The 576,716-nt window shown below is 37.9% G+C and overlaps 1 protein-coding gene and 1 long non-coding RNA gene across 13 annotated transcripts; one reads left to right on the forward strand and one right to left on the reverse strand.

The window, feature by feature from the left end:
* Window positions 1–46,137: 46,137 nt before the first annotated feature.
* Window positions 46,138–442,345, forward strand: PCLO (piccolo presynaptic cytomatrix protein). 11 transcript variants are annotated; one of them, XM_030013408.2, is made up of 27 exons: window positions 62,058–62,511; window positions 67,795–69,043; window positions 80,823–82,229; window positions 231,491–231,925; window positions 232,001–232,714; window positions 239,744–244,811; window positions 245,184–247,198; window positions 280,033–282,241; window positions 287,479–287,627; window positions 295,201–295,282; window positions 314,172–314,297; window positions 350,214–350,322; window positions 350,929–350,996; window positions 353,646–353,857; window positions 358,938–358,988; window positions 359,915–360,045; window positions 361,679–361,705; window positions 365,376–365,469; window positions 371,241–371,312; window positions 373,944–374,124; window positions 375,339–375,533; window positions 376,777–376,959; window positions 388,128–388,269; window positions 391,788–391,855; window positions 431,978–432,112; window positions 432,728–432,873; window positions 437,297–442,345. In XM_030013408.2, exons 1-27 carry the CDS (start codon window positions 62,267–62,269, stop codon window positions 437,435–437,437), a joined length of 15,654 nt encoding a protein of 5,217 aa, XP_029869268.1. In that variant the 5' UTR covers window positions 62,058–62,266; the 3' UTR covers window positions 437,438–442,345. The 11 variants fall into 11 exon arrangements, with proteins under 11 accessions (XP_029869272.1, XP_029869268.1, XP_029869265.1 ...); XM_030013412.2 differs by lacking the exon at window positions 62,058–62,511 and adding an exon at window positions 46,138–46,244 and having other exon boundaries at window positions 231,491–232,714; XM_030013405.2 differs by having other exon boundaries at window positions 231,491–232,714.
* Window positions 379,360–420,467, reverse strand: LOC115341102. Of its 2 annotated transcripts, none has more exons than XR_003923282.1 (7): window positions 420,340–420,467; window positions 408,861–408,960; window positions 400,906–400,981; window positions 395,734–395,835; window positions 391,674–391,816; window positions 391,329–391,536; window positions 379,360–384,529 (listed from the first exon to the last, which is right to left on the reverse strand). It is a non-coding gene; the product is annotated as an uncharacterized LOC115341102 (long non-coding RNA). The 2 variants fall into 2 exon arrangements; XR_003923283.1 differs by having other exon boundaries at window positions 395,730–395,835.
* Window positions 442,346–576,716: the final 134,371 nt, after the last annotated feature.

Below are 576,716 nucleotides of genomic sequence, written 5' to 3' on the forward strand. Positions count from 1 at the left end.
CTCTGTCAATAATTCCATACACAGAGAACCATGTGGTTCCAGCGGAGGTTACCCATGACGAGTGTTAATCCAGAGGGTGTGAGACTGGAACTCAGCACTACAGCAGCAGCAGCAGCCTTAGCCCTTCTTTTTATAGGAGCGTTTGGTGTTGCGCCCAGTTGCTCATTTACAGATTGTAAAATGAGATGTTGCTTGGCCTCCCATAGAGAACGTCATGTAGGTGGTCCTAGGGCTGTAGGTCTTTTCTGTCCTTTTCTTCCCTCCGCAGAGTTTCAACATACTTTAAAAAAAAATCTGTAAAAATGCAAAAGAGAAATAGAGGCAGGGCAGTTTCTAAGGGCTGGTGTGGTGTGTCAGGTGGCTTGTGTAAACTAGATGGTTTCACTATGGCATGGATGTTAGGAAGCTCCTATTAAAAAAACATGTCCCTGACTTGGTAAGCCTTTAGATGGCTACTATAAGCTGTTATATCTTTGCCACCTGAGATGTGGCATAGATATGCCTCCCCTGCTCCATTTAAAAAAAAATCTGTATTTTTTTCTCCCTTTCTCCTATGTTTCAATAAATGTAAATAGAATGTAAAGCCCCATTAATGAACAGGGCCCTGATCTGCATAGCGCTCTCCTTTAGTGGCAGACTTACAAGGCCTCAGGAGATATTATCCAGATGCATGACTTCCTTTAACTGATGATAAAGTCTTTGATGTCACTTATTACTTGGAACTAATCCTGAGATCATGAGTATATGTTAAAGTATGCAAGGTGCATTCTACCCCACGCAGCTAAAAAAAAAAAATGTCACCATACTGTTAGGCTTTTTTTTAGATCTTGTATCCAAGTCTTCCTTCTAACTTGCATATTTATTCCTTAGTAGTTGCACTGGTATAATGTGCGAGTCTCTCAACCGAGAGTAAGACTTACTTCATGCCAAAGGGACTGTAAAGTTATAAAATGTATGTTCCCATAATCTCACTGTCTGCCATTTCCCCTACTTTATGAAAACATACCATGGGGGAAAAAAAGGAAAAAAAAAAAGAAAAGGCATGTAACCAGTTCATTCTTTATCCATCCAAAAGAGGATAGATTTAGGGAGGTAGAATATGTGCAGTACATAGAAAAATGCAGCATTTGAGTAATCTCCCCAAATTCAACTCTTTAGTCTTAACTTCTTGACAACTTCCAGTAAAAAAAAAAAAGTCTTGGCACAAAAAAAAGGAACACCTACTTTTTAGAAATGTCTTTACTCAGCTAAATGAACATGACAGTCAAGGAAAATGCCCCATTTTTAGGGCTAGTAGAGTGTCTGTGTCTTTCAGCATTAAACAAATTGTCTTTGGGTCAAATTACTTTGAGAAGGGATGACTATAAGAAACTGTACTGAGTTTGTGCTCAGAAATTTACAGTAGACCTCCCAGGGTCAGACTGAGATCTGGATGGTGATATGATTTCTCTAATGGTATTAGAGAAACAAATCATACCAGAAATTCTGTCATAATGGGATTGTAAAATCTGAGATACAGATTGAAATGAAAGGCTGCTAATGCTGTAGGGCACAGATATTACTGGATGTAATTGCTGTCATTTCTTACTAAATAGTCATTAACCAACCTGAGGTAGGATTGGTTTAGACTTGATTCTGCTAAAATATAAAGATACCTTTAGAGATCTGGTTGTCAGACATAGTCAGAAATAGACTTTTAACAGGTTTTTCCAATGATTCAATTTGAGTTTAAATAAAAAAAATGTGTAAATTGGGACTTAGGTATAAATAAATCTCTAAGTTAACTGACTAAAATCCTTGAATCAGAGAAAGGAAATTTTTGGTATGTGACACTGTTGCTGGTATTTGTTAATAGAATTAAATGCTCAGCAGTACAGATTAGGATATTGGTTTAGATCAATTTTCAGTTTTCCAAAATAATGGTTAGTTACATGAAGTGGATAATGTGACCATGCTATTGATTATGATGATTCTTTGTATTGTGTATTTGACCTGTGTATCAATGAAGCTACTTTGGATTTCTAGCCGCTCTATGGTTATGCCACACTGGTATTTTGGCTAGTGATATACCAGAGCAATGCAATTTCCTGCATTGCTTGAATAAAGAAGCAAAAAATCTGATATCAAAATGAGTTTTTATCCTTTAGCTTGTAGCAGAAGAGTATGAATTATTGGCTAACACAACCTAGAAAGGCAGATCTTTAACATTTCACAGTTTAAAAAGAGTAAATTCTGATGATGTATGTGAATTTCTTCTGAAGTTAATCCAATTTAGTAGTTGTGGGTTTCAGGGTGGAGAAGGCTTTTAATTGATATCAAAGCAGCTAAATCTACATAAAATCTGTATTTTAAATAAAAGAGGGAAAAAAAACATTGAAAAGATCCTCCCAAGCAAGTGGGGTAAATAGCTACACCCAGCGAGATATTAGGAAATCAGATTATCTGTGGAATGTAGGAATGCTCAATAACAAAGTTCTGTCAGCTCTGTAGGGGTAACGTAAAACTTGTCAAAAAACATGTTATTTTTTTACTTTCTAATGGAAAGTGGAAAAAATAAAAGATCTAGGTACATAAAATAAGAAGAGAACTGTAACTTTTCTATAGGAAGAAAGGGAAAGAGAAAATAAAATATTTGGGTTAGCTCTCCCCGAAAGAAGTTAATTCAGTGTTCAAAGACATATAAGCTAGGATAACAGGAATAACAGTACAGTAGCAGGAGTTACTATGTAGATGGTAATTCCAAGGTAGATGAAGAACTCAGACAAAAATCAGAGAGGTAATCGGGAGCTAAGAAACTGACAAGTGACATTACAGACTAAGTTAAGCAACTTTTTGATATCATTTGAATGAATTCTAGCAAATGAAATATTTCTAAAAATAACAATCTGTGAAAGTTAAGGCCTGAATATTTGACCTCTAAAGCATGCAAAATTTTAAGGCAGATATAAGGAATGGAAAATGAAGGATATTGATATACTCAGCAAATTGAGTAAAATGCATTCCAAGTTTGATCATAAGTAGATTGTTTAGACTAACTTGTTACTGGGCTGCTTTACTAAGGGTAGAGCCACCGGTTTGAGGGAATTGATCATTGCTTTCTAATTTGGTACTTGTGAGATCATAACTGTAGTATTATGTTTTGTTTTCTGCTTCTTACTACAAGGAAGACTTCAATAAGCTTAAGCAAGTCTGGCAGAAGGCCACCAACATTGCCACTGGCTTGGAGCACAGGGTGCCTGGCCAGAGGCAGAGAGAGCTAGATTTATTCAGCCTCAAGAAGGAATTCGGGTGGAGAGGTGGCAGTGGGTGTAGGGATCTAACTGCTGTCTTCAATGACTTAAAAGTTGGTGGTTATAGGGAGAACCATGTTCTTCTTCAAGGCACATGTGAAAAGGGCAAGAGGCAATATTCTCAGGTTACAGCAGATATGTGTACCAGAAAAATGTAAGGATGAATTCTTGATAATAAGGGTCATCAGAAATTGGAACAGTTTCTCTGAAAAGATTCTGGAATTTCCATCCATGGAGGTACTCAAAACTCAACTGGACAAAGCCCTGAGCATCCTCTGACTCTGAAGTTAGCTGTGCTTTGATTTGGAACTGGTACAGATGACCTCCAAAGGTCCATTCCAACTTAAATTATTCTGTAATTCTGTGATCTTTCTTTAATAAGGTAATTACTTTTTTATAATTATTAAATGTGATAGATTTCATTTCCCTGGACATATTAGAGTTGATGGGAGTAACATCAGAAGTTCTTTCAATGTGGAGTTTGAACAATGGTTTGGGGACAGTTTATACATGTGACATTCCAGGGCAGAGTGGAAAAGAAGTGTTTGTACATCTTTCCTAGGCTAGTAGTAACAAGTGGCCCCATAACAACTGACTATGTGGATGGTTTAGGGAGTGTTATTTCAATCCAAACTTCTTAGAGGATGTTATCTTTGCATTATCAATGCTTTTTTGTGTTCAAAGACATATATCCTATTCTATATTCCTATCTCAATTAAAGATATAACATGTGTCAAGGTCTCTCTCACAGTCCCTGGCTTGATCTTTGTTTTGCAGATCTTAGAGGCATCCCATGCATTTTAGTCTTTCTCTTGAATTGTTTCGTCCACTGTGCTGTCAGATCTATTGGGTCCTCCACAACTTGTGTTATTTTAGGTTTTAATGATGGTGCAGATTCCAGGTTTTGCTGTTTGTTTGTTTGTTTGTTTGTTTCTTCCCTTGTTTGTGTATAAAGCTGGAACCTCCTTATGTATCATCAATATGGATGTCCTGATTTGGTATCATCTCCACAGTGTCAGGAATAAATTTACAAGTTCAGTCATTTTAGCCACTGATATCTTATATGTTTGATCACTGTGAATGGTTTAGCTGTGATGAATCCTTGTCATGGTACACTTGACTAGATGTTTTCATGTGTTTCTAATATGATTTTACAACACGCCACTTTTCCCATTTACATCTATGTAATCAGGTAAGCTGCTTCTAAGATTTTAATCAAGCAATATTTCAGCAATTTCTATGCCAGTTTTCAGAGTGCTGATCTATAATGTAGTAATGCGAAGTAGAGATGTTTTGAAATCTCCTTTCAATGCTTTTAACAACATTTCACACAAAACCATTAGGGACTGAATACCAGAAACCAAAAGCAATACACTTACAATCATACTCTTTTGAAGATTTAAACTCATAATAGTCAACCTGTAAGTCATACTGCTGCTGCAGTGAGTGTGTCACATCTCAGAACTGTAGGTGCATGTCATGGTTTAACCCCAGCCAGCAACTAAGCACCACACAGCCGCTCACTCACTTCCCCACCACCCAGTGGGATGGGGGAGAGAATTGGGGAAACTCGTGGGTTGAGATAAGAATGGTTTAATAGAACAGAAAAGAAGAAACTAATAATGATAATGATAACACTAATAAAATGACAGCAGTAATAATAAAAGGATTGGAATATACAAGTGATGCACAATGCAATTGCTCACCACCCGCTGACCAACGCCAGTTAGTCCCTGAGTGGCGATCTGCCGGCCCCACTCCCCCCAGTTTCTATACTAGATGGGACGTCCCATGGTATGGAATACCCCACTGGCCACTGTGGGTCAGCTGCCCTGGCTGTGTCCCCTCCCAAATTCTTGTGCCCCTCCAGCCTTCTTGCTGGCTGGGCATGAGAAGCTGAAAAATCCTTGACTTTAGACTAAACACTGCTTAGCAACAACTGAAAACATCAGTGTGCTATCAACATTCTTCTCATGCCGAACTCAAAAACACAGCACTGTACCAGCTGCTAGGAAGACAATTAACTCTATCCCAGCTGACACCAGGACAGTGCATATTGGGGTTACACATTTAGCAATTGCATTCTTTAAAGATGTTATTTATGGAGGGCATTATTATGGGGTTGAAAAAATAAATTCATATTACTCTATTATTTCCAGTACTATTTCCAAACATATGTCAAGAGCTGAGTGGTGAGCTAATTTTTTTTGCTCTTCAACTTTTTTATAGGCAGTGTCTTTCTTTTTTAAAATATTAGATGCTGATGTTTTGCTTTAACCTTCATGGACCAGAAAGTTTTTTCCTTTTTACAGGGCATACTTGCTAAAAGAGACACAGCCCACAGTTTTATGTCATCTGGCTACTTCTGAGCTGGTTGCCTAGATGCTCTTTAGAATTGGTTAAGAAAAACAAACATCGAGGGCATGATTCATCTAACCTATTTTAGATGGCTACTTCAAGAGATGAGATGAATCTTATTCTAGAGATGATTTATGCTCTCCACTGACTGTAAAGAGAGCTTAAACAACTAACTCATAGGAAGATCTTTATGGTGTGGGTTGCTGAATTTGGTCTGATGAATCCTGGCCTTAGTCTCATGATTTTAGACCTGAAATAACAGTTCTATTTTTAAAAAAAATAAATTATTTTATTTATGCCAAGTGATTACTTCAAAATAGTTTTATTCTTACTGCCAGCTCACATTTACTCAGAATCATCATCTCAATGATATAGTCATGGCTTTACCTGCTTAGAAAATCTAATATGAGATATCATTCTCAAACCGTTTTCTTGTTTAGCAAAATCAGATACGCCATTGTAAGCTGAAGTCATGATGTTCTAGCACCCATCCTCAATGCACATTTTTCTATGTTTGATTTGGGGGGGGGGTTATGTGACTCTGAGGGAGAATTTAGAATTGACTCAGCTTTGGCGAATTTTCAGTATATCCTTTATCTTGACTGTGTAAATTTCAGTATGGTTCTTCTTACTATTGTATATGCTTGAAGTACTATCTAGGTAAAATTAACAGCAGGAGACTTTCGAAGACAATCTGTAACACTTTGTGAATTTCCTATTAAATATAGTATAATAAATGATTATTTTAGCTTTATCTTTTAAAAATATTTTATTGCTGAGCCCTCTTTGACTGAACAATATACAAATAAATGTTATTCCAGCATTGTAAGTTGTAAATCAAATAATTGTTTTATTTAACTTCTGCATTCAACATAACCTTGAGTATTCTTTTTCTTCTCAGAAATGACTTTTTTCAGGGAATGAAGGCATTCTCATAAGAACATTTCTATTCCTGATTATAGTCCAAGGCATTTTTTATGTGGATGTAAAGTCTTATACAAAGGACCAAAGCTCTATGAAAGATAAAGATTATAGTTAATAAAACTTTGGAGTTTTCTTTCAGGATTTATAAAAAATTGTTTTCCAGTTTAAATGAAGCACTAAAAGCATAATGAAGTTATATTATTCATTTCAAAATGAAGCTATGTGGAGAGAACAAATTTTGCCTGGTGATGATAGTGCAACTCTGTATGTATCAGTTTGTAGCTAAGCATTGTTTCAAGTTGGAAGAAACAGTGTGGAACTACAGGAGTTTATTCGCTGAGACTGTCCTACTTAGTCTTCTTTTTCTTCTGTTTGATTCACAAAAATGTGCCAGTCACAGTAGCATCAAAACAATACAAACCAAAATTAAGATCTCTTTCTGTGAAGAAATAGGTAAAAGCATTTATTAATTTCACAGAAGCCTTCATTAGCCACCAGAGTATGAGGCATTTCAGATTCGGCTTAGGTTGATAGTGACTTGAACTGGCAGCTTAACATAAATGTCATTCATAGCTAATTCCTAAGCCATCTGAGAATTTCTATCTTTCATTTAAATATCATTTAAACATTTAGCTTTTAAATATCAGAACAATTAAAGCATTTGAGATCACTATCATAAGTTATCATTATCTTTAGGTAAAAATGTTTGTCCTCTAAAATATTTGTTGCAGATTAAGTAGGTGCTGCTGAGTTCAATTTAGAAATCAAGAAGTTCTGTTGGTTTGTGCAGCACAGAAAAACAAACTAGATAACCATACTGATCCTTCCCATTTCTTAAATGTAGCAGTGCTACATATCAAGGTGCCGCGATTAGATCACTGGTCGGCCTGGACCAGGGAAGAGACAGATAACACACATGGTGTGAGTGCCAACTCCGTCCTTTATTGCGCAGTTAATTCCTTTTATACTAACAACAGTAGGTGGGATTACTGATATGTCATAGGGAGGCGACGACTAGCCTTCTACCTTTCCGTGACATCGCGAGATCTTCCGAACGGTGTTCCCTACATCTCCCCCTCCTCATGTCCAACTAGCTCCCATTGGTTACACACACTATTCATGCACTGTCCACGCGTCCAGTTGCACTCAATGATTGGATGCATCAACACTGCACACGCGCATAAACATAAAATATAATTGGTCATACTAACTAAACATACGAGACTTATCTCAGTCTAATTGGTCAAGATAAACTGCTGAATTGAGGTTGTTTGTGCCAAGTTCTCTTTATCGTGGAATGCGCACCTGCGTTTTTCTAATTGGTATCTTTCTTATTTTTGTCTTCTTGTTTATTCTGTTCAAGGCCTTCTAAAGGCGTCTGGAATGCTCTTGTGACCATTAGCTAAATATGTTCCCACAACAATTCCCCCTCCCTTTTTCTATTAGAAGAGCATTAGCAGATCTAGTCACCACCATCCGCGAACTCAGGCCAGCAATCGGTAGGTGCCAGCTTTACGTGGGCGTCCCCACAGAGGCAACGATGGCCTTGCCGTACACCAGCCCGATGCTCTTCGGAAAATCCCGGTATTTGTACATTTGCAGAGGAACAGATTTTAGCACGCGTGGCCAGCGGGTGCCAAAATTCGCCTCAGTTGAAACATAGGGAGCCTATGGCACATGCGGTCCCTGGCCAGGCGTGCCGCACGAGTCATAGCCATCCTGTCTATTGGTTCACGGGCTTTGTGATGTGGTTGCAGTGCACAGAGAATCTTGACCTGTTATGTTGGCTAAGGTGACCTACAAAATATATGAACACAATTAATTAAACACAGTAAAAGCAACATTATACCTAATAAAATACACAAGAATAAAAGAAACCCCGATTTTTAACAAAGATACAAACCAACTCCTAAGTCCCCATCCCGCAGCTAAATGTTCTAAGCCGAAATGACAGTTTTCTTAATTGCTATAAAGGTCTTGCAGCGTCTTCTTGCTTCTGCAGTTCTGTTATCTTGTTTATTAATTGCTCCAGCGTCAGAAATTTGTAGCAGATACCCAAGACGTCACAAGCCAGGAAAGGATAACAGCAATCTGTAAAGAAAAACACTCAAACACTATAAGGTTAAGACAGGACGAACCATGCGACTAGGGACCCATTTCAGTAGCCCTTCAGGTGTCTGTACACAGGCGTACCCCTGCCTGAGGCAACGCAGCTCAAACGGTCCGTCCCATTGGCGTGTCTGGGGATCACGCACACGTACCAGTGGGTAGGGGCCTTTCTCTTCCGTAGTCGTAAAATGTCGTTGCGCCGTCATCTGGTCCAGGTCCCCCCGAATTGTCTGATTTAATGAAGTTAACGCAGTTAACAGGAGACGCTGTGTACGGAGAACAGGTGAATTATCCCGTAAGCAGGAGGGCTCCGCCTGGTCCCCCTCCCTAAGACGATCTAGCAGGGCGTTCTACAATGGCCTGCCCGGTGCTGTTATAAGGAATGCCATGTACAAGGGCTATATCCCAGATTGCACAAAATCGTTTCACCTTTTCCGCAGTATAAGCTGTACCATTATTCGTCTTGATCTGTCGTGGAATCCCCAGTTGGGCTATGCAAGCACGCCAGTGTTGTACAACCACCAAGCTATTCTGCTTCCTGTGCGCTGTAGTGAGAATATATTTACTATAGGTGTCTACGGTAACATGCAAATACTGTAGTGGCTTAAAGGGAGCGTACTCCGGTCCACTCATGTTGACTGCGGGCTACTTATGCTAACTCTAAATAATCAGGCTCAAAGAAATGTTCCCCCCATTTTCTATGAAATCTCCCACAATTTGCCCTTTTTTTTTTTTTTCTTTTTTCTTTTTTTCTTTTTTTTTTTTTTTTTCCCCGTGCAAGATTCCCTTTATTTCACAAAAGAATCCAACTTATATATGTTTCAACAAAGATCCAGAAAGTACTACCGACTCACAGCCAATACTACTAGCACAGGAGGGCATATCTGACCCAGCTGGGATGTTTGCCAGTCCTCAGAACAGTTAAAGATAAAAACATTCCATAGACATACTCGTGACTGTCTTCAGCCACATCTTCCCAGGCCTACACAAGGCCATCCTCCAACCTGACCTTGTCAAACTAGTTCTTCAAGGCTTGGCAAACATGCAGCACGACAAATTCTAATGGTCACTCTTGAAAACAAATGCCAGGTGTTCCGAGCTGCTCCCACATCGCCCCCTTTTTTGTTTAGGAACATCAGATTCACGAGGAAGGCAGCGAGGACTCTAGCTTCGAACTGACGCAATCCTCGTACTGCTCCTCAGGTGATTCTGATTGCTGCAAACACACAAATGATTAATAATTCTCCAATAGCAATATAAATTCAGATACACAAATTTAAACCTTCAAATCATGTTTTTGGATTTAAGCATTCAACAGTATTAGACAATTCTTTGAAAAACACCTTATTCTGCTAATTTCGTATATTTCCCATTTGATCTTGTAATATCTGTGCAAGGTCTTAGGTCTCTCCTGCAATACTAGTAGCAAATGCACCTTGCAAATGTGCCTTCACCTAATTCCAATCACATACACTTTCATTCCCTTGTAAAAGTGTTACACAGAGCCCTTGTTTTTGAAATTCCCAATTGCAATGTAATTTCATTCTATTTTACAATGCATTTTGTCTATGTGATGGGTTGACCCTGGCTGGACACCAGTTACCTACCATAGCTATCCTATCACTCTCTCCTCCACAGCTGGACAGGGGAACGGGAAATGAGGTTTTGCGATTAGTTCATCACACATTGTCTCTGTCACTTCATCCTCCTCAGTGGCAGCACTCATCACACTCTTCCCCTGTTCCAGCGTGGGATCTCTCCCACGGGAGACAGTCCTCCACAAAGATCTTCAGCATGGGTCCCCTCCACAGCATGCAGTCCTTCAGGAGCACACTGCTCCAGTGTGGACCTCCATAGACCGCAGGGGAACGACCCGTCTCACCACGGTCTTCACCACGGGCTGCAGGGGAATCTCTGCTCCGGTGCCTGGAGCATCTCCTCCCCCTCCTTCTGCACTGACCTTGGTGTCTGCAGGGTTATTTGTCTTACATGTTCTCACTCTTCAGCTGCCATGTCTGTGTGTTCCGCAACCGCATCTCTCTTCCCCCTCTCCAGCCATTTGTTTTCATTAATTTAATTTTTTTTCCCTGTCTCTTCCTCTCTCTCTCTCTTTTTTTTTTTCCAATTATTTTTATGCAAGCCAAGTTACATGAAATGCTTTTGCAATCATACGTTCAACTATTTTATGATACGTGGTACAATCATTACAACTGCTAATATTACAATTAAAATAACTAAGCCATGCATAAGCAAATCTTTCAACCATCCCGTAATTCCCAAACCTGTTAGCCATCCAGTTAAACCTGTGTCAGTTATCGTGAGCCTTTTACTGTGAATCATATTGATATCGGGTGTTAGTAACGTAAGTTGTCCGAGGCTACATGGCCTCCTGTTAAGTTTCGATGGAATTCCTCTCCCACGCTCTATTCCCACAAATTAAAAACATCCGCGTAGGTAAAGCAGCTGGAATAGAAAAAAGAGCGTGATATTCTGGAATAGATATAGTTACACCAAGCTGTAGCATTTCTATATACAGGCAAAATAGCATTTACATTCTGACCCTTTCGAGTGGTGTTATAGATGTAATTAAACATCACACAGGGATTCATGATGACTGATCCTAAGAACTCTAACTCTTGAGGTTCTTGCATTTCTTGAGGCAGGTGTGCATACAACAGGAAAAGTAAACATGGTATCTCCTTGCTGTAGAGCTCTTCCTCGACAGCGTTGCATCAAACTATGTGTATTTTTTCCCAAATTATTAAGTGAATCGTCATGGATTAGTAGGAGAATGAGATACAGGCAGTGCAGCAAAGCCAGGTTCCATTGTAAATTCTGCAGACCCTGGAGAGGGAGTACCAGGCGATTGGGGTGGGGGGGTGGGGGGACGGCGGCGGCACCGCAGCGGTCCCGGCCGCGCAGAGGCCGTGGGAGGCAGCGGTGGAGATAATGAGGGATATAAATCCGGCTCTTTTTCAGAGTCCACCCTGCCTGATACAAAAGAATTATTATCGGAATCAGAATGCTGCTCGTTAGCGGCCTGCTTACAGACTGCCTCCTCAAAAGCAGTATCAGGCTGTACCCGCCTGCAAAACTTGTTGCAAGGCCGCCACTATCGGACGCGCTTCCCGGTGTTGCTCTCTGTCCAGTACATGGCGTATCATGTTGCCTAGGGACGAACCCGCTGGCAAATGAGAGACAAGCGCTGCGCTCTGTGGGTTAGCTTGAGCCCTAGCACATTCAAGCACAATCGCCTCTTTAGCCGCCTCCGGGAGGTTTGCCGCCTACACAGCAAGCTGAAGCCGATCTAAAAAGGCAGTAGACCTCTCGGCAATCCCCTGCGGAACTTTCAGGCAAGGGGGGTCCGCTCTATCCATGGCCGCGACACGCCCAAGTGCGGCCAAGGCAGTTGTTGCAAGTGCCGTAAAGTCACGCCCGCGTATGCCCTGTGCCTGTGCCTGAGGCGTTGCAAACCGTCCCTCCCCCATGAGCTGCCGAACCACCCGCCGCAACTCCTCTCACGGATACTGGGGGGGGGGCGCATCAGGTCCCGCTGGTGCCGCCTCTGCAGGAAAAACCTCCGTCTCTGCCGCACCCTCCGTGCCCATGTCCGCAATTAAGGACGGACCACTTTGCGAGCCCCGCTCCACGGCCGCCCGCTCCGTCTGAGTCCGACCCGCTGTTCCCGAGGGCGCTGTCCCCGCTGTTCCCGAGGGCACTGTCCCCGCTGTCCCCGAGGGCACTGTCCCCGCTGTTCCCGAGGGCACTGTCCCCGCTGTCCCCGAGGGCGCTGTCCCCGCTGCTCCCGAGGCGGCGCTGCACCCGCAGACGCAGCAGCTCGCGCCGCCAGCCAGCACGCCTCAGCCTCCCGTCCCGCCGCGACCACCTGCTCCACCTTCCCCCAACTCTGCGATCGTTCAGCAGCTCCGCGCTCGGATCGGAGCAAGGACTCCCGAATCTCTCCCCAATTTGGGGGGCTCAAAACTTATCTAGGAAACTCAATGTCCCCCCGGCGCAGCATCCATTGGATGCATTCGCCCGTGGGGCCCCCTCCTAATCGAACCGCGGGCACCCACCTCATAAGCTAACACCTTTAATACCTTAATCGCTTGCGCAAGCCTCATCGTCGCCTGTGCGGCCGATCACGTCGGGGTCACCACTATGTAGCAGTGCTACATATCAAGGTGCCGCGATTAGATCACTGGTCGGCCTGGACCAGGGAAGAGACAGATAACACACATGGTGTGAGTGCCAACTCCGTCCTTTATTGCGCAGTTAATTCCTTTTATACTAACAACAGTAGGTGGGATTACTGATATGTCATAGGGAGGCGACGACTAGCCTTCTACCTTTCCGTGACATCGCGAGATCTTCCGAACGGTGTTCCCTACACTTAAATATATTTATCTGCTTTTAATCAGTAGAATATTATATTAATAGTATGACAAAATAAATCTGCATACCACATCATTGATAGTGTTTTTTTTTTAAAAAAAAAAAAAAAAAAAAAAGGAAGATTTTATTTAAGGCAATAAAGACCATGAGTAATCAAAAAAGATCTTCATCTTTCCTCTTGCCTCATATCTGGTTAAAGAAAAAGATGTTACAATCCATCACAACACAATTTTCATAAGCGGAACACTACAAGATCATGAAAATTTAAGTTTACTACAATTTTTAAATATCAGGGAAAAGGGGGGAAATTAGTATCAGAAGTGTTTTTTAAATATATATATTTTTTAAATGTCTTCTAAGGTACTCATGTTACTTTATCTAGAAGTTATTGTCAGGAATTACTGGCATAAATTGTTAGCACTAGGAAGGTACTGGCTGATGGTAAGATTTTAAATCTGAAAAATTTGAAATTTGAAGTGTCTCTTTGTACAAGCCCTGACACACTTCTGTTAGCTCCTTCTTCCTAACCATATAAAGCTTTATAAAATAGACCATTTACCTTCCCAGATGTACCTTCTCAGGAACATCTGCCAGTCATACACTTCAGAAAAATCTGTTAGGATCTGCAAATCTATCAAATCATCTATGCTGAAAACCCTTCTTAAAACTTCTGTTTTCAATGAACTGTACAGTAAACTGTCATCTTTTAATTGTTAAGCTTCTGACAGCCAATCAACCTTACAGGTAATCCTGCCCAAATCATAGAGAAACTTAATGTTTGCTCCTCTTTCCTTCAGCATTCCAGAAATATTACAGTTAATGTCCTTAGAGTAGAGGCCATCATTTTACTATGATGTTTGTGATGGGCACAATATAATGGGAACCTAGTTTAAAGGTCAGACTTGCAAAGTCAGAGACATAAAAATGCTGATAGGTGCCTTCTGTAAGTGAGAAATCAGACTTGGGGTCTAGTATAGTTAGGCACTTCTGGAAATCCCCTCTGTTATTAAAATGTCTTTGGACCATTAATGCTCTTAGAATAAAAATATTAAATAAAACATTAAAAGAACACCTAGCATTTCCTCTTACCTATAAACCTATATGTCTTTTCTTTTACTTTTTAACTCCTTTTTTATGGATTTAGGTGTTGATGGGATTAATACTTGAACTGTGGGTACCTAAAACTTATTTGTAAGCATGTTTCAAATCTAACAGGCTGCAATTTTTTATTTATAAGGCAGAATATTTGTTCAATTGAAGAAAAAATACCTGAAAAACATTTGAGCAAAGTTGGGCCATATATAATCTGCAGTGGAATATACAGGATAGCCTGGGCCCGTGTACAATGCTGTGTCTCTTAGACTTACCTGTTTATTTTGAGGTAAATGTAGGCTTTCTCACATAGTGCTCCAGTGAACTATGTGGCTTCACCCTCAAAGGAGCCTAAAATTCTACAGGAGCCAGAGCTACAGAAACTGTGGTGCTGGTGTATGAAAATAATATGTAATGGATTCTGTTTCTCTGGGTACAGGCGAAAGTAGTAACGACACTAAGTTTGGTATTAGACATTTCACTTAGTACTCTGTTTTATTCTTCAAGAAACAGATAAGTGACTGTGGAGGAAAGGAGTACTGCATAAAACCATGTGTTGAGAAAACAATTATCTTCTCATTTAGTATTTTGATTCTAACACAGACATGGTGGTTTGGTTTTGTCTTTAGTGGGAATTACACTGTTTTCCTGTTTAGGGGCCTGTTTTCCATGGTACTAAAAAAAGCATAAGCATTTGGGCTGTATGTTATTGTTTGTCGCAAACCTTCAGTGTTATGAGAGAATCTGGCAGCAAGTGAGAGCAGTGTAAACTAATCTGAGGTGTATTCTGCACTTCTTTTCAGCCAGCACTCTGAACCTTAGGCAAACAGATGGCTTAGGATTTCTCTGAAAGATTCAGTGCTGCAAAGTGAACATTTCTCAGGCTGTAATTTACTTAAAGCCTGATTTTTTTTTTGCTTTTTTTTTTTTTTTTTAAATATTAAAACATAAAGGAACAAAAGCCAGTATGTACTCTTCTATTAAGACATAACATTAATATTTAGATCACAAACTACTTGCTATAACAGTGACATTAAGTTTACTTAGTTATTATGCAAGCCACTCCTAATAGTTCCTCTTAGTATAGTTAATTTTTTTTCATCCATCAAAAGAAATAACTGAATATTACGATTCCTTAATTTTTAATGCAACAAAATGTGTTTATATGGGCTATAAAAACCTCAGGGGTAGCAGTAGGCTTTTGATAGATTATGTTCTCCATGGCTACTTGCCAGGTGATCAAAGTTGCCAATTCCAGCAATAACATAAGCTCTTGAGTACGATGATCCTGTATTTTTCTCACTATGACTACAGATACAGCAATAGACACAACCTGCATAGTCTCTCCTGCAGCATTAACAGAGAACAATCTTCCCTCCTAAAACATGAAGGAAAGAGGGAGAGACTGGAGGCTATTTTTTAGTGTGAAAAAGGAATGCACAGAGTTGCATATTCCCATTCCTTTTATAGAGGGTAGATTTGATTAATGAGGTGCTATTTTTCCTTGATACTGTAAAAGCCTCTCCTAAGATTGACTTATTCATCCTAACTTAATTCTTTGAGTCTGCTTAGGCTAAAAAGTTATTGACTTGCTATGTTGATTTTGTTAGCGTAATTCAGTATTTAAGTGACTAAAACATGTATGATTTCACACCTTTGAAGTTGTTCCAGAGGTGGGATGTCCTGTAAGAACTCAGAGTCACAGAACTGGCCTGTAGTTCACTCAGTAATGCTAGTGCCAAGTTTAGCCAGCATATTGTGTCATCTTTTGTCTGTCTTCACTAAATTATTTATTCCCTTCTGATGAATTTACTGCTAACCACAACTGTTTACTTAGGATTCTCCTGGGAGTCTGGACTTAGCACAGAAACACTCACGAGCTAATTTTTCCCAGCTAGTGCGTTCAATTCCAACAACAAACTTCCAGCGGCATTAATTTTTCTTTCATTTTTAAACAGCACATGTTTCTTCCACACTGGAATATAAAAACAGCAGACAAAATACTTCTGTATTTCTACTGTAAAAGATTTGATAGATGACTTTTTTTTGTTCAACAGCTTCACATTCTGAGCAGTGCTCATTCCCATGGAGAAAGAGACAAAAATACTCTGTAGAAAGCAGACTAGGAGTCACTGCTACCTCTCTGCTTTTTCTCTTCTAGAGATGTGCTGTGGTGCCAAAAGGAAAGAAATAAAAGAAGGAAAATGCAGCCGTTTGAATTTGAGAATCTGTGTTCAATCTAGTGAAACCTTGTTTCAGTAATACCTACTTTTAACAGAATAATGTATGTTCCCAGTAATGGGCAGTTTACTTGTTGGGTCAATTTTTCTTCTGGTCTATTGACTGGTTGCTTCAATCATTTCAAAACCTCATACCTGAGAAGCTTTTGCAATGTTGATATTTTAACATTGCTTTGAATATTTTTGTATTTTCTTTATATAACATGTTTAAGTGGATAGTTTTGATGAAATGTATGAAGTTTGATAATTAAGACCTAGCCACAACAGATGGAAAGGACATTATTCCTTTCTTCTTTACAACCCTTTTATCTAAGTAAGTGAAATTTGTTCTGTTCCTCCTCAGTCTCTCTCTGTTTTCAAGATTTGCTCCCACTGTCTAACGTGTTATTTCCTGGACTTCTGATCTTTTGTTGCTCTTCAATGAACTCTACTGTGCAGAAGGTACAGTGTCCACTTGGAAGGTGTCCTGTTCAAGGAGAAGCGGGTAAGTTGCAAAGTGGAAGGAATACTCTACAGGTTGTTCTGATTTATGTGGTAGTATAATGTTTGACTTAACAAGACCGTGTTGTTGACATGTGCAACCTGTGATCCATTATAACCTCAAATCTTGGTCCGCTGCCTTCCTGGTCACTCTTCACCCTGTGTTTAATTAACTGGATGTGCCTGCTCAAATAAAGTAATCTCCATTTTTTATGTACAGAATTCCATAAGTATTAAGCCATTTCCCCAACTTTTCAATACGATAAAGTTAGACATCAATATTATCCTCCAGTATATTTGTAGTCTCCTCCAGATTAATGTCACTGAAACTGTAATAAGAAAATAATAAAAGCTAACAAGATTTTTCCATTATCCCAAGACAGGTCCCTATGCAGTATAACTTGATATGTTTTTCATTATTTGCCAATGAATTACAGATAACTGTTCTGCAAGCATGGCTACCTATCTAGTTTTGCATCCAACCTGTAGCATTTTCATTCATGTTGTTTTCCTTCCTCATTTACGAGCTTTAATGGACTCAAGATAAAACACCTACTGCTTCTCCCCATCTGCAAGGCCTACTACTGTTTTAGAAGACAATTACATTGGTCTGATATGTGCCAGATTCTACCCTCTATTCATCTTTAATTATTTCCCAGACGATTAAAATACTTTGATTATCACTCCAGTATTTTTCTGGTTGGCAAAAAGATTCAACACCTAAAATCATAGGAAAGCAGATAGTCATTGATGTGATTTGCAGAAGACTTACTGAATAAATTTGACTGTGGAGATATTCAAAGGTGCTCAGGAACCCTGATTGTTCAGCCATCTAAATATTCTAAGTAGACAGACCAAACTTGAGGCATTTGAGTGTGAAAAAGATTTTCCTCAGTGAGTCATTAGTGCCAAAATAGTGGGTTTGAACCTGGATTTATTTACATCAGTACTTCAGCAGTACTTTACTGAAGTAAACAGAGAAAAGCATATAAAAAATTTGGTCTGTGCTGTCATCATCAAGCACCATAAAATTCCCTTTATCCCTGTGGAGCTGCAAGCATGCTCTTATTGCAAATAACTGTAAAATAACAAAGATCTGGGTTTTTTAAAAATTATTTATTGGTGACTTCTGATTTTACTTTTTTATGGTTTTTTTCTTGTTCCTAAATAATTTTAATTTTTAGTAAGTACATATTCTTCTTCATATGTACAGATGATGGTAGTTCGGTCGTTTTGGAGAAGGGGCGAGAGATCTTGTGAGAGTGGGGGGAGTTGTAGGCAAAATGTTGCTTTGTCAGTAATTCTGATAATCATGTCTTCCCGAATGCTCATCTTGTAGCTTGTAAAAATTCAACTGAAAAGTTCCTTCTTAAATCAGGGTAGCTTTTTGTAATGATGAGATTGCTCTCCCTGTGCTTTAAATATGCTAAGCACAAACAATGCATTCAACTTTGACTCTAAGCCATTATTGACAAAACAGTGTAGTTTGGAAACTAACAATTAGGTGAAAATGTCTTACTATAGCAATTCCTTCAGGCATCTGTTGTCTGCCTCAACTTCATCCTTTTTGAAAAATGATGGATCATCACCTTGGCAAAGCTGTCAGATGCTGTGTTCCCAAAAATGAATATAGCATTTGCATTCATTTTGCCTGTTGCTTTTGGGGTTTGTTTGGGTTTTTTTTTTAATTTTTATTATTTTTATTTACTTCTGATAGTTCCATGCCTTCTTCCTCATCATAGGCAGTAATGAATGTATTCACATCTTCTTTTCCCTAAACAGAGTGTATTAATATTATCAGTGCATAAATGGTTCAAAGGTGCTTAAATTCATGCCAGATGCTTTAGTGACTCATTACCAAATGGCGAAATGTCTGAGAGCTTAACAAGATATTCATTTTTCCTGCTGGAAATGTCTTTTCACAAAGGCCTTTTTCTGCTAAAAGCCGTCATTGATCACAGTTCCTCAGTATGCAGAATCAACAATAGCTGAGCAGGCAGCTTACGAATCAGAGCAATTTGCTTCTACTATCTGCATCAAAACAGTGATTTTATAACAGTCGATTACTTAGGGAAATTTAAATAAGATGCCTTTAAGAAAAACTTTCTTAAGAAAATGGTGTTAATATGTTGTTTGCTAGGGTTTTTTTCAGCTATAAAGGCAAGTGTTTGTTGGGACTATGAAAAATCTGTGATTTTTTTTGTTTCCCACAGCTGGATCAAAACCAAAATTAGTTGTCATTTGGAAAGAGGAATGGATGTGAAAGTTGTGAAATAACTAATAAGCCAAAAGACATTTAGACATCACTCAGTCTGATCTGAGGTTTGGTCAGTGCCTCAACCTGATACCTGCTGCCTCTTCTGACTCATTTTTAGCCCCTTTCCCACAAGACTGTGATTTATTTCAACGAAATTAATTCAGCAAATATAGAAGAAATATGTATTCTAAAATTAACGACCATTCATTTCCCAGTCTCACCTGCTTTACCTTCCAATATATGAAACATACTCATACTCTAAATGGAGTCACATCCTGAGGTGTAACACTGAATATCACATTGAAAATTATTATCATTATCCAATAGACAGATCGTTTAAACTTTTTTAGTGTCCCTTAGGACACTTGGATAGTTGAGGCTGACTTCTACTTGAACACGGGTGATGAGCTGCACGCTGTTTTTATTTCAATGCATTTTCATTTCTAGTTGTCTACATGTGCAGACATGAAGCAAAAATTGTAACTAGTTGAGAACTTAGAGATTTTCTTTTCAATAGCTGATGAAATTAAAAGCCATAATGACACTGACGTTTTCTTTTTAGCATGTATATACCCACTGAAGTTACTATACATTTTACATTAAAACAGGATACTCAGATTTTATAATTATTTATCTATTTATTCAGTAGATAATATTTTCAGTTCGCAAGAAATAAAGAATAAAGTGAAGTGGGAAGACTGCTGTTTCTAAGCAGTATCACCTAGCTGTCAGGCATTATCACAACAATGCATTGTTTAGAATACAAATGCTATGAGGAACTGTGCATCAAACAAAAGTTTTCAATGTATTGATTTTTTTTTTTTCCTTTTAAATTTAATGAAAATGTAATCCTCTGAATTAACAGCTTGATCTAAAAGTCATTAAAATAGATGGAAACATATCCATTCATTTAAAAAGTCTTTAGAGCAGGCACTTAAGTAGCTTTTAATGCTTCTCACTCTAGCTTGATGAGTATTATCTTCATTATACAGATGATGCTGTGAAGTCACAGAAAGGTTAAATGTTGATTCCAAGGCCACAAAATGAGGCAGTTGCAAAACCAAAACTGAAATACTCTGAGTTCTCTGTCTGTGCTTTTTATTCAAGACAATACATTACTGGTTTTTATCTAAATAAATGAATAGTTAAGACTAAAAAAAAAAGGCAATATATTTTAATATATCTCGTGACCTTCATATCATCAGAAAATAACATTTAAACACTATTTTTATGTAGAACAAAGAACCTATATGATTCGAGAAAGACTTTAGTCAAAGTTTGTTACGTTACGTTACACAACACAGCCAATAAGTCTGCGTAGGAAACATTAGTATATTGATACAAAATAATATGGTTACAGGGGTCCCTGCTAAAAAAAAAAATTGAAGTTTTCCTTAGTTTTACTACTGAGTCCTCTCTGAGGTGTCAGTGGAATAAATAGGAACATTTTCAGTGGTATTTTGACTGGATTTCTTAGGCTCGTCTTTAAATCAGAGGCATGCAAGTAAAACTGTATGCATAGAAAAATAAGTATCTAAAGTTAACCATATAAAGTGCTGTGAGAAGATAGAACAAAGGCAATGTGGAAGTCAAGCACCAAAATGCAGTTACAAAAAAGAATTGTGCAAAACTGATGAAACACAACACAGGAAGAAAGATCAGAAATCGTATACCAGTGATTTTATTTACTGAGGGGTCTTATCTTGGTGACCAGTTACAATGGGCCTAGATGGAAATTACATGTAGACTTACACAGGAATGAAATGCCCAAATTCTTTTTGTGCTTCTTAAAATGTTCCGTATATGCCCATGTAAGTTAACAGATTGGTGGTGGGCAATAGAAATTCAATCTTCCGTCATGCTGGTAACCCCAAAACATTGCAGTATTACCTATTATTACAATGCTTTTAAATTTTGGATAAGGTGATACTGGTGTGTTGAAAGAAAAAACCTTCTCCTGTATGCTGCAGCACAGCTACCAGTGTGGGGCCTTCACTGATTTTAATGTGGACATGAACAATTCTGAGGCACTACCTTAAAGCAAGGGAGGATGATCCCTTGCTAGGGACATGGGAGGAGGATGAGGCCTTTCCCCATTCCTCTTCATTGCTTGAGCAAAGCCGCCATGCTCCTGAATGGATAAAGGCACTGTGGAGGCCAAAGGAGGGAAGAGCATCAGGCCTTACCACGTGGAGTTGACCTCAGGGGGCCAGAAGACTAATCCTGGCAATGACATTGTTGATTAGATTTTGCACCAAGTACAGCTTCAATCTCAGTCTAACCATGGAATTAATGTCGAGGTCCATCTCCACAGCTACAGTCAAGGAACCTTTATGCAAAGGTAATATCTGTGGTATTTAGAAGTCAGCTTATAAGTAGACTCAAACTCAAAAGAATTTGATTTTATAATGAATAGTACTCACATTCCACAGCTATGTAGCTATATGTTTAGGTATTTTCTGTGTGCACTCCTGACTTCAGGCATCGGTAGGGAAAATCCAGCTTCTCTGTAAATTATGTTGGTTTTAAAAGACCAAAATACCATTTCTTTAATTTTGCACAACACTTAGGTGCCCAAGAAAGTACATTGGACTTTTCTTTGGCAACAATGCATTCTGTACAGCTGAGCTTTCAAAAGCAGGTTCCGAAGGTTCCAAGGATTTCAGACCAAACCATAAATCAATATGTTCAGTATAATTTAACTAAACTACTGCCACCAATTTATGTTCAGAGTCCCTTTGTCAGTGCCTTGACGAGAAACAGTAAAGCAAACTCATTGCCAAAGAATTGTCTGAACCAGAATGAGATGGCAAAAAATTCTCCATTCAGTTTCCTCATGTCCTTCACCATCTCCATATAGGACAATGTATTCATGTTACAATAATATAAAAAAAAAAGTTCTATTCTTGGTTTAAATGATACAGAAACAAATATTCTCACAATTGCTTTATATTATACTTCAAGTTTAAATATTAGGTTAGATTTTGAAGGCTTTCTGTCCTAAGACAAAACTCCTTCAAAGTCCAGAGGATTTTGCAGGGTAGCAAAACTGTTTAAAATATGAAGTTTGGTCCCAAAGCTTAACAGAAGTTCTAAAACATACCTAAGATTAAATCCTGTTTTATTTTTGCTGCTAGTAAGTGTTCACCTTTTCTCTTCAGTTTGTATCATCACAGAAAGAAGGGATCCCGGGTCCAGAGAGAACAAAGGGACTTTGTTTTTTAAATAGTATTGTTTGGAAGGAAGGCAAAGGAATTGGGGTTGTTGTGGTTTTATTTCTTTAACACTCATCTTAAGTCAGTATTTGCAAGCAAACTGAATGTGTCTGTATTATCATTATGCATTTGTGTTGTGATCACTCCAAAAGCCTGAAACCTTTCCTTGTGCTCTCTGAACAGGCCAACAGTACCAAACTCAGTTTCTAATAGATTCATAGGCCCAAGTACATGTTTTAGCAGTCTATATTTAGCTCAGTGCAGAACAGGTGTCTTTGTTATAGCAGGGAGATTGGAGCATTTATTTTTTCCAATTACTCTGTAAAAAAATTGTAATTATCACATTGATAAGTTCCTGATAAGTTCCTTATTATCCTGGAGCACCCACTTGGGAAATCTGTTTTTTTTGGCTGCCTTTTTTTTTTTTTGGGGGGGGGGGGGGGGGGCAGGGGGAGTGGTGGTGTTTCTGTGGTTTTGTTTTAAATTATTATTTTTTTTTTATTATTTTGGTCTTCTTTTCTCAGGATCTCTTCTATTTCTGTTCTTTTCTACCTAGTGTCCTCTGTATTTTTTTTACACTATTTCCATTCTCTGTCACCACTTATTTTTATTGCCACAGTCAGTCCCAAGGTAGCTTACACTTTTGCACTAGAAATTGTTAGCAGAAATTATTAATAGCTAATGCTCCTTGAAAATGGATGGGATATGTGTCTGCAGGCTAAGACAGCTTTTGATTTGTTCACCTGTAACTTACCTCTGGAAGCAGTTGTTTTGTTTAACATTGCTCAATAGAGTGCTGTACAAAAGCTCACAATGAATACACGTAAAGCTTAGACTGTGGCCCTGAAGTTTACCTTGTTACACTCACTTATTACAGCAGTTTGAGAGGCCTGTTTTGTAGGGCTAAGAAATAGGTTGCAGGATGACTGGGGAAAGGACTGGACCATGACATTGTTTCTTCAGCTTCATTGATACATAAATGGCAAAATAAGGAGAGAGTCATTAAAATGATTGGCTACTTTTTCTTCTTATTTTCTATTTAGACAGCTATCCCAAAAGACTGGCTGTCATTGAAAATTGACATTTGATTTTCTGCTGAAGTGAATGTAAGTCACTCACTCTCTGATAAATCCTCAGATAATGAATATAATACAAAGTTTTCATATCAGCTTTGCAGGGATGTTCCTGGGCAACTAAAGGTCCTCATCATTTTTGGCATGCTGCATATTTCTCCTAGCAGTATTCTTCTTTCTCTTACCTTGCATACACAGTTCTTCACTATATCTCGTAACTCAACCATTATATTTGTTAGAAATTGAGGAATTCTGCTTCCATAAATGTCATATTAATCTTGGAGCTGTATTGAAAATGTTCTCAATCACCATCATTATAATCCTTGTGCACAATAATTTATTGCGGTGGCTGTAGTCAGCAAATCATCTGTAGCATTTACACAGAAGGCGGCAATCATCTTACTTGCCTCACTATTGCATCAGTTGTTCTTTTTAGCAATTTAATTCTGCGTGTCATGAGTGAGAGGCCTGTTGTGCAATGACAATATTACACTGCATTAGCTGGGGTATCCGTGAGTAAAAAATGTGCTTCAGGTAATGTTTTCCCAAGCACCAAGAGAAGTAAAGTACTATGGTTTGACTTAATTAGAGTAATACAAAAGAAAGCAACATAAACCATTTAATATAACAAGCAGACAGTGCCAGCAAACCAGTACAGTTGTGGAGAGGAGAAGAATTTGCCCCCTTTTCTTTAAAAAAAAAAAAAAAAAGCCACACAGAAAAACCTACCTGATAGTCTGTGTTGTGAATATACATAGACATTCTTTGATTATAATGCATTGGCAGGACTGGGTATGGTAGTCTTACTGGCTGAAACCTGAAATTCCATAGATGTAAAAAACATAGTGAACTTTTTTGAACTTAATAGACCATAAGGCTTGGGCTGTACTTTTTCTCATTTTGTATAAGAAAACTCACAGAAGTTGAGAATGGAGATCAAAGGATATGCTCCTTTTATTTTCAGTGTGGCCAGGATTTCTCTCTGAGTTTGTGAATAAAATAAATAGTTAAAGTGTTTTTAAATTTGTTTTCCTACTTATTTTGCTGATGCCTTACGGTAAAAATTCCCAACAGGTGTAGTGTGATGGCCAGTGCATCTGCCCTGCAACCAGTCTAAATAGCCTGGAAAGAGTGAGGGACCCCAGAGAGTGGAATATCACGCATGACAGGTCCAGCAGCTGGTCATAGCTGTATTGGACAGAGGACTGCTCAGGGGGATCTGTCACATGCCATCAAATTTAACACAGAAAATCATGTGCCTCAGGTATCAAAAGTTTGGGAAACATTGTCTATAGTATCTAGGTTAATTAATTAGTCCTACTAACATGGATTAAAACATACAGCTGAGATTCTTTTCTTTGTGCAGTCAAGGATTTGTTCTCCTTTAAAAGAAAGTTCAATGTATTATCTATGTATTAAACTCTTGTGTGTATGCCTGGGCATGTAAATCTTTCAATTCTCATACAGAAAACTTGACGTGTTTTTAGAAAGCCTTCCTGACCTCTTTTTGTCCAGAAATGGAAGATTTGGGTCAACAAATCTTGACATCTGCATTCAGGTTCTAGTCCTTAGGGAGCTGAAGACCTTTGAATAATTGAGTTCCCACTGTTCATCTCCTCCAGTGGAAAGCTATCAGCAAGCAAACATTTCTGATTAAACATGAGTTGGGGGAAAAAAAAAAATGTACCGTACACATATGCTGCTGTCAGTAAAAAAACACCCAGTCAGGCCTTTGCCACCCCACAACAAGCTGAAGATTCTGTAGTTCCAGTATTACCTTGGCTTATTTACAAAATCTAGTGAATTAAGGATTCACTGGTATGAATAAATACATCTTCCTGTGAATATTTACATAATTGCAGTAAAGCAGGAGTATCTGGTGCAAGTAAAAGGCTATTTCTTCAATATAAAATCGTTTAAAGCATTTTAAAATATCAAAGTGTATCATTCTCAAAAAGTGCTGAGTAAGTGTATGAAGGTTGATTATGTTACAAAGTATGAATGCAAAACTGCCACTAAAATACATTAGCATTCTCGAAAGCTGTGATACCTAAATCTAAAACACAGCGAGTTTGCAAAAGAGATCTTAATCCTAATTAGAACTGGTCATAACTTATATAAAATAATATTTGCTTTGCATCTAGCCTTTTATTCATTTATTATTTTTCTTGATTCCTAAATCACTTGCCAAACAATCCTTAATTGCCCATGTAACTAGACTGGTTCCAATAGTTCTAAAGTTGAGTAAACTTTTAAGAACATGGTTTTGCACATTAAGCCATCAGTTAAGGCATTAAATATAACATATCAGACATAATCATTCACCATCATTAAAACTATTTTTAATGGGAACAGCTATGGCAATTGCCCATAGTTGTGAGGACAAGTGAGGTTCAGATTGGTAGTAATACCAGCATTTTTTCTTTGTGCTCCTATGCATCTAATGTCTGTTTTGACACATAAATTGAAATTACTGAAAACAAAATAAAATCTGAAATCAAGACAAAGATACTTATGAGGTAGTAGCAAGAAGAGCTGAAGACTGTAGAGCTCATTTGGCTTTTAAGTTATGCAAGTCTCATTTTCTGGGAAGCTCTTATATTCTACTGATGGGCAATTTAGAAAATTCTTAGATCATTTTTTTGTCACTAATTGGGAGCCATTTAATTTATTCAGGCAGATAAGGGATGTGAGTGTGGGAATTGCATACTCTTAAGACAGTCAAGAATCAAGACGAAGAAGTTGGAGAAAAAGAGACCTAAGTTTCATTATGCCAGCCTGAGATTTCTTCAGGACTTTGGTATGTCAATTAATCTCTTTGTTTTAATTTGTTTTAAAACTTGGAATAATTATATTTCTGTAGTCTAGAAGAGATTCTAGATTTAGGAGTGTTTGTAAAGCCTCTGAGAGGCTTCATTGGTAGATGTTCTAAATTATCACTATGCACTTACAAATATGCTCTCATTTTCTTAAAGGTTGATACTTCCTGGCAGCATTAACTCAATATTTTCAAGGGACAGATTGCTAATTAATTTTCTAATATTGTGGAAGCACACTAAAATTAATAAGTACACAGTCATATTTAGCACAAATTACTTAACTCTTAAGTTTTGCAATACTGTATATTGGTACATTTTTCATATTGTAACTATCTAATTTAAAGTTTAAAAAAGATTACATATGAAGTCACATAAGGCATAATATGGAAAATAGGCAGGGAAAGCCTGCTTCTACAGTTCATGGAATTACAGGAACCAGGTGACGGATGGTACTTTCTCCTCTGCTTCATGTCGCCTCTGTATGTTGTTTCCAGGAAAAAAACAAACAAACAAACCCCCACCCCCCAACACTATAGTTATAGTCCAAACCTCAACGCTAAAGCCATTTCACCATTCTGAAAACTTCCTGCAGCTCTGATTGAACAGTTCCTGTCACATGTGGTTTAGTTCTATCTTGCTCTTCCTCCTTATTTAGACTCTTCATAGAATCATAGAATCATAGAATCATTTAGGTTGGAAAAGACCTTCAAGATCATTGAGTCCAGCCATCAACCATGCCCACTAAACCATGTCCTGAAGTACCCTGTCCAATCACTTTTTGAATACCTCCAGGGATGGTGACTCAACCACTTCCCTGGGCAGCCTATTCCAATGCTTGACAACCCTCTCAGTAAAAAAACTTTTCCTAATATCTAAACTAAATCTCCCTTGCCCCAACTTGAGGCCATTTCCTCTTGTCCTATCTCCAGCCACCTGACTGAAGAGACCAGCACCCACCTCACTACAACCCCCTTTCAGGTAGCTGGAGAGAGCGATAAGGTCTCCCCTAAGCCTCCTCTTCTCCAGACTAAACAGCCCCAGCTCCCTCAGCTGCTCCTCATAAGACTTATGCTCCACGCCCCTCACCAACTTGGTTGCCCTCCTCTGAACACGCTCCAGCAACTCAATGTCTGTCTTGTAGTGAGGAGCCCAAAACTGAACACAGTACTCGAGGTGCGGCCTCACCAGTGCCGAGTACAGGGGAACAATCACCTCCCTGCTCCTGCTGGCCACACTATTTCTGATACAGGCCAGGATGCTGTTGGCCTTCTTGGCCACCTGGGCACACTGCTGGCTCATATTCAGCCGGCTGTCGACCAGCACACCCAGGTCTTTCTCTGCTGGGCAGCTTTCCAGCCACTCTTCCCCAAGCCTGTAGCACTGCATGGGGTTGCTGTGACCAAAGTGCAGGACCCGGCACTTGGCCTTGTTGAACTTCATAGGATTGGCCTCAGCCCATTGATCCAGCCTGTCCAGATCCCTCTGTAGAGCCTCCCTACCCTCAAGCAGATCGACCCTGCCTCCCAGCTTGATGTCATCTGCAAACTTGCTGAGGGTGCACTCGATCCCCTCGTCCAAATCATTCATAAAGATATTAAACAGAACTGGGCCCAATACTGAGCCCTGGGGAATACCCCTTGTGACCAGCCGCCAACTGGATTTCACCCCATTCACCACAACCCTCTCTGCTAGTCCATCCAGCCAGTTTTTCACCCAGCGAAGAGTACACTTGTCTAAGCCATGAGCCGCCAGCTTCTCAAGGAGTATGCCATGAGAGACAGTGTCAAAGGCCTCGCTGAAGTCAAGCAAGATAACATCCACAGCCTTTCCCTCATCCACTAGGTGGGTAACCTGGTCATAGAAGGAGATCAGGTTGGTCAAGCAGGACCTGCCTTTTGTAAACCCATGCTGACTGGGCCTGATCCCCTTCTTATCCTGGACTTGCCATGTGAGTGCTCTCAAGACAAACTGTTCCATAATCTTCCCCGGTACCGAGGTCAGGCTGACAGGCCTGTAGTTCCCCAGATCCTCCCTCCAACCCTTCTTATAAATGGGAGTCACATTGGCAAGCCTCCAGTCCTCTGGGACCTCCCCCATTGACCAGGATTGCTGATAGATGATAGAGAGTGGGTTGGCAAGGACATCTGCCAGTTCCCTCAGTACTCTTGGATGGATCCCATCAGGTCCCATAGATTTGTGAGTGTCCAGATGGCGTAGTAGGTCACTAACTATTTCCTCCTGGATTAAGGGGGGTATGTTCTGCTCTTCATCCTTACCTTCCAGCTCAAGGGGTGGAGTACCCTGAGGATGACTGGACTCACTATTAAAGACTGAGGCAAAGAAGGCATTAAGTACTTCGGCCTTTTCCTGATCTCTGGTTGCTATGTTCCCTTCTGTATCCATTAAAGGATAGATATTCTCCTTGGGATTCTTCTTTTTCCTTGGGATTCACTCTCCTAAATAAAATCCCTCAGAGCTATCCAGTAATGGATAATTGGTACCTAAAGGAACTACAGCTGGTGTTTTATGCTATTCTTACCTTTCCATGTCTTCTGACTTTTCCCTCCCCTCTTGTCTTGAAGTTAGAATGTGCGTTTAAGTAGTAGGAGAAGCATCTGATACTTTACTGAGGTTCATCCATTTGACTTAAATCTAGCAGATGTTTGTGTCTGAAGTAGTTCAGAAGACTAACAAACTGTTATCATTCACATATTCGGTGTGTTCTCTATGGTGAGCTCACCAGAGATTGCAAAGATGATAAAATGGAAGGTAGAGTGACTGCTTTTCAATAAGATGTATTTAAAATGTAGCAGCTACCTTGAAAAGTTCAGGACTAGCAGGAAAACCATTTAATCTAGGAGGATATCCTAAGTAAAGAATAAATCAGGTTTGTAAACTGAGAGATCTTGTGAAGGGGAATAGAAGTGTCTGCATTTGTGTTTCATGGCAATACCACTTCAAGTTAAGTGTAAAAGTGTGGGGGAGAAAGGAAAGATGATTGATTTGGAACAGAGAGGCAGCATAGCCTTCACAGAGGCAGTCTCATCAAAGGAGGTGGGAAGGTCCTCTAACCTTTAAATCTGAAGTTTGTTTCTGAAAGCCACTGCCTAGAGGTAGACTGAACCTAGATAATTATCTTGACTTCTACAGCTGATATTAAACTTCAAGAAATCATAAATGGCATCTAAAACAAGATGTTGGATACTAGGAGTAAATGACAGGATGTATTTTCTTCTTTTATACTTTAGTTCCTTAACACCCTGCCCAGTTTTGTAATCAAGAAGTTGATGCAACTTTGCTAAAATAAAATGTCTCGTTTTCATTTTAAGCTTGACTGGTACTTAAAGTAGATTCAGGTAAATAACACACTTATATGGTGTTCTTACTTCTCCAGAAGGAAAAAATCTAAACAATGGGATGTAAGCAAATACATCATCTCAATGTCTAAATTTAAGCAGTTCTAAAATCTCAGGTGTTGTGTATATCCCATTCATGTGTAGAAGTCAGACTGGTGCCTGATATCCATAGTGTGTGAAGCCTACTCCTGTATTTATGAGTGGCTCTGGGAATGAACAGATAGTGAAAGGACAACCTATGACTTGAGGAGAGCACATTTGCTTTTCAGAGTTATAAATTACTGGCTACAATTTCAGTATAGAGCAGCAGGGTCTATAGAGTCCTCTGTACAATAGCTGAAAAGCACCTCCTGAGTTTATAGTAATTTCCTTCACTTGTCAAATCCAGACCAATGATCTTCATGTAAAACAGGAACTTGTGTACATAGGAGTTCTGAACAAACATGTAGCAAAAAATTTCAATTACCATCACAATTAGCAAGAAAAGGCCATTTGACTTCCACAGACTAGAATTTTGCTTATTTTTTTGAATGTTAGCTGTAACTTGTTTCCAAAGAATTACGCTATTCAATAAATAATCTCCATTGCAGTCTTATCGAATTAATAAATTGAAATCCTCACAGAGAAGGAACAGAAAAATGTTCTTCTGACAATAGGACTTTCCTCTTCCTAGAGAAGAAAAAAAATCATATTTGAGTCTAGGCTTGTTGCACACTGAGTTTTATTTCCAGAAAAGTGTAGGACATGGTGGAAAAGCAGTTCAGAACCTTTAAGGAGCGAGGTGGTTCAGGAAAAATTTGGAAGATACAATGTCAAGACCATAGTAAAAAAGCCTGCTTTTTTTTTCAGCACAAGTTTCTCACATCCTTTTTGAATATTGCAGTTTTCCAAGAAGAAGCCTTGCACTTTTTCTCCCAATCCTACTTGATGACAATAAAAACTGCATATAATCTATCTGCCAGATCACCCTCATAACACATGGTTTTCCTAAAAATGGTTTCATTTTGCTCAAAAAATTTGTTTTCACATGATGTTAATAACAAAAAAATATATTCTGTAAATTCTTTACAAGATTTCAGTAGAACTTTTAGGTATTATAATACTGCTGTGGTGCACAAAAAAAGGTCAAGGGGTTTTTTAATTAGTGTTGTCATGCCCTCTGTTATGATTTTATCCTGAGTCTCATGCTTTTCAGTGTTTCATTTAAAGCTCCATCTCTTGGAAGAAATTTGTTGCACCAAATTCTTAGTTTGTTCATGGGAACTAAGGTTTTAAATAAAACATTGCATGTAAAGAGATTCATAATGCTATCAATTCTCAAGATTTTATCTAGTCCTTTGCCCTCCAGGTTGTGGAGAAAAACCCAAGATCATCATTCTTACACGTTCAAATCAGATGGGAAATAAAAATAATCCAATCTATAAGATGTCTTAAAATTCATGAGTTCTTTTTTTTTTTTTAAACAGTCTCATGATTTATTGTGCCTAGCTTGTGATTTTTTGAGTGTCTGGCTTTGACAGTACAGTTAAATATAGAATGTTCATTCATTTTATTCAATTCAGTTTCTAAAACTTATCTGTCAAAATCTTTCTGCCAGTACATTCAGGTTTCCATTTAGCTAGCTGACCCCTTTTCAGAAAGACAATCAACCTTTTACTTAGCACAGTGCTATAATTTAATTAAATTGTTATGAATATACTTTTTTCAAAAAAAGTTATATTTTATTTTGTTATAATAATGTTCAATATTCTTTGTAAAAAAATTTTTTTCTTTTTTTTTTCTGTATTGCTTTCTTCAAGCCTTATGCTCTGCTTAAAATCTTCACTTAACACCTACTAAGATGTTTTGTATTTCAGTATCCCCTTATCGCTGAAACTATCTAGAGAAGAAAATGGAAATATCTAGGGTGTGTTTAAAAGTGAAAAGTATATAGATCTGCCAGGCTGGTGAGCAGCAGGAGGGGCTACTCATGGCCACTGCTAAATCTTTGCAGAGAGGAAAAGGCATAGTATTTAATATCATTTAGGAGGTAACACAGTTTAGGTAGACATGGCAGAATTTTTTTTTAATTCATACCATGATATCTGATCCAGTAAGTATTCATCTTAATTGTGAAGTGTTAAGAATACCCACAGAAGAGGAAAAAAAAAATTCTTACTGCTGAATTGAAGTTACAAATTCAGACTAGCATAGTGGGGAGTAAGATTCATCTACCTCTTCCTCTGCATGTTAAAGGGCTTTCTAATCTCTACAATCTTTCTCTGCTTATTAGTACAATAGTTGATTCTGGTAGTCTCTTCATTTCTAAGCTGGTAATATAAGTAACCTTTATTATATCACTGAAATTGGAGTTTCTCTCTTGTTCTGATCAGGCAGTCATACCCATACTTTTACCCATAATTGATCTCATATATAAACTATCTAAAACACTTCCGAGGCACATTAGTGTAATCAATCACACAGTTCAAAAAGGGGAAGTGTGAAGTCCTGCAGCTGGGGAGGAACAACCACCTTAGGCACTAGTGTGTGCTGGGGCCTGATCAACTGGAAAGCAGCTTTGCAAAAAATGGACCTGTGGGTCCTGGTGGACACCTAGTTGAACATCAGCCAGCATGTGTCCTTGCAGCAAAGAAGGCTAATGGTATCCTGGGCTGCATTAGGAGTGTTGCCAGCAAGTCAAGGAGGGCAATCCTTTCCTGTTATTCACTGCTAGTGAGGCCACAGCTGGAGTACGGTGTCCAGTGTTGGGCTCCCCAGTACAAGAGACACATGGACATACTGGAGAGAGTCCAGTGAAGGCCGACAAAGATGGTTAAGAGCATTTCTTCTATGAGGAATGGCTGAGTGAGCTGGAATTGTTCAGCCTAGAGAAGAGAAGGCTCGAGGGGATCTTACCAATGTATACAAATACCTGAAGGGAGGGTATAAAGAAAATGGAGCCAAGCTCTTTTCAATGGTGCCCAGTGACGGGACAAGAGGCAATGGGCACAAACTGAAACACTGGAGGCTCTGTCTGAACATCAGGAAACACTTTTTTAGTGCGAGGGTGACCAAGCACTGGAATGGGTTGCCTTGGGAGGTTGTGGAGTCTCCCAACGTGGAGGTATTCAAAACCTGACATGGTCCTGGGCAAACAGCTCTAGGTGACCCTGTGTGAGCAGGGGAGTTGGACTAGATGATATCAGAGGTCCCTTCCAACCGTACCAGACCGTGATTCTCTGAAGTACTATTTTCAGCTGGTTTTATTGATACAATATTTCCAAAATTTCATTTTTAACCAAGTCTTGGTTTGGGAATTATATCCCACTGAATTTGAAGAAGACTTATAAAAAGCATGATGAAAATCACTCTCCTATGCCTCAATGTCTAAGCTAAGTAAGACTGAACAGTGAAAAGATTTACATTTGGTTTTTATTAGAGTTAGCTTCAATTCTATTTAAGCAAAGTCAATGTCTGGGAGATGATACTTTTTTTTTTTCTTCAAAGTGCGTGTTTTCCTTAGTAGTCATCTGTAGCACCTGCATGTCGGTAACTTTTGAAAACAGATCACTTATTAGAGGGCTTAGACATATCATCAGAGGTAACTTTTAGTTACTTTATCTTAAAATAAATATCAGTGCCCAGTATCTTTAATGCTCTGTTGATTTATAGTCCTCAGAACAATTTTGCTGTCTTGCCAATAATTCATTCCTAGTATGTGTTTTAGGGGAATGTGTTTTAAAACATAACCTTTTAGATTAAAAGCATCAATTAAATGAGGCAAATGTGCTATAATTACAACAGAGATACATGGATATGTCTCAGAGAAGATTAACTTAAAAGCTAATTTTGAACACTTAAATGTCAGTTTAATTATTAATGGAAAATTTACTGTTTGTCACAGATGATAAAATACACCTTCTAGACTGTAGTTATTCCTGTGAAAATTGGAAGGTGTCGCATATCTTGCTATTTGATGTCCTCTTGATTATGTATCTGGTCTAGTCCAATGGGGACTTTCTCTGAAGCTGACTGATCAGTCTTTATGCCATTTAATGTATGGCATATCTACTTGGAATGCCATGACATAAACAGTTGTTTCTGTTCAAGCAGAAATTCATGCTATGCATATTTCCATTGCAGTGTATCTATCTTTAATTGCTGTATATCCGTGTCAAAAAAATGTGCATGTTTATGTTTCATAAGAATTAGATCCCAACACTTGAACATACAAATATTAATATGCCTGTACTGGGTTTACATGGCAAGGTTTTGGTAGCTGGGGGGCTACAGCTGTGGCTTCTGTGAGAAGATGACAGAAGCTTCCCCTATGTCCAATAAAGCCAATGCCAGCCGGCTCCAAGACGGACCCGCCGCTGGCCAAGGCCGAGCCCATCAGTGATGGTGGTAGTGCCTCTGGGAGAACAGATTTCAGAAGGGGAAAAAGTTATTGTGCAACAGCAGCCGGAAGAAAGGGGTGACAAAATGTGAGACACCAAGGTTGATGAAGAAGGAAGAGGAGGAGGTACTCCAGGCACCAGAGCAGAGATTCCCCTGCAGCCCACGGGGAAGACCACAGTGAGGCAGGCTGTCCCCCTGCAGCCCAGGGAGGTCCACGGGGGAGCAGATCTCCACCTGCAGCCCGGGGAGAGAGGACCCCACGCCGGAGCAGGGGGATGCCCAAAGGAAGCTGTGACCCCGTGGGAAGCCCGCGCTGGAGCAGGCTCCTGGCAGGATCTGTGGCGCCATGGAGAGAGGAGCCCACGCTGGGGCAGGTTTGCTGGCAGGACTTGTGGCCCCACGGGGGACCCACGCTGAAGCAGTCTGTGCCTGAAGGACTGCAGCCTGTGGAAGAGACCCATGCTGGAGCAGTTTGTGAAGAACTGCAGCCCGTGGGAAGGACCCACATTGGAGAAGTTCGTGGAGGACTGTCTCCTGTGGGAGGGACCCCACGGTGGAGCAGGGGAGGAGTGATGAGTCCTCCCCTGAGGAGGAAGGAGCAGCAGAGACAAGGTGTGATGAACTCACCCCAACCCCCATTCCCCATCCCCCTGCGCTGCTTGGGGGGAGGTGGCAGAGAAAACCGGGAGTGGAGTTGAACCTGGGAAGAAGGGAAGGTTGGGGGGAAGCTGTTTTACAATTTGTTCTTATTTCTCATTATCCTACTTTGGTGTTAATTGGCAATAAATTAAACTTATTTCCCCAAGTCAAGTCTGTTTTGCCCATGATGGTAATTGGTGAATGATTTCTCCCTGTCCTTATCTCAACCCATGAGCCTTTCATTGTATCTTTTGTCTCCCACTGTCCAGTTGAGGAGGGGGAGTGATAGAGCAGCTTGGTGGGCACCTGGCGTCCACCCAAGGTTAACCCATCACAATGTCTCCCAATTTTGTAATCTCATACTCTTCCTGCGGAGGGTAGCATTCTGTTTGTATTACAAGATTTCTGTTTTTAAGAGTCTTTTGAGTATATGTTTTGATTGGTGTCAGCTTTTCTTTTAAGGGTCCAAAAGACTGTGCTAGCAAATCAATATTTTGAAAAGAAGAGAAGAAGCATTATCAGCTCATGGTCAAAGTAGCCTAGTAGACTGAAGTTTATTGAAAAGGATATTCTGAGTGTTTAAATCCAGCCCTTTCCTTTCATGGACAACCATATCATACAATCCTTTTCATTAAACTGATCAAGTGAATTTTTAATGACTAGATTGTTTTTTCCCCACTAATTCCATTGAAATGTTGTTCCATAAATTCACTGCTCTCTGGCTAGAAACAGTCTTCTAATTTCCAAGCTAAATTTATTAATGACCAATATATCCATTTGTTCCTGTGTTGACATTGTCCTGTAGCTTCTCGCCTCCTCTGTTTATTTTTCTGACGTATTTAGAGAGCACAATCATATCCCTTTCTCAGCCTTCATTTTACTAGGGTAAAAAGGCCTAGGCTCGTTTAATACCCACTCCTAAAACAGGCTTTGTAGTACTCTTGGTTGAATTTCTTTTCTGTTTTATTTCAAGTTAATTTCTCTTGAACCAGAATGACCATACTTGATATAAACAGTATTGCAGATGAGCATAAGACCTTAAGGTCTTTTATAGTGACATTAAGAATTCTCTTTCTTTCCTGAAAATATAAAGCCTGAAACATTTTTAGATTGTCATTGCTGTTTTTCAGAACTTTCTCGCATCCATGGTTTCTAGTCATCTTGTAACAGATATATTTACCCATGTTCTTTTCCTCTGCTATTTCAGACTCACCTTCTGGATTATGGCATCAATTCCTGTTGTTTCACCTTAAGTTCACAAGCTATTGAATTTCACTTCATTTCTATTATTACCATCCTCAAGGTCATCCAATTTTTCCTATATGGAAGAGAATTTCCAATTCTTTTCTGTACAGACAATGACTCCAATTCTTTTTAATCAGAGAATCTCATTAACCCACTCCTCCACTTTGTGCCAAGGACATCAGAAAGCATATTAAGATTAACCTCATGACTAGTTCTAGAAAAGACCTACTTGCAAACACTCCCCAAACTTGTTTTTCTGCTCTTCAACTTGTTTTTTAATATTTCTTTCTTTCCAATTCTCCACAAAACAGAATATCTCAACTTTATCCAATTTTCACCAGTGTGGCACTCTCTCAGATGCTTAGCTGATAACTAGATAGGTAAGATGCACCCAACTTTTATGCAAAATGAAAATGCAGTCTCTTATCAGTAGAAATTTTATGTTAATCTAGACTAGTAAATCCATTCTTTCTCATGTAGTTTTACATAAGTGCATCATGATAAACCCATTTTTTTCAGTATGAACATTTAAATGTGCAAAAAGGTACTGGAATGGTAAAATAATTTGATAGATGAAAGGCAAACTTAGAGTGTAACCTTGCTTTCTTTCCTCCTGACAGTGAAAAGTGTGGGAGAAATGTAAAATGGAATGCCTGTAGGGTTTTATTTGTGTATTGAGAGGTAGAAACTAATGACCTGCAGGAAAGGTCTTACATTGGGAACCTAAAATGAGACAACCAGAATATCTTTCTGTGTGCTTTACACTGCTGGTCATCTTCTCTTATTAATCCTAGGTTTAAAGAAGAGTCTTTGATACATTCCTCTGTCTCTTTTTTTTTTTTTTTTTTTTTTTTTTTTTTTGCTACTCTCTAGGGGCTAATCTAATTAGTGGGCTGAAATCAGTAGTGGTTAGGTACCTAACTTGCTACATCTTAGAAAATGTAATTCCTGCCTATTGACATATTCAGGTGCCCATATGCTCTAGAAGATATTGCCCCTGGTCCCTTATGGATAAAAGGAATACCTACTAATTTTCCTTTAAAAGTAGCCAGCTGAACACATGTGAAGGGAAATTTCCTTTGATTCTCTTGTTCAATACACTTTAACTATTCTCTCCAATGTGCCTGACTGGAAAAGAAAAAGAAAGGAAAAAAAGAAGCAAGAGGCAAAACCCCAAAACATTTCTCAAAAACTAAGTCTTCTGGTGCTTAGGCTGTAGCATTAACTTTAGCTTAGCTCTGGCCTTTTATGAACTTCTGACTGCTTCATACTAGCAGCATTAAATCATTACCATTGCAGCCTTTTATTCTGTAATATCACATATATGCAAACTAGCCTTGAAAGGCACATTGCAGCCCAAAAAGAAAAGGCAGTGCTTTCAATCTGGAAGCAAGCCATTTCAACCAGAATCACATAATTTGCTATTTTTTATTTCTGCTCTTTGCATACCACATCACTTTCTCTGCACAAAATCTCAAAATAAACTTTGCATCTCTTTCTGAAGACTTGGCCTTTTTTTTTTTCCTTGTATTATCTAAAGCATTTCAAATCCTCTTTTAACCAACATTTCAAGGATAAGAACAGTACTGGATGTTGTTGAATAAGGAAATTTTTTGTGAAAAATAAAAACATTACAATGGAAGTTTTCTGTATACCATCATCATAAAACAATATGATAAAGGTTTAGAGATGCATAAATGTGAGCTTGCATATGAGCTAAGTCTGTTCAGATGATGCATAGCTGAACCGGATTACTGAAATAAACTACAGAGGTTGACAAAATAGTGGACAACCATGCGGATGGTAAAACAGAAGCAGAAAAGTATTTAAGGTGGACTTCAACAGAAAAATCCTTTCTTTTTCTCTGAATATGCTGTTGAATTTAATTCCAGGTGTTTCTCAGTGCCACCTGCCTGGGGACACTGCCTGACCTGGTACTGACCAGCAACTGGCTAATCAACAAATGAAAGGCCAGCTGAACTCACTCCTTTATTAAGTAATTTACCAAATAACAAGAACCTTATTCAGATGAATTTTATCAGTGGAGCACAGCTAATTCAGCACTTCAAATAGAAAGGAAGGTTCCTGAAGAAATATATAAATTATAGTATGTATGACTTAGTGAGCCTTCTCTCGTCTTTTTTTTTTTTTTTTCCCCAAGGGCTCCAGTGCACAGTACAATAGATTAACCTATTCCCTTGAGAGTTTTCAGAGAGAAGAGGCTGTTTCTAGGTAAAGCAGTCTAATGTTCCATCATTCTTGTTCTGTGAATTACCATAAAGAACAGGAACAGGTCTAGGAAGAAATCAACTCCTACATTAGATTTTTTTTGATGGTATTAATTGTTGTTTGGGCTGTTTGCATGGTGTTAAAATTACTTTATCTGCAGTACTAAAACTTTTTTTTCACTGAAGTTGGCACTTGTATGCTTATGGAGTTTTCTCTGAACGTTAGGTTAAGACATTTGGCTATGAATAAGCAATAGGAGAATTTAGAAAGTTTTCTCAAGAAACTTACCATAACTGTTCATTTACTGTATGCAGTACCTTACCTCTGTAAACTTACATAAAGAAATAGTTTCAGTGGAAACTTCTGCATGAACTTTCTACCTAATGCAGCTGTCATGACCTCTGTCTGCAGTTAGCATTTCTGTGCCTTGCTATAGAACACAGCTCAAGGGAAAAAGTACGGCAATATTGGCTTCCTTAGGGAAAGAGAAGCCCTGGCACAAGGGAACTGTGTCATCTCAGTAATTTCTTTAGATAATGAAAATTGCAAGGGGTTATTTTTCCTGCACTGTAAAGGACAAGGTAAATAATTACAGCTGGAAAGTAGCTACAAGAAAAACTCTTTATTAAGGTAAAAAAAAAAAGTCCTGTTCTTGATGAAATTTTCTGTCTGCATTTTACACTCGCATCATTAGATTGGAGAAGCTGAATACTTATGACCTTTAAATGGAGTTTGGAATAGACAGGTTAAATCTGCTTTTAAAATATTTTTATCTCCTCCTGATGCTCCTTGCAGACTTCATTTTCTCTCTTTTACATTGTAACAGTGTTAATTTTGTAGTAGATTGCTGTTCTTATAAAAACAGGAGTACATTAGATGTCTTTTTAGAAAGCTGTATAACTATAAGCAATATTTCTAGTAATTACAGTTCAGTTGGATGAAAGGTTGAAAAACATGGCAAAGTGTATGTAAAAGGGAACTATAAAATAAACAAGCAAACACAAAAATCTTCTGAACACAGGGAACATTTCAGACCTGACCAAACCTATGCACTTTTCTTAAGGGTAGAGCTCTAAGGCACTCTTTTTTTCCTTTCTTTCTTTTTTTTTTTTTTTTTTTTTTAAGTTTGTCATTAAGTTCTTTCATCACTCTTAAGGAACTGAACATGCTGTTCTCACAGTTGACCATGCAGCCCTAGAAATGGAATTACTTTTCTTGTCATTTATAACTACAAGACAATTAACAGTACTGAGTTTGGGAACATTCTATCTCCACTGCTGGAGAAAGTAATATATTTTCTCCAGAACTTGCCAGATGAATCTCTGAATCATGTCTAGGAATATTCAGTGTATTTTACCCCAGTTTGGGGCAAACAAAACCTTAGATTTCTTTCTTCTGATAGTATAGCAGAAGTGGGAGAGCCATGCAAGAAATGGAGCTGATCCTGACTGAGATTAATCCACTGTACACTTTTACAGAAGGGATAAGTGAATTTGACAGCCAGTGGCAAAAGAACTTGCCTAAAGTATTAGGAGCAAGTAAATAAACTGCATTTACAGAAAAGTTTTTCCATGACGGGAAAACTTCAATCAAAGCTATATTACAATAAATCATAAATATGTTCTTACTTTTGGGAAGAGAGAAGAGGACATTTTTTTAAGAGTTTGTTAACAAGGAGTTAAAATGTTTGGAGAGAGAAAAAGCATTTGTACTAACAGCACAAGCAGTTGTCTTGGTTTGATTCTGTTTATGCCTCTGGAAATGTCTAGCAAGCTTGCAGGCAATGGAAAGAAACATGATTTATAACAGATATAAAAAGCAAAGTTCCACCTTCAAGCTTGAGGGAAGGAAATAGGATTGTGACTGAGCATAAATGTACTTCACAATTTGTGCTTCATTTCTTCTGGTGTAGTCCCATTGGCATCAATGTGTAATCTATAGTGGAAGTTACCTCGTAACTGGTTCCTGCAAATTGTGTGATTTCCTTTAGAGCTGAAGCTATAAGGCTGCTGAACAGATCCCGGTGTGTCTCTGAGGAAAAAATAATAGTTTCTTCTGTACAGACTTATCTGATGCTTTATCACTGTATAAATTATAACTCCTTCCATAAACTGAGTACATGGGGAAAGTCCATGGACGCTGGGCCATATACCAGGGCTCACAAATCTTGATCGTGTTTATATGGTGTAACTCTTGATCCAGGACTAAAGAGAGTCAGTGGGATCTTGCCACTGATCAATGATTTGCAGTTGTAGACTTCTATCAAATTCAAAAGCCACCTCCTGGTGCATCTCTTTTGGGAATATGTCAATCCAATTAACTGTTAAGAGGTTCAGCACTTGGGATATGAATATGTTTAATCAACGTTATTTTGCTAGTACATATAGCATCTCTGTTTTCTATTTTTACAGTTAATTAGGAACCGTTTGGTGATGCAGGGTATGCAAGTAAGTGCACCGTTCAAATATGCAGCAATGTTGGTTGGCATTTTTCTGATTTTTAAGTTCAAGTACTGAGACATACTATAAGAATAAAACTACAGATGGATGTTTAAAAATAAATATTAATCTCTTTATAACTGTGAATTATTTACCAAAGTAATGTCTATACGCTGAATGGCTGCTTGACATATAGAAATAACAAATTAGAACAGTATAAATTTTGTCTTTTTTTTTTTTTTCCGAAGTTCTTCAAAATCTAGACTAATCACTTGTATACTATGCTTATGTAGATTATGTACTTCCTACCCTAAATAAGTAGAAGGAAGAATAAATTAATTTGAGGAGGCAATGGAAAAAATCCTGGATGCACAAAAGTTAATGATGAAAAAAAGAGACTAACTTCAAAGGATAACAATTTCATTCACTATGCTTTCTAGCTTCAATGGATGTTTGTGATTAAGTCTTGCTGAACAAAGAATAAAAATGGAAAATTGGTATTTAGATTAAAAATATAGAACACTTAAAAATATTAAAGTGGTTGAAGTGTGAAATTTTATTTCACATATTCTGATCATCAAAATTCTGAAACATTTCAACCAGCTTTATCACTTCATATGTTGGCAAGGAGATACCACACTTTAAATGTTACAGCTACATTCTTAGCTGAGATATCTTTGGAAGAGATTATAAATGAATATTGATTTTTTTATTATTATTTATTTTTAATTTTTTTAAAATAAGATGTTTGGAACATCATGGAAAAGATACATCGTTCAGGAGAGTTACTCATTAGTGTTTTGTTTTTATGCATATAACTAAAAGACATAATAGCATCTGTTACTCAGAAGTCTGCAAAACAGACTTTATATCTGTTTTATGCAGTTTTCTGCAGAGGTAATCCAACAGTTTTATCAGAGCCAATGCTAAAACATTAAAGCTGATTCTAGAAGGCTGTTTCTGCCAAATGACCCCCTGCTTGTCCTGAAAAAACACTCCCTCGCAAGACTCAACAAGATCGTTTTAGTACACAAGAATGGGAAAACATCATATGAGGGAACATACAGGAGATGAAAATGAAGTTGGCTACTGAGAGTTTCTTCAGTTGAAGTGCAAGGAGAGAGAGCAAAGTAATCACTGTTCCTTGTGAAGGTGAAGCAATAGTTATCTTGGATTGGAAAGGATGTTTTTAAAATTTGGAAGCAGAAATGTAGCAGTTGCCTCTAACCTTGTATTCTCTCTCCATCTGTATCCAGACAGATAACTTTGCAGGAAGGTTAGGACAAACACTGAAGATAACATGGAACAACATTTGCATACACAAAATTTCTGCTCTTATTTCTGCCAGTAACAGAAATCTTGTATTGAGATGCCAGATACTTGAAAGATCTTCCTGTTTGATTTCATCATAGATATTACAACTGAAAGCTATTATATGTATAATTATAAAATAAACAGTCTGGTAACCCCCTAGCCTCACAGCTATAGACTGCTCACAGTAAGCAGTATGGGATGGATACTTTGTTTTGGAGTAGAAAAGAGTTTACATGTGTGGAGGTGGACCCTGCTGTGCCAACAGACATCAGGGCCCGGAAGCATTTTATTCAGTAATATCTATTGTGCACCCCATAAGTTGATTATAAGCAGTGCAAAATATCTGTCCATTAGTCCAGCTGGCTAAAATAATTATGTGAGCATAGACACCTATTTTTAATACAAGTATTTCAGATGCAAGTCTTACCTTGGCTGCTTACAGTTTGGTTTCCACAGTAAATTTCTAGACAAATGTTAATTGTCACATAATGAAGACTGAAACATATCCTTATGTGCTGCAAAAGGTAGTAAAATACTGAAGTTTAGAAGTATGAATGTTAGTGCTACCATTCATCTGAACAAAACATGCTATAAATTAATTCAAAATAATGCTATTTTTTTAGGTTGGAAGTGGTATACCACACCAAACTTGTGAAAACTGACTGGTTCTATTAAGTTTTTTATCCTGTAACTAACAAATAGATATCAGTAGAGTGTTATGGTAGGTTGATCTGAGCCGGCTGCCAGACACCCACCCAGCCACTCTCTTCTCCCTCCTCAACAAGACAGGAGAAAATAAAAAAATCTTGTGTGTCAAGATAAAGATGGAGAGATCACTTACCAGTTACCATCACAGACAAAACAGACTTGATTAATTTAATTTATTGCCAATTAAAATCAAGTTGGATAGTGAGAAACGAAGACAAAAATGAAAATGCCAACCCCCAACCCTTTTTTCCCAAATTTCTTTCCTTCATTCTGACTCTTCTACCTTCCCCCAGCCCGGGTGCTGCGGGGAGTGGGGGGCTGTGGCCAGTCCATAACAGCTCCTCTCTGCTGCTCCTTCCTCCTCACACTTTTCCTCTGCTCCAGCGTGGGTCCTCTCCACAGGCTGCTGTCCTTCAGGAAAGACTTGCCTTAGTGTGGGAGCAGATACGACAGCACCAGTTGCGGTTCCTGTCAGGAGCCTGCTCCAGTGTAGGTCCTTCTCACAGGCTGCAGTTCCTTCAGGGAGAATATTCACCGGCTCCAGGGCTGGGTCCTATGTGGGCTGCAGCGTGGATATCTGCTCTGGTGTGGTCCTTTCCACGGGCTGCCGGGAATACCGGCTCTGGTGCCTGGAGTGCCTCCTTCCCTTCCTCCTTCTCTGACCTCGGTGTCCCCTCTGCCGTTTCCCACCTTTTCTGTTCGCTCCTCCGCCTGTGTGGCGTTGTCTGCCCTCTGTTAAGCACGTTCTCCCCGAGGCGCCGCCATCTTGTCTGCGGGGCTCGGCCGTGCCCTGCGGCGGGCGGGCGGGAACCGGCCGGAACCGGCCGTGTCCAGCACGGGGCAGCCCCGGCCGCTCCTCACAGAGGCCGCCCGGCAGCCCCCGCTGCCAGCGCCTGGGCGCGGACACCTGATATGGGAATGTATGACATTAAAAGGAAATTAAGCAATTTCTTTAAAAAAAAAAAAGTAAGGAAAATAAGGGTCAGTAAGGTGCTGGGGGAGAAGCTGGCCTTTTAGAATTGATAGAAATAGTCTGAAAAGTGTACAGTGATAATACAGCTATGAATGTGATTTACTCAAGTGTCACAATAAACTTGATAGTAAGACAATTCAGTATTTTCTGTTTCGACTTGCTCTATATTATGTTTTAATGCACAGATGTGTAAATGTTGAAGTTAAATTTCTTGGACCCAAGTTACACAGAATGTATGGAGATTCTGATCCACTTTTGTTAACACAAAGTCTTCAGGATTTTGAAGGTACTGGATATGTTGTATTTGCAAATTTAACATGATTTCTGAATGACATGTTTCTACTGTGCATATACAATAGAAGCAGAAGTGAAATTTTTAAACAAAAGTTCTGAGCTGAAGACAGAAGCCTATTTTTGCTGTTCTTGATTTCATAGTTTGGGGTTTTTTTCCCCATTTGTCTTAGTGGTCTCTTATAGCCATTGCAGTGAAGATACAGACCTGAAGAAAATTGCTTTGACTCTGCAAAGTGTGGCAGACTTGATTGCTAAACACAACAAATTTGAACATGTCAAGGTGGCAGCCATTTCCCTTGTACTGAACTGTAGTATTGATCCAGACCTGAGTCCAAGAAAATGCATAAAACCACTTCAACAAACTCCAGAGACAGGAAATCAGCAGATCCTGAAAACCAATTTGAAGTTACTAGTTTCAACAGAAACGTAAGAAACTGGCCAGGAGACTATTGAGGTGAAAACATGTCACCTAATGTTTCAGCTTGCCAATCCAAAGTTGATAGCTTCAGTCAATGGAGACAACTAATCAATTGTCCGGCTTGTATAATGATGGGCTATCAGAAACTCTCTTCAAACTATTAGTCAGCTGCTGAACTGTGTTAAAATGTGACTAATGAATGCAGTGTGAACGATTTGGAAGAGCTGTTGCTTGCAGAGAGCAAGGACATCTCCCTTGCCCAATGTACATAAGTTTTAGCATTATTTATTTTGCATGTAGCTGCGGAATACATTGAAAGGTCACTATCAGAGTTAAAGCAAAAAAAAAGTAAGTATTTTCACACTGTAGTTGTCTAAGATAAGCTTCAACCACGTGATTATGTGATCAGGGAAAATACTATAACTTTTTATAGGAATTTTCACAATATTTAAATGCTTTTTATATATTAACAGATATTTTGCTTGCACATGTGCGTAGTATGAGTTTTTGTCTTCTATGTGTGTACATATATATGGGTATATCTGGGCATAATCTAAAGCAGGGTCAGACTTTAAAGGTATTTCAGCAATAGGATATCTGTCTCTAAAGGATTAGGTACTGCTCACGCAGACAGTTTTGTGTCACAATAGAAACAGAAGCCACCTCATTTGAATCTCAGCTTCGGGACTGTCATTCCAGCACTATCTGCTTTTCTGTCTATAGGAGCTTCTTAAGACCCATCTAGAATGTGTAACACCTATTATGGATTTGTATGAGGGAGGTTGGTAGAAATAAAAAAACAACTGTCACACTAAATTTCATTCCACTGGAAACGTGATATAACAAATGCACAGACCAAACAATACATGCAAAACCACACTGAATAAGCCCACACAAATGCTAAAGCTACAGTAAAGAAAAAAAAAATAATCTGAACTCCTCATAGGCATTCGCACAATCAGCACAGTAATCTTAATCTATAATCCTCATGTGATGTAATCTGCTTTGGTCTATTGGAAGCAATCATGCTAGGTCAGCTCATTCCAGCTATGGTTTGGGTTTGTTGGTTTCAATTCTACTAACTGAGAATTGAGGGGAAAAAACCAAAGTGGATAAAAAATATTAGACTGTGAATATTAAAAAGCTTTGCCCCTTCAATGAATTTAAGAGTTTGCAGAAGTTGGCAAATAATTTGGGGAAGTTATTGTGAAGAAAACAAACATATTTTGCTAGTTGTAGAGCCATTAAAACTTGTTTGTTTTTTTTTTTAATGTATGACACTGATAAAAACAGTCCACACAGATATGTTGCTAACTGAATGAGAAATCCCATCTCCTCCCACAGCTCATTCCCTTAGCTTGCTTGAGGAATGGTGGTTATCAGTTATAAGAGAGCATTAGACAACAGCTCAGACAGGAAAGGTAAGTGTGCACTGGCAGCAGTCCAGAGCTGGGTTTGTGTGTGTGAGAGTAGGGCATGTGGCAAAAGGTTTTTGGATCAGGGCCAGCTATGTTCTAAATCTTTTTTGTTCACATGTTGCCTGTAACTGCATTAATTATATTACTGATAGTTTTCTAAGTTAAAAGGATTGTTTGAAACATTACATAATAAAATAGTCAAGGACACAATCAAAGGTATAATACTGGTGTATTCCTGCCCTGAAAATAATGGTTTCCTTTGTCAAATATATCTTGAATAGGCTGAACATTATATAAGACGGTTACGTTATAAAACAGTATGTGGAATCAAATTACTCTCCTGCTACACTGAGTTGGAATCACTGATTTTGCAATCTGTGTTCAGTATTAAGAGCTACACAAAATACTCAGTTGCGCCAGGGAGGATATGAAGAGATTAGAGAGACCAATATATCACAGACTAACCTCTTTGCTCTGGACATTCACAGGGACACAGGCAATTCTCATTCTACTGCTACCTGGAGCCACTAGATATGAAGACAAAAAAAAATCAAGATCGCAAGGAAAGCTGAAGTTTAAGGTAAGCAATTCTTTTATTAGTTACAATTTTTCATGTTGGGCACTTTTTCCGTATTGAATTGTGAATGTAAGTACCATTTATAATTAAAAAAAAAGAATCATCTCAGGAGCTGAACAGTTACTAGTAACAGCTAACTAACCATCTGTTTTAAATTTCCTTAGTGGAATTCCTAAGTGATAGTACTGTTGGTCCCAACTTTATTTAAATTATGGTAAGAAAGATACTTCTGGCAGAGAGGTAAAAATTAGTGTATTATTAGGAGTTGCTTATTCCTTGAAAAATATCAAAAGTCTGTACAGGTACATAAAAATCACATGCTAGAAGACTGATAAGCAACACAAATACTTTTTATCTTCATAGGAGTTTATAATACATTAAAAGGCATTGTAGTCTTATATAACATAATCTCTCATTATAATTCATTGTTTTATAAAATAGGTTAATTGTAGATAATAAGTTATAATTAAACACTGCTTGTATGGCTTCTTTTTGCTTGTCCCAATGGGAAATATTATCAGCTAGATTGCTTCTTAGTATTTTCAAAATGTATACTAAATTTTTAGGGTTATGCCAAAATTTCTATTTCTTGTGTGGATTACCTTTTTCTGGCTGTGTCCTCTAACAGTGGGATCAGCAGTTCTGTGAGGGGTTTTAGAGCATCATGAATACTAGCTATACACAAAGAGTTAAACCATAACTTCACACTATGGAGAGAGTGATGTTTCTCGGAGGTGTTCATGAACAACAAAATAATTGTCTTTCAAATTTTTACTTGAGAAAGGGGAAAGAAAAAGAAGCAGCAATTATCAGGACAAACAAGGATGGGAATAAAAATTGAAGAAAAATAACTATTTCAACTCTACTACTACAGTCTTAACTGTTGTGTAATATTCTCTGTAAGTGTACATAGAAGGGTGCTATCCAATTTGTCATATTGCTAAACGCTACTGTTTTGCATCCCTGAAGTTTCATGGACTTAGGAAAAGTGGTCTTAAAAATACTGTCAAGTAAGGTATTTTGATCTTTTGGGAAGTATTGTGAGCCTCATTGCCGAAGATAATTACTAATTCTAGAAATTTCTAGGATCTTGAAAACATCTGGTGAAGAAGTATTTCATTTGCCATTTATTGTACTTATTAAGTAGTAAATTTGTACCACAAATTCAGTTTTGATCAAAATTTATTAAAGGCACCAAGCCTTAGACTACTTACAATTAATTTACAGAAAAATTCTTAAATGTAAATACAAAACAAGAGTTTTAAATGGAAATCAATAGAAGCTGAGTGACAAGAGTAGGAGTTTGGAATTGAACTAGCCTTTGAAACTCTTATTTTAATGTTACGTACAAGCCTGTTGACCCTGTAAAGGAAATTTTATGCTTATGCCTACAGTGTTTTGGCCAAGAATACTAATTTTTGGTTATCACATTTTGTGTACAAATCTCTTTTTTCTTTTTTTTTTTTCCATCTGTTTTTTTTCTGCTCAAGCTTCCTATGGCTTTCCTTGTTGCCTATAGGAAATTTGAGAATGAGAATAGATAACTGCTCAGTTGATGTCCTAGGCAGTGTAGGGCAAAAATGCAACAAATAAGGCAAGGTGGTAGTCCTCTTGTATTTGTGTGATCCCCATGGAAGCAAAGAAAAAATTTCTATCAGTCAGCTGAATAATTCAGCACATCCATAGCTTTACCAAAGGCAAGTGAGTGGGTCAGGAAGTTCTGCTGAGGAGTTAGGGAGGGACTTATCTAGGAAGGGATTTGAAAAAATAAAATACAATAGAAAAATGTAGCTAGTCCTTAGGGAAGTACTGAGTCAGGATCATGGAAAGCTAAGAAGATACGGAAAGAGCTGTAAGTTCAAACCTAAGACTACTGGCAGTTGTTAAAGCTTGGTCTCTTAAGAGTTTTGATTTCCTGCTCTGGAGTTGCTTCTAGAAGGCAATATCTTTAACGAATGTGGAATCTTGGCAATGTTGTAGATTTCCTTAATCTTATTTTATTTTGTGAATTCTTAGTTCTGGGGTGCATAGTTAATAGCAAACTTGGCTGTACTAGAATTTGTCTATGAAATCTTGGTGTGTAAATGAAACTGGGAGAGTGTTACCTCTTTAACTTGGAGGAAAACATTCAAATTTGTAGGGCTTTTCTTCCATTATGTTTTTGCTGCAGGCAAACTCAGAAAGTATCCTATTGGAAGGCCTAAAAAGCATCTAGACGATATTTTACAAAGATGAATCTTGAATTTAAAAGTCACTTTTGTAGGTCAACAGGAAGAATGTGAAGGAGAGAACATCCATTTATTTAGCATAGACCCTATAGGTGCATATTTACTCTAAATCTTTGCATAAATCCATTATTTGTGTGATAAAATATTTTAGTCTTCTCTACAATCATAGGACTATCAAAGATGCTGTGGTAATGGGCAAAGTTGAGAACTCAGTAAGGTCATACTCCACCTTTCCTACCAGAACCTCGGGGGAGTGCTCTGCTACTCTTTGATTCTCTTCTTTCTGTGGCTTCTGAGTTATAGCTGATTATTTTTACTTGTATTTTTGTAAATGTAGTACAGGTGTTAAGGGAATTATAGATAGATGGAATGATGACTTGTAGATACTTCAGGGCAGCGGAGGAGGGGGAGAAGGAAGCATGAGATGAAAGAGGGGAGAGGATCTGTGTAGGAGAGAATATTTGCTTGTTTTAGCTGAAAATGTAGATTCATCTGTCTTATAGCCTCAGAACTTCTTTGTGTGAATTAGTCCAAAAGACTTTACGGACTGTTAAGAAACTTCACTAAATCTGCTACAACTCCTAGCATCTCTGTGCTATATGAGTGAGTTCTGTTAAAGTGGAAATTCTGTTTCAGCTGGTGAGAGCTGATCTGAGAGGCTAAAATCAATGAATGCAATAGAAAAAATAGTTAAGCCCATATGGGTGAGGTTTATTTTCAACTGGATTAGATTATAGTAGTAATTTACAACTCTTTGAGTTAGTTATGTTTTTAGCTAGATACTCATCTTTATGTAACAGTCAAGCTGGTAAGAGAAATGAGCTGGATATTTTTATTCATAGTGTGTTTGCTGCTGTTCCATAATCTGTTCTCTGAAGTGACTGTATTTTTGTTGTTGTTGTTACTGCTTTGGGAAACCCTGTAGCTGAATTAGATCATAGGCACGCTTGTGACTTTGGTGCTATATTATTGTGAAACATCAAGTTTTTTTAATGGTATTCCACTGAACTACTGGAATGCAGTGGAGTCTCCATCCTTGGAGGCATTCAAAAGCCGTCTGGGCATGGTCCTGGGCAACCAGCTCTAGGTGGCCCTGCTTGAGCAGGGGAGTTGGACCAGATGGTCCAGAGGTCCCTTCCAACCTCAGACAGTCTGTCATTCTGTGATACTGTAAACGTTCCAACAAATCTGTAAAAATATGCTCCTGCCACCTGGCCCATGAGTGGCTTGATCATTTTTCAGAAGTAGTATTTGAAACAGTTCACATAGTCCTTTTCTTCCATGCCTCAAGCTGTTACAAAGACTTTTCTGTGAAGCTTAGAATGTGTTCTTGATCTTAACTGCAGGTGTTATTTGCACTGGATGTATCTGCCAGGGGCTTGTACTATAAGAGTGCACTTATAAGAAAGGCTTATAAACTTTACCTTTCAAGAAGACACTTAAACTGAGATTCAGCCGAAGGCACGGGGACATGTAATTTTTAAGCAAGTTGGCTGTCTGGCTTCCCATTTAGTTAATGGAAGCTTACACCAAGCCGGTTAACTTTCTGAGGTATACACTGCTCCCTTGAGTCATGTGTCCCCAGGTAGATACGTAATGCCATTTAATACGCCTTACGGTAGGGCTGGCAGATATGACTGAGATTTTATAAAATAAATTATATATCTTACAAAAGATCTCCATCTCTCTGCATTGGCAGCTGAAGTCTAAGTGGCATATAACATGTTTACGCAACTGAATCCAATCTGTTATTCACCTGACTCCCCCTTTATGTTTTATGGACTGGCTCTCCTCCAACTACAAGGGGAGTCTGAACACTTAGCTCACATGTAGTGTCTGTAGGTACTTAAATGTAAGCATTCCAATTTAGTTAAATCCTACCCTAGAATCTAATTGCTTAGTGGAAAAATGCTGGTAAGGACTCTGATAATCTGAACGCTTATTTATAGAGAGCAAAAACTGTTAAGAGAAGTGGACTGCAGGACCCGAGGGAGTTTTCCTCCCAGTCCACTAGAGCTAAAGCTGCTGTGGTTCCCTGTTTGAAGTCCACCCAGTAGCAAGGCCAAGTGTGTGTCATCAGTACAAACACACACACACACATACACTCAATTACTCCCTTAGTACAGACATAGTCAACAGATGAACACAGACAGAAACACTGTGCCTTTGTATGTGCTGCATACATACAACCAGTTCTCATATAAACGTGAAGAAAGGGTTTGATCCTGTTCTTACTTGCCAGATAATGAGGTTTAAAGATTTCTAGCATGTCACACAAACACCCTCACATGTGCTCTCACACAGGTCTCTCCTAGCTGGTCCAGACCTATAGACAGCCCAGTATCCAACCTTGGGACTTTCTGTTTTACTTGACAGTGAGCCCATCTTGATGTTAGCTGTTGTCTTGCACACAAAAGAGTGCATTCACAAAGAAAAATAGTCAGGAATACAGTGTAGTAACGTATCTCAGATTGTGGTGATGAGGCCCAGGGTTTGGCCAGACAAAAGCACTGACTGGCAGCCTGCTTACATGCAACTAACCACATTTTTATTCCCCGTCCTTTTCATTTTACTGTTTTTTTCCCCTTCAACTTTGATCCTTCCTTTTCCCTGCTGTTGATCCTTTCATTAAACATCCCATAATGTTTTGCATGTTGCCACAGTCCATGGATGGGTGATTGAAGGAACCACTCAAATATAATCTTGAAGATGTTCAACCAGAACTTTGTAATTTCTTTTCTTTTGTGAAGTCACTAGATGTTTAATATGAGAAGTTCTCTTTCTGAAATGGAGATTAAACCATGTGCAAATGTATTGCTGCACAAGTTGTAAGAGTCTAATAAAAGCTGCACACAGCAGTGATAAGTATTGTATAACCAATGTTATTTTAAATTTTAAAGTACTGGATACTATGCAGTAGCATGATGTTCTGTGTGATATTAGAACTATGACAAATGAGAAAAAAGTATTGTGCTTTTTATGCACTCCCACTGCATGTTCATCCACGTGGGCACCAAAGACACTGTGAAGGAAGACCCTGAAGGCTAGCAAGAGTGAATATAGGGCTCTGGAGGCAAGGGTGAACAGCATGGGAGTCCGGGTTTTATTCTCAGTTTTGCTGGTGAAGAGGAAAGGCTTGGGTAGTAGATGATGCATATTTCATGACATCACAGGAATGTCTGAGATTTAGTGGGGTCACTCATGCCTGGTGTGCTGAGATGGATGGAAAGAAAGTCTTTAAAGACAGGTAGAGGTGAAGAGAATGAGGATTGCTGCCAATATAAAGGAGCAGCTTGAATGTGTGAAGCTGTTCTGTGGTATGGGCAACAGTGTAGTTGAGAACTTGCAGGTCAGGATCAGGGGAGAGGCCAGTAAGCATGACATTGTGTTGGAAGTGTGTTACAGACTCTCTGAATCTGGGTGAAGAAGTAGACAGCCTTCCTTAAACAATTGATCAAAGTCTGTATATAACAGACTCTACTTCTTGTAGGGGAATTAAACCTCCCTGACACCTGACAAAAGGATGGTACAGCAGAACACAGGCAATCTTAGAAATTTCGGAAGGATGCCATGTATAACTTCATAATACAGATGCTGCATGGGACAAGCAGAGGTGATATGCTCCTGGACATTGCTACTCCTGACCTCTGAAAATCTTGCTGGGGATGTGATCATCAATGACGGGCTTGGCTGCAGTGACCATGAAAGTGCAGAGCTCAAGATCCTGAGGGGAGGGAGGAAGGCAAGCAACAGAACGCAGGTCCAGAATTTCAAGAAAGTAGACTTCAGCTTATTCAGAGAACTGGGAAGTATAATCTGGTGGGAAGCAGTGCTGAAGGGCAAAGAAGTCCATGAAAGTTAGCAGATCTTTAAGGACAGTCTCCTCCAAACAAAAGAATGATCCATCCCAGTACTCACAAAAATAAATAGATATATCAGGAGTCCGTCTTGGTTAAACAAGGACCTGACTGGAGTCCAGTGCAAAACCAACATCTATAGAAGTGGAAGTGAGGGCAGGCTATGAAGGAGGAATTTAGAAACATTGCTTTGGTATGTAGCGGTGGTGTTAGGTAAGCCAAATTATGGAATAGGATCAAGTCAGTGATCTCCTGAGTAATCTCCATATAGACATGTCCATGGGACTAGAAGGGATGCATCTCTGAGTACCGAGACATTTGGCCAATGTCATAGTGAGGTCATTCTCAGATGTCCTTGAAAGGTTGTGGAGATTGGGGAAGTTTCCTGATGACTGGGGAAAAGAAAATGCTGCAACCATCTTCAGAAAGGGAAAAAGTGATACCAGTGAACCAAGGGCAGGTCAGCCTCACCTTGGTTCCTGGAAAAATCATGGAGCAAGTCCTCTTGTAAACCATTTCTGGGCAAATGAAGGAGAAAAGGTGGTGAATGGAAATATCCAATATAGATGTACAATAGGTAAATTATGCTTTGGCCAAGTTGATTGCCTTTTATAATTAAAAAAAAAAAACCAAATCTGGATGAGGGGAGAACAGTGGTAGGGGTCTTCAATCTTTATTTTAGCCAGTCTTTCAGCATGGTCTCCTATGAATCCTGATATCAATGTTGGGACTCTACAGTTTAGATGGGTGGAAAACTAAATTAAAACCTGTCTGGAACACTGGATTCAAAGGATACTGGGAAATTATTTGTACTCTGTCTGGAGGTTTGATCAAGGAATTTCTTCTAGGGTCTGTCCTGGGACTTACTCTGTTTAATATGTTTATCAGTGATCCGGAGGAGGAGAAGGAATGGACCCTCATCAGGTTTGTGCACGATACTAAATTGGCAGACGAAGTCAATGTGCTCCATGGCAAGGCTGGCATTCAAGGAGACCTAGTCAGGCTGGAGGAATGGGCTGACATGAGTCTCATGAAATTCAGGAAGGACTTGTGCAAAGTCCTGCATTTCAGATGGCCAACAGTATATTGGGCTGTATCGTAGCCAAGAGATTGAGGGAATTGATTATTCCTTTCTACTCAATATTTGTTATATTGCATCTGGAGTTCTGTGGCCAAGTTTGGGTTCCTCAGCTTAAGAAAGAGATTGACAAACTGGAACAAATCCAGTGGACGGTTGCCCAGACTGTTAGGAGACTGGAGCACCTGACCTATGAGGAGAGGCTGAGAGAAAGATGTTTGTTCAGCCTTATGAAGAGAAGGCTCAGGGTGAATCCTATTGCCATCTTCAGGTTCCTAATGGGAGGAGACAGAGAAAATAGACCCTTACTCATCCCTGAGGTGCATAGCGAAAGGATGAGAGGTAATTGAAGCAAGTTGCAACAAAAGGAATTCTGATTAGATATGAGGTTGCCCAGAGAGACTGAAATCTCTATCCTTGGAAATACTCAATTCGACTAAAAGCTGCTCTGAGCAACCTAATCTATATTGGCCTTGTTTTGAGAAAGGGGTTGGACCAGGTGACCTCCAAAGGTTCCTTTCCACCCATTCTAAGATTGTTTTTGGACTAAATGAGAAAATCAAGGTATTTGGGATGTAGCTCTGTTTCCGTATGTTCCTTTATGAGCTAGGAGCTATTTCTAGTGTCAAGAGTATAAAGCCTCTAAGTACATACCTGAAAAGAAGGGTAAACTTTCTTAGTCCTGAATAGATATACTTTCTGGGATAAAGACTGCTGTTTATTTTACATGGAATGAGCAGTATCCAAAACCCATTCTAAGAAGGACTTTATAAATCAAAGATAAACATTTTCTTTTTCTTACTCTTTAATTCTACCGCAAAGCCAGTTGGTAGCTCATGCCAGAAAACCTAGTTAATGTGTATTTAACATTGTCTACAATGTGCCACTTAATACATGGAAAGCAACCAGCAGTACCTACTGGAATTGTGTGCTCTGCATCCCTGTTTATCATTCTACATGTGAGCAACTAAAGAAGGACTCAGATGCTTAACTTTAATCACTTATCCTTGGAAATGGTGGCTTTGGCCAATATTTAGTTATATATGACACTTACAGTTAGGCAGGTTTCATCTTGACAATCCTATTTTAAGTAAGATCCAAATAAACTATTTTTGATAGCCCTAATGAATCTTAACATCCACTCCCCTCTCTCCCCCATGGATTATCTAATTTAGAAGGAAAAAAAATAAGATTGTGTTTAAAGTGAAAGCCTGTGCTCTGTGGCACAGGCAGGACCTGAACATATAATCTAAATATGTACTTCACTAACAAGACTTTCCTCTGTTTAGGCTATGAAGTTTTCAGTTTAAATACCTACTATGTTCTGGGCATGAAAGAGATAACTGCTAGGGGAATTAAAACACTCTTATTTTACTAACAACAATCCTAAGAGAAAGAACCTGAGAATCTCACTGTTACATGTACTGATGCAAACCCAGTTGAATAAAGGGAACAGTCACTTTATTCTAATACGATCTACCATAATTTGATGCTAGTGATGGTTCAAATCTTTCCTTAGGTTCTTTCTAATTGACTACTTTTGCTCTTGAATTGTAATAACCCCAGCTATGACAGTTTCACCGTACAACCAAATAAAAATTGAGTTCTTTGTGTACCACTATTAGTTGTACTCAACTGCTGCAGGTAGATAAACTCAAATTCGAGAAAGTAAGTGGAGAACGACAGGACAAAATTACATATTGCTGTTGTTGCAAGTGGTTTAGGATACAGACTTTGAGATTAAGGGCTTTTTTTGTCCCATTCTTCAGTTTAAGATGCAAATCACTATTTGTGTATTAGAAGCACTGATTGCAAATAAACATAAGATTTTTAACATTGTGACTAATCTATACTGTGGGAGTCCATATTGTGAGCATATCAGCATTGCTGTGCTGTAGGCAGTTGGCAGACCTTCTTGTTTTGTTTAAGCAAGCAAATCTGTTTGTGAGATTGCTAGGATAACTTAGACAGGTGTCTGTGCACTGCCTATTCACTGGGATAAAGTGCATGTACTAATTCTGCTTCGATTGGACTGATGATAATGAGGCTAAAATATCTTCAATGGCTGTTCAAAAGTGATTTGTTTAATAATAAATAGGACACTGTAACATTAATGGTATTGTATCAGAGTGCATGGTATCCCAAAAAAAATAGCCATTCAGGAACTCCGGAATACTGCAAATAATTCTGCCCAGGGTGTTTTCTCTTACCTGGGAGTTCGAATGCTATATTCAGTCTTTATTTTTTTTCTTCCTTAAGTAGGTGTTTTTTGCAGGATCTTTGGAACAGGGTAATTCACTGTTCCAATGGTTTCTCAACCTGCATGTACAAAGTGATGGAATAGAAAATTCTGTGTAGAGAGAGAAAAGTAATATGTATTTGAATAGAAGAGGAATACACAACGCTTTGCAAGGTACTTTGTTATCACCATTTACTGGTTGTTTTGGTGACTAGTAAATCAGATGAGACTGGAGGTTCATTATGATCTTGAAGAACATTTGCTGTGCAGTCCTTATGTAGGTATGTAGGTAAGAGAAGTTTTCATACAGAATTAGTACTTGTGAGAGAAGAAGCCTTACCTCTCCTGTGTTCTTGTTTTAGAGCATACAGCCATTTAGTGCAGACTGTGTATGCATTTGTTTCCACTCCTTAACAGGTATTTCATATAACCTGCACCAGTGAGCTGCCTAGTACACTAGTGCAACAGTGGCACATACAGGTGCACATACAAACGTGCAGTTTAAAGCATCATGTGCTTTTGGCTTATGCATTTATATAGACATAACTTATGTCATATTTGAAATTATTACTTCCTAGGTGTTGCACAACATTTTTCCAGAAAACAGGTTCATACTCTTTTATTTCATCCTTTAAAAACTTAATCAAGTTTTTTTTATTGGATAAATTCCATTCAGTACATTGATTCAACATGATTTTGGTGTGTTCCCCCCTTTTAATCTCTGGTGCAGTGTGCTCACTTGCATTCTGAGATGACGAATAGGAGAGGACAGCAAGCATAGTTGTGCAACCGACTGCACTGTGGTATTCCGTATTTTCCTTTATTTTTATATATTTAAATATATTTATCAAATGTATTGTTTTAACTGTCTGGAAAGAGCTATCATTAAAAGGCATTGCTCATTCTGCATAGCAGATGGACTGAACTGTTGGATGTATCTTAGCTGTGTCTTTTAAACTCAAAGTACCCTCCACAGTCTCTGTATCTCAGAAATGGGGTAGGTAAATGTGATAGAGGCACTCTAACTTTTACCTAGGTATTTGTACGAATTAGAATATGAAATCATTAATGTGTAAAGTGTTATAAATATGTTTATGCAAATTCTAGCTCCTCTCTAAGTTTACCTTCCTTTGTAGTACTGATCAGTACAGCCTCTGTTAATCATTAATGATTAACACATATTCTTCCTCCTTCACTTTTATCTGGGCATAATGCCAGGCATATTATTAAGATATAAGAGTTTTCCTTCCCCTCCCATTTTGCCAGCTCATGCCAAAGTGTTATTGACCTCTTATTCCTTTCTTCTGATGATCTTAGCATTACTTCTCCAAATTCTATGCACTAAATGGCTTTCTCTCCCCTTTAAAATGTAAAGAGTACATCTATACTAAGTAGCCTGCTGATGAGAAGGTTGGATGTCTTCAGTGTTGTTAATCAGTAAATTAACTTCAAGCACTCATTTTAGTGCTGAAGATACACACTTAACTGAGATTCACTTGCCCCAGATCAGATTCAGCACTGGCAAAAGATGAACTAGCGTCCTTGTGCTGCTTCTGCCTACTCAGCTCTAGCGTGGACTGGCTCCTTTGGAGATCTGATGCATCTAGTTTGCATACCAAACTGGTCAGGCCCAGATGAAAGTACTGCCTTAATGATATAGCGCAGTCCTTAGCCTGAATGAAGTTACATCACTTCAAATATACTGTGCCTTTTTTTTTCAGGGATAATAATACCATGCATGGACTTAATGTTGTAAAATATATAAATGTTTGTGTATTGTGCTGATCTATTTTTGGATTCAGATACAATGAAAATTCTACAAAAACTGTAAGCGAGCCGTCAAAGGGTAGTTGGATTTGCCTCTGTTCATGATTATCCTTTTTATATTACCTAGTATCTAAGGGAAGGCAACTTGCTTCTATATCTCTGTCTCTAAATTTACACACAGAGTTCTCATTTGGATGTACTTTTAAAAAGACAGTTTTATCTCTGAAGGGTTTTAATCATATTTTTCAGCGCTAGTGATTAAGAAAATAATATTTTTTTTTTTAATAAGTGTATTTAGCCTGACACCACCAAGCTGTTTCTTGCAAGTTAGACTTTATGACTTTCAAGAAAAAGGATGATTAATTCGATAACTCTTCTTTCCTTGCTACAACAGAATGTTATGCCTCAATAGTTTGTGAGTTTCATCGGTAACACCAAAATGAGAGAGTTGTTGTCACTTTTGGACAGACTGTGAAGTATATATGGAGAAAGATGTGGAAATTATGGGATGTAGGGAAAACAGGCCTGCAGTGGGACTTCTGGGCCAGATAACTATTGATTTCACGCTGTTTCATAAGAAAAGGTAAATGTCACAGAACTGTGAAAAGAGCCAGTTTCCACAAAAATCCCCAAGATATTTGCAATCATAACCATTTTAAGGTGACATCCTTGGCTCCAGTGAAGCCAATAGTGAACTTCCCACCACAGGTCATTTCTCATCCTGTGCCTCCATTTGGGCTCAGCTTACTTCGTTAGGCATTGTATGTCTCTTTCCCCCTGTCTTCTATCTCAGGACGTGTTAACAGTGAAATAAGAACAGTGTCTATAGTTTTGATCAGTAAGCTCTAGCAGAACTGATATTTCCCCAGTTTTAACTGTTTTATTGAGTGAATTTAATGTGCTTTGATCTCAATTGTTTTGTCTGCATCTATATCTGACATATGCCATCTGTTCTTAAACGTAAGATGACTTCTAGGTCCGAGTCAAAAGCTCTAGTTACTTCTTTGGCTTTTGGGGTTGGTTTGTTTAGAAAAATTGCATTTGGGAACTTAATAAACTTCCAGACTACCCAGCTAAAGGACAGGAATACCACCCTCCACAGAATATTTAAGTATATGTGTATTTTTAAGTGCCTATGAATGCTTACATTAGTACGTATCAGCAAAACAAATGCTTTCAATGATTAAATCCCTCTTTCCCTGTCTTTGCTGTGCATTTGCCTTCTTCCATGCAGCAGCACTTTGCACATCTATTCATACCTAAGTACATGATGTTCACTTGTGCTAAATGAATAGGGATGTGTATTTGCCTCAATCTAAAACCTTTAACTGAAATTTTATCTTTCCTTCACATGCCCAGTGAATCCACCTTCATTCAGGTGTGATTGTGTTGTGTGTCACCTCTTCCACAGGCCTCTCTGATGTCTTTACCTAGAACATCGTGTGAATAGGCATCCACCTCTGCCATGCTACTCCATTTAGAGGATTTTCCCTCCGTGCTTTCTCACGTTCTCTGCTGAGCTGTTCTTTTGATATGTAACTTAAAGTCACTTGAGAGAAAAGTATGTGTGGTGGTTTGACCCTGGCTGGATGCCACGTGCCCACCAAAGCTGCTCTATCACTCCCCTCCTCAGCTGGACAGGGGAGAGAAAAAATAGTGAAAAACTTGTGAGTCAAGATAAGGACAGGGAGAGATCATTCACCAATTACCATCACAAGCAAAACAGACTCAATTTTGGGGAAAATTAATTATTACCCATCAAATCAGAGTAGGATAATGAGAAATAAAACCAAATCTTAAAACACCTTCCCCCTACCCCTCCCTTCTTCCCACGCACAACTCCACTCCCAATTTTCTCTTCCTCCTCCCCACCAGTGGTGCAGGGGAACAGGGAATGGGGGTCGCAGTCAGTTCATCACACCTTGTCTCTGCTGCTCCTTCCTCCTCAGGGGAAGGACTTCTCACTCTTCTCCTGCTCCACTGTGGGGTCCCTCCCACAGGAGACAGTCCTCCACGAACTTCTCCAGCATGAGTTCTTCCCACGGGCTGCAGTTCTTCACAAACTGCTCCAGTGTGGATCTCTTCCCCGGGCTGCAGTCCTTCAGGCACAGACTGCTCCAGCATGGGTCCCCTGCGGGGTCACAAGTCCTGCCAGCAAACCTGCCCCAGCGTGGGCTCCTCTCTCCACAGCGCCACAGGTCCTGCCAGGAGCCTGCTCCGGTGTGGGCTTCCCACGGGGTCACAGCCTCCTTTGGGCATCCCCCTGCTCCGGCGTGGGGTCCTCCCTGGGCTGCAGGTGGAGATCTGCTCCCCCATGGACCTCCCTGGGCTGCAGGGGGACAGCCTGCCTCACCATGGTCTTCCCCACGGGCTGCAGGGGAATCTCTGCTCTGGTGCCTGGAATACCTCATCCCACTCCGTCTTCACTGACCTGGGGGTCTGCAGGGCTGTTTCTCTCACATATTCTCACTCCTCTCTCCAGCTGCGGTTTTTGTCCCACAGCAACTTTTTTCCCTTTCTTAAATGTGTTCTCCCAGAGGCATTACCAATGTCACTGATGGGCTCGGCCTTGGCCAGTGGTGGGTCCGTCTTGGTCATCTTCTCACAGAAGCCACCCCTGTAGCCCCCCCTCACTACCAAAACCTTGCCATGCAAGCCCCATACAGCAGGAAGCCCCCAGCTGCTACTAGTTTAATTATTAATTGTGAATCAGTACTGGAAAAAAATGATCTCTGATGGTTACAATTCAAGAGTACTATAAATATTTGGATGGCATCCTTATGTAGGTCATTTTGGGGGCTGATCTGCATACAGCTGTGTCTGGAGAAAAATAGTCTTGATGCTAAAGAAGGAGACAAGCAAGAGCACCAAATGCTGTCACATCCCTGTAGCTAAAACAGCTGATATTTGTGAAGATCTAGCTGTTTAACAGACACATTGGAATATTCAAAATACAGCCACAGTTTAGTAAGATCTCTAGGAAGGATTTGGGAAAAATTTGGCCCCCGATCAATGAGGCAGGAAAACAAGTGACAAAGAACATAGAAAAGCGGAGGTACTTAGTGGCTCTTTGCCATGGCTTTTATGGGTAAGGTTTGTCCTCTAAGTCTCTCGGGTCCCTGAGCTGAGCGTCAGAGTATGTGGGAGTGAAGCATGACCTGTAGTAGAGTAAGACAGAGAGGACTTAAACCAGTTGGATATGCAGAAGCTCATGGGACTAGATGGGGTGGATCAAAGGGTGCTGAGGGACGTGGCTGATGCTATTGGAAAGTCACTCTATCATCTTCAAAGGGTTATTGGGAAAGTTCCCTAGTGACCAGAAAGGGCAAGCACTGCACCTGCCTTCGAGAAAGGGGATCCACAAGAGAACTACAAGGCAGTTAGACTAATGTGGCTAGTTCCCTGCCTGGGAAGGTTACAGAGCAAATCCTCCTGGAAGCCATGTCCAAGTAGACGAAGGACAGGAAGGTTATTGGAAACAGACAGCATGTGTTTACCCCAGGCAAATCACATTCCACCAGGCTTTCAGCACGATCAACTATGATATCCTTATAGCCAAATTAGTGAGACCTGTACAGTGGGTGAAAACTGGACTGAACTGTCAGGCTCAGATGGGTTACGGTTAGCTGTTTCAAGTCCAACTGGCGGCCTGATACTAGTTGTAGCGTTCTGACTAGTAATATTCTATGTCTCTGTGAATGATGTGGGCAAAGGCATGGAATGCACGCTCAGCAAGCCTGCGAATGATGCCAGCTTAGAGAACGATAGATACGCTGAAAGGCAGGGCTGCTGTTTGCAGGGCCCCTGACAGGCAGGAGGATGGGCTGGCAGGAACCTCGTGAAGTTGAACAAAGGCGAGTGCGGAGTCCTGCGTCTGGGAAGGAATAACTCCACGCGCCAGGACCGGCTGGCCCAAAAGCAGCGGTGCAGAAAAAGTCCTGGTGGATGAGAAGGTGAGCATGTTTCAGCAGCATGCCGTCGTGATGAAGAATTCCAGCGGCAGCCTGGGCTGTGCTACCTCAAGTGCAGCCGGCAGGTTAAAGAAGGTGATTCTTCTCAATATCTTCACCAGTTGTGAGACTGTGTCCAGTTTGGGGCTCACCGATCCTGGAACAACGTTGACATCCTGGAGCCGCTCGTCACGAGGGCGGCCAAATGCTGGGCCAGGGGCCCAGAAGGGCTGGGAAATCTCCATCCCTAGAGACGTTCGGAACTCAGCTGCTCGTGGCCCTGAGCAGCCTGACCTCGTCGGCTCTGCTCTGAGGGGCCCGCTCGCACGGGCGTCCTCCGGGCGCTTGCCCCCTGCGCTGGGCCAGCTGGGCTCCGTCAAGCTTCGGCTGCTTTGCGAGCACATCCTGAGTGGCAGAGGGCAGGAGACCGGGAGGCAGCACCGCCGGGGGTGGGCGCCGGGACCCGCCCGCTCTCTCGAGAAGCGCCGGCGGGCGAGCGGGGTGGGGCGGTGCGGGCGGCCGCCGAGCGGGCGGGCTGGGGGGGGGTGGGGGGGGTGGGGGGTGTGCGCGGTGCCTTTAAAGGGCGGGGCGCGGGGCGGGGCGCGGGGCGGCGGTGTGCGCGGGGGAGCCGCCCGGAGCATGCGCCGCGCGGGGCGGCGGAGCGCGGCGCGGCGGGCTGGTTGGCGGCGCCGCACTTCCCCGGCAGCCGCGGCGGCGGCGGCGGCCAGCGAGGCCCGGCCCCGACGCTGCCGCCGCGCGGGGCCGTGGTGGCGGCCGCGGAGCCCTGAGCGCCCGCCGCTCCGCCCGCTGGGGAGCGGAGCCGCCCCGCCTTCCCCCCCCCCCCCCCGCCCCGCCCGGTCTGCGCCCGAGGGGAGAGGCGGCGAGCGGCGAGCCGCGGCGGCGGCCATGGGCAACGAGGCGAGCCTGGAAGGAGGCGAAGGGCTGGGCGCCTTCCCCGAAGGGGCGGCGGCGGCAGGCGGGGATGGCGGCGGCCCCGCGGCCCCCTTGGAGCGCCTGGTCCCGGCCGGGGTGGAGGCGGACCTGAGCCAGCTGAGCGAGGAGGAGAGGAGGCAGATCGCCGCTGTCATGTCAAGGGCGCAGGGGCTGCCCAGGGGGAACCTCGCCGGCGCGGAGCCGCCTCCCATGCAAAGGCATGCACGGAAAATCTCCCTTCTCCCGCTCCTCCCTTCCCCCCCCCCTTCTCCGTCTTTCTCGCGGTGGGGCGGGGGGCGAGTCGCAATACGAGCCGGGCCCGCCGCATCGGGAGCAGGCGTTGCGTTTTGCTGGCTGAGGGAGGGAAGGGGGCGGCTGCACGAGTGCGGGCACTGGGACGGGAGCCTGCACTCTCCGGCTTTTCCCACTCCGGTGGTTTCTAATAATAACGGCGGTCCTCGGTTCCAGTGGGCTGCGCCCGCTCCCCTTCCCTCCCCTCGCACCGCTCCGGAGCACGGGTAGTTTGTGTGTCTAGGGAGGGGAGAGATTTGCAGGCGACGTTTCGGTTTTCTCTGTGTGTGTGTGTGTGTGTGTGTGCGCTTTACGGGGCTGGAGTGCCCCACGGCTCGGATAGTAGTAGCCAGGGAAGCTCTCCCCAGGGCTGGTGGGCTCTGTAAGCTTCTCCTTCTGCAGGAAGAGATTCTTGTTGGAGCTTTCAAAGCTTGTGGGCATGATGTATTTGCTAGGCATCACTCTGCCAATTCTTAAGCTCTGCAACTGTCGTTTGGCTTCATTAGATAGTCGTGGATTGAGGAGGTCTGCTTCAGTCTGTTTTTCCCCCTTATTTTTGTTCTTTTTTTTTTTTCCTTTTTTTTCCTTTTTTTTGTCGAAAGGGGACAGAGAGGCGAAATAATAGATTAAACCGATTGCCACGGGAGTCAGCGTTCTGGATAGTGATGGCTTTACCTCGTTGTGCCTCTGCGAAGGCCAGGGTAATCTCCTTCCCCTTTCTTCCCCTGCCCCGTAGTTAATTCGCTGCCCGACAGCGCAACAAGCCCGTTCCCCCGCCCCGGCCCGGGGCCCGGCGCTCTCCGCGGCGGTGCCGGTGCCGGTGGCGGTGGCGGTGCCGGTGGCGGCCGTCCCCGCTCGCTGCCCGCCGTTCGCCGCCCGTGCCCCTGTCCGCGGTGCTGAACCCGCTGCCGGCTCCCCCGGCCCCTCATCCGGGGCCGGCGTCTCTCTGTTGCTCTCCGTCTCCGTGGCCGGGTGTGCTGTTTGTCTTAAGGGAGGATGCTGAAAGGAAGGAGCCTCCTCGGCTGACTGTTGAACAGGGTTCTTGTGTGTTGACCTCACCCTAGATAAACGCATATTGAGTTTATATAATGTCAGGTTTATATAAGTGAATTCTAGGAGAAGAGAAGCAAGGAGGGTGGGACCAAATTCATGCTTGGGCAAACTACTGGAGTCATTGGGATTATACCTGAGATGACGGTCTCCATTTTTTAAAACTGGAAATCAAATCTCCCTATTTTATGTTTGGCATAATTATTAAACAGGTATTAACACTGTATGTAAAATATAATTTTCCATTCAGTTCAGGGCTCAACCCAGCTTCTGTAGACGCTAATGAAAAAAAAAAATCATATTAGTTAGTTCTGTGAAACTAAACTCAAAATTCGCTCTTTTATAACAGTCTATGAGCAAAGACTTTAAAAGTTTATTGTTTCATGCTAATGTTCCAGTAAAAAGTAAGGTAAATGTCCTTGGAAGATTTTAGAATAGGCTAAGCTCATTGCAATGTGAATATTTCTGCATTTATAAATGGCTGCTTTCCTACAAACATATTTATGACATCAGAAACTACTTTGATCTTGTTAGCGTACCATACTTTCACTCTCCATTTAAAGTAAAGTCTCTATATTTGTGAATTACAGCCTTTTAACTTTTAGTCAAAGTTGACATTTTAACATTCAGTTCAATAACTTATCAACTAGCTTCTCTTGTGGGAATGTAGCAGTTCCCATCATAGCATCTTTGTGCCTGTCACACTGTAATGAGGTTACTACTTGTCTCTGCTCCTGTTTCGGGGTTTTACTTGCTCATCTTGCACACCTCTCTTTGCTGTTGGAATCTGCCAACAATGGGAATAAATATTAAGAACCTGATCCAAACCCTTGGAGTAAGACTCTACTGAGGACTAAGGATCAGCCTTTTCCACACTTCAACTTAAGTAAAGAACTAGCCTGCTGAGGCTCAGATTCCTTATCCTCAAGTTTTTTTTTTTTTAGTCGGTGTGGCCAAAGAAATCAGATGTGGAAAATACCTCTTAACTGATGCTCCACAACTGTAGTTCCCAACAGCTTTTTTTCTAGCGCGGTAATGCCAATCCAAATGTTAAGTGACTGAAATAGTGATCAAAACAGAAATTCTGGCTTCCAGTTTATATAGCCTAGCATTATGACAGTGTCCCTATTGCATTGTCTCTTAGATTTTTCCATGTTGTTAACTGGATTTTTCCCCTGTGATTTCCATCATAACATTAGCTGTTTTCTAGTCTTACCGGAGAGACTAATAATTATTTCCTATTCTGAATGCTTTCATTCCCCTTCTAAAGCAACCCAAGTCTTGAAGTGTACAAATTCGTCATGATTGATGATATCCTGAAGTAACAATTTTTGCAACTACAGACTTCTTAATAGTAAGTGATGTATGTAGCAGGAAACATAGCTGCACGTTTACCACCATAAAATACATGCTGTAGCTTTTAGGACTTCTATAGGCTTTGAGCTTTTAAGTCTTCAAAAATGCAATAGCTAAATAAATGCAATAAATATTTATTATGCGTTTTAATATAAGCATTTAGATCTAGAGCACCTGAAGCGAACTGCCTAAATCAAATGTACCTTTTTGGTTTTTTTTCTTTGAACATTTTATTCTCTAGGTTTCAGAGTTTGGGATGCTTAGCACCTATGGAAATCATTCTATCCTATTTCAATTACCTGTCTTCAGAAAAATCATGGTTAAGGGATTTAGCTGAAACATACACAGTCACTTTGTAAGCAAGTACCAGTTGTTCTAGCCTCATTGAATGACTTCTTAACTGTGTCAGTGTCCACTTGCTGAAGAATTGTTCCACATCATCTGAAAGGATTAGATGACCAAACTGAATATATGAGCCATCTAATGCAGCTGGTTAGCGGTTTGGTTTTCTTTGTTTTGTTTTGGATTTTTTTTTTGGGGTAGGGGGGGTTCAGTTCATTAAGTTGTTCTCAATAGACATTAACAGAAAAAAAATTGCTTCGTTTTGAGAGGAAATGCTAAGAAGTCTTACTGAGTGTCACACTTACAAAGTATGTTTATGGCGTATTTTCCAGAATAAATATGTATTTTTGTTAATGCCATCACTCTATTGACTTAAAAAAAAGTTAGCCCCTAGGGCTGTGCATAAGTTTATACGTATCTTGTCTGTAGATATGAAAAGATCTAACTATTTTGGTGTTGTGTAGTTATTGCACTTCTCTTTAAAACTATTTATACTGATGAATGGGAAAAAGACATGCCTTTTTAAATAGGTTTTTATAGTTATGACATTCAAGAAAGACACCAATAGTCTTTTTGTTAAATCTCCTCTTGACTCCAAAGAAAGCTTTGATTTGGCTATAATATTCAGGTAAATGAATAAAGATGAGCTCTGTGAATCAAGACCAAAGTGAGGAGAAACAGCAGCAAAATAAAAGAATTAAGTGAGGGTGGACTAAATGATTTTGCTTGTTGAGTCTGGATTGAAGACTTTAAAACAATAGTGGGTTTTTCATGATTTAGAAGGCTTAAAAATAAGAAAATTCTTGTCAAATAAAGCCAAAATTTTTTTTTTTTTGAGGCTTTCTGATTCTCCAGATTAATTAGAATTGTTCAATGTCAGTCTGTAGTTGTAAACTTCCCAGTATTATGGCCAATACTTTTACAAGAATGGGGAAGGGTAAATGGAGTTATGGAAGGCTGGAAATAGTTTGTCCTTAACAAGCATTTCATGTGGAAATTTTTAAATCACAAAAAAAAAAAACAGATACAAGATTGTGAGAAAATCCCACATTGTGAGAATTAAGAGCACAGAAATGGCTATCAGTTAGCTTTGTCCTTTTATATTGCCATTGCTAGGCATGTAATGAAAACTCTAAATATTAATCAGAAATAATAATAAACCTGTGGTAACATTAACAGTGTAAAATATATTTTTCAATGTGTCTACTATATATAATTCTGCAGAATTCTGATAAAACTCTTAAACAGAATTGTGCAGGTTTTTATTTATTTATTTTTTAGTTAAAGAATAAAGTTAAATGTAATAAGTGATTGTTTATTTTGCTTATGAATACCCAGGAAGAAATGTCATGTCAGGAAAAACAAGATCACAGTTAACTGGATCTGCCAAAGTGAAAACTGAAAATTTTGTATTTTCAACACTGTTGTGGCACTGAAGAGAACACTGTATCTTCCAGCAAAGCACAGTGATAGCACTGAATAGAATATTTTACTACATCCTTTAGCAATAGCATTGAATACAATATTATTTCCTCCAGCTGCAGCCAAGTATAGCAACAAGTAGAATACTATGCCACATCGAAGACGTGATCTTGATTTTTGTTCCTACATGCTTAGTTTTTATTTTCTCCTATATGAAAACACAGAAAAATACTATTGTTAGAGAACTGGGAAAAATCTTTATGTAATGAGAGGTTTTATTTTTATTTCTGGGCAATGTGAATTGTTGGGGTGATGCTGAGAGGAAGCTCTACAGTAGTTCTATTTAAAAAAAAAAAAGAAAGCTTCAGGACTAATTCTGTGAACTGGCGTCTGTTTTATCTAATTGAAAATTCTTCTAATTTGTGAGTGGATGCGTGGCAAAATAAATACTTCAAAAAGAAGCATATACTCCTTAATGTGCTTGGATTTTAGGAGTTTAAATCCTTGCTGCATATTGAATTGTAGAAATATCCAAACTTTGTACAGGTTGCCAAAGACAAGTACCTAAACATTTTGTGTTGTGTAATGTTTTTCTTGTATGGCTATGCTTTGATCTGCTAATTTTCTGACATCTCTTGTTTCTTTTAGTCTTCTCTGTCTCCCTATGTTTGTATCCCAAGGGATAGAGTGGCGAGTTAGTAATTTGGATTTAGGTAAAATGGGAAGTGGTACCTTTCAGCTCTTCAGATTTCTGAAGAGAAAATTATCTGGTTAAATATTGTTGTCTTATTAGATTATTTTCTGAATAATAAATCCATCTATGACTGAATACTTGTATAAGCCTTTACAGACCAATAATTTTTATTTAAATACTTTTTACGTGCACCTTATGTTATAAGCCTTGGTCTTGCAAACACTTAAGCACCTGAGAAACTTCACAGTGTTACCAGAGCACTTCCAGGGCCACAGATACGTCTTGTTTTATCTCATTTTTCTAGTACTCTGCATTATTTTAATTTTATTACATTTTCTGTCTGCAGACATCCTGAGCTTGATACAAGCCACCATCTCAGGCAACCAGGTAAGCCTCCAGATCCAGGACCACCAAGTTTAAGTAAAAGCAGAACAGTAGACGTGCTGAAGACAGAACAACGGGCACCTGGACGGAGCCCTTCTTCTATTAGTCTAAGGGAATCAAAGTCCAGGACTGATTTTAAAGAAGATCAGAAGCCAAGTATGATGCCCAGTTTTCTCTCAGAAGCCAATCCATTGAGTGCAGTCACTTCAGTTGTGAACAAATTCAATCCGTTTGATTTGATATCAGATTCAGATGCAGCCCATGAAGAAGCCGGTAGGAAACAAAAAGTTACCCCAAAAGAGCAAGGGAAACCTGAGGAGCAGAGGGGCCTTGCAAAACATCCAGCTCAACCGTCTCCAAAGCCAGCTGTTCAACAACAAGGACCCGTCAGACCTACCCCCCAGCAAACTGAGTCTTCCAAACCAGTGCCTCAGCAGCAGCCTGGGGAACCAAAGCAAGTTCAGAAACCAGGCCCTGGTCACCCAGCAGACTCTAAGCTAGAACAAGCGAAACAACCGTCCCAGCCACGAGGACCGCAAAAATCTCAACCCCAACAGTCGGAACCAACAAAGCCTGTTCAACAGCAAACTTCTGCAAAACCTTCATCGGGCCCAACAAAACCATCACCACAGCAAACAGACAATGCTAGAGCGTCATCCCAAGCACCACCTCCCACAAAACCGTCATCGCAGCAGCCAGGACCTGTAAAACAACCATCTCAACAGCCGGCACGGCAAGGAGGTCCTGTAAAGCCACCTTCCCAGCAAGCAGGGCCTCCAAAACAGCCTTCTCAGCAACCTGGACCTGAAAAGCCATCTGCTCAGCAAACAGGATCTGCAAAACTACCATCGCAGCCTGGATCTGGGAAGCCACCTCCGCAGCAAACAGGGCTTGTAAAACAAGTGCCACCACAGGCAGGGCCTACAAAACCATCTTCTCAGACCGCAGGGGCCACAAAGCCCCCGGCACAACAACCAGGACTTACAAAACCACCAGGCCAGCAACCGGGGCCTGAAAAACCCTCGCAGCAAAAGCAAGCCAGTGCAACCCAACCCGCTGAGTCCGCCCCAAAGAAAACCTTCTGTCCTCTTTGCACAACCACTGAACTGCTGCTGCATGCTCCAGAAAAGGCCAATTACAACACGTGCACACAGTGTCATACTGTAGTCTGCAGCCTGTGTGGATTCAATCCTAATCCTCATATAACAGAGGTGAGTAGTTTTTAAACTGATGTTCGCTACTAGAGCAGAAAATTAAGTTTACCTTCCTTATGCTGAAACATCGGATGTGTTACAATGTGTCATCGTGATCACTTGAGGCCTTAAGAAGTTCAGTGAAAAAAATCATGCTATTTCGGAAAACTGCTTACAAGTAAAAGGGGGTGAAATTGAGGAAAAAAGAAGGTAATGATTCTCTGTTTGTACAGTGTTTAGAAGTGTGTTCTCATCTCCTCATAGAAAAAGAGGAGGAACCCCACCGGGACTTTTTTGCCATTTTGCTTGACTTCAAGCCCTCGCTGGCTACCTTTATAATCTGACCCACAATAGTCATATGCTATTATGTTTATAAATAAATAAAATTTGTTGCTATAAGAACTAACTAAGCAAAAAAACCATAAAAATGACTCTTCATATCTCCAGTGGGTGTTTTGGAAAAGTACATGGGGGGGATTTGCTTTGTAACTGTTTGAGTGTTCATTAGCTGAAAGCCTGAGTCATGAGTTTTAACTTGGTGATACTCAGGTTATTTCATTCTTGTGGGATGCTAAGAATGAGATCTCTATGGACTATTTCTAACCTTGATCACCATTCTTGCTGTAATTATATAACATAGAAATGGCATAGAAAGTAATATTAGGACTTCAAATGAACTTATTTTAACCTGATGTTTGCGGTAGCTTGATTTACGTGCTTATACATATCCTTTACTTGCTCTGCATGGGAATAAGGCTTCATATGAATGTCTGATCTCTTCCTATTGCTTGAGCAGCTTCTCATACATCCTGATATGCTAATTTTAAATTTGCAATGTAGTTTGGGTTTGTTTTCAGTACCAACACTTTTATCAATTTATAGAAATTCAAGCATAGCAGACCTGGCGCCAAAGACTAACTAGTGATAAATAGCCAGAAGGAGTATTTGGGAAGCTTATTTTTGTCTTGTTTTGGTATTAGTTTAGCTGATCAGAGATACTGATAGGAAGAAGTACAGACTGCTACTGTATTTTGAACCTGACAAACAATATCACTATGTTTAACATTGCATCAAAGAATCGCTGAGGCTGAAAGGGTCCTCTGGAGGTCATGTAGTCCAACCCTCTGCTCAAAGCAGGGTCACCTAAAGCAGGTTGCTTATAGCCGGTTTTGAATATCTCCAGGGATGGAGACTTCGGAGCCTCTCTGGGCAACCTGTTTGCTCAGTACCACAGTGATTTAACAACATTGCTAGCAGTTACGTCGCTTTCTAGTGTGCATGTTTGTTAGTGGGTACCTGGTAACAAATAGCAGGCTTTTTGCATCCAGCAAGTATATTATTTATTGATTTGTTTTTAAAATTGCAAATTTAAACCTGAAAGACTAATCACAGTAACCATTGCTAGCGCATTGCTTTGTTTAGGAGTGTACTCTCTTGTTTGAGTTTAGGGAAACTCAGGATTGAGACAGTTGGCATTAATGCTTGGACTGGAAAAGAAGTGACTTGAACAGCCATGTGCACAAATTTCAGAGCATCTGCAACTAACCAGGTGCTCAAAGGTTATATAGGATCAAAGCCTATATGAGGAAAGGTCATCAAGCATGTTGTTCTGGACAGTTTGGGGTAAAAAAAGATATTTATGTATAACAGACAAGAAATGTGATGCATTGATGTTAAAGGCAAAGAGGAACTTTTGTAAGAAAACATTACCTTCAAGTTCTGACAGAATGTTTTTAGACCAAAATTTCTTACATTTATTTGTGGGTGCTACATTGTTTATTTCTGTAGTGTATTCCTGGAGTTCCAAGTTTTTCTTCCTTTAAAAACTTCAGATTTTACCTGGAAATGGTCAACAACTTTGGTATGTTCAAATTAAATGGATTTTGAGAGAGAGAGAGTTTATATAAGAAGATCTCAAAGTATTTGGAAATTCTGTGAATAACTACTAGTTTTTGAAGCGGGTACTCTGTAAGTGTGAAATTCAGGACTTTAAGACAATAAATACAGCTGTATTTAAGACTAACTGATTGCATACATATGTAAAAGCAGATTTGAATTTCATATTACACATTGAAATAAACACAGGATATGCATTTATTTCATGATGAAATCATTTCAGTAATGAAGGTATTGGACGTCTAATTTATTCAGCTATTAGTTCCAATCTCCTGACACCCACTCAGACTCTTCTCATTTGCTCAGCTTTGCACCACCAGCTGTCTTGGTGAAACTTCATTGTGGGTGTCCTGCTCCAATCTGCAGTGAAGTGCAACGAAAATCACATCTGACTTTATTACTGAACAGTTGGAGCAAAGTAATAGAACCTGCTCTGGTGCATATAAAAATTTTACTTACTTCAGCTGCAGAGGTTCCCACTTGAGTTATTCTCAAACTTTACTTCTAGTTTCCCTTTAGATTATTAACAAAATTTTCTGATTCCTCCTTTACAATAGTTTACACATTTCTTCCTGTCTAGCATGAAAACCATGGTTTGCGTCTTAGCTGTCAGTTTTCTTGATTATAGTGCAAGTTTTTTCTTTGGGCTTCTCTTATTTTAAGTTCTCCTGAAGTGTTATTGTCCAGAAGTCTTTGTCTCTTACCCATGCACTTACAGGCTATATCTTCACCTCTTCCTGTTATACTTTGACTTCTCCTGCTGTTCTTTTTGCCAAGTTTCATGATTCTGTAATCCTGTGTTGTGCCTTTCCCATGCCCTTTATAGTCATTGTTCTTATTGCTTATGTTAAAACACATTACTGATCGGAAAGCAGTAATTTCAAATTGCATGTGGGGAGAGTGAAAGGCATTTATTTAGAAAAGAATTTATGTTAGTTTTGTTCTCTAACATTTTCCCCTGTACAGCTGCTTGAACTATCTTCTTAAGATATTCTTACAAGTTTCTTACAGGATAGTTCAGTCTTCATAACTAACAGTGAATTACTTTTCCAATATAGATATTTCTAAATTTCTATATTTCTAGCTGATTCTGGAACGGATATAGCAGGCTTTACAAACTGGCTCAGGAAGTAGATTGCGTGCGTTGTAAAACCACTATAAAAAGTGCTGATTTTTTGAATTTTTATTCATTCTTTTCATTTAAACCTCTATTTAAAATGCAGTAGTACATGTACCCTGTCTGTTTTAACTCACTAGAGAGAACTGTGTAACTAAGAGCAGAAAGTGATACCTGTATTGCCATAAGGTCAGACCCCTTGAACTATTTCTCTGAACCATCTGACATTGCGGTCCCCTTGGGGAAAAGGGATACTTGGTATCTTGGTTTTGTACAGCAGTCTAGAGAGATAACACACCATACATAACGTGTTCAGTAACATATGTCTCTCTAATCTGTCTAGGTATTCACACTCCACTCATCACCATGGCACATGACTGCCTAGCAACAGTTGCATAAAGTAATGGGAAAAATTATATAAACAGGTTTGATGACTGTTACTCTATTCCATTTTCCTTTCACATACATCAGAACCTTGTAACAGGTGTGTATTTATTTATTATGTGGTGATTTAGTTTTCTCTTTAAAAAAAAAAAAAAAAAAATTTTGTCAAAACCACTCCTGTGAGCCATTAGCAACAGAAACCAGCACTTCCCCAAAAAAAGATTCAGCCTTCTAGAACATGTGAATAGGAGTAGGCTTTCTGAAAATGAACAAAGACATCTGAGGGACTATGCATTTTGTTAAACACTTACGTATAGTTTTTGATAAAGCTAGGCAAAAAGCATGAACTACCGTAGTTCAATTGAAATCATCAGTGCATATGCTTGATAGCTGGAGTAAATTTTCATCCCCTGTGAACTAGTTATTGGAAGATACATACAACACAGACTGAGCAAGGGTTTAAAGTATAATATATCATAACATTTGTTATGATGGGCATCTGTAAAGTTGATGATCAAGTGGAGTGTTAAAGCTGTTAATATTGGAAACTTGGCTGTGTGTGACCTCTGCTCCATGAGCCCATCCTTGATGAGTATGTGTGCAGATGTGAATGCCTTTTAGGTAGTTTTTGGGAGGGATTATTTTTCATGGATTTTATGTATGTCAGTCTGTATTTCATCCACTGTTTCAGTATGCTTTTAAGAGACCACTTAACATTACTTTTGGAGCCAGGTATAATTTTTTACTTGGATACTTGCTGAAAATTGCACATTCAGATAATATGAAGCTGTGTATATTGATGCAGGATTTGTTTACTTGCCAAAAGCTCTTCTGGATGGAGGTAAAATGAGTTCTAAAAATTATTTTATTGGTTCTGACTGTTTTTGAAACAACACGTCTGTATCAAAATTGACTTAATCCTAGTGGAAGAAAAGAGGCGGAAGAAAAAAAAAAGGTCGTGTCTCCCAAAGTGGAGTGTATGATTTCAGATCAAGTAGAACATTTTACTGTATTTACACCTTTATTTTTCAATTCAACAGGAGAAAGAATTTTTTTTTTTAATCCAAATTGAAAATATTTTCTTGGTTTTTGTTGTTTTTTTTTAATTTGGGGTGGGGGTGGTGGTGTCTTTTTTCTTTTTTTCTTCTTTTGTAAGAGCTGGGAATTTTCCATATCAGTTGCTGTAGATACTACAGCCTTGGTTTTTTTCCTCTTTCTTTCTGCTTCCATTTTTATGTACAATCATATCACAACCTTTGGTGATTTGAGAGTGTCATGATTTGGTTCAAATCTTCATAATGATTTTTAGTATTTGTATTTGTTTTTATTGATGTCCTGCATCTTCAAGTATCCTAAACAGTAACAAATACTTGGGCATGAAGTATTTTCAGTAACTAAAGAGAATTTAAACGGTCAGAAGTGCATTAATTTTCTTCAGTTATTATCGTTATTATTAGCTTGTATAGGGAGAAGAATATATAATAATTTAAAATACTATTCATATAACGAAGATGACTATAATTCTTGTGGTGAATCCAGATAAGTTTTGCTTATACTTACAATAAAATTAATAGAAATGACTCTATTAAGTCTTTGTTGATTACATGACAGTAAAGGAAGCTATTGACTGAATTGAAATATTCCCTACGGTTTACAGTCCAGACCCTGCTGTGGTGTTGTAGCAGCACGTAAGAACCAGAATGCAACGTGGACTGGAAATTACATAGAAACAAAAATAAAACTGCCATCACTGTGGATAGTGACATGCCACAAAGTCTAAGCTTTTTAATACTAGGAAAAATAGCTTTGAAGCTGTACGCCCTATGTAAGCTTAGACTTGGCAGGATAGTCAGAGTTAGTTAAGTAGTGCAAAACAAAGTAGAAAAAAATTAAGGACTTGAATCTGACCATCAGCTTTTATAATCATAAGTTGTAAAGAAATGGGTTAAAAAAACCCTAACAAAACTCAAAGCTTTTTTTAACTTTCTGAAAATTTTAATTTAGATATCAACTCTTAACTATGCCGAAGTAAAGCTAGAGGTGTTCTGTAAAAGAGGATGGAGTTTAGTCTGGGTTCAAACTGATCAGAGAGCAGATTCAAACAAGCCTTGTTTAGTTGTATTTTAAAAATGATCAAAGTTTGAAATATTTCTGTGTGAAATATTTGTTTTGGTCCAAAGAGAACTTGGGGTGTTCCAGTATTAGTAATACTGCAATTTATGTGGAAATTGAGAATATTCACCATTTTTGTGATGAAATGAAGTTAGTATAGTTCCTTTAGTTTGCCCCTAGCTAGAAGTGCCACATAGACATTTGGGAAAATTGTAAAGATCCTCAGATAGAAGAGCTGTAGAACTACAGAATATTGTTTCTCTCTGTGGAATATTCTTAAACACACTCCCACACCGTTTCTCTCTCAGAGGATGGCTATGTGCCTACATTTCTGCTTACATTTAGGATTAGATGTATTAATAGTATTGATGCCCTATGGATTCTTCTTTTCTTTTTTTTTTTTTTCTCCCTTTTATGAAAGGGGCAGAACATAGAAAGAAGCAAACACCTATGCATGGCAAATAGTTTCTCAATATTTTAATTGGGCAATATTCTACAATATGTTGGAGTGTTTTCTCATTAGCCCAGAAAACTGTCCTGTCCAGTTTTTAACACAAGTAAATAATAAATTAATCTGCATAGCTAAAGATGTCAACTGCAGTGAGCCATCTGCGCCAGTATTGCTGTTGCTCAGCAACTGTAATTTACTACTATGTTAGGCCATGTGATGTGGAGATGCTGTTTGCTGGGTAATCACTGGGCAGGAAGCATGGCCCAGCCCTGCTCTGACCAGACAGCATAATCTGTTTTCAAATCCCAGCGATATTCACTCGGATGTGCTCTGTGCGGCACAGATGAACTCTGTTAACCTTTTCTTTGCTGCTGCCTTGATTTGAGGTTACATTTTTTGTTAATCATTCACGTGTTTCTAATATATTAAATCTCAATGCAGTTAATGAAAGCAGTCAGCATTTGTTGAAGTGATGCATGATGCAGTGCCCTGAGCTGTGTTTAAAAGTCTTTTTCCTTGTCCTGTGCATGAGACAGCTTAAACACATGCTTGGCTGTAAAAACTAACTTTTAGATATTCTGTAATACTGCTGTTCAAAAAAAAAAAAAAAAAAAAAAAAAATCAAAAGATTATGGTCACTGTTTTGCTTTGTGATTCTAATTATATAAGCTGTAAAATAATAGTTCCCCAAACACACATAATTCATATGCAAACTATAGCTTTTTGTATTAGTAATTTAAGCAGAGTAGTGGAGTATGTTTTAAGATTGTGATAACTGCATAACAGAGTTCATCTGGTCATGTTTTTTAGTAGTTTTAAAATAGCTAAGTAACATTTAAAAATAGTCTTTTAAAGCGACTATTTAAAAAGTTTGCTCAAATACTGGTTTAGGACAAAGCTACAGTGCTTGTAACCATTGCTGTGGTTTGTGGAAAAAATACCTGGGGACCATGCTGCTGACTAGAACCTAGCAGCATTTTTGTGAGCATCTTGAGTCAGTGTTCCCTGATAAACTCCCTAGTTGCCTTTTACATCTGATATCTGAAAGGAAGGTAAATATTTATTTTATAGTGATTATCTATTTGCCTCAAATGAGGATCAGTTGCATACTGTGTACAATAGTTAAACATTTGTTTCGGTGTAATTACTTCGAATAGCTGAGATTTTATTCATGGAAGGGTGGTGTATAAGGAAAACTTGGTCTCTAGTATTGCCCAGGCTTGTTTAGAAGACCTTTTCAGCTGTATGTTGACATACTAATTCAGTTTGTTCAGTGATAGTTGTTGTTCTTTTTTGTTCATAACAGGATTTTCTGATCTAGTTTCTTGTCCCTTACAGTATTCTACCACCCTACATGAAGCTGCATAAAATCATGGGCTCAAGTGCTTTATTTTTCATGTTTTTCTCATTGTCTTGGCAGAAATGTCTGCTAAGAGTGAAATCTGGATTCCTCACTCCTCTCTGAAATTGTCAGGAACCAAATAAGCTGATGTATTTTCAGACTAGAAACTGATTTTGTCAATAAAGCTTTGGGGCAGTGCTGAGCAATGTCAGGGAAGTCCATTTACTTATCTGTGGCAATGTAAAGTCTCTATAAATCTTTACATTTGTGTGGTGATGTAAAGGGATATTAATATTTTATGCATACCTTAAAGTTCCTTTTTATAGCACCAAATGACTAGTCTAAATGAGAATGAGACCCATTGCCTGAGAATGCGGCTCTGTTCTGCAAAAGGTCTGTTAAAATGGCTTGAGAACTACATTCATATTGTGTGCCAGTAATTTTTATATGAAATATGTTCAATCTGCAAGTCAAAATTTTTCTCATGTACATCTGGAATCTTAGAATCAAGCTGGATTCTCTTCTTCCCCTACATCATCTGCAGGAATAGAAATTGAGCATGCCAGTCGATGCGCTCCCTCTCTGACAGTTTTCCTATTGCTTTTGATGGGTTTGCGTAGTTGGAACAAATCTGAACACTTTTGCAGAAAGGAATAGGCTCTGGACTGCCTTCAGTTGTGTTGGCTTTGTTTGGGATAAGGAGAACTGAAGTGTAGCTCATATTTGTTATTGGAGCCAACTGTTAGATTATGAATGCATAAAGAAAGGCGAGCTATGGAACATGGTGCTATAATTTTCTTCAATGTAATTCTCCATGGATGTTGTTACTTATACACTGTGAATGAATTCATTTGGTGCTTCCAACTAGTAGAGTCTTTATGAAGCTTTTTTAAGATGTTATGATTGATGAATACATAAAATATATTTTAATTAACTTGTTTGTTGGTATGAGGGCATATAGTTTCTACATCAGTGAGTTAGAAAGCAAGGTAGCACTTTCTGTGTTCAGTAGTTGAAATCTGAACAAAAATACTGCATGAAGTCTGTCAAATTTACAGTCCTCGTCATAGCACTTAATGGCATGGGTCTCAGGATGAAGAAAAAACACTTATGGATTTCTTCTAGAAAGACAACCCAGGCTCCACCCCTATCTACCAGTATAAAAATAGACAGCTTGGGATCCTCAGCATCAAAGAAGAATCTCCTTTACAAGTAGACAGGAACTGCAAAAGCTCACATGTTGCCCTGGAAACTTTTGCCTTTAATTCTAGGTAGAGATATGAGTAATATGGAGAAAGAAACTAGAAAGTCACAGAACTGCTGTCCAGGAAGATCTTTAAGGATAGACAAACATTAGTATTTTAGGTATTTACATCAGCAGTAAGTTTTACTTCATCTGTAATAATGTGTAAGAGCATCTGTATTTAACAGAAGCCTGTTCCCATTAAAGTTTATGGAAAATCTCTGTAACTGCAGTAGAAAAACAGTGTTTGATACAAAACTGCATCATGTTATGCACTTAATTTTGAACTCCTGCAGTTCCAATCACAGAACTACAATTTGTGCAGTTTTGTATTTGTTTGAAGATGATGTGTGTAAGACTTGAGGGTTTTGGCACTTAATTCCTCCCACTAAAATGCATGGGAGGAATTTTATGTCTAAACCAGAAAGATTTAAAAAAAATAATACAGTGAAGTAAAACTTCATACATTTTCCATTTTGAAGTTCAGCTGTAGGAGTAGCAAACTCATTTTTAGTTTTAAAGGCTTCAGTTTAATACTGAGAGTGCATGTATGTGTATATATGTATATAGTTTTTTTTTTTTAAGATAAGGAAAAAATAACAGTTGAGAGTTAAGGTTTTGTCTTCTGCGCAGGATTGTGTTGAAAAACGTATAGAATTAGCTTTTGTTTGGACTCCAGTTAGGTAGTAGAGTCAGACTGGACCTGCTGCATGTTGAAGACAAGCCTAAATACTTATAAATGCAGTTGGAATCTGGGCACCTTAAACATAAGAATTATTCAGACTATTTATTCTGTAGCCCCTGCCCAACCCTACATCTACTTCGTTTGGGGCCTTAAAGGTGTCATAGTGACTTAAAATTAGATTTCCTGGAAGCTAAGTGAGAGCAGGTAGGCACTTTAGAGTACAGCACTTTTTTTTTTTTTTTTTTTTTTTTTTTAAATGAAAAAGAGGCAAGTGGAGGTGTCAAAAAGAAGCACCAGCAGTGAATTGCTATGAAAAGTGCATGGTCCAAATCTCTGTGAAAGTTCTGTGGTTAGTGGGAAAAGACAATCCTCACTTAGGGCCATTAAAGAGCTCCTCACAGGATCCTATCTTTCTCCACCATAGAAGAGAGCCCACTTCCCTAATATAAGAAATCCTTAGTCACTTTGCCAATGCCAGACAGCTGTGACAGCTGAGGTGGATGTTCAGAGTATGTGGCTTAAGCCTGGCCTTTGATTAAACTTAAACTTTCTAGAAAAACCTTAAGAATTCATCCAGAAATGGTATTAATTATCTAATTAAATTAGATTACTACTATCTAAAATCAGGTGTCATAATTAAGATTTACTTATTGCAAGTAATTGTCCCTTGGACAGGGGACTTGTAGGGGAACAGATCACCAATCAAACAAAATGGGAGTTAAGCTAAATGTAATCTTTACTCAGGTCCTCTGTGCAGTTGTGAACCTAATTCCTTTAATAATTCAAAGCAGAGCATAAACACGCATTCCAGTTTTGTTTCAGTTGGTTTCACTTTTTAACAGTCATTTGCAATATGGGTTGCAAGTAGATCGGAGAATTGTTTAAACAATCTAAAAAAAATTGCACTGCAAAGGGAAGATAAAACCAGCATTATTATGAATGTTAACTCGATTACTGTGAACTTACAGCTGGAGCCAAAATTGGGCGTTTTTTTGTGAAGCTGTAGCAATAGTGAGCTCATATTCCAGAGTATATACTGTGTTTATCACAATAATTGGAATAGCTGTGTTTTAGGGAACTGCGTCCAACTGTTCTTTTAATTTTTGCTGCTGGAAAAATATAAGGCTGGCAAAGCACACCAAAATAATGAATTCATTGCCTCAGTCCGTGACATCAGAGTTCTTTCCTTCCCGTGAGCTCTGATAATTACACAGACAAAATCTTTCTTTGCATGTAGTACCTCCAGATTCATCCTATGGTGTACGGTAGAGATTTCAGACCTAAGTGAGAAACAGGATCCAGAAACCTTTACCCTTAGGGGAAAAGATCTGAGTCCTATATTCTGTGTCCTCCTAATTGCAGTTTCCCTCTGTTGCAGTGGTGCGTGCAAATGCCATAGCTGGTACACTGCGTTTGACGTGCAGACTAAAGAACAGAAGTAGAGCTACAGATGACCTGTTTAAGTATCTACACGCAGGTGTAGGCCCATGGGACTCTGTGCCATACTGAATGGCATTTTTGCTGCTTATAATGTTTCTGCTAGAGGTGTAAAATGTGGAAAATAGCATGCGATGCTTCCTGACCACATGTTGTTTTAGCTTTTTTGATCCTTCCTCAGATTGTGAGGGATGACCACATAGGATTATTGGTTTTTTTCTGTCTTATAAGAAAATACAGTTTCCCTCTAAAGTAATACTTCTTGAGAAGGAGAAAAAAATGTTTTAAAGTTGTGAGATACTAAAATTGATGAGAAACATGGGTAAATACATTATTTGACCTATTCCTTCTTCTCTGTGTTGAAAAGAGGGCCCCATTGTATGCAGGTGAACAATAATTACCCTGGGAACTTCTTTTATTAACAAAAGAATTTTGGGAAACCTAATTATGGCTCTTAAAATACCATCAGCACTTAGGCAAAGCTCCTCACTGATTCCAAATGAAGACTTGCCCTCAAATTGGTGGTAAAGTGTGAGTCTGTGTAATACATGGTGTCCATTCATACCTCTGTGCCTAATTCATTGGATACACGTATGCTGCCAATACTTGTGCTCTGTAATTTAAACCATTACCAAAACCATAAGCTGTATGAAGAGCTTGATAGATGTATGCTTAAAGGTAATTATGCATTTACTGTGTTTTAATTCTGATGATTGTTTTCTGTCAGCAGACTTGATGTGTCAAACTATTTTAGCAGTATTTGTTTTTTTTCTCTATTCTGGCAAATCATTGTTATAAATGAATCACTGCTGGATCCCGTGACATTCCAATGCATTTTTTCATTCTGCTGGGTTTTTATCTTCTAATATTCAGCTATGTGTAAACTGAATGTGAAGTCATTAGAAGCATACGCTCAGCAATAGCTTGATTTGCAGGAATGTGGAGAAGAATGAAAAAATCAGTTGGGCATGTTAACCACAAATCAATATTAGTGGTAATATTTCTCCCTTTTTACACAGAAGTCCAAAACACTGCAACAAGCCATATGCTAAAATAGCCTTTTGTGTTGATTTTATTAACTTTGTCTTAGCTTAATTATAATACCTTTAAAATTCTTTTTTTCCCTGCAGATTAAGGAATGGCTCTGTTTAAACTGCCAGATGCAAAGAGCGTTAGGTGGTGACCTAGCACCAGGTCATGGTCCTGGGCCACAGCTGCCTCCACCCAAACAGAAGACATCCATTCCACCTTCAACAGCTAAACCATCTCCTCAGCCACCGCCAGTTCAAAAGAAAGATGCTTCTCCAAAACTTGATCCTTTGCAGCTACCAGAATCAAAAAAACCCCTGCCACAGAAAAAGCAACCATCCTTGCCTGGGTCTCCCCCTGTAAAATTGAAAGAACCACGCGCTGAGCCTACTGAGATCTCCCAGCAAATAGATCTTACTCCAAAGTCTGATCAGGCCAAGCCAACACAGGCTGAAGATAAGCAAAACCAACCCAGTATACAGAAGCCTACGACGGACACTGTGCCTACGTCTGCAGCACCAGGGCTGAAACAGGATTCAGCAGGTCCCAGACCTCCATCAACTCAACAGAAAGTGGCAGACTCCCCAAAGCCAGAGCTCGCCAAGCCGTCACAGGACACACATCCAGCTGGGGATAAACCAGATTCCAAACCCCCTCCGCAAGTGTCTCGACAGAAGTCAGATCCCAAGCTTGTGTCTCAACCTGGGGCTAGACCAGATGCTAAAACTCAAAAGCCTGTTGAGCCAACACAAACGAAAGATGATCCTAAGAAGTTACAAACAAAACCGTCCCCAAAGCCTGATAGCAAACCAGCTCCCAAGGGCCCACAGGCAGGGGCAGGTCCCAAGCCAGCACCAGCACAGCTGGCACCGCAACCCCAGCCACCTCAGAAAACTCCTGAGCAATCGAGGCGTTTCAGCCTCAATCTGGGAGGCATCACTGATGCCCCTAAACCTCAGCCTACAACACCACAAGAAACAGTTACTGGGAAACTCTTCGGATTTGGAGCTTCAATCTTCAGCCAGGCCTCAAATTTAATTTCCACAGCGGGTCAGCCAGGGTCTCAGACATCAGCCCCCCCTCCACCCGGTCCTGCAGCGAAGCAGGCCCAGCCTCCATCACAGCCGCCGGCCTCTCAGGCAGTCCACAAAGAGGCTGGTCAGGCTCAGCCTCTTCCAAAAGCTGTTCCTGTAAAGAAAGAAGCCAAGCCTCTTACGACCGAAAAACCAGAGCCATCGAAAGCGGATAGTGTTTTAACGACTAAGGGATCTGATTTAGAAAAGAAACCTGGTTTGGCTAAAGATGGCAAGCCTCATGCTGCTGAAGCTAAGAAACCTGCTGGGCTGTCGGAACCGGAGCAAGCCAGCCAGCCTAACGTGTCTTGTCCCCTTTGTAAAACTGGACTAAATATTGGTTCTAAGGATCCCCCCAACTTTAATACGTGTACAGAGTGCAAGAAAGTTGTGTGCAATCTCTGTGGATTTAACCCAATGCCGCACATAGCTGAGGTAAGGCAATGGAGTCTGTATTTACCCTGTGTTCTTGCCTGCAGGCTCCCTGTGCTGTGGAGACCAGACTGTAGCTGATTTTTAGCTATTGAATTGTCGAGAAAAATTTGAATGTTTCATCATCTGAGGGCTTTTAAAATTAAATATCTGTGTAGTATGAAACTTGGTCAGTAGTCAGAAAGTACTTCTGATGAATATTCTGTAGATTAAGGGAGTCTGGTACAGCTGGTTGCTAGGTTTTTGAGGCATAAGCAGATAGTTAATTATGGTTATGAACTCTTTTGAAATTGGTATTACTATGATACAGCAAACTACTGTACTTTCAGTCCATTATGGGATAAAGTTCTTTTTCATATGCTTCAGTATTGCACGTTAACATGTGTGCTTCTTTAATCCATGCCCCTGATTCAGACAATACTGAATGAAGGAAAGTGTTAATGCTTAGTTATTCCCCTTCCCTCCTGTTTAATATATCCCTAAATTTATTCCATTAATCTCATTCTGGCTCTGGAGTCTTTGCATATGCTGATGTATACATTAGGAAGGTTGAAGTTTGAGTGATACCTGTGTGGTGAAATACGTAATTTTTTGGTCTGAATAATATAAGGTTCACAACATCACTTCATTCATTAAGGAGTGTGAATTTGAAAGTGCCTTTTTCATGACTGCCCAAGACAGATCCAGTAGGGCCAACTTACGTTTAAAAGAATTAAGCAACTTATTTTAAACAGTTTCCTCACATACCATGTTTTTACCCTCCTTTCTTTCTTTCTTCTAATTTTTTGGCAAGGGGTTTGGAAACTTTGTACTAGCTTAACAGAGAGGTGGAGGCACACCTTACTTGCCGTATCAATTTGGCAAGTTCAACTCAAGAGAAGCAGACCATCTAAAAATACTCGTGAGTAATTTAAATGTGTAAGTTGGTCTGTGTAGCACATGAGGAAAGTGGCTGTCAATGTTGTGTCTTTGAAATCTGAATGAATAAATTAGAAATGGCTCCCAAGGTTAAAGGTTCTCACATCTCTGCCTTAAGGTGAGAACTAAGGTTGGGAGAGATAGCAAGTTGCAGGGAAAATATTGCTTATGTTGTCTGCATATGCTTTTTTTGTGGATTGTTTTCTGGAATATACTATCATTTGAAAGGTATTTGTCCTACTATAATAAGCACATTTTATCTAATTTAGGAATATGTTGTTTACTGTCTTTGTGGTCATTTAGGTCAGAAAGAAAGGTCTGAAAACACAGGATGATAGAGCCAGGATTCAAATGACTTAATGTTGCTTATGCACTGAATTCCAGCACACACACACATTCCTTCATCACTGTCCAACTCCCTGTCCTACACACACACACACACACGCACTTATTTAGGTTTTAAATATGAAGGAATGCATATGACTTTCTCCAGAGGCACTCTATTATGCACAGAATACCACAGAAACAAGATGTGTCAGTTCTGGTGAAACACTACACTAAAAAGACAACTACACAAGTCCTGGTGCATGAATTGACTTCTTCAGAGTTCACTTAGGTGTGATGGTGTGGGACTGCCTTGTGGTGTGCAGATTTATACTCTGTGTTTCTTCTGTTTAAGATGAGAAGGCTGGTATTCTGTGTCTTTTTTCCCTTCGCTGTTACTGCCAGAGGACTCTCTCTGTTCCCACTCTTTGGAATATGCAGAGCTTGAAATACTATTGATTTTCTGTAGCCTGACTTCCTCATGCCTTTCTTTGCCTCTTTTTTTGGCTCCTTCTTGCTTTTTCTTCTTCGTTACACTACACATTTCCATTTCTGTCCACAGTTTTCCATCGTATCTTCTTTTTTCCAATCATTTTTGCTAAAAATTGGCAAACTGCTTTTCCTTGACAACAGGAGATAGTTTGCTTGGCTGAGGACAGCCTGACTTTCTTTTTCATGAAGATGGGAGACGGAAGACGGAGCTCATCCTCTCCTCTCCCAAAAGAGCTGTGTAAATAATGTATTTAACCTCAGATACCAATTCTGTCCCTGTATGCACTGTACATAGTATAACCCGTGCATGACAGAAACATGATGATGAGCAAATAGTTTATGCTTGCTAGCATACTCTTTTCCTCCACCAAACTTTTCTAACGTGTTGACTACAGTCTTGGAGGCTTTATTTACTTGTCTCTCTATTTTTTGGGAGGTTATGAAGGAGAAACAGAAATGCTTTTTAAAATTGGTCTTTCTGGTGGTTTTCTACCTAATTCTTTTATTCCTCTATTCTGCATTCAAAATAAAAATTATAATTCCAGAAGGCTATATTCCCTCTTGGCCCCAGAAAGTGTTTTTGATGAACAATTGTAATGGGTATTTTGGAGTTTTGCTTTGGGGCTGAAGCTGTATCACATCGATTCTAACAGTCGCTTATATATTATCTATATATTGTTGCCTCAGTAATGGCTGAAAATTGGTTGAGTTCTATTGACTGAGTGATGGCTGAAACCTAGTTGCCAACAAAGCTTGTATTGGACTATATGGTAAGAATCAGTCCCACGGAGGAGGGAAACCAGTGTTTTGTTCACAAATACAGAGGAGCACCTAAACTCTGTGGGCACTTCTACGTTAAGATCTTTCAGCAGGGAAGGTCTTTCAGGCAATGTGTTGCTGTACTGCAGACATAGCTGAGAGTACTTTTAAGGGAAGAAGGTGCTTTCTAACAGTGGCAGTTGTTTGTTCTTGCCTGTATGTGACAGAAATAACTTTCAAAAAAGTCTTTAAGCTGCTGCAGTCAGTCCTCTAATAACCCCTCTTCTGCAGGAAATAAGAGAACTAGACTTTTGCCTAGTCTAAATCAACAATATGCTATTTACTTCAGTGAAATTATTCTGATTTGTGCAAGCTGAGAATTAGGCTAGGATACTTTTTCCTTAAAAGGGCTGATTGTTCTTTTTCTCCTGATTTGTTGATCCAACAGTCAAACAGTTATTTACTTAAACAGTAATTTATCCATGAAGCAAACAGTCACAAATGATTAAATAAATGACACTTGATAGATTTCAAAGACCCACAGGATCATGTGTGCCCTAGTGCATTAGCAGACTCCTTATTCTGCCATTTGCTCAATAGGGAGGAGCACTGTTTACCAGCTCTGTAATTAGCTTTCCAGCTCAGGTAGTTGGAAGCAGCTCTATTTTTAGTAACAAAGCACAAGATCGCAACTGCAGAAGCCAGAAATGAAGTGTGTGGCAACGACCATTTTGTGCATTTAAAACTCAGTGAAGCTGTTCGGAATATTGAATAGGAGCGGAGATGGTTGCCTATAATGTAGTTAAGTGTGTTGAGGCAGCAGGGTCAGGAATATAGAACCTGTGATGAATTAATGTAGTAGTAAAATGAAAAAGAAGATTTAAAAACTAAGCTAAGGAAAACTAAGATATCCAAACTTGTAGAATCTGTATGGGCAACAAGAAAGAATAACATCATAATAGTCACATGTTATGAACAGAAAGAGCTCAAAATGTAATGTGTGTATAAACAAGTGTGCTAATGGATTTAATCTAATAGAACTGCCAAGGGAACAACAGAAGCACTTTTTAGTCTACTGATAGTTATAGAATTATTTGGAAAGGTGCTTGGAAGTAAAAAATGTTCTATGTGTGAAATAGATTATTGGAGCTATGGAGAGAATTGTTTTGAATGAAGGAGGACAGGTAGGACTGGGGAAGGGCAGAAAAGACATATCTTGGACTTGCTTAAGGATTTCTTGTTTGAAAAAGACGTGATCTGTTAGAGATCTGATCAGAATAGATAATATAAACAATTTCACATGGAGTGATATTTCTTAATATGTTTATTACAGAGAATATTGTCTGTATGAAATTGTTTTACATGGGTGGATATGATAGCAGGAATCTATAAGCAGGAATCTATAAACAATGACCTTGATGGTTCCTGTCCAATCCGTATTCTTATATCATAGATCTCTTTAAAAAATAGATGTGTAACTCACCAAATAATTTAGATGCTTTTCTGATTGCTTATTTTCCCACTGTTACTTATCAGACCAAACTAAATAAATATTTTTTTACTTCTCCCCACATACTATGGACAGAGGGAAGAGCAAAAAGATAAATTCATTTTCTAAGTAAGCACAGTGCTATCATTAAACTCAATAGTATAACCAGGTTAAAAATGGTACCTTGCTCTTCCAATACGAACTTCTAGCAGTAACAGTAAATAGCATTTTGGAACCGATACAAGCCTCTCTGGAGGTGAAGGAAGCTCTCTTGTCGTGGCATGTTGTCATATACCTGAATACATCGTGGGTTCTTGTACCCCCTCCTAAAATCCTGCAGAAAGGGTACTGGCACAGGTGGGTCCCTGATATAAATAATTCTAGCAGTTTCTATTTTTCCAAACTTTCACTGATACCTAATTGCAAATGGAGTGAGGCCCTCAGCAGGTGTGACCCCTTATTCAGGCTTTAATAGTAGGCTTCAAAAAAATACTTTAACACCGCCACCCCCACCCCCCATCCTAAGTGAAACGAACCCTGCTATTAAATGCCCAAATGTAGTTTGGACTTCTTAAAGCAAGTTGCAGGAACATTGTAAAGTAATGAGCCATATATGATTCTAATGAAAATCCCTAAAATGGTGTACTGCATCATCTGAGGTGACACCCATTGCCTCTCCTTAATTTATTAACAACTCTGTACTATTGTGTTTTTCCTATTTGAGAAAGCTCAGACCATTCTGCAAGTTGGCAGGTTTAACTCCTATTAGAAGTTCCTATCTCCTCTGTGTTTGGTGATGAGTTGTTTTGGAAACAGATGGTGTCTGGGAAACAGAATGAAAAAGAGTTTGTGCTTAAGAGACAAAGAGAAAAACAACCACTCCTTTCAGTTGCATAATTTATCTTCTCTGCCTCTTCCCTCTCCCTTTTTATTTAAAGCTCCTTTTAAAAATTTGATTGTAAAAAAGTGAATGCAATTATTGTTTAATAACAGTAGCCAAATAATACAAACTTAATAGGCTAACACAATGTATTCACTAAAGTTTATGGAAATTTTATCCATTAAATGATAAGTCTTTATAATTGAGAAAATGTTAAAATGACTACTAATTATTATTTTGAAAGATAAAATCTGGCATTGAAAAACAGAGTGCATGCTAGATGATAAAACTGCACTGTATTTCTTGACTGTCAGAATGAAATTAATTTAACTCCAACTGAGGTATCCTACTTCTCCTGTTTAACTAATTCAATATGTATAATAGAAACAACATTAAAATGGAAATATTTTTTATAGTGGAATGACTCACCTCTTCCATTTTTCCTGTAAAACACATCTATTGTGTATATACAGAATGGAAAGGCTAACATGAAATGACCCTTTGATGGATGATTTAGTCAAAATTGAACACAGATAAATATTTTAAAAAAATTAAGTGGTTGAATTCACATTTGAAATAAGGCTGAACAGCTTAAGCTTCATCAACAGAGTTAGGCTTCTGGTATTCATATTTGCAGAGGTATTTAAATAGTTAAAGACAGAGACTTAAGCTGTCCACGATACTTTCAAGTATGTGTTAGGAGCTTCTGTCCTTCTCTGATGCCTCAGCTATAAAGCTGTGTTCCAGAAAAGTCTACTTTGACCTGATGATTCTCCAGAGGCCTGAACGTCTGTCTTTTGCACGTGGCTTGAGCCATTCCTTTTGAACAGTGTCTAGCTTCTGTTTAAATCCCTTTGGAGTCCAGACATTAAATGAAACCCCTTTTGGGATCTGATTTTGGCATGTCTTTGAGAATAGTTCACCCAGAGGCAGTACTGTTTGGCATTAAGCATCTCAGCTACAGCTACTTTATTTAATAATAATAACAATAATAATAATAAAGCCTGCTCATGGTCAAGTACAACGTGGTGGTGGTTTGTTGAGTTTATTAGTTCTCCAATAATATTATATGCAAAATACAGATCTGCAAATAGACATGTGACTTCAGGACTCCCATCCTCAGCTCAGGGTGGTTACTGGGATGCTACAGCCAAGCTTCTTGTTTCCTGGTCTCCTCCAAGACCCCACGAGTTTGCACTCTTTGAGTTGGAACAGAGGAAATGAAGCCAAGCTAATTGATAGATGTCTTGTGATGGTTTTGTTTGAACTCCCTGTCACTGTAGAGGGAAATGAAAACATCCTTACTTTCTCACAGGTTTCTCTGAACAGGTGTCTTGCATTTCAGCAGGGCTACTTGGTCCAAAGCAAGTCATACACTAATGCAGCTTCATTTTTTGGCAGTCAGGTTTTTATGGTTACTTCTGAACGTGATGATCTTGGGACATTATTTGAAAGCAAGGCTTCTTAGGTCTCCAGGGTTACTAGTCAAGGCATTACCTACAAGACTGCATTCTTGTTAATTTTTATTTCCATTAGTTATGACCATAAAATTAGGGATCGCCCCCCATTAAATTAGAGGAGTGAAAAAGATTGGTATCGTTGCTGAAAGTAATAGTGTGACCGTTGGAAGCACTATTACCATGATTAATTGCCTGCTGTTTGTTTTCTTTATCCAGGTCTCTAAAAGTTTCCAAATTACCTCTCAGAATGAAGAACTCCAGGGATGGATAAATACCATTGAAACAATGAGATATAGACATAAAGCTATGGAAGGCCAGATGGCTGTTATTAATGTTGGTAATGGCCATTGATGGTGTGAAATCCAAAGGGAAGTCTACTGCAGCACTGCTGCTGACACACACAGTTCCTGTCTAGCTGGCTATTTTCCTCATCCAGTTGGAATTCATATGCAATGGCTTCTTTACCTATATACGTTTATTCCATCTCTAGATGTCTTTGCACCTTTGAAACATAAAATGCTTAGGTGAACGATTAATGCAGAGCTTTCAGTGTTGATTCTTGTGTGTGGTTTACTTTTTTCCTGTGCTGTTAGGAAATCAGACAGCTTATAGCCTAGTGTATTAGAGAGGGTCAAGCTGGAGTCACAAATCAAAAACAGATAATCAGGAAAATTACTGACCTGGCCTTGAGCCAGGTGATTTTCTTGTCTGTTATTTCATTAGAAATTTGGTTGGTGTCCCATTATTAAATGAGGAAGAAGTCTTCTGAAAGCTAAGCTGGTATTAATTGCATATAAGTTTGAAATTTTTCTAGTGAACTTTATAATAATATTTTAAAGAGACTTTATTTTATTGAGATAAAGATATTTTTTCTTTTAGATTACAGAATAATACGTTTTTGTTCATGTTTTATTGAGGAACAAAAATGCTTAATTTAGAGACTTTAAATATCGGTGTAAGATTTAGTTAATTTCAAGATAAGACCCAATGAGTCTAAAACATTTTGGCCCACTTCCAGGTTTTGTTAAGCAAACAGACAAAATCTAATGGATGTTAAGTGCCTCAATTTTTTTTTCAGTGCCCAGCTGAGATACCTTAGTGAGACATTACTTAATATCTGATCATGTTAATGATATGTGCAGACACTGTCAAAATGTCTGTGATCATAAAAATAAAAAGAATTTACCTTTTTGTCAGAACCCTTACATGGTTTTGGTCTTCTGATAGATTCGCTGTAGGGGGAGCTTTAAATGAAAATTTTTTTTTTTTTCCCACCTGTTCTGGCAATATGAAGAGCTGGTGCTCCTTCTAGGAACAAATGCTGCAGTAGCATTTTTTAAAATATCTCTGAGGTTTTTATGTATCTGAAAACAGAATATTTTTCACTGGATATTTGTTAATGTAATAGTTGCATTACTAGGACAGATAGATATTTGAGTAGTTAATAAAATTCTGAAAAGACAGTATACTGTAAATTGAAACATTTGCATGCATTTTGTGATCTTATTTCTTGCAGAATGAAACTATCTATGTTGTTAAGCAGTTAATAAGTACCAATTACTGCATATGTTTAAAATTTCATGTCATGCTTCTACTGACCAAAAGGCTAATTTTTGCCCCACCATGACAGTATGTTAGTAAAGGTCAACATTTTTCACAAAGCAGGTCTAAAAATCACTTGTTTGCCACTGATAACTGTGGTGATTTTAAACTTAATGGGATTGCACAAGTGTAATCAAAGGCATTTTGCAATTAATTTTAACTGCTTGCATGAAGTGTGACCTGCAGTAAAAATAATTAAATAAACCTTAAGATGTAAAGAAAGAGAAGAAATGAGCAAGATGGGGCACTTTTTTGATTTCTGTTTTGCATGCTACACAATAGTATTTCTCCCTGAATAATGGAAAGAATGTGTCATTTAAAGTGACAGTGGCCAGTAGTTATTTTTAATATTTCTGAAATGCATATGGTTCAGTGGACCAGAATGAGAACAAACCTGGCTTTAGATTTAATAATATTTATGTATTAAATTGATTTATCCAGTATTACTAAGAGTAAGGATGGGGGTTGAGGGGAACCTAAGCCACTATATAGTTGTGGAAAGGAGATTAGATTCATGCCAGTAAGCTGTTTGAGATGCTGTCTAGCAGCATTTGAAGCAGGAGGTCATGGACTGATGCTGAAGAGGGGGATTAGCTGCCTCTAAACTATTCTGACTGAATTTTGTACAAAATGCTGTCGAGTCAGGGGAAAAAAAAATATCTATATATTTTTGCAGTCACTAGAAAAAAACTTAACAGCCACTAGGCTGTATCAGACCAGAACACTCACTGAGAAGAATGATGAGGTGTATTAGTTTTCCATCTGTGTTTTGGAGGTTAATGAAATTACTCAGACAGTGAGATAACCTAGGCTTCTAAGGACAAGACTTGAAAGACCATATGGTGGTCTTCTGTTTTTAGTATTTCTAGGTTAGTAATTTTTTTTTTTTTTTTAATTTTATTTTTTTCCTTAGCAAACAGCCTTCACATTGGAAATGGTCCAGTTGTCATGTACAAAGATTAGAAATTGAGCATAAGAAATCTTATATATATATTATTATCATGAAGGTAGCTACTTTTTGGTGGAGATTTTGTGTCCTAGCAGTTACCTGAATAATTGGCTAAAACCTGCAGATTTATTTATAGTCTTTCAAAAATTTTTTTTGAGATTTCTGAACATTTTTGTGACCTATCCATAAGTAGTATATTGTTGTGATTTTGTTTGTTTGTTTTGTTTTACAATGGCATTTTTATAATTGCATATGTTTGCAAATGCAGGAGTATATTGAAGTTGATGACATAACTCTGATTGTCATCAGTAGTTGTGAATACAAATCTGAATTTTTTTGAAGTGTCACTTTTGTAATTGATCTTAAGTTTTGCATCTTCTTTCATATAAGAAGAAAACATAAAGATACGTATTTCTTTCTGAATGCTGACAAACTTTCATAACTACTGTCTTCAAGATACTAACTATCTTTTTGTGCACTTGGCGCATGCTAAGTCCTTTGCTATCTGGAAAAGCTGTCAGATACACCTGTTCCTATTCTCTGCCCTCCCCACTCCTCTCCCAAACCAATACACCAACCCTTATATTTCTATATAAATATTATTTTTCTGCAGAAATTCAACTGAATTTTTCACTGAAACATTGAACTCTGACATATTACATAAAACCCAACCTAAGCACATACCCAACTTCAGATGGTGTCTTCTTGCTTTTGAATTTGAGTAGGGAAAAAAAAAAAAAAAAGGAATATTTTAAATGCTAGATATGTCTTAAATGTTTTCATATTGAAATATGCACTAAATATTTTGTTTGATCAAAAGTCTATTTTACACTGAAAATTGGCTAAACCTGTAAAATTTCAACATGCTCTACTTTCCAGCTAGTGTTTTTAGTGCCTCGTAATAGAGTTGTTTTCCGGTTTTCTTTTACAGTCAGAACTGGACATTGGATTAAGTTCCATCACTATCTCTAAAAGTATTTGCAATTTTCTAATGTTTAATTTTAACTATAAAAAGGCAAGAATTCTGAAGAAAACAAAATTTTGGTTTAGATGTTTTTAAAAAGAAATTCAAGTTTGAATTTACTTAAGGTGGCTCAAGGTTGATGTCACAGTATGACATTTGTAAGACTGAATGTGAAGGCTTTGTAATCAATACAGAACAAGTAAAACAGAACTACCTCTTTTGCAGGCTTCTGTATGTACACCTTTGTGCTGACCTACAATGCGCTTCTGTTTTGTCCTGAATCATGTCTGAGCCAAGAACACTTGTATTGTGCTGTGTAGTGAATTTTTAAAGTCATGTGCCCAGTATAGCTGGGACTCAATTACACTATTATCCCAGACCTCTAAAGAGAAAGAGCGCTGCCATTTTTCTTCTGTATCACCTATCAGCAGAAGGATCTCCTGATCAAAACATAATCTCTCATTTGATTTGGCATCCTTTTAAATATTTCAGCTGTGCTGCTTTTTCTCCTAACTTGTAAGGATTGTGTTTGTGCTCTGTCATCCTTCAAATGACAAATCTGGTCAATGCTTTTTCACGAGGCGTAATGCACAGCGTAGCTAAAGGAAATTTTGTGTGAATCCACAATGTGTTATAATTAATTATAGTCATAATTGGAGGCTTCAGTGAAATTCATGCTCTTCTCTCCCCCTCCCTTCTTCTATATGCTATTGGTAACTGGAATCAGGAATGGTTCAGCTTTAACACATATCGATATGGTGAATTGGCTGTTCCAGGTGTTGGTCTGAGGCATGATGCACTTTCCCTGGTGATTTCCTTGGGCACATATGACTCTGCTCCTGGTTGTCTTTCCAGAATGAAATGAAGATACATTTGATGCTGTAACTGTCTTTAGTATCTGTATTGGGCAGGGTGAAGGTCCTTCAGCCTGCGAATCGCAGAATAGATTGTCTAGACCAACTGCCTGCCCAAAGCAGGGTCAATTGGAACAGGTTTCTCAGGGCCAGTCAGGTTTTGAATGTTTCCAAAGACTGAGACTTCACAACCTCTTTAGGCAACCTTTAACCACCTTAATTGTTTGGGTTTTTTTGTTTGTTTGTTTTAAAAAAAGTATTTTCTTATGTTTAAATGGAATGTCTGGCATTTGAATTTATGCCCATTTGAATTTTTGTCCATTCATTGGATACCACTGAGAAGACTCTGGCTTCATATTCTTCTCTCTCCCATTAGCTATGTACAGACATTCAGAAGACCTCCCTGAGCTTTCTTTTCTCCAGGCTCCTTTTCTCTGGTTCCAGTTCTCTCAGCCTCTCCTTGTATGAGTGATGTTCCAGTCCCTTAATCATCTTCGTAACCCTTTGCTGGACTCGCTCCAGTATTGCCATGTCTCTCTTGTACTGGGGAGCCCAGATCTGGACACGGCACTCTCTCACCAGAACTGAGTACAGGGGAATAATCACCCGCCTCGACCTGCTAGCTGTGCTCTTAACTAATACAACCCTGGATGTTGCAAGTATTCAAGCATGCCTTTTGCCCCATGCCTCCCCTAATTTTCATACCATACTCAGGGACACAGAACATGCATGCATTGTGTCTTACAGCACCATGCTGGCAAAGCGCAGTGAAGCGCTTTGCTGTAAACACAATTATTAACTTGTAAATGTTTTTTAAGGTGATGGGGTCCAGAGGAAACCCTGATCAGTACACTCCAGTACTAGGAGTACTAACTTTAAACTGGCCGTTAGTCACTGTACATCAGTGGACTTCGCACGGACAATGATTGTAGCCAAAGGTATAAAGTGCAGATTTCCTATTACTGTGATATCTCCACAAAATATATGTCTTGGCAGATCTTCTCCATGGCAGGTGTATATTCACTTCTCCAAGTTATATTAACGGGTTTAACAGTAAAAGGTATAGACACTGTTCTGGAGGGATAGGAGGGGTTAGAACAGAATCTAAGCTAAAATTTCACATGATGTTCCAGGAGTTGAGTTTTGCACCTGAGCTGTATGTCTGGAATAGATTTATAATCAAATCAGTTCAGCTAAACACCACTTTCTCCTCCTCCTAAATCAGCTCCTCTCCATACATGCTGAAAGAGTTGTTGTTTATATTTGAACCTATGCTATTTTCTTTTGTTTACCATGGGGCTCCTTCCTCTTGTCATCTTTTACATTGAAGATTTTCCTTTTTTAAGTGTCTCTTTTTGCTCCAAGGCAGCGGGGGAGAAAGAAATGTGGGGTTAATTAGGTAACTTCATTAGTTAGTAACTGATCTTCCAGCTGCAGAACTTCTGTTGTTGCATCTTGAAATAGTATATGCGTATTGTAAAATATGAGGCCTTAAAAAACACCTTGCAATTTACAGACCTTTGAAGTATGCTGAAGTGAATGTTTATTCAGTAATGATCTATTTTCTGAACCTCCATGTATGTGAAAACAGATAATCCCTATGTTCTAATAGGATTTATGAGTAATTTCATGCTATTAAACAATGTTTTGTTTGGATGACTTGTCCATATATAATTAATAATTTTCTACAAGCACATAGTCTGTATTTTTTGATCTAAACTTGCTATTCAAAAATAAGTAGTAATTTGCTTTTTAAATCCAGAGATTTGACATCAGAATTGATGTATCATCACTAGAGTGAAATTCTACAAGAGCAGATATTATAAAGTCCACATTTTCTGTAGATTATTCATAATCAGTAGCAAATAATTATTGCTGTATTATAATTACAACAGGAATAGGGATGAAATGTTTGGGTCTTCGTCAGCATGCAGGATATAATTTTTAGAGGAAGATTTGCCCTAATTTTCTTTCTGAACTCTGAAGCTATGATAGTGATTGCAGCACTTGGATGGCTTTTTCTCTCAGTTTGCTTTATTCCAATTGATTAGTTCTGTCCTTATGACTTGGATTAATTCTGTGTGTATTGTAGGGTATTAATATCCCTTTTAATTAGTTTCCTAATGCTTACATACATTGTATAAAAAGTGGCTTCATTGTCTGTGAGGAATCATGGAAAAATGCATTGGAAAGCATTTAATTCCTTCCAGTACTAAACTTTGTATGCCTATAATAGAAAACGGGAGAGATCAAGGTGTCCTTGCAATGGCACATCCGTTTCCTCTGCACAGGTTCCCCACTTCACGCCTTAGAATCTTAGTTACACAACTCCTTCAATACAAAGGAAAAGGAATGCCAGTAGACTGACACTGTTTTAAGACGGTCATACTTTGAATTTCTAAGTACAAAATATGTACCTGCTGATAAAGTAGGGTCAGGTACTAGTTGTTAGAAACTAGTCTTTTCCCTGGTACGCCTTCTAAGTCCTTCCACGTTTTTGAACATACCTTTCATGTACAGTTTCTGTTCAGATAAAAATATTTATTTCTGTTGACAGATCTCATCTGCTGTTTCCTTGGCATCACTTATTTCCCTGCACTTGACTTCAAGTCTGTTGCACTGAATCTGTCTGAGAAGAGATAAATCTTGAATTTTGTGTTCAAAACACTACTACTGCTATAGTATCATTCTCTTCTCTCCACCTTTTATTTTCAGCCATTCTAAAGCAGTTATTCTTATTGCCTATTTTCCACTTGATAGTGAAGTTAAACGTGTGAACATCTCATTTTATTTAATTACCAAAAAGTAAGATCCATTTTTTAAAACATTAAGAGAAATTAAACTAGACAAGTGGAAAGGAGAAGGTGCTGACAGAAAGATGATTATTTGCAAGTTAGTGTAATAAAAAGTAATAAGATCAGTTGTTAACGTAAGTGTATTTCCTTGCAGTTATATTCTTTTTGTCTCCTGAATGTACCAAACCTGAAGCCAGTGCTTCAGCATGGTAGAATACCGTAGATGGAATTATTTCTATGAAAGTATTAAAAAGAAGGGCTCTTAAATTATCTGTGTCATGATTTACTTTGGGGCTTCAGTCTCTCTGCTATCTATTCTTAGCATCATAAAAAATAATAGACATATACAGAGATTCAAATGCATAGATTCATACTGTATGTCACTTCCTTATGTATCTGCAGATGGTGTGTATTTTTGCATATTCTCTTTTAAATGTTTGATTTTGTAGTGGCTAGAATACATTGCAGACTCTTGTATTTGATGGGTTGAATGTAGGGAAGTGCAAAGATTCATTGCAAATGATTAATTCAAAGATTTATATATATGTTTTGTAAACCATTTAGTTTCCAGTGAAGACTCTAAATGATTAGCCTACATTATTGCAAGTTCTTTTAATTTTGGTGAAGTTGTTTCCTTGTTCAGTCAAAAAGGCCAGGAGTCTGATCTATTAAATGCTTGGATGCTTAATGTTGAAGGCTTTATCTATATGTGAGCAGAATAAAATCAAATAAGACCTTGCAGTGCATAGAAGGAAAGAATACAGGAGGTCCATTTTTATAAGATTTTGATTCAGACCCCAAATGAGCACTCTAATATAATTTCAAGTGAGGAAAGTGAAGGTAATGTATGTTTGAATTATGCATGATCTAGAAAGATAAAGGTAGAAAGATATGCAGGTTGTCAGTCACAGGAGTGGATTTCAATGATCAGTCACAAATTGATCAATTCAATTAATCAGGCTTTTTCCCTGGCGTCCATGGAGTTTATAGGTTACGAAGTTCCTGCAATCAATTCTTGCGGACAGTCTTTCCTCACACTATCCAGTTTTAAAAACTTCTCCTTCCCACAGGAAGCTACTAAAAGGGAAATGCCAGTCTGTAAGTGCTATATGGAGGGTGCTCACCAGGTAAACACTGTCTTTACTTAACTTTTGCAGTGGCCTTCAGTCTTCATTACAGGTGAAAAAGTCATGGCACCAACAGCTTCTAAACTAGACAGATGTGTTTAAGTTATTATGAAACGTGTGAGAAAGGAAAAGGCAGGCACAGAGCAAGTAACTTCTGCATTTGCTGGCCCATGAGAAGGCGATGCACTTTGCCCATGCAGGAGTCCCACAGCACGTACTCGTATGACAGACCATCTGTCAGCACAGTCCTATCAAGCCTGTTGAAGTAACTTAGAAAGTGAGATAAGGGAAGGAGTTAGGGGGAATTTTGGTTTGGCAAGACATTTGAGAGAGTGATATGAGTAATACGGTTGATTGTGGAGATTCCTTGTATGACTACAAGTGATAGAACTTCCATAGACAGATTATTAGTAAAAATAAATAGGATGGTGTTACCTAATTAAGAGTCAGAGTGGATTAGATTTCTGCGACCTCAAGCATCATGTATTTTCTTCACCTAGTTCTGATTGATCAGGAATTTCTATTGCTGACTTCTACTGCTCTAAGCCCCTTTTGGAGACTTTAAAGCTCTAAACCACGAAAAAAAGGATGATTATAAAATACTATACGATAAACTCTGTTAGTCAGCTGAACTGTGGCAAAAGAGCAAGACATTTGTAGTCATCACTACCAGAAAAAATGTATCTTACTTTTGTTGTGCAGCTGAAGCTCCTCAGACTCTTAAAAATGTATTCCACATGTCTGTTTGAGAGGCAGCTGAAGTAAATTTTGAAAGTCCCAGTGATGTCTTGTAGAATAAAGGAGGCCCAAAATTAATCAAATAGGTAATATAAATGTCATTTTCCTTGATTTACATCTCAGGAGTTGCTGGAAATGACTCTGAAATCAGAGAGGCTAGGATTGGTCAATCAGCATCATGTAGTGGCTGTTCAAATCAATAGAAATATGTTTCTTGGTTTTAGTAGTTAGTATTGTCTGACAGGATGTGACTGAAACAAGTCAGCCTTGAGAACTAACAGAAGCAGAACTAAATACTGGTTTAAGTGCTTGTATTCTCCGGGGATATACTTTCGTACTGGCATTTAGGATTTCAGAGCTTCATCCTGTAAACTGATTAAGTAAGTGAGAAACTTTGGCTCTTGTTGGTAGTTATTTCCAGATATGTTCAAAGGTATGGCACTAGAAGCCTGAATGTTACATTTCCAAAATTACAGCATTTTTCAGGAAATTTTGGAAACTAACAGTTCAAGCCTTAGTCTTGCAAGTAATAAACTTTCTCATGAGTAATCTGATCTACTTCAGCCTTCTACTTATGGGTAGAGTGCTGCTATGTTTCACTCCTTTGAAGGAGTAACTTATCCTAATAAGGAGCTCAGTCCGCTTGATTGAGCTATTGAAAAAGAAGGAGGAAAGCTTATTAGGAATGTAGGTGACAAATTTCATTCTTCCTGAGTAAAGACCATTCTGATGAATGAAGTCTTTTAGGAAGGTGACTAACGTGGTACAATCACTTGAAGTGATGCATGCTGTTTTTTCATGGTACTGCTCTGTTTTTGTGTGCAATGATTTAGTGCATAGATGGAGAACTTTTGAAAATATATAATTTTTTTATGATTAGAAACTTTAGTCACATAGCCATAATTGCTAAAGTAAAAAAAGAAAGTATATCATAGGCACTTTTGTATGATTGCTCAGTACTTTTTGGATCTTGTCTCAAGCTTTCCTAAATGTGCAATTAGATTTTTATTTTATTTGGGGAGAGGGGGTGTTATATTTGAAAACATCACAGCATTTTTCATATAAGCAAATACATTGAACATGTTTGTAGTCTATGCAAATTATTGCAAGGAGGAGAAAAAGTATAGAATTTGGAGGAGGAATTTGGAAGAATGGCATTTTGAAGCAATAGTACTATTCAAGAGCATTCTGAAGGCATACATGTTGAAGTAGCACTTGACCTATGGATCCGTAGATTGCTGAATCTGAATAGATCAACAAGATGTCCAAGAGTCTTAGTCAGTGCTAATATACATTTATCATTTATGCTTCCATTTGTATTAGTGGTGATGCTACTGAATCCTTTGCTGTCAATTGCTGTCAGCAGTCAACATGACTGGGCTCTGTAATAAGGGAGCTGAGGATGACAGCAAGGCAGTGACCTCATTGATGAGGCGTGCAGTCCCACAGTACCTGACCAGGACAAGCATAGCAGGTTTGGTGACAGTAACAAAGTTCAGCCATCAGTCCAGTTGGTGATTGCCAATGAAGTCTAGTCATAAGGCAGATATGAGGTTGAGCCAAGAAGTCAGGGCAGGATCACCATCAGCAAGATACAACCCAAGCACAACGTTATCTACAGCAGGGCAGAGGCTTCAGTGCAGCACCCAAGCCAGGGGGTGGAGGCTACATGGGTGGAAGCCCCAGCTGGAGGTTCTCACAGCAGTTTTCCCACAGCCTAGCTCTTTTTATAGAAATCTCATCCAGGGTTACACAGCTATGCCCTATCAGAGCAGACCTTTAACCCAAGTACCTAAACCTTTGGGCAGGGGAAGAGGAGGTTTACAGAGAAAGATGGTTTAAGACTGGGCAGGGCAACTGGAGCCTCTTGGTGTACTCAGGGCCCTGACACTTCCAGCTAGTGTAACTGATTGATAGTTGGGGACATGAAAGATGGGGGCGAAAGGGATGGGAGACTGCTCTTGGGTCTGATCCTCCTGTCATGTGACCCTTAACGCATACATTGTAACAGGCATTGCTAATGGCAGAACTTCAGCTCCCTTATTCTTCTGAGTAAATCCATACCAAAAATTCTTCCTAGGGCTGACTGGACTTTTTTCTGATGAAACAAAGTATGTACTGTCAGGGTTCTGACACTTCAAAGAATTTGGTTTTTTTTTTTTAGAGTGGGAAGAGTTGTGTTTGGAAACTGGTGTTTTAACCCTAATGGGAACTGTGTGTATATGATGTGGACAGCTGCAGCTGGTCAAGTTCATGAAGGTTAACTTTACTCAACAGTGAGGTAATCAATATGTTTAATGAAGTAATGTGTTTCATCTACATTTGGTCATATGAATGATTGACTAAACTCCATTGATGGTATTGACTAGATCTCCACTGACTACAATGAGATCTTAGACAACTAGCTCAAATGCAGACATTTAAATTGCAGGCACAGAATGACTGAGGTTAGAAGGGACATCAGTAGGTTATCTAGTCCAACCTCCTGTTCAAAGCAGGATCAGTGGACCAGACCAGGTTGCTCAGGACTTTATCCCATTTAGTCTTGAAAGCATCCAAGAATGGAGACTGCATAACATCTGTGGGCAACCTGTTCCAATGCTTCAAAGTCCTCAGGGTGAAAAAAGTTTTTCCTTCTATTCAGTTTAAATTTGTCTGTGGTATCTTGTGCTCCCACTAGGCACTGCTCTGAAGTGCCTGGCTCTGTCTTCTTGATGACATCCTCGTAAGTACTGTTAGGCTTCTGTTAGAGTCCCCTGAAGTAGTCTTCTCCAGGCTGAACAAACTTTTTCCCTCATCTTTTCCTCACAAGGGAGTTGCTCTAGCCTCTAACCATCTTGGTTTCCTTTTACTGAAGTTGCTGCAGTTTGTCACTGTTTTTCTTGTACTGGGGGCATAGTACTGGATGCAGTGTGCTAGATGCAGTCTACTGAGTACTGGGTAAAAGTACTCACTTCGATCTACTGGCTGTGGTCCTTTTAAAGGAGGTCAAGACTCTGTAGGCCTTCTTTGTAGCCAGGTTGTGCTACATCCACCATGTTTAGCAGTGGCCCCATGTTTTTCTTGTCCAGACTTTTTCTTGCTTATTTAGTGTAGAAGCTATTCTTGTTGCCCTTGATGTGCCTTGCCAGTTTCAATCCTAGGTAAGCTTTGCTTTTCCTAGACATATGACTGTGCGGTGTTTCTAAATTCCTTCTTTGTAGCCTGTCTAATTACAATGCTAATTCTGGAGTAGAAGCAGGGTTTAGAGATCCAGGCATCCTGTCCCATGTACATAGCTGGTTGCTTTAATGACATAGATCTTACTGCAAACAGTATATGCAAATTACTATATATGCAAATATGGAGGAATATTTTGGAAGAAAGCTAGCAAGTGCAAATATATAGAGAAATATGCACTTTACAATGCTGTTTGGGTTTTGAAGTAGCATATATCAAGCTTTTTTGACAGTCTCTTGGTCCAGGTATAGGCTGTGCCTGTTATGGCAGTTTATATTTCTGATAGCCATAGGAAACCATTTCAGTTCCCCAGAGATGAGAAAGCTATTGCTTCTGTGAGTCAAATTTACTTGAATGTTAATGCAGTTGTCCATCTAAACTTTATGATAATGTCTTGTTTTTCTGCACTGAGCTACTTGACACCATTGTAACTGTCACACTTAATAAAAATATATTCCTCTTCAACTTTATTTTATATAGGAATTGTCAGACTTAGCATATCAACACATCAAATTGTATCATTGGTATGAGATTGGGTTGGTTTACCATAGCAAAGAGTTTGTTCTTCAACAGTAAAAATACACTTAGTGTGAGTTACTGTGTTTCTCATTAGTCATAGCAATGCTTATTTTTCTACTATAACATCTGATTGAAATTCTGACAGATGTTCTGAGGTTGCCTGAAAGAGGCATTACCATACATTACTATTTTAAATGACTGCTTATTTGTATTTGTTCTTTCATTATCTTTAATAGACGATGACATAGCATAGTGGGGAAAAAAGTTAGGTTAAACCAATGTTGTGAAAGAGCCAGTTTTAATGTGATAAACGCAAAATTATCTTGACAAGCCAAAGAAAGACTCTAATATTCAACCACATAGCTCAATTTCAGGGAAAAAAAGAGATTTTTTTTTTTTTTTAAACCCAAATACCTTGACAGTTAGTGAAGATTTAATTGTTTTGTTAGCTGAAGAAGAAAGTGTCTATGTATTATTGGTCTGTAGGTATAGTTTGAATAGAATTTGTTATTTCTATGTGGATTGAATATATATTTTTATTTTGAGATTTGAGTCCTAGATTAGAATCAGTCTTGGGGGTTTGAATTGTGGATAATAGCTAGAAGCAGTGACGTCCATGGTCTTTCAGTAGAAGTCTGTGACCAGCCCAGCTCCACCTGGCTGAAGCTATTGACTCTGGGTAGGAAAGGTATGTTTGGTTAGGCTCAAAAACTGGGTGCTTTCCCCTGCACCAGGACATGGCCAAGCATTGTAAAGCCACTTTCTGCTACAGCTCAGGCATTTTGGAGGAAGGGCAGGAGCTAAAGGCATATTTCCCACTAAGCCTGGTCACATGCTTAGAATTGCAAATCGCCTTGACAACTTTTGACCATCCTTCAGTTACAGAAGGTAAGATCACCCTGAATACATATGACTACCAGACACTGAAAAGTTAGCCAGTGGGCACGACAGAGTAGCCCCAAATCTGTGTCCACTCAGTCATTTTTCCTATTTGGTATGTTTATACCAGCTGGCAGGTTGGTTATTTGCAGTCATTCACTATGTGCTGTTGCGATTAATGTCATCAGCTGATTTTCCTATGTGCAAGAAGATGGTTATTAGAGCTGTTACAGTAAAGGTATATAACATTTCCATGTGAACCTCTGAGTTATTATAAACCAGACAGCAGATTACAGCCCATCATCTGCTGTCATTTAAATCAGTATAAATCTGAAGTAGCTTCGCTGACACAGTAGAATTTCCCTCATATGCACCAGTATGTCCGAGAGTGGAATTCAACTTTACAGTCGTTTCTGAAGGCAAGCCATCTTTTTCATCCAAGTGGCTGGCTGCACCCACAGTAAGTCATAACACTTGCTGTAGGTGGACTTGAACTGAATATTCAGAGCTGTTGATTCTAAAACTGACCATCTGTGGGCAATGTTTTGCATTTCCCTTTCCAGTCATTGACTTGACTGTTTGGTCTGCCAGCTCTGTTTGCTTTCCATTTTGCTCAGCGCAATCCTAGCCATGTTTTTTAAATGCTACTGAAATATAAATGATGACAACAGCTTTTAAAAGGGGAATTATTAAATTCTAGAAAGTCTCCATCTGCTTGTATATCAGCATACAGTATATTTGCTGCCCAATTTGCATTGTGTTCTATAGGGAGAAGATTTTTTTTTTATTGTCTCTATACATCCTGCTCAGACCCAGCTAGAAATGCAAATACTCAGAAATCATTAGGAAGTCTGTCTTTGTGAGATTACTACCTACATTTTGCAGAGCCAGGAGGTCTGTAGATTTTCAGAAAGGTTCATTTTAGCATTTCATTATGTGTGTTTATCTAAAATGAATATGTAAATATGTTTTTTGTTTGTTTATTTCTGTTGTAGGATATTATAATCTTTCTGCATTAGAAAGAGATGCTGTGTAATAGACTGCTGGCAAGGGAAAAGTGTGATCTTATGGTTAAAGTAAAAAGAGTAGTTTAAATTAGTTAATCATTGACTGTGCTGTAAACGTAAATTCTAGCATACACTATGGGATATGAAGTAGTGGGCATATGAATCCTGGATTAGCAAGAATGCTGGTGTGCTGTAATGCTGTGGTGCTAGACTTAAAGGCCAAGAGGTATTTGACAATTTATTCTTATTTTATGTATAAAACATGTTTTTTGACTGTGGTTCAAAAATATGCTGATATGTTGGAAGGGCACCCAAGAAGCTGTAACAATTACTTTATATGTAAACAAACAGATGACTTCTAGAAAGAGAGAAAAATATATTTTCAGTCTATTTTGATGAGGAAAAGTTTAAGATCAGCTTTTGTAAGATTCTTTGAGTACCCGATGAACGTAGTTTGATAGCATGCAGCTCTCGGGGTAAACGAGTTTAATTACAAACTGAACATAGCTAATTTTAGACAATCAGAAAAGGTGCAGGACTGAGCACAGCTAGTTATTGCAACAAAGTACTGAGAATTGGTGATAATATGCTATTTTTCCATTGCATGACATGAGGAGCTAATACCAGAAATGCCATGGAAATCAAGAAAAAAATAGATGCAGTCTATGTAATAAATAGAGGTTGTCTCAGTTCGGGTAAGACTGTATGGTTTGTATTAAACACTAAACACTAAGTCAGACTAATTGAAAAAAAGTGATTCTGCCTCTGAACAGCGTAATTGAAGATGAGCTCTCAGGTAATTTAGATTTCCTCTGACGCATAGCTGAGCAAAGAGCAGAAAAGTGCTGTCACCTGTAGAGCAGACTGTTAGATTCATGAGCAAAGCACTCTCTCTTTTACTGTTCCAAAGATTCATATGCCACCAAATTTTGATTGATGATACTTTTTTTTTTTCATTAATAGTAGGCAAAGTCTTCGTATATTTCCATTCTCTTGCCCACTAATCATCACATAGTCAGAAAAAATTTTCTCATTAAAAATCTATTATGGTGGTTACAATTTAGTCTAGCTTCAAAATGATCTGGGAAATGGATAAAACAGTGTTAACTCTGAAAAACAGAACTCAAGGTTTCTGCAGCCTACCACCGACCATGTTCAACATGGTGTATAGCACTCATCCTAGTACCATATTAACTAAAACATCTCAGAAAACAGAACTGATTTTTATTGAATCAGCAAATAAAGAATGACTTGGGGAAAAAGACTAAGTATCTTAATATTTAGCTCTTCCAGAGGTTGCACTGAGTCTTGTCTTTGCCTTTTTTCCACAAAATATGACAAGACTAGGCTGCAGAAGAAGGAATTTTGCAACTCTGGGTGTTAAGGTCAAATAAAATGAGTCACTTGTGGAGATGGTCTTTAGACGGATCACTAGATCTGAACCCTTCTGCCTCTTAAAGTTCACCTGTAGAGCTAGATGTAAGCTTTGTGGTTGGCACTACTTCTGTTCTTTTTTTATGGGACTGTGTAGACATTACAAAGGTCTCTTTCTCTAGACTTCTGTCTTCACAGTGTATGTTATGTTTTTCTAATGTGGAGAAGGAAAAGGTATCCTTAGGTTTATTACTTTCTCTTTTAATTCAGTGAATGTTGAGATTACAGCTGGATGAAAGCATTCCTATGCTAATAGGTACATTTATTGCACTTTTATGCCTTAGCAATGGTAAATAATCGCCCCAAGACAACATCTGTTCTCATTTGTCTAGTTTCATTTATGTTAATGTATAAACTGAGGTTTTGATAATCACTTACCTACTTTGAAACTTATTTCTGTGTGTTATAGTATTGTTTTTGGTTGCCAATTTATATATCCAGCTAAGGAGCTTTAAGTTCTGGATCATCAATGGTCTCAGAAGAAAGTTGCCTGAATAACTATTCCTCTGCTCTGTCTGTGCTATGTCTGTCACTGCGCTATATTCCAGCATGGAATATATTCAGTCCGTTGTATCACATTTCTTGTAGCTGCTGTTAAATTCTGTCAGATCTAGGTTTCCTGCTAGCACTTTTACAAGGTTTTTATGGATGTATTAATTTGCTACTTCTTTCAGTTATAGCCATTGACACTTTACAGGGACATTCCTTCATACACACACTTGCTTTCACCTGTGTACATGAATGGGGCTAAACTAAGTATCTCGGGGACTGGTCAGGTATAGTAGTAGCTTCTTCCCTACTTGCTGCTCTGCCAATGTGTCTTAACTCTAGGAAAGTTAAGTGTGGGAGTGGATACTTTTTGCACCCTGTCATTTCTTTTGTTTTCTGAGGAGACTCCCAAACCGTATCAACTGCATGTGCCTTTGATCATGTGCCTGGGCTCTAGGACTGGAGTTTGCATTCAGATTACCAAACAGCCTCTACAAAACACCTTTTCTTTTGTGATACTCCTGATGTGTGCTAGTATGGGATAATGACAATTTATATCTAGCTTTACCCATGCAATTGTAAAAATCGTCTCTTTCATTGCAACTGAATTGCAATGAAATTGCAGTCTTTAAATTCAGCCATCTTGTTGGCCAACGTGGCAAGTGTGGCCTTGGTCCAAGAAAAATGCTATGAAATTATATCCTTGACAGATGCGTCAGCATAGTCAGTGACTAATCTTCATTTTAACTTAGCCTTATGCCAGTGCAGCTTCATTACTGATTAGATAATTGTGAATGTGAAACAAGACTTGCATTTAGAGAGAACTGAACACATCTAAATGCATTTTGTATATTTTCCATACAACTGAAGTTCTGACAAGTGGACTATTAGTCTAGCTGTCATTGTACCCAGGGAAACAGTGTGGTTCATAAGAATTTCACAGGTGGCTGAGGGTCCTGTGGTTGTTTGGTTCCCTCCCCTTGCTTTAATCATCGGAAATGTATTGACCGCAATCTTACTTGTATGTAAATCAAAGATCTAGGGGAACATGAAGATGCCACTTCTCTCAGAAAAGTAACCTTTCCATGAATTATTCAATGTAAGCTTTTATTTGGGGATGTTTAATTTTTGCTTCATTCTCACTTCAAATGTAGCAAGTGTTAATAACACCTTAAAAATAGTTTCCTGTAATTTCCCCCAGTTTCTTTAACTCTATTTTTGTCTCCTCTCAAACATTCTCACTTCTTTTCACCCTTTCACTGGTCTTATTTTTAAATCTAATAACATCTCAATTCTTTCTCTTCCTGAATTTTTCTGTGCTGTCTGTCCCTGTGAATCAGTACCAAATTGCATTGTTCTTCTGGGTGCTTGTAGGGAGGGCTGGTTATTGCTGCTGCTGCCAGACTTTGTACAGCATTTTGTACTCTTATAGCTAAAAAGTAGTACGGACTTAATTGCTTTTGCGCTATCCTATTTATAGTTATTAATGTGTAGCAGATGGGTAAATTCTCCACCTGTTCTGACTGCTGTATCCAGCTGTTTCAGTGATAATTATAATTTATCAACATGGGAGTAAGTCACAGGCAAACTCAAAAGTGTAAAACCCATTTTGGTCTGAATTGAGGAAAGAGTAAAGTAAGATAATGATGCTCTGAAGTTCCACATTGGTGCCTTTTCCACTTGCAGTATCTCATCATATGCTTTGTGATATTGAAATGAAAACAGAGATTTGGCTTCTATTCCCAGTGGTTTCTACTGTGACAGTAGGCAGACAAGCTAAGCCAGCATTGCTGAGAGCTGTCTGAGCAAAGTCAGTGCCTCTTCCTTATATTTCACAGTTCCTGTATCATTGTGACTTCTTGCAGCTTAGTAGAAGTGATGATGTGATACCTGGTCCTTCTCCATATCCCAGCTCTATCTATTTCCTCCTCCTCCATTTCACCCCAGTCTTGAGGTTTTCTATAATATTGGGAGTGTCAATGAAGTGGCTCTGGGGTAAATTTCCCTTTGTATTATCCAAATGCATGGGTCTTATATGTGGAAATAAAACTTTTATGAGCCTGCCTAGGCTCTGGGAAAGTGCCCGTTCTCCTGCCTGTTACCCTTTGTCTCCAACTCAGAACACGGGAAGTGCTGTGTGTCGCTTTTCTTACTTGGTACTGACAGCAGTATCTCATCATTGCTGGATTAAATACATTATCTAGAAATCATTCAGGGCAGAACGACTAAGTATCTGAAGCATTGTGTGTTGCTCCTGAAGATGCATGAAGATAGTAGGCTTGGACATCTAAAGCTTCAATGTATTGTTTTAGCTGGAACTGTAGTTGCTGGTATCCATAAAATGCATCTAGATGTATTTTCCATAATTCTAGGCTGTTTTCCTGAACTGAGGTTATACATAATCTTTAATATCATTGTGTGATAAGTAATGCTCACTTTACTATAGGCTTGAAGGATATAGGTGTAAAAGTTCTTTGCATTAATGAAGTATAGCTAGCAACCTTGTGTGAGTTGGAAGTGCACTCAACACTGACTTTTATATTAATACCTGACAATTATAGATTTATTTATCCTGATTTTGTTTCTTATTGTTGTGCAGTGTGGTTGTGTTAATTTTACAGTGTTTTACCTTGTGGTATTTTTGTTCCTTTTCCAAGATAACTGATTCACTGGACTTGTGGGGGTGGGGAAATTCTTCTTCCTTATGTACAATATAATGAAACTCTATTTTAATCTTGTGCAACTAATGATTTTAATTGATTCATGAAAGTATGTACCAAGTAAACTTCACTGTTATTTTACTCCATTTTTGTGTTTCTCTAAGGTCAGGTTATAAAGTCTTTCATCAGATTTGTCCTTTCATAGTAGAAAATAACCTGCCTTTTTTTCCTTGAGGCAAAACATTGTAGGAGAGGCTCCCTAGCTGACGTAGTAATCCCTGATTAAAAAGAGGTATGTATAATAGCAACTGTCCAGAACTCAGGCATTGTCTGACTCAGTGAGCCTTCCTTCACTGTGAGCACACTTATGAATTTCTCATGAAGCTGTTAACGGCGTTTAAATAACTAATGCCACCTGGGATTGATTTTTGGCATTGACAGAAGAAGATGTGTAGATGCAGATTGGCTAATGTGTGTTTGTGTATACATGCGCATAAAGGAGGAGGACAATGTTCTTCCTAAAATATTGTTAATTTGTATACATTTATAACGACTCAAAAACCATGTGGAAAGAACATTGATGTGTTTAGTAGTCTGTTGTATACAGACTACAATGTACAATGCTTTAATTAAAAAAAAGGGAAGACACTTGAGGCCAAATGGACAGTAGTATACAAATCTTCCATAAGTAAAATTATAAAATCCTATTGCTAGCCTATTTTGATGACAGAGCAAAATGTTGTTTTGAACTTCAGTGTGTGTATATGACCATCTGTGTGTTTGTGAGAAGCTATCATCTTTCGTCAGGTCCAGCAAAGCAGCCTCACTTCCTAGCAAAAGCAGCGTAGTTTGAAGCATCTCTCGGCCTCATTCTTAACAGCCTGAGGGTAGAGCCTGCTAGTGCTGCCTGGCCCTTCAGTATGCTGAGAACCTCCTTCATTTTGTTTAATGTCTTAACAATTCTTGGTTGTAACTAGAGTTTGAGAAACCTACTGATCCCCTAGAGACACTCATCAGCTGTGGTAGGGATGATATGCAGATAATCAAGCCATATACAGCTGGGACTGGAAAATAATTTGTGCTTTTCCTCTGTCTGTCCTCTTGTCACATTTCTCACTATGTCTGTAGATGCTTCTCCCAACTAATTCCCTTTCACTGCTGCAATACTGCAGAACCAGAATGGGCAAGAGTACAAAGTAAAGTGAAAACAGAAATCTAGCCTTTGGAGGGCTGATCGGAATCAGTAGCAATGTCCAGCAATTCTGAAGCAGTTCCAGGCTCCTAAAGCAGCAGATAGATGCTTTGCACCTTGGTGGTTTTAGGGCTGGAGGAACCGAGTTTGCATCTCAAGCCTCCCCATGGCAGCAGAGAAATCTTTCATCAGCTTCAGCCAAAAGTATGCTTCTACAAAAGTAGTCTCTGCACTTCTTGTTACTAGTTATTTTTTCATACGTCTGTTTTTTACTGTAATTGAAGAGAAATTAGGATATCAAAAGCTCAGGACTGTTTTAATCAGCAGGAGACAACTAAAGAGTTGACCATTAGTTCAAAATTATGATGTTTGTTTGCCTGAACTCTGTGAGGAATCAATGGGGTTGTGTTGGTTTCTGGAGATTGGTGGGTGGGTTTTAGTAGAATTTCCCTCAACTCTCACATGCTGCTTGGGTTAAAGCCTTGTTAGGATTTGTGCTTTTGTCATTTTCAAAGTCATGACAATGTTTAGTTGTTAAGCACAACTTGAGGGGTGCGGGCCTCTGTTTGTAGTGATTGGATGAAAGTATGAGACTTGCAATAACCTTGGCTGCTTTGGCAAGGTTCTTCTGTCTTGAATCACCAAGTATGAACTTGTAAGTCTGCAGTTTTGTGCTCAGTCTGTCCTTGTATTTGGGGTCTCTCTCCTACCAAGTGCTAAGCATCCTAAGCTTTCACTGGAAGAAGAATAGTGGCCCTTAACAGACATTTTTCAGCATTATACTAGTTCATATAGATCAGTTAATTGAATAAACACAAATACCAAGAACAGAGTTTGAAACAATCAATTTGACATAATAATCTGTGTGTGCAAAAGCGGCTGGTTTGGGTTCCATATGGTGAATTTATACTGTCCTCTCCCTTTGCTGCAGCTTACTCTTGCTAATTATCTTTCCTGCTTCTCTACTCTGTTTATGCATCTGGTGGTGGATCTCCTACTTTCTTTATTCCAGTTCAAGGGCTTTTCCTGTATTGTTCTTTTTTATTGCGTTCTCTTTGATTTCATTCAGGATGGTCTTATTCTGGGTGTGGTTTTGGTCTAATGCACACTTTCTTAGGACAGAAAAACCTGCTGTTCTAAACTGTGGTGTATTTTGAAAGTGAAGACTAGGAAGCCCTAGAGAAATATTATAAATGAAAAAGTTATTGCTTATTTATTTCTTAAAATTGACTTATACTATTAACTTGTTTTACCGATGAGCATTCTGGGTTCAATTTAGTTGCCTCAGCCGAATGTCCCTGGTGTGTGAAACAGTCACACGGCTGGCAGATAGGGCACGTGCTCTCTGAAGCAGTGGCTGGAGGTCAGGGAGGATATTGTAGAGCATCTCAAATACCTCCACAGAGTTACCTGTATTGAAACAAGTGAATTAACCGCCTGATTTTGGCTGATCTATAGAATCTCTAGATGTCCTGTATCAGTGTTTTTTGTTTGTTTTGTGTGTTTTCCTCCAATTCTTGCCATGTTTTTTAATAGTCTTTTCTGGTTCTTTGTTTTGGTGCAGGTTGAAAATCTTAGTATTATTATGTCTGAAGAGCACCAAAATTAATCTGGTTAGCTGTATCCTTAACAAGTATCTCAGTTAACTACTTCAAAGGCCTTTTCTATGGTGTATGCATTAATCATGTTTTATTTCCTGTCTGTGTTGGTCAGCACAGTGGTGTGGGCTGGCTTCCTGGAAAGCTACTGGGTGAGGAGAGCAGCTCCGTGGTGAATCAGGCACCCCAGGCCTTCGGTCTCTCTAGCTCGCTCAGCGTGCAACCAAGTCTTTCCTGATAGACCAGGAGTGTTAAAAGAGCTTGAGGAACACTGAGATGGGAGAGTGACAATGCAAATGGTGGTGAATAGAAGCAGTAAAGTGGGAGGGAATCTGGAATAAGAAGCGGCAGAAAGGAAGAAGGTAACGTGATTTCTGTGTGTACAGCAGGGAGTAAAAAAGCCCCAGCAAACAAAAGTCAACCCTGCTCTTGACTAACCTGTCACCTTGGCTACTATCAGGTATTTCAGAATGGGGTCTAAGAAATTGTGCTGGTTGCTGCAGAATTCCCTATGCACCAGGGACAGATGACTTTTCTTGATCACATCTGTTAGTGAAGAGCTTCTAGCTGAGGTACCAGAGTTTGTATCTTACTGTGCACATTTGTTTTCTAATGAACACAAATGAACATTGGGTAATTTTTTGTCTGTGTAAAAATCTTATTTAAAGCTTGATAATATGTTCTGCTAGTGAATTATCTGGATTATCTCTTTGAAATTTACTGAGGTATGTTTTCACCAGGGCTAAGCTCTTTTCTGCATTCCACGAGGTGGCCCTTTATTTTTGCTTTTTTAAGAAAGTATAAATTGGATTGCAGAGGGGTTTGTTTTGTTTTGTTTTTTGTTTTTTTTCTCTTCAGAATAAGCTGCAGGCAGCTTTGTAGTATGGGTACAAATGATTTTTGCTATTCTAAGAAAGGGAGGCCAGAGGAAGACAAGAGAAGGAGGGAAGAGTGAGAGCAGCCCAGTGCTGCATCCCTTGTGACCTGCCCCCAGCGTCGGAGGAGCAGGAGGAGGAGGAGGAGGAGAGGAGCACCGGCACCAGCAGCAGCCGTGACTTTCCCAGGTTGTGGCACAAACCTGGCAGGCAGGAGGACCACAGCCATTTTGCTGCCCCTGGTAGCCTGTTGCCAAGTGGAGCCAGGTCAGGCTGCTTGGTTGATCGTTTTGTATCAGTTGTGAATGCAGCGTTATTCAGCTCCTTCTTAAGCAATCCCAGTCTGTTCAAAGGCTCTGTGTGTAGGAGTCTTTACAACCACTGAAACTTTTTTTTTTTTTAATCACCTGTTTCTGGACTATTTTTGTGTGTTGGTTCCCTGTGTTTGAACCCAGAGAGCTGAGGCTGATTTTCAGGTGATGGGCTTCCTTGCATCTAATATCATAGACTGTATTATCTTCAGCTTTATAGTAGCTTCAGTATCAACCTTTTGGTTTTGCTCATTTTAGCTACACACTGGTGGGGAGGGATAGATCATTCAGATGTCCTTATTAATTTTGAGGTTTATTTCTTGGGTGTTTTAAAATTAATTTGGAACTTGATAATGGTTATTTATTTTATTCTACACCAACTTCAGGGATATTCTGGAACAGATTTAGAAATCTGTGGTTTGGTTATCTTGACTTGTACCTTTCAAGCACTGCCTTTTTCCTTTTGACTAGTTTTGATATTTAGGCTCCCAATTTTTGGTGATGCAGTTTTCGTTTGACATAAAGAGAACAGATGTGTCCTTGCATGTGCTCTGAACTTCATTTTACTTTGCATTCTCCATTCATTTTACTTTAAGTCCTTCTCCAATGCCTTGCAGCATTTCCTAGATGTGATTAGAAGGGAAGTGGTGTTTGATTGTGATATTTTGCAATCTCAACTCTCATTTGAATACATATTTTGTATTTGCAAATGTGAATAAAGCAGTATCAGTGAGCACAAAAGTGTGCAGCTTTATATTCCTTACGAGCTACTAGAAGTTCCTTTTTTTACAACTAGGTAATGGTAGATAAAAAAAAAAAAGAAAAGAAAAAAAAAAAAAAGGAAACCAAAAACATTCCTTAGTGGATTATAGTAATCTTCAGGAGTTACATTTTGACTTTATTTATTACTTAAGTCTAATTTTATGACCTGGCATTTAATAACATGACATGGATATTTATAAACCAGGTGAGATATTAAATGGTCAGCCATGGAGTGATTGAGTATTGGAGCAACATTATCTTCTTTTGGCTTTAACAGCAGAGTACAGTGATTTATCCTGCATAGAGATATTTTTATTGGCACAGAAGTAGCCAAGGTGTCATGCTGCTGTATTTTGATTTTCTTGATTTCTCTCAGTCTGAAACATACAACTGGGATAGAAGTTCTTCTGTTAAATAAATAAAAGTAGATGTTACAGTTTTTCTTTGAAGCATTTATCCAGTAAATTGTTAGTAGTGCTTGCATAATAGATCAGGAAAGTGAGATGATCTATGCGAAGCTAGGATTGTAGCTGGCAGAACAAAATTTTATATGCTTGGGAATACAACAGTTCTCAAGGTACAGAAATAATGAATATTTAATGACTTGAAATGCCAATAACACATTATATTCAATTTTTATTAAAATATTATTTTCTGTCCAAGCTATTTTATGCCATGCCTTGCTCTTTTTATCCATAAACATACTTTTGTCATTTTTCCTTACACTTAATCTTTTTACATAGTTTTCTCTGAGAAATAAGATACACATTTGACAGAAGCTATATTTGCTGAGATATGTACTATAAGATTGGGATTAGGCAATAAGTGGTATTCCTTCAAAGAGAAGTAAAACATCTCAAAATGTTAAAGAGCTGACATTTCTCCATAAACTTGTGGCAAATGAGATAGTGAATCTATTAGATGTTGTCATCTTTTCATACTGTTCAGCAGATCCAGTATAAGTCTAATAATCTGTCTAAAGAAATGCATGATATGGGTCACTTCAGTCCTAGAAAGGATGAGGGGAGCTGTGTCATATATTTTGTAGTTGTTGGGATGTAGTTTAGGATGAGGCAGTTGTGAGCAATTCCAGTGATGTTGCTGTTGGAATTAAAATAAGTTGTTGTTTTCTACTAAATATCTATACATTGTTGTACAAGTCAATGGCAAAAAATATACTGACTGTGTTTCTTCCTTAACTGAAATGGCAGTAATGGTAATACAAGTTGAGTTGGAGCAATAGTTATGTGCTTTCTACTCAATTTTCAAATTGTGCCTAATAGGCTGCTGGTGTAGTTTATAGGCTTCCCCAAAATCATGCATTGCTTGTTGAATAAATTTCTGAGTTTTGTCATTCAAGTAAAAAGAAAAAAAACCTGTCTCTAAATTAGTAGCAGGAACCTTGCTGTATTAATGTGGTGGTTTGATGTTAGTACACTGATAGCTAATGCCTCTAACCGGGAGAAGGAGATCCTACTAGACAGGGCAAGGTGGAGGGAGTTAAATAAATAAAGCATTCAAGAACATGCAGAACTGAAATCTGGTGGGTTTTAGCTGGCTAGAACTAGGCACCTTGGTGTTTTACTAATTCTCTCTCTGAACCTGAAATCAAAAAAGGAACGATGATGAAATATGGTGTCACTAGTTTCACTAAAAATCACTTGGGCAGCATGCAACAATTCATTAAAAAAGCTAGGGAAAAAGTAAGGTTTTCTACTATTTGATCAATTTTTTAAATTACCTAACATTCAGTAAAAATTTGTCCCACCACTACTACATGTGCATCAACCTACCCTTTTTGTTGGGGATCCATAGTTTTTTTGCTATTGCTTTTCACGACCACCCCCCCCCCCCCCCAAAAAAAAAAAACCAAAAAAAACCCCCACCAAACCAAGCAACCCACCAAACAACCAAAACCAGAAAAACAACCCAAAAACCCCACCCTAACCGAGGAGATTAAGTGCAAGAGTAAAGTAGAAATTGGGAATGGTGTTACAAATGTTTGTTTTCTGTAATTTGAAGGAATACAATTTGGAAACAAAGAAAGCAAAACTGAATGCATATTTCTGTGGACACCTACCTCTTGCAGTGAAGGTAACGGTTTCAGTCTTGGAAACTAGCTGTATGAATAATTTCCCTGGGTGTGATAAGAGCTACCTTGATTGCAGAATGACTTTCTAGATTTGACTTGTTAATAGCTTGATTTTAAGTAATTGAGTAGTTTGATAACTAAATCAGCCTCAACTGAATCATAAAAAGAAAATTGAAATCACATCAGGCAAATATCAAAAGCCCAGATTGATATCATTAGCATAAAATTGTTATATATAGGTGAAATTCCATGAAATGAAGAGCTTGTTTAAAAAGACTTAAGAAGGTCTGGAAAAGATGGTTGTAGTAGAGATTGCTGCATGTTTTGCTTGTGTCAAGTAAAGAATTAGCTGAACTTCAGCATGATAGCAAAAGCTGTTGGAGTTGCAATTATGTAGTCTCTGGCTTTCTCTCTACCCTTACCACTCCCAGCTCCAGGGATACTGGTTCTGGCTCTGCAAAACTGAATGAGGTGTGCTGCTTGTTCTGTCTATGAGGACGGTAACTTTGCCATGGCTGTGAGTTTGGCTTTTTAAGAATGAGTTTCTAGGAAGGAGAAAATATCTAGACAAAATCCGATCAGTATCTTTTCCTGCTATCCAATGTATGAAGTACTAATGAGGTTATTTAATTCTGTATCTGACAACGAGTATGATAACATTGAGAACAGATTAGGACCCTAATCTAAGAGAAGATCCCTCAGCAAATTTCAAAAGGAAGCTCAAATCAATATCTTCATCACAATTATGTCCAAACACAGTTTAGGGAGAGTGTTACTCCACTCAGAAAGAACTATAGGAGTACTGACCAACCAGCAGAAGAACTACATTGCATGGCATCCAGTAAGAATCTTTAGATAGGTTTCTGAAAGGATCAGTTAACTTTATTTTTAATGGCCAGAAGGCATAGTTATTCATTTTGACCTCTGTAATTCAAAGGTCAATTTGTTTTATAGGAGAGAAAAAAATTTTCTGAAATTGAAATTTTTGAAGTTGAAATTACTTCAGAAAGAAAGATGTGTTAGTTGTAACAATATACAGGATACTGAATATAGACTAATATGGTAAAACCTATTTTTAGCTTTTGTTTATTTAATAGTAGTTTTTCTTTAGTGTGTAGATGCTGAGTTGAGGGAGGCAAAGCTCTCTCCCTGGCAGCAGAGTTGTTATCTCTTCAACTAATAATCTCTTTGTATATAGAATATGACAAAATCTAGAAAAAAATTACATTTATCAAGTGAAATTGCTTATGATACTTGTAATAGAATGAGTATGAGTTAGTATTGATACATGATGTTAGTGGAAGCGTACTTCAATAGGTGTGCTTATTGAGGAAGATAAGCAATGGGTATGTATATAGGAGCAGAGGAAAGAGTAAGAAGGAGAAAAGCTATCTGAGATTTTGTGAGTTAAGAATAAAATGAACTGCTAAATAATTTTAGCCAAAATGTAACTATTGTGTTAAACAAGATAACTCTGTTAGAGAAGTTTCATCTTTTGACACTTAATGTAATGAAACTTCAATACAAATCTGATGTAAATGGCTGATAAGCACTTCTTTAGTACAAATTATCATATTCAACCCCACCTTTTAACAGATATAATGGTAAAGGGTCAGATTGCTTGGTGGTGTAGAATGATTTCAGGTTTTACCATGATCCAGTTATGCAAAATATTATTGTAAAGAATGCCCAAAGATTGTTATTGAGAGTGCTTTAATGAAGACTTCTCTTAATCTATGTATCAAGAGGAGCATTTCTCCCATCAAAAGTGTTATATCAACACTTTATGGCAGGTCTTCTGCCTTGCTTCAAAGTTCGTCCATGGTGGCTTTAGATTCTCTGAATAATCTGATCTGTTCCTTGGGGAGGAAGGTTTATAAGTGTCATTGTGGTGAAAATGCTAAAAAATACTTCAGTACTTATTTTTCCTCCTCAATTAAATGTTTTTTCCAGAACAAACCATTCGTTTTCCTTGTGTTTCAAAAGCTACTTTTCACCAGATGGACTTGTTTTAAAAAGAATTTCAGTGCAAGTATAAGCTGTGTATTCCTAACGAATATTCATCCTGTACTACTGAAACACTGATTTACTGATTGCAGTTACTCATACAAAGGGAAAAAGAAGTGACTATTTCATGTTACTTTCATTTCCCAAATTCTCAAGTATCTTGAGTAAGTGTAAGTTCTCACCCAGAGAGTGTTGCCATTTTTGGAAGACTATTAACACAGTAAGTTCACTCTGACTTTGGATGTTTTGTTTTTTAATTCCCCATAGCATTTATAATAGCACATTGTAGCCTTTATAGTAGCACATAAATACACATAAAATTATAACACAGACTGTGAGTTTGAAGGTTTTGTCAGAACATTGTTGGAAAAAAAAAAATTTTTTAGTTGTCAGTATGGTTGATTAAAATATCTAGTGAACTGGTAGGTAGTTACATAAAGAGTGGTAAAATCTCTTAGGGTGAATGTAACAGTATATCTAATGTGACATGCAGAAGAAGAAGCTGTGTTTTAACAAAAAAATAATGCTTCAGAGTTCAATTTAAATTCGGTGTTTTTTTCTTGATTTAGTTTTATTGTAAGTGAAAGATTGTCTCAGTCACTTTCTCTCCTTTCTTTTGATGAACGAGAAGAGGCATTGGATAAAACAAAGTTTTTGATTTAGTGATACTCTTGGCTTTCAAAACTCAGAAGCTGTGATTAACTTTTAGGATAGCTTGTTATCTGCAAAACGGTATTCTTTCAAAGGAGGATATTCAGGACTTAATCCCATTCCAGACAAAGGCATAATGTAGAGACCATACCATAATACCATACCTGTCACTGTTAATGGATAGCTACACTCCGCCCTGCTATCCTTTCAGTAAATCCATGCTTGTGTTTAGCTGTTGCGCAATCACGGCAAGATTCTGCCACCTCCTGACCCTATATGTAGCCAGTTGTGCCTATGGAATAGAAACCTGACATCCTAGCAAATTGGGATGGTAGTATTTTTCAGTCACTTCATGATAGCTTAAATTAATTGCAGGATAGAATCAAAGACACATATATTATACAAATTAGTATTTTATATGTGTGGTTTTTTCCATTATTACTTTGTGATGATGTCCCACTATGTAGAGATGAAAGAACTGTCATTATTCATGAAATTGGCATCTGGTGGACAACTAATGATTGTTTCCCTCCTACCTCAATAGTATCTACCAACCTCCTAGATAGGAAATTTATTTCACTTCATGGACTTGTGGCTATCGGGAGTTGTTGCTTTCCTGCTCCTCAGGAGCATCCCTGTTGTAATGATAGGTTGCATTTTATGTTCATGAAGAACTACTTTATAACTGCAAATGCAGTCCTGATACTTAATGAAATCAGCTACCAGGAGCTTTGTCACGGATTCTGTGATGTGTTGGATTGTTGCTATTTTCATGTAGCTGCTTTACCAACACCAACCAGTAACAGGGAATTACTGATCCTAATTGTCCATAATCAGAAAAGAGCTTGAAATGGCAAAACCTGCATGATGGTTGGAAAAGTGAAGTGAGAAAAGCAAAGAACTTCAGGGTGTACCAACTCATTCTGAGGTTTTATGTTAACTTGCACAAGTGGCAGCTCTTTTCCATTACCTATGGATGCAATGAAGATGAAACCAATTTAGAGTTGCTTAAGCATAATTACAGCCACTTAGAAATCACTTGTGCTTTTGCATTTGTACCACGGTTCCAACCCATTATTGAATGTGCTTAATAATAATTTACCAAGCATTACAGCAAACGAAGAACCCCTGCTGAAAGAGAACAAATGGCTGAGTTAAGAAAACAGCCAGTCCATTTTCTAAACAAACAAACAAAAAGACCACAACATAATTGACAGAGCAGAGTTTGGATCCTAGCTAAATGATGATCAGCACAAGTGTCTTGCCAAATGAAGAGATACTTCAGGAAAATGTGTGCTTCCGTGTTTTGTCTTGTACAGTAGGCTGTTTATTTTTTTTGTGTTGCCTAAAGGCACAGAGTAAGGAAATCTGCAATTGGCAGGAAATCATCACCAGTTTTTTTGCATTTTTTTTTTTTTTTTTTTTTTTTTTTTTTTTTTCCCCTCCCCAGTCCTCTCTCTTCCTGGTATAGTAATCATTTTGGCCTTCCCTTTACGACATATGCTCAGATTTGGAGAACACCAAAGAGTCTGGCTTGCACCTTTCTCCATGTTGGGGGATCTAAAAGCCTCTCTTCAGGGACTACGTGAACAATCAGATTATTCTGGAGTTCAATGGTGGCTGAGTTTTCAGGAATATGAATTTGGATTTGGGCACTGTAGTTTGGCATGGGTAGGATTCAAGAACTTAGGTGGACTTCTGTATCTAGCTCTGGTGCTTAGTAAAGGTATAGTGTGGCTGGCTTGCTAATTTTGTGATTTGAACATGAGTATTTCTTCCAAGAATACTGCTGCAGGTTTAGCAGAGCGAGTGGAAGCTATTGGTTCTTTGGATCCCCTAATCATCTGTTGTCAGTGTTGAATTAATTTACAATATATTCTTCACATTATCATTGTAAGTGTTAGGTTAGGATGTGTGTGAGAGTATAATGTGCACAACAACTGATATTAAGGATGAACAGGATATGTCATACATGTATTATCTGTGTTGTTATATGTGTTTACACATGTAAGTTTTATAATTACTTCCCCTGTGTCACTGGTATTACTCTGACATTACAATCAATATGAAAGGACAAAGAAGGGTTGTTATACCACTTAGTATATCGCACCTTGCCGCAGCAGCATTTAAGGAAAGGAAACGCTGTCTATAGCCGGGAGGTGTGGTCTTGGGCAGCTCATTTAAGATTTAAATATGAGTTTGGCATGTATAGTAGGAAAATGAGACAAGCCCATGCACCCCTTCCTAGTTGAGCATCCTGTACACAAGTGGAGCCATGTTGTGATTGGACTCTTTGACTCCTGAAATTATTTTTCTCTACAATGTACAAACTGTAGCTGATGTAACCCCATACAGTCACTCAACTTTGTGGTTAGAGAATTTCTGTAAGTGTGGGTTTGAATCTGCTTGTGCAGAGAACAGAACTGAATGTGGGTCACCCATAGCAAGTGTATAAGTGTTTAAACCAGCAAGTTATTACATAAAATTGGAGACTACAGATTTTTATTTCTTTTTTTTTTTTCCTCTTGTGCTCTTATGTAAGAAAGCACAAGATGCCACTGCACTTTGCTTTGAGTTTTTGAAGTGCTCTGAGAGGCATACTTGCTCAAGCCCTTCATGGGTTTAGATGGAGGATTGACTACTTTCTGGTTCCTTACCTGGCTTAAATATAAATTAGCTGTTCGGAGTTATATGCCAGTACTATTACAACCAAGACTCTTGGTGCCTGAGTATTGCTCGCTAAAATAGGGGATTATGGCACGTCCTTCACAAATAATGTTTGGAACATATGTTATAGACTTCGACGTATTTAGACAGCTTGATAAAAAGTCACTGTTTTTCCAGGTTGGGAGTTTCTAAGCTGAATGCCTAACTTTATCTAACTCTGATATTATAGCTGTGCAGGTAAGTTTTACAGTTATTTTGCTTGGGAAATAAGAAGTTGGGGCACAAGAGATTTAAAATGAGGGTACAAGCTACTATGTAAGCAGCTATATGTAGAAAAAACTGTCTTAAGCTGAATTAGTGCTTTTGACCTAATTCTTGTTAGTAGTTAAACTTAATCTGTATTTAATTGATGATTTTAGGTAAGGAATATCAGAGCTAAAGCAGTTTCCTTTCTATCAATATGAATATGTTAGGTCCTCAGCTGGCATCACTTCATAATTTTCTTGGAGCTGAACCCATTACATCAAATGAGGATCTCTTTTTCTCTTGGTGTTTAAAACCTATGATAATCCAAAATGAAGTTTCCCTGCTGTGTTCTCATTCCTCATCTGCCTGTGCCCAAAATGCTTGTGCATTTAAAAAACAGTTAGGAAAACATTTTAGTGAGGTTCTCTTCTTGTCTGAGGAAAAAATGTGAAGACAAAGAAATTAAATGCAATGTCCTGGTACTCTTACTGCATGTGCATGTGTGTATATGCATATATATACACACATGTACATACACACAATGTATACATCACATGTAATGTATGCATTACATAATATGTAGTAGTGTATACATACTACGTATATATTTATAGTGTGTTTCGTGTACTAGTGAAAAAGAAGTAAAGAATAAATAAACATACAATCTGCATGGAGGCAGCAAAACAGTTTTCCATAATATATTGTTACTTGTTCCTTTGGGAGACTGAAGGAAAAGAAAAGCTCAGATGTTAAGTCATAGAAGAGAGCAGACTCAGCAACATTCTTAATAAAACTGGTAGGAAGTAATCCTGAAAACAGCTGCTTTATGGTTAGTTTTCAGAAATGTGGATTAAGAGTAAAAGTAAAATCTAAAAATCTAAAAAATGGGTTGTTTTTTTTTAAATTAATATTGAACACTTTTGAAACCAGTGTGGCTACTTTTTAAAGCACATTTTTCTAACTTCCTGGAGAAGTTATACATATGTATAATAATTCTCATTTCTCTATACTTCAGTGAAAGAAAAGAAACTGACCACCATATAAAAATCAGCTTATTACTCTGCTGAACCTTTTTTTTTTTTTTTAGTTCTTCAAATTGAGGGGAAAAAAAAAAAGATAAGTAAAGCTCTATGCCTGTATTCAATTACATAATATATATTTTAGGTCTATATATGAAAGAGGGAGGATATAGATATAGCCACTAATTTTATATCTTAATTTACTTTCCCTCCAATTATTTTTGCAATAAAGTGTGTGAACATAACGTGCAAGTGGTATTAAAATAAACTTGAATATTTGCACTACTGGTTGTGTTTAGTCTTAAAAGGTGTTCCAGTGAAAGATGCAAGCACATGATATACAATATTTAGCGTACATACTATACACTATTTAGAAAACCAGCATTTGCAACTAAGAGTTCTAATGAGGGTTTTTTGTGGCAAAACTGATTGCTTACATACTGTTTTGTAGAAATAGCAAAAAACACAGTATTTTTAAAGGTAATGAGAATAATATGTGTTCTATTCTGACAAATACATCTGCTTGGTTTTATTATTAGGGCAAGTTGTATTTTAACAGTCTCAATGGTGAACTATGAGAAGGTAAATATCAAGATAAGTAACATTCACAAATTAGTGTAAATTGAAAGCTATTGCCACACCACAGAGGTCAGAGAAGTGTTCAAACCAATTAAACATGTATATATGCAACATGCATATGTGTATATATGCAAATAATGTATGTATTCATTTGTGTATACTTGATATGTGTATGTCTGGCAAAATACTTCAGAAAAAAAATCAAATTAGTTATGACGTATGAGGAAAAAAGCACACATACAGAGACACACAAAATCAGGTTTTGTATGCTCCCATGTAGTCCAAGGGATTTTTTCTTTTCCATGGTTTTATTTGAATCCTGACCTTGTTCAACATTGTTACGGCAGTAGGAAACCATAGTGGCTTTCCTCTGACGAGCTACTTAGTGCAGCAGTAAATCAGTCAAAGAAAAAAGAGTTGGAAAGCACCCAGCATATAGAAGGTCAGACAGTATAACAGGCATTTATGTTTTTAGTATTATTTCTGCCAACAACAGTTTAGTATTCCAGAAATGTCTTCTCCTTATCCATGTCTCAGAGTTGTCAAAGTAATCCATTTCCTATCCAGTGGAGTTCCCAAGGAAAGCATCTCATAGCCCTTTCGAATGCCTGTGCTGTGCTTGGATGAACAGAGGCAGCTGGAAGTGATTAGAATAGACTGACATGTGAAATCACATGGGAAGGGATTCATCTTGCTAAAGAAGAGGAATCAATGCTCTGTTCTGTAGGGGAAGAGGAGTTTAAGTACAAAAGTGAGCAGATTTTCAAAGGGGCACATGGGAATCGAGCAATGCGATTGCACTGATGCCATTTAATATTGCAAATCACATTCTACTCTCAGTAGATTATATTTAAAAACAGGCTGATAATCACAGATGATAGTTTCATAAGAGCATAGGAACTGCCAGGCAGGAATGAAACAGTTGTTCCTTTATCCTAGTCCTCCCTTTTAGCTCTCCCAAAACACACAGTGATATCAGACAAAAAATAAAGAACACTAAAAAGTACCTAGCTGTAAATGTTACATTTATAATATGAAAACAGTGACATTTCCGGGACATGCAAGCTTTGATGATTTCTTTTTAAATGTGCACATTATTAGGGATAAGTCAATTGGAAGTCTTTCTGTCTTGAAAGGGAAAGAGCTTTTGCTTTAACATAAGCAACATCCTTTAAAAAAAACCCCAAACTTGCAGTATATCTTAATTTTCTCTCCAACTGAATGGATGTATTTTACGTTTCACACTTGCATTGTGTGATCTCGTTAGTTAAGCCTCTCTATGTATTTTCAGTATAGCACACAGGCCTGCTGAGGTACCTTGCCCAGTATGTTATTTCTGTTCTTAATCTTAGTATCAGTGTGGTATTGTAACTGTTAGTAGATTCTTGGTGCAACAGCAAATTACTAGTCTAAGAATTTACTATTTTACAGACATACAAACCTCCATCATTTGGGAACTAGCCAGAGCTTTTCTTCTATCATAAACTAGGTGAATTATTTTTTATTTTTTAAGTTCTGAAGAACTAGGTGAGACAACTGAAGTAATTATTGAATTGTGAAAATATTCACACATACTTTAATCATCTCCCTAGAGAACTGTGTATTTTTTTTTATTGATTTGGGCCTTCATAATAATGAAAAAAAGTGGATTGGATTCAGAGACTTCCAGTTTGTCACCCGTATGAGGTGAATTTTTCTTGTTTTAAAATTAGGTAATGTTCTGGCAATGATGCCTTCATAGGAGATGAGCAATGTTCTCGATGCCCTAAAGTATTGGGCTTGTCTGCCATCTAGAACTGTTGACGAGTTGTCTTTTGAATGTCATTTCTCTGCATGACATTCTGGCAGTCACTTCCACCTGCAGGTGTCCTTCCTTTTGGTTGTTTAGTTCAAGCAAAACCAGTGTTTAAAATTGTGTACAATGGCTATTCTGGAAAGAAACAGACCCTTGTTCCATAACAGCAGTGAGAAAATACCATCCAATGTAACAGCTATGAATAAGAGATTAATATAGGATATTGTGAACTAGATAGATAATGTTAGAGACAAGAATGTTCACTCCTTTAGCCACAGGTTCCTTGACTTAAATTTTGATCTTGTTGTCCTACCTGTACTGTCCTGTTAGACCTAAAATATGTGCATTTCAGGCCAGAGAAGGAACTGATGTTTCCCTTATTTAGCTTCATGCATACTCAAAGAACTGTACATGGTCATTTCTCCAGGTGGTAGAATTACTTCTTAAAATTGTAAGTTATTGTTATGAAGCTTAACAATTTATTAAACAGGCCAAAATTAAGTATTGTAATTGAAATAGTAAAAGCCTCCAACATAAGCCCATCATATAAGATGTTAAAAGAGGAACCTTTACCCTGGGGGACAGCAGTCATTCAGTAACTAGCTTCATACCACGTGAAACTCTGGTCTCTCTTACTGTCTGAAGCTCAGATTAACTTCTTCTGCCTCTCGCCATGAAAAAGTTAAGCATCTTGCCTAAGTTATTCATTAGGGCGCTCTCTGTGTATTTAATGGAGAGATGTCGTTCTTGCAGGAAGTCAGTCCATCTGCTTAGAATGTCAGTATTTGTCCATTGGAAGAGAATTTCCCTGTTGCCTACAGCAATAACCATGATAACTGACGTGTTATTAAGCAAGAAGTGCTTGTATGTTAAGAGGTAGGAAGGTATCCTGTGCTCAGAACAGCTGCTTCAGCCAAGCATGCAGCCAAAACCAGAGCAGAGCCTTTTGATGAGCATTTTGAGCACATTGTCTCTCAGTCACTGAATGATCCTCTAGTGAAAAATAAATAAAAAGGAATTAAAAATGAAATAGTAGCAGAAAAACTTGTCCCAATGGCAAAGAATGTCATACTTTAAGTAGTTTCCTATTTCTTGACGAGAATAGAGAATTTTTCTATCATCTGTTATGAACAGGATGACAGAAGCTGTCAGAATAGTGTCCAGTCTTTAGCTGAGACAAACTAAACTGCCGAAAGAGTCTCCTAGCAGTCAGCTGAAAAAGTGCAACACCCACTTCATTGCTGTTGAGAGTCTCTTATTCCACCAACAGTGGGCACCAGATGACCTTGCTAGAAATCCCATTCATATTTTTTTAGGCTTTTTTCTAACTTTTGAGAATAATTTTAAACAGTATTTTAAATACCTAATTTTATATATGCATATACACACATTTATATATACATATCTACACATACATATTTAATGAGGGGGAAAAGGTTAAGTAAATTAACTCACAGAAAATGGTGGAGGTTTGAAAAATAATTTCCATGTTTCCAGAGATATTCTTCATTTTAAAGCTAGGAAACTTGTTTTCTACCCATCTATCATATACATGCTTAAGCGGGTATGCAAATCCTGTGTAGTAGTTTACATAGCTCTCAAGGCATTAATAATTCATTTCCTGAAGAATTGGAGAAGGCGATGCCAGGCTGGTTTGTTTATGGTTTCAGAGTAGGCCATAATCATCCATTCTATATAAAGTATTCCTTTTTGATTTTCAGCCTGCGTACAGGGGTATTATACGAACATAGGGGTGATGGTACTGAGTCAGACCAAGGTACACGGAGCAAAGAGCTCTGTCTCCATCAGAGACAGATGCTGAAGAAAGAGTAAGAACAGGGAAAACATATATTATACTTTCCCCTGATACTCTTCCTAGCAACCACTTCTGTAGACTGAGGTCCTTTATTCACATGTACTTTGGGTCTGCCAGCCTCCCTTTTGTCCAGTTTAAAGTTCTTTTTCCAACTCCCTTGAGGTTTTTTTGGCCTTTGCATTTGTGCCTGCTTTCTGCTGGTGTTGCCAGCCTTCACGGTCTGTTTCTTCTCTTCATCTATTCCAGTGGTTTTTACCACGTGGCTTCCTTTATTTTATATTTGTTTTCAGTCCCTTTAGGTAAACCCTTCATTTTCTGTAGTCAGAGCTTTCCTAAAATCAGACCTTTTTCCTGACAATTTTTTCCCATTTGAAGGAGAACTATCAGCCAGAAATTACTGTTTTGAAATACTTTTTTCTTCTATAACTGGTCTTGTCAGCAGAATTTCTGTCTATTTTTTAATTAAAAAAAGTACACTGAAAGAATATTACAAGCTGCAAAGTTAAGCACTTAAAAATTGGATATGCAGGACTTTAGGTGACAAGTGTGACCTTCATTTGCACCTTCCTTCCTTCCCAAGTATAAGTTTTTTTTAATTATGTAGCAACTTTCAGGGTTTTTTTTCCCCACAGCACTAGCTATAATATTTCTTTTTCCTTTTCACTTTGCATATTTGACCCTGTTCATTATTTACTGTATATTGCAAAAATCACCAAGTGAATACAAAGTTACTCATTTTTTTCTTGCAGTATGACATAAAGATTAAAGCAAAAACATCGGCTAGATTAATTAGAGAAACATCAGACCTGATTGTTTGGTGTATTTAGTATATGATAGCACTTTAGAGCTCCCAAAGTCATAAAGAGATGTAAGTCCCAATTGTGTCACACTTCTGCAGCTTTAGACCCTGTCCTTCAGCAGCCTTGCATAGTCTATGAAATGAGATTCCTGAGCAGCTGCTAAGATAACTCCAAAATGTTTTATGTAGGAAAATAAATTGGTGTAGGACAGTTGATCTCTTATGCTATGCTGTAATTAACTGTGCCTACACCTACACCTGTGTTGTGCAGCTGAGGCCATACACAGAGGAGCTTCTGTCCTTGCCATTAAAATTCTTTTACCCTCTAAAATGCAGTGGTTAAATTTGCAGTGCGTATTGCGAGTGATCCCTTGCTTTGCCTGGGAATGGTTCGAGAGTGACACAGGTCAAAACCCCTCCAGAAACTGTTCAAGCAGTTTCACAGGGTGGATGAGTGCAGTCCAGGGACTGTGTGCTCTGGATCAGGTTTAATTTAAGCACCAGTCACCATCCGTGGTTGTGTCTGTGAAGAGTCCCTTTATGTATCCACTCTGAGCAGCTTTGCATTGATTATAAGCAAGCAACCTGATAGGGGTGACCTATAATCATTAGGCTGCAGCCTATGAGGGGAAGCCACATCCCATTTCGAGGACGCGTGTTCAGTGCAAGGATTACACTGCAGGTATGTTTCTTATAAATATTTCATGGTGAAGTGTGACCTTTATTTGCTTGCCAGGCATCTCATGGCTCTAATACACTAACCTGTGACAGATTGTTTGAACTGAAGAGCCCCGGAGCCCTGCTGTAGGTGAAAAGTGGATGCTCCTTACTTACAGTGAAGCATGTCAAACAAGAGAACAAAGAGAGATCTTCTAAAAAAACAACAAAACAAACAAACAAAAACAGCCTATGAATAACAATAAGTAGCAAATAAAGGAAGTACGGAGTTGGGAACCTATGTTGTTCAGAAACATATCTCCAAAAGGTTTCTGCTATTAATGCTTCTGAATTCATGCACATAATGAATTAGTTTAGTCTGTGCTACCCGTGCTACATTTGCTGTCTTAGGCTATGTCACCTCTGCTGATGCTTTCTCTTTACTTTCTCAAAGGTGTAAACCAGCTGTCTGCTTTCTGCCAAATAGTAAATACTCGATACTGACTCAGCTTCACTGATTTATCAAGAGAATATCTTTACTCTTTGTCTCTGCCCACCTGCTATGCAGTTGTATGCAAGAAACATTGTGGAGAACTCACAGAGGAAATCTGTACAGGTCACCTCACAAATGAACACATCCTATTTTGTCAGATTTAATGCTATAATTAGATTCTTCTAGACTTTGTGTTCTTTGCACACTGGTTATTTTCCTTAACAATTACTCAGTGTTGTGAAAGCTTTAAAAGCGATGCACATGGAGCTGACTAAAAGGAATTGGAATAGGGCAAGATGCATGTGTTTCTGGGAGAGAGAATGAAGCCACTTGAATGTAAGGCAAAGCCATACCTCTGATTCCTAACTGAATGCAAGAAGAAATTGGATTCAGAGCAGTTAAAGGAATTAAATGCTTTGGTTAGCTACTCAGAATAAGTTACAGAATACAGGCATGAGCTGGTGGCTAATTGGGGTGGGAAGGTGTCACTGCTGTCAAGAAGAACTAATGAAGAACATAATGGGTGTTGTACAGGGATGGGGCTAATGAGAAGGAGACATAGCACTCCAGGTGTTGGACAGGACTTCAGAGGGTAGGAGTTGTTTTTCTAGTTGGAAGAGAGGGATATGACCTGAGTATTGGATATAATTTGAGCTCTGCCCATTGAGAGGAATTGGAGGCTCCTGGTGGTCTCATTACAACTTCTGACACTGAAGTTCTGGCACAGATTATGGGTTTTGCTATAAATTATGCCCAGTAACTGTGCTCCAGAGGGGCATAACAGCTGTTACTTACAGTATGTTGTGTTTTGGCTACCATGTCGGTATATTCTGAAGTACATCAGCACACTGCCTGTTTTTGACATGACAGTAGGAGCACAGAAATTCACAATGTCGTCTTAATTCATTGGAGCACATTTCCAGGGGATGACCCCACCCTAGTACTCTGGAGTCAGTTTCTTTGCATCTGTTATGGTTTCTGTTTGGCATCCAGATCTCAGGAATCACTTTTGAAAAGTTTAGTATTAAGTTTTTAAGTAGCTTTGCCAGGGTCTATGAAAAATTAGTTTCTCTGTGTAGAAGGGAAAGTGTCTGCATTGTGCTGTTCTGTGACACAAGAAAGAGACCTTATACAGCATGGCAAAATGTGGCTTAGGTCAAGATACAACATTTAGTGTGTCAGACTGAGAATCTATGGATGGACACAGCTCTCAAGACTATCAAGGAGATTGCCTTGCCTTGTGTGGGGAGAGCTGTGCACCTCACCTCTCTTCATAGGACCATAGGGTGACACAGGTTGGAAGGTACCTTTGCCTGAACATTTAGAAGATAGTCTCCCAAAGTCGTTTGCTTATAATCAAATAAAGGAGTTAAACTGAAATTTTGATCTGACTCAATGCTTTTCTCATATGTAGAGATAGAAGTTCTTGGTCCTAGGTATTGCCAAGTACTTGTTAAAAAGGTACCAGAGATTTACTATTTACCAATAACTTGGCAGCGATTACTGCATGACAACCTAAACCACTGAAATTTCCCTCTGTATTGTAGGAGCAGTATATGCCCTACTTGCTAGACCACAAAGGGCGTAGCTATAGGAACATATACAAATAGATACCAGCTGTGCTGTCTCATTCCCTGAGCTGTCCAGAGATAAGACATCTCCACACTTGAAGCCAAGTATTCATCTTAAGCGCTGCTCCATGCTTGAGGAAGTTTGACCTATTTCCCTGCTGGGACATACTGTGATAATGACATGGCTCTGTAGCGTCTGAACTAAAGCTATCTCATGCTCGTAGCACAGGCAGTGCAAGCATAAATCTGTTAGCCCCTTGTCATGCTATCTAAAATCCTGCTACATTTATTTAGACCTAATATATATTACTCTTGTTTTGCTGCTGCTTCTGGCAAAGTGGTCCTGCTTCCCTAAAGCCTAGAATTAGGTATTTGACTGTAGGATTTCAGGAAAACCTAGCTTGATCTGGTGGTGCCTTCTTTAAGCAGCTTTATCTTTTCATGTAGGCTGTTATGAATCTTACTCTGAAGATCCTGCCGTCGCTTGCATGCAGTCCTGTGTGGCAGTAGCCTTGAGTCTGCACCGTGAAACTCCATTTTTAAAAAAGAGTCTTTCAGCAATTAACACTTCTTTTTTATTAATATCTTCCATTCAGTAAATAGATAAAATAACTTCAGTTTTGAACACTGCTATCAGTTTTCCTCTGGTGATAAACACTACTTTCACTTGTGCTGTAGCTGAATAATGGTTTCTTTGAAAGTGCAATTAAAGCACTGCCTTCTTCATAATCACAATTTGTTTTACATGATAAACTTGATTCAATAAATATCTGTCTGACCCACACAGCAGTAATGAACACTTGTTTTTATGACTTTTCCTCAGTAGAAGCAGAAACAATACCTCTTATAAAGTGCTGTATTCATTTGAATATGAATGCATCAGATTGGAAGGACCTCAAGAGGTTACATTGTTCAGCCTCCCGCTCAGAGCAGGGTCAGCTCTGAGGTCAGACTGGGTTATTCAGGGTTTTATCCAGACTCATCTGGAAAACCTCCAAGGCCTGCAACAACCTCTGCACAACCTCTGGCTGCAGCTGATTGCATCTTAAAAAGAGAAATACCAGAGAATGAAAAGGGAATGAAAATACATTAAAAAAATGGAGAGACTTGATAAAGCAGATGTTGTAAATCAGATGTCTCTTTACACATTTCTTTATGACCACTTAAGTTCTTAACTACTTCAGTGGTTACTTCTCATCCAGTATTTAAGAGTACACTAATTGGCATAGCTTATGTTCTAAGGAGACGTTAGGAAGCATATAAGGTAAAACTGCATTGGGTTAAATGAATTGCCTGTTTCCTGGCCTTGAGAAGCTGCAAATCAGTGAGCAAAGTTCTATTGTGTGCTTGCCTGATGAGAGGGCAAAGTGGAGCGTAACCACCTGCCGATGTTATTTTATGCAGTTCGGTTAGACTTGGTCTAATCTCAGCTTTTCTCTTCTGCTAGTCTGTATCAATGCATTCTTACATAACCTCAGTCTGCTCCAGTGCTGTCCAGAGAAAATGTGAAAATTGACACTTCCCTTATTCAGAATAAAGCCTGTGAGATGCTTGGAAGTCATACCAATAAGCCATATACACCCTTCAGATGAGCACTTTCCTCTTGAGCTGCACTGTTATCCATGCATCAGTTCCACCATCTGGCTCTGAGTTCTGGGGTAGTGTTAATGAGCTTGAGTTGTAGAAGAGCAATTGTCTGCTCTTCGTTGAAAAGGAAATGCAGTCTTTGATCATAATTGCAAAAATAAATTGCCCATCCTAAAAGCTAAAAAGTCAGAAAGCTTGGTTTAATTTCTTTTGGAGAAACAGAGATGCTTCTTTGAGACATGATCAAGGACAAAAATCTCTGCAGTTTATTTACTTATCTTAGTATGAAAGACTATATTACTGTGTGTGAATTAAAAAGAGAGATCGTAATAAAAATGATGCTCAGCTACCATAAAACTTGGTAGCTAATAGGTGCTCTCTATATAATTTTTTTTCTCCCTTTCTCGCTCTTTTTTTTTTTTTTTTTTTTCTTTAATAAAGGGTAACTTCAGGATCATGCTCCGATAATCTCTTCCCTATGTAATCCAAGGAAAAATGTCCATCTTCAAGGGTCTTCTTTTGCTGGGGCTGGTCTGGCAAAACAGTGGTTTGACAGTATAGTGCTTGCTTGTTGGAGTGATTAATGAATTCTGTCATTAAACAGCTTTTCATGCTGGCATTAGCTTTTTGTGCAAACATCTCTTATGTTTCTGGTATAGTCATACTTTTAGAGGTATGCTGAAGGGGAACATTTTATATCTTTCAAGTCAGATGTGCTGCTTGGTCTTGTAATTCCTTTTTGCAATTTACCAGATAGCATCAGATTTAAACTCATATTGAGACTTTGTACTATGCTGAAGCATCTGAGGATTGATTAAACCCTTTGACTATTCAGTTCAAACTGTGGCAGAGGATTTAGTTAAAGGTTTTTGTTTAGAGCATTGCAAACAACCTGTTAAAAATGTCCTGAGAGGTATAACTGCACTGGGAGGACATGACAATAATTGGAGGTTTCTCTTTTGCAGTATTTTTATGCATTCAAACATACAAAACATGGTACTAAACCACCCTCATTTTACTTATGCAGATGAAAATGCTAGCTATCAACTGGGAATTTAGGACCATTATTTTTCATAGCAGAAGTAAAGAAAGTAAAATTACCTTCTGTAGCAGGGGCCTTACAGGTGTGATTAGTTTAAATAAGTGATTGGCCATAGTGGCTGGTCAGTCTCTCTTCATATAGGCAGTTCCATTGTTTCCTATCGCTATCAGGGGTGAGAGGGAAGCAGAGTCTGCCTCATTGTCTCAGTGTGATATCAGTCTTAGTAATGCTATGGTCACAATATTTAGGAGAGGAGGAAGTGTGTTTGTCTGTGGGAAATTTAAGTGCATGTCTAGGAAACCATGTAGAGAAGAAAACCTACAGGTTTTTCAGAGAGGGGACAGAAAATGTGTAAAACCAGGAAAGAGCTAAGGTCTAAGGCTGAAGCATCTTTCCTATGAGGAGAGGCTGAGAGAGCTTGGATTTGCTCAGTCTGGAGAAGACAAGGCTCAGGGGGATCTTATCAATGTGTGAAAATACCTGATGGGAGGGTGTAAAGAAGATAGAGCCAGGCTCTTCTGAGTGGTGCCTACTGACAAGATAAGAGGCGATGAGCATAAATTAAAACACATGAAATTCCATCTGAACATAAGAAAAAGTGCTTTTTTCTTTTTTTCTTTGTTTCTTTTTTTTTTCCTTCTAACTGTGAGGGCAGTCAGACACTGGCACAGGCTGCCCAGAGAGGCTGTGGAGTTTCCTTCCTTGGAGATACTCAAACCCCAACTGGATGCAGTCCAAGGCAACCTGCTGTAGCTGACCCTGCTTGAGCAGGGGGATTGGACTAGATCAAGTCAGGAAGTCTCTCTCAACCTAAACGTCTGTGATTCTACCACTTAGATTTAACCTTCTTTGAAAGTGGACTGGTACTTCAAGAAAGCGGCTCCCCTACATGCTTTTGTACGTAACAGATTTATTACCTTCTGTAACTCTTGTCACAAAAGTAGAATAAGGTATTATACAAGCATTGTGTAGACAACTTTTTTTCCAAATTGCACCTGACTCTTCAAAGCACTGTACTGAAATGGAATTAAAAATGGGAAATTACATTTTGCAAAATGTAAATTTATTTTATTGAAGATTAAGCAATTCAAGAGGAACAAGTACAAATGGCAAATTATAGTACTCGAGGTTGTAGTTTTTGGTTTGTGAGGGGAAAGTGTGTAAGGGTAGATATAGTTAACAGACCACAATAAATATTTCTTTTAATTATTTAATTGGCCTACGTTCTAAAGAAGTAATTGGTTCCCTATGCTATGTGTTCAGCTTCAGGTTAGCTTTTTATCATGCAAAAGTCAGTAATATCACAGGCAAGAGCCTTTTAGCACAGTCATCGCTGAGCATATAAATAAGGTAAAGAAAATACCTTTTTCACTGACTTAAGTGTCAAAGCCATTGTGTTCTGCTTATGAGCATGAGTCACCAAATGTAGACTTGCATGTAATTTAATGCCACAACAGACCATATAAAAATGGAATTCAGGTTTAGTTTTTCCTCTAAATGTGACCCATGATACATTGCTCAATGTAATATTGCTGCTGCTGGATAAGAAGGAAGTTAGGTGACAGGAAAATTAAGAATGCTGAAGTAAATAGTCCTTTTTTCACAGTTCAGAGAAGCTGCCAGTTGGTTCCCCCAAGATTTGAGCTTATGTCCATGCACAAATGACTTGCATATAGTGTGAAGAATGAGTTGCTAAAGTTTGCAGGCACTACAAAACATTGCAGCAGACTTTTTGTTGAAGCTAAAGGAGAAAAATAGTTGAGGATATGAGTGAATGGGAGGTAGAATCACAGATGAAATTAATTTTTTTATGAATGAAATAACCTCAGTTAGTCAACTAATTAACTAAGTGTGTGTGTATGATTGTGTATTTCCCCACCCATACTCACCCCCAACAAATGGTAAGCTTTGACTTAGATTTTGTCATCACAGAAAAATATCTTGGAGTCATCACAGAGGCATCTTTGAAAAAGTAAACTCTGTGTTTAGGAGACAAAAGGTTAAATAGAATTTCCTAGGAGAGGAGTGAAGAACAAAACAAAAAATGCGTTCTGCTTCTCTGTAATTTCATATTACACCCATATCTTGAATTCTTCTAGAATTATTCCCAATCTGAAAGAAAGGTTATTCTAGGACCTGTAAGGAAATGCCAAAGGGTGACCTGGTGACTCAAAAGTATGGGAATACCTCTGTGCAAGAAAAGATTAAATCCACTACGAAGTTTCATCTAGGAAAAAGGACTGTTTATAACTGTTATGACAGTTATGTAAAATCACAAATGATGTGAGAACATAAACTAAGCAATTATTTTACTCAGAACCTAGGTATTGGGGAGCAAAAAGTAAATCATTAAGCAAGAAGTATAAAATTAAGAGGTTTTTTTTTCTTTCATTTATTTTGCATTTGATAATGAAACTCTGTAACTCCTTCACAGAAAATGCTGTATTTATCCATCATGTAAGTAAGTTCTAAAAAAACAGAATTAGACAATTTGTGGATAGAGTCCTTGTTCTCCTCTGAAAGAGGTGGGATTTTTAAATATGTACCAAAATTTAGGAGCCTTAATATCAAAATTATTCTCACTTTTAAAAAATCAGATTTACAGGGCTACAACTTGGAGAGCTGTGCTTTTTTTTGTCAGGGTTGCATCCAACAAGGGTGAGTCTTCTTCATTCTTACTGTGGCTGATAGGAATGCTTCTTTACTCAGATTTCTACTGCTGGAGATTCCTCTTTTCCTATTAGCATCAGTGTTTCTGTCTATTTTAAGGGTTTCTTCATAAAAGAAGAAAAGGTTATGTTTGGAAATTCATCTCTGGGAAAAAATACAGAGCATAGTTTATTAAAAATCTTAAATTTTAAGTCATTTTGTTGTGACATTATATTCTCATCTGTTCTTTTTATTCCTTGTTATATCTCATGTGTTTGACAGTCCCTGTTCTGAATAAGTTTTAGTATATGTATATGTTTTTAAAAAGTGTCTTGCACAGGGAGACTGTGGTCCTTATGGATGCCATGGCTGAAAAAATAAGTGATCCTTAAACAGAAATGATTTGGCCCCCACAAAATACTAGATTGCAAATTCTTTACTTATGGATGGTCCCATTGAAATAAATGGTATTACTCACCAGCGTATATTCTCACCAGTTGTAAATACAGAGTACTGCCTTGCCGAGAGTGAAACAAACCTGTGCGCAATTTCCTGTGAGGACATTTGCTCTTACAGAAGCTTTGGATATAGAAGTTTTGAGTTTGGAGGTGCTTATAACAACAGCCATTTTCAAAAGTAAACAGTCTACAACTGTGTAGATTCTCCTTCCGTTTAAGAAACCAAAAAAATTCTGAACTATTTTATATATTAATCAGTTGAATCTTTCATTGACCATTAAACCTTTATTGTGTCAATTTAATACCAGTCTTCCAAACAGCTAGTTATGTTAGCATTGCTTTCTGGAAAGTTGGTTCTATTGCACCTTGTTCACATATAATGTAGAAATGAAAAATTGAATGCTGCTATAGCCTGTTCAGTTGCTCTCTGTTTAATCAGTTATACCTGTATGATGTGAATGCAAAGTAGGTGTTAAGTGCTGCCAAATCAGTTTATTTTCCCAAATGTGCTTCCATTTTGTACGTGGCATAAAGCAGTGGAGAGACTGGTCTCCTATTATTAAATTTTGCTCACTGCTTTTATTTTTCCTAACATCTTTTACTTATGAATTCTTGTGTCTGCTTGCTGAAAACAGTGGTTCCTGCACAGATTTTCTCATTTTATAGTGCATATTTTGGTCTTGCGAGGGGCATTCGTTTAGCTTTCAACATTCAGAAGCTTTCAGAATAGTTATCTGATTAAAGTTTGTAATATATATAATTATAGATATTTTCAAGAGAAGAGATTTAGGGTAGCATTATTTTTAAGGTTGTAATTAATGGGCTAATCTCTCATGCCTGTATCAAGAAAGAGGATTTGCTACAAGAGAATCTGTAAGTCCTGAATACGTTGTAATCCACTGAGTAACTCAAGTGTCTAGACCAATGATACTGACAGGCTCTTATAATTGCTATGAGTGATCTACAATATGTAGCAACTGAAGCTTGTTTGTTTGTTTCTTTTTACAAATTTTTAGAAATCTTGTTGTATTACAAAGTAGATCAGGTGCTCTGTAACAGTTTGTTACCCAGCTAACCTTCTATAAGGAGCCAGTTGGTCTTGCAATCCACAAGCCATCATAGACCTTTCTAAAATACAGAAAGAAGAAAATTCACTGTCTAGGAGATTTTCATGCTGTGCATATCTATAAACAAAAAGGACAAAGCTGTTTCTTAATTTTTTTCTGTGTATTTCAGTATGTGGATCTGTGTTAATGTTGTAAAAACACATGATGATGGCTCAGCTATTTCTGGGCTTACGTGTCAAAATGTTGTGCATCAAAAATGTCTGGTTCAGAGACACAGATCCTAGCTAAGACTTTACTGACTTTCTTTATAAGATGGTTGTCTTCTTCAGCTGTATGGATCCAGAAATATGTGTGTGAGGCCTGTCACAATGAAAACTCGCCACTGACTATCATAGGATAATTTGGGTTGAAAGGAACCTCAGAGTTTCATCTAGTCCAACGTCTTGCTTAAAGCAGGGTCAGCTGTGAAATCAGACCAGGCTGCTCAAGGCTTTATGCAGTTGGTCTGGAAAACCTCCAAGCGTGCACAATCTCTCTGGGCAATCTGTGCCACTCCCTGGCAGTCTTGGTGAAAAAGTTTCTCCCTATGTCGAGTCTGAACCTCTCCTCTTTCAACTTATTGCCCCTCATTTTCTCACCAGGCACTGCTGTGAGGAGCCTGGCACCGTCTTCCCAATTACCTCCTCATAGGTATTGGGGATTGCTGTTAGGTTCCCCAGAAGCTGTCTCTTCTCTACGCTGAACAAGCCCTGTCCCTCAGAGTCTTCTCACAGGGCAGGTGCTTCAGCACTGACTAATTCAGTGACCCTCCATTAAAAACTCTCCCCTCTCTCAAGGTCTTCCTGTATTGTGTGGAGTTGGGCAGTTGGGGGACATACTACAAGCTGGATGCAATATAAGTGTTATTGAAAGAACTTCTGTGTGTATCTCTCATGACACAATCTTCCATGTACAAATCCCATCATAAAATTTAGGCTTACATTTTTATTTGGAAAACAAAGACTATTCATAATTTAATTCAATTTGTATAAATTATGGTGTATAAAATAAAGCATTGAGTGAAATTCACATTACCATATACAGGAGTATCCATTGTATTTGTCTCCATCTCAGCTGGTTGCCTAGAATTCCCTTTACAGTCAGTGGAAAAAATAATAAAAACTTCTAGTATTTTGCCTCATCCTGGAGTAAACATCTGACATATGCAAGGTTAAATTTAGCCTTTAAAGTACCTGTTTTTACCACTGACTACAATGGAGCTCAGGGGCACTTGCGAGTGCAGGTGACTACCTTGTAGAGTCTAAGCTTAGGCAGCCACAATCTTTACCTTTGGCAAGCACTGATTTGCTTGTAGACCCTGCTGAAAGGAAGGCAGAAGGAGATTCCAAGCGAAACTATATCTTAATGAATGCATAGATGATGAACCTCATGTGACTGCATGAACAGAAATGAGCGGGGATCTTGGTTCAGAGTAAAAAAAGAAAGGCTATTAGTGACTGAGGTACAATGGAATACAGGTTGGGCTTCTTATGTATACTCTGTAAATTTCAGTGCAAATTTGCAAAATTATTAATAAAATATCCCAACCAAAGCACAAATCCGTAGCCTTTTAAAGCCCACTGGTATTAATTATGGAAGATGGGTTTATGTGTTGGGAGTATTTTAAAGGCGAGTTAAATATTTTTATGAAGTTTCACTTAGAAATTTCAGCTGTATTTTGCCTGTTCATTTAGATTTAAGTGCTGTCAACTCTAGCTTATTAATTGTTTATATTACTGTTTTGAATTTCCATAATAGCTGTTGCATAGTCTTCTGTAGTCTTTACCTGGTTGGTTGGTTGGTTGGTTGGTTTTTTCCTCCTAGCTTCCCTCATAATATTTTTTTAACAAAAATAGCAAATCCTCTGTTCAGAGGTCCTCCAAAAGATTCTCTTTAGAACTAGGTATAGCTTTCTTTAAAAGCTACTAGCATCTACTTCCCCAAAGTAGTTTTTTACTGAAAGATGATAGTCTAAGCAAAATGTTAAACTTCCTTTTACTGCATAACAGTAATTTGATGTGACATTTCTGCATTGTATTATTATCAAGCTCTGAAAACTTATTAAATCATGTTCCGAGTGATCAATGCATTTATACTTTACAAACTAAAGCACTCATCATTCATGGCACTCCTCCTTTGTTCTGGCGGAATGGAGGAGAGTTCTAATGCATCTTGTCAGGTCCTCATTTTCTTTATTTCTTGGAACATGATCTTTGCTTTTCCATAAGAAATTGGATAAGTGGGCATTAAGTAGCAGCCAGATAGATTTTTTTTTTTTTTTTCCTCAGAAATGAAGATAACCACCTTTTTTTTTTTTTGAGGCAGAGCACAGTCAACCGTAGCCATCCCATTTGTTCAGAAAGTTTCTTCAATATTACTCTTTCACTTTATAAATTATGTAAAACTTGACTTAACAGTGGATGTCCAAATTAACAGAAATGCACTTTATGGAATTTGTCACGTGGGATGGAGAAAACAATCAGATGTTGGACTTGGTCTACCCTGTAAATAGTTCAAACCAACTGTATTTCTATGTCAATTCCTAACATTTAGAACAAGCTTAAAGAGGTTGCTGCTCTACTCTGCTTACTGAAAACCACTTTCAGACTTACTCACAGGCAGGAATTCAGAACAGACGACCATGGGAAGAGGCAAAATTTTGATTTCTAACTGGGATCCATGTAGAGCCTTATCCTTTTGGCTTTAGAGAAGTAACTTCAGAAAGTATTTGATGTAATAGTTGGCCCCAAACAAGCAATGCATTAATTTATGGCAGTTTATGTGTTATAATTTATAGAACTGGTACTCCCCAGTTTTTTAAAAACTAACCATAAAACTGCACTTTCTTTTGTTCATAATTCAGCAGCACACAATTTCCCTAAAAGTAAGGAGATGTGAGTGTGTTGTAGAAAAGGAGGAAGATCGATCCTGCTGTGAAAGGCAAACAAAACAGTATCATGGAAAATATGTAAAATACTAGACAGGAGAGCTGTGTCTTAATTCTGGAATAAAGTATTTATCTTGAAAAAGAATTGCTATAGAAGGATATATATTAGCGAGTGTATAAGTAGGTGACATACCTTGAGAATCATGAGTTTGTATTATTTTGTTTGCAGTCTTATGGTTTCAAAGTTTGGTTTTGTTATATGTCACAGTGAAAATAAAACCCTTTCCAGTGTTGGTATAAAACACAAATATATTGGAATTTCTGTTCTTCACTTGAAATGACCAGGTATCCTTCAGATCTGAGAGTACACTGTATAACAGATGAAGGGGAGAAAAAGCTTACAGTTACAATTAAAATAGCTCACAATACTACAAGTTGCCACAAAACTAATTAAAAAAACCCCACTTTTTTAATATATTATCCTTCCTGCATTCCTTCCTTTGTTCCTCCCTCTCAAGCTTTGTTCTCCTGTCATTAGTGCTGAAATATTTAACCTAAAGTTCACTTTTTTTCTGGATTTTATAAGGCTGGTAGAAAGAGCTTATGCCTTAAAAATAGTAATTCCCTTCTCTATACCATTTTACTAATGAAAGCTCTGTGTTGACTGCATTATCATAGCTTTGGAGTTCGTATTTCAAAAAGTAATGATAACATAGTAATACAAAATTTGATCCATTTGTAATTTGCCTTTTTGTTTCATTTGCATGACATATTGACTTAGATAAATAACATCATACTACTTTCCTATTAAGTAAATTTATTTTCTTTTTATCATCTAATTATCACAATTTTTCTTAATATTCTTTCTGAATTATACACTACTGTCGAGAAAATCAGTTGGGCCCATATTTTAGTCATCAGAGGACAGGAAACCTAAAATAACAGATACTGTAAAGCTGTGTAAAAGTCATGAGGCAGGGAGGTAATCATTCCCAAAATGTGTTACCTAGACACCAACAGTACTTTATCTTGTGAGAGAGAAAAACCCTGGTGGTAATTGGTAAATAACCCATATGAACTGTCTTTGTGTACAAAACGGATGTATAATTTGTCCAAAATGCTAAGAAAATGCATGGAGGCACTTAAAATTACTCTTTTTTTTTTTTAGGATAAAAACAGTTGTGCTGTTTGCAATGCTGAAACGGGCTAGCATTTCGTTTCATCATTGCCACAAGTACTGTCTTTCATAAATGTACATATATTTTTCAAATGAGATAGATTTCTGGGTGAGCTCAGCTGTGTAGTGACTGTGTCTGCAAGAGACCCCTTACGTTCCCTTTGCAGTCAGGGGAGAGCTGTTCAGTGCACTCAGTATGGAGTTTAACGTGCAATCCTTCCTCAAGTAGACACCTATACTTGGTGAGATGGATAGTGTTCTAAATTTTATGGACTCTATTGACTAGGGGCTTGGTTCAGTTGCCTGAACAGTGACATCAAGTACTGGTTGAGATGCCTGTGGGCATTTTGCCTAGCTTCTAGGCTGATCCAAGGCTTGCAGATTGTATCCTCTGCCACCATGCAGATGTCTCAGGGCGTATCTGATGGCACTGGTTTAAGACTGATGGTCCTCTGCTGACATCTGTTTTAGGCCACTAAAGCGAGATCTGGGTCTTCATTCACTGTAGTAGAAATCTAAATAGCTAAGGTATACACGCCTGCTTTGTATCCATCTGCGGTTAGATGTGATAAAGGCAGTTTCTGCAATTCTTTGCATGTATCAAGCTGATTTGTTCAGCAACAAAGCAATACACACAAAATAGTCTCTTTGCTTATTTCAACCAGCTGAAGTCCTGCAAAGAAATAACCAAAATCTAGCCCACTGGAGATAAAATATATTTTATGTAAATTTGAATAAAACTATTAACACCTGAACTATTAGGATACATACTTTTTGTTCATAAATGTGAATGCAATTAGCCTTGCTTTGAAACTTAAATCATGTATGATGTGGGAATTACCATCCACATTACAGTAAAGGTGCACAGTGTCAGTCATACATCAGCATTTCATTGTTTGATGTTTGTGTGTGGAATGCTGGAGGCAAGAAATACTTCCTACATTGATTACCAAGCTAGATTTGCAATATCTAGTGTTTGAGAAGAGGTGGTAACTTAACAGGTGCAATTCCAGAAAAGACTTCTCTCCTGCTGGTGACTTGGAGAACCGCATCAGTGGTGGACAGATTGAAGATCCTGGAGTTCCGTTATGGTCCATCATATGCTGGCCCTGCCGCACAGAGTGCCTTTGAGGATTAGAGGGGGATTTCTTTAATAGAAATGCAATAATTTTAGTTCACATGCATAATGAACAGAGTTTGGCATCCACAGAACAGTAATTCTGGTTTAGTGATAATCTTAACATTATGAATTCAGTATTCTGTTATTATTTCTGTGTTATTGTATTCTTGATATGTTTAGCTAATTCCTTTTTTCTAAATGGAAGTCTTGGACAGACAAATCAATACATTTATATTTATGTGCAATACGTTGTCAGATTGAAATTAGCTCTTTTTTTTCTTTTTGTAGGTCATTCTATTTTAGAAGAAATTAGAAAATCAGAGTTAGGCTAACCATTCTACAGATTTCAAGATGTGGTGATAGAGCTTAATAAATCTTAGTCAAAGTATAAACCAAGTAACATGTTTTATGAAGGAATGCATATCTTTTCTAACCTGCAGAATATTTGATAACATTCCAGTTAATGTCTAATAAAAGCTCTCAGGGGTCCTAAAAGGCAGAAATATTTCAGATATTTAAATCTCACATTTCAATTTCAGTTTTATTTAGATAGATATTTTACTGAAATTTTTTTTTCTTTTAGAAATATGGAATCAGTAAATACTTTTTCTGTCTGGAAGAGACAACTTAAAGGTGAAGGCCAGGAGATCTCAAGATGACTTAAAGTTCCCATGCTTAAATCATTCTGTGTAGTGAGGAATTGAATATTACAGAGTATTTTTTCAGCAAACTGGAAGTTAATAATCTAATATTTAGAGGTTGAGGCTGATTTCAGATGTATTTGCCATCACTGTAGGTTCAGTATAAATAACCCATATCAAGTAAGTTGTCTTTAAAAAATGTGTACATATATGTACATGAGAAATTACATTAGATCGCTTATTTCTTTTTCTGCGTATGAAATCATTGTCATGTTATTTACTAGTAGTGATAGCCAATGTCTAAGTATATTAATAATTTCCCACATCTTGTGATGCTATTACTGAAGTAATGCTTCAAAATCTGGATGAAGATATAATTTTGAAAAGCATAAGGCGCTGTTCCGTGGACATTTAAATGTGTAAGTCTAATCATGTAGCACAGACTTTCAGAGCTCCCAGTTCAGAATATGGAATAAATATGTGACAGAAATAGTCCTAACCATTAACGAGACCTTGTTATTATGCTTTTGAAGATGCTTAGTACTGAGGGGCGGGTCAGTTTTAGGCATGACAAAAGTAGATGGTAGCTTAGAGTTTAAAAAAACGTTGGCCTTGTGCAAGAGAGAAGATTTCTAGTCTGAAAGAAGTATCTGAAGTGCTATGCCTGGCTCAGAGGCAGCCACAGCATTTCACTCCAAATCTGTTCAGTAGCTCTGAACAGTGGGACTGAGCAAGCTCCTTGGCTCAGTCACAGGTAGAAGGACCTTGCTGCCTGGGTGTCCGGCCCTGTTTTGCCCCTGCTGCTTAGCGGAGAGACCCATAAAGAAAAGTGAAGAGTGGGGTGTGTTCAGTCTGGAGAGCTTGCTCAGTCTCAGCACCCGAAAACATATTGGAGAAGATGATATACAGGGAAACAACTCTGCTGTGACCATGCACTGGAGTGTTACGCTTGGTTTTGGGGTCTGAGGTAGCTCTAAGTGTAGTATTTCCTCGGGAGAAGTCAACTAGAAATGTTCTGGAGTATAAATAGCGATACTGTATATGTAAAATCCTAAGGTGTGGAGTATTGGATGAATTTTTTAAATAGTGATCAGATGACATTTATTTCTTGGGGGAAGGATGAGGAGCCAGTTACACTTTTAGAACACCACTGAAGGAAAGACAAATAGAATGTAAATTTGTCTCTGCAATGCAACAGAAGAAAAAAAACATTAAATATATTACAATTTTGAAATAGGGTAGGTTTCCATGTTTAATCTTTCACTGTCCAAAGCCAAAGTAACTTCCAAATTTTCCTTCAGTATTCTTAATTGCCCATTTAAATGTAAAGCTTTTTACTGTTGAACTTCATGAATATAAATCAACAGGAACAAGAAATGTTGGCTGCAGGTTCCAGCTCCTGTGGTTTTAATTCAGGGCAGTATCAGCTTTCTTTTCCCCACCCTTGTCCTGAAGCCACAGTTTTAGGCAGCAAAAAAACCTTGATGGGATATTTTGCTGGGCCATTACAAGGAATATTACAGAAATTTGACGAGTAAGATCTTCATTTGGGTTTTGAAGATATTCAACAGTTCATTCAAGGATTCACAATCCATTCACAAGTCAGTGTCAGTTTCTGTTGCTTACTTGTGATTCACAAATATCTGACACCATGTATGCATCCAGTGAATATATGGTCTCCAGATTTTGAGTATTTTATTCAAACACCATAGTGATTTAAATAATAAACCACTCTACAGCAATCATGACATCCTGAAATAACAATTTGTGCTAAATTAAGCAGAGAAAAGTGGCAACAGCTGACAAATGTCTCATTTATGAAGACTGGAATTTTGTTGATCTTTCAGTGCTGATTTTCAGTTTGTTAGCCTTTCTTCAAAGTGTAGTTAGTAATTTTAAGATATGAGTGTGGTCAATTATATCTCTTTCTGTCATGTTTAGTGGAAACATGTCTGTAGGACATTTTTCTGGTAATAACATGCTAGCTAGCTAGCTAGTTAATTGTTCTAAGAACACTGTTTAATTTGATGAGATCCTTGTATATCTAATACAATATTAACATTTACCTGAGCTCTTCTGCAGTTCCTAATGTTAAAATATCAAAGACCTCTGGAGCAAACTCATTTTATAAATTCCATTTAGTTTTCAAAAAATGAACAAAATCCTAAATGAGTAATTTAGATTACAAAGAATTATTTTTCTCTTCTGCCTATAAATTTGTTTCCTGAAGCCTGTATTATTTTAAAGGTAACACAGCTGGTTTTTGTGAAACCATTTCACGTTATTTTTCTCTTAATAGAACCATTTTTTTATTGAGACTAGATAGTAGTTGTAGATATCTCCAGAGAGATATATGTACCTACACTTACAGAATTAAGATAAAATGAATATTACAGAATTTTGTGCATCAAAATGCTGCACAAATTGCCATCTTTAAAAAGAATGCAGATGGCAAAGGAGTAGCGGCCTAAGAATTTTGTGATTAATTTTGTATCCAAGAGCAATTCTATTTGCATTACCCAGTACTTGCCACATTGTGGAAAGGTCTTTGTAAGATGTTTATAACCTAGTTGAAGGTATCTTTCTTACCTACTCTCCATAAAGATATGCATTATCAAAAACATATGCTATGAAAGACATTGCTCTACACTGTCTTTCATCAGTGATCTCAACAGGAGAAAAGAAAGACAGTACTGCATTAGATAAATTTTCAAATGTAAAGATTTAAGTCAGAGAGGATTGTTGTAAAGATACAGAGCTAACGTCCAACACAGTATAGATGATCAAGTTCCTATAGCAATTTTTTTTGTCAAGCTCAGAATACCAACTAGGGAAATAAATTTTAAGTACATCTGTAATTAAAGCTGTCTGCCCACTTTTCTGCCACATCTGCCCAGTTGAAGGAAGAAAGGAAGATATGGTAGAGCTTTGTGGGTTTACTTCAAAAATAAGTGATTTGTTTCCTTGACATAGACAAAGCTTCCCTGCTAGACTCCTTGCTGTCTTCTCCAAATTTCTGTGATTTACAAATCGTGAGAAGGAGCAACATAGCATAAATGGATCTTGTATCCAGAACTGGTATACATGTCTAGAGGCAACTACATGTAATAAATGGAGGTTATCTTTTAAGTAGAAAAGGGAGAAGGAGAGGCAAGGGAAGAAAGTCAGAATGTTTGGTGCTGTAGCTCTGAAAACATGAATTTTCCATTACTGGTAAAAGGCCAAAGGCATTGGACTGAATTGACAGTGCAGGGTGTAAGGACATGTGTGGGTTTGTCTTGGCATAGTCTCAGATTGCTATAATGATAACCAAGTGGCCAAGTGACTATTGCCTCACCTTTGTGTGAGTGGAAGCTCTGTGAACACCAGGAATGGTAAGTGTCTGTCAAACCTGGGGCAGCACTGCCTTGCAAGTAACAGCCCTTGATGTCAAGTGAGGCTGGGGGAGGCAACGTTCAGACTTCAGCAGGGAACCAGTGAGAAGGAGGCAGAGTGTGATAAGAAAACATATAAATATAGCTCCAAGTATACCACAGGATAGAAAAGGAGGAAACTCCCACAACTGTGAACATCATACTCCTAGCAAGGATCTCAGGTTGCTCACAACTTGTTGTAGTTCCACCTCTTTCTGTTTAAGGGAGACTGTAACTGTCAACCCTAGGAACAAGAGGAATATTGGATGAACAAACATGTCAAATGAAATTAGTAGAACCTAGAAGAGTTTGGTATAACTATTATTAATGGATCTTGTTGTATGTATTGGATAATTTGGACTATGTGACTGTTTAAACATTAATTCAACTAACAGTAAATTCTTACTCTGTATATAGTGTCTCCCCTTTTGTCCGAAACAAGATTTTGAATATAATGCTATGTTCCATTTTTATGACTTTCAGCAAAGGGCAGGGGACAGTAATGTGGTAAACAGTCAGAGGGCAATCATCTGGGAGAAGCCAAATAAATCACTAAGAAAGGCAATCTGAAATGCCTAGAGAAATCAGAGGATTTCCTCCTCTTGTATGGCTGGGGCTGGTACATTCCGCTGGATTTGGGAGATAGTAGGCTCAGGAGGCTCCAGAATCAGGTTTCTAATCCTTTGCTAAGTGCTTTAATCCCTTTGATGTGCAAAATACCACTATGTCTACCATTGTTTCCTCCTCTGGGAGGTAAATGGTTATCCACCTAAGCCTCAGTCACTGGGGTGCTCAGGGTGGAACAAAAGCATCTGCTGTGCAAGGACGAGCTCTTCTGAACATTTCACTTGACAGAAGATAACCACAGAGGGAACTTTTAGGCAACCAGTTAAAATATCGAGAAAGTCTAAGCACTGACAGTGATGTACAGGGTTGGAAACACTAGGTGAGACGTGGCTTGAATTGCTTTCCACCCTGTTCTGTCACTGCCTTTTTAGTGGGATAGATTGTCCACAGTTAGTGCTGTGTGCTAGGAGTTGCGCCGTGCAAGCCAGTGCAACCAGTCCATCTGGTTGTATTGCTGGGGGTTGTGATCATGTAGCTATTGTTTCGGTCCTCCCATTCACATACCTCTCTGGAATAAAGAAAATCTGTGATTGCTGGATCACTGTGAGGAGTTTGTTGATGCACATCAGAAGGGATACCTAAAATCTTAAAACTGTAATGATGTTAAAGGCAAGAAAATGTTCTTGTTTGTATTGTTGCAGTATCTACAGTGTGGAACAATGGAAACAAAAATACTTTTAAGAGGAGGCAATAAATATTCAGTTCCACTGAAATATGGGAAAATACTCAACATGGGTCTTATAGGAGCTGTGAAATGCTTACAAAATTCCCATGACAATATTAAAATAACACTACCTCTCTAACAGTAAAATCTTCGGAACAGCTTAAATGTCTTGGCTGAATGAAATCTTTTAAGACAGAAAAGGCCTCTTTTTAAGCAGGACTCTGAATGAAAATATGTTTTCTAGTTGTCACAAGCCTATGACTAAGCTGGTTTACCAGGCCAGATTGTCACCGTGAAAACTGAGGCAAGCAATGCAATCCTGTAGTGTCACCCAGCATCAGCGGCGACTTCAGGGCATGACTACAACACAGTAAGGGGCAATGCATTGAAACCCCTGAATGAGCAACTATCACAAGGTGCAGCGGTATACAACGGTATTACATCAAATCTGAAAATAGTACAGTGAAATACCTGACTGGTCCTAGTTCTAGGCATAATTCCCATGAAGCTCACTCAGATACCAGTTTGAAGGTTGCTCCATATAGAGTCAGCTGGTGTTTCTTTGTTGTCATGACACAGGTATGACCTTAACCACAAACCCTGCTGTTGTAACCATCTGGAAAGTTGTGCCATTTGACAACAGGTCGAAGTATTCATAATCACAGAATCATAGAATCATAGAGTAGTTTGGGTTGGAAGGGACCTTTAAAGGTCATCTAGTCCAACACCCCTGCAACGAGCAGGGACATCTTCAACTAGATCAGATTGCTCAGAGCCCCGTTCAGCCTGACCTTGAATGTTTCCAGGAATGGGCCATCGACCACCTCTCTGATCAACCTGTGCCAGTGTTTCACTACCCTCATCATAAAAAATTCTTCCTTACATCTACTCTAAGCATCTTTTAGTTTAAAACCATTAACCCTTGTCCTATTGCAACAGGCTCTGCTAAAAAGTTTGTCCCCATCTTTCTTATAAGCCCCCTTTAAGTACTGCAATAAGGTCTCCCTGGAGCCTTCTCTTCTCCAGGCTGAACAACCCCAGCTCTCTCAGCCTGTCTTCACAGGAAAGGTGTTCCATTCCTCTGATCATTTTTGTGGCCCTCCTCTGGACCTGCTCCAACAGGTCCATGTCTTTCCTGTACTGGGGACCCCAGAGCTGGACACAGTACTGCAGGTGGAATCTCATGAGAGCGGAGTAGAGGGGCAGAATCACCTCCCTGGACCTGCTGGTCACTCTTCTTTTGATGCAGCCCAGGACATGATTGGCTTTCTGGGCTGCAAGCTCACATTGCCTGCTCATGTCCAGCTTTTCATCTACCAGTACTCTCAAGTCCTTCTCGACAGGGATGCTCTCAATCCCTTCATCTGCCAGCCTGTATGCATACTGGGGGTTGCCCTGACCAAGGTGCAGGACCTTGCACTTGGCCTTGTTGAACCTCATCAGGTTCACATGGGCTCACTTCTCGAGCTTGTCCAGGTCCCTCTGGATGGCATCCCATCCCTCAGGCATGTCAACCACATCACTCAGCTCGGTGTCATCTGCAAACTTGCCGGGGGTGCACTCGATCCCACTGTCTGTGTCATTGATGAAGATATTAAACAGTACCAGTCCCAATATGGACCCCTGAGGGACACCATTTCTCACTGATCTCCATCTAGACATTAAGCCATTGACCACTACTCTCTGGGTGTGACCATCTGATCAATTCCTCATCCACCAAACAGTCCACCCATCAAATCCATATCTCTCCAATGTAGAGAAGGATGTTGTGGGGGACCATGTCAAAGACTTTACAGAAGTCCAGATAATGTAAGAACTCTTCTGTTGCTTCATAGATGCTATTGCTTGGCATTAAATATTTTGCTAGCTGCAGAACTGCTTCCAGGTAGAGAGTCTGTATGAAGAGCAGAACTATTGATTCAGAATGGTCTTTCAAGCTTAACTCTGCAAACTATGAAATGGGTTCACATTCACCAAGAAAAATGAAGCCACAGAGATGTAGAAAGATGCTGGCATCACTGATGAAAAGTTACTTTTTGGGTGTAATTGTTCAGCTTCAGACATCTTTTTTTTCCTCTGTTACTGAAAGGGAAACCATTAAGTAAACAGTAGCAAGACTTCTTAGACTCATTAGGTTTCTCTTAACATTTCTCAATTCTTTCTGAAGCATTCGTACATTAAAGATACTGCATTGATTTGTGCATGCAGCCAAAATTTTATTGAGAGGAAACATTAGATGTCCACAGTGTTTATATGAGCTGTTAGTTGTGTATTACAAAGTTTTATGATGTGGTGTTTACACACTCAGATCCTGCTGGCAGAGACAGATTTACATGCTGCAGCTCTTTCCTTCCCTTTTTAAGGCTTACCAAAGGTAGTAACAGGCAGGTTTCAAGGACTACTGTCAGGACACTCACAGTCCTTTATTCTCTTACTATTGCTGTATTTCTTGTGTGTGTGTGTATGTATGTCTTTATCTTAAGCTTAGTAATAAAGAAAAGAATAATCTTGCTGAATCTGAAACTTTGTCAAAGTTTTCTGGTTAAGCCTTGTCCAATATCAATATGAGGAAAACTGTGCGGGAAAAGTGATGTATTTTTTCCAAATATATTTATCTCTAAAGGTGAGGAGTACATTCAGTACTTGTTACCTAGGTTCGTAGTGCAGAGTGTTGATAGGTTCTGTGACCAAAGTGACGTGCCCCGTTTGGATTGCATCCTGGGCATCGCAGGATTAAGGGTGGTGTATTTCAGGTGCATCCTCTCTCACATACCCCTGCACCGTCACATGAAATCAGAGCTCTCTCGAGTATTTGAAGCAGTGATCTACAGGATATTAAGACTACTTGACTCTAGGCACTCTTCCTAACAGAGGAAGATTTGGAGTATGAAAAGTAAGCTCCTCCTCTGTGTAATGCTGTAGTCACTAATATCCTTCCTTCTACTTCAAAAGGAAGTGGGAAGACTAACTTCCTAGCTGTCAAAATGAGGCTAATAATACGTATCACCTCTGGAAAAAAAATGGTCTGGGGAAAGTGGATAGTCCTTCAGTTTAAGATGAAGAATAACGAGAGCAAGAAGATAAATTGCTTTATGCAAATCTAAGAGTGCCTCTCAACCCTCCCCAGAGACATTTTTCAAACTCCTTTCCCCACCAGACAACATCACTAAGTAACAGAGTAGCTGTGGGTAAGGTGGATGCCATGGTAACAGCACCAGGTGAGTAAGTGCTTCTCTATTTTTTAATGAACATTTTACTTGAATCTAGATCACTGACTGTGAGAGGAGTTTAGCTCAGGATTTTCACTTGGGTCCTTCAGAGCTGTAGGTAATATGTACACCAATTTGACCAATAATGGCAAGAGTGGTGTAAGTAGTTGTCTGACGTGCTATCTCTGTCTCTGTGTTTTTATTTTAGGTTTACACTTGTGGTTTAGCTTGGTCAGGAGGCACGTTTGGTTAGATGATAGTAAGAATGGCACTGTATCCTGTCCTGACAGATGCTTTATAACCGTCCTGCAGATCTTAGTACAGGAGACAAGCATAGTGTAGCATTAACTTTTGTTTTTAATGCATGGCCAAATGAGGTTAGTGTTCTGGCAGACACTGGAGCCTTTCAGGACAGAGCTCTGGGAGGATTTTAGGGCATTGTTCACTGGAGGCAAAAGGCACTGTGATATTCAGCAGGTTTTTGTTTGGCTCAGGGTGCTGCCTGAGCAGCACAATAAAGTCCTGTGGTACAGAGGATGCACATATTTGCATGCACATGACCTGCTTTTCTTTGATTTGTCTTTCTCTCTCTCCTGTTTGATTCTGCAAGCGTGAGGAAATTTTTTAGCAAGATGCACAAGCATCTGTTTAGCTGTGCAGCTTTTTTCCTCTTAGTTAGCATCTCTGAGATTCTGTAATTACACTTCTGAGTAAAACATGCTGTCATGATAACTTATGCCTGGAGTGCACTATTTAAAGTAGTAGGCCCCATTCTTCTCAGATTTACACACAGAGTAGAGGTAGTGCCTGGTGGAAGATAATAAATTAGAGCAAATTTGATCTTGCTCTGAGAGAAACAGTTGAAGTTCATCAACTCAGCAGAAAACTGACCAACTTCTGGAAACAATGTAAACGATTCCTGCATATGCTACAATACAGAGACTGCAAGTTTCCATGCTTTTTCTGGTAGATTTGCACTTACTTTTAGGCCAACGAGTCTTTTGTTCAGGTTGCGCTACTGACCTTTAAACTGCTATATTAGCAATAGGGAGGAATACAGGATTGGCAGGTGCTGCAGTGCCGATATGAATTACTCAGCTATAGCAGCTTGAGAGCGAGATTGATGATCCTGTGAGCATTTTAAAGAGCATAACCCAGAAGATTAATCTAGTGAAATATATTCCAGAGAAACACAATTGCTGGGAGAAAGTTAATCTAGTAAAGAATGCCTTGTAGTGTCTTTATGGCTTTCTTGGGAAAGTTGTCTAGGAAAGATAATTAGTACCCTAAAAAAGGGATACTTTTTACTTTTTTTTTTTTTTTTAATTGTGGAAAATTCTGCAACTTTGCTTCAGACATTTCATGCAGGATATTTTCCCTCCAGCTCTAATGTGAAATGCTCAGGCATCCTATTCCCAGACAAGCAGGCTGTGTGCAGAATCATATTGATTTCACTGGTAGCTCAGCAAACACATCTCATAGGATGAGCCTTTGACTCATCAGTATGAGGTTCACTAAATAAACTCTAAAATCCATGTGAAACCACAGCCCAAATCTCTCTGCTTTACACGAGTTCACAATGGATTTTGCAGTATGGTAACATTCTGACTTGAAACAGGATGGTGACCCAGATTACTAAAGTTAGCCTTTAGATAGTTAAGGAATTTTCATGTCTCCCTTTTCAAAATTCAGCTGCATTCAGGTTTTGCTGTTAAATCCTCCACAGAAGGTAGTTTCTTGCTGCTTTGAGTTTCATAAGAAAAACTGAATGTTTTTAAATGGTTTTATATTAAGGGCTGAAAAGGAACAAAGGCTAGAAGTGCTAGAACTTAGAGAAGACCTTTCACCCCCCCCAACCTGTTTTTCCCCTTAGCTTTATGCTGCAGATACCTCAATATTGGTCTGTTTGAAAGAAAGAAGAGCTTTCCCCCTTAGGACAGACCTGATTATCTGGTTTGCTGAATACTTACCAGGCTGATTCAAGGGTGAATAAATTGATCTCCACTGGACTGAAATGGTCTTGAGTCGGGCAATTGGTGTAACCCATAAAGTAGCTAATGTGAAAAATATCCACAAGAGTGGAAAGATGCTACAGCTTTAACAGGTAAGAATTAAAATTTATCATATTTTCACACAAAGGGATGTAAATGACAGTGGCCATGGAAGCAACTTCTTTGCTGGTGAAAGTCTGCTACAGGAGAAAACTGGGAAGAATTACAGGTGTGTGCTGCCTTGATTCATTGTCCTGGTTTCAGCTGGGATAGAGTTAATTGTCTTCGTAGCAGCTGGTACAGTGCTGTGTTTTTGAGTTCGGTATGAGAATAATGTTGATAACACACTGATGTTTTCAGTTGTTGCTAAGTAGTGTTTATACTAAGTCAAGGACTTTTCAGCTTCTGATGCCCAGCCAGCAAGAAGGCTTGAGGGGCACAAGAAGTTGGGAGGGGACACAGCCAGGACAGCTGACCCAAACTGGCCAACTGGGTATTCCATACCATGGGACGTCATGCCCAGTATTTAAACTGGAGGGAGTAGGGCTGGGGGGGATTGCTGCTCGGGGTCTAACGGGGCGTTGATCGGTGGATGGTGACCAATTGCATTGTGCATCACTTGCATGTTCCAATCCTTTTGTTATTACTGTTGTCATTTATTTAGTGTTACCATTATCATTATTAGTTTCTTCTTTTCTGTTCTATTAAACCATTCTTATCTCAACCAACGAGTTTTACTTTTCCCAGTTCTCTCCCCCATCCCACTGGGTGGTGGTGGGGAAATGAATGAGCGGCTGCGTGGTGCTTAGTTGCTGGCTGGGGTTAAACCACGACAATCATGTACATTGTTCAGCTGTACTTAACTGAACAGAAGTTTCGTTTATTTCCTTGTGACTCTCATGACAACAGTATGAAGTGAGTGGACTTACTCTACTGTATACTCCTCAATGAATGACATTGGCAGATGCTTTTTAAAATAAAATTGGGAAAGAAAAGAAAGTGCTTCTGTTGGTCTAAGTTGTATCATCCTGAGTATTATTTCTATTGGTTAATAAGGTTTTCAAATACTCCTTCATGACTCTCTGTGAACCACCTCACCTGGCTGTTCATTTCTTATTTTATGCAACAAAAATTTGATACAACTGCACTTTCCTAGAATCTCGATAATATAGAAAGCAAATCTTTTTTCTCATTACCTTAGATATAAAATTAAGGAGCAATATAAAGAATGTATAATTAACTTGTATCAGGATGCCAGTCTAGATATTTACATATTCATGTTACAAATACATAATTGAAGGCAAATATAGCCTAACTGCTCTTGTGATTAGCTTATCCCCCAAAATAATAAAAAAAGAGTACTATTGTGTAGAAAAAAGATTAATTGTGTATGGTTTTATTTTGTTATTCCCTGTAGGAGTTTGTCTGGAAATACCCACAATGGTAATATAGTCAGTATTTGTAAACTTTCAGTTGGCTAAACTACAGGAAGGAGAAATTACTTTATATCATGAATTTAATTGACAAATATTCAGACAGCAATTCTGGTGCAAAACCAGGATAAGAATCTGCTAGTGAAAAGTCTCAGTTGCCATCTAGGAGAGATTAATAGCTGCACACCGCTAATTACTGAACTGTAGATTTCATTGTGAAGGTTACCACTCCTTGACTGGAACTTAAAATTTGGCTTGTAGCATTGATTCCAATGTGTGGTTTCTGAGTAACTATGCTATAAGCTGTACTTATCACTTATACATTCTCATCAAGAAAAAGTTGTTGCCCGTCCTTGTTAAAGATGAAAATATTTCATGCCCTGAGCTATGGTGTAGTGGCATGTCACGTACATGAAAACCACACAATGGCTTTTACATGCTTCCAACAGCAGTGCGTCATTTAAGCGCACGGTGACATGTGAGATAAAACTGTAATTCAGTTTCACCCACCACAGATTTTTTTCTGAATACAGCTTAAAATGTAGAGGATTTGGTTTTTAGTTTGCTGATTTTGAATGCACCAACACATTCACATTTTATATAATTTGCTGTGTGATAGTGTTGACTTCATGTAAAATGTGGGATGGAATTGCTTATGCAAGTGATGTTTCTACATACAAATTGTGGAAGATGATTTGCATTCAGAAAGGAGTTTATCAATATTAAATTGTTAGATCATTAGTGAGTAAATCAAATACAATTTTTTTTTTACTTTCATTATGAATTTCGAGATTGTTCTTCTCAAACTATAAAATGTTATTTCCCACTAGATTTCAAATAGTGAGATACAGAAGTCCCCATACAAAGGGTTTTTTTTGTATATTCAACTGTTCTTCCACCAGTGTATCAACACTAAAAATAAAATTAGGATTAAAGAAGAAAACTTGCTAGGATATTTTTCTATTTTAAAATGTTTGGTCTTCTAATTTATACTTCTGCACATTATTATCTAATAACTGCTTCTACATCTGGATATTATAACTTTCTCAGTTTTCAAAATACATTAATGGAAAGGAACATGGAAGATATTTCCAAAATAATCAATGGTAGGTATAGGATCAACTAGATTACGGGATTTACGTGTTGATATCAATACTCATACACTAGTTAAAACTTGTGTTAGAGCATGTATTGGCACTTTTCAGATATGAATTTCATGGTAGTGTTTTTGCTTCCCTTTTGATTGCTCTTTGCTCCTACGTCTATGTCTGTGTGTACATATTCATTATCTCTGCAGCCAGAGGGGGAAAGCTGTAGATGTCATAATGGAGACCTGAATGAAAATTTTGGCCTGGTATACAAATGTATCCTTGAGTTGCTAAGGAAAACGATAAAAGAAAGTATAAGGTCTGTTGTAATTTTATTATATAAATCAGTTAAGTATTTTGGCCTGAAAACCACTGTGTCTCAAAAATGTGAAATAAGAGGAAACGAAACCTTTGGAGATTGTTAGGGGCTGCCAAATCTATAGATTGAGAATGAGAATAGAAATGAGACTGACACAGCTCCCTGTCCCCCGGTCCAGTCAGCAGTGAGGCTCAGCGTCTGTTCCTAATAGGTACATAACACAAACACATATATGCAACACACAGAAAAACAGAAACAGCTGGACACACAGATCACCTCTGACAGAAAGGGCAGCACTCACACAAACACAAATGGCACCAATGGCCTCATCCTGTTCCCCTCTCCAGCTGATCAGAATGGAGGTCTGTTAGTGGACAATATATACATATATATGATATAGATCAATCCAGTCACTGAAGCCTAAAACAAACTGGAAAGAATGGCACTGTTTAGCTAGGTGATAGACAAAACTTTCTACTTGTACTAGTCGTACAGTTCAAGACTACGGAAAATTTGATAAAATAGTAAAGTGAAAATCTAAAATAAATTAGAAGAAATACACCTTCTGGAAAAGATTAATCCATGGAGCTTTTCTTCTACAGGTTCTGAGATTAGATTTGATATGTTAAAGAGGATACCATTAAAACAACTACAGTCTACTAAAATAAACAGTAGTAGTAAATTCACATTGTTCTCATTGTAATGTTGGGAGAATATCCTCCTATGGAGATGCTCTCCCATAACTGTTCAGTATTTTCCTCTACATGTCCTTTAGAACGGTTTTGGGAAAAAGATATGTTTTCTGTAGGAAAACCCAGTTCTGTCAAACTTAAAATGTCAGTTTGACTGAAATTTCAGACAGGCAAGAAGGTCAAGAGAAATCATTAGGTTTTCTTGCAGATAGTCTCTGGTGTGAGAGAGTGTGGTCAGGTAAGGTAATAATGTTTCATTTGGAGTGTTAGCAGTAAAAAGGTACGATGAAGATGGATAATAAAAAATATTTATATTTCACAATAAATTTAAAAGTCTTGTCATTTCCTTTCAGATTTGCTCGAAGACAAATTCCCCAACGAGATATTTGTTTCTGGTGTTTTTTTGATCAATACTAATTCACTTCACACTTTGGAAGTGGTCACTGTTGCATGCTGAATAGCAAGATAGGATGAGCACACCTGCTTCTTTTGTAGAAAATTATGTACTCCTCATATCAAAATTAAAATCCAATTTCATTTTATGCCTGTGTATACATTGGAAGAGTCTTAGGAGTCGTTTTAAAATTTAAGTTTATACACTGCTCATCAATTGAGCGAACTAAATTTACTGAGGGATAAGGAAATGTTAACAAGGTTCATAAGATAATGAGATATTTAGCATATATTAAGCAATTTTCATTGCAGACACTTTTGAATTCTTTTCTTTGATCATCAATTTTTAAAAATAATATTGCTCAAAAGACACTTTGAATTGCTGCCACTTACAGATATGTCTTTTTCTGGAATTGCAGATTAATGTAGATAACCAGCATTTGTCTTGAGTAAAGGACAATACATTTCTGTATTTGTTAAACATAAATGTTACAGTGATGAATTAAAAATCTCTGTTTTCTCACACTAGTTCCCTTCCAATAATAATTACAATTCTGCTAGTCAGAGATGTGGGAAGAATAGTGACTGCAGTGCTTCACCAGCAGGTGAAATACTTCTCAAGATTTGTCCAGCTCAAATTAATTTATATGTTTTGCAGTTTAAAAAAAAATAATCCCAAATTTTCTAATTCTGCAGTGTTGATAAGAGAAAATGAATTCTTGGCAGAATTATCATTGAGTTCACTGTATTAAATACGTTGTTAGAGTAAAAAACATAAGAAATTGACCTTTTTTAGCACCTACAGCTAGAGGGAAGTTCAAACCAACCTTTGCTTACTCTGTAAGTCTTACTCACTTGTGGGTTCCTCTTTTAGTTCCTGAAAAGAAACTGGAACAAAAAGGGTGTAGGGAATAATGCAATGCACAAAATGAAATGATGCTCTTGTTCCTTTGCAAGTTCTTTGGTTTCTTTATAAAACATAAGCTTGAAAACTAATAAAAATCCTATAGGGACAAGGCATAAAGATGGGCAATATATTTCTACAGGTTCTTAATGAAGCATAATGTCTGTATTACTGCAAGCTCTCCAGGATTGGGACTTTGTTTTTCTTACCTTTTTGTTATTGTTTTAGTTTATCTTCTGTTTGCTCTATGTATATTACCCATCCACATATATTTCCAGACAGAAGACTAGATAGAATGGATTTTAACTCAGAGAAGGTTTATTGCAAATACATGCAAACCAAATCCAAAAGATTCAGAGTGAAGACTGAAGACTGTAGCTGAAAAAACCCGTAACTTAAAAATGGAGTGTACAAATGCTTTGTTAAATTACATGTACAAACTGATGCTGCTCTTGTTGGTTTGTGCATTATAGTTGATATGTGAGAGTATCTCTGGTCCAGGATTTTATTAAAGAGATTTTGTGTGTTTATGTATATGAATAGTATATTATAGTCTGCATATACACACACATACACACACACACAAATATGCTGTTTGTGTTTGAATGTCTTAAAAATCAATCCTTGCTTTTGATCTGTAGTAAAAATACTAAATATGCTTATTTTACCACTGAATCTCTAACCCAGTCATATTAGTTGCCTCAATCTTGTGTTTGGGTAAGGAAGCAGGTGGGAAAACTCGTAAGCAGGATCAGACCAAGGTAGCCCCTCATGGATTCATTAGTGCAGCCTAAGCCGCCTTACAAAATCAAAGTACACAGCTAAAAAATCAGCATGCAATTTATTTAAAAGTGGGTGTTACTGTGTACCCTGATATTGCAGATCAGAACTGGAGTCCAGGGTACTGACTGCGTTCTTGACTCATAACTCCCGCCTGAAAATGCCAGCGGATAACGTCAGTAGTAATTACGGATTAGTTCTTTGGTCCTGGAGATTATTGTGGAGACATCACTAAACTAGAGGAGTTTTTAGAGTAACAGTAGTAGAACAGATTTCAGTCCTTTTAGTTACCAAGAATTATTATCTGCATACATTTATGTAAAAGATACATTTCCTAACCTCCCCAATTTTACTGTCTTTGATAAAATTTTATTGTTCAGGACAATATTAGCAATGGCTTATTCAAGACTGTGCTAATATCTGTCCTTATCAAGAACAGAAATTGCCCTTCAATACATTAATTGTGGGGGAAAAAAACCCACTTATTGGTGTTTCTGTGACCTTCTAACAATTCTAAATTTGAATTTTCAGAAGTGTAGTTTATTTTTAAGCACTTTAAAGCCACAGAGCTCAAAATTTCAGAGTATAATGAATATGCTTAGAATAAGCATTCTCAGAAAAAAAAATGAAGCAGAGTGCTAGTTCAGCTTTTTTAAAGTATATGTTTTGGCAGACACTGGCCTTTTATTTTTGCATATCACTGTTTTTATTCAGTATCACCTTTCAAGGAGGCTGGAGAAATATACTTTCTGCTAGTAGTATATAGCAGAAGTACCATCTGGTTTATATAAACAATATGGACATTTGTCCAATTGAATTTTAAATAATTCAATTAATGGATCTATTCATTACTCATCTATTACAGGTCTTAATATGATTAATTTCTTTTTTTTCCCCTTAAATATAAAAAATTAAAATTACAGGAAGATGTTTTAGATACATAAACTCAAGTTGTTTGTTTATAGTTTAAACAGGGATTTAGCCAACATATTTGTACTTCTCAAATTCACATGGAACATTATTCTGACAGAATTCTCAAAAGCATCCTTCTTTTGTCATGTTACTCAAAATGCAGATGCAGATGGGATAGTTTTTTCAGGAATTTTTATTCGTATTTATTTATGGAAAGGTATGAGCTAAAAATAATACCATTCTGTGGTTTTGGGGTTTTTTTAAGAATATTTTCAATTGATGCTTTACTTAGTTTATAGTTTCAGTGAGAAACTATAATCAGCTGGAGGAATCACATACCATGTTGACCACAGTGAACATTTACCGGTCTTCCCTTACCCCAGTGCTGTTGTTAAACAGAAACAAAAAAATCCCATCAACACCCACCCACCCCACCCCCATTTTACTCTTTCATGGGAAAAAACCCCAAATAAACCAAAATTTTTCAATTCTGGAGGGACAGACAAATATCCAACTACTTCTCTGCAAATTGCTCCCTTGTAGAATTTCAGACAAATGCATCTGTAGACTATCCATCTTTAGATAATCTCAAATAATTCTTTTTTACCTTCTTTAATCTTCAGATCAAGAGGATTCTTAAAACTCTTTTCTGAAAAGCAAAGGCGTTAATTTAGATGTTGAATTTCCATGTGTTATTTGCGGACTACAATGTAAATATTTATGTAAAGGCTTTTCCTACATAATTCTCCTTTTATTTAATAGATGCTGAAGGTATATTTTGATAAAAAGGCCAAGCTGTAATAAAACCAAGGTATTAATATAAATAACTTTGGTTTGTAATGAATGGTTAAGGTTGGCACCTCTTGAATTCAGGAAGATGATAATTTTTACTTTCCAAATAAAAGACCCTGGTAGTTGCTAGTAGCTGATGACTGTTTTAGCTATGGTGACAAATGAAGAAGAAGAAAAAAAAAAAAGGAAAAAAAGAAAAAGGAAACTTAAAATTCATTACTTTCTTATAGATTACATGTAGACAGAGACGTTAAAGGTTTTGGATTTGGAGAAGATAGAGCAAAGCTGAAAAATAAATAAGAAAAGGAATATCTGAGCACCTGAGAGGGAACTGCAGTAGTTTAGGCTCCACCTTGAGCTAGTGTAGGCTTAGGAGGAGCTTTGCTTACTAAAGCAGTTTTCTTAAGTGAGAAATGTCTCAAGAAAATATTTCACCCATGAATGAATAGGTGAACCCCTTAAAAAAAGTGGTATTTATAATAGAAAATGTGAGAGAGAGATACAGTTATGCCAGCAGGAGTTACACTGTAGAAAGTACAATTAGTTACAAACAATGAAATATAAAAGAAAAAGTAGTACTACAGGTTATTTTCTTGTCCAAAATGATGTACTAGTTCTACTGATCCTCACTAAGTGCCTGTGATAATTTGTCTTAGCCTCACATTACAAGAATTATGTAATTATACAGTTTTTCAGTATTATTTACATTAAGGCATTTGCAGGAAGTCTTTGAATATTTATCATCACAATCAAAGCCTAATTGATGTATATTTGAAAACCTTGATTGTCTTTAGAGAGTGAAACTAAATGCAGATCTCTAAGCAACTGGCATCATGTTGCTAACATCATCTCTTGTTTCAATTATGTTCCCCACAATTATTTTCCCTTATTAGATACATCTGTATAAACTTTGTGTATCTGTATAAACTTTGCCATACGTATAATAGCTTTTATTCTAGCACATAATATATTTAAATATACCTTGTTAGTGGCAATAACTAGATAGCTAAGATTTTATCAATGTTTTCTTTGCATTTTTACATACAAGTCTCGTGGGTTCTCTATTCTCTTTGCATTCCTCCTTGTCCCCCCACCCCCCTCAAAGTTCTCCATACACAGCATTCTATTTGTGTTTAGACACTATTAACTTATTTTGGTAATTGGTGTCCTGTCAGCATGTATCTTGCTCAATTGCTTTTTTTTCTCTTCATTCCTCTTGTCTAATCAGGGAGCTAAGGTAAATTGAGCCACTTGTTCTGCACCTAGCTGATTCTTCCCCTTAATCATCATGGCTGGTTTGAACAAACAAGCAGAACTAATCTTGCTTTACACAATGTATGTAACTCTCCTTCGCCTTATTAGAATGTCTGTTTTTTGGGGTTTTGTGTTTGTTTGTTTTTTTTTTTGTGCTCAGAAAAGCACAAAGATGTATTAGCAGAGCACTTGCTAGTTATGAACTCAGCCAGTGCCTTGGATTACAGGAAATGTGCCCAAGATCATGCAGAAGTTAATGAGAATTATATCTCCCAGGAAGCAAAATCCATGGCATTGCCATTCTGCTTTGGGCACTTGGCCATTATGAAAATCTGGTTACAACAGATACCTACCCATAAAATGTCTGTTTTCCAGAAACAACATGAAACAAATTTATTTTGGAGGCAAAAATGCCTGAAAGCAAATTATGAGGTTGGCAATCTTTAAAAGGGACATGTGATACAAAATAGTCCATGGCAGAAGGAGCCTGACTTTCAAACACCCACTCTACAGTCGGACTTGGATATTTTCTGCAGAGAACTCTGACTTTAATGAGAAAACATGTATGATAGACCTGTCTGTACACACAAGATGCAGTGTGTAGAGACAAGAAGGTATTGGGATTGGCATCTGTACCCAACCAGACATGTATTTATGATGTGGCAGGAATAAAAAAATGTTGCAGGTACTTGGTGAATTTCTGATGATGCTTGGATTTATATTGATAACTGATTCAAAGGACCAAATACTCAATTTAAGAGAAATAAAGAAATAAGGGAAGAAACAAATGTAAAAGAAGTTCAGATCTGGTAAAACAGAACAGTAAACCTGAAAAATAAGCCATGAAGAAAATTGTCTTAGAACTGTGGCTATACTTGTGAAAGTGGAGAAAATCATGACTTTGAGAGTTATGCAGTCCTTCCTGAATAATGTTCTGCAGGTGACGGTGGATATGCCCCTCCTTAGCTCTTTCTAGGGTCTGTCCTGTGGTATTTAAGCTTAAAATTGTCAAGCATACAGTTGGTTGTTCAGGGGAGTTAAAATCTTGGCAAACTAGGTTCTTGGAACCTTTCCATTTGAATGTAATTGTTTAAGGATCTCATAAGGGATATTGTTAGAAATTAAACAGCACATTGTTCATAATTGCCTGGACAAAAGAATGTTAAATACTTACAAAATACCCTGCAAATTTGCAGATGCTGCCTCATGGTCCAAGATACATATCTGATAGAAGCTTTCATCAGTGAAATTCAACCTTCGTGCAATACAATTAGAAGCACATTTAATCTCAGCTTCAATATTTGTTTTGCTCTTGCTCCTTTAACGTTCTTTGACTTTGATAGCTTTTATATACCGTTTTCTAACCACACTGTTGTACATCTTACTTTCAACACTACATGCTATATATGAAATGTAACTTCTCGCCCTACCTAGTCACTTTGCAGCTTACCATACCCTTTTTCCTTTGTCCTTAAGTCCTCTCCTCTGAAGGTGAAGAAGTATTAGGAATCAGTATTGTGTTGCACATGTTACTGCACAAACAGCTGTCTGCATCAGAAGCACTCGTCATCAGTGTCTATCCATCAGATCACTCAGAGAGGAAGGTCTGGCAAGCGTATGTTGGGGTGGAATGAACTGTAATTAATATCTGCTGGTGACAAATTCATACTATTTCCCTACATTTGTAAGCTTCCAAGATCAAAGGTGAAACACAGCAATAAATGCTCATTAGTCAGGACCATTATGCAAGTTGCAAATTTTCTGGCACGCCCTTCAAATGGTCTCTTTACCTCCATCTATCTGAGCTTTTCTCCTCAATTTCTTTCCTTCTTCTCCCATCTTTCATTCATGTTTCTTTCCCCTCCTGAGTTTCCTTCTATTCTTCCTTGCTCATTTTATATTTCAGGGTTGACAGAAACAGGGCCAAGTTACACCTTCTTAGAGGAAAGCTATTGTGGCTAATCTAACATGTAAACTTAGTTTGATATGTAAAATTCAATGAAGAAATTATACAGCCTGGCAGAGCGGAAAAAAAAGGCTTCATAAAAAATGTAATTAAACAAATCACGGCATTGAGACCTTCACACTTCACCTCATTTTCCCTCTGATTTGATTATTATTCTGTGAGGATATTTTCTGTGGTATTACTCGCTGTTAAGTGTCCCATTTTAGAAATGTCAAAACACTAAGTGATTGCCTCAAGGAAAATATTCTTCTACTCTCTAGCTTCCCATTTTATGACATAATGGAAGTAAATTATTGAATATACATGCATTTCTCAGTTTTGTCATCTTGAATTTATGTGGTTTGCTGAAACAAAAACTTTAGCTTTTGGGGGTAAAAATAACACATTTATACACTGCATGTAGACTTCTTTATAAAGTAAAATTAAAATTATTGTAAAATAAGAAATATTGAATCAGTTTTACAAAAGTCGATTATTTGATTTCTGGGTACTTGGTGCAGTTGAAATGGTTTCTTTTTTTTATCCACTGCTAGTTGACTTTAAATAAAATATAAAACAAAACCCCAAATTATTTCTAGAAGGAGTAATTGAAGACTGTTTTAAAAAACTCAACCAAATATGCCAAATGATCATTTTGGCAAGCTATTCCAGATGTTTTCTACTTCCAGAAAGTAGAATAATCATGTATTACTAATTAGTGTCTTTTACTACTGTCTTGACACCCTTTGGTGGAAGACTAATGAAACTTTCCAGAAGAAGTCTGTTTTTCTCTTGTGTCTTATGCTGTACCCCTGAAGACTTTGGTTCAAGACATCTTTCTATCATTTTGCCTCATTCAAAGTTTGGATTCAAACCAAGATCTCCCACCTTCCAGGAGTTCATTTCGAAGTACCTTACATAGTGTGAGGACTGTGTTGGTGGTTTTCTGGCAGAAAAGTTAAAGTATGTGTTCCGTACCTTATGGTATGTTGTAGCATGAGAACATGTAGAGGTGTTCAAGACTGCAAAGCTTACTGGGACAGTGTTGAAGGATGGTGTAGGCTGGAGATAGCCAGAGGCAGTGAAGCCTTATTCTGTTGCCTATCTTGAACAGTACATGCTGTGGTCAGTCCCCTGATGCACACCTGGCTGTTGCCAAAGATGCAGCAAGAGAATACAGATTATTAACCATTGTAGTTCAGAGCTTGTGCTCGCTCCTTCTCACCATATTATTTCACTGGTTGGACATAAACTCTGTCTCTCGTTTTGGAGTGTTCTGCTTGTATACAAAGTACTTGAATATTCATTGGAACTGCTAACTCCTGCCTTCTCTAAGCTAGAGAGTCATTCTCTAGTCCCATGAATACATAAGTAGAACAGCTTCAAACAGGATGAATTAATAAATCAGTGTTTCATCTGTTAGGGTTGTGCTCTCAATAATGCCATTGCAAATGAAAATATTTCCATTGAATCTGGGAGCTGTAAAAGAATGGTAAAGGTACAAGAGGAGACCAAGGCTCCATGATCATACGTTCAGTCACGTTAGTTGAGCAGATGGTGTTTAGGGAGGCATAGAGAAGACAAAAGGCTCCAAGGAAATTAAATTAAAAACTCTTAAGCCAAGGCAAAAAAAAAAAAAAAAATTGTACACTAATTTTGTTTTAAGTGAGAAGAAGGCTAAAGGTTCAGAAGAAGGAAAAAAGAATGCAAAAAAGACCAAAAAAGAGCTAAGGAAGGTATCATATATGAGTATAATCACGGTCAATGAGAAAAATATAGCGGGTAGGGAATGTAGAAACTGCAGAGGAAGACCGATGGAAGGGCAAATAGTGGGAAGATCAAAGACAAGTAAAAAAAGAAAGAGAGAAAGTATCTAGCCAAAGAGTTTCTTTTTCCCCCCTCTTTCTATTCCATGTGGTGAGGCACTCTGCACTTTAATCATTTTAGGCATAGCAGATGTAGGTTCCTGGCATTGCACAGCATCAGGCCGTGATCGCTGGCTGTTTCTATTAGTAAGGTATGCACATGTGTATCCACAAACGAATTCCTTCAAGGCCTAAATTTTAATTGTTTGGATTTTTTTTTGCGAATAAAACAACAAACTGTCACCAAATTTTTGTAGATACCATATTCCCCCTAAGCAATCAAGGTGATGAACCATTCAGAATAACAGCGTGAGAGCCTGAATTGCCATTTTGTGAGTAAATTCTCATTTTAGTTTTCAAGACATTTTAGATCAGCAAGTGCTGATCCCTTGGGGGAAGAAAAATTATGGGCAAATGCATAAAATCCCAAAGCTGTCAAAGGTAATTTATTGAGTTTGTTGCTTCTCTTATATCAGATATAGGGATTCATAGACATTTTGTTGCACATATAATGACAACTTCCGAAACAAATATTATAATTTCCTTCCTTTCCAAAGAAGAATCAAAGGAAGTCTCAGTACCTCACTAGATCAGCACACTACATTTTTAATTGGCTGTCCACTGAAGGCAGTGAGAATATTTTTGTTAATTTAGAGACATTTCAAAGCCTACTGAAGTTAGTAGCTCATATTTCACAGAGCAGTGTGTTTCTTTTAACTTTGCAAATCAAGATGAGAAATTTGCATCAAAGTTAAGAAAATGAGATGCAGTTTCATGAACATCCATATACTGTCTTCACTCAAATAGCTCTGTGCCATCAAAGCTGATAGGATTACCCACGCAGCTAACATATATAGGTGTGCTTTCAGTGGTGAAACAAGACAGAGCAATAAGTTTACTGTCTCTTGCTACATTAATGTCTCAAACAGCATTCAGTTACTCCAATGGTTTTCTTCTTGGTAATTGTCCTTACTCTCATGCTCTGTTCTACAGATTGCCTATGATGGATCTCTTTAAAGATGTCTAGCAAGAGGTTACAAAAATACTAATGACGTTTTTCAGCTCATAGTAAATCACTGTAATAAATATTTGCAGGTGGATGTTGCAATCATTACTTGTTCAAGCTTAATGAAGAGAGTTCAAAATGAAATTAATGACTTGAATTCTACTTTGAAATCACCTCTAAGTTTTCACAGTAAGTTGGAAAGGTTTATTTTTTTGTCTTGAAGATTGAAAAAAATCCCAATCTGAAAAACCCCATTTGGATTGGTGGAAATAAACCCAGCATTAAAATAACAAGTAGTTCATGTTTAACACATAACAATCTGTTGCTGTGTGGAGATTGTGAGCCCTATTTCTTACTAAGCCAGTTTATATAAACAAAGAATCTGTTACTTTTTATTGTGCTGCAGTAAGAGTTTTGTGATTCCAGAATAGATAAGAAAATAGAAACTATTTCCTGAGCTTCAGTTCTCTGATTTAGATCATTATTTTAGAATAAGAAAATATAAGAAAAAAAACATGAAACCCATATGAAACTGTATTCCTGGTCTTTCCAAAACAGCGATGCATATTATTTTGATGCATACCTTTCAGTGTCTCTTCTCTCCTTTTCTTTCAGTGTCTCTTCTCTCCCCCCACCTTTTTTTTTTAATATAAACATATATATATTATTCCTGGAACATTATTTTTATTCTTAGGATATCTTTCATTTCCCAGATCACCAAGTGATCATCTGTTATTCTTTCCTGATGATTCAACCACTCATACTCTAACTTCCCAGGTAGTGAGCAATTTTTACTCTAATGTTAGAAGTATTGTACTTTTGAGCCCAAATTTTGCGAACACTTATGCACTTTTGTGAACATTTGACAGCACTTTCTGTCTCTGAATAGTTGATTTTTCAGTGTGTCTCTCATGGTTTGAAAAGTTCTTTCATCCAGAAGCGAGAAAGATTAAAATAAGAGAAAACCTTTTACTGTAAATAAACATAATGAAAATACAACTACATGGCTACAGAAAAATGTCAGTGGGAGTAAGGGCAAGTGAAGAAACAGAAATCATTTGTAACTCATAACCTGTAAAGAAGTAATACAAAAGATGCAAATGGAGCATGATTTTTTTTTTTTCTTCAGCAGAAGCTATTGTGTGTTCTTTTTACAGCTGCATACCAGCACAGTATTTTTGATTGTCATTAAAGGGATCCATCTTGTTCTATCCCATGTTGCTGTATGGAAAAATTCTTCTACAAAATCAGTAAGGTTGAATTTCACTGGGATGAAGACCATCCATTCTTTTAGTATGAACCTGTATAGGACCCTATTTTGCAAAGATGTATGCATCTTTTAATAGTGCACTTTAAAAATCTGATTGTTTTTAACAGTGCTAAGCAAAATATGTAAACCAGTGCAATGTTTGACTAAGCAGTATATTCATTTTTCCAGTCAAAGTCAAAGGTTTACAAAACTATTTAGAAAATAGAAAAACAGAAGGAACACAAGCCTTATTTTTTGAATTTAACGTTTTCGGAGTCTTATGTATGGAAATGTCATTGACTTCACTAAGAGAAAGACTCTATCCATCAAATACAAATCATTATTCTAAAGCCTCTGTGATTTCTTCCAGAAGTAAAAACTTTTTTTACCATTGAAAATGATTTATATAGGAATCTAAAGAATAGTTAATACTTATGGATAATAAAAAAGCCATCCTTTCATTTCTGCTCAAAATAAATAGTCTTTGGAATGGCAAGAGGTTTAAATTTCACAAAATATTATTGAATGTTGCTGTGGTCTGTGAAAATTTTGTGCAGACTAGACTCTTATGTCAAAGCTTGTTTCTGTGGTCTTACTAATGTCAGTAAAGATGCCAAGGTTAAACTCTTCACCTTCAGTAACACAGGTTATCACTGTTTGACTGTGCTGCTTTCCACTGTGAACTGTCTCATGTTAAATGCTACTGTTTTACAGATACACTGTAATAAAATCATTACCAGGTTTGATACATTTAATCTACTTTCACATGCCAATATAAATCAGAACTTCTACAAATCTGTCAAATTATTTCATTAAGGAAGTGTAAAGTAGTTATGGCATGTTTCTGAGCTTTCTTTTCATAATGTCAAGTCACCATTTCACAGCATGACTGCTCAGTACAGCAACAGAATTATGGAGGTTAAAAGGGAGCTCTGGAGGTCCTCTACTCCAGCCCTCTTCTCCACCCCACAATTAGGTCAGGACTTTGTCCACTGAAGTTTCTAATGACTCCAAAGATGGAGATTCCACAGCTTTTCTGGCCAACATCTTCCAGGGCGTGAAAAGGTTTTCCTTATATCAAAAATCTGTATGTTGAGCAAGTGCCTGTTGTCTCAGAACACCCCAGGGAGGTGTGAAAGGCAGGTGATGGGTTTTGCTGCCAGTAAGCCCTCTGGCTTGCTCTCAGGTGGGAGACCTGTCATTTCCTCTCATTTCCCAACTATTTTACAAACAGCCAAAAATTCTTCAGTATCTTTATCAAGTCCTGGAAAATGGATTATGATTAAAATTTTGGGATCACAAAATTTTAAAACGAAGGTAATTATCCAAATATTTCATCATTTGTACTGCTGTAGTGAATATGGTGCCGTTGCACTTTTACAGAATGTGGAATAGAGTCAGAAGAAGTGGGCAACTTCCCAGGGGTAAAAGGGTAGCAAGCAAAAGCAAAAACTAAGTTTATGTAGTGCTTTGCTTTGATGATGATTGTGCTCTTTGTAATGGCTATTATTAAATGTCTTTTGTGATACTCTTTTTATCACCCCAGAAGGTGGGTATGAGCAAGAGGGACTCATGTCACTTAATACTAGAAGTCTCCAATATCTGTAGTGGAGGTAGTCACCTGAGGCTACCTACATGCTCAGTGGAACAAAGCAGGCCTCTTCAGAAAGGGTACTATTTATCTCATCCTGAACTAGACATCTAAAATCAGTCAAATTAATCACACCTTTCCAGTGACTATAGGGGGGTCAAAGGTAGCCAGCTCTGATGCTGCACATTTGGTCAGATAAATTGCAGGATTTTTAAAAAAATTTGGGTGTAGTGGATAAGGTCAGTGCCAAACTGAAGTCTTATCTCCTGGAAGACTAAATTATGTTCTTCACCGCATGGCACTGAATTTGATGTCTGCATTTTCTACCGCCCATTTGTAACAGTGAGCTTAAGACCCTATAGTGGTATGAGATTTGGAGGGAAGTTAATGAAGCCAGAATTTGGTCTATGCTGACATTAGCATGTATAGAGCAATGGACAATTCATGGCTCAAGTTCTAAAATTATTAATAAGTAATTGAAAGTTATCTTAAATAAAAAGTCAGTAACTTTTAAGCCAAAATGAAAAAGGTAAGGGGTGTCCAAATGCATAATATGACTCAGTAGTTTCCTTTTAAATAATCATCTGAGCTAGAATGTATGATAGTTTAATATTCTACAGTAATATTAGTATAAATTTGTCTTGTGAAAAAGGAAAACACTTTGTCTTGGAATTCACTTGCATACAAGTGAGATGTCATAGCGCTACTAAAGGCTGAATTTGGAAATCATTTCCTCAGATCAGTGCTAGTAAAAATCAGACTATTGAAATATTGCCAATATTTTGAAGAGGCAAAAATGTAGTACCTTGTATGCTTTGTTCACAAACTGCTATAATTATGCTTGAACAAACAGTAAAACCATGCAAGGTGAAATATTGCAAGAGAAAATTCTTGCAGGGGCTATGCTTAAAGATACTTCGGTGATCAGTAAAGGACAGAGATGATCAATAACAACTTTTGTTCATTTTTTTCCTGTGAAACATAAGAAGGACATGGACCTGTTGGAGCAAGTCCAGAGGAGGGCCACGAAGATGATCAGAGGGCTGGAGCACCTCTCCTATGAAGACAGGCTGAGAGAGTTGAGGTTGTTCAGCCTGGAGAAGAGAAGGCTCCAGGGAGACCCTATAGCAGCCTTCCAGTACCTAAAGGGGGCCCACAAGAAAGCCAGTGAGGGACTTTTTACAAGGGCATGTAGTGATAGGACAAGGGGTAATGGATTTAAACTGAGAGAGGGGAGATTTAGATTAGATGTAAGGATGAAGTTCTTCCCTGTGAGGGTGGTGAGGCACTGGCACAGGTTGCCCAGAGAAGCTGTGGATGCCCCATCCCTGGCAGTGTTCAAGGCCAGGCTGGATGGGGCTTTGAGCAACCTGGTCTAGTGGAAGGTGTCCCTGCCCATGGCGGGGGGGTTGGAACTAGATGGTCTTTAAGGTCCCTTCCAACCCAAACCATCCTATGATTCTATGACTCTCTGTAACAGTTATTTATATAATTAGCTATATAGTGCCTGAGGATGACCTTGCACTTTCTTAGAGCCATGAATGGAATACCGGAGTGTATTGTCCACAGTAATTAAATTCTTGTCACCCATTGCACCACCTTTTCTAGCATAAATATACAACCACACTTACATATGATGTATGAGCCATACAAGACTCCACTGGACTCCAGGGCAGAAGATGAAGCAGCAAATACTCGATGTCATATTTTGTAACATTACAAAAACCAGCCATATGCTATAAAAATAAAGTGAAATTAATCCGTTGCAGCTTGATTCAGAAATTACTTCCATCATCCTGAAATAGCTACAAGATTTTACAATTACAAGCTGCTTTCTCATGTAAATGAAGAAACTAAAGAACTGCTCACAAATACTGAAAAATTCCTGGTTTTACCTTTATTATAGTTTCTATTAACTGCAAATGAGTGAATTTTGGCTCAATAACTGCTGTTCTTGTCTATCATTAGGAACCACAACTGTTTATTCCAAAGCTCATCATTTTTAAAGACAGAAGACCCAGGAATATTAATCTTATTGGAAATTTCAGAAATGTAGGTATCGATTTCATGCATTGGAAATTTCTGCTTATCTTTCACTAATGGCAGTTTGAAAAATGTGGTAGATGTTAAAATAGCTTCTGAGATACATTATAATACAGAGGTTATAATGAAATAAGCAGAAACCATTATCAGAATGACTAGAGATTTTAATTTCTCGGGCCAGACATCCATTAGTCTATAGGACATTGCTGCTACATATTTAGCCTTAATTCCTGTCTTGAGAGAGGCTGAAACCGAGAAAGACCCTTTAGAAATGCACACTTCTCATGAAACTCAAAACCTTTTTGTTCCACAAGGGATCTTTACCTTGTTACAATCGTTACTCTGTAATTGCTAAACTACTTTAAAGTGGCTGTAGAGTACTTGCAAGGCTCTTTTTTTTTTTTTTTTTTTTTAAGATTGCTTTCGTTAAGGAGAGTTTCCTTAGAACATTCTTGTAGTCATACTACGTCTTTGACACTGCTAGCACAAGGAATCAGTTAGTAGGAGGCCCTTGCCATTACTATTTCCCAGCCTCCAGGAAATCCCCAAGCCCTGTGTAGTCAGTGTATGAACTACTGCGAGTTCTGAAGCTGCTTTTATCTGAATGCTGTTCAGGCTTCCTTCTTTGCCTTTAAGAAAAAGACTGTATTTGTTTCTTGTTTCAGTGTCTGCATATGCCAACAGGTGCCTCAACATACCTCTTGCAGGTTCTGTTTGGTGAGGTCAATCTATAAAAGTACAAAACTAAATGAAAATCAAATGAATATAACACCCAAGTTCAACAGCATATGCGTAGCTTCCTGACTTCAGCTCACAAATGTTGCCTGATTAATTTTTAAAACAGTCTTGCTTGGGCCTGCTGGCTTTTCTAGAAAATTAAATATTAAGAGCTTGCGAATCCTCTTATCTCGGCACCTCCATTTTTCATCTTGCTGTGGTTAGTGCCTTCTGAGATCTTCCAAATGAAAGCTGTAGGCTGAATGGGCCTCCATGCCATTTCCTCTGGGATTATGAGGGGGGTGTGTTGCCATTTTGTCCAATTTGTTAAACTTAAATGCTGGTGTCAACACCTGAGTCTGCTGCAGTTTCTCAACATCCACACATATACTATGAAATATTTATGAAACCATGGCAGACATGAATGTCTGAGCTATCAGCTGAGATCCTCTTGTTGTCTATTTTGTCTTCTCTTTCCCCACTTTCTTCACAACATCATGTATTGCTCTTACACAAATGCTGATCAAAAAAGACTGTGTTTTTTCCCGTCTATGCTATGTATATGCTGGCCGCATTTGCAAAATTTTTGTATCTCCTAGGCATTTTCTTGGCTTATTTTCATTTTGACAGTGTATGCAACTGTGTGTGTTGTTTTTGCTGTGCTACTGCTTTGAACTCTGCCTGCCTTACTGCCTCAGGTCTTTTTTTTTTTTTTTTTTTTTTAAGTATTTTGGATACCGTCTCATGCAAAAATGTTGCCATTTGTGATAAGCCTCATTCTATAAGATAATTTCTTTTGATTGGTAAATTTTAGTTTGCTTTATCAAGGGTTGATTCTAATAATTGTAAATATTCTTTCTCTGTTTTATATTCTTACTGATCCAAATTACAATCTCATTTTTATTAGGAACTTATCTAGCCTCTGCAAATTGCAAGACTGTCTTTTTTAGCTCAGATGAGTTTCCATGTGTGGTATCATATGCCACATCATTTGCAAATTCTGCTTTGGTCTTATTTTGGTACCTTTTCTTTTTTTTTTTTTCCTCCCTGGTTTTAAGTTACAGCTCTATTAATTTCATAGTAATTCTTTTCTCCTTTAGTTGTCTGAAAACTCTTGAGGACATCAGGTGCCTCAGAACCAGCAGTTATGGGACATCAGGCTCTCCTGATTGCTTTCCTTTCTGCTGAGGATGACTGCCTGCAATTAGAGAGTCTAGTCTGGGCAAATTTGTGTTACCATTGTCTTCCAAATTCCCCAGGTTTCAGTGCTCCTGGAACTTTTAACAGCAAAATCCTGCCAGTGCTCTTTAACATTTTCCTTGTGAATGTGTCTGTTGTGAGGTGGAATCCAGTTACTTGCTGGTTTTGGTGCTTCCAGAAATCTGCCTGATGCTGTGGCCTCCGAAGTTGTATCTCTACCGAAGCTTGTTTACTGGCCTTGCATGGCACAGGTTGCATCCCTACTGCTAAACTTGCTCGTCCTCCTGCAAGAGGGAGCCTTGTAGGGATGAGGGTCTCTTTAGCGCTGTCCCCCAAACTGACCAATTTTTGGCAGAGGTAATATCAAACCAGGACGCATGCTAACAGTAAGACAGGGTGGATAGTCATGGACCAGTGCTTGAGTCTGTTCCATGACCCTATTTGTTTTACTAGGCTAGAAGCAGTGTCAATAATGTGTTGAAATCACGTATACACAAAGTTCAAATGTTAAAGATTCAGTTCTGCAGGAGAAGGGGCTGACTTGGTTTCAGGAGCTGAAATAACAGTGTTGCCTCACTTTATAGTCCCAAATATCAAGCAGTTAAGCATTCCCCAGGACAGAGGGAATCCCACATTCAAATCTCTTTTAAGCCTTATTTGGAGCAAAGGTTTGAGCTTTGATCTCCTATCTCTGAACCCTTAGGCTTGCTGAGTCAGTCTGTCTCTATCAGTAGTCCAATGAATATTTAATTATTGAAAAGTGGAGTAGTGCTTACAGAACACATTATAGTGTATAGTTGCAGTCTTCCAAAGGAAAAATAATTATTTCAGTGGGTCTAATTTTAACACCTGCATTCTTTGCTAATTTATCTGAAACAATCTAATTCACTGAGTGCTAAGAGTATATAGTAATTGAAAGATGGGAGAGGGTTGTGAACACTGTGTGCTAGGGTAAACTGAAGGTATCTATCTTGCCTTCCAATTTGGCTTGTTTATAAGGAATTCAAAAATAAATGCTTCTGACACGTTTCTCTTTTCTGCGTTGCTCTGGAACATCATGTGCCTTTGGCAGTTTGCTGTTCTGGTCTAAGTAATTCCATTGCTTTTGCAGCTTTAATCCTTTAAGGAAATTTAATTTCAGCTGGCTTTTTAGATTGTTCATGAAGACATCCTTTAATTAGTATGAGTGTGAACTGGACTTTCCTGTGCAATTGAGTGATTTATAATTAACATTCTCAGTTTTTGTTGAGCTGCAATAGTACTCTACATTCTTTCTATTCAGTTTTGCTTGTGACAGTTTTTTCTTCTGTTCTTTCAAAGTTATTCTCATTTGTGTTCTTCTGTAAAAATACAGTAATTATACCCTTATGAATCACAACCTCTGCCCTGTTAATTACAATTAAGGGACTCCATACATTATTACATTTAGATTTCTGTATAAATCAAGACAAGAAGAAACAATGTGGTTTTTAGAAGCTGATATTATTTCCTCATCTCCTCCTTCTTTATTATACTGCTTATGTCTGCAAAATTCAAGAATCAGATGGAAACTAGAAATATCCAGTTCATAACCTCCTATTCCATCTTCATGCTTTTAAATAGGAGAACCTTTTTTAAGAAAAAGTTTGCATAGTTTTTTTTCCTACCATACTTTTAGTTTGTCCTCTATGAAGTATTCTGTGCAATAATAATGTGATGACCTGCTCTTTGTTCCTGGAACTGTCTAGGGAGTTCATGTAGTCAAAATTGTCCCTTCGGCTATGTAGGGCTAGAAGTCAATCTCTGGGCACATGTGGAGAGAAAAAACCTCGAAAAACACCACCACAAAAAGCCTTTATATTCCTGTTGAGCCAGAGAAGATCAACTGATGGAGAGCTAGTTTGCCTATTTTTGTCAGAAAGTCCTTTTTGTGCAGGTTTTTTCTTTGGTTTACATTTCTTTGTTTGTTAGGATAAAAGCAATTACAAGATAATTCAGGAAAGTACAGACCTCAAAATTTCTTTCCTTTCCAGGAAGCAATCTTCCTGGGTGATCAGTTGCCTGCAGCAGTGAATCAGACCTGCTTCAGGAGGTGAAGGAGTTAGTGTTGTTTCCCCTTCTAGCTGTGAACCTCCACCTTTCTCAGAGCTAGGCTAGGGGAGCAGATGGCCCAATAGCTCAGTGGCAGCTCCACTCACGTCTCCCTTCCCTTGAGCGTTTGAGAAAGTTTTCTTTCCCCTGTTTCCTCCTCTCTTCTCCATCATGCACAATTGGGGATGGGCCAAGGAGTGCAGGAACTGCCTTTCTCTGTTTGGCTGGAGAGCAGTGTTGCTGCTGGTGGTGTTACCCTGCTCACAAGCTACAGGAAGGACAAAGAACTGGCCAAGCGAAGCAAATAAGAAGGCAAGGAAAAATAATGAAGCAGTCTGGAGGAGAGATTTGACAGGAAGATGAAGCACAAGAGTAGTTGCTGTGAAGGCAGTTTTCCTCATCTCTACAGATGGTCTTCCTGCTAGCCTGCTAAATGCAACGAAGACTGTGTTTAATGCTTGCTACTCAGGCGTGTGGCTTCAAAACTGATAGCCTACTTTACTGACTTTTAAACTATGCCTTGTGGATTAGTGGAGGAGCACACTGCAGCATCTTGGAGACCTTTATTCTTGTGCGTGGGGTGTTTGGAGCCTGAAGAGTGGACCAGTCCCCCTGGTTTCAGTTGATTGACTGAGGGATGAACTGTAGTTTTCCAACAGCACTATTACTTAAGGCAAACATAAAGAATATATTCTATTGAAAATATAAAACTAATAGGATAGCTGCTGTATTTAGAGACAGGTGCTCAAACATAAACAGCTATCCCACAGTTGATAGCTACCTGTTCTCAAGTTTAACTTCATGTAATTCTTCCTCTGCTTTCTTCAGCTAAAAAGCTCTCAGGATATTTGCACAGTGTCAGCTGGTACCCAGAAATCAACAAGTCTCATCCTGATATTGCCTCCATCCTGAAAACCGATGCTCATTTCATAACAAATATGTTTTTATTTGTCTATTTACTCCCTGGAAATCCAATGAGAGATCCACCCTTCCCATAAATGTGTCCTATAAATCATAAATTTGACACTTAATCATGATGTGTGTTTTTAACTCAGTGCCAAGTAGACTTGGTTTGTAATGAGGATTTAGCCAGATGTGGAGCAACCTCTTTACGAAAGGCAAATTCAACACCTAACAGGCTTTTTACTGAACTAATTATAGTTTGATATGGCCTGGTGTGAATGAAAATTTTTCTGAGGTCTGATGGGGTGAGTTCTATATCTCAGTACCAAGCTCTTTAAACATACAGATCTAAATTTACTCTCTGTATTTATAATATAAAGGAGAAAAAGAACTTCGGTTTACTACTATCTCTCAACGGAGAATCAGGGATGACAGTCATTAAACACATTTGGGATAACAACATTTTTGGGGGTGCTAAAGATACGTTGCAAGTTCTGAGGAGCATCAGGGAAATCTGGCTGCCAAGATCAAGAGACTGAATGTGAACTTCTTATTTATATTCTTCATGTGATTTCTAATCCCAGTTTTATGATGGGAGATCCAGAAGGTAAATAAGAGAAATATTAGTTTGTTTTAGTTTTCATTCTTGATATTCATAAGTTTTAATTCGACTTCTGCATTTCTTCAGTGATAATTGGAGTTGGGGATGGTCATGAGGTAGCTTATTGATTCTGATTATCCAGTGGATTGGACAGCACAGGAGATACTGATATGACAAAAACCAGATATATTCTCATACTGCCAATTTCATAAACAGGGATGAGTGACTGGAAAGACAAAGGAATTGGCCAGCTGAACATGCTGGCCTGATCCAGGGCCTGGCTGCATTGCTTCCTTGTCAGCTGGGTTCCCCCCATGCACCATTGTACAGATCTGTTGCGCAGTTCTGACTTCTCTGCCTGCTGTTGGGAGACATATTTAGCATCACTGTGGTCACTGTCCAACCAGCAGCTAACTTTGGGTATTTTTCCCAAGGGTTCCCTCCCTGTTGCCCTAAAAGATAGCAAAGAAATTCAAATTCTCTCTTTTTTTTCTTTTCCCTTCATCCTTTTCGCCTGTGTTCTAAGCTTCTTTATGGCTGGGAAAGTCAGAGATAAATTAATTATGTGTAAATATTGTGTCACAGTTATATTCAGTAAAATAATGATAATCTGCACTTCATTAAGCAGTTCACTTTATAATCTCCAAAAGAGAGGGAGGAAAGAAAAGAAAATCTTGTGTCTCTTTTACAGCCCTCAGTAAGGATTTAATAGCAGATGCTGTAGTGAGGTCTCATACTACTAAGGTTTAATTGCATTTACGAAATGTAATACAGCATATCTGCTAGATTACTGAGCTATAACTTGTCAAATAAATACAGCACAATTTGTGATAGCCGTGTTTCAATGGAGTTTACTCCTTTCTAATTTGCAAAACCTAGTCATTCATAAGAAGTTTCCTTAGCACTGATGTCAAGTAGTTTCATTCGATGGCATTGGATAAATTAATTTTATTTATGTAAAGACTTACATGCTGCTGGTGAACACACCATCTGAATGTCTTGGAAACAGTTTGAGTTTGGTTTCACAGTGCATTAGCACTGTGGGGAAGTGTGAGTGATTTGGTTTTACAGAGCAAAATGCTGGTGTATATGGATCCTTCAAGCTTTGAGAAATCCAGTGTCTGAATGTTTCTCATCTGGCCACAGGACAGGGTGAAAGCTAAGCCATGTCTCTACTATTGAGGCCAGACCACCAGCACACCTGGGCCTGAGTCCAGCAAGATGGGAGGATCCCTGGTGGGGAACGTGCATTTTTATGGGACATTTCTTCTGCTGCAGTGGACCATTACTGCCTATTTCACGCTCTGCATGCTGCAGGTTATGAGCCTTCAGCTGATCTACAACGAGCTATAGCAGGAGTATGGGGACACCAAGTGGGGTTAGAAGCAGTGGCAGCAGGCTTTGGGCTTGAGGTGGTGGGGTCTCAGCATAGCAGTGTTATATGGGAGCTACATGCATATTGTCACTGTGTGAAACTTGGCAAGTCTGTACCTAAAATCACAGCCCATTAGCTTCTGTGGTAAAAGTCCTCCTTACTTCATCAAGATTAAGAATAGATTATAAGTTAGCTCTTCAGCTACATTTATACAGGTAATTTGCGTATGTCCAGAAGGTGCTGAGACCTGCTGGCAGAAAATGACATACTTCCTTAGAACTGAACTATTTCACCCAATAAAGTGAAGTGGTCACATCCATACCTGGCCCAGGCTAACTCCCACAACCTGCCCATTGGAGATTGCTTGGGATGGTGCTATTGACATAGTCAGAAACTAAGGCTAGTGATATGTCTAACATTTAAATGACATCAAGTGTTGAATTGCAGTGCCTGGAGGCACTCATGGCTCTGTTTAACTTGATATGGTCAAAGCCTCTGGAGCCTTGATAAAGTGTCTAACTTGAATGGAAAGTTTGTGCAGGAGTTGAAATTTACCCAGATGTTCATGTTCCAAGATAACTTCACCTCTGTGACAGACATGACATTAATCCTCTTTATTACTCACTTGATTGACTGTGACACCTTGAGGTGATCCCAGCCTCAGGGGAATATTACTTTGGGGGGGGGGGGGGGGGTGTAAAACATAAAGATAGTTTTAACAGTAAGGATATCTTTTAGTTTTGCAGTGGTAAAAGTAAAAAAAAAAAAAAAAAAAAGCAAAGATATAAATCTTGACTTTGGTGAATCTCATTTTGGTAGAATCATCACAGAATCATAGAATGGTTTGGGTTGGAAGGGACCTTAAAGATCACCTAGTTCCAACCCCCCTGCCATGGGCAGGGACACCTTCCACTAGACCAGGTTGCTCAAAGCCCCATCCAACCTGGCCTTGAACACTGCCAGGGATGGGGCATCCACAGCCTCTCTGGGCAACCTGTGCCAGTGCCTCACCACCCTCACAGTGAAGAACTTTGTCCTTCCATCTAATCCATCTAATCTAAATCTCCCCTCTTTCAGTTTAAAGCCGTTACCCCTTGTCCTGTCCCTACATGCCCTTGTAAAAAGTCCCTCTCTGGCTTTCTTGTAGGCCCCCTTTAGGTACTGGCAGGCTGCTATAAGGTCTCCCTGGAGCCTTCTCTTCTCCAGGCTGAACAACCTCAACTCTGTCAGCCTGTCTTCACAGGAGAGGTGCTCCAGCCCTCTGATCATCTTCGTGGCCCTCCTCTGGACTTGCTTCAACAGGTCCACGTCTGTCGTGTGTTGGGGGCCCCAGAGCTGGATGCAGTACTGCAGGGGGGATCTCACGAGAGCGAGTAGAGGGGCAGAATCACGTGCTGGCCACGCTTCTTTTGATGCAGCCCAGGATACAGCTGGCTTTCTGGGCTGCGAGCGCACATTTTCATCCACCAATGCCCCCGAGTCCTTCTCAGCAGGGCTGCTCTCAATCCGCTCATCACCCAGCCTGTATTTGTGCTTGGGATTGCCCTGACCCATGTGCAGGACCTTGCACTTGGCCTTCATGAACTTCATGAGGTTTGCACAGTCCCACCTCTCAAGCCTGTCCAGGTCCCTCTGGGTGGCATCCCTTCCCTCCAGCACGTCAACCACACCACACAGCTTGGTGTCGTCGGCAAACTTGCATCCAAAATGTTCTGTTGCTGCTGGCTGAGTCACACAGTTAAACTAGGAGAGTTAGAGCTGCAAAATAAGCTGTTCAGTTGAATGAAATGAGCTTTATGCAGACTTGTGCTTCAGAATTAAGTCTGTAGAAAGCTTGTTGTGGCAATGCAGTCTTGCAAATGCTTTTTACTGTCCCTTTTGATGTTCTCAAGTACAGAAGATGTCAGCTTGAGAGAAGAAATGTGCTTGGCATGGAGTGATGTTGGATATATGAAAAATGAATTTGTATTATGGCACTGTATTCCCCTTGGAACATTAATACAGGAAGTGCAAGCTATTTTATTAAATCATGAATTCCAGCACAGAATCTGTCAGTTCCCCCAGGATGTTGTATTTTTAGCACCGCAAAGTTGCTTGTCATGCTCCCACATCTCACCTGCAAATTGTGTGCAAGAAACAATGAAAAATAGTTTACCAGTGACTAGCATGTGTTAGGTGTAAACCTCCATCCAATTATATCAGCAAGACCCTTTAAGATTAAATTTTAGTTTAGTCCAAACTGCTGTATTTGCTGAGGCTAGCTGATATGATGCATTTTGGTTTATCCTATAATCTAAGATGGAAAATTAATTTGCTGCATATTTGTGACACATGCTTCTTGAGAAGAATTGAAATCGGAAAAAAAAAAAAACCCACCAAAAAAACAACAACAAATGATCTACCTGTTGGCACATGCATTTGTTCAGTCATGGATAATCAGGCTGACGTTTCCCTGTGAATATTTCACAGCTGGAAGTTTTGGTCTCTGTCAGGAGAGGCACGCACTCTATACACTTTGGGTCACTTAAAATTCCTCAGGCAGAGAAAGAGTCCAGGTGTCTAAAAATCTCAAGAGATAACTCATAAAAAGTACTTGAGGGACATCAGGACCTGCTGTTTTATGTTATAGCCAACTTTTATGTAATGTAGCCTTCAGCTTTTCAGTGACCCCACAGCTGTTACTTACACTGTGGGTTTTTTTAAGACTTCCATGTGCTAAATCACTGAGAGCTAAACTGAAATCTACATAGAAACATGAAGTGTATTTTGTATACTACATAGCTGAGTTCTCTGCTTTTCTCTCAGTGCTTTAAGAATTCTGATTTTATTTTTTTAATCCTGCCCAAATTACTGCCCTGGTGGACTGAGTCAGATGTTCAATATTATTATTATTCATGTCTCAAGGGCATGATTCTTGCTTCCATTTCATATTTGGGAGATAAGCAACTTGCAACAAATATTCACATTGCCTAAAGAATTAGATGATAAATCATTGAAGGGTATATGTAACTACAAAAGGAAATAAAATAATTATTTCTGTAACATTAATTTTATAGTTTTTTTCATTCATCTTGTGATTTTAAGTAAAGTGAAGGGTTTTCCCACTCTTAAAACCATAAGCAAGGGAAAGAGATGCTTATTTCTTTTTTTCTTTTCTACACAGAAAAAGCCTGATGCTTTTGTTACTGATGTTGTTTTGGTTTTTTTCTCTGATTTTTCTTAGCAGCATTTTCCCCGAGCACTAATGTGACATAATTTACATCAGTATTCATTTTTTGAGATCTTGAGTATCTGTAAACACCAAGTTTTCCTCCCTTCCTCACTGAGTGATGATAAATAAACCAGGTGCTGAATTCTTATTTATTTTGGCATACCTGACAGTGGGTTACACTTCTGAAACTGTGCAAATATAGGCTTGGTTTCTGCCCTAAAGATCATCCTTATGATGAATACGTTACGGTAAATACAAGAGATGACAGAAAAAGGAGGATAACCATCCTTCCACAGTTTGTTCTTTTGGGGCAGTCACAGATCAGACAACAGGGAGTAACACTGGGGAAATGTTGGTGCAAGGTTGGTCTTGCCTCTAGTGTCCTTCCACGTGGAGTTAGCCACCTAATGTGGCATCTCCAATCAATTCTTATTTCCCATCCAGCAGAAGAGCCAGGCCTCTCTGAGCAGTGAACCACAACAGCAGAAGAACTTTATCTTCCTTTCACTCAGGCAGTATCAATGGTCCTTCAGCCATGTCTACAGAAAGATGCTATAAGGCCTGCTCTTCTGGGAGCATCCTGTCCTTAGAGGCATGCATTTAGCCTTCTCCCTTTTATCTGAACTGCAAACATATTTAAATCCACCAGTTGGGAAGCAAGGCCCTGCGCTCATCCCAATGCCTGGGTATCATTTTCTTAGAGATAGGTCAGTTGCTCTTCCAGAGCTTTAAAAGATCCACGTTACATTGGGCACTGAACTGGGTGGCAATGAGACAATTGCTGCACTGCAGAAAGATGCTTAACACTAACCCGGTTTCACAGTTGTGTATCTTGACTGACTTCCATGAAGTTATTTCTTATTTACACTGTTGCAAGGGAACAATTTCTTTTTGCAGAATGGTTATCTTATTAATTTGTTCCACTTCTGGAATTGCAGGTTGTCCTGAGAGAAATTCTTTTGTAAGTCAATATCACATTGTTTTCAATATCCGTCTAGAAGTCCCAAATCTATCCTCATCCTGCAAAAAATTAACACCTGTAAGTAATTTGTTGTATGTGAATGCTTCCCTTGAATTCCTTCTGTTCACCTATGTTTGAAAAAAACCCCATTGATTTCAGAAGACTTTGCTAGACTCAGTCTTTTATTCTGTATGTTAGATACCTTCTCACCCAGAATCACAGAATTGCTGAGGCTGGAAGGCACTTCTGGGGGTCATCTTGTCCGACCCCTCTGCTCAAGCAGGGTCACTACAGCAGGTTGCTCATGCCCATGTCCATTAGGGTTTTGAATATCTCCAAGGAGGCAAACCCCACAACCTCTGTGGGCGACTTGTGCCAGTGTTCAACAATACTCCCAGTAAAAAGATTTTTGCTTATGATTAAATGGAATTTCCTGCATTTAAATTTGTGCCCATTGCGTCTTGTCCATGCTGCTCTTTGGAGTCATCCTGGAATAGCGACAGGCATCCGTTTCATTTGTAGCATTCTATGAAGTCATAAATGCAGGATTATACAGGCAATAACTCAAACATTTTTGTGCTTTATGAGGTACTACCCACATTTTGGCTATGTAATATCTGCAGCGGAAGGCCATGGTGTTTATTGAGCCAGGACTGATTTTACTGACTTAACAGGAAGTGCCACTAAGGTGTGATTATTTATTTCCCAGTGCTTCAATCCCTCTTTATGACTCTCAAACTCCCAGAATTACAACACCTTAAAGCTTCAACTTAGTTTTTAAAAACACGTTTTTAATCTAGTTGTATTTAAACTGCTCGTGATTCAAAAATTCCATTGCAAAGACAGAATGGGAAACGGAGAGTGAGGTATTGAGAAGAGGTTCACCCCAATAGTTAAAACTGTGTTTCGGTTTTAATTCCTTAGGCAGTTTGTACTGTCTTTTAGCAGTAAATGCCAAAATGGTAAATCATTACCCGTAAAAGTTTGTCTGTAGATTTGTGACTTTGTGGCAGACATCTTCATATTGCGTGTTTGTTCGGTATAGTGTTGTCACAGTCCAGAACTAGGGCTCTGTTCACAGCTGTTCTGTGAAGAAATAACCGGTGGTGAAAAAGAGGCACTTAGGGATTTAAACAGAAGAGACAAAAGTCTTGAATAAATGGATTAGGCCAAGAATTACTATGTTTATAGAGAGAAGCATATTAGAATAAAACAGTATAAATTTGGGTTTAGAATACTTCATTTATGAACTTTTCTTTTGAAATTCAGAGCTTTCCTTGGAAAATTATAAGAAAATATTTTGTTTTCTTGTTATGGGAAGATTCTGTAAAGGAAGAAGCCTCTTTAGTTGCACTGGCACTTGTACATGGTGCAGATCTGCTTATGGTGATGATCTTACTTCTTGTGTAGATTGGTTAAAGAGGAGCAAGTTTGATGTATTTTTTCCTGTTTTACTAAAAATGATCCTGTTACCTATTACTTTTCAAGAGATTGCAACTTCTCCTTCTCTACCCTTTTATCTTTCCAAAGCAAGAACTGTATTTACTTTTGAAGTAGTGTGGATGATGCTTGCTGACGATGACTATTAAGGAATCAGCTGGAGCACAGATATAGCTTATAGGCAGTAATGATTACAATTGTGCCAGTATAATTTTTTGGTATAGTTGTTTCATTTTGACAGCAGATATTCCAAAGGCTTCTCTTGTAAACAGCAAAAAGGTAATAGTGAGTGACAGTGAAGAAAAGAAAGAAAATATTTTAAAATTACAATATTTTTATTACAAATGTAATGACAAACTGCTCAAATGAGCAACACCCCCCCCATTGAATAGTTTTTAAAATAAATAAATGCATCAAGTTAAATCAAGTTTATCTTGATTTATGTGATTTTATAATTGTGAGAAATCTGATATATTAGGGATTTGTGAATATTCTTCTAACCTGTGAACCTTCTGAATTTGAGGATGAGTCCTCATTCCATTATTTGTGCCACAATTGGCTGTTTCTCCTACTTTCAAGAAGGGATCAATTTTGTTAATAAGTAATGCTCACTCATAAAGAAACTGGTACTGACTTTACAGACACCCAGACAGGCTGGAGTCACACACTGAACATTTTTGACCTTTTCCTTCATTTAATTACAATGTAGAAACAAGAGAATGGGAACATGGTAGTGAGGGAGTATCCTTCCTTTAGTTGAAATACATATATGAATTTATAGCTTGGAATGCACAAAGAAATTGTGTCAAAGTAACTCTGAGTGTTAGTCATTTTTAGTTCCAAATGTCCTTCAGTGTTGTAGTCTCTGCTGATTAGCACTGAGATCGGTTTTAAAAAACAATTAACAGCAATGGTAATTTTTTTTGATAATACATATTAACTAATGCTTCCATCGTACATTAAAATGTTAACCAACATTATATAAGTCAAGCAGAAATTTAGATGCTGAAAGTTGTTTCCATCACCTGAAGGAATGGAGGATAAATCAGGTAGCACTGATGGAGTCTTCTTTCTTTACGAAATCCTTATTCCCTGGATGTGATAGAAATTGAGCATCAAGAAGCAGTCTTCTCTCATAGTTAACCATTCTCTCTTTTCCCTTTTCTTAATGTCCTGGTACTTGTCTAGGTTCTGTCTAGTCTCTACCGCCACATCATCCCTCAGCATTTTGGTCCCTCTGCTGACTCACTTCAAAACCTTCACAAAATTAAATGTAACAAATAACCTTTTGTATTTCGTATAGAAGACATTGCTGTTTCAGCCTTCCAATCGGGCAGAGCAGTTAAAGACATATGAAGAACACCAGTGTTGTGTCTCCCCCATCCGCCCTGCATTATTGAGCAACCCAGAGTTATTCCTAAACAACATTTGGGAGAACCATGAGTTCTGATTTTGTGAGGATGGTATTTCAATCTTTATGAGACCACAGTGCTCACACATGGCCCTGCACGCACCCCCTGAACTTGAACTTGGCAGCAACTTTGCCACTAATTCTAGTAGGAGCAGGATCAGTGAAGTGCCTACAGAGTGACTGCTGTAACCCCTTGTTCAGATGCTGTTTAGACACTGGGTGCTACGGGGAAGTGTGTCATGGGAGTTCAGTAGAGGAAACACCCATCTCTTCTACGCCTATGCTAAAATAAACAGGAATTCATAATCTCAGTATGTTGTTTTCTTGTAGCCCTGAAGTAATGTGCTATGGGAAAATACTATAAATTCTGGAATCTCTGCTGTGCTGTATCCCCTCCAGAATGTTCTAGGTTGCAGTTAAAAATATTTTTTTTTTCCAAAACTCATTGAAAAAATCATGTCAGTCTTTCTCTTATTTTAGTACCTAAGAATTTATTTTGCTTCATGAAAAATAGAGTATGAGAGACACTGCTAAAAGAGGTTCAGTGCAGGAAAAAACATACTGTGATTAAGTAAAATTAATAGCTGTACAAACAAGAGAGAGGAGTGTCACTTTTAAGCACTCTTTTCTTGTATCATTTCTTTGCATTTTCTTACCAACCATTTTCAGAAGGCACATACTGTGCTAGGTGGTCATAAGAAGCTAATAGGTCAGCCAAGTAAGGCAGTGCCAAACTTCAATGTGTATTAGGCGTAAACTCAAGAAACTCAGATTTCATGTGCTTAAAATGGGCACCAAAATGGTTACTAAAAGTAGAACGGAGGTGAAATAATTTTAGGGGCAAATCAGGAAGATGCTCCATTTCTTAATGAGTGGGATGAGCATTTGCAATATAATTTTGGCACAATAAATTCTGATCCGCAGTTCTGTGTCCACAATGTTCCAATCAATTGCCTAAAATGGGAGGGCAATCAAATTCACTATGACAGAAAACTGGTAAGTTTTTAGCATTTTCTTGAAGTGGAGCAGATGATGATACACAAAATTTCTCACTGATTATGTGACCATAATATATATTATAATACATATATTACATTGGAGCACCAAGATCAAACCAGAAGTATCCAACATGTGAATCATTTATATGAAACTACTTTGAAATCCTTGTGTTATGTGATAGAAGCATGATGCTAGTAACAATTCCAATCTGCAGTTGTAAGCTGTGTGAGTTTTATTTTAGGTTTTAATTAGTAAAGAAGTACGTAATTGGAATCTTGAGGACACTGGAAGACTTTATCAATAAAATGTATTAATCGGTCTTTTTTTTGCACTGAGAAAAAGAAATGACAATTTTTTTTTCTGTAGCCTTTTGACTACAATATTTAATTTAAAAATCCATTTCAGATATATTTTAGTATCTCTTTTGCTACAATGTGTGATTTAATGTTTGTATCTATGAAAATTTGCTTTGCTATGTATAAAATAGGTCTGTAAACCCCTGCTTCTTTGTGGATGTGTTCTGTCTTTGGGCTTTGTGAATATACATTAAAACATAAACTTCATTAGATACATTTTCATATAATTGGTTTTAGTTCTGTCTGTGAGGTCTTCTAAACCCTATGTTTTTTCATCATTTCTAATACTGTAGTAGCCACCTGTAAAATGCCTTTTTCCTCCAAGTAGCTGAAAATCAATAATTACCCGATTACATGATAAACCAAAAAATGTGACTAATTGTTACTAAGGAAGTAGGGAAAAAGCAATCAGAAATACCTTATGGAGGACATATAAACTCTATCTGAAAAGCCTGCTCTCAGTATTTTCCCAGTAACTGCTGTGATCCAGTAGAGAAAGCTGTTTCATCACTGGTACATGGTAATTTGTAATCATTAGGCATTCAGTGTAATTAAAAATAACCTCTATTTGTCAGATGCTATGACTGCAGAAAAAGGTATTTGATTTGTTTGTTTCATTTTCATCCCATGTTTGTTACTTAAAATGCTGTTCTTCATCTTTTACTAATTAGTTAATGTTTGCAAAGCAATTTGAAAACCAAAAGGACTAAGTACATCATTGTTAGGCAAGTATTGTGAAGAAAATTTAATTATGTTTTTGACTTTCATTTCAGTGGGGAACATTTTCCAGCCAAAAGTCAAAGTTTGTGTTCATCCTTCCATTGACCTTCAGGCATTTAGCATTAATGGAGAAAGAAGAAGTGGTTTCTCCTTTTTTCAGTTATTTCTCCCAACTGATGTCTTGTGACACGATGGGTCAGTATTGAACTATAGCAGAGGAGCCTGGACAGTAGACTTGTTCATTGGACTGCTAACCCAAAAGTGGAATGTTTTTATTCCTACCTTTGCTACTAATTTATGCCGTGTTCTTAGCCAGGTCAGTTCACCCAGGTCAGTGCCCAACTTTTTTAAATCTGAGAAGTGGTCACTGATGCTGTTCTTCGTAATGAAATGCTGATCTAAGAGAGATGTTCTGTAAAACCTTGCAATTTATTGTTGTGTGCATGGATTTATGGTAACATACCATTTCCCCTTTTTATCCACCTTGTGACTAGTAATATTAATAAGGAAGAAAACAGCTGGGAGCATTTTTCCAACTGGGTACCCTGGAAAATTTGCTTCAGAGACCTTTTCATTTTGAAGGCTCTTCTGCTTTTATTACTCAAAGTTGCTGATTCTCATTAGACATTAAAATGCAGTGGGTTTTGTTTGTTTTTTTTTAATACTTCTGCCTCCCTGTATGCTGTGAAAACAGCAGAGAGCAAGCCAGTTTCTGCAGAACCAACCAACCAGTTGGGTGCATCATTTCCCTCTTGTGATGTTACTTACCACAGTGGTACATAGGATGAGATCCAGTTCAATGTCCAGATTCAGATTTGTGATGTTAGACGTTAGTTTAGGATGTTCATGTAAAAATAGATCTGTTTCACATATACTCAGAAAAGATCTCTCAGTTCTTCTTATAGTCAAGATCTAGTTAACAGAGGTCAGCAAACTTTGGAAAGCTTTTCAGCCATTCTGGGATAGACACCTACCATCCTATCAACTAATTTTCTCTCTAGACTCCACCGTTGACCACCCAACAAAGGCATCCTGTGCTATTTGATGTTCTTTAGGGAACTATATTATCTGCAAATAATTGGGCTGGCAGATGTGACTCAGGATTGCAGAATACCTTCAGCCATCTGAGACAGTGAGATAGGCCAGGCAGGTTATCCCACAGCAGAACTCCAGCATCTTGTTCTTTCTCTAACTCTCCCATTTCTTCCATTTGTTAGACTGGGCCATATGAAGGATAAACTTTGGGTACATGATAGTCCTGCAGGCCTGAATGGCTTTAACTGTCCTACAAGACAGGAGTTGTGACCTGTGAACACAATGTCACAAATCAGCCTCTTCAAAGACATAATTATCTCAACAGACAAGATGCAGCATAAGAAAATGGGTATTAATGCAACAGTCTGTACATATAGTCTTACCTAGAACTCTTGTTTGCTTAGTTAATCCAGAGCTCCTTGTTTTCCTTTTTCTCCCACAGAGGTTACAAGTCGGTGTCTCTCCTAGCAATGCCAGACAGCCAGCCTTGTGTGGTCAGGGAGACTTCTGTAGAACTGACACTGACACAGTACTTGGTATCAGCCGTCTGAGGGCTATCAGAAATGTTTGTCAGCTTTCTGTGGCAAATTAGTCTCTTATCACCTCCATGTGGCAAAGAACATAAAAGAAAACAAGCAAAGTTTCTAAACATAGTCGTAAATCTGCTAGACCAAAAAAAAAAGGTAACCATTAGCTCTCTGTTCCAAATGTCTTGCTGTTTTATTGTTCCATACAGAATATTAAAAAAAGATGTAAAACTGAATGCTTTGATGAGTAAATTGGCTGCTGCCCAATAAGCTAGTGATGATGAGATTCTCTGTGTGTACACATAGCATTTTTCCCTGGTGTGTCCTCCAGTCTACAGAGGAGAAGCATGCCTGTAAATTTCTTTATTCTGCCTGTTCATGAAACAAAACAGAAATGAGTAACGGGAACATAAATCATCATATGCTTATCTGCGATTCATAATATGGAACAATATGATACTAGTACCATCCTTCCTAGAAAATGACAGTAAGCCAACCTATGAGCAAACAGATATAAACAAACCATATGGGCCAGATCCTGAAGTCTCAGGCAGGCAGGCAGACAGCAGCTATGCCTTAGCTTGTGCACTTTTGTGCAGAAGAACAGTTGCAGGCAGTGATTCCCTCCACCTAACTGATCTGGTCTATAAAAGGTGAAGCACTGCTCAGCCTCACATCTTCGAACCAAATCTTTCAGTCTGAATCTAGAGACACTTTGGTCGATAGAGAGCGGTCCGTACTGGGAAATGTCTTGTAACGGGTCTTTGGGCCCGTATCTTTTCCCTTCTTTGCATTGTCTGCGCTGTGTTTAAATTTGACATGGGGATGTAAGGTGATTGACAGAAAATGTTTAGAGGTGAAAGTATTAATGTAAAAAGTTTGAGAGCCATTGGTGTACACAACACAGCATTGTTCATTCACACCGCTGGAGATGAATGGTTTCCTCGTTAAAAAAAGTTCTAAAATCTGCTTCAGCTTTTTCTATACATCAGCCAAGACGATTTGCCAACTGCACATGAGGAGTAAACCCAGAATAAAATCATAACATTGATGTTTTCAGTTCAGCCACAATATAAAAGCTGTTAAGCAGATGGATCCCTATTTTTTTTCTTATAGTCCTTTATTGTTATTCTGAAATACATGATTCTGCTATTCACAGACTAGCACCTTTTATTTATACTGCTCTAAACTTGGATTCCAAAATGAGTTTAATTTTTCATATCTTTTTATTTAAGGAATATGTTTTGGTTTCTCTGCAATAGCTTTTGTGAATGCATATGCAAAAGCTTTCCTAAAATCCATATTAGAGTAATTATGTATTGTTTTCTCTTTAAGTGGACCCTGTTTATCTGTACTTACCCATGATGTTATTCATAGCTGCTCTCACTTTTGCCTTTCCCTCCCAGAGGTTTGGGAGCGCTTGGAGTTAGCAACAAATCTTGTGTTTATTTCATTAGGAAGTACTTAAGCATATTTGACAAATCTGTTACATTCATAAACTTTTGAAAAATCATGACCCAGTTCAGGCTTCCCAAATGTTCAACTAGCTCCCCTAACTGAAAAGGGACCTTTGATCTGGCAGTCTTAGTCCAAGCTTCCTCACCCAAGAGAAATATATCCTTAATAAAAATCTTGTGAGCCAGGAATGGCACAGGGAGGTTGCCACTTTATAAATTTTATTTATTCTGCTTGCAGTTTACCAAAACATCATATTGCATTCCAATTAGTTGCTACTTGCCAGTTCCTGCAGTTTTCATAAGTGCACAAATACAAAATGTAAATGCGTTTTCTTGTTCCTGTTTGTTTTCCTTAGTCCTTTTCTGGCAATAAGGTATTTACCATGTAACCCTCCACTTTTAATACATGCTGCTTTCATATATTTTTCTACTACTTATCCCAAGGAGAAAAAAGTATGTTCCAGCGTCTGTTTCTGAATGTGCCTAAGGTAGTGAATGAATGCATTTCAATGAGATTAAGATAGATAAAATATATTAATGATATCTAAGTAACTTATGTGTCATTTTCCAAAGTTACCTAGAAACTTGGAGTCTAAGGCTCACATTCGTAAGTTTTTAAGTTGCTTCTGAAACATCTTTCTGAGTGCTTCTTCTCCCGCTTAATAAAGACTGATTTATTTAGATTTCATAGTCTTCATACTTAGTATTTTTAGCCGTGCAAGTCTTTCAGTTAATCTCTTCGCTTTATTGTGTCATTTTGCAGCAAGGACAGACTTTGTACGATAATCACAGTGGACTTGCCAAATAGTGTCAATATTGTCTATTATCACAGATACTGACATTCTCCAATTACTGTGATTTTAGTTTGTTTTGGTTTTGACATTCCTTTCTGCACTTTTTCTCATGAATGTTATGGAAGTTGAACTATTTTGTTACCAGGAACAGATCAAATACTAGGAAATGCAGAATGTTTACTTGGTAGGATGTTATGAGGTAACCCATTGACCAGGCTGCTGAATCATACATCCAACTCTGACTATCAATTTCAGTTCCAATTGGAATATTTTTTGTCCTATTTGCTGTGTAATTTTGACTTGCTTAATGTCCAGCTTAGAATCTGAATTCATGTTTCTTCCTGAACAGCTAGCTACCATAAAATTGATATTTTTAGCTTTCCGTTTACAAGTACTGAATGTAAAACAGTTCTCCTTTAATTTGATACATCTCAGCATTTTTACTTCAGTCTGTGACTGAATTTCCTGTTTTGATGTCACAGTTCTTTAGCTTCTTACCTGTGGTCTTCATTGATTTAAAGTAATTTTACAAAATTTACATTAGACAAGTTAAAATTCCATTTTAGAGTCTCTTGATCCTCATTTTGCTTTGTTCGTTTAAGGAGAAAATTACATTTCCTACATTAAAACAAATCTTAAAAAATAGAGAAACATTATTTTAAAAGCTGATTTTGTTTTTACAGTGGCATAGAGAGAACATCACTAAGCTCTTCAGAGAATTCTACACTTATTCATGTTTACAATTTCACCTTTTTTTGGAAGCCTGTTCATTAAAACTATAATTACTAAAAGTTGATTTAATTTTATGTACATTAGAAATCCTAGTATCCCTGTAGGTTTTGTTTTTCAGAAAAATAGGATTTACTCTAAAATAAGATGTCTTTTGGTTGCAGCAGAGAGTTCCCATTGATAAGCAGGTGGAAGACGGAAGTGAGTAATAATTATTTCAGCAGGGTTCAATTTAACTTGCTGCTTCACAAATGATCATAAGCTGTTTTTATAAATTACTCAGAAATTAGGGTCCAAGACTTACATTTGTAGCAAGAGGAAGACAGGGGCAGACTTTGGACTAAGGTGGGCCACAGCTCCAGCCTTTGTAATACCAAAACTGTTCTTCAATAAATTTCCACCCTTGCAAGTGGCCATCCTGGAGTGGTGATGCTACAGCACCAATTACTCAATACCCTGGCCTGCGTAATTGCTGGCTCATCACATTGTGGGAACTCCCTTGGTTTTGGGTTGGGTTTGGTTTGATTTCCCACTTGTCGTGGTTTAAGCCCAGCCAGCAACTAAGCACCACGCAGCCGCTCGCTCCCTTCCCCACACCACTACAAGTATGGGTGGTACTGAACATCTCTGGCACTGTGCCATGGTGAAATGTGGCAGAGCATAGCACTGGTAACTGCATGGCATTAGTAATTAGGTATTCATCTCTCTGTTTTAAATTTGAGTATGAATGTTTACTGCTCCAGGTGCAAAGAGGGATCTGTTTATTACCATAATGATGCTGTACAGAATTGTTTTAAATCCAGTTATGACTATTCAGCCTTTCTCTCCCCATAGTCAAACATGACGAGTTAGTGAAAAAGAATGTAGGTTTTTTCTATTTATTAGATTCTGGAAAATTTCTCTTATTGCATTAGATTCATTAAGAATAACCAGAAAAACCTTGATTTTTACGGGGGTGAGTGTTGTTTTGGACATGAAGCATATACCATTACAACAGGTAGTTATAAAACAGAACATAAATCCAACCTGGATATCTATGTAACATTTAGTAAGCTCCTCTCTACTATGCGTTTTACTGAAACTGACATGCTGGACTCTATATCATATGTGATGAAAGGTTACATAAAGTACTGAACATAGAAAACTATATACATTACATGGAAAAGTAATTCAAGTATGTAATACAGGAATGACACTGAAAACTGAATAATCGATTTTATGCAATGCAGTAGTTATTCTACTGTGTTGAAACTCTCAGAGCAAAGAGAAGATCTCAGACTTGTTGGGTGCTTTTCATGATGAGGTGTACTGGGATGGGGAAAGGAAATTGATATGGGTGCTATTTATATCAGAGAATAAATGTCTTATAAAACCTGAAACTCACACAATCATTATTATGAACTAGAGAAACTAGAGATGAAGATGACTTGGTCCCTGAATCCTGTCACATTTCAAATGTCTCTGGTTTTGATATTCAGATTATTAATGCTTTCCTTTTACTCTCAGTTTTCATTCAACCTTGTCAAAGATTGGGTTTTTACAGAAGTTCCTAATAGTTTGAACATTACCTCCATGTTATGATCTCCCCTAGGAATATATTTCCTATAAGGTACATGCTATGGGACTTTCAAGAGAAGCTATGGTAAGCACTGTTGTTATGAAGGAAGTCCAGCCCATGAGACTAGCTGATAGAGGTGACGAAGGAGGCATCTGAATTAATTAGAATTGATCCAAGAGACTGCATTAGATCAAGTGTGACAATTCAGTGTCAAGATAAATTAAAAATAAAGCTGTTGACATAACAGAATAAAAATAATAAAAATTTTATATTATGTGAAGAACTAAAATTGCATCAGTTTCCATATTAGGGGATGAAGAGAGGGAGTATAATTTCAAGTATCATGATACTGAAATTTCCACCCTGAACTCTTACCAACTCAGGCAGGCTCTGACTCACAAATTAATATGAAATAAAGTACTTAATTTGAGTGGACAGAATTAAAATAATTTAACTTGGAAAAAAATATTTACTTTTTCTTTTCATAATAAAGCAGTGTAGTTTAAAATTTCCTTGCATAAAACTTAGATTTTTTGAGGACAGTACTTACCTGATATTAAATGTTTTACTAGCTCTGCTGGTTGCTACATTTATATTTCCTAAGGCTTTGTAGGAAAGCATCTACAGGATTTTCTTGTTGATAAAAACACAAGGAATATTGTATTAACAGGGAAAAAAAAAAGAACCATTTTATCTTATTCTCTCTGTAGTTTTGGGTACAATCCTGAAAAGTTAAAATTTGTTCTGGAGCTGGGAAAAAGCCTTTGAGATGGATGCAGATTTGAAAATCACTGCTTTATTCCATAATTAACTATGAATTTATTTTTGTTTTTTTTTAATTCATATGCGTTGGAATCTATTAGTTGAATAGCCACTGAGGCCAATGAACTGAACTGAACCATACTGAATGCTTGGAATTTAATTATCTTAAATGCCTTATGTTTATACGCAGCAGTTTGGCACAAATTTGATTATATAAAAAGTAAATTGTTCAGTTAAAGCACTATTAACAACTGAATAATGGCATAAATCAGTGAGATTTTGAAATAATTTAACCAGTGACTGAAGAAGCAAAGAAACTTCTGGTGATACTCAACTTCAGGGAAAAGTTTAAAAAAACATGAAGAAAAATGTGTAAACTTGTAAAGTTCTAGAACTACATGCATATGAATATCACTTTAGTTTAAGTTTACTAGCAGAATCACAAAAAATCTTTTTTTTTTTTTTTTGAGTATATTTTTGCATGTCTTGCATGGATGCTTTGAGTCAGAGCTGCAATAGAAGCTCTAGTACTCTCTTTTCAAACATAGAGGGCACTTTGCTAGCGGAGACACTACCATGAGCATGCCTGCTCCAAACCCTCTTTAGATCAGATCAATCGTGATATGAATGGAAAGAAATAGGTACTTCTAAGATGTATTAGTTTGACTCTCACTGTATGCCTCTTTTCCAAAGATAAAAATTGCGACCTCGAAATGCCTATTATTCTCCACTGGCTATGAAGGAAATGTGGCTGAATCAAGTGCAATTCTTGTAAATGTCAAGTACTGAACTGCTAAACAAGGGAAGGGGTTTATATTTGATGGCAACTTTGTTTACAGTGATTTAGGTGGCACTTGTTCACTGTGGCTCATTGCTGTCCCATATCCACCCTTTGAATTGTACTAGCCCAACTATTCGTGTGGCCATGAGATGACCTGGCACGTTTCCTCAATCCTAATAAAAATTAAGCCTGGGAAATATTGGATTTTTGCCATATTAGTTCTTTAGTCTACACATCTGTTCACATCTGTTTTCAGAAACTTTTGAGTAACGGATGAGAAGGTAAGAGGCTTTTGGGGCTGGTATTTTTGCCAGAGAAATACAGGTGAAACCACAGCTCACGATCAAGAGGCTTATAATTATGCAGTCTTCTGGGAAGGAGTGGGGAATAAGGAGCCATCAGACTTCATGGAAATCACAAAAATGGAGAAGACATGGAATTGCACACCTTTGCAATTAAGTTAGGTTAGGTTGTATTGCTTTTAATAATCACTGAAAAGCCCTTTCACTGTTGCCTGACATTTATTGAGCAATCTGTGCCACATTAATTCTCATTGTCCCTTCTACAAGTATGGTAAACAGAGGCTTAATCACATTAATTAAAAAAAAAAAAAGAGCTAATTTTCAGTATGAATAAGACTAGACTAGGCTAGAGACTTAGAAAAAGATGAATATTTTCATTTAGTAGGTCATGATGAAACATTTGATGAGAGTACTTAAAGATCCATCCAAGATACTCTTTGACCTGTATGTGATTATTTTGAGACTCTGTGGAGGACAAGATAAGTCCCGCAGGACTGAAGAAGCAGCAGCATAATTTATAGCCTGGGATACTTTCAGTGAGATTCCAGTATTTTCATTACTGACGATGATAGAGAGCGTACAGGTATGAAACTGAACATGAAGTAAGGCTAAGAAGAAGTGCAAATACTGTGAAGAGCAGGGTTAGAATTCCTAATACAGCTACAAATGGGATGATGTCTAAAACCAACAAGGTAAGCCCAGTAAAGACAAGAACAAAACTCTACTTATAGTAGGAAGAAATATAACAAATATGTGGAAAAAAAATATCTCTGGGTATCAGTAAGGCAGAAAAATGTCTGAAGGTTATAATGCATCATGAATTCCATATAAATTAACAGTGTGATGTGGTTTCAAAGGAAACAAATTAACTCTTTGCTAAATTGACAGAGGCACTTTATAAGGAGCCTATTATTTCATCTGCATTCACTCCTATTAAGATCTCAGCTAGAATTTTGTGTCCTTCTTTTGAGCACAGCTGCTTTAAGAAAGGTATCGACCAGTGAGAGATAGTGCAGTTGTGAATAACAAGAATGGCCTATGAAAAAAGATTAAAATAATTAGGCTTGATTGCTCAAAAATAGAGAAGATTGTAAGGAGATGTTAAGAGCTGTCATCCAATATGTAGAAGACCATTCTGGAGAAATCCAATCTGTTGCCATAGGAAAGAGTAATAAGGGACCCGGTATATTTTCTGATTTGAATATTAGGAAAAATTTTCATCTGGCTACAAAGATATTCCAATAGGGGGAAAACAGATTTTGGAAGGCTATCAAGTTTCCTTACCTAAATATTCTAGCAATCTTTTTTAAGGATATATATATATATATTTAAAACTGCGTAAGGGGTTTGATTAGGCTCAAAGAGTTTTGCATCCTGCCTTATAGCATAGTTTTGTGATACAGGATGCTGTTTCTGTGAAGCATGATTGAATTTAAAGATCTAGAGGAAGCTCTGAGTTGACAACAGTGGCCAGGTTATGAGTTTGAATTAGAGCTAGGATGATGGTATCATTCAGAATTATTAAAAAGGTGTTAACAGGGAGAGTTTGTGGCAGAAAGGGGAAATTATATTATGGGTGTGATCAGCTGGAGGCAATGGCTGAATATCGTCAACATTATGATGTCAAAGAGAAAGTCCAGGGTCTTCAGAATGAAGATTGTAGGAATAGCACAATCAGTGCAAAATGTTAAATGCAGGGGTTTAAGAACTGCTGTAAACCACTTCAGTGGTAAAGGTTTTGAGTGGATCCACAATAGCGGATCTGTAGATTTTGAGCCAAAACATGAAAAGACCCTAGCAACAATCAATATAGCATTCTAATGCATTTTAGCTGATAGAGCTATGAATACATCTGATAAATCACATTAACTTGAAATCAATCACTGAAATCACATTAACTTGAAACAATAAATTTGACAGCAGATTATTTGAAATACACAGGAAAACACAAACCATCACAGTTTCAGGATATGAACAAATAGTTTGCAATATAATCAAGTATCTTGATTTAGACTGCAGTAGAAGTCCAACTGTTTTCTTTGTTCATAGCTCCTCTGTCATCTTACATACTGTAGAAGTAAAGAAAAAACTGGAACAGATTTATGCAGGTGTGGAGAATAGTGCAAGTGGCATTCAGGGCTTCATCACTTTCTTCTTTGAAATGGAATAAGAAAACCTCAGACCTTAGTAACTTCTGAATTTCGGGGCAATTTCAGAACTGACAAAGCCACAGAGGTCTCAAAAGTATTAAGAGAGGCCTTCATGTTATAGAAACCACTTGGTGAAATTCTTTGTAAAAGCTACAACTTCAATAAAAGCTTCTCTGAGGTCACATTTTCTTAGCTACAAAGGCAAATTGGCCTCATGCCACTGTAATTCAAGAAATATGTACACGAATCTTTAATATTATGCTTAATTCGTATTTCCTATTGTGGCTAACAATAGGAGACACTATATGTTGGTGCATATACATACCTATGTAAGTTGTGTGTACTTCTGTGTCTATACATAGATTTATTGATTTGGTATATGCAATGAGATGGGTTTTTTTTTCCTTTTTATTGATAGAACCTGGAAAAAAGCAGCAGATATTATGGCCTTTTCTTTCTCTCACTTTATATGCAGTAACACATGTATTTCTGTTCTGCCATAGTACTTCTAGGTAATGCTCATATATGTGGAAAACAGGAGGAATAGTGCTGATTTCTAAGAATTTTGCCTTGTGTTCTGAGCACAAGAAAAGGTGGTGCTTGAGCAGGATATGCTTTTACTTTTTGTTGATCTGGAGTTAGGCAGAAGTAAATTTATTACATGGGTTCCAGAGGAGGTCACAAGGGAGTTTTCCTCTCTGCCATTTACCTCTGACATATATATACACACACAGATATTTATGTAACCCTTTCTTACTAGGTTTTAAAATGTTTACTTCGGAGTGTACAGTGTTTGTATGCAGTTAAACTGAAGCAGTAGCTGTAGAAAAGAACATCTGGCCCTCTTCAGAAGCAGTATTTTTCTCAAAATTGTATGTAATATCCAAGAATTATTTCTGTCTAGTGAAAGACTAAGTGAGCACTGATTAGGAGCTGTGTATATTTTAGATTAATTATGTCTTGTGGGCAGTGTAGCATATGCTTCAGTATACAGAAGGCTAAATTTAAGGATACAGAAATTACCTCTTAAGAGCAAAGCAAAGTCACAGCAACAAGGTGATCTTAATCCCATCTGCTGTCAGGAAAGAGACAAATATAGGCCAACCAAAAATTTAGAGATCTCCCTGATGACTTACCACCATAATTTCTTGCTTTATTATACTACAACTGCCAGCTCTAACCAAGTGGTTTGTAGGCAGTGTAACCATAGATACTACTGAGTTTCTTCAACCTTGGTTAGCTTTTCAAGTCAATAAGATTATCTGATATTGAGTGTTGTTGGATTTGTTATTTCTTTTACTTCACTGTTCTCTCTTTTTTTCCTTTTTAATATGGAAAAAAGCTATTCCAGTCATCTGCAGTCCAATAGCGATTTTTTTAAATTTATCCAATTTTCTCCCTCTATTTTTCCACGCAAAGAAAGTACTCCTCCCTGAAAAATTCCCACGGGAACGTTGAACATTGTGTCTACATCCATTTTGGTAGAAACATTACAGGCAAAGAATATTCAATAGCTAACCGGTAGCTTATAAATATATGAACAAATCAATAGAAAGTGTCTTCTATCATTACAGGCTATTAGCATGTATTCACATTTAATGGCAATCCTTATTTTAAGATAGAGAATTCTTAAAAAAACAATCCCTGTCATTCCCTTCTCCCCAGGTTAGCCATGTTTACCTCCCTCCAAAACCTGTGTTTATAACATGGTTGATTTTTTCAGAAGTAATGCTTGTTGCTTTCCTGAGGCATATAGTATGAGACTTCAAAGGTTCATGCATGTATTTATTATTTTGCCTGCAAATGAATTAGAGAAGCCTGTGTTAATACTGTATTTATAGCCTAGCTCTGATTATTAAAGTATCTCAACCAATTAGCCCCACTTTGACTGAGACATCAGTGCAAGAATGGTTGAAGCCACAGCTTGAACCATGCACTCAGCTCCTAGAGCGAGTTCTGCGGCAGTGAAAGGGGATTGTGATGACGCTGGGAGGTTGGTTCCTCACAAATGGGAAAACAGGAGGAGAATGTGTGGTGAAGAGTGTTAGTGTCCTTGCTCTGTAGCTTGAAAGGTGTAGCAAGTCACACAGTAGATTCTCTTGTTGATCTTAAGGGCCAGTGCTGGTGATAGACCTCTGCTGCATTTCAATATTGACTCTGATGTCATGTGAAGGGATGACGTAGACATAAGTACACAGTAAACAGTAGGGCTCAACTTCAGTTGAATAAATAATCCACATTCAATGCATAAGGATAGAAGCCCGAACCTATAACTTCTCTCTTGGCCCAAGAAATACCTTTCTTTGAGTCCAATCAGTGACATGTTTAGGAAGAGGAAGAGACTGCAGTCTGAGTCAGCCTATCTTTTCTTTCAATATTGAAAATTTGTCAGCCCGCGATTATTGCCCTTAGTGATAGTATTGAACACCCATACTTGATCAGACCTGCTTCATCCTGTGCGTCCCTGGGAGATGACTGAGGTACTAAAAAAGGAGCAATGAGAGACCTTTTAAAAAGTCTTCTAGCTGGATAGAATAAATGTTAGAGCATTTGTTCCTCCAATGCCCAAAGGATTAAATCCATTATCATTTCAGAACTGAAATAGAAGTCAAGAGAGCTATGCCTTATAGCCCAGCAAATACTGGTTTTGCCATAACCAGTAAAAGGCCATAAGTTTTGGACTCATGGGACAGTGAAGGCCACTGAGATGTTTGTTTTAGCAATTGTCTAGTGGCCAGGTGACTGTTGTCTCACCTTTGTGTGAGCTGAAGCTCTGTGAACAACATGAATGATAAAGGTCTGGCAAACCTTGGTTGGACTAGATGATCTAGATGATCCTCCAGCCTGTGTGATCCTGTGACTCTGTGACAATATATTCCAAATCAACTAGTGATCAAGTGTCTGGAATGTGAAACAAAATTTTCAAGTTGTTTGCTACTGACGATGTAACCCATGCCTGCCCTGTTCCTCAGGGCTCTGAATGGATACTTCAAAATCATGGTTTTGATGTATCAACCATGTCTGTGCCCCAGGATCTAGAGAATGCAAAAAAAAAAAAAAAAAAGTTCATTAGGAGAGAGACTTGCTGATCATGCCAGATGTGACTAGTCCTCTCTCATACAGCGTGTCCTATGACATATGATTGCAAAATATGAAGGTGCTTGCTGGACTGCGTGCCTTTGCACATCCCAGAATCTGCCTGAAGCTAGATACAGAGATTAGGCATTTTCTATGTCCTCAGGGATTTTGGATTCCCAGCAGGACACAGGCACGAGCTTTCTGAAGCTGTCATCAGGTGAATGGAAGAAAGCATTTGCTGAGCCATTATTGGATTAAACATCCAGGGAAGGATCCCAGAGTTATGAAAGTGAAACAATGCCAACATTTGACAAGGTTTTTTGCTTGATGGCATTAGGCCAATGTGTTGTACTCAAAACAAATGTGCTTGGTTTTCAATTTGCTACTCCATGCTGTAATCACTAGGAAAAAAAAAGGAACATTTCAAGACAGTGTTGGTCTTATTAATGTCTTGCTGTATTTAAGTAACAGAATACCTTTTCATAAACAATCCTGCTTTATAAGAAATCCCAGAGTCACCAATTCTGCATGTGTTTCACTGAACTAGCAGCTCCCTCTGGACCCAGAGCCCTGCATGCCCTGCAGAAGTCTTGTTGCAGTCCTTCACTGCCAGATCACCCTTTGTACGTACCCTGACATGAGGACTCCTCCTGGATATCGCAGCAATATTTCAGCTAACAGACGGACTTGTAATGCTTGGTGGGAGCTACCACCCTGCAGATAGAGATCAAATACCCGAGCATTGCAAACTGCTGTCCGTGGCAGATATTCTTGGCTAATCTCTACTCTCTAAAAGTTTCCATAGTGTGAAGGAACTTGTGTTAAATCAACCTGAATTTGCCAGGCACCTTTTAGGCTTCCTGTAAAGCAGAGGCCTTCCTAATTTTCACACGGGTACTCCCTCTGGACCCTCTCTCCCTCTTTTACAGACTGTGGTGAAACACGTAGCCTTTCTAGAAAGCTACAAGGCTTGAAATCTGGTTTCTCACCTGGTGTCAAGTGTTACTGCTCTGTGTTTCTTTAATGATGTGCTCACTTATAATAATACTTCACAGGTAGTGGTAGTGGTTCTTACGAGCTCTGCATTATAATACTTTTAAGTAATAAAACAGGATCTTACTGAATTTTACTTAATATGTTGAGTAATTTTGTATGGGAAGATATTATAGAATCATAGAATCATTTAGGTTGGAAAAGACCCTTAAGATCATCAAGTCTGACCATTAACCTAACACATCCATCATCAATACTACTTTCTCCTTCTTGAACTTAAGTCAGTCTAACCCTTGGAACAGCACCAAAAGCATGGTGCTGATATTATTTTGAAAACAGCCTATTTCTGAGTCTGGTTAGTAAATAGCATGCATATATTCTATTTATTTTTTATATATATATATTTATATATTAGCCCATGTCAGAGAAGACAGCTTTTGATCATAGTGGGCATGAGAGTCTAGTTACAGTGTTATATGAAGTCTCTCATTTAAGTACTAGCAGACAGGTGCTATATAAAGCCTCTTATTTCAAGTACTAGAGAACAGGAGCTTTTTCCAATGCAGCAGGGCATTTTAAGGCTTGACACTAGAATATGTCATTTGGTTGTATCACGTCATGTGTCATATCTTTATTGTTACAAAAACTGGTGAGCTTGTGCTGTAGCATAACAACTTTCTGGAAGGCAAGTTTGTTTAATAAATGTCCTGTATGCTCTTTGAGGACACTACTTGGTACTTTTGCTCTTCCTTCTTCTGTCCCATGCCTCTCCATTTTATTGTGTTGTAGAGTTCTAGTTATGGTGTATTAGAAACTTAATTCCAGCTGCATTGTATGTACACACAAATTTAATTTCTGCAGTCCTATTTCCAGGGCAGAGTTCATTCCCTGTTTTTTCTGTTTTACTGCTGTCAGACTGATAACTATGGATGGAGACCAGCTTCCTGGTCTCCTTCATATAATGGAACAGTGATCTACATTTGGCAGGAAAAAAGCAAGCACTTTCCCTGTGCAGAGATAACCTCACAGCTGCCAGCCCTCTGAGCAGACATTGCTGAGGAGGTGTTTTCTTTTGCTTGGGTTCTTTTTGGCTGAATCGATTGATTTTTTGTCTGGATACAGTCCTGTTTGATTTAATGTTGAAAACTTGAATGGAAGAGTGAGGAAAATTTTCTGTAACAGTTCCCTGTGACCAGACTGTGAAAATCTGAGTAGAAAACCCTTTACCCTATTGACATTCCAGCCAGTTGTGGCTCACAAGAGCTATTAGAGGCTTCCTCCTGCTAGTCTGAAAAGCCTTTACATAATGGGGTGGAAAACCACTTTGTGAAGGGACACAAATATCTCTTCACAGAATTCTGAAAATAGCAACCTCCCTTACTCATCTGTAGCACAGTAGGGGCAAGCTCAGCAATTACATTGATGACTAAAGTGCTGATAAAACAGCACTACTCGCCCTAAGGAATCTTGTAAATAAAGATCTATAGCATTGTCCCAGTCTTGTATGGGGTAGCCACGGCAATAGTCCCAGATCTGCTGGCAGAAGTGGGAGATGCTTGCTCAATGCCTATGCAGACTTGCACAGACACCCTCATGTCAGATAAGACTGAAAACTCAAGGTCCCCTATATTTACTGTACAGCCTATTTTCCTACTTTGTTATCCCTAACTTAGAAATGGCAGAATGTATGTACTTTGAAATGCTAACTGAGGCAAGAGCTGAATTACCATTGGCAAGCCATCTTTGCCATAGGCTTTTTTTTCAGTCACTTAAGTCATTCCTGGCTAGGTTTTCCAAGTCTCAGTAAATATACTGGATGCTGGTACATGCTTCTATTGCTGCCTACACTTTTATCCATCTGTTACCATGGCACTATTCCTACTTAGAAGTTGGTTGGACCATTACACTAGATTACAGGTGCCAAGTGAATGTGGGTTTAGGCGGTTACAAAAGCTCTTCTGCAGGCTCTCTCTGCTGTAAGATAGAATTGCTACATTGATGCCACATGCTTCCTTACCTCATGACATCTGTTGATGCTGAAATGCCAAAAAAATACCTGTGTACATATAAAATGGATCTCTTTGTTGCTTGTATATGTTGACAAATTTTATTGCCAGTGTTTAACAGAGATGCTTCATTAGATCACATCCTTTTCCAAATACAGAATCCCCTTGGTGTTGTTTTTAAAGTAGTTTTTATGACCTATAATGTCAGCCAGTAACTCTATTGGTACAAAAAATTTTTTATTGATCCTAAGTCACCTAGGCTCGGTAGCTATATTAATTAAGCTATAGGTACCTCAAAGAGCTTGGTAACTAAGTCTTGTGGCTACAGCTCATCGGCATGCAGTTGTTTGATTACAATTTCATCATAGAACAGTGTTTTTGATGCAGCATACCGTATTTCTCATATTTAATTTTATTTTTTTTACTTTGTCAATTCTTTTACTTGATCAGTTTATTTAAACTAATTTCTTGGTAAAGGATTAAGTTATTTTAGAATAAGTTCTAAAATGTGCTCAAAACACATGATCAGATACAATTTGAATTGTAGCAGCTTAACAAACTACTGGTCAGCTGAGCTGTGGTACCTACCGATATTAAATGCCCACTGTTAAATGGCTGCAAAGAAATCAGTATCACATTTTAATGAGTTAGCTCATGTCATCTGAGCAGCATTAACTGATGATAGGACAACTTTGTTAGAAATGTGATGTAAAATATGAATGTACCACATGTTTTAAAATTCAGGCAGAATGAAAATGAACTTTTAGTCAGGTGGTGTGGCTACATTGGAAGTGAACTTGATTGCTTATAACTGTATTCTCAGCTTATCCTCATTTTGTATTAAAATGCATTAGACTAAACATCGGTAGATGTAGTGTAATCACAATAAACTATTGTGTTTTAATTTGCAATGGAATGGGCTGAAAGTGCACATGCTAATAGTTACATGAGCTTATCTAATGAGTGCTTGTTTGTTAAGCACCATATCGTGATTGTGTTCACTGATGTGTGTGAATCCTTGCATATAAATACTTGTAGGAGTTTTCTTCTATAACTTAACGATGTTTCTAACAAGTTTTTCACTACTTCTTAATAAACAGCAGTGGAAGAGGAAATGTAACTACTTTTTAGACCAAAGAATAATATGGCCTGTGAGACTGCATTTTAGATCTGCCATTTATTTTCTGTCATCATTTGTAGGAACATTACTGACTTCTGTTTATTCTTATTTTAAATTATATTTGAACCTTTTAACTTCTTAGCATTATTATGATTTTTATTTAATATTAAAAAAGAGTTTGAAATCACAGGTTGTACTACAGTGGATGCACATTTTTTAATACAAAGTTCAGTGAAGCAATGGCAGGAACTCAGGACGTTGGATCAGCTTTTGAGTTTTCCTGTTCTCTTCTTGGGGCTCACTGTGGCTGTTGAGACAGGGTGGGATTCAGTTAAAGATTACTATCTCTTAATTTAGTAGCCTACAAGTAGGTATCCAGCCTCCTATTACAGTAAGCGAGGATCCAGTCAGTCCACCTAATGGAGCCTAAAGAGAGAGTTGGGTAGTCTAGAGAGATGCCACTACGAATCTATTTTAGTGTGAGTTCTTTAAAATGTGAACTCAGAAAACTAGACTAGGATTCAGGTGGCTAAACATAGGTACTTAATACCATTTCAAGCATGTTAGAGTATCATTCTTTGTTTGTTGCTTGCAATCCAGAAGGCAAGGGTCTCCTGCAGATACTGGCTCGTATCTTCCAGCTCCTTTTTGGTGTCTTGGATACTTCAGTGTATGTAAAAAGGTTGGGTGTCGGTGGGGCAGGATACAGTCAGGCATCTAAAATGGCAGTGACCCCCAGGTTCAAGCAATTGAATGCCACCCTTAAGACAGGAAAAACAAAATTTAGGTGTCACAATCTCAGAACAAGTTCCTCTCTCTCTCCTCTCCTGATTGTAGGCAGGGTAAGGTCTCATATTCGTTACAAGGTCTTTATAGTTTAGAGACTGTGTTTATGTACGCTTTTAAGTAAAAAGATTTCCCACAGTGGAAGGTGGTGTCTTGTACTTCTGTGTTTGTGGTTTGTTCACATTCTAGCAATATGAAGGAATTACACTATCATTATTTATTTCAAGGTATTTCCCCCCTCAAAAGAATCACTCACATGAAGCTATGTTTCTTTATATGAGCATACACCATTTCCATCCCCATGCAGCAATTTGTTGGTTAATCTCTGAGCACCACAAAAAGATTACTTAAGTGTCCTATCGGTTGACAGTTTCTATCAATGTTAAGCGATCATGTCTTTGCACATTGGCTGTCACTTCAGACACATGAGATTAATCAGTGTCTTTCGTAACACCCTTTCTGGAAATGTAAATTCTTAGTATACTTATCTTTTCCTCTCACTGTTTTCTTCTCCTCTTGGTTTCTGTGCATGTCAGTGAGAGAGAGACTGTCTAAGGACTTTATCTTTAATGGAAATGTTGCTGAATTAAATTAACTGCTTAAATAAACATCAAATAAGTTCTCTAGAGTGGAAGTGAGTTAATATTTTCTGAATGCTGGCTGAACAAGAAAGTAAGATTACGTTTTGGCAGTAATTACAAAAACTACTCCATAGGAACAAAAAGATTTCAAACTTCAGACATGACTAAAAGCATTAGAGAAAGGTTCATGTTGGAACTGGGCAGGAAGTTTTTTCTTTACTACCCTAATTTCTTGACATTTACAAAATATTCCCAGCTCAGAGATTCTGGAATTCTTTAGAAGAGACAGTTTCATATTTATTCTCTACCTGAATTAAGGAAAGGTTGATTCTTCACATTTCTGTGAAGTCTGGAGTGGATAACTTTCATTTTTTTTAAGATTATAATTTGCCTAAATAATTAACATTGTAAAAATTAATTCAAAATTTATATTTACATTCAAAAATGTAAATGCAGCTCTTTGATACCTTTGATAACTCTATATCTCTGTTCTAAATCTATGGATATCAGTATTTGCTGTATTTCTATGAGCACTGTCTGATATTGTCCATATTAGAAAATCTGAGAATACTTTCCTGACAAACATTTTATCAAAGGTGATATACTTCTCCAGGTAGTTGTGGGTATGGTGAAAAAGCATTTTGGAATGAAAAAAAGTACTTCATTGGAAATCCTCAGTGAGATATTTTCTGACATAGTACTTGAAATTTGAAATTGATGAATATTCTTGTTCATGGTGATCTTTCAACATGTGAAGTTCCAATTTTCCAAGAAGAATTTTTCAATAGCAACCTGAAGCTAATTTTTTCTTTAATACTCTTTTTTTCTGTGAATATACTATCTATGGAGGTTTTTAATCTGAGTCTACAAGAGAGGCTTTGAGACACTATGTTGTACCATCTAATAGTAAGAAAATACCATAGTACTTTCATTAAAAATACTAACTTCTGAAACATCAGTCTGTGTTAATATGTAGTAATTTCTTGATCATTTAGAGCAGGTGCTGATGGTTAGAATTATTTATGGAAAATGTGTCATACAAAGAATTTGTCTCTTTTGGACTGTAGGAACTAGAGATATGTTAATCAATCCTTTTTTTACCCATTTAGGATTGTCTTCATGTCAATAAGTAAACACTTTATGATATAACATTTAAATGATTCAGGTGGGAACATGTCACAGAGTGATTCAAGCCATGTGCATCTCCATGAATAGGGCAGTAATTCCAGTTCTGGTGTACCTCAAAGAAACCTTAGATCTAATTTACCTCATGCAGAAGTGAACAAGGTGAAGTTTCTCCAGTCTGAAGTGATTTCCTCTGACCTTATCTCAATAGCAAGAAAAATGTGTGAATTACTCTTTCAAGCCTCATTATAGGCAGTTCAGCAAATGGCTAAAACAGTGAAATCCTGCTTCTGTCAGCCACTTTCCACAGGGGTAAGAAAAAGCAAAAACCTTAACTTGTCTGAGCAATAACAAAGGAGGTGATAAACATTAATATCTCCCTAGAACCCAGTCAGTTCTTTGGAGTGTTTCTTATTGAAGCTAAGGGTTCTGTTCCTGTTAATTACTGGGAAATTGCATTTTGTGGCATGTCATGCATAAAAAACTCAGCACACTCTATCAGCAGGACACTATGCAGTTTGGTACCAAACTGTTTTCATTCAGATGCAGCTTTGATTATGAATGCTATGAGTGCTACTGGATTCTGCAGTTTTGTGTTATGAGAACATACTAGTTTAGCTCTGGTTTCTAATGGGATTTGTACATTCACATTGCCATTTGCATATGTAAGAGACAGATAAAAAAGGTAAATTTCTAAATGTTTTCAGTGTTTATTGTTCTATGTAGAAAAATAGTGGTATATTCTCGAAGGTATACCCTAAAAGGGAACTAGATGATGTCGAATAGTAAATTTGGCCAATTTTATTATAGTTTTAAACTCATTTCTTAGTTAGTAGAATTATTGCAATGTATATCTTGCATATATGAACCCTTAGATTTCATTCTCTTTTAACATTAAAAATGGACTTGAGAGCAATGCTTTGAAAAAGCGTAATTTAACTTCATGGGAAATTATGTATTCTCTATAAACAGAAATTTGGTACAACAATGACATTTTGTCAGTTCTACCCAGCTATTTCTCTATCTTTCCTGAAAACTGAGGATCTAGTCCATGTTTAGTTGAGCCTTTTGCTAGGTTACCAGCAAATGTCACATGCTTATGTATACATACACTCTTTCAAACACGCATATCTCTGTGCTCCACAAAAATAACATCATTTAGTTTCTGTAGGGAAGAGTTAGAAGGTATCTGCGTCCCATCTATTGCAAAAATATTTTTATCCAGCTGAACCTATATAGAACTTGCAAGAAACTTTTTTCATTTCTCTTCTACCAATGTGACTCTACTCATCTGTGATTCTGTATGTGTAATTTCATACTATTAATTGCTTTCTGTTATATGGGATAATTTGCAAATTGTGGTTAATGACCAAACTATACTCTTTTAAGAGTTGCTGTATAATGCAAATCATCTACCTTGTGGTGTTTTAGAGCTTATCATTAATTTGTGGCAAATTAAATATTGAGTGATTTCATTCATAGTGCTCATTCAGAAGTCAGCTCAATTCTTTAATTAGAAGGGAGAATCCATCTGTTTTTATTTTCAGCTACAGTGCTGAAGCTGGTCAGAAGTAACAATTTCCTTCAGTGAAAGTCTGTTTTAAAACATAGGTTTCTCCTGAATACATTGAAATATTTAATGAAATAATATAATAAAGTGTTATTATGTGTATTGAAATAATGTTTTCACACAGCATAGTGGATATAATGAGACCACAAGCAATATAAACTATTAGTGAGTTAATTATGAGTTGTGGAACAAGCACTGGCCTGAAGCTGTCTATACTGTTGATCACTAGCATGCTCCCCAGCATGTTCTTAGTATGTACCAACTTACCAAAATCCAGGCAATGTATGGTCATAGTTTGCATAATAGCATGCAAAATATTCCCAACAGACAGTTCTGGTTTGGGCTGAAATGTATTTAGGGGGGAGGGCTAGTAAAGCCTTATAGACAGGAGCTCTGTTGCGCCACTTAACCTCAGTGACAGAGAGCAGACCCCGACCCATTTATTTGTAGAAGTGGCCATGGAGACCTGCCCATAAGGGAGACTGATGGCACAAAACAACATGATTTGTACTTCTCTTGAGATAAAATGGTGTAATGGCTCGGCAGGGTACAGATTTAATGTTCAATTTTCTCCCTTAAAATGTTTTAGGCCTATGTTGTATCTAATTTTAAGACAGATAAATAAGACAATCACTTGCGTTCTTGAGATGCATGCTTCTTTTCATACGCTGTAAAATTAGTTTAGGGTAACTAGCTCAGCTATATTCTGTTAGGTGTTTCAAGTCAGGTGAGATTAATGTCCCGCTGACATCTGTTCTGACTCTTTTAGCTGAGATGGTGTTCTTACACTTCAAGAAGGGGAGAGAGATTTATGGTTCTGTGGTTCTTCATTCTTTTTTGGGGATTTTCCAGAAGAGAAGCTGCGCAGCCTTCAAAGGTTGTCTTTCTAGGACTTTCACGTTCATTTTTTCCGTCATCTTTTCTATTCAATACTGAAGTGGGATCTGCTGAGTTATTTACAAATTGAGCTGATTCCAATTAAGATTATGGTGACTTCAGGTATAAAACCAGAATATTTCATTTTTCTATCAAGGTTGGGTGGCTTTTGCAGTTAGTACTAGTAGCCTACAGACCTAGAAACTTAAAATTTTCATGTAAACAAACATACATACACACACACAAAGCATCAGATGTTCTCTTCAGCCACCGTGGGCTGAACAGATCTAATTGATTTCAGTTAAAGCATTCTATATTTGAAGAATAGTTATTGACCCTTCTGCAGTTTAAATAATCTTATTTTTCACAAGTTCTGCACAGAAAACAATTTCATTACCTTAAAACATCCTGAATCTTAATTTCAAGTGGTCTGTTTAGGATGAACTTCAACAGACCTACCTTGAATCACAATGATTCTTTAACAGTTCAGATGAATTTTATGGGTAACATATAACTTCAAGATGCCTGTCATGATTTATTGACTTTTTTTTTCCAATGGCAATTACTGACGTGCATTGAAACACATCAGCAGTTTTTGAAAGTAACTACAGTCACCACTGCACTTCTGTTCTGGATGGTATTGCGTAAGTCAGGAAATGCTCTTACCACATCAAGACTGGATACTGTTTAGCGTCTAGAGATCTTTTTGTGTGGAAATAATAATTGTATTACAATATTTTTAGAAAGCTAACTGGACTTTGTGTGAATTCTTTCTTTAACCCTGTTATGTAGAATGGCCATGCTCTCCCTATATAGAATTACAAAAAAGCCTTAGTAAGAGTTGTATTCCTAGATGAGAAATGATCTATATATTCCTATCTGACACTGTTCTGGAATACCATATAAAACAGGAGTTTATAACATTTATCGTGATATCATTGGAACATTTCCTTTTCCTTTGTTTCCCTTTTCTACCAAAATATAAAATTGGATTTCCTCAAAATTAACGTGGGCAGGGAGGAACAGGAAATACAGACACTGAACTAGAAGTCAACTTCTGGGCTTGTGTCTGGTTCACTAGATGGTCTAAAATAAATCATAGCTTCTCCAATTACATTTTGATTATTTCACAGAATGTTGTAATGGTTCTTAGCTTTTTCTTATGAGCATTGTGAATTAAAGTCTGAGCAGGACTTTGACATCCTGAAATGAGCAAAGTGTCTTAATGCAACACATCACCATCTGTGTAGGGCAGGAGAAAGAATGGTGGAGTCTGGAGAAAGAGTGATCTTTTAGAAAACATAAATCAGGTCTGCAGAAACTGAGTAGAATTTATAATAAATGGCCTAGATCAGAAGGAGAGACTAAAGAAGAGAGAGATAAATATTATTTATTCCCACCTCATCTGTTGCTGCACTGGATTCTCTGGGTTTTTTTGCATCTGAACTCTGTAGATTAGCCTCATGTTTACTTATATCTGACATGACATTTGCATAAATTTGCAAAGGTCTCAATTTTACTGATGACACTTGTAAATCTCACTAGGTAAATGTGAGATTAAAGTCAGATACTGCTTATCTATCTATCTAGTGGATCTGTGCACAGAGTGATAAACTATCAGCCATGAACGCTGATATAATTTATTCTTGTAATAATGATTGTAAAAGGGATAAAAAATGGCAAATTTATAATGCATTCTTGTCACATAGATTGTAATGAGAATAGAAAATATCACAAACTTAATTTGTTCTGGTGAAAATTGTCAAACTGTAATGAGAACAGAAGATAGCACAAAAAATGTACCAATTCTCTGAGCTTCCTAAAATGCAATCTCACTGTTGCCCTCAAATGACATTTTCCAGGTTCCCTTGATCTGCTCCATTGTACAGTGGGTTTTGTTCATGTAGCCATCTCTTAGTGTCTCATTAGAAATATGCACACTTTATAAAAATGTAATGTGGTCGTGCAGTTTTTTCACAAGAAGACATTTTAAAAATATTTCATGCCTTTCATTGTTGTAAAGGTAATGTAAGATGATGACACTTTCCAGCTAAACATGGAGAGTTTAAACCGAGTAGAACCAATCTGGATCAGCTTGAGAACAGTTGTGGGTGGGTTTGGGCAGGAAATAGAAACTGCATTCACATTGTTGAGTGTCATTTAAGAAAAGTAGCCTGAGTTTGAAGTCCTGCATGATATTCAATATGACTTTTAATAATTTCTAGAACTTCATTCGAGTCTTTTATTTACTTACAGTCTTTTTATTCAGACCAGGTAGGGCATATTTCTTATCTCCAATAATTCTGAAAACTCAGTGAGTTTATTTTGTAATTGGTTGCATAAAAATCTCTATCAAGTGTAGATGCTTTGGATAGTTCTTTTGACCAAATGGATTCATTTTCTGACATACTGATTAAAACTGATTCATATTAAGAAGAAGCTATTAAAAAATTATATTTGGGCATCAGTTTTCAACCCCATGCTTTGGCAGACAGAAAGCTTTTACAACAGATTCACAATGACGTGTTTTTCAAATCAAACTAGCAAACATAGAACTTCCTAGAGCATTCATCAGTTTTTGGAGAGGAAGTTCTAACAGCAGATTAGCCAGTCCTACAGATATGTATTTTACTTAAAGTGTATTGTTACCGTACTTACTGCTGTTTTGTAATACAAATTACTTACCGAAGCATGAAGGCTTCACAGACAGAGCAGCACTCTTTTCCCCCTTTTTTAAATCAGCATTTTTCTGAGAAGGATCTTTATTGATGGAATGAGAGTAAAAGGTGTTCTTTGTTAACTTGGAGCTGCCCAAGGTCCTCTGAGTTTTGTTGTGCTTCATTCTCCAGCAGTTGAGTTTCCCAGTTCTTTTCAGTGATGTCTGTTTGTGAGCATTCATCCTGTCAAGCCTTGCACTGTGGCACAGTGTCTTTTCCCCAACATTTGTAATTACTGAGTTTTGCTGGTTTATTCAGATTTTTGTTAAACTCTTAAACCATATCCTACTTTGATTTGTGCATGTGCTTGTTACATCAGTTCATGGGGTTTGTTGATTTAATTTGGTGAATCCTTTTGCTTAAAACCAGACAAAACCAGACTTAGTTGTTCTCTGGCTTCTTCTGGTCAGCACAATTTATTCTGCAATTACATAGATAAATTTTTGTCCTAAAGTACTCAATGTTGTTGCAGATATGTCTTCGTTTTCCCACTGGCATGATCAACATCATCAATTAAATTCATTAATGATTATTGCTAGCAATACTTTTCTTATAAGTAATTTCTAAGGAATGTTTTGGTAATATTATACAGCATACTTATTGAAAAATATCAACAAATTAATTTTGTAAGATGCAATGCCCAGGGAAGATTTATTGGGCAAATACTCCATTAGAACAAGAGAACTGAAAAGAGCTAGTAATTTCTGAGCTATCTACAGTTTTACTATAATACATTATTGTTGTAATGTACATTTTTTAACTGTGATGGAAAAGTAGCTAATGAAGCATTAAAGTATAATGTTTTCTTCTAGGTGCCAATGTAGCATAATCAGGGAGATTTAAGCAAAACAGTGATAAATACTGTGATAAAATGAATCTGTCAGATTGGTGACATAGGTAGATGTTCAACCAACAGTAAGATCTCCAAAACAAACTCATGAATGGTGAATTTTACAAATCTAGCTAGGCATTTTGGGTTACGGTTTAACTTCCCAAACATGACTATGGAATGAATAGTCAGTTGAAATAGTTATTTGCAGAATTTTTTTTTTCTTTTTTTTTTTACAGATACCAGTGTAATTTAAACATTTTTGTGTTGGAATTACTGCTTTAACTATATTTTAATTGTATTTGAAACAGAACAAAGTGAATTTATACTGCAAAATATCTGAAAACACAGCAGTAAAAATTCAAGGTTTTTAAAAAAATATGCTTAGTTGTATTTGCAGAATAATTAGAATGATTGTATCCAAGTGCCATCTTGAAATAAAAAAGATTATTCTGAAGTATGGGATTTATATTAAATGGAGATTATTGGAGGGCATAATTGTAACTGCTTTGATGTCCAAAAATTCACTTCTGCACACTGGAAACTGCTTCCAGTTCTGCCCTTGAAGACAGATGTGAACTTTCCACTTCATTGCCTGGAGATGTTTTTTTGAAGAGAGCTCCATAAATGGTTCATTTTACAAGCACACTGTATATTATTCTAGTGTCAAAGGCTTGGGAATTGATTACATAGACTATAATATAGATATGATAATTTCTGGTATGTTTTAGAATGAAATTTGAATTCTCTGTGTCGTACATCTGGAGTTATGATCTCTGTAATACACTCTTCATGCATTTATGTCTGCAGCTTTCCATAACCCATGTTTACAAAGGCTCTTGTTGTCTGTGGTTATTTAAAATTTTTACCAATATATAGCATAATTGATTTTTTTTTTACTCAGGCAGATGCCTATTTTACCAAAAAGGTTTTTTTTTTTTTTTTTTTAAATTGGCTTACATGATATGTATGATTTTTAAAAAGTTAATAATTAGAATGTAGATGAGAATTCCTAATTTAAACTATATAGTTGCATAAAAATATGAGTAAGTTTATATTTCAAAGATATCTTTCTTAAAAAAAAAAACCAGACAAAACATGTAAAAAAATTATATCCTGGTTTTATAAATTACAAATTAAGGTGTCAATAAACCAGCTAATTTGTTCAGTTGCCACAAAGCAAAGAACAAAACAATTATTTTGAATGTTTTTACCAAAAGGCTCTTTGTTTTTTTTCTGGAAATTGTACTAATTTTAGAAAAATAAGGAGATTTGGAGATGACCAGCAAAGGCTGTTCCACTTTTTTTTTTGTAAAATGTTGTTATTTCATTATTGTCAGACTATTTCATATATGAATATCCTGATTAGAGTGGAGAGGTTATAAATAGCAGAGAAAATGTGGAACTGTCTCTGAAGAAGAATAAAATTACCATAAAAATACATGTAAAATTTTTGCTCAGGATTTTTACACAGAACAGTGGAGGTGCTATCTGGATAAGATCCTCAGTTTAGTTTAATCACCTGAATTCCATTGGCTGAATTTGGACTGTCATTGCGTAGAGAACAGAGATGAACACATTTGTTTCATTAACAACATTTTTCCAGAAAAAAATGCATTTTGTGTGTTTGTTTATGACATGTCTAACCCAGCTGACTCTTGTTGTTCAGCGCCTCTTCTGTCTTCTTCTTTTTTCTTTTCTTTTTTTTTCCCCCCCATGAATAGAAAGCGAAGAAAGAGAAGGGCAAAAGAAAGAAATACAAAACTTACGAAGGAAGACGTTTTGGGGGTTGTTGGTTTTTTTTTTTTCACTTTTGACTTTTGATCAAACAATTGAGAGCTATCGACTTCTTTGTCATTTTTATCTCCAGATGTTTGTTCTTGACTTAATAGGGAACCTACAATTAAATTAATTAGAAGCTGACATTAGTATCACTCATCCTGGAAGACTGCATCATGTTATGTTATCTATGATGTAAACAGGTTCTTTAGAAGAGTGTTTCAAGGGTTGAGCAAATGCTTCAAGATTAATTAAGACTTGAAAATTTATTTTCAATGAGCAAATAAGATCAGTCTATTCTGAATAACAGCAACATGTTTGATAGATGGCTAATCATAGTCCACATAGGCAATCATGAAGAAACAAAAGCTGACAACGTAAAAATTCAAATGAATGTTGCTCTTACTTACTTATTTGCTATTCATGTTGTTTGTTTTTTGGTTTTGTTTTTGTCTTTTTTTAATAAGGGATAAAAAAATAGAATTCAGTCCAAGATTTGGAGAATTAAAATTTCTGTTCGCTTTTATGACATATGTTAATATTTTGGGTGTAGAACTAAAGTAAGAGAATTGTTTACTTCCAAAAGGACAGATGGGTTCTCGTCAGTAGAGTAAAAAGAGCAGTTAACCTTAGAACCCAGTAACATTTTATATTAAAAGTATTTTAAAATATTTCTAAAAGTTTTCTACAATTTGCAATATATCTAAAAGTTTTACCAAGGACATTTTAGCATCAAATACCCTTTTAAGACATGGTTGAAGACAAGCCATGCTTTCAAGATAAAAGTTAAGCTTCCATGCAGTTTCTGCTGACATTGCGGTGTTAACGACAAGGATAAGGTTTGTTAAATCTGATGTAAGGTACAAAACCAAGAAGTATGATTTAAAATACAAATGGAAACTGTGTGATTTCAAAATAAGTACAGCCATATTTATTCTGGTTTTTAGCATTACTGCTATAGAGTTTTGTCTAGTTTAAAACGGAAGCTATTTTCATGACAAAAGAACTCGATATTTGTTGCCAGAAGGGACTGTGAGTACAATGTACATTTGTAATCCAGCTATATGATGTAGGAAAGTGCTGAGCTTGTATCACATGAATTTTGGTCTTGCAATACTTCCTTTAAAGTTTAACTTTTTAAAGTTTTAGTATGATTCTTTAGAAAGACAAATATAATTAAAAATTGATATTTTCACTGGGGTTTTCTTGTATTTTTTCTGTCACCTAAAAGTCTACATGTAAAAAATTTTCTACAGATAGAGTAATTATTGGAACAATTAACTTTGAAGATGGAGAAGTTCCTCCCCCATAAATTTGCATACCTTTCTAAAATAAATGCTGAAAGGTTGAGAATAGAAACCTGTTGGTGAAACCAGATGGATTTTGGCATTAAAGGGTCAAGTTTGTTGAGAATAATGGCCCCTTCTGGCCATAAGAATATATTGGGTGAGTTGTTTGGCTTCCTACAGTGCCCTGCATAGATATGTATGCGTGTGAATGTCCATCTGTGTATCACTCACACATGTATGAGTGTAAGATTATTGATTTGCCCTTTTCATGAAAAATTTAATATCTTAAATCTTCAGCAATTGGATTCTCTGTCTTCTCATCAAGGAGGAATTCTGAATCATCTTAACTAGCTAAGTAATTGTGTAATTAGTATTAAAGCTGAGCTAACATAGTTGCTTTGTGAGGATTCTTTATTCTTCTGGAGATAGCAAAAAGTAGCAAAAGAGCATCTAAGGACTGCAGGAAGATCATTTCAGGGGCACTTTGTTTTTTGCTATCTGTGTAGATTTTTTTTTCTCACTTCATAATCACTAAAGCAGTACTGTGTATATTCTGAGACGTGAAAAACTGAATTTTACAAGCTTAACACAAATAATCTTCAAGTAATTAATGTAGCATTCTGGGAGATTGGAAACATTTGATATTTTTGTTTAGAAAGAATTGTGGAGTTTCAATTAAAACTTATTCAGTCTTACAGAAACAACTATTTCCTCATAAAATACAAATGAGGTTAATATTTTAAAAAGCTCCATTTTATGAAGGCACTCTTGGACTCTGTGGATGGTATAGTTTGAGGTTTTACCCTGACTATGAATCTTTGGCATGAGGTAACAGTATAATGCATGTGTCTATTACCCGGCATTGCAAGTCCATTGGCAAACTGAGTACTCTTACCATAGTTCAACTCAGTATTTTGTGGTCTTACCTTTACTTACTTCCAAGGAGCTACCACTGATTCATAACACTAACGAGACAGAAAAATTAAGTCACCTCATTTCACTGGCTTTGGTTTGTTTTGTGGTTGTTTTTTTTTTTCCTAGCAGTTAAAACCTGTCTTTTCCTCTTATATTTAATATTTATATTGAGAGTTAGCAGTACATTTGTTTTGGGCAGACTTACATGGGTTTAGATTATTTGGTATTTTCTTTGCATAATTGTACTCATGGTGTCTCTTGAAAGTAAACTCAAGCTTATTATGTATGATTGCTGGAGTATATAGGATTTATTTGCACATTAAATGCCAAGAAAACATCTGCTTTAAGTCATACTGTAGCATCACAGTATGTTATGCTTTTAAACAGATTGCAAGCATGTTTCTGTAAGAAATATTGAGAAGAAATTTTAATGTATATTGGTCTGAAGTTTTCCAAGAAAAATATTTTATTTTCAATTCTTCATGTACGTGTTTGGCAAATTATGGAAGTACACAGCATGCTCCGCTTTTCTGAGTTACAATGTTTGACAGGATTATCTTGCAGATTAAATGGCATATTCCTTTTTAGGACAATCTTTCCAGTATTTCCTATTGTGTGGCTGTACAAGGGCAAAATTGTAGGCAGGAAAGCGCAAGGTAAAATCAATGAGCAGGACATGCAGAAAAGGTAAATATTAGTTAAAATGTGTCTACCACAGTTTTCTTAAGATATAATCAGCATAAATCTCAAAAGGAGGCAGAAGCCAAGACACTAAAAGCTTGGTTTTCCCCTTTTGCACCTGCACCTCATGTCTCCCTTTGCCTTTCACTGGACTTTGGACTGCATTGCCTCAAAGCTTGGGAATTTGCCTCTTATCAGTGAAAATGGCCACACCTAATGATAAAGTGTTATTCCGACCCATATGTTGCAAAACCAGACAGTTTTTTGTAGGAGATGGCGGCTGTGACTATTTCTGTGCTCCTGTGCTTTGCCATCTCTTCATGCTGCCCTTGTAATGACCTTAAAGCAGGCACGTTGGTATGGTTTTCACCTCCTCATTTTGGGTATTTAGGAGAGATGTCTGTTGGGAAGAGCTCAAGAAGTTGCTGGAAGGTGTATGTGCTTCTCAGCATGTATCATATCACAAAGTCGTGTTGCTTCTGCACAGATGTAATATCTATTTCCTTTGTTTACTTTATCATCTCTTTACTGCCATGGCAGCTGCCAGTATATCAGGAAATGGTTATATTTGCAACATTATATACAGCAACCTTCTTACTGTATTTGTAGCTAATGATTAATATAATTTTCCAAAGCCAGGTAAGTGATTTTCCTTCACTTTCTGCTCGACCTGTGCTCACTTCCTTGAGAACAGTCTGTTTCCTTGACTATGAATTATTCCCCAGTCTTTTTGTCTGTTTGTTTCTTTGCCTTGCCCCCTCATTTTCAGCACCTAAAGGATTCATATATCAATCACGTAACATGGAGAGCCAACATTATACATAAATCATTACTAAATGATAATAAACTCAAATGATAAAGCCAAGTACTATAAACATAAGTGATGAAACAGATACGCACACTGTGGTTCTGATTAAAGTAAGATTCAAACAGCAGAGATGAACTGAAAAATGGGAGTCAGTGGAAGTGTCTTTAGGTATTTAGAGCTTTTGAAAATCAGACCATTTATTTAGGTATCACATTACAGATTTAGGACCTTATTTCAGGCTATCTTTTTCAGAAAGGTTTATCTTTGGACTTTAGTGTAGGCTCTCAGCACATCTCAAATTCATTCTTGAAGTGAGGTTTCTCGGGAGCATAGTTTGCTGCAGGCTCTCTCCCTAATCAGGAATAGATATAGTAGTCAGCCCACTAATGGTGTTCGTATCTGGAGATAATGCCCCATAGCCTGGTGAGCAAATTTGAGCAGCCAAGGTCAAAACTTTAGCTCCTCAGTTAAGTATTAAAATTTAGGTGAGATGAGGCTGGATGGAGCTAGGAGTAAAAAAAACCCAACCTTCTGTTCTTTAAGCAAGTATTTCCATCCTCCTCCATAGCATTTCACTTGGAGTGTAGATCAGCCACTTCCACTTATGTGAAATAGCATGCCAATCCCTCTTCATAAAAGGGACTATTCATGCAGTAATAGACTAAATATGAGCAAAAGGCAGACACATTTCAATCTGTCTTAGCAGAGATTTTTGGTTTTGCAAAACATATTGTTGAAATGAACTACACATGTTAGTTTTAGGATTATCTGGTTTGCAAGAGCAAACAAAATGCAAAATGACTTTTCAGAATAATGGTGTGTTTGTCTCTGTATTTCTATTGGGGATGACCAAATTAAAAAAGATTTTACAGGGAATGGTTGAGCTGTTTATTAATATGATCCATTAAGGTTCAGATAAAAGGGTTGCATTTATAGTTTATCATCAAATATATATTCTCAGATGTGATAAAGATCCACTGAGCAGTAGGCACTCTGAAACATTAAGAATAGTTCTCCTTTTTACTACAGAATTCACCTCATCTAGTTCTATAGCTAAGCCCTAATTTTTGAACAAAAACAATTTTCTCTAGACTCTCCATTAAAGGTCAACATTGAACACAGGACTGAATAGACCACAAACTCTTAAGGGGATGGAATTGTTTGTTGTTTTAGTGCCATCCGTGACACTAGACATTTTGTCAGTTCAGAGCAAATAATAGCAATGATGGGATGGGAATACTCACACTCCCTGCTGACCAATTGTGTGGAGAATAGGATTCAGCTGCTAGAAGGCATAGAAAACAGTTATTATTTGAGACTGTTATAATAAAAGGTACAAAGGAGCATGCTAGGGCTGCTCAACATCTACATATAGCCAGGGAGGATTGCAATAACCTAACATTTTTAAAGCTCAAACTAGTTTGTAAATAACCAATTATTAAAAACTGTGTTTTACTATAAAATTATTACTTCAGACAGTAACACGACCTTGGATTTCTTTGGTCTATGTGATCTAAATGGAACAACTACAATAATACTATCAAAGCAAGTTAAGAATAACGTAAATACAGGTCATATACTGCTATTAATTAACGCACAACAGCATGTTCATTTGTCATGGATGCAAGTAAATTGAAATTGTTTTAGTCATCTAATTGGGAATCTCCTTAAAAGAACCTGTGAAAGAGAATGTCATTGCAACAGTTGTCATCTGACTATGATTGTCAGATATATGCTGGAATATGTTTATGAATGTAATTATTATCTCCTTATCTTGGAAGTAAATACTGAATCTCCAGTGTCTTTTGTGAGTGAAAAGTGAGATACCAAAATAATGTTGAAAACATGCTGGGATGGACTTTGTGGATTGGAAGACTGCTTAATATAAAGGTGGTATTGTCATTGATGTGTAATGACAGAAAACTCTGCACATCTGATTTTCATGCGTATTTTGTAGAAAAAGTCAATATTCAAAAATATCTTAAAGACTTAAAAAACAAAAAGAAAATGAAAAATAAATCTAGTTCATGTTTGTTTGATTGGCTTCTTGGTTTCTAAAAATTGTATTGCGTTTTAAGGCACTATCATGTATACCTATGACTACCAATATTGCTTGCACTATTGAGCATGCATAGTTTCCTGCCAGAACAGGATTCCCCTGTGGATCCTCTTACCTTTTATGAAGTTCATCACAGTGAAAGAAGGGTACACTGACTTGGGGTGATAGGAATAGGTTCTTTCTTCAACTACAGGACAGCAGTTAACTGCGGAAGCACTCTGAAAAAAACTTGGAGTATTACACTTTAGCAGAAAACCCAATACCCAAACCTAAATGCCACTCCACATATCTAACTCTTCAGATGTTCATATTGGAAATACAAAAATAAATAGATGGTAGTATGTATTCTAAAACAAAGCCATAGTATACAGTCTGGGAAGTTTGTATGTAAAGGTAAAAACATTCGAACTAAAGAAATCAACAGTAGGATACATATTTTAATTAATCTTTGGTAGAAATGGAAAATCACGAGGACATTTATTACAGGAGAGACTTTTTTAACCCTCCCTTGATAAAACACTGGCTATTAACAGGCCTTCCTAAATTCAATTTTATAGATTCACTAATTAAAACATTCAACCCATAGGCTTACAGGGTATCATTCTGTGTGAATTAGAGGTTAGTATTATTGCACATTTATATTGTGGTAGCACCTGGGGATCTTTCAATGTTATCATGACAGACACTGCAAGTGTTGTCCCAAAACTTGTGGGATCGTTCACCCGCTGTGCAAGCCAATAACACACAGAGTCAAGGTATTAGCTGTTTATTGCCAGTTCTGTGCAGAAGGGGGTGCTAGGGGGTATCCCCACAAAGCTAGCATACCCAGCACTAAAACAGTAATTGAGTTATACATTGTAAATTAGCATAATTACCATATTCATTGTTTATCAACCTTTTACTGGTGCCCATAATTCCATATCTTAAAGCTGATTGGTGTGTAGTGTCGTCGTCTTCATTTAAAGGTGCAGCGTCTTTTAATTTTACTGCGCAAGCTCGGTGGGTGAGGGTCTTCAGGTGGAGGCGAGTATCCTAACTTCTAGAGGTGTGGTTTTCATGTTATAATTAGTTAAGTTCACCTAAAGGGCACATTTTTAACTGATTCATATGGTATAGCCAAGCTTATTGGGCTACCAGCCCACTAAAGTTTCTGGTTCCTAGTTTTAGGTGAATTTGTACCTTCTATTCCATTGTCTTGTCAAGAGCTGCTTACCCAAGTGATTTACATCAATTACTTATCTTTTGTTCCCTAAGTTTGTAAAAAATTACGAGCATAAAGATTTCAATATCACAAGTATGATATATAATTGTCTAAAGGAGCTACAGTCTCAGAATCTTTTCCTTGCACAGTTATAAAAGAAGTTTTATTCTGTTTCAGATAATGTTTGTGGATTTTCATTGTAATCCAGAATTTCTCAAAGTGTACACAGATCTGAATCATCCCAATTCCACTGAAGTACTTAAGGCTCTTCCATTGACTTCTTTGGCCTTTGGATGATGCCCATATCCACTTTGTTGCTTTTTCCTTCATTGGGGTTGTCTTTGCCATGGTAACAAAAGAAGTGGTCACCAGAGGCAGTAAAATGCTTGATAGGAATTTCTCTGTGTAAGTAAAACTGAGGAGGAAGGCTCATTCCTTTGTTCTGGGCATGAGCACCCCTACAGCTAAACCTGCCAAGACAAAGGAGGACTATTGGTCATCTTGTTATAACAGTGCATGAAAAAAGCAACAAACACGCGACAGTGCAGTTAGATGCAGAGTAAAAACAAGTATAGTAATGTTCCCTCTCCACAATAAAAAAGCAGTTATTTTTCGACAGCTTTGCTTCTTTTGTGTCTATGAAGATGTATACTTTAGTGATACATTTTTGTGCATTGACAGCATACTTCTAAGCCTCTAAGGGCCTTCAGCAAAATAACTAAAGGAAATTAAAGTATACACAGACACTATACATGTAAAAAACCCATTATCTATCAAATTTAATTACTAAAATAAAAATTTCCAAACAACAGAGCAGTTGCTAAAAAGACACAAAATTTGAGCTTTTTCTGAAGGTGCTGGGATGTATCTTGAAGTAAGGTAAGGGCATACACATTTCAGAATTGTCATCACTTGAGGAAGTAGGTCATCCTTGTGTTGTCATATTCTGTATTTCATCTGTTCATAATTGAGTGGAATATTCAGCAGTCCCAACCCTATTAAAATTAAGGAGCAGATAATTCCTGACACATGGGAGAAACACTGATTTCTCTGTACTTCTCTGGTAATCTGCTGCAGTATTTACAATTCTCTTCCTTTAACACTTGGTGTGGGAGAAAAAGAAGAGATCATTAGTGACAGCAAACTAGCTGACAAAGTTCCATGAGTGCTTTCATTTTTTTCTGGAGCCAAAGCAAAATCTTAGGGCATTAGGAATAACTTTCTCATTATTCTGCTACTCTATAAAATAGACCTTTTATTTAAGATTTTAAATTTTGAAACCTTCTGACTGAAGAAAATATTACAGTTTCTGGTGCCAGGGTATTATTTTTCAGCACATTCACAGAATCACATAATGGTTGCAGTTGAAAGGGACCTGTGGAGGTCATCAGGCTTTGTTTGACAGGATAATAACAAGGTAGAGAAGAATTTCTTGGGATGTACCAACACTTTAGAAACTTAGGTGGACAGTTTGGCACCTTTTTGAGCTCTTATGCTGGTGTTATCCGTCCAGCATCCAAGATGTGTTTATTCAGAAATTCACAGTCCCTGAAAGCTTCTGTTAGTGAGCAATCACAAATTTGAATGGAAGACATTAAGGATAAGGAAAAACAAAAAGAGGGGAAGATCCAAATAGTGGTTGCGCATAGTCACTGCATTGAAGATAAAGGCTCCAGAGCAGATTTTGAGGGGGTAACTATGCACCCAGTGTACTGGTCAATGCTATCTCATTGCTATTGTGTGTTCTCCCATATCTTTATTCTTTTCTTATTTGTTGCACTTTCTTCCAGCTCAAAAATCAAGGTGATATTCAGTAGGTCAGCTGTAGACATGAGTAACCGGTCTGATTAGCTACACTCTTGCCCTATAGTCAGTGGACAGAAACAGGCACTTTTAAAGTGCCAGTCTTTTTATCTAATGTCCTATGATAGGTGAGATTAACTGCCTTCTAAATGTTCCTGGTTTTCTCCATCGAAGGTAAAAGTTACCAACCACAATTACAAATGTCTACACAATACACATCCACAGTTTAGTGGAAATCCTGCTTTCTTGCCTGCTTAGGTAGTGCCTACCCCAGTGTTTTGAAAAATGCTAAGCTACAAATAAGATTTAACAGCCTGAAGAAGTAAGTGTTCAGTTGAACCACACTGAATAATTGTACGGTAATTTCAATAAACTTGAATTATGTGATTTGAATGTGTCTTCTAATATTCTGGAATGTTTCTTTCTCCCTCTAAAAGCATGAGCTATGTTGCCATTAAGAGGTGCTGGAAGATGCTTAAAGCAGCTGAAGGCAAAAAAAATCAAGAGGTAATTTTTAAGGGATTTAATGACAGTTTAACTCCAAAACGTTTCATTCTAAAGATGGCAAGCTAAAACAGCCTTCAGAAATTTAAGATTTCTTTTATTAGAACCGCTTGATTTCCTTCAGTAATGATGAGAATTCCCATAATCTAAGACAGAAGATTGTGGACTGCAGCCATAGAATAAAATAGATTTTACTTTTATTGCTGCCCATCAGACACCAAGTAAAAAAAGTAAAGTGCCTTACAGCAGCATGCAGAAATGGCAACTCATCAAGCAGACTATATGCTAAGGTATCACAGTTCAGAACAAACACCAGCACTCTCAGTGGCAATGCCTTTTAGCACGCAAAGGTTAAATATCATTTTTTTGGCATTTTTTTGTTCTGGGTTTCTGTTGCACTTCAAAGTTGACACAAAGAGAAGTAAGCTTTATTCTGTTCTTATTTTGATATTAGTTGTATCTTCCAACACACTGACCAAAGTCTTTTGAGACTTTTTTATATATACCATAATTGAGCTGCATAAGCCTAGATAGCAATCACTGTCTTCAATAGCTCTGTACAGAAGTAGCCAGGAAGCATATAGCAAATATTTCTACTGATGCATACAGAAAAAATAGGTAAGAGTCTCTCACTCATTTTTGCTGTATTGGCTTCCCAGTGGCAACAGAAATAAATACATAAAATCCATTTTTTGTCATGTCAGTTTTTGTGACTTTTAATGTATACACCAAGTCACATAAGCAGTGGTAACTGGGTACGTATACAACTCTGCAATGAAAATAGTTGAAAATAGCTTGCTTTATTTCATAGTTGTCATGGCTTAAAAGTAAGCTTATCAATTAACGACAATAATCTGAGATGCTGAGATAACTTGATCTTCCTGAATCACATACTGAAAACCTTTTTTTGAGAAAGAGATAAAAGCTGGTCATCTTTTTGCATTGTTCAGATAACAATCTCAGCTTGATTGCAACTTCAAACAAAAAAAAGGCATTCTCAAACTAAAAAAGTAATCCCTTCCTCCTTCTATTGACAAACTAGTTTATTATGCAGGAATTTTTGCTGGTTTTGTTTTTTTTTTTTTTTTAAGTTGATGCTGTACATTTACCTGAACCAGCTTTTGGGGATTTCTATGATCTCTCTTTGGTGGGTGAAGGATAGCTTGACATTTAAAGTTGGCTAAATGATACAAATTTATTTAATGCTAATTATATAATGCATTCTGCTCATGAGTACTATTACAGGAATGCAGTTTGTAAAACTGGTAGGATTTCATGAATCATTGAGTGATTTTGTTGGCAATCGCATCATATACTGAAATCAGCTGCTTTTCTCTGTACCACCACTCCTATTGTATCGTACTCCAAACTGCAAATCACTAATGGCAAGGAAGATCTTCTAGTTTCAAACCTAAATTTATCCATGGACAATTCATATCCATTTACTTTGCAGCCAGTATACCTTTCCCCCTATATAAATCATATTTGTGGGATTCATTTCCCTAGGTTAAATTAGCCATATTCTTCTAACCTCTTCTCCAAAAATCAGCCATCTGACTAAGAATTTGTTTGCACCTTCTTTCTCCACTTGGGGTGAAATCCAAAAATATGTTTAAGATCCTAAGTGACATTTTAGACAAAATTTATGTGTATAAATTCAGGAGAATGATCCTGGAAAACTGTCTGTGACCTCCACAGGCACACAGTATCTATGAAAACCTTTCTATATTTTCCTAATTCTGGACACCATAAAGGCTCAACTGTGGACCCTGTCTCTGCCAAGCTGGCTACTTAGGCAGTTACCTCCTGCCTAACACTCTTTGGATAGAGGAGTGTTGGGGGGTTGTATTTTATTTTTTTATTTTTTTCTCCTGCCGGATCTACAGTCTGATTTGGTGGTCATGCTCTGAATATGTATGTCCCTCTATCATTCTGTACGATGGTGGTGGTAACTTTTTTATGTGCAAGTCTAGCAATTTCAATATTTCTTCTAAAGTTAGGAGATCTGAGTCCTCAGTCTGTGTGGGATTTGAATTTGTAGTTCACACATCCCAAAGAAATGCTCATGCCACCATTCCCATTCTAGATGGGAACGTAACCTTCTCTCTCTGCATCGTTCTGTTCAGGCAATGTCTACCATACTCAGAGGGACTCAGCAAGGAAGATGTACAGACTTTAGGAGTACAGAGCAATTATTTGTTGATGAATACACACAGCAGACAGATACATCTGAAGAACCATTGATACTAATATCCTCACCACCTCAGTGAGGCCCTTGAAGAGTGTTTGCTGACCAGGCAATCATTAGTGAGGTTAGGAAGCGTCAACCTCCTTTGCTCCTTGGAACAGACCAACTGACAGTCGCTGTTGCTGGGTTGCTGCCATCCACTTCTGTGTGTTTTTCTTTTGATTTTATACCTCTTCATTTCAATATTTTTCTTCTTGAATTCTTCTGCCAATGACACTCTGTGGTTTTGCTCTTTTTTATTATTATTATTATTTTATTTTCTTACATCACCTGCCTTTCTCTCAAACACTTTCTCACCTCTTAACAGACTTTTTCTCAGTAAAACTGAGTTGAGGACTCACAGCTGTGCTGCACCAACCTACGCCTTGCATTGTAGACATCTGAACCTCTGGGCCGAGGGTTTCAAGAATTCATTCTCTCCTTCTGTTTGCAAAAAGAGCCATTCTATAACAAGCAGGGCAAGGACCTCACAAGAGGAAGAGTGACTCCAGCCTCATGTTATACACTATATCCCTCCAGGGCAGGAGGACATGGGGGCTTCCAAAGCCTGAATACATGTCTACTTTAAAGTAACTAAAACATAGGAAAAGAACTACAACTTAATAAGGATGTAGGGTAATTTCCCTCTATAGGACATGTGTTTTCCCTGCCTAGCAATTTCTTGACTCATCTCTACTAATTTGACTAATCATTTCATGGTGGCACAGGTTCAGTTATTGTTCTGGAATCCAGGTATGCTCAATGTGTAATAGTTTCATTTTTTACCTGTAGAATAAATTATATTATCCACGAAAAAAATACAAGGTTTTTCTGACAGTCTTCCTCCAGTAAACCCATATTGCTTTTTAGTTTATGGCCCTTTTCTTCATCACAAGTATCAATTCAACTTTCTTTCAAATAATTTTCTAAAACTTTGTAAACATTTGAATTGGACTAGCAGAGCTGTAGTTACCAGGATCACTTCTACACATTAAATAAAAGTGGATGTGAGTTGAATGTGGGTAAGCTGTGTGTAACTCAATTTGGGTGGATTATGTATATCTCATAGCTGCTTGATTTGGCTTTCTCATGCCAATGTACTTTAATGAATACTATTAGACTATGATTGTGCATTTCCACATCCAATATGATGATTTCTATTCTGTGTGCTCATTTCCTGTTGGCATTTGCTTGTGTTCAATCTAACTGTTATAAAAATTTGAGATGAAAGCACATATTATGTGTACCATACCTTTAACTCTGAAGCAATCTTAACTGCACTGTGGATATCTTTTTATCTGCAAGGATACCAAATATTTTGTTGCTTGTTTAAATTAGCTTTGCGGAATTTGACTTAGCTCAATTTTTGGAAATTCATTCCTTATCCCTGCTTTTTCTGATCTTCAGGACAGAGTTTGCTATGCTTATCAGATTACTTTTCCTCTCTGGGTGTGCTATTCGGTTACTTTTTCTACTGTTTCATTAAGTGGCTTATTCATATGAGATCTTGGAAACATGCTGTACAAGTTTGTTAAAATAAAAACCAAATCAATTAAAAATAAATATCCCAGGTAAAACTGTTTTAGAGTCTCAGAATAAATAGTTTATATTAGTATTTATACCAGAGTTGTCTTAATTTGAAATGTATGTTTATTTTGTTTTCTAATACACATATTCAAATCTATGCTTAGTAAAAAACAAGATGGCAAATTTGAGTAATAAGAAAAATATTTTAGTGACTGCCTGCACTGCTTCTCCCCCTGTTTTGTTTATGAGGTAATTAGGGAGAAGAAGCGTGCTTTCTTTTCATAGATCTATTCAGTTTTTTATAATTAGAATATGGTTTTTGGTAAAGATTCTGTTTTGCAATGTGTTTATTTTAGATAGTGAAATCAGAAGGAAATTAATTTTTCAGAGATTTATTTCTTAATGGTTTTTTCATTCCTGTGTTGGTTTTGTGATTTTATTGTACTGCAAGCAGTGAGGAAGAAGAATTAGGAAGGGATAAAAATATGATCTAAGGAAGTAGTTGTTTGAGTTGGTTAGTGTCTAAATGAAACTAAAGCTTTTGCCTTCTGAAGTAACTTAGAGATGTTTTATGGGAAGAAGTGTTTGTTTTCACCTTCACAAATATATTAAGTACTTTGAGTTACTTTCAGTTAAAGAAAAACTCTAGTTTACCAATTAGTGTTTGCCAAGAGTAAGTAAGTAATGAATTTATCAACATACTGCAATAAAAAATCCTTGACTGGCAGGGAGATGGAATAGTTGACCCTATTATTTTCAACTTGAAATTATCTAACATTGTGGTATGCAAATACAAAAGCAAAGGAACTGAAATGCCTGAGCTCTTGCGTGACAACTGAAAAATAGACATTCACAAAGAATGTTAGATGTATGCCCTTTTCAGGGTGACATTTGTTTATTACAAAGCTGAATGAGGAAAACGTTGTGACACAGCTACTTTGTTCTGTCCAGCAATATGGGGTTGTAAGGATTGCTGAAAATACAGGGAGAGAGCCATGGATTCAGAATATTAAAGCACACTAGTATCACTTGTGATGCCAGTAATAGTGTCTACTGCCAATTCAGGAACCAAAGGGTGTGAAGAATTCTGTGAAGAGCTAAGAAGATTTATCTAGTGAAGACTGCTGAAACAAGATGATGTCCATTTCCCAAGTCCTAATAATTTGGGTTGACAGGCTAACTGAAAAGATAGCCTCAGGGAAAAGCTTGCATTCAGGGCATGAGGTTAACTGAGGAGAAGACAGGTCTAAAACTGAGGCATATGACTTCACCGTACAAAATTTGATTTTACAGAGAACCATTCTGACAGAGAATCAGGAGCTAGAGGGCTGGTGATACAAGAAGATTTTTGTAGGCTTTTTTGTGATCAAGTATCTGCATGATTATAAAAACTTAGATTGAAATTTAAAACACACAGCTTGGGAGAAATATTTGCCATGCCTATATAACAACACTAAAAAATAAAGTGGCAAATAGATGCAGATATAACAAAAGTCCAAGAAGACAATAGCAAGATTCATTAAATCACTGCATATCCAGACAATTCCAGGTCATTTCACTAGCATCACTTGCATCGGTATGGCAGGGAGGCAAGACTGGGACTTCCATCTCTTGACAAGATTTAGTGCAGTTTGCCAATTTGGTCATCATCACCTTCCCTTGCTCATGTTAATTGTCACTATTTTCCTTTTTAAGAGACTTGTTCTACTATGTGCTCAGCACAAAGCACAGTCCTTGAGTTGAAGAACTTTACTCCAGGGAAAAGAGACTGAATAGGGACCGTGAGCAAAGCTGAGAGGAAACAGTGGCAGGGTAACTGTTTTGGTGTTTAAATACTTAATACTATTACTAAAGTTGCTAAAGTTATTATAGGCAGTTCAAAGAATTGAGTCTGTGAAGGATTTAAATGAGGGAAGGGAAGTGACTTGATGAATCTGAGAAGGAGCAAGTGTATGAGCAGTGAGTAGGCTGCAGCTGAAGAGGTACTAAATAGGATCTACATAACGAGCAGAGCTAGAAGTAGTAAGAGCCAAATGTAGATGTATAGAAAAGAAACAAGTATAGAGACCCTAGAAACTGGATATGGTTATATTATAAGGAAATAAATGGAAATTATGTCACAAACAAATGGTACTGTGAGAAGAACATGTGCAATTAATGTATAAAGTAACATGTTCTTTAAGAATTTCTATATAGCATGTGTGTGAAATTCAGCAAACTCTTGAACCATGGATTATTTCATGGTAGAAGCCACTTAATTATGTTTTTATGAAATTAAAGATGGTTAAGGCTAGATTCTGAGAAGCTTAATAACATTTAAGTATTGTCTTATTCCCATGCCCCATGCTGACAGAAGATGTATTAGCACAAATAATAATGGTATTATTTCTGTTTACATTGTGAAATGAGTATTTGTCAGGCTGATTGTAGAAGGCAAAACCTGCCCCCTTTTTAGTGGGTTTAAAAGATCTTAGGACCTCCAATAAATTTAATTAAAAATTATTATAGTTATCTAGTCAACTTTGTTTAGTGGTCTTTACAATCTTTATAAGAAAAGAATCAAGGGTACTATGAAATTGGATCTTTTTTCTGTAGTCTGTTTATGCAAAATGTTATCTAGTGTATTTAGTCACTTACAGACTCCTGATAATACTAACAGCATGACTTTCTGTGGGCCAAATTTGTTTCCTGGTGTATTACTTCTATTTGAAGTTTATAAAAGACAGTTCACAACACACTTATGGCTTCCAATATTGTTTTCTAGGAAAAAAAATGTTGCTGCCCATAAAAAGGGAGGAAAATATAGTAAAAATCCCTCTAACAAATATTCGCAAGAAAACTAAGTTACATTTTACACATTCTTTAAAATAGAAATTACTTTTATTTGTATTTCTTAAATAGTGCTTCCCAGACAAATGACGTGTAGTTGGAGCACTTTAAGTCCTATGGAGAAGGATCATCTGCCCTGACGGATTACATTTTAATGCTTTTTTCCACAGAAAAGCTAAACCTAAATTATATTTAATAGTCTGAGACAGAGCCACATTCAGTTTGGAGTTGCAAAGGGTACAGTAACTATTAGGGGCTTCATTGCATTTGGAGACAGCTGATTAAATCGATAAACTGCATTTATTGGGACAATAGTGCCAAATACTTTTAATAAATATTTATTTTTGTCAATTACTAGGACTCACTAGTTTGGTCATTTTCTATAAAAGTAGAATAATAAATACACAAGGCAATTGTTAGATTACCGAAATGATAATGCATGCATTCTTGCATTTCTTGTGCCTGAAAAAAAATTTGTCAAAGAAAATTATTTTAGACATTAAATAGCCTTTCCTTAGTTCCATTTCAACAAAATTAGCCCATATGAGCATTTCTTACTAAATTTTGTTTCACATGCAGTTGTCATTTTGTCTGCAGTTCTTGCAATTTATATTTCACTTATTAGCTTAATCAGCTATTTTTTCAAAGGGGCAGCATCACAGCAGTGATTCAATTATTTTAAAAACAAAAAAACAAGAGAATTGTAAAGTCATTTAGCAATGGTATTTGGATCTGAAGTATGCAGATGGACTTCACAAATTGGGGTTTTGGTAGACTTTAGATAATTCCAGAAAGTGTTTGAAACCAGCTAATCTCAAAATTTCTTAATGATACCAATGTGCTCAGAAATATCCTGGTTGGGATGCGAGAGCTGAGCACATAAGCTCCATCATTGGAGATTAATAGAAAGATGCCTCACTTCTGGTTAACTATGTTGAAAAGCCATTTGTGGTCCTATCATGACCAACCGTAATCACTCTGTGACAAATGCTGTATCAATGACGAAATGCTGGCATCACCACGTGTTAAGTACTCCTGGTGGGAAAACCTGCCAGTGCATTTGCTGAAGTGAGGCCCCTCTACGCTGAAGAAGGCAGGTTGCCTGGAGTCCGAAGGAGAGCAGGGAGTCTGGTGCTTACACCCCTGTCATTCGGGCATTCTTTGGTGGCAGGGGCAGTGCTGGAGTTCCAGTCTCTGCTTTTGGTGTTACCTCATTTATTACTGTATTGTTATTATAAAATGCATGAATGTTTCTGGGGCTGCACAGTTCATCCAGATACCCCTTCTGCTAATTAAATGCCACATCTTCTGGGCAACTGATTATATACCGCTGGATATTCTGCAGTGTTCGATGGTATATAACTGATCAGTCATCCGTAATACCCTAATATTATCAGCAGTATTACCTATATAGTTACTAATAGAACAATGTTGCTGTTTTTCATGTGCTTTATATTCAGTAGGTCACTAAGTTCTCTAAATCAGAGAGATACAATAACTGAATTGCTGAGACCTTCCATCGTCACAGTAAAAGGAGTTAAAAACCAGCATACAAAGATTTTATTGTACAGCATAGATCTCTTCTTCTCCAGTGAAGCTCATTTTGCACTAGTGAAGTAGAGCTTCATTATCTATTCTAGTATTCAGAAGATTCTGGGCTTTTTCTTTCCTTTCAGTACTTTCTGTGTTTAAAATTTGCTTTTGCTAAAGAAACTGTACCCCAAATCCCACTGGAAACAGTCTCATTACTCCTCTCATGTAGTAGCTAGGCAACTGGCAACAAGATCTTTTGCACAGATACAAGCATTTGTCCTTTTTTTCTGATTTTCTGGGAAGAAGAGTAAAAGGAGCCAGTGTGCAGCAGGGATTTAGCAGTAAAGAGAGCAGACAGGTGATTGTCCTTCTGGGTTACAGCCATATTGAATTTCTACACTGATACTTATACACAAATTCAAGAGGGGAAGGTAACTTTTGAAGAGAAACACAAAGATCCATGAGTCCCTGTTGGTCCCCTTTTACTCAGATTTACAAAATTAGAGAGACCTACTGATAGATTATAGAGGCTTTAGAAGACAATAGATGTTAGAAATATATAAGCAAACTTTGTACATAAAGGTCGTCAATACTTTGGAACAATGTAATTGTTTTCACAGTGTATTTTTATATTTGTTCAGCTTGGCTTTCTGGAACCTGACATGCTTCATTTCTGTTAGAAAGGTGTTATGGATCTTCCTGCAAGAGCAACAAACAAAGAAAATAACTTCTCAGTATGTGTAGCGTTCGGATTAAAAGTATTCAGCTGTATGAGTTGAAAACGCCGTATGATTTTACTGTTAAGTTTTCAAATAACTAACTTCATATGTTTGTTGTATCACAGGTACAGGAATGGCTGTGCTTAAACTGCCAGACCCAAAGGGCAATGTCAGGACAACTTGGGGATATGGGCAAGGTGCCACTTCCGAAAGCAGGCCCTTCACAACCAGTATCCAAACCACCTGCTGCTCCTCAAAAACAGCCTATGCCTGCTGTCTCACATTCCCCTCAGAAGACTTCCACACCGCCTACTCCAGCAGCAGCAAAACCGAAAGAAGAACCAGGCGTTCAGAAGGAAGTTCCAAAACTTCAACAGGGGAGGCTGGAAAAAACATTGTCAGCTGATAAAATCCAACAAGGAATTCAAAAAGAAGATGCAAAACTTAAGCAGGGGAAACTTGTCAAGACACCCTCAGCTGATAAAATCCAACGTGTTTCTCAGAAGGAAGACCCAAGACTCCAGCAAACAAAACTGACAAAGGCAGCCTCATCTGATAAAATTGTGCATGGAGTTCAGAAGGAGGATGCAAAATTTGAAGAGGCTAAACTGGCAAAAACATCCTCAGCTGATAAAATTTTGCATGGAGTTCAGAAGGAAGACATAAAACTTCAAGAGGCAAAACTGGCAAAGATACCCTCAGCTGACAAAATTTTACATGGAATTCAGAAAGAAGACCCAAAACTCCAACAGATGAAAATGGCAAAGGCACTGTCAGCTGACAAAATCCAACCTGCAGCTCAGAAGGAAGATGCACAACCTCAGGAGGTCCAGTTGTCAAAGGCAGTTTCAGGTGATAAAATCCAACATGGAATTCAGAAAGAAGATCCAAAACTTCAACATGAGAAAATCATGAAAACTTCATCAGTGGAGAAAGTCCAACAGGAAGCTCAAAAAGAAGAACCAAAACTTCAGCAAGGGAAACTGTCAAAGACACTTTCAGCAGATAAAATTCCTGCAACAATAAGTTCAGACCAAAAGAAACCCCTAAGCACATTGGAAGAAGATAAAAAACCTGTGCTCCCAGAAAAGAGCACTTCACATCCAGAGGACAAAAAAGAGCAAATTACAGCTGAGTCTAAAGATCGTGTTGCTGAACAGAAAGCAGAAGCTGAAGCACCTTATAAGGGACTGCAAGCTAAGAAGGAAGAGGATGTTAAGAAAGAGGGTTTGATAACTGGGATTTCACAAATGGTTTTGAAAGCTGAAAAAGCTCAGGAAGAAGAAATTCCTGTTCAAAAAGCACCTTTGCCAGGAACTGACCATGTGGAAGCAGTGAAAGAAAAAATAGTAAGTGGCTTTCTCACTCCCACCCCCCTTCTGCCTTGCTACAGTTTAGAATCTGATCCTGACAGACCCTTTCCTTTATGTCTTGCTGCTCTTTATTGTTATTCGCAGTATGGGATGATTCTAAATTATAATATCAATCCCTCCTATTGAGTGAAAGTTTCACCAGATAGTCCTATGATCTAGATGCAACTTTTCAGTACTTCTTGCATGATTTTCAGTCTCAAGCAGTTAAGCATTTGAAACTAAGACAAAGTTCCTGTTTAATCATTTTTCCAATATTTCTGATTTATTTACCTGCTTCTGTAGACTCTCCAGACTTTGGAGTTTAATTGTTGAAATTGGAATGTTTTCATAGTTCTTAATCCCAAAAGGGAACAATCTGTGATGGTAAGGTGTGCAGTGTTTTGCAATACCAAAATATAATAAACATTTGAGGAATACTTTGTGATGCCTGAACATGGTATGTTAAAGTATGCAACCTTTACATCTTTTTACTATTTCATTTGCCTATCTCATATGGACAAGTACTTTTAGGTAGGGTTCTTGGTGGGCTCTCATCATCAAGTCAGATGAATGGATGAGTTTATGACAGCATGTACTAGAGGTCTGCATTTCTTAAATAAATGTGTTTGCTGTATGTGAAGTCACCAACAAGTCACTTAATCGGTTGAAGTGAGTAATATACACAATTTGTTGAGAAATGAAAAATGATGGTGTTTTATATCAGCATTGAAAATTAGGTGCTGATTATTATGTTATGAAAGTAGGAGTAGGTTTAGGAAAAGTGTTTAACCTTTGCCAAAATGATGTTTTCAAATAATCCCAGTCAAAAAGGTCAAGGGTTTTTTTTTGATTGGGTTTTTTTATTTTTGTTTTTTTCCCATGGTGGTAACCAAGTTATTTGGACAGAAAAATATTCTGAATCAGAAATTGTGCAGTGGAAAATACTACTATTTTTACAAACCAAGTTTCCTGTCTGAAATATATCTCCTATCACATGTTGTGTTTCCTCCTCTTAATGGTATCAAGAGGTATAGTGTCCCCTGATTGTAGCAAGGGAATCTCTGAATTATGCTCAGAGTAACATAGACAGAAATGTATCCCTTCTGTAAGAAACTAGAAGGAGATCTAAGAAAATCCTATATCAATTTGATTATATCGTATCAAACATAAGACATTATTGCAGGACTTTCCAAGAAGAGTAAGCTTAATTTTAGGTAACAAAATGTCACTTCTGGGGATTTTTTTAAATTCATATCAGAAAACCTAAGAAGTAGAATTAGAATTTTGTTACTGTTGTTAAAAATTTGGGGTTTTTTTCTGTTGAAAAACATTTATAAGGGAAAATTTTCATCACATGCTAGTCTCAGTCTTGTCTGGTCATTTTTATGTTCTATAAGGAGGTGAATGCATATATACTCTGGACAAATCTGAGATACATTGGATTTCCATCTCTGATAGCAACAGGTTTTAATTGTAGATTAATTAGTGATTTCTAATGTGGTGCACACATATATTTTACTCTTATTTCACGTATATTTTACTTCCTCCCACTGCTTTCTAACTGAAATCAGGACTTCTTCAGTTAATACCATAAATAAGGATTATCTTTCTTTTGCTCTTCTTATCAGACTTTGAAGCACACTTAGCTGAAGTTTGTAAAGCAGAAGTTTCATGAATAAAAAAACCCAAACCCACAAACCCCATATATATCCACTTTTAAGTATTTTTAAAATTAGAACACTCTGTAATACAAACCAGAATTGAATGAATGAAAAAGGAATAGCTGTTTTTACACAAAAAGAGACTTTTTTTTCCCTTTTTTTTTCCCCCCTTTTTTGCTCCTTGGAAAAATCCTAACAAAAAAAAAAAACAAACCAGCAGCTCAAATTGTTCAGAATTAAAAATAAAGCTGGTGTCTAGCTTGTACTTCATAAAAATAACTTTTTAAAATTATTTTTATTTATTGAAGTATTTTAATGTACTCCATGCTGAGCATCAAACATTGTTAGATACAATTCTTCCCAAGAGAGCATGTGACAGAAGTGGAAGAGGAGATAATAATTTAGCTATCACACATTGATTCCATATCAGTGGGTAAAGGACAATATCTAGACATTGTATAATATATTTTACATGTATTTCAGGACAGAATCATATAAAGGATTTCAGGTAGGTGGGTAGGTGTATTTTTAAACAGGGATGCAAGGGAAAACCTAATACTTTCTGCACTTGACAAACTGCTGATGCCATGTTATATCCAAAACTGTGCAAATGGTAATTACTAACTCTTGTGGTATTCCGATGAGATAAGTAAATAATACTATCCTCATTTTTCACTAAACAAAAAAGAGAGACAGCAACACCCCAACAAGTCCCTAAAGACATGGAGAGGCTAAAGTTGTGATCCAGAACAATCAGTAGAATGATCCTTGGAAAATCACAGGTATCAATTGTATTTAGAGATCTGGCATCCTTTGAAACAAAAGTGACTTAAATATTGAAAAATTTTTAAATATTTGGGCTTAAAGTATGATTTAAGGTATCATAAAGCCATTTTTTTCTTCAAAACATTCTTTTTTTCAGTAATATTTTAAACTGTAATTTCTTCAAAAAGATTTTAAAGAATAAACTGACTTTGCTCATGATTTACAGGACCCTTTCCTGAGATATCATCTTGCAATACTGACTATTCACATGTGCAATAGCAGTTAGCTGTTCTAACAGGGATGCCTAGAAATCTTGGATGATTATGACGTATAGTCTGTCAGTATAACACAGTCATCTTGGAACTCACAAATTAACATATAAGCAGTTCAGCACATCTACATGAACACATTACCGTGGTGTAAATTTGACATATATTTACAACACATCAGCTGTATTATATAAGTGCCCTTACTGTTACCTTCTTATGTTTACTGCGGAATGATCATGTGCTTAGGTTGAGTAACCAGGTAGAAATTAATATATTGTAAATTGACATAATTATATTAACACATGCCATTAATTACAAAACACAGACCAGGGAGCCACAATAAGGAGGAGAAGGCTTATCTGTAAGCAGTTTTTCTGGGCACAAATAAAATGTTTCATTTTGATAATATAAAATTCAACTACAGATTAAACAATTTAGTCAACCAAAATCTTTTTTTCACTCTCTGAAACTTTTTTTTTTAGATAATGTAGATATCTTTATTTCTTCTATAAACAGAATGACCTTTTAAAAATCATGAGTTCCTTTGCAACTAAAATTTCTGTTCTGTGCAACAGAATGTAATCTTGCTAGCTATAAATAATTTTTAAAAGTGACAAGACTTTTTTTTTTTTTAAATCACAGTTTTCTTTTAACAGAGTTCTGACTGAATTTGATAACAAATGGGACTTTTTAAAGCACTAAGTTTTATATTTTGAAATAAGAATATTAAAAGTGAGGAAGTGTAAGAATAAATAATACTTCTAAAGCAAAAACTTCTAATGCAAAATAGATTTATGATGTATTGACATTGACACTGTAGAAATGCCACTAGGATAGTACAAATACGTCCTACATTGAATTATTTTTACCATTAATTAAAGAGTTTGCATTTGCTGTTTTTAAACTGTCTTATCCAGCCCGCAGCTTTTATAAGTCTCCTTGTTCCTCATGTGTCAAGAAGATCCTCCCATCAATGTATGTATTAGAGTTAAATTTGTCCAGTATTAAAAACTCACAGTAGGCAAACTTTCAGAACAAATGCCATTCAACTACTGAGAAAGGCCCAGTAATTCAACATGTACCAAAGTACTTCCACTTTGCAAGAAAAAAGTAGGGTTTTTTTCTTATTGATTAAAATATATTTTTCATTCTCCAAGAGTTGTTGAATATATATATGATCCTCAGCAGCATTGTTTCTGCAATATTTTGTTATTGACCTAAAGATCTTATGTTTATGGTATGTTTACAAGTCTGACAATGATGCTGTCTTTGTGTATGTGATGGCCCGCCCTGTAGAAAATAAATTACCAGTCATTTAAGAATAGGTGTAGCTAATGACAATATCCCAATTCACAGGCTGTAGGAAATAGGGGAAAAAAGCACAAAGACCAAGTATTATTTGGTTACATTCATATGATCTTGAAACACGATGTGCAGGAAAATTTTTGCATGATGTATCACGCGACAGACAACTATAGATAGAAAATATATTCATATTGTGGTAGCCTTAAAAAGAAAGTTGGATTTTGCCATCATTTTTTTTTCTAGTGATAAAGGAAGTCCCTCTTTATTGTAGATCTTTTTCTTCTCCTTACTGTACAAATAGTCTTTCCCATATTCAGTTTCCTATTATTCATAGCAGTGATGTTATGTCATACACTGAGGTTCAACAACAGAGCAGGCAATAGCAATATTCCTTGCCATCGCCTCTGGTTTGGTCATTGAGTAGGTACTACACATTGGACTCACAGATAGTGGCACCATCACAAATTACAAGGAGAATGGCTGAAGTTGTTCCATGAGCAGTTGTTGTCTACCTATTTCTGAGCTTAACTGTTTTTAACTGTTTAGTTGACGCCTTCTGTCTCTGCTTTACAAGTCACTGTATCACTACATCTCCCTGTGGAGAACCAAGATCTGACAGATTCACTTTCAGTAGATGGATGCAATCTGTACATCTACTCCTAGGAGACCTTCTGAGCTTGAACAATGTTTGGATTTTCTAGTAGCTCATCGAAATTGATCAGTGTGTTTGGTTGGGTATGTCTTTATAAGTATGAACATATTGGAAATAAAATAAAAAATAGCAATCAAATGTCATAGGTGAAATTTTAGTGAGTGGCTTAATATTTCTAGGTGGAAAAATCCTTTGGTTTAATGAAATGCATATTTTTTTTTAAAACATAGGCCAATAAGTTCCCCTTAAACAGTTTATTCTTTAATAAAGGGAAGAAAAATGTAAATATAACATACAAAACCTAAGATTTTTAACTATGCTTCATTGCTGACTTTTTATGAAGAGTATATATAATTCTCTCATTAAGGGCTGGAGAATATCCAAGAGTACATTTTTCAGAATAATAAGTGCTGAAGTGTTTAAGTGGTGATGACTTCCCAAAGTTGTTTGGAGTACTATAGTTTTCCCCATATTTATATATTAATCACAATCTTATCATTAGAGTTGTCCTTAGAAATATTTGGTTTCATATTTGATATGTTATTACAATGGATTTTGCTCTCATATCAGATATTTGGGTTTATCATATTGGGTACAATATAGATAAGAACAGATGTAGTTTATATTCACGTTAGTATCTGATTTTGCAGATAATAAGTCACTCCTGTGAAATAGAGATTCCTTAATATAATATTAATTAGTAGATTACTGTAATATTAATATTAGTGTTTTAATGTAGGATTATGTGCACATTGATATGTCTATAGGCAAGAACAGGTACTTTAAATGTAAATTAAATAATGAAAAAACCTGACTGGTTTTTAGAAATAAAATAACTGACAATAACAAATATTTGGTTTATGATATTTTGGCATTAAATATAACTTTAGTGTGAATAAACATTTGAAAATACTTGTAATTGATAGCAACTTAACTTGAGTGTAAATGTACCTTTAAATTATAATTAACCATTGTCATAGTTTTCTTAATATATTTATTCCACAGTATTTTTTTTAACTCAGCATATTGCCAAGGAAGTTGATAAATTAAACCTTTAACTAAATAGTCTGCTGCACTGCTGAAATCATTGACTTAGATTAGCAAAGTTGATAAATACTACCTGCTTGTATTATTGAGGGCCATAACAAATATGAAGATCACTTCATATTATTAAAATCACAAGACTTTGAGCTGCTTGTACTCAAATTGCTAGTGGAGGTGGGGACACTTCGTAAGATTGTCAGCTAAGATGACCTGTCATTTGGAGTGTGAGCTCTTTTGTTAGCAGAATGGTGAGGTACTTTCGCTAAGTGCAGAGCATTTCACAGTTGAGAGAAGCAGGAGGGAAACTCTGGTGTGGTAATACTTGCTGTAGGATATTCTTGGTATTTTTGTTATCTAAAGGAGGAGATAGAAGTGCTTGTCATTCAGAATGGTGTAGAAGGATCTGGAAGCTAGGAGAACAACTAAGTGTGTTTAATTAGGGATGAGAAGGAAAACATTGGTTATGATGCCCAGTTAGGTATGCCTGCCTTGTTTGCTTCCTTATTTCTTTTTATTAATAGCTGACTTTCATGCTTTCCTCCCTGCAATTACACTTCCCTACCAGCAGCTTACCTACGCATTACAAATTTACAGAGAAACTTCTTTTTTATGAGGTACTCAGAAAATGTTTGTACGGTGCTGAACTGCAGATATGGGGACATTCCAAATTGCATTAAATCATGCTTCAATACTCCATGTATTCTGTTGCATGTTACAATGTGTAACAGTTAAATCAACAAAATGAAACCATAGATCCAAAATTTGAGAAGATTGACATATTTCTAGACAATTATAAAAGTTTAAATGGGCAAAGAAATGAGCAGGCCCCAGAAATACTACAGACTGACGTTTGGCAAGCTATATTACTTTGTATCTAGAACTATGTAGGCAGTTTTGAAACATAGGTAATTAAAATCCTCATTTAAATTAGCCCCCAAACAACTTGTCCCCTGCACATGTGAGCAAATGATTGATTATGATTAGTAAGTGTTCTGAAAACAATTAAATACAGTATTTGTTTATATTGAAAAAGAGAAGATCATCTTACCACTAATAAAATCAGTTGCCAGTGTGGACAGCCATCCAAAGCATAGTTAGATTCAATGAAAAACTCAAAATTTGAGGAAATTTTTGTATTATTTTAATAGCTTTGAATACCAAAATCAGTGTTCAGTCTTTTATGGTTTAATATAATTCTTCTTGGCATCATAATTTTTCATCTGAGACATTAACTCATCTTTTAGAAAAAGATCACATGTATTTAATTGCCTGGAGACATTAAGAATTTATATATAAATATATACACACGCGTATGTATTTATTTTTTTAGGAAAAGGAGGATGACAAATCAGACACATCAAGCTCTCAGCAACAGAAAAGTCCACAAGGTCTGAGCGACACCGGGTATTCTTCTGATGGGATATCAAGTTCACTTGGTGAAATTCCAAGTCATATCCCCAGTGATGAAAAGGATTTACTCAGAGAATCTAATAAAAAAGACACTATTTCAAAAGAAAGTCCACCAAGCCCCTCGGATCTAGCTAAATTGGAAAGTACTGTACTGTCTATTTTGGAAGCTCAGGCAAGTACGCTTTCTGATGAAAAATCTGCAAAAAGCAAAGAGCTTTATGAAACGTACAGTGAACAGACAAAGGATCATCATAAAACAAAGCCTTTGCCAGTCACTCCAGAATCTTACAGTTCAGATGAGGAAGACTTAGAAGCTATTCAAGAAGGTGAAGGAACCATTGTAGAAGATGGCAAAGTAAGTGCTTCCTTCCAGGCAGACTACAAGGAAGAAGATGAAGGAGATGAGGTATCGGCAAGAAGACAACGCTATGATTCTGTGGAAGACAGCAGTGAGAGTGAAAACTCACCTGTCCCGAGGAGAAGAAGAAGAGCTAGTGTTGGTTCTTCAAGCAGTGATGAGTACAAACGGGATGACAGTCAGGGATCAGGCGATGAGGAAGACTTCATTAGAAAACAGATTATAGAGATGAGTGCTGATGAAGATGCCTCAGGTTCTGAAGATGATGAATTCATTAGAAGTCAACTCAAAGAAATCAGTGTAACTGAAAGCCAAAAGAAAGAAGAAGTGAAAAGCAAAGCCAGAGGAACAGCTGGAAAACATAGAAGAATGGCACGGAAAAGTAGTGCAAGCTATGATGAGGATGCAGGAAGAAGACATTCATGGCACGATGACGATGATGAGACTTTTGATGAAAGCCCAGAGCCAAAATACAGGGAAACTAAAAGTCAAGACAGTGAAGAACTTGCAGTAACTGGAGGAGGAGGCCTTCGGCGTTTCAAAACAATAGAATTAAATAGTACAATAACAAACAAATATTCTGAAGCATCTGAACAACAGAAAGGTATTTTATATTTTGATGAAGAGCCTGAGCTAGAGATGGAGAGTCTTACAGATTCACCAGAAGATAGATCTAGAGGAGAAGGGTCTTCTAGTTTACATGCTTCTAGTTTCACACCAGGTACATCTCCTACTTCAGTGTCATCACTTGATGAAGATAGTGACAGCAGTCCTAGTCACAAAAAACTGGGAGGGGAGAGCAAACAACAGCGCAAAGCCAGGCATCGGTCACATGGTCCTCTTCTCCCAACTATTGAAGATTCTTCAGAAGAAGAAGAACTACGGGAAGAGGAAGAACTGCTAAAGGAGCAAGAGAAACAGCGTGAATTAGAACAGCAACAAAGAAAAAGTTCTAGCAAAAAATCTAAAAAGGACAAGGATGAACTAAGAGCTCAGAGAAGAAGGGAACGTCCAAAGACTCCACCAAGTAATCTTTCTCCCATTGAAGATGCATCTCCAACAGAAGAATTACGCCAGGCAGCAGAAATGGAAGAGCTGCACAGATCTTCCTGTTCTGAATATTCACCTAGTATTGAGTCAGATCCTGAAGGATTTGAAATCAGCCCAGAAAAAATAATAGAAGTACAAAAAGTTTACAAATTGCCTACTGCTGTCTCTCTATACTCACCAACAGATGAACAACCAATTGGACTCCCAAAAGAAGAAAGTGGTCAAAAGACATTGAAAAGTGCCGAAGAGGTATATGAAGAGATGATGCATAAGACCCATAAGTCCAAGTCATTTCAAATTGCAAATGAAAAAGATGAAGTATTTGAAAAAGAATCTTTATATGGTGGAATGCTAATAGAGGATTATATTTATGAATCTTTAGTAGAGGATACTTACAATGGAACTATTGATACTAATCTTGTAATGAGACAAGATGAGAGCAATGAATATATACAACAGAGAGGAAAAGAGAAAAAAGTAAGAGCTTCAGAACAGATATATGAAGAACCACAGAAAATTACTGATCTACAGAAAGACTACTATAGTGTTGAGACTTTACATTCTATTGTGCCTCAAGAAGATATTGTTTCTAGTTCTTACATTATCCCAGAAAGTCATGAAATAGTTGTATTAGACAGCGCAGTAACTTCCATCACTGAGGAAAAGCAGTTGTTAGATGCAGAAGCTGCTTATGAAGAGCTTATGAAAAGACAGAGAACGCAGCTAACCCCTGGGTCCAGTCCAACACAACCAACTTCAGGTTTTGTTCCCACATCTGATACAAAGGTATCTAGTGTTGGAGAAATAGTGGATAGTACATCTTTAACATCAAGCACTACTTCAGCAATCTCAGATGTATCACCTGTCAGCAGCACAGCACTTTCTATTCCAGATGTTAAAATAACACAGCATTTTACAGCAGAGGAAATTGAAGATGAATACTTAACAGATTATGCCAGAGAAATTCAAGAAATAATTTCTCATGAAACATCAATGTTGACATACTCTGAGACATCAGAAGGTGCTGCATCAGTTTTACCTTCTGATACAGCTTCCTTAACATCATCTACATCTTCAGTTTGTACCACAGACAGTTCATCACCTATAGATAGTGCAACCACAGGTTATGTAGATACAGCAGATGCTGTAAGTAAACTAGTAGATTCTGAAGGTGTCAGGATAATAACCCAAGTTCCCTTAACATCTACAAAAGAGTACTCTGAAGTGAGCATGCCTTATGAATCTATTGCTGGAGCCACTAAAAAGCCATCTATAGCATCAGATATGGAAAGTGTGGATCAAGCTGCAGTTTGTTTGCTTGAAACTGCACCTTCAGTAATGGCAACTACAGTTATAAAACCCAAGCAATATGCAACTGATGCCATTATCTTTGATACCTCCAAAGCAGAAAAGGAAGCAGCTGGAAAAATGAAAAGTACAGGAGAGGCTGGCATTGTCAAAATTCATCATGAAGATTCACACAAAGAATTGGGTGTTGATATAACAAGAATTAATTTGACTAGTGCTGCATCTGAGCAACCACCTGTATGTATAGCATCAGTACCAGTTACAGAGCCTGCATCAGAAACATCTTCTGTACCTACTCCCAGTATTGTAAGTAAGGCCAGCATGGTCTTTGTGCCTTCCTCAGCTCCTGCTGTAACATCCAAAGTATTCTCGCTTTTTAGAAGCTCTTCTTTGGATTCTCCTGCACAACCTTCTCCACCCCCGCCTCCTCCTCCTCCACCACCTCCTCCACCACCATTACCTCCACCTACTTTACCCAAGCCAGCTATTTATCCCAAAAGGAAGTCACAGATTAAGACTCCAGCAGCAACAGTTCCCACAGTGGTACCTTCAGTCACAAGTGTTCCAACACTAGAGTCCACAGCTGTATTAAAGAATCATGTGGTACCTATCACAAAAACATACACCCCAACACCACCTCCTGTACCACCCAAACCATCCTCCATTCCAGCAGGGCTTGTTTTCAGTCACAGGCCTGCTGAAGTAACTAAACCTCCAATTGCTCCTAAACCAGCAGTTCCTCCACTCCCAATAGCTGTTCATAAGCCAGCAGAAACACAGCCCAAACCAATAGGTTTGTCATTGACTTCAAGTATGACTCTGAATTTGGTCTCTGCAGCTGAATACAAAATACCATCTCCCACTTCCCCTTTGTCTCCACACTCTAACAAATCTTCACCAAGGTTGACAAAACCCTCACAGGAAACCTATGTTGTCATCACATTGCCATCTGAGCCTGGAACTCCCACAGAAGCTATAACTAGTCAGGCTGTTACCAGCTGGCCTTTAGAAGCACCTTCTAAAGAACAGATTCCCCAGCCTATGCAACCAATTTTTACTCCATCCATGAAAACTATGGAAATTCAAAGTATGGCAGATCAGAGTATGTATATTTCAGGTGCTTTGCAAGCTATTCCTGTCACAACACAATCAACTTTTGAAAAAATACCTAGTTCAAAATCAGATGTAGTAACAACAGAGGTAACCAAGACAACAGTGTCTGTGGTTAAGGGTCCAGTGCCTGGTTTTGGTTTAGGTAGTGTTGCTATTACTATGCCTCCAGAGCCACTACATATAGTAGATCAACCCAGGTATAGAGAGAATGGAAGATTCCATCCTTTGGGTGATGTCATAGATCTTCGCACTTTAACTAAGATGGATATTGAAATGAGAGACAGCTGTATGGATCTGTCTGCTGTTTCCATGGATGTGAGAAGGCAAATGCCGGCAAGTGATACATGTGGGCGGCCAGTAAGTACTGTCCAGCCAGCCATAATAAATCTTAGCACTGCGTGTGTTGCCGATCCTTCCCTGTCTGTAGTCACTGAGACAGTAACTGTCATGACCTGCACCGCCACTGTAAGCTACACTGCCAGTACAGCCAGCCTTGTGGATCTGGGACATGCGATGACAACGCCGCTTCAGCTAACAACATCAAAACATTTTGAGCCTGCATACAGAGTAACAGGCAGCCAAGCATTCTCTGCAGGTAGAGATGAAGTGCCAATAAATTTATCCCTAGGTACTTCAACACATGCAGTGACATGGGCTACTACGAAGCCTGTTACTGTACCACCTGTTGGTGTTACAAATGGTTGGACTGATCTCTCCACTTCTCAAGAGCCAATGGAGAGTGGAGCAGTTGACCTTAGCACTACAAAATCCCACAGAACAGTAGTAACAATGGATGAAACTACTTCAGGTATTGTAACAACAGTAATAGAAGATGATGAAAAGCCTGTGGATCTGACTGCAGGGAGGAGAGCTGTCTGCTGTGATATGGTTTATAAATTGCCATTTGGTAGGAGCTGTACAGCACAGCAGCCACCAACTACACTTCCTGAAGACCGCTTTGGTTACAGAGATGACCATTATCAGTATGATCGTTCAGGGTCATATGGCTACCGAGGAATGGGAGGTATGAAACCGTCTATGTCTGACACAAATTTATCAGAAGCTGGACTGTTTGCATACAAAAGCAAGAATAGCTTTGATTATCGAGTTGGGGCAACTGATGCAGCAGTAGATCTTACTTCTGGAAGAGTTACTACAGGTCAGTATGACACAGCAGCAGATCTTTCTTTGAAATATAATTTTGATGTTCCTCACCTCATTTCAGGATGATTATTATTATTTTTCCCCTCTTTCTGTTGTTTTGTTTTCTTTTGGACAGTGTGACAAATTATTCTGGATTACACGTGTTTTTCATTTCTTCATTTTACATATGTGTTTTGCACAGAGGTGCCTGCATGTGCCTGCATGTTCAGAAATGCTGTTTCCTTCACATCTAAAGTAAATCATTAACCTGAAGATTTGCATGCAGTTTCCCCCTCCCATTTAATTCATCAAGATGGGATGACTTTCAGAATCCGCAAAGCAGCATTCTTTTGAGGGACTGGACTGTAACTTTGCCCTGTAATTTCAGGTGAGGTTATGGATTACTCAAGCAAGACTACTGGTCCTTATCCAGAGACTCGGCAAGTGATTTCTGGCATCGGGCTCAGTACACCACAGTATTCCCAAGCAAGAATGGTATCATCTCTGGCTTCCCAGTTTGGTGTTGGAAGTGTTTTAAGATCATCCAATGGTGTTGTTTATTCTTCAGTAGCGACTCCAATCCCATCCACATTTGCCATCACTACACAACCCGGTTCTATTTTCAGTACAACTGTCAGAGATTTACCTACTCTCCAAACAATTGACTCAGTGCCCTCTTTATCAACTTTGCAACAGAATCAACCACTCCCAAGATCATACAGTTTCTTGACTACAGTGGCAGCTGAAAAAGATAGTGCAATTACTGCCATTGATATGGAGACAGGGTTACCACCTCTTACTATAGAAACTATTACCACTGAGCCAACCAACTTGATACCTGCTTTAACTACAGCATCTGAAGTTTATACAGACGTAATTGAAGATGAGGTGGCCCTTCTCATTGCCCCTGAAGAAGGCAAACAGCAGCAGCTTGATTTGGAGCGTGAGCTTCTTGAGCTTGAGAAAATTAAGCAGCAGCGCTTTGCAGAAGAGCTGGAATGGGAACGTCAGGAAATTCAAAGATTTAGGGAACAAGAAAAGTTTATGGTGCAAAAAAAGCTTGAGGAGTTGCAATCCATGAAACATCATCTCTTATTTCAGCAAGAGGAAGAACGACAAGCTCAGTTTATGATGAGGCAAGAGACATTAGCCCAGCAGCAATTGCAGCTTGAACAATTCCAACAACTTCAACAACAGCTCCACCAACAGTTAGAGGAGCAAAAAATTCGTCAAATATATCAGTATGGTTATGACCCTTCAGGAACTGGCTCACCACAAACCACCACAGATCAAACACTTTTGGAAGGACAGTATGCAACCTCAGAAAACGGGCAGTTTTGGCCTACTGATGATGCAACCACTACGGCTTCAGGAGTGCTGGGTATTGAAATTCCACAAAGCCAAACATGGTATACGGTTCAGTCTGACGGCATTACCCAATACATACCTAGGTCTGGTATCCTAAGCTCTGTTTCAGAAATGTCTCTTAAGGATATTGATGTTAGAGAGGAGAAGCAATTGAAAAAGAGAAGTTCTATGCCAAAATTACGTGGTCCGTATGAGGAGCTTGAGGAGACCCTGGAAGAAGAGCCCCGGTGCTTCAAAAAGATAGTGGACAGTGGAGTGCAAACTGATGATGAAGACGGAGCAGACAGAGGTTACACAAACAGGAGACGGAGAACTAAGAAGAGTGTTGATACGAGTGTTCAGACAGATGATGAAGATCAAGATGAGTGGGATCTTTCTAGCAGATCCAGACGGAAGCCTCGTGTAGGGAAATACAGTGAGAGTACCACTGAGGCAGACAAAGCTAAACAATTCTCCAAGGTATCTAGTATTGCAGTTCAGACAGTGGCAGAGATTTCAGTACAAACAGAACCTGTAGGAACAATAAGAACACCTTCAATCAGGGCCCGATTGGATGCTAAGGTTGAAATCATAAAGCACATTTCAGCTCCAGAAAAGACATATAAAGGAGAAAGTTTGGGATGTCAAACAGAGACAGAGTCAGATACTCAAAGTCCCCAATATCTGTCAGCTTCATCTCCTCAGAAAGATAAAAAACGCCCAACACCGTTAGAGATAGGATACTCATCCCACCTTCGTCCGGACTCCACATTGCAGGTAGTCCCTTCCCCTCCCAAATCTCCCAAAGTTCTCTATTCACCCATTTCACCTGTTTCACCAAGCAAAGTTATAGAGTCAGCATTTGTACCCTATGAAAAACCCATCACTGATGACATCAGCCCTCAGAAGATGCTGCATGCTGACATTGCCACGGTTCCTCCATCAAGCCCAAAGGCGGCAAAGATGATGCAACGCTCTATGTCTGATCCTAAGCCCCTGAGTCCCACAGCAGAAGACAGTTCCAGAGCTCAGTTTCAGTACACTGAGGGTTTCATGGTAAGAAGTATTTGCTTGCCTTTTTTTTTTTTTTTTTTTTTAATATGCAATTCTACAGCTATCAGTACAGCATGAGGGCTGACGCACTCATTTGCAATACCTGTGTATGTAGTCTTTTTGCACACCTTGCTGAAAAGTCCCAAGGAATGTCTGCTGTCTAAACCAATGGTTATTTGCTTCATTGCTTTGCCTGGAAATAGAGGAATCGATATTACAGTCTTACTAAGATGCAGAAAAAAGCACAACAAATTCTTGTTCATAATTTGGAAGTTACTTTATGTTTTACATGGCAATTAATTGCTAATATAGTGGTTACCACCAATTCTTCAGAAAATGAAAAGCATTTTCTTTCTAATCATAAAACACCCAGCTCTTGTGGCACAGTCTGTAGTGCATTTACTGTGAAATTACTGCATGTGCCTTCTGAGAGGCAGCTAACACCAGATCTATAATTACCTTAGTTAGCTGACCTTTTTGACCCTTGTGAGATTTCCTGGCCATTTGTGATTCTGTGGGTAATCTTTTGTGTCCCAATGTGTACATCTTTTATCTCTCCCAGACCAAAAGGTCTCATATCACAAATCCATTTTTTGTTTGTTTGTTTTGGATAAGGGGGTTTATCAAGAAGTTATGCAAGTGTTGAGGGCTGTTTCTTATGGGGTCAGGGAAGGCAATTTTGTATAAGGCTGACATCATCAGGAGTAAAGTTTCTCATTTCTGCAGTATTCCTTTTCCTTGAGTAGTAAGATTTCTGATTTGGGAATCAGTCCATTATTTATGAATAAGCGGAAGAAGTCTTGGCTAACAAAATACGTTTATAATTTAACATGTTCTTGGCTGTCCTTGTGTCCGAGTCCATTCTTTCCTGTCAGTTGCAGGGTCATTTTCTTATTTGTCAGAGCTCTGGAAGAGTTGCCATTTGAGTTCTTCAGCAATTTTTATCTTTTATGTTCAGTTATCTGTGAATACATGAGTGATTAGTACAGGCTGGATAGAATAAAGAGGGTTTGTGCTCTATGTTTGATAATTTGTGGTGGCTTTCAAATGCAGAATTGTCTGGTTATATCCTCCAAGGCTCCCACTGTAAGCAGTTTCTGCAGCTTCACACATTTGTGTGGATATTAAATGCTTACTATGCTGTTACTGCTTGGAAAACAGTACTTGGAAGTTTGAAGGGAAAACTGTAGTCATGGCATTGGCACTCCATATCAACATCATTCCCTAATGCAGGATTAGCACAGTGGGGGAAACTGTGGCACGAGCACTAAAATTTCATGTAGAGGGTTTGGAACAGCATCTTGGTGAACGTTGCTCATGAGTTAGAAATTGTTGGGTTCTACTAGATATTGGAGAGCAAGTATAACATTGTAAAATAACTGTCAGCGTAGTGAAACTACTACTGAGGACAGATTATTCAGTTCACTTATTTCATAGATACATGTGTATTTGATATGAATTGTATACTTTATAGGATGGATGATAAATTTTATAAACAGCTGATTGTTTAAAGGCCTTTACAGTAGAGTTTGAACACATACAGTATTCATTAATGAGACATGGAAACAAAGGGCTTGTACATCATTGTTTATTTTTTACCCATGTTTACTACCATTTTGCTTTGACCCCAAACAGTAATGAGCTATATTGTTCTTATTAGCATGCAGCCATCAAGCAGCAAACAACCCATGTCTCAAAGTACTTACAGTCTAAATAAATGAAGTGGACATTTTTATGGAACATAGGGTGCAAATAGACAAGCGCAAGGAAAGTAAGAAAATTCCATGGATATAAAGTGGGCTGCACTAACTGTCATGCAACATATGGTGAGGAAGCGGCTCTGTAAACCTCCCATGATCATCATGGCTGCTTTCAGCTCTGATGTTATGTTAAGCATTAAGTCTGTTATACCCTCTCTTTCTGACAGAGTTTTGTTAATTAAATATCTGAGTTTCGGTTAGCTTAGGCTGGGATCAGGTACATGAAATTTAGAGGAGGGAAAGAGATATATGACAAAAAAAGAAAATATTTACAGTGACACTTAGAGGAAGTAATCTAATGACCTCATCAGCATCTGGAAATATGGTCATAAATTGCTTTTGCAGTTGCTATATCAGTTTCAGTTCTCGATTACTCTGTCCAGTTATGTTGTCAAGGAGGGATCTTCAGTATAACATCTAAATGATCTCCTAGTTTCCACGAGACTTACAGTATTCTCTCCAACATGTCTATGTTTGTTTATACCAGCTGAGAACCCGGTTTTAGGACTGTAACATCTTGGAAGCACAGGGAAGAGTGGACAGTGATTTCTTCTTTCATACCTTTTGTCACAGTGTGTCACAGTGGAAGTTCTTCCTGAAAGTTAGCATACACACAGTGTCACTGCTGACAAAGTGTAAACCTTGTTGACATTTTTTTCAACTCTAGAACTGTGTTGTTATAGCAATATCGTTGTTATACTTGAGTTTAAATACAGGATCGCTTTTGGATTATCCCACTAAGTATGAAAGTAAGATGTTTCCTCAACTTTAAAATATTTTTGGCACTGGGACTGTTTTTACATTCTTTGTTTGTACAGTGCCCACAACAGCTAAAGTCCTTGTCTGTTAATTCTCTGTGTACTCCTTTTGTGCCTCCTTACTGGAGAGCTCATAATCGCTTAATTATAAAAAGGGAAAGGTAGAAGGGACCAGTTAATGTCATTCAAAACAATGAATTTCAGTGCAGAAAAACTTGTGAAACAGCTCACTCTGGAAAAGAGAATTTACTAGAACTGAACATAAAAGAATAAAATGGAAATGAAAGATTGATCTTTCACTGTCTTAGGAAAATGGAGTGTATATATGAATATTTTTTGCGTGGATGAATATCCCATCACTTTTTTAATAGTTCTTGTTTCAGTGTTATGTCTTTGTCTGCATTCATAAACATTGCAGGTGAAAAGGGTGTTCATGGGTTCATGTATATGTTTCACAGGCTTCTTTTTATGACAGTTTATCAAAAAAGTTGATCATTACGCAATCAGTGGGATTAAAAGGGTAAGAATAAAATTGGTCTCTTTCTAAGGATTACAATGAAACGATACCTTGTCCTTCAGGCAATACACTTTCATCATTGATGTACTTCTTCCATTGAAAAATACATTTATTACAACATTTCAAGAAAAAAGATTATGGAGACTATGACTAAGACGGTTGAATTATGTCTCTATGTTTTAGAACTGCTGCTTTAAATATAATTTTATTCTTTAATGCACCCTTTATAGGAAGTTACTACAATGTTTTATCTAATCTAGTATAAGTGAAAGGCTGAAGAACAACCTGGCAGCTAATCACATAATAATAAGTATCCAGATAATATTGCTTCAGTGATGGCACATTTAATTTCCAGGTAACAAGTTATATGTTTACATTACATTTTCATTTACCATCTATTGTAGTCATTGCCTCTATTGGAACACTTGAATGACCATAGAAGGTGGCTTCCTATTAATCCAAAGTAAAGGTATTGCTTTCCATTATGTTCCCTTTGGTAGTTCTTATGTGCTGTACATTTCTGTGATATATATTAGTAATCAAGTGTACCTGTGTCAAGGAAAAATTGTGAGCTATAGGTTGTCAGCACCAAAAAAAGTTGTGGAAGCCACCCATCTGGAATTGATACTTTGTAAAAATACCTAATTTTCCTGTTTTGTGAGCTTTGTGCTGCTTGAGCTCCCAGTGGCAATGAGCTTCCCAACAATGAGTTTGATAGACTGTCCTGCAGTCCAGCATGGTAGGATTCCATGGAGTACAAAGCCACAGCAGTGGTTTCCATGAGGGCACTAGGAAGTGTTAGTAGAGTTTGGAAGTGGAGACTGAAACTCGTCCATTCAGCAGCATCAAAAAATTGTGAGTACCTGTCTAGTTTAATAAAGAAATAGCTTTACACCAGTGCATCACAGAATCAAGTCACATGCCAGTCACAGTCAACTTCAGCACTTGTACACATTGCATATGTGTAATCAAAGATGGAAGTTGTCTTCCTTTTGCCTTTGGAGGCAAAATGCCTGCTCAACTAAACTGAAGCTAATTGCAAAAGATCTTGCACATGAACTGTCACACACGTAACACCTACAGCTAAGTAATGCATAAAGACTCAGCAGAAGTGTTTGTATTAGTGAAACTAATGCAAAGACGCATCTGTCAACAGCCTGTCAGCTTCAGGGTAGAAATTGTACATTTAAGTTTCAACACTTAGAACAAATTCTATCAACCTGTTTATTAAAACAGTTAACAGAGACTTTTCTCAATTTTTTTCATCTGATGTGAGTTGCTGCAATTGTAAGGCAAATATAATTCAAATACGTATACTATAGTAAAAAAGATAATGATTTCAAGCAAAATCCCAAAAGGTTGTTTCTTTATTTAGACAAGAATTGCAGGACTTTGTCTGTAATAAGAGCAGAAGCGATTTTATACTGATTTTTAAAAAGTGATTTTAAAAGTGTAAATTTCCTTAAATGACATAAATTTAAAAGTAATGAAAACAAAGCACATTAATCTGTGTTTTATCTTCTATGGTATTCTAAAGTTTTCAACTTTAAAACTGAAGGTTAGGACTTCAGTGATTTGGGCTGTCCTTTGCTGTGTCAGACAAACCGTACCTCTGGGCACTGAAGAAGGGAAACAGAGTAGTTGTTCCCAGTAAAATTTAAACCTTCCATATATTATATCCATGTTGTTTTGCTTATTTATTCAGGACTAAGCTGATCACCAGACTTGTATTTCAGCGAGGAACGTTCTGCTTGGTTAATGAATAGAGAGAAAGAGTAGGGATAATTACCTGGTTTGAGGTAGGGTATTTCTGTTTGTTTACCTTCCTCAGAAGCAGGGAGTAGGTTTATTTCTTAGTGGCATGCCAGAATTTCAGGTAGCAGGTTTCCGCTCTTGTTGGAGCACAGGACATTGATGTTTCCCTTGGTTTCTTGTTATCTGGGCTTAATTCCAGCGAAAAGGAGTGGGTACTTTGTTATAGATCTTATAGTTACTGTAAATTATTCAGAAGTGTTTTGTGGTCTGAGAGATAGGTGGTCATATGGTTGTAACTGCAAAAGGCTTAATTCAGTGACTTCAATTTTCCATTTTAGTCCCATGATTCAGTCCAGAAAAAAAGGAAGAACTTTTTTTTTTTTTGTGTAAAAGTTATATTTCAATATGAAGGAGCCATTACCTCTTGCAGAAGAAGCTGCTATTTGGGTTTAAGTACAGATGGGTGTTGAGCGAGGAACCGTCTTTGGTAGGATGTTAGAGTAACAGATACAAGTTTTTTTTTCCTTTGCTTCCAAGTGTCATCTGTGGGCTGTGGTTTAATGAAACTCTTCTTTAGGCACTGGTGACAACTGGTCCTTCATTTTGGCCATGCGTACACCAGTCTTAAAGAACAGTCTGGGAGCAGCCCGATTTGCATGATTCATATGGTTTGCATGCAGTTTGTGAACTGCATACCTGGGTCTGCCTGACGGTATGTTACCACACTTCGCAATAGGCTAAGTCACCATGTATGATTAGGCACGCATGTTCCTGCATCCCTGAAGAGTGCCCTGCAGCTACATATGAGGCTGGTTCATTGCTTATAGACAGGAGACCTTGGGATTGAATTCAGGCCAGCAATCCAGAGAAGATGTAGATGCACCCACTGAGTTCCTTTTGTGCTTGAATATCGTCACACACTTTTTTGTGTGTTTCAAACAAATTCACTGGAAACTGAGTTGAAAAGATGATCTCACATCTAGAAACAATACTAGACAATCTTATCCCTGTCTAAATAGTAAAATAGGACTTATTTATCTTCTCCTTTAACTGTGTGGTTTCAGCTAGATTTAAGATTACTTTTTCCACTAATGGTCTGAATTATTTACAATTAAGAGTCCTGTTAGCATTTCAAGCTACTGCTTCCTGTGTTGTATTTGAAATCCTTTGGAATGACATTTATGTGACTCAAATGAGGTGTCTTTTTTCCATCTGTCAGTCAGATCTTCAAAACAGAAAGACTACCCCACATTTGATCAACATATCATATAAACATTGTTTTCTAAAGCACATTTAACTGGGTTAGTCAGTCTTGCCTGATACTTTCAAATTAGTCGATTTCACACCTTCTCTATTCAACCAAGGGACATTCATGCATAATAGAAAATTATTATGGTATTCACTCTTTTCCTTTTCAAAGGGGATCCTTAACAATCTTTTATAAAGCATGAGATTTATGGCAGAGTTGACAAAGAGCCTAGGTTTTCTGTCACTTGGGCCTTTTCTCACCTGCTGTCAGCTTATCCATCTTCCTCTTAAGCAAGCTGTCATATACACATTAAAAAAACACCCCTGGCCACAAATTCCATTCCTCACTCTTTTATCTTCCATAAAAGACAAAGAAGAATGAAGGTACAGTAATATCTTTCCACTCATTTCCAGCTGACTTGGTTATCATGGTTATCCATTTTAGGAATACTTTGAGGTTTGGGTGTGGAGAGAGGCCAATATAATGTTCCCTGCTTTAAATAATAAATACAGCATATAAATGTATACAGCAGAACAAAGCAGGCACAGAGGAATGACAGAGGGAGAGGCGCATACCCAACCAGCAGGTTTTGGCCTACTTCAGCTCTGTTTTGCCTCAGACTTTCATCTTCTGTCAAGCCATGGATTACTTTAGTTAGTCTGAATATGTAGTAGGAGGGTAAATTTTCTGCTAGTGTAATTGCCTGACTGAACTCAAAAGAGAGTTTCTTTCACATGTTCTGCTGATAAATTTGGCTTCCTGCATTTTATTCAGTCTACTCTTTTATGAGCAGCTATGACTGAAGCACAGGAAAATCATATTGTACTGAGCGAATTAACATACATTCTCCAAAAGGAGCAGAAGACCAATGTCTATGAAATGTTCCCTAGAAAGGAAGCACTGGCTGTACTATGTTAGCAAGTTTTTTGGTAGAATAAAAGCAGAACAGTAGATCAAAATAGCTGATGCTAAAGTATCTGTGAGTATACCATGTTGTTGTCCAAAAGGGCCCAGTCATTGGTTTGGACTGGTTTTCCCTGCTGGGATTTGAGCACATTTGAGGTACACTTAGGACAGAGGTTCCTATTTAGTTTTCTCCGGAAGGAATCTAGTTTGCATGCATGAAAACATCCCTGCAAACCATAGCAATGTGCACTAGCTAGAGAAAACCAATTTATTTTTGTCAAAGTAGTCCAAACTTCATCTCATAACAAAGTGCAAGCTTTTCCCCATCATTTTATTAAAATATTTTTAAGTTTGTAAAATATTGTCTTGATCAGCCAAATGTGATTAAATGTTGCTTGGAAGTGATCCAAGACTGGCAAAAATCCATGATAGCTCATATTTCCTATATGAAGATTACTAAAAAAAAAAAAAAAAACAGAACCACAGTATATCCAAAACTTATGATCAGGTATAATTAAATATAACAAAATATTCTGAACAGTAAAAAGATATTCTGTATGCATCTTCATTCTCCACTGTGTGAATGGTTACCTTTCCTCTGCATATAAGGCCTCCAGGGTGCTCCTTTAACACAAAACAGTGCATTTAAAATTCTCCCTGTTTTTTGTTTTGGAGTTAGGGGGTTTTTTTTAGAAACAGTTCAGGGTATGCCAGTATTGAGATAATTATTCTGTGCAGTCAGGTCCTTAGGATTTAAAAGGGTGCATCTCCATTAAATCCTGATACCTGGGCATACTTTCTCCAGGGACAAGTATGTCCTGTCCTATAAGGACATACTTGTCCCTGGAGATTAATTTATTTTTAGCATATGAGCTACTAAAAATTTCAAAACTCCACATTTTCCCCTAAAGAAAAATATGAAAAATATCTGCAGAGCTAGATATACCCCATACGATCACCCCAAAAAGTAAAAATAAAAAAAAGGGATGAAATGAAGGTAGCCAGTAATCTTTGGGCTAGTTGTGTGTTGTTAATACTCATCACTGTATTATTAACTTCATAAATCATCTGCCAGAGCTCTGAAGTTTTACTTCTCATCTCTAGAAATACTGGCTAGGCCACATTCTCTTGTGCTATCAGTGTTTCAAATTGCAGGGTAGGCTAATAGCACCTAACAGTTTGGGTTTTTTTTTTAAATTGATAAGGCTTGCCTATGTTAGAACTAAGTTTACCTCAGTTCTGGTCCTCAAAATCCTTCTATTCAGGCATTGGTTTTCTGAGTCAGTGACTTCATATTAAAAATAATTTGTTAAGATAAATAACTGTATTTACAGTTATAAATTAAACTAGGTGTAGGCATATGGGTTTACATACTGATGCTGCAAAATTATATTTAAGTAGTATGAAATATTGAGAAAAATAGTCCCTTCTACTGTACTACTTTACTTTCTTACTCTAGCACAATATTATTTATTGATAATCTAAAAGTTTTGCAATTACTATTTTTTAATGGAAGTTTACTTTCCATCTGCCAGCTGAAAATAGATATCTTAGGTCAAATTGGTCACTGTCAAACTGGAAGGCAGTTTTTAGTGGGTCAAACAAGGGTTTGTCATAGGCTTTACTTTAATAATTCAATTGCAATTTAGAGTATGGAAAAAGCACTCATATAGCATTTGCAGATCAATATAGGAAACACAATTACTTTGGAAAGCAGAACTGCAATTCAGAGCAATGTTCTAAAACCAAATTCAGTAATGATACAGACACTACAGGTACAAAAGAAAAAAAAAGTATTCAGAAATACAGCTGTTTAGGCAACAGCAGTACTGAAAATGTTCAGGTGTAGTAGCAAAAGCTCAGACTTAATATGACTTAAAAATATGAAGTGCTTGCAAGAAACGCAGTGGTGTTCTTGGGAAATGCTGACAACTTGTGCATGTGTAAGATATGTGTTGTAATTTTTCTACCCTACTCAGTGGTTGGTGAGACTTCAGGTATAATATTACATCCAGTTTAGGTTAGCACCACTTAAGAGTTAGTGGGACTGAAAAAATTCAGCCTTGAGCAAAAGAGAAAGCATAAAAGATTTAGACAACAAGACATCGGTTGAAAGGCTGAAGGATCTGGCTGTGTTGATCTAGAAAGAAGACCGAAGCTGGACAGGATAACAGTCTTTCACTGTGTTAAACGTTATTGTAAATAGGACAGCTACTAACCACTCTTCACGTCCAGTGGACGCAGGAAGGGGATTGTCTCAATTTGTGGCCTGGGATATTTAGTATCTTTATAACTGCAATAGCACAAATGCCTTAAAATCAATATATTTTAGTGAAACTGTGTTACATCAGAATATTGGCAAAAATATAAAGGGGTAGACAGCCTACATGACTGATTTCCCTTCCAAGCCAAGAATATCTTGAGTGGTATGAGTAATAGCATTATCTTTAAAAATTGAATTCTAAAATGAAATACAACTTTCTGTAGTATTCATGGATCTTCTTACACGTTATCATCCGCATCATTGCTGTCAATTTGTATTGATACAGCATCTGTCACACACTCAAGTAAACTAACCACTCAGACCATATAGGGCTCTTTCTATAACCTGAATGACCTCAGTGATACAGTATTCATTTAGAAAATTGGAAGCTGAGACAAAGACAACAGGTCTGTAATCAAATAGCTTAAATGCCACCTGTCTTGTTCCTTCTATCCCTTAGCTGAAGTGGCATTTATTCCCAATTTTACATTCCTCTCCTTACATTTCTCTCCAGAAGCCTAGAGAGGTCTAGCATCTTCCTGGGCTGACACAAGGGCATAGGCTGCCTGGTTAAGATATGAGGGATTGGAAAGATCATGTTTAATGTTAGATACTGGTGGTGCAAAATCACACCTGACCTGGTCACTGTAGATTCCTGTTATAGTCTGCAGGCAGAAGTATTCCAAGGGAGCAACAGTTCATCTACTTATTTTTTATTTGTACTCTAAAATATGATTAATCCCACTGATTTCTCCATTGATTACAAAGAGATTCTAGATGACTGAGACTGCTTTTGGTCAGGTGAATCCCATAATCTCTTGAAAAGCCTATCTTCAGAGTCTTCTGTGTTCTTGTTTCCTGCTTTTTCTCTCATTAGAAACAGTGAATTTTTTACTCATGTACTAGTTTCCTCTTATGAATTCTGCACAGCATAAGTTATGATTCAGTTAAAGTTAGAATTATAAGTTGTTTTCTAGGTGCCAAAGCTCAATTAAAAAAAAAAGATTAATTCACTGAAATGTCATTAAAAAAAAAAAGTCTTTCCAATAGTCTCCAGTTTCTCCCAGCATGCTTTTAAGGTGAATGGCTGCTGACAGATGGGCATCATAGTGCAGACAAACCTCTTATTTACAGAACGAGGTTGGCTTTGTTGATACCAATTCAGACTTTCAGAAGCTATCCTGTCAACAGTTCTCAAATCTGACCTGGAGAGACTGAGATAGTTTTTCCTTTGTGCTTATCTTCTCAGTTCAATTTCCCCAAATAATTTCCAGTTTTGTTACCAAGGAGTTGAACACTGATAAATTCTTCAGAAACTCAGAAAAGTGATTTACCTGCTGCAGTGTTCAGTTCAGGGAGTGGGATCCATAATGGGTAATGGTATGCGAAGCGCTTACAGTCTCTGTGTTTAGAATGAAGATGTGAGGCAGGAATTAACAGTAGCCAGTTTGCTTTGTGCTGTGATGCCTAAGTCAGCCATTTAGAAACTCCAAATACAGGGGTAAGTCTGAAAACATTGTCACAGGATATGGCTTAGACATCTCTCTGAAACTGAGGCAGAGCCTGAAATTTCTGTCTTCGTATTCCTCCTGTCCCTCAGTATGAGACTACAGAGGAAGCCTGCCTTTTGGCTCTCCTCCTCCAGAACTTCTTGCATTTTGTACAGAACGAATTCGGGTCTCAGTTCAATTTCTCTTCACATTCTCCATCTGTACATAGCTTCCCTCTAATCTCCTTACTAAACCCTACTTCTGTTTCCCAGACGGTCTCTCTCTGACACTTTCTCTCATCCAATCTAAGTGGTTTCTATCCAAATACAGCTTTTATTATCTCACCTTCCTCACTTTGCAAGCTGTTTGCTAATGCAGAATCCATGTCAAGCATCAAGTGTGGTGGTTCCCTTACACTGCCTGGCAAGCCTGTTCCCTGGTGTAGGATCATAAATGCCAAACAGGCTAAATGGGCTAGCCATTAACTAAAAGTAAAGGCAGGGTTTGAAATTCAATAACTAGTATGGAGGAAGGCCTGAAGGAGGATTAAATGCTGGGGATTTCCTCAATGTGTGTGAGATGAGAAGTTTTAACGGTCCTGATTTCTCTAAATCTGGATAACTGCTTGATATAGACAGTCAGCAGTTGCCAGAGGTGAAAAGATAGTCAGGGTGATGGATGGGGTGAATCAGAATGAGAGTTACCCACCTAAAATTTAAGCCTAATATAAGGAAGATTAATTTGAGACTCAGTGTTCATTTTCAACTGCTGTATAGCATTAATAAAACACAGTGGCATAAGCCTCAGGAAATCATAAGGTAGCTTGGAAGTAATATTTACTTCATAAGCTTGTGGAGCACATTTTCTGTAACCTCTTTCATAGTTGTGTTTTTGCTGTATATATATGGTGTAACAGGGTAACAGTGAAATAAAACTACACTTCTTGTCTGAGTTAAAGTTGGAAACAATGACTGTCTTTTTCAGAAATTTTACTGTCTGGGTTAATCACTTACATCTTATTGATACTCCTTTTGTGATTCCTAACTTATCCACAGCAGAAATATCATGGCTGTCTAGGAAGAATGGAAAGGAATCAGTGAGTTTGTCCTTTGCTCATTTGATCAGTGATGCAGTGGTATAGAGAGTATTATAGTAATGCCTCCAGATATTTCTTCAGGCAGTAAAAGTCATTCTTCTGACAGCAGTAGTGTAGGCTGCTCCGAGTCCTTATGTTCTTACAGCCTGTTTGAATATTGCTTGTCTGAGTGAACTGTAACCCAGGCAGAGGAACACATTTTTATCTCTTTTTTTGCATTTCTTCATCATTTGGCCCAAGAGCTCACCAAAGAAAACATAGTTATAAAATAACATTTTTCCTTTATATGTATACATATATATATATATATAAAATATATGTAAAAAAACAAATGACTTTTCTGGAGGGTATTTTGCAAACATGACAGTATTTTTCATCTCAGCAGCACAGCAGTTACGGAACATTTTTGCCTACATTGAAGCTTTTATTTAATAAAAATAAATACTGCAGTCCTTACTCTTTCACACCTTCCACAGCATCTTGGCAGTAAATCCGTCAGGATGTTGGTGCCTGTATTATGTTTTGCAAACATTAACTAGCTAAAATTCTCAGCCATCACAGTGACTGGGAAAAGGATCACCAACAAATTAGATTGGGAACGTTATGTGGAGGTCATGTAGTCCCACCTCCACCTCAAAGCTGGGCTAATTTCAATGTTAGATCGGATGACTAGAGGGCTTGTCCAGCAGAATTTTGAAAATCTCCAAGGATGGGGTTTTAACTGTCTCTCTGGGCATCCTGTTCTGGGACTTCACTTCTCTCATGGTGAAGAATGCTTAATTTCCCTTGTGCAACTGTGCCTTTCGTCTTTCACTCTGCATCTCTTAGAAGAGTCTGAGTCTGTCTTTTTAGTAGTGCTGCATTTGACAGTTGAAGACAGCAATTAGCTGTTTTTTCCAAGCTAATGAAGCTCAGTTCCCTTAGCTTCTCTTCACAGAATCAGAATCATAGAATTGTTTAGGTTGGAGAAGACCTTTAAGATCATTGAGTCCAACCATTAACATAGCACTGCCAAGTCCACCACTAAACCATGTCCCCAAGCACCACATCTACATGTCTGTTAAATACCTCCAGGGATGGTGACTCAACCACTTCCCTGGGCAGCCTGTTCCAACACTTGATAACCCTTTCAGTGAAGAAATTTTTCCTAATATCCAATCTAAACCTCCCCTGGTGCAATGCAAGGTCATTTCCTCTCATCCTATCACTTGTTACCTGGGAGAAGAGAGCGACACCTGCCTCACTACAACCCCCTTTCAGGTAGATGTAGAAAGCGATAAGGTCTCCCCTCAGCCTCCTTTTCTCCAGGCTAAACAACCCCTCAGCTGCTCCTCATAAGACTTGTGCTCTAGACCCTTCACCAGCTTCGTTGCCCTTTGGATGTGGTCCAGCACCTCAATGTCTTGTAGTGAGGAGCCCAAAACTGAACACAGTACTCAAGGTGCGGCCTCACCAGCACCAAGTACAGGGGCATGATCACTTCCCTAGTCCTGCTGGCCACACTATTTCTAATACAAGCCAGGATGCTGTTGGCCTTCTTGGCCACCTGGGCACACTGCTGGCTCACATTCAGCCAGCTGGTGACCAATACCCCCAGGTCCTTTTCTGCCGGGCAGCTTTCCAGCCACTCTTCCCCAAGCCTCTAGCGCTGCATGGGGTTGTTGTGACCCAAGCACAGGACCCAGCACTTGGCCTTGTTGAACCTCACACAAATGGCCTCGGCCCCTCGATCCAGCCTGTCCAGATCGCTCTGTAGAGCCTTCCTACCCTCAAGCAGATCAGCACTCCCGCCCAACTTGGTGTCATCTGCAAACTTCCTGAGGGTGCATTCGATCCCTTCATCCAGATCATTGATAAAGATATTAAAGAGAACTGGCCCCAGTACTGAGCCCTGGGGAACACCACTTGTGACCTCTCACCAACTGGATTTAACTCCATTCACCACAACTCTTTGGGCCTGGCCATCCAGCCAGCATTTTACCCAGTGTAGAGTACACCCATCCAAGCCATGAGCAGCCAGTTTCTCCAGGAGAATACTGTGGGAAATGGTGTCAAAGGCTTTACTAAAGTCTGGGTAGACAACACCCACAGCCTTTCCCTCATCCACTAAGCAGGCCACCTTGTCACAGGAGGAGGTCAGGTTAGTCAACCAGGATCTGCCTTTCATAAACCCGTGCTGACTGGGCCTGACCACCTAGTTGTACATGCTGTGTGATGGCACCCAAGATGATCTGCTCCATAACCTTCCCTGGCACCCAGGTCAGACTGACAGGTCTGTAGTTCCCCAGATCCTCGTTCCAGCCCTTCTTGTAGATGGGCGTCACATTTGCTAACCTCCAGTCAAGTGGGACCTCCCTGGTTAGCCAGGACTGCTGGTAAATGTTTGAAAGTGTCTTGGTGAGCACTTCTGCCAGCTCCCTCAGTACCCTTGGGTGGATCCCATCTGGCCCCATAGACTTCTGTGTGTCTAAGTGGTGTAGCAGGTCACTAACCATTTCCCCTTGGATTATGGGGGCTTCATTCTGCTCCCCATCCCTGTCTTCCAGCTCAGGGGGCTGGGTACCCAGAGAGCAACTGGTCTTACTATTAAAGACTGAGGCTAAGAAGGCATTAACTACATCAGCCTTTTCCTCATCATAGAACAGCCAATCTTCACAAGCCCTGACCATCTTATTGGGCCTGCATTGGGCTCTCTAGCCAAGATTTTTAATGCTTTGGGTGGATATAAAACAGTATGGGAAGAGTATGGGAACCTCTTCCCAGTCCTGCCCGTCTACTTAGCATTGTTGTTCTTATTAGCTCCGGTGCAGTGACACTCGAACTGCTGTACTGCTACACTTCAGAAGCAAATTATGTTCCCTCAAGCACTTCCTATGCAGCTGTATAAAGAAATACACAGTACAGTTCAGGAAACACTAGCCTATGCTCCCCATTAAGCTCTCAAACCCAGTAATAAGGTTAGAGTAATTTGGGAGATTGCCAGATTTTTTTTTTTTTCCACTAAAACCTCTTCCTCTTTTTCTAGATGTTTTTTTGATACACTGAAGTCTTGAGAAATCATCCTTTCATAATAAAAACTAGTACTGATTATAGGCATGTAATGCATAGGTGATATATAAATTCTGAGATACTAGCACCTCAATGTCTGTCATCATTATAGAAAGAAAATCTATTATAAATGTATTCTGAATTTTTAACTGATAGATTAGAAAATGCCTCTTTCGTTCCCACATTATGGGAAACTAGGCTTGAAAATAAAGATCCCCCAAATCCAGTGACAGTATTCTGTAAAACATCTCTATGAGGGATTTCCTTCAAAATATGACATAAAAATTATTTCCATGTTTTATACAAAAATAGTAAGAAGGTACTATTGAAACATAAGTGATGGAGCACTGCCAAAACACTTCTAAGTTACAGCACCATCCCAAATTGAAACTGGCACTCATTAATGCCTTTTTATTTTGGAATTTCTTTGAATATGATTTTTAGAATATTAATGTTGGAATATTTTCCTCTATTTTGGAAGAATTTTTTTTTTAATATTTTTAAGCAAATGTCTGTATTAAAGTAGCTTTACATTTTCTTGCAGAAGAGTGACTCTGCAACTAGAATGGTTTTGATTCCTATTTCTGCTTTGGTTTACAATTCTTCAAAGATTCTTGAGGTGTATGACCCTTGGTCTTGAAGAAATACTAATGTTTTCCATTACTACTCAGTATCGATTGCTTATAGTATGTTTAAGCAGCTAAATTCATGTGCAGATGAAGATCTGTCTTTCAAATCCTGTTGAAATATGGAAGTTTGTTTATAATCCATAAATATCATATCTGAGTAACAGGGGAGCAACATTTGTTAGAAGAAGTAATACATTTTATTAACTTAACATTTTAATAATAAATATATCTTAATATATCTGCATTTTAAGGCAGATAAAATTTAAGATAAATGATTAAGATATAATTGAAGGAAAAAAAGTGAAATAATAAAATTGATCATAGTTTTTTCTGTCTTCTATAATTACCTGTTTGTGTGCTTAATGTAGAAGGCTAAGCATAAGGTAGAAAATAAATGAAGAAGAAAATGATCACCTCATTTCTGTTTCTGTTTCTTATTACTTTCCCAGTCATTCGCATCCAGTTCACATCGGATATGCACATACTCCTACTTTCTTCAGCCTGTGTAGCCTATCTGTCCATTCTTCAAACTTCTGTTAGTCCTTCTCCTTCTACCCATTCTTTCTTCCTATCATTTACTTATTGTATTCTTTTCTCCTTCTTTTTATGTTTCTTCATGTCACTTCTCTTTTGTATTTTCACTATTGAGTCATTACTTTAAAGCATGTTTGCTGGCTTCATGAATCTTTTACCTCATTAATATTCACAGCAGTCTCTGGCAGTGTTATTATGTCAGCCACATTGCCACCTTAGCCACCAAGGGTAGGAGTGTTACCAGATAAGGGGCACAGAGAGCTGTCATCAGATGGGTCAAGCTCAAAAAGAAACTTCAAAAGATGTTACTTTAGAATTAAGTGGGGGAAAAGGAGGAGAGGCATGGGTCCAGGAGAACAGATATGTGTCCACCTCATGATGAAACCCAAGTAATATTACGTAGAGAAATCTAAACTGGCTTTAAAGAAGTTATTTGAAGAACTAGAAGTCTTATATTAATGTTGCACTTCATGAAAGATAATGCACATTAACAGTTCCTTAACAGTGTTAGACTTACTCCCCCGTTAATCTACATACTGGTTTCAGCAGCAAAATTGTGTCTGCTGCAGTTTGCCATCTTATTCTGGTGTACGGGCACAACTGAGGTTGCAGAAAGAGAAATAGGAATAGTAGGAGAGAAGAAAATACTTTAAACAAGAACTGCCTCTGAACTCTTTGTGATCTATTATAATGGCTTAAGCTCAGAACTGAGTAAGTTCATTGACTTTTAAATCCATAGAAGCTTGTGCTTAGATCTCAGGGACTGTTGCAGAAGACATTAACTGGATAACTCATATGAAACTCTGAAATTAATGGTAGTCTCTGTTAATTCAGTGAGCGTTGAGGAAATTAGAATGAGGATCATGCCTTCAGGAAATTAAAATGATTTTTTTTCTCTGAACTGGTTTTTCCACTATTTCCAATATAAGGAGGCTTTTTTGCACCTTCTTTAAAACAAAACCTCTCAATTCTGATTATTATAAAAAATGGAATGCCCAAATAGATGAAATGTGGGAAACAGGGAGAAAGGCTGTTTGTTTAAACGATTGAAATAGTACCACTGGAAATGTTCTAGTAGAAAATATCCTTTAAATCTGAATTATCTATTGGAGAAGTTCAAGTTCACACAGGAAAAAGTAATGGAGTTTAGTATAGCAGGGGAAAAAAAATAAAGTGATATTTTGCCAGCTCTCTATGGAGAGAAAGTACAAATGAGCTCCTGACAGCTGTCAAGCTGAAAAATTAGACAGTGATTCTCTTGAAACACATTTTTTCCTATCCAGATATGAAAAAAAAAAAAAAAAAACACCACAGGCATGGGTTGTTTTTTCCTCTACTTCTGATCCTACTGGAAATACTTTTGGAAAAAAAAAAAAGTTTTTATTAATGGAGAAGAATTTCCAGTTGTCTGACTTGTTCTAGAAGTATTGACAATACAGTCAATAAAGTAAATGGTGGGAAGTGACAGACAATGATAATCAGCTCCATTTGCTTCAAAGCCCAGAAGGGGTTCGATACATAGAATAGCTCTGAATGTGTGTATCGAGCTGGAGATATTAATAGAATAGCTGAGACTGTAGAAGCCTCATTTTGCATCAGATTTGCAATTCTCTTTTTATCAGTCTCTAGTAACTTATTTTGACGTGTATCTTACCCATATTGATACATTATGTTACACAGACACTGGAATGGGCAATAAATTAAGAAATAAGGTAGAACAAGAAAGATATCCTGCTCACAAAGCATAGAAATTTGAAATAAAGTATGTTTTAACTTCATTATACTAAACAGCTGGTAACTATGTAATGGGGAAAAACACGTAAATTCTTTAAACTACCAGTATATTTCTGATCCTCTATCTGAAAACCAGTCATCACTTGTGAGTTTTCTGCTGAAAGTTGTAGTATTACTAATAATTTACTATTACACTCCAAAACTTTTTTAAAGAAATGTGTTTAAAATATTTCTTCCTGCAGTTCAGAATATTCAGAGTTTGAACATAGTTTGGAAATCTAGTGGTGAACTGAGAAAGAGCAAATTGAAATCAAGGCTTTATAGTTTCTCCTGAGTTGGTCATACAGAGAGAATAGACTGAAGAACAAGTTGAAGGTTTTCAGGTGTTTGTTCTTTTTCACATGCAGTTCAACAATTGGAACATAGTTTCATCAGGATAGGATCTGCAACATAATTTCAGATCAAAGTCCATCTAATTCAGCCCTTTCTCCATGAAAGCAACCAATTCATATATTTACAGAAAAGGATGAGACAGTCAACTTCTGAGGCTAGGTGTCATCCTCTGTAATAAAATTTGGCTTACCCCTGGAAAGCTATTGTAATATTTCTTTGAAATTTTTACTTAATGCTAACTATTGAATACAATATATTTTCTTTTTCCATAAAAATGTTCTTTTTTTGATCTGAAGACAGAATGGAAAATACACATATTTATTATATCTTAGAAAACATTCAGTGCTTTAAGGAAAGTGTTGGGATAGAGTACTGTTTTTTTCTGAACCTGTTCTTCCACTTCATATAGGAAATCCACAGCAGACATTTTCTCATATTGTATGTTTCCAAAGTGTCAAGCACAGTGGTTTCTGAATAACTAGATAGGTTCCAAATCACTTTGATCACTGGGTGCTTACCCTTCTGGGGTGAGCTAGAGATTTATGCACAAAAACCCACATACTTTTTACATATAAACACATGATTTTTCACAAGACAGAGAGTATATTCCTCATGTATATGACCCGTATTTATAAAGTGGTGCAGTGCTTTTCCAGTGTTCTTTCAGAACTGCTGCATAGGAAGACTACGTGGTGTGGGGGCTTCATGACATAAGCAAAGATGTTAAGGAAATTTTTCTTGAATGGAACAGGCTGATCTTATGCCCTGACCCAGATCTATGAGCATGTTAGAATGTAATGGTATCAGTTTTTCTCTCCTCTTCAGAGTCTTCTTTTTAAGTCTTACAAAGAGCTCAAAGTTTTCTTTTTGGAGGAGACCCTTGTGCCAGTGGGTTCCTCCTGACTCGGTCCTGAGTTCTAGTTGTTCTAAAATTTGAAAAAAACAGTGTTCTTCTTATGTTACTTTGAACTAAAATATTTTGGATAAGTATCCCATTTTCTAATTTATTTGTCATCTTACATCTCTGAAATTATTATTATTATATTGCGGCATTATAGTTATATTTCATGAATATAATAATTCGTAAAATGCTATAAGAAAGAATCAATACTGTGACAGAAAAGCAGTGCAGATTAAAAATGTTGGCTATGGTCAAAGTCATTTAATGTTTTCCAGAAAGAGAGCAGAGCATATAAAGAAAAATGTTTCACCATTACTTCACTAGTTAGTGTTTGTGTGTAAATTGATGTTCAAACACCACGATAAGGAATTGCACACTAATACACAGAGCTCATAGATAATGCATGCTGAGGTAAATGCCATCAATGATTCGTCAGTCAAGATAATCTCATCACTATTCAGCCAGTCTGGCTCCTGTCTGCTATATGTACAGCTATGTACTAGAATGATTACTGTGCCTTCAGATACCAGAAGAGAGATCTGAGAATTAAAGGATTTCATGTTTCCTGCTGAAATACAAACAGCTGGTTCTGTAAGTATCACAAGTCCTGTAATACTTGTAGAAAGGTTCTTTACTTTTGTTTATGGACTTATCAGAGATCTATGAGCATAAATACTGTCATCTGAAAATAAAGTAAAAACCATTTAGGTTCCTGCCTCGATGACTTAGAAATTAAATAACAGCAATCTTCGTCATGGGAGATGACATGATGATTGCTGTCCTGGTCTGTCCAAGGCTCTAAAATCAGTGCATGATTGATGCTAAACAATAACCTTTTATCAGTCTTAGCTCAGAGGCAAATAAATTAATGGCTAATAAACCCGAGACCCTTTAAGCATTAACTTTGATGCAGAGCCAAAATACTTCAGCTAAGCAATGTTGCTTCGGTTGCCTTAAATAAACACCAAAAGTATTCATAATTTGCAAAATATGAAATAAAAATAATTTTATTAAGTTTGTCATTTAGAGCTAGGTGATCTTAAAAGCTAATGTTCTTAGGACTTGCACAAAAGCAGATTTATCTCGAAATAAGAAAAATTGAAACAAAAACTCTGCCACCCATAGATTTTATATAGGTGAACTGATGACCAAAACTACATCAAACACTGTCTAACATCTAGTTATTTAGTGTTTCAGGTAGCCATTCCTCACCTCTACAGAACTATTAAACATACCATTGTGGCCAGTAACTGAATGGTGACTTTCAGAAATCAGCTGCTTAAAAGTCTGTGCTTCTTGCCTTTCCATCCTTTGATTTGCTGTTTTCAAAAAGCCGAGGCCTCTTTCCAGGGTGGTTCTTACCTTGGGGATGTCTAGGTACATCCCTATCGGACTTTTATAAACATAGCTAAAGGTCTTTCTTAACTGTGACATGCAGTGGTACTGTTGTGCAGTGAAGGTTTAGAAGAGCCCTTTTCATGCTCAGCTGTTTTTTCCTGTTTTCCAACTAAATATTAACTAATAAGTGTTCTTGTCTTATTTATCCTGATACTGTAAAGCCTTCACTGTTCTTGTTTTGTGCAATACTGTTTTCTTAAACCTTTGTTGTGTTGGAGATGTGTATTAGAACATTTTCTTCTGACATCCTCACCAGCTAAAATCCATCAGTCACTTCTGCATTTTTCAGTCTTTAGGGAGCCCATCTTTGACAAATCATCCTTGCACCCAGCACTTCTGCTTTGAACCCATAAATACTGCCATTTGTTATATGTAAAAAGGTGTATCCATACACTGTGCCTTAGGCTGCTATAGGCCACAATGAACGTCAGCCTATTTGAGACTTCAGAGCAATCTTTTGACTTTCCATGAATATATCTGGACCCAAACAACATTGAATGACATGACTGTAAAGCCTGATATTTTGTGAAGTTAAATGTCACTAGTATATTCAGTAGCCATTCAGTTTGGATGGTCTGGACTAATTTTTCAGCTCTACTCTTCCACTGGTCTAGAATGTGCATTTGAATGGCTATGTACATTTCAGGGTTTCATTCATTTTCTTTTCTTTGTAAACTTTACTCTCAAAGACCAGCTCCAGACCCATTAGTGTCACTAGAAATTTTAAAACAGTGAGAACAACACATAAAAACAACAGAGAACCAACCCAAATGTGTGTTCATCTTGTAAACATCTTTTACTGTTTATTTCCTGTGTTTCTATAGTAAAACTCGCTGTGCACTGCATATTTAGGGTAATTGGTTTAGTCCATGTGCATGTAATCAAGTACAGCTACTTTTTATTTGGATTTATTTTGACCTGTGGCAGTGGTAGACAAAGAATGGTTTGGAACAAAAATAATAGGGTCTCTGAAAATGAGGGCAAGAAAAGAATCTTTTTCCTTTTGTATCTGCAGTGAAAGTATATCCTAGATTCCAGGTCAACCATAAGAATTTTCATTTTTATGAAATAAAAATTTTATCTTGACACATTGCAGTTAAAGTTCTGTTTCTCCTTTTATTTTGATACAAATGTAGGTTTAGAAGCTGTAAATGGCACATCTTTCACATTAACTTCTGTATTTTCTGCTGCCTTTATTTTTAACTTCATTAGTGTTTAAAAGTAAGCTTGCCAAATTTCTATCTTCCTGTCCTGCTTGTCACAGTAAGCAGAAATGGGAAGAGGAAGGTCATGATTCTAAAATAGTATAATTGCTATTAAAATAGTAGAAAGAAAATTTATTAAAGGTTACTGCTTTCTTCTTTCCCAACCCTACACAGTTGGATTAGATATCACATTGCCTGCAAGGCTGTCATCTGATTGAATTTATCCAGGAGTGGAACACTTCCTTTTCTGAAAATTAATCTGTATTTCAGTGTTAGTCATATAAGCCATATTTAATAATTGCTAAAACAATCAAGTCTAAAAATTATATCCATTTATACTTAAAAAGAAAAGATGGAGGTTGTTCTAAAAATCAGGACTTTGTGACAGCTTTATTCACAGTTGAACTAATCAAGACTGAGTTGAGTGCCTTGACTGGATTTCTTTGGTGAAGAGCTGGTGCTGATGTCCAGTCTGGTTTTAAATACTCTCAAATGATGAAACATTTGCCACTTCTCTTTCCCAGTTCATGAATTAAATCTGGTGTAATATCAACAGACTGTAGAATGCATATAAAAGAAAAACAGAAAAAAAAAGTAAACTTTGAAAAAATGGTTTCATGCCTTTTAAAAGACTTTTTTGTTTGAGAAAAAAAGAGAGATAAATGTAAACAGGTAATATAGTGAAAGCTGTTTTTCTTCCCTGAGAAGATGTTTTATTTTGTATCAGTATAGCAAATTTCTGTACATGTTTATTCAAGTACTAATGCCTTCTTTGAAAAGTTGGCTTTTTGAAGGTTCAGGGTGGGGTGGAAGGAGAGGTTAATTTGGTTTTGTTTAACTAGTGTCACTTGGAAATGGGTTTATATCAAACTGGAAATGCCATTCTTATATGAGAATAAGAATAGGAATATGGGGTTTTGTGTGGTCTGGCTAGTACACTTTCTTGCTGTAGAAAAAGTGTAATGGAAAATCTGGACATACTGTGAGTGGTTTTCACACTTCATAAGTTTAGCCATCTGTGGCAGACGATCTATTCTGTGTGTTTGTTGTCAGGTTCAGTTACATTCCTTTAAAAAGGGAGAGGATTGGGTTGGCTGGAAGCTTCTGGAGAGAGAGAGAGAGGGAGAGATTACTCCTGCCCTGGGAGCAACTGAGCATATTTTAGGAGTTCTCATGCTTCAGAAAAAGAGGGGTGGAAGGAGAGGGGAAGCAAAAAAGTTTCAGGCTGAAGTTCAGGGAGATACTGAGAAACTGCAGAAAAGAGGGAGGAATGGACTCACAACCTGAGCTGATGGAGAGACCAACTTGTCCAGCTGAGGCAGAGGGCATTATGCAGAATTTGCTGCAGCCCAAAAAGCTGCAGTTGTTGGAATGGAGTGAAGCCTGGAAGCCAGGCACCAGTGACCAAGGAGGGTTTCACAGACCTCCTTTTGTTTATATTCTGCCTTTTGTTTTTATCCTATTCTAATAGTGTGTAATGCTTGGGTTTTGACAACTGTGTAACCACCATGAAGGACTATTGGTGCTTACAGAACTTGGAAAGCCTTACAGAGCTATATGTGGTACCAAAGCAGAGTACGAAGCATGTTTTTCTACAATAGAATATGTTGTTTTGTTAAACTTTAAGGCACTTTGGGAAAGGGGGAAGGAAATTTGATGCAGGCTATTCTGCACGTGCACAGCACACGGATGAAGTCAGGGCTGAGCAGAAAAGCCAGAGAAGGCTTAGCTGTGGTGCTTATAGAAAGGCCTGAATTAAGCAGTTGGGTACTTTGTGAGTTTGTCTAATCCGTGCCTTACAGCAGGAGTTACATGCCCATTGTTCCCCAGCATGAACCACATTTTAGAGAAAGTGATTAATCGGGGTTCTGCTCACTCTGCCACCTTTAATCTTAGACCAGGGAAGCAAAGCATCATGAGCGCAGAATAAAATAAATACTGCCTAAACGATCAAACTGAGCCAAGCCCAGAGCCTTTGATTGCTGAGAAGGGGTGTCATTTCTGAAGAATTGCAGAGGTGGTGAGACTCCTGCATGGAGAAAAGGATTAAAACTCTGCTACAAAACAGATCCTACATGAGGAGCCAAAAGCAGGAATTCAAACTGCTGCAGTTCCTAGGAGTGGGACCGACCTCCTCTGTCTTGAGACATTTACAGGTGACATCTGTGTTACATGCAGCTGTTTCTACAGTAAGTAAGAGAAACAGGTGTGATTATGGAGTGAGCTGAAGAAAAATTGCACTTTCTTTCAGTTCAGTAGTCTGGGAGACTAGCTCAGATTAGCTCTGTACATTATGTCTGCGCTTGGGCAGATGAATCCTCACTCTTGCGAATAAACAAGGGCTGTGGCGCAGCATGTGGAGTCTCGTCAGCTACCATTCTTTGGAGGAAGTCAGTAGTGAAGGAGAAGCAGAAAAAGCCAAGATTTTCTCACACCTTTTTCGTTTGTTTGTTTTTTTCCTGTAAAACAAGATTAATATTTCCTTTCTTTCAGAGATAGAGGGGGGTTTGGTGTTGTTTTATTTTTAGTTGTAGCTGAAAGTTTGCAAAGTAGTCTGATATCAGGTGAAAACAGATGGTGTTAATTCAGCATATGCATATCCTACTGATAAGTATAAACTGTTCTGAATTTTTCTCACCAGTGGATTCTCAGTTGGAAGGATTTTCAGTTAGATTGCAAAGGAACAGAATTTAAAGTATGTTCCCATTGAGTGGGAAAAGACTCTTTATAATCCAGTAAAATTTTCCATAGATGAGATCTGAGTTTCAAATAAAATTTGTTGTTCTGACTGAGGGGGATGACATATAATGATTTGTGTGTTACATGATGAGAAACTGTATTATTAATTACTCTGAGTGAATGAGCCCATGCTAGGGATGTTGCATTATGTGCAAAAAGATTTATTCCAAGGACTTCATCATTCCAAGGTGAAGATGACTGATGTCTTTTTCTACTGCCACAAACAGCTTCATGATCAACTAATCCTGAAGTTAACAATTAATACGTTGGTCCAGTATCCTTTAATGTAACTGGTTTGAATTACCAATGGCAGAATCACATCACCTTTGTATCGGAACATATTACTGAGGTACAGTTCTGTGTCATTAGTTAGTTAAATCCAAAAACAGGCTATGCTGGAGGCTGGGCACATCATGTGCAAACAATATTTGTATCTTAACCTAGCACAGGCATTAAATGGTCCATCTGCTTCATAGAACTTTTGACAACTTTCCACAGGTTAGACTGAGAAGTTCTGAGTATCTACGGTTCTGTATTTATGTAAAATGCCTCTTAGACTGTCAGTGAAACAATAGAGGGTAAAAAAGAAGTGATGATTGATTAAGAAACACTAATTATGTTAGAGTGTAGTATACTATGTTATAGTATAGTACATAGTCACCATGAGTCTACAGACTTTGTCTTAATCTTGTTAAGCGCCTATCTCATAGCACTTGTAGCTTTGCCATTAAGTGTTTCTCCAGATAGGGAATCTTTCTCTCGTCCACTTGCTGTTATGCAGTACATAGAGTTCCATATACGTCATGCTCTGTTTTGTCATTTATTTCTTAGGGTTTTGGGTTGTCAAAGCAGAATATGCTTCAGAAACCTCCTCTTCTGAAACTTTCATGAGTCATAAGGAAGATAGCTTCTAGATAAATCCATTCATTTGGACCCTTTTTTTTTTAAACAAAAATTGGACTACCTTCTTAAAATTCACAAGTGATTTACAAATGAGGGAAGATTTTAATTCACAGACAAAAGAATTTATTCTGAATTCTTCATCATATTCAGGCTTCGGTCCTGGACTAGGGCTATAGTACTATAGCACTCAGACTACTAACTGGAGTTGGTACTAAGAACACAGTATTGTAGCAGTGGGAGAACAGTATTTTCTTTTTGTGAAGTCCCTTGATAGTTTTTAATATAGTGATATATAAATAAAATACTTAAGAATATTTAACATATTTTAGTATGAAGCATATGAAGACAAACGTTTAGTAAGCATCAGTAGGTATTACCTATATATCAGCTATATATATTCTGCACTGTTTTCAGGCGGGTTATAGCAAAGTATGAAATCTTTATTTGTCATTCAGAGAAGAAATTCTGACCATGGTCTTCTGTTTTGAGGACAAGGTTTTTCCCTTCTCCTCCCCTTTCCCCATTTCCCTTCATTTTCCCTATTTTCCTCTTTTTTTTTCTTTTTCAGAGATTGAATAGTGGGAAAAATATTGAGCCCATTTGGTACAGAGACTTCAATGCAGAAGCAGTGCTCAGCTCTGACAATTTGACTCTTTCTGTTAGTTTGACAGATGCCCATTGTCTGAATCAATCTGCCAGAGATTTTTTTCCCATTGTAAAGTAACTGAGATACATGTAATTCTATATACATTTAATATAATTGCACAGCGAATCTCTTATATAAGCTTGTATCCCAGAACACTTTGCAAGGATAAGTAATATGATTACAAAGATAAACAGCAAAGAATAGCAGAAGCAAAAAGAAATGAAGAATAAAAAAGAAAATAATTGTTTTCAGGTGAGTTTTGAAGATAATATTACTGTATGAGGTAGCTAGAAGCATTTCTCTTTTGTATAAGGGAAAATTTACAAATAGTATTGAACTGTACTAAGGGGAATGGGTAAAGAGACTGCTCTGTCTTCAGTGAGCAGAAGCAGCAGTATAAATACTGTTTGTAGATAGAAGCTGAGGAAATTAAAACATAAGCTTGTGAATAATTTGTAGTTGTCTAAAGTCAGTTAAATGCACATGTATGGAGTATTGTTCCAGTTACAATATTTAAAGTCAAAGTTTCAAAACATTGGATTTGATTCTTCTCACAAACTGATTCTTCACTGATGTGTTTCTGCTGATTTAAACTGCTGTTCCACATTTTTACCAGTATATTTTGAGGAGGGAATTGCCCTGTTGCCCTTACAGGCAAAAGTTGTCAGTCTTGTTCCAGATGAATCACAAATCAGTTAGTCTGTGTAAACTACCTCTTCTATGCAAACAACTGAGAACAACTATTATGCCTGCTCACATAAAGTAGATGAAATGTAGGTTTAGATCCCTTTGAAAATCACTGTGTAAGGGCCACATCTGTCTGTAGTTTGCATATCAAATTTCCACTGAATTTCTTCTTCTTCCCCTGAGATCAAAAGAAGCATATGGCCTTTTATGTGTTTAAATGAGGAAAGAAGTTGGAATCTCATGTCACGTCAGCTGTTAGGAAGTGCACTGTGCTGTTCCCCTTGCATTTGAAGTGAAAATGGCAATTTCAAACAATTTCACAGAGAAAATGAAAGGAGCAAGAGGATGGAAAGTACAGAAGTGCTCATCTGAGGAATTGGTGACTCTCTGACTGATAGGAATAAAAGCAAAAAAACTCTGAAAAATGCTTATTGTTTTGGAATAGACTATTTCTAAAAATTTTATATTGGTTTTAACAGAAGAGAAATTTATCTTTACAGAGCCTCCAAAGGAGTGGGGAAAAAAAAAAAAAGGCAACATGAGAAAATCAGACTGACTGGCATCTCAGTGCCAGTGATTTAGAAACTAGTTTTCTGCCTGACTGCTCAGTCCCCAGAGCAAAATACTTGCAGAAAAGAAAAAGATAAGAGTTATATTAAAGGAAAGCTCTGGTATATTACTCATGAAGCGGGGTATTTCCCTCCCATACACACGGCCAAATTCAGCTCATCAAATTCATCTTCCACTCCCCTGGCCAGCAAAGGCACACAAGCCAAGACAGTACAGGCTGGCTGATAGGGTATTACTGATGGTTAGAATTTGTTCAGAGCATGTATTACTCCATTCACAGCACTGCTGAAGAGACTAGCTTTTCTAAATACATGTTTTAATATGTTTTCCTTACCATGCACAGTTCATCTGCTTCCCTTTACCTGTTGGCTTCAGAGGTGGTTTCGCACACTTTGTGGTTCTTCATGCCATAAAAGTGACCCCGTGTCAGCCTTAGCCAGTGGAGAGAAGTTTCTCAATATTCTTGCTCTAACATTTGTTACCAAGGGTTAACGAAGCTGGTCCCCTCTAGTCAGTGGTTACCACATAATAGCTATTAAGTCCAGAAGGGTCCACCAAAACTTACATGAGAAACTATTTCTTTGCACAGGACAAGCTACAAAACATTGTCCAGTATCTCTGTCTGCATTCTACAAGAAGATGCAGTTAAGGATTCCATACTTACAATGAAGTAATCTAATATTAGTGTATTGTGTTAGTATATTTTGGAGTTAGGTTTAATGAAAGCAATTTTAAAGATACTGTTAAATTACAGAGAGGTCCTTAATGAATGATAACTCTTTCCATAGATTCTTTGAAGGAAATTAAATGTTTAAAATAATGAATTGCCAAAATTTCTAACTGGTCTTACTGATACATTTCTAACGATGAGGAGCACATACCATAATACTGAGTAACACAAACCAACCCTTTATAAGTAGAACGGCTTCATCACAATTTCAATTTTTACTGTGCATTTTGGGGGTTTGGAGGAGTTGCATTTGGGGAATTTGCTGATGTATGAAAAATCCCAGATGGGAGAGCTGGAACACAGAGAGCTATAGCACAGGCTTCACCTTCTACCCCATTGCTGCCTTAGTAACCTGCATTGGTCACCACCTAAAGTGACCTCTTTTCTGAATGGGAGAGTAATTTCTGTCCCTCCACTGCTTGACATCTTTCCTAGATGCAATTTATTCCCAGTAATTTCATTTAACACATCAGCGTGCATCTCTAATTGATGCTAGTCATGAGTTTGCTGAGCAAGCTTATTGACTGCATGGTCCATGTTTGAAGACAAAAACTATTATTTGCATTGTTTTTCTGGTGATCAGGGTACAGCCAACTTTCTGCTGACATTTCAAGTCTGTTGCAAGTCAACATCAGACGCTTCAGGAAACCTTACCCTGCAGAGGGTAAGGTTTTCTTCCTCTAGAGTGTAGAACAGGCTTATCACCATGCTGTTGAGTCTTCAGAGGATTGTGGCAGAGGAGTAGCTTCAGCTATGACTCACTTCACCTTTGCTTTTTCATAGCATCACAGACTGTAGGTAGTCTGACATCACTGTGTCTATTACATAGACAATCTAGTGGTGGCAAACTCTAATAAGGATGCTGTCATTACAATTGTCATTGGTTTGTGCATATGCATATATGTACACATATTGTATACATTATTTGCAGGATTTGTCCCTACTTATACCAAAAAATATATATCAATATGGGTCTATTTTGTCAGTTCTAAAGAGGACAGAAGAAGTTTAAGTTTGTTTGTGTTGTGATCACAGAAAATGTTAAAAGATCAATAAATAATGAGGCTTACGTATTTCGTAGTAAAATCCAAAATATGCAAGAAGTATATAAGAGTTGTATGTCCAAGTGTGAAAGCTTAGTTCTTTGAGCAAATGAAGCTAATATCCGAGTATGGCTAGATGACTAGAGCGAGAGGAGGGTGCAAGAACAGCACCATATCATATTCAAACAAATTAAGTTGAGGAGCAGAAAAATTGAGTAACTAGAATCAAACACACTGTTTAGAGGTAGAAATTAATCATAAATCTCCTGAGCCATTCAGTCCCCCAAAGGAAACTATCTCTTTAAAACAGATAAAAGCAGTGGAACGTATGAGTATTTCCTAGTGCTTGACTGATTCTTGTAGTGGTTCGTAGTCTTGCTGGCCTTGTCAGCAATGCCATCAAATTGGAGAAGACAAAAATAGGTAGAAAAAAGAATTTTCACAAAGATTCTCAAGGAATAGATGGTCATCTCAAAGGAATTACTCCAAAGTCACCACACAATTTAACAGCGTTCACAAGCCTTTGTCCAGATGACCTCTAAAAATTAAAACTCAGGAGATAAAGCACATCAAGACTAAGGTGTATTGGCAAGGCAGAAAAGGAAGGGTTTGCTAAATGTGTTTGCACGAAACCTTCAGCTCAGTGTTTTGAGTTCCTCACTGTGATGTTATCTTGTCATTGAACTGCAAGACTCAGGAGTGCATTCTTCTCCTATCTTTATTATGAAAACATTGTTAAGCTTAAAAATTGGTGGGGAGGGGGAAGATTGTTTCTTCCTCAGTTCTTTAATCTGTAGTATTGGGGAGAACATATCTATAGTTTTATCTCAAGCTTTGAACTTATTTTAGCAAGGTCAGCTTTGCCTCAGAAGCAGATCTGATTGCCATTATGTCCATCCTGAAGGGATGTCCGAGACTAGTGTGAAATTCTCTCCATATACAAGGGTCAGCAATACAGTAATAACATTTAAAGGATGTCAATGGTGAAACAAGAAGCAGAATAATTTATTTCTAGTTCTTAAGATTTACAATCAGCATTTGGAGTGATCACTTGCTAAACAGAATGATTTTTAAAAATTATTGGGGGTGATAGTAGATAGCTAGAAGCAGATGGGTTAGAATGAAGAAGATGGAAAATGTGATAAAATATGGTAGACGACTTAATGGCTTATTCAATTAGAGAGCTTACCTAACCTTTAACCAGTAACTGTAAGGCCTAAGAATACCTGCCTGTATGTGATAGGTTTACTTGGCTCCAGAGTAGTTTCATGAAGATTTCTGCCCATCTTCCTTTTGGATACTTTAAACCTAAAATGAGCATAACATTATAAATGTGTTACAGGGACCAAAAACACAGGGATAGGGCTAGACAGCACAATTACTCCTTTCCACTCCCAATTCTTTGTGATAATGAGATTAGAATTTAGTGAAGATTAGCTCTAGCTTGTCTTTTTTCCTTGCTAGTTAACAAATTCAAAGGAAATGCAAAAACTAAATTTAACAACTACTCTAAAATTATCTGCCAAAATACTGCAGTTGAACTTCCCTTCAATCTACTAATGCAGTTCACAGGTAACATGCTAACATAACTGATGATGAGAATATCCAGGAAGAAAATAAAAACCCACACATTTTATCACAGTACTAAAATACATTTATTTTTTTCTTATCCCAGTATAAATATCAAGTAAAAATAATTAAGACTTGCCTTTCGTGAGACTAGCAGCTGAGAACTAGAGGTTATCAACACTTTTTCAAAAGCAAGTGGTATATCTTCCTGTAGTGTCTATTAGTCTGAGCTTCTTTAGATGTAGACAAAGATATAAAAACGATACAGGGTTTTTTTTATAAAATGCATTATAAGCTGATGCTGGGATTTATTCATCAGCAACTTAACTGTCATCTGAAAATAATAATTCCATAAAGTATTAAAGACCTTTTAATGAATGTGTTATTAATAGCTCTTCGCCAATACCAGTGACCATCTGTGACTGCTTCACCATCTGTGATTGCTGTTTAAGTTTGGGAGGGGGAAATAACAGTGGTATTGCACTGAATTTACAATATAAATTAAGAGCCAACTAGACCTACTGTAGATGATTAATTTGTCTTTGATTATAAGTACACACTGAGCAAGAGAATATTAGTTTCTTTGATTTGTTGGCACAACATGGGTTTGGGAATTGGCCACAGGAAGCTGAAAAGAAAATTAAATTGCATTTATTGAAATCTGAAACATGCAAAAGTTGATGGAATTTAGATTAAGAGGATGAAAAGAGCTTAAATGGCACTTGAAAAGGTAGTGAATGTTTCTTTAAAGATCCATGACAAATGATGCGTTGATTATTGTGATTTGCTAAGGTTAGGTAACAGAGGAGCAGCAAACGAGTGTTGTCAACACTTTTTAAAACTTTTACAATTTGTTGACAACATATTAGAATAAACAGAGAAAATAGTGATTTATAAACTCCTAATTAAAATTATTCTTGTTGACTTCTTATCTGAGTGAAGTAGCATTTATTTCAGAAGAAATTCCATTTTTAATTAGTAACAGTTAATGCTTGCTAAAGTGCTGTCCTTGCCTGCAGAAGCAGAAGAGTCAAGTTGGTTAATATTCTTTTTACTTCCCTTATTAAACTGTGCTAAAGTGTTTCCATATTTTGCTATTAATATGGCTGCACTCTGTAATGGCTGAGGTGATTATTTTTAGTGTATGTGTATAGATCAATCCCTTTTTCTTTACTAAGGCAACATTTGTAAGAAGCTATTGGGGAGATAGGATACAATTTCAAAATCATTCAAGTCCCACTTCTTAATGTATCTACATTGTGTGGGAGCCTAAATTTACTTCAAAACTAAAAAGAAGTTTTCAAAACCTCTAGTAATTTAGGGTACAATTTAGATTGCATCTAACCAATTGCATCGCCTAATTTCCTAGTTGATGAATAGAGATAGGCACCTCCAAAAAATGACTCATCAGCCTAAGGTAGGTAATTCTCCTAGATCAGGATGAATCACTCTTCTGCCATTAACTGTGGGGAAGTCTGGACATCTGGACTGAACTAGATTCTTATATTTTTATACTGCTTAACTTTTTTTAAGTTTTAAACTATACCTTTGGATCCAGAACAAATTTCATTTAAGAAAGTCTTCAATGAACTGAAGAAAGCGCATACAACTTTTGTAAAGCACAAGAATCTTCCCTGAAAATATATATGTAGCAGCAGAGGTGAGGCAAAAATTACGAGACTGACTAAGAACTACCTGTTGTACCAAATGTGTTGGCACCAGAAAGTTCTGCTTTGGTGTCTGGATTTCACTGCAACTTATAGCTGCTTAGTATGTGCTCAGTGTTTGCCTCAGAGACTTCTATTCAATTGTACATATTATACATATATTTATATATGAATATATAAATATTCATATACATGTATATATGTACATTTATAATTATAATTTTTCTATTAAATGTTATATAAAAGGAAGGTGCGTAGGCCTATATATATTCCCCTCCCATACACATATGCACTGTATATGTTTATGTATAAGCATATGGAAATAAAATTAAAAACTTTTAAATTACAGTCAATTCAATTTCAAGAATGTAAAGTAGTTTTTTCAGTCTTGGGCTAAACTAAGTCCTAGTGAGTGTCACCATTATTTTGCATTAGATCACTTATCTTCCTGACCTTTAGCAGACTGACGGCATTTTTTCATGCTGTTTTCTGCTGCTTATTCACAGATACCTCAAGCTTTCCTCTCCGTTAGAGGAAGTATGTGGTTACGACATAAAGCCATACCATGAAAAAAATTTAAACAACTTGTGATTCATTTGCGATCAAGCCTCCAGAATAATGATTCAGTCATGTTTCTTCTATTGCAGACAAAAGGTTCTTCAAGCATAACTCCATCAGGCACTCAAAAGAAGGTGAAGAGGACTCTGCCCAACCCACCACCAGAGGAAGCAACAGCAGGAACTCAGTCGCCATATACTTCTGTGGGATCAGTTTCACGCAGAAGGATTTGTAGGACCAACACTATGGCCAGAGCCAAAATTCTTCAGGATATAGACAGGGAATTGGATCTGGTCGAACGTGAATCAGCCAAGCTTAGGAAGAAGCAAGCAGAGCTAGATGAGGAGGAAAAAGAAATTGATGCCAAACTAAGATACTTGGAAATGGGCATTAATAGGAGGAAAGAAGCCTTACTAAAAGAAAGAGAAAAGAGAGAGCGTGCCTATCTCCAAGGAGTAGCAGAAGAACGTGATTATATGTCAGACAGTGAAGTTAATAATACCAGGTCAACCAGAATAGAAACTCAGCATGGCTTGGAAAGACCACGTACTGCACCCCAGACAGAATTTAACCAGTTTATGCCACCACAAACCCAGCCAGAAACACAGTTTGCCCCTGCTACAAGTCCATATGCTCAATATCAGTATTCATCTCCTGCCCTGCCAACTCAAGCACCAACTCAGTTCACACAGCAATCACATTACCAACAACAGCAGCCTTTGTATCACCAGCAAGTTTCACCCTATCAGACCCAGACAGCTTTCCAAACAGGAGCTACTATGTCCTTTAGTCCACAGGCTCAACCTCCACCATCTCAACAGCCATCATATCAACTCCCATCACAGATGATGGTGATACAGCCAAAGCCAAGACAAACCACATTATATTTGGAGCCTAAGATAACAACAAACTATGATGTAATTCGCAATCAGCCTCTCATGATAGCACCGGTTTCAACTGACAATAATTACGCAGTTTCCCAGCTGGGCAGTAAATACTCTACCTTGGACTTAAGGATAGGACTAGACGAGAGAAACAGCATAGCAAGCAGCCCTATATCAAGCATATCTGCAGATTCATTCTATGCAGATATAGACCACCACCACACACCCCGAAATTATGTGCTGATCGATGATATAGGAGAACTTACTAAAGGAACAGGAGCACTTGGTTCCAGTTTTAGCCTCCATGAGAAAGATCTGACCAAAACAGATCGACTGCTTCGCACAACTGAGGCCAGGAGAGCACAAGAAGTGTCAGACTTCCTAGCACCACTGCAGACTTCTTCTAGGTTACATTCCTATGTTAAAGCTGATGAAGACCCAATGGAGGACCCTTATGAGCTCAAACTTCTGAAACACCAGATAAAACAAGAGTTCCGTAGAGGTGCAGAAAGTCTTGATCATCTGGCTGGCCTGTCACAGTATTACCACCAGGAGGGCAGCTACAGGCATTTTCCAAAATCTGAGAAATATAGCATAGGTAGGCTTACTCTTGAGAAACAGGCTGCTAAGCAGCTCCCAGCAGCCCTCCTTTACCAGAAGCAGTCAAAACACAAGAAAGCTTTGATAGACCCCAAACTAACAAAGTTTTCACCTATCCAAGAAAGCAGAGACCTTGAGCCTGACTATTCAAGCTATATGACTTCTAGCACTTCAACACTTGGGGGGATTACTACTAGGGCAAGGCTTCTTCAGGATGATATCACTTTTGGCCTTAGAAAAAACATCACTGACCAACAGAAATACATGGGGCCACCACTGACTTCATCCATTGGAGCAGGCCTTGGGACTGCACTAGGTCCAACAATGAGATCCACATTACAAGATGAAGCAGACAAGTCTTATAGCAGTGGTAGTAGATCTAGACCCTCATCTAGACCCTCCTCAGTTTATGGGCTTGATTTGTCATTGAAAAGGGATTCTTCCAGTTCTTCTTTAAGACTGAAAGCCCAAGAAGCTGAACCCTTAGATGTTTCCTTTAGCCATGCAGCACCTTCTGGAAGAACTAAACCCACCAGTCTACCTATTAGCCAAAGCAGGGGAAGGATCCCAATAGTAGCACAGAACTCAGAGGAAGAGAGCCCACTAAGTCCCGTTGGCCAGCCAATGGGAATGGCAAGAGCGGCAGCTGGACCCTTGCCACCAATATCCGCAGATACCAGGGATCAGTTCGGATCAAGCCATTCATTACCTGAGGTCCAGCAACATATGAGGGAGGAGTCACGGACTCGAGGCTATGATCGAGATATAGCCTTCATCATGGATGACTTCCAGCATGCCATGTCAGACAGTGAAGGTAAATTAGGCCTCAGACTGGTATCTTACTATCACAACACAAATCCTCATTTCTATGCATGTGTCTAATTTTTATTATACTTCAAAGACTTGTTCTTTTTTCTGTTCCTTGGTGCATCTTCTGTGTATCTACATTTTTGGGGTTTGATTTGTTTTGGTTTATTTGATATTTTTATTTTACCCTAACAGCAGTTTCTGGATGGTGTTAAGCTACTCTAGCATGCTCACTATATTGTTGTTGATTTGCTTTCCTTTTGGTTTGCTTGTGCATTTTCCTTTTCACTTGTTGATGTCTTCTTTTCTAATGATATTTTGTAGAATATTCCATGTACAATACAGACCCTACCATCAGTCTTTATGTGGAGCCTTCTCCAGTGACTGTGAATCATTGAACTTACTTGCAATAGTTTTTGTTGGGATTTGGAAATAATCTCCCAAATCTCTAAAAAACTCTAGTAATTTTATTTGCATGAAATTTCATGATAGAGTTCAAGAACTGATAATTCCATCTCCCGATGCACCACTTTAGATCTGCGTTAATATAGAAATAGTATGTTCATTAAGTACATATTGTATGTTAGAACCATATAGAAGTTAACGTGATAGCAAAACAACGTTCTACATACGCTTTGTTGAAAGCATCCTGTCATGTGGACTTCTGTGCACTCAGAATTGTGATGATGTAAGATAATTTGTCATTTGGATGGTGCAAGACAATCTCATCCTTCAATAAACTTGCATAAAGTATTTTACTTCTACTGATGGATTATGCAGCGTAGCTGGTTTTATATGCACCCCATACAATATGTCTGCCAAATAAGCACAAGAGTTTATCTCACTTAGGTTCATGAAAGGAACCGTTCTGATGTATTATAAATGGTGCAATTAAAAATGTTTCTTCTGAATAAGTACAGCAGAATGTTAAAGCTGATGTTGAGTACTAAATAATTGCAAATTATGTATCAGTTTTGTTTGAGTCAGTTCAGACTTAATATATTCTAAATTGTTTAAAAATCATAAAGACAGTTTGAAAGAAAATGAAATTAATATGTTCAAAATTGTATGCGCTCCCTTAACTTTTTCTTATGTGTATTTACTGCACAATAAAAGAGACTTTGCATGCGCTATATTGTTTGTAAATGGCAATGATTGTCTCAAAAGACACATTTGCATGATTATGAAGTAGTATGGTTTATTTTTCAGGTTTATATTAACCTCAGTGTTCATCATTGCATTATTGCTTTTTTACATATGCTGAATCTTTCATAAGCATTAGAAAATTGAATCTATTTCCCTTCCTGATACTACAATATATTGAAGGGTTTTGTTCTGTAAGTTCCTCTTCATATTTCTTAGATATTTACAACCCCCTCATGAAGTCTGTGTTCCAGGAGAGGTTCAGGATCATCAGCTTTTTTTATTTTCATCAGAAGTTTAAGTGTTTTCACTGTTCTTAAATTCTTAGCACACAGAGTCCTATAATTAAATCAGAAGGCAGTTGAGAGGAACTCCACAAGTTGTAACTTATATCATTCTTCTTAAATAAGTAGACGTTATCTTGTCTCAACTGGACTTGTGATTTTTAAGGGTCATTCTAGGGTCACATTGTGAAAGACACAGGACTTTTCCTCCTGAAAACTAAGGAGAACCAAACTGGACCAAAAAAAGCCTATTTGGTGCTATTCTACCTCATATAAACAGGTCATAGGGAATTATTTCTGCACTACAGTGCATTATGTTTCTGTTATATATTTGTACAAGGCATACATGTTACATTTTAGGTTGAGCATGTTTTGTTTTTCAATTAGTCTCTGATTAGTTATACTCTTTCAGAAGTATTCTAACTCAATTCACATGTTCCTTATTATGATATGTCCCTGAATACCAGGGCTTCCTTTTTCAGCAATTTTTTTTCTAATTTCTATCAAGCTTTTGTTTCTTCACAAATAGCTTATTTTTGCACCATTTTTTGTAAAGTCTTGGGAAATCAAAACACTTTATGACATTAGTTTCAAATATGCTAATAGCAAGTAACTTGCATTGAAAAGAATTCATACAATTTGGATGTAAGATAAAAAGTATTCCAAAGAAGCAATTACAGTTCTTGAGAAAGTTATGGCCGCCTTCTCTCTGGACTGCACTTTTCTCTGTAGTGCCCTGACAGTGGACAGCTATTCTGGCGTGTTGCATCCAGCCTTTTAACAGTTTTCTTTGCTTTTTCTTTTTTTTTAAACAACTGCTGCATGGTGTTGATGAGATTTCATTAAAAGAAATCAGTCTTAAGCACTATCTTAGGAAAACTCTTCTCGTGCTAAAGCTTGAATTTTCATCTTTAGAGACTTTTAAAAATGAATGTAAGTCAAGGTTTTACATTTAAATTGTTTTCCTTCAGTTCAAATTGAGAGATGTGCTTGACTTTCTGTTCATTTTTTGTAAGTCGCATTCTATAACAAATACCAGAAGAGAACACAAATAGGCCAAACCTTCTGTTTTGCAGTAAGTACACCTACATACTGTAACAAATCTTAAAACCATGCTTCAGCACATAAGTAGTACCTACACTAGGATTCCAAACTTCAAACAGGTTAAAAAAATGGCTTTAGTGTCAAAAGAGCACAACATCCAGAGGTTCCCATTGAAAATAAATAGCGTTTTGAGCTTTTGAAACACCTGGTATTTTCTCAGGGTTCTGAGTACCGTGAAAGCTCTGATCCAGCAAATAGCTCTTTATTAACCCCACAGCTGCCACAGTTTCCACAAACTATTAAGTATGTTGAAGATACTGATTTTCAAGGATGCTGAAGCTACTACTCAATTTTATGAATGTAATAGTCCCTGCTGGTCAGTTGAGAAGATACAAAATGTACCTTTTCTCACCTAAAGGATTTTTTTTTCTTTTATATGCTAATTTGTTAATTTTACCATAGAGTTTAGAAGTTTAAAATCGAAATATCAAGACATCAAGACATCAGCACAGCTGACCCCTTGTAATTTTTCATCTGTGGGATTTAGAGTGATCACTATTAGTTATGTGATCAAGTTTCTTGGACTCCACAGTCTGAAGTTCAGTCTCACCTTGTTAAACTGTGTGCACGATTAACAGCATGGGACCTTGTTGACTCCAGCAGGAGGTTTTTTACAGGTGGAACCATCTGGCTGCATATTGTTAGTCTTAGAAAAAAGCATGTATCCTCTAAGACTGTCAGTGATTCATCTTGGATGTTCTCAGGTTTCCAGATGAAACAACTCCCAACTAATCAAGCCCAAACCAATCGTGCGTGTATGTACATGTGAGTGTCGTGTGTGTGCCTATATATACACATACATACATAACTTTTTAAATTTCATGTAAAATACACACATTCATCACAGTTTGATAAAAAAGTAGGCTGGTCTGAACTGCAGTATGGGATTCTACATATGTGCTAGCTTTTCAAAAGAAGAAATCCAGCAAAAGTTATTTCAGCTGAGACAGGAGGAAAAAAAAAATCACTCTTTCTTCCGCTCAGCTAATGACACAGATTGTGAAAGTCAGCATTAGTATCTGGGATCAGAAAAATGCATTAGGTTCTTCATGTAAGCTTCAGTAAGAACTTCTGTCAGGATGAATTATGAACCAGTCTGCTATGTGCAGGCACTAGTCAGTTGGCATAAATGTGTAAAGCATAAAGGATTTGTGTATTAGATCATAATGGTCTATTGAGAGCAATTAATCAATAACTAAACACTAGCCAGACAAGCATCAGCCTTTAATAATGTTTCTATTTAATTCATATATGCTGATCTAAATAATATTTTCAAACCGTTTCATATTAGATTATATTTGTGCACAGTTAGGAAGGAAGAGACTGCATAATATCTGAACCAAGATTAAGAATTGTCCAAAGGCCTAATGTAATATAGGATATTGTTTTTACCACACACAAAATATTATTTTTCAAAAATCGTGCATATATATATTACTCCTGGTTTGGGAGAAATTTAATAAAACAGTAATGAAAAAACATAACTTTTTTTTTCTCCCATTAAACTTTTTTCCATTTTTTTGTTAAACCAACTAGATTATGTTTACTTTAACAACTAAATAGAGAAGATTATGCACACTACCATTTTTCATTTTAAATTCTCTTCTGTGTCATGGAACAATTGCATTCACTCTTGTTACTATAGCAACAACTGACCTTATTTAAGGTTTGCAATTTCTGGTGGTTTTGCTGAAACAAATATTGTTGTTCTTTGAATTCCAAATTTATCTTGCTTATTAAAGCATAAAATTCAAACTTTCATTACATTCTAATTAGCTTCACATTGTTTTGGTTTACACTGATGGGCAACGTAAATGAAAATCTCTATGTTGTATAGCGGAAATATTATTAAACACATAGGAGCTGATTCTGGTCCCAGTGGAGTGGAACATATGTTGGTTGACCCAATAGTCAGTAGGCATCAATATGTGTATTTGCAAAACTGATTTTAATGAAATGGTGTTATTTGATCCCAAAAGGGTGTCTAACATAATGGATTTTATACAGGTTTAAAACTGTTGCAAATATAAGAACAGTAGTCTTATAAAATTGTTGCAGAAAGAACATTCTGGCTAACTTGCCACACACAAAGTTTCAAACTGCAAAATCGGGGGATGGAATTCAAAATGAGAACACCTGCAATATTTCTACTTAGAATTACAAAGAGTATAGATTGCTTCATATCTTCTTTGATTTGGGATTATACTGATTTCATAAAGGAGTCACAATTTTCTCATAAATAGTTCTAGTTTATTTCTAAAATATTTTGAACAATATTCAGTTCAGAAGCTTGGGAATTAATGGAGGTTGGGTTTTGAGGGTTGTTTTTGGGGGGTTGGGGTTTTTTTTTTCCTTAGCCTACTGCAAAGTAGCTAATTTGACTATTTTTTTTTCATCAAACATTTTAGAAATGTGTGAAATCTGCAGTGTATTTCTAAGCTGCCAGAAGGAAGGAAACGGCTATAGCACTCGGCAGAGGGTTTCTTCTGGTATCTAATATCCATAGGTTTGACATAGACAGAACCTTCTCACTTTGCTATATCACTTACAGCTATATTATGCCTGAGTTCAATGTCTCAAGTCTCGCCTGTAACTTTGCTTTAGCTGCATGGCCAGTTAGTAACCACTATGCATGTTTGCTATGCACAATGCACATTATTGCCCTTTGCCCAGCACTGGAACAGAACATTTGACCTGTCCTTGGTTTTCAAAGCCTATCATCTCCGTCGGGAAGAAACAGATTGGTTTGACAAGCCCAGGGAGTCTCGTTTGGAGAATGGACATGCCCTCGACAGAAGGCTGCCAGAGAAGTTGTCCCACTCTCGACCACCAAGTCAACACCAAGATCAAGTAAGCTGTCAAGTAAGCTGTGCCTTTAGTTCTATAAATGTTTGACAATTTAATCATACTGTCCAATAGTGTAGGGACTACAGGATTAATCAAATTCCAGCTACATTCAGCTGAAGTGCTGTTGAACCTGTATTTAACAGTACTTCATGATAAAATGGCAGTAACATTTGTCTGCAATTTAGTATCAATTTTGCAGGTTGTCTTTTGATTTTTGAAACATACCTGAAAGGAGTTAATCTGCTAACGAGTACTATCTATACATTAGGTATTACTTTTAAAAAAAAAAATAAAAAAAGAAAACAGTTAGTCCCATTTTACCTTATCAGCTTTATTGCATCCAAATTCAAGCCCCTTCTTTTAGTAGTTTAAGGCAAAGAGTTGCTTTGTCCTGTTGACACTTGTTCCCACTTTCAGTTGATCAGTATAATCCCAACAGTCTGTGATCAATTACTGAATAAATCAGCAAGACTTTATCAATCTAATAATTAGAATGTTTCATTTATTATAGCAAGAAAGAAAAATACCATATTCTGCTTTTCAAGCTTGCCGACTTTGAAATCCAGTTCACCTTAGTATACCATCATATATCCTCTTTGTATTAATGAAGTTTATATATTTCAAATCTTTAAGGTCTTCACTTGACTGTCTGAGTTATCATTTTTACTGATTGATTGAGGTTATACTCTGTTTTCCATGAGATGCAATGTATGCAAGAGAAGGTATTGCGTGGCCCGTTTGTGGTACTTACTTAGTAGTTTATATTGCTCATGTTAATTCCTCAGATAACATACAAACAGGAATATCCTACTGTCATGCAGCCTTCAAAACTTTTTTGCTGGTGAACATTTTCACTGACATTTGACAATGGAATATAGGTTTTATGAAGTAAGGATGTAGATTTTTCTGAAGTAAGCATTCAAGTATCTTACAATACAAGCTGTCAATTTATTTTTATTTTTCCCTCTTTTCCTATCCCTAGCTTAGCATATATTGAGATTTACACAGCCGAGGTTGTACTGAGCCTACCCATTTCTTGTTGAGAAAGAGGGTTTTACAAGATACAAGTCTTACAGGATTCTATTCAAATAACTCACAATATGAATCAACCTTATTGCAGGATAAAGAATGTTTTAGAGTCTTCACAGCTCTTAATATCACTGGCAATAGATAAAAAACCTGTCTGTGTGAGCACTTTAATCCTCATGAGAAACATGAGCATACATATTCTGAGCATACATAATTGTATTTGACCACTGCAGCATCACGAGGTAAAATTAAAAATTTGCCTTGAAAATCAGGTTTGTCCAAAAGGGTTACTGTTATCCTGAGCTCTGTGATATGGAGGTGGTCAGTAAGATGTATTTAACATTTAGAACTCCAGAGCTTTTGTCCTGGGAAACAGTTCCAAGGCAAGTTACTACTCACAAAGGTCTGATCTTTGGTTTTGCTCTTGTATAAATAACACTACACTAGGACCGGTTGAAAGACTTTGATCAAAAATTTTTGGGAGGAGGGTTAAAGGGCCTGAGAGTTCTTGTTTTCCTGGATTATTTACAGATGGAAAATATTTTTTTTTTTCTCCCTGAAGCTGTTGTGATATCCCCATGTTATTACGGAAATAGAGATACCACATTTAAAATCTTGCCAAAGGCATTTTTTAAGGTTTTGTGAAATCTGGGATGGAAATTGGAGAGTGAATATGTTCTAAATGATACTGTGTGGTGCCTTGTAAAGCTTCTGCAGAAGAAAAGTGATGTGGAAGGAGAAGCTTTACAACAGTTCTGTATTCATGTTTCCGTCCAGGTTAGCTACTGACATTCACCCACCAAAATAATATCAATGTGTCTGTAGAAGGGAGAAATGCCAGTTCTCACCAATTCTGCACCATCTACCTTGTCAAAATGTTACTCAGAGCTTGTGTATGTTAAATATCTTCTGGGAACATTTGTTTGAGATAACTTTAAAAAAAAATTATACTCAGACACATCCAGAAATTAAGACAAGATAAAAAGGGTCAAAGCCTTTAAAAAAAGTTGCATTAGTGCCATATTGAATTCTGAAAGTAAAACACTTAGCAATAGAAGCGAGTAAATCAGTATTAACATCTCTGGTTTTTTAGCATTCACATTTTAAAGCTATCCAGAAAAATAAACAATTTTCAGGCCAATGAGTATGCTGAGGCAAAGTAAACACTCCCTAAAGGCTTTTTCAGCCCTGTCTTTTCTGTAACAAAAAAATTACTGAATTCATTGTCTCATGACGTCTGTCTCCTGTAGCCACAACTCAGTTCTGCACAGAGAGCTGTAGTGCCCAAGCATAGTGTACTCTGGAACCAACAATGGCAATCATGCTTCATCATGACCACCTGAATAGGTCCACCTTCACCCAGAGCTTGCTTTGTTGCAGAGGCTTTCCTGAAATCAGTTAGGAGGACAGTTTCCTACTTAACATAGTAATTAAGCCATTGCAACTCCTTTAATATCCCATACTGAGTACAAACCAGCCACAAAAGTATTTGTATCAGTAGCACTAATCTGCTTGTAATATATCAGTCAATGTTTCCAAATACACTTATTGGCTGTAAATTTGCTGTTTGTATTTTCTCCTTTGTAGAAAATTTGAATATTTTACTGACCACTACAATATTTGTATTCCAGAAGATTTTATTTCACATGTGTGAAACATCAATTTCCATACTAGATGAAATCAGAACTGCTTGATTATGTCCCACAGAGCTTATACAATTAAAGGTAATAAATAAAGCACAACCCTGTGCTTTTGAAGCAAGAATGCAACGGAGTGACAACCCTGAACTTCCACGTTTCCATGGATTTCTTATAACCTGGCAGATTAAGCTTACATACTGTATTATTAATATTAAAATATATTTGTTTCTATAGCAACTTCTGTGGTGCTACATAGTATTCTTAAATCACATTAAATTGCAGTGCAGTTTAGTATCTTAATAGCTGTTTCCCAATATAGTGATTCTGAACTGCTTACCTGAGGAGGGTAAACATGGTTTAAACATAATCAATACAATATTGCAGATTTCTCACCAATCCCTGTTGACCTCAACAGTCAGTTTGCTTAGTTGCTGCCAGTTGACCAGGAACTTCTTTAAATGTCCAGCCATCAAGGCTTTTTTTGTTATTATTTTCTGTGAAAATTATTTGTATATCCTGAACTCAACTGGCAGTTTCAGACAGGTTGGGAAGTAATGGTAGAAGGAGGTGCTAAGGGAGTAAGAGATCATGACAAGGAGAGGGACAGTGAAGTAGCTTCTCAATGAGGGCTTTTAAATACAGAACTTCCAGTGATCATAGGTAGGTCTTTTTAAGTCCGAAATGAATAATAACATCCCAAACTCATCATAATACCAGTATATTGTCATCAGTTCGCTTTGGCAACAGTTTTCTAATTGCAAAAAGAAGGCAAGGGCTCTAGATATGCAACCTTTTGAATGTTAATCCCCTATTTCTAAAGGCCCTCAAGAAGTATTTGCTTCTCTCAGTTCATGGGTCTGTACCATTCCCCTGAAATTTAAGTCACACCTTTTTAGGGGCACTTGAATATTTAAAAATTATGAAAAAATGGGTCATAAGGTGAGCAGTGGGGTTAAAATGAGAAAATACTGTTTGTGACAGAGATCCAGAAGGCTACCTGCAACTTCTTCCCACATTCTTTAAGTCCATCCTGCTTAGTTGTGATTGTTTTCCAACTAGCAAGGAGTTTACATTTTAATTTGCGGTAAACTGCTTTCTCTGTTTGAGGCTTGGAGGGGGAAAGGCATTTTGTGATTCAGATTCTCTGGAAGTACAATGAGAAACAGGACATTTCCAAATTTAAATTAAAACATCTAATCTAATGAGTGAATTATTAGCCACCCCTTCACTGTAATTCAAGATAGAATTTAGCAGGCATTTTCTCATTTTTTAGTCACCCAGAAATGTTGTTCTCACTGCATGCCAGAATGACTTCTAAATCAGAAGTCAAGAGTTCTGTACTGACCTAATTGCAGAAGCAAAGGCCGCTCACTTTGCAATTTTTTAATGAGCAGGAACTTTGTATTTGTTAAGTTTTTTTTCAATACTTCTTTTGCAAAATATCTCCATCATCAGGGATCTATCAGTAGAGAGAACTTTCCACCTTTAGGATTTCTAAGAGAACTCGGCATTCATGCTCTGCACAGAGGAGATGTAGCGGGGCAGGATTACCTTAGCTGTAGAAATTCTTGGTGCCAGCTTTCAGAGGCCTTGGGCACTCATGGAACTACCTGTGGTATCCAGAAATTAGGATAGATACTGTCTAACCCATCACCTTGAACATCCACCGCCTTGTTCCTGGATTCCTAACTCAGGTAAAATTTCCCTTGAAGAATCTATTTCCTAAAGGACTACAGCCAGGCATAGCTGCTGAGATTCACCTTGTCAGGCCCTGTCCAAGATACTGGTGGAAGGGGAGGTGCAACACCATTTAAAACCAGAAGTTGCCGTGGCTTTGATGACCTGATCCAAAGACCAGTTAATACGTTATAGGTGTTGCTATGGACTTTACCTGGAATACTAAAATACACTTGATGCATTTTATTTCTTAAACTTAAATACAGCACTGAAGACATTTATTCTCCTTAATTGTCCTCTTAACCTTATAAAATTCCCTTATATGAAGCTTCCATAGAGTTTCTTTATCAGACAAAATGTGTAAAGACAACAAAAGGAAAATAAAGTGTATATTTAAACTGATTTTCTGTAACAGTGTTAGAAAACCTCAGCACATTTATTCGCCATTTGTTCCATTTTTTGGAGGGGCTTTGAGCTGACTAATAATACCAGAGCTTAAATTCCTGGAGGAAATGCTTTATAGTCCAGTATATTATTTTAGTCCAGTATTTATATTTTACTCTCTGGGATGCAACCCCCAAGGGCCTGCTGAGTAATTTGTAGAAAAATGTGACCTGAGTCCCATGTCAGCTCAAAGAGCATAATAGGAGGGAAGATACACTGGAGAGTCCAAACGTGTCTGTGATGAGAAGAGCGTGGCATTGCCAGTGCTGAACTGGAAGAATTGTTACTCGAGTGTACTGAATGCTCCCAGAAAGGTGAGGAAAGGATCTTCATGGCAAGGACAGATGGCAGGAATCTGTGGGGTTTGTAGCAAATAAATGGGATCAAGTCACCTTTTGCCCTGTGACCTAAATCTGAGTTTGGGGACTTACACGTCCTCCGTTCCTGCAGCCTTGAGATGGAGGGACAGCCCTTGCTGTGCCGTAGCTGAGATTTACGCTGTCACGGTTGTGTGACTTCAGTGGGGTCCCTCTGTATCTTCACTGGGGGAAGTTAGTTAGAAGGACTCCCTGGCATATATTCAGGTGAAGGGAAGTCACCTTTAGTGAAAGGTCGATGTGAACACTTGGAAACACAAAATAATTTGTGTTCTACAAGTGTTCAAATATACCACTGTTTTTTCCTATTTATTCTGCCACTTTCAGGCAAATACTGTTCTGAAGGTAAGTGCCTAATGACATGTTCAGTTTAAACATGATTCCCACCAACAATAAAAAAATAATATGCTACCCTGAATGCTAATAAATTTTAATGCTTTTATTCATAACTATATGAATCACCAAGATTTATACTTATCATAAAATTCTGGAAGTGAAAGTAATGAGGAAGTAATAGACTAATGTAGGAGACGGTCTATATTTTCTGATATATTTGTCAGCAAATCATGTACAATATGGCATTGAATATTCTTGGATTATTTATTCAAAAAAGTAATCTTGCTAAAGAAAGATAAGATAGGGCAATTAAAAAAAAAGTGAATTTAAGTTTATGAGCTGCAGTGTTCCTCAGTTAAATTGAATTGCTCCAACCAAACTGGATCCCAGCTAAGGAACTCTTCAAATGTGTTCATACTGCTTCTTTTGAATTGCATTATTTTGTATTCTTTTTTATTTAATCAAAAGTAAAATTAGATGCATTATTTCAGATTTTTTACAATGTTATGCAAGCTACATTTGGCAAAGACTTTCTTTTTACTGTTAAATTACACTTGCTGAATTTCTGATAAGGTCATTAAAAATATAGCAATGTCCCTATCCATATGTAAGTGTGAAAGTCTCATGGCACTTTACACACTTCTGGTAGTTTTAGACCCTATGTCCTGGCAAAAATTCCGTGATAAGTCCTAAAGTCTGCCTGATCTCAAGTTCTGATTTATTCTGGAGTACTTGTCCACTACCAAATCCGTGATCTCCTTTTCGTCTGAGATTAATTACAGTCAATACTACTCTCGGTGTGTTATGGGAGGATTTCAGCCTTCTAGAAGCAATGTCATCCACTGGATAAGAAACTGAATTATGACAAAAGATGTACAAACTCCTCTGCTCACTGTGGGATTGAGCTAAGCCAGTCCCTTGACTTCTCTGCTTCCTCTCCCATCATTTATGTGTGCTATCCGTTAACATCATAAACTCTCCAGGGCAGAAACTGGGTTTGAAGTGCTTAGTTCAGGAGGAGCTTAATCCCTTTAAATGCTACTTAAATATAAATAATAGTAATAAACTCTTGGCAGCAGGCTGCTGATAGAGTGCTACATATCCATGCTGATTAATATTGTCCCGTTGGCTCCTTGAATGTGCCTCCCCCAGGTCGCAGCCCATTGCCACTCAGCCTGGAGCAGTCACTCACGCGCTCTCCTCGCGGTCCGGGTGCAGCGCTCAGGCTCAGCACCGCCGTGGCAGAGTAGTGATGGATTCTACTTTCCTTCCAAAAGACCAAAAACTGCAGGCAAAGAGGGCGTGTGGTAGGTGTGAGCCGTGCGAGTGTTGCAACGCACACGCTTCGTGCAAAGGCATTTTGGCGTGGGCTCACGGCGCTCGTCCCTGGCGAGTGGGTTAGTCCCTGCTGCGTGGCCACTCCTGTGCCCGTACCGTGGGGCGGGTGGGATCGTCCCAGCTGGAAACCTGGCCCTTCAGCGCGTGTTGTAGAGATGCGCTTCTTTCAGCTTGGACGCTTTCCAGTATCGGCCCAAGTGAGTGTTGCACATTTTCATATACGATGTAGTCCTGAAAGTTTTAGGTTGGGTCTTTCAAAAGGCTTTTGAAATTTGATGACAAGAAGTACATTGGAAGATGTGGTTTTGCTGAAACTAAAGCAGTAACTTGTGGCTGTTTACACATTCAACCACCGTTTTGTTTAGGTCTGTATGAACAGGATTTTATACCAATTACAGGAACTGTATTTAATTTCATTCTTCTCTTGAACATTGCTTGGACAAAGGATTAATGTTAAGAGAAGCTACAGAAGACAGTGACCACCTCCTAGTCATTAGGAAATAAGAATCGAAACTAAAGCCATATTCAAAATGAATCTGGCTTTATGCAAGCAAATATTCATTCCCCTGCAGAAGGATTTTGCAGTCTGACAAATGTCTTGAAACTTGGGGGAGTGTTTGAACTGTGAAGTTGTGATATTTCCCTGGATGAAATAAGTTTGTTTGTTTGTTTCTGTTTCAACTGTCTACAGTTAATACAATTGATGTGGTTTTATCTTTTTATGACATGCATATTTGTGTTCCTCAGATAAATGGGAAGCCCCTGCAGTACATTTTCCCTCATGCAAGGCTCAAACTACTGAGAGACCCAAAGGATCACACAGTTTCAGGTAAAAAAAGGAACCCTCTATGAGACGTGATAATTAATTTGATTAGCATGAATCATGCAAAACATTTGCAGTATTAAAAATAGTTCCTGTGTCATATGCAGCAGGAAATTCAGTGGTCATTTTAAATCTTGCTAGTTGCTTATAACAGAAAGCAGCAGTGCGGAAAAAAGGTCACAACATCTGTTCAAGATATATAAGCTATACAGACACTAAAAACAGAGGAAAAATCTGTTGCGTTATACATATGAGCAGTCTGTTTTGCTGTTGCTTTTTATGCAACTCTATTATCTGTATGAGAAGTTTCTATAAAATAGGCTTGTGTAGGTGTTCAAGATGTACAGAAACAATAATTTTATTCTTTCTCTACTGGAACTGTTCTACAGAGGGGGGTAGCAGAACCATCAGATCCCATTTTTCTGTGATATCTTCACATAGAGACATTTATCACAGGACTTCAGATTTATCCTCTTTTCCCTAATGCTAACACAAATGCTCGTGTAAGTCTGAGTCTGCTTGCAAAGGAGATGAAAGTGGCAAAGGTTAGATTCATTCACCTCCCGGACTGTGAGCAGGAGCACAGTGTGCTATTTTCATGTATCAAATTGTAAAAGGCTGCCAGTTACAAGATCTAGCACAGGTAAGGTCTGTCTGTTTGAGCTTTTGGAATTGCACTCTTTCTCACATCTAATACTGATAAGGAACTCAAAGGGGTTTTAATATGCTGTTTGTCTTCTTTCAGAGGTACATGCTGTAAGCGGTTTTGTCGTGGAACCGTCAGACTTTCTTTTAACTCGCTTAAAAAATTCTAATAGTGTGTGTCAAACTCTGTTTCTGTGCAGAAGTAATTACCGACTCCCAGCGCTGGTGTTCCCTCGAGCATTAAGTAGAAAGTGGCACGAACTTACTTGAATTGCTAAATATTGTTTTCACAGGGTTTCTGGCAGTAAAATCTTCATCACTTCCACCTCCAGTATCCACCTCGTATTTAGGGTGTTAAATGAATGTTCTGTATATATTATGAGGTATTTTCTTGCTAGTCGGCATAACACCCACTGGTGATTTCAGGCTACAGAAAGACCCCTCCACCCACACAGCACAGTCTGAAAGAAGCCACCGGGTCCGCTGTCGTGTCAGCCCCCACGGCACCGGGTCCTTGCAGTCCGTGGCAGCCCCTTGACATCCTAGTGGAGATCTTTGCCCTGCGGGGTGATGAGTAATGCTGTGATCCAAGTTGCTCTCTTACTCAAGAAGGAGTGGAATTACAACCACACAACTGTGTATAGCTCGTGATTTAACGTTGCTGAAGGCCCACTCACTTCTGTAAAGTTCCTTACCCTCGTGCAATGTAAAATGCCTGTTCCAAATTCTCCGCTAGCTCTCGTGCTGGCAACCACAGCAACCTACCGTGCATCAGGGTAAATGCTCTGTAAGCGATGACTGGAAAACCAAGGTCTAGATATTGACTTCCCATTTACTAATGCCCTGCACAACATGAAATCAGACAGGATCAAATATTCACTCAGGATCCTGCTAAGTTTTCATAGCCCTCACTGGGATTGCTTGCTGCTGTAGCTGTGCTATATTGTACTTAGATTCTAATTGGAGTAAGCAAGCTTGGCTATGTGTCTACAGGCTGCAGCCATACTTCTGGTTTTTAGTCCGGATACACCCTTGGAGACATGCACAGACATACTTCTATATGATGTACATAGAGATTTCCCTACAAATATGAAAAGGCTTAAATGCAAATTGAACAGAAAAGAGCCAAAGGTGGAATAGGGTACCAAGAGAGAGGACCTGAACCAGAAGAAATTCTATTTTTCACTCCTTGTACACCATTGAAGTACCATAACTCCTTGACTTTGTACCTACCTTCCTCCCTGCCTCTCAGTGTCTGAAGGATTAAAGTACACAGAAGCTCTCTTTAAATGTGCAGTGCTTTGTTCTTAACCTTCAGCCTTCCAAATGACCTATCCCAGAGCCACACATATGGTTTTTATTCACTTTTTTAAAAATTCCAATTCTGATTAAACATTATCTGCAATCTAATAGCAAGTATCCTTGTTTATTAACCAGACAATGACTATTAACCAGGGACAGAATTAAAAATCTATTATACAGCGAAAGTTACTTAAAATATTGGTAGATTAAGCAATATATACTGTTATACCACCACAGCTACCTCACTACAAGATTTTGGGATATTCATCTAGGTGCCATGGTTGGTTGGTTGCCTGGCTGGTTTCTTTTTCATTTCTTTGTTTCTTCCCTCCCAACCCTTCTTCTGCTCTCCCTTTCTCCCTCCCCCTCTCTTCCTTATCAACAGTACCAAAACAAGGTGCTGAATCATTTTATTTTGCTTTATACTTGTTGCATAGGCACAGTGTGTACGTGTATGTTAAAAAAACCAACAACCCTCAATAAAGCTCACATGGGGAGTCAGATCTCTCCAAGAGAACAACCAGTCACTGTGCAGGTGGCGATGGGAGTCTCTGTTGCAACCATCCTTGCAGTAGCATCTTCAGCTGTGTCGGACAAGACTCCCTAAACTGTTGTGTTGCTGGATTCTTACAAGCCAGCTGGCCTGTGGGTCCATTGTTTCTGGTTATCTTACAGTATGTACAAAACATCCTCTGTCTTAGCTATGCACAAAAGCCTGTCCTATGTGATCATTTCTGCACACACGAGAACAGTTTCTACTGATGATTTAAATGATCTGCGTGCAGTTTGGTCAGTTCAACAGCAGGAGCTGCCTGGGGAGATGCCCGAGACTGACAGGTTCTCCTCTTGGGGAATTAATGAACACATCTTAAGTATACAAATAGCGTATCTTAACTGGTGTGTGCACAACAGGAGCTACATGGGAAAATCTCCCAAACTGTCCACAATTCCCACTTGGAGAACTCCTGTAACCGTTGATCAGCTGCTTTGCTGGGAAGCTGGCCAGTGGTTCAGCCCATCACCTCATCTCACTGAGGAGTTCCTGGGCCAACCTTGGACATTAATGACTCAGTGTGCTGGGTCAGCCCAGGTACCCAGCTATACCACAGCTGTAACTATAGGGCAAGCTTGAATTTCATCCTAATATCACCATTATAATTTTAATTCCATCTCATCACATACTTACCATAGTGGAGGTTACTGCCTGATTATGGATCCAGAAGTTGCCACATTATGAATATCAATAATAAGAGTAATCCCAAATCATTTAAAATTTAGGCTGTATCACTACATATTATGTGCACATGCACTCTGTTTATTTGCTTTCTTGATTAATGAAAACTGGCTGTGAGGTACAGATGCCTTTGGTGCCTCTTACATAATCTGGCATAATTTTGCCCACAAAAACATTTACTGCAAATTTTAGCATGTGAATGAGGTGTTTAATGAGGAAACAGGCCAAAATTGTGATGGAAAGACAATAGTAGCTCTGAATGAAAAATAAATGTATACTTGCTAGCTGGCCTCTCTCTGGAGGGTTCTTGTTTCTTTAACATATGCCATCATCCAGCTCTTCTTTTCAAGGTATGCAGTATCCCCTCCTCAGGCAATGCTGATAGATGTGAAGGAATTGCCAAGGATTTTCTCTGCAAAGATTGATTAATAATTTGCACTTAAAAAAAAAAAAATTGGCATCATGGTTATGCTGAGGTGCCAAAGCAATGATGGCAGTGATCAGTGAATGATAATATAGCAGTATTTAACGCTCCAGAAACTCAGTTTGTTTTCACTGAGAATCCCTTGTTCCTTTTGGATCCTTTAGCGTAGCAGCATAAGCACTGTTTTATACTGCCAGCATTTTCTCTTCTGTTTTTTAACACATCATAGTTATATTTGAAAAAGTGAAGAGAGGACATGGCTATTGAAGGTAACGAAAGCATTGGCAATACCTCTGGAAGTATTGTAAAGATAAAAACATTGTGTTATTCCTGGTCAGAAAGCTGTTAGGCACACTGGGTGAAAACCCAACAAGGCAGACACATCTCAGTAGGTCTATAGGTATAACGAGTGCACTCAGTCAAAGGTAATTCTTGCTGCTTTGCCTCACTTAGGCTGAGTCACAAGTAATTCTTCCCTTTCCAAAGGTAGGATATTCAGTGTTTCCAGGAAGCAAAATGTACCTTTGAACAGCCAGACTGTCAGTGTTGTGGAATATCCTCGTCAATTCTGATGGAAAAAAAAAAGGCAGAGAAGCAATTCAGAAAAAGCTGTGAACTTGATAGCAGAGTAAAGAAGAGAATTAGACTGTGGGCAGAAGACTGCGTCCTTAAACTTCACTTCAGCAGTGATGTCAGTGAAACTGCTGAGAGGATGACAGGGTAGCTGTAACGCTGCACACACGTCAGAGATGCCTCATACTCTCCATAAGGATTATTAGTTCCTGCACACAACACTACATTTCCGCAGCACGGCAGCTCATGGGGTGCTCATCCCGAGAGAGAGGAAGAGAATTTGAAGAGTTTTCCTGTATCGAGCCCTCACTGCTATAGATAGTCTTTAAATAAATAACCCTATATATTTAGGGTTCTTTCACCTGCAAGTTCAGCAAATTCAGTTCTTACAGCAAAATACTGAAGTGAATATGTGATTACTAATCAATTAAAAAAATATGTTAAATATAGTCACAGTCTGTGTTGAACATGATACAGTAGTCAAAGACAGAGGGTGAGAAGTGTAACCCACCTTTTGTCCTCATACTCTTTTCTTAGAGGATTACTTGTCCTGTTTCTTTGGTTTAATGTTGTGAAGAACTGAGCTAATACTTTGCACAAAAAACCAATACTCTTCTCTAACACTCGCTTCTCACTGGGGAAGGATTTAATCCCTAATTAATGGCCATCATTCCCTCAAACACTCCGTCCTTATCAGAGACATGACACAGAAGGTTGAAAACCCATAAACAGAAAGGGACAGAGCTGTTACAGCCAGGCAACGTCAGAGATTTTTCCGGTGAAGTCATAGGTGGTAAGTGAGGACAAGAATGGAAATACAGGGAAGGAGAGATGTCTGTTTGTGCCTGAATAGCAATCTTAGAAAGAACTTAATACCATTCAGTTTTTCTAAACTGAAAAAAAAAAAAAAAGACCACAAACAAATTTTTGTATTTGTTAGAAACATTTTGTAGAGATACAGATCATATATTCCATGTTTATGGGCCTTCTCTCTAAATTAACTTAATTTGAAAAGCACTAGTGTGTGTATTTAAAATACTTTCCATTAACCCTTTTTGGCAGCTTGGTTGCTTATGCATTTTTCAGTGTATGAACATCTGTTGAAGGGTGTCTAATAAGATCTTAAGCTGAGTGGAGGTAATGGAGAGAGCAACGTGTCTACTGGTTATAAAGGTCCAATTTGCTTTCATAGCTCTCATGCAGAAAAGGCTGCAGAAACAGGTCACTGCAACACTGAATGCTAGAGTTAAGTCAGGCCCCAGGTTCCCATGGAAAGCCAAGAGGAAAGCTGGCATGTAAGAATGAGATTCACAGAAGCCAAAGCAGAAACCTCTGTTTTGGACATAAGTAATTCAGGTCAGCACTTTCTCGTGAAGAACTAGAAGATGAAACATTCAGGGATGCGTATCATTGGTGAGACAACTTGTCAAGGACATTAGAAAAAGTTAATAATGCAGAAATGTCAGTTTAAGGTTTCACTGAGCAGGTAAGGCATAAATTATCTTAATGACTCTCAGAGGAAAATGAAGACCCTGTGCTCCCTTCTCTGCATACTGGCTATCAAAAACATGCATAGGTTTAATAATTACGCTAGAACGAGGCAGTTACAAAGGGCAATCAATCAGAGGTTGAAATAGTTTAAATAAATCACCTTTTGGATGTGGCTGTTTTCCTCTATTGATTATAAAGGGAGCATGAGGTGACTAACTTAGACTACAATTTTTGTCTTGTACAGATCTTAAATTAGATGAGATGAACAGATATGGCTTATGGACAAAGGAGCTATAGAACAATCAAAAGACTTGTAGAGGACTGGTTGTCTAAAGGACTACTTCGCTCCTCGTCAACAAGAGAAAAACGCCTATTTGAGTGCTAATTTGCATGTTAGATCAGAAATTGTCTTTTTGTTTTCTGTAAGAAAATGTTTTTATTTTGCTGCTTGTTGATGTCTTGGACAGCAGTACTTGTTGGCTTGAGAATATACCATTTTCTCAGGAAAGACTGAAAATTTCCTTCATTTGACAGCTTCTTCTAGTGAGTAGAAAAAAATTATCATATCAGTCTCTTGATACAGAAGTGAAGAATGCAGTGTTTAAAGGAACAAGCTATGCAGGTAAATAAATTACCTTTATCCCTGTCACAAAAAACCCTGCATTTTGAAGGGTTAATTTCAACAAACTGCAAACTGACTAGTAAATTACTATGCACTTAATTCATATGCTGGTTTTCTTTTTCAGTAGTCAAGTTATTGTTATAAATATTCATTTTGTGTGAGACATCAAATGAGTATATCACAAATAAGATGTGACATGCCAAGTCTTAGGAGATTTATGCCTATTCTTTAAAAAAAAGAAAAACAACTAAAAATCATTTTGTCAACTCCCTCACTTTAAAATGTGGAAAAGTTATTTTTCTATGTTGTTTCCTTCTTTTTTTAAATTATTTTACTACCAGCCTAAGCTGGGTACAAGAGAAGTAAGGCACTTTGTTACTAAAAAGACATGACTTCAAACCCAACTTAGATGAGAAATGATTGGATACAGTTACTAACCTCATTCAGCAGTGCCTGATGTCATCAGGGAAAGAGCACGTGCGATGAACTGAAGTTCTCAACATGTGTCTTTGTGGACAGTTCCTATTTCCAAACATAAAGCTAGCCTGTACCCACAGATGGAATGGTTGTAAGAAATGAACTGTCAAATGGCCACACAATCCTTCTCGGGGACAGTCTGAGCAGCTGCTCTGTGATACCTCTTCTGAGAATAAACCATAAGCTTCTGTCTCTGCTGTTGCCAGCTTAGGATCTTTTCCAAGGAATGAGTCAAAAGGTAACTTGAAGTTTAACAACAGGGGAAATACAATTCCTTCACTTATTTTGGGTAATTTATATGAATATTATAATGGTTTTAATGAATTATACACCAATACCAGATACTGTCTTTCTCTTTGAGAAAAGAAGGAAAGTTCAGAGTTTTTTACAAAGACTTAAATGATTGCAGGCACTACTTGTTTTGGAAAAAAGGTATTTTACAATTTATAGTTCCACAAATTCTTCCCCATTAATGACAGATATCCATGCAACACTGTATCAGTTGATTTCTTTGGGCAGGAGAGTAATTTGGGTGAGATACTCCTTTGGTTTTCCTTCAGGAGGAGTTTTCAGAGTGTGTTTCAGAGGAGTGTGCAGAGGCTTTACTGGGTAGCTGTTAAGTGCAGCCGTCCCGTACCGATGAGGAGCTTACCAACAAGAGGGAGTCAGGCTCTTCACAGTGATACATAGCAGGAGGATGAGAGGCAATTTGCATAAGTTAAAACAGGAGAGGTTCGTACTAGATATAAAGAAAATCTTTTTCCCCACTGCACTTAGCTGTAACTATTAAGATGTGTAAATCTAAGGTATTTTGTGACTTGCTTAAAAGTCCTTCCATTTTAGAATGGGAAGGAGAGCGTATGTGGTTAGATACAGGCCTGCTCACTAAATAAAACTGTGTGGGCAAGAACACTATGACAAAGAAGGGAGAGAAAATTCAGAACAGATGAAGGGTGCAAGTCATGTTTTGACTAATGCAGTCCTGACAACAAGACTGAGACTGAATGGTCTTTCTAGCCTTTGATAAAAGTCTCAAGGTGCGCCAGAGTATAAGTTTACAGTGAATAAGGTCACTATGTCTGCATTTATGTATATGTTTAAGAAAACAGTGTCACCATTGGCATATCTTACCTTCGGATAACATCAGCACTCCACATAGACAGCATGAACTACTGTCCAGTAGGTGATAGGATGGAGTGATGTTTCTGTTTCCTCTTAACCCTGTCCTCCAGTTTACCATCTTCATAAAAAGAATTTATGATAGACAAAGCCATTGTGCTCCCCAAATATCAGCATCATGATTACTGGAAAAATAATGCAAAATGAAGGAGAGGAATGTGTTTCTTGTTTCCTTCTTAGCATAACTGTATGTTGGACAAATCTACACAACACCCTGGACAAGATTTTTAGCAGGTGTAATAATCATCACTGTTATTTATTGAAGATAGCAAAATTTTGCCAAATTTGTTAAACATAAGAACAGTCTTACTAGATCAGACATAAGGTTTGTTTATGATTCTAAGGTTTGTTTAGCCCTTCATCGTGGCTCTGACAGAAGGTATTTAAGAATATAAGGCCAGAATAAAGTGGCTGAACCACTCTGTGAAGCAATGATTGCTTCTTTGCATTTAATGGGGAACTGCTCTTTTCCTAAAGGCTTTTGTTTATGCCTTATACTATAGCTAGCATATACCTATATATCTTACATATTATAGTAAATCATATCATATGTACATTAACTCTATTGCTGTTTCTTAAATACAAAAGCTGATAGGGATGTGAGGGTTCAAAACTCACATTTTAAACAAAAAAGTTCAGCTGACAGTCAGTGGTATCTGTTGAGCCATTGGTGTCTATCAGTAAACACAGATGAATCTCAGTGCCTACAGGTTTTTTTATAGACTTAAAGCTACAGTCTGCCATAGATGATACCTGAGTACTCTTATTCTGATGTGACAGATCATCCAAAAAGAAGAGGCCTGTATCTTGTTTTCAAGTAGATAAGTGCTCCAGGATGCTAATTCGTAAAGCACTTTATGATCCTTCAGGATGATAACTAGTGTGCAAATCAGCATGAAGCAGATTTGCAGCTGATATAAATCAATGCTGTGTTATTAAAACAACTGGAATATATCTGAATTTCAGCAGCTCAGGATTTGGCTTCATGTATATTTTATACTTTAATTGCCAATGGCCAAGAAGTGGAATAACTGAGTAGGCTTAATCATGTTTCTAGGAAACAACTCCATTTAAGCTAATTTCGTTAGAAAGCACCAAAACAATTCTGAGCACAACCTTGAAAATGTTGTACCTGTCTAGGCAACCAAGCTCTGATGTGGATCATCATGTTATGTATTCCAGAGAATTGCATAGGAGTAATAGTGCAAATAAAAATTTACCCTGGATTTGATTATACACATCACTTTCCCTGCTGCTTTCCAAGTGCCTGATCTAACTTGGTTTTGTTTGCTTTGTCGTGTTTCCATTCTGTCTGTTCTCCAGACTTCCCAGATTGCTTTATCACAGCTATGATATCTAAATAAATAGCTTGCATTTCTTCATGGGACTTTTAAGTCTGAACTCTCCAAAGAGAAGTCATGGTTGTTTTTTCTACAGCTGACAATTCTGTTTCATACAGACAATGGAACGTGCTGTAAAATTGTTCCGACAGATAAGGGCCTACCAGCACTCTAGCATATGTCTGGTCTAGATAAGGCTGGAGGAGAAATGGGGAGATAATGTCTGGTAAATGAATACAAGAGGAAGGTATGCTCTGTCTCTGTGCACAGCCAAATAGAGTTGGAAGAGTATTGTTTGATTTGATTGATATGTTCTCATTGCTATAGCATGGTATGTTGGCACATTGCAAAATCTTTCATGCCTAATGTCTCGTTTATTCTTTATCCTGATGCATTTTTCTAATTGCTAGCATTGGACCTTGACCAAAAAAAGGTCACTTTTGTGCTTCCTTGCTATGATTCAGCCTTCTGGTTTTTAATTTTGTTTTTGAAGTATTGTTAGAAAGTGACAAAACCCGTATTTGGACTTGTGTTTTTTCCTCCCTTGGTGGTATGTCTGTGCATTGGCTCATGGATCAGAAACAAAACACTTAATCTTTATTTTGAGGTTTAAACATATCTTCAATTTCAAACTACTCAGACACATGTGTGGTAGCCTTCATCCGCATTTTGCAGTTCAAGCCCATTTCAATTTTTCCTATTTTATTTCTGTGTAGTTTCAACTTCAAAGCACATACTATCCAAAGGTGGTAAACAACCACAGTTTTCCAGAAACAGAATAAATAGTGATTTTCAACTACCGTCTTGAAGGGCATGCTCTTAGGATCTTAGAAATCCAAATCAGTAGTGTTTTTTTAATATCCTTCTGAAAAATTCAGTCACCTAAAAGTCTATTAAAAATTCATGTAGTTCTGTATCTAACTGTGACAAGAGTCAGATTGCTGCAGATGTTCATACTTAGAGTTTCTAATGCCGAGTCACACAAACTCATGTGTGATTACTGAAAATCTGTTGCACATTTTAATTGCTTCCTTACTTTCTTTGCTCATCTAATTAGACAGACAAGTGGTTTCATACTTTGAAAAATTAACCCAGAGAAAATATTTGTTTGAGTTAGCACATGAACAATGTTTGCACAGAGCTTCTGGGTCACATGCCTGCATTGTCATGCCAGTATTGAAGTTGTTGCTATTGTATGGGACTTACCTAATAATTAAACAATATCAGTCCCTGCATTTGGTGCCGGAATTCTATTTACTTTTAGAAGAGAAAACATTCCTGGAAACTTAATTTGCACCTTTGTGTAAAGGCAGGACCACCAACACCAGCAAAAGCCTGGTGTGCCTTGCATTACTCAGTTTTTCTCTGTCCTTTTGTTCTTTTTTTTTAACCTGTAACTTATGTAAGGGGTTATTGACATTTGTTTGGAAAGGCAAGACTAATCATTGTTTAGATGCTGAAAGAGTTCCAGGAAATCTAGGCTGTTTATACTCTAATGGCTGTAATGGAGCTGTTCAGCAAAGTAGTAAAAAGATGATAAGATTTCATGAGCTTCCCTGTGACCAGAGAAACAGCAATGGATTAGCAGCAATCTGACCTGTATTATATCCATAATGGACAGAAAAGACCAAATTGTAATTGCAGAGCTCAGGTTATGGTCAGCCTACTCCAGCAAAATACATTATAGTCTTTCTGCTGTGTTGCTACTGTGACACAACAAAATATACAAGGGTATATGATTTCATAATGGTCTGAGATACATTGAGCTACACAAGTTCAGAACAAATAAGTCTGATTGGACACAAAATACCTAATGGTGGAATTAAGGAAAAGAGAATGATGAATTTTTAAAACACTTTTGCAGTGATGCTTGCCAGGTCACCAGTGACAGAATTTATTAGTGTCAAGTTGTTGGTCACTACTCAAATATACATTTTTTTATATGTATATATGTAATGTATATGCATCACTGAAACAGTCTGTGATGTCTGGAAGGATATGAAATGACAAGTGAAATGTCCTTTTGAAAGTCAAAAAGTAGGTTAATTGCCAAAAAGCAGAAAAGCTACTGGCCATTCAATTTTATTAATATTTTTCTTTTAAGTATGGATTTCTCTCAAAAGTAACTCTTCATTTGTTAGACACTTGAAATCTTCTTTAGAATAGACTAGACTAAACTAGACTAGAGTAGAATAGAACAGAATATTTCAGTTGGAAGGGACCTAGAATGAATTCAGAGCTGACCAAAAGTTAAAGCATGTTATTAAGGTCATTGTCCAAATGCATCTTAAACACTGACAGGCTTGGGGCACCAGCCACCTCTCTAGGAATCCTGTTCCAGTGTTTGACCACCCTCTCAGTAAAGAAATGCTTCCTAATGTCCAGTCTGAACCTCCCCTGTGCAGCTGTGAACCGTTCCCACAACTCCTATCACCGGATACCAGGGAGAAGAGCTCAGCACCTCCCTCTCCACTGCCCCTCCTCAGGAAGCTGTAGAGAGCAATGAGGTTGCCCCTCAGCCTCCTTTTCTCCAACCTTGACAAACCTGAAGTCCTCAGCTGCTCCTCACAGGACATTCCTTCCAGCCCTGTCACCGGCTTTCTTGCCCTCCTCTGGATGCATTCAAAGACCTTCACATCCTTCTGAAATTGTGGGGCCCAGAACTGCACACGGTATTCAAGGTGAGGCTGCACCAATGCTGAATACAGCGGGATAATCCCCTCTTTTGACCAGCTGGCTATGCTGCGTTTGATGTCCCCCAGGATGGGGTTTGCCCTCTTGGCTGCCAGGGCACACTGCTGACTCCTGTTGAGCCTGCTGTCAACCAGCACCCCCGGATCCCTTTCTGCAGGGCTGCTCTCCAGCCACCCCTCTCCCAATTCGTACTTGTGCCCAGTGTTACTCTGTCCTAGGAACAGGATCCGGCATTTGGACTTGTTAAATTTCATCCCATTGTTCATAGCCCAATGCTGCAATCTGTCTAGCTACCTCTGCAAGGCCTCTTGTTCCTCAAGAGAGTCAACATCACCTCCCAGTTTGGTATCATCAGCAAACTTGCTAATGGTGCATTCAACTCCTGCATCCAGATCGTTGATAAATATATTGAACAGGACTAGCCCTGGTATTGAACCCTGAGCAACACCACTGGTGACCAGTCACCAGCCAGATGTAGCCCCATTCACTACAACACTTTGAGCTCTGCCCTTCGGCCACTTCTTCACCCAGCACACCGTGAACCCGCTAATCCCACAGTTGGACAACTTGTCCAGAAGGATGCTGTGAGGGACAGTATCAAAAGCCTTACTAAAATCCAGAAAAACTACATCCACCGCCTTCCCTTCATCCACTAGGCAGGTGACCTAAAGCTTCTAAGTTTGTATTTTCAAATATGTTAATCAGTGGCTCAAAAGCTAACTGTAATGATTTAGTATCCATATTTGTTTATCAAAGTATAAAACCAATTTAGTTGCATGATCTGTCTTGTTGACATTATGTATGAAGTAGGAGCATGCTTGCTAAGGGACAACCACAGGTGGATGTGTGAGTGCATTAGTTTAGCATTAGGGTTTTTAGGTTTTGGGTTGTGGGGGTTTGGGGGAGCTTTTTTTTTTTTTTTGCTTAGCATGCTGCATCTTAAGGCTTTAGTTAACATTAGGTAGAAGAGTAGGATCACAGCCTTAGGACATCAGTAAAAACAGTTGCAATTAATTAGCAGTCTTCTAGCTTTGAAGCATCCTAAAAAGGATTGGATCTTAAATGTGTAAAATTCCCTTTGAAGAGATGTTTTCCTGAAGATATTTTCCATAGAAATCAATACTCAAGAGTTCAGAAAGGTGCCCTCTCTCATTCAAAGTACGGTGATTCGCTTTCTGATGGTTAACTTGTCCTGTGTCTTCTAAAGAAGAAAACAGCAGTTCATTAATCTGAAAATCTAAAATTGAAAGATGAATGTCTGGTTATATCAAAATAGTCTGAGAGATGGAAATTAAGACTCAAAAACTAAAAAAAAAAAATCTGAGAAAGATCTGAGAAAGCATATGATTGATGATATTTTTAAACTATCTGCATTCAAGGTGGTAAATTGGTCAATGTCATTGCAAACAGAAGTAGTAAACTCAATATTTTCAATAGATACAGTAAAACCAGGTTTGAAATCCCATCTTCACATGAGAAAATACAGCAACATCCAAGTAATATTTCTTTGTCCGCCAGAACAGAGCACTTAAAGCTCATTGGGCAAAAAGTAACTCATTCTGACTGCCAGGAATTGAATGTGTTGTTACTTAAGTTGAAATATTTATTCTAGTAATGTTTTTGCAACATAGTAATAATGGAATACAATTTTCTAATTTAGTGCAAACAGATCAAATTAAATGAAATACCCCCTGCTTTGTCCAGCAACAAGAACATGTGCAAACACGCACTCACACATCCACCTGTGGTTGTCCCTTAGCAAGCATGCTCCTACTTCATACATAATGTCAGTCACACATTTGACTCTAAAATCTGCAAACATAAAATCACAAGCCTTTTCAAAGAGTCTAGGAATAAAAATTGTTATATATTAGCATGGAAAATAATTGATATTATTAGCAGTGATATGGACGAACACCTTAGATTTGCAAAATCAGAACAAATATGTCAGTCATAATTTTCAAAGTTATCTAGCATAGGTATCCATAGAATTGCCTCTGAAATCAAGTGTCTTATATACTCATTTATATGGCAAAACACCTCTTTGCCATTCTGTTACAATTAAGCTATCAGAGGTAGAGATACTAGTATAGTGTATCATGAGAAAACTCTGACCCTGTAGAGTTACTCCCCTATGTGATGAAAAGCATCCAGTCCTACTGATACGTTGAAAAGTCCATATGTTGACTGTGTGGGTTGGGAGTAAGTTACTGTGTGCTTGTTTGTGTGTGTTGTGTACTAAGAATAGTTGTTCATTGGATTTGCTGAACTTAATAGTTCCCAGTCGTAAGCCTCAGATCTGTAACATATTAATGAGTCTTTCAATAGTGTTTGATCAGAAGTCTTCTGGTAGATGTGCAGAGCAGCCCACATGAATTTCTAAGTCTTAAGGATGGACTAATGTTTAAATGCTTTTATAGGGGTATGCATTTGCTTTATGCAATGAGGTGGGGTTTTGTTTTTTTTTAAAGACTGTATTTTTCAACTTTTGTAAAGGACATTTAGATGCATCCTTAGAATGGTGGGTTTGCTTTCCCTATCAAGTCAGGAAAAATAAACTTTACCAGTGCTAAATTTCATATTTGCACTGAAATAAGGTAATTAATTTAAAATAACTATGCAGTTTGTTCCAATTACACTGAAAGATTACTCTCCTCAACAAAAATAATCTTAGAATTTCCCATAGCAATGTCCCAGAGTGCGATACAGCTATTGTTTAAAACACAGCATCCTTTCTGTATACCAAATCATTTGTGTTAGAAACCAGCCAAGAAGCAATATGTTTAGCTAATCAATTATCATCCATAGCAAGTTTATAATTAAAGGAATATTAACTACCATGATGGATTTATCTTGTAGCAGAAATTTAATTATATTCCCCATGCCTGTAATTAGCTTGGGTATTTAAGTGGTATTTTGCGTTTATTATATGGGTCCCTTTACTTTTTTTTAGAGGGGCCCCCTCAAGCTGAAATATTTATACTTTTCCAATTCTTAATTTGCTGTTAAAAGAGGAAGAGACAGCTGTTCACTTGTCATGTCCAAAAAAAGGCTTAAAAAGATTAACATTCTTTTGCATTACATTTGCATTACTTTACATTCCCAGGTGTAAAGTCTTACAAGAAGCTGACTTTCTTAAAGATGTTGCTCAGGTCTTCAAATTACAAAAAAGAAGACAAACATGCAGAGAGGAGCCAAAGTGGCTAAAATTTTTAGCAAAAAATTCAAGGAACTTACTAGCAAATTTCATGCTATCATTTGAGTATTCACAACTCCTGCTTGAGATACTTAGACGTGCCTGCACAGCGTTTCATAGTGGGTTTTTGAACTGGCAAAGTTGCACAGGACAAAAAACAAAGTAAACTTGGGAGGACATACTTGCCATATCAAACCTCTGTACAGTTGTAACTTACAGAGTTATTGTTCATGTTGTCATAGGGTTGAGTTTACATATTCCCTAAATCTCTTATCTGTTCTGAAAGTATCAAGACTAAATATCACCCAATAAGTAAAACAAAAATACAGACTCTGGAATGGGTTTATATGACAGATCTGAACTTTATCTCAAACTTGGATATAAATATAATCTACAGGTGAATTATGTTCAATGTATGCGTACAAAACTCCTATCTGTTCTCCCAGTAGTACTATACCAAAATCAATTTCTCCTGTTATGCACTGTGGTCGATAAACAGTACAAGATCTGGCCTGCAAAGAGTCTTCATCATCCTTTGTAAAAACGCAAGGTCTATCATACCATTTATCATACACTAGCCCTCAGCCATGTCATGACTTATTCCCACAATACCCCTGAAACTCATCCTTGGCCATCAGCCCACACTGAGATCATTCACTAAAAGTTCTGTACACTGATAGCACATTACCAGTGGTCATCCTGTCACTGAATCATAGAATCATAGAATGGTTTGGGTTGGAAGGGACCTTAAAGACCATCTAGTTCCAACCCCCCTGCCATGGGCAGGGACACCTTCCACTAGACCAGGTTGCTCAAAGCCCCATCCAACCTGGCCTTGAACACTGCCAGGGATGGGGCATCCACAACCTCTCTGGGCAACCTCTGCCAGTGCCTCACCACCCTCACAGTGAAGAACTTCGTCCTTGCATCTAATCTAAATCTCCCCTCTTTCAGTTTAAATCCATTACCCCTTGTCCTGTCACTATACACCCTTGTAAAAAGTCCCTCTGTAGCTTTCTTGTAGGCCCCCTTTAGGTACTGGCAGGCTGCTATAAGGTCTTCTCAGAGCTTTCTCTTCTCCAGGCTGAACAACCCCAACTCTGTCAGCCTGTCTTCACAGGAGAGGTGGTCCAGCCCTCTGATCATCTTCATAGCCCTCCTCTGGACTTGCTCCAACTGGTCTATGACCTTCTTATGTTGGGGACCCCAGAGCTGGACACAGTACTGCAGATGGGGTCTCATGAGAGTGGAGTAGAGGGGGAAAATCACGTCCCTCAACCTGCTGGCCACAGTTCTTTTGATGCAGCCCAGGATACAGTTGGCTTTCTGGGCTGTGAGTGCACATTGCTGCCTCATGTTCAGTTTTTCATCCACTAATACTCCAAAGTCCTTCTCTGCAGGGCTGCTCTCAATCTGCTCATGACCCAGCCTGTATTTGTGCTTGGGATTGCCCCGACCCACGTGCAGGACCTTGCACTTGGCCTTGTTGAACTTCATGAGGTTTGCATGGGCCCATCTCTCAGGTCTGCCCAGGTCCCTCTGGATGGCATCCCTTCCCTCCAGCGTGTCAACCACACCACACAGCTTGGTGTCATCTGCAAACTTACTGAGGGTGCACTCAATCCCACTGGCCATGTCACTGACAAAGATATTAAACAGTGCTGGTCCCAATACTGACCCCTGAGGAACACCACTCGTCACTGCTCTCTTCTTGGACATCAAGCCCGTGACCACAACTTTCTGAGTGCAACCATCCAGCCAAGTCCTCATCCACCAAGTGGTCCATCCATCAAATCCATGTCTCTCCAATTTAGAGACAAGGATGTCATGTGGGACAGTGTCAAATGCACAAATCCAAGTAGATGATGTCTGTTGCTCTTCCCTTATCCACCAACACTGTAAGCCCGTTGAATCCCCACCCAAATTGTGTTACGTTAGGTCACAAAACGTAGATCTAATGGAAGTATACCATCTCCCCAAAACTGATCTGTACCCATCATCTGAAGTGCCACCAGCCCGCACCACTAGTTGTGTGGTTGAACTTCTTGCATGCTCCAGCGATGCATACTGCTTGATTTATATAGCAGTCCATTCATCTCAGTGCATGACATATACCTTTGTACACTAATTACTGTGCTGTAGCTGTAAGAACAATCCTTATATATTTCCTTTTAATTCCTCAGCATTAGTTTGCCTTGATTGCTCTCACCTACCTGTTTTATCAGTGTATTAGTGTGAAGCACCATTTTGGTCTAGGCCTGCAGTGGTGGAACGAGCTGTTTCCTTGTTAAGTGACTCCTGCTAAACCCCTTAAGTCATGAGTCTACTGTGGCCTTCCTTACCTTTATATTGCGCTGTACAGGTTCCATGCATGTATCTGAACACCAGGCATCTTCCAAAAGAAAAGAAAATGCTTCTCTGGAAAATGTCTAATATGCAGTTATGAGGAAAGCTAAGGCACAAAGACATAGATTTAGCTAAACTGGGATAGAAAAACTAGTGGAAACTTTTTTGGCCAGAAACTCAATGTGGCTATCTTGCTTTTTAAACAAACTCAGGGCTGACTTATCAAACACTAATAGCATTATGAGGAAAACCTTAATCTAAAAAGATAAAGCTTTGCAAAGAGATTGTGTGGTGAGCTTCCTATAGCTGATTGGTCTAATCACTCAGCAGATTCAGCTTATTAAATTAATAAATTGAAAATTAATTATTTAGCCATTACAATAAAGGTGGGAAAATCAGCCTTTACATTCCCAGATCACAGTCTGAATCATCTCATACAAAATTTTATTTTTCTTCAAAGACAAAATTTGTTTTTCTTGTATGGGAACTATTTTTTTAAAAAGTAAGATAGCATGAAAAATCGGTAAAGCATAAGATTATCTTTATGAGACTATTTTTTAAGCTTTTATTTTCACTGTCATTGTTCTGTACATAAGGGAGATTAGTGATCTGCTTCTCTCCACCTAAAATAATTGGAATGATCAAAATGTTTTCATCTTTGTAATTTTTAATAAAGGGAGAAAATATGTTATATTTGATGAAGCTTTACAGAGACTGATTGTAGGGTTTTTTTCCATTTTGATAATTTGTACATCCTTTGATGTAAAAGATGTCAATTAAAAGCAAATATTTAAGAAAAATAATAGCATCTGCCAAATATAGGTTCATGTAAATGTACATGCTTTGCTGCTGGAGCTCAATGATCTCTGTCTGTCTCCATATTTATGCGATTCTAAAAGCTCAGCTGCTATAATTTTTCAGCTAAATTGCATGCATGTTTTAGGCATATGATAAAGCTATCCTTTGAATCCACACTTCACATGGATTTCTAGCAATATAATGCAATTTAATTAATACTGCAAATTATGGTTTGCTTGAAATAGGTTTGCCATGCAAATAGTCCCTTTGCAGTACAGTAAGACTGTCAGAAGAAGGTAGGATTGGCTTCAGTGTAATTTTTAATGAGTCAGTTATTTGTGTTATGTCACTCATACAGTAGTTACTTAAGATCCTTTCCTTCACTTGTACCCAAAGTTAAGTCTTTGGGAAAGTGACAGATGGGACTGCAGTTAACCTTAATCTTCCAATCATAGCCAGAAGTTATTAGTAACATCCTTCAGTAACCTCTGATGGGTTGTTCTCTTCCTTTCTTTCCAGTGAATTATTCATTGCTTCATCACTGTTTAAAGTTTTCTTTTTCTTTTGATAACAGGCAATGGACTGGGAATCCGAGTTGTAGGTGGGAAAGAAATTCCAGGAAGCAGTGGGGAAATTGGAGCTTACATTGCCAAGATCTTGCCTGGGGGCAATGCAGAGCAGACGGGGAAGCTGATAGAAGGTAAGATAAATGCATTATCAAAAAGTGGAACCATGGGAGCATTGAGAGTTTGGTAGAATTATTTGTAATAAAGATTTTCTCTTGCACAACAGGTGTAATCTTGTGCAAGGAGTAAGGGGCATCTGAGAGCCCCTCTAAACCTCCATGAGTCTTAAAGCAGAAAAGGACTGATAGGAGGTCATTTTATGACTTCTGTAGCCAAAGAGAATTGCCATGATGAGCAGTATTATGGCATGTCTTCAGTAATATGTGCCAATATGCTGTCTGCACTGGGGGTAAGATAATATGGCTAGAGTCCAACTGTATATCATGGACATAGATCATCAACATATATTATGGGCGTGCTATTTTGAAGATCTTTAACCTGGCTTGATCATGTAGGTATCCATGTTTGGGATTACTTACATTTCTTAGTTGCACAGGTAAAATAGATCAGAGATCCAGTTCTATCTCAGTGATGTGCACTTAACTTTTTTTGAAATTCCCTAAAGTCAGACTTGACTGAATTTTCTGACCTAACTTTAGTTTTCCAGTTTAAGATTGTTGTCCAGCCTGCCTCAACAGGCAACAGAGAAAAAGAAGCATCTACAGAAGGGCAATTATTTCATCCACTATAGACCTCTGTTTCAAGAACAGGGAGTGTCTTCCTCATTTAAGTGACTTTAAGAAGACTGCATTAGACTACACATCATCATTTAGGCAACTAAAGCTAGGTGAAATGAATTTGACTTAGTTGTCATTAAATTTTCTAGGATAATTACAAATGTGATAATTCTGTCTAATAACGATTTATTTCTATCCATGATCACATAAATGCTTCCTTCTCTGTATAACTATTTTTTAGTTCCTTTTTTCATGTGAATATCTGTATGCACCTGAAATGTCTGTTTATCCATGGACAAATATATAATACATTTGTTTCTAATTCATTCAAATCAAAAAATTGTTTTTATTTCTTTAATAAAGGCAGATATCCAGGGAAAAAAGATAACATAAGAAAGAAGATAAGCGGGAAGAATAGTTCTCCCAGGCAGACTTCAATTCACATAAGTTTTCTGAATAGTAAACATGCAACAGAAGTCATGATTAAATCAAAAGTACTTTGCAGATAGAAAAGCTGAGTAAATTGATTAAAGAACGTATTCACAAAGAATAGCTTAAATATGTTGTGGGCATTACAAAACAGTGTCACCTGCATTCACCCTGCTGCTTTTTACATCCTTGGTGGTTTCTTTGCCAATATTTTAACGATATACATAAAAAAGGTGCATGTACACCAATGTCAGTGAAATGATGTATCAACAAAAATATCCTCCTTTTTTCTCTATAGATTTGATTCTGCCATTCATATTTAATGGGTAGTATCTCACTCATCAGTTGATAGAATAGTATTATTTATTGCACATGAATGATGAAAGAATTTACCTTAATTTAGTGTGCTTTGAAGCGAGTATTTGTTTTGGCTCCCTCCTTACAAAAGACTAGGTCTTTCATAACTGTGCTAGATCATGCATGCATTTTTTCAGTAACAAGCAAGTAAAGAGGAGAATGTGGTTATTCAACATTTCCCTGAGACTGAACATTTCAAGAAAGAGGATGAGCAGTTCCTGCTTGGAATTATCTCTGGTCTTTTGGTTTCTCTTGTCAGGAACTTCTCTGGAAATTGAGGTTTAAAGAAGTTCTTCGCTCACCATATAGGTATATTTTAGCAGTGATCAAGATTGGATTTACAATAACTACAGGAGAAGTTCAGACATGGCAGTTGCTCTTCTGTCTGTTCACATAATGTATTTTGAAGGTTTATTCATATTTTATAGAAAGGTGAACAGGACAGTAAAATATTTATTCCTTTGTTTCATTCTCCGATCATGTGATCAGTCATGTTTCTGATCTGACCTTTATAAAAGTATCCTAGACTTGGGTGTGTTGGCATAAATCAACTCCATCAAAATCACTATACTTAATCTGTAGAATTTGTCCACACAATGTCCAAGAGTACGTTTTACTATTGATGTGTTAAATGTTCTGTCAGAGAGAAAAAATGCTTTCTGCAGAATGTACCATTACTACAGCATACAAGACAAACACTTCCCCTTACTGTCATTTACCATTTAAATCTTGCTTTTATATCTAGTTTACTTTTTATGTTATTTTAGATCCTATCATAGATCAACAAAGAATATTTGGCTACGTCACTGTTAGTTTTGTTTGTTTGCTTTAGTGGAAATATGGCTGATGCACATTTAACCTATACCCTTCAGAAGTGCTAAAATCCATTGAGGTCTTCAAACATTCTCATATTGATCTGTGTAAATCCAGCCAAACTGCTAATGTTACCGATATTGCTGATATTGTTGTGTCTGAAAATAGAGGCTAGCCTCCATTTCTTTTTCAAGTTATTTGCTGTCTCTCGCATCACATACAGAAAACTTTATATGTCGTTATCTGTAAATGACAATTACGTATTAGTAATTCATATAGTAATCACGAGCCACTTTTTCTGCTGAAATGCTGTGTGACTTCAAGTTAGCGTATATACCTAGTCATCAAGTAAACGTATACTAATGTCATTACAAGCTAATAGCTTGACTCATTAGCCTTTCTAAGAACATGATTCACTGCGAAATATCCCATCAACCTAATTAATTCCTCTAATTCTAAAAACAGAAAACACTGGGTCAGGTCTGAAAATCCTATCAGTAGCATAAGGAACAAGGATAGATTTACTGTGCTTATGAAGGGAGCCAAAGTCCTACCTGCTGTCTGCATGACTGCATCTATGAAGAAATGACACACTTTAGAATACAGATAGCATTCCTTTCCTTAGGGAATAGCAATCCATAAAATTTTAGCCTATTTAAATAGCTTTGGAGGAGTCTCAGTGCTGAAAAGTTTATTTATAGTTCTGACTGGCAAATACCAGTCTTTTGGTTCTCTCACCTTGAATTGCTTTCAGATGTCAAAAATATCTCTGATTCATCACTCATTGGCATTACAAAAACTGGAGGTGGAAGACTCATTCCACTGAGCTCATCAAGTGCAGGGACTGTGTCAATTTGATAGATGTGTCTGTGCTCCCTCTCATGTTGACAGAAACAGTTCAGTTATATTCCACCTGGTAAATCTACTGGGTGAATGGCATTTCTGCCAGCATTTCTCAGAAACAGAAGAACCTAGAGTAAAGTGCAGAAATAAAATATTAATGTGTGTTACCAACTGTTACAAATTTGCTGGATGCCCTCAGCATTCAAGTTTTCTTATTGGACCATTTCAACAGGCTGACTGGAGAGCCTGGGAACTGGTGAACCGTGGGTGTCTTTGTTCCAAGTTTTCAATCAGCAAGGCATACTGTGTTGCAATGTTTAAGCCAGCTGACATTCACCAAGATGAAGAGATTCCATGACTTTCCAGTCTCCTGGCAATTCTGGGGAATTTGTATGGTCTAAAAGCTAATGGTGAACTTGATTTGTGGCGATCTCACTGCCGTTGCTGACACTCCACTTAACAGCAACCATGACACTGATCAGATTTTTGTTAACTTGTCCAAGGCTTTATGGGTGCATGTTTATTTTTAATGTGTATGCCTCGTTTAAATAATATCTTCCCAAACTTAAAAATAGGAAAATCATATACAGTGAAGACAAAAACTCTTATTATTAAAAATACCGAAATAGCACTCCCAGCTTCTATTTTATAGCAAATATAACAATGTAACCTTTCTAGCATAACGTGGAAGGATGCCACCTACCTTGTGAGTCACAGACCTTCACTGTAGAATTTTAGTATATAAACAGTCTGTGCTAGCAGAGAGACATGCTATTCAATTCAATTCAGTTGAATTTTGCATTTTATAATTTAATAAAAATATTCATCATACAGGGGTATTTTAAGCTTCCCCACCCTGAAGCTGGTCCAATAATATTATAAGAAAAACTATATGATGTACATACAGACAAGGAAAGATAATGCCACCCTGTTAAAGCTGTTAAGTAGGTCAGAGAAGAGAAAATGCACTCCCGTTTGAGAGTTCTGTGGTAGTTAATGGTGCCTTGCCCCTCAGTCCAATCCTTAGGCACTTGTTTTGATCTAGTTTAATAACTACTCCCCTTAGGATGCAACAAACATTGCTCCTCAAAACACTACGAAGGTCCTCGAAGAAGAGCCACCTGCAGCCTGATGGCAGAGCCAAGAGTAGGTAAAAGCACATCCAACGTCCTCAGTATCGAAGTCTGAGGATTGACAATGAGTTCTTAAATGTACTATCTTTTAGACTTAGACTCAACTGCTAACATGCAGATGGTCAGTTTTCCAAATTGTTTGGTTGCCTTTAATTGTACTGGAAGTTCCCCAGGCCACATGGCCAGTGTCCCTCAGGAGAGTATTTTGAATGAGTGGGTCTTTATTGGGAATGTCAGAGCTCCCTTTCATCTTTAGAAAACTGCAATCTCAGAACTTCAAAATGCCTTCAGGAGATAAAACTGAAGTCTCCCCATTCCTCTTTTCCCTATTTATTCACACTTCTTTTTCTTCTTCTATGGAAAGTCTTACATATTCTTATTTATTCAAGTGTCACAATTTCCTTTTGTAAGAAGAACTTTGGTGCACAGCTCTCTCTCTAATGCCCTAATATGAGGCCAAATAAACATTGGAATCATTCCTCAGATTGAAACTAAGATCCTTCCCTTGAGAGAACAGTGGGACATGCAACTGGATTATTGACCAGTCTGTGAAAGGATTATTAAGAATGTGTTAAGAACAATTTTTCTGCAGTTTGTTTGAAGTATTTTTGGTCTAGTTTGGATAGCATCAAGTGCTGAATAACAAGACCAGACTCAGTTTCAGAAGGTCTTTTGCAAAGGCAATAGCATGTGTAATGGCTTTCCGTCTTATCAAAACTATCTCTTGTCATATCATAGACATGCTTTGGATATTGCTTGGAAAAGACAATGTGGCTGGAATGGTCATGGGCACCTAAATAGTTGGAAAACCCGAACAGAAGCAGTAAGTCACTATCCTTCCCCCTACTCCTCTTGCCACACTTCCCTCTTATCCCTGAGTTATAGATTCACTCAAGTGTAATGCTGACTGGTGGGAAGTGCAAAAGGCACCAGATCTTCCTTAAAAGATGGTGGTGAGTGCTGCTTGCTGTTTAGCCAGCTAAAATTAGAAACATTGATCAGGGCATCACAGTGAAAAGAGATTTTCCAGTCCCCATGAAGCTGGGGATAGTGAAGAGCCAGCATCCCTTCTTGAGTCCCTCTGATAATTACACTTCTGGCAGAAAGTAGATAGCAAGATGAAGCTAGAAAATGATGAAAAGAAATTAAAAGGAACACAAGAAGGGAAGGAAAAATTCTCAAAAAACTTTGGACCAGGTCTTAAATGAACAGAAATAGTCTTCCCCTCCTGCACTTCCATTTTGCAGTTTGACTGCTTTATTACTGCATTGAAAAAAAACAAAGAAATAAGTTGACCCTGTTCTCTGAGCATTAGACTTAGTGATTTATTGTGCTGTCCATGCTTATTCTGTGGGGTTAGAGGAGAAGAGATCTTGCTCTCAATATATCCCCTGGGCTACAGGCTCAGGTTTATCTGTCCCAGCAGAAACGGACTTTATCAAAGGAAGTGTGCACAAAATAACAGGCAATGCCGTAGCACGGTTGAAAGCTTTGCCCTAAAGCTCTTTAGAAAGGACTTAATCTAAACAAACCTCTAAATGCCCCCTATCAGCTGTAAATCTTCACTTGTGTAGTTGTGCTGCTCTCATCCATGTATTTTGCTCTGCCTTGTACTTCATTCAAATAAGTAATAATAAATGTGCAGTGTTGTTCTTGCTAAGTGTGGCAGTGGGCATCCAGCATATAAGAAAATGCCTTTTAAATATTTAGAAATTAATTTCTTTTTTTACAAGGAAAGTCTATTCTAAAAATTAAGTTAGTAGAAAGGACACCGCAACAAAGTGTATCTCCTGCATGTTACAATTAACCTTCTATCTGTTCCAATGAAGAAAGGAAGGAAGGAAGAAAGCTTTCTCACACTGGTTTAGCCATTTCATATGCAGTCCTACTGAGAGTGGTCTCAATTCTGTTCTTTATATGGTAGGAGTTGAGTTGTACTGAGAATTTAGTTTGGCCATTTGCTAAGTTACGAGAAGGAAATCAGGATCACCAGAAGGAATGAGAATTGTTTCAGCACCTGTGTGGGGCTTCCAGAAGAAAATGGGAGAAGAAAAGACTTGCAGTATAAACGACTGACATAGAAGTTTGAGAGCTGGTTACTGTAACACTGTCCACAACTTTATTTACTGAATCTGTTTTGTGGCAGTTGAAACACACTTAGAAAATAATAATTTTCCATGCTTCACAATATAGGGCATCTAGTTTATGGAGATTTAATTTAATCTTATGGTGGCAGAATGAGACAACTGGGATTTTGCAAGAATACTTCATTAGAAAACTTCTTGTATACCTAAAATATCTGTTTCAGTGAGATAAAATAGGTAATATGAGTTTATAATGTTTCTGCCCAGCACTGTAATTGCTCTAGCTTAAATTTCCCTGCAATAAAATTCAACACTGAAAATAGCTATTAGAGAGTAACTTGGATGTAGGAAGTAGTTGAGCACCTGTATAAACTGAGCTTTCAGGATCTTTTTATGTAATCTAAAGCAGAAGATAAGAGAAAACTTATGGGGCACTTATAAATTTTTTAAAGCTATGAGAAAGAAGCATTAAATTAATACATATTAGGACCAGTAAATATCTGGCATCTTGCATAACACAAGTTACAGATTTTTCACTCCTGCATTTAGCCTTGTTATGTGCCACATAAACTAGTACAGATTATACCTTCTTTATGACCAAGAACTCTGAAAATACCTTGAACAACTAATTATTGCTGAAAATCAATTTTGCTGGAAAAGCCCTGTCATACAAATTGTACCAGAAAGTTGGATTCTGAGTAACAAATAAATAATTCCATCAAAATATCTCTTTAGGGAGTTTCTGTTTAGTCTTATATAGGTAAGTCTAATTTGTAGAGACAAGCAAAATAACCTGGATGCTTCAAGCAGAGAGTAGAGGCAAACATAGTCACTAGACGTTCCAGAGGTAATGAAGTGGAGAACAATCACAAAGGTCAGGATAAAAGCATTCATCAGATGGTTTATAATACAAATTGTGGAAGATCACTGGTAAAAATGTTATCGCTGTTATAACTAGCTGTCGACAACATTCCACTAAGATCATATTAGAAAGCACTACTAGCTATTGTAAAGTACGCAGGAGGAGCTATATAACTAGTAATTATCAGACACGCTGCTTTTGACAGGTGTTATTATTCAGGACCTTGATGGATAGTTCCTGTTCAGAAGGATATCCAGGCACTTCTTGGAAAGAGTCCTCCTCGCTTCCGCAGAATGTGCCCGAAGCCCTGTTTCTCTAAGCACAGCAGAAACAGCAGTAGGCAGCGTTGTCATCAGGGCCCACAAAGCTTTCTTCTCGGCTCCCACGAGGACCATGCAGCTCTCTGCTCTCCTCTGGGATCGTACACGTCGTGGGTGCTTTGATTTTCTGCCTCTCACACTGACAGATGTCACCCATCCGTGTGGTCCCAGTCTTCCCCTTACTCTTTTTGGATAGTTCTTGCTATATTCTGACGCTCTGAGTACTACTGAGGTTCTTTTGTCTCCACAAAAGAGTTTAATTCCTTCTTTCATTATATTTAATATGATCTGTCCATTCTTACATCAGAGACATGGTTGCAGGCCAGACAGTGACTATATTACAGTATAACACTGTACTAAAATCAAATGGATGCATATTTGTAAGAAGATGCAGTTGTATTTCCTATTTCAGTATTCCCAATACACACTGGCAGAGGTGACGAGGGGGAGGCTGTGACTTTTCTGATTTGGCCAATGCTGGAGAGAAAAATACAGAGTGCAGAGCCAGCTCTGTGGGCACAGAGGTGAATCTCAGCTGTAGCGATGGGTTTAGTTACCGGGCCCAAGACGTTCAGGGATAAAGCTGCAGCTTTAGTCAGACAAGGCAGTCTGTCTGGGCTTGTAAGAGATAGGCTAGGAGATACATTCTCTAGATCATGTTATACCTGATACACAGGCAAATAACAAAAGCAGGGAGACACATAGAAACTGTGCCTGCCCCTTTGCATAGCAACTACTTGCTGTGGGTGCTAAAAGGGAGTTGAATTTCAACTTGGAACATCAAAAATATGTGCCCGTGTTGCTCTGTTCTCGTCTTCTGTTTTCAAGGACAGGCTTCTGTGTAGCAGATTTACAAAGAAACCAGACAAATGTAAATCCTCTGGTACTTAAACTGGGGTCAATTTGTCTTACCAGTGGAAGTCATCAAAAGCACCCTCCTGTCTCCATTGACTGTATATGTAACTTAGGTATTTCTTTTAGGTAAACTGGCTCACTAACAACCTAAAATTTAGATGCTAAGTGCCTACATTAGGCATGCTGGAGCACATCTCATAAAACAAAACCAAGAATTTCTTTGTTTGTTGTTTTTAAGGAACAATATATATTTGGGCTCACATACATGGGCATTCCAAGACAAAAAATCCTATTTCAGCATGAAAAAGTCTTTTTTCATAACCACTGAATTGTGCTGTGTGATAGTGACTTCCCAGTGAACTGGGAAGCTAAAAATACCGTAATTCCATTTCCTATTGTGCAGATTATTGTGGGCTGAAACCAGCAGACTAACAGTTTGATGTGATTTTAGTGTAAAAAACATCCAGTGAAATCAAAGTGAGGGTCATCTTGAAGTACAGGTTAAATATAGCTATGTCCTTACAGACAATTTCCCTTGCTCTTGGATTCCAGAAAGTGCATGAAAACATTTTGCATCTACACATAGCAATTTTAACCTTCAATCCCATTCCTGAAATCTGGATCTCCAGGAATATTAGGCCAGTCTTGCCACCCCACGGAGTGCTGTATTCATGTAAAACATAGCAAAGATTCAAGGCCCAAGGTGAATTGTGCCCAATCAGGGTTTGTTCTGCTGCAAGTCAGGTAAACAAAGAGCCACTGTCACTGGATATCTCAGAGGCAGTGTCTTAGCTGTCTGCAGGACACACTTTCCAGAAGTAAAGAGGCTTACAAACAGCACATTTTCCTGCCAATGAAACTAGGTACTGCAGCAAGCAGACTTTCTTTAATTGCTTGTTATTTCAAAGTATTTTCTAGATAGGTGTATGTACATTTGATTCTTCCAAGACTATAAGGAACATTATTAACAATTATTAACAATTTACTTTGAAGAAAGAAGGACTACTGAAACTCAGTTGTCCCAGAGTAGAACATTATCCGTCTTTTAGATGGTCTTTGCTTATGATAATATGAAAGGCTTGGACACAAATTTGGAATGCTTGGTCACAGAACTTCACTTTTTAAAAAAGTGGTGTGGTGACGTAGATAAAGCCTGTGTTTTCTCTAAGTATTGGGTAATACACAGAGAGGAAATAGAGGAAAACAAGATATTTTCTAAATTACTTAAATTAAATCAACAAATCTCTGGAGGTACTTAGGAAAAAAAAATAAGTTGTGTGTCGTGGTTTAAGCCCAGCCAGCAGCTAGGCACCACACAGCCGCTCACTCACTCCTCCACCCTCCCAGTGGGATGGGGAGGAGAACTGGAAAAAAAGTAAAACTTGTGGGTTGAGATAAGAACTATTTAATAACTGAAGTAAAAAACCCACAATACTAACAATAATAATAATTGTAATGAAAAGGAATATAATAAAATAAAAAATAAAACCCAAGAAAAAGACAAGTGATGCACAATGCAGTTGCTCACCACCCACTGATCGATGCCCGAGCAGTGATCCACCCCTCCCAGCCCACTCCCCCCAGTTTATATACTGGGCATGACATTCTATGGTATGGAATATCCCTTGGCTAGTTCAGTCCAGCTGTCCTGGCCATGCTCTATCCCAGCTCCCTGTGCACCTGCTTGCTGGCAGAGCATGGGAAACTGGAAAATCCTTAACTTCGGGTAAGTGCTACTTAGCAACAACTAAAACATCAGTGCATTATCAACATTATTCTCACACTAAATCCAAAACACACTATACCAGCTACTAAGAAGAAAATTAACTCTATCCCAGCCAAAACCAGGACATTGTGTAATCAAGTTATTCCAGAATCTTCCAAGGTTTTCTAAACAACTTTCTGAAGCATCTGGTATCAACTGTTTTCAGAGGAGATCCTGAATTTGTCTGTACTGTGCTCTGACCTAATCTGATCTGACAGTGATTTTCTTATTCAATTGAAAGGGTAAAGGAACTTGAAGAAAAAAAATAATTTTCTGCAATCAGTGTTGCAATGTAGTACATTACAAAATAGGAATGTTATGTGAATTAGTACAGAAAATGTTTTGGAAGTTAGCTTAAAGAATGAAAAATCCTATGAGCACTCTTAAAAAACTGCATAAAGCTTTATTTCAAATTTCTTGAAGCATGTTCTATTCCAAAACCTAATTAGATCATCCATAAACTATGGCTGGGAAAATCTTGTACGGGACTCTTCAGATTTCTTTGAGACAAGAGGAGCAGGTGATTATAACATTTGACAGAAAACAGAGCAAAATTTTGATTAAAAACAATTACTCTTTATCTAGATTTATCATTTTGACTACAGTACATATTTGAGGCTTACCATGTAAAATTAGATAGTTGCAACTTCACATTTCTATGTGAAAAGCCTGAAAAAAAGCCACTTCAAGTATACTTGTAATGTAATAATACAACTTAAAATGTAACTGAAATTGAAGATTTTGAATTGCAAATTATCTGAATTATTAGGGACTAAAGCTTGAAATCATTTCATCAAGCAGAAATTGAGTATCAAATCTTGGTTTTGTTCCACATTCCAACAAAACAAAAACCTTTTGGAAAAAAAACTATTAAAGAATCAAAATGTATCTCTGGATTTCATTTAAACCTTGGTGCAAGTAACTGATAACAGACTTTTTCCAACTTTGAACTGTTTCTAATTAAAAAAAATATTTGTTGCCTGAAATATTGCCTGACAAATAGGAAGGTATGCTATGCTTTTTTCTGTACAGATCCTAAAATGTTTGAGCCAGAACTTGTTGAAATCTGTATTATTTCTCCTTGTTTGTAATGGGAGTGCCTCAGATCCAAAATGAATGTAAAACTGTTTGATATCTCTCTAAATACAGAAGCGAGCAGAATTCTATTAAGATCTTTGGGTTTTATGGTCCATTTGAAAATTTCTGAAATTATCTTATAGGTATATTAATATGTTCTAGGTAACTTTTCAAACTGTTTTTGTCAGGTACTTAAATCTTATTGTTTCTGGAAAAATGGAATTAGTCTTGATTTGGGGAAAGAGTACTAACTGATTACAAAATACAAGGCTTTTCAGACAATTACATTCAACTCAGTAAGATAGTAATAATCTTATAGTAATAGCTATTTGCTTTGGGTATTGGAGATCAGATTTCACAAATGATACGTAGTAGAATGAGCATTTTCAGGTCATCATGTACTGACATTTTCTTTTCTTGGGTGTAAAAGCAGAAGCAAACTAGAATATACAATGTAAAAAACCTGAAGGCAAAGAGATTTCAGGCTGCTGATCTCGGTGTCTGGCAGACGTGGGCAGATAGCAGCTAAGTTCTGCAGGGTCTGAGCCCTGCTTGAGTCTCTGAAAGGATGCTGTGTACATGAGGTTGTTCACACTGCATTTGAAACACGTAGATTTTAAGAATATTTGCAAGTCATCACATATATGGTGTAGTTGATCCTGACTGCTTTTATGTGAAAACATAGTGGTTCGGTACCTGCCAAAGGAATATGAAACCTTGATTCTGGGCCCTTCCCAGCACAGTTGATGTTCGGTTGCTTAGAGACTTCTGCTTCTAAGGAGACCTGTGTTTGAAATGGAGCTGCTTACTATTAAATTCCATTAAAAACGGGCAGTTGGGACCATTTTATTTTGAATTGGATCTTGCCTTCTGTTTTGCAGCTGGTCTGTCTTCCAAATGATAAACCCTAAGTTATTCTTTAGTGTGATAGTTCAGGCACTTTCTGGGAAAGTTTACTTTTTTGTCTTAATTTTTATTGCATTGAAAAGGATTTTTAAAGCAACAGTTTTCAATTATAATTAGTCCCATCTTTGTTTATCCATAATTTTGCAACTGCTATTGTGAGGCCACATCCCCACTGGCATACACTGGCCAGTTCAACTTGAGACATATAATTACAATATAAAGTTGTACATTTTCCAGTAAAGGAACACCCTCTTTAAAATAATTGTGATGATGTGTGCACATGATCAGTTAAATGCCTCAAGAGCAGGCAATGGGAAAGAAAGATGAAATCTGGATAGTTACATTACACTAGTGGTCTTTATGAACACTTTAGAAATAATGCAATATGTAGAATTCCATTCCAGTCTTAATAAAATACGTATATAATAAATAAATAAAAACAAATAAATAAATAAAAATAGTAAAATGTTTAATTGTTCATCACTGACTGTCAGCTTGCCTTTAACCAGTATGTTGCACTCCTATGAGAAGGCTTCGTGTTGTACTCAGTATTTAATGTGTGGATACAGAAGAAAATTCTGCAGCCAGGTCCTGAGCAAATACCATGAAAGCCTTTGGAACCCCATTTAAAAACCTTAGCGCAGAATTTAGCATCCACTATTGGTTATTCATGACACAATATTAATTTCAACACTGTCTACCCATTTTTTAATGGTACTTAGCATGAAAGGATAGCTTGTGTATTTTGAAAGTCTAAAAGCTAAAAGATAGCCTTCATTAAAAGGATGATCATACCAACAGATTCAAAAGCATTCAAATAATGTTGTTAAGGCTCAAATTCTTGCATATTTCCCAGTATATCTGTGTTAAATTTCCTGCAATTTATTCCCTTGCTTTCAATTATCATGACAGATAGTACAGGTACAATAAATTATGTGCTGGGTAAAAACATGAGCAAGTTACATGTCTCCTATTCTTTCCAAAGGCTGCCATAACATCCTTACCCTCTCTAAATATGCATCTTGCATGAAAAACAACCAAAACATTGCCAATTGACATGTCTTAGCTGAATTATAGTTGATCTGAACTATATTGCCATTTGTACTGAACTGCACGCTTGCAGGCTAAGATTAATAATTCACCTGAAACAGAATGCCGTATAGTGTAGCAAATGCTTAAGACTGAACAGGGGAACAAATACATTAAAATGTTGATTGGAAGAATAACCTAGATAAAACAGTGAGTTGTTATTTTTCGTGCTGATTGTGGCCATGGCTTTCTCATTGGCACAACATCCCTTTATGACTTATAGCTATAAAGAATGTTATAATGTCATTCCCAGTAAGTAGCAGGTAGTTGCTTGAATCCCACAGTGGCAAAAAATTATACTGTGAAGTCTGGTTTTATGTTGTTCAACAGTAAAATTTCCTCTCTTTTTTTTCTCTGGATGCTGGTGAGGGGTTTTTTTAACATTCACATACTTTGATTTTGGCTGCCATCTTTCACAACACCAATTACATGAAAATTAATTGCTCACTATTCTTTTCTTTGTGCATTATTAATGTAACAAATGTCAACACAATAGACGAACCACACATAGGACCCACACTAAGTGTTCACAGTGAGAAGGGCTGGGTGTCAGTTATGTTAAAGTAAATCAAAAGAAAAGGTCTGAAAACAATTCTTCGTATGCTAGGGCATCCACAGGACTAATTCTGAGATCTCTGTACACCCTCTGTTACAGGGTAACTAGGTGGAAGTGTATTATCTATAGATTTAAATTTGATATTGGGCAAATATTGAAAATACATTACACTTTAATATATACTTACATTTTATAAAAATGAGGGAATTCTATTAAGACTTTAGGAAGCTTAACACTTTAATAAGAGTTTATTAAAACTTTATTGTGAAGCAAAAATTCATTAATTTTGAGAAAGTCCGGAAGTGACTACAGTGACATTGACATCTCTCATTAATTATTGCCATGTGACGTACAATTAAAGCAAGAGTTGTGATTTTGCAGCCTTTGCTCATGGGCATACAGGTCTATTCAGTGATTTTCCTCTTCAACAGCTCGAGTCAATCCTCTTCATAAGTTCTTATCTGCTGTTTTCTTAGGAATGCATGTTGCAAAGTGCCAAGGAAAAGTCAGAGGTGCTAAGCAGTTTCTCCCCCAACTGACATGAGTAGGAATTGCAGAAGTTCAGCACAGTTACTTTTTCTTGCTTGATGATACCATTGTACTTTTTTTTCCTGGCATTATTGCGCATGTTCCTGTTATTCGCCAAACCACCTAGTTATGAAACAGTAGCTTTCTTAAAAATTATTTCCAATGAAACAGTAAAACACTCCAGTCATTATAGGACTGTGACGCTCATTCCAGCTGAATTTTCTTTAAATTTTGGGTCTTACATTGACTTTCACAAAAGGGATTGTTCATTAATGTATTGCTATGTGACAAAAATTTGCAAATTAAGAAGTAGCTTATTCATATGTTTATAACATGCTAATCCTTCTTCTCTTTGGATATGGGCATGGTCAGTCCAAAATAAAGCATGCAGAATGACTCTACACTTTCATTTAGGTCTTGAATTGGATTTGAACAGTTTGAGTAATAATAAGATCTCACATGGAAAAGGTGTGAAAAAAGTGTCTGCCTTCTGATATTAAGGAAATACAGAGAAAATACTTTGCATTTTTGGTGATGAACTTTGCTAATAATGTACAAAGATACAGAGTAATGAGTCAGCAGCTATGTCTACTTCTGAAAGCCAAGAAGAATACCACTGAAATATATTAATAATTTGATTTAATAATAATGTTCTTTAATCTAAAATGAGCTTTAGCCACCTACCTATGTAATGTTATGCATATACCTATAAGTTGTGACTGTAAGGGACTTTTCCCTGGGGACTCACTGCTGCCAAACCAAAAGGACATGCCAATAACTGAGAAGTATTAAGTCTTAGAGAGTCCATAAGGTCTTAAAGATGATATAGGTAGTTTATCTGATGAGAAAGAACTGTACGATTGTCCAGCAGTAGTACTTGTACTATTGTTGTTCCTTAGTCTGTGGAAGCGTAAAGGATTTTCTGTGGGGTTTTGTTTGGTTTTTTTTTCTTTTAATAAATTTGTTCCTAAAAGGCCAGCAGGGACAGAGTAGAGAGCCAGAGACGTACATCTGCAAAAAGAAACTAGCAATGAAAGATGCAGGGAAGAGGTTTGGATTCTTCTTAACTTGCTCATGTGCTACCTTTCTGCTCCCTTCCCACCCCAAACCAGCTCAGGTCAGGAGGAAGCATGTCTGGAATACCCTTCAAAGATACCCTGACAAGCAGGGCTGGTTCTGGTCCTGCACACAGGCCCTGCTCTTCTAGGAGGGTTCAGCGTTCAGAAGCACTGCGGGGTCTCAGGCAATCCCTCTTCCTCAGCACTTCTCATCAGAGCCGGGAGAAGTCTCCCAACAACTCCTGTTTTGTACAGCAGCACCAAGGTTGCCTTAGCCCAGGCCTGTGAGCTTATACACTGCTCGTGTGCAGACAGACCAGATTGCAAACACCCAGCAAGCATGTCGCAGTCCTGGGTTGGAGGGTTAGGCTGCATGTTAGCTACATCACGGCAGGCACAAGGTAAAAAAAGAGCAGGCAGGAGGTAAAGAGGACATTAGGATGATCTGGTTAGTGCAAGAGCAAAGGATTTCTAGAACTGTGTGGAAGGCAATGTGGTGAAAAGCAAACTCCCATGTACATCGTTCACGCTCATCGTACGTGTTCATTGTTAGAATCTATTTGCATGGGAAAGACGAGTACCATTTACCTGCCCAAGTGCAATGACGGTGCCATTTAGCAGTGCTGACCAGTCATCTCAATGAATAGAAGGTTTGATTATTTCTTAGTTATTAGATAATATGCTGAACAGAACCCCATGAAATTAACCTTTAAGATGACACAGTAAAAGGAAATGAGTCATTCCAGGCGGTCTTCATCACTGCATGAGCACCGAGCTTGCTAAATTAGTTCTGTCGTAGTGTGGGTGAAGTGGAATCAATCCATATCATTCACACATACATTTGCTGCTCATACAGGCAGTTTTGGGACTGCTAAATAGAAATAAGCATTGACTTATATCTAAATAAAGCAAAGTTTTGTATTATGTTTACTGATTATACTTTCCAAATGGGTCTGAAGTGACTCATTAGAGAGAACTGAGAGTTCCTGAGGTGTGTCTGAAAGAAAGGATAAAAGGAAGCAAAATTCTAGGCAAGGACTTTCATGACTGGTGGTAATGGGGAAGTAGAAACAGTTTTAGTCTTAGACAATACTAAAGAAAGGAAAGACAATCTTTCATCTTCTTATTTACAGACCACTGTACTATTCTTGGAAGTATCAGCCTGTCCCAGCGATAGTAATAGCTCTGCAATTCGCATAGTGGAAGCTGACTGATTAGTTGAAAAGTAGGGCCTTTCTTCTGATTGAGTAGCTGTAGAGAACATGAGACAAAAAACACTTCCCACTGTTTAGGAAAGTGAAGATCCAAAGAAGGAACTGAAAATATCTTCAAGTGCCACAATGACCCTGGCTGAGTATGATGCAGACAGACTGGTAGATATGATAAAAACAGCTTTACACCAGACGAGCGGTTAGTTAAACACGGGCTGAAGCACACACTTCCCTATCTGGATGAATATCCATCAGTGATGCACGCTGACAGGCTGCAATGCCATCTCAGAGGTTCTGTCTCTGAATGGAGACTAGCTGGGAGACCACCTGACAGCTGCTAGCAGATAAACGCTTCTCTCTGTTGCCTACATTTTCCATACATATGGAAAAATTTGGTGCCATCTAATGGACAACCCCCTGTATCCCAAACTTTGAATGTGTTAAACTCTATACAAGAATGCTTTTGCAAGGGATCTGTAAAGGCCTGTTACCTATATTTGTTACTGCTTCATACTAAGAATTTCTAATTCAGTATGCTTAATTATATATTTTGGGATGTTACATGCATTGTTTAGAGGCGAAGACTTACTAAGCCCCACAGGTAATACAAGGATTTCTGTGTTTCCTGGCTTTAAATTTATGAACTGAGGTCATCACACAGGTTCCTCTATTTCAGCAACATAACAACACATGGAACTAAATTATTGCACCTAAGTGCTCTGATGTGTTTACAGGTGAAATTTAACTAGCTGTTTTGTCAAAGTGAGCTAGATCTAGAAGACCATCCTTAAACAAGTTTACTGCTATAGCTCCATGGAGTTGTATCTCTCTTAGTAGACATCATGACTATGTCAACAAAGTATTGCTTTAGCCCATGGGGTTTATATCAGCATGTGTACACTCTACAAAGTACGTTAGCAAAAAGAAATTGGTCTACACCACCACCAATACAATCACTGTTGTAATGAACAATACTCCAACCAATTATTATTCCTGCTGTTAGTGATGACCTGATTGTATGATGTCATGTACTTCAGAAAGCAAAACAGGTAAAAAAAACCATGAGTATCTCTATTTGACCAGACAAACCATCTAGCATGTCCTAGAAACAGTAAATTAAACATATATATCTGTGACATATGTATAGATGTACATATGCATGTATCTGTATGATTATATACATTTGTACACACACACACACACACACACATATATATGTAGTCATATGGTCATATATATGACTATGACATAGACTATATGACTCAGGAACTCCCTAGGGAAGTGTACAGCACAGTGTCCTCTACTTAGTAATCCATGGGGAATTTTTCCTGCATGCTCTTGTCTAGTCTACCCTTAGACTTCAAGCATAATGGCCTTCCACGGAGTAACTATATGTTGTATGACACAGTATTTCATTTTGCTTGTTTGAGCCTGTCCTCCCGGTAGCATCATCCATAACTAGACCGTGAGCATTAGTATTAGAATTGCAATTTGGACATCATGTCCGGTTCTCAACTGTCACTGAATTCAGTGGAAGAACAATTAAAATCATGCTCAGTTTGATGAATTTCAATTTGTAAAAGCACATGCTTTGAAGAAGTGCATATGTGAATGAAGCCAAGTTTCCATCTGCAGTTTGCCTGTATAGGTCTTCAGGATGCGTTGTGGGTTCAGTTCTTTTCATTTGCCTGTGAAGAGAGGGATACACAGTACGATTAGGAGTGGTCCTGCAGGCCTCCAGGCAATCGGCAAAGAAGAAATACAATTGGCAATTATACTTCTATTGCCTCTGAGCCTTTGGAATGAACTGGGAAAAGTGACTGGGCTTTTTATTATTTTCTTTAAAATTTGTTGTATACATTCAAGACAATATTTATTATCATCTGTAAAAAATAATCAAATTAGATCAATCTGGTTCATTACTTTTAGAGAAAATAATTATTAGTTTTGGTGAAGATAAAGAAATGCCTTTGAAATGATGATGAGTTCACAGGCAATTTAGCAATTCCTTGGATACTTTCTACCCAAGGAGAATTGCTCAAACTCTTTCATCTCGAAAGCATACAATATCATTTGTGCTTTACTCTTTTATTGTATTCAGTATGTTTGTGGGATTCATAGCTTCAGCTGGCATTTTTTGCTGCTTGCGTATATTTTTACCTTATTTGTACCTATTGTTACATAACTGATTCACAATATTTCACAGATGTAATTGCTCAGTATTGAGGGGAGGGTGCATTTGCTTAAATTTTCTCTAGAAGAAAGAAAAATGTAATTTTTATTCAGTTAAATACAACACCTATTTTTCCTCCTTTTGCCTGGGAAAGAATATTTAGTGGTTTGATGTAAAGCAGAGGTGATTGTTTTACTCTCTTACATTGTTTGACACTAGTAATGTTAATATATCAGTCCTGGGGAAAAGATTTTGACCTGTACAATAGCTTTAGTGAAATGAAAGCAGTCTTAAAAGATTAAATAGTGAAATGATCAAACTCCTTTGTCCTTGTTGACCCATAATACACATTTGAGCTTGAGTCTACAGAGTTGAAATGTCAGTTTAACACTTACATTTGGCAGTTTAAAAATAATGCTCGATATCTCACTTGGGGCAAGTTTTTGAAGGAGAATAGACCATTGCAATATCCAGTGAAGCTGAAATGAGGATGCAGTGCTGAGAATTTAGTAATGGTTCAATGTTTAAGTGTGGTTTTGATGCATAATTAAGACACACGAGTTTTAAGAAGTAGAGGCAGAGGTTGTTGTAGGGCTAGAGTGCCGTTGCTAAGTTGAGACTAGGAGAGCATCAAAATAGACAGGCTTATTACTGTTGTTGCTACAGGGCAAGAGGTTGCCTGTATAGGCAGGGACTGTTGATTGCTGCACAGCAGCAGAAACAGCAGGACGGGTGCTTACACCGCACCATTGACATGCAGCACTCAGGCTGAGGACGCATCCTTCCAGCACCTTCCCTGCCCCTACCTAGCCACAGTTTCCTCAAGCCCAACCCCTCATCCTTTGACCCAAGAAGTCTTAAACCAGATCTCGCAGGCTGTACTATTCCCTATGAGTTTTGATGTACTCCATTACTTCAGCAGAAAATCTCCAAAGTGCCTTCAGGAGACTTGAAAATGAGCCCTGAAACTACCAGCCCTGTCCTCCTTTTGCTTGTCATCAGCTCCAAGCAGGGCCTTCTTGTGGCTGTTGTCATCCTTGGGGTGACAGCGGCTTCTCCCCTGGGGAAACTGCTTTCCCTGGAGGGGCATGAATAATACTTCTAGAGCCGTAGTTGCCAGTAAGGGAATGTGGTATCATACACTTGTTTTGTTTGTCTTCCTGATGTTCACATACTGAATTCAGTATGTTAATGGTGATCATAAGAAACACACAAGTATACAGGTACTGGCTGATAAGAAATCATTTGTTTTAGTGTAGATAATGAGAAGAAATAGAAGCTGCTGCTAATCAGTACACATGCCAAAGCTAGCTTGAATTTGCCTTTATCTTCAAGGATTTAAAATAAATACATACATTGGATTACTAAAGCCAGCAGGCAATGAATGTAACGTGATCAGTTGTTCTGACTGGTTTATCCTTAGTTGCTCTCTACTTGTTACATTCAAGACCACGAATGCCTGTCCACAGGGGACCTGGATATGGAGTTTTGTTTGATACCAAAGGAGAGCAGAGTCCTTGCCCTGCCCTGTTCTCACACTCGCTCGCTCCTGGTCCAGTGCCATGTTCAGGAGGTCCCACCTTCCCTTCCAGTCCCTGCTGCCTGGACCAGTCACGCAGGACGTCGTGTTGGCTCCTGCTGTGCCACTGCTCACCAGTGCCCATCTCAGACATCCCCTGCTGTGGTCCCTGGGTGGCCCCTGGCACTCATCTCCATCCACCGCCTGGATCTCCAAGGTCTTCCCCACTTCCCACATCTCTCCACCAGCCAGGATCTTCACCTTCTTCTTTCCAGACCCCTTTCCAAGGCCACTTCTTTTGGGGATCCATCCTTTGAAGCACCTCCTCTTCTTTCTGCACCCACTAGCCCCCCAGTTTCCTCAATCAAAACTGTCTGTGCAGAAGCACATCGCATGATCACTCTACTAACTGGTGGTTCTGTCTCATTTCTCATTATTAACTGGAGGACTCAAGAAGAGTCACTCTCCTTTAGGCCGGTTATTACCAATATTTCAAACTAGATCATACAGGTTGCAGTTAGCAAGTAGCCACTTCTGTCTGAGGTGTTTCAAAGGTCAATTTCAAACATTCATGCACACACACACATATCCAATTATCTGCCTCCTGCTAGCATTCACAATTTATGTTATTTTTGCCTATGATAATACTAAGTAGTTTTTCTAGTTCTATTAAAACCAATAAAAAAGAACTACACATTTATCATACAAGTTCCCTCCAAGAACCTGCAGCTATAAAAGATTTGCTATTGAAATTGTTATTGCAGCTCTGCCATGAAGAAGGAACTCATGCACATGTCAAAAAAATGTTCCTTATGTCTCTTGGGGATAATGTAAATCCAGCTCTTGAATCAGAATTTTACATCAATAAAAAGTATGGAACAGTCAAGCAGGAACATACTTGTGTTACTATTTTATTACTTTACTCCTTTCCTGTAGCTTCTCTCTTACCCTATCTGATATAGAGTTGATTAGTTCTTGGTCTTCACAGATTGTTTCTTCTGTTTTTGCCTGGATGCTGTTTCTCATATCAAGTCCTTAAACAATGACTTGAGTTCCAAAAGCTTGTTAATAATATAGTAAAAAAGCTTATTATAATATAAATAACAGTTACAGTAAAAGCAATAGGGCCTGGCTTTAACATCTTATGTGAGTATTTATGTAAGCTGATTGGGCAAGTAGCTGCCAGATAATCACCATCACATTCTGAATGTACAGTATAGCTTCAATAACTGTTCATTCAAATTTCTTTTAGACAGCCCTACAGAGAATGACATAACCATGGGCCTAATCCTGCATTATTTATTTATAGGGCTATTTCTTTCTTCATGCACAAATTCTACATTTATTACAATAGACCTATTTGTGAGAATAATGCTACTTCCTTGATCAAGTACTGCAGACCAAATTTGTATACTTTGTGTGACAGTTACAGGTATGTTGGAGATGTGTAAGCATCAGCAGAATTACATTCTAAGGTACTGAGAAGAGTATTAATGATTTAAAAATATTTAATTTAAATTATTTAATTTAAAATTACTTAAATATGATTTTTTTTAAAAAAGGCAATTTTAGTTGCATATCATGGACTGTTCTCATTGAGATGTATGGTAGTTGTTACTGTGGCTCACTTCCCTTTCTCTGATTCATGTTGCAGATTTGCAAGTGTTGTTTAACCCTAGTAGGCAGCTAAGCCCCACACAGCCCCTCACTCATTCCCCTGCAGTGAGACGGGGGAGACATGGCTCTATCTCAGCCAAAATCAGTACAGCAAGTTGAACTGTACTCTTAAATATGACCAGGCACAAGTTTCCATCCCTATTTGATTAGATCTCTCTGACTCTACTCATAAATCACATTTAAACCTGCTAGATTTTTCTGATGGGTAGTTCCTAGCTCAAGTTGTGCCAAGACAGTGAATAGTGCTTGAGCTCCCAGGGAGGGCTACTTTGGGAACTGGAAACACCGCTCCGGCCAGCCTTAGCATCATAGGAGGGAGCCTGGTTGCTCTGAACCCAGCAGTGAAACTGGACTACCATTAATGTCAATCAGCAGACGTTCCTAAAAATGGGGTTTGTGCCTAATTTTATCACTGAACTTGGAAGGAGAAATATTTATTGAAAACAGAAATCCTGAAGTTTTTCAACTTTACTATTAAAATACCAGTCATTTCTAACAGGTAACTCTTAGTATCTCTCATTTGTCTAGCAGATACATAACCTGTACTTCTTAAAGTTGAATAATCCTAACATTTTTCATTAAAATCCTTTACGAAAGAGTTAGAGGGATATGAAAGTTTAAGAGTTAACACCCAGCCCTTGATACTTCACAGGTACTATCTCCTACAAATCTATTAGTGTTAGCAAGTTTTCTGATGCACAAACACAGTTAGCTTTACTAATAGCACTTATTGCTTACAAATCTCAAAGTTAATGTACAATACCATTATCTTTGCACCATGCCTTTTTAACATAAAGAAACTGAGGCTCAAATGGGCTAATTGGCTTGCCTGTGGTGGTCACCTGGCTGGCTGTAGCAGAAGCAGAACTACAACTCAGTTTCTGATGATGCCCAAATAATCCCCTTCACTTGAAGTACGCTATCTTTCAGTTCATTCTTCCCATTGTTGATAAGGTACAGCTGCCAGTTTGCTAAATTGAGAGAAAGAAAGTCCATTTCTGTTTCTAGGACAGATTTATAATTGTAGATGACAAATGAGGGGATCAATGCACATCTTTTTAGGTGTCTGAAAAGTAAATATCTTACCTAAGCTTGTATTATGGGCTCCTTTTCTAACGACAAGTGAAAGAAGGGTACCCCAAGGGACATGATTCATCTCACTCCAAATAGGTGTCAGCTGAGATGAACCATCCTAAGAAGAGCCTGCCTCTCTTCATTCATTAACTACTCAAAATTCCTAGGCAGCTTCCGAGGCAAGCATGACAGTTCTTCCCTGCAGACATGCTTACTGCTGTCCATGCTCTTTTCTTTATTGTTCTAAATATGTTCAAAATTTGATGAAAAAAAATGATGGTTTTATGCATTTTCATCTGTGGTTCAGATTATTGATCATTGAAACCAGCCAATAATCAAACAAATCTGCTCCACATACTTTTTACTGTGGTCCTGCAGCTATGGACATGCTATATGTCAGGAATTTGTACAAACATCAAGTTAACCTCCACAAAAGGAGCATAGCAAATGTTGGTTGAAATAAAATCATTCCAATAGTCAGAATTCTATAGTTCTGACAACTCTATGAAGGGAAAATATTTTGACATCTAATAAGAAATCAACAGTTTCTTAATCTCTCTGAATAGGTTACTATTCCCTGTAGAAAAACCAATACCTCTTGCTTAGAAGTTGTTGTATAAAATATTTTTTAGTAAATCAGGTAACTGGCACACCTAGTCAAACTTCTGCAGTGGTATTTATTTATTTGATTAAATATTAGAGCATCTATTTCCATCTCAGAAGACACCATTAAGAACTTGCAAACAAATCTATTTATACTGTAATTTAAAAACTGTGTTCTACCCTAATACTTCCTAGTGATACCAAATTACTGCTGTTGGTGATAAAAATGTCCATGAAACAATGGAAAATGTGAGAAACAAGAAAAAAAGAAAAAAAAACCAAAAAAACAACCAGCCTCCTTTTTTTGGGGGGGGGGGGGGGGAAGGTAGCAAGCTCTACATCACTACCATACTTTGGCATGGCTATGCCCTTTCACTTGTGCCTACATCTATGTTAACATAAAAACAGATTTAGGATTTCTTATGAAATAAACTTTTATTCCTGAAAAAATAAGCAAAAATTTCTTCAGTTTTAAATTAAATATTACATCAAATTAAAAATTTAGGATTGAAAAATTCTTTTGAAATTAGAAAGCTATTTATTTTGAAAAAAAGATGGAGAATTACTTCATTTTTTCCAGCTAAAACAATGCCAAAAATTTTAAATTAGTTTCTAAATAACTTCAATGATAATGAATATGCCTATCTGAAAACTCAATATATGACTGAAAAATTTAGCTCAGCTTGAATTAGAACATGAACACGTTGGTTCCAAGATAATATCATGGATTTACCTTACCTACTTATATTACGAAGAGCATAATGTCCAAAAACTTTTCTTAAAAGGAGAATTATACATATACAGTTGAAAAATAAGTACATACAGGAGATCAGAACTGCATAGCACTGGCCAGCATTTTGTATTCAGTTTTCTTAGTAACCAGGTTACATGACTTTCACAAATGAGATAATAGTGAGTAAATTCTTTATATTTGAATAATCACATAGTGTCAGAACTGTAAAATTACCCCAGGGTACAGAGGCTGGTTATTTGACAAACTGACTCCTAGTAGAACACATCAAGTAAAGATCTCACTCTATCCTATACAACAGAGTAGTGTTTTAAGGTCTTCAGTCATTCTCATTAAGAAGGCTTGACTTTTTACTGAAACAGTGGTGGTTGCTTACTGTGAGTCACAAAAACTTTCCGTTCCTGTTTTAATATCATCTTAAGTAGCATTGCCATCCGATGCATAACCATGGCCTTTGTTCATTCCTAGCATGCTTTCAGTGTTTATATTATCCCAATAATTCCATTATTTTCTGAACTGGACTCTAGTCCCTTAGTGGTGACATTGCTGGAGATCAGCCAGGGCTTCCTGAAGCAAGGGTAGACCCCCAGGGCAGTGCAGATCTATATCAGAAGAGCCTCTTCAGGGAGCCCCAACAGAGGCAGCAGGTTGGGGGTCCTCAGTTAAGAGTAACTTTTCTTTGGGTTTAGTGTTCTTTCTTTGTTGTGCTTTATAAATAAACCCATTCTCTCAAACCCACATTCTCCTAAGCACCAGGATGTGTGTATGCAGGTGATATGTCCAGAGAGCAAGGGATGCCAGTTATTGAGTTGTTTTCTTCTTATTCTCTGGTTTCTTAAGTTGGCCACCACGTGGTGGTCTTAGAGGTGCTTTTTGCACACTTTTAGAAGCTGATAGTGATTGTGATCTTTTATTTCTCCTCCCCTTACCTCTGTGAGTCACTGGAAAATGTTGCTGGGTTACTTTCTGACCTTTTTTTCCTTATCTCAGGGTCTCATGGCCTCAGTCCTGGTCTTTATCTTCCTGCCATTGTCTCTTTATGGTTTCAGGCTGCGCTTTGGTTTAGTAAGTCCTTTGCTAAAGTGTGGCTCTGCCCTGTCTTTTTTCTACTGCTTTCTCTTTCCTGAGCTGTGTTCTGAGAAGCCACATGTAAAATGTCTTGGGATCTTGATAACCTGCTAACCTATGTGCCACGAATCTCCTTTTCCTTCCTCCACTATTCCTTCCGGGAGTCCTACATACATAAATTCCCACTCATATTTCATTCATACAAGTATTAAGATTTCTATTATGTAGCTCCACTTGACAGAGCCAAGAACCTAATCTTGATGAGCTTCTCTCCCTTAACTCAGTTTTTCTTGCCACTTGAGTGGCAGCTAGGATACCACAGAGTGCTATGTAATTACTCTTTCTTTGATGTAGCAATGATGACTGGCCTTAATGGGGGATATTTTGATTGAAGAAAGAGAAGTGATGGAGAAGAGATAGGAGGCAGAACAGAAAGTCATGTATCAATCCTCCATTGACGTATAGACACCAGCACTCCTGGGGCTGGAGAGTCTGGGTCTTTCTTGGATCCACACTGTTGAGCTTGATCTTGGCAGTGATTCACTTTGTTAAAAGGAAGATCAGGCTGTGGGTATCTTAGCAGCAGCCAGTGGGCCTCCTCCTGCATGAGGTATGGGTAATTTCACTCCTCTGTAGAAGACAGAACATTAAAACTCAAGGCCAAGTGCAAGGTCCTGCACATGGGTCGGGGCAATCCCAAGCACACATACAGGCTGGGTCATGAGTGGATTGAGAGCAGCCCTGCGGAGAAGGACTTGGGGGTGTTGGTTGATGAGAAGCTCAACATGACCCAGCAATGTGCTTTTGCAGCCCAGAAGGCCAACTATATCCTGGGCTGCATCAAAAGAAGCGTGACCAGCAGGTTGAGGGAGGTGATTCTGCCCCTCTACTCCACTCTGGTGAGACCCCACCTGGAGTACTGCGTCCAGCTCTGGGGTCCTCAGCACAGGAAAGACATGGACCTGTTGGAGCAGGTCCAGAGGAGGGCCGCAAAAAGGATCGGAGGGATGGAGAAGCTCCCCTATGAGGAAAGGCTGAGAGATTTGGGGTTGTTGTTGAGGTTGTGAGACAGTTGGAGAAGAGAAAGCTCTGAGACCTTATTGTGGCCTTCCAGCACCTAAAGAGGGCCTACAAGAAAGCTGGAGAGGGACTTTTTACAAGGGCATGTAGTGATAGGACAAGGGGTAATGGCTTTAAACTGAAAGAGGGTAGATTTAGATTAGATGTAAGGAAGAAGTTCTTCCCTGTGAGGGTGGTGAGGCACTGGCACAGGTTGCCCAGAGAGGTTGTGGATGCCCCATCCCTGGCAGTGTTCAAGGCCAGGTTGGATGGGGCTTTGAGCAACCTGGTGTAGTGGAAGGTGTCCCTGCCCCTGGCAGGGGGTTGGGACTAAGTGATCTTTAAATGGCCCTTCCAACCCAAACCATTCTACAGTTCTATGATTCTGTGATTTTTTTTTATTTGGAAGTACGAAAGAAATTTTAACACTAATAAGTTATGTCAGTTTTCTTTTAATCTAAATTAAGAGTTGTGCTTAGAGTCTAATTGTTTTGACAATAGAACAGTATTTTATACAGACTTTGTTTGACATGTTTGTTGTAGTAACTTATACTCTTAAGGAGACTAGAAACTAAGTAATACAGAGAGAGTGATTCTTCAGACACACACTGTAACTTCCACAGGAACTGTATGCTTGCATCTCATGACATGTCCCTCTTGCCCCTCCAAAAGAAAATTTCAAAAGCAAATATCACTCCATTCTCAGTTGTAACTAATAGAAGCTGGACTAAGAGAACTGCATTTGTGTAAATGAGAATAACTTTTTCCTCAAAAATAGAAATTGAAAAAAAACCCCACTGAATTCTGAATTTACCAGTATTAATAAATATAGAATGCAGACAGGGATATACTAGTCTAAATTCATACCTGACATTAAACCCCTATGAAAATAATGGTTTTACCATTCATGAAGGAGAGAGCAAAGAGAAATTCCTGCAGCCTCATTGTTTAGTGATCTTTAGGTGAATCTTTAGGTGACTTTGACTTAAATAGACTTTTTCATTCTACCATGTATATATTATTACAAGTTTTTTTAAAAAAATCTGAATTTGCAGTAAAGTGCTTTTAAAAGTGGATTTTTTTGTGAATACAACCTGATAATGAAATGTTTAAGACTTTCAGTTAAATTAGAGCTCTCTACAGCTTATCTCTCTAGCAAAATCATTCTAATCTTTCATATAACATTACTGAAAGCAAAGTAAGTACACTATGCTCTATAGCTTCAGAGAACAGTACGTTTTGAAAAACATTTATTTTTCTGAAACACTGAATAATTACAATGAACCACAGCATTTTGTTCAGCATGGTATAACTGATCATCTGTCTGTAACTCTAATGTAATATAATGTTTGAGGATGTAGTAGTGGTGAAAGCACTATAAATTTATTATTTCTATCACAGTTATTTTCATAAACAGTAACTCTAATCTTCATTTGACTTGCCAAGAGCTTCAATTCAGGTCATACAAATACATCCAGGTCATACTTGTTGCCCTAGCATAGTTCACACTGAAGGGTGATCTAGAGAATACTGTGCCAATATACATATAAAACTGAAAGCAGACTAAATTAGAGAGGTGTTTAGTATTGGGTTGATAACTGCAGTTGTACCAATCAGTGTATAGCTGCCTGTAAATGCCAAGTACACTCCAAATACAAAGTTGATTTGCTCTGGCTGTACTTTTATAAATGCCATTTCATAGTAGCAGCGTAGCAGCCATGAGGCACAGGCAGGTCCATTATATCATTTCTATTTGATGAACAACATATCCATTTTTAAGAATTGTGAGTGTTGTCTATATCATAATTATTGTAATAATGGAAAATATTCAGCCTGGGTGTGAATGACAAATGGGAGAGGAAGTTAGGGTGTCTACAAAAAATAATGAGTTTTGGTGTGATTCATGCCCAGCAGTACAGGGAAATACATTAACACATTGACTTTCATCAACCTATTTTTAACTATCAGAAAGGTTTAGAAATAAAAGAAAAATAACTGGAGAACACAGACCATAAAGTAATTTAGTGTTGAATGTCAGACTGCAAGATGATACTGTTTCTCATTGTTCTGAGTGCACATTTAACTTTTATAGCACTTTCTGGGATTTCAAAGTAATGTTTCTGAATTTTAATTCTTCTGTGAACTAGAAAGATACTAACATTCACATTCTACTGATTGAAGCTGCTAGCCTAGAGAGTCCAATTTTCTATTCCTCTGTGAGCATTGGACCAGTGAAAAATGCAACTCAGACTGACATGTTTATTTTGCATAAGAGTAAACAATACAAACTATGAAGAAGCAGAGAATAAAGCCCACCAATCTGTCTGTATAACTGTGGTGTAACCAAAACCAGAGGCTCTATTCTAATATTGTAATCTCTAAGTCTTTTTAAATTCCAGTAGGAGAGCATCTCTGAGACTCTAAAAAATGGAAAAATAATATTTTTCATACATGTGTAGTCTGATTTTTTGGAAGTAATTACAAACTCTTAGTGACACAGCAAACAACAGATTTACCACTTCTCAGGCACCTTGGGTATACTGAATAGAAGACTCTGCAGTGTCACAGTATATGCAAAGTCACTAAGATTAACTTTATAATAGTGTACATTGTGTTACAGGTGGGAATAAAATTCAAGAGGTCTTCAGTGGCTCAGTTTAGTATTTCTGTATTTGAAGCAACTACATTGGGACTCATATTCAGAAAAATAAAATCCTTTGATGATCTTCAGATTCCTTTCAATTTCAACTTTAATCATGCAGCCAGCTCATGTCTTAAAGATGAATCTGAAGAGGACAGGAAATGTGGAAAGTAATGGAAGATGGGTGGAAACTGAGATATATATTGTGTCTTCCAGTTGACAGTCAGAAACTCTAATACCAAGACCTATTCTGTCTGCATATTTTAGAATTCGTTTTGTGCTTTTTTATCAATAGGAAAGTTATATATACAACCACATTCAATTCAACAGTACAGCTTTATCACCCAGGTGGTGGACTGAAGGATGTATTTATTGAAAGCAGCCACCCAAGCAGAGTAGGAGCTCTTCAAATGTTTTTTTTTTTTTTTATATATATATATATCCTTGCAATATCCTCATGAAGCAAAGAAATATTTCTGCCCTTGATCACTATTAAGGAAGCAGACATGAAAAAGAAATTATACAAGAATGTCTGGGATAGTTGTGGGAACAGATGCTATAGCCTTTCCAACTCCAGTCCATGCCCAACCCCCACAGACGTCATTGACACTTTGGTTATTTTGCTGTGTTTCCCCTTCTTTCAGATGCTTTTTCAGACCATATAGTCAGCTTCTCTCTCAAGGCTGCAGGGTAAAGGAACAAACCACTCTCCAACCAGCTCTGTATGAAGTCATGGTATCTAAATAACTGATAAGTGCATGGTTCCATGGAGTAAATGAAAATAACAATGTTCAAGATCTTAATGCAAATCCAAGGACTCACCAGTTACAGAGAAGGAACCTAGAAGTAGCTCTTCTGGGTCTAAGATGAGATAGTCTGAAGCACCAGCATAGGGTATTTGCAATTTTGCTATATTGTTTCTGTGGATGAATAAATCATTTAAGTTTTCAAGTCTAACAACATCCCTAGTATAAAACTGACTTCAGAGAAAAAGTAGTCATTTATCTGGTATTCTCCTGCAGCATGTGTTTCTCCTAAAAACTCTTCTGAATATGAAAACACAATGTTATAAATAGTGTAAGGTTGTGGCTCTGAATCACTCTTATTACTGACATTTGAGGGAAGCTGTCATTTCTATAAAATTTCTAAACTCCATGTCATTCCTGGTGTACAAAAACACAGAGCAAAGTTTGGTCCAAAGCTATTGTACAGCCAGTATCTAATAATTTGATTTTTTTTTAAAAGAGCATTTGCATCAGGGTTTTGCATTAGTGCAAGTCAGGAGTAAAGCTAATGGAATTCCTAAAACTAGTGCAAGCGGAAGAAGAACCAGTATCTGGGTTCATGGCAGGGACCGTTCACAGCCACAGTCCTTGAACAGCATCTCCAAAGAAAGAATCCTCAAACCATTGGCCATGAACATGGATTGTATATGCACTAAAGAGCTCCACTCCTGAGTTAATACGTTTGACATAACCATGATATCATCTAATCTTCACTGTTAATCAATAAAAGCAACAATTTTAGTGTCAAGGATTCTGTATCACCATAGCGTAGCAAATTCAGTGGTAGGAAATACTTTGAAAATTAAGGATATTTTGTTATTTGTTGGATCAAGACCATAGTTGGTAGTATTTTTTGATCACTCTCTGTAAGTCTGTCTTAGATATCTTTTCTTTATCATAACTCCTGCAAGAGGCAATAACACAATGATTCACTTTATCAGCTCTCAGATCTTTCTTACAGTTTAGTTTTAAATAGGATGACAGTTGATTAGCTTAATTAATCATTACTTAATGAGGGCAGAGTCTACCCAAAGGAAATACATCAAAGTACCTGTGCCAAAAAGTAGGAGAACAAAGAACAATTGTTTTTGTTTAAGTTACTCCTAAATACTGTGATCTATGATACAGGATGCAATTATATCTAACTTTTAAAAGTAAATGTAAACCAAGATTTTAAAAGAAGCTATGAGTTTTAGACACCTGCAGGTTTCAACAACATCCATGGAACTAATTTCTGATCATTTGATATTGCTGACTTTTTCATTGTTGCTAAATATTTCTCCTCTTCCTGAAAAAACAGATAAATAGTTTGATTACATACCCACGCAAATACAGATGTTCAAAGAGATAAGGAACAATTATTCATTATTCCTCAGTTAGACCAAATCAGTTAATTCATGGAATGCACTCTGAACTATTTATGGACATACAGACAGAGAAGTTTTAATACCCTTAGAATCGGCTATTTCTGCTTTCTTTGATACATAAAGATACAGCAGATGTAGATAAAATATTAGCATAGTCTAGAAAGCAAAATTTAACTGTTTTACACAGAATTACAAAATAGTTGAGGCCGTAGAGCACCTCTGGAGATCACCTAGTTCAAGCTCCCAGTTCAAAGCAGGGTCAGTGAGAGCAGGTTGCCCAGGGCTGTGTCCTCTTGGGTTTTGAATACCTCCAAGGACAGAGACACCACAACCTCTCTGGACAATCTGCAATTTTGCAATACTTGTAAACATGGAAATATTTAAGATTAAAAAGTGCCTTATTTTATAGAGGCAGTTGAACATTAGTAGTGAGCTACATTTTGCACTTCTTGATTGAGCAACTATAAAACATTTCACAAGACTGAACAGGGAGCAATACCAACATAGTCCTTGTTATTATGGAAGCTTTTTTTTCCTAACAGCTGATCCACATATGGTGTTTATAAAACTAAATAGTCAGCAATTAGAGGGCTTAGTTGTTTACCATGAGCAGTAAAAATTATCAGCAGAAGATTACTAGTTCAAACCATGTGGTCAGTCCAAGCAAGTTTCAGTAGACCAGCTCCTCATATTTGGACACAGGTTTACTCAGGCTCCTGAGAAATTATATATGGTGTTGTAAGCTCAAGTCTGGCCCTAGGTTTGAATCTGAACTCATCTTTTCCCAGGTTATTAAAACTTTCTACCCCAAAATTCTCTTCCCCCAAATTTCACAGATCTTCCAGGATCAACAAAACATGCTGAATGCTCCCCAGGGACCCCAGGTAATTATTTCAAGTACTTTCATCCCTGAACTGATAGAAGCTACTTCTTAATAGTCCCTGACTCCCCACTGTTAAAAGCAGATTTCAAGTTTCACCAGTACTTAGCTTCCATTTCACAAGCTGTCAAATGACTAGTCAAAATGTCAGGAAAAGGAAATCAGTTCTGCAGAGTTTTCTGGTTTTATTTTTATCAGTTAACAGATAATTGGCCTACTTGTGCCTAAAGAAAAATAATAAATGTTAACACTTTACTAGTTGCTAAAAAGAGCCTGGCAATTTTGAACAACATTAAGCTGCATGTGTTAAGTATGGCAATATGATGCAATACAGCAAAATTCCACCCTCTGCTTCCCGTGAGGGTTTTGGTGAAACGTGGGCCCTTCCTCACTTCTGCAGCATAAGCACTGACCCTCCCTCCAGGAGCAAGCTCTTCATTTAAGCATTGAGAGCAGCAACTATAACAAATACAGGAGACTGAGATATTTATTTGGTACTTATAAAGAAGAACACAATGGCTATACTGTGTCAGAGGAAAGGTATGCTTAGATTTTGATAACATCTCCAACTGTGGTCAATAACAGGCATATGGAAGAATATATGAACACAATAGGCTTCTTTCTCTCTTTCAATACAGTGGGACTGTAGCATGGGGTTTTTTAAGGGAAAGTATGGTATTAATCTAGCTAAATGTGGATATCTCCATAGCATTTACAAATGTATGAGGTTCCTTCTCTGGATTAATCATTTTGTAATCAGTGGAAAATTATAAACTTCTTCTGATTCCAGGTTCTAAATGTCACCATAAAGTAGATACCAAAAAGACTGAGCAAATCATGTGTGTCAGCACACTAGTGGAGCAGGGAGGAGGTCTTGATGTATAAAGCTGATCTACTGACTGTGGGAGCTGATATTGCTAAAAATAAGTCATTGCTCACCATCAATGCAGGATGTAGCTGTCCCAATAAAATAAAAGAAAAAAAATGCTGGAAGAAATTATGGATTCGATTATCAGGGCAATTACTAGTTCTTCTTCAGTCAGCAAAGCTGTCATGGAGCAATGTAAATTTTCCTGTTTCCCTGTTTGTTCTTTGTCTACTAAACTGGTCATTTGAAGCATACAAAGTTTTGGAAATGTGAATAACATGTCCTGACTACCAAAGATCAGTTACAGAATGTGATTGGGTTTTGGGCAAAAAACTTTTTTATCACCAGTCTCCTGTGACTTCTCGGTACTTTTTTTTTCTCTTTTTGTTGATTAGACTCACATTCCTCCTAAATGTTTTCTTTGGAACATTATTTTTTTCCAGCAAAAGGTATTTAGCAGTTGCTACTTACTTAAGAAAAGAGAAATCAGCTTCTTGCCTAAAAACTCTTTCCTTGGACCCCAGGGCTATCAGTCAGATCAATTAAGTCATGTTTAAATTGCTTTGATTTTAAACATTCATGAATCCACAAGGCAGCCAATAAAAAGAAAATACCCCTATACTGACAGCTTAAATGGATCTCTGTGTGAGCCAAGGCTGTTGAGATTCAATTTCCTTTCAGTCTGCTGCTTTGTTCACGCGTGCTTGGCCTTACTGACCAAGTGAGTGACTGCAGTGCCATTGCACTCAGTAGTGAACCTCTCACTAGTGGAAATTAGACTTGATTTCCAAATTGCAGCACTGCAGTGGTACTCAGCTAGGCTCTTCCTGCTGGTCTTTTAAATCAAAGCAAGTTGTTGATGATAGCCTTACTGCTCCCCTGGTAAATTTTCTTCTGAAGCCATGCAAGCAGGATGTGATAGACCTTGGACGGTAGCTGGATAAATTTTGTCAACACAGCTCTTTTTTTTTTTTCTTTACAAAAGAATGTTAACCACTTTCTCAAATATCTAAAACTTTCTAGTTTTATTCTTGTTCATTGCCAGTACATAGAAGTGGTGGCTTGGCTCGTCTTACTCAAGAGGTTCGTACCATCTTACTCAACATGCTATGCCACGATAGCATTATGAAGGCACACATTGATAGGAAAACAAAAATAACTTCAGTTCCTTCCTTTATAGAAGCATTCTAAAGACAGAGTGCATGCTATTATATTTGTATGGCAGAAAATCAGGGGGAGCTGCATTTATTCATAATTGCTGCTGCTTTATTCCAGAGGAACTGAGCTTAAAACCAGATCTGCTCTAACAAGCAAAAGCAGCATCATACTTTTGAATGATGGCTGGTAAATGAAAGGGGCTAAATTTTAGGAAAAGACAAATCTATTTTGGCAGTAAGCAGCTGGCTTTACTGCCTTCTGAGCATCACTTTTTAGTCATTCTGCATAGTCTGTATTTCTGTAAATTGCTGCAGAAAAAAAGATAAATTCTTACTGAGAAAAGTTATGAGCAAATCTGGTATTTCAAATCCTAATTCATGAAATCCTGTGGAAATTTTTGTAATATAAACTTATAGTCTTTATTTCTCATATTCTTTCATTGTCAAATAATTTCATCTGCTTTATTCCATGAACAATTCTCATTATATTTTATTTAGCAGCTTGTTTTCCTATAAGTTTATCTCCACATTTCACTTCATTATTTTTCCCATTTGTTATATGCAACAGCACAGGATTTTGAAATAAAAATATGACCCAGTTGAAGACTTGGTTATATCTGTGTAAGTGGTAGCAAGCTAAGTGTTTGTGGTTTTCCTTGCTGTGTGGATGATGTGGTTTTCAGATGTTTTGTAATACATTGCTTTTAGAGGACTATTAAGAATTCAGTATCTTGTCCCATTAAGCAATTTTTTCCTCTAGAGCCTGAAGCTTGGATTTTGTCATTTGTACATTAGTGAGAATCATAGAATCATAGACTCATAGAAGTTAATCTCTTTGGAGTCGTCCTTATGACTAACTACTTCAAAATATGAATGCAGCTCTCAAAACCTGAGTTGTAACTCCCAGATATGGATCTACAGTTTGCTTTTTGTAAGCATTTTACTGTAACCAAAAGATTTCTCATCTTATCAGAATACACCTCACATGATTTATAGAGGGATTGACTCTGCAAATACTGAGCATAAAACTTCCTTATAGTGATACCTTCCTCCATATCAAGTCTCCTGGCTCAGTCCTGGGATACCTGGAAGACACAACAGATTAGATCAGTAAACAGTATTTTTCAGCCTGTTTATCATAGCTCTGTTCCTATCTTCCACAATGAATTATGTTTAGCTGTTTTGTCACTTTTTCATAAGAGAAGATATGGAAGAAGAATTTAAACCTGAGTATTTCCAGGCTGATGTTTGAAATGTGGAGGTACATTTTTCATTTAAAATCAATTTGCCCAACTGCCTTCATCTTGTTATGTTTTCTTAAGTGACAAAGTAAAGAAAATGTATTTTAATTACCAAATTACATTCACAAATTTAGTCCCATTTTGAGGCTCAGCTTCTTAACAGCAATGTGCCACTGTAGGGAACAGTTATCTTCCAAGACCATGGCTGGCCAGGAAATGTCTGATATATAAAATGTTTGGTTCCTTGCCATGTTGGTAAGTGTGCATGTTTTTGATATTGCAAAAGTTTTTCAGTATCATGCAACCCAGACTGTGGAGAGTGCATGTATAGTTTGAATCAGAAAGGAATTAATCTCCTGACTTGTTTCAACAGGTAAGTTATAGCTGATGGGACAATAACATTCAACAGTCTAATCTGTGTGAAGTGAAAGGTCTTTGCTAATGTGTTGTGCCATTTAAACAGCATTCACTGAATGTCACATCAAATCTTCTTGTCAAAGTGGTCTTTCTGATGCCTTTGTCAAAATCTGAGCACTTGACCTCATGCTGCTTTTGCCTTCTTAGGAATGCAGGTGCTGGAATGGAATGGCATCCCCTTGACTGGGAAAACTTATGAAGAAGTCCAGAGCATTATTATTCAACAGAGTGGGGAAGCAGAAATATGTGTAAGACTGTGAGTTTTTCCCCATCTTTCTGTTTCCATTTTTTTTGGCTTTTCATGGCTTTTTTTTTTTTTTTTTTAAATTTACAGTTGTTAAGGTGGAACCTTTGTTATCACAAAGCATCAATGTAATAATTAGCAAGAGTTCACTGTGAGTGTGGGAGGTCTGTTTGTTCTTTTTTCTTTCTAAAGTCATAAGAAAAGATAAGCTGAGGCAGATGTTAGTAATTATGCTTTTATAAACAATGATATATCTATTGTCAGGCCACAATCTCCTCTCATTGGTACACATACAATTCACTGAATTTACTGGTGTTAGAGAAAGATGATAATTTAGCACTAACTTGACTTTTACTGAAATCTGTATCCTTTAGATAAAAGTCATTTAAGCATCACGAGAAATGTATAAACTTACATTCAATCCATTAAAGATTTCACCTTAAAAGAACTTTTTCTTCTCAGCTCTTTGACAGCATTGCAAATACAAACAGCTAAGAAGGGGCCATGCTTGGGAGCTGCTTTCTGTCATGAACCACTATTCATTTATCTACTTAATATAATAATGAGGGTATGAGGAAAGAGTTTCTTTTGTCTCAGGCTTCTCATTGCTTTCTTTAGGGACCTGAACATGCTCTCAGACTCTGAGAATCCCCAGCACCTGGAGTTGCATGAGCCAGTGAAGGCAGGTAAGCGACAAGCTGTTGCTTTGATACTGTAGGACCAGATAACAGCTGAAAATTGGATGTGATGTAAGCTAGGATATTACCATTGTAAGCTCAGGTGTTACATCCCAAATCTTGCTGTGGGCAGAAAGGGGACCACACCTTATATACAAAGCCGAGCATTTATTGTTGGTTATTACTATTAGCCCAGTTCAATCCATACTGACACAGTCTACACCATCTCATTAATACAAAGGAAATCTCAGTAACAATACGGCAGCTAACATTTGTTATTCAGGGAAAACCTCCCGCTAGCTACCCCTTCATCTATACATGCCACAGAAAACTGTGGCATAATGGTCCCCCTTCAGCAGCCGCGGGCAGAGCTTTCACTCCAGGGACATTGCAGCAAGTCGACAATGTCCTGAGGAATTTGCTGGGAGAGTGTGATGTTTGTGGAGAGAGTTTTTGACTCCTCCTTGCTGGGAGGTGGATGATGTTGATGATTCCTTCCTCTTCGCTTCAGGATCTGCTTGGGGCCTTTTTTAGCTTTTCTAGCATGCCGTGCTCTTTCCTCACCGGTCAGCAGCTCTGCATTGCATAAGACTTGACTGGATATTGTACACTTCACATGTGATATATTCTTGTTCTTTGTTCCTTCTGTTGCCCCTAAAATTTATTTTGCCCAGGTCCTGAGTTTGCATCAGTGCCAGTAACTGACCAGAAAGTTGCTGGTATCCCTGGGGCCTCAGCTATCGTCGTGTGCCCAAACCTTGCTGTCACCCCAGGCCTGTGCTCCTATAAGCTGCATTATTAATCTGGAGTCAGAAATTAATCAGTCTACACAGTGCGATTAGTGTTGTGCCTTTATATATCAAAATTATGAAGAATGGGCATTATACCATACAATTATCCAAGGTGAAACGTAATTCAGACAAATTAAGGTCATAGCCATCTTGTCATTAGACAGTTGTTGTTGCAGCCAGACCAGCTAAAATAAAGCTCCTAGCAAACTGGAGCAAGTCCGAATAACACACAACAAGCCCTAAGGCCTATGTTAGCATGATACAAGGCTTGTGGCCTCTCATTAGTAATGAAAATATAGTATTTACTAGGATACAGGGATGCAATAGGAAGTAGTTTGTGTGACATTTTGTTATGTGACTCCTAAGATGGCAGTGGTTTTGGGGGGGGGATTCCCTTCTGTTCAGTCAATACCATGACTGCAAGCTCCAGTCATGGTATTGGTCGTATCTAATCTAACTTTAAACCATATCCACAACCTTACTTGTAATGTAGCCCTTCAGCAAGCTCAGTGCAGATTAAAAGTGTTTCACTCAGCATCTCATGGGTCCATTCTGAATTCTGTGTTTTGTGGCTACTCTTTTATCAATCAGTACACAAGTTACCTGGATTAAATCCTCTGTTTTCTGACCATGTAACTCTTCCCATCTGTTAATATACTTACCATCAAGCTACCTTTTGTTGAAAATGGATGTTATTGATATTAATTGAAAGCAAACACTGAGTCTGACAGAGCTTTGAGGCAGAGCTACCCACAATTTTTTTTTTGTAGTGAGCAGATCAAAAACACCAAAGGCATTCATAGCCACTGAAATTGGGTTTTGAAAGGATAAAAGCTAGAATGAAAAATATTCTTTATTAATGGAGAAAACTCAAAATGAGAAAGAACAGAAATAAAACTAAATTATCCCATTCTTGCAGGCATGCTTCCTCCTAGTCTAGCAATCTTCTAGTAGTTTCTTAGTTGGAACAACTCTGTAGAGTCCCTTCTGGCTGCCAAGCCAAGTCTTTCTTGCCATCACCTCTGAGATTTTGCAGACTGCTTTGGAAAGGATAAGGCTAACGTATTGCCTTAAACCTCTCATACTTCTGAGAACCTGGGAAGCAAGCTGAGCCTAGTATCCTTTGAACTCTATGCACTTTAAGGCACACATGAAACTTACTTCACCTCATTTCTCTAATAAATGGAGATTGCCATCTACAAAAGGTAAATTCTCCCTACTCCTTCCTGGGCAGCAGGGAGGGCAAGCAGACTCCTACCACAGATGCCTCACATAGGTGTGTGTAATAAGGAAAGATGAATCAGGGCTTTTACTCTTCATTTGATCTCATTTTATTCTGCTTTGATTAATTTGCAGTGCTAAAGTTTTGAGCTCCTTTTCTCTTTATTTTTGTATAAATTATCTCAGAGGCAGAATTCAGTTTTATTGAATGTCCAGTTGATGGGAAAAAAAAAAAAAAAAGTTGAGATTAAAGCTTGTTACAACAAAGTTCAGATACTTGGTGAAACTGGACCAGTTCCAAGCAGTGCAAGTTAGCATAGGCCAGTATTTAAAACTGTAATTTGCTCCAGGATGATTTAGCATGATCAGCAAGGCCTATTTTTCTTCAGCTGGAGAATAACCTTCTCAGAAAGCTTGTGAGATGAGTAACAGTGGTTGACAGCATATTAAGTAGAAAGACTGGAATTGGGATGTTGATGTTGTGGGGGAGATGTCTATTTTTTATAGGTTGCCTTTTGCATCTTCAAAGTATACCAGCAGATGATATGAAAATTTGTAAAGATCATTATCTTGTCCCTGTACCATGGCAAGATGGATCTGAATGTGGTAGCAATTACCAATATAAAGCTGTTTTACTTTAATCCAGTAGATAAAGCCAAGTCCCCAGGGGTTGATCCCAAGCAGCTTGCTGCAGAGCTCCAAAAGGTTTCTCTACAGCAGTCGCCTCTAGTTGCTTCCTCAGGAGTGGAAAAGGGATCTCATGTTCACTCTGGAACCACTTCTGCCACCTCCAGCGCTGTTCCCAGCCCTGGTCAGCCTGGTTCTCCCTCTGTGAGTAAAAAGCGGCACAGCAGCAAGGTAAGAAACTTCTTAGTTATGCAGCAAAAACATTTTGATGACAAGAAGAAACTGACTATTTATCTTCTTTAATGTAGCAAGAAATCACAGCACATATTGATGAATTCATTTCCATACAAGTGTTGAGTATTACTGTTCAGCTGTAGAATTTGGAAACAAGGAAAGGAAATTATGCGATTTATCCAAGGTTATAAAAGATTGGGCCCTCTCTGAAACTAGATTTCATGAACTTAATATTATTGTTTTTAAACAAAATAATTGCTCTTTTCAGTCTTTGTTGCTGTTGCTTTTTAAGTGCATCCTACATGATGTTGAGATACTAGTTCCACAGAGGAAGCTGGTATTACTAAGACCATAATTTCCCTCTCTGTACTAAGCTACTGTTTGAAGTGTTACAAGCTGTGAATAATCATAGCAATTCTAAGCATTTCTCTGAAAGCCAGGGAAAGAATGAAAAATAAATTTACCATCAAAATGTGTTTTGTCACTAGCTGATGCCTGTGAACTTGTTAAGCATAGTTTCTCATTTTCTTTGCCACATCCTGTCCATTTCTCAGCCGAACTTTTTTCTCCTTGTGCACCCACCTGCACACCTGGAAAGGGCAGAGTGGGAATTTGGTAGCATTTTTTCACAGTTGAAGCTGGAAACTAGATCATAAAGTCATCTGTCACATTTTTGCATTTTGTGTCACAAAAGTTAACACCTGAAGTGAAAATCAATGCTGTGAAGACTGCATTTGCTTAAGCAATTTGCAAGACAGCTAAAGCTGATTGCTATCCTGAATACTCACTGTCTTACTATTGGAAGCAAAGCGTCACATTGCAAACAAGGTGCTTTCTAGGTGTTTATTTCTCTGCATTTTTATTCCTTCTTGGGACTGTCAGGTTCCTACTGCATTATTGTTATGTTTGTATTTTTGTGCTGTTGAAGCTATGGCTGTGAGTTGGACACAAAAGTGTTAGGTACTGTACAAACAAAAACCAGAAATGGTGCCTGCTGATTTCAGATAGCTCTTCAATACGCTTACATAACTTTCATGTGAGAGGAAACACAAAAAATATCTCTTTCATCTAGCAATTTAGCAAAAACTGCAAATGTCCTTGTTGATCAGTTTGTTTTGGATAGTAATTCTGCCTGGCCACAATTCCCATAGCCTTTTTATGAACTAATTCAGGTCTATGATGCACAAATTAAATCCATAAGCCAAGATTTACTGCACCTAACTTCAGGGATGGGGCAGAATTGCCTAATCATCGGGTGAATAGTTAGTTGGTTTCATTACACCTTACTCTGGATATTATGTATATCTACATACGAACTAGTTTGCCCTGTGCTTTATGTTTACTAGTGAGAATAATGCACTTCTGAAGTACAATTCCTGAGACTGGATGAAACCTGCCGTTGAAGTGCATGCACTGCATGGGAAGGAGAGGGCAGGGCTCTTAGTGCAGGTGTCACTGTCTACACTGAAACCCCTTTCATTTGGTTAGGTGAATCACACTCCTAAATCCACTGCATAGTTTATGGAGATCCATAAATCCTTGGTGGACAGCGTATCCTGGAGAAGTGCCCCTCTCTGTCCACATGAGAAGACTGGCACTGTAGCAGGTCACCCAAAGTTAGATGCATAAATTTAATCTCCTGCTTCACAGAGGATTTAGTAATCTTTTATGAAAATTCAGCTGAAGGCTTATAAAGATGAAACAAAAAATTATTAAAACTAATGCCTTTATGTAGGGGATGCAAAAGTCAAAACTAATCAGGCAAATATTTAAAACATTCTTTGCTTATTTCTGAAAATCATGTTGGGAGGCATTTCCTTCATAACAACCGTAGCTTTTGTTGACTTGTATAGTTTCTGTTCATTGACTGCAGGCCAAGTTTATAATGGTGTTGAGCTCTGTTAGAAGAGAAAGCTACTGCTCATCCTTTCTGGAACCGCTCTTTGCCTTGGGCTGACAGCATTTCTAGGCAGGCTGTAGCCTTGCCAAAGTATCATGAAAGACTAAATATCCAAACTGCCTAGATCTTGGTTTTGCGACTGTTCTTATTTTTAGCAAGCAAAATCTTTTCTTTTTTTTTTTAAGCTTTTTGTACAGCATATACACTCCATAAATGTTGTAGGATTCTCTTTGATATTCTGCAGTGCCGATTCTCTCGTATTTAGTGCTTTGTCCCATTACTACAGAAAGTGATAGTTTGTAGCATCAGAGCCTGGCATTAACAAGTTTCACATGGTAATGACAACCTCGTCCAGCAGGTGTGATGGCATTTACAAAGCACCAGCTCTTACGCAGGGTGTGTGAGTGCATGCAGGGAGTATCAAAAGAAATCAGATTGAAATTAGATTAGCCATCACAGGAGAGATTTAACCTTTGGGAGCCTTGAGCTGACTATATCCTGTGCAGACCTGTTTCTTTTGTAATGTAAATGCGTGATCGTTCTACAGTGCAGATTACATCCAGGTTATAAATGCCCTATAGGAACATTTAATTGTCTTTGTGTCTTGAAGAATGGGTTGTTTTTCTAAATCCTCGGATCCGTTAGCTCCTAGAGAAGTCAGCAGTGAAATACTTTTCCTTCTTTTCAAATTAATCCTCACTGAGGCCCTGATAAAAAGAAAGATATTTATTTGCATCTCTGCCTTTCAATCCAGATCCAACTTCAAAGTTGGCCCAGCTCTGAGCTGGGGGTTAGACCAGGTGACCTTGAAAGGTCTCTTTGAGCCTAAATTATTCATGTTTCTTTGAAATATTTGGGTAGTTCTTCATGGTCAGTTTTAAATCAGCTGACATCAGAGAAAACTCCAGATATTTAATATGCTGAGTCACAGCCTTTTGAATGAATACAGAGATTTAACAATGATACAGAAACACAAAAATGCACATTTATTTTTACAGACAAGTAGATAAAAGCAAGGTAACTGCACGGCTAAAGGGAACTCCACTTTAACCACCTTTGGAAGTTCCCACACAAATTCAGCATGCCCATTCCCTTTTCTCTGCACTCCTTCTACATATCTGTACTAATACATTCTGTATTACATATTTGGAGTGAACAAACTCATTATTTTTACTATTCAAACTTCTGAAAAATTAGAGCATTTAGACTAGCCAGCACTGATTTTGTAGCCACAGCACAGCTAACTCCATGGTATTTTGTGGCATTGTCAGTATTGTCAGTGCTAGTACAGACTGAGGTCAGAACTATTGAAGTATAATAAAATCCATTTCCAGAGATAAGGTATGAGAAATGTAAGCCATTTAAGCCCTACTTTGAAAGTTTGCATGATGCTCAGGTAGGTCTCTGTCTTTGGCAAAAGGAGTGAAATTCTCTTTTTGAATGTTCTTTCAAGGACCAAACAAGTTTTAGGAGTAGTTTGCTATCAATCTAAAATATCATTTAAGATTCAGAACATTTTATAAACTATTGATGACCTATTTTAGCTGTTAGAGGGATTACACTTATTTAAAAGCTTTGTAAGGTACCAAGAAAAGCTGATTTAAAAATTTTCCATGAGAACTATTTTTGAGAGGCACACGCATCTCGAGAAAAATCAACACTTTTTTTCTGAAAAAGCCTGTGTTCATAAAGAAACAAATCTAGAAGGCAAGGTAAAGCCTGTAAAACAAACAAAAATAAGGCAACACAAGACAGTGAATATAACTATATAACAGGCAGGTTTGGGCTGTTTTTCTCCCGTGTTTTCATTGCACTAGTTTGGCTGAGATTTTTCTGGCTAGCTCCAGTCTGCATATCTGAGTGATTGAAGGGATGTTTTTTCATCACAAACTTGAAAAGGGTAGTGCATCACCTTAACTTCATGCTCTGGTCCAGGAGATAAGGGGTGTGCATTGGCCTAATTTAAAACCATTCATATCCAACATCCTGAGAAAATCTCTAAGGGTTCTTCTGGAGGGTAGGGTGGCACAAAAAAAGGCAGATGAGTTTTACTCTACTCAGAAAGTGAAAGAAATCCTAATTACACAGAATAATAGGTCAGGCTGCTGGTCATGTCTGGAAGAATAGGAAAAGATGATTTCCAGACCAGTCTTCAGAGACCAGTAAGTTTGTCCTTGTTTGCATCCTTTGTTTTCTGCTGCATCAACCAAGGAAGCAGCTGTGGAAAGAATGCAAAAATATTCAAATCCTGCTACTGAACCAGAGAGAGTTTTCTTGCTTGACTGATGGCTTGCAGATTAGAGGTAGGTCCAGGCTGGCTCAAGGGCACCACCATTTAACAGAACAGCATATTTTTGAGAGTCCAGGATTGAAGCAAATGGTGGTATTATTTTCCAACTTCTAACAAACAGGTGGGAAGAAAAGGGGAAAAAAGAAGACACCAAGGATTTTATTGCTTTTGTCAGCAACCTAGAGAAGCTCAGTGATAGAGAACAGAGAGGAACAAGCATGATTATACAGCATTGTATAGGGGAGAACAGAAAATTTAAATTTCATGTCATGGAAAGTGTGTGGACGAATTTGAAGATGAAGTGGTGTAGCTGAATTGATTATCAGAAAACACAGAATAAAGCAAAAACTACTATATGAGATGGCTGCAGTTGTGAAATCCACTTATACACATCACTCAGTTTTAATACCATTCTTTCCACTCTTTCTACCCACTTTCATCTAAACTCAATTTAAACTAGTGTAACCTTTGCCTTTCAATAGAAATATGGCTGTGTTGTGTTTGACATGGTACTTGGTTTCTCTTTGCAACATTCACTTTTGTTAGACAGGGTTAATGCTATATGTTTTTTTCTCCCCATGCCTCCTTGTGTGACCAATCTGCTCAGACTGTAAAGACTTTGGTGTTCAAGTTGTCTGATTCTACTTGCACGAAGGCTGATTAAAATGGCTGGGATGGACTTTAAGTGCTGTTGAATACCGTAACTATTAGTTTTGAGCATACAAATTGGAGACAATTAAATGTTTTTTAAAAATGTGTGGCAATACAGGAGTATAAACAACACCTGTTAAAAAAGTTAACTTTGAAAATCTATTATTTCCAATATGCCTATGTGTATATTTGTGAGTGTGCGCCTATGTATTTATTTATGTATTTTAATCTCGCAGCCCACGGAAACTATGAAGTCTGCTTCCCATCCAATCACTGGAGAAATTCAGGTGAATTTGTAGGTTTTGCTGTGTAAATTGTTGTTGCTACTGGCTGCGTTTTTCTGATGATTAAGTTTGCAGAAAACAAGCTCCATTAACTGATTTCTTACTCAACTCCAACCCCTTGAAAAGTCACTTATGTAAGTCAGTGCTTGATTTTTGCCTCTGTCTTTAATGTTGGCTTGTGAAATACAAACAGAAGGACGGAAAATGCTATTGTTCCTGAAGGGGCTAAAAAAGTAGTGAAATTCATTCTAATCTTTAATCTTTGGGCACTTATCGTGGTTTACTTCAGAAATTCCCAGACTGTTTACATTTAAGCAGAGAGTGCTGTGGGTTCCTCATAGTACAGTGTATTTATTTCCATGCAAAGCCAAGTTTGTGGTTATCTCTTATGTAAACTGACTTTACGCTAGCTTTTTAAAATAGTGGAACTGGGAGCAGAAGAATAAATGAAGCCTAACTTCCTATAGATTTCTGTCTTTTTTTTCCTTAATTAATCCCTCACTCCTATACCAGTACTATGGGTCTTTCCATAGTATTATAACATTCTTCCCAGGCTTGGGCTCCAGGTAGTCAGAATTTGTGTAATTCCTACTCCATAAGCTGGCTATTGCTCAGATTAATATCAAGGGTTCAAATTTCACCTCCTTTTTCCTGATTGGAATAGATCAATATGTGTGTTTCCTTTTTTTTTTTTTTTTTTTAACTAATACTGGCAGACTTTGAAAGCAATATTTGTTTCAAGATCCAACATAATCATCTAGCATCTCTTTCTAGTCAGGAGAGAAAGAGAGAGACTTCCAAAATGTGTTTATTTCCAGCCAAAGTAAAGGTCTAAAATGCATTTTATTCAAAGAATTTAAGAGCGGTATCAAATCATTTGGGAAGTAAAAATAACAAATAATCTTACTGTGTTTTAATGCATTCTCTAGCTTCAAATCAACTATGACAAACACCTTGGCAATCTTATCATCCACATCCTTCAGGCAAGAAACCTCGCTCCCAGAGACAACAATGGCTATTCGGACCCCTTTGTTAAAGTTTATCTTCTTCCAGGGAGAGGGTGAGTATAGAGGAAATTTTAACCTGAACTTTCTTTTAATTTGAGTCTGTTACCTGTCCCTAATAAAACAGAACTGAAAGTTATTGCTATAGAAAATCCAGGTCCAACACCAGGAAAAATGGTGGATTTTTAATAGAGAGCCAGATCCTACTCGCAGGAGAATGTGCATACTTTGCTAATGACCTCAGGGACTTCATGATCATTCCTGTAGATTTTTTTTTTTTTTCATGTTTCCATTTAAAAATTCTAATACATGCAAAAATATGCATTAAAAGAACAACAGACTCTACTCAAATGTACTAAATATATATAATACTTTCTGTAATATAGAAAGCTACACGTTAAGGTTAACATGGAATGTTTGCTTCAGCTCAAGACATTCCGAATTTGGGACAGATTTGCAAACATACAGAATTACAGTTTCTGAGATAAATTTAAGGTTGCAGTATAATATCAAAGGTGAGAAATACTAGTCAGAAAACATTCATTCCATGTGATTTTTTATAACTTTTTTTTAAGAGCTAAGATTTGGTTTTAGAAATCCTGGTAATTTTGTATCTAATGACTATACAAATCACTAATCACTTTTTCACAAAACCATTGCTTTTTTACACTCTGTAATTACAAATAGCTCATTAGTGTTTCCTTTGAAAGATATGTTTCTGTATCAGCAATATTATAACTCTTTTTTGTGCCCTAAAGTTGCAGAATGTCATATGTATGCATAAGTATACATGGTTATAATAATACTGCTGACTTCAGTGACACAATACATATATCTAAAATTAAGCTGCTGGATCAGACCTTAGGTTGCAAAGACAAATTCCTGCAAACTTCTCTGCTTGTGTAATCACACTCATCCTAAAAGACTCTCAGGCTAGGATGACACAACTAAAAATCTGTATTTCTGTTCTCTTCAAAGTAACAGGAAAGTGGATGCTCAGGTCACAGTTCAGCATTTGACATATGGGCAAGAACCGCTAAAAGCGCATGAATGGTACAACTAAAGGCATGCGTATTCTTTTGTAGCTTGCTAATTCCAGCTATACAGCATTCAATATTGTTCAGTGGCACTGGGCCCAAAACTATTACTGAATATAATGGGAACAGGGCCTAAATCTTGAGGGGTTTTTTAGTGCACCTAAAAGTCTTGTAAGATATTTGTCAAATCAATCTTACTGGGAATTTTGCAGGTACATTCACTGGTGTAGAAATAAGACTGAACTAGAGAGACATTCACTCTGCAGAGGTCTAAGCCAGATCCAAGTATAGGTTTAAACTTGCTGCCAAGTTGTGAAGAATTTGGATTTTAGTTTTGTTTGGGTTCTTTATTTTAAAACATGGTAATCTTACAGTTTTGCATTTAACTTGGGGCTTTAGGGAATAATGAAAATGAAGAGCTTCTCAAAAGTGCTAAACTTGTTTCTGAAAGCACAAACTTGAATTGCTACTGAATATCTTTTATCTGTAGTTCAGTCCACGCTAGACTTCTTATTCTTCTCAATGCTTCTATTTCCTTTGATTCTGAAACTAGAAACTACCCATTATTCACATGTTTTCTTTCATCTCTGTTCTCATTTTCTCTCACACTGCTTCCTCTGTGTTCCTAACTCTGTAAATGCTGGATATGCAGTCAAGTCATGGTTGTCCAAAATGCAAGGTAGAGTGTGCTATCTTCCAATTTTATTCTTTCATTTTTGTATGCATGCATGATATGACAAGCCTGTGCATTGAACTATAGATTTCTCTTGAGTTTTGATGGCACACAATTGCAGCATGGTTTTGCTGTTCATTCTCTAATAAATCCCTTTTCCAGGTCAGAAGGAACTGGAAATGAGTAATTAATGCTTCTTGGTGCCGTAATATTCTAGGGCCAAAGTTCAAAGATATCTAAAGATTCATTCTCACTTACTGAAAGCTGCAAAACAGTTGACTGTGAACTTGTATCAAGATTTTGAGTGGTGTTAGTGCCAAGAGAAACAGGCACTGTTTGGCAATGAAATGGAACATTTTTCTCTCTATACTTTGCACAGTGTATAGGCATTAAAGCCAGGTATAATTCTAGATAATTGCACAGCTGGCTTTAAAGCTCCTTGACCACAGAAATGGTTTTTTTGTCATAAACAAAGTTGAATTTTTACCTATTGAATTATTAGTGCTTTGTTTGTCCTGGAGTTGGAAACATAAGGCAAAACTCCATTCTCAAGATATACTAATATCAGCCCAGGCTAAGTACATAAGAACAGTATTTCAGCCTAAATTCTAAATTTGTTTAAAAGTAGAAAACTGATGAAACAAGTCAGCAGATGAATTTCAATAAACAGATCTTCTCTATCATCAGTCTTTTTCTTCATTAATAAAATTATTTAATGAATGTGTTTAAATGCCACATTTTATATGCAGTCATTCTATAATACTTTTTTCATTGTACTTTCAGTGGTATTATGTATTAATAAATTATAATTAAGGAAACATAGAGAAATGAGAAAGAAGAGACTAATGCAGTTTGCATCTTTTCACACAGCATACTCTGAGAATTTCAAGTGCAAATTATTTCATACTAGGTATAGACTGATTTAATGAATGCATTTTATTAAATCATCTCCATCTCTTAATCACAGTTGTTGGGGGAAAGTTGCATCAGTGGTATGAACTTAATGTATTTGCCAGATCCTTCCCTTCAGAGGTCTAGAAATCTTCAGCTGTCATCCAGCTTAGCCTGGGTCCGCACCTCCTTAGAAGTGGTCAGGGTCTCCTGCTTCCCTCCGCAACAGAGCCAGACCATAGGTTACATCAATGTCGGCTAACACCACCTTTGCCAGTTTAGATCCAGATACTATGGATTTCACTGGAAATACTCCAGAGTTACCATGTTAACAACACATTTACCTTTTGTCACTGCCAGCTCTGAAACTCCACGCTGTGTGAATCACCTTCTGACATATTTCTGAAAAAAATCAGAAACTTTGAAAAGGTGATGAAGTTGTAATATTGCAAAAGGAAATCCATGAAATGAAAGGGAATGTCATGGTGTCATTTTCTTGGCTGAGTGCGCAAAGGGTCCTTTCCTACTTTCTTCACAAAGATGAAAGTATATCAGTTCCTTAAATCCAGTAGATCATATGACATTTAGACAGGCCCAAGCTGCATAATACTACCCTGGTTTACTTTAGGTAAGAAGTAAATGGGTTACTCTGGGTGTAGAAGAACTTTGGATAAGTTAATATTTCATTAATAGTCGATCAAAATAGACATTCACTTGAGAAGTACTGTGAGCCCAGAGAGAGAGATGCTGCCTGCCCAGCTGTCACTTAGCCATGTGCCATGTCTCCATAAGGGTCAGTCAAATCTCATTAATACTTTGGGTGATTGGGATGCTTTTCTCAGATCAGAGAGTGGGAAAGGAAGGCTAGTGAGGTTCTTGAAAAATTTAAGTGCATTACTGAATAGGATTTGCCATCAAAATCTAGTTTCCAAAAGGATTCAGATTTTGTATTTCAGCTTTCCTTCCAAGATATGCAAAAAAATAACTTCGCATGAGTTTCTTTTTCATATGCTCTTGGTCTCCCTAGATTTTAATGCATCCTTTTCTTACTGACATACAAGAAAAAAGAAAACTACCCCCCCCCCCCAAAAAAATATACCATTGTATGTTATGTCTGACAGAACTGATTGAACTGTGGAGAGCTGCTGCTTTCTTTTCAGAAAAGCAGAGGTGGACAGATACTTTGTTTCACAGTCCCAATGCCGTTCACATTTTTCGATAAACTGGAAGACAGTGGATAGCATGCTTTGCAAGAAAATAAACAAAACTGCATAGAATGACTAGAGCAAAATGTAAGAGCAAAAATAGCTGCAAGTCCCTTTCATTGAAAGATATCAGTCTAGTAGGCAGCTTGGATATGGCCACCCTCTTTTGGAGAATAAGGCCACTAGACACTCCAGAATAATTAGATGGGAGCACTGCACAGTAGAATTGAGTTTGTAGAGTGAAACTGCTGGTGCTGACGACCCAACATTGACATATGTGTGTCAGTAAAACACATGCATCTTTCACACAACCTTAATTCAGACCTGCTCCAGTCTGGTACGATGCATGGTACACCATTAGTGACTAGCTGATTAAATGAGTCCCTGGAGTGTATCTTCTGAGTTAATCTCATATGAAGGGAATCTATTTCATTATCTCTGAGACCATGCCACAGTGTGAACCAAAGCACAGTTCAAACAAAAGTTCGAAGTGAGAATCAGGAGAACAGCACACTACCAAAAACTAATGTAGGGGAACCATAAAAGGGTTTGATAGGGCAGATAGAGGTCACTCTGTGCCATTTGGCCTTAGTGCTGGAGAACAGTCCTGGACACATTTAATTTAATAATAGATATAGCATGTAAGTCTTTTAATGTATCAGAGGTTTGCACAGAAGACAAAGGGCAGTTGACTTGCAGACTGGCAAAAAGAGGTTCTTTACCTTATATCTCATTGGGTTTTCAAAGTATTAAAAGCTTCTCATGTTCTCCTACCCAGCTCTTCTGAGACGTCCATTAAAATTTATATTAAGTTAAAATTGGAATGGAAGCAAATCTGACATCAAAGCTCACAGAGCTAAATGAATCCATATTCTGTTAAAGGTTGCTGTATTGCTTTCTCCATACTCAGGAAATGGAAAGTACAATAGAAAGCACTATCGAATCTTTTTAAAAACAGATTATGCAGCCAAACTTTTTATTCTTGGCTATTGATAAAAACAATCATGAGCTTGATGGACTGTTATGTTTGTTTCCAGTACAGTTAGAGGTATAGGCAGAGAATAGGATCAATAAGAAATCAGTGTTTCTATCATTAACAGGATATTAGTTACCCCATGGCATTCATTAAACATTCGTGTGAGATGGGACTCCTGTAATTAGAGACTGCAACCTATAAATATAATGGATTCATGCTACTTTAAAGTGCTAATAGGAGGATGGTCTTAGAAAATAAATCAGTGCATTATCACTTCAATTTATAATCAGACCCCAACACCTACAATGAGAGAACAAAGTGTATGTGCATGTGCTGACTGATGCTTTATGCTGAAACGGTTGTAGGCAGAGCTAGCCTGCTGAAGAGTCAGAAGAAGATGTTTTAAAAAACCATGTCAGGAAAGCATGCTAAAAAAAAACCCAAAGGCTGTCGTTGTCCTCTTGTAACCTTGAGTTGTTGCAGAAATGAGAGATGCAGTTCTGTTCTTTTTCTGGTTTTTGGTTTGTGGGTGGTTTTTTGCATTAGAAATGAAAAAAACCAAAAGATCGCTAATGTAATGTTTCCTTCCTTTGTTCAAATTCAGTGCCGAGTACAAGAGGAGAACTAAGTACGTACAGAAAAGCTTGAATCCTGAGTGGAATCAGACAGTAATTTATAAAAATATCTCCATGGAGCAGGTGCGTGACTGGTAGCACTGTTCAGTGCAATTTGCTACTTTATTATTTGTATGGTCTGCAGTGCTTTCTGTGAAGGGAGCAGTGCTACAGGCAATTCTGTGAACCACTGTAAAATCTTGCCAAATTTAGGGGAAATTTGGAACTATTTCCTTGCCTCTGATAGAACTTACTATATCAATGCTCTTTTCTTGTCCCTTCTACTCATAAAAATGGTAATTTGTGGGGATTACGCTCATAATCATGTCATAAGTACAGATGTGGCAATTTAAAAAATGATAATGGAATACAGGAAGGGAATAAATTAAGACATAAGTTTCTGAAGTAGATGCAGAAATCACTGTCACTCTTCATTCCAAAAGCCATGCAAGCTCACACAAAACACAGGTCCTACCATTTTCTTATTAACAAATATCTGTAAAGTGTAGAGATACATTTTTAGATTTAGCAGCAATTTACAGCAATGGGCTTGAAATATGAATCACCTAAAAAAAATTAGAAGACATGTAATTTCCTTGTTATAGAAAGATTTAACTCACATCTAGGAAAGAAGTCTGTGGAAGTCTTCTCCGTTTCTTGGTGGCTTCCTAACTCTAACTGACCTACAGGGTTAACTGAGGCAGCATGAAGCAATTGAGTCCTCTTTTTCTCCATCTCCCCTTGTAAACGGGCTTTTTACCATTTGAAAAAGGCATAATGAGCAAAATGATGATCAGTCCACTTCTTTAAATTATGAAGTATATTTTATAGAATAATGGATCTGTACACAGTCCTGAATTGTTGCCTTTCTTAGTGTTTTATTCTTGATACTTTCAACTTCATTTTTCAAGGCCATTTAATCTTTCAGAACTTCTTAAAAAAGCCCAAAATAACCAGACTCTTTAGTGAATAGATTTCCCCATGCTTTTAATATACTTCTCCAACATTACACCAAGTCCTCAATATTATCTCTCTAACTTAAAATTTCATTATTCATTCTTCTCGGTCATTGAGAGGAACATAGATTAAGATACTCATTTTTGCATGGAGAAAAACCCTTCCCACAGAGGAACTTAGATGGTTGCTCATTCAGTCTACATGTCTGAACTTAACAGGCAGTAGCTCCGATTTACTTCAGAGGTGCCCTGTTGTATGCAATAGTTATAGCTTGCTGGCTTTTGCATGCTGTTTTGTGTAGGCTTGCATAAGTTATAGCTCATTGACAGTGAAAACGTCAGAAAAAAACCCCTGTGGTGTTTGTCTAGCTGCAATGTAAAACCTAGGTCTTCTGGGTTTTGTAAAAAGGTTTGGTAAGCCAACAATATTTCCAAACTGAGCTTTCCATTTAAAAAAGGCTCTTCAGTTTACTCAATTTGCTTTCAGGTTCTGCTGTGACATTTCACTGAGTTGTAATTAAGAGTGCTTGGGTGTTGGACATTCAATGGCTGTTTGGTGATTTTAGATTGGATAATGATCTTAGTCTAGGATTTCTTAGAAAGAGATTTTTATTACAGAAAATCTCCTAATATTTTTTGACCATTATTTGTTGAAATTTACCTTTAGGTCACAAGTTGAATTCTTTGACCTTTGCTTTTAATTTGCAAATCTCTTCCTTTTTCCTTCCTCTGAGACTGTTACGCAGTACTTATACGTGTAAGCTTCATCTAGGTACCACATATGTTGTATATTTTGTCCTCTTGTCACGTAGAAGTGTGTGCAGGGAATAGTATTTCCTTCTACATCTTTCCATGGCTTGTATCTAGTGCTAAGATAGCGGTGTGATTGATTGGCTTAGAGAATATACAGTAAAGCACATTTCTAAATCACCAAATAATTCCATGATGCAGCTAAGTACCCTCTACAGTTTAAAAAACTATCACCATGCAATAGTATGTTGTTTGCACTCATAAACCTCACAAATGGATATTTCAAAATAGTTTAAGAATATAAAGAGAAGTACAAGACAATAATCGTGATAGGCTGAGAATGAGTGTTCTGATCGCCAAACAAGCAAAACTGCATCATACACTAAAAGTTATACAGAGTTAGCAGTCATACCCTAACATAAATTCATGAATCTTTATAAATATTATTTCTTCAAAGAAGCATTTCCTTTCCCTCCATCAAAGCATGGGTTGCTTGCTGACAGCAAATAAGTATTACTAAATATTTCCTAATATAGTCCTTTTAACGTCACTGTCTAGACTTTAGCTGGTTGTACAGTTTTTCATTTTCCTTTTCTCTTTCATAACCTAGCTGAAATTAAAATGAAAATAATTATGGGAAATAGATCACTCTCTGAAATGAAACAGACTTTTTCAAGGTCAGAATGAATAGTTTTATCACGTAGCAAATTCTACTTTGACAGTTGGAGAAAAAATAAATTAAACTGTGATTATTTAGTAATTTAGGTGTGGCTTGCTTTGCCTCAATTTCTTACTTGTCAGAAAGCAAATAAAAGTATTTCCTTAAATGATGGATATAATTCATTAAAGCAAATAGCTTTTGCTATAGCTCATGTCCTTAAATTAAAGGTAATATATTTAGAAAGAGTAATATTTTCAAAATCCTTGAGTGATGTAGGAGCCTACGTCTAATTTCTAAAAGTAAGAAAAGTTTTCTTATGAATCAGTAACGTGTTGGTGCTTAAATCTTACTTAATATCTTGGACAAAAGAAAGTAAGTTTCTAAGTGACCTAGCAGAATTATTTTTGTCCTCCCATGTACTGAAGTACAGCAATATAGAGAAGAGTATAATAAAATGTTAAATATGAATGTAAACACAAATAAGTATAATGCATGATCTAATACACCACCTTCATTTCTAGTCATCAAATATCCTGACTGAGACTGCAATCTTTTATAATATTTCTGAAGTAATTATAGGAATTTACTTTCAGCATAGGAGAAAGCCAAACTGCATTAAAATGATTTCTTTCTTCATACAAATCCTTGTATGAGATTGTCAAGGAATAAGTATTAAATATTTCAAGTAATGCATATTTAGTTACACAGACCCACATGATCTGGAACAACACCCAGTGATCTCCAGACATTTAAAAGAAGGAACTGACACTTCAGTATGTGTGGTGTTGGTTATGTCTTCCCATAAGAGAAAATGTTATTCACATTGGCTGTTTCTGCATATTCCTTCATTTTTTTTAAATGATGGTTGTCCACAGCAGCCTAAAGCTAACTGGAGTTCACATGCAGTAATATGCTTTTAGGTGGGTTTTTATTTTTTAATTCCCCCCCTCCCCCCCCCCCAAGGCAAAGCCTGAAATTAGTTGCAGCTTAGTAACATTTTTTTCATAATATGCTTGGAACTCAGATGAGGCTCACAACATACGTAAACTGCTTGCTTTCTTTTAGGGACACTTTCTCATTTTCCTGTTGGAACATTGCTTACTTGCAGAAACCCATGGTCAGATGGATAGTGGGCTTCTGAAACCCATTTCAGTATTGCTGTCAGTTAAATTCCTGATGGGGACCTGAATTTCTGGCTTCACAACCTAAAACTGGATAACGTAACGCAGAACCCTACTTTGCTGTGATGGTATAATGGCTGCTTTTAAAACCACTAGCCATTGAGTGTTCTTTGCCTTCAATAGTGATACATAAATATATCTTCAGAAAGGCAAATTTTCCTCCTCTTTGAGACTCATTTCATGCACTCTGCCTAATAATGCTTTTTTGATGGTTTTTCATTGTCATAATATTTAATAAAAGCTTTATTAAACTAAGAAGCTTGAAATAGATATCTCAAAGAAATATAGAGTACTGCAAGTTTTCAGCACAGTTTTATTATCATAGTAATGCAAAGAAGCTAGCAAAGTAGGGTTGCAGTTGCTTGAAAATCTCCATTTTCCCCTTTCCACCAAAAATCCTTCAAATCTTAGAGGTTTTTTTTCCTTTCCTGGATCTATACATTCTTCTCTCTGTCCTTGCACAGTCATCACTTCAAACAAGAAGACAACATGTCCTCCCAAAATAGCAACAATTGAGACAATACATTTCTCAAAAGTATTTGTGCTATTCCTCTTTTTAAAGGGTAAATATATATATATATATACTTAGTATAGCATCTAGCAGGAAATGATATCATCCAGGAAGGTAAAAGTAGCATGGACCAGTGGCTGCTCAACTCATTTTTTCAGGTTATTTTTCACGTTGCAGTTTCAATACTGTTTTGGAACAGCAAAGAAAAGAAATTTTATTCAGTCAAGGAAATCAGCTTTACAAATATTCTGTAAGGGATGTTCAAAAGAAAATATTTTTTGTTCAACTTTTTCCACAGTTTTTACAGGATATTTTTAAAAAGAATGTTTAAGAAGAATATTGCCTAGTTGTATAGGAAAAAAAACAGAGAAAGATTAAAGAATTGCTCTCAAATATGTATTGTCTTTTTAAATCTTAGCTTTCAAGTCATGTTATTGCCTGCTTAGAGAGTACATTGTTGATGCTAAAAATAGTACAATTCCCCTTTGTGTGGATTTTCCAGGATATGCTGATTTAAACTTGTTTTTCAAAGACACTGGCTTTGCAGAGTTGCTCATTTTTCTAAAGTTAGCTGGGAGCAGAAGATATTCCGAATACATAATAGTGAGATGAAATTATCATTTAAAGGCAATTTAAAGTTATTAAGGACTGTCTGAATCTGCGTTGCATTAAACCAAGGGGCAGCAGTGGTAAATAGCAAACAGTGCTTTTCTTGAAAGTATATATAGTATGTACAGTAAATGGTATAGCTTATAATGTTGAACAATGACTTGATCCTTTGTTGTCCCTTTGTCCCAAGCAGCCATTTAATAGTCAGAGCAGTGAGTGACGTGTTGCTTCTGTTAGGATGATGATCTCAATTATCACATCAGATTTCTGGTTCTGACCTCTTTTATTGACGTATGTGAAAACAGTCCTGTTTTCCTTAGTAATGCTTGGAAGTGTCCAACAAATTCTTCACTTACAACTTCTCAGCCTGACTTCGCAGACATCCCATGCCCCCAGGATTTCGTCCTTTTCTCTTTCAAGCCACATGAATTTATTTCTGCATCCACCTGCTAGCCTTTTGCCCCAGCATACACCACCGGTAATCAATCCTCTCCCCATCTCTCCCAGCAGACCCCTGGAATAACACTCAGGTCAATCTTTCCAATAAGGTCAACTGCTTTGGTCAACAGCTTCTCTGTCTTGCGCTATCTTGTCATATGAAAAGACTGACTTGTTTCTTAGTGCAGCCTGTAAGAAGAGTGTTTGACACAGCTATCATGCTTAACAAGGTCTGCAGATAATGGGTTTTGATGGCTGTCGTTAATACCTAACAGTACAACTTATCCTGTATGGCTGGATCACTTGCAGAGTCCCGTTGACTACACTGAATTCCAGGGGTATTAAAGCCTGGTCTTCACAGATGAGATTGTGTAAACATGGTGTTTTAAATAATATATTAGGCAAATGTCTGAGTTCAGACAACTCAGATCTGGCGATGAGAAAAGCTGCAGAAAAACAAAAATGAGGCTTTAAAAATCAGTTTGGCTCTTGTAGTGGACACACATTCTGTCAGAAACAACTTGTGGAAATTCCTAAAATAGGGCCAAGCACAAGCCCATTTGTCTTGATAACAAATAATAGCCCCAAATTATTTTTCTGAGATCAAGGTTGATGGGAGGACAAAAGCTGCCTAGCTGTCACTATGAAAAAGGGTACAAGAAGGAGATAGTGAATAGAAACCACCATAAGGACTTGATCTGAAGTTCATGATGGCAATGGGGTTAATTATCCTTTGACTTAAATTGCAGCTGAAAAAGAAAACACTGGAAGTGACTGTCTGGGATTATGATAGATTCTCCTCGAATGACTTCCTTGGTGAAGTGAGTATCTTATTTCCTCCTCTCTGACTACTTAGAAAGCTGATTAACTGCATGCTGGTATTTGGAGACTGTTCTCTTCCAAGGTATGATAGATGTGTTAAGTAAAACCTTTTTTACATCACAGTTTTACTGCTGACTTCATAACAATGCTCATGATTTCTTTCAGTCACACATGAAAGATGCCTTCCGTTTATCTTGATAAACTGTGGGCAAGTTCATTTAGGTCGCAACACAATGTTACTTCACTGAAAATTAAGGGGTTTTTTTCAGCCTGCGATAGTAACAGCCTTCACAGAGACTGAATGGGGAATTCTTGTTATGACTGATATGCTGTCTGCCTTGATTTTAACATGACATGGAAAGACTGAGGAGGTATCAGTCTTTGTACATGATTAAAGGATTAAATTCTGCCATCAAGCCATAATTTACCACATGCACAAGTATCTGCAAGTGTGAGTAATTTGTTCTTGCTGATCAAGGTCTCATTTTTAACACTACAAAATAGTAATATCATTACCAAAGTATGACTGAAGGCAAAATCTTGTAATTAATAATAAATGAGATGAGTGATCATGGGGAGAAGTATGCTCTCTCTTTTAAAAGCAAATAAACAAAGATATGCACATATAATATAGAATTACCAGCAATAACTATGATGTCAAAAAGTAATTAAAAATGTTATTACAAAAGAGGATTATAATTAGAAACAGAATCCCAGGAAAATCGATCACTCATGTACAGAGTAACTCAAAGTATCTCTTTGCATTCTGCATTTGAATTTCACAAAAAAAGGCATTCAGTTCAGCTCCAGTTCTCCTTTGTGTAACTACAAAACTGAGCAATCAATGTCACTATTTGAACAATCACTAAAATAAATTTATAGGAAGCAGCCACATGATTACTTATTTCCTGCGTACTGCATCAGTATTCTTGTTGAGTTCAGCATGTTTGCCCAAATGCAGGGCTTTACTGAATATTTACATCATTGTTATTTATGAAAATGGATGCTCCAGCAGCTGCTTCTACAGGAAGATTTAAACTTTTGCCTTCAAATATTTTCAACCCCTAGAACTATTGTATTTGTTAAATCATTCAGACTTAAATATGAAAACAGTTCTTCATGATAAAAAAAGGAACGGAAAAGACTATCCATTGTATTTCAGGACCAGGATGTCCAGAGGAGTCCTGCACCGTAACACCAGATACAGGATATCCAAATTGTGCCCTAAGGACTTGCTTGAATAGGGCCAGCACCACTTGCATGCCCCAGAAGGCAAGTGGCACATCATGGTTCACATCCATGGAATGTGAACCCTCTTCTCCTACAGAGCAGAGCCCCCAGCCTATACTGCCTATTGGGAACAGTCCTCAACAATGCTGTCTTCCAAGTCATTCCCAAAGCTATGACCAAAAACCACACCAGGGAGCATGCTAAATAGTTAATCTGTTCAGATTAAGTATAGACCTAAGCAGAAAGACCAAGCCAGGTCATATACAACCTATGAAGCTGAAAGAAAAAAGGAAAGAAAAAAGGCTTTTAATCTTCTAGAAACAATCAGGTGTGAAGAGACTTCCCCATCCCTAAACTTTAAAAGGCTTTCTTTTATTCAGGGTCTTGTAATAAACTGACAAAGACATTGTTCCCCGAGGTAATTGCACACTTTATTTGTCTAGCAGTTGTAAAACTTCCCTACCTGACATTAGTTTTAACCCTCTCACCTTAGAGCCAAATGCAAGGCTGGTTTTGTCCTTTCCTTCATTCAAGACTCTATGATGACTCTAGTACTTTACATCTCTTGGCCCTCTCAGCTGCAAGATCATTAAGGAAGGAAGGGTCTTTATTGGTCCCAATCCTCATTCTTTTTTTTACTTCTTTTTTATAAAGAAATTTCACAGAACTCCTACTAGCAACACAGGTGGCTTAGTGCAGATTTTAGCTACAATGAAGGTTTTTTTTGCCAAGCTGCTCGTTTCATTTCCACATTGCCATTGCATCTCCCTTTTTTTTCCAGTGAAGCTTTGAGGCCTAAATGGCCTATTGAATTCTATTATTTTAGTGAAGTGCAAAGGTATCGCTATTCTTTTCTTTTTGTTACAAATTCTGCATATGTGGATTTTTTAGGGAATCAACAAGCACCAGTCTCATATTATTGAAGATCTTATTAAAAACAATTATCGAATTATTTGCCCCTTTACTAACACTGACAAAGGGAGAAAATAACACTGCCTGATTCTTCTATTAGAATATGTCTATACAGAGGCAGAATGACTAAATGTCTTTTTAGTGTAGTTTTCAAGCTTGTGCTCACAAGCTACCCTTTAAACTATCTAGCCGTCTTGGTATGGAGCTATGTCTAAGCTTACAGTCCTTACTGAGGTCCTGTTGAGAAGAAATATTAGTTCAGACACATCCATATGCTAACAAATGTGGGTTTGGGATCACAGCTGGCTTATATCAGGTGAGGTCAGAGCATGGGCAGACTGTCCTGAATCTGTCAGCATACATCCTTATACCCTTAACTTCTTATATTTGATTGCAACTTCTGGTAACACAACTATAGACTTTTCTACTGTACACAACCATTAATAGATCAGATACAGGCCATATATTGTACTTTGAATTATTTGTAGGTATTGATCGAGTTATCCAGCGTCTCTCAGCTTGACAACACTCCTCGGTGGTACCCTCTGAAAGAACAGAGTGAAAACATTGATCACGGGAAATCTCATTCTGGACAGAGTAGCCAGCAGTCTCCAAAACCATCTGTCATCAAGAGCAGAAGTCATGGAATCTTCCCGGACCCCTCCAAGGGTAGGATTGACTTGATGCATCTGATATGAAATGTTTTCCCAGATGATGGGAAGACCTTTGCTATGTGTAAGTTCTAATAGAAAAATAAAGTTACTGCTATGAAGTTTGTATACACTTTTATTAAAAATGTATTTATCTCTGTGATTAATTCATTGGAGCCAAGGCTTAATTTGGCTCAATCAGTGCCAGCCAGCTTACTTAGTAATTGTGTCCTTAAAAAAGCAGCTTACAAGCTCCGTGTGCTTTGCACATCTACTATAGATTCTGTGTCCTCCTCATTTTTCCAGTAGCCTTGGCCAAATTCAATACATACTTATCTTTCTATTTTTCATCGTCCTTAAATATTCTATGGCATTTTGTCTTCTGGAAATATCACATTAATATTTTATAGAATAACAATTATGCTATAATAATGCATATTCATTTCCAGTCAATGATAATGGGCTGCAGCGTATCTCAATTGTATTGGAAATCAGTGGAGCTGTTATAGTAGTATTATACTAGTGTTTACAAAAGCAGAACTGATCTCAATGTCTCCTGCTCCAAGAAATTTACCTCTACCTTTTTTTTTTTATACTAAGTAGTCAGTGGCTAGTTGCTCACTTAAAACATGGTACATGTCATATCAAAGCAAAAGCCATGCCAAATAGCATCCAGATGAGAGCCTCAGAGTGATAAGACTCTGCTCCATCTCTCTATTTCTTTGTGTAATGTTTTGCTAGGGATTCATGTCTATATAAGATCTATACCTAAATTAGAGGTTAATATAGAAGCTATTGTAAGTTAGGCTATGGTTTTGACTGGGGCATTCATCAGAATAAAAGTGCTTGCCTTACCTAAGTATTCAGTACCGGTCTAAGTGATGCTAGTTAGTCTCTACATACTAGAGAAGTAGAAAGTGGAAAACAAATTAGTCTTTAGGCTACCCCATCATTCCACCAGTGTGAACCAGCACAGGAGGCATAATTCACAGGTGGTAGAAACCCAACAGTAAATTAACTATTCCCTGGGCCAGGGAACAGTGAGGAAGCAGAAAATGGTGCTTCGCAAGAGTTTCCTAATCACGATATATCCTGAGACTGTGAATGGCATTGCACAGCTTAATCTTTATTCCTTGTTCTGGAATGCAGCTAGAAAGGCTAGTCAAGAGAAAGAAAATGAAATTGTTTGGTTTTAGTAAATGCAACACTTGTGCTTCTTCATTTTCTTGGTAGAGATGCAGGTGCCCACCATTGAGAAATCCCACAGCAGTCCAGGGAGCTCCAAATCTTCCTCTGAAGGACATCTACGCTCTCACGGTCCATCTCGCAGCCAAAGCAAAACCAGTGTCACTCAAACTCACCTTGAAGACGCTGGGGCAGCCATCGCCGCTGCTGAAGCAGCTGTCCAACAGCTTCGCCTTCAACCAAGTAAAAGACGCAAATAAATTCCTCAGCATGGCAGCTTAATGTTCATCTGTTGCCTTTTTCCCTGCTGTCTTTCCCTTTTTGGCTATTTTTTTTCTGTTCTTGGCACACTGTGCTCACTCTGTTCAATGTCTTTCTTTGTGTGCCTGTGTGTGAATACATATAATTACAATATATTCTTGTATTTAGAAGTCTTTTATTTATTTATTTATTTTAATTTATACAGACTGCAGTGAAACTGGCTGTTTCTCCATCAGTCCCTTCACTCATGGTCCATGATGTTCCATGGTTGTGCATGACTCACGGAGAATTCCATTGTGTGGTGGTGTTTTGATGTCAATAAATAACTACCAGTCAAATAATCAAAACCTGCAGAGATGTGGCTACCAGCTCCTCAAGTGGTACACAAGTACTGAGAACACATTAACAAGATATATCTATAAGTAGTAATCAGGAAGGACAGTACTATATACACAAAAGAAGATTTAAAGTTAGATAAAAGTTTTTTAACTACATGGCTGAGATTTCTATTTTTGAAACATGACTGTAAATATCTAATTTTTTGGGGAAAGAAAATATAAGGCAACATTCTTAATATCTCAGATAAAATCATGTTAGTGATGAGCAGAACAGCAATAGACAAAAACATTAAACACATTAAATGCAAAATCATTAAACACACAAAGCCATTAACAACATCAGATTTCAACAGTGTTATCAAGTTAGCAAAGTCAAAGGGATTTGAGAGCTAAGTCAGGTATCATAATCAGTTCAATTTTTCTAGTAATTTTTGTGCCATCGATTGATTAAGGGTCAAGATAGATTCCATCTGACAACTTTAAGTAGACTCATAAATTAAAATTTTTCCATTCAAAAGGATTGCTCTCCAGAGTGTACTTCAGACCAGTATCTGATTGCTAGCTGAGGGTTTAGTTGATGGCAAATTAAAACTCTCTGACTATGGAATCATTGTGTTTGTCTTCAGGATTTGTTGGTATGCCATAAACTTACCATGGTATAATGCAAAAAATGGGAAAAAATTATTTCCCTTGTCTTCACCATCATTAATAAAGAAACAGCCAGTTTTAATACTCTTTAATGCTGTGCATGTGGTGTCTCTTTGGTGTTTGAAAACACTGCTTACTTAAATACAGAAAAAACCACTTCTGTTTGCATGAATAACATTTAAGCTGGTTCCATCTGAGGATACATACTCTGGGTTTCCATTTCACCCACACTGCCACAGCAGCACATAAAAGCGGTCAGTCTAATCATGCCAGGAAGCAGCACAGACACAGCATAGCAGGAGTCCTCCCTATTCAAAGAACTCAGTCTGACAATCTGCCTCCACCAGCCAATGACAACAAAGACCAAAGCCAACTAGCCCTCAGGAAAGTGATGTCTGATGGACCAGTCAAGCCTGAAGGAGGTGAGCAGAAAGACATGGTTAAGAAACCAACCACATCCCAAATCCTTCTTATCATGTCTACTAATTCATTGCAATATTTAATTATTTATTTTACCCCTCCATTAAGTGCTGTAAATGTTAACATGAATCAAGAACTCTGCTTGATTTTTCCACATCAGCGCATAAATCCATAATGAAAAACTGTGCTAAGAAACATTACAAAACAACAAACTTGTGCACTTCCATTCCACTGGAGGACTTAGACTTCTGTTGAAAAATGGTATAGTTTTTCTTGTGGTGTTGCCTAATAAAAAGCATGTATCCAAGCTGGTCTGCTTAAGCATGATTGAACATTTCTTGTACTGTGACAAAAACCTAATTGCACATCTTTGTTTCTGGAATTCTAATTGGGATATTAACAATTTCTTTTTCCTCTCCCAACATAGTTGTTATGTCAAAAGTCATTAGCATAGATAATTTTTCAAACTGCCAGTGGAAAGGAAAGGAGTTTTGATCCATGTATAGCTCAATCTCTTGATAACTTTCCTATCAGCCTCTTAAAAAAATTATTTTCTACCTGTAGGCACCTGTACATCAAACCTAAATACATATCATCAATTTCTCCCCTCATCACAAATAAAGAGCCAGAATCTCAATTGGTTCAAATTGTCACTGTTCTTCTGACTTCTGGAGCATTTTGTTTATTTCCATAGAATCTGAGGGATTATCCTAATAAACTTATAGACTGGACTCCTAGATCTTCTCTTGTGCTGTAATCCCTTCCCAAGCTCTTATGATTCATTGAAGTTTTTTCTGTGGACACCATTGCACACTGTGGACAATACAGTCTGGCTGAGAAGGTTGTAGGAGGGAAGGAGGGAATGATACTTCAAACAATATACCCTGAAGGCAACAAATCATTAAGAGAACTAGTGTGATTTTAAAACAGTTAATTAACAAGGGCAAATTTAACAAATAATTTTAAACATTGTATTTAGAGATAACAAGTTGTTTCTTATTAGAGCCTTAAGAACTCTTCCGTAAATATATCTATCTACACTCATATTGTCTTACTCTACAGCTCAACTCCAGAGACTCAGTTCAGGCAGAGGCCAGAGGATTTCATGGTACTAGTTCAGGCATCATGACTGAAAGGCCCATCCTATTCCTGCGTTGTATACCACAGAAATCTAAATAACTCTTATGATCTTTTGAGCTGTCATGTCTGTAGAGATTTATCATAAAGACTTTAGTCTATGATACCTTTTGGCATAGACAAGCAATGCTAAAACCTTTTGCTTGTGATATAAGGTTGAATCAAGGTTCACATACACTTTTATGATAAGGAAATATAGCTAGGCTGTTGGCTTCAAGTACTCTTGCCACTGAATATTTATGCTAGGTCCTTTACTTTTAAAATTGCAAAAAGGATATGTATCAATATGCGCTTGGCTCAGCAATATTAGAAGTATCATAGAGAGTTATGGGAATAAGAGTCCACATTAATATCATTAATATATAAACAAGGTTAGAGTTACCATGAAGAGACAAGGTACTTTTGTCTTTTTACTTCTGACAAATATATGTAATGCATGGTCACCTACACAAAGTTTATAAGTCTGGTTTCAGATCTGTGAGAAGTTTTGGCTTCTTCTTATTGTACCAAAACTAGTTTGTCCTAATTTATTCATATGAGGTGGGCCAATAATTACCATTTTGAGGTTAATGGATCTCATCCGTTTCAGAAGGAATAAAAAGCAAGATTAGTTTATTGCAGTTGTGTGGAATACGTAAGTAAAACAAGAAGAGACTATGACCTTGGATAGAAAAACCTCCAAAGATGCTCAAAACAGCTTTCAATTTATGGAGTTCTTTGCAGGAAGGAGAGGTTTCCCCTGCATTTAAAAAATTCTAAAAGTTCAGAATATTGTGAACAACGAATATTAGAGCATCATCAATTTGCAAGTCCATTCCTACAGGGATGCTGCATTGTTGTCATACCCACCCCCATTACAGCCTACTTTATTGGCACCTGGAAAAGAACCCATTATGAACTGGTTTTATGGATCAGAACAGTCATATTGGCAAGTTAGTAATTTTTTGTCACTAAGTCTCAAAGCCCTTTATTAAGGAAGCCATTACAGAAAATCCACATCATTATTATTATTATTATTATTATTATTATTATTAAACACAGATATTTCTTTGTGAATTTATCAGAGAACAGCACCTCCTAGAACAACTGTTTGTTTTTTCAGCCCAAGCACACAACAAGATGGTAGTAATCTAGCAAGATTTCCACAAGGGTGATGGGAAAAATTCTATGCTGTGAAAGATCATCAGTTCTTCTCTAAGAGAACCCTCAGAAAGAGTTTCCTCCTTTAACCTAGTCTCTCAACAGCTTCTTTTTTTTTTTTTCCTTGAATTGAATTGGCACTTGAAAAAACAAAACAATACAAGAACCCTCAGTCACTCTTAGAATGCCCCAGAGAAATCTTTCTCTACTTCTGACTCCCAGGACCTTTTCTGTTCAATGTATTTTGTCAGTTATTAGTTGTATGTCTGATGAAAAGTAAAAATGAAATCATAAACAAAACCAGCACCCATGGTATACGTATTATATTTTATGAATGCAAAGGACTTGCATCAGTTTAAGTTTATTGGACAGAGCTATTTCTGTATTCATTTTAAACAGTAAAAAAATATATTTTAATCAATCTGGTTTAAAATTAAGGTGAAGCTACAACAGAAAACATTGGTCTTTGTTCAGCACCTTTGTAAAATCCAATATTCAACTGCAGCATTTAATTAAAAATAAACCCTGAAGTATAATTTTCTCGTTGCCCGTGAGAGATAAGAATGTGATCTGCAAAGAAACCAATTGCATAATACACATTCCCATCACACCCCTCAGAGAGGAACAATAACATTTCAGAGCCAACCCTTTGAAGGCAGAAGTTGCAAGGGATCCAAGCCAGAGGGAGGGAGCAGTGCCTAGGTTTGAGTTAATTTGATTTCGTTTTTGTGAAAAATCTGAATCGTTGCCAATTACACATTCACATAAAATTTAGCACATTCCTTTCAACATAAATCTGTGTATTAGAGTTTATCCACCAGATGAGTCAGTTTTAGAGATAATGTAGATCAGTCCAACTCCTTTTAAGTCAGTAATTTTTCCCACAGAAGGATCTTTCCATTATATGGAATTTTCTTGGTACGTCACTTATGTTTTAAATATAAGAAATTATTTTAGCGTTCTTCAGATATTTGAACAGTTAGAGATATTCTGATGAAAATTACCAGTTCTCTGGATATATGCATATAAAACAGTAGGTGTATCTTCAATATAGTTATTTAATGATTTTATATAAAAGGCTTTTTCAAAGACAGTTTATAGTTTTAAAAGAATGAACTACATCCTTTAGTTTTAATAACTTCCAAAAAACTGAATAAGACAAGCAAAAGTTCACTTCAGTGTCTGTGTGAAGTAGAAAGGTGAACCTGCTCTGCTTCAGTAGAATAGAAAATGTAGTTTCCAGTGAAATAAGACGTTCAGAGCACAATAAAAAGATAGTGTTCACAATATAGTCATCATTTATCCATGTAACTGGTCATTTTTTAAAATACACAGTTTTATAGGGAGCTGTGGTCTCTACATGGATGTAGCTTAATGGGTAAAATTCAATGGGCTTGTCCTTATTTGCAGAGGAGGAGGTGCCAGGTTTGCCCCAAAAGGTACAATGATTGTACAATGAAAAACCAATTCCTTTATTACATCAGAATAGCAAATGGTCAACAACAACAAAAAATTTTATGACCAAAGAAGAGAATTTCTAGAAAATTATTTTGATTCTTCCTAGGATCTTTGGAGAACAATAAATTAAATAACTCAGTAGGTGATTTTAAGCCTGAACATCATTGTAGTCCTATGCATTTTTCTATCCTTTCTAACAGACATTTGTGAGAGAGAAGCTACAAGTCAATACGCTGTTGCTTGAACATGACATGATGATGGATGCCATATGCACCTCCTCTTTTATTTGGCACACATTAAAAAACCAACCAAACAAGCAAACAACCTGCCAGGAGAAAAGCACTGCTGTACTCTTGACCTGAATTAGTTAGCAAATGTTAAAGATCTAGAGAAAATACCATGTGTTTCTGTTAAAGGTCCAAACATACCTGTTAAATTACCATTTAAGGTAATAAAAACCATGTATTTCTACAGCAATTTCTGTCTAGTTTTCCTATATTCTTTTACTCAATAATAGAAAGGTTTTTTTCAACCCCAAACCTCCGGGAATTTAAAATCACAACACTTTCTGAAAACCTCCAAATCTAATGCATGTAGCCAGAACCTATTTATTTCTCCCATCTCACAGAGAACATTTCATATTTTACATTATAAATTTTCCATCATGACACAAAAGCTTTTCTGTGATATTCTAAGAGGAAACTACTTTCCAAATAGCTGTGTGTCAAGTGATTTTACTGGTCAGAGGGAGGTCTACAATCAGAGTTAATACTGTTAGCTAGAATATCTAGGGTAGATGGACTGTGCATCAGCATTTTTACAATTGTACCCAAATAAGCCAGTCAATTTACACCTCTCAAAGACCTCCAGTTTAAAACACTTTAGTTCAAAAGGCAGCATAGCTGCTTTTAACTCCTGCAGTCCAACAACTTTGACAACAGTTCACTTAAGTGTCAGCATAACAGGTTAAAGCTACACAGAAATGTGATGTGATGTATGTACCAAGATATTGCTAGCACTGTAAAATCCATGATACAGGTCTGAGCCAGCACTGTGTAATTTCTAGCCACTTAGCTATAAGAAATTAAAATCGACAGGAATTTTCCTTACCACTAAGTTCTATTTACTGGCATTAGAAGCAATGTGGAGTGAAAGGAAATTGATTCCTAGGTTCTATAAATCTTTTGAATTGGATATGATTATGGATTTAAATACCTGCTTATTTGGGGTCCCTTTAGGTCTATACCCATTTTCACACTTTTAATAGGCAATGCCATGTTTTAATTTCCTGCAATAATTTAGGAAGTTTCCTTCACACTTTAAATAATTTACTGCCCAAAGCTGTTTTATGCCTAACTTCACTAGTCTCTTAATTTCCAAGTTAAATGGGCCTTCATATTGCTACAAATAACCCATTTCCAAGAGTCATTATCAAAACAAGAACAATTTGTCCCCACTCTCTGCAGATAGCAATAATCTGAGGCTGTCTTTTGAGTCCCGTTTCAGTCTAATAGCTGGCACATTTTGCTTTGGCTATTCCTGCTATTTACTCTTCCACTATTTTAAGCTGACACATAATTTCAGGAAATTGCTCAGATTCTTCGTTTGATAACTCTTATTTCAAAAGTCTATTAGATGGTAGCCTAACCCTATGGAGCACATAGAAGAAAATTATTTCATCAGGATTGCTTTGCTCGGTAAAGAAAGGCCATCACCACAGTTTAAGATGAGTCCTGTTCTGCCATTACTCACTTCAAATGGTAAATTGCTCTGTAAAGAGTTGTGTTGAAATTTCACAAAATATCACTGCTCAGCATACAGTCAAAGCTATGTCTAATATACAAATGTGGCTGAAATGGGTGAGACCATAGTCTAAAGTACTGTTCAATCTGAGGAAGAGTTAGGAAAAGAAGCTATCAGAACTGACCTGAGATATTTGCCTTTGATCACTACTTTGTTATGTATCCCCATTCTGTTGCCAGTTCACAAAAGATGCAACTAGCAGTCCCAAAACAGGGTTTTACACTGCAGAACCTTACAGAGCAAGCCTGAGCAGCACTTGCTTTCAGTGCTAGCAAACCCTTCATAAAAACAGATAAACTGGCGTTTGGGGGCAGTTGGAGGTTGGAGCACTTGAAGCGCAAGGTGACTGAGAGTGAGGAGTAGACAAGCTTCTGCCAGAAGAGGCTGTGTGTGACATGCCCTGTCTGTTGGCGAGAGGATAACTATCCAAAGCAGATCAGTGATTTCACCTGCTCCCATGGGCTTGCATCTCTTTGAGAAGACTCAACATGATGCTATCAGCCTTTTTTGTCACCCAGGGTTTCTCACAAGGCTGCCAGTTATAGAGAGCGCTTTTTTTTTTTCCAAGAAATTAGAGGCAAATTCTCAAAACTTAATCCTGAATGCATACTCAAAAGCATTTTTCCCTCCTCCTGTTCGGTTTACAAATGGAACTGCCTTTCTCAATGTGCTTAGACAGATGTATTTCTGCTTCTAGACAGATAGCTGAAAGGGGGAACATCTACAATTTAATCCCCAGGAGTAAGTTCTGCTTGAGTCTGTTCTTTTATCCACAGGAACCATGGAACAGCATAGTCCAATTTTTCAAATTTAAGTCTTTAAAAAAAAAAAGTCCATTCACTGTAAAAGAATGGCTGGAGTGGCTGACAGCGCTGGATTGTTTTCATTTTGCTGCTGACTGATTTGACAGTTCATGGCTATAGGTCTTGTGTGAATTATCTATCTCCCTTATGTTAGGTTTTAAAAAAGCATCCACTCTGTTGTAAAAACAGACTTTTCTGAAAGATTAAGTGAAATCATATGGCTTCCATTCTTTCCTTCCTTATTGATTTTAATATGGTGTTTTCTTTACACTGAGGCATGAATTACATGTTTTCCTTGGTTATAAAAGTTGATTTTCTAACTGAGTCTATAAGCCAAAGCATAAACAAAAGCACAGTTTTGCCATAGATGCATTCAACTAATATCATGCTAAGAATAAGAATAATTTAAAAAAATAAAAATTAAAAAATGGAGCTAAAGGTGACGTCAGCGCTAGCCTCAATTTTCTTGACTCAACAATTCTTTTCAAAGAAGGCATAAGGGAGTACGTGGTCAAATATCATTCTGTTGAAGGAAAAGTGGTTTTTTTTTTCTGTAAACAGTACACAGTACAAAAGGTATCTGTCTAATCATTATCATTTTTTTTCTTGGGAAGCCCTGATCCTACACCAGGGATAACATTATGATCCACTTTCTTAGAATCTGAAAGAATTACTGTAAGCACTCGAGAACTCTTCCAACTCATTTATGTATTATTCACTAGAAAGGCTGAACTGAAACTTTTGCTCATGCCAGCCTGTACCACAGACCGTAAAACAGTATCACTCAGAGACAGCATTCACACCACATTGCTAGCTACTAAATGTGATGTGTCTACCCATCAACACACCTTCCAAGTAGAGTATATTTCATCTCATTGGGGGAACTAGCCACTAAAATAGGATTAGCAGATAAAAATGAAATCAAACAACAATAAATTTGTATAATAGGAAATTCTGTGCACTATTTCAGAAGAAGCAGCCCATATTAGAGTTCTAAACTTTCATTTCCTATTTCTATTCTTCGTAGTTCAATGGCTGAACAGCCCAGACATCGCTGTTGTTGCAATCCTTTAAAAGTACCATAAACTGCATAAAAACTTCATGGAGAAGGGGCTGGAGGGGGGAACGGGTATCTCCTCTCTCCCAGAAAGAGGCCAAATAATGATGCAGGGTAATGATCTTCAGTTCAGCTTGGTCTTTTCCATCTGCCACATCCTGAAGAGTCTTTTCTCTAAAAATGGAAAGATTTCAGCGTCATATGTAGTTGACAACAAGACCTTGCCTATAAGCAGTATTTTAGAAGTTTACTAAGCTTTCTAACAGTTTCTAAATTTTTTTTTGTTTTGGTTTGGTTTTTTTTTCTAACAACCAGGAAATAATTTGGAAAACCAAAGGGCAAGGAAGCAATGAAAGATAGCTCTTCCATACTCTGGGTACTTAATACTCAAATGATGGCAATTGCCTTTGCCCAAATTCCTATTCAAATAAATATAGATTTAAGTAAAGCAAGACTGCACCTTGTAGTATCAAGCACCTCAGTGATACCAGAAGAGAATATCCAATCTTTGGGCCAGAGTGAATCCATATGAAACTATTCAACTCTCTACAGACAAAACCTGAGAATTTAGGCATTTTCTAGCGTAGGCAGCTGTAAGCAGAAGCTCTGTAACTCAGAAGTGAACCTCCCCTAATCTCACTTTAGTTACTTGTCCTTTATGTGATTAAGAACCCAACTGGCCAAGAAAGGTCCAATTGTTCTGACACTTACAGGGCTTCACAGACCTAACGCAGGCTAGTAAAACTAGAGGAGTACCACCTGAAGTCAGACTTTCCTGTTAAAGTTCCTAAGACAACATTTGCATTTGTTCAAAGAGAAAGAGTAAGACTGCAAATGGATGTATAAACTAGTCCCTTGCACGTGAGATCAGGGAACAAGTTCTAACTTTCAACTTAAGGTACAAATCTAACCATGGTTATTCTAACTCTCTGACAAAATATTTCCTGGCAGCAGGCATCGCCACGTCTTCAGAACTTGGAAGTTTCCTATATAATCACTAGCAGAAGCTTAGAGGTCTAGATTTATTTGTAAAAATATAGATACATAGAAAATGTGGGCGTCTCATGAGTTATGGAGTTCTCTGTGTCCAGACTCTTAATTTGTCACAAAACCAGCTGTAAATCTATTTGTGGGTTTCATCTCTTGTCACAAACTGACGCTGTAGTTCATTGCTTTCATAGAGCAGACAAAAAAAAAAAAAATTGAAATGTAGAATTTTCAAAATCCAGTCATGAATCTAAACTTGGATCCATTATAACTATTCACCAAGAGATCTTAGGGGAAAAAACATCAATACAGAAAAAGATGTAAATTAGGCAAAACAGTAGAGAAACTAAAAATACAGCATACTGAATGTATCATCAGGATACAGCTGTTTCAAAAGAAACAACTATGTTTTGATTATAAATAGATGTAGCAAAACTTCTAAACCATTTATAAAGGCTTAATTCAAGCTTTTCTGCCTTGAAGTAAATTCTAGGTTCTTACTGGTTTTAGAAATCCACCAGTAAAGATATAAGAAATTACTTCAGGCACTAGCTTTTACAGCAAAGTCAATAAAAATAAGACCCCACATATGAACCATCCTTTCGGCCACATATGTTATGGTGGAGATGTATGCTACACTAAGCAAATTCATGCCTAAGGGAAGGACTAAAGACACTTTTTTGTGCTGGTACAATACTGTCTTGGCTTCCATGGATTTTGCAGATGTGTGGCTTTCCCATTGTCCTCACCTATGAGGCAGTTGTCATGCCATGGCAAAAAAAAACCCAACCCAACCTAAAGAAACCCTCAGAATCCCAAACAACAAACATCAGAAGTCATAGAGGTCACACAAACACTATGAGAACTGAGGTCATGGATTAGTTTGGGACAGGCATGAGATAGCCCCAGTTCAGGCTGTTGATTACAGGGCAGCTGGCAATAATGCACCATAAAGGAGAGCTTGACCTCTCTTCTCTGACATCTCACTCTTGCCCAACATTTCCCAACAGAGTTTGCTGTTTGTCACCTTAGTCATAGGAATTCACTCACAGTACCACAAACTGAAAGTAAGAGAGCAACCGCTGCTCACAGGTGCCCAAGCAGGGCACACTGCTGTGTTCTGGCTGTCTCTGCTGGGAAAAAAAAAGGTGGCTTTCTCTCCAGATGAGATACTGAGAGTATCTGCTAATGACAGTATGATTTTGCAGTTTATTAATTTGTATCAACATCCAAGAAGATAGCCTTTGATCAGTATATAAAATCATGAAATAGAGCTAAAGAATATTCTTGTCTGAAAATAATTTAGACCGACAGATTCCTTCTGTGGCTGTAGGCAATAGAGAAACAGAGGAGGCTGACAAAATTTAAAAAAAATAAAATTACGTGACAGCTCAGCTTAGCAGTGAAGAACCACTTTGCAAAGTCAGAGTTCTGTCTTAACTCACAGTTTGGCCCAAGGATTGATCATATGTGAATTGTTTCATTCCTCTCTTCTAGATTCAATTATTAATTTGTTTTTGCATTATGTTTGAAGAGTCACACTCAGCTTCCTGATCCCACATGAGGCAGCAGGCTGCTGTCTTCACTAAAAATATTATTCATTCAGTCAGACATAAATAATATTGGTTGCCAGTTTAAGGCAAGACACTGTTGGGGCTCTGGCTCTTATTTGAAGTAATTTCCATTTAGATATTTGATTAATTTCTTGTTTAAAGAAGAATCTCTTTTAACTGCTTGCATTAGAATTTCACAGTTCACCAAAATAACATAAAACTTCATTAAGTCTTCACAGGAAAATAACTTTACAAAAAAGTATTTTTTATCTTCAGTATATATGCTCAGTCAGTTGGATAGATGAAACATGTCAATAGTAGGTGTAATAGAGGACATTTAACAAAAAAAAATCAAAAAATCTGTATTAATATTCCCAGACAATTGTGTTATTCAATATGAGAATAGCTACTCTACTGTTCCTGTATTAATTATTATGTGTAATGTCACTGTGTCCTTTTTTGTTTATATTTCTCAACTTGCTAAAGCCTGAATACTGGAAGATTTGTTCATGCAGTACAATAATATCCAAAACACAAAATAAGGCATCTGAAGTAAAAATAACATATGCTGGTGTGCATTTTCTACACCAAATGTTCTTAAACAAGATTAGGGCATCTCCTATCAAAATATGTGCATTAAAACTCTAGGCATGTAGTAAGAGGGATCCAGATGGGTAGAGGCAGTTGAGAAATATAATGCAGTAGCTGTGTTACGTCTGAAGAGGGGTGGAGGTCTTCATACAGTCTTTGTGACTGTAGATGGTGTACTATATTTCCTTTCCTTTATATTTCCTTTCAGCTTGCTCTCCTTCTCAAAATCACCAAATGCAAAGAATATTTCATGAGAAATATGAGGAAGGCCCACTGGGACCTTCATTTTTACAAGATTACCAGATGAAATGTTTCACATGAATAACTGGTTTTCTGTAGCTTTAATCAGAAAAGCAGTGTTAAACAATGTAATCCATTCTTTTTTTCCTTCAGGCTGTTGATTTGAATTATTAACACGACTGGAGAAAAAAATGTGGTGGTATACTATTAGGTTTAGAACACCTTATTCTATGTGAAAAAAAACATCATCTGCAAAAGATGATAACACAATATTGGAATGTAAAGTAAAAAAGTGAAAGTGTTTGCAGCATGTGATTTTGATGAATTACATTTTTTCTTAACGTGGATGATACTGATGTCTTACAACATTTTTGGTAACCCGCTGTTCCTACCCTGTACAGCAAGGTCTACTAATCACCGACCTGCAGAAAGTTCTGTCTCCACTGGCTCGTCAGCCAGTAGCTTTGGCAGTGGATACAGCATGGATAGCGAAGGCAGCAGCAGTGCCACAGGAGAGAATAATCTATTTCCCATCCCAAGAATGTAAGGCTTTTCCTTTAATATACTATATTCTCCGTGCACTGACTATGTATAACCCTTTCACTTGCCAGTCATTTTCTTATGTAGTTTCCTCTGCAGACTTGAGTTACGCAGTAGAATAGCAGCTAACTCAGAATTTCTCAGAGCTCAACTTTTATTCTGCTTTGTTGAGTATTGAATTGTTAATAACCAACCAAACCTCTGCTCAACCTCATGAATTTATTGCTGTCAGACAGGAGAGGTGCTAGTCTCAGCCTTTGATGAAAGTGTGTAGAGGTGGGCTTGGGTTGTGTTTTAAAAGTACAACTTTTGTAGGCCTGAGAATGCTTAGTTTAAGTTTTCAGATTGACCTCCTTCTACAAAGAAGTGTAGTGCAACTGCAATTCAGATTCTAGATATAACCCAACTTTTCCCAAGTTTTAAAGATTTTGAGTAGAATTTCTCTGTTCTTGGTTGGAAAAAGCTTTTGGGGATGGAGTCCCTGTAGGACTTATCAAGATACTATCAGTGTAATGATCCTATAAAATGATTTAATTTTCAAACATTTTACCCAGTTAACTACTCCACAGAGGAAAGTTTTGCCAGGATTTTTCCCCTCAACTTTGGTAGCATGCACCTTCATTTAGCAATTTCATTTATATTCTTTTATAGGAAAAAGTAATTTCTCCTGATCAGCTTAATGTTTCTGGCCCAAAAATTTTATAGATTGACTGTTCTCAAAATATTAGTTGGTGGTCATTGCTCGTTCAGTGTCTGCAATAGTTCTTCCATGTTTTTCTGTGGGACACAAGTTTTTGCTTTTCCCTTGAAGTCCTGAATTATTAGTCACAAGAGCTTGATATAATCTTCCTAAAAAAAGCTTGAATAAAGAAAAAATTAATTCTCTAGAACTGTGACATTTCTATGTATTCATCATTTTCTAAAATAAAGCCCAGTGGTATTTCTCTACAGCTTATTAGTAGCTAAAATGAAAATAGACACAGATCTAATATCTCAATCTGATCTTCAGAATCTAGGAGGGCAATGTGAGCTCAGGTTGTGGGGTGCCAATTGTTTAATCCTCACTGAACTTTTCATTCATGTTGTTCTAGGTTAAAATGAGTTGTACTGACCAGTGGCAAAAAGACTATCTTTAATTGGGTTTGACAATCTCAAAAGAAAATTATTTTGCCATCATTCCTAATTACAAAAGCAAAGATGCATAAAATCTTTGTGCACAGAAACACAAGATGGAGCTCCTAATAGAAGTTTTTAGTTCACATATGCTAAATTTGAGTCTAAATAGTATTACTTACTCTGTATTGCCTAGCAATGTGACAGTATCTTGGTATTTGGCTGACAGATTCACCAGTCTATTAAGCCTGAAATCAGCCCCACTTCTACTGGAAAGCAGGAAGAAGTCTCCATGGCTTCGGCTTTTCGCATAGTAATTTGTTCCCATTAATTTTACTTAATCAAATAAAATATATCCAGGCCTCTTATTTTCTGCTAAGGGCTAGACTATTTTTTTTTTTATTATTATGGCATTTTTAAAGTAAAGTGTTTATATGCTCATATTAGACAGACACTTTAAAAGTTACACAGGACATTTATATAGATGAGAAATGCTTTCTTTTTCATTGTAGTCTTAAGGGCTTTACATAGCAATGTAATGAAAATGAATGACAAAATTACTGTTTACCATCAGAGACCTTTGGGATAATTCCTGGGGAGAACGTTTTAAAAAAGATAACTGTTTCCATTTTGAATTCTGGATAAAAATTCTTATAAGTCTGAATACATGTATGATTGAAATTCTAGTCAACATTTGCATTCCCACTGGCTTGATAATGACTTCAGGGACTCTGACCTTGTACACTAATTCAGCATATCCATGAGAATACAGCTCACAATTTGGATGTGAAGCATTAAGTAGGCTAAATAATTTTAAGTGTCTTGGCATATGAAAACATCTTTGGTTATAAACTCCCTGTTTAGATTATGTTGCTGACCTATCAATAGAAAAATTATTGGACAGGCTGAGTTTTAAACTCTTTACTCTAGTCCAAATGCTTTTAACCATAGGAACATTTAGTCATGAAGCAAAATAAAAGAATTAAATAGTGACACTGTGGGAATTGTTTGATGAGGTAACTAATTAGAACACTTGCCAATACTAAATATTGTTATAACTATCAAGGGAAATTAACCATTATATACAGTTATACACAGCTGAATAAATCTTGTAAAGTCTTTCTATTTGGAAGATTTTTTTTTTTAAAAGACTCTTATTATCCAGTTGTAATACCCCTGAAAGTTACTCATGTTATCTAAAGACCAGATTCTCTATGCCTTTGTATTGTGTAGCCATCTATACCAGTACGAAGTCTGTAAAATTATATTAATTTTTAATGCAAAGGTGAAGAGCAACTGAACAATGTGTAAGGGATCTAACCCTAGGGACAAATAATTCTTGTATCATATTTGTAATATGTTTTATGAAGCATTACCTCACAGAAGAAAAAAAAGAATAACTTTCAGTTAAAATTGAATTTTAAATCACTTTAAAAACTGACATTTTATACTAATTTTTAAGTTCATTGTGAACTTGGACAGCTTCTGTTGCTGCTGTGAAACATGAAGCTGGCTGGTTGGTAGCAAAGAAAAATGCTGACCCTTTAACTCCAGAGGAATCACATGCATCTGAAGATAATGCCTTATATTCTCTATCACAACATTTCAGAGTCTTCAAGGAGAAAGACAAATAGAAGCACAAACATCTCATAGTAGCAGACATTTTTGAGAGTGACTGTAATCATGCCTTAGAGTTTGCAACACGTATGTTTAAAGATAGCTTATATTTTACCTAACTTTCATTGCCTAAAAATAGACATCTAGATTGTAATCCAGGTTCTTTCTACATCAAGTGGAGAAAGATAGGGACCTCCAGAGCATAATTTACTCCACTCACCTTACTTTAAGATTAATGTAAGTCTCAGAACTGAGTTGTTTCTTATGCTAAACATAAACTGTAATGTAAAAGCAATCATTAAAGGAAGAAAATAATCACAAACATACCTTACCTTTGAAGTAATGGTACTGTAGACCAAATATCAATTTTGTGACTCCTTATTGTATATTTCACTATTCACTGTAACAGGATAAAGTGAGGATAGGAGCTATGCAGACTGGTTGCAGAACACCAGGCTGGTGGGGGGCAGGTAGCAGAGAACACTTGATGGCCCCATTCTATAAGAATGTACAATCTTAACAAGATATGATTTCAGTTGCCTCAAAAAAAAGAAAAAAATAATATTCTTAAGTAATTTGTCCTAATAGCAATAGGAAAAACTATAATCCACTTTATTTTCTTGAAATTAAATATATATATATATATATTTTTTTTATTATTATTTTTTTAGAAATACCTGTGATGTTTGTCTTTTTGTACAGAACCAAGCCTCATTGGCTTGGATGTATCATTTTCTTAGATCTCAACTCTTCATGGTCTTATTGACAACTACCACCATATCTTTTAACAGAGGGAAGATGAGCCAGAATGGACAAGAACCTGTAAAGCAGTCGGGAGTAGGATTAACCGATGCAGAAGGTAAAAAGAAATACAAACAACACTACAGTGGTATCCCATGTTTATAGAACTGATAGGTTTATTTCTCTTACTTGTTGTGCTATGAAAGGTTAGCCTATGCTCTCTTTGTATTGTAGATTAAGATCCTGACTTTCATTTACTCTAAGGCCCCTTTACACATAGCACCAATGTAATGAGTCTTCAGTTTAAAGGAGAACAGTGTCTTACCTGTTTATTTAAAGTAATTAAATAGTTAGATTGCAATGAATAATATCTGCCTTTCAATGTTCATTGCTTTTCATAGTATTTGAATAAAAAATATGAAGTATGGAGCTGACTCAGTACTCACTAAATTAGAAGAAAATATCCAATGGCTGTCAGGCTCTATTTTTATAACATTTCAGAATATTTACTTCATAAAACAATTATTAATTTTGTTGTCTACATAAAACATTAAGTTTAAATAAAAATATTAGCTGAACATCAGGCTCGACGGCTGCACTTAGACTATAGTGAAATTCTTATCTGATTAGGAAATCCTGAGTGAATTTTTTCAGTATGAATGTGATGCTGCCAAAGAAGGAGACATTGTAATATTGGAGCTGGAAAGAGCCTGACAGAACAGCTTTCAAAGTTTCATGAGCAATGTGATTATCTCTTTCATGTGTAATAATGGAGAACTGCATGAAAATTGAGAGTGTTTTGTATTGAAGGATATGTTAGGAAAATTCCATTTCCCTTTGCATATAAGGTATATTCTTTCATGTGTATGTTTCTGTTGACCTCAAATATAAAACTTAATTATCATTACCTCCATTTTATTATTAAAATAATACTTTCATCAATTAAATGCATTTCAATGCAGCTTTGAGGTATTAATTAATTCATAAATTGAATTTCATATATACAATTGAAGTTAGCTTCATGTTAAGTTCAGTCTTAAAAAAAAAATCGACATTTTTCAGGTTTCTGCAATCTGTATACATGGGGAAATAATTGCTGTTGCTATATTTGAGGTAAAAGCAGTCTAATGTTCCACAGATTTGATGAAATCAAATTAGAATTTGAAGGTAGAACTCTAAAACTGTCTTTTCCACATCAAGAATCCTTAACTGTGCATATGCATTCTACTAAATCTTTCAGTACATAGTACTCATCATACAAAAATCCAAATTCAGCTGCTTATCAAACTTCAATTTGTTCAATGGTATTTTTAAGTATTTGAAAAACATACCATTTTTTAAAAGAGAAATGGTGAGATGAAAATGGGAAATCAGGAATTTTCCATTTTTACTTTGTCATGATGTTTTTTATACAGAATGATATTTGTAAACAAATACTTTTCATCATTTTGTTCATCATAAATTGCCCCTTAGGTAAGGTCTTGGATCATAAATTTCAGAACCTACAAATACAAAATGTTTTAATTTAGTGTTTGTGTCATTCAAAAAAGAAACCAAAAACAAACAAAAAAACCCAAACAAACCCAACCAAAGAAAACACCTTTTGAAACATTTGAGAAGATGTGTATATAGCATGTCAAAATCTGCAAATAACTCAAGAGCTGCAATTCCCTAATTTTCACTTATGGTACAATTCACCATACAAACTTGAGAACTCTAAGAGTTACAACTCTGTCTGATTAAATAAGTGGTTCTTACTAAGTGCTGTTTCTCCCCATTGAGAGAAGCTGGGGCAGCCTGCCTAGTTTTTAGTGTCTGATTTCTAGCTGACTAAGATGGGACAGATCAATCTCAAATGATAAATTAAACTAAAAGCTGGAAAACAATTCAAGAGCATTGCAGTTTCAGCATGTAAATATAATTATCTTGTGAGGAAGTAGTTCAGAATTTAGAGGAACTCAAGATTAACTGAGAATTACTTCAGTATTAAAGAATTATTGTGGTATTCTTTTCATAGATGAACAAAAGTGAATGAAAATCTTACAGTCTTAATGATCAAATGATATCTTTTCTGTAGTTCAATTATCTGTGTTGTGGACCAGATGAGCTCTGCAATTAACTGGAAGCAAATATTCATTCCCATTTTTCATTAATTTGTAGAGAGCTCCCATAGTTGACATTTGTATTCGCATTTGCAAATAAGGATTTAGTGTTGTACTTAAAACCTTTTAATACTAGTACTATTTTTACATTTTCAAATATTCTTAACGGATAACTTCTGTGAAAAGTAGCCTGTGGATTACTCTCTTTAAAACTGTGCAGAATAAATTCAATTGCTTAAACATGCAGATCTACTGCTACTTGAAGTGTTTTAGTCATCCAAGTCATTCACACAGGCCTGGCAAGTATGGCAGGGGACTTAGAGGAACAAGATCTTTAAGACCAGTAGCTGGAGGCAAAGCAAGGTAGGACTCTCAAATGGCAATCAAAACCAGTTTCTAGGCAGCTGCATCGAAACTGTAGCAACAGGATTCAGATTCAGCTCACAGGGTATGACACCAAAATTTAGGCATGTACATAAGTGGAATCACCAGGGAAAAATATGCTCCTTTTGTAATTGTTTACCCACTTGAGAAATGTGCTCATGTTTTGTTGGGAATAGTTTTTGTGCTATTAAGATGTATCAGTTAAGTTATAAGTAAATATTGGAAAAAAGTACTATTTACTTTGCTGACACAACCAAATGGTCAATATAAATAACTGTGAGTATTGCTACGATAATCTTTGTTTCTCTGAACATATCATCTTGTCATATTCTGTATTTTCGTACTAATTAATAATATAAATAATTCAGAGTTCTGTTCTTGGACACTGTGTTACAGTTATTTTTATGATATGCATTGTTGCATGCTATCTTACACTGGACAATCTGCCCTGAGCAGATGAAATACGTCATCTTCTTAAATTTCAGTAAATTTTATTATACATTTTGTGATCTTCATTGAGTTATGCAAACCAATTTCTCTATTAATTTCAGAAAGTGCAATATCTTTTGTTTAAAGATTTCTTATGACATGCTATGGAATATTACAGACATTACAGACAAAAAACCCAGTTGCATTCCATGTAAGGATTGAAACTAACAATTAAAAGCACATGATTAATAACTTGATTCAGTTGTAGATCATGATTGCTCTATCTGCCCTATGAAACTGCTCAGTCAATAGATCCCAGATGGTATTTCCACCTACCAACTATTTATCCAATTAAGAAATATATGGGGAAAATTATTTTCATATATTTCAAAAGTGTGAATTTACTAGGTAAGCCCAAGCTGCCATTATTTCTAGTAGAAGAGAGATATATAAATAGCATTTTAATGGAAATAGTTTACTATAAGGAAACTTTGGATCTTCTAATTTTGAAGATGCTATACACATGCAAAATATCATTCCTCTAGGATCACAGATAATGAGATTCATCTCAAACAAAGATTCTTTCAGGAAAGACGAACATATCTGTAAGCATGGCCTGGCTTCACTCCTTCAGTATTTTTTGGAATGAATGAGTACTCACAGTGCTCGTCATCCTCTGTGCTTGGCGTCATTGTTGTTAGGATTTTCAATCAGAAAATTATAAACTTTGTATACAAACAGAGTGGCTCCCCACCCACATCTTCCAAGAGAGTTGGTTTTTTACTTTTTAAAAAAAAATTCCCAGCCAGTCCGTGTCCTGAATACCAAAAACTTCTCTACACAGTTCTGCCATGGCTCAGAGGCTCACTTTCTGACATTTCCAGTGGTCCTTTGAGCATCATCCTTTGAGTGTAGTAAAATGAAGTCCTGCAAGTAAGAAACTCTCTCTCTGTATAAATGACTGAACCTGGACAGAAGATTGCAGAATATTCCAATAAAGCCTCTGTAGATACATTTCCACAACCGAGCAGAAGGAATAGATTTGTACTATTTCAAAGTCTGATGATGCACACATACTTACGGAACTTCTGCAAGATGATATACTAATGATATGCACTCTTCGTTTACATAATCTTTAATGAACTCTTCCAGGCTTTTCCTTTTTTGCATGCTATGTAGTTGCCTGAGTTACAGATTTTAAAAAAAAACAAGAAAAAAATTCTGTGATAACATCATGCTTTAACAGGCAAATTTTACAATACTGTATTTTTGTTTCATTTATTTGCAATAATCTAAGCTAAGAAACACCCTTTTTTTTTCTTAATTTCTGAGCTTTGTGGTTCATCAGCCTGGATTATAAACTAACAAATTCAATTTTAACAGTTTCTTCACTTAAGTTTATATTTCATTAATTAAGACAGTCTAATCTTTATTTATGAGAAAAATGGTTGAAATACCACACAAACCTTAAAACAGGTTAGGAGGTCATTCTAATAACATTTTGGAGGAAAGGTGCATGACCTCTGTAAGTAAATGACTGGCAATCATTTGAGTTGTAAATTTTCCTTTATAGCTTTCTGAATAGTCCTGGTGAAATTTTCGTCCATCATGTCTGCACGGAATAGACCCTGGAGTAAATTATCTTGCAAACTGTATAACACTTTCTCTTGAAGGGATACCCAGGAGTAACATGTGGATTAGCACTCTCAAGTAAAAAAAGGCATGAAAGAAACTGACAGCACAGGCACAACTAAGCATTGCCACATTCTTTGAAGTAATTAAAACTCAGGAAAAAAAATTCATTCTCCTTTTACTTGCTGTTTAGTTAAGCTAGAGTAACTCTGTTTAAGCCAAAGGACTCACTGTGGTATGACTGAGAACAGACTAAGGGCTTGAGATGTTGCTTAAATCAACTTGCTGCATCTCCACACTTTAAAAATTTAGCATTTTGATTTTTTTTTAACTCCAATGGTTGAAATATCATAACTATAATATTAGTCCTTATGAGGATGTTCAGAAAGAAATGGTCTTAATTTGGGACCTTCAATGAGAAAGTTATAAGTAAGAGGAGAAAAAAGACAGATGAAGGAAATTATTAAGGGCTAATCATAATACCCTTACTGAGATTTGCAAATGCTTTTGCCTATGCACAAATCTGTACTTTGATGTCTTGCTTGGCCAGGCTGAAAATACGAGTTCTACTGCAGATGAGAAACTTTTCTTGCAGTTATCTCTATCATTTCACAAAAAAAGAGGACTATGAGATCAGATTAAAACATGATGCTTAATATTCATGAAGGAGGTTATAATTAGAATTGAACTTCTTGCTGGATTAAAATTAGGGTGAATTTTATTGCCCTTGCACAAGCAATGGTGACTTTGAATGAAAATGCTGAGACTGGGAAATGTAGGACAGAGATCACATTAACTATTAAATTTATGTAACTTTGGGATCATCTGAGACTTTCCTTCTTTCATAATCAAGTCTAATTTATAACTTTGCATCTATTAGAAGGTAACTTCTGTAAAACATAACCTCATCTTAGGTCATCTGACATGAATACCAGAAAGACATATTTAGCTATTTTTCCCTCACAAGCATTTTTCTCTTTAACTGTTCTTAAACATTAAAAAAAAAAAAAAAAAATTAGAAAGGAAGCAAGCATTACAACATTTATAGACATGTCCCCACAAAGGTGCATAAGGGAAACCAGATGTTCAAACACCCAGTCACTTTTTTAAAATGTTTGGAATAAGTCCTTTGATATTTAATAGAGAAGCACTGTAATTTAGAAATGAAAATGCAAAAAATGGGATAAAGAGACTCTGAGATGGATGTTCTGGGTTTGGACAAGAGGGATTTCCATAATTCATGGAGACCAGATTTTCTGGTGGTTTGATGCCAAAATTAGTGGAATTCCTATTTTGAGGAAGTCCTGAGAGGCTCATGCTGGAGGATCTCTGTCTCGGAATGAAAGAAGCAAAGGTGCCCTCTGCCACCTCAGCAGCCCTTGGATACCAGGGGGCTACAGGACAGAAGTCAGCCTTGCTGTAAAATAGACGAACACCAGTTATTGTCCTGAGAGCAGCCAGTTACAGGCAGCAAGTGGTTTCTGTTGTGCCTCCAGAGACCGGCAGCATTGCATTTTGGGACTACATCCTCACTCTCTGTGGGGACTGGTATACCACCACTATAGACCAGTGTTAAAAAGTATATCAGCATCTAGTTTATGTGCTACAATTTGCCCCTGCAGATATCTAAGTCTCCTTGTAGACTATATGATGAGTCTAAATACTCTAGGTATTATAAATAAATCCTTAACTTCCTTCAGCATGAAGGAAATTCTCCACTAAACTCTAACAATTTATTTCTAATTATTAAACCAACTGCCTTTGTTGCTTTTCTCTGTCAGTAATCAGAAAAATTATAGCAGATTACTTCTTCCAGAAGGCTCAACTACAGAATAGAAAAAAACACAGCCTGCAAAATGAGTAAAGTGGGAGGGAGTTTAGACAGAGCTCATTTTTCTTACCAATACTCAAAGATGGGTGATGAGATAATTGAGAGCAGCCCTGCAGAGAAGGACTTGGGGATATTGGTGGATGGGAAATGAGACAGGAGCCGGCCATGTGCGCTCACAGCCCAGAAGGCCAGCCGTGTCCTGGGCTGCATCACAAGAAGCGTGACCAGCAGGTTGAGGGAGGTGATTCTGCCCCTCTACTCCGCCCTGGTGAGACCCCACCTGCAGTACTGTGTCCAGCTCTGGGGTCCCCAGTACAAGAAAGACACAGACCGGCTGGAGCGAGTCCAGAGGAGGGCCACAAAAATGATCAGGGGGCTGGAGCACCTCTCCTGTGAAGACAGGCTGAGACAGTTGGGGTTGTTCAGCCTGGAGAAGAGAAGGCTCTGGGAACACCTTTTTGCAGCCTTTCGGTACTTAAAGGGGGCTTATAAGAAAGATGGAGAGAGACTTTTTACCAAGGCCTGTAGTGACAGGACAAGGGGCAACGGTTTTAAACTGAAAGAGAGTAGGTTTAGTTCAGACATAAGGAAGAAATGTTTTATGATGAGGGTGGTGGTACACTGGAACAGGTTGCCCAAAGAAGATGTGGATGCCCCATCCCTGGCAGTGTTCAAGGCCAGGTTGGATGGGGCTTTGGGGAACCTGGTCTGGTGGAAGGTGTCCCTGCCCATGGCAGGTGGCGTGGACTAGAAAAATCTTTAAAGGTGTCTTTCAGCCCAAACCATTCTGTGATTCTGTGATATGAAAGAGGTGAATATGATTATTGAAGGGTTCAATGCACAAACTGCAAACACTCCTGTATGGTGTCAGTGGTATTCTGGGAACAGTTGCCCATTCAGGCAAAAGTATTTTGCAGTTATAGAAGTAGAAACACTTTTATCCTTTGACAGTGGTTTCTTCTGTGCCTTTAACTAGGAGCTTCAGGCACGTGCATCTCACTCGCTTCATCCAGTGTTTTGTCTTAAACAGATACAGTTAGTGACTCTGTGCCAGGAAAATCTCACTTTCTTTTCAGTTTCTTAGCTTTGTATTGAGCTTCAATTACTGAAGCAACATCAGCATGTCACATGTGTAGTATTGGGTCGTAAGTGTCTGAGAACTGTTATTTCCAAGGAAAATTGAACGAATCATTATGTATTATACAACTGCTGACTTCTGTGTTTATGTCAGGAAGTGACTGAATAGACAGAAGAATTGTGAATCCACATGCCCAAGGTTACTAGCAAGAGTAGTCTCCAATTAACCTACAAATCATATGCTAACATGTATTTATTTTTCTTAAATTTTGTTAAACTGAACTTTATCTTCTGGAGAGAAAATTCCTACCTCCTACAACATAATTCTCAACTCATAACACACTAGCAGTATATAAACCAGCATTAAATGACCGAGTCAAAACCAGCCACTTTCACAATAGCAGAGAATTTATGTTATTTTGGAATAGTTCCATGTTTCTGCGAAAAGTCTCGATCCAATTATTTTCAAGGTCTTTTTAGACTGGTATATCTAAACCACAGGGAGCACCATCTATTTTGTTCTTGCACACATGTCAAATACTATCTTTGCTGTTTTCTGCCTTCCCGATAACTCAAATACCTCAGGAGTATTGAACCTTTAATCCTGACATATACTAAAACATAAGAGAACCTGAAAAAACAGTCTGGACTTTCAAATATTTTTCTTGAATCAATAGGATCTTGTACTGACTAAGTATGAGACTGTTGACTTGATTGTGATTGATATTGATCCATGAATTTAAAGAGAAATCCAGCCAATCTGAAATGTTTCCAGCACTGACTTGAACAGTGGTTGAATTGCATTCTTTGGTTTTGAGTTCATGTCCAGTAGTACATAGCAAAAGAAATTGCTGCACACACTCAGTGTCTTTCCTAAAGAGCAATATAAGCCTGGTGATCTCTTTTTTAAAACCCATTTTTAGCAGCTGTAAGATCTGCTTTTATGGTCTTATTGCCATTCTGATTTACATGTAGATGAGGTCAGTTTGTGAAATAAGATATTACTGAGTAAAATGCGATCCTTGCCCAGAAAGAGATATAAATGAAAGAATAAGGTATTGCCAGACTTCTCTACTATCTCTATAAATAAAAAGGCTAAAATTCAACCTGGCATTGTTTAAACTGTCTTTAATATAAAATCACAACCTTCCTTTCTGCCATCAGGTTCTGCCAAAGTTCTACCATCTAGTACTCTTGACAGCATAAGACTAATCAATGCCAATAAAATTTAAAGCAGAAAACACCAGCAAGGATGATTTCTCACATGAGTACTTGCTTCAGTACAGAGGAAAAAAAGGGACACAAGGGAATAGAAAATAAGTAATGAAAGCACTTGCAGCTAGCCTGTCACATGATGATCCCCTCATACTGCACCTCCTTTATTTTTGGAAATGCAAATTTTAATTTAAAAAATTGAAAAGATCAGATACTCTTTCTGTCACAAGGGATCCTTCAGCAATGAACCAGCCTTATGCACTGACAGTAGTCATCCTCTCTCACTTCTTTTAAAGCTATCTATAGTATTTTATACATACTCCCTCAAGCTAGGAATAGTCATACTACTAATATCTAAATACCACACTAATTTGAGGAAGTGATTCAAGATAAACAACAGCAATATTGTAAACCCAAGAATTATCAGCTTCATCTCTAAACTCTGGGAAACACTTCTTTTATCTATCTCTGATTGGCCCCGTACTCCAATTTGCCCACCTGGCTCTCCAGTAATAATTGGAGCAATTAGCTCTGCCTTCCTGAGGTATTTGCCAGTATAATCCAGCTGGTTTTCCTAAAAAGAAGCAGAAAGAATTTGAATAAGAATAAAGACTGCAGCCAGAGATAGAAACATAGTGGAAAAAAGATAATCTTCTATATTCCTGTATCCACATCACAAAAACCATTGCTTTACATATTTACAAGTCATCCTGTTCCTGAACTGTTATTATAAAGTGTCATTAAAAGACAAGTAAATAATCCAGGGAGCCTGACTGTGATTAACTAGTGGCTGGCCAGCAGCTTATGCCACTCTTGTATGAACTAGGACTGAATGGTTATTAGCCATTAAATCATGTGACAACAAAATTATAAAAAACTTGATTTTTATTTTAAGCTTTCATTAAAAAAAGTCTGCCTTTACCATGAAATCTGTAGAAAATTAACAAATATTAAGAAGACAAACAAGGAAAAAGAAAACCAGGAAAACGTGAAAGCACATGTTTCATCTTGAAACCAAAATATCACCCTTTGATATGATGCTTCAATAATCACCTGGAAAGATAATTTGCTTGCCTAATGTTTTTAATCAGTTTTATTGGACTAGCTCTTAAATGCATTTCCACTAACATAAAGCTGCTTGAGACTTTCAGAAGGATTCTTCTGGTGATTTCTTGGAGGTGTAATGGAGTCAGGATGTTTGGACTGGGAATCAGAGTGCTAGCAATTCCATCAAAAATCTGACAAAGCTACATGGTTTCATTTCTAGGAAAAAAAAAAGAAGAAAGTTTTGGTGGAATTCTGTAATCTATGTCTTTAAAAAGATATGGTTATAAAGGAAATCTCATTTAATACCAGCTGGCACATCTAGTACAAATACCAGTTAATAATGAAGACCTTCAACACTGGAAAGCAAACAGGGGGATCCCCCCACCAAAAATGGAGGAAAGATGAAGATGCTGGAACATATGATTACTGAACCTGAGCCTTGTCTGGTGTAAGTCTGAAGAAGGGCTGCTTCACCTAGTGAGTAATTTAAAACAACTTTGAAATAGAGTCACTTTTCATGATCAGTGTTCATTTACAGTCTGTGAAAGTCATGTTGAAGCATTAATATGATAGAAGGTGAACTGCTAAATCCTAAATAAATTCCTCTCTGTGATGAAAATGGAACTAGGAGGTACTGAGTAGAATCACAGAATCGTAGAATGGTTTGGGTTGGAAGGGACCTTAAAGACCATCTAGTTCCAACCCCCCTGCCATGGGCAGGGACACCTTCCACTAGACCAGGTTCCTCAAAGCCCCATCCAACCTGGCCTTGAACACTGCCAGGGATGGGGCATCCACAGCTTCTCTGGGCAACCTGTGCCAGTGCCTCACCACCCTCATCATAAAACATTTCTCCCTTATGTCTGAACTAAACCTACTCTCTTTCAGTTTAAAACCGTTGCCCCTTGTCCTGTCACTACAGGCCTTGGTAAAAAGTCTCTCTCCATCTTTCTTATAAGCCCCCTTTAAGTACCGAAAGGCTGCAAAAAGGTGTTCCCAGAGCCTTCTCTTCTCCAGGCTGAACAACCCCAACTGTCTCAGCCTGTCTTCACAGGAGAGGTGCTCCAGCCCCCTGATCATTTTTGTGGCCCTCCTCTGGACTCGCTCCAGCCGGTCTGTGTCTTTCTTGTACTGGGGACCCCAGAGCTGGACACAGTACTGCAGGTGGGGTCTCACCAGGGCGGAGTAGAGGGGCAGAATCACCTCCCTCAACCTGCTGGTCACGCTTCTTGTGATGCAGCCCAGGACACGGCTGGCCTTCTGGGCTGTGAGCGCACATGGCCGGCTCCTGTCTCATTTCCCATCCACCAATATCCCCAAGTCCTTCTCTGGAGGGCTGCTCTCAATCCATTCTCTTCCCAGCCTGTATTTATGCTTGGGATTGCCCCGACCCGTGTGCAGGACCTTGCACTTGGTCTTGTTGAACTTCATGAGGTTCTCACGGGCCCACCTCTCAAGCCTGTCCAGGTCCTTCTAGATGGCATCCCTTCCCTCCAGCGTGTCATCCTCACCACACAGCTTGGTGTCATCAGCAAACTGGCTGAGCATGCACTCAATCCCACTGTCCATGTTGCCAACAAAGATGTTAAACAGCGCCGGTCCCAATACCGACCCCTAAGGAATGCCACTCCTAGCATTTTTCAATGTCATCTTCCTGGATAATTCAGGTGATCTCCTCCATTTAGCAGTGTGATTAGGACCCTGAATTTCGTGCATACTCCAGGACAAAAAAAGTAAGTAAAATAGATCTGTTTTAAGGACAATAATGTTCAGTGCTCAAGTATGTATAAGCTATTATGTAGCAGGAATGGGGTTGAGGGGAGTTCAAGAGGTCATCTCATTGCTTCAAAACGCAATATTGTTCCTAAAAGGCTTTTGCTAACTTGCACCGAAAAATTCTTAGTGGTGATAGAGGCTTTACAGCTTCATTAGTCTGTTCTAGTGCTTTATTATTCTTGACACTAAAATTTTTTTCCTAAATTCTAGCCTCATCTTGCTTGCTGAAATTAATACTCAAGGAGAGAAATAAGAATCCAAAATCCAAGCTCTTCCCCTCACAAACATAGTATATTTTATCAAGCACTTCCTATAAATAGATTTTTCTAAGCTTGCCAGAAATGATAACACAGCTGTTCCTACTGAACAGTTCTGTATTAGAGCTTCACTTTTGTTGTATTTATTTGAAATGTCAGAAAAAAAAAGGATGTCATAACCTGTTTCTATACTTAACAGTCCTTTGTAGCTCCTAAATGTTTATGTCATGTAAAAGGAGATGCTATTGTATTATATGTGTGTGGTTTAGAAGATATTATTTATTCTTTATTTCTTTTGTTAGATAATTAATAACTTGCTTAGAAATTAAACTATTATGCTGGGGATTCAGAAAGGAGGTTTTTATTTAACCTCACATGTTCTTGTAGTATAAACCCTTTCTTTAGACTGATGTTCAAACAGTTATCTTGGAATGCTGTTTAAATGCAGATGAATCTAGAGCATTTCCAAGTGGAATCACATGGCAAGTTAAAATTAAACTTCAGCTGATATTTATGTTAGCATGTGAGACTGCTTAGAATTATTGGACTGTAAGCTGTGTTTCAAGACAGAAGGTTTTGAAAATCAGTGCCTTAGAATGAATACAAATCTTTCCTATGATGAAGTTGCCTAGATGTGTCTGATTCTCATGGTGGAGAGTCTGCTTTCATAGCTATAATTAGAACCTTGTGCTTTGTCCCCAGTTTATTTTCAGATTAATATGTTTTTCATAATGCTCCATGTTCATTGTTTCGTCCTATGATAGTATTCTTACAGGCTTGCAGCTTTAATGAAATGTGCAACAGTGTGTGAATAATGTTTTGTCTGTTAAGGAAAAGCTTCAGAGTGTCTATTTCTCTTAAAGAATTCCTAACAGTTTGTCCTGTGTAGGCATTTGTAATTACTTTAGGCTGTTATATGTTGCTCTTCCCTTTTGTGTATTATTTATTCTGATACTATGCTATGATGGGGAGGGAATCAAATTGATAGAAGACTAGGCAAATCTAGTGGCAGAAAGTGATGTACTGTGTGTGTAGAGTAGGATGCAGTTTATGTATCTTTATCTACAAGGGGATTCAGGGGCTTTAAACATAGGTGTATCCTGCTGTTTTAAATACCCTAAAGTATTTTTCTGCCTCAGTCCAGAAATTCATGGGTATCCCACAGGTTCTTCATCACATCTGCCTTTCCTAACCAGATACTTCAGTTCCACTAGCACATCTTAAATGACCCCACATCCATGTGTACATATGCATAAACCTGATTTACTCCTACAGCCAAGACAGTATTCAGTATTCCCTTCAGTGTCAGCTACTTGGAGTGCCAGTCCTTTTCCCCCATCTGCTAAGAACCGAAAGATTATAAAGAAAATTTACAACAGATATTTTAGCTTGCATATCTAAAGTTTAGGTGGCTGATATCAGATGAGATTAGTTCTACCAAATGGTCCCTGGGTTTACATGTGTGTTAATGCCATCCATTGCACAGATCTTTCTTTTCTGAAACACCCTTTGGTATGCTTTCTTTTTGTTATACTTTCTTTTTCAAGCTTTCTTTAGACTTTTTTGTCTGCCACATTGGCTTTGCACTCTGACTGATTGTGGTGTGGTAATAACATAACGTGACTGGATTTCCATGCCTCGGAAAAATGCACAAAGCTTCTGGAGATCAGCTGGGTCAAACATCTGATACATACATCTGCCTTCATGTTTCACACTGCTGTAGTACCTAGAAGTTCACATATTTTCCAGAAGTCTGGTAACATACTGCCTATGATAATTAGTCAGTTTGTGTGATTTGCTAGAAAAAGCCCCATATGTAACTTGCATCAGTGCCTGCTCAGTATGCCATGGATTCTTACTGTTTCCTCCTGCTGCCCAGGTAATATCTATAGCATTTATTCACCAGTCTCCTGATGGCCTTGGCTATGCCCAGCTGAGTGTTTAACTTTTTAGAAACATATTCATAATCATAGAATACTCTGTTATATTCTTGAAGGAATTGGATTCTCACTGATCTGAATGCAACTATTTGACTTTTTTTATGAACTATGCCCTTCTGACTAGTCTGATCGTCTTAAGAGTTCCTTCTTTCTTGGCAACTAAAGAGGAGAAAAAGGAGGCCTTCCTTCTTGTCTCTGGACATTTCAGAGAGTTACAAACATAGACACCTTAACTCATTTTTTATATGTTGATTTTAAGGCTATTTGTTGTTTTGTTTATGTTTTAAAGCAGTATACAAACTCTGATTTTATACAGACACATTTTTCACACTATTTTCCATATTTGAAAAAGTGAAGCCTGCACAATATCCACACTGAGTATCTTCCTTTGTACTCAGTGCTTTCTTTTCAAACACTCCCACAAAGCAAAATTACCTAAGTTCCTGTAAAATTATATTCCAGTTTATTATAATTCAGAAACTATACAGTGTAACAGAAGGTTTTCAAGTCCATGGTAAATTTGTACATGAAAGCTGGCATTTCCAAAGAAAGGAATCTGAGCAGTGTTAGAAAGAAAGTGAAAGAACATTAACGAAAGAAATTTTTTTTTTTTTTCCTGTTGATGAACATTTTGTGCACAAAAAGAGCTTTCACATCCAAAGGGAAACAGAGTTTGGGAAGCAGAGCCTAGGAGCTGCTCTCCACCTTTGCTTATCAACAACACCTTACCTAGGTGTTGTTCCATTGACTACAGGGGCTACTTGAGATTTGCAAAATAATACAAAGAGAATGACACATTGAAGAGTCTCAGCTTGCCTTCAGAAAATGTCTAGAGCATGCTCTTCTGGAATTACATAAAATAGGGATTAATATTATGGTTTTATTGGGGACACTTGCAAGAATCCTACAACATGAGAAATAGGTTTTTACAATTTATCTTCAGTAGTGGAAACAATGTGAAAGCATATTGCTTTCCGTCAGAAAACAGAAAAGCACCAATATGAGTGAGATAAAGCCAGTCTTCCTAACACCTTTTGTCATTCTCTGGGCAAAACCCAGAAACAAATATGTCATTGTACACTGTGCTTTTTTCTTTTTTCCCGGCCTCTTGAAATTGGCTTGTTGAATGTAACTGGTTGTATGCAGGTATAGATTTATCAAGGAGGAAAGGTAAAGAGGCCATAGCCTCCCCATAAATGTCTCATCATTTTGGGTGTGCCTTTTCACATGGTAAAGGAAAGACCGCACTAAAATCAGAGATGCTTCCAAGTATAATATGACAAATCAGTCCCCTCTTTATTGGCAGCATCTACTGCCCTCAGGTTACTTGTTCTGAGTCAAATTCCAAAATTAAATATTGCTGTTTTGCTGTTGAACAAAGCTGAGTAATTTGTTTCAAGTAAAATTTTCTGCTACTGGCTAACGATTCTAAATTGAAGACAGCTTGAAAAACAGATATAATAGGAACTGATGCAAATCCTGGGAGAAAGGACGTACACACACAGAGAAAAACCACAAACACGTTCTTTCTTCCTTGCCCCTCTCTGGGATCAACTGATTATATGGATGTATATTTAAAGCATTGACCAAAAGAAATAATTATTCTGATTTCTCCTATAACTTTGAGCAGAAAAATCTTTCTTAGGGATACTATGTCTGTTATGATTATAAATTAAATAAAAAGAGGTCAGATGGTTTTGGATGCATTTTATGAGTTTATCTACATGATTATTTTACCTGGATAATCCCAATTACACAATATCAGATTTTTTCATAATAGAGGTCAATATCAGCAAATTTCTCATAACAGATTTCTTCAAAAGATTACAAGTTTTGATGAAATTTTAAATTTTAAATTAAAAAAAAATAAAAACTTAGGAAGGGACACATAAAGTTGACATCTTTCTTCCTTAGTTTCTTAATGAACCATTTGTATGAATAACCTGATCCTTATAATGTAGTTCCCCCTGACAAAATGAGGGTTCCAATACATTCTCAACTGCCTGAAATGCTTTGAGAATACTGGTTGAGAAGCCTTGTGTAAATACCTTTTCTGATGGTACCAAGTTACCTATGAAGGTTAGTAGAGGAACTTCAAAGTTTCTGTATCATTTTGTCAAGACAATGGAGTTAGTACCCAAAGACAATGCTTCTATCTGGAAAATTTAGATAATGCACACTGCATCCATGCTGTCCTTCCATCTGTCTTTCTTAACTATTATCTTTGCAATCTCAAATGAATATTTGAAATGACATTCAACTCATCGCAATAACATACTGCTGAGACATGCATCATTTAAGTGTTATTGGCCCCCACCCAAAACTGGATTAGGAGGAGAGGCTGCTGATGGTCAGTCCCTCTGCTATCACCCTGGAAATTTTCATAGAGATACTGTATACCTTGTGTTCTCCTCTTCCTAGAAGCACGCATCTATTTATCCACCTGTAGACAAATGTAAGTCACAAATCTTCATCCACCTCCATTTCACTTGAGACAGATGACTATTTTACCTTTAGCATCAATTCAGTATGACTCTGAAATCCTCAGCAGACAATCAATCTTGTGTTGTCTCACAAAAACTGTAGTCAGTTTACATGTATAGATCAAAATCCATAATTGTCCAGTCTACCTTTCATCAGATATAACAATTTTGTAGGCAGGCAAAAATATTAAAAGCTAACTTAGTCACAAGATATGAGTAAAAGTATAGGGAAAAAAATTCTCCAAACAAAATTACACTGAAAACCAAAAAAACCATCTTGGGGATCACAGAAAACACCCCACTAAGCAAGCTGAGCATGGCCCTGCTAAGGAATGCAGCAGTGACTGAGACCTACAGTCTAAAAGCAAGTGCTTCCCTGCTTTACATTACTCTGAAAATAATGTCTCTGACATCATTATGTTCATGCAAGCTGCATATACCTTATTGTTATGATTCAGAGCAGCAATATAACTTTGAAATAAATTATTCAATTTTACCTTGCTTGACATTGTGTTGATTTGCTGCTTTTTGTTTGTTTGGGTTTTTTTGATACATCCAAATCTAGTTCCTTTTGAGGGAAACTAAACTGGAAACACTGTTCCAGGTGAGCGCTAAATGTGCTCCCGTCCCTAAATATGTCCTAGCCAATGATGGGTCCTTTGGGCAGAAGTGGACCATGTGCAGAAAAGGAACAGTTGTATCACAGACTGGAGTAATTCCAGTTTCAAGTAAAAGCTCTCAACCTTATACACTATAGATGTAGGTGCCTCAGAACCAATTGCTTTGATCTACTGATTTGTTCCTATTGCACCAGATTAGTGCTATGTAGACACAGTAACATAATTATGCAAACACCTAAGTATAAGCTTATATAATTTGAGAACTCCGTTTCCTATTGATCTTTAAAATGGCTATATATAAAAAAAAATAAAAAATGAAAATATACACACCTCTTTTTCATACTGTCGTCCTGTGATCAGTTAGGTGAGAATACCCCTTTGTGCCTGAGTCACACGAAATAAAGGACATAAATGTGTCAGCTGCCATATTCTACAAGAAATAAAACAAAAAAGAGGTGAACAGTGATGAATATTTCATCTCTTTCTACCACACTGCACTGAGGCAAAGTCTCCAATAAAGAGTCTTCCAGGTCCTTTTGAGGAGGAAATAAATAAAGACACAGAAGAAAGTCCCACAACATTTCCATTTAATGTCTTCCCTATAATTTTTTCTTGTCCTATATGAACTGAATTGATCTATAAGGTGGTGCTGTCTAGTGGTTTTTATTTATTCATGTCAAAACATATATTTAAAGCTCTTAGTGAAAGAGATATTGTTATGTTGCAATCAGAATTCTGTGATTTTTTTTCCACTCACTGTATGAACTAAGTAACTTAACTTCTCAATATATGTGTACATTCATTCATAAAATTATATTAAACTCATCCTTTCATAAAGTTTTTGGTATTCAAATTATGCTTACGACAGGAGAGACAGCCTCCAGTGAGTTAATGGGAGTTTTGCCATTGGGAGCCAGAATTCCCCATAGCGCCCTCTGAGTTCTGCAATAAATTGTGAAATAAATTATGCAAATGAATATATTTCATTGCATTTTATAGGAAAACTCACTCCACTACAATATAAAGTATAGAATGTGTATACATGGTCATGACATACATAGGTGATAGACATAGTCAAATAGATGTAGTGGGCTAGATTAATATTGTGTAACAGTTTAGATCAGGACATCTCCATGAAAGTCACTGAAATTTCATCAGCCTAAGACTGGCGTGAGAGAAGAGGGATCACACAATGAGAAACTTCCAAGTACTGTGAAAAACACCGGAGCAGTATTGGAGAGTGCAGAAAAATTAGGATCAAAGCATTTAGCTGACTGAGCAGCTAAAGTGCTGCAAATGATCCCTGAAGGTGGGAAGTCTGTCCTCTGAGCAACCCTGAGCTCAGACTTTGCAGCTTTTACTTTGTTATTTAGTGTAGCAACACTTTTGTCCTACTCTGCCTATGATCTTTAACTCCCCAGGTTTTCAATGGACTGATTCACTGTACTGTATTTACTTTACACTGTACTGTACTTTATTTCAGAAAGTTGCTTATACAAATATAAGGAATCCTTTACAGTACAGTCTTGTTGGAATTCAGACCACCTGTCTTGTCCTCAGAGAAATACCCAAACCATGTAATTTTTTTTGCCTCCCTAATTGGTTTCTGTACTGATGGCAGTGTTGCTTGGTTTTTGTTTTGGTTTTGTTGGGGGTTTTTTTAAATTGTAGTTAGATTGTGAAATGGAAGGTAAGATTTATGAACAATTTGTAGTGGAAAATTTGTATAATACTACATGTCAGGAGCAAAATTGGAGTCAGCACTTTGAAGTCAATTTAGGTAGCTATAACTTCATAACCTTAAATTTGACTCCAAGAATTTAGTGTTGATTAGTTCAACAAGCTAATACTTTGTGCTGAGTCAAGGTAGGTTTAATATACATAGATTCCTAGGATTAGGTCAACTTCAACAATATATGTATGTAAATTTGTACAAATGCACATGTATGCATAAACATGTGTGCATGTTTATATACTTATATGAGCACATATATAAATGATTGAATCACACACATATATACACATACATAAGTATACTTATACATATTATGACCTAATAATAGTTCTACATACATGTTCAGAAAAAAACCCTGGGTTCTGAATGAAATGCTCCATCTGTGTCTACAGGATTCTCCATTATTCAAAATATCACTTTTGTTTCTTGAGCTTTTATAACCTGGAAAATAAACGTCACTGTTTGTGACTGCAATGGATAGCAAAAAAGATGAGACGTGTGTTTCATACTGGGTCTCACACAGAAAGGCAGTGAATCCTATTAATCTCATTCAATTTTACAATTGACTTTCATGTGTTCTACTAATTTAATGGTCTTTTTTATTTAAATACATTTACAATAATTTAATGATTAGTGATTTCATTGTCAGTTTCTATTGAATCTTAAATAGAGGATAAGGAGAATTCTGGTCTGATGCTTTAGATTTTGCAAACAGGACCTGCTTAAGTAGTCTAGGAATTTCTCTGAATAGTAAAGGTTTTATATCAGTCTCATACTCATTCTATTTCTATGTTAATTTTCTAATTAAATACCTAGAGTTTTGTCTACTATATAAAAAAAATCTAATCAAATATCCTTCTACAGCTGGGACCTCTGAAACAGATAATGCAATGAGAAATTTTACCATGGGACTTAGGGGAGGATCTGCCACTTAAGTAAAACTTTTGCAGTCAGTGGAAAGAAATAATCATTCTGAAGGTACAATTCATCTGACCTATTTTAGAGTTCTATTTGCAAATAAGACAAGCCACATTCTAGAAGAGCAATTGCTCTCCTTTTGTGATAAAAGGAGCCTTGACATCTAGCTCAGATATAGACATCAGTGTTCAGGCAGATGAATCCTAGCAGCAGGGTCTATCTCCAACAGACATTGGGTGACAGTCACTGTAAAATGTTATTCTATATGCATCAAGAAGTAACTTTTAAGCACATTTAACTTTATTTGACAAAAATGCTAATTTGATTTGGTCTGCGGTTCTAAAACGGCTGCTGTGCTCAACAGCAAGTGTAATTACCATTTGGAGTGTTAAGTTCCGTAATTATCTTGAACTAACAAGAAGCACAAGATGGTGTCAATTTGGTTTTTTGTTCTTTTTTTTTTTTTTTTTTTTGTAGAAAAGGCTCTAATTGGGATGTGAAAAATGGAATAGGGGAGAAATTTGGGGTTAACAGTTTACTCAGTTACAACATAACCATCTTGAAATCACAAACATATAACAAGATAACAGCGAAGAGGTTTATTTCATTAAAGATGAAAACTGAAGCAGGTCACAAATCTAAAAGAAGGACCAATTTTGTGCATCTTCAGATTACAGATACTAATTCTGTTTTCATTGCATTTATATAACTTAATGCTTTCAGTTCTCCAAATTCAATGCTGCTAACCAGCCTGATTTTTTTTTTTTTTTTTTTTTTTTCACAAGGCAATAGGAATTCTGCCAGGATTAGTGATCAGATTGGCAATAAGATAAGTTTCCCTTTTGGTTCTACTTGAGGAAAACCCCACACTAATCCTCTCTTTTCTCCACCTTTCAAATCTCCCTGGGAAGAGTGAAAAAAAACCTAACACTGTAGAGATGGTATAGACAGCCTGCAGAATTCTTCTATAGATTCAGTGATTGCCACAAATCTCATTAGAAAGAAGAGAACTAGGAACACTCATGATTCACTATACCTGGAGTTACTGATTGCCTCTTAATTGGTTTTGTCTCTCAGGGGAGTTGGTGCCTTGTATATGCTGAAAGAATTTCACTCTCAAAACAGATTAACAGATATTAGTCTCCCTTGTTGACCTGAGGCAAGCCTGGCAAGAAGCTCTGAGTTGCCTAAAGAGACGATACATGCTTTTCTCTCAATTCTGTAACTCTGTGGAGACAGCAGCTCTATCCCTGTTTACCTCACTGTAGTGCACCGCAAAAAGAACACAGAGAGGCATAATCTCAGTTATAGTCTTGGGGGAAAAAAAGCAACAGGAAACACAAGTAAATCAAATTAAAACACAACACTTATAATTAGTAAATTCCTCTCTTTTACACAAGATCCCTAATATTTGTCATAACTGGGTAATGGGGTATATAACAAGATAGTAATATCTGTCTCAGATTTAAACTACTGTCTCATATAATTTTAAAATTAGGCCTTAGGACAGGCATGGAAATATCTTCAACAGTCCAGACAAGTTCACTGTCTCATACTTCAGTGATTTCTTCTGGGTTCAAAACTCATCACTATTTAGACATTTAGTTAACTGTTTGTTAATGGAAGGAAGACAAGAATCCCGGCAGGGTTGCCTTTACCAGCTGGGAAGGTGGAAGATAAAGAACTCTGGGAGCCATTAGAGGAACAAAGATGAAACTGGGAAGAAGAAGGGACAAAGCTGATGTGGGAACTAGTCAGAGCGTATAAAATAATCTTCATAATCTATCTACACCATGGGCCTCTTTGGCAACACAAACCTTAAAAGCTTTGGGATTGAACAGCCCACAAGGAAATCGGGTGTATGTCTGTCAAAACAAGGGTGAGGAAAAGCCCAAATTTTATTGTTTAGACTTTCCTAGGGAATCGTAACAAGGAATCAAAGTATCCTTGAACTTTGAGCAACTCCCAGTGGACTGTTACACATGGGCTTACAGCCTGTGCCACAATCACACCTCTTGTACGTAGCTGACAAAAATGATCTGGGCTGTAATTTCAGCATACAGTTGGGCCAAAGAGACAGAAGCAAACCTGCTCACTTCTGAGAACTGCCTAGCTGTCTTTATATAAACTCTTCATATTCAGCTTAGTCCAGCTCACTTCATGAACACACTTTCCCAGTTTTAGAAGCCTTTGAGAATCACAACCAACCTTCCATTTATATAAAGAGCAAACCCAACCATACATGGCCAATCAGAAAGATGTATGCGTCTGATCTCTCCAGCTCCCTGCAGCAAATCTAAGCAATGAAGAACCGGGCTTTCATTCATGTTACAGCACTACTGATTTCTATCTCCTGCAGCAAAACTCTCAAATAAACAACTGCACTTGCTTTCATGCAAGAGTGCTAACTTGTTGATAGTACCACAGCTATATTTAAAGCTCTTTTCCTGAGGCAGCTTTTCTTTGTTGTTGACAGTAAAATGGATGGTCTGTGGAAAGAGAATTTTTGTGCCACTATTTGTTTTCAAACAGTTGGGGAATAATGCAGGGACCACAAAACAGATTCAATATTCTTTAGACTTCTACAAAATGAATAAAACTAAAACCATACAATTAATGCCCAAAGCAATTTTAAAAATACTGAAAGTGCTGGCATTGGAGACACTGTCCTTTTCCCACAAAGCAATAGAGTTTTACATACCCTCATCCCAAAACATCCATGGTGTCCACTCAGTTCTGCTCAACATAACTTGTTTAAAGCACTCTTCAAATCAGATTTTCTTTGAGAAAGTCACTGGTACAATGACACTGACAACTTTTCTTTAAACAATATTAATTTGGAAAATGGCTTTGTGATCATTGTTGCTGCATAGCAGGTGGCAAAAGTAACTGCGTAGGGAGCAGGTCATAGGAAGGGATTATTCCCTTCCACTGGGTGCACATCCAGAGCAATGTGTCTGGTTTGGGGCCTCTGGAGATACTGAGGACACTCCAGCAGAGTGCCAGTAAGATGGTTAAGGGCCAGTGCAAGTGTCATTGAGGAGAGGCTGAGGGTTTCTTTAAACCTCAGGAAATTAACTACTTTATGGGTAGCTAACTACCTTATGGCTCCATAGAGAAGATGGAGCCAAACTCTTCTCAGAGCTCTGCCGCAGCAAAAGGAAATGGACAACATTCACAAGCTGAAGTAAGGGCAATTCCAACTGAATATAAGGAAAGCTAAAAAAAAATCACCATGAGTGTAGTTAAACACCGGGTAGGGTTGCCCAGAGAGGCTGTGGAACCTCTCTTGGAAATTTTCAAAACTCAACAAACAAGTTCTGCCCAGCCTGATCTTATTTGGTAGTTAATCCTACTGTGAATGTGGGGTCGGACTGGAGATCTCCAGCAGCCCTTTCCTCTCTGAATTATCTTATCAGTCTACAATAGCTTCATAAGGCACACTTTGTCATAAACCAGCATTGTTGTTGAAAAATGCCTTTCTTTCCTTCCCTCAACCTCATTTCGTCCTTCAGGGTGGCATAAAGCGTGTGGTGAATCAAGTTGGGTGACTAACCCAAAATCAATACATCGGGGGTGGGGGGGGTGAGGTGGCAGTTAGTAGGATCATTTCTCCAACTAGTTCACTAGGCAGCTGTACAAACATCTATGGCTAAAGGAGATAACGTCAGGGAAACCGTGTGGGAAGAAATAAGCAGGAGTGTGAAGAGAGCTCTTTCAGTGCCAGTGCCCATTTATGCCATTTTAAGATGAGTAAGAATCAGTGATTAGTTACAGGTAAAGATGTTCTTTGCAGCTAGACCGGTGCCAAGGGCGGTATTATTTTCTTCAAGGGGACATCTCACCAGCAAGAGTTTAAAGCAGCAGTCTGCTGCAACTGTTTATTAAACACCCCATAGTATTTTTCATAACCACTGAGTTGGCCAAATTCCTCCCAGGTAATTATGTTCTACTGCTTGAAGTTCTTGCTGCAACTGCATACAGATAATGTATTCTTTTCTTTCCCTAGCCCACATATGCCAGCAAGACCTGGCATATCTCATCACAGGCTTTGTAAATAAGGGGTTATTTCAAAAAATGTTCTTTGCTAAATAACAGAAAATAAACAAACCAGATTTCCTTCACCTTTTCTTTGTCTGAGCAGTAGGATGATGGTTTCACAGGCAAAGCATTGAGGAAGACTCGGCAACAGTGTTTGTAGTTCCCAATGGCACCAGTTTTGTCTTTGACAGTAGAGTTAATGCTGCCATTACCAGTGCCTGTTTTCAAAGCATAACAGACAGCTTTCAAAATCAGAAAGTACTCTGCTCAGCAGGGTAGCAGACTTGCCTTATGTCTCTTGAAGCATTCTCGATAAAAAAGTTCTCCTTTGCTGCAGCTTATGTGTCACATGGAGAAAGGAAGGAAATTCAGCATGGAGGTTGAAAGCTCGTTATTATGTTGTCTCTTTGTGCTTCTCTGAGATAGGTTAGAAAAGTAATGAAGATTACCAATACATGTTTAGTTGCAATTACTGTCTGTAGCTGTAGTTGCCTGACCCTTCTGATTAGAAGACCTCCTTATAATTACTTATAATTTTGTGCAAATACTGAATGTAAACATACAATACAGACCACTCAAAAACATAGGTGCACAAAGAATACTGTATCCTATCCCACATGACTCAGAATTAAAACAGAAAACGGGATTACATGATGACTTTTGCTGCTGGGTTGGGTGACATTAGACGCCTTTTTATGCTCTTTAAGCCTCAGTTCCTTCTAAACTGAAAATAATTATATTAACCTTTTTAAATTTTGTCTTTTGATGACTACTACTGGTATTACTATTACTAAGGGAAGCAAAGCAAAATTTTACAAGAAATAGTTTGTGCAAGCAGTTGAGAATATGTTATATCACAAGGGACCTGAGACAGAATTTTTTATTATTTATTGGAAATCATGGCTATTAACTGACAGCATGATGGGCACTTCAGGCTTAATTCTGTTTAATGTAGAGGGCTGTATCTGTTGTTCAGCTGAACTGTATTGTATTAATATTATTTCAAAATTTGAAGTTGAGTGCCTTGCACAGGATAATTAGATGTCTTGCAAGCCAACTCAGGATTAAGTTTGCAGTCTCCCACATCGGTATAATGTCTTTGGTTCCAAGTCATGGATTTAAGTGGCTGCATTCTTTCCTGTAGCCAAACTATATCGAGAAGCAGGAATGAAAATGATAAAATAAGTTAAGAGCAGTGTTGACCTGAGTTACATTGTATACATATCCTCAAATTTCAGATCTGAAGATAGTAAAACATATATATGCGACTGGTAAATAAAGCTTCTTCCTCTTTGGAAGAGCTAACAGTACAGAGACCTTGTGGATTTGTGCACTGAGAGGAACATGAATAAAACAGCACTCTCAGACTTGCAGTTCAGCAGTGGATCCCCAGAGTTTTACTTGTGAAACCCCATGCGAGGGGACGCTTCTGGTACATGTGGTCATAAGGGGGTAAAATTGTGCTGAAATAACTTCAAAGGTAGAACATGCTCTTCAGGTTCTTCAGCCATGCAGCCCTGTCTTTCACAATGATAATCACTTTACAGAAATAATTAGCATTACCACTACAGTCAAGAAGACCATTAAAATGGGCAGAGTAGTAGTCTTTGAGTATGAATATGTGGTGTTTTCCAAATCAGATGGGCAGCTTGATACTGCTCTCAGAGAAGCAAACAAAAGTCAATTTTACACGATGAATCCAGATATTGTACTTTGAATTTGACAAAGATGAATTCAGATCCAATCATATTCATTACTACTGAAAAAGTTGGCTCATAGACTTTCAGGAAAACTTTATTTCCTTCCAGAGGCAGACCATAATCTGAAATGATCTTTTGTGACTTTGTTACTGTTACTGAGCTAATCTATATCTATACCTCAATATTTGCATATTTAAATAATGTTTCTACTTTTATTTTTATGCTTATGTTCTCAGTGATTAATTACTTTTGACGGGAACTCAGTGAACAGCTGTTCAAGTCACTAAATAATATCGAACACTAATGAGAACTACTGACTAGTCTTCAGATCCTATGAATTTTTCTCTGTCTTCAATCATTTAATATTCAGCATACACATTAAGCAGTTGAACTTATTTCTAAGATTTTCTACAGCTGTTACTATTTTTTTGTGACCTGGAGTTGAGACTTGTATTCTGTAAGAAATTATACCTACACAGACTTTTTTTCCTCATGGATACAGAAACAATTTTTTGTGCATCAGGTTGCAAACTGATGCTAGTTCTTCCACATGGTAACGAAACAGGAGTTTCATGTGATACTTTACTGTTCTTCACAAGGTTTTTTGCAGTGATGCTGAGCATGTTAGCTGGCATGGTAACCATGGCGTGGCACTAACTCAGCAAATCATTCTTCATGAACACTACCCTATGGGACAGTGCAGTTTCATATTTTTGAGTCAATTCCCAGCAAATATTCAGTAGACATATGTCTCTTTAGGGTTTATAAAAAGGAAGTGCTGTAGAGTTTTTAAATATTCTTTACATCATTCAAGACTGGTTTTTGTTCTGGGCAAGGCATCTTTCTTCATTTCATGTAGACCTGAATTGTATATCAAATTTTTATTCAGTCTTCTCATTTACAGTATAGGATGCTTCCTGAATAAGTTCCAAATCCAGGATAATGTATATTCTGCTCTCTTAAAATTTGTCTTAATTTTTAGTTGAAAAAAAACTTTTTACTTTCTGTTCTAAATTGATTGGAACTGTAAAGAGAGCCTCTGTAATTCCTGCAGGTGGTGGAATCATATTCATGGATGGTGATCACAAATACAATGTTTGCTATACTTTATTACAAATTTATAATGAGTATAGATCAGTAATAATATTTTTCCTGGTCCCAGGTATTTTACATTTCAAAAACCACCAGACAAGTCTTAAAACGTTATGCAAAGAATCTATGTTGCACTTTCAATTTGTGAGGTCTTGCAAAACCCTACTTTCAATTCCCATATACACAGCTTTAATTTTAAAAAATAAATTATGAGCAAAACTTCAACAGTAGTCTTCAAAAAAGCAGTGCTAAATCTCAGAGATTCTTGATGAAATCATGAGTGTTGGCCTCAGTGCACTAAGTCTGTGAGGCATTAACTCTCAAAGCAGTCTCACGGTACTGTGGCAGGAGACAGAAAAAAAAGCCTCATCTCTTTTTAAAGACAGTTGCCAGAGAGTGAATCTACAGGAGATGTCAGAGCATTAGCTTGCTGTGAGATACTCCTTTGTACTCATTATTGAAAAGGTTCAGTTAATTATACAAGTCCTACTGCATACGTACTGCCCAGGAGCAGAAAAAGATTTTTAATAAGTTACAAAAAGGTTGGGGTTTTTTATATCAACAAATAGATGGTATTTGCTTCAGTGACTTCAGAAAATTTAGGGGGAGCTTCTAAGTCAGCCAGCCAGACATATTTAAATACAAATATATGTGTGTTTTCTGATTCACCTTTTCTAGGGCACATGTTTTTTCATCTGAAAAGTTTCCCAGTTGCAGGTGGAATTGCTGTCAAATCTAGGTGAAGGCCAATCGATCATAGCTTCAGGACGCCTTACTTGGGACAGACTCTCAGCTCCCAGAACAGGGGATTGAGCACCTCTGTTCTGTGTGGCATCAGGAGGAGGTCTCAGCATCTGAGATGTGAGATTCCTAGGAATCAGTCTCTGACTTTTTTTCTCACTCGTAAAGGTCCTGAATAAATGTTCTACGTCATCATATTGGAAAATTTTCAGTCTTGCACTATAAATTCCCCCCTGCCCCACATCTCTGCTACCAACCTATCACATTCTCCCATTACTGAACATTAGGTCCTTCTGTTTTTCTAAAATCCATAATTCCCAGCTCTTCTTTCATTCTAAGAGGACTTCCACCATCTCCCCCATTCCCCATGAAAGTTCAGAAATTCAGAAACATTTTTGGCATTTTAACCCCCCTAGAAGATTAAGACCTATTCTTTAGAGTCTTTTACTCCAGTTGGAACATGGACTAATCATTTTGAGCTTCGACATTGGTTTTTAAGTGGTCTATAATTCCATTTACTTAACAGGTTTCTTCCCAGTTGAAGAACGCTGTAAATAGGAATACATTTTCCTTTTCTCTTTTTCTTCCCATCATTTCTGTCTTCATCACAAAGCTCTATGAGTGCATTTACATAAGTGCTGTACTGTCCCTGTACTTTTTCTTCTGTTCTAGGTTTTTATATGAAATTTTTTATTCAAATATATCTCTGTGGACTTTAACCACACACATCAGTTCAACAGTGCAATGAAATACCAACTTTAGGATATGTCTATTATAGCAGTTTGAGGGAATCAGCATTGCATGAAATGAAGAATAATGACACTACTGAGTGCTGAATGAAAGGGAAAATGTAACATATGTATTTCAATGAAAAACAGGTATTTTAGACTATAAAGATTTCCGATGGAAGGTTACAAAATTAAAAAAAAAAAAAATGCATTTAACAGAAGACTCTGGGCAGGAGCTGAAAGGTAAATTGATATTTCTCCAAACTGGTTACAACTTTAGGATCCATCTCCACATTACTGTAAGCAATGCTTCCAGGCATCAATCCTCCAGGGACTGTAAAACTCTGAATTCTGCCTAATACTGTGGAATACTCTGCATAACATTTCTGTCCATCCCTCTTGAGCAAAATTTGGATTAACACATTTTTCCAGTTTTGACTGAGCTGATTCCATGTTTATCCTGATTAATGGAAAGGATCACCCCTCATTGCTCTGTTGGACAGATTATGCAGGTAGTTGAATCCCAGTAGTAATTACAAGTATTCATTTTTGTGCTAAAATTTCCTAGGTTCTCTACAGCCAGCCACAAAACACTTGGATGGTCCTGGAAGACAGATTTGGCTTTCTTTCATATATTAGACACAATGAGCTTTGCTAGAATTATCACAGCTTTTACTATCACACTGAATAGGCAATTTCTCATACTCTTATACTTAGTAGTCTTATTAGCAACAGTTATTTCAGTAATCATTCTTATTTAATGATAGAGAAATAGCATCTCAACAGTGGGCTGCTACCACTGTACCAGGTAATGTAAGTATGCGAAAGAAAATCTATTAATATAATAGCATTACCTGTCTTCCACATGAACAGTCAGTGCAGAAGCATCTGCTCTGGTACCCAAGCTGTGCAGCACACACGACTGTGCTCACCAGTGTATAGTTCCAGGGAGGTATGAGCAAGACTTTAAGCATATTTCACGGAAGACACTCAGATCTGCAGTATAAATCTGAGGGGGAATCTGGAAATCATGATGTGAGGGATGAATAGGCAGGTTGTTACCAAAAATTTTCATCTTCACTTACCATGATAGAGTGCCTACTAGGTTTACAGCACAAAAGAGTGCTAACATATTGCATTAGCTTGAGTGTGTGTATGGATGGATATATTTGTGTATACAAATGCCATCTTCCACCTCCTTCTCAAAGAAAGCTTTATAGAGTTACATATGCCACCATGTGTTAAGTAATTTTTTATGGGCTATAAATGACTTGGCCAAGCTGTGAAATGAAACAGCTTGTTCCACTGCACTAACAGTGCAGGCTCAGTGCTTATTGTCTGTGCAGTAAATGTGCAATGAGCCACTCTCCAAACTAACTGGAATGAAAACACAACATATGTGGTTCTTACACCAATTCCTATTCACTGTCTATACTTCCCTGTGATAGGAGGGCTTTATGACAAAGGAGAAGTATGAAAATATTCTATTATTTGCACTGCTAAGTGAGAAAATGTCGGTATATTTTTTTCAGTTTTGTTACCACTTTTAAAATCTTTAGCATGCCTAGTAAAACTAAGCCTGTATTAGATTGTAGGTAATGTCTGCTCCTGAAGTCAGCACTTTATCCTTGAGCTGTTTTTCTATTTATTTTTCTAATGATCTAAAATTTTTAAAGACCTACATCTAATTTTATCCATCTGCCTTAGAGGCTTAATTTTTTTCTTTTGTCAAACCAGTTGTCCAAAACACTAAAAGGAATGAAAAATCATCACCTGAGCAGCTATCTGCCAAAGCCAATGGGGATGTTCCTAGGTGTTCCTGTAACACAACATGTTCTTTGGTTTACATTTAAATGTAATATGACTGATTTTTCTTATGTCTGACCTACAAATTTGGCAGAAATTATATAAATAAACTTTGTTTTCATGTCACTCTGCTCTCCAGGTGGTCAGCAGGTTTCCTAACAGAACTATTACTTTTCAGAAATGCAGTCTTCAAGTACTTTAGTTTCATTGCTTTCATTTTTAGCTGTTGTTCTTAGGAAATACGTTGTTCTTACAATATTTTCGAAGCACTCTGTGTATTTGTATTTAGGTTGGGGGATGTTTGCTTACATCCCAAGTAGAGAATATTCTGTTCAAAGATTATTTTCTCTTTGGAATCACAAAAGTAAATAATATTAAAAACCTACTTGGCAATCCAGTTTTTCCCCTTCTGATACTGTGCTACTTTAATATTTCTGAATTATATTTACAATTATTTGATCCTCTTTATTATATCATTGGGCAAATTTTCTATTATCTCTTGCTACCATCCATGGGAGTCATTTCACTCATCTTAAAGTGCTTGTATTATTCCCATTATTCTTTCATCATATTGCAATATAAGCCAAATGGACTTTAATCCATTTCCTGGGGTTTCTAGTGGTTCAAGCCAGAATGTCTAATTCAATGACATCAAACGGACAAAAAGAATAAATAAAACTGTTGTGATATTCACATCTTCTCATATATATTCAGAGTGAGAAGGTGTAAACTTTTTCGTTATTTTGGCACAGAAAGTGAAGGTTGGCTCAGAAGGGATTTTATCATTTCAGACTATATTGTCAAACTCTCAAAAACTTGCATATCAAAACTAAAAAAAGATTAAAAATGTATTTGCCATGGGAGAGGGAAAGTAGCTTAAAATCTGTCTTCATTTAAATGAAAACCTAAGCAAAATCTAACAAAATCCTCCCTGGTTTTGTATAGGTAAAACCCATTTTGTGTTCTCATACTGACATGGAAAAAGAGCTTGCAGACTCACTTGTCCTACTTTAACAGAATACTTATGCTATATTACAGAAAGATTATTGTAGTATTGTGCAAAATACTTTACGGAACTGTGGTTGTGTCAAATACAGACTTTTAATGGCAGTTTGCAAATTTCTTCTCCCTTTAGCAATAATTTCACCTTGGTAAAACTGCAATAGAATAGGCTTAAAATAATCAAGGTTCAGGTTGCTCTGTATGTATGACATTAAATAGTTTTCTTCTTTTCCCTGTATGAACTTTTGTCCATCCAAAAGCCAGGGCAAAGTGTGCCTTTCATCATCAAAATTTCAGCTGTGCTGTGGCAAGGCATCTTTTATGCAGCTGAATCTGCAGCGTCTGATATGTCTCCTTATGTAAGATGCTAAAATTGTGAAAAGGAGACTGTGAATGTATATTTAGACTCAGGCAATGATTTATGGTGAGGATGAAAGGGAGCAAAGGTGGCTGAAGAGAGTTTTGCCTTCTGAGACATGAGGCTGCATAGTTCCCCCTTTCAGATCCAAGCTGCACCTATCTTTGAAGTTCAATTAAAATAGCAAGCATAATTTCAAACATCAATTTAGCTTTCTTTCATTGAAGTTATGGAAAATGATAGAGCTGTAGATTTGCGTTTTGATACTTCTAGCCTAATTTCACTGTTTAAAAATCAGGCTTCTAAATCAAAGCCATCCCTTTGCCCCTCAACTGTCACTGAAAAAAAGGCAGGCACCTCCACAAGGCATTTATCCATCCTAAAATATAAGTTTAAGGAGGTGCTACCCCTATTGACTGCAGAGTCTGGGGAGTTTGAGTTAGCCACCTAAACTTCCTTCTGATTAACCCTGTCATTAGTTTATTATTCTAAACCAAATTTGGGGTATTCTGGTATTTGAATGAATTGCGGAGAGGATGTTGAAAGAATAATCAGCTTAGAACTAAGGTTTTCCCTCCACAGAAGTATAAATAAGTATAAATAAATACAAATAAGAGATATCTAGTAGGATGTATTATGAATTAGCTCTGTAACTCTCTTGACTTCCCTCACCCCATTTTTATTCTCCCTCTACCTACCACCTGTCAAATACTTACAGGTATTCTGTGTTTGTTTTCACCATTAAAAGCAATCTTTGTAGTCATAATCACCTAAATCAGTTGAATGTGATATTTACAGTTCTCATGACTTTCCCCTCATTTATTCCAAATGCCTCTATGGTACAGGGACCAGTCTCACTAAAATATTGAAAAAATCTTTCTGGAGAAATCTCTGTTCCCCTATAATGTCCTTTAGATCACTGACACAGGCAGCTTCTGACACTAGTGAAACTTTCTCCTCTAATTCATCTCCTCTAAACTTATTGCCTCATTAACCTCTTCCTACTGCCTCATTAACTTTTTCCTACAACATTTTAGCATGCCACCTAACAGAAATAAAGAACCTTGAAACTGCATTGGTACAAGTCTATGACTTTTATTTTTCATATTTGAGCATGTATGAAGTATCAGTGTTATTTTCCCACAAATCACTTTACTTCAGGCCAAGAGTTTTCACACGTCATCAGTCCACATTTCTTCTAAAAGAAATGAATCAAATCTCTGAAAGAGGCACACACACACATTGAGTTTATATTTTTTCTGGGAAATATTTCACACCTCAAATCTCAACAGGCAAAAGGCTTTCTCTGTTCTCAAAATGTATTTTGCACAACAGTTTTGTTTCATCTGAAAAAAAAGGCTGAACAGTATTTTCCTTCAAATATTTTTTGTTTTATCCTACTAAGAATTCTGGGCATACAGGCTAAATTTCTGCACTAGTATATTCAAAATTTTGTGGGCAGTGAGCCTGCTAGCTCTAAGAATCATAACATAAAACTGTCAGCTTGTTCGTATGCCTGAGCCTTAAAGCCAGCCACTCTCACTGCCCACAACATTGTAAATTGTGTTTGCTGTGAGCAAAGTTCCTTAATTCTGCTCCTCTCCCTCATTACAAGATTGTATGCACATCACATCAGAGGAGACAGGGAGATATTAATGAAAGACCTTAATCTTTGCTCATCTCATAATATGCAGTCTGCTCACAGCAGTTTACATCTTCATGGTAAGGAGAGGGAAGGAAAAAGAGAGAGCAGCTCCCTTGGGTCATGCCTGCTCCCACCGCAGAGCATCCCTGTATCCCAGAAGGAACCCATTTGTCAGGAGCTGAACCCATAGCATTTATCATTTCAGAGGAGCATGACTGCCTGCACACAGTATCCCTACCTACGTCAGGTAAGGGAGGGAATACATTGTAATAACACCTGCTCAGGTGCCCTTCAAGTATAACACCTAGCCTGCATACAGGCAGATGAGAGAAGACTTTGAACACGTACCAAGGACCCTCAGCAGCTGCAACTGCTTTTCAGAGCAGGGGAAAAAGAGGCAGCCTTATTCTGAGCTTTAGTTTGTCCCATGAGCAGCTGATAGCACCATGCGGGGCAGACTGGGTAGCCAATTGCCAGAGAAGCAACAAATTTCAGAACCTGCGTGTATTCAGCCTCATCTGTGGAGCTGGGGCGCATGTTTATTGAGACAGTCCTCTGCCGGTAAACCCAACAACATCTATTTAAAGCACTGTGAGACAGGAGGAGGTAGTAGTTAAGACTGTATTAGATGTCTGATTTTTCTTGCGGAAGGGAACACAAAGGTAAAACCAGCCTACAGAGAAATTTGTGGCAGTTTTCAGGGAGAAAGAAATATGTGGGAGAAAGGTGAAAGACAAAAAGAAGGTAATGAAAAAAACTCAAAAGGACAGAAAAGGCTGGAGCCTGTAAACATTGGGAGGCATTGTTTATAAAGCTCATCCATCAATATTTTGCAAGAGCTTTGCCAGTAGCTCATGTCCCAGCAAGAAGATGAAAGGCATTATGAATACAAACAGCTGGTACTGCAAGTAACTGATGTGATGTTAAAAATTTAAAAAACAAAACAAAATGAAACAAAAAAAAACAGGGAAGAATTTGCTTAAAAAAAGATTGGAAGGTTTTGGCTGGTATTTTGTATCTTTGGTATATTTAATTTTACAATAGTGTTGAATACCCTTTTGCTTTACCTTCAGGTGGAGTTGTTTAACTCCAATAGTGAAATGTAAATAACAGCTGGCTAGTATTTGCAGTAATACTGAATTATTTACTGCAATAAGATGACGTTATCTTGTTTTCCTGAAGCAACACTATCTGCTGGAGGATGGACTTCTGGTTCTTAAAATAGTGTTAAAGGAATCCAGCAGAAACATATTTCTTGCTACAGCAGCACCCTGTTAGGCAGAAAATTATGTCTGTACGAGCTTCATGGATTATGGTGGAGGGAAATGGCATAGGTCCTCATCAGCCTTTCTAAGCCTTTGTGTTTTCTCATGGTATTAGGGACTGCACACCAGAGTCCTGTTTATGCTAACATGATCAAAGTCTCTGTCTTTACAGTATACCCAATCTCAGTTACTAAATCCAAACAGCTCTTAGAGAAGTAGATGTTATTATCTCCACCTCTGCGATTAGGCACAGAGATGAAGTCTAAGATCACAGAAAGCTACTAACGGATGGAGATCTGGGGACAAAACCCATGGGGTTTGCTTCCTTTTAATCATGTCCCGTATTTTAAAGCTTTTTTGAATCAATTCCTCAAGAACCCACCTTGGATTCCTTAGATTTTATGACATGCTACTACATATTCTAACCTTCTAAATATTGCAAACATACCCTAATATAGCTGAATCCAAGATTTTGTTTATTTAAGCAATACAGCTACATAAGGAGCATTTGAGTTATTCAGTTCTGGAAGACATGGTGTCTCATTACACAGCGTTAGAGATAACTATAGCTGCACCAAGTCCAGGTCATTAGATACCTATGGGACAAACGGTGCTAAGATGTGTCAAAGAAATGCCTGTATTCCATCAATGAACACTGTACAGAGCTCTTAGTGGTTCATTAATTTAATCTCTCAGGGTATCAAAACAGAGAAAGACCTAAGGAAATGAAATTAGTTCTAACAAAAGAAGTCTTTATTTCTGATCATATGCTTATGATGACACTGTGCTAATCATTATTCATCTCTTCATCTTAGACTGAAAGATTATGGAAATTCTGAGGCTTATTACTTACTCTTTCAGAATTATAAATGTAACATTCAGAAGGAACGATACTTCATGTTATACTCAGAAATTATTTTAATACAAGTTGGGAGACAGATTTCACTCACTTCAGTTTGCTCATGGGGAACACTCACACAAAATATGACAAGCAGCAAATACCAGAAGCCACTAATGAAAAAATCTGTGGAGATTTCTTATTCCTAAACATTCCTCAAGAGAACATTTACAGAGTTGCATCATGTAGTCTCATAACTGGCATTTGCACTGTCACATAATTTCTCTTCTTTGTTGAGTCACTGATCTGGATTCTTTGATTCCCATACTGAATGATTTTAGTTTTCTTCTGGGAATTCTTTTAGCACAGACTGATTTGCTTCTTCTGAGCCAAAACCTAGGTTCTGGAAACAGTCTGCCCATCTCCCCACAGCGTGGAGGACATGATTGTTTCCCTGTGCTCTGTACTGACCGTCAGCACTAACACAGCTGGCCCTGCACTGGCAAATACTCCCATGTTCTCCCTTGTCATCCCCCAGGGCAGCATCATGCTCTCTATATACCACCATCATGCTACAGTAAGACAAGTCTAATTTTCTCAGGCTCTTTGCACTAAAACACAAAAAAAAAAAAAAAAAAAAAAAAAAAAAAGTGTGCTCCTGCCACAGGGCAACAAGATGTGGGTCAGAAGACATAATGCTAACAGCAAAGCAGTGTGGATGTGTCTCGTCTTCTTTACAGGGGGCTTGTCTGCAGCAATAGAGCAAGATGTTGTTCTGCACCAACATTTGGAAACCTGGGATTGCTCTCTGGGATGGGTGCTTTCAGAAAAGAGGAAGTAACATGAGTATTCAGAATCAGAAAGTGTAGAAATAAACCTTGAAATAATGTGCATTCTTCTCAAAATGCAGCCATCTCTGTGAACACACACAAAAGGAAAAAAAGGAGGAGAAATCCTGCTAAAACAAAGCATGGCTCTATGATCCTTCCTTTTCTACATACACAATGGATAAGGCATGCTAGTCCTATAGATTGTAGTCACAAAGTGTATGAAAGTAAAGCTGGGGGGTTTTGTTCTTGTTTTTTGTTTGGTTGGGGTTTTTTGTTTGTTTTGTCCTGCTTATTTTTCCCATCATCTGAGTTCTTTGATTGAGTAGTAAGAGGATGATCTGGGCTGTAAGGAATTTTAAAAAAAACCAACAACAAAACCCACCATCACAACCCCAAATTAACATTGCCACGGTCAATAGGCCAGGCTCACTGGAAGCTGCTCAGAAGGACGTTTCTGTGATTTTTAAATCCTTGACCATAAAGTGTATGACTCTTAAAGTTCCAGAAGAGCATTTCCTACCTATTTTGGAAATAATAATTCTGATATAAACTTCATTTGGAAAGAAAAATGCTGGGAAATTATTGTCAATATATTCCCCCCCCCCCCCCCCCCCATTTTATTTCTAATTCTACTGCTCTAATACCCCCAGTCACGCTTCTGGAACAGGAGGAGCCCTTATTAACTTATACACAACCACGGAACAAAATGTCAGTTTATGTATTTCCTTAATTCTCTTTTCTGGCCATCTGGCATCCATTCAGAAAATTGCTCCAGTATGATGCTTATCGGGTAGCAGCATTTAAGCATCTCATATTTAAATTTCCAAGTTTAACCTACTCACACTTGATCCATCTATGCAAGTAGACATAGTTAATCTCAGAAGGCAATTCAACTTATTCTGAGAAAAATGTGTAATTTAGCTCGTAAATTTACATTTTGACAATCGAACTGAATTCCTGCCATTGTCCAGTGAGATTTACCTGCTCATTTAAATACACTCCTGAATTAGCCCTGATAACACAGACCGATGGGAAACAACTATTTACTACTGTCTTGGGCAATTTTGTTTAACAGCAGGCATCTGATCAAAAAAGAATGGGAGCACAATCCACAGTGATCAATCCCTGGAAGTTGACAACAACAGTGCAGATGACACACCCTATGTTTTACAGCAGCAGTCATCTAAGACTAATAGCAGAACTAGTTAACCTTTCACAGCGCAAAGTGTGACAGTTCTACAAGAGCAACAGCTTCTCTTGCCATCACCACAGCAAATTTAAAACCCTTGACTTCTCAAATACCCTGCAGCAATTTAGTTAATTAACCATCACCATTTAATTGTTAATGGATTTTTAATAAATTTGGTCCTATAAAAAGAGGTGTACTGTCATGTAAAAAATACTAATGTACCTAATCGTAGCTATATATTTTTAGGAATTGATTAGCTACTGTTAATGTGTTCCTAACGTGAACACAATGCTGCTGTGCATGCCTGTGGTCCTCTTGCGGTACATCAGTAAGTCTGCATTTGATATATATTTAACAGGTATAATATCATACAAATTCAGCTTAAATATTTTTTATCCCTTTCAATATTTACTCCATCATATGTTTGTAGAAAGCACTTTCATCTTTTTCCAGTACTTGTTTCCTAGGCTAAATAAGAAATTAATGGTTTTAGTGCTTTATTATATGGTTCTTTGAAACTGTGATAATCATGGTTTGCACCTGTTTCATCTGGAATTCACCTTTATTGAGGCAAATATTAATAATCAAGTTACAAATTATTTTCCAGTGTTTTAGCCATATTAGTACTTTCCTAGAAAGATATGCAATGTCTCTTTCACTGTATTTACTTTTTTCGGAGTTGCATTGTAACATTTGTTTATCATCATCTAATGTACCAAAATACCCACAATTGGTTCCATTCACACATCACTTATGATTGATGTTTTCTAAACTTATATAAGAACGCAAAAGGTTGTGACTGGGCACTGTATTTTGAGCTATTCCTACCAATGCAATCCTCGGGGTCATCCAATCCCATGACACCCTGAGCAACTTTATTTCCATCATATCAGCCAAAGAACATTCATGTCCAGCTCAGCGCACTGTGAACTCTCTCAACAGCTCATAGACAGTTCATTATTAACACTTCCCCTCATCAGTGTATCCCTATTTCCATTTAAAGAATCAACTCCACAAAGCAATGTACATTTGCTCTATTCTTACACACCTGTCAAAGCAAAGATATAATGAACATACATGAGAAAGAGGGGGAAAAGCCATGCAACAGAAGGAATAGGAATCTCTTCTCAGTCTTCAAGATTCTGCTAGGTTTTGAAATGGTGATTTATTTTAGTGCAATGTTTCATAAGGCTGGTGTTAAGGCTTTTCCACTGCATGCTGTGGGAGAAATGAAAATTAGTACAGAAGCATGAGAGAGCTCTCTCATGCTTCATGTGCTCGCAGCTGGAGATCATTGTTTTCCCCATGAGGCTTAAATAGTGAAGCAGGATTGTTTGTTGTAAAGAGTATCTGGGGATACAGAATAGTCCATGGAAAATTTCCAGAAGCTGAAACATGGTGCTGGAATTTTCAAACACATTCTGATTTACTGGAACCATTTCTCCCTTTTTCTAGCTCACAATGGCACAGGTACATCCAACCTATCTGATATCGTTTTAGGCTGAATGCACATCTAAGTGAAAAAGAAGTTACTAAGGCGATCAGAAAAGAGGAGGGCCTAACAACTGTTGCAAACAGACCTTAAAGGACAGAGAGGGAATAAAGTAAAGTAAATAAGCCAAGCATATTTTCCAGAAAAGGCTGTAGTTAACTAAAGATTGCCTGAAACTAACAGCTGTCCATGCTGGGCTTTTTTCATGGTCAAGCATTGGAGTCAGTGCAAGAACCAGTATTGATCAAAAAGCCAGATTTATGCAACATCTTTCAGGTATGTCATGTCTTCATCAGTGATTTTGGTAGTTTATACACAGAGCAGAGGAGGCACTATAATTTTTTTCTTGTATCTGTTTCCAGTCATTCAAAATCCACAGTTTAGCCAAGCTAGACCCACTGGGCACTCAATACTTTCCAGAAAAAGGGCATCGTAACAGATTAATGAATAACAACAGGAACATTGTTGGCTTTTCCTTCTTTGATCCCAATTACCGACGTTTTTTTCTGCTGCCATCACAAGATGAGAGCGCCATTCTCTTTGCACAAACATGTAGCAGAAAGCAAGATGCTATTATTGCATGTTCAAACCTATAGGAAGTGTTTTGTGATGATGAAATATGGTGAAAGAATCACTTGCCTCCTAACAGTTCCTCTCCCACAAACTGAAGCGCTGACCCAGCTGAAGCCTAGTTGCAACTTTGTTACTGACTGTAACTAAGTTAGATTCCAGCTTCAGTTCATAAGGAGGGTTGGCAACCCAGGTGGTAGCTGTGGTTACTTGTTATTAAATTCTTATTAATGATCCCCCAAAATATTTTAAGTCAGCAAAACAATAGAATGTATGATTGCTCACGGACATCCGTGAAACTACAGCTGGCATTTTTAGTGGGGATTATTCAAATTTGGTTATCCATTTGTGATACAACTAAGTAATCTCTGAATGCCACTTGGTAACTTTCTACTCTTTAAGAAAGAAGCTTCTCCAGATGTATCATAATCGTTTACTTTCTGCAGAATTTCTTTGCTCCTTGCAACATCTTGGCACCAGCTCCTAGAATTTCCTGGTAATGCGTTAAAGCTCCAGCCTGCTGGCTCCAGAAACTAGGTAATAAAGACTCCCAGGGGCTTAACAGTTTGGTTTCTTTTTAACTAATGTCTAAAGGGAAGAGGAAGGTGAAATGATACTTTACGGTAGCAGGACAATGGATATAGAAGCACAGCCCCCTTGATGACACGGTGCTGTTGCGGACGGCACTTTCCTGAGGGCATGGGCTCTGCTTACACCACCGTACTCATTTAGATGTAGCCCTGCTCTGACCTGCCTGGCTTCAGTGAAGCCTTGCGGGAGGACAGAGAGGGGAAAGGCAAAACAGCTTTGCCTACATTTCATTCTGCGCCTTCTCTCCATCTCTGGACTGATTTAGAGAGAAATCCATACAATGTAGGAATAATGGCTCTGTATTTCTGCCCACATAAGAAGGGAAATCACCTTTACTTTTAAAGGTCGCAGTGAGCACTTCCCTTTAAATTGTGTGAATGATATTGCTCTATATATGTAAGAAGGTGAAATGAAATGCTAACTTCACCAAAGTCTTAATTCATTGCCTTTCAGAATCTTTCTTTTTAACACTCTATTGAATGTTCTCCTTTTTTTTTTATTTCCTTTTTTTTTTTTTTTCTTTAAGAGATAATTTCAGAATCTTGTAGTAAAGGTTTCTGGAAAAGTGAATTGTGGTGACCATTATATGACTTGTAATGACTCTTAGAGAAATTTGTATTCTTGGGAAAAAAGCTCCTCTGAAGCAAATACATTTAAAGCATATAATCTAGTTATACAATTGTACTGCATGTATCTACCATTTGTTCAGCCAAGCAATACAATATCCTTATACCCTTGACTAAAAACCATAAGCTGTCCTGAAAAAAAAAGACAAAAAAAAAAAAAAATCTACAAAACCCCCAAACTAAAAAAAAAAAAAACAGAAAACTCTACTTCTTTCCCAGTTAGAAAGATACATTCATTTTCCTTTTACATTAATGAGGGTTGCTTTTTCTGCTTTTCCAGGTAAAACACAGGTTATGGGTGAAATCAAGATTGCATTAAAGAAGGAAATGAAGACAGATGGAGAACAGCTGATAGTAGAAATCCTTCAGTGCAGAAATATCACATACAAATTTAAATCTCCAGATCATCTACCAGGTATCACACAGAAACCAGCTTCATGATACTTTGAAAACATTAAGTAGGATGTATCTAAAGTCATTTAACATCACCACTAAAATGGGAAAGAAAATTGCTTCTTAACCAGAATGACATATTCTATAGGATTCTTTTTGAAGTGCTTTTTTTCTATGAGCAACTTTAATGAAAGCAAAAACATTTTGTAGAAGCAAATTAACTCTCAGAAGTTAATCCTCTTTTAAATTGACTTTTGATTGTTAAAAATTAATCCTTTTTTAACTTTAATAAAAATTATAAATCCCTAGGTTATTAAAGAACAATGATATCTAGTGAAAAATTGTATTTTGGTGAAAAAGCTTTTTAAAAATTAAAAAATCAGGTTAATAATATTTTCATACAGACATAAAGACATAAAGGTATTTGTTCCTTTAATGACAGCACTGTAAACACAAAGTAATTCCCTTGGATTTAGTGGGGTGGTTCCATTTCTGCACCACGTGAATGAGAATAGAATATAGCTTTGTAAAGTACCATGCTCTGTTTCTTCACAACACTTCCCATCTGTTGAAAACATTAGCAACAACGATTATTTAAAAGCTTCTGTATTTAACTCATTGAACTGTTCTTCCCCAGACCTGTATGTGAAGCTGTACGTTGTCAATATCTCTACCCAAAAGAGAGTAATTAAGAAGAAAACCAGGGTATGCAGGCATGACCGAGAGCCTTCATTCAATGAAACGTTTAGATTTAGCTTGAGTCCTGCTGGGCATTCTCTTCAGGTAATTCTGCATTTTATAAAAACCTAATTTTGGATGTTGTCCATGCTGTGCTATGGGCATTTGAGATCAATCTTCTACCCCAGTTGTTTGCTGAAAAGGGAAAATTACAAAGGAAATAACACAATTACATAATAATGGAAATATCAGGCTGGAGGAGACTTTAAAAGATGGTTTAATCTGTCACCCCACACTGAGGAAGGGTATTTATAGACTGGGCCTGAAAGTTTTAGGCTTGATCTGTTCTTCAAACCCCCTAGAGAAGGAGGTTATGTATTCCTTCCAAAAATAATTTTCTGTGTATTTAGAAAGTTTAATGTAATATCTAACTTAAATATGCTGTATTTTTAAATTAAGTTAACTTATCCTTAAGTATCCTCACAAAGCACAGAGGAAAACTGATCTGCTTTCCTTTTATAAAAAAAGTTTGCACACTGAAAGGTTGTTATCATATCTCTCCTCTTGTTTTCCTAAGTAAAGAGGAAAGGCTAAGTAAACCATATTTCTTTGATATGTCCTGTTGCCTAAATGCCTAATCATTTTATCATTCTCTCCAGTTCTTCAACTTCTTTAAAAGTTTTGGTGCCTAGAATTAGACACAATAGTCATAATCTCGGACATTGCAAAATTACTGATTATGCCAAGTCATATAAATATTCTCTGTGTACATTGTAAAGGAGATGATGGTATTTTCTTTGGCACATCAAATGATGTGTGGAACTGATTCAGGAATAGTACCTCTCCTGTGTTTTAGTTGCTTAGACAGATTTGATCATTTGGTCAGATTTGCTTTTTCAGGTGGGTAGGATTCACTTTAACTACCTTAATTTACTTTCACATGAGTAGATACTAATATAAGCCAGATGTTCAGGCTTCTTCTAGTCAGTGGGAAGGGATGGACAATTCCAGGGGTATCTGCAAGCTAATCTTAAAAGTAAGTAGGAGGAATTGTTGGGCATACCAGCAGCCACTTAATGTACCTTTAAATTTGGAAGACTGACATAAACAAGCCAGCTACATTTTGATGACTAAAGTTAGACTGGATTATCTAAGTGCCTATGTTAGGCTTATTGGTTGTATCATTAAATTTAAAGCCAAAATGGATGCCGCTTACAAAACAAGGCCAACAAAAATAGATACTGTTTTCCCTGTGTTAAGGTGTCCTAACATCCTTATTGATTCAATAGACTCGGTAAAAGACTATTTAAGATGTTATATTACCTGGGAAAATCCAGAGTGCTCAATAAAGTCTTGCCAAAGTTTAAGAGCTAAAATATTTGTAAAAACTTTGCTTCCAGTGGTGGTTTGAAGAGGAAAACCATAAGGGGTGAGTAGACCAGTAAAGAAGAACCCACGGAGTCCTATGGAAAAATAATCCCTCAAGTTGTTAAGGAGGGAGATAGTGAGGGAGTTAGCCATAGGAACAGTCAACCTGAGACTTGGCAATATTTCCTCAGAAACTCTGTGATATGTACTGGTGCTGCACACCAGGCCTAAGAGAATGAAGACTGTAAAAGGAGTAGGGAACAAGTTTAAAACACACAAAAGGTGTTTCTTCTCACACAACTTGGAGTTTGAGCTGTAAAATTTATTGCCGTAATATATTGTGGATGCTAAATATTTTCATGGAAAAAGTAACTGGAGAAAATGATTGGACAAATTAGTGGGCAAAATACCTCATAAGCCTGTTAAATACAAACATGCCACTTGTGAGTCAGGAACTCAATCGTCCACAGATCATAGTAGGTATTTTGGGAAAGTGTCACTACATGATTGTCTTGTTCTTATATTCTGCCTTATACACTGCCCTATACACTTTTGGAAGCAGAATATTTGCCTGGAGAGATCTTTGATCTGACTCAGTACATCTGTTTGTATATACTCTTTGTACTTATCAGTCAATTTGTTCCTGTGGCAAAGCATGAAGTTGGCTGATTTGAACGCTGAATTTGAGTGATGAACATTTAGGGGCAAAGAGATGGACATTGTCAAAATTTGGGGGAGGGTGACATGAAACAAAACCAGAATGTATAGAACAGAAATGGAATTGGGAGATTAAGGCACAAAGTAATATCAGAGGGAGGGACTAAACTGAGATCAAACATGGTAATCATAGAAGGTACATTGTAAAGAGACATGAGAACCAACTGGAGGCAGAAATTAGGACAAGGGTCTGCACTCTAAAATCAACAGCAAGAGCTGTGAATATTAGCAATAAAAATGGGACCATGGACTATTGAGAAAAAAATAAAAAAAAAAAAGGAGAAGAAAATAAAAGCTAGAATTTTCTGGTCGGGAGTATTGGGAATAAGGAAAAAAAACCCTGAGACTAGATGATTCAGGATAACAACTCTGGAATTTAAAGCCTGGAGCAGGGTAGAAACAAGGCTGAGAGACAGACAAGCTGGAGAAGACAGATACTAGGGATCCAGCTGGGAGGAGTAGAGAGAAGGATCAGGGACAGAAGTGATGAAAAATTTGTTAGAAATTTTTTCTGTCCCAAAACTGTTGATGTGTCAGAATGAAAACATTCTGCAGAAAACATTTTGACAGGTTTCAGACAGGCACTTGCCTCAGCCCCTGGCAGCTTGCTTGCTCGCTTCCCTGATTTCCCTATTCCCTGGCAACCCACCTGGGTTTCCTTCTGGAAGGCACTAAGCTCCTGGCTCCTTCACCTTGTTCCCTAGCTGGCTCCTGACTGACTGGCTTGCTGCACTTAGAAATACATAATATCCTATGTGAGGGTAATCAGAAAAAAATGGAAGAATGTTTTTCGCAGATGTTCTAGTTGGCTTGCCAGCTTCTATACTGTCCATTTCTTCAGGAAAACACTGAGCCAGATGACCTAGAAAGCCACCAGCGGTAGAGGCAGGCTGCCTATTTTCCCCAAGGATGGGCTTTCTGATGAGTGAGGTGAAGTGGAGTTCCCTAACTGCTCATTGCCTAAGGGTCATTTTGTCTTTCCTCCTCAAACCTGTTGAACTAATGGGCATGTAGGTGTCTAAGCTGTCTGGGTACATACCTTACTTGCCAACTGATTTCAAAATTGGCCAGGGAACAGGGAAGCTCATCTAGGAAAATGATTGCAATTTGTTTTCTTTTTTTTTTTTTTTTTTATTTCCATTGTAATGTAAAGTTTGCATTTGTTACTTTGTTTCCCAAATCAGAATGGAAAATTTTCAAAATTGTCGAAGGTCTTGATTACTGGAAACTATAGTTCTTCTGCAGTTGTATTGCATGTCTACTGCCATATGGTCTCTTCCAGCATCTCAGTGGAGTACAAAATCCTTGACTTCTGCCATTCTTCTGTTAGCCTAGATCTTTGAAACCAAGCAACAAAATGCCCTATTTTCTCTCCTGCTGGTTCACACAGAGGGTGACAGCCTCCTACTGTTATCAGTTACCTCCCTTGCGCATTGCCAGAGGTCTGCTCAGTGACCGTGAATATTAAAAACCTGCTGCTAATCCTATCATGGAAATGCAGTTTTTCATGATTGTTTTTCTTTCTGAAAAACTTAGGAAGTTGATAAAAAAAAAGAAGCATTGAGCTTGTTAATTCAGTTCCTCAGTAATTAAGAAATGGTAAAATCCATCTGAATATGTAACTATAACTGACCCCCTGAAGTATATGTATTATTAAATGTATTTCTCCCAGAAACACATAGAATGAACCTAGAGACCCACAGAACGAATCAAGTCCTTCAGAGAAGTCTATTGCTTGCGTGGCATGAACCTGCTTAGCTGGAAAACATGTGCCTGTATGATATGTCAGGGAAAGTCTTGAACACCCAGCCCGCATAGCTCCCAGAAGTGCCGGGGCTATTCCTTGCCCTTCCCACTCACCGTGCCTGGGCGAGCAAGAGCCGTAAGACCAGACGCAATACTGTGACTCTCAGCAGAGACATAGCAGGAAGGAGATTTCAGACCAAGTCTACATTTTAGCTTAGACTACTGCTTGCTGAGGTCAGAAACCAGAACTCTGGACTTTCTCACACGCTAGTCTGCTCTGAGTTACAGCCTATATATGCAGGGCACCCTCTGACTCCCATGCACTTAAAAAGGGCTGGTACTTTGCCTGCATAAAGCTTTACCCTGTAACTTAAAACTTGACCTTGTGTTTGTCTTTGGTAACCAGCAGGTGAACAAATTGCTCACTGAAGTTTAGAATTGTCATCCAGCTGCTACGTCCCATGATAATAAAATCGAAGAGAGGGAAGGTTCAGTTTTCACAGGACTTCCTTTCTATTGGAAAGATGACTCTGTAGAAAGGGTTATGGTCGGTGTTTCTTTCCTCCTCAGGGAGTACAAAAACAGAGCTCAACATTTCTGAATTTTTCGTGTTTGCCAGCAAACGCAGTATGTTGATATGCACAATGATAATTATGTGCAGAATGATAATTATGTTTTATTATTATTATATTTCCAGATTCTGCTTGTCTCCAATGGAGGGAAGTTTATGAAAAAGACACTGATTGGAGAAGCTTATATCTGGCTTGACAAAGTGGATCTAAGGAAAAGAATAGTAAACTGGCACAAACTGTTGGTCAGCTCCACACAAACACACTGAGCAGAGCTGTCTGCTTAGGGCACAAAACCTGCAGAGTCTGCTATAAACAGCATTACTCCAAGACTATAGTTTGATATCATTGTGTTTAGCTAGTCTTTCAGAATACAAAGTAGAAAAGAGCAGTCTCTGGGCTACATAGCACACTTAAATGAGGGCTAGTACACTTGTTTTGCTGCAAAAGACAGCAAAGTAAAAGAAAACCTGGGCCCAGAAGTTAAAGTAAGGCTGTTTGAAACGAAGACTGATACGAGGGCTCCGTGTTGTTGGACTCTTTGTGAAGAGAGTAACTGTGAAGGAAATAATGAAGGCTGGAAGGCAGGTGTTAACGCAGAGTTCGGCTGCAGCCGGAGGTAGTGTGATGGAAAGAGCAGTCTGGTTTTCTGTGCAACCAGAAGGAGATCATTTTATGCAAAAGCACCTAGGGTGACTGACTTTCCAAATCTCACTTATCAGAAGTGCAAAACTTGTTCCTCTGCACCTTAGGATCTCTGATAATTTGCTGTAGTGAGATTACGCCACTTGACACAAACAACGATGTGTTTGCAAGAGTGGTAATGTTATTTTACATTACTTTTTTCCTTCTTTCTTTTTCTTTCAAAAACTATGCTGTGGAGAATCAGATCTGATTGGTTCCTTTGTTTCTGTCTGTTAACAATGAGTATAAACCACTGTCCTAGAATGTAATGGATAAAACTATATTAATGGTCTATAATTTAGGATGTGGTTTTAAAGAGAAAGGACAGGATGTAAACTGCACTACATCAGGAAGAAAAAATGCTGTTTCGATGTCAGTGACACTGTACTTCACCCTACCCTATGAATCAGCAGTTTTTAAAAAGTTTGGAATGGAAGAGTTTTAAGCACTGGGACTAACACAATTATTTCAACTAGTCCTTCCATTTTTCAGCAACAAGTCTTATTCTGAAACTATACAGAGACGATGAATTCTAGGTTATTTTGTGGGCACTTCGGAGCAATAGACCCACCGTGCTAACACCAGCCCGCTTGGTGCAGGGCTCTGTATCAACACCAGTGACACACTTGAAATCTAAGGGGAAGGGATAGCAAGGCAGTTACTGCCTGGATGCTATTGCATTAGAGAGAATTAAGAATATCCTTTTGCTATCTCAGGTGAATGTCTGAGTATAATCCACTCAACAGCGTGACTTCTCAGTTAGGAAAGAAGTAAATAGGAGGGTAACTTGCACCATTTAAGACTGTGTCAGCACTTCCACGCTTAAAAGTCCCACTTTCAGGGGCTTGAAGCCGAGCAGTTAGCTCACTTGGGAAAGGCTTAGGCTGGTGGTTGTATTTTCTATCGTGCCATTTTTGAAGAGGAAGGGAGGGATTTTTCTCCCATTCCTGGAAGTATAGCAGTTCCTTTAAAAAACAAGAATCAGTATGGTACTAACTCCCATGTTACTTGGAAGTTGTTTAATATTTCACAGCTTCATTAAAAAGTAGTTTCCCTGAAAATATTACCTGATGACCTTTGCCTATTTAAAAAGAAAATGACCAAACGTCTGTACTTCAGACATTTATTTTTCTTGCCCATGAGGACTTTTCACAAATTATTTAATGTACCTCTTCTTATATTTTCTGAATATATGTAGTACACTTCCACAGGTTGTGCAAGACCAACTGAAAATATTCTTCTGGAAAATAATATATGCTTTAAAAAGAAAGAAAAATAAGGCTCAGTTTATTCAGAAGCCGGACTGACCATGAAAAGCTACACCATTTAATCTGGTGACACTTCCCACATAGAGTTTTTGATTTATCTTTGTCAACTTAAAATAACAGCGTGGAAAAGGAATATGAGAAGAAACACACAGAAGATTTTAATGCTACACACACCAAGGAAACTCCTGTTATTGATAACCTGCTGGTAGCCTGCTTAACTTGCAAGCAGAGCAATCTTACCAAAATCTTATTAGCTGTCTTAAAAACACAACATCACTGACAGTGGAAGTAGGATGTGTGCTTTAATGTTGAATTTTATGCTTTCACCAGTATATGTATACCCTACCTCTCATATATTTTAAAAACAATCCTCTGGAGTTATTGTAAACATCCTATATGTTTTGATGTTGTGTATGTTTTTATAAGAAGATAAATACTTCAAAGAAAAAATCCCCGATTGAACCAAAAAATCCTATGTGGATATATTTGACGTATGTGTTGCTCTTTTGGTGGGTTATTTTGCATTCCTGATGGCTATAGCGTGTTCTTTCTTTGAAAAAAGACCAAAAAAAAAAAAAAAAAAAAAAAAGTCCAGTTTCAATTACTGTGTGAAGTACAAGCCATGAGGTGTGCAATTTTGTGCAAACTGCTGGTAATTTTGTTCTTGCTAAGATTTATTATAAAGACAGCAAGTCACGCTGGTAGTTGCTATGGAGATTTCCAGCAGGAACGAGCACTATCTGGCTGCCTTACTGGGAAGCCTGTAATCATCACTCTTAATTGAGAAAGCGGACAGGCGTGCTTTGCTCTCACACACATACAAATGTGGCCAATATTTTTACAAAATAGTTGTGTTGGGTGGTATAGCTGCGGCTGTATGGAACAGCTACCTTTGCAGGGTAATCAGCTGTCGGCAACTTTGATTCTCTGAACAACACACAAAATGTTTCTGCATGTTGAAATGGCAGTTTCGGACTCCTATCATGAAACACGAAGAGTAGAGTTTGTCAGGAACGCGGCATGGCCTTGGCCAGCTACAGCAAGGACAGGGCTCCTTTGGTGTCACCCAGGACGGGCTAGTGACAGACCTGGGCCCATGCTCTCCCTCTATTTCGAGGCAGCAACATTCAGAGGTCAGAGGATGCTTCCAAAGTGTGCCAAGTTCCGTTTTTTGACCAAATTTCTAGGTTGTACTGGAATCACTCTATGCAACACAGATTCATGTTTGAATGCATTTTTTTTCTTTTTTTTCCTTGTTTTATGAATGAAGTCAGGAAAAACTCTCTTGTGACAATATTTTTTAAAAAATAATCAAACAAGGACTATTAGTATTTTTTTACTTTTTTGTATATATCTCAGTATATTTTTTTCACTTTTTTCTCATTAATTTTGTTTCTTTTATCTGGCCAAAAGTGTTTAGATGTGGCAACAGCTTTTATCATATCTGAGTGATTGATTATTAATGAGTTCACACATTTCTACAACTGCTTGGAAGACACATATTGCAGGAAGGCAATAGCAGAGACATTTTAACTTTTTTTATTCATAAATCTGCTGAGTCAACAGAGATTGAAGCTGCTTCTTTGTTCAAGGCCTTGTATAGTGGAAACAAGCTGAAAAATGAGCAAAAGCACAGTGTGTGTGTTTACAAATGACAGGGATTTCTAACGTTATCATTATTATTATTATGCATACAATGAGCAGCAAAGAGCCACTTTTTTTTTTCCAGGTTAAAACTAGACATGAGAGTTTCTATGATGAATGTTGAGCTAGTTCTTTATCATTACACTTTAAAGGGATAGTATCCAGGGGCAATGAGTGCTGCTTCTTTATTACCACCCATGTTTTTACATTACATGGATCCTGTGTGGAAGAAACAAAAACCCAATCCAAACCAGCTGAAGTCAATAACAACCAATCTGTTGACTTAAACTGGCTTTAAATCAAGACCTAGGAAATATTTGCATGGTTAGGCTGTGGGATATGGTAGCTGGTAACCAGCTGATATTGATTCCTACTTTGAGGATGATGATGAAGAAAAAGAAGACATCTATTATATTGTAAGCTAGTGTGTGCCCAATAGAGATTATTTAATTAGGATTTAGTTTCATGGAGATATCATAAAGATGTTAATAGTATTTTTTTAAATTATTATTTGAATCATAACTGACACTATTTTTAAGTACTTTATTTTCATTGCTACAATGTTGAATGTCCCAGATTTCATTATTTGAGTATATATCTAGATATGTACATACCTATGTGAATAACAGAGAAAATTTGCATTTGTGTGAGTGTAACTTATAAAGGTAATGAAACAGAGAGGAAATTTAGTGTAAGTATCCACCTACATTATATTTAAACCCTAGTCCTACATGCCTTGTGAATTTTCAGTACACCTGGCATGCAGGATCAGTTGCTCTTTATGAATACATGCTGCCTTTAGAAGGAAAATAGAAGGAATAAGTGAAACCGGATACTCTCTCTTTAAATCATAAGAAGCATTTTAATGTTTTCTATATGTTCTGGTTTATTATTTTGAAAAGATTAATAAGCAAATATATTGATGAGCTCAAAAGTTATAATATATATAGATATCCATAACTCAAAATAGATGATTTGAGCAAAAGCCGTTTTCTTAATTTGTTACCCTGTAAATAAGTATACATTTTTGTAAAACAAACTGAGTTTAAATTATTAACTCCATCTGACATCCAAGCATGTGAATGTGTCCTTATTTGATTGTATCTTATAGATGTTCAGTGACGTGCTCAGGTGCTCAACAATGGCTGACTAGCGTGTGTGCTGTCATGCTATGGACATGCATACCCAATGTTTAAAAAAATGCAAAAACACCAAAAAACCCACAAAAACACAAAAAAAAGATTAGTCTTCGGAGAAATGTAATGTTTCCACAGTGAATGTTGCATGCATAGATGGTGGTTTGTTGATATTCATTTTGGTTTGAAGTTCTTTTAATTTTCATTTTGCTTCCAGATTCATCAGGAAAAAAAATACAGACTTGTTCTAAAAGTTGTAAAAACTAAAACAAAAATGGTATGAGAATTGTATAAAAATGCTTGTAAATCTGTCTCAGTTTTCACTTTATGTATAAATCCATGTCATGGTTTTGTGATTGTATACAGGATGTATCTTGAGAACTTATGCAAATTGTGCTGTATAAAGGCTGTTATCCCAGTCTGACAAATAAATATTTAAAATATCTGCTTTGGTTTCTTTTCCCTAATTAACAGGAAAATCTATTTTGCTCGTTCAAATTTACCATTTGTTGACCACAGTGGTTTTATTGTAATGCTGTACACACCACTCATATTAATCTGTCCTATTTTGGCATTAGCACAGCTCCCATGGCATCACTGATGTCCCACGTTTCATTTTGAAATAAGGAATGGTTAGTTCATTAAAAGTTTTCTTCAAACAAGTCAGAACCAGAATCGACATGCAGCTTGCTGATATCTTCACACAGATTCATCTCTGGCATCCTATACAGACAACAAATAAATGTGCATATGTCGGCACAGTTCAGCAATGAACAGGGTTTTGTCTCCTCGCTGCGAAGAAAAGATGAATTGAAAATATAGCTTAACTCTGTACGCTTTTAAGTTCCTGACGAAGGCAGAATAAGAAAGCACCTGATAAACACTGAAGGGATTTTCTGGCTCTTCCCTCCAGTAGAAAGAAGGTTTCCAGGAACAATATCTTTTAGACCTTATTTTAAACAAGAAATCAGTTTCTTTCAGCAATCATTTTTATATTACTGAATCGTGCCTGACTTGTAGAACATCTGTGAGGTTTTCCCGTAAAGCTTGCATTCCTGACCCACGTCTAGACCTATACTTATTATATTTATGTAGTTTGCTTCTTTGGTACGAACAACAAAAAATTCGTGCTCCCCAGGTAAGATAAATTGTTGTTTGAGTCTGGCACCTGGAACACATAGCCTGGTATTTTTTCTATCAGTTGATGCCCTTTTCTCAAAAAATAACGTAGTGAGAAACAGGTAACAGCTTTGAGGATGCCTCAAGAAAAGAGGTGCTGTTTTTCACATTACCCATGACACAGGCTAACTTCTATTAATATCCATCAGGAGCCAAACCCTAGTCTTCCCAGTACCTGCCTTAATCACAGAGATATACGTTCAGGGTACTGTGGGTACCTCTCTCTGAGGAAAGAGTCATGGCTACAACCAACACTTCACCCCACGCTCAGCCCCACTTCTGAGCATCCTCTTTTATTTTGGTAAGGAAGCTCCTGCCCAGCATGGTGGCCTTCTAGAAATGGTTAGAAAGCATTTCTGAAGTGTTAAGAACTTCATGGGACAGAAAGCTGACTGGAATTAGCTGCCATGGAAGCTGTAGGTTTATCTGAATCTAGCTCCAGGAAACTAGTTTACGGAAAGAAAATCCCAGTATCCTTTCACACACACACAGAGAATGAATAAATAATATGCCTCTTTTTAAATAATTAACAGTTCAACAAAAATGTGTGTTTACTCAGTTAAAGCACTCAGCAAAGTGCAGAGTATGCATGAAATATTTCCTCACAGTGCTATTGTGGGGTTTAAGTCAGCTCCTATACATGGTATACGACATGAAACTGGGAATCGGGCAGTTCATGGAATGTTTTTAAGATATAGGCTGAAATTAAAGGTTGTATAGAGAGAAGTCACTGAAAAATATACACAGAGATTCAGCTTAGCATTCTGGCTCTGAGGACGGGTCCCTCAGTTCTCAGATACTGGAATCAAACACCAAACAGTCACCAAGTTCACAGCGTGAGAAGACCCCCGGGCTTCCAATTGCCGCAAGTGCGGGGCGCTGCCCCTCGCAGCATCGTCCGGCACTGCAGCTACCTGCCACCCACTGCTGCTACAACTGCTTGAGCAGCTGGGTGCTGCATTTTTTATTATTGTTTTTTAAACCAAAATAGGTCTAACTTATTCCTATCTCTTCCAAAGAAGTCACATATAAGGGACACTTGCTGCTGTATTCTGTCCTCACTTCAGTGCACTCTCCCTTCAGGACTTTGTTCTCGGGGCCTCTCTTCTTACAGGTTTTACAGATTTGTCGACTCAACACACTTTGGTTTCTCTTGTACTTATATTAGTAACTCAAGAATGTCTGGACATAAGAACTTATACTTTTAAATTGTTAAAATTGTCTCCAGGAACCTGGGTCTCCAGGCATATTGTCCTGACCATGAATCCCCACGTGCTTTGGGAGATCTCCGCAAGGGCTTTCTTCCCACTGACCACTAAGCGGTTGAGGTCTAGCAGAAGTTATGGCTCCCCAGCTATGCCAACATGCAAAATAGTATTTCTAAAAAAAACATGACAGGGTTCACCCTTTTCCATGTAGGCCATCTGGAATGGACTGGTTCATGCTTAAGTGTCTCAAAACAAGTAACTCTGCCAAAATCAGCTATTGAGAGCAGTATCTGGCATTAGAGGTCTGTGTGTCACTTGATATGTCAGAGCTGTGTTGAGGGATATGCTAATAACAAAAAGGTACGTACAACTGCAAGTCAACACTCCAGCCCATATTCTGTGTGGAACTGATTCTCACTGAATATCACATTATATTTGGAAAAAAAAATACAGTACAACAGTCCTTAGAAGACATCACAACTAGGGGCCATTCAAAAGTTTCAGGTGCCATTTAAAAAGCCTCAAAGTGCGTGTAATCTAAAACCACAAAAATATTCAAGAGAACTACTATTACCGGAAGTCCCCTCCTTCCCTTTAGCCTGGCATGGATCCACAAACAAGAAAAATAAACGAAAATCACAAACTCAAAGGGCTGAATGCTGGTGGGTTGGGTGGTGGAACTACTAGCCTACATATTCCTGTTGCCTCTTTGCTGTCTGGCTGCTAAGTGACCCAGCTTCAACAGGATTATTAATGCAAAAATGTTTGAATAAAAAGGATGCTAGAACAGGTGTTAGACAGGTCTGCTGTGAACTACTGTACAGTGTAATTTAGTCTTAAACACCGCTGCCCTATTTCCCTGTGCATTTAGTCCATTGCTTTCTTGACATATGAAGTCAAAACAAAAATTCTTCTTTGACTAGTCTTCTCACCGTATTCTCGGTGCCAAGAATAGCTATGGAACACACAAGACTCCTCCTACTCAGTAGGGAACAGGAGACACTCAGAAATTAGGTTTCATTTCAGAGACATTTTAGTTGGTGAAGTATTTGACCTTCATATACAAAGGCTGTAATTTTCTTTTTTTCCCAAACTAATTCACTTTCCTGTGTGCCAAGATAGGGTCAGGCTGCAGTGCAGGACTTTAGTGGGGAAAAGGCACAGAGAGTCAAGTTGCTGCACAGCACCACATCTTCTCTCCTGCTTCAGGAGCTTCTGTGCCAAAAAGAAACAACCAGTGGGACAATCAGCTCCAAGTGGGATGCAAAAGTCAAGTAGACAAAGAGCTGCAGCATTGCAGTGAAAGTGGAATAGGACTAGTCCAGGGCCTAAACCCCCTATAGCCCTCTTTTTATTAAAGAAGGTACAATATTTAAGCAATGACTAGCACAGCTACTGGAAGGATGTTCAATTCTCCAGATTTTTCTAAAAGTGGTCTGTTCACTGGATTGTGATTCTACCTGCTCTTATTCACAGAAAGTCTTTGATTAATTTATTTCTAATTAATCATTGGAAATATTATAATTCATTATTAAATTAATTTCTGAGCTTATTGCATGTACGTATGCTTAAGAATAAAAAACTGTAGTGGTTTTGTTTAATAGTTTAGGTCACCAATTCATCATACGAACATGAAAAATTCTATTAAATTGAGGATTTAAGGGATTCACAGAGGATTTTGAACAAACATTCCCTGCTAATTCTACAAGTAGGAGCTATAATGACTCTGACATCTCCCATTCAGCATCAGAAAATGACAGAGTACTGTTAATACACAAAGATTTGAAGTCCTGCTCCAAATATTAATTAAACACTAATTATTATCTATGAAGAATAGCTGAAAGGAATGCAATAATACAAAACAGGAAAACATAAGATACCTTCCATGAAGTATATTTAAAATGCCAGAAGAACAAATATTGTGGAGATAAAGGTGTTAGAGAATGGGGATTGGGCGTCTATACTCAATCGCTATTTCCATATCTAACTCGAAATTAATTTTCCGTGACTGGCATTTCAAAATACAGAGGAATCAAAATTTGATACTTTTAGACTTTGTTTTTGCTCATGAAACAGGCCATTTGAAAGCAAGTCCTGATAATGCTAAGAAATGTCTGCATCCTAGTGAGAACACAAGAGGATTGCTGATTTTTCAGCCAGTTACATTTCAAGACTTACCAAGAACAATAAAGATGACTATAAAAATTCACAAGCTTTTTCATCCACGCAATCTAGAGAAAGTAGGGAAGTGCTATTCCTTTTCTTTCACAGGTGGAGAAGCTGAGGCACAAGAGAGCTACAAGTTTCTTTCCAAAGGTCTTCAAGTTACCACGACTTTCTTGTCTTTCTTTCGTAAATGATAAGCCTTATTCAGTGCCTTCCTCTAAGAGGAAATGAAATAAAAGAAAATCTCATTTCAACGCTGTGTTCTGAAAATCAAATTAATAAAACCTGGAATAATTTTTTATGTCTAAAGAGAGGAGGCCAGAAAGGAAACTCCAACTAAAGAGCAGTAAGCATTCATGCTGACAGCAAGTGCCTGGAGCTTGCATGCTGTCTTTGAAGCAGATTTGGGCTGAACACATTTGGTAACTGCTCAGAGCTGCAGTCTCTCCTCTAATTGACAATGGTAATAACAGGCTCATTTTCATCAATAGCTTTGAGAGTTCGGAGAAGCTTTTACAACCTGGGGGCACTTAATTCTTGCTTCATCCTGGGCATTCAGAAGATGGAATAAAAAAATAAAAATTAGCTACTTGAAAGCTAAGACTCGATTTGTTAGGACTGTTGATTCTGTTCTCAATCTCATCTAGCGTGACTTCAGGGCACAGTAGAATTTAGTATTATTTTTCTTTTCATTATTCTATTATAGATAGAGGGATGCAGGCATGCACACTTTTCAACAGCTTTCCTACCAGAGTTCACTTCATGTCATCTTTGTTCAGTTAATACTGGTGTTTGTGCACTGTTGCTCCACAGAGAGTTTTTTCTTTCTAGTTCTGGTGTATGTCACGCAGATGGGAACCCATCACCTAGTTCACTCCTTGTCTCCCGTTGGCATATGATGATGGTTCCTTACCTTTTCAGCTTATATTAACTCTATATTCAAGCATAGAACAGCCACACATCCTCAAAGGCCTGCATTGTAGGTATTTAAATTTAGGTAAAATAAATCCCACTTCGGAAGTCTTAACTATCATCATGAAATTGCAAGCCAAGGGAACACTACAATTTTAGAAGCAACAATAGTGCCTGGTAAGCAGACAAGAGTGATGTGGTTTAATGAAAATAAATCCTGTGCATAGTCTGAAACCCTTTGTTCATGACAGACAAGTTGATACTATATGATATGTACGATGTTGCTTTCAGAAAAAAATCCAGAGCTCCAGACTGTTTGTTTAACACCACTCACACAAAATGGATTCATCTGAGCTATTCAGGGCATTGGGGTAACATCTAAAGCTACCTGAAATGAAACTTTCTTTTGTTGTTTTGCTGAAAGGCCAGGCTTTCTCTGATAGGCAACTTCTTTCAATTATTTTTAGCATATTTCAAATCACATAGTGTAGTAAAGAGGCAGAAAACATGCAGAGCATGCAGTCTAAAAGCTCAGAAACACAAAAACAAATAAACAGCCAATTTCTTTAAAAAATTTTGTTTTTCAAATACAGTTTAAAACAAAATTTTTTTTAAATGTGTGAATACTGACAATCCTGGAATCAGTATTCCCAGGAAGAAATACATTGCAGATTTACTAAGAATTTTTCTAAAGAGTAGGCAGTGCATGCATGCCAAGGAAACGTGACTTAAATTCCTGAAAGAGCCGTGTCTGGTGATGTGCAGCACAGCAACATTTACATAGAGATTTACATTAGAAAAGATAAGCAAGTCTGTGCTTTCTTAATGATGTGCTAGGAAAAAAACAAAAAATTAGCCTGAATGCATTAAAAGCTTATTGAAATCAATAAAAAGGCTTCCAAATTACATAAGACAAGATTTTCTTGAGTAAAACTTGTGTTTGGAGCAGGAGCTCTTTTCGCATTCCTACCATGATGCTTATTAAGATCTTTAAGTTCAACATGATTTTACAGACCATGTTTTTCTGATGCCATGAGGCTTCTCAAAAGTCTCAGTGAGGGTGAAATTAGGTATTTTGATATCATTAACCTTAGTTTCTATGTCTTGGTATGATCAACACAAAGAGTAAACATTTGAGAGCATAGTAAAACAATGTGCCTACACAGAAACTCCAAAGGGCAATATTAATCATTATAATAAGCTCTCAAAGGCAAGGTTTAATCACATAATATCATCAGCTAAATAATGAAGTAGTTGTTGATATATGGGCCAACAAAAAAAGCCAAGAGAAACAGAGAAAAATATTTGATTGTAGTGTTAATGAAGAAGCAATGCAACAATATTATGAAGTTTGATGCCCGTGGGAAAAATGTTTCCTTGTATCACTGAGTTACCTTGAAAAATTTTTACGGGCAAATCTTTTTGCACGTTCCAAAGAGAAGAAGTAAAGAGTCTCTGTAAAACATGTTCCATATAATTTTTTTTTGTTGGTAATCAGCATTTAGGAAAAGAGCATCAAGAGGCAAAAGGTTTAAACCGATGCTTTCAGTTCTGTGTATTTAATATCACTGACAGATGCGAATGCAGCAAGTGAAAATAATTCACCAGCATTTTTTATTTTTTCTTATGCTCTGAAAAACACTCCTGCTATAGCAACACCAAGTAACACCACCAAGCAGCAGCATTTTTGCCAGTGCCACCTGGCTTCTTTTAAGATGCGATGCATCCAAGTTTGCTCTGATTCAGCGCTGTGCTATCAGTCACCTTACTGTGTGGGGAGGTTGAAGCAGAAAACACGCACACCCCCATGCCTGCTTAAAATTCTGATATGCTTAACCTAGTTACATAGTAAAAGCTAACACATTAGAGATGACTGCTGAGTTGCAGCAGCCAAGTGTGGCGAACGGCAGGTAAAAGAGGAGCGCTCGTCCTCTGCCAGGGGAGGTGGAGGACCTGCTGCAGACACCCCACGGCACTGCCCAGGAGCAGCAGCCTTACCCAGAGAAACTGGGCTGGAGCGATCCTGCTCTCTTCTCTTCTGCTTCTGCCCCTCTTCCCGCAGGGGCTGCGATTGCCCTTTATACCTTCCCATCTCCTTTGTGCTTTCATGCTTCACGGGGTGTTTTCCACGTGATGAGTACATGTTCCGTGTTTTCTCTGCTGTGTCTGAGACGGGTTCGCCCAGCAATCAGGGCTGCATCACTTCAGTGAGAAGCAGTACGGCAGATGAGATTTGTATTCATGATCTTAGGACCTCTGATGTCATACTGCGCTTATATTCTTCAGGCCTCTGCTTATAGACAGGAAAAAAACACGGTACCAGTGACCCATTTGCCTTGGAATTAAATCTAGTCAGTAATTACAAGTCTCTAGTGGATTCAGGCCATTTTCCAATTACACAAAAAATTTAATCTTTGTTTTAATGGTTGTGATACACTTCACGTCTACAAGCATTCGTTAGAGAATCCTAGAGCACAGTCAAGGTCTGTGTGGATCAATATGAAGAGCTATAAAATAAAAAATTATTTTAAAACTTTAAAAAAAAAAAAGTTGTGTCATGTTTTCCAAATTAAAAAAAAAAAACACTATTACTTTTTCTTTAACACTGTAGCTCTTTATTATCAAAGAACAGTTCTTACATTTCAAAGATTCAGGCACTAAACTCCAGGCTGGAGGGCGGCACTTTATCTTTCTCAAGACTAGAATTTAAAAACTTTTTGCTGGACTTAGACATCTATGGTGGACTGAGAAAGGTAAAGGAGTTGATATTGTCATGCATTCAACAACAACTAGGCATTCATGTGAAGTGTGAATGATCATGGTTCATATTCCTCTTTTCTACCTGTTTCTTGTCAGAGTCTTGAAAACAGGTTTTTCTTCTTTACTAACTTCAGCCAGCCCTTACCCTGCGCTGCCCTGAGCCCCAGCAGCCTGGTCAGACCTCCCACAGGGAAGAGGGTGGGCTCAGGGCCCTTACGCATGGGCTGGACAAGAAATCACTGGGCTTGAATGTCTTTCTGGGAGCTGGGGTGAGCTCAGGCTGCACAGAAATCACCGATATGAGTCTGGAAGATTGTCTGCACTCCTAAAGCAAAAATTTGCTGACACGTGGTTTGCTAGATTGCTCAGTCAGTCTTATTTAAATTATTACACTCTAAAGCTAAAGGTCTAACAGGACCAGGAGTTTAAATAGATTTAAATCACCCTTTCCAGAGTCCATCTCGATATGTAACATAACATACAGAGCCTGTGCACTAGACACCCAAGTTTGATGATTAAAGGCAGAAGCCAGTAACAGTGGCTGAAGTGCCTCGGTGGACTTAACTCAATGCAGTAGTGCCCATAACGCTTCTCCTCACCAGCCACCAGAACTGGGCACGTGAGCTACAGCACTGACTTCAAACCTCACATGACAGCAGAGGCTATGGCACTCACAACATTGCTCAAAATCTAGAGTGATATTGGAACTAATCTTCTTAAAAATTTAATAATACAATATTTAGTTTGTTAGAACTAAATGTTAACCCTGACTTTAAAAATTTATGTTGTAGATTAATGAGGCTTTAACAAAAAGTTAAGTGGGATCTTGCTTGTTAAGAGAAAAAGTGCTCATTAAATATATCCTTGTCAGTCCAGCCCAACTGACCTCGTGTGTTAGGAAGTATTAGCCACCCAGAAAGGTGTTTGCAAAAGTGATATGTTTGAGTATCTATTGACATTTCTGTTTTATTTGCGTGTATTCACACTGTTAAGCAGTTACCCTTGCAAGGAACCATATACAGATACAGTCTGGGCTTTTAAAAAAAAACACTTCAATAGTTGTAAGCATAGATTTTTGAGGAATATACTTTTGCACATATTTATAGATGAGAGTAAAAGTGAAGTGAGAGTATGGAAACTTCAGGTTTTGTGCAGAAGTTGCTGATCTCATTCTGTGTTAACCAGAACAGCAATAATAACAACAATTTTAAATGGCCATTTTTATTTGTAGAAAAGGCATTAATTATTACAAAGATTCCCTGGTGTTCTGAATTTTAATATTACTTTTTAATGATGGCCTTGGATCTGTGATACATTTCCAGTATCAGAAACATTTCCGCCAGTCTTCAAGAATCTTGTTTCAAACTTCAAAAGAATACGAAGAATGCTGACTAGGCAACAGCCTAGAGATATGAGACTAAGGAATAAATGAGTGAGTACACTTTCTGTGGAAGAAAACCCAGGGGCTACATAAATCTGGAGCACTCCCCACAAATATATGCTATCATTTTTATTTAGAAGGCATCAGCTGAAGATAAAGACAGTATGACTATATCTTATACAAATATGGTGATAAAGTTAGGGGGAAAAAAAGCTTTTCTAAAACTATAAACTGAAAATAAACAACTATTTTATGGAAAATCGCTTTGTGCAGACACTTCTATTAATTTCCACATAATTTAATTGTTATTAACAGTGATGTAACTACCCAGAAGAACCCAGTTAAATCATTTTTATATCTTATTTAGAATGAAGACCAGTTGTAAGCTGCAATTCTTACATCTTTTATTAGGATTTGTGAAACTCAGAAGTTTAAGCTTCACATTGGAATTTTTTTTTTCTGACATTTAAAGGGTGCTGATTTTAAAGTAAGCAGCAGATGGCACTAGCGACAGCAGCATTGCCCTCAGGTTTAGTCATCAGGCATTTAGGCTAGCTATACACAGATAGCAAGTTTTGTAACTTCCAGTAGATTTCAGGGGAAGAAGCTACCCTATCTGATGAGTCTGGACTTTAGTTCTAAGGAACAAATTAAACAGAAATGTAAAATTGTATTTTTGCCTGAATAAAATGTTACATGGAAACACATCTTTACAAATATTCTCTCAGCCACATCAGTGCTGAGGAAATCTTGGCTTTAGAAAGCAGCAAATTCTGTGAGTGGAACTAACCCTCTAAAAATTCAAAATGTGTTTCTTCATTAAAAATGAGCAAGTAATTCTTTAGACCAAGAATTCTGAGGCATGGACTTAACATAAAAAATATGTAATCAAAACACAAATTTCTTGAATGTATTTCTGAGGTACTGTGCTAGCCCATATTGTTCATTTTTACAAGCTTGGTGTGTTGCGGACATTGCAAGCCACTCAGCAGTGATGATGTGACAAAATTTCAGACTTATGGGATATGTAGGGCTCTCCTTTAGAAGTTCCAGGCTGTGCAGCTGAAAATAATGATGCAAAAACTAACCATGAAACCTGCTGAACTGCCACTGAAACTTTTTTTTTAATAAAGCATTTGCATGCAAAGTGTCATTTTTAGCAGGCTAGCAAGAGACTTTAGAAAATCATCGGAAAAGTGTACCTTTTAAAAATTGAAAATGACAACATTATCTACTTATTAATGCTGTCACAGTCATACACACTTCCGCACATCAAATGAAAAAGCATTTTTAATAGTTTTGATGATGATACTTAAATACAAGTATGTTGAGAAATTGTCTGAGGACTTGTCTGCTAGAACAGGATGCTCTTTTATCTGGGGGTTTGCCAGAAGAGGGTGAATGGCTGGTGTCTTCAATAAGACACTATTTCTTGTTCAGACTAGGGCCAGAGGAATTAAAACATAATTAAAGTTGTGTCTCCATCTGCCACCTTTCCCATACTCCATCTATGCTAAAAGTAATGCGAGTAAAGTTCAGAATCAGACACCCTATTTTTAAGCTACAGGTATTGTACCAATAAACATTTTAAATTGCAATTTTATGTATACCACTACTTGAATATTAGCAAACCAGACTCAAAGACATAAATGAAAATCCATTACTGAAAGAAATATCAACTTGTTTAAGGACATATTTTTCAACACTGCTTTACTGATGTTTCCGCCTGATTTCAGACAAAGAACTATTTGGAATATATCTGTACATAGATAGATCTATATATTGGAATATATTCCTGTTCCCACCATCAGGTACTGCTGAATAAGTGTGATTCTGCAGAAGGAATTTTATAAAATTTTTATCATTAATTGCAGAGTGAAAAAGTAAATCTTATTGACCAATTTACCAGCTTAGAAGCCCATCTCCTCTCAGAAGTCAGAAACAATTAGAAGTTTAAACATTGTCTTACAAGCTAACTAAACATTTTTATTTTCAGTCAAAAGTAATTTGTCTTGTTTTCTTTTTCTAATCATGCTGGCTTCTATCAATCTCCATCATGGATCATGATACAAAAAAAAGGATAAAGAGAGTGTATCTATCCAAGAAAGTTTACAATGTGGTGTGTGTGTTAAAAAGAATTGCTCATGCTTTACCAGCTCTGGAGAGAAGGGACAATTCAAACAAGTGAACAGTACTCCTCATAACTCAGACAATCCAAACAGGTAACAGGAGGTCTTGTTGTGGTCTTGCTGCTCAGAACAACTTTTTAAAGTGCTTAGGTATAGAGACAAGCAGAAAAAAGCCCTCCACATAAATTTGTGAATTGTAAATTATTTTCTCACCTATAAATATACAAGTAATTACAGGCCAACATTTTAAAATTTAAATTCTAGAATTTTCTGTACAGAGAAGGTATTAATAAACAGAAATATTCATAAAGAGCTAATTACTGAACAAGATTTTAGCATTTTAGTAAGAAAATTCACCCATTCTTTTTGCATTGCAAAATAAGCCATGTGGGAAAATGCCCAAAGAGTCAACATGAGAGTGCTGAAAGAAGCCTTAGGTATCTCAGGTCAATGCTGCTACATTTTCATTTGGACACATGGATGAGAGAACATCATGCCCCGTTCATAAATTACTACATCTAGCAAGAGCTCTCTTTTAACATATGTTAATAAAATTATCCTATATCTTCTTTCAGTTCAACTTGCACAAAATTAGTTATTGATGTAAATGAGGCATATTAGAGATCACAGAAATTAGGAATTCAAGAGACCTAATATTAGCTTGTCTCTTCTAGCAAGGCAATTTTATCCACATGATCATGTACATTTTTAAATAACCAAACAAATGGAGCATCCAACATTTTCCTTGGAAAACTGTTGTTTAATAGCTTTTACCATTTGAATACTCATCCTGGTGCTCTGCAGTTTTAGTTTGGTTTAATTATACAATTTCTACAACTTCAAAAGCAGTAACACTATGTTAACAGACTACTGGTGGCATCTGTAAGATGTGACAGAACATTGTCATTAATCTCTATGTCAATCAAAAAAATCATTAATCAGCGACCAGAAACTCATCAGTTTCTTTGTGTTTATGTGTTTCTTCTTTCACCTGTAATATTTTTCCCCCATCTATAAGCAATTAAATTATGTCACTAATGTTTTTAATAAAAGTCGGTAGAATCATACCATTGAAGAATCCATAGGATCAAAGGATGACTTTTGCCAGAAGGGACCTTAGAAGGTTGTGTCTGGTGTGTTTTGAGGGCTCTGTTGACCCTGAAGCATGAAGCAAAACACTAAGTATTGTGGAAAAATTTATGACATCCTGTTCATGTGGTAACACAGACTTTCTAACCTCAGTACTGATTTTCTAACCTAGTCATCGGCTGTCGGATGTGGATTTGACTCGCCCATGCTGTTGTGAAGGGAGAAGGCAGCAAAGGGGGAAAAAGTCTGTGCCTTTTCAGAGTGAAGTTCCACCATAACATTGTACACACTGCAAGTAAGAGGATGCATCTCTCTGCACACATAGCAAGGTACAGCTGCTTTCCGAGTCTCTCCAAAAATTCATTCATATTTCCATTTCTGTTTTAATATTTCTTTTGGTAAAATGCTCCAAATAGTATGGCCCTGCTCCCCCAGCCCCGATTAATGTACCACAAGCAGTGGGCAGTTCTGGTAATTGAAATGAACTGGAGCTGGAAAGTTCGGAGTAACCACCGAGATCTTTTTTGATTCAATTCACAATACGTTCTATCGATTACGGGCAAACACTCCATCTTGCCAGGAGATGGTGCCATAACTCCAGAAAACGTGTATTTGTGTTCTATTCAACAGGAAAGCAGAAAAGAAGTACAGATTTTCTTTTTAACACTGCTGAACAGAAACTTTAAACCTTAAACATGTAAAATAAAGAGAAAGAGAAAAATCTACCTATACAGTATTAAGCCTTTAGTTTTGGAGGCTTCTTAAATTTCTCTGGTTTGGGGAGTTTGCCTGTTTGTTTTCTGTACAGGAAAGTACTCATATGAATAGTTAAGTCCAGTATATAACCCCGAGCTTTATTTCCTTGGCTTGGTCTGTTCTTTACCTTAGTTTACTTCAGTAAGTGTGGTTCTGTTTAATTTTTATATTTCATATATTGAAACTTGTAACACTTCTACAGGTAGAAGCTTGATCGAAATACTGCTAGCTCTTACGAACTAATAGTGAAAGAACCAGACAGATACTTTGGAATGATACATAAAGCAGCATGCTTGTTTTCAGGATGAATTTGGGTCTGTAAAACACCCAGAGAAAACATGACTGCTTTGGGAGGCTTGGGGCCATGCCAGAACCTCCTCTCCTCTAAAACTAGCCATGCTTCAAACTAGCATTTTGCACCGAATATGAATGGCCCAAGTGAATTGTACATGCTCTGCACCTTCCTCATGCCTTTCATTTTATTGTTCATTTTGGAACATTTTAACCTTAAAACAACCCAAACACCCTGCTTACTTGTATTTTACAGAACTTGAGCTGATACAAGGCAGAAATAAAAACTAGCAAAAGGTATTGCCATTTGCCAGGTTCTTAGACAAGGACGTGACACAAAAAAGGAGAAATTTAGCTGACAACAGTTCTGTTACTTCCATAACTTAGCAGAGCTGTAAATATTCTTCAGGCAACTAACACCTAAACTTTTTTTGATTTGCTATAGGTTTGTTGATTAGAATGGAGAATTTTCTAGGATAAGTTATTTGGTCGTGAAAGGATCTTACTGGACTGATCAAACCGCATTCCTGAAACTGAGGCCTAGCTTGGCAGCCCAACCTGTTTAAGCTCAGCCATGGGAGCCGCCTGAAGTGCTGGAGCACCCCAAGGGTGCAGCCCTGAATATCCATGTGGTAACCCGAGTCCCGCCTGAGGCCAGGTTATTTACAGGATCGGGCTGCCTTTTTAGCAGGTGCCCAAGGGACCCTTTCAAGACAGATCCCAAGTTGTCTACTCTAGCATATGTTTGATGATCCATGTAGAAACCCAAGCTGGGTACAGCACAGCCTACCTATACTACTTATAAACTCAAAGCATAACCATGAACCTCTTTTCCCTACCAAAACTCTAACAGTTGATTCAACTGAAATCGTAGATACAGCTTATTCCAGGTTTAATATTTCCTTCTGTGATGCTGCCCATTACTAGGAGCTACTGTCCAGTGTAGCCCATAATCTCCCAGTGGCACCAGCCAAAAGTTATTTATCTATCTTTGCTAAATTTATTCTGTATTTTATTCCATTTCCTACAAACTACCATGGTTTCTTCTTTCAGAATTTTTAGCCAGTGACCCAAGTGAGAAATCTAAGCTATTGATAGACCTGAGTATCCAAATACCTTGAAGATATCTATTCACAGACTTCTTTTAGATATTACAAATTTCCTGTCAGCTTAGAAGTGATAATTACCACTAATGATGCTATTCTCACAACTGACAAGAACCATATTTACGGGTAATAAGCCTTACTGGTCAAAAATTTTTGCACTGATAAAAGAGTGATAATTGTCTTTAATGAAAAATTGCTGGAAATTCTTAAAGGCAGTATTAAAGCTCATTAAAGTTTTGTACTGAGTTTCAAGGTCTCATAATTGAGGCTTGTCTGGCTTACTTTGTCTGAACTACTTTAGACCTGCAACTTTGTTTTAACTCACCAATGGTGAGTTTGGAGCTGCACAAAACTGGTTTTAGGGGTAACAAGGAGAACAAACGAAACTAGCATTTTGTGTCTAACATACACAAAGGTCGCGGCATATAGTAAATTCGGATGTAACATGGAGGTGCAGACCAATGAAGACAGAGGAAGGTAAAAATGCATGTTAGTAAACATTTAGAAATGGGCCCATGTTCTGCACCTCATGGGTGATGTGAGAGCGAGCCAGTGCAGGATCTCACTAAGGCCTGACAACAAATAGCTTAATAAGCTAACTGCTTTAATAAGACAGAATAAGAGGAGGAATATAGACAGGGAGTAAATCCTTTCAGATGCTGGGCAGCCTGCATTCATACAACATCAGATGGAGCCTGGATGGACTGTTCCCCAGCATGCTGCACAGAGCAGAGCTAATTCTATCCATGGAGACATGCTCTCCCTTTTGGTCATCTGAGTTATTATATAATTTCCTTATAAGAAAACAACTCTATTCCTCAAGGATGTTCTCATAAGAACTTCCTTGCTGTACTGTTAAATAAAGGCAAGGCCAAGCAGGTGGCGTAGCCTGCTCAAGATCACCATCTCCTTCAATACAGTGTCTGGCACAAGGCTCCCAATACGGCTCACATAGATCCTAGCATGAGGAAGAAGAAACCACTGACATGAACATCATATTCCTACTGACAAAGGACTCCAGATGCTGACAACTCACCACCTACCACTACCAGAAGGAAGCTGCCAGACTCAGGAACCGGAGGAGCAGGGGAAGGATAAGCATAACACCGGGAAAGGGGTAGAAACTAAATGCGTGTATAGCAATTTTAACTGTTTTATTGCTATTACTGAGACTTTATCATGTGTACTAACTGTATTATTGTTTCTCTTTAACAATTAGATCTGAGCTAATAATGATTAAACTCTTAAGATTTTGATTACACTAGCAATAAATTCCTGGCTTCGTATAATTATGTGGTGTGCTTTCCCTTTGCCCACAAACAAGATTTTTAGTGTAACACCGTCTTCATCTGAATGAATAATGGGTGGACACTTCTGGAGCTTGATTCATGTGTAAGTGAGTAAGCATCTAGATTCCTCTTCTTTGTTCCAGGCACTGCAACTTTCACACCTCCCCACAGCTGTAGTGGTGGAGGTCCAGCTCTTTTCTAAACCTTGCAGACTGGCAGAGGCAACACTACGATGCTCACTTTTCTCCATGTATTATTTCAAATTTTTAAGTCCTGTGGTAGGAGATTGAACAGGACTTCTCCTTCCATGATGCAGTGTTCCTGTACTTCTCTCAGTGTCTATCAGTGTTAGCCTGTGCGAGTTTTGTGTGTACTGCAGAGTGAATGCCTAGCAGTAATTTCTGGAGACAAGTGCTGTGTCAGTCATAGTCAGTTATCAAATAGTGTATACAACATCACAGTCCCTTTCATATTTGGATGAGCACTCCAAAACATCTGAAAAAGGCTATATAACACAGATTAATATTTCTAAAAAAGAAAAATCATTCTATTTCTGATCTCTAAGACTTTATCTTCAGTGGAAACAGGCAAATCATATTTTTTCAGTGATCTTGGGGAACTAAGATTCATAATTCTACCAGATACACAAAAAGCAAACTCAGTGGTGGTATTGCTTTTAGGACATACTGTTATCTTCTTCCCCTCTACTAAATTGTTATATAAATTATGTCTCTCTCCTCCATCCAGAAGATAACTACCTTATCATATTTATTTCTGTACCTCTCCTTCCCTGCCCCCCTGCCCTTTTCTTCTGAGAATATACAATCTACTCCACAATCATCAAACACTTTTTCTCTCAGAGATGACCTTACTGGTACCTGTCTCTCCAGGCCCTAAACAAATGTTTTCAATTTCTGCCTAGCCTTAAAATGTGCCAAGCCTATCTTAAACCTGAAGAAAGGCTTTGATGCTCAAATGTTTGCCTAATTTTTCCAGCTAAACCAACTACTCTGATGAAACATATTATTTCACATTAAAAAAACACTTTTGCTCAGTAATAAATGCCAGCAAAAGCTATCCTGATGAATTACTTCATCTCTCTATGGAAACCAAGCTTTCGTCAAAGGAGTTTATCAATTGTTCCGCTTTGGCTCATAAGCTGAGGGATTCTTACTGTTTTATTTGTGTGAAGAAAGCACATGGTATTTACTGAGCCATGATTCAGTCCTGAGATTTGAGGAGTTCATGACTCATTCACACCTGGTATTTTGATGTCTCAACAGTAAATCTCTTCCACCCTAAACTTACTTGGTTACATGTTGATTTTGATTTGGCTGCTAATCCTGTTTCTAGCACCACACCACTTCTAGTAAGTTGTCCCTCAAATACAGAATATATAACAAATTGCCTATTATGACAATATCGAGTATATAATATTCATCTAAAATTGTTGCTTGATTTCTGATGGATGTGTTTCTTAGTTCATTCCTGCATCTCTTTCATGGATGAAAATAATCTCTCTGTAAAGTTGGAAATTTTTTCCATCTCAAAGGCAACAAAAATGATACTTTTAATGAACACAAACAGGTCTGTTAATGTAAAATAGTACCTGTTTATCAGCTTTCAATCCTTCACCTGGTCTATACCAAGACCCCAAGATGAGGTTGATAGCGGAGGAACTGACAGTACAAGTATAGGGTAATACCATTTGTTCTTGGGGAATAGCAGAAATCATAACTGCTATATTACTGCTCACTAAAGCAATGCAGTCCTGAGAGCCGGGCAGAACTGGTTTAGACACAGCAGAGAAAACAAAGAACATATGTGCATTGCATGTGGAAAACACCCCGTGAAGCATGAAAGCACAAAGGAGATGGGAAGGTATAAAGGGCAATCGCAGCCCCTGCGGGAAGAGGGGCAGAAGCAGAAGAGAAGAGAGCAGGATCGCTCCAGCCCAGTTTCTCTGGGTAAGGCTGCTGCTCCTGGGCAGTGCCGTGGGGTGTCTGCAGCAGGTCCTCCACCTCCCCTGGCAGAGGACGAGCGCTCCTCTTTTACCTGCCATTCGCCACACTTGGCTGCTGCAACTCAGCAGTCATCTCTAATGTGTTAGCTTTTGCTATGTAACTAGGTTAAGTATATTCAGAATTTTAAGCAGGTGTGGGGGTGTGCGTGTGTTTCCTCCTCCAGCCTCCCTACGTAGTAAGGTAAGTGGTATTGCAGCCCAGAGTCAGTAAACTTGGATGCAGTAGTTCTTTCTTTCACTTCAGGTGTACAAACAGCAACAGCTTCCTGGATAATTAGTTTCTCTACTGACAGCAGCAGGTAGCTTTTTTTTTTTCTCTACCTTTGTACCCATATAGCTGTATGTAGTATACAGCACTTAAAAAGCACTTCATGATCCATTTATCCTTTGAAGTGGTTATTTTTCTTCTAAAAGAACAAGTTTCATATTTTGTTGACCAACTTGGAGACCTTCTCAGTGGTTTTATAGAAGTTTTCCTTTGAGCTATTACTTTCTTCTTTTAACACAATGACACTCAAAAGTTTTTTTCATCAAAAATATGTTACAGCATTTCTATTAACATTCAATCTCATCCAGGCTTTTGGAGCATCTAGAGATACAGACCTAAGCAACTTTCTGAAGAAAGCTGGACTAAATGTTAAATGAAGTGACAGTAAGTTTGGAAATGCATCTATTGATGTCTCCAGCTGGTCATTAACCAGCTCCATAGGTAAGTTTTTTACATCTGTAACATGAGATGAGAAATTATGTATATCGAATCAGGTAAACCAAAACAGGACTAATATATGCAAATGTGGGTATTGTAAACATCTAGCTTCCATTGGAAAAAACCCTTATGAGATATGTGTGTAAGACTAGACTCTTAAGTTACATTTCTGCCATTTCAAACCATACCAGCTATCACTTTACATAGATATTTATCACCTTAGAAGTTTCGATAGCGGGTTAAACCTAGCCTTTATATGGTTGAATTCTTCAGGCTGTACTGTCTGAAGTGAAGCAAGGACTTAGATTCACACTAGTGGCATTTTTCTGCAAGAGCTCTGTTTGCCTGGCCATAGTGCAATCACTCTTTTACAAAATAGTGCCAGATATCAGTAGGAAGGGTCCTATTGATTTTGGTGAGAACTGGAAAACTGGAGATGGAAATGTGGGACCAACAAAGCTATGGCAATTGATAAGTCAATTTGTCACCTAATGGGATTATAATTGCCTATAGATCAAAGAGCTGGAGCAATATAATAGCTTTTAACCCTGCCAAGCATCTCAGTTAAGATTTACTTTTCTCCCAGAAGGAAAGAACAGAAGTAATTTAGCAGATTACAAGTTGTAAATGGCTTAACTGTTCTAAGACATAAAGTGGGATGAGAAGGTGGTACACTGGGAAATGATGTGGGGAATAAAAGGATACAAGGAACTCCTGGTGTGTTTAATGAGCTCAGCCTACAGAAGCAATAATATACATGACCCTCCAATAGTTTTGTGTCCATACATCTCTCCCTCTAATCTGAAATATGCTCTTAATTTTTTTTTTAATGAGACAATGTAATTTAATGGTTCCTATTTCAGACATAGCAACCTTTTCTACCCACTTTTTTGCTACGAACAGTAATCATGAGATTCTTTAGACTTTCCTAGGTTGTTTTTGTCCATGCACTGCGATGTATACACTAGATGGCACTCAATGCTTATTACTCTATGAGCCTATGACCTGTCCAGGAAAGAAATTACAGTAGCCAGTGAAACAGTTACTGAGCTTCCTGTTACCTTGAGCTTCAGTTGTTGAAATTGCTAAAGACAGTAATAGAAATTGATAACTTTCCAACTGTGCCTGTAGCAGAATGAAATGTTGAGAAGGCCTTGTGTACATCCAGTTAACATGCAATGTCCTTACTGCATCATAGTAGATAAGAGTGGCCATCTTTCCCAGATGCTCTGAGTGCCCTTTAAATATTTTGTTCAGAAGGAAGATAGTAATCCTGCTTTTGGTGTTATAAAATGCACCTATTGATTCTTTGACTTTTATTGTTTTGGAGACCATTGTTTCAGAAAAGCTTTGAAGACGTTAAGTTCTAATGACCCTGGTGAATAGTAAGAATGAAAAGTTAAATAATAAGAAGAAATAATAATAAGAAAAACTAAAAATCTCCTAAACTTATATATGGAGCCCAGGACTCTCACTGAAATTCAGGGAACAAAGTCATAATTAGAGCTTCTACCAGATGGGAAAAACGGAAAACCAAAGGAACTATTAAGAAAACATTTTCATGGAATGATTCATTCTTAAGGGTTTAGCCAGAAAGGGAAGGGCAGACTTCAGGGCAGAAGTCCCCAGACTGTGATGTTCTTTGATAACAATATTATTTATGTTCTGGGAGAGTAATGTTAACTTTCTAGATTATAGTTTTTGCAAGTACAGACTAAAAATGAAGGTGCTTCTTTTTCTTGTCTTTAAAGCTCTGAGATCTCTAAAAAAACAAATAGATAAGCTTTAACATATATTCATTTCACTATAAAATTATACCTTTGTTTGATTGCAGTCAGGTGGATCAGGACATAATTTACAATACAGCAGGAATGCACAGAGTTAATGGGAGCATTTCTTGTGCTCCTTTTTGCCTTTTCCTCTTGGATTATGTGTTTCTTCTTTCATCCATAATCATGTTCTTTTCCAAGCACAGTAAGCTTGGGGATGAAGCCAAGTCCAGCTCCTATTATCTCCCAAACTGTGATAAAGTCACACAAGGAGCAAATCTCTATGATTTATTTCAAGAATAATGAAAAGTCACATAAATTATCTGCCTAAAATACCAAGCAGCATGGCACTGGCAGGGTTTTAGAAGTTGGTATGGCATCAAAGCACTGTTCTTGGCTCTTCTGCCTGTCCTTCAGATAACCACTGCATCCCTGGCACCCAGAATTTTGAGTGGTCTCTTTAATCACCATCAGTTGTCACAAGCCGCTACATCCTATGTGCCCGCTAAGACTCCAATCAGTCAAGTCAGAGATAACTTTTATAACTAAGTAACAGACACAATGCAGTTTGAACCTTTTCACAGAAAACTCTGAGATGAGATGAAAGACACCATTTAGTCTGTGGTGCACAGTTGTGATAATAATGTGAAGCATTTTGAAAGGAAACTGCAAAAACACAATTCAAGTTATCAATTACTTTTTAAGAGTGTCTTCTATTGCACCAAGATTCCCAGTGCTGCAGACCTCATATTGTTACCGATTTCAAAAAATCTGGAAGCTTAGAACTCCCAAGATCTGTAACAGAGAAAGAATATGCAATGAACCTAATGTCATTCAATATCTCATATATAGATATAATGATCCATGATCTTGCTCCAGTGATATTCTCAGTGAGTCCAGAGGGAAGGTATTACAATTGCCACAGTTTAAATCAAAAGTTCAGACCAGCATTTTAGAAGCAGAACTGAACACAAGCTTCCTCGAGGCTAACAGCTTGAAAGTTTCTACACAAAAACTGGATGAAAAACCCTGAGGAAAGATTGGCTAACATAGAGTTCATATAAACAAACAACAGCTGTGCAGAGCCTTGTTGCTAGTTTCATCCTGATACATGTGGGAATGTTACTCCCTGATGTAGTGATGGAAAGGTATTTCAGGGAGGAAAATACTATAATCCCTTCTCACTCAGGTAATCCTAATAGGAGACTTCAGTTGCAGTAGGTGATCTAGATCATTGGTACTCTTTGACTGGAAGAGGAACAGATAGTGAGAGAAAAGGTCAGTTTTAGATGAGGAGCCAGACATGACTCTTCACTGGAGCTAATAAAGTGAACAGCTGAATGATATGCCCACGAGTCATTTTCACAAAGTCAGCAGTAAGGAGAAGGAAAGATATTTTGCTCTTTCTTCCTGTACTATTGGCCCACACAGAAGAGGATTATGGAGACTGAAGATACTACTCAAACACTGTTTTTATGTTAAGGAAACTCCTGCCTGCACAAATTCCAGTAGAAATCACAGCCCCAAACATTATGCGCACTACTGATTTCCCTTTGGGATGTATCTTCTCAATGTGGCTGGAACACTTTTGTAGAACAGTCACTAACATGTAGACTGAGTATCTATTGTAATTTTTTTGCTGTTCAGACAATGAGGAAAGGACGTTATGGAGGTTTTAGGCAGCTTTCAGCTGAAGTAATCGTATTTAAGTACTGAATCTATCCCATTGAAGGCTTATTTTTAGAGGAGGCAACTTGGGTAAGGTGACGCAGTACACAAAGGCTGCCGCTGTAGATCTTAAATCCTGCCTACCCCCACCTCAAGAGTAATGATAAATATGGCAAATGTCACAGTGATCTGGTGAAAGCATGACAGAAAAATGTTCACCTTGTCCCCCCAGTATAGAGTCTTAAAAGTTAATTATGTGAAGTGTAGCAAACATCTGTTTATTTTCAAATAATTTTAGAATTTAATTCTATTGAAGAATAAATTCAATGCATAACCTCAACTTGGTTTATTTGGGTTTTGATTACTTGCTGGATTGATGAATGCTTCTCATCAGCCTTTCATGAAGTGTTTCTGAAAGTCTGATTTAGTGCCTTTTTGAACCTAAGTCTTCCTGAAAATTTTACTACCTTAGCCAGTGGGGATACTACTGGAAATCTTCATCTGACATCTCATCAGGTAGCTATCACAAGTTTGGCATCACAGCTTTTGCTTAGTTAACAATCTTTTCTTTCAATAATAGTCTACTCGGGTGGTAGGGGAAACTTTTGTCTTTTTTATTACGGAAAGAAGAGAGTTTTTCCTGATAGGATAAGTGTCCTTTACCTAAGCTGAACATCCCACAGCAAGTCAAATTGTCTTTTACAAGGAAGTCTCCAGTTTTTCATTGTCAAGGAATAAGTATAAGTGCAGGGCTCTGTCTCTACATCTTGAATGTTTCTGGACAGAGTTATTACTATCAGTTCTAGCATCATTGTATTTTATTACTTCTGGTCTCTTAGAGCAATTTTATTTACTGTATTTTGGACTGAAAGCTCTCTACCCCAATAATATTTTGTGATGCTTTTTCTGTAGGCAATAGGAGAGTTTAATTTTCATTTTTGCACTGTGTCAACTTGTACTACATGCATATATATGATGTGAGGTCTCAGTATATCATTTATGCAGACAGCAATAACATACCATAGTGGAAACATAACCTTTACATTATTTTTGTTCCTTGTCAACACACAACACTAATTATGTTCCAGTGAGTGAAATCAGGTTTTGGCCATGAAGCTTTCATAATCTCACAAGAATAATTTGCACTGAATACTATACAAACTCTCTAGTTTTCATTCTACAAACAGTAAAAACTAATTCAAGAGACCATAAATTTGGTTTAGCTTGCTACTACTTGCTACTAGAAAATAGCAGAGATTCCCAACAACTTTCATTGTAACTAAAAAAACTATAGTTTAATACCTTCTGTTACATTGCAGACATATAATAGCCACTCCATTTAGTTAATTTAGTTTCTCTCCAGGCTTTTAATGCTAACTTCCACTTATAATGTGCAGTTGTATACTAAAGGAACGTCATTAATTTCTTAGCCAGAGTCCCTAAAGGTACACACAGAGTTAATCAACAGGCCATTTAGGCAACCACAAATTGCAAGTCCTGCAGACACAGCCACCTCAGAGTAAGAGTGTGATACGTGAAGCAAAATGTTAGAGGAATAGTATATTAGAAGTAATCAATATAAGAGAACAATTTCTCATTCTTTTTGCCGTAAGATCATAGCTTCTTCTTACGCTAGTGTATGTCAGAAAGATACCTAGTCATAGATGACAATCTTTTCATTATTAAGTTGTTCCTATGCTTAATTATATTCAACATTATTTTTAATCTGAATTTGTATTATTCCATCATCTTGCCTCTGAGTCATCTGCACATCTGAAATGAAAAATATCAGGCCACCTTTCTTAGTTACCTACATTATACACTGCTTCATGAAAATTTATCTACATGGTACTCCATATAATGCATGCCCAGGTAGTGGAGAGAAATAGGTGCCTGTAAAAAATCTATGGGCAGGATTCCAGCTCATCCAATTCAGACATTTTATTCAATCGATGGGTTAGAGTAGTGGTTAAATGTCTATCCCTTTTCATAAATACAGGGAATCAACAGGACAAGGCAGACACGCTGATTGACCTGGAGTCTGGTTTTCTAAAGTTTCTTGCTGAAGGAACATGGCATTATGGTGGTGGGTTTTAGCATAAAAGGGTTACGGAGCCACAAGAAAAGCAGAAAAATGTGATCCTGGGCTTAACACTGACATTGGCACATTTCGCTGAGCGGGTAAGGCATTTGGTCCCTGCTCCCAGGATCAGCGCTGGCTTTTTTAACCTAAGATACGCAAACCAATTTCAATGAGCCAGGTTCAAAGCATTTTTGCCTTCTCTAAGAGATTGACCCAACCACAGGTGCTTGAATCAGGCTCTCAGTCACCAGTTCTCCAACTGGTCTTGTATTTCCCTCATGCCTGCATAAAGAGTCGCTCCACTTCACAGGTCTGAAGACTATTCTGCCCACAGGCAAGTGGACTAAGGTGGATCTTATTTGACTATCCACTGAAACCTGTTTTGTACTCAGAAATGAAATCTCCTGTTCAGATACATCTGAACTAATGTGGACAACTAAAATTCAGCACCTGAAACTTTCTGGAGACCCCTAGCTAACATGGGAACCCCTGAAGTTAAGAAACCCTGGAGAGCAGACCTCCTAGATCGTGGTCTAGGTTGAATACCTCAGGATTTAGCACTCTCGGACCTAAGCCACAATTTAGCTGGGAACTAAGGAATTAAGGGTTTATTTACCTAATACAGTTAATGGGAGTATTTTGTTTATAAATTCAGTAATTTGAAAGAGGGGAGAAATGAAGATGTGAAAAAGTAGATGTCAAATACCAGTGTAGATCGGAGCTGCATGGGTGGGGACCAGGAGCAGTGGGGGTCACTGGGGAGGCAGGCCCTGAAGAGGCCGAACAAATATCCAAGGCAGTCATAACCACTGGGCGAGCGAGCACAGTCACCAAAGTCTGTGTAGATACGTAGGGGGTGAAGCTGCAGACTCTCAGAAAATAGCAAAAAAACCTTCCATGGCTCCAGAAGAACAAGGAAAAAGAAACAACATCTGACTCAAGTTTCTCTGAATCATGAATGGAACAAAGATAAGCACCAAAACCTATCACAGGACACAAGAATAAGTGCCTACACTAAATCTCTGGGCTCTTTGAAAAGAAGAAAATGGTTTAAATCTTTCCTTTGATTTTTTTTTTTACCCTTGAGTCAATGTGAAATGATTTTTCTTTTTACCAGGATTTTGTTTTTTGCCAATGAAGCAGCATTTCACACTGCCACATTTAGCATATTTTTGCCTTCTTTAAGTATTTAGCTACTCCTTGCCCATTTAGCAAAATGGTTTACAACCTCTGATCCTTCTGGGAAGACTGCTAAAGGTAGTTAAGAAAAAACAGATCTATTATCAGTAGGCTTAAATTTATTTTAGAGGCAACCATTGCCATATGAGAATTTTTTTAGAGAGTTGGAAATTAAAAATAAAAGGAAAATAATTCTATTAAGGTGCTCAAATAAGAAGAATTTCCTAAAAGCAGTGGCTGGTGTGTTGGGAGGGGCTTACAATACAGACAAGCCTTTAAAAAAAATGCTTACATCAAGTTGAATCCTTAAGTTCACAATGAGGCCTCATCGATACACAGGTGTGATAATTTTACAGAAATTAATTTATCTGAGTTAGAGTGTGATTTTTACCTAACATCCATCTCTATGACTGCACCTCTTGTTACCATATTTGTGCAAAAAACCAAGCTCATAATCTTATTTGTTCCAGGAAAGCAATTTTCAAGGTCTGAAGTTCTTTAACTATACCAACATGCTTACTTGATGGATTTTTTGCAGGTGAAGAGGTCTTTACTCATTTCCTTGTCTTTGCAAGCACTGAATGCCTGATAGTTTCTAATGAAATCCATGACATATTGGCTGTTTACCACCTTTAGAAAGTAAGGCTAGAGTTTTAGTTAATTTGCTTAATTTTGTATTTCAAAGTCATGTTATATATATGTGTAACAAAGGTTTATACCATTCAGCACAGTTCTAGGCTTCTTTTTAATTAGTGCCATATTTTACTTTAAAAAATTCCTCATTTTTTAAAATCTTCTAGTTTTACAAATACTCATATTCAGCACAAGTCCAATACAAATGGCAAGACACTAAATTATTACCTTTCACAAAACGAAGCAGTTTCTGCAGTTCCCTTAGTTATTATTGTATTCAATCATATTTATGAAGATACAGTACACTTATGAAATATAATACAAACAAAGAGGCAGTTAGCAACAAAGCAAAATAGCTCATTATATGCTTAGTATGACAGTTTCATTACTGCCCTACACAAATTTCACAGTTGTAATAAGCTATGTAGTAAATGTAAGTTATTTTGAGACTAAAAGCACAGCAGGCCTGAGTTCTGTGTAGCTCTGCAATTTTTATTTTTTATGAATCATAATATCTTAACTTGAAATTTGCATTAAAATAATGCTAAAACGAAAGAAAGGAATTGTGGGTCTCTAGTTCATCTAATTTAGGCATCCTAAATGCCTGATTTGTAAGATTAGAATTAATCCTCTGTAATAACTTGTGGAGAGACAGAGAGAGAGGTATTGCTGAAGGCTGTAAAGAGAGATCTGGTCTGTTTAAGTTTAGGCATTAGGTGAGGTAAACTGGCTCCTACCCTAACTAGTCAGGCAATATAACCAGGGACGTTACTGCCATGCAGCTGACAATGGCCTGTTTTATGTAATCACCATATTTTTAGAAAAACAGGGAAAGTCAATTGGTCCATTTAAGGCAAACCATCCTTATAGAAATAATTAAAAATATATATCAGATTTTTGTATGAGGTCTGCATGTGAGGTAAGCTCTTAGGAATCTCAGAGAATGGAGAATCCATAATCGTTCCATGAAACTCTTTCCAGCACTTAGTTGTCTGACTACTATGATGTGTTGTCTTCTATATTAGGTTATATATATAAGGTTATATACCCCTATAAAAAGTAAATCTATTACATTTTTCTTTATCCATAATATATATATTCTGTGTTGGGACTGAGCAGGAAGTGCACGCTCCTGATTATAGAGATTATAGAGATTATTTATCTGTTTAAAATTGTGGTTATTATGTGAAGCTCTCTGAAAGAACCATCCGTTTCTTTCTGCTGGGACCTATGGTGGCCAGGTCATTTTCAGACTTATTTCCAGTGTGTCTAGCTACAAGGCTAATGGCTTCAACACTCCAGTGCTACATTTATATAGTAAATTAAACAAGATACAAATGCTTCCTGCTACACACTGTTAAAATTTTAGGCTAATCGTTAATGTGGTTTTGGTCCTTGCCATGTAAAACTCTTCTGAAATAGCCTTGGGCATGCTTCGGGAGTTAGTGTGGGCAAAAGATACGTGCAGAGATGAGGCAGCTTCAGTGTGGCCACTGTTTTGAAAAGCCAAGTTATGGAAATGACTGATACTGTGCCAGCTGGCCTACGTGTCAGTGAAGCACCCTGTGCAATTTCAGTTTTTCAGCCTGCTATTTGTTACTTTCTCCTTTTCTTGGGGAGCTGGTAGTATTTTAAAAGCCTAACCCAGACATCAGTGCCCTGGATTTGGACTCCTTGGAGACAAATTCATACTCCCATCAGTTTCAGGTTTTTGGGTTTTTTTTAATGAAGTTGATTAAAATCACATACTTTTCTTGCACCATAGGCCTTTCATTATAAAATGGGGTATTATTCCTTTATTTGACATATCTATCTATCTATTATCTATCTGTCTCTATCTCAAGACTGATATCCATTCCTGACTGAAAGTAGGAAGCCCTGTGAGCATCCAGCTGTACAGTGAGACAGATTATTTTTCAAGGTACAAATTTAACAAAAAGCTTTAACGATGGGGATTTCATTCTCTTCTGTGGGGCCATTTTAGTAGCCATAGCTTATATTAAAATTGCAGTCCAAAATAACTAATGCTTCATTATAGATGATTAACCTGCCATAAATACAAAAAAAGGCAGATAAGCTTTTCCACAGAAATAAATGTAATCTGGAGCAGAGAATCTTCTAAAGAACTTGCAATTTTGGGAGACAACTTTTGTTCCCATTACACTACAATACCCCTTATGATTTCCAAGTATCAAACCAATGGTACTCTCTGTGTTGAATTATCCTTCTTTTCTCATTAAGTTTGATTTTTAATAACATCTTTTTTCCCTGTTCTTTCATTGAGGGAATTATTTGGAGTTGCACATTGCTTGCAGCAAAAGATTCATTTGCCTTAGGAATACAAACCCACCAAAACAGAAAAGCATACAAGCTTTCCACAAGCACTTGTGAACTGAAGCCACTAAACATTTGACTGTGGTACTCATTGTGACTCCAGCATCATGTAGGATGATTATAAGCATTAAACCTCTCAAACCCAGCAACAATCATTTCTCATATTTAAGATCTACCTCTGAGAATTCGTCCATAGATTTGCAGCACATCCTGAGTTTGGTGTTGCCACACTAGACTGCTTCTAGCACCACCATCACCTATTTAAATCTGGGTATATCTGTAACTGAAGTGTAGCCCTATTCCCAGTTTTCCACAGCAATACTAATTATTTTCAGGTACTTTGGAGACCAGGGGCACAAAGAATATTTGCTTATTAAAAAACAAGCCACTTCTGAATGAAAAATGTAACTAATCACTTGCCTGTGGTAATGAATATCCAATCAGGTATATTCATCACTTTCTACTTTACTGTATTTCCCTTTAAAGTGAAACACAACACTGTTCTTTAGAGACTTAAAGAGGAAGTTTCCATCAGCATTTCAGTATAAACTACATACTTATTATGACTAAATACAGAACAATTCTGCAAGTGTTCATAGCTTCAAATACACCTGCAACATAACTCCATTGACTGCAGGGAACTCAGTATACATTGGGGATGAATTTGGTCCTAGGAGTTTAAAGCTTAAAGGAAAATCTAAGGGAACCAAGGGAAATCAAGAATATTCAATGAATTCCTGATGCATATGTATTCTGTTATTGAATTGTTTCCTCCAGGGTTTATTATGGATGCATAGTTTTTTGTTAGAAAAAGGTGTTCAAGATTTAATTTTTTTTAAAGACAAAGACCCATACCATGAAGGATTATAAAATTATCATATATATTAATGTGCTGTTGAGACAGAGACAGAGATTTCAGCCAAGTTTATAAGATGGTTAAGTAGTAGTTATCTCTACACACTGAACTTGAAATATTTTAGGCTTCAGTGATTATGAGCCTCAGCTGTAAGATGGCCTGCCACATTCACATACATCTCTCATCTCTCCTCTCAGGCTTGTATTCTTGAGGGATGTTATGAGATAACAGCAACCCAGGAACAAGTCCTACTAGTGGCAGCCTAAAATCTGTCCTGACAGTTGCCATGACCAACTAATCAATCTCAAATTTAGGTCAGCCACTTTTTTACCAGCTACACCAGATACAACAACATCACACAGAAGACAATAGAGAAAAATCACCAAGCTGTGGTCCTTTCATAAAAGTCCATTACAAAGAACTGTTTCAAATTTAGATTTTCTGTTCCAAATAAATGTTCACTTCTCTTGTACAGACACTACAATTTGTAGGTATGGAAATAAAACAACAAAGAAAGCTGACTTACAAATCTGGCTTGCTGAATGGATTCAAAAGTACCAACTATTAAATATGTGTCCTTAAGAGAGAGCATCATTAGCGTTCAATACTGATAATGCTGCTAGCACCAGATATTATTCTGTGTACATTACACCTAAGCCTTTCCCCACTAACTTGCAATGACCCTATCTAATTAATAACCCTATCTAAGCAGACTGAGCTTTCAATTAAGGCCAAAACAGTGTTTGCAAGCCATTGATCCAACAAGGTATTCAATCAAACACACATTGCTACTTTGGTGGCCTTTGGGGAGTATTCTCTCCAAGTTGAAGTTACTTAGGAGAATGGGACCAGATTTTGTCTGTGACCAGTATGTGCTGCAAAAATATAAATAAAATAATTACAATCTACTTTCAAAATCATCAGTAAGGATAGGAATGGCCTAGTAATTTTACAGTGGCCACAATGTTACATTCACTACAATGTAGTATTTATTATTTGATCACTGCTGTAGAGTCTTGAATACACCTTTGTTTGTGTCCAGAGCAGATCTCTTTCCCTCAGCATCTCACTGGAGTGCAGCACTCCTTCCATGTCTGTTTTCATGTCATCCACACCACCTGGCTCATAACAGTCTTTTCCTTGATAGTTCATTCCCAGCTACATACTCCTTTTCTTCCTCCATCCTAGCACATGATCACTCTCTAGCTTTAGTGGTTTTACCAGTGTTCCCAGCTCTTTGTTCCCATCTACTCCCTACAGTACTTGTGCAAGAGGGAAGACCAAGGTAGAGATCTTCCTTTTCAATTTTTCCACCTAAGCAGAGGAAAAGGGTGACTGTTAATAAATGTATCTGCTCTCCATTCAAGTGTCCTGAGCAGCATATACACAGCACAGTGTGCAGTAGCCCAGCTAAGATTTTGAGGAATATCCTAGTAGTTGAGTGGAAGGCATCTTAATTGAGTCTAAAAAGTTATGGAGCATATGTTTTAAAATTTAAGTAATGTGACTAAATATGACCAGCTTTAAAGCCATGATTCATATTTCTGAATTCAAAAAAATCACCTGCCTATCATTTATCAAGTCCCTGTTGCTTGAAGGCCCTAAAATTTTTTAAAAAAGAAACCAGCATATTTTCTACCAAGACACTTTTGCTTTGCCTTTTCTCAGAAAAAGATGAACTGTTTTGAGTGAAAGTTTCTATAAATAAACAAGCCCTACAACAAAACTAAGGCAGATATGCAGCCTGAAAATTTTCAGTCCAGATAATCAGCTTCTGAAATAAGTAAAAGAGGTTTATTTTAAGAAGTGTCAGGAAAGCAATGCTACCCACCAAGTGATATTAATAATAAATCTTAATCATATTTTTCCATTAATGGAATTCAATGGAATTTTGACTTTGCCTGAGAATTATGAGAATCAAACCTCATATATGCTAAAAAAAAGCACAAAAATGCATGAAATATATTGTAGGACAGGTCTAGATATTCAGTCCTCACTGATGTTTTACATGTTTGTTTTACTACATGGTCTAGAGATTTTAGGACATGTGGTATAGAGCAAATAACCAAAAAGTCTCTTATGAAGCTAAACTATTGTTGTATTAGAAACCCATAAGACTTTTTTCACCTTTCTGTAGATTACTGTAAGAGAAAGATGGGATGCAGACAAGATCGAGGAAGCTGAATCATGATCTGAAATTATCTGTCTTTTTTCACTGACCATAAAAGGAACAAGAACCTACCTGAGATACCTTCTTTTGTCAATAACTCATCCTAGTGTGAGGTGAGAGAACGCCAACAATGAGGGTGGATCCCTACTCAATCTTATAATAAACCACAGGTAGGTATTACATGACTGAAGCTAGGTCAGTAGAATGTCAGCCTCAATACATGAGGCATTGCTAAGAATATGGGCTTGACAAAAATACAGATGGAAAAGCTTGGGAAATCTTTAAGCTAAAATCTTAAGAATTATAGTGGACAAAGTAATTCTGATGACTAAATCATCAGTTTTACAGTTACAAATAAAAAAGTCACAGGATTTTTTATTATTACCTAAAAACAATTTCAATACATTTTTAACTTTTAAATTGGAAATTGTAGAATTTATGGGTTTTAGCTGAACAAACATAAAGCATTTAAGATCTTTAACAGAAGTGAGACAATAAAACTGAGGAATTAAAACCCGACATCAATAGTAAGGACAGAATCACAATATCTAAAGAGCATATAGCTCAGCAAAACTTCTTCATAAAGGTTATCAAGATAACAGGTTAATGATATTATCCAAGGATATTAGCCACAGATAGGATTAGGAAAAAAAAAAAGGATTACGTTATAAAATCATAATTTAATCTGCTCTTTTGTCAGACAAGAAATTTACTCCTGAACTGGAACTCAGCCTGTTTCACACAAGTCAACAAAACAAACACGTGAGTATATACAAAACCAATAGGAATTGTAACCTACATAATTTTATATTTGTTGTGCAGCAACTCTAAATGGAGGTTCTCCATTGGTGTTATTATTTCACAGTCTTCAAGGGCTGAAACATTTGTAAGGTCCCTTATTTGATCCTTATTAATATTCCAATTAACCATATCAGTTTGATTCACTAAGGGGAGGCTGGGCTGCATATAGTTAAAATTGATCTTGGCAACTGGTTGCCCAGATTATTGATCAATCTACGTAATAAATGTAGAAATGAAACAGGTTCTTCATGTGCCAATACTTTATTAGTTACCACAGGTAAACAGATGCTATAAATTCTGTACAGACTTCGAGGATTGTCATTGTTATCAACCTGTCTCACCCCTTTTACAGACAGCATGTGCTCATCCCTGCATTCATGAGTAAAGTGTATGCACTGGCCTAGTAGCTTTGCTAAAAATGAGGGATGAAATAAGTAGTAATATTTTAACATATCTTGATAGAGACATTATACAGAAGCATACCAGAAAGGATTTTGTGGTTTTACTAACATATTGATAATACATGCCCATTTTGCTGTAGATTTATATCTAACATTTTTTATAGAATAACAGCATAGCAGGAAACCATTAAGAAAAAAACATTATAAGTGACTGAGGTTAAATTGTGAATATTATGATCTTGAGACATTTGTTCTATGTCAGAAGAAATGTTTAAAAAAGTAAAGCATCCTGTATAACATGAATAAGGCCTTGAAATAAAGAATTTGAGACAGATCCAATAGACAAAGCTCCTGCAGGAAAGACAAACTGAAAACAGTTGCAAATTAAAGATGAATGATGTACTTCTTGTTTATGTAAATTTTTAAACCACTTATACAGTCTAGTTCAGTTATTTTCAGGCTACCTTTTCTTTCATTTAATTTTATTGAGCTACCGTGTTTTTGCCTAAATGATTATGCTCCTCATATGTTGGTACAAGAATTTTAAGCCATTCATAACCCTGGTATAACCTAAGATAACAATAACGGCTGCTACCATGCCAAACTTGATGTACTTGAATAACATCATTGAATTAAAAGGGAACTCCTCATGCCACAGAAATTTAACTAAGTCCATACAGCATGTATATTATTCTAACAGACAATAGGACAAAAAGATGAGTGATAGGGGGAAGATGGTGGATTCTGTGTAAGATAAGAGACACAGATTTTGATGTCCATCCTGGAGAATCAATATAGGTACCACTTTGCTGACAAAGTCATTTCCATTGCATACAAGAAATAAAAGGAATAGAAATGGCCTTCATTTATATACTGAAAAATGTAGTGTAATAATTACAAAGCCATTATACCATGAACCTGTGCATTCCTCTATTAGATCAGTTCCTGAAACTTAAAATTTTGCCACCTTTGCCTACCCTAATAGTTTTCAGTCCTCTCTAGGAAGAATATGAATTCTAATGAAACACTTACTAAAAAACAATGAATAAATCATTGAGTTAATCCCCCTTGATAATGCATGTGCTGAAAAAGTTAATTCTTAATTTCCATTCACACACACAAAAAATGAAATTTTCTTTTCATTAAAACTAAAATAGCAGATGTGAGGTGTTCTTATTAAAATTGATGGCAAGCAATAAGTTTTTAAAAGATTTTAATGCTATATATGGTATGCAAGGTATGAGTAAAACATCCCCATGGGACTGAGATGTGATGCTAGTTTACTAATGATTGTTAGTGATTAAGATTTTATTTTCTACATTATATTAAAAAGTGAGAAAGAAAATAACAGCACTAACACAACAGCTCAGGCCTCATTACAATATTCTTTGTTCATTAAACCTACTGAATGTCATTGACAGTTATAAATATCCAGCGGCAAGCGTAAAAGCAGGAAGGGAAAAATCTTATCTTTTCAATGATTTAAAGAATACAATAGAAGAAACAGTTCATTTAACTTTTGTTTATTGTGTTCATGTTCAATATTAAACCTTCTCATCCCCTCATCAAAAGAAAAACTTAGACACATATTTACACTGAGGTATATGAATAAATCCATATCAAAATCACTCATAGAATCAATCATAGATTCACAGAATTCCAGGTTGGAAGGCACCTCAAGGATCATCTGGCCCAACCTTTCTTGGCAAAAGCAGTCTATAAAGGGGCATCAAAGGCATAGACACCACAAAAAAATTATTTTAACCCATTGAAACTCAGGAATTATTTGCACTATTTTAATTAGCATTCAAATAGATTTTTAATCTGTCTACATGTGTTTGTTATTCCTGCTTTGTATCTGTTGTGGTTTAACCCCAGCCAGCAGCTAAGCACCATGCAGCTGCTTGCTCACTCCCCCCCCTCCCACTGGGAGGGGGGAGAGAACCGGGGGAAAAAAAAAAGGTAAAACTCGTCATTGAGATAAGAACAGTTTAATAGGACAAAAAGGAAGAAAATAATAATGATAATAATAACAATAATGAAATTACAATAATAATAATAAAAGTATTGGAACATACAAAACAAGTGATGCACAATGCAATTGCTCACCGCTAGCTGACCAATGCCCAGTTAGCTCCCGAGCAGCGATCCATCCCCCCCCCAGGCCAACTCCCCCCAGTTTATATACTGGGCATGATGTCACATGGTATGGAATACCCCTTTGGCCAGTTTGGGTCAGTTGTCTTGGCTGTGTCCCCTCCCAACTTCTTGTGCCCCTCCAGCCTTCTTGCTGGCTGGGCATGACAAGCTGAAAAATCCTGGATTTGGTCTAAACACTACTTAGCAACAACTGACAACATCACTGTTTTATCGATGTTCTTCTCATACTAAATCCAAAACATAACACTATAGCAGCTACTAGAAAGAAAATTAACTCTATCCGAGCCGAAACCAGGACAGTATCTCATGAGTAACCTTGGCATATTGTTGCCAATGTATTTCTCCATAAAGGAATTCTTCACAGCACACATAAAAGGGTGATGCAGACTCCACAGCTTCTGTAACAAAAAAAAAATCAAATGATAAAACTGTATTTGTTTTTATGTATTAGAGAACCCATGAGATCTGTGACACAATATCCCATAGAAGATATTAAAGCCTTAAAGTGCAGTGCAAGACCTTAAAATTGAAGATTTGGAAAGAATTTTCTCACCTTAATTTGCTGTCACTACAGATTATTAATAGAAACCCTTGGTATCATACCAGATTTCTTTTGGCATTGAATGTCTATGAATTGTCACACCTGTAAATATGACAACATGTTACAAATAATATTGGAATCTAAATGGAATGAAATGAGGCATGGAGACCAAAGCATTTTCCTCACCATTTCTTATACTCTTCCCCTAAGCACCAGCTGCTAGCAGCATCTTGAGACAGGATAGTGGGCTTGATGGACCTGTTGTCTGACAGAATACGGCAATTCGTATGTTCTTAAAGTCTTATAACAGTGCTCTGCTTTTTGCAATCAGTTAAACTTTAAAGTGTAAAAGCAAAGATATGGGGAAGTTAACTGAAGCATACCTTACAATAAGAAGCAAGAACAAAGTAGAATGCATATGCCCCGTGCAACTGCATGGGCTGTGGCAGCAATAAGAAAGTAGTGTCACTGTAACATACCGTGAATGACAAACAGGAGTCTTCCTGACTCCAGAAAACAGTTCTGTCCTTTGGGGTACCCACCTGAAAAAGCAATGAGGGGCAAGAGTACAATGTCTACTTTCTTCTGGAATTGATGGAGCTTTCACGGAATACAGTTTGAATGCTGTGAGATCCATTGTTCTTGGATTCCTTTCCTACATCTTCCCCTTTTTACCTACCCAAACTGACAGTAATGAAATGACCTCTTTCTGCTCACAGTTATATTGAAGTGCCTCCTTTTCCCTTTGTGACTGCTGCACTTAATGTTGCCCCCCAGTTGCAGCGCCTGTGTAGGATGACACTTCTGGGCATGATGCTACTGGGGAAGTGATATTTCAGAACATGCTATTCAATTTCTCAAGGCAGTATTTTGGGAGACAGAAGGTAAAATCCATATATAAAGAAATGTACTTTCTTGACAGTTTAAAAAACTTCCCACAATAATTCATTTTGAATTTATGAAGAATTGAGATGAATAAAATCAGTTTATAAAAACACAAGTGAGGAAAAACACACCGAAAAATACTAGATTACAATCTATGTAGAACCCTGTAACTCAATTAAAATAAATAGATCTCCACAAAAAGTCAGTTTTACCAACATTATGTAGGGACTTGAAAGTCTAATTTGAATTTCAGTACATTTGTATACAGGTCATACATGCATAAAATGAAAGACTGATGCTACGGAAAATTTAGGGCTACACTAAAAAGGATTCAAGTGTTGAAACAGCCCTCAAAACCATCCCTGGCCCTGTTATACCTATGTTTTTACCAAAATATCCAGTACTAACTAAATTTCAATTTCCTCCCATGTCAAGATGGGGGAAACCAACTCTGCCTGCTTTGAACTTAGTTTAACCACCAGGATATTGTCTGTTCTGGATATAATCCCATAAGCAGAAGGCTCTAGATGTACTACATTGCTGTACAAGCAGTACCACATTGCTTTGAACACTGCTAAGACTTAAGCATGTGAAGGAGCAGAGCTCCGCTTTCTATCTAAAGATATGGCAGATATGGTAGAAAACCAAGTATAAAATCTAAGCATTTACAAGACTACATGGAATATAAACATCTCAATTCTACTTCATTCTTATGTAAAATTTTCTTATTTCAGGGTAATATGGTCAAGATAACAGAGTTGGCTAGTGGCAGAGTTATGAAAGAACTCCAGATTTCCATTCAATTCACTTTCTGATGAAATGCATTGCACCTTCTTCAGAAGAGTTATCTTATCAGGGGGAGTCAGACCTTCCAGAGGCAGAACTTTCTGGCATTTCAGCAAGATGCTCCACACCTCACAGTTTGATGAGCAGATCGGCATACAGAAATGTACATTGAACGTAAAATACATGCCAGATCATTTTTTCCTGCCTAAAAGATGTCCTAATAAATTACCCATATTTGAAATGAGGGTTTAATGAAATGAAGTATAAAATATAAACAGAGATGTATTCAGATCCCCATGTCTGTGGCAAATTCAATCCTTACTGCTTTATTCCACAATGGCTAAAAAATACTTTCAAGAATCTTTAGAAGCATACTTTAAATTATTCCCTTAAGCCTACTCAGATCTGCCGTATGACGAATGTGGGAGGTTGAGTGAGAGTAGCTTATATGCCAAGGAGCAAGAAAAAAAAAAAAAAGAAATTACAAAGGACAGATTTAATAATAGGAAAGAGGGTGTTCGTTAACTTACACATTCTCATAGTTTCTTTTGTCTAAGTATGTATAGTGGCCCCATTTTTACTTCCTTACACCCTAGCCAAGCAGGCATTATTGGAAGGAAAGAAGCCTACTTGTTATAATTTATATTGTCTTTTGTATCTTTTCTGATGTCTTTATCTCTTTAAATGACAGTTACAGAGTCAACCAAAGCAGTTTTCCGATCACAGTGTTTTTAAGATGTTTGTCACCTCAATTTCATAACTGGATAAATCCAGTAACTTTCATGTAAAACATCACTATCTAGGTTAATTTTTCTACCTATATCATGCAAGTTCTGTATTCCTCTAATTACCTTAAATTTGCAAGGAACAATAAAAATACTTCCATGGTTAATATAATTTTTTAAAAGAGTGCTTGTCTTCATTGAATACTTGTATTTACAGAACAATTTCAAATTAAAATGAAATATAGATTTTCATAAACTCTGTCACAGTTCTTCAAAAAGTGCTTAAAGGACAATCATAATTCTTTAAAACAAGTAACAAACCATTGACTGAGCAAGTGTGCTCCAGAGTTTATATTAGCATGATTTGATTGGTTCCAACACATCTGTCTCAAAACACCACAGCTGCCTATCAGGATAGCTATCGTCTAGGAAAAGATCAGACCTGAAAACCAATACCCCAAGGGTATATGTCACATGCAAGTAATAAGCCAGCATGACAGTAGTAAACAACGTGACATCTGAGAGACGTTATAATAGTCAGCTTAGAATCCAGCTTCATTGATTGCTGTCCAACAGGGATAACATACAGACCTTTTCATACCACTGAGCATTAATTAGCTGCTACTGGTCTTCTTTTGCTATCAGTTATAAATATTAATATCATTGTATGTTTTATTCATTTTTCTAAGTGGCAGCTTTAGGATTCTTCCCATTTTGCATGGTGATATGTCACACCTAAATGTGCTAAATGAAATAAAAAAAAGTCAAGGTAAATGATTTCTACGTTTATCATTAAGGTAAAAGGGAGTCACCTATTACTGTCACTGAACTGGTAAGTACACTCTATCTTCTGAGAGATAAGATTTCTACTGTTCAGCTGCTATGCTCTCTTTACATCCCTTTGTTCATCACATAAAGACCACGTTACGTTTTTGATTCTCAATGCAATTACTCTCCAGTTCTGATTTTCCCCGTATTGTCTCATTTCTATGTAGCCCTCTTTACTTCAGGGACACAGATTGCATGTGCCTTTCTTAACTGTGAGACAATCACATGTAGTGGCCCGTCTCAGTTTAAAATCAGGAATCAAGCAACTAATACCCTCTCACTTCTCTTTAATATAGTAATTCCTACTCACAGAAACAATACTTATGTCTGACATCTGCTTTGCACTTCTAGGATTGAATTATTCTGATCAACACCAGGGATCAAGAGGTTAGTCATCCCTAGTTAGCTTACTTTCCAATGGATCCCTACACAGACAATATGTTCCTTGTCAATGACAGGTCATTGACCTGCCCTAAAAAGTTTCTTTGGGTGAGACAAGTCGTCCACTCCAGAGGCTAGTCTCTTCAGTGACTGTTAAAAAACTTTCAAGTAACAAGCTGAGCTTTAAACATACAATTCTTAGATGTTTAAGATGGGAGAAATGGATTCCATTCAAGTTGTCTGAATGTACGTTTCTGTAAAAGAAGGTGGCACTGGAGAACTGAGGTTTAATTTCTGCTTCAGCTGTGCTCATGAGTCACAGATGCCCTTGAGCAAATCAATCCCTCTTATTTTAGCTCATATTTTCTGTTGAAGATAGATCTATTTAAAGATTTAGGCTTAACTCAGCACTGAAATGTGCAGCTCCCTCTATAGGAGAATTTAACTGCAGAAGAACAAGAACAGCCAGCACTTCAAAAAAAGAGAGGGACATGTCTCCATAGCTAGGAATAGCACTCAAGGATAGGAAAAGCATGTATTTTTTTGTAGAAAAGGCCAGTAGCTGTCAGAATAGGCTGGTGTCTGTAAGCATCTAGTAAAGGGATATTAACCAGTAGACAGGCAGCTATGGCCTCTGATACAAGGGTGGGCCAGAAGCAGGATTCAGAAGGGGTAAGGCCAGGTCAAAAGGAGAGTAGTTTGGTGTTATAATACACTAAGGGTCTAAGCAAAAGCCAGAAGCCAGACTAAGGAATGAAATTTGAAAAGTCTTTCCTACAATGTATTCCCAAACCAAATAGGATCAAGCAAAGCCAGGAAAGCACTACACTAAGCATTCAGAAATGAAACACAGGAGGGAATCTGCACCCAACTATATGTGATCTCAGATGTGCTGCTTGGGAAAGAAACTCTCACTAGGCAATTCAAAGTGCCTTTAAGCTGGGTTTAGCTGAACAGCTGGGTTCAAAGGAAACCAGTTACAACGAAGATGCCAGATATAGATTTTGTCTACATCTGCTTTGCTCTATGATGTTGACCAACAAGCCAATGATCCTGTTACAATAAATACTCCTGAACTACTAAGTAGAATTTTCTCTCTTGGTAAGTTGAAAACATCATCCATGGTTCCAAGATGAACTACACTCCTAAAGCGAAGGGTGGCAAATGCAATATTTTGAATGTGCTTAGCTAAGACAACAAAACAAGATGATGAAGAATGGTTAAGAATCACTTTTCTTGAAGAATTCTCCAAGCTAGACACTTTATTCTTCTGTGATAAGAACATTATTCAGGACATGGTAACTCAGTGGAAATTCTTTCTGAGATGTGTTTCTAACAAAACATAAAACATTTCACATGACTTGAACTACAGGAAAATATCCTCATACAAGATGGTTGTACTTCAGTTAAATCTCTAACGGAAAATGCAGTCTTCAACTTCAAAATCTCATAAGCAATAAACAAGAGAAGGAGAAAGGACTCCAGAAAATCAGTTTTTAAGATTCTGTGTGCTGAAGTAGAGAAAGAAAGGTAGGGAGAACTGTGAGCAGCTGCTCATGATATCACATTCAGACAACAGTGTAATTCTCCTACTCACACACTGACTAAACTTGCAGAAGTCAACGGCATTACTCACATAATTACTCACCTCTATATGACTAAGACTATGCAAATCTATCCTAGACAATGAGGAGCAATGGTATAACTCTACTTGTGCTTCACACTTTTTTGGTGAAATATCATCCCCTTTTCCTGAGGAAATCTGCCCATCACAAAAACAACCCTGTAATCTGGTTCCCATCAAAACTTTAAAGTGCGTAGACAGATTAAGATAGGAGGAAGACCCACTCACCCTGGCACATTTCTCACACCATCCCACCACCCTCTCCCCACTTCTCCTCTCTGCCTTCCTGAGCTCTTTGCTGCTACAGAGGGCCATGTTTATGTTTACAGTGTCTGTACTTAACTGCCAACACTCAATCCCCAGTTGGGGAGTATGGCAATGTCAAGGAGTCAAGGGGCTGCTGAGATGAATTCAAGGACGAGACAAAAATATGTTTGTTATAGACCCAGAACAGTTCTCAGCCCCAATTTTCAATGAAAACAAAAACCAACCAACCACCCAAACAAAAAAAATGGTTTCTCATTCTGAGGTATGTGGAGATAAAAAACCACATCTGCATTCCTGAAACCTTCAGCATTAAAAACTGGAGCAAAGTGCTCAGGCTCATGTTAGGGTCTGTAGAAAGAACACAGATTTTCCAAATGTTTTATTTTAGGTAATATTTGATAAGATCAACTGGAAACGTGGCAGCATTATTGCACAGAGACAGGTACACTTTTGAGATGCACAGTTAAAGAGTAAGAAGCAGTTTATGCTGCCTTTGTTTACTAGGTTCCCTGTGAAGCAAAAAATTGACATGAGGAAGACACATTGCTCTGATCATTTTAATTAAAGCTTGTAATGCATCAGTGGATACCTGAAACCAAACATCACTCTCATCAGCTGTTCTCCCATTACTCTTTCCCCCCAAACATACACAGCATATGGAACGGAGAGAACTCAAGACCTAACCATAAACTTCCGTCAGCTATAGGGTTGATTTCAGCATTTTGTATGGGTGAGGTCATATCCAGGAACTCCTCTGTCAGGTGCTATTGGCAACAGAAAAGGTTAGGTTCAATCTGCCTGGGAGTCCTTTCAAATATAAATGATGGCAAGAGAACTTTCTCAGGGCCAAGCTCTTTATTCCTATCTCCTGGCAACTGACATAGAATTTCCTTGAATAAATGACTAATCAAATTGGTACACAGAAACTCCTGTTTGGCAAAACATTTTATAAAGACCAGGTATACCTAGATGTCATAGAAAATGTTGCCATAATCACAAGGGGTTTTGGTTAACACCATGTGCAGTGACCCAGCCTCAGGATTTATGAGAGATAACACACATGCCCAGGAGTATTTCTCTTCCTTTCTTTTCCTATGTTCCTCCTTAATTCCACATGTTTCTCATGCTCCTTAAACTCCAAGGCATGCTATCCATTCCCTAATGCCAGTCTCTCTGCTTGCCAAACCAAAAATGCACATTTCATCCATTCCCTGGGTGTTGCAGCCACCACGCTACTGTGGGCTACCCCACCTTCTGTGTATGTGCATATAAAAGTCAGCTCCTAATAGTTGCATTTGTATTGTCTATATAATACACACCCCCATGTGCACTATCCTCTCTTTCACATCAGGATTTATTCAGTAGATGGTCTAGCTGCAGGCTCGGAACTAGGAACAAACCAACTGGAAACTTATTTACAGGAAAAGTCTTATTAATATGAAAGAAAATGAGAATAAGAATTCCTCTTCCCTGATCATCTCAATACTGAGAGAACTGGAAAGACCACAGAAAAATACCAAACAAATGCTGAAGAAATTTGTTGACACAGAACTGGAAAATTGTCATTTGTTCTTTCTTAAAACAATTAGGGCTATTCCTGTCAACATAATAAACCCTAGTACACGACTGGTACAAAAAACAAGGATTCCAGAATGCTTTATACAGGAGTTGAAACTATGAATAACATCAATATTAATGTATAAATTTTTACCTTGCCCTGCTATTCTTTTCCTTATAGACTAGCCATCAAAAAACATTCCAACAAATTGTAGAGTAAAACAAATTTGTTCAATAATGAAGTAAACAAATAGAGGATATGGAAGAAGAAACTTTTCTCCCCAAATCCAAAGCATATGTGTTTAGGGGATTCGAACTGGTATTTACATATAAATATTGCAACAAACCTTCAGTAAATCTTATGTTTGAGAGTATTACAGTGAAAAAGTCTGCATGATTATGGTCCACAGTTATACATGTGGCTTAAGGTGAATATCCAAAGAAGAAAAGTCATTATCTAAAAGTTGTCTTGCTGCCTTCATTACTATATCTAGGTGACACGTTTGCTCCTTTTATAAATTGTTTTTGAACATCAGTACATTCACATGAAATGTAAAGTGCTAACAGAACATGCAAATAGAAGTGCAGTGCAAGTGAACTTAGTTATATCCACTAATTAATAAAAGCCTTAAAATTGAGCACTATCCATGAGCTAGAAAAATAAGGAGCCTGACGTTTTTGTTAAGATACCTAGCACTCATAGAATGAATTCATATGCAATTCATCATACCACTATGAGCTACAGATCTGAAGCAAAGTCAATGGGAGCTTTTCAAGACTCTAAGCTCTATCTGGAATGTTAATGGAATCTATGTCATATCAGTTTGTGGTTTTTAAGGCAAGGTTAAAACAAGCATTTACTAAGATATCTTGTTGATATTGCTTTGGAAGAAAGGCAAGATAAAACAAGCTGCTGAGTCTTTTGTCCTCTCTCTGTGACCCTGTCAGAAGAACTCAAGAGGCGGATGATATCAGTGTCATCTTTTTGATATCCTGAGATTTCCCAGCACTATGTGTATGATGGTTTGTCCAAAACCACGATTTAAACATAATGAGGTATAGATGTAGAGATAGAGGGGTGGTTGTAAGACAAATACAGACACTGGTTTTAGTTGTTTACAGCTTAGCTAACCATTAAGTATTCATTCTAAAATTTTTCATTCTTTGAGTCTACCAGAGTGTGCTGGTTTTGGCTGGGGTAGAGCTAATTTTCTTCACAGTAGGTAGTGTGGGGCTATGTTTTGGATTTGTGGTGGGAACAGTGTTGATAAGACAGGGATGTGTTCGTTACTGCTGAGCAGTGCTTACCCAAAGCCAAGGGCTTTTCTGCTTCTCACCCCACCCCACCAGTGAGGAGGTTGGGGGGGCACAAGGAGTTGGGAGGGGACACAGCCGGGACAGCTGACCCCAACTGACCAAAGGGATATTCCAGACCATATGACATCATGCTCAGCATTAAAGCCGGCTGAAGAAGAAGGAAGGGGGGGGAATGTTTGGAGTGATGGCATTTGTCTTCCCAAGTCACCGTTAGGCGTGATGGAGCCCTGCTTTCCTGGAGATGGCTGAACACCTGCCTGCCCATGGGAAGTGGGGAATGAATTCCTTGGTTTGCTTTGCTTGCATGTGCAGCTTTTGCTTTACTTATTAAATTGTCTTTATCTCAACCCACGATTTTCTTACTTTTACCCTTCCGATTCTCTCCCCCATCCCACTGGGGGACAGTGAACAAGCAGCTGTGTGAGGCTGAGTTGCCAACTGGGGTTAAACCACAACACAGAGTACATTTTGGAGTGAATATTTCTGCAAGAACAGCCCAGCCTTTCTGCAGATGCGGAAAGACATTGGTTTTGTTCAGACCAAGAAACATGCAAACCTTTGAGAGTTCAAGTACCTCCACCATCTGGGAAAGAACCAAAACACTTGACAGAGAATTGCTCCTTGCCTTAGAAAAGTTTTACCATCCCATGAGATTTTCCCTAAATGGGAGTATCTGAAGATCTTTTCCTGTGCAGTTTTGCAGAACACCATATCCACACTGAGTGTGTTCCATCCCAGGAGAGTCAGAAATTCCTCAGTCAGGAGCTGTTCCTCCACACCAAGAAGTAGCTGAAGATTCAGCTACTTCTCCTAGGAAACATTGTCATAAACTGAGAAACCTTGTTTCAAGTAGGGTGTTTTTTTTCCCCTTACTGTGCATGTTCATTTTTCTTTTTTCCCTTTTTCATCCATCTGGTGGTTTGACCCTGGCTGGATGCCAGGTGCCTACCAAAGCTGCTCTATCACTCCCCTCCTCAGCTGGACAGGGGAGAAAAAATATAACAAAAGGCTCGTGGGTCAAGATAAGGACAGGGAAAGATCACTCACCAGTTACCATCTCAGGCAAAATAGACTGGACTTGGGGAAATTAGTTTCATTTATTACCAATCAAACCAGAGTAGGATAATGAGGAATAAAACCAAATATTAAAAACACCTTCCGCCCACCCCTTCCTTCTTCCTGGGCTTAAATTTACTCCCACTTTTCTCTCCCTCCTCCCCCCGGCAGTGCAGGGGGACAGGGAATGGGGGTTGGGGTCAGTTCATCACACGTTATTTCTGCCACTCCTTCCTCCTCAGAGGGAGGACTCCTCACTCTTCCCCTGCTCCACCATGGGGTCCCTCCCACAGGAGACAGTCCTCCACGAACTTCTCCTGTGTGAGTCCTTCCCACGGGCTGCAATTCTTCACAAACTGCTCCAGCATGGGTGCCTTCTGTGGGCTGCAGTCCTTCAGGCACAGACTGCTCCAGCGTGGGTCCCCCACAGGGCCACAGGTCCTGCCAGGAGCCTGCTCCAGCACGGGCTTCCCACGGGGTCACAGCCTCCTTCAGGAGCCCACCTGCTCCGGCGTGGGGTCCTCTCTCCCCGGGCTGCAGGGGGAGATCTGCTCCACCGTGGACCTCCCTGGGCTGCAGGGGGACAGCCTGCCTCACTGTGGTCTTCCCCACGGGCTGCAGGGGAATCTCTGCTCCGGCGCCTGGAGCATCTCCTCCCCCTCCTTCTGCACTGACCTGGGGGTCTGCAGGGCTGTTTCTCTTACATGTTCTCACTCTTCTCTCCAGCTGCTGTTTCTGTGTGCCCCACGACTTTTTTCCCTTCTTAAATCTGTTCTCCCAGAGGCAGTACCACCGTCACTGATGGGCTCGGCCTTGGCCAGCGGCGGGTCCGTCTTGGAGCCGGCTGGCATTGGCTCTGTTGGACATAGGAGAAGCTTCTGGCACCTTCTCACAGAAGCCACCCCTGTAGCTCCCCTGCTACCAAAACTCTGCCACACAAACTCAATACAATCCCTATGAATGCAGATACAGTCAAATTTTCTATTCCTTTCCCCTTGCAGTGCACCTCAGCCAGAGTAGCCAGAGAGCTTCTGTTGGGGTGGGCACAATGTAAAATCAAAAGCAATGACCTCTACATGAGGAACAACCGGGGACAATGTTCCATAGGAGTTTCTGTTTGTGGGGACAAAGCAGGAGAGACCTGCAGGACTGATCATTGTATAAAATCACTGCTTGTGCATCTTCTAGTGTGGCTGGACCACAGCGGCCCATTAGCTGCCAGATGTACTGCAGATTACAGTCTGATAGCCACCAAGCACAATAGCTGTCAAGCCTAATGCAGCCAGCAAACTACTGCTGGAGAACAGACACCTTGCATAATGGATTTCCCAGCTCCCAGTCCGGTTCCTCTTGGTGCATCTTTGTGGTACTCCACATAATGATTTGGATTCTTTCATGTCTGATCATTTTATTAAATTCTGGGTTTCAAGTTTGAGCAGACCTTCCTGTGTTTCACTAGGTCTTATTTATGTTTTCTTCCAAGGCAAAAATGTATTGTAAGGCTGGTTTATTTGCAAGGCAATGTTTAACAAAACAGTATGAGATGTATCTGATTAAAAACCCAGCCAACAATAAAGTGATTATCTTTCAGCACAGTGTGTGGTGCCATATGGTGACTGAGCAAGTGGGAAGAACTGATGCTTAATATGCAGCTCCAGTGATTTACGGTTACTGACTTCCTGTAGAAAATGACTGCTTCTTTCATAAAAACATAATTAGTTTAAAAAGTACATGTTTGCAGAGAAAATTTATATTGATAAAGTTGCCAGTGCAGTATCCAAATGTATTAATGATCTATAAAACCTCAAGTGGCAGGTGCATTTTGAACCACCTGTCTCAATCTGTCCTGCTGACCCTGATCAGAAGAGTTGCTTGAAATAACCATAAACAGCTGGTTTTACTGGTTCTTTTTATTTTTATTATATTTATAAACTGTGTACAATTGCACCAAATCAGGTAATACATCTATGAGTGGACTAAGCAACAATTATTCTTTTGGCTTTTTTTTCTTCTGCCAGTAAATCTGAAGACTTTGTAAAAAACCTCGTTTATTCTTTCCTAAATTCAGGGGGTTCTCCCTTCCTACAACAGTAAAAAATACAAGGTAACAACCTGAAAAACACATAAATAAGAACAAAAGCAGCAATCATATCTTTTTCAAGAAACTTTCATACAAAATGTTTCATTGACTTGATAGAACCACAGCATGTTTATCCTTATTAAATTCATCCAAAACACTTCCTCTCTTACTGTAGTATAAATCCAAAATAATGCTACTGAATTCTGTGTTAATGGGTATAATTCTGAAAGGCAGGCACCTTAAGAACAGTAGCTATAGCCTATTAAAACCATTGGGAGCCTTCACACTCAAGTATCTTACTGCATAGATTAGAAACAGACATGTCTTGTGCATAAGATTTTAGATAATTTCTAATATGTAAAAAATTCTGTCATATGGGACATCACAGTAGGTGTTTCCATTATTCCTGTATTTTCTGTTCAATCCTTTCATCTACTGTATATGTGTTTAATGTCCTCTTTTTATCTCTTGAATGCAGTATTATATAAGTGAATTCCTTTCAGTCATTCAGCCTCATATTAAAAAAAAAGGCTGAATCCCACAGAGGCTTGTAGTGGTAGGAAATATGTTCTTCATTTCCCTCTGAAGCTGACAAGCACAACTGTCCTGTATCCATCCTCCCAATTCTCTATAGTCTTATTTCTCCTTTTTACTTTCTCAAAGTTATTATTGTTATTTGATAATACATATATAAATTATATAAATTAGAAATCTTCAAATTATTTTTTCCCATATCTTAATTATTTTAGAGGCTCACCACCTTGACAGAATAAATCTGCTTCTCTGTTCTTCCCTTGTCCTTGTTCTTACCTTTTTGCTCAGGAAAAAAAGAATCACCCTTTTTCACACAACTACATACGCTAATTCTTCCCCACATCTTGTGCAAATTTGAATTTGGCAACCCTATGTGATGACTCTGTTTTCTGTATTTATTTGTAAGCTCTGGTGTGGGGTCAAGGTAAAGCATCATGCACATATATTCTTTTGTCTGCATAATGAAAGTGACTGATAAAGGTTCAGTATTACTTTAATATTAATGTTCAACAGTGTTAAACAGAAGCAGCTTTACTGAAAATAGCAGTTGCATTGATTTTTTCATTTTAATTTAATTCAAATTTAAAACCAGTAGTCAGTAGAAGGAAGACTGAGATTACTCTAACTGCTCAGTCAACAACACAGTAACCCATACAGCTTGAGGGATAGTAACGGAGGGACCTTTCTGTTAGCTAAAAACTAAAAGATCTGGGGGTTAGACTCTTTCTGCTGCATATATGCAAATCTTTAAGACCCACTGGGAAAAGAACATGCATTAGCAGGATATCATAAATCATATGCATCTGTTTCTTTACTAATTCACTGCTCAAATAGTAGTAAAATGTGTAGTTTAATATGAAAAATTATGATATACTGTCTAGCTTTAACAGTAAATTGCAAATATTCACACTTGTGTTGAGTAGATCAAACTATATTCAGTCTAGTAATCTGAATTTGGCCTTATTCCTAACAAAACAGCATAAAAGAAAATTATTAACAGCTAACTCTACTTCAAAGGTACTATGGTAACAGGAGTAATGTTGTGAAAGTAACATTATCTTGAAGAAGGCCCCGAGAACTCTATAAAATGAGGAGAAAAGGGATAGAAAATAGAGGGGAAATTTCAAATTTTTGTTTGTTTCCTGAGAGGTTAAAAAAATTGAGAAAATCATAAAGAAGACAATGATCCCAGCTGGTGGGGGGGGGGGGGGGGGGGGCAGACAGCATATCAGACTACAGGACATTAATATGCAGTAACCATGAAAGCTGCAAGTTTAGATGAAAGGATGTTCCTTCCTCCTCTGGAATATCCTTTCTTCCCTGGCAAGTTTTATGGAACAAGGGCAAGGGCCAATAAAATGTTGAGGTCAGTAGCATCGCGATTCCATGGACTATCAGAAGAGGCAACTATGTATGTTATACAAACTGTAGGGTGTTTCTCTTTTATTGGGGAGGAAGAAACAGAGAGGATAGAGGGCAGGGGACAGAGTCAACACTGGAAGTGACTAGTAAAGTCCTAGAGTAATTTAGACTGGGAGAAGTATCTGAAGAACATCTAGTCCAAGTGATTGCTAAAAGCACAGCTTACTTCAAAGATAGATGAGACTGCTCAGAGTCTTTGTCCAGTTGAGTTTTGAATGTCTCCAAGCACGGAGATCTCACACTTCTCTGAGAAACCAATTTTAATTTGTGTCCACCCTTATATCCAACATAAGCTTATGGCAGTGGAATTTAAAATATCTCTAGTGATTATTAAAATTAAATATGCTGAATGAGAGGTTTAATTTTATTGCGATTAATCTTTTTTTTTGATGTATTATTAACACAAAAATGTTGATAAAACTGAAACAGAGCCCAAAGCACTACTAAGACAGGAAAGTTGAGCTTGTTTGGTGGCTTCTTTTGAATTCCAGATCTTTATTATGTAGTCTAGAGAAACTGGACTTTTTAGGCAAAATAGTACATCAGGCAGTCCAGAGATGGTATCCTGAGCCTGCCTCTTCTGTGAGAAAACATCATGTCCTTACAAACTTGTAGATGGAAAAGAAAAAGACAGAGACTTTAGCTCACTTATCCACTCTCAAATCCATGTTTAAACTGACAGTGTAGATATTTTGATTTCCATTAGATGTCTAATGTTGAGTAGGTACTTAAGTGCTTTGCTAAATTAATGTGAGGAAGAAGAGTATGCTACATCTTCTCATAGATGTAATGCTTCCTGAGAACGGATCCACATCCACATTGGAACCATAGTCAATGCAAAGGACACTTACACATCACAGCCCTTTCTTATATGACATTTTTTGGTCTGAAGGTGTTTTACTGATCTGAACATAGCAATTGTAGCATCTTTTTGTTTCTGACGCTAGGAAAAGGCCTATCATTCATGACTGCATTACATGAATTGTTTTCAACTGCCTGTTGCTGTGTTTCAATCTTCATAGAACATAGAACATTAGCTTAAATTAAAATTGCCTGTGTACATACATGTGCACATATAAAAAGCATAAAAGATAACATGAGTTTACATAGCAATAAGAATAGCACACTTCGTCTAGACCTTGAAATGTAACAACACAATTTAACAGAAAAAATCCAAAGCAGTGTGAAATAGGAAGCAAAGATTCCTTTTTTCATCTCTATTTTACATGACATTTTTTACAGAGATATATTTAAATTCCTTAAGATATATCTTAACCAAGAGACTACTACTAAAACCTGATTTTTCATAATTGGATCTTTAATGATTATAACTATTTTACTCTTTGCGTTTACCTCTGATCTCATAGCTCTTCTTAAGAAAATTATTTAAGATTATAGCTTATTATATTCGAGAAGAAAAGGTGACGTAATGTAGAGGTATGCAAATTATGGTAGGAACTTTAAAATAATTGTGACCCGTAGACTTGCAGAAAATCAGAAATTGTAATATAAAATGGGCATTTGCTTGTCATTCACAAAGATGAAAATGCAAAACAGACAGTCTCATTTCAGCACTGCTCAATAATAAATCAACAGGCCAGACATGACTCAGAGTCTGCTCATAAATTAGTTGTTTGACATGGAACAAGGAATCACAAAGAAATGCAAGGCAGAAAAGAAAAAAGGGGAGAAGCAGCAAAATGGTGCCTCATGTGGCTTTCTGCTCTATTACTCGTAGACAATTACATGAAATATTAAATAGTGCAATTACTGGCAAAAAGAGAGTATTAAACAAACATGCTATAATGGACCAAGTTATTGAAATCAATAGTAGACCAGCTATAAATTGATGTAAGGTCGTTGCTGATGTAACTTTGTTCCATAAGATACAACACTGGGTCCAGAGATGATTCCTCTATTACACTTTCCACTGCCAATTCTACTGAGAACAGTTAAGTATTCTTTATTCCTATTGATGACAATAACAGCAAAAAAACCCAAGCCAGATTAATCCTAGCTAACCTGAAGAATTTACATGAGCCAAAGTTACTCGGCATAGAAATCCCACATCACACCTGTAGTCAACATGCCCAGGTTTGTCTATTTACCACTGAGGAAACTGGTGTTTGATTTAGAGATCTCAATTAGGGTGTTATATTACACAGGACAAATCCAGACCTGTCATGCTGAAATTACAGCTGACAGTGATGTTGGAGGGAGGTTGGCAGTGTGCTGTCCTCTGCCCACTTCAGTATCAGTGGGAAATAGCCTTAAATCCTTGACTCAATCAGAATTTTCCTGATCCTTTTTCAGCAGCTTAAGATAATGAGGAAAGGAAACAACCTTCCACCTTCAATGGAAAAATTGTTTCTGAAGCTAAACTTAGTCCTTTCAAGTTAAAATATTATTTCAGTGTTTCCATGCAACAGTGACTGTAAACACAGAAAAAAATCAAAATACCAAGAATTCTGACCCAGTTAGTGTCATAGTATATATGTTCTTAAAGATTTGTACTATTTATTTTTTATTAATACATTAGATGTGGTGTCATACTTAATATAAGTTTCATACTACAATTTCAGGTAAACTGAATCATAGTTTAGTGGTTAGATATGAAATCATGTACTTCAATTAAGCATACAGATTTGAGGTGGCTCAGTTAAATTCAGATGTGGCAGATCTGAGCTTTTTTTAAAAAATAAAAAAAAAAACCTCTTGAGGTCTTTTCTATGTATAAGGACAAAATCTCTTATACATGCAGAGCATTTCTACCTAATAAAAGGTGTTTTGCCTAAGAAATTCAGTTCATGAAACCAACAGAAAAATCTGCCATATCAAGCTGCATAATGCAAGTCTGCAAACAAAAGGAAGCAGCAATTAATACTGTGATTTCTGTGATTGTTAGCATTCAGCAGTTGCTAGTTTAGTAGCAAGGTGGCACTTCCAACTCCAACAAAGCCTATGTAGTTGTACGGTACTTTACAGCCAAGGATGGGGCTGAGTTGCAAGCTAAATCACTATTTAAATTTAAGAATCTTAAGAACCTTGCCTGAATCTAAACACATTTGCAGTGTCATACTAGGGAAGACTGTGAAGAGGACTAAGTGAGGATGAGTGCAAGTAGTATAAAATCAAAACTGGCAACCAGTTTTTTAAACGTGTCAAGTTGAGGGAATAGGAGAGTTTGGGGGCATTTGGAGCAGAATCAACACTACTGTTGAGAAATATACATATCCTGACTTTGTGTTCCCACCCTGTGATTAAACAATGGTGGCAAATGAAGTGTTAAAAATGTAATGAAAGAGAAAGAGATGAAAGTGAAAAAAGGGGGTTCGAAGTGTAATGGGCTCAATTAAGGATTCAAAAGTATGAGACCAGCAACACAAATGAAACAATGTAAGTTTACTTTAGGAATTATGATATTAACTGCTTTGTTAAGCCTCTGAGCATGCCCAGGATAAACAAAATGCTTTAAATTTAGATTTAATTGGGAACTCATTAAATTGTTATGTAGTAGGATCTGTGGCTTGTGAAGTGTTTCATTTAACATTACATTTCTCAATCCAGTGTGAGCACAAGGGACTGCTCTGGTCCTCACACTGAGTGCAGACCTGTGTCTAGCATTGATGACCATCCACACTATGCTAATACAATCTGATGGCAACTTGAGACAAATTTTAAAGCATCTGGGTGGGGGAAAAAAAAAAAATCAGGTCCACATTACCTCTTAGCACATGCTCAAGATGTTTTCTTTTCTGTGTGGGCTCTAATAGGCTTGTTGTACCTAGAGAGATGGTGGCATATTCCTGTCTATTTGGTTTGGATACCACCATATTTTTGTGAATCAATGAAACTCATTCCGCTAGACAGATTCAAAGGTGATATATTTCAAAAAAGCTTTGCAGCTTCCAATATCCAAAATTTATGGGTAGAAGCAACATCCTTTTCATTTTTCTGCAAGAGCCTTAATGTCTCCTGCCAGAGAGGTGAAAGGGCCTGCAGAGACGAACGGCTTAAGTCACCCTTATGATGTGTGGACAGTAACCCACAAATAGCCCACAGCTGTCAGCAATTACATGTGGCATAGGGTCAGAGGACAGACTGTCCATCAGTCCACCCCCAGTCCCAACCCTCTAAACATGATCCAGAGGTAGCCAAAATTTCCACTCTCTTGAAGGAATTATGAACCTCTTAGCTGCAATCCTAAACTTATGCCTGTACCAAATTCCCACTGAAATGAGAATCTGGGGTACAAAAAACATAGATCAGGAGAGGCAGCCCTTATCCCAGATGTTTTACTGTCTCCCTGGAATTTGCATTGGAAGATAACACACAGGACAAAAAAGCAGTGAAGGGAAGTCTGCTGCATGAATACCTAGTTCCAAGGAGTCTCTAAATTGAAATTTGGATGTTTAATTAAACACATTTTCTTAAAGGACAAAAGTAGATTAGGAGGCACTCTAGAGAAAATTCTGCTTTTCTCATTTTTTCTATCACAGTCTGTTTTCTCTAGCTTTTCCTCCAGAAACCAGACTTCGTAATTTGCCCATATCCATGGTTAACACCTTCTGTTTTTCTCCAGTTGCCTCTCCACCATCTATCATATGGATTGTTTTCCTTTATAATAAAAACGTAACTTGCTTACAATGAACAGCATCTAATTGTTCAACCCAGAAGAAGTCAACTAGAAAAACCAGGAAGATGCACTGAAATGATATATTTTGGCAAGATAGTGGTGATAAAAAGACAACAGTTCAGCTTGTTGCCAGAGGCAAATACTACTTTTGCTGCATGGTTGAGTAATTGGCTTCCAGTTGCATCTGTGGGGGGTTGCCAGAACTTCTGGTTCTACATGGTTAGCATGATGAGTTGAAGGAAGAGCTGACAAATGAGCAGCCAGTACTATCATAGCTGAATGAAAAGAAATACCTAGCTCCTCTGCCTGCAGTTGTTCAGCTGAACAGTGAACTGCATGGATGTAGTGGAATATTGTAGTGTCTGGATTTGGGCAGCTGGTCAATGTGCTGAGTATCCTGGTGCTAATGCAACTGATACTGGTGAGTCTTCTTGGGTGAATTAGCAGGGAGGAGTGTGAGTTCTAGAAAACCAAGCACAAGTCTGGAACTGGCAGCAAATAGCTGGAAATTGTTGCAGGAACCAACTCAAGACAGCTATTTGAGATAGGGGAGCCTTAGATCAAAATTAGAGGTCTTTTATCTTATGCCTGTGCTTTGCCCTTGTCCCAGAAGAACTTTCCTGCTGGGGATCAGAATACAAAGAATCGGGATGGCACTTGTCAATATAGAATGGATATGAACAAAACTAAATACTATTTATGCATTTTTTATGTTGTAAGAAGAAATAGCAGAAACCGCTAGTTTAATTAATTATTAATAGTACCTTTTAGTATTAGCTTATCAATTACAATAAATAGAAAACAATGCATTAGACCTTACGAAAACTGAAACGTTTTTTTTTTTTCATTTAGCATATTTGCTCTAAGATCCCATGTTGCTGTTCTCTACATTAGCATGATAGTCCCTAGTACCTTAATCTTCCTAGTTCACTGAAAAAAATGTGAAAAATACCTGACATAGACTGTTATTCTTATCACTAAAAATTATTTCTGCCATCCAGATGACATCTTTTAATCAAGGGAAGCTGGCCCAATGGCATTGTTGAAGTTTTCATACATCATTTTGCTCCCTTTTTTTAGTTTTTCAGTTGTCAGAATTAAAATAAGTTATCAAGCTACAACTTTAAGACTTATCAAGGCTGTCACATTGAATGCTAGGGTTACCCTTTTGTGTATTTCCCGGGTGGATTTCAGACTGGCAGGGATGAGAAGTCACTTTTTTGAAATCGTGAGACCTTCATCTCACCTCCATAACACAATGAAGGTTCGTCAAACTAGCAAAAGCAACTTTAGAAGGGGTAGAAAGAAAAAAAAAAAAAAAAAAAAAAAAAAAGCATTAACTCAACAGCTGACAGCAGGGTGAAGAAGTTCTTAGGTCAAATTAAATCTCTTCTTTTTGATGGGTAAAGGCATAAAAACTCGTCACTCATACTCTTATACTAGCTAGGATAATATTATGATGCTATTTCTTTACAGACAGCAGCTAGAAAAAATGACAGTCCATTTCAATTATTCTTTTTTATCCAAATATTACAAAAATAATGAGCAGCTCACCCAAATATCATTTGTCTAATTACAGTATTTCTAATACTGAAGTGTAGCATTGTTAGAATAATTTATTTCAAGATAAAAATATTTCCTCAGAAATTAGTAGGACCCAGTTTAATGATCGCTCCATCAAAGGATAGTTAGGCATGAATCAGATACAGGGCTTGAAAGACTGTGTGCTCTAATGAGATTTCACAGCTGTGGATGCTTGTGTAGATACTACCTAGAGATACTGGGTACAGATTCGTTTGGCTTGACTTCCATGTAAGTCCATGTTCCTGTGGTCCAGGTATCTCTGAAGACCATGAGGGAATGTTAATCTCAGTGATTTACTTGGCCATTAATATCTGCCTTTGAGACCTACATACTGTGAGCAACATCAAATGAAAGCATTCAAAAGGATGAGCATTGGTATTTCTTATACTGATGGACCAAAGTCGGAGTTTTTTTCTGAATGTTCTTAATTCATATTGAAACATTGACAGGGGTTTCTTTTTTGCTGCGTTCTACTACCTCAAGCACTCATTAGCAAGTAATTTGTACAATATAACTCAGGCCTCCTGTATCAAGAATCTTTGTCAAACCTTTTGGACTCATGTAATCTTCTTCTGGGTTATTGTGGCAGGTACACCCACCTCGATAAAGACCAAAACTTCTTGACTGCTGGAAGGAAAGGGTTAAACTAGAAGCCATGGTTTGGGGGTCGAGCCACCCAGCCCACGGTGGCTGGAGTCACATACACAGAGTGCCCCAAGTCAGGTACCCTGTCTACCTGAGCCTGCCAGAAACACCTCATCCAATGAAACACCTCTGTTCACAGAAGTTTCGAGACCCCTGACTATACATGACCAGGTGCCCCAGTCTGACCTAGGGTATAAATGGAGCTGCTGGAAGACCCAGTCTTCCTCGGAGCAGTGGGTCTGCAGTGGGAGACTCTCCCCTCAGACAGGGATACCATCTAAGGAAACTCCCTGGGGTTGAGTGCCTTGCCTTATTGGTGAGTGATGTGCACGTTTTGAATCATCATTCTAAGCCTAGATTTGGTCACAGTTCGTGTAGTGATAGTTCCTGAACCTGTAAATAAGTTGTGTTTGTCGCAGCATTTACAACCTAATATTCCTTGCTGTTATATTTCAATATCACATAACATTCTCATCCAGTTTGACTGTTGCATTTTGATATCATTAAAGAACATTGACTTCTGAAATATATCGCTGTCGGCCAGTGTTTCTGTGACAGTTATGTTAGGACATAAAGCTTGTAGTATTTCCTTCCTTTCATCTTTATGTGACTGGCTTCAACATCCAAAATGAAGACAAAATGTTTCTGTCAAAATTGTATTTAATAATTTAACAGTAGTGATTCAGACACATGGATTTTGATCTTTATTAGTGATCTTGTTTACTTTTAAAGTTCTCCATGAGGTTTAACTTGAGAGTACTTAAGTATTCCACATTCAGATAAAGCTCCATTGCATGACATTTGGCTGGTTATGCTACAGTTCAGGATGTTAATCATCATGTGCATAATGCACATTAATTCAGATCATAAGGGGCACCAGACATCTTCTCTTGCATTCTAAAGGCTAGAATTAGCTGAGGAGTTAAGATTTCTGTGCTGCCAATATTGCCATGTTCTTACACCAGTGACTTGTTTAGGTCAATATATATGCATTGGCAATATCTAGAAAGGTTAATGAACTCCATGAACTTGAAAGAGGGATCTTTCTTGCTTGCTTCTCTTTGACTTCTAGCTACTTCACAGTATATCATCCTCCATAGTAAATTAACAATAAGGACTTGACTATTATGTCTATTTTGAGACACATGGTAGAATGATTTGACATTTCTTCTGGGGTTACACTAAAATAAGATTATTTTTATTTTATTCTTTTACATTCACAGTTAAAAAATGGGGAACAAAGTCAGAGAGGAAAAGCCCATGAATATCATAATCCTACTTGAAAATGCAATGAAAAATGAGCTCTGCATTTTCTCCAATGCTCCTCTGATTTCAGAGAAAGGAATTAAAAATCCCAACAGAGGAAGAAAAATTGTGGGAGTAATTATTCGTCACCCTACAGAATTAACAGAGGGAATGCATTGCATACAGATTTCAATCATAGAACCATAGAGGTTTGGGTTGGTAGGGAAATTTAAAGATCATCTAGTTCCAAACCCCCTTGCCATGGGCAGGGACACCTTCCACTAGACCAGGTTGCTCAAAGCCCCATCCAACCTGGCCTTGAACACTGCCAGGGATGGGGCATCCACAACCTCTCTGGGCAACCTGTGCCAGTGCCTCACCACCCTCACAGGGAAGAACTTCTTCCTTCCATCTAATCTAAATCTACCCTCTTTCAGTTTAAAGTCATTACCCCTTGTCCTGTCACTACATGCCCTTGTAAATCGTCCCTCTCTGGCTTTGTTGTAGGCCCCCTCTAGGTACTGGAAGGCTGCTATAAGGTTTCACCAGAGCCTTCTCTTCTCCAGGCTGAACAACCCCAACTCTCTCAGCCTGTCTTCACAGGAGAGGTGCTCCAGCCCTCTGATCATTTTTGTGGCCCTCCTCTGGACCCGATCCAACAGGTCCATGTCTTTCTTGTACTGGGGACCCCAGAGCTGAACACAGTACTCCAGGTGGGGTTTCATGAGAGTGGAGTAGAGGAGCAGAATCACCTCCCTCGACCTGCTGGTCACGTTTCTTGTCATGCAGCCCAGGATACAGTTGGCCTTCGTCGCTGCAAGTGCACGCTGCTGGGTCGTCTCGAGCTTCTCACCAACCAACAGCCCCACGTCCTTCTCTGCAGGGCTGCTCTCAATCCATTCTCTGCCCAGCCTGTATTTATGCTTGGGATTGCCCCGACCTGTGTGCAGGACCTTGCACTTGGCCTTGTTGAACTTCATGAGGTTCTCACGGGCCCACCTCTCAAGCCTGTCCAGGTCCCTGTGGATGGCATCCCTTCCATCCAGCACGTCAACCACACCACACAGCTTGGTGTCATCAGCAAACTGGCTGAGGGCACACTCAATCCCACTGTCCATGTTGTCAACAAAGATGTTAAACTGTGCTGGTGCCAATACTGACCCCTGAAGAACGCCACTCATCACTGTTCTGTACTTGGACATCGAGCCGTTGACTGCAACTCTTTGAATGCAGCCAATTCCTTGTCCACTGAGTGGTCCACCCATCATATCCATGTCTCTCCAATTTAGAGACAAGGATGTCATGCGGGACAGTGTCAAGTGCAGAAGCCCAGGTAGATGACGTCCGTTGTTCTTCCTTTACCTACCAGCACTGTAAGCCCATTGTAGAAAGCCAGCAAATTTGTCAGGCATGATTTGCCCTTAGTGAAGCCATGTTGGCTGTCACCAATCACCTCCTTATTTTCCATGTGCCTTAGCATAGTTTCCAGAAGGATCAAGTCCATGATCTTGCCAGGCACAGAGATGAGACTGACTGGCCTGTAGTTACCCAGGTCTTCCTTTTTTCCCTTTTTAAAAATGGGGGTTCCTAGCATATTTTAATTTTGAAACTTAATCATACTGAATAGTATTTCCCATTATCATGCAAATAAAAAAGATGTTCCTCACGCATATGTCTGATGTGCTCTGCTGTTCTCAGAGAAGATTCTATTTTATTTTGCATTGGGAAAGATACCAAATCAATAGTTTAGATGTGACCTGCCTGACAATTGGAGAAGTTTAGATCCTGCTGTTAATTTTCTGATTAACATTCACCTATATAAAACTGGATTAAAACTTGAAATATCCACTAACTAATGAGGAGGTTTATATCTAGAATTAAGCTGTGCTTTTCTGGACCCTCTCTACATCTCTACTTCTTACACCTGCCTGAAAATGGTCTGCATACCTGATTCTGAGGTATGGATCAAAAACCCTCTAGGAGGTAGCTATGGGATCTTTTTTGTTCCTTTATTGAAGAATACTGACTGGAATCATCAGATTATGAGTAGTGACCTGTTTAAATATTTTTACCACAATGAAATACATTTTTCTATTAGCATAGGCAAGGCCAGAATTGCAAAACTTTTTTTTCAGTTTTTTTGGACACTGCTTCTACTGTGGCAAAGAGATGCTAGGAGAGGGTTTATTCCTAGCATGGCACAGTGTTAGCTTCACACTTCTCAGTCTCAGATACAGCAGAGAGATGACACACAGGATGGGAAGGGGAATAGCATTACCTCTGAAATGACATGAAATCCTAATTCACAATATGGTAAAAGGAAAACTTTGCAGGAAACAAACTATCCTTGAGCCAGCCCCATCATACTAGGCTGAAAGTGTGCTTTGGACTTTTGCTAGGGAAAAAATTACTCTGAGTTGTCGGGAAGCTTGGAAGGAGGGGATGAAGTGATGCTAGGACTTCCAAGCAGTTCTTTGCTAGCTTGTCCTCCAATACTTCTCTACCAGTACTGAAGAGGGGATGCAAATAGTAGATCCCTTCTGAAACAACTAAATATTATACTTTTAGATGAGATATTTGAACTTATATATCAAGACTAAAGCAGTATACAAAGCATAAGCAAAGATAGAGATGTATAGTGTGAAAATGTGCCATCCCCTGCATTAATAAGTCTTTAGAAAAACTAATACCCATGTTTCTAACAAAAATAAAAACCAAGTGTCAGTGATTTTGCAATGGGAATATTTCCTATTATTGATGGATACACAGTGTATATGATTCCCCTGCTTTTGAGAGCTATGAATTTGTATTTTCAGTGTCTTGGTAACAGATCACAGCTTGAAGTGCCATTTTAACCAAAGAAAGGAAAGCAGGCTTCCTAATAGCACCACATATACATGAATTGTGATATTCTTTCTATTCATAGAATTCCCTCTGTTTTGTTGTGTGAAAAATGGTTGTGTTGGGTGTAAAAAGCCTCATTTTCTCTATCTACTGCAGAGGAAGAAGAACATGAAATTCACTCTTTCACATCTCCGAATTTGATCAGTTGGCCGAGATAAAACTGTTACCAGCAGTTCCATTCCTTCATTTTTATTTGGTTTTTATTTTCTTTTGTGATCCAGGACTAATCTGATATCATTGCCTCAGTTCAGAAAGGGTCCGTATCTGCAAATCTTAAATGGAAGGAAGAACTTGCTCCCGTTCAGTTACGTATTTTGAGGCACAGTTCTTCAGTATTACCCTTTTCCTCAGCTTTCTTTGTGGTGAGCTTAAGAGTGTCCTCACTCACAGGCCAATTTCTATGAAGCTCTATTTAAGCACGAAATCCTTGTGTAAGATGTACCTCACACTTCAGCGTTAAATTCCCATAAACAAAAGTGCACAGAAAATTTGTGTACTGGAACACTTAAGTCTAAATCTCTTTTGAGGATTTAGCTCAAGTTTCTTTCCCCATATAGTAGCGTTGTAGGTGTGCCAAGAGAGACATGCAGAACAACTTGTGTAGTACAGCTAGGATACAGGGCAGATGAGAGGACAGTGTAAGAGAGTAATAAGTGGATTTTGAGGAAGAATTGAAAGAATCAGAAATACCATAGCTGGCAGACTTTCTTTTTTTTCTTCGTCACCCAATCCCTTTTCTGTAATAAAGTGATTCTTTAGAAATTATACAACCCCATGCAAAATCAAGACCTGAACAAAATAAAGGGAGAACATGAAATCCAAACCAAATGAACTCTGAACTGTGAACCGGGAATTAGTGAAATGTTCAGAAATCCATGGCCTGATTCAAAGTCCAATAGGGTTGGACTGGGCCATTTCTAGCAGGAAATTGTTTATTTTACCTCTAATTTATTGTGTGATGTTTAATCGTCAATATGAAAGATAAGTGCTTTCAATGAAGAACTCACCTTGACTTTGTTGAATCCTACTAAAATTTTTCTATGTCTTTCTCATCATTTTTGGCTGTTTACCATTATTTTACAGCTTGCTTATTATCATCAGCCATAACCCAGACAGCTACTAGGTTAAGACCTCCAATGCACTACAGCTAACAGCATTTGCCGCATATACCAAACAATTACTCATATTTAAAGGAAAATATGATTACACTGATAATTTTTGCTGTCTCAATCAAAGAAGTGTGTTTTATAGAACTGCTACTTTGATTTAAATATTCAACCATGAGTTGCACTCTTTCTTCACTACAATTATATTTAGTGTATCAACATAAAATAACCAGACAACATCTTGCAATGATTTAAAGAGCTTTTTGCACTAGCTATTCTATAAAATTTTAATGGGTGCACACAAAGTGATAGACGTTAATGTATTCCGTAGAAGGCCGACAAATCTGCAGATAATTTTTACAGGACTTCTAGCAGTAAATACAGAGTTTATTAAAAACAATATTTTACTGATGCTTATGAAACTAAACAGCTCCAACATCCTGCCAATATTTTATTGGCTAACAGTTTTTAAAAGTTAATTTTCAAAGGGAACAGAGTCACAGCAATTTAAAATCCATATATGGTCTTTCATTTATTAGCATTTACAAAAGAAGAAAAAGCATAGCTGAAAGAGTTGTGTACACTGTTCATGTACACCATGGCTGGTTGGCCTCACTGACCCCTAAGAGATAGTTGTCAAAAGCTTCATACAGTTAGAAGTCACATGGACAGACAAGAGAAGCAATTTGCAAAGTAGAGTTGAAAAGCATTTGCCCTTGCGTGATGAAGATGGCATAAGCATACACTGCATCTCTGACTGACTTGTGCTAGGAACTTCACAGACTCCCCTCTGAACTTCCACAGAAGCCCCGCACCAGTTTAGCCCTGCCACTGAATCTGCATGTAAGTTGCCTCAATAGCTACAGGCTTGCCAACCCAGTTATATTTAGATCCATGCTTCCCAGCAAACCACGGAGTCTGACTAGTGCACAAGAATGTCACAATAACATGCAAAATTTCTTACTGTTCAGATTCATGGTCGTGGCATAATAATAATCATTTAAAAAAAACCCCCGAAACCAGAAAAAAAACCACAAGAAACAAACCCCCCCCAAACTCCCTAAATAACGTGGCAGGAATAAAACAGAGAAGGCTGAGAAATGCATGCAGTTGAACCTACTTAAAAGTATTTCTGAAATCTATGGGAACATTTGGTTGTTTAAATTGTTATAATTATATCACCCATTAACACTCTCCTTGTGATCCTGGACAGCACAAATCCAAACAGTGATTTAAGTTCTATTTTAACGACTGAAGTGCTCCATGACAACAGCTTTGTAACTCAGAAAACACAAAAGGGAGGGTCATACTCCTTCCATGCCTAAACAGATTCAATCTTTTAATTCTTCTTTTCTTTAGCTGCTTTCAATTCCCAAATTGCAGTTTTGGTATCTGCACTGTTTAGAGGGTGACATACTGAGTGCCTCATGAGGCAAGTGGCTTGCACTGCAAGTCACAGGGTGGGAAATTCTCTAGCTGCTGTGCAGCCTCTTCCTCAACACCCCAACTGCCTCCCTATTTCCCTCTGTGAACAGAATAGCTCCCATCTTGGCTGACAAGGTTTTTAACTCGCAACATGACTGAAATGGATTTTAACTAGAGACGTGATCCGTACAACTTGGCTTTACCAGCCAGGCTTGTATCTTTGTGTCTAGTATTTCCTTAATGAATGAGAGGTAGCAAAGAATATGTCATTTATATTGACCAGTGGTGATAGGGGTATTTAGGAAGAGTATCAGGTTTGCACTTACATATGTATCCAGCATCTTCACTAAGCAACTAATCCACATAAAACTCCAATGTGGATCTAAAAGTTTGTAGAAGCAGGAATATTTCTGTTGTGACATGTTTAGATTCTGTGATACCTGCAGAAAAGAAGTTGGCTAAAGAAATCACGTTGCTTTGCTTGTTGAGGATTTTTCTCTCCTAGAATGTAATGCAACACACACTAACTAGGACAAATGACTTAATCTTCTCATCACTGCATGTTGTAAAATTACTTTTGGCTGAATGAACACAAAATGGGCTGTTCAAACCCAGCCAGTGTGTTTCCTTTAAAGTTAAAAGGTAAAATTTACAGGCTGAGAGAAAGTACACTGTATGGTGGATTTCTTGTAATTGTCTTGCTCTGACAATACAGGATCAGGCCAACACTGAAGACTATGTAATATCCTACAGTCAAAGAAATACACATATATATATATATAAAAAGAGAAAGCTGAATCTAGGAAAATGTTTGTACTTAAATCCTTTTTATTTTTTAATCACTAAGTAATTATGTCTCTTTAAAATAGTCCTATTTTGTTTGGTCAGATGCATAGAAGAATTGGAATGCAGCTTGTTCTCTATTTGAAAATTATAATTGCTTAATTCCTATCATACATTGTATTGGCAAGGGACCAGAAATTGTTTTCAAAAGAAAATGAAATTAAATTGTTTGATCCTTAAAGTATACTGCAGCAGAGAGAAAACATTGTAATGATCTGGATAGTGCACTGTTGGCTAAAACAAACATGAAAACTTATGGCGGATATATACTTTGAATTAGACAGAAAAAACAAGAAAAAGGAAGGAATTAGATTATTCAGGGCAAAGAACTCAGATGCCAGTTCTCTGGTCATCATGCTGTGCCCTGATTAAGATCCAAAAAATTGCCTTATTTCATCTTTGCTACTTCATACTGTTATGCTTAGCAGGAAGCCACTGCAGTCACTAAAGCAAGGTAGGTCATCTTTAGCTGTGTGCCAAATTGCATTCAAATAAGCTCAAAGAGTATTCTAGTGACCAGCAATCACTAAATCGTCAACCTCCTCTGTCAAACCTCCTTTTTCACTGATACAACCCACGTGTCAGAATTGAGTTTGGATTTGGTGTAGTCATTTTGTTATTTCAGCTCCATCCAGGACATTTCATTTTGACCATAACCTCTGGATTTCGGGACCGGCTGTGCATTGCCCTTCACTAGAACTTGACTGAAATTTAATAATTTGAATTTTTACATTTAAACCTCTTTCTTGAACTCCTTCTTGAGGATGTCTTTTTGACTTTTAAGAATACCAAAATCATGTCAGTTCTTTCCCTTCTATCCATTCCAGCTTTAAGAAGATATCCACATATGTAAAAAACAATGTCATCAGCATATACACCCAAAATATTAAGGACAAGTATCTTACTCTATGTGAGAAGTCTATCCTTTTATTGTGTGTATGCTGTACTGACAGAAATGGACAATAACTGGTCTCATTCATGTTAGTTCAAACAGACATGAAGAAAGAAAAATATTTTAGTCCTTGATCCCATACAAAATCCGCTCTCCTGACCCAAAGCCTTCACAATCAATAAGCAACTTTTTGATGATTTTGAGGGGCTACAGGGTAGACCCTTATCATTTTAATTTTTAGACTTTTTACATTCTAGTAGAAAGTACTGAGCTAAGATGATTATTGTCTGAACTGTGATGGAATATCTAAAAGGAGGGGACATTTTTCATACTTCCAAAATAGCTTCTTACGGTACTCTGAGCTTCTTCTCTGGTTATTGATCCATTTTAAATTAATGTTCTTGGAAATGTACAGACTGTGGGAATTGTAAAATTTAATTACCCTGGCTGTGGCAAAGTATTTCTGGTGCAGTGGCAGGTTCAGTCCTCAATTCTGCAGTATTCTGATCCTAGTGGCGTGTTCAGATGGTTTTCCCACAATCTGTTAGCATTGTTTCTTTTAAAAGTGTCTCAGTTTCACTAGCTTAGAATATCATGAAACTGATGCTATAAAATATGTCAGTCCTTTGGGCATCCTTAAGTTAACCCACAGCTATGCCTCAGATCTGATCACACTTAGATCACTGAATATTAATTTTGTATGATTATTGAGATACATACATATCACATGTACATATATATAATCATAAATGCACCCAAAGAACCTTTGAATGTTTTTCTTTTTGTAAACTCCTGAATAGCTACCAAGTAATAATCAGTCCCAGTCACTGTGCTGGAATGAATTCAAATCAGATCCTATTTCTTGAATTACCCAGTCTTCCAACTGCACTTCTTTCTTTATAAAGACCAAAAGAGAATTTTCCTTTGCTTAATAAGCCAGTTGTATTCATTAGACACTTCTTCATGAAAAATTTACTTGTCTTAAAAAAGCAGGCAAAACAAACAATGACCTATGTACCTCTGGAAAATTTCTACATACAGACCGTACATTTAAAGTGGCAACAGTCTGATCAATGTTTAATAGACACTCTTTCTCATAGATTTCTTTTTTGGGTCTTTTTTCCTTCAAAGTATACATTCCAAGAACTACGTGGAATTCTTTGACATTGGCAGTGAATTGCTCATTAATGCAAAACAACGAGGCTTTTTTGTTTTATTCACACTGCTTGAAACACCAAAACACTTCACAAATGGACAACCTAGCACTTCTTGCAGGGCAAAGTCCTTTACTTCCACCAAGCTCCTGATATATTGGTAATGTCAGGCTGTCATGTCATAGAACCTCTTCTCATGTGGAATGGCTTCCAGCAAGCATTTCTATTGCTTCTGGTCAAACCCTGTGCAGCACTCTGCCATGAATAGCTTCATGCATCCTGCACATTTGTTTCCTGAATCATAGGCCATGCACTGGCCAGCTTCAGATTTCATTTTGATAACTTTTTTTGTTGACCAAGGTGGAATTGTCATGACTGAGCATTGTTATATAGCCCTTATAAATATGTTGCATACTTGTGATTCAGTATTATTATCTTTATTGACACAGGTTTTAATTCAAGCCATTTACAGTATAACACTTATGCCCATCTGATCTTCCATAACAATTTCAATATGCAAAACATTGTAATGCTGATTTATTTTTGAGCATATTGCCTTGGGTGCCTCATTTGAAAATCAGCATCTGAAATATTGAGAATGTGCAGAAAGAGGCACTTGAAGAGTACTCATTAGAGCACATCTGCTTTCCTTCTAAGGAGGGCAGCGGTCTCATGCAAGTTGCTTCATATTTGTTTACAGAAGAGTGTTCTGTTTCTGGGCACTTCAGGAATATGAAATACACAGTTCAGCACACTGAGGTCAGTGAGTTCTTTCAACTCTGGAAGCAGGAGAAAAAGGGGGTTTTGGTGTAAGGGGAAGAGGGAGTAAGTAAAAATTGGTGTCCCTGGTTTATGACTTTTTGCAAGAAAGACCAATTGTGTCATGAAAGTGAGGTTAGTTCTGCAAGGCTTTAGCCACACCATTCCATTACTCATCATAACCTGGCTCCTCCTTTCTATAACAATATTTAATGAGCTGTATGAAGCATCATTGCTTGAATGCGGTATGAGAGGAACACAATGGAACACTGTGTAAATACTGCTCTTTACAAGACTTTTCATAGAATCATAGAATCATCTAGGTTGGAAAAGACTTTTAAGATCATCAAGTCCAACTGTTAATGTAGCACTGCCAAGTCCACCACTAAACCATGTCCCTAAGCGCCACATCTACACGTCTTTTAAATACCTCCAGGGATGGTGACTCAACCACTTCCCTGGGCAGCCTGTTCCAATGTTTGGTAACCCTTTCAGTGAAGAAATTTTTCCTAATATCCAATCTAAATCTCCCCTGTCATAACTGGAGGCCATTTCCTCTTGTCCTATCACTTGTTACTTGGGAAAAGAGACCGACACCCACCTCACTACAACCTCCTTTCAGGTAGTTGTAGAGAGCGATAAGGTCTCCCCTCAGCCTCCTTTTCTCCAGGCTAAACAACCCCAGTTCCCTCAGCTGCTCCTCACAGGACTTGCTCTCTAGACACTTCACCAGCTTCATTGCTCTTCTCTGGACACGCTCCAGCACCTCAATGTCTTTCTTGTAGTGAGGGGCCCAAAACTGAACACAGTACTCGAGGTGCGGCCTCACCAGTGCCGAGTACAGGGGGACGATCACTGCCCTGGTCCTGCTGGGCACACTATTGCTGACACAAGCCAGGATGCTGTTGGCTTTCTTGGCCACCTGGGCACACTGCCAGCTCATACTCAGCCAGCTGGTGACCAACACCCCCAGGTCCTTTTCTGCCGGGCAGATTTCCAGCCACTCTTCCCCAAGCCTGTAGCGCTGCATGGGGTTGTTGTGACCCAAGTGCAGGACCCAGCACTTGGCCTTGTTGAACCTCACACAAATGGCCTCGGCCCCTCGATCCAGCCTGTCCAGATCCCTCTGTAGAGCCTTCCTACCCTCAAGCAGATCAGCACTCCCGCCCAACTTGGTGTCATCTGCAAACTTCCCGAGGGTGCATTCGATCCCTTCATCCAGATCATTGATAAAGATATTAAAGAGAACTGGCCCCAGTACTGAGCCCTGGGGAACACCACTTGTGACCTCTCACCAACTGGATTTAACTCCATTCACCACAACTCTTTGGGCCTGGCCATCCAGCCAGCATTTTACCCAGTGTAGAGTACACCCATCCAAGCCATGAGCAGCCAGTTTCTCCAGGAGAATACTGTGGGAAATGGCGTCAAAGGCTTTACTAAAGTCTGGGTAGACAACACCCACAGCCTTTCCCTCATCCACTAAGCAGGTCACCTTGTCACAGGAGGAGGTCAGGTTAGTCAAGCAGGATCTGCCTTTCATAAACCCGTGCTGACTGGGCCTGACCACCTAGTTGTACATGCTGTGTGATGGCACCCAAGATGATCTGCTCCATAACCTTCCCTGGCACCCAGGTCAGGCTGACACGCCTGTAGTTCCCCAGATCCTCGTTCCAGCCCTTCTTGTAGATGGGCATCACATTTGCTAACCTCCAGTCAAGTGGGACCTCCCTGGTTAGCCAGGACTGCTGGTAAATGTTTGAAAGTGTCTTGGTGAGCACTTCTGCCAGCTCCCTCAGTACCCTTGGGTGGATCCCATCCGGCCCCACAGACTTGTGTGTGTCTAAGTGGTGTAGCAGGTCACTAACCATTTCCCCCTGGATTATGGGGGCTTCATTCTGCTTCCAATACCTGTCTTCCAGCTCAGGGGGCTGGGTACCCAGAGAGCAACTGGTCTTACTATTAAAGGCTGAGGCAAAGAAGGCATTAACTACATCAGCTTTTTCCTCATCCATTGTCACTATGTTTCCCCTCACATCCAATAAAGGATGGAGATTCTCCTTAGCCTTCCTTTTGTTGCTAATGTATTTATAGAAATATTTTTTATTGTCTTTTATGGCAGTAGCCTGATTAAGTTCTAGTTGGGCTTTGGCCCTTCTAATTTTTACCCTGATTCTTACCCATAAAGAGTGAGCCCTATCGTCACCATCATCAAGCTTAAACAATCTAAGCACTCCCCAACATACAGGGCTACCCCACCACCTCTCTGTCCTTGCCTATCCCTTCTGAAGAGTTTATAGCCATCCATTGCAGCACTCTAGTTGTGCAAATCATCCCACCATGTTTCCGTGACGGCAACTATATCATAGTTTTCCTGCTGCACAATGGGTTCCAGCTCCTCCTGTTTGTTGCCTGTGCTGCATGCATTGGTGTAGATGTACTTCAGTTGGGCTATTGATCCTGCCACCTTTCTGGGAGGATAAACCCTAATTCCTAAGTGATCATTCTCAGGTGTTTCCGTGGTTTCTAACACATCAATAACCTTTGCATCTTTGCTGCCGCGTGCATCTCCATCCCCTACCTCTACTGAGATGGTAGACCAAAGGACCTCACTAGCAAGTGTTTCTTGTCAGTTCTCATCAACACCCACTTAAAAATTAAACGTTAAATAACATCAACAAAGTCTTGCTTTCATTAACCAAATGCATGATTCACCTTGAAAGAATAATATGAAACAATATGTTCCAGTAATAATAGTGTAATACAAGACCAGAGCTTTATAATCCACAAGCAATTTTTTCCTTAAGAGTTATAAAACAAAACACATACAGGCAAGCAAGTAAACAATAAAAACACAAAGTACTGGCAATAAATATAAATTCCAATACATACTTTTTTAATGTATGGTAACAGCCATGACATTGGATGCAGACTTCTTGGAAGGAAAAAAAAGTACAAGAAAGACAAAGCTCAGTGAAGTCTACTTAGAATCCAATCCACCTATTTTTAGGAACCTAAACTTAGACAAGCAGGAACTCTTTCACAGGCACCTACTTGTCTATATTGATGATAAAAGCACATTTAGGATGTTATTTGTACCTGAAATAAAACATACATGCTAGTTAAATGCATAGGATAAAGTCACTGTATTCCATATTTTCATGATTCATGAAGTACTAACTCCTCTTCTAGACTCTGCTGCTACTGGCTTATGCCTCAGTTTTCCTATGTGCAATGACTGATCCTGTCACTGAAGAAACTGTCTACATAAAGGACCACAGAAAAGGACAGTGTGGGTTTTACATAAAACGATAAAATGGTTGCTAAGAGGATTCTAGTGGCAAAAAACTGCAAATAGATTCTTCTCAGTTCAAGTAAATGCTAGGGAGGATCTAGTCTCAAAGAGATAAGGAGACCAAGCTTGAAGGAAATGGGAAAATCAATTCTCTAGAATAAATCATATTGCTTTATATACTTCTGTTACTGTACACATGTATAATGCAGATTTAGAAAGAAAAATCAGAACAGATAGGAAGAAGTGTGTGACTGCTAATCCTGTAATAGGTGAAATAAAAAGTATTTAAAGTAACTTGATTGTAAGCCATACTGTTGTAAACTGAGAATCTCTGCTCAACTCATTGGCATAGTGCCCATTTAACCTCACTAAAGGTCCTGCCTGTGGTGCTTACATTGTAGATATTATGTCTGTTTTCACTCTATCTGCAGGGATAAATACATACTCTGATTGTTTGAGTATTGCTACTTTCTTTGTAACACAGAAATTTCTGGAGGAGAGAAATCCTAGATCTCCTTGAACATACGTACTTGGAAAAGACAGATGGGAGTATTCCTCATGCCTTACCTTATCTTCAACATTTCAGAATTAAAATTCATTTTTTGCAGTTTCCACAGGGGCCACCCTCTCATGGTAGATAATAACCTTGTCTAATGTGCTGCTAGATGAAATGGTTGGGCTCCAGGAACAGTGCTGTGTGCCACTATCCCCATATCTCCTTGCCATGGACAGCCACAATACTGTCCTTCAGTCTGACTTCATTTTTTGCTTAAAGGATCCATGTTGTGCAATTAGCATTAGCTTGGAAACTGTTGGTGAAATAAATTACAGTTTCTATTTTTCTAGACTCTGGAAGGATTGCCAGGGCTAATGCTAAAGCACTGTTCAAGGGTGCTCCAGAGCTCAGACGAAAGCAGTGTCTGAGGGTGTTCTACAGGGTGAACTGTCTTCCTGGTAGGTAAGTCTGGATTTGAATCCAGTGTCTACACTCAGGCGAACATGTCAAGCTAGCTGGAGCTCAGCACTTTTTAGCTTTCTAAAACTGGAAAACATGCACCAAAGAGCCAGGAGGCAAAGCAGCATGACTATCTCCATCCTTTAATTAATACTCTAAAGCATTCTCTCCTCAGTCCCACTGATCCTTCCCTCCGGTGTCTGGAAGTCATGCTCACTGCTTCTGTAGTATTTGCATCGTATGGCTCTGGCCAGAGAAAAGAAAGCTAACGTCTGTTTTACTAATATAGGCCAGCTCTCTCTTGGACCAGAATATTCAGATTATATTATATAAATAAACATAATCAAAACTGTGGGATTTCTGAGATAGTATTTTGGGGAAGGGCTTGTATTGTTCTGCACATAGTGTAAAATGACATCAGTCTGCAGAGCTGCCATCATAGTTTGTATATGGGCAGAGATGAGGAAGTTAAAGTTTGTCCAACTTCTCTGCTTGTTTGTGTGCTAATTCAGTGTGCTGCTGGAGATGAATGACGTCTAAAATAGCAATTGTCAGGTCTAGAATCCTGGACATTGGCATATTATGGAGGATTTTACCCTTCATTTGACATATCACAGGTCAGCTACTGTGAAAGACAACACATTATTCCCATGCCTTCATAGCACTTTACAGACAAACAAAAAAAGAGGTTCCTACACTAAGGATCTTGCTTCTAAATTAGCTACAATAAGCAACAGATATCAATAAGGAAAAGACAGAGGGACGTACAGTTATTTGGAGGTTGAAACAGTGAAATAATTAATGTAATATTCTGGATATTTACTGACAATTCAAGTCTCATGATCAGGCATGAAAATTATAAATTCCAGTGTGGTTTTGCAGTTATATAATGGTTATGATAATATGTACACAGAAACAACTTGCCATGAGCAAGTGATGCTTTGGATTTACAAGGTGCTACATTTTCCATAGTAAATTGTCCAGAGTAAATCTTAACCTTTGCAAAAGAGATTTAGCATTCTTTGCAAAACAACCCACCAAATTTCATACAAGCTAAAGTCTTGCACATGGACAACTACTGCGGAGTAGTTAATTGACTTCAAATCTACTCACTAGCTGCCTCACAGCAATTTGAATAGCCAACCTCTAAATTAGCAGTTCCAGGTGTTTTACTCTGTGAAGCTTGATACAGCCACTATTTCTGTCCTAGCAGTATTCATTCTAATACTAGAACATATTCAGTTTGGCCATATTCACACCTCTTTTCATGCTTATGCTCTGCAGACATTTTTGTTACTGAGTTTTACTGGCAGAAGTGCTCAGAGATAGTCAATTTAAAAAATGAAGTCTGATAAAACCATGAAAAATGAAGGGATTTTTTTTGTTTGTTTTCTTGTTCTTAAATTTATGTGTGCAGCTCTTTTCAGCAAGAATTTTAAGGCAATTTGGGGAAAGAAAAACACTTTGGTTTTCATACAATAAATTTTAACAAGAAATAGCAGCACAGAGAGTAGTCAAAACCAAAAGACTGGAGTAGTTTTGTTATGAAAATAATGGAACCAGAATTTCTATTGAGCAATTTCAGCTTTTTTGCTGAAGAATAATTCTACAAATCTCGTGATATTTTTGCTGCTACAGTGATTTACTAGCTGTAGTACTATTTTTTTCTCTGTTTTTTGATTATTAGAATTTTGATCCCCTGATTTTATGTTATTATAATTATGTAGTGACATGACCTGTTTCCACAAACCCTGTAGAAGCTCTCCATCAGTTGAAATACGAGACTAGAGAACATTGCATAATGGCGCTGATTTCATTTCAGAGTTCATGCTGATGTTTTGTCTACTCTACAAAAAATTAGTGTAGTCTAGAAAATTTACAGATGAGTTTAATGATGATTGCTACAGCTGCAACATAAATTTTAAAAGTCCTAGGCTATTAGAATCCAGGGCAAACATTACTTAAAGATTCACTCAAAAGATTGATGACTCAATTCAGAATGTTTCAAAACCATCTAAGCACAGTCTTTATGCTTGGAAATGCTCACTACAAAAGCCATCAGTTCCTAATTTCTATCAATAACTTACCCTTTAAAGTCAGCATAATACACATGTGGAGGCACAGCAAATTCTGTGTCAGACCAGATTTAATACCAGCTTTTAGAATCTGCATCTTCCCTTAAGAAAACAAGGAGCAAACGTTTCAGAGAACAGCTTCATTCAAAGTACTGTAATGAATGCAAGCTCTTCCATTAACAAGCGGCCAGTTTAAATCAACCCCTCATTGGTAAGTGACTAAAAGCTTGATTCAGAGCCCATTAAAGCAAATGGCAGTCTTTCCATGGACTTCAAAGAGTTTCAACTTAGGACTGAAAAGCAAAAGCTTCAGACATCTGCTGGTGTCTGTTCAGAGGCCAAGATGAAATTAATTATTGTTGTTGGACTGTGTTTTGATGCTGCTTGTGGTGCAGGCAGATATAGGAGGTAAAGGTCTCCCAGTGCCAATACAGAGCAGAAAACAGTGGGAGAAAAACCACTGCCTACACAACTCAAGAAGGGAAAGCTCCTTCTTTCCTTCTTCCCCTTACACCCCAATGTCAAGCAGCCTACACTAGAGGCTGAGGGTTGTAATTTAATTCAAATACCATGATGTGCTATCATGACTGTAAGCATTTACGTGCCAGTTCCCCCAGGCTACTGTCATACATCAGGAAGGAACCACCAAGTTACCATTGTTTGGATTCTAAATACACACATGAATTATTATATGCCTAAACTAGCATGTAATTCATATCAGATAGTTATGTCTTGAAAACTCTGTGTCTAACCAGGTTCAGGCAATATTTTCAAAATTCCCCTCTTAAGGGTAATTTTTTGGGACACATCTGTGTCAGTTACTGCAAACATCCCTGATTCTGGAAGATCTTTTTTGCTGCAGACTACCAGCTTAATTTCAGCAACTTCAACATTTTTTACCCTAGTAGCTGTTCCAGTTACAGTAAATTACGTGTATGAGAACAACTGAGAAATTAAGATTTGGAAGTGCTAGGATCCTGCCAAGAAGGTAGATATATCTACAGAAATCCACTGAATAAATCCTTAGAGGAAGATATGGGGAAGAAATTCAGTTTCAGAATGCAAGTAGCAGTGTAGAGTTGCAAAGAATAAAGCTGTAACAGGGCAGAAAGGGATATAAAAACAACTATTAACATCTCATAACCCATATATTATCTAGAGAATAAAAATTATTTCATAATTGCAGATTCTATAAAATAAAATCAAAGTTAATACTCAAGGCATCTTTATATGCGTGCACCTAGCTATCAGGTAATTAGAAATGGGAGAATAGTTAATAGTTCCTAAAATACTGGTAGCAGTAAAGATTTCAATTCCTATATGGGTGTGGGATTGCAACAGTGGGAAATCAACCAGTTAGTGAACACCAAGCAACATGAGAAGCATTTCCAATAATAAACACAATTAGCAATGTAGATGAGAAATCTATCTGATTTATGGGCTGCATATGCAATTATAACACATTCATAAAATGTTACCCACAGAGCAATCCAATACATTTGTTTATCCGTGCTCCCAGATTAAGAAAGTAATGTTGTCAACCAACCAATTGTGGGCATTACAGATTCAAGATTAATTACCATCTGCATGGGACAGATGTTAAATCTTCAATTTCACAGCAAGGCATCTATAGCTTATTTCCCATGGAATGCTTCTTTCTCTGATCAATAAATGTATCAGCCTAGCTGTTCATCTTGCCACAGAGGTCAGAGGAATGACAGAGGTACATCTGTTTTTGTGTCAAATAAGGGCTGAGGAAATGAATCCTATCCAAGCAGATAAACAGCTCTGCTACAATTGTCCTTCAGTCTTCTACTCAGCTACTGATGATTAAGTTTTAAGCGTCTGGGAATTTGTTAGCGTTAGCGCATTAAAAAAAAAAAAAACCAACCTGAAAAGAAAAAAACAAAACAAAACAAAACACAAAAGCAACCTTTTTGCAGATTCTCAAACTAGAGTTTGTGTCCAATTTTTATATGAGCTGGGCCCGATTCCCCACTGCACCTTCAGCTGATTCAATAGTGCCAGTATATATGAGAGCAGATTTTGGCTAGCAATATACCCTCAAAAGCTGTATTCTTTATTATTATTGTTATTATTATTATTTCACCTGTTGCGTGAAGTAAGAAAGTGAACAGTTGAATTAATTGCCATGTTAGTGGCCAGAAAGCATTGTCTTTGAAAAAGACATAATAAATAACATGCTAAATGCATCATTACTTCACAAAACAATGCAGAAGAATCTTCTCAAATTAGGACTAGACCCCGAGCGTGGTAAGACAGCAATCACTCTTTGCCTAACCATACAGGTCTCTGCTCTTTACGTACTTCACTACTTTGCTTAAAACTCCCTGCAACCTCCACGACCTCGGTTCATGTAACATCAGTCACCCATGACTGTTCTGAATTGCCTGCTCTGCAAAGATGGGAGCTCTCATGCAATCCTGCTTAGATAGACAGCTGTTTCTGTTCTGCTTATGTTCACTGGCAATGTCCAAGGAGACAGAAACAGTCAAAGCTACAATTACCTTCATCTGACGCAGTGGCAGCTTTGCTCAGCTCTTGCATATGCACTGAGTCCCCTAGGTCTTTTTCAATTCTTACTAGCCGAGGACTAGCCTTTCTATCCCCATCCCAGAGGAGTGCCCTAAGCATCGTGGAGCACCCTGAGTGAAAATACCTTCCTCCCTCCTGCTGAAGGTCAGCCACTGTGCAACAGTCAGGGTGAGAGCAAAAGGCCTGACAACTGGGAAGGAGAGGCGTCTGGTCCCTTCCCTGGAGGGTGATTTTAATAAAACCAGCAAGGCACTAATAAAAAATACACATTGCTGGAAGATGGGTTTGAAACCTTCCATCTCCCTCAACATGTGTGTGGGGAGTGCTTTCACCAGGATAATCCACAGCTAGATCCTCCTTTTACAGTCTGAGCTCGGTCCCTGTGGGTGTGTAGAATGGTCTCACTTCCCTGGCAAGTGATTTGGCTTCTGGACAATTATGTAAAGACAATGCAATATTGGCACCTGCCATACCATTAAACATGCTCTCAGTAAGTGTTAGCTATATTTTCTCCCTAGAGGATGGAGATGCCAGACATTTCCACACAGTTCTGAACTGCAGGAGCCAATTAAACGGGATCTTCTTGTGAAGAGGGAGAGAGGTAGTAAATTAAGAGGTCTGGATGTCCTGCAGAGACAGCTGAGTAAGGCAGTCAAATGTTTGTGTAGGCTGAGTGGGGTTAGCTGCCTGAGAATCGGCATCTAAACATTTCTATGAGGCAACGCCTACATTAGGCATAAAAAACAGGCATGGTATCAGTTGAGTTTCAAGTTCTACCTGAGAATTTAGATGCAATTAAAAAAAATTTGTGTGCTATATAACATTTGCTTAAAAAAAAGGCTGTGAACAAGTGCTAAAATCATAGAATCATAGAATGGTTTGGGTTGGAAGGGACCTTTAAAGGTCATCTAGTCCAACCCCCCTGCAATGAGCAGGTAAATCTTCAATTAGATCAGGTTGCTCAGAGCTCCAGAGGTTCAGTCTGACTCTGAATGTTTCCAGGGATGGGGCATCTACCAGCTTTCTGGGCAACCTGTTCCAGTGTCTCACCACTCTCATCATAAAAAATGTCTTCCTTATATCTAGTCTGAATCTACCTTCTTTCAGTTTAAAACTGTTACCCCTTGTCCTATCACAACAGGCCCTTGTAAAAAGTCTGTCCTCATCTTTCTTGTAAGCCCCCCTTAAGTACTGAAAGGCTGCAATAAGGTGTCCCCAGAGCCTTCTCTTCTCCAGGCTGAACAACCCCAACTCTCTCAGCCTGTCCCCATAGGAGAGGTGTTCCAGCCCCCTGATCATTTTTGTGGCCCTCCTCTGGACCTGATCCAACAGGTCCACGTCTTTCTTGTACTGGGGACCCCAGAGCTGGACACAGTACTGCAGGTGGGGTCTCACCAGAGTGGAATAGAGGGGCAGGATCACCTCCCTGGACCTGCTGGCCACGCTTCTTTTGATGCAGCCCAGGATACGGTTGGCCTTTGGGAGTGCAAGCTCACATTGCCGGCTCATGTCCAGCTTTTCATCCACCAGTACCCCTAACATCTCAGCAGGGCCGCTCTCAATCCCTTCATCGCCCAGCCTGTGTTGTTATTGGGGTTGCCCTGACCCAGGTGCAGGACCTTGCACTTGGCCTTGTTGAACCTCATGATGTTCACATGGGCCCACTTCTAGAGCTTAAAATACCATGTCACACTGTATAAAGGCAGAATTAAGGTTCTACAACTAAATTTTATTTTGACTTTTATTCTTCATCATTTTATTAATATAGAATACCAGCACTCCTGCTAGATCAGAAAATGTTATCCCCATTTTACAAATGGCAAACTAAAGATGACCATAGATCCAGTAATCTGTCTAAGAATTCATTTCCTTACATATGCTCTAACTCTCCCAAGTCCACCATGGGTGAATTAACTTCCAGATAATAATTCCTCTATTTCTGAAAGTGTTTCAGATACACTACAGTGATGATTGTGATCAAAGGTTTATTCTGTACTGAAGGCAAACATGCTGTTCTCTCTTGAGATGTTATATCTCGTGGACATTGTGTCTAGGACTTTTTGAGAATCTGGTTTATGATGGACCTCTTTAATTTCATTGACAGTGCTCTCTATAAAGCTAAGTACACAGCTGTTTTGCTGGAGATGCATGCAAAAGGAACTAGTTGACTTTGAACCCTTGTTCTTTCAGTTATATCTGTTTCAGTGGAACAAAGGATAAACAAGGCTCTGAATCATTTTACACAATACATAGAAAACTTGAACATTTCATTTACACTCTCAGCCATGAACTAGAGGAAAACCAGCATTGTACACATAAATGCAGTTTCCATTAAAAATAAGCTATTCTTGCTGCTATTGTTGCAGCAACATTTAAAATGGGAACCAAGTCAAAATTTAACATTGCTATTAAAGACCTGTGGTGAGCTGGCAAGAATTTCTGTTGTTGCTTGAGAAAGTTAAGTGGAAGAAAGGAAGCAGGCAGTGGAGCTGGTCTAACAGAGGGAGGCTCAGAGCCAGGCCAAGGACTAGCCAGGTGAAAGACAAAGTACAGCATGCCCGCATGGAGCCAGGAGCTATAGTAAAGGGAATCATATGCAGGACAAAAAGGAGTTTGGAATTGGGCATGGGAGAACTGGAGTTTGTCTGAAGGGGTTTCTTTCAATATCCAGAGAACATCATGATAAAGTTGTGATACAGTTTCACTGGCCCAAATCTCCAGATGTCTTTTGCACTCATCCTTGTTTATTGCAGGCAGGCTCCAGAAAATAATTTTAGCAGCCCTGTATGCCAGGTACCTTTCTACCTAGTGGAACTGACAATGTTGATTTTTCTCTCTAGGCTTTTAAGTCTAGTATTTGTATTGTGAGTATCTGCAGTTCTCCAGTTGAAGATGTGTCATTTGGCAGAAAAAAATTAAGAATGCAGTGAGAAGAGAGAGGCACAGAGGGGGAACGTGATCCTGCAGCTTAATAATACTGACTTAGGAGAAAAGGGGTTTTAATAAACACTGAATAAGGGAGAAAAGAAGGCAGAGCTGAAAGGGTTGTCAAGTGTTGGAACAGGTTGTCCAGGGAAGTGGTTGAGTCACCATCCTTGGAAGTTTTTAAAAGATGTGTAGATGTGATGCTTAGGGACATGGTTTAGTGGTGGACTTGACAGTGCTACGTTAATGGTTGGACTCAATGATCTTAAATGTCTTTTCCAATGTAAATGATTCTATGATTCCATGATTCTATGTACTGTGTCAGCACTCATCTGGGGCAGTCAGTCTTAGCTTCTGGTGTTCGTTTCTGCAACTGCTTCCTTATATTGCACACTGACCAATCATTTAATAAAATAAAGAGACTGCCTCCCATGCATGCTGTTCAGGACCCAAACTATGAAGGTAAGCAGGGTTTTAGGGATGCCCCACTATGCAACACCTACTGTCTAGCTCTAGAGTTTTCCCATAAAGTACAGAGATTTTCTGGAATTGTTACTGAAATACTTAACTCCCTTTTTCATTGCCTTGATATTCAGGTCTTCATTGACATCTTAGACAATTTCCAACTTGCCTCCATGATATGATCTTTGTGAGAAAATGAAAAAAAAAGTAATCGTGAAGAGGAAAATCTAGTTGATAGGTAATGACAAGCAACAACTACAAAGATGGTAGGCATATCGGATGGAGAAAAGGGCAAACCCGGAGAAAAAGCTAGATGACCTGCCTCACTGGAAATTCAAATGTTTTGATGTCTGTTTTCCTCTCAGACTGGAGTGAAATATACTGAAATATCTTGTGAGGAACAAGCATGGTACACAATGTTGGCACAGCCAGAGCTGTGGGCCAGAGGAATGTGGTCTAGCCCATGACAGATACTGGAAAGAAAGAGGGACTAAGAACCACTGTTATTGGTTTTCATTTAATGCTTTGAAACATTTTCTTAAATAATAATAGTGGTACAGATCCTCTATTTTATCAGAACACTTAATCCAAAAAAAGAATATATTCCCTGCAAAATTAGCCCTAGACTTCACCACTGTCACAGGGAATTACTTTGTAGTGGCAGAGATGGAACTTGTGATTCTCCCTCTGCAAACCACAGCCCCTTTTCCTGATCTCCCAAAGCACATACTTGAGATAAAAGAGAATATTTTTAACTTTCAGGGTGCTGTTCCATGTGGAACAAAGCAATTGATCTTTCTCGCAGGTCTTTGGCAGTCAATGTATGTCAGACTAGACAGGAACACAAAAAAATTGAGTTCAGTTCCTATCATTGTCACTCACTTCAATATTAAACAGTGTGCTTTACTCTAAATTTTCGTTCTACAGCGACACAAGTGAGATGATTCTTTCCTATATGTCTCTTCTGTTGTGATTTCTGTTCTTCAAGTCAAAGTCTATTTTTTCTCTATTTCTGAAAGACAACAATGAATCATCAGTCTTAATTGGGGAATAAATAGGCTTACCCTCTGTAGCAGAGGATCAAGCTAAGGAACATTTAAACAAAGTGGACAGACACAGGGACCCAACAGGATACACTCACAAGTGCTGAGAGAGCTGGCTGATGCCATTGAAAGACTACTCTCAGTAATCACTGAAAGGTCATGGCAATCGGGGGACTGCAAGAAAGGAAATGTCACCACTATCTTCAAAACAGGCAAGAAGGATCCAAGGAACAAAAGGCTAGTCAACCTCACCTTGTTTCCAAAATCATGGCGGAGCAAGTCCTTCTGGAACAAACAAGTCCAAAAATAAGAAGGACAAAAGGGAGCAGTCGGCATGAAGTTACAAAGGGGAAGTCATGCCTGACAAACCTGATAGCCTTCTGCAAGGAAATAACTAAGCCAGTGGAGGAGGGGAGAACACAGGGTGTTGTTTATCTTGTTATTAGTAGGGCTTTCAACACTGTCTCCCATAATATCCTCATAGACGAACTGATAAAGTACGCTACAGATAAATGGACAGTAAGATGGATTGAAAACCAGCTGAACTGCTGGATGAAGAGGGTTGTGATCTGCAACATGAAGTCCAGCAAGAGGTCAGTTACTAGTGGAATACCCCAGGGGTTGATACCAGAGCCAATACTGTTCAATATATTCATTAATGACCTGGAGTGCAGCCTCAGCAAGTTTGAAGACAATGTAAAATTAAGAGGAGTGACTGATACACTAGACCTTTGTGCTGCCACTCACAGAAACCTTGACAAGTTGGAGAAATGAATGAACAGGAACTTTGTGAAGTTCAAAAAAAGGGAAATGCCAAGTCCTGCACTTGGGGAGGAATAGCCCCATATGCCAGCACAGGGGATCTACCAGCTGGAAAGCAGATTTACAGAAAAGATTCTCGGGGGTCCTCGTGAATACCAAGTTGACCATGAGCCAGCAATGTACCTTCGAAGCAAAGAAGGCCAACAGCCTTCTGGGATGCATTAGCAGGTCAAGAGAGTTGTTCCTTCCCTTATGCTTTGCACTGATGAGACACATTTGGAGTGCTGGGTCCAGTTCAGGGCTCCCTAGTACAGGAGAGACATGGACTGGAGCAAGTCCAATGAAGGTCTATAAAGATAAGTAAGGGCTTGGAGGACCTGACATATGAGGAGGTGCTGAGTAAGATGGGGTTTCTCAGCTTGGAGAAGAGAAGGCTTAGGAGGGATCTTATCAGTGTGTATAAATACCCAATGGGAAAGTGTAAAGAGGATGGAGCCGGGCTATTTTCAGTGGTGGCCAGTGATGGGACAAGAGGCAATGGGCACAAACTGAAACAAGAGAGGCTCCATCTGAACACCAGGAAATACTTCTTCACTGTGAGGGTGACTGAGCACAGGCACAGGTTGCCTACAGAGGTTGTGGAATCTCCCTCCCTGGAGACAGCCAAAATCTGACTGGGCATGGTTCTGGGCAAGTAGTTGACCTTGCTTGAGCAGAGGGTTTGGACCTCCAGAGGTCCCTTCCAATCTCATCCACTCTGTGATTCTGTGATAAATACAACTGTTACCGCCATTATAATTCATAAGTATTTAGAAGCACAGATTCATTAGCTAGACCTTTTCCTGATCTATTATTTCTCTCATGCTGGTATGAGTAGCACCAAGATTCTGTTGGGCTGGGTTTTTTTTTTTTTCTGGACGGAAGATTACTCCTCTTATATCTGCTGATAACTGTTCCTGCTTCTCTAGTCTCTGCTTGCGTTTCCTCATACTCACAGTAATATTTCTACTTTTGCGGCTGTGTTTTGCCTGAAATACGGATAATAAATGACTCATAACATTAATCTGCCTTGTAATTTAATAGAGTACTATGCTGCGCTGGAATATCGGGTGGATAGTTTATAGCACATAATGAGACAGCAAAGATACTGAAGCAGCAAAAGTGTAATTTCAAAATGACATGTTTTTGCAAAGTGTATAAACATCAGACAGATACCAATAATCATAGGTAATGAAATCCTGCAGGTACCTTGTAAGAGTCCTCACCGGTGCAATAACGCCACAGCCCACAAAGGGGCACCCAGATGCTACATTTAAAAACCATAATCCTCCAGCGCCTTCTCATGTGTATTTCCAGACACTTAAACTTCCGAAGTTTCCAGACAAAAGTTTCCACTCACCATGACACCACTCCCAAGCCTTAGTGAAATCCCAGCCTAGAAAAAAACTTTAAAGTCAATGGAGTTCATTTGCATATACATTTAATCAATCTCTCTTCATTTATCACCGTGACAACTAGGATACAAGAGTAATTTACGGGTATTGCTTTTTTACAAAACCACCGGCAAGTTTTAGGCTAATGAAACTGAGGCCAACAACAACATTAAAAAACAGCCTTAGAGGAAAACTGCCAAGTGCTTGTTTGGCCAGAATGTTTATCATAAAAATAACATTACACATGCTCAAATTCTTATCAGTCAAACGCTTCTTGAATTTGCTCCAGTTGCATTTGGCTATGCCCTTCCCTTTTCTATTAAAGTATATCCACACAGACATTGCAATTTTGCCCCTTTCCATTGCTGGCAGCACAGATATGACGCAGCTTTTCCGACAACCCCCCTGCATTCCCATTTCTCCTGGTATAGTGCACTTAATGTCTGTATGCCAGTTGTTTTTCCAGTAAAGTCTATTTAACATCTGTGACCCAGTGGAGCAATAAAGAACGGATGGGGCCAGTGTTGAGGCAACTGTGATGTCAATGTTATACTCAGCTGATAAGAAACCTGAAAAGAAAGGGGGTTTGTAGCAATTGTACAACATTAAAAAGATCTGTGTAATTAATATATGCCTGTGATTTCTGCCCCGTATATTTGCCAGACTACAGATTTAATAGGATAATTGTCTCTGAGAAAGCAGAGCTTTGCTTGCTGTATTGCTGCGAGGCAAAACCAGGAGAAATCAGACTAACTCAGCCAATGAAGGTAACTGCCTTACTGAGAAACAACTGACTGGCAACTATATATGAGCATCCTGGTGAGCCTATATTCTGAGTGAGGACATTCTACAATTCTAAGGGAAATTAAAAGCACCTTCTTGTCTGTAATTAACCTTTCACTGTTGTGCCTTGTTAATTAAAGATAAAAAATATGTAATGATTGGAAAGTGGGCATTAGGGCAATGGCATGGCATCATCTTTTATGGCTACAATTTCAGCCTGTTAATTTTAACTCTGCCATTCTCTTCAGAACAATGCTTAATACTGTATCTGCAATGACAGCATCTGATAATATGCATTTGCATGGGTTTACATCACTTTACAAAACTAGAAAACATGTCACATTTCCAATACAAATCACTCATTACAGAAAATGGCAATAGCTTTGGCTCAAGCTGTCAGGATAGTGGCTGGAGGACGGTAGTCACATGTAAGTAGTGAGATTTAAGAGATTTTATTTGGATTTCTGTATTGGAAACAAACAGCACTTAGCTATTATCCGAGAAGCATGAAATAAAACTGATCAATTTTATCTCTTTGTTTTCAAAATAAAATTGCACAGTAAAGTGAGCAATCCATGATATGGACTCCAACTATAGATGATGAGTCCACTCATTCTCCTGTGCTTTTGCAGACTGAATTAACAAAGACGGTAACATTGCATGTGACCAGCAGCTTGCTGGAAATGTCTTTGGCAAAAGGGGGCTATTTGTCACCACCTGAACTTGTATTAAACCATTTAGCATATGCTTGCTTAAAATCTTGCTGCAGAATGAGCTATGAAGTGTCATGAGACTCAGCTGTAAGATAATAGTATGCAGTCAAGCACATTTGTATCTTGATATGTCTGGTACAATAGAAAGATTTATTATGTCTATCCATTTACAGCACATTGCAGCCAGAGTTGTAATTGGCCAGGATGGTTAAGATTTGATTTAAGGCAACAATTCTATCAGCTTGGTTTTTGCTAATAGGGCATAAGTGTTCCATACAGCATTATATCTTCCTGTGTTATAGCCTGCCCTAGGTTAATTGTGTGCTGCAGTCTAATCTATTCCTGCCTTTACATCATTTGCTATGAGAGAATACAGATGCATGTATTTGATTACTCCCCGTATTTACACAAGAGAAGAATGATATTTCTCAGAGGCTTACCCAAAATATCACTATTTTCAAATCAATAACGATTGTTAAGAGGATTGCAGATTCCATTTTGACTCACTAGGACATTTGATGGATTACAATGATCAAAACTAAATATCCTTTGGCATCAGGCTAAGGTCTCTTATTTTATATTTGCTATGGTCTAATGCAGAAAAATCAAAGAATTAGATGACAAATGAACATTAGTGAAGTGAGTAATTAGAAGTATGGTTTATGGCCAACAGTAGTTAACTGGCTTCATTTTTATTAGAAGTATGGTTTATGGCCAATAGTAGTTAAATGACTTCATTTTTAAATATATATGATGAATCATATTAGCAGAATGGAGTGTAATGAAAGTAATGAATGCCTAATTCTCTTATGGAAATGAACAATGCCAGTTGCAGACAGAATCCTAATTACATAATTCTGCATGACGTCTTTGGCATGTTTGTTTTTCTGAAGTCAGACCTGTGAACAGTTTTAAATTATATTCTTAATAGCTTTTGCTTTCTTTCCTAAGAGACAGGATGACACAGAAAGAGCTACATGGAGTTTTCCACCTCTAATACTTTATGGCAGTGATTTGGATTGTGCCCAGGTTGGTAGCAGTCATATATTAATAACATTATCGAGTGGCTGTTTCAATAGGTTTCTTACTTCATTTTTCTCATGGACTATGGTGGGTAGGACAGAACTACCAACAGGATTGGTACCTTCATTGGAAGCATGGAAATTCCTAGAAGCTGACAGCTGAGACATGCTGGTGGGACAAGATAGCATTAAACTCAGTAACTACAATTACTACTGGTAACAGCCTCCTAATGCTCTGCTAAGTAGAGAAGTATGATTCTGCAGTTCTAATCTGCTGTTGTATTTTTCAAATGTAAGAAAACAAAAAAATCGATTCAGATATGTTAGAGATTGGAATTTGCAGCCCATTCCTACCTCTGGTCAAAGGATCTCACACCGATTTCAGGTTATAACTATAGCCACCTCCTCACTCTTGCAGGAGCTCTGGTTTGGTCTCCAATTTGTTGACACTAGGGGTTAAAATTAGGAACAGGAACTAAGTCTTAAATTCCCAAACTCCCTTCCGTGATGACAGTTTCTCATTTGATTTGTGACAAGCAATCTAGTCTCTCAGACTCCTTGTGCATGGCAATGGCACACCATGGTGTGTTCTGATGTCCCATCTCCCACGTTATGTTCCACAGCTCCCTGTTGGCTCAAATATCCAGATTTCCTTGACACAGGGAGAAGAGCATACAGTTGAGGACAGCACAGAAGTGCTCCCAGGTCCCCCAGTTTAGACCTAGTCCCAGAGATGCACTTTCTCCTTCCTGCAATGAAGGAAAGAGCACCTCCCTATTACCCTGTTGTAAAGCTTGTGGGACATGGATACTTTGGAAGTGGACTCAGTTTGATAAATTAAAAAAGCACTCAGAGTTCTAGGAGGTGGTGGTACCAATGCCAGATACAAAGACAATACAAATGGGGTTTTGTGCAACATAGGTTGTGCTACACACACAACATTACCATGTTTTCAAAGGCAATGACAACATGTTAGTATATCTTGGATTTACTGACTTCCAGGTTTCTCTCACCACAAGTTTTTATTTCAGCAGAAACATGATCTAGACGAGTCGTCTGCCTAACATATACACGTGAGCTCTTTCCCTCGGCCTTTCTTTCTGCACACTCCCTCCAATAGCAAATAGTTGATGCAACAGCCTGAAGCAGTGCATAGAACATCGTAGTAAAGGAAAAGACATTTGCCCCTCTTGCTGTCTCAAGAGAGAAGTGAACACACAGGTTATTCAGAAAAATCAATATTATAATGGACTGAGTTGCAAATTTTGAAGGAAACCTAGAATAAACCTTGACGTTCTGGTTGTTTGTAACAGCTTTGTAATAGCTTAGTGCTTTCCTTGACCACTCTTCATCAGGAAACTGGCTGCTGTGATGAACAGGCCTTAAAAGAATGTGAGATTGTTTATGATTTCCATTTTTTTGCTCTTCCAACAAAAATAAAAATGTAAAAAATGTCCACAGAGCTGTGAGTGAACAAAACATTGAGCCTTGCGTTGCACTAAGAAGAAGCTGCATTTAAAGCTACTTAACTTCAGATACTGATACTTTCAGAAAAATGCCCCTGGCTAGGAGGTTTCTTGCAACTGCCATTTTAATTCCTCTTACAGAAAGCAAACTTTCAAAGTTGTTCTGCTGTTGGGGAAAAGTAGCAAGGCTACTGTGTGTTGGAGGGCAAAAAGGGTGCAGAAGGAGAACTAGAGAAAAAATCATACCAGTCAAAGTCAGTGCAAAACAATACATTTCTTTTAATGTGTTTACCAAGCATCATTGTTCTACCATTTTTTCAGTCCTTCTCTGTGAAATACGCTTCAGAAGGGACTGTTGGAGTGTACACAACAAAACAGACAAATGTAATTTTAAGGCAGATTGTTTAAAAAGAACTGAATAACAAATTTTAAAGGACCACAATATGATACTCCAGGGAATGTTCCAAGGGAACAAACGGCTTATGCAATTCAGGGTATGCAACACTGGCCCTGACAGGGTGTCAAATGGGGGCAAAGATAACCGTATGTTTTTAATTGGAAGATTATGCTTTTAAGCCTGTGCAGGTTTCCTTTGTTAGGCTATGAACCAAACCACTCCAGTCAAGGGGAATTTTTCTAGTGACTGAGCTGACACTTAAATTAGGACTGAAAATTTGTCTATATTTTATTACTTCCTTTAATTTGCAGCATTAGAAATGCCCATTAACATTGAGATATGACAATATTCTGTAAAGTATTAGCTATTCTGTCAAGTAATAAGTAAGATTGGAGTAAGTTGTTATTCTGTTTGTGATTTTAGTTAAGTGTCCAAAGAGAATTCAGTTGCCGGTCTTTCTAGCAAACAGTTGTTGGAACAAATTTTAAAAATACATTTGTAATCCCAGAGCATCAGGTTGTCTAACTTTTACTTTCAGGTGTCAAAAGGAAAGTTATTTTTCACATTCAACTCCCAGGTTTTATTTTGAGCTGCCAGTGAGACTACAATTGCTACCAAGTACAGCAGTAATTACTTCTTAAGTTGCCCTTTACATTCATACATATGTTGCTGAATAGTCACTGAATAAACTGTCGTGATTTTTGGAAGTATAACAATTGGAAGCCTGTGTTGATTTTTTGACAAAGTTTTCTGGGTCTCAAAATTTTTTATACAACTTCTCAAGTTTTAATACATAAATTTCATCTATATTCTGAATCTCAGTTTCTAAGCAGCAAAGAATTTAAGTGGAGATTATTTTTGCAGGCCAAATTTAGAAGGATAGGTCTTTAGCAAATATATACAATGTATATAAATGACTGAAATGAAGTTATCCAAATTACAGCACCTAAGATAGAATTTAAAATAAAACAAAGCAAAATTCCAAATATCCGGAGTTTGCATTCATTACATTAGAAAATAAAGCAGAATTAGGTCTGGAACAAAAATAAGAGTCTTTTTTTTAATGTCAAAATTTCAAATTTATGTTCAAAATTTCAAATCAAACCCTCTAGTTAGCGCCCACATCTGCCCCAGTGCTGGGGCAGAATGTATGGACAGTTCCTCCCTCCCATAACTTAATATTGGCTCATTTTGATTCATTTATCACACCCCATAACATGATTTATTGTCTCTTACTCTGTGTGTGATATATTGCTATTTCATCAAGCTTTTGATGCAGCCCATCATTCAACGTGTTCCAGGCAGCAGAAGCTTCAGTATATACACAAGCATTGTTTATAGTGGTTCTGCGTCATATTTAATGTTGCAGGTATATTGGTTATCCAGGTAACTCTGTTATCTAAGAGGCATTCATCTTTTTCCTTTCCTTTTCTCTCGTCATCAAAAAGTTAAAAATAGGGTTGACTTTGATGCAGAACATTAATTTGAGGGAACTGATTTGAAGACCACAAACGAAACCTGTCATCTCCCACCTGCAGCTTCATCAAATGTGAGGTGGTCTAATTTGCCAAGTTTCCTAGAGATGTCAGCAACAGCTGCGACTCATTTACAGCTTATAAAGGGGCTTTAATCAAAGCAATGTGGACTCTCAGGGCTAGCACCAATGGCAGGAAAAGACTGAACTCACTAGGACCTTATTTATTAGTGTTAGGTTAATAGGTTTTTGAAAAATAATATCTGGCTGCTGTAGTTGGAAACGTTGGCAGGATTAGATATAAGTACAGTAAGAGCTATACAATAAATATTTGGTCTAGAAGGAAAGTCAACAAAGATGTAGCTTCTGAAAGACAAATGCTGCAATGGTAAATGTCAAATATTGGGACAATGCTAAGAGATTTAATATCTGATGTCTGTAGGAGGAGAGCCAGATAATGAAAGCACTGAGATTATGCACAGGATTTGTCTTCACATTGTAATTTAAGAGGGATGGAAAAAATCAAGAACATTGATACAAAGAAAATTTAGAATCTGAAAGAACTGGAAGTTTGTTGAGCAATAAAAAGTTTCTAATGAGCTTTAATAACAAACAATGTCTCTGAGATGGACCCGGAAGTTGAATAACAGGCAATAGCTCGCATGAAAAATTTAGCCTTCCCTTTCCTTGGAAAATTTCAACACATATCTCTATTTCTACTTTCATGTCTTTATTTTTGTTAATATTTCTATTCTCAATGGAAAATAGCTTACAAGCTAAATGACTGTTTAAACCAGAAAGATCAGCCTTTGCTTATCTGGTAAGAAAAATGAAAAATTTTAAGAAGATAAGTTCCCACAAAGGTTCAGCTCTTACTGTTGAAGACAACTGCCAAAGTTTATATGTGAAGGACATATAGAATGACATATGTCAGCATCTCACAACTCAGCAATCGGCTGTAGGCAAAAATGGTGATATGAGGCTGAAGGCAAGCTGCACTACGAAGGTAAAAGCTTATGTCTAAAGTCTTACATGAGCTGCAGGCTTAAAAAATAAAAGGGAAGCTTGTCTAAGTAAGCCATGATCTAATTATGATTGAACTAATAGTTAGATACAGGGCACTTTCATTATCAAAAAAAGAGCCATGATATATCTGGCTGGCTGCTTGTAAGTAGGTAATGGATTATTTACATGGGTTACTGAAGTGGTCAGGGGATCACAGGCTAATCATAACAGGATGACCGTGTGCCAACAAAACGCTAATGAGCAGCTATTCTCATAATCAGTAGTCTTACTTGCAGAAGTCATGGAGAGGGCACTGCACAACAGAACATGCAGATGGGACACATCCAAGTCTGGCATAGTAGGTTATTTGCCTGAATACATGAATTGAAGATATGCAATGGAAAAAACTGAACTATGAGCGTGTGCTAGATACATGGATAAAATAATCGACCAATTTAGAAACATCTAGTATTGTTCTTGTGTATTCTGCCAGTGATGGAAGCTAGTCAGTCAGTAAGGATCTGGTTAAATGTATGTGGAAAAGGGGACATAAATCAACAACTGTCGTGCATGACATCCTTGTCTGCTGTATGACATTCTTCTCTCTAAATTGGAGAGACATGGATCTGATAGATGGACCACTCAGAGGATAAGGAATTGGCTGGATGGTCACATGCAAAGAGTTGCAGTCAACAGCTCAATGTCCAAGTGGGAAGCGGTGATGAGTGGCGTTCCTCAGGGGTCAGTATTGGAACTGGTGCTGTTTAACATCTTTGTCAGCGACATGGACAGTGGGATCGAGTGACCCTCAGCAAGTTTGCTGACAACACCAAGCTGTGTGGTGTGGTTGACGTGCTGGATGGAAGGGATGCCATCCACAGGGACCTGGACAGGCTTGAGAGGTGGGCCCGTGAGAACCTCATGAAGTTCAACAAGGCCAAGTACAAGGTCCTGCACACAGGTCGGGGCAATCCCAAGCATAAATACAGGCTGGGCAGAGAATGGATTGAGAGCAGCCCTGCAGAGAAGGACGTGGGGCTGTTGGTTGATGAGAAGCTCGAGACAACCCAGCAGTGTGCACTTGCAGCCCCGAAGGCCAACTGTATCCTGGGCTGCATGACAAGAAACGTGACCAGCAGGTCGAGGGAGGTGATTCTGCTCCTCTACTCCACTCTCATGAAACCCCACCTGGAGTACTGTGTTCATCTCTGGGGTCCCCAACATAAGAACGACATGGACCTGTTGGAGCAAGTCCAGAGGAGGGCCATGAAGATGATCAGAGGGCTGGAGCACCTCTCCTGTGAAGACAGGCTGAGAGAGTTGGGGTTGTTCAGCCTGGAGAAGAGAAGGCTCTGGTGAAACCTTATAGCAGCCTTCCAGTACCTAGAGGGGGCCTACAACAAAGCCAGAGAGGGACGATTTACAAGGGCATGTAGTGACAGGACAAGGGGTAATGACTTTAAACTGAAAGAGGGTAGATTTAGATTAGATGGAAGGAAGAAGTTCTTCCCTGTGAGGGTGGTGAGGCACTGGAACAGGTTGCCCAGAGAGGCTGTGGATACCCCATCCCTGGCAGTGTTCAAGGCCAGGCTGGATGGGGCTTTGAGCAACCTGGTCTAGTGGAAGGTGTCCCTGCCCATGGCAGGGGGGTTTGGAACTAGATGATCTTTAAATGTCCCTTCCAACCCAAACCACTCTATGATTCTATGATTCTATAAACTTTGTTCTTGAGATGCTGCGGTATAATTTAAACCCAGTTTACACTGTTTGATCACTATTGCTTTACTACCTGCTATTTACTATTGCAATTAATTATATAAGAATGTCAGTGATTAATCTAGGATTGGTATATTTCAGAAAACCTTGGTTAATGGAATAAACAAACTTTGGAGGAGTGAAAACATGGAAATGTCATTATTTGGTTGGGATGCTAGGAGAGGCAAGAATGCAAAAAAGAAAGACCACAGAAAGCTAGAAAAGGACCAGAAAAGGACATGAAATTTCCACAGTACCATGGTATTTGCAGACTGAGCAGTTTTTCCAGGTCACCATCAGAACATAGATGGTCACATTTTGTAAAATAAAAGAAGTATAAATAAAACTTAAAAACAGCTTTTCAGACATTTCTTCTGTGGATAAGTCTTCTCCCTTCTGGTGAAAGTGTTCTCACTGCTAACTTGAGGAAGTCAAGTCCTTCTTGTGCTGTATTTTCTTGTGCTGTATTTCAGTCATCTTATCATAACTGCTGACATTACTCTGGCTTAACTCCAAGACTGTCCTGTTCACGTGTTACAATATCTGCTGACAGTCCGGCCTTCTCCACTAGATTTCAAGTGTTTTTTCTTTAGTCTATCTTTAAAGACTATTTCCTGCTTTTTTCTTTCTTTTCTTTTTTTTTTTTTTCCCCTACAGATTTCTTCCCAAGCACCTTCAACATCTGCTTTACTTATCTGCTCTTTCACTTTCAGCACTGGACCTCCACAGGCTCTTATCCAAAGATTCCATTCCTTGAGAGCAGCTCAAAACAACACTGTACTCGTATAAATAGACCTCCAGTCAGTCATCTATTTTATGTCATATGAGCAGGAGAAGCTGGGGAATAAAGCGCACTTTAGACCTGGAATCTGCACATCTCAAAGGCCCAGTTCACCTTGCAATGTTTTATACCTAAAATGGAAAGACTTGCTAAATTTAACTTTTAACCTCTGGATGAGAATGCAGACTCACATTCTCAAAATTCTGGAATGAAAGATTTATTTCTTTCTGTAGGGTGAAAAAAAAAAGAAAGAAAAAAGCAGGAAAGCATCTTTAAAGATAGACTAAAGAAAAACCACTTGAAATCTAGTGAAGGCCAGACTGTCAGCAGATATTGTAGCATGTTAACAGGGCAGTCTTTGAGAGTAAAATATTCTAGAAACTTTGTTTTTTGAAAACTGATATTAAGGAAAGTTAGCAGTAGCAAAGCTGTCCCATAGAGGAGTTTCTCAACACTACACAATCTCCAAACACATTTTAACTTCCTGAAGCTGATGCATCAAAAATAATTCATAAGAGGAATAGCCTCATGCCTTAGAGCTTTCAATATCACTTATGGCAGGGTTCCTTTCCCGAAGGTGACGTTATGGGGTGTAAAGCAAAGATGCTTACCCTAAATCGTGGTAGGGATCAGTCCTATTTCCCAAAACTGGAGAAAGATGAGCCCTTCTTTTTATTCTGTTCTTGTTTCATGTACAGTAGAGAACCAAACCTGCTCCTTTCAACACTAAATATTTTTATTTGAATGGTGTCTGTGTCTGTGGACTTTTCTAAGTATGTCTGAGCTGATATAAGAGCCTCAGATTAATGCTCTGTTCACCACTGAGCTTAAACAATCTGTTCTCTCAAAGTCAGATAGCATCATTATTTACCTTTTAGAGTCTCTATTCAGGGCTAAATATATCGAACCAGCCAGGCCACCATAAAGACTGAGTCTGGAAAAAAATGTTAAAGCTGTCCAGGTAGTGAAAGCTTTGTGCAGATATGCCTTGGTAAATGGATTAAATGAAAGACAGGCAGTTTTTTTCTAAACTTGCTCTCACAGCAAACAGGAAAATAGAACAGAACAGGCCAAGTACCGACTGTTCTCTTTGTCCGTACACTGGTCGGGTTTCCTTATTTCATTTGTGGTCAATGCAGTGATTTTATGAGTCACTTTTAGACTTGTTTTGACAAAGTGTAGTTGACAGGATTAACTTCTCTGAATTATCCATTGCTTCTAATCTTACATAATGGCATTTGAATTTGTGTTACTGTGTATTGACAGTAACACTGTCAGTAAGCACTTTGCTATTTATTTTACTTTTTTTTTCATGGTGCAAAGACATTCTGCATATACTTTAATCTCTGGAAGTATCAATAGGGTGCTACTACAGAAAGGACATGACTAAAATTTTGCTGTACATTTGGGCTGGATTAGGAAGTTGAGGGCCCATTTGCTGTCTAGTGAGCAGGTCTGAGGCTTCGTGCTCTAGCCCCGTCTTGCCATATCATCTTCACATATCTGTGTCACACGTGTTTGCTGCATCTGTATTCTCCCATCCCTAAAAGAGACACAGCAATATTTATCTCCTTTGCAGAAACATTGTGAGATATGACCAACTAGTATTGTGAAAGTGCCTGAAAGTCACAGAACAAATATTCTCTTTCAAAACCTTACTGTTCTCTAAAAGCCTTTTATTTGTCAGCAAGGAAGGTATCTCCTTAACTTTCTTGGTCTGTTCTTTACCCTTCCCACTATGAATACACATCATGCACAGACATTGGAGAGCTCATCGGTAGACAGGCACAACTCTATCATTTTTCAGCGTTAAAATCTGACAGGGTGTGTATGGTAGGATCACTGGATAACTCAGGTCGGAAGGGACCGCTGGAGGTCACCTAGTCCAGCCCCTGTGCGAGGGCACTGAGCACACCCGTAGCCCTGGAGGAGGTCAGGCCTGGGGAATCGGCTCAGGACAGGGCAGAGCCACCCCACTGAGGGCAGCCCGTCCCCCGGGCTGTGGGGAGAAGCCCCCGCAGCTGGTGGGGAGGCTGCGGCCAGGGCCCGTCCCAGCCCAGAGCGCTGCTCTGAGCTGAGGCTCTTGTCCTTGGCCACCGCCTGAGCTACAGCTCCTGCTGCATTGCCACCATGCCTGTGATTGAAAACAGGCTGCGGATCTGTGCCCCTGCCCGCAGGCTGACATCCCAGCACAGCTCATCCCACCTGCATCTCCAGGGAGGTGCCCGATGCCTGGGGCTGGGGCTGCCTTGCCTGCCCCCCTGCCTGCCTTCCTCCTGGCTGGGGGGGATGTCCCTGCCTGCTAGTTCTTGTCCTGTGAGTTCCTTCCATGCCCGGCCCCTCAAAGCTGGGCCAGCTGTGAGATCAGACCAGGTTGCTCAGATCTTTATCTACTGAGGTCTTGAAAACCTCCAAGGACGGAGACTGCACAACTTCTCTGGACAAACCTGTATCACTGCTTGAATGTCTTCGCATAGAAAAAGTTTCTGAATACCTCTCATTTCAACATACGTCTATTGTGAAGACAGTGGCTCCATCGTCCTGCTAAGAGCCTTGTAGGTATGGGAGGGTTGAAGCAGTCTCTTCGCCAGGCTGAAAAAGCCCCATCCCTCAGTATCTCTTCACAGGGCAGATGCTCCAGCCATTTCATTGTCCTTTTGCTGAGGTCTCTCCAGTTTGTTGATTTCTTTCTTGATTTGGGGATCCCAAATTGGATGCAGTATCTAGATGGGGTCTAACAAGTGGAGAATAATCACTTTCCTTGGCCTACCGCCATGCTCCTGTTCACAGAACCCAAGGTGCTCTTGGTTTTCTCCGCTGCCAGGGTGCACTAACATCTCATGTGCAGCTTGCTGCCAAGACAGCCCGAGGTGTTCTCTACAGAGCTGCAGCTAGCCAAGCAATCTCCAGCCTGCATCACTGCAAGCAGTTCTTCCTTCCTAGCTGCCTGTCCAGGTCCCTCTGAATGGCAGCCCTATGCTCAATCATGCCTGCTGGTGTCCCCCGGGCCCCGGCAGTTTGACATCATCTGCAGACTTGCTGAGCGTGCACTCCATTGCCTTCTCCAGGTTACTAATAAAGATGTTAAACAGGATTTGTCTGAGGCTAGACCCTCGTAGTACCCTGCTTCTTACCAGCATCCAGGTAGAGAAAGAACCATTAGCCACTATTCTCTGAGCCCAATCATCCAAACATTTTTTTTTACCCACATCATCTTATCCTGAATACAATTACACTGTGGAAGGTGGTGTCAAAAGCCTTGTTAAAGTCCAGGTTAATGACATGCACTGCTGTCCCCTCATCCACAGATCTCATCATTCCATTGTAGAAGGCAATCAGGTCTATCATCAGGCATGTTTTACCTTTGGTAAATTCACGCTAAGTGTTCCTAATCACCTTCTGCGCCTTCATGTGCCCAGAAACATGTTCCAAGAGAACTCACTCCATGAACACCACACAGGCCCTCTCAGTCTTCAAGCCTTGTAGTTACTGTAGCCTTTTGAGTTAAAGACTGCAGCTTGCTGTCCAAATCCACCTCAGAAGAAAAAAAGCCCTCACTTATTTCACATACCTTCTAGGCATGCAAAAATCATTATTTAACCAAGAAAAAATAGCAGACCCCAGAATCAGAGTCCTGGTCTTTTTCTCCATGACACTCCAACATCTTAGCTACAAATGTGAAAGTAGAAATTCCTCGAATTCAGAGGTCTTTAAGTCAAGCTTTTTGAGATCTACCTTGCTTATGTTTAGAATGTCGAAATTCATTGTTGAATGGTTAAAACAGAGGTCTTGTAAAACTTGTAGTTTCTGCACAGGCATATAGAAATAAATATTTGAAGACCTGAGGAAGGATTTTAGTGATAAAGGATCATGCAAAGACCTTGTGAAATCTGCCAGCATTTCACATAGTAGGAGGCTAGAAATAGTCATTTGAAAATCTGGCGAAAAAAAAAAAAAAAAAAACCTCCCACAATCTCATTATCTTTTGATATTTACTGGGAAAAGAAAAGCTTTATCAAACCTAAAGCATTGACTCTATATTACTGGTAGAAAAATACCACTCCCCACAATAAGGAGTCTGTGCTGCTGTTTAACAGAAGAACCTCTAAGCATTCATTGCCTAATCCAACCCTCATTGAAGTCCCTGAGGAAATTCCTATTAGTGAGCAGGATCATTCATCTTTCTTTTTTTAACAGATTAGTGGGTGTTTACATGAAGGCCCTGTAGGCACCAATTAATCTGTATTCATATAGCAAATGCAGAGCTTAAAAATCCCTAACACTCTCTTCTATTAGTAATTCAGAAATTTGCCTTGGCAAGCAACAGGACTGAGAGCATCCATCTTTTTTCAGATATTAAATTTCCAATGTTTATTTGTTGAAATGTTGTTTTTAACTCATATGTTCCTAAATATGAACAAGTATAAACCAAATACAGTGTAGTTTTAAGGCTGTACACAGAAATCCCAGAGCTTCTGGTCCTGCTCACAGCTTTGCTGAGAACCCTCAGAAAGGAATTTAGCAAGATTGTTCAACTTTACAGTTACAGTTACAGATCATGTGGGCAGAAGGCAAACAGCCAAGAATTATATGAGTTGTATGCTGTTGCTACTTCTCAGGAAATGTTGAGCAGCAACAGAGGCAGACGAAGAAGGAAATAACAAAATAAAAGTGGTCAGAACTCAACTACTGCACCTACATGCCCTCCAAAGAGAAGTCTCTGGACTTTTCTTTCCTAGCTCCTTGCCCATCCATACAGTTGCACACCTATAGACTGCCTACTCTACATAGAAGAATATGTCAGCATGTTGGGAACCATGTGTTTTGTACACTCCAGAGGATGTGTCCTGGTTTTTCATAAGGCTCAATTTGCAAGATCATTGTCTGCATGATACATGGTTTTTGTCTTGAAATCAGCCTAGGGGCTGTCTTTAGGACAGTGCAGAAGAACGTGGTGCACCTCTCTGCAGCTTGGAGGTTGAAGGGAAAATAGACCGTTGGAGATCATTCCTCTTACTTTACTCAAGGGCCTCAAGAAGAGGAAAGAGGCAGAAATCTTCCTTTCATCCAGCATCTAAAAGAGACCTAAAATGGCTTTTTTTTTTTTTTCTTCAAAAAAAAGCATGTCGAGGAGCTTTCTTCCCAGAAGCTGAGAATTTAAATTATTATTTAGATGGGGGAGGGATGGAGAAGGAGACAAAACCTTATCACTATTTTCTATTCCTGCCTTTTATCTGTGCTTAGTAAATCTAATCCTACTGATTGATCCTCATGTACATGTTATTGAACTGAGGACCTTCTTGTCTATAGTGTGTCTGTACTCTGGTCCTTTCTGGTTAATATAGATTTTCAAAGCAAATGCAAACATTACAGCAATAGAGAATGTTATTGTTAACTACTGCTAACCTTAGCCTGCCTTTGCAGGTCCACCCTGCGGAAGGCAGAGCTCCAGTGCAGAATGTGGTGGCTCATTGCTTGAGCCTTAATGATCCAGGTAAGTGGTGAATGAAAATTGAGATTGGGATAGAGAAAACCTCATCAAATGAGTAGAAAAGAGCTACAAGTAGTAGCATTATGGTGGAAGAACCGCCATGTGAGAGGACAGTATGAGAGCATGGCTTATTTAGCAGAGTAAAGAAAAAGCAGAGAGGAGTTTTGATGATTGTTTCCTAAAAATACACAGGCAGAGTGAGAGAAGTGAGAAAAGGAGAATAAATATCATCAAGGGAGAAGAGCTTCACATTCTAACTAATTCCAACACAGGGATAAACATATACACTGTCTAAAACTAAATTCAGGGTGAAATTTCTTAAAATTATAATGGCAAAGTCCTGAAACGACAGAATGGACTAAAAAAAATCTTCACTGTTAATAAGATAGAGCTTGTGGATGGTCTGATTGACAGAAACAAAGGACTATATAATCCAAAGTGTTCCTTTAGTCCCTCTAGGTATGACCCATAGAGCTTCGGAAGGGGAAAGTTAGACGTACAAAATTACTAAATAAACTTGTCATTGTAGGTCCCAGTGAAACTTGAATCAAACTTAAATGAAACCTTTTCACCAGTTTACCCTAAAATTCCACCAGAACAGTTCCTCAGGAAACACATAAATTGGCAAAGAAGCGAGTAAGATCAAGAAGTCCATTTAGGTGTTGTGATATTTCCTTCATTAGTACACAGGAGTTGGGTCACTGTTAGTGAAGCAGGAGCCACAGAGTTCCTGGGCAGCCATTTTGAGTATGTCAGGGAAGATATTTAAACAAAAGGCAAAACTGTAGGCTACCTAAGGAATCCAGAAGGTCAAAACATGTTGGAAGATCTGTGGTGAGTCACCTGGTCTCATACAAGTGCCCCGGAAATGTCTGATATCTTTGTGGTTGTACTGGATCTGGCTGGGATGGAGCCCTCATAATGCTGTGCTTTGTATTTATAGCTAGAATGATGTTGATAACACACCAGTGTTATGCCTTTAATGAGTCACAAATAAAAACCATGCTAGATCACCTGCAAGTAATCTGTATTTTTCATTGATATCTGCTATCTGTATTTTTGTTGGATTGGGTCATGCATTAAAATCATCACATGCAGCAGGCGGACGAGGAGCTAGTGTTGCCTCTTTTGCCAGGACTGTAATGACTAACCCACTCAGCTTGGGTGTTTGGGCTCCAGCTCAATTTCCCTGCTGTGCAGGTGTCTTACATTTGGATGTCCTGCACCCTTAGCAGGGGGCATTTGAGATGAACAACTAAATATTCATTAGGCCAGACAGAGTGTGTATAACCATAATGTAATGTTTAGAAGACAAATGTGTCAAGGGATAAGCCTATTTTCGAATCAGTGCTACAGCCCGAGATGGTGATTGTCTGCAATAAGTAGAAGTTCCCACAACTATTATTTTTCTTACACCCTTAGAAGAAAGTACAGTGGCTCACACATATCGGCACGTCTTTTGTAGCCATCCGTGTGCATGTTCTTAGCCTAGAGAAAATGTGAGGCAATTGGAAATAATTAAAGAGGGTTTACATTTTCCATTAGCTCATAACTGGAAATACCTCATGTCTACAGCAGAGTAGAAGCACAGGAGAAGGAGAAGCATGGCATCAGAAGAGTGTATATCATGGCTCAGAAGATACAATGCCATTTGTTCAAGTGTTTACACCATAAAAGTCACTTGTATTACCACAGTAACTTACCCTGGTTAACAGAAAAGTGCAGGGAAAATTCCCTGGAGCTGCTAGAACTTTTGTCAAAAACGCACAACTACTTTAGATTTCAGATGTTATGAATTGTGTATGTCTCTGTAGAAATAAAATGATCCCTTAAAAACTTAAAGTAGCTATTGATATATTTTTTCCATATTAAAATTCATCTAATCTAAAATACTTAATCATTGGTATAAAAGGTGGTATGTAGTTCTGATTTCAAGCTACAGTCTTTGGTTGAAGTTGTCAGGCACTCTCACAGGGTTTTTTGCCTGGCACAAATCTTTTCGACCTGTACGTGATAATTATTGGGATTTCTCACATAAGTGGAATAACAACTGGGCTTAGTTCAAGCTTCAGAAGCCTCAGGCACTGTCTTTCATTTGCCAGCTTCTAGCTATTATGTATTAGAAATATATGAAGGGCTCTGGGAGACAGGTGTACTTGGATTTATTTCACTCAAGTCTAATGCATCTTTACAGAGGGCATTGAAGTTGGAAAAGGTCAAAAAATATGGAGTGATAATGCATTTTGTACCAGATCACTGATACTGACAACCCTATTTCCCATTGTGCTATTAATTATATGTTAAGGTAGGAAGGGGTCTCCTCAAATAGACACTGCTTCAAGTATACTCTAATAAAAGAAGAAAATATATCACAGCCTACACGATATACATGAACTCTATCACTTAATATTGCTCCCATGTGCAGTCAGGTCAATCCCTAGGAATACATCATTTACCTCCTTTTTCCAAGGAGTTTCTAGTCCCGGTTGATTACGTATGGGTAGAACCTACTTTCCACACCAGGTTTCCTCAGTGTGCCATTTTCACAGCCTTTAAGAGAAAGTTCTCCAGGCAAGGGGTTACAACAAAGGAGAGAGATCCTAACTATGCCCTTCCACTACAGTTTAAATTACATGAACGGAGAAATGTTTGAACAGACAACAGTGTCACAGGTGCCAGTTGTCTGATTTATTCCCTCTCAGAGGAATGTACTGGCGTCTGTGTGCATAGTAACACCTTGCCAGCTGGCCAGGAGGTGACATCAGCTGTCCTTTCAGACAGATGAATTGCACAGTATGCATAGCTGCCTGCCAAAGGACAGACTTTCCAGGAGAAGGAGAGGGAAAAGCACTTCATGTATTTCTGACAGTAGTTTTTACTTAATATTTGTTTACAGAATTAACTTTATTGGACCAGCTTATTACCAAAGCCATCTTTCTGACACTGCAGTAAGTTACTTGGATTGCACGCCATAAAACACAGCAATTCACGCAGGAATTTACATTCTCTCTGATGTTGCTGAGTGGAGTATATTTTTCTCAGTGTGGTCATAACACTGTATGGGCAATATGATCTTACTTAATCTCCTTTTTTATAACCCTAGATCACTCAGCCAAAATAAATATCCCTACCTTTAGGCAACTAAATTAAATAGCTAGGTTTTAAAGCCTATGTAAATGGGCTGAGCACTCATAACTCTAATTGACAGTCATCCACTTGTGAAAGTATGCAACAAGGCCTCAGCTGGCTTTAGGGGACAGAGATCTGTTAAAACCATCAGAGTTCACATGTCAGTACCAGCCAAGGAGCTAGCAATGCTGGTCTACTGGTTCCTAATGCTTTCTATAAATGAACCCCAAATGGAGTTTGGGACTTCACTCTATGACAGTTTGAGAATCCTATGCAATTTAATCATAAAGTGAGAATGAGTATTCCTAATTTGTTTGCAAAGTGAAAATGCATGCTCCAGTCTGTAAGTAAAAGAATGGCAAGAACAATATTTAGCTGAGGCTGAATCAAGATGAATCACTAGGAAAGGATAAATATTGGGTGAACCTATTGCACAAGGTTTGTAAGACTGCCGAGTTAGAAATACAGCAATGGCATTCTGATATTGTGAGTAGTGGTAATGTTTTAAAAGAGCCTAGGAAGTGTTAATATAATTGCATCTATTCATCCCTAGAATATGCACCCCTTTTTTAGAAATTAATTAGCAGTGATTTTTTTTCCCATGTTTATAGTCTTGTGAATTATGTCCTCAGATTTTCAGTTCCTTCTGTCCACAGAACCTATGTAGCTTGGCGTAGAGTCCTTTACAATGCTGATCACATTGTTTGAATGTAAGAAAAACTTATCTATACTTTTTAAATGATAGACATGTCTCCAAATGTGAATGTTCATTGTTCATTCTCTTTACACCTCATGCCCTTTAACTCACATATTTAATATATTTCAGTTGAGTGAACTAAAAGCAGGATTAAAGACAGTGAATGGTTGTTTCTGACTCATCTGGGTTTATCTGGTACGTCATAAGTAACGTACCTGGACTCTCCAGGGAGAGAGGAGTTTGTTTTCCATCCTTTTTAAAGAATGGCTTCATACTGATGATACGTATAGAATCACAGAATCATTGAATCATAGCACAGTTTTGGGTGGAAGGGACCTTTAAAAACCATCTAGTCCAACCCCCCCTGCAATGAGCAGGGACATCTTCAACTAGATCAGGTATCTAGGCATAAACCCAGTGCAATGGCTGGACTGTGTTTCAAGCTGTATAGAGTACTCTAAGTCTTATAGTCCTTTCCTAGGAAATTTGGATCTTCTCTTTTTATGGTAGAGTAGCAAAGGAGTTGCTGGATTTTGTCTCTGATGTCTATGTCTTAGGTAGAAGACGAAACGAAGCAGTGGATTATTCTTGTGTCTGTGTCACTGAAGAGGAAATAGTCCTGACATACATGTGGTGTGACTTAGAATGTCTAAATGAGGTCTTACTTCTGCAGTTATAGTGGTTCAAGTTTTTATCCAAGATTCATTCTTACTGTCTCTTTCCTGAGAATACCAGTTCTACGTCTGAGCCAAGCCAATGGCCTGAGTTAGTGCATTTTCATTTCAAAGTCATCTGGCTTAGTCTGAGTCACCACCAAAGGATTTTTTAAAAATATGTGAGAGGAATTTTCATTGAGGATGCGTAACATTCACAGTAAACAGTAAATGTGGCTTTCCTTTGCAAATTCAAGTGAACAGCTGGGGCAGTACTGTCTTAAATCACCACAACTAGACATGCAAGACCACACTATTCATGCCTAGAGCTCAAGTTCCCATAATACAAGCATCTATTGCTTACCCCTATTAGAACTGGACTGTGTTCAGTCTGATTGAAATTGCAGAGGCTACTCACAAAAGCAACCTCTTCTATACATGTAAGTGTGAGTGCTGGACTTTCACAACTGTGTTTTCTTGCTTTAATTACAAATATAAATCTATGTTACATTTCACAGATGGACACTGACAACATGAGTTTCTGTCATTTTCCTCTTCATGTAAAATATTGATGTCAGGCTCTGTGATGCAAAGTAGCAAACCAGCGAGTGCAGAAGCCATACAAATCTCATTTGGATTCCCAAAGGAATTTGACCCATCCTAGCGAGCACACTTTGGACTGATTATGTAGCTGTCAATTACATTCCTGTTCCATGCACTGAGATTACTTGGACTGTATTCTTTATTACAACTAAAATAAACCCACTGGAGTGGATTGGTTTTTCTCTACAAAACGAATGAATATTGAACATGCATAAGTGATCTTAAGCACTGAGTCTTTTTGCTCAGTTTTGTCAGTGACATACCCAGTAAACGTCCAAAGTTCGAAGCTGACAACAAAGGTACAGCTATAAGTCTGCTTTGTGAGGTGAGGATTGTGACATTGTATAAACTTGGCTTTATGAATTATGAGATGTAATACTCATTCTGTATATATTATAGGATTGCATGACATTAACAGCTTTGGTCTCCATGACAATACCAGCAGAAGGTGTTGGATGTAAAAAATGGCTATGAAGAATACGATTTAAATAAATATCACAATACTTCCAAGTCTTGTTTACTTAGAAAAAGTTTTGAATATGTTGGGCGTCATGAAGCTATTCTTTTTGTTCTTTATCTAATTAGACAGCCAGTTTTGTCAGACAGAGATCGACTGTTTGCTACCTGTATGTAAAAGCCAAGGTTAATTAGACACTCATGGGTGATGGGTGACATCTGACCAAATGGATTTACTGAACCCTGGACTCCCTTTACAAAAAATTGGCACCCCGAAATGTAATACCTCTAGTCATAAGCAACCAACTATATCCCACCCTCAAAGTTTCTGTTTTTCCCTTTTGATTGCAAAGACAGCCTCAGGTGACCAGGTCACACATAGACATGTACTATTAAGGTAGGTGACGGGGATGTTAATCATGCAGGCAGGCACAAGCTTGGTTGGGCAGCCCCTCTCTGGAAGCCGTACACTTGTATTTGCATGGTGCTTGTCACACCGCTAATAAGGTGGATATTTAATGGGCTCATATTTATTTTATCAAGTGGACATGTGGGTATAACTATACTGGGACTTTGTATGGAGTTCATTAGCACCATTGCTATACAAACAAGAAATATCAATCTTTTCAAAGCAGGATCATTTCTCAGACAACTTCTTTGTCTTTGAATTTCAGTTCTTCTTTCTGGATCAACTCTTCTTTTTCCCTTTCAGGACCACAGGTTTGCTGAAAAAGAGAATGTAATCTCTGTAACAAAAAACAATCTAAAACCAAATACCATACAGGTTGGCCAGTGAAGGCAGGACCATATAGTTTAAGATAAAGTTTGAAAGAAGCCACTCAGATTTTAGGCTAACAATGGATGTTTAAACCTTAATAAATAAAATGCCTAATTCTAGCCTTAGACTTATTTTTATCTATATGGATTGGTCACCTGGAGTATGATCTGGTACTGCCACTCCCTCAGTCACTTCACCAGTTCATATTTGCCAAATGATGCAATTGTAATTTTGGAGCAGTTTTAAATTCTTGTTATTAACTTAATATCTGAACTCTTTTTAATCTTTAATACATATATTCTCTCAGTTCTCACATTATCCTCTGTGAGACAAAAAGCGCTATTATTCTGTTCATTTCTGGCACGCCATCTTGAGCAGAGATTACAGGGTTTGCACTACGTAATTCCTGCCTTGGAATAGATGCTCCTTGTTCTGTTACTTCTCAGCCCTCTTTCCCTCACCTTTCACAAGAGAAGATACAAAAGAAGGCCTCAGACTGTAAGACTCAGATTTTAAGACTTCATCTTTCTATAAGCACACTATTAATCAGAAAATTTTCTATTCTGTTTTGCTCCCATCCCTCTTGAACATCCAAATGCTGCCCAACTGGAGATAAAGATATCCTGTATGAACCTCCCATTTAGGTGATCCCTAATGTGAGAGGTACCTAAATGCTCTATCTCCATATATTTGTATCAGCCAAGATGCCTAGATTCGGCAGTGTCTGTGCTGCATATGTTGGGTAGCTAAATACTAGGTTCATTCCTAGACCAAGTACACAGAATAAGCAGCCTTTCTTCTGCATTCCTCATAGGTGGTGCTCCTAGATGAGTTTAAGTCTCCTACAAGATGACAGTGGTGTGGCCTCCCCTGGCATCCTCTGTCTAACAGTCCAGTAGTTTGAATAACCTTTGGTAAACACCACATTGAACCTTCTGATGACTCTTTTTGTTTCCCTTTTGACAAAACAAACTTTTTTAATTTGTTATTTAATTGAAGATCTGGTTTTGGCACAGCATTATTGAGAAGCAGAACATTTCATATTTTGAAAATGTGTCCTTTAATATTTTTTCCAGGGGCTCCATTTATTAGAAATCAGCTTTTTTTAATGAAAGGTATCCTAATCATGTTAGGAAAATAACAGCTGCAATTTATTCAGTAGGTGCTTCATTTACATCAAATATAAAACAAATATATGGAGATAATTTTTCTTTAAGAATAATGCATTTGAGGCACAACTATCATTTCAAAGTAGCCCTAGGGCATTGTTAGGGCTATTCCTGGATTTCATTAACCAAATAAAACCTTTTCTGAAAGAGTAATTGCAATCATTCTATATTAATAACCGTATTAATAAAGATGAAGGCTCAGCTTATCCTCAAATGATCATCCCCAGTGGGTACCCTTGCTACAGTGTCTATAACAATCTTTTAACATTTAGAAAAAATGCAAAGTGAGGTTATATTTTGAAAGCATTGGCACCAAGGCTCTTTCCTGTCTCCCAGCTGGTCATGAACTCTTCAAAGTATCTTGGAAGTCTCTCTGATCTCAAAACAAAGTTAATGGTTTGCTTATTGCTACCAGCACTGAAATATGTGGCAAAACCCAGTAAACCAAAGAGACAAGGAAACATTTTCTCAAATGTCGGGTGGGCGTACAACTTCCAGTGAACAGTGAGCTCAATACCATTTTCAAGTCAAACTCACTATTTTTGTGTTTTATCAGCTGTGTGTTCTAGGAAGCCAAACAGAGTCAAATTGAAACCAGAATGATAGGCAGTTGCAGGCAAAGATAAAAATCCATTACAAACAGAAATACAATCAGGGTTTTTTAAACAAAGGCATAGAATATGTAAAACATTTTTATCAGCCCACTTTTTAATGAAGATCTGAGAGATTTCCCTTTCATTGCAATAGCTGTGAAAAATACTTTTCACAAATTATTGTGATTTTCCTTTAGCAAAATGAATACCTCACATATTTTATCAAAATATTACCATGTCCTGAAAACATTTTTCAGTACTTCAGGGTTTTTTTGAGAAAACTAATATTTTCCTGAGGTTTCTTTTCATACTTTGTTTTTCAGTTACCATGGGACAATTACAGCTACGTTTCTCAAATTTTTGCTTATGGGGTCAAGGATGTTCCGTCACGGCTGTTCCTTCAACTTCTCCTAGAATACAGCACATGCTACATAACATCCAGCAAAACTTAAGGCTATGCTACCAATGTCCAAACTACTTATTAACTCTCCAGTGCATCAGCTGAGGAATTTAGGTGCTCTTAAATCTTTAGGAAATAAACCTTTTCCCCAGTTTCCACAATATCAAAGCTTTCTTGGGCTCAATTCATGTGGAAACACCAAGATGTGGAACTCGTTCTCCAGGTGCCTTGTATTGTACGTTATTCCTGGCTCCCGCAGCCTCTCAGATGCAAACACACCAAAGACCCCCTCACAGCTCTCCCTGCGCAAGAGCAGGTAGGACCATAGGCTGCTTAACGAAGCAAGGAGCCATCTACATTAAACCCCTGTCTCCAAGCAGACTTAAAACTGAGTCATCTACTTCAGGAACTGCATAAATTATGCTGAAGGACATAAATAATTCGCACAGCTCCCAAAATTAGATTCTTTACTAGCCTGTCTCCCCTACAGAGAAAAGAACCCATCCTGCTCAGCAGCTATCCCCAACCTGGGCTTAGAATCCAGAGTTTTTACTTTTCTTAACATTCATTGATAGACAAGTAGCTACCTGTCACTTATCTAATATAACCAGAAGCTGAGAAATTAGACCTTGCTGATTTTATTCTAAAACCAAATGGAAAAATGAAATCAAAATACAGGAGTCTGCATTTGCAGCGAATGTATTGAAGATTATATCAAAAATGCAAACCTCCCTGTCTGTATTCAAACATGTAAAAATCAACCAATATTTATAAATCGGAATAAAAAATTACTTTTTTAATGACACACACATACAAGTAAGCCACTGAGCTCACACCCTTACCCCAGTGGCTTGACATTTGCTCTCTCTCTTCTTACCCTCTTCTCCTTATCTCAAAATCTTTTTCTCAGTCCCTGATCCAGCACTCACTTGTGATCAGTGGAAGTCTTTTCACTACTCTTGGGGGCATCAGATTGAGTGCTTCATATGTTCCTGACTGCATCGCTCCTTCTTGCTGCTGCAGTGCTTTTGCACTCTTGCAGTGCAGCTTTTACTGTATAAGTTTCAATTCCAAGAACTACTGATGTCAGCAATCCGAGTTTCAGCAGGAAATATGAACGCATCATGCGGTGTTTATATATAACTATTCCCTGAAGCTGCATTAAAGTAAGAATCTCCCTGCTACCTACAAATTTGCAAACTTTTGTCTATCTATTTTTCTAGCACTAGCAGAATTAAATTAGTGGAGAACCTCACACTTCTTTATTGTTAACATCTCAGACTTGTAAAAGAATACAAATTCGATGTGATGACGTTATTATTTGCATCTAACTTTTCTGGGGACTCTTACCTATTTTCTCCCAAATGTCAGACTCTAATCTAAATCGACCTAGCATAATACTGCAACAATCACTAACATCAAGCAGTTCAAATATTAGAGGAAGAAGACTTTGCTCTTAGGCTTCTCCACAGACAGTAAAATGTGCCGAAATTGCGAGTGCCTATTTATCAGCACAGACTGCATTTCATAGTGGAAATGTCACAGATAACAAGATGATAATGAAACTCACTATTGAAGAATATGGAAAAAAAAAAGCTTGATAAATGCACAATGATATTTTCAGTGCTTTCAGAGCCTAAGTACTATATTTTCAAATAGTCATGGGTCAAAATACTGTATAACCTAATGGCTGGACCCTGGAAATACTTCTGTACATATGGTTCCTTATAGCATTTTCATGAATACATTTATGCAGCTTTGGGTGCTGAAGCTAAAAACTGATTGAAATAGCAATTTGATTAATATTTGAACTTACATATGTAGGAAGTATCTTCAAGGAAATCTCAAGTTCAGTGTCCAGTAGAAACCCAAAGGCTTTGATGACAGCAAGGTTTATCCTCCAAATAAAATTCAAATAAAAAAATTCTTAATCGTAAGATATGCCTGCTTTCTTCAGTGTGTAAGAACTCCTATACATAAAAATTTTGTAACCTTTTCCTTTCAGAAAAGAAGTTAATCTAGAAAAAAAAAAATATCGTTTCTACAATACAAGTTGCTGTGATTTAATTATTCTAGTAGATGAGACAAATGTGTTTGACACATGTGCTAGGCAAAGCTTTAGATAGTGCATTCATGCATAGAAAATGGACATATCCCTTGAGAACAAATACATCATTCTGCCCCATTCCTGTTAAAAAAAAAAGGAAAAGATTTTGCCGTGGCCTAATTAACAGAAACAACAGCAGCAGTTACAGGAGTTGAACATTTCAGCACCTGCTCAGCTGGGGGAAACTGGTGAGAAAATGTACATTGCTTCTTAAAATTTAAGTAGGCAAAGGTGACAAAAAGAAAAAGAACCTGATCCAAAGTCAGAACAAACACTGAGTTCATCAGGCTTTATATCAGGCATGAGGAGAATGAACCAAGGAAGTACAAATGCACACAATGCTTCAGCAACGTTCAAGTCTGTAAGTGATGTGTGCAGGCACTTCAGGCAGAAATGAACACTTTGCTTCAGATATTCAGAAAGACTTATTTTGGTATCACGTTATAATCTGGTTTTCTTTTTCCAACTGTAATAAACAAGTTATTCAACTTAATAAGGATGACTTAGGATGAAAATATCTGCATATTATTTTTGACTGGAAATGTTTCTGGAATAAATTAACGTCACATGACATTATCAGTGTATAGCACTAAAAGCAACTCCAAACTCATGTTTGCATACAGGTTAAAATGAGAAAGTGCTCCTGCAAAGATAGACATTGTAACAACCAAATACTTTTGAAAACTTATTTTAGGAGTAGATACAACATGCAGAAAGGAAACTGTCTATTACAACTCAGGTTTCTTTAGTAACTATAATTTTTCTGATTTCTCCTATAACAGAACACCTCCCAGGTGAAGTATAACTCTCATTTTCATGCAAAAGTTTAATTCTGAGCTTATAAAAAATTTCAGAATAAGAAAACATAAGACGTCCACAGAGTCTAAATTTAAGTAGCTACTAAGCAGGGCTCCCAGGATCACATTTTAGAGTTTGGCATCTGAAACAATCTGCTGCCTTTATAATCTGCAGTTTATGGTTGATCGCAGATTCCTATACTGATTTTTGCATCTAAGAAAAAAAAACTTTCTCTTAAAAGATGTTTTAAAAGGTCTGTTTTCTTCCCCTAAACTTAACAGGGTCTTTCTTCATAAGTTCTTATTCTTTAAGCACTTGTGAATACTAGCCAAGTATTTTACAGTCTAACACTGGTAGTAAGTGTTTAATTTGCAAATAAATGCTTACTTCCATGTGTTTTTCAAAGTGCTAATACTGCTTATATATATTTTGCAAATAAGATATTTTTGCAAAAGAAAATACCGCAGGAAGTTAGGCTATGTGTGTTAGGACTTTGCATATAATACGCTTCTGGAGAATCAACTTGAGATGCATCTTTGGGTGACAGAAATCAACTACTCCTTCCAATGTTTTTATTTGCTTGAGACCATTTAAGTGCAAGAAAGTAAAAAAATACGTGTGTTATACTCTCCAAGCACCATAGCTGTAAAAATAATTGCAGATACATTTTATAGCTCAGAAAAAGTCATAGATACGTTTGCAATGATCAAACACTGGAAGAATATATTATGACTGCCTCAGCCACAGCTACGTTTGGGATCCCTCCACTGTAGTCTTAGATGCAGTATAAGTAAATCCCATGTGCTAGTTCCATTTCTGTGTAATCTTTCCACGAACCCAAATTCCATCAATATGAGATAAACTGCAATATCCAGCTGCTCCATTGGACCTTGAATTCCCCAGCAGTTCCACCAGGACTGAACTAACACTGCCATTTAAACTAGCTTTATTAAAGGACTGTGAAAACCAGGACAGTAATGTGTATATTTTGGGTTGCTGCTCACCTCAATATGTAACTTTTAACTAATTCAAGCATCTGAAAAAGGTATTTCAGAAGTTCTGCTCACAAAGAAATCTAGCTGAAGGTAGGTAGCTAGCTGCAGGGGTGTGCACGTTAACTTCTGCACCTTTCTGGGCCTTGGGGGTGGGAACCAGGACTGCAATGGAAGGTTTTTTCCAGCCACTCCGATTTCAAAGCTCTCTCCAGAGCAGAGCAGGCACTCACAAGAACCCTTCGGAGGAACTGCTCTTCTAATTTAAAGCCACGGGATCCTGCAGTGGTTCCCACGACCTGTAGAAGAGTAGAAGAGCCAGAACACATTCAGGTGAAGAAAACTGAGCTCCCTTCTTCCAGGATAACTTACCTATCTTTATATGAAGAGCTAGTTATTTAAAAAAAAAAAAAAAGTAAATAATCCCAGGAACACACCAGCACCTTTATTTATCAGACCGACTCTCTCAGGGAACACTACTCCCACTTCCCTAATGTTTGCATCCTAGTTCTGGAGCTAACCTCTCCAGACTGGAGGAGTTCTGGTAAAGGGTCCTGGTTAGATGCTCACTTTTGGTCACATCCTGCAGACAGCATGGGTCACCATGCTAGTGTGACATTTGCCAAGGAAGGAAACTCAGTGGGGACTGAAGGCATTCAGCAGTTTGGGTCAGGGTTTTTAATCTGCACATTTTTATGCAGCAGAACCAACTGGGACTGGCACCTTATATCCACACAGACAGAACTTGCCTACATCCGAGAGCAGCGACACCCAATCTTTCTGGGACTGTTTGTTGTTTTCTCTCTCCACAGGTCTGTGTTGCACTCTGAGAGCATCATACAGCCTTCCCAGTGGCTTCTTGTGAGCAGAGGCTGGGAGTGCCATGGGAGTACAAGCATCTGTGTCAGATCACCGGGCAACTAATTCCGAAGAAATAAATCCCCAGGCAGGTTGGCTACACACACACACCTGCCCACAGCCCCTGCCCTGACTGCCTAATTAACAACCAGCCCCGGCATAACGAGGCTTGGCCATGTGTCACTCCCACAGATCGATTATGCCTGTGTTAAACAATTCACCCACCAGGTGCTTCCATTTAGTATTTCAATGAGCTGGAAACACACAGCTCCCAAGCAGCGTTTACTTTGGTTGACTTAATGGAAGGTATCTCAGAGCAAAATATGGACTGATTCCTCTTGAAAGCTGCAGGACTCGAAAGCAAGCTGTCAGACCTGTCTCTCCCCATCACGAATGCACCTTAAGCAGAGCATTGTGCATCCACACAACAAATATAAATAAATTTCCTCCGAAAATACACTTCAAGATCATTCGGTATTGGCAGAGTTCAACTGGAGTATTTTTCTTTGTTTGCCGGAGAGATTGATGTATAGATACATTCAGGTGGAAAAACAGAGCAAATTTCTAAGAAAACTGTAACAAGAGCTTGTTTGTTCTTTTTCCATTGCCTGCTAACGAATGCTTTCTGCTCGTTGTAGGTATCATTGCACTGATATATTCTTTTCATATACTTCCAAATTCCCTGAATCCATTGTAAGCAAAAGGCACTGGAACTAGGTTTGTCAAAGCAGAACTCCCCCTTGGAGCCAGCGAAGCTTTGACATTATTCTAGGATGTGCCAAGTGCACTCATTTACTCAGAGCTCTTTCATGGATACTCTTCTCTCTAGGGAGCAACTATACATCAAACAAATGCTTTGCAAAAAGCCCTACTCATGGTTCTATGACAGATTCATTTTTAATATCTGTAAGGCACAACTTCTAAAGTAGGATTTCATGTACCAATAGATTTTACTAATTTCCAGAAGCATCGCTATGGTTGTGAACGATTTCTTAACCAGGACTGAGTGCATAAAATCACCAGCAGAAAAGCATACTGTTACACATACATTAGACCCTTTTCCCCTTGCCCTCTGAGAGGGTTTTATTGATGTAGTCTAACCTGCCAGACTAAGTTGAAGAGCTTCAGTGAAGACTGTCAGATGGAATAGAAACAGAGTAAGAGCAATTCAAGAACTATTTTTAAGTCAGAGGCTGCCTCTTTTTACTCATATCAGAATACAGCCCCTGTAAAGCAATTCAAGTTAATGAACGTTTCAGTGTGATACCAAAGTGAGATCAGAGTATTAGCAAAAATCTGTATAAATTCTTACATTTAAAGGTAAAAATGAAGAAAAAAACCAAAAGGATAAAAAAAAAATATATCCATTTTCCTGGAAGTGCTTTTATTGATTTTACTGAAGAAAATTTCAATGTATCCTCACCTGTGTCACCTTGTCTAAACAAAATCTGAATTAGCTATGTCTTGATATGGAATTCTTCTCTAAAAGTCAGTACTTGTCACATCTTAAACCCAAACTAGGCATCTCATTTGCCTGTTAATGAAGGTAATATAAAACAACTACACAATAGTGGCAAAAATAAGCAACAATGCAAAAACAGATCTCCTCACTAACCTCTCCAAACTGTTTGGATGTATATATAATGTATATTACTAGTAAGCAAGTAGCAGCCAGAGGCCCTAATTAGTTCAGAGCCCTCACTGTGCTGACTATTTTATGAACATAAACAGGAAACATTCCTTGCCTCAAAATCACTATGATCGAGACAACAGCAACACACATCGGGGCTTGCAGAAAGCGGTGTGGAAGAAGGATGCTGAACCTGAGGGCAACTAATTGGAACACAAGATTGCGAAAACTATTAGCTGAGCATTCAGCTGGAAGATTTAAAGATTTTTTTTTTATTCCATAAAGCAAGTGGACAAGAGATACAAATGAATCGCTTGCAGCCTGCCTACTTAAGCACTCTCATTAAGCATGGGTATCATGGTGAAGATGGATCTTAAGACAGAAACGAAAGGAGACTAGGATAATGGCTGTGTCTAATGACTTGGTTGTAAAGGCACAGAATCTAATAAAGCACAAGTTAATAAGCTCTCACTATTGGAGAGCTTAACATGACACAAAGGCATGATGCTGACAGAATTTCTATAACCAGATTATATAAATAACATGGGTTGGTAGGGAGAGACGTGGACAGAACTCTGCATTAAATAAGTCCTTGTATTACCTGAGCTAAAGGGTCGATCGGAGTAATCAGAAAATTATTGCATACCCTTAATTTCTGTGGTTAAGCTACTAGAAGGGGAAAAAAAATGCAGTAAGCAAGTGTTCAGTTCAAAAATATTTACAATGTCTGTGCTCTATGACCATTCCTGTGCGGCTGCTGTTCTGGTTATCTTTCTCAGTACATCAGGGGTTCTGAGCAGAGCCTACCACTCCTGAATCATCCTTTCTGACAGGCAGAAGTTGTGTGAGAGGAGATAGACTTATCATTACAAAGTCAATGACCCGAATTTTCCCAAGACTTCTAGTAAAAACAGAACATGGTAATGAAAATCTTTGGCTAGCTAGTCACAGTTCACCACCTTTCCTATAACTCCACTAGTGAGTAATCAACAATCTAAAATTGATCTGGGAAAATACTTGTATCCTTTCTCCAGTGCAAATTTTGTCTGGGAGAAGGAGACTGTTTTACAGTTAAAAAAAAAAAAAAAAAAAAAAAAAAGGTTGCTGGCAAAAGCAGAGCTTTATAGTGCATGTGTAAGCAAGACACTGGTCTGACGTCAGGGTTTTAGTGCAGTAATTAGTAAAAGCACTTGCTATATTATTTCAGCTTGTGCATCCTATGATACATTTGCTGTTTCTGAGATTCAAAACACTGTGTGTCACCTTCATAAATACACAGTATAATGCCTAATGACTTTTATCACATTTCAAAGAACTTGTTTTTTTTCTCTCCAAAGGCAAGCTTTAATAAGTCACAAGAGGTTATGAGTCACTCAAGTTTGAGTTAGGACACTAATCTAAGCCTAGCCCAGAAAATATCTTGAGTGCAAATCCTAGTCATAGTGAGGTAATAAAAAAAAAAAAAAAAAAAAAGGATAAAAAAAGACAAGGAGAAGAAGAAAAGAAGTAGAAGCAGAAAAAAAAGAAGAAACACAGGTTGGGAAATTTCCTTTTCAAATCTGTTCTTAAGTAAATTACTATGGTTTGGAAAAGAAACAGACAAAAAATGTTTGTGTAGCCCCCACTGCTGGAAAATTAGAAAAATAGAAAACACATGTTAAAAGCAAGCTGGTTTCCAGGGCAGGACAAAATGCTCTCCCTGCATCTTGTAACTGCTGGGAGCTATTCCCTGCCATCCTCCCAACCCTGCCCTTCCTCTTCTCCCTGCTCTCAGCTCCTCTTCCTCACTTCTCACCTGCCAGTGATGGCAGATGGCTACGAGGAGCAAGGACAGGCTGCGAGGAGTAGGTGTGTTATGGGGGGAAGGTACTCCAGGATGAGCTGCTGGAGGCAGGGAGATCATCCAAGGTTTCTGTCATTGCTGGGCAGCAGTACGGCTACCGCAGCTACCCTCGCTCCTCCCGGCATCCTTGACGGGAAGCTCTCTGGAAAGCACCTCCCTGCAAACAGGCCTGCTGAAGACAGAAAACAGAATAAACACGGCAGCGAGAAGTGATCACTCCATCTTTCCTCATTGTGCGTCTGACAGATTCACATATACCTGACATGACAGTTGCCTGCAACTTGCCGAGCCCCACAGCCAAGGGGAAGGGGGAGGGAGGACAAAGTGGGATAAATAATGATACATCCACAATAACAAGGCAGTGGTGTGGAAATTTGTCAAGAAATACATACTCCTGATAACAGGAAGAAAGAGAGGCCTGATCTTATTTTGTACAAGGCCGGAGTTAACACATTCTGCTACACAAGAAAAAAAACAGCTCCTTTCTGCACAAGCAGAGGTGCCCCTCCATCTGCATAATAGCTGTGCACAGCTTGGGATCACTTGATCTTCCAGACCCCCCTCTTCTCCTCAGCTGGGTTGTTATCATCCTCTGTTATTATCTTCATATTTCCCCTGGTTATTATCAGCATGTTACCTTTGCCTTTATGTCGACAATCTACCTGGCAATTTTCTCCTCTCCAGCTGGCTTCCCTATTTCCTGGGTAAGAAAACTAATGTTCTTCACTCCAAAGTGAATGTCCTATTCATTATCCTCAATGTACTGTGACACACCAACACTGAATATCAAAAGGCTCCAGTAAATTCTCATCTATTTCTCAGTCGTATAGAACAATTAACCGAACAGTACAAATAGCAACTTGTCTTTTATGGTCCCTAATGAATTTAGGTTTGACTATGCTTCTATTTCATAATTGCCCAGAATGAACACGTGAGTAAACGCTGTTTAATATTGCACATTAAGATGTGCCAGAGAGCACTTCCATTGTAGCATGTTCTTGACGGTAACCCAGATAAATCACTTTTCATAGCCAAACAGGCTGAAGCAGAACAGAGTTAGTGAAAAGAATGACTGAAAAGAAACTCCTTACTGATACTGCTATCACCAGCTGTCTATATCCATATGGAACACAGACTGGTGGGAAAGGGAACTCTTGCCATGGGTTTGTCACTGACCCATCCTGTACTCTCAGTCAAGTCTCTGGGAGTTAGGGCTGCCTGAAAATCCTGTTTTCTCTGAAGTGGTACTGAAGGCTGTAGTCAGCAGCATCTCAAAAAGCTTAACAAAAGCAATATAAAAGATCAGCCTGGTCCAGAAGAAGTTACCGAGCACTTCATCATGCTTGACCGTCACACTGAGGTGCACACTAATAATCTGGTCTTCTGGTCTTTCAGTTAAGTAGAGATTAAATCTCCTCTTGTCCCTTAAAATTTACCATCACCACAGTCTTTCACCTTTTTTTATAAATGCATTAAAATCTGTAGACCTCAGCAAAGACACGGAAAGAGTAGCCAGCATTTCTTGTGATTAGAAACTTCAAGTTCTGCAAACTTTAGCATAGTGGCAGTCAAGTTACCCATAAAGCCAGAACACGGGACAGTCAAGTTATGAAAACCTCAGACGAAAATCCAAATATGATATATCCACCTAAAACTAGTAATTAAAACTAATAACTAAAACAGTAATTAAGCTAGCATTATTTACCTTGCTTCTTCATTTTAAAACTACAGAATTCTAAGAATTTAAATGAAAATGTTGTTGTCAATTTCCATTTGAAAAGAATATATAAGGAGGGCTTAATGGCTTCAGTTTGTTAAAGTCATTTTGTACTCATGGTTAATTAAATGCACAAGGACTTCCACTGAGAATCAGGGTGTTCTAAATAATATAATAATAACTTGTGTAACCAATTACTGTAAAATAAAACTGGATTATCCAATATGACCTGTCTGGCTTTGGTATTCATAATTTTAAGTCCCATTTAATTAAATCCTCAGGGTACCATATTCAACATAAAAACAACCATGACCTTCTTTATAAATAAGTATAGTAGGCATAGTGGGTCAGGAATGACTTTTGGTTCCACAACTGGCTGACTCATTCATCAGAAAATTTTCTGTGCTGTCATCATATTTAAACAATATTATGAGCCAGTTCCTCAGCTGGTGTAAATAGGCTGTTGTAAATTGACTGTAATGGCACTAGAGCTTTATACCACTGCTCTTTATTTCTAAGCAACAGAGAAGAGAAGAAAATGTACATTCATTTCTTGGTTCGGTAATGAAGATGAGATTTATTCTAAGAAAGATATGTCACCTCTTCCCCACACTCCCCCTTTTTTTTTTTTTCTTATAGGGATTCTGGGGAGAGTTTGTTTCGTTGTGGGTTTGGGTTTTGGTTTTGGTTTTTTTTGTTAATTGGTGTTGTGCTTTCCAGAACAGCATCAAGGCCATGTGAGAACTTGTCATCTAAAGGGCATGACAATAAACATATCAAATTGGGAGTGATTTTTCTATGATAGCAATCTACCCACACATGCTATAATAGTCTTTCCCTTTTTCTGATTTTTTTCTGTCTATTTTTAGATCAGCTGAACTATATTTTCTACACAGTGAAGACCTGCACGTATGTTGTGTTCTTACTGTTTGACACTGTATATTATATATGTAGTTGCTGCATGTATAAACCACAGATTTTTCTCAAAATATAAATAGCCGGGACTTAAGTGCAGACACACACACACACTTACTTAATACCCGAACATAGAAAGTCTCCATCTCAAACACCCAAGGCTCAATATTGCGTTACATAAATTTCACCATTTGCAAATAAATATACTGAGAGTTAGATCAACCTGGTAGTGTGCAATTTCAGCAAATAGACAGATATGTCTACCATATGACCCATAGGCCAGATCCCTAGAAGGGTGAATTCATCACATTTTTTTTCAAGTGACATTGATGAACTTTTGAAGATAAAAATATACTGCAGTTAGTATAGGGGAAAGGTATTGCACCTTAGATTAATAGATTGAACTTCATTTATACATACTACACTAACCTGAGACGAAAAAAATTAGGCAGGACCTCATGATGAGAGCTTGTCAGAAGGCTGATTAGGGATATCTCATTACTCGTCTTTCTTTGTCATTGCCCTTCAGAGGATGCCTACAGAAGTTTAAATAATAACTTAAGGCCCTGACACTAAAAATGTAGCAGAATTATGTAAAAAAAAGCTATTTAGATTTTGTATTTATCTGCTGGTTTCGTGTGAGGGGAAAGTATGTAAGGGGATCACTGATGAGGACAGTTCAAGGAGTCCTGACCTCAGCACTGGGCAGGTACACAAAGCATTTATTGCCACGCAGCTGTCATTCCATTCAGAGTTTCCATCTGTTTGCAGACCGTCTCTTCAAATACCATTTTTGCTACTCAAAAATTATCAACTATTTAACAAGATTTAGGACATTTTCTTTCACAAAGCCACTTGATTCTTCCTTTATGGGCAACTAAGAAATCTATCTGGTTAAATAGCCTTACTCTAGTATCCTATTAAGAAATTTTATTGTCTAAAGAATACGGTCCCAGAATACATTCTGCCATATATTGCTTCTGTCATATTGGAAAAAATGAATCCTTCTTCCTGCTTCTTTTAAAAACTAACCCACAAAAATCTCATTCTTTAGTGGACCTCACTCTTTTGGGATTGGAATGATAGAACCAGGGAAAATTGCAGGGAACTCTTATCTGCTGCTGCGGACTGAGTGGAAATGTGTGCTACAATTATGAAATTTCAAATACAAGACAGAATTCCATAAGGAGAAAAAAAAATCATACTAAAAAAGACACGGTTCAGTAACAGATGTGTTTTTATTGTTTTCATAGTCAGTCCTTTATGTTAATATAAGAATAAGTACTCTGCATGCACATCACATAATCAGCTCATAGGGTGAGCAGTTTGTTTCATTAAATTAGATCCTATTTTCATGCTCAGCACATTGATGAGGAGATGAACAAAGCACATATCACTGATTTCTAATTCTTGATTTCCAGTGGGGAGATGTCCAGAAGTATTACATCAAGAGCCACTGAACCATTCTATTTCTAGTTGTTATTGCAGAATAGACTTTATCCTTTTCCTTCTCACTTTCCCAAGCTTTCTTAGTTTTCCTTCTCCATCAACACCTTTTGCATGTTAATTAGCAAAAAAATATACATGTGTATACAAACACATAAATATATGTATGGATTTTTTTTCCAGTGACACCAGGGAGGTTTGAATGATGTCCTAAATATATAAATGTAATATATATGTGTGTGTATGCATTTGCACATATGTATAGATATATGTGTGTGTGTGTTGTGCTCTATAAATTTTATTTCTTGTGTTTACAGTAACAGTATGGACATTACAAACGATCTGTGTGACCACCAAGTAGAGAATACTATAGATCTTAAAGGAAATGAGATTTCCTCTTGTTGGGAAAACAAAACAAAACAAAACATCAACCAAACCACAGGAACCCTACTTTATCATTTGAATGTCATAAAATATCAGATACGTAGACACCTGACCATTTACGTTCTTGCTGTATAGGTAACTTAAGTGGAATCTTCATTCTTTATATTAGTGTTTGATTCACTATTTTTAAAAATAAATTAGAACTGAAAATATTTTAATCATCCTGGTGTGTTATAGCTATTGTAAGCATCAGCTGCGTAAGTCTTTTCAACCACAGTCTTCAAGCCTTCTTCAGGGATAGTCTTAGGTAGGTGCTCAGCCACGGCTCTCATAAACCACTTTTTAATGATAAGTCAGTGGCACTTTCTTTTTCACAGAGTCCTTTCTCCTGGTTGTTTTTAAATGTCTCCTTGCATCACTAGATAGAATGAAAACATTTGCTTGTTTTAAGTACTTAATATTCTTAAAATAACCCCACTGTGTGGATAGTGCACTTTGTCCCCAATTAATTTGTGAGCAGGAACTAGCTCCATATACAAAAATATTACACTGACAACATTGCAAAATTTTAGCTGTAAATTAAAATCTCTATATTCCATAGTTTTAGTCTTCTGGCTGAAAATACATGGGTGATTTATGATAGGAAGATATACGTGTGTATACATCATTCATCAAGAAATTTGTTAAAAACATGTCCTTCCACTGAAGATTTTCTGATCTACAAAAAAATTAGTAACTACAATTTCTCACATTGCTTTGGTTTAGAAAATTTCATTGTTGTTATTGTACAGACATGGAAAAAAGAGAATAAATTTCATAGCTAAGATGTCAGTAGCAGAGCCAGCAACAGACCCCCTACTACCAGTGTCTTAAGCCCTGTTCTTTAACTTCCAAGACTATTCTTAGAGTCTTTAATAATTAATGTTGCAATAATTCTCTTGTTTAAGGTCACATTGCAGCTTTTGCCACGAGCTACCTTATATGTGTAAGGTGCGTAGACATATGAGCACTTTCTAGGAAGGACAGTAGGACAATATCAGACATTAATAATAATCTCTGATAAAAAAAAAAAAGATTAATAATAATAGTATGAATCAGACATGTTTTTCCAGGATAGCATTTAGGTTAGATAATGTAACTTAGTTTAAGCTGGTTGTGGAAAGAAGGTACCGCGTATGCTAGTCCACCAAATGTACGTACCAACCATCAGAAATCTGACAAAGGCAAAACAAGAAAAAAAGTGAGATCACCACATTCATTTTATGTTTTAAGATATTAAGATGTTTTAAGCCATGCATATTCAGGGGCTTTTATTTTTATTTGGTAGGTTGTAATGGTAAGAAAAGGAGTCTAAATATGCAAAAACTCAGGAAAACATAGTTGCAATGAGGTTTCACATTCATGATCTCCAAAGCACATATGTAGTTGTCATCATCACAGCTCATAATAACTGCCTACGTACAGTCACAAGTGCTCGGGGTTTACCAGGAGCCAAACAGGCAGATGGATAATTCTTTGTATATGTGTCTACATAGTTTTACTCTTGCTGCATACCACTGATCATCCTCCCTCCATCTGCAGACTGTCTATTCAACTGCATGTTTGTCCTTTTTTAAGCCCATAGCAAGCTTTTATAAATAGGAGAACAGAAGTGTGGGATGAAATACAAAGATGTTCTACATCTCCGTATGCACTTGACCCAGCTTCAATAGGCATGACACTGGAGATATAGATATATAGATATATATATATTATCATATTAGTTTATTCTTTAATTCATGCTTAGGTCCCAGCTCCTACATCCATTGCACTGCCTGCATTTTGACGTGCATTGAAATTCAGCTTTGGAATGTGACAATTGGTATCCTGATAAGGAAACTTGGTTGAAATGGAATATATGAATGTAAGAATATCCATATTAGGTCAGACCAAATGGTGCGTACTCCAGTAACCTGATTCTAACAACAGGCATAAGTCTGGAGGACACAATACAAACTAGGAGGGTAGCCATCTGTATTTCTCCTTATCGTTCTCCTATTCTCCACCTATTTCCATTTCAGAGATTTGCTGAGCCAGATGAGGGGCTTATGTATTTGGTAAACCTCAGTAGATTTCTTCTGCATAAACTTGTCCAGTCTCCCTTGAGTTCACGGAAATTATTAGAATGCAAAATAGACTTCAGCAAGAACTTGTGCACCTCTCCTGTCTTGTATAAGCAACTATTGCCTCTCACTTTTCTTGAAGAAAGAAGAGGTGGGTTCTGTGAGGTGAATTTGACTCTTTCTTGTTCTTCAACTGGAAGAGACTGTGAACTATTTAATCTCAACCCCCTGTCTTCATATATATCATTCAAAATTTTTAAAATTTCTAACACATCCTTCTCCAATGTCTTCTCTTTTCCAGACAGAAGACTCCTGGCTTCCACAGATTCCCTACATGAAAGCTGTTTCAGACCTTTGACCATTCTTGCCACCTTTCTCTGCACTTTCTCTAGTTCTACTTCATGTATTTGAGATGTGAGGCTCACGACTGCATAGAATATTCTAGGATATGGGTGAACCTGTGGCTTCATATAGAGGAACAGTGATCTCTGTTTTGTTTTCTATTACTTTCATAATAATTCCTAACTTTTGTTTTGTGATGGCTACTGAGCACCAGCTGACATTTCAGTGGAAATCTCTTTCTCAGTAACAAAAACTTGCTGCTGAGTGGAAATGGTTATCTCAGTGCACATTGTTTGTATATGAAACTAGGATTGTCTTTTCTTCTTCTCATCATTTTGCATTTACCTATGCAAAATTTCATCTGCCTTTTTTTTTTCTCTTTCACTTTTCTCATACAAGCCTTCTGCAATTTTTTGTAGTCAGATCTCATGCTACCCTGAATAATTTAGTATCATCATCCAAATTTCTTACATCACTGCTCACCCCGTTATACAGATCACTGATAACCATATTAAGCAGAACAATCCCCTGCACATTTCCCTGTGGAATTGTACTGCTGACCTCCCTTCACTGGGAGAATTGACTATTTACTCCTACTCGCTGTTGCCTGTCTTGTAACCAATTATTTATCCAACTTATGACCTTTTTATCTCTTATGCATGGCTGCGTAATATCTAAATCCAAATAGATTATATCAATCAGATCAGCTTTATCCATATGCCTGCTGACCCTTTCAAAGATCTCCAATAAATTTTCAAGACAGTAGTTCCCTTTGCAAAAGCCATGCTGACTTTTCCAAGGTAAAGTACATCTATCCACATGTATACCAATTCCATTCTTAATAATAGTTTCTCCTAATTTGCCCACTGTAGACACCAGGTTTACAGGCCAGCAACTCTGCAAATGTCCTCCAGATTTACTTTTTTAACTGGTGCTATGTTTGCCATCCCCCAGTCTTCAGTGAAGCAGTTTTAAATTAAAGGTTAGATATCAGTGTTAGTAATTCAGCGACTTCATCTCTGGGTTTCTTTGGAACCTCTAAATAAACATTCCCTACTCCTAGCAGCTTGTTGCTTTTCATTTTGACAGTTAATTCCATAACCTCTGCTACAGTCACTTGAGTCTAAAATACATCCTCTGGAAAGTCCTCTGCAAAGAGGAGAAAGAATGAAGGATTTTACAGGCAGATGTAAGAGTCAGAAAAGTTGATTCCATCTGAGAAGAAGGAGGTATTACAATTCAGTAAAGTCCTCTAAAAGGCAGAAAGCTCAAGCGTGCTTTATTTCCCTTTTTAGGTAGAAAGCTAAGACATTTAGCTTTTCTATTCAGTTCAGATACTTACTGGTGGTATAACCTCAATCTTTCTATCCAATTAAGATATCTATATATGATGTAGCCTGATGTGTCCAACATATTTTCATTAAGGATTTTTTGGCATTTCAAGCTTAAGAGATGATCTTTTTGCTTGTCTTCCCCTTCTGTAGTTACCAGATATATAAGCAGTTATATCTAGATGAGAAACATTTTTTGTCGTATGATACCTAGAGCTTGCTTTTAACATTCCCTCATCCTTTAAAATAGGTTATCTTAAAATACTGCTGCTAAATTCTGCTTGTTCCTTTTATGCAGTGGAACATAGTACATCCTTACGCAAGCAACAAGTAATTCTAGAAATGAAAACTTACAGGGAAAATAATAAAGACTTGATAACTTTATGATATATGGCAACACGGACGATATGGAAAGATAATTGCATGCACATGCAGCCTACAGAAGTACCTTTTAACCTTCCTGCAGTAATTACTTGTACACTCTCCTGTCATGAAAGTGGTTTAAGGGAGTGTCCGACGCTGCATTTGTAGTGGGCTAAGTGCCCAGCCAGTCAGTTACTACAGCTCAACTGAGATGTCTTAACCCACTCAGTTGCAGTAACCCCAATTACATTTATATGCTTTGAAATAGGAAAACTGTGTCTCTGATGAAGAGAATATAGTTCGTAACTGTTTCTACTCCAAGGAGCAAAGGCTTATTCTCTTAAGGCCAGACTGCTTTGTCAGCAGATGTTCTGCAAAGTGGAAGATGGAGAATATATGGTGTAAGGCCATGTGTTGTTATAGCAGTCATTATCTTTCTTGTTACTGCATAGCTTTATGCACTCTGCGTTCTCCTCTCGTTATAATCTTTATCCTATTCAACTATAAACTCATTAGGCTCCGTCAATATGACAAGCTGTCCATTTTGCATCTCAGCTATTTGGATATTTACTAATAATCATCTTTTCTTATTTCACATCCATAAGTCAGCATAAGTAATACATGGCTTCAGCCATCTTGTATGCCACAGTAATTTGGCCATTGGCTACATGTGACAGTCTGCATTTTGATCATCTGGCTGAACCAATACATCTTTTTAAACATATTTTTCTACACATTGGTGTTCTATGCTTGCAGTTAAACCATATGTTATTAAAATTGTGTCTCATTTTGAATAAAACACTCATAACCTCTTGTTCTTTGTAGTTTCATAAACTTCACAAAAGTGAATTGAAAACTGCAGATTTGTTCTCACAAGTTATTATAGTCTTACCCCCTCTACTATAATAACTACATTTTGGAAGAAGTGATGTGGACTCTTTTCTCATAAGAGAATTTCAAAGAATTTCTTTGGCTTGTCATAGTGTATACACAAATTATGAGCATGTGAATGGATTTATGTAGGCAATACCAGCAATTTGTTATTTATAAACAGGAAAAAATAAGGCTATGATTCCAAATGGGGAACACTTTCACTGTACATTGGCCACTTGATTCTTTACTGACAAGGCAAGTATAAGAAAAATCGCCTTTCTATTTGTATCAACAGGCATAACAATGGAACAGGAATGTTGCTTGTGGTTATATAAAAAAGACTTAAAAAAAAATTGGTTTGCTTTACAGTTTGCATTTAAACCTGTTTTATTTTTAAATTAAAAAGAAGCTGGAGAAATTTGTCAGTAAGTTAAACCTATTTTTAATTTTTTAATGAGTAAATGCAGAATAGCTGGTTGTCATGAAGTTCAACTGCCCACCCCCAACTAGCTATGTTTAGTTTATTCTACCTTTCCATAGACTAGTGAGACAATTTAACCTTAAGATCTTGTATACACATTGGACTATTTTGAGTATCATCAAAAAATCACCTCATGCAACCTGATATTTTACTTTTTTTTTTTTTGCGCCTTGCAGATTTAAATAAAGCTTCTTTAAAATGTTACTCCCTGATGCTGACTCAATCAATACTCACAACACTAATTAATGTCATTTGGAGGACTTTACACATTGCAGAAAGATATTGTAAAGTGATTAAATCAATGTCTGTGAACTGTAAAACCAAGGAAGACCCAGAAGGATCCTCTCTTTAGGTAAGCCAACAATCTGTAACCTAGAATCTCCAATCTCCACAATGGGAAACGAAAAAAAGAATCACACTCATTTCTTCCATTCTGGAATTTCACCAGTCTTTTCCAGCCCCTGAAAGGGACCTGTAAAAAAACCCCACTGTTTTCTGTTTGCACCGCAACTTCTATTCAAAGTCCAGAGAAACTGCAACAGCTGAAAACATTTGAAAACATCATAAATACCCAATATTTTATTTTCCAGGCTAATCTCTTTTATCTTGTTGAGAGACACATTAGTCTTTTTATTTTAAGGTGTGAAAATATGACTGTGTACCTTGGCCTGTGACTGCATCTTTAAGAGGCACTGCAGGGAAGGGTTATGAAAGAAATGTTCCCTAATTCCAACAGCTTAATTAAAGTACAAACCAAAATATATTCTGTAGAAGATATTTGAAATTATCTATAACTTTTGATAGAAAACAAGTAAACTTTGATATTTATTGAGAATTGTCTCCTATAAACCATGTATCTTGGTTCATGGAAGTAGGGGAATAGCTGCTGGGTAAAAACAAAAATCTAAAAAAGAAGGATCATAATTGGTTTTAAGCTGCAATTTAGTCATTAAGTAAGAGTACAGCTTCAGTAATTAAAAACATTTAGGTAAAATGCCTAATTAACTTGAGAAAAGTAATCTAGTTTGGTTTATAATCAAATGATCATTCTTTTCAGCACTCATAAAGATTTTTTTTTTTTGGTATAAAATATTTTTGCTTAAGCACCATTCCAATTACTGAGGCTAAATTGTTAATTAGCTAATTTGATCTTGATTACATTGCTGTATTGTTTATTTTTAGTTAAATATGAGCAATGTCCTATCATTGGCGAGAGTTACAATTGATTTATTTCTGCTCTTGTTCCAATGTTTTCATACAAATATAAAAAAGTGAGATAATTTTATGTATGCCAGTAACCTTCCAGTAAGCTACATGGACCAAGAAGGTTTAGTAACCTGTAGAGGTGGATTGCTCTTTGTGTCTCCTTTATCAAACACAAGATTTTAAAGTTTACAGTTTTAGGCAATACTTTGCTTCTTTTTGTTAGTGTCTCAAGAAGATATTTTATGGGAATTTTTACTGAAGCAGCCACAGTATCTAGATGTTAATTACACCACTAGGAATTTTGTGATGTTTTGTTAGAAATTAACAATGTCCAAACTAACCCTAGCCAGAATGTTGTATTTTCTGCTTTTGGACCACTTGACTACTGAGCTTTGACAGCTCAACTTGCTAGGAAGACCCACCACTGGCCATAAAAACTGCTAAGTACCAAACTTAACGAAAAAGCTTGATATTTGTTCTTCCCTAAGGTCTGAACATATTATCAAGAGCAGCACCAAAGTGTGCAGGAATACAAGTTATACTTCCAAAATAGTACAGAAGATCTCTGTGAACAGCTGTAACAGCCGTCTTCTGTGTTTTCTTCATTCTAGAATGACCACTGCTAACTTTGGTCATTCAATTTAGGAACAGCAATGCCTAAACAGGCCGGCTTGTTGTCCTGGCAGACTTTCTTGGAGTTCCCAAACTGAGCTCGTGTGATCCCTGTACAACCAATGAAGAGATGTCTTTGCCTTTAAAGAGCAATTCAGTGTCTGAAATATTGAATCTCCTTCTTCCATGAAAGTTACATGGAAACTGGTCATATCCAGAAGGTCATTTGTTACTTCTCTTCCCAGGAAACTTTCTGGAGCTACATAGCAGGAAGCACTGACTGTCCTGCCTAACTTCCTGTGGAGCTCAGGAACCTGAATTTCAGTAGGGCTTTCACATATATGCCACACTTGTGGCTGCAGATTAATCACTTCTGCCCATCCAACATTCCAGACAGTGAGTCTTTACATCAGGACTGATGCACCATGATGCTAAAGAGGTCTCTGGTTATTTCAGCCACAGTGGTGATGGTGTCCATCATCTACATAGCACTATCACAAGAATGAAGAATCCTGGAAGCAAGACAGCTAATTCAGTAATCTCCTTAATTTTACAATGATCAAATTCCTATCACTTACTTCAGGAAATGCATTAGTTAATGTGTTAGAGACCCTTATGATGAATTCTTCTGCCTCTTTTGTTGATAACAAACTGCTGTTTCACCTAGAATCATGCAAGATAGTTGATGCAAAGTTTCACCACAGGAGTCATATAAGAGGGTGCCCAACACTACTGATTGTTAATCAAATCACTGCCCTTTGAAAGGGAAACATGAGCAGTCCCTAAACTGTGTTTTTTATCCAATAACTGATTAATGTAAAATGTGTAAACAGCCTGAAACAAGGTCCTGGATAGCAGGACAGGTATTCCTTCATCTCCCTGTCTTTTCGAGCAGTGTATCTTGACAATGGGGAGTTGAAGCTGAAATGCCTTGTAGGGAAAATTGAAAGCAGGGCTCCAGCTCTATGGGGGAGCTCTAATCGCTTGTCACAAGCAGCACCAGATTCAGTCCCCAAGAGAATTTTGTGATTTTAAGAATGTGTCCACTGCTTCTGTGTTTTGTGCTAAGTTTCATAGTGTCAGCACTGAAAGAGGATTTGGCACACACTTGAAAATCTAGGCCTTTCATAGAAATTCCTTTTACAGTTCACAACAGAGCTGGGAAACAGAATTGCTAAAAAAAAAAAAAAAATTTGAAATCCAGTCTGCACACAAAATAGGAACATTTAAAATTAAAACCAAATTTCTGGAGTCTTTGCCCTGATTCTGCACTGTAATCAGAAGACAATACTTTGTGCCTGTGTCCTGGTTTTGGCTGGGATAGAGTTAATTTTCTTTCTAGTAGCTGCTATAGTGTTATGTTTTGGATTCAGTATGAAAAGAATGTTGATAACACACTGATGTTTTCAGTTGTTGCTAAGTAGTGTTTAGACCAAGTCAAGGATTTTTCAGCTTCTCGTGCCCAGCCAGCAAGAAGGCTGGAGGGGCACAAGAAACTGGGAGGGGACACAGCCAGGGCAGCTGACCCAAACTGGTCAAAGAGGTATTCCATACCATGTGACGTCATGCCCAGTATATAAACTGGGAGGAGTTGGCCAGGGAGGGCAAATCACTGCTCGGGAACTAACTGGGCATTTGTCAGTGGGTGGTGAGCAACTGCATTGTGCATCACTTGTTTTGTATATTCCAATTCTTGTTTTATTATTATTGTCCTTTTATTATTGTTATTATTATCATTATTATTTTCTTCCTTTCTGTTCTTTTAAACTGTTCTTATCTCAGCCCACGAGTTTTACTTTTTTTCCTGATTCTCTCCTCCAACCCACTGGGTGGGGGGGAAGTGAGTGAGCTGCTGCGTGGTGCTTAGTTGCTGGCTGGGGTTAAACCATGACGGCCTGTCTGGATCCATACAGGCATCCAGCAGCCTGGGTATATCATAGACAGGTTCAGGATCTGCAGTCAGATTACTATCCAAACTCATCCTTAATATGTCACTCAACCACATCAACAAAAGACACCGATATGGTTGTTGCAGCCAGGAAAATGGATTTGCTTTTCCCAATAATAAAGGAGAAAATGTTGTCAAACCATGGTACTTCAGTAGGGTGATGTCTATGGCAGCCAAGCTAAAGACTCAAAGACTTATTTTCTATTTCATAAATACAAAAAAAAAAAAAAAGCCAAGATGAAAAAGGCACTTAGAGTGCAACATGAAACCTTTTAGCAGCTCTTGAGCCAGTCAATATTCCTATGCTACATGTTTTCTTTTACATCCCGTGTGTACTAATGACAGATTAACAAGCCACATAGGTAGAAGTGGGAGTTTGAAAGCCAATTAGATGCTGTGAATTTTCCCAAACGTGTCAAAATAAGAGAAGTGACTGTGCTAAATAACTCAGTGCTGATACACTGGAGAAAATGAGTGATTAATAAACTTCAGTGCTTTTATTTGCCTCCTTGAGGCATGGTGATGTGGCTGCTCCACACTGTGAAGCAGAGAAGTATGTGTACAACACAGACAAGACTACATAAATCTTCCAAATCGGTATTTTATTTTAAGGTAAACTTCCAGTCCTCTGCTTAACAATGAATATTGGTTCATATATCACGCTAATAAGAGTGCCAGAGTTTTTTTCTCATTGTTTTCTATTAGAGTAATGTTTTAAAGACATGGATGGAACCTGGATGGATGGCTTTTTTTTAAATAATTATGATTTGTCTGTAGAAAATTGTAGAAAATTGAGAATAAGCATCCAAGTAGGATACTTCTAGCTAAGCATCACAAGTCTCTGCTTCTCTAGTACCCAGTCCTGGAGAGAAATTGTGTGAATCAAATGCTTTGGCTTTATGTTTGACCTACAGCCTTCCTGGCTCACTGACAGTCACCCTGGGGAGGCATAAAAGGAAGGACAGGGAGGCAAATACTATTTGGCAGCCCATTTCTAAGCTAATGTCAATTTTAGTTTTGGCCTGAAGTGTGAAAGTGAAACTGCCAAGAGCTTTTGGGGGAAGACAGAGAAAGAAAAGATTTATTTTAGGTTTTGCAAAATGGTGGCTTTCAAGGACTACCTTTTTACAAAAACAAAAGAAAAACTTGTTTCAAGCCCCCCAGATCATTTTGTAGAAGCATTTTACTGATCTCTATTCTTATATCTGTGCAGTACAGGTGTCAGTGGAAAAGTTTCTGTGACGTGGATGGGGAGTGATTTCAGTTCAGTGACAGTAATGCTGTAGAAAACCTAACTGTTATGGTTCACTTCTCCAAAACTAACACATAAGTGAAAATTTGCTATTGATCTTTGTAGCACTAGAAATTCCCATGACAATGTCCTTTTGAAAGACAGAAAAAAAGAGACTTGAAAGACAGAAAAGTCAGACCGCTCACTTTGCACATAAAGGTGATAGACTAACCCATTACCCAGACAGTACAAATATGTGTTCTATTTAGCCATGGTTCATGCTTTAAAGTAGCTCACCTGCTTGTAGATTCAGAAAGCATTTAGTAAATTTGGGGGAACAATGTAAACAGCAACAAGGACTTCTCTTCAGTCTTAACACGTCAGGGGGTGGAAATGTTCCAAAGGTAGCCTTGAACCTCAGCAGGGTGAATTGGAGGAGGAGTGATGAGCTCCCACACTGCAATTTTAATTAGTAGGAAATCAAAGTTGTACATCAGACATGGGATTTTTCTCTCTAAATCAAAAGGACAGCAGCAAAGCGATCAGCTTTGTGCTAGACGAGGAAAGGACCTTCCCTGAGGAATGCATGATCTAAGAATGCATTTGAAAATAACCATGACAGCAGCAGAAAAAAAACATCTGTGAGCTTGCAGCTTTCTCTTGTACTGACTTGGTGAAAGGTGAAGAGGAAGCATACAGAATATTTCCAACACTGTCCATACAGTTTGCAGGTTGATACCGTCTTTGGTATTGAATCCAATGCTGTCAGTTTGCTGACCTTCCATAAAGAGAAAAAAGAGGACATCTTTTATAATGACTATTGACTCTATTACTAGAGGAAGAATTCTCGCTTATGATCTCATTTAACTGAGACACTGTGTTAAGAGAAAGTTCTTAGATAAGCAGCTTGATTTTGTCACTATTTAGAAAAATCAAAAATGTAAATCTGCCTTTAAGGGGCTAACTCATAATAAAGCAAGCAATAGATTTATGTTTTATGCCTAATATGTCTTTATGTTAGGAAGGATAGAGGGATATAAAAATCTTAAAAAACAACAGTAAATATGAGCTTAAAACTAATAAAAGTAAATACAAGGTGAGCCAACCACGGTTAATGTCACACATATTTATCTGCAAAGCTTTGCCGGCTATCATTCACTTTCTGAACCTTACCCAACAAATAAAAAGGAGTATTCTTGATTGTCAGTGGTCCCTAAGTTTCAGTCACTATTGACAGCAAATCATAATTTCATTCATATGGACGCCTCCCTGACACACCTATTTTTGAATGGAAATTTTCTTGTTTTCACTTTGACTTTTTTCTTTCAGGTTTTACCAAATGCATTGACATTTCTGAGGGCAATTCAGTGATGTCTGCTATTGGTTCCACCATTGGGAAAATGGTACAAGCTCTCATGAGAAACCTTAAAATAGTTAAGAGTTGAAAGAATATTGCAATGTTTTCAGTTTGAAAGGCATTATGTAGGTGCTTTCTGTAGACTGGAAAGCTCTTCAGCCAGAGTGTCCAGCTTAGAATAATATCACACAACCCTGAGCTCACCTGCCTTTGTCCCAATGACGTGAAGAAGCATTTCCACTAATATCAGAAGCATACTGGTAGGACAGGTATGCCATTAGCATGCCTTTATGGACACCTGTCCTTACATAGAAGTCTGACAAGATTAAAACACAGCTGCACAGAAGGAGGCATCACAAATCTTACTTACTTAGGTGTGTACAAAGTAATTATCATCTAGTAATGACTATAAAATTAAGAAAATATGTTGCTTTTTTGAGCCTCAGGCTAAGTTTACTTATTCATTGTCTGAGACTGAATCTGAAGAAGTCTCCAACATTGATACAGACATTTTAAATATTTTGCTAGAGGCTAATTTTTAAATAACTGACTGACTAATTAGTAGCATCAAAGTGTAGAACTGTGCATCACCTTTGGTATTTACCTACTGCCATGAACAAAACTCTTCCTGTGCTGTGACAATGTCTTCAGTGCTGAGTCGCTCTTGACTGCTTTTTGAGTGAAGGCAAAGGACAATTTTCAATACTGAAATTCTGTGTAAAAGAACCGTAGCAGATGTAGTCTGCAGACTGCCCAAGTCCCGTTGGTTAAACGGTTGTCTTCTCTCACTCTGCTGAGCATGATAAAAGGTTATCCTGCGGCAGCTTGAGCCCTTGGCAACATGTGGAAATTCTCCTACAGAAAAGGGAGGTGTATATACAATTTCTGGCACCATTCTCTCTACTCCAAACACCTCTTCCCTTCTGTCATCACCTCATCTCACTTGCTCTCTAGGATTTTTTTTATTCTCCCTGCCTCTGTTTATCTTTGCTTTTGTCGTAAGCTCTTTTCTCTTGGAAGACTGTACTTGACTTCTCTACTCTGCCAACTGTTTCTGCTAAGGCAAAAATAAGTCAATGAGAAGTTAGGGTCAAACAAAATAAATAATCCATAGTCAGTGCTTCAGCATGTCTGAAAAATAAGAATGACTCCACAGTTCTAATTCCTAGCAGGCTGTTAGATCTGCAGTGTTCCTGTGCTACACAAACAGCGTAACAGGGAATCTCCCTTCCCACTCTCGGTCTCTCAAACCCTTTTGTCCTGTCTACCTGGGAAAGCGGGAAGCACAGCCTAAAGGAGGCAGACCACACTCTGGCTTCTTTTTTCTTCTTTTGGCAATTCAGAAGTCTGTCTGCCAGACTTTGCCTCTAGGCCTTCAGTACACTAAATTTTTCCTTGCGTCATTGGGATGCAAAGAAAAGACTGTTACTGAGTTGACTCCTACCCCACATTGGCATAGCATCTTCTAGTTGCAAGAAAACAGTGTTATTTTAGTAAAATTAAAAAAAAAAAACAAAAACAAAAACAAAAAAAACCCCACCACCAAAAAACACAACCAACCCCCCCCCCAGTGTCAGACTGTAGTAGTTGGGGATAGACCCCAAGTCTGGATTGAAAAAGCCAGGGTAGCCTGGCAAAAAAATAAATTGTTGGCAGATGCTTGAAGTTCAGGTCCTGAAAACAACACTAAGAGTCTATTCATCAGCAAAATACATGAGAAGAATGCAATTAAATGTCTTCATTATATCACAGAGCCAGACTAAACTCTGCATGGGAAAGGTTTGACTTTCTATATTTTATGTTGAATTAAAGTGATGTATCAAATTAACATAACTAATTAACTGAATATTCCAAGGATTCCCAACACCCTTATTATCTTAGTATATGGGTAACTCACAGTCTTAAATGTATTTTCCTCCCAGTACTACTGTGAGATAGCAAAGTATTATTAATTTCATTTCACAAATGGGAAAGAGAAGCTCAGACTGCTGAGACAGTGTTTGGCTGTGCAGTGACATTCAAGCATGGCAAGATCCATGGATAATTAGTACACATGGCCTATAAAAATGTCACGAAACTTCCAGGGTTCAAATTCATACCTCTGCTAGCCTCAAAACACCAGCTTAGCTAGAGCTTGCCTAGCACTTCTGTGGGATATTGCTTTGTACGGCTTTAGTGGCATTGCACAAATTGCACAAAAATAGGGAACTGAACTTGGGCTATGGAAACAAGAGGGCCACTACCCTCAATGCTGGACCATGCTTCCTCTTTAGGTGTTGAATAACGTCAAGGTCATATAACAAAAGGCAGATGCTTTGGAGCTGATCTTTGGTATCATCACCTCTAAAGAGTAACAGGAATGTTACAGCAGGAGGATCTCTTTTATAAAACTAGCATAGAAATATCATAAAACCTCAAATAGAATTTCTCAGTTAACCTGTGCTCTACACATCCCCAAGTCATTTATACTAGTGAGAATGAAAAACACCCAGACCAGCATAGGAGCATTTTATACCCACATTACACTGGGGTAACTGACAACACAAGTCAGAAGGAGAAAGCAAATTAGACCCCCTGTGTGTGTTGTATTATTTTCCATACTTGAATGTTAATGGCTTTCACATTTAGTCAGTTCACAATGAGCACGCACGTAAAATACCCTGACGTAGTTTGTTCTACACAGTCAGTTATATTCCAAATAAAACGGGCTGTAGATCTTTTTCAGTGAAATTTGGGCCACATTATTTTATTGACTTTCCAGCAGACAGTCTAGTGAAATCAATGGGCAGCTCTGCTTAGTAATCAATGGTACTATCTGGCCATTAGCTAGTATTAGAAGAGAGATCCAAACAGCTGATAGACATAGCTAACAGCGCACACATCTCATTACAGCTGTGCAGATCAAACCACAAAAGTGATGGCAACTTTACCTCTGCATGGAAACGCTACTAATAGAAAAGAAAATAACAACAGAAAAAAAATTTGCTATCACATCATCTCTTAAAGAAGCCAAACCATTAGAAATCAAGTCACTAGTGCTTTCTGTAAAGAGTAAGCATCATTAAACAGTCACACCAAAATCTGCAGCATTTGAGATTAGCAGTTGCTGTTGAAAATCTTACCTATTTCTGTCAGCAACAGGAATCTATGGGTGAAACCTTGAACCCATTAAGCCCCAATTCTTAGCAACTTAATTTTGTGCACTTTTTGCTTTCAGTTAATACTAAGAAATAGAACTAACAGAGTTCAGTAACCTTAAGAACAGAGTTGATTCACCAGATGGACTTTGAAGTCACACCTTGCAGAGTCAAATATATGTGTTTTCAGGACTTGTGATATTTTTAGCCATGCTGCTTCCCTTGATCTGTGCTGAGTTTTGAATTGTTCAGACATCGTTTGATCAAGCTAAAAAAAAAAAAAAAAAAAAAATAGAAGAGTGCATACGTGTACTACAGTGACTTCAAGTAGAAACAGAGATAATTCAACTTGCATGGAAGATAGAGACTTCCTGCACAACATTTTGGCTTTAATGCTCCATAGGGCAAGACTTTATAAGGAGCTCTCTAAAGCATTTAGACACATGCTGGAACTGAAGCAAGATGTTTAAAGCTATCATCTCGGCTGTCTTTATTCCATATTCTATTAATTTCTGCATGGGTATGGCTGGGTGTCACTATGAGACCGGTATAAAACCAGCTTTTTTGGACATTATTTTACTTAATGTTTTCAGATTTTGTTGATTCAGTAATGCTGTTTACTACATTGCCAACAGCTTTGGGTGCCTATAGTCCCACTACAACATTAAAATGGTGGGCCTGGCTCAATGGAGCCATATGATGAGCTGATTCTAGGATTTTATGGGGTGGGAGAGCTTTAAGACCTACCATTTGTCTACCCCCAAACATTCAATAGTACATTTAAGAAAACTAAAGACCCTGTCGGCATCTATATTTCTACCCTTGGCCATGCACTGATCCACTAATTACTGACAACCCAAGAGCTATTTTGAAACCTCTAGTAGAATTCACGAACAAAATCTATCCCAGTCAGCACACAATAAGAAAGAAATGTCAGTGACTCACATCTCATCTTGTACAACAGAGAGCAAAACGGTAGCAACGTGCCACTTGTACTCAGCAGTTTGAGCAAACAAGGCCTACCAGGGAGCAAAGGAACCAATTCTTGGTTTACTTGATTTCTACCTTCCTGAAAAGTGCCACAAGCACTGGTCCTGAAGTGTGCTACTCTGAATCTTGCTTTTTACGCATAGTTATGTTCTCACTGGAAAAGGGATTGCAATCTGGGCCTGCAAGGTAACTGCCCTAACATTCTCATTCTCTGTTCCAATGAATAATTATTTCCATAGTAATAAATACATTATGCAAAGTGGAAGAGCTTCTCTCTGAAGTGAAGAATTAGATCTCCATTTGGTCAAAAGTTCAAAACATAAAAAGGGTAAAAGAAAAAACATAATCCTATAGATATGCCACCCTCCTTTTTCTACAGTTTAATTTTCCTGGCATAGAGACACAGTCCTTCAGTGCCCACCTAAGCCTAAGATTAACAGCGGATCACTGCTTGGGAACTAACTGAGCATCAGTCAGCGAGTGGTGAGCAATTGCATTGCGCACCACTTGTTTTGTATATTCCAATCCTATTATTATTATTGTCATTTTCTTATTGTTATTATTATCATTATTGGTTTCTTCCTTTCTGTTCTATTAAACTGTCCTTATCTCAACCCATGAGTTTTACCTTTTTCCTTCCGATTTTCTCCCCCACCCCACCGGGTGGGGAAGAAGTGAGTGAGCGGCTGCGTGGTGCTTAGTTGCTGGCTGGGGTTAAACCACGACAGAGGAACAGACTGCTCAGTGCTAAGCTGTGTGATTAGATGCTGGTCACCACAAACCCAGAGGCCTGGCACAATGTCAGCGCAAATGGGGCACACTGCACCGGCTACCCCAAGGGCTGTTCAAGGAGAACATTCAGACCATCATCCTTGGTGGGAAACCCAACAAAGTGGTTCAACCAAAGAACCTCGCTTACCAGAATAGCTTGCAGAATGAAGAGGGTTATTCCCTACAGAGGTATAGGACTTCTTACGGGAAGCAGGGCAGGGCCGTTTGGGGATTGCAAGACTTGTTATGGGGTGTTTAGGGGAGGA

This window comes from Aquila chrysaetos, chromosome 5 (genome assembly GCF_900496995.4).
Source record: "Aquila chrysaetos chrysaetos chromosome 5, bAquChr1.4, whole genome shotgun sequence".
NCBI classification, from domain to species: Eukaryota; Metazoa; Chordata; class Aves; order Accipitriformes; family Accipitridae; genus Aquila; species Aquila chrysaetos.

Excerpts from the sequence above, each read along its gene's own strand:
- PCLO (XM_030013405.2), top strand. The coding sequence starts at position 62,267 with ATGGGCAACGAGGCGAGCCTGGAAGGAGGCGAAGGGCTGGGCGCCTTC. Across the intron at positions 361,706-365,375 it reads ATGGTTGTCCAAAATGCAAG|TGCCGAGTACAAGAGGAGAA; the intron begins GTAGAGTGTGCT and ends GTTCAAATTCAG. Across the intron at positions 365,470-371,240 it reads AAAATATCTCCATGGAGCAG|CTGAAAAAGAAAACACTGGA; the intron begins GTGCGTGACTGG and ends CTTAAATTGCAG.